Source organism: Calonectris borealis, chromosome 2, assembly GCF_964195595.1.
Source record: "Calonectris borealis chromosome 2, bCalBor7.hap1.2, whole genome shotgun sequence".
Lineage (NCBI taxonomy): Eukaryota > Metazoa > Chordata > Aves > Procellariiformes > Procellariidae > Calonectris > Calonectris borealis.
Window position 1 is genome coordinate 149,449,897 of NC_134313.1, and position 576,716 is coordinate 150,026,612.

At 37.6% G+C, this 576,716-nt stretch overlaps 2 protein-coding genes across 2 annotated transcripts in view; both read left to right on the top strand.

The window, feature by feature from the left end:
• The first annotated feature begins 37,542 nt into the window (after positions 1-37,542).
• MALRD1 (MAM and LDL receptor class A domain containing 1) lies at positions 37,543-331,717 on the top strand. The gene is made up of 40 exons (XM_075143913.1): positions 37,543-37,708; positions 41,791-41,931; positions 46,114-46,208; positions 46,287-46,448; positions 51,765-51,858; positions 56,009-56,152; positions 60,847-61,004; positions 66,880-66,972; positions 68,366-68,573; positions 76,893-77,039; positions 80,033-80,142; positions 85,048-85,215; positions 86,832-86,952; positions 98,201-98,353; positions 98,505-98,610; positions 99,884-100,251; positions 101,915-102,327; positions 125,988-126,075; positions 128,879-129,055; positions 131,515-131,692; positions 148,832-148,988; positions 152,498-152,608; positions 153,522-153,735; positions 158,993-159,240; positions 165,384-165,681; positions 189,156-189,401; positions 192,234-192,391; positions 219,432-219,612; positions 235,931-236,059; positions 240,786-240,947; positions 251,310-251,467; positions 259,001-259,202; positions 277,949-278,224; positions 281,721-281,846; positions 283,695-283,761; positions 319,037-319,119; positions 319,212-319,302; positions 328,792-328,867; positions 330,523-330,579; positions 331,300-331,717. The coding sequence occupies exons 1-40, from the start codon at positions 37,543-37,545 to the stop codon at positions 331,426-331,428; spliced, it is 6,459 nt and encodes a 2,152-aa protein (XP_075000014.1). The 3' UTR covers positions 331,429-331,717.
• A 32,078-nt stretch (positions 331,718-363,795) lies between these two features.
• PLXDC2 (plexin domain containing 2) overlaps positions 363,796-576,716 on the top strand; it is a 284,357-nt gene continuing 71,436 nt past the window's right edge. The window contains exons 1-6 of the mRNA XM_075143914.1: positions 363,796-364,228; positions 489,436-489,647; positions 513,450-513,596; positions 518,509-518,578; positions 568,689-568,811; positions 571,712-571,830. Of these exons, the coding sequence (XP_075000015.1) occupies positions 364,120-364,228; positions 489,436-489,647; positions 513,450-513,596; positions 518,509-518,578; positions 568,689-568,811; positions 571,712-571,830 (780 nt within the window). The 5' untranslated portion in view covers positions 363,796-364,119. The remainder of the gene's footprint in view (positions 364,229-489,435; positions 489,648-513,449; positions 513,597-518,508; positions 518,579-568,688; positions 568,812-571,711; positions 571,831-576,716) is intronic.

Sequence of the window (576,716 nt, forward strand, 5' to 3'; positions counted from 1 at the left end):
AATGTACTTTCATTTCCATTTTCTCTTTTCCTCAGTCTTTTATTTCTAATTGCTTTCTTATTTCCAATTGCTGCCTTAACTTTTCCACTGAAAGCAGAATGGCCTTTTAGATGAAGATGCATAGTTTATACATGTAGTGAAAAAATGAGGGCATCTTAGAGACTCAGTGGAAAACTGGCATGATTCAGTTAAATTCAGGAGTGTCATCTGTACAAACCCACTTTGAATAGTTTGAAATAGAGCAAAGCTGAGTTTGTCAAGATTGGAAAAACAGGCAGGCCAGAAAGGGAGACTTCTGTGTATGAATCATCAGGAAAGCCTATGCCTTAAAGACACTTTTCAGGAAAAATTGGGAGAGTTGTAGATTATCTGGGTTTGAGGACAGATGTTAGGATAACATCTAGGTTATCAAAGTCGATTACCACAAGAATGTATTTGCATAAAATTCCTTGGAGAATGTCTCCACAAATCTAACCAAAACCGTTGAAACAAGTTCATTCTCTAATGTGACTACTGTGATTATTATTTTCACTAACCTACCAGTTTCAATTAGTGATTTTGTTTGTTCTATTTGGTGTAAAATAAACAACAGAAATAAGTTATTACTTATGCTGTACAGATTAAAATGGTCAAATTCAGTAATGTTGCTGTTATGAGTTTTAACATTACTGCACTAGTTCCCACCAAACCTATTCAAGCGCTGTTGAGGATCTGAAGCTCACAGCGGTGGGGGGCAGAAATGCTTATCGTTCAATTGCTATGGCATGGATCCACCTCCAGTGAAGTAACCATCACTACTAAAAACATACCTCTGTTCCAAGCATGGTGCCATCAGCCAAACTTCATACAGATATAAAGACAAAACCCTTTTTTTTCAGTGGCAGAATTGTGTCTATGGTTTGTATAAAAAAGTTTTTTTCTCCAGAAATAGGATGCATTATAACAAATGAGTTGCAAACAATTTTCAGTTTAGTGTTTAGGCTTTGAGAAAAACTCCCATAAACTTTTCTGATATTTATTTTTTAAAAAGGTTGAGACACCCAACCATTTGCTAAGTATTTTACATCAAAACCTCTCAATGGAATATATAGCTCAGTAATTCAGTTTGTTTCTTATTCTTTAGATCAGCAACATTTTGTTATACCTTGGATCGATTTCTAGCTCCAGAGTGCAGCATATTTCAAACTAGATCCTTTCTGAATTGTGTTGAAAACTATTATTTCCTAATCATGACAACAAAAATAATGCCATCACATTAGTGCACCTTGGTATTAAAAATAGAAGACAAGGAATGTTAATTCAGCCAGCATGTGTATTATTGCTCTCACTGTCATGTAATTCGATCTACTGAAATTGAAGGTATGCTGCTCTTAAAGTGTAACCAAGAATGATGCAATTCAGTCAGGCAATACTTTCCTCAAGTTGATTCTGTCCATAATGCACTACCAAAGAAAAAGAATCTTTCTAAAGTGGTACTAATCGCTGTACACTTTGAGCCCTTTTGGAAGTTATATAAGAGAATGTCAGGGTAAAATGACTTAGTCTTCATTTGTCATGATAATGAAATTGTAGAACATTGCTTTAAATTTGCCTCATTTTAGGTGCACATTGTATAATGATAATATATCTTGATAGCCACTATTCTTCATGCAATCGAGTTGCTATTACGGTGATTATTTGATTTGAAAATATGAAGATAAATCTTCACAATGGTATTATGTGATGAAAGCAAATGGCATTTGTTTTAGGTGAAGCATGTGAAGGAATGAAAATAAGTTAATTATTACATTTTTTAGAAACAGGATGGTTTTTGTTAATGGGAAATATTCTACAGAAGATGTATGTGTCTTGATAAGTATGGGCTTACAAGTGAGCTGAGGATATATAGGTTTTAAAGTCATTCCATCTACTGAAAATAAACATGCACTATTGTATCAGTATTTCATTGTGACTAGTGAGGGAAAAATGCTTTGACTCAATACTGTAAATGATTGTGGGAGCAGTTCTTGGTAGGCAAAATTTTACTATTTTTAGACCACTATTTTTACACGCAGGCAAGTGTTGGTTTTTAATGTTGTCTGAACATTACTTATGTGAATCAGTTAACCAGTGTTTAAATTTTTTTTAGATTTGTTTAAAATTTGAATTTTTCATAAGGAACAATGTTAATGGATTCATTAACAGTTAATGACAAGCATCTATTTTAAAAAACCCCCACCTTCTAGCTACTTGAATTGCATCCATGTCTGATTCCAAGAAAGTCTCTGATGTTAGGACCTTTCTGATTTCCTTAGTCTAAGTGATATAAAGAACAGGAAAAGGGGTACGGATCTCAGCTTTTGTGCTTCCCAGACATCACATAGTTTTGTTCTTAATATCTAATAAATTCAAAGTTGAGATTATGTCTGGATAGTTACTTTCTGCATGCTTCCTGTATATGTTGTTGCATGTATTACATGCATAATATGGGAACATATAATTATGTTCTGTATATTCACCAAGAATAATACATGTATACACATATATATGTGTATACATGTGTACACTTAAGTATATATGCATGTACAAATGTATGAAGATCATATATATATACATACCTTCAGACACACATATCTTTGGCTTGTAGGACACAACTAATCACTTTGAGTTTCATTATGAGCTCAAACATCTTCGCATTTTCACTGTATAGCACTCAACAAATGCTAGCAAAAGAAAAGGAGGCAATACAAAACCAATTAATGCTTTAGCGATTGCTCACCCGGTATTCAATTATGCTGTTTCATTAATGCTCTCTAGTGTAACTATCATTCCTATATAAATAAGTCGTTACACCACAAATGTGTTAGGAGGCTACATACATGGACATGTACCATCTTTAACCAAAAGCAAGTAATTCCTTCTGATTAGAAAGCTGTTCTGTCACTCCTTGGCATGCCATACAGAATTTGGAATACACCTTTGAAAGAATATATTGCTAGAGGGAAGGAGAGCCATTAAATAATTAAAATATATATTAATAAAGTATCTCTGTGTTTTGTGGTAACGTAAAGTGTAAGGGGTCAGATTGAAGTGTGTTTAGATTTTGAAAAAATGAGGGCAATGCTGACACTTGGAAGCTCCTAGTTTTTCACTGATACTGTAATAAATCACCTTACTTCCCCATTAAAAGCACTAAAATCAAATAATTTATCTTCCTACATAGATAACAAATCCAATTAGGACCCATCAGACTATGATGTCTCATTAAAAAAGCTCCAATTTTACCTTGGATAATCACAAATGTGTACTTACTTAAGATACCAGAAAGCAAAAAGGAGAGATTAAAAGGCAACCACTGGAAGTACACCTACACTGAAATTCAGAGGTATATTTTGACTTTATGTTTACTTCATTCTTCTTGGCCTGCTCTTATTTAATATGGTTCCTTTTTCTGTTTCTATTTTCTTGGGCAGATAAATAAGTCTATTGTAAGATACACAGTGAGAAATCTTAAGGTAATCTATGTTTGTTGTATAAGACATGACTTTTTTTTTTCCCCTAGAAAAGGAATATCTTCAAAAGGATTACACAATTTCTTTTATCTACATCTATAAAGAGCGCTAACTTAAAATTAGTCTGTTAGCTTACTTTGGCATTTTTTATTAATCAGATTAGACCAGATTTGGTTTTGAATTAGTGGCAAAGATAAGGATAAAAATGGTAGCCCTGGCTTGTAGATAGAGCCATTAACTATTTGGCAACCTAGTCTAGAGGGTGTATGAATAAATGAGATTAAGATCTCCAGTGGTAGTTGGTATGAATCAGACCACAATAGTGGGAGGTTCATAATCGTTTGCCTTTTCCGCTTGGGTAATTGGATTAATTTCTAACCTTAGATCTTTGAAAATTTTTTAAAATTGGAAATACATTATGAAATGTACAGCATGTTAGTATCAGCAGTAGAAAATCAGTATGTATTTACTAGTTTTCATATATTTATAGACTTCAGGAATGTTAGACTAATTTCTTTGGACAGCATTCTGTATACTCAGTATTTTGATTTACATTCCCTATATTATTAATTGTAAGCATCACAATATGCAATATTGTTCTCTTCAGTTTTATCTTTCGCTAACATTATTTTTAACCAAGCAGCGTTCCCTTATCGTTCACTTAGAAATCTTGGGAAACTCTTCACTTCACTTTGAAAATTCTCTACTTGTATCTTGGAAAATGGGATGAAAAGAGATCTCCTGAGCTGCTGATGCCCAGTCCTCTGTGGTTTCAGACAACTATGAACCATAACATCTTTCTTTAGCAGATCAAAAGTCAAATTTTGTCCCCAGTTTGTATTCCAGAACTACACTGCTCTGTAGGTTAGAGATCATCTTTATTAGGCATGGATAGTTTATGCCTGTTTATTTTTCTCCCAACACCCTTTTATTTCAAGTATGTCCTTTCAATGAGATGTGTTTACCCTCCTGCCTGCTGATGTACTCATTGAAAGCAATTATATCCCTGCTTGCCTTGGTTTGCTACTTCAGCTTATTTTAGCCTCTTTTTGTAAGGTTATCATCTCTTCATGCGTCTTCTCAGTCTAGGTAATTTATGCTTATTGCTATAATTGATCTTTTTCGTAAATGAAGGACTAATGCTCTGCAAATAATTTTTGTGCAGTCACACGTGTTTTGGACAATGGAGTTACACTTCCTTAGCTCTGTTCACTGTACCTCTTTCGTGGCTACATGACATCATTAACTGATACCTGATCAGTCTTTCTCCTTCTCTCTCATCTCCACTAAACTCATATTTTAGACTTCAATGAAACTCATATGACCCTGTGCTTTGCACTGTCGTATTTTACCCTATTCTAATACACCTCTTTTTAGAGTCTCTAGTGTTTGTTATTTTCTGGAATGGGAAGATAAAGATATGTTTTGCTAGGACATTACCCCAGGTGTTAAGACAGAGACTCCTCGGTCAAGTCCTTCTTCCAAAGAGTGTTTATGTGTTTTAGCTGTATCTTCCACTGCCCTTTTTGAAGTATGTGGTATCTGTTGTTAAATTCTGCAGACAGCCCAATGATCTATTAGATGACTCCCATTGCTACTCCCAGTAAATAGGAGGAAGGTAGTTAAAGACCATGGCTGGGATTAGGGACTAATAAACTAATCAGATTCCTTTGCACTGTCAACTCTAAGGTACTTCTGAGAGAATACAAATTCTTCAGAAAAAAGAACAAACAGGAGCCATTAATATTGATGAATGAAGCACTTAGAGCTTTAGGGGTCTCCAGAAATAGGTAGTGAATGACCAGGGGTTTAAGGATTTCGGATTTGAAACTACATGCCTATATTCTGCTTAATTTTCACTATAGAATCATAGAATCGTAGAATCATTAAGGTTGGAAAAGACCTCTAAGATCATCGAGACCAACCGTCAACCCAACACCACCATACCCACTACACCATGTCCCTAAGCACCTCATCTACACGTCTTTTAAATACTTCCAGGGATGGTGACTCAACCACTTCCCTGGGCAGCCTGTTCCAAGGCCTGATCACTCTTTCAGTAAAGAAATTTCTCCTAATGTCCAATCTAAACCTCCCTTGGCGCAACTTGAGGCCATTTCCTCTCATCCTATCGCTAGTTACTTGGGAGAAGAGACCAACACCCACCTCGCTACAACCTCCTTTCAGGTAGTTGTAGAGCGTGATGAGGTCTCCCCTCAGCCTCCTCTTCTCCAGACTAAACAACCCCAGTTCCCTCAGCCGCTCCTCATAAGACTTGTGCTCCAGGCCCTTCACCAGCTTCATTGCCCTTCTCTGGACACGCTCCAGCACCTCCATGTCCTTCTTGTAGTGAGGGGCCCAAAACTGAACACAGTATTTGAGGTGCGGCCTCACCAGTGCTGAGTACAGGGGCACGATCACCTCCCTGCTCCTGCTGGCCACACTATTTCTAATACAGGCCAGGATGCCGTTAGCCTTCTTGGCCACTGGCTCATGTTCAGCCGGCTGTCAACCAGCACCCCCAGGTCCTTTTCCTCTGGGCAGCTTTCCAGCCACTCTTCCCCAAGCCTGTAGCGTTGCCTGGGGTTGTTGTGGCCGAAGTGCAGGACCCGGCACTTGACCTTGTTGAACCTCATACAGTTGGCCTCGGCCCATCGATCCAGCCTGTCCAGGTTCCTCTGCAGAGCCTTCCTACCCTCGAGCAGATCAACACTCCTGCCCAGCTTGGTGTCGTCTGCAAACTTACTGAGGGAGCACTCGATCCCCTCATCCAGATCGTTGATAAAGGTATTGAACAGGACTGGCCCCAGAACTGAGCCTTGGGGAACACCGCTCGTGACCGGCCGCCAACTGGATTTAACTCCGTTGACCACAACTCTCTGGGCTCGGCCATCCAGCCAGTTTTTTACCCAGCAAAGAGTGTACCTGTCTAGGCCGTGAGCCGCCAGCTTCTCCAGGAGAATGCTGTGGGAGACAGTGTCAAAGGCTTTACTGAAGTCCAGGCAGACCACATCCACAGCCTTTCCCTCATCCTCTAGGCGGGTCACCTGGTCATAGAAGGAGATCAGGTTGGTCAAACAGGACCTGCCTTCCATGAACCCGTGCTGGCTGGGCCTGATCCCCTGGTTGTCCCGGACATGGCTCGTGAGTGCCCTCAAAACAAACCGCTCCATGATCTTCCCCAGCACCGAGGTCAGGCTGACCGAACTGTAGTTCCCCAGATCCTCCTTCCAGCCCTTCTTGTACATGGGCGTCACATTGGCAAGCCTCCAGTCGTCCGGGACCTCCCCAGTTAACCAGGACTGCTGGTAAATGATGGAGAGTGGCTTGGCAAGCTCCTCCGCCAGCTCCCTCAGTACCCTCGGGTGGATCCCATCCGGTCCCATAGACTAGATATCTTGATATAGTCTATTTTGGATTTGAGCCTTAAATTCTATGCTTCAGTCCTCCATTCTTAAAAGCCTGAAGACCCTCCTTTGCATAGCAGAGTTGTTATGGAGAGAAATTAATTCCTGGCTATGCAGTACTTGGAAATGATAGAAGATATGCAAAATGCTTTATAGCCAGAAGAAAACAGGAAACATTTTGTTTGCTGCCCCTGTTATTTCTGAACACTCAGTCTGTCAGGCATTTTCCCAGCAGTGGGTTTGGTTCTTCATTTCCCTTTTGCTTAGTCCTCTCCAGGAAAAATCAGGATAATTTTGATTTGCCTTTAATGGCTCATTGCTTTTTAATCAATAATCTTATCTAACATTTTATTTCTTACCAGAAGTTTATGCTTGACACAGCTAAAAAGAAATCAGAGAAGAGAAAAGCATCTATTTAGGCCCCACTCCCAGCACAAGTGTCAGGCAAATGCTTCAATATGCCTGAAAACACCCCATCACCTTGATTCACAACAACTGTTGAGATTCCTTTCTTATGAGAAGTTAAGAAATTGTCTTGTAAAACACTAAGGATGTTGCCTCTTGGTACTCAGTCTCAAACATCAGCAGAGTCCCCTCTTCAATGAAAATATATGTAAGCATAAAATACATCCAGTATTTTAACGCTGTGCTTATACACAGCACCTGGCAGAATTTGCACAATACTGAGACCTATTGCTATACACAATCCTTTACAAACTTCAGATCCAATAGCCAACCACAACCACGTTGGTGTTGTTTGGTATATCTCCAGGGATATCAATTAATTTGGATATCGTTTAGCATGTGGTATTAGTTTTATTAAATATGCAGATTTATTAATATTTCACTGCATCATTTAGTTGGATGTTTAAAAAAAGATTTTATGAATCTATTATTCAAATGAGATAAAGGATTATATGGTTCTTGATGCAGAAAATATATCTCATCTCTCTTACTTTATTATCTCATTTGGTTTTAGATGAAGGATGTCGGATTGCATGAGGGAACGAGATCTCATTTTCACCAAGGCTGCTCAAACTTAATGCATGGGCTTCAAGCTCCACTGTTCTTCTAAGTAATAAGACTCTATATGTCATACTTTCTTGCTTGTGAACTGTGGAGTAGCACATTGTGAAGTTTCTAATTCCATGGTGCTCAACTGCCTGTGACATTATTAATTGAAAAGACTACAGTATATTATGGCTTTCTGGGTTACAGTTTCTTTTTCCTTTTAATATGCATAGTTTTGTTCCTTCAGGGTTTTTGGAAAAAAGAAAACAAGTGTGTGGTCAAAGAATATTTAGCAATGATGCATCAGTGATACTCTCTTATGTACAAGATGTACATTTCAAATGTTTTCTAAAAACCTAACTACAAGTTAGAATGGATTTCAGAGGTAAAACAGAGTCAGCAACAAAACCATTTTTTAAATATTACTTGATTTAAAGTAACTGCACACCATCTGTCTCTGGTGATCATCTTCCATTATTCATTGTCATCCTTGGGTTCTTCAGGCTTCTTCTTAGAGCACCTAACTGCTTTTGTTAGTAAGCATGTGTGGCTTGCTTTGAAATGCCCAGTCTATGTCTGATGATTCATAAACCAATGATGGCTAGATTCATTTGAGGATATAAGTCTAATGAAATATTATTAACCGATCTAAGTCTAATGAAATGTAAGCCATCAGTTGAAATCTGGAATAGAGCCAAGATAGAGGCTCTGATTTTCTTGTTTTACTTGCTGGGTCAGGGCTGGCAAGGTCAAACCTCACATGCACAGCTAAGTGAAAATGAAAATAGCACTGTTTACAATAACTTTTGATGACATGTTTAAGAATTTTAAATTGCCCTAGGAATATGAAGCCAACATATTTAAAGACTATTCAGCCACAATTCATGGAATTTTAATTAGAGTGTAAACTGACGAGTCGCAGTGGGTCATAGACTCAAAAAATAATTTTTGAAATGCAAGATCAGTGGAACAGCACATGTTTAATACTTATCAAAAAGTCAGGCTTTCTGATTTATTCCTTCCCCCAACCTGGGGGGAAGAGAAGCCAATTAGGGTTTCTACAGGCATTATTGAAGGTGTTGGAAGCCACAGGAAGGAGATAATATGCAGAACTCTGGTGGTGATCAGGGGCTAACGTGACATCAGAATTGCTGGAAGGCTGAGTTCACAGGATTAATATGGGTATATCAAGAAAGTATAATTTATTGCTTAAGAGAGAAATTGGCAGACATGGACAGGTAATGGAAATTTCCCCCTTCTCTCAAATCATTTCACATAAGGAATTCAGTGCATTTGTAAAATCATTGCTGGGTTTGGTCCAAGAAATCAGCAGGAATTATTCCTTAATTTTTCACTGTGTTGTTATTAGTGTAAAGTAGGGTGTCGTGAATATTGAGGTGGCTGACCACGTACAATTAAGCACGAAATTCCTGGCTTAATTTATTTTGTGGATTCCAGAGAGAAAATTGCACTTTATATCTGTAAGAAGGCGTGAGAGTTCTTCACACACTTCCTCTCTCAACTCAGCATTTTGGCTTTTGCACTGCCTTTTTTACATGTTTTAAGGTGAAGATACCAAGCAACAGCAACTTGTCCTCACTAGGGCACTGCACACTTTGTAAACAAACTTGAATCACTAGTCTCCTATTCAACTAAGAAATGAGTCCAAGTTCTAGAATCACATCTCCAGAGATAATTGTAGTCAAATACGATTATACGTAAGCAATAGTGCAAGGCTTTAAATTTGAATTTTCTAAAATTAGTGAAGAAATTACTAGTTCAGATTGCAATCAAAGAGAAGATAAATAATCTAAAGGTATGACATCATGGCAGATCACATTTAATAGGCTATTCTATCTACAATAGCTCTCCAGATGGTTCCCATAGTTATATTTAATAGCTAACTTAAATGTCAGATAGAAATTTCAAAATGAGCTGATGAAATCACTCAAGGCAAAATCTGGCTTGGTGATGCACACAGCATTTGTCATTCCAATATGGGCCTTTATTGCTACTGTTGTATTGCTTTCAAATATTGAATTTTAATGGCATATAAAGAAACTTCAGTGAGCATTACTCAAATAATAATTGAAAACTAGTTATTTTATGAATGGTTTTTTTAAAGGATTTTCTTAATGAGTCTGGGATTAAAATATGAGTGATTTAACTCTCACAAATCTAATGTGATGCATACTCCAAAATTATCTGATCCAACCTTTCTGCAAGCCTCTGTAGAAGAGAGAAGTTAAGTGCCTCTGTATACACTCCTGAGATAGAACAAAACTAAGTCTGGAGGTATTAGCCCAACATTTTGGTATACATATGTAAATAAAATGATCCTTATAAAACAGAAATGCCAAAATGAGTAATTAGAGAATAGGATTTTGATTTCTACCTAACAGTTTAATCGTCGTTAATACTGCTAATGAAATTCCAAAAATTCTTGTCGATATCTTAGTTAAAAACTATCTTTGAACCCACAGATCTGTAATGTTCTATACAGTCTGTTATTTCATCACCAAAGAATCACCAACAATGACATCTAATTTATTTCCAAGAAAAGATATTTAAAATACTGTATTAAATGTTCACCTATTTATATTCAATATGTTCTCAACTGCCTTATTTGACTTTACCACAGCCTGGTTTAAAATCAGCTAGTATAACGCTTCCAAAAAGACTTCTATGTGTGGAGACTTATATGATTTGTTTATGCTATAGTAATTTTTAAATGTTGTTGATATTCAATAGGAATATCACTTTGAATAATCACTTTATATAAATTAATGCAGGTAGGAAATGAGTGGAACAAAAGTATTTCAGAGAGAGGACAAGAAAGTTGAAAATCACAGTCATAGTTTATTGCACTTGAGAAATGAAAAAAAATGAATCTTTATGCAAAAAACATTGAGACAGATTTTTTTTTTGCATATCCAAAGCTCTTTATGTGGGGAAGAGTTTGGACATTCTTAGAGTGTTACATTCCAGTTATCTGTATAACTCAGATAAACAGGATTTGTTCAGGGGATTGAGTTAAAAGTTGATTAATATAAGGTGAATGTTTTATTTTTATTGTTGATCAAGACAAGTCTGCTCTCTATGTGATCAGCATATGCACAAAATCAGCTTCCAATAGTGTTTAGGTTTCCAGGATACAAAACTGTACCCCTACATCATGATACTACCCAAATTTTTATCTTTAATCTTCTCTAGAGTGCACTTCTTGTACATTCATTGAAAGAGTACATAGGGGCCTCTCCTGGTTTCAGCTGGGATAGAGTTAATTTTCTTCCTACTAGCTGGTATAGTGCTGTGTTTTGGATTTAGTATAAGAATAATGTTGATAACACACCAAAGTTTTAGTTCTTGGTACGTAGTGCTTATATAAATCAATGACTTTTCAGCTTCCCATGCTCTACCAGGTGCACGAGAAGCTGGGAGGGAGCATAGCCAGGACAGCTGACCCAAACTGGCCAACGGGGTATTCCATACTATATGACTTCATGTTCAGTATATACACTGGGAGGAGTTGGCCGGGAAGCAGTGATCGCTGCTTGGGGATGGGTTGGGCATCAGTCAGCAGGTGGTGAGCAAGTGTATTGTGCATCACTTGTTTTGTATATTCTATTATTATTATTATTATTATTATTATTATTACTATATTTTCTCTTCCTTTGCTGTCCTATTAAACTGTCTTTATCTCAACCCACAGGTTTTACTTTTTTTTTCTGATTCTTTCCCCCATCCCACCATGGGGTGGGGCAAGGATAAGCGAGCAGCTGTGTGGTACTTAGTTGCCGACTGGGGTTAAACCCCTTTTACAGCAAGAGGGCTGTAAAAATGACTGAACAGAAATGGCTTTGACCATTATAAAAAACTAACAAAATATAAAATTGGAATAAAACATATGCAGTGTAAATGATCATAACTTTGTAGCATACCTATTTAACTAATCTGGAGTAAAAAAAATTTTTGAGACTCTCCAGATATCTTTATCCTCTTAAAATTCTCCATTCATATTTTATTTTCTCATTCCTTTTTGCAAGTGATCTAGCTGACGTTATCAACACTGTTTAGAATTTCACACTGTTCATTTAAGTGGTATCTTGACATCTACTTTCATAGGCTAAAAAGAAAAGTAGGCATTCAATTTTCTCTTAAAATTCAAACTGGTCAGCCAGGCTGGATAAAATGAAACTCAGATAGGTTCAGATTATTTCCCATTGCCATTTCTTGAGCAGATTTGATCAGAACACATGAAAATTTCTGTCAAAGAATGAGAACAGATCTATCTTTTGAGTGCATAGATACCAATTTTGTGTTCTTCAAATTTCAGCCATATAGCAAAAATGTGTTATTTTGTAACAATAAACCATAAAACCTTCAATACTGAAATTCAGCTAATACAATTACTAACCCAATACCAAAATTTATATTGATGTATAGTAAGAACCTTCCTATTTCAGTGGTTATGGTTGTATACAAAAATTTCAAAGGTGAAGCATAATGTAATTTTTCCTCTGAAGTTTCTCCTCAACCCCTCTTGGAATTAATTATATTTTTTATGGTTTTAAAAATTCAAGCTTAGTTTTCTGGTTTTAGATTGGTAACTTTTTCATGTCCAGAGCTGACTACATAAGCACGTTTCTAGGACTAAAAAAGAATTTTTAAGAGTTGTAAGAAAAAGAATAAAGTACATATTAGAACTTTAAAATTACTCACTTTTATAACTGAATAATTTTAAAATCTCAGTTGATTCCCTCTTCCCTTCCAGAAACAGTTTTCTTAATGAAAAAGATGACACCCTGTGCTTTGGTGATCTCTATGGGAAATTTGTCTTCAACTTCAGTGGAGTCAGTGTTATCCAATGCAAACAACCGTAACAGGACATAAGTTAAAAAATATGTCAGGGAGGACATTACAAGGGAGAGCCCCTGTGTTCTGTAAACACAGTCCTTATATCTCATGAAGTAACTAAAGAATATAAGAGAATAAAATGTTTAAGGTGGACCTTGAAACCGGTAAGCTCAACACCTGCTCTTAAAATTCATCCATTTGCCCCTGTTTTGCATCACAAGGAATTTATTAACTATGGTATTTTGGATATAAGGCATATATTCTGCATTTAGGTGCAGAAATACAAATAATTTGCTGTCAGAAATACTAAATACTTCCAATTCTGGCTAACTAATGAATATGAGGGTGATCAGCATTCATGAAAATCAGTCTGTTTTGACTTACGTGTCTGTCCATGAATTTAGGTACAAAGGTTTGTTCGGATTTAAAATTCTTCCTTAAACCTCTTTGAGCCAAAGATACAAGGAATGTACAATATTTTTACTTGCTCATGTAATAACATTCTTAGATATAGTAGAAGTGTTTGAAAATTTGTTAGCAATAAAAAGCATATTAAATAAGGCTGCAAAAACAAGGTGAATTCTCTGTACATCACTTCTGAAACCATCAGTAGCATTCCCCTCAGTTTCCAGTCAATCAGTCCAGCACTCATGTCCATATTATTTTAAAATTTTCTGTATGAACTTCCTACCTTCTTTTTCAGCATCAAGTTGATTTTCTCTATTTACTTAATTCCTCATTAAATAGAAGAGTTCTTTCAGTGAATGTAAGACCATTTCCTTTCTCTATGTCTCTTCTACCTTTCTCTATGTCTCTTCTACCTTTCTCTAGTAAATGAATAATTTAATACCATCATATTAGTATTCAGGCACATCCTCATCATTTAGTGATGACAATAAATCAAAGCTGAAAACACATCTGTTTACAGAGAAATTACCATATTTCATATACTGTATGCAAATTCTATGCAACTTTTGTTATTTCCTTGAAGGCAGAATGCTCATTCTTCTGACACAGCTAATTACTTCTGTATCCAAGTTTGACTTGCTGATGAGATATATTTATGTTTTTCAATACTGCATTTGGAGTCTTCTTCCCATCCATGAACATGACATATTGAACCCAAGCTGCTGGAGATGGCATCATCTTTAAAGACCCTATGATTTTAAACATGGTAAGTTAACACAAAGGGAAAAGAGCATTTTTGTTTTACCTGGAAACTTCCATGACAAGAAGTTTTCTCTTTCACAGATTTTGTTCACGTTCCCATGTCACATAAAGAAATCATAACTAAGCACCCAACAAAGATACAATGACTAACAGATATGCACTTCCTACAATATTGATTATCTACCCAGAGTATAACAATAAGAATGGCAATCAGTTCCCTGGAAGAACTTTAATGGTTTTAATGTCATATAATGTTAGTGCGTGCTGTGGACTAATGGCAAAAGCTCCCATAATTGATTGTTATAGACACAAAGGCAGCAAATACAGTTTTTACTGGCAAAGTGCAGCAATTCAAGAAAGAATTCCAACAAAACTTATAATAATTGCTAGCTGCTTGTTGAGTTAAACAACATTAGCAAGACCATCTGCAGTGTTGCTCTGATGATCATAATTATGTTAATATTTCAACTGCTGTATAACCTGACGTTAGGGGCTCATTCCTTCAGTGCTGCGAATTCTGCAAATCAATTTACTTAGTGGGATGGAATTAGAACAGAATTTTTGTTTCCTATAGAGGAGTGGAAAAATGTATTCTTCTCTGCTATATTTCCTAAATAAATAACCACAATTACTTTACAGTCAGTGGCAAGTTTGTCACATTATGTAACAAAATAGTAAATCTAATTTACTAATTAACGAATTTTCAAGAAAGTGATGAGCAGCAAAAAAGTGATTGTCATTCCTTTAAAATGGTGATGACATCAGATTTGTCTTGCTATACTGCCTGCCTTTGCTTAATTTTATTGTAAATTAGGCCAAGATTTGGTCTCCTCCTCTTTAGGCATGTTGCAGTTCCTGGAGGAGTATCTACAACTATTAGGGAAGCTGCTCTTTAGAATCTGATGTATATTTGAGGACACAGTATTGTTTTGACTCTGCAGGTTTAATGTTTATGGTTTAATGTTTATGGCTATGGAAGGCATAAATTATGCTTTGTCAACATAATTTGATGTCCATCAATTAAAAAAATTACCTTACTTCATGGCTGCTGCTTTTTTTCTTTTCGAAAGTCAGCTTCTTTGTCTATAACTTACTCATTGCTATTATAAATCATAAGACTGCAACAGTGCATCAGAATAAAATTCCGCTTGGGCCAGTGTGCTCCTGTACCCTGACAATGAAGGCACCAAGTGAATGTGAGCTGATGTTCCATATACTTGATAGCAGTAAAATCACTAACCAAAAAGTGTGAAAGTTTTGAATAGCTGAGTGAATTTGTCAGTTCTGCTCAGAAAATTGTATCATGTCTATCAGAAAAAATGTGAGAAGAAAGTTGAGCAGGGATTTAACCATTTTCAGGACCAAACTCCGGATCCATTCCTGTATCTTAACTTTTCCTTGGTAATCTGCTTGCAGGAGACAAATTCATTCATTGAAATGAAGCACCAAGAAACTAACAGCCATTTTTTCTTGCTGTATTCATCCTGAATTAAGCACGTGAAGATTCTAGGCCAAAAAATGATATGGCAATGCTGTAAAAATATCCATACAAATGACAGCCTGTCTATTTTGTGTCAGACACACACACACACAAATTGTTTCCTTCATCTTTATATTTCATTAAAGAAAACAATATATGAAGTAAAAAGCTCTCTTAAAACCTCAAGAAAATAATATTATACATACAATGTATTTGACAAAAGGGAGTTATCAAAAAATTTAGATATAATAAAAGATCTTTCTTTGAGTAGATGACTAGATAAAATGTCAGTTTGAATAACTAAAATAAAAAATTAATTTCTGCAATTCAAAGTTTAGCACTGTGTTAGCAAAAGTCTAAGGAGATCAATCAAGACTTTATTCTAGTTTACAAATCATTATATACCTGCCAAAATCCTAATAATAAATGTACTCAGGAAAACCTCAAAAATCTGAAATAATCTCTATTAAACCTACAATCACTCCATTATCAATACTATGCCTGGAATGGACACAATGACTGTCGTGGTTTAACCCGGCAGGCAGCCAAACACCATGCAGATGCTTGCTCACTCCCCTCTCCCCCCCAGTGGGACAGGGAGAGAATCGGAAAGGTAAGAGTGAGAAAAACTCATGGGTTGGGATAAAGACAGTTTAATAAAACAGAAAAAAAGAAGGAATAATAATAGTAATAGTAATAGTAATAGTAATAGTAATAGTAGTAGTAGTAGTAATAATGATGATGATGATGATGATGATGATGATGATGATAGAATATACAAAATGAGTGATGCACAATCAATTGCTCACCAGCCATGCTGACTGCTAACCAAGCAGCGATTGCTACTTCCTGGATCACGCCTCTTATTTATATACTGAGCATGATGTCATATGGTATGGAATACCCCCTTGACCAGCTGGGCTAGCTGTCCCTCCCAGCTTCTGAGGAGTCCTTGACTAGCAGGGTACCTAGCAACAACTCAAAACATCAGTGTGTTATCAACATTCTTCTCATACTAAATCCAAAACACAGCACTAGGACGAAATTTAACTCTATCCCAGCCGAAACCAGGACAATGACATAAGCCATACTTAATGTGATTAAGCTCTACCACCACCACTGGCAGTCAAAGCAGGTGGGCAAAGCAATTTAAAGCCAGTTAGCTCTTCTACTCATATGAATTTTACAAATTTTAGGTGTTGTTTTAAAACTTGTTCACACTGTGAATGAAATAGCTCTTCACTATGGTAAATGAAACAAAATATTAACTATTTCACGTAATCAGGTAGCTAAACTGAAAACCTTCACTTAAAGTGTTGGTACTTGGCACTGTCCAAAACTCAGACAAACTAAACCACATATGCACCAAGAAAGTGACTGGCTGTCCCTCTCTTGGTGGGTGAGTGTGACTGTATCTGAGAGAAAGAGGTGAAAAATTGAGGATATGGCAGTGAAAATCAAAGCCACAGCGAGAACAAATATTGGGAACACAGGCCTGAGAGAAACCTGTAGAAAAGTTTTAGATAAAGTCCTGGACGAAGAAGTCTTGCATTGGGTGTTAACAAACCAACCTTCTGTACTTGACTCATGATGTATTCAGAGAAACGAGATTTCTCATTTTTTTAGAAATATGAAGAATTGGATCAAAAATAATGGTTATCAATGTCATTTGACTGGTATCATTTGGGCCCCATAGGGCAACCCATCAGACTTTATTTGATTTACCTCTATGAATTTTATTTAAAAGGTCTGATATTAAGAAGCAGAACCAAGTTAAATTTAAAAAAAATAGACACGGGAAGTCAGGCTGCCTAACCCGTAACTATTTTGTAGTTGTTCAGGAAACACTGTTATTTGACAACTACTTCATTTTCGCCTTTCAATTTTTATCTATGCTCCAGGTTCATCCAATATTCACTTGGGTAGAAAATCTGAGGATGGTGGTAAAGGAATAGTAATTATTAGTATGATAAGAATGGGCAATGCACAATCTTAATTTACTCATTGAGGGGCTGGAAGGAAGAAGAGTCTTAACTGTCTTCATTGATCATAATAAAAATCTCATTTATCTTAAGCATGTCAATCTGAAAACATCATCAGCTCATGAAAAGCTTTAGCGAGACTGGAGGGAGCGTGTTCAGACACATATTCCTGCACTAGTTACACAGTTATATTTGCATTATAGGAAGAAACCAGTAGTGACAGGTACTCAAAGAAAAAGAAACAATATAATTTATATAAATTTAGAAGAAAATATTGGAACTGGGTGCCTGAAAGAGAAAAATAAACAGAGGAAGAAAAATAGGAAAGATAAAGCATTTGTTACCGCAGTTAAATACTGTATTAAGGAGATATGAACTGATCATCAGTATTTTTCACAATATGGCAAAAGCAGAGTTAGGATTTACAATCAGTAACAAAATCGTACACTGGCTTAACAAGGCAGTTAAGCATAGGACTACACTTTAATATTATACTTGTGAATAGTCCTGGTGACTTCTGAAGGGTTTGGTCAAAAGCTTTTTGAAATAATTGACAGGATTTCCTTTGGCTGCATCGGTTTTAAAGCCTGTCCTAAGTATTTGCTAAGGAGGTAGAAGATGTTATCTGCATTCTGCTACGTGTATTCATTTTGTGTTTCTTGTTACTCTTAAAAATGCTTTAATTTTATAGAAAGTTAAAATTTAATATGTTCTTACAGTCAGATCCAAACAGTATTTAATTTCTTTTTCATGTTTATACTTTCACTTCAGTTCTCAGTAAAATAAAGCAAGTTATTTAATATTTAAAACAAACATATCTTCTGTACCTGGAGATTAATGAGCCTGGGAAAAATTATTACTCTAATGCTGGGTATATGATTTTGACAATGAAATATGTATTTTTTTAGTACTTCTGGCAAGGAAATGGATTTAATATTCTTAAATGCTTAGAAAGGTTAAGAAATGAAATGCAAATGTGTTTCTCTATTAAGCCAGTATATTTCCATCTAAACTGAAGTGAAAAAGCCAGTACAGCGGGATCTCTTCAGATTCACACAATGCATAATATGAAAAACAGCATTCCCAGCACATTTGTTCTTTCTTTTCCAGCTCATTTGCTTTCCATCTATAAGCCTATTTGGAGCTTCTATTACACAGTGAATGGTTTTCCAATTTATGCCACATTCATTCATATTTTATTTACTGTCAGTAATTAAAAGAACACTTCTTTTGGCTTTAAAGCTTCATTTTAATTGTCATAACTAAGTTTACATCTTAATTCCACTTAATTTTATTGGAATTTTAGTTCTGTGGATGGGAGAGGGGTTGGTTCAGCCTTCTCAGCATTACACTGGGATGGAACTGCAAAACCTTAGTTGTCTATGGAATCGTGAGAAAGGTTCTTTAACTGCGTGTATTTCATCCAAATCTTTTTTGATCTGAAAGCCTGTCCATGTGGTAGGACTTGTTCCACTAGCAGCCTTAACTTCAAATAAAGTTCATCTTCAGGAGCAAATCTGGGAACCTAATTGTTCCCAGTGTTAGACTGTGTGAACATATACATCCACACATACGCACAGACACATTATTGCTAGCTAACACCCACTCCATCCTCCACAAGCCTGATGGTTGTCAAATTTTACCTCCTGTGGGTAACTTTTATGTACTTGCATATACTGTATATTCCTGTTGATATCCCTGTTTGTGCTCAAGATGGCACAGGAGCTGTAGCTATGAGTTATGTAGTCCTCTTTCCATGCTTTCCCTTGCATTCTCTTTTTGGGTGTTCCGGTACCAGACCTCAACAAAAACTTGGAGAAAGTATAATCTTTAAAATAGATGCCAACCTGTGAAGAGAAGGTGAAAATCCTGGAGACTCACTTTGTTGGCAATGTATGAAAAAGGAATATTACACTTTCTTGGCCATCCTCTTTTATAGAGATTTAAGAAAACAAAGAGAAAGGATTGCATTTCCTAGCAGAGGCAGCTGTGCAACAACTTGCTGTCCCTGCTTTTCTCCCTCCAAAACCCAATGGGATTTAAATTTAGGGAAGTCCAACTCAACAACAATCCCAATTATTTTTTTCAAAAGTGAACCTAGTCAAAGATTAACTTAGTGTTGTGGTGCTAGCAAACTATTTGGATAAAGGCCCATTTTTATCAGTTTGGAGTTGTGTGGGTGACAGATTTGTTTTCATTTTGTTGCACAATGCTTTCATTTTGTAAGTGCTTTTAGCTGTAAGTGGCTGTGGGAGGCATGTAACAGTATTATTTAAAATTTCAGAAAGTAATTCTGCTAACAAATTAAATTAACTGCAGATTGCAGCACTGAGAATTCTGACATTGTGCCCTTTAGTGGTGGATCTGCTAGCAGAGATGTGTTTTATTCTGTTGCCTAAATAACTAGTTTTAGTTTACTTGTTTGGACATTTCTGTTGTGGTTTATCCCGGCAGGCAGCCAAACACCACACAGCCACTCACTCACTCCCCCCGCCCCCACTGGGACGGGGAGCGAATCGGAAGGGTAAGAGTGAGAAAATTCATGCGTTGAGATAAAGACAGTTTAATAGAACAGAAAAGGAAGGGAAAATAATAACAATAATAATGACAATAATAACTAATAACAATAACAACGACAATGACAACGACAACGACAACAAAAACAACAACAACAACAATAATAATAATAATGATAATAATAATAATAATAGAATATACAAAATGAGTGATGCACAATGTAATTGCTCACCACCCACTAAGCAATGCCCAAAAAACAACGATCGCTACTTCCTGGAACACGCCTACCATTCAAATACTGAGCATGATGTCACATGGTATGGAATACTCCGCCCCAGCTATGCTCCCTCCCAGCTTCTTGTGCACGTGACAGGGCATGAGAAGCTGAAAAGTCCTTGACCAGTAGAGTACTTAGCAACAACTAAAAACATCAGTGTGTTATCGACATTCTTCTCATACTAAATCCAAAACACAGCACTAGGAAGAAATTTAACTCTATCCCAGCCAAAACCAAAACAGTATCCACCCCTTATTCTATACCATCTACGTCATGCCCAGGTCTCACATTTTCTGATACATTCCAATTAATCACCACCACCTTTCTTGTCTTTTGATATATGCACACACAGATATCATTCCCTCAATCTACGGGCCATCCCTCTAAAATGTCCATTGAGTTCATTTAGTCCACGACTTTGGGCTCCATCTGTCATAACAGTCTTTCAGGGTGGAAGAGATGGTGTGTGGTGTTGGGCTGTTGCATCCTAAAGCCAATTCTGATTCCATTATCGCTGCGCTTCTCTGATTTTATCATCGTTGCACTTTGTTTAGTTTCATTGGAGTTCATTCTTCATTAATCTGGGTGATTTTTACTGCTATACCATTGATAGCAACCATAGAAATAATGATATACAATCTCATACAACAATTAACATCATACGATTCAGTTCATTGGCTATTTTCACCCAAAATCAAATCCCCTTGAGCTACACACCAGACTTCCCCATCCTTTCGCATTATCCACCAAGTGCACTCAGATCCTTGAGCAAAAGCAATCCCACAAACAGGTTTTCCCTTGCCCGAGGTAGGAATAACCCAGACTGCCTTCCCCAGCATATTTCTTATGTGCACTACAGGGACTTTATCGCCACCCACAGTACGCAGAAGTTTTGACTGGGCAGGGCTAGCTCGATTGAAAGATCCCCTGGTGTTGACTAACCAGGTGGCTTTTGCTAAATGTGTATCCCAATGCTTGAATGTCCCACCACCCATTGCTCTCAGTGTAGTCTTTAGCAGTCCATTGTATCATTCGATTTTCCCAGAGGCTGGTGCGTGGCAGAGGATGTGATATACCCACTCAATGCCATGCTCTTTGGCCCAGGTGTCTATGAGGGTGTTTCGGAAATGAGTCCTGTTGCCTGACTCAATTCTTTCTGGGGTGCCATGTTGCCATAAGACTTGCTTTTCAAGGCCCAGGATGGTGTTCTGGGCGGCGGCATGGGGCACAGGATATGTTTCTAACCACCTGGTGGTTGCTTCCACCATGGTGAGCACATAGCGCTTGCCGTGGCAGGTTTGTGGGAGGGTGATATAATCAACCTGCCAGGCCTCCCCATATTTGTATTTCAACCATTGTCCTCCATACCAGAGAGGCTTTACTCGCTTGGCTTGCTTGTTTGCAGCACGTTTCACATTCGTGGATAACCTGTGCAATAGTGTCCATGGTCAAGTCCACACCTCGATCACGAGCCCATCTATATGTTGCATCTCTTCCTTGATGGCCTGAAGTGTCATGGGCCCACCGAGCTATAAATAGTTCACCCTTATGTTGCCAGTCCAGATCCACCTGAGCCACTTCAATCTTAGCAGCCTGGTCCACCTGCTGGTTGTTTTGGTGTTCTTCAGTGGCCCGACTCTTGGGTACGTGAGCATCTACGTGACGTACTTTTACAACCAGGTTCTCTACCCGGGCAGCAATATCTTGCCAGAATGCAGCAGCCCAGATGGGTTTACCTCTGTGCTGCCAGTTGTTCTGCTTCCACTGCTGCAACCACCCCCACAGGGCATTTGCCACCATCCATGAGTCAGTATAGAGATAAAGTACTGGCCATTTTTCTCGTTCAGCAATGTCCAAGGCCAGCTGGATGGCTTTCACCTCTGCAAACTGGCTCGACTCACCTTCTCCTTCAGCAGTTTCTGCGACTCGTCTTATAGGACTCCATACAGCAGCTTTCCACCTCCGATGCTTTCCCACAAGGCGACAGGACCCATCAGTGAACAGGGCATATTGCTTCTCAATTTCTGGTAGTTTATTATACAGTGGGGCCTCTTCAGCACGCGTCACCTCCTCCTCTGGGGATATTCCAAAATCTTTGCCTTCTAGTCAGATCGTGATGACTTCCAAGATTCCTGGGCGACTGGGGTTTCCTATTCAGGCCCGTTGTGTGATCAGCACGACCCACTTACTCCACGTAGCATCAGTTGCATAATGTGTAGAGGGAACCCTCCCTTTGAACATCCAGCCCAGCACCAGCAGTCGGGGTGCCAGGAGGAGCTGTGCTTCAGTACCAACCACTTCCAAAGCAGCTCAAATCCCTTCATGGGCTGCCAATATCTCCTTCTCAGCTGGAGTGTAGCGGGCCTCGGATCCTCTGTATCCCCGACTCCAGAACCCTAAGGGTCAACCTCAAGTCTCCTGTGGTGCTTTCTGCCAGAGGCTCCAGGTAGGGCCATTCTCCCCGGCTACGGTGTAGAGCACATTCCTTACATCTTGTCCTGCCCGGACCGGCCCAAGGGCTACTGCATGGGACTATCTCCCGTTTAATTTGTTCAAAGGGTTGTTGTTGCTCAGGGTCCCATTTGAAATCATTCTTCTTCCGGGTCACTTGATAGAGAGGGCTTACACTCTGACTGTAATTTGGAATATGCGTTCTCCAGAAACCCACCACGCCTAAGAAAGCTTGCGTTTCCTTTTTGCTAGTTGGTGGGGACATGGCTGTTATTTTGTTGATCACATCCATTGGGATCTGACGACGTCCATCCTGCCATTTTATTCCTAAAAACTGGATCTCCTGTGCAGGTCCTTTGACCTTACTTTATTTTATGGCAAAAGCGGCCTTCAGAAGGATTTGGACTATTCTCTTCCTTTTTTCAAAAACTTCTTCTGCTGTGCTGCCCCGCACAATGATGTCATCAATGTATTGCAGGTGTTCTGGAGCCTCACCCTGTTCCAGTGCGGTGTGGATCAGTCCATGGCAAATGGTAGGGCTGTGTTTCCACCCCTGGGGCAGTTGATTCCAGGTGTGCTGGACGTCCCTCCAAGTGAAAGCAAACTGTGGCCTGCACTCCGCCGCCAAAAGGATTGAGAAGAACGCATTAGCGATATCAATTGTGGCGTACCACTTGGCTGCCTTTGACTCCAGTTCGTATTGAAGTTCTAGCATGTCCGGCATGGCCGCATTCAGTGGCGGCGTGACTTCGTTCAAGCCATGATAGTCTACTGTTAGTCTCCACTCTCCATTGGACTTTTGCACTGGCCATATGGGACTGTTAAAGGGCGAGCGAGTCTTGCTGATCACTCCTTGGCTCTCCAGTCGACGAATCACCTTATGGATGGGAAGCAGGGTAGCGATTGGTACCTGCTGTTCTTCAACCCTCAGCAACCCCACAACAGAAGGGTCCTCTGAGAGACCGGGCAAGGTGGACAGCTGTTTAATTTCCTCCGTCTCCAGGGCAGCTATACCAAAAGCCCACCGGTACCCTTTTGGGTCCTTGAAATACCCTCTCCTGAGGTAGTCTATGCCAAAGATGCATGGAGCCTCTGGGCCAGTCACAATGGGGTGCTTCTGCCACTTATTCCCGGTTAGGCTCACTTCGGCCTCCAATACAGTTAACTCTTGGGATGCCCATCACTCCAGAAATACAAATGGGTTCTGACCCTCTATAGCTTGATGGCATCAGGCTACACTGTGCACCGGTGTCTACGAGAGCCTTATATTCCTGTGGATCTGATGTGCCAGGCCATTGAATCCACACAGTCCAGTAAAGCTGGTTGTCCCTTTCCTCCATCTGGCCGGAGGCAGGGTCCCTCTAGTTCTGGTCATCGTATCCGTTACTCACTTCTTGCAAATGCGAGTCCAGAATTTCTCCGTTACAATCCGAAGTAAGATCACCCTTCTACTCTGTCTGGGGAAGTGTTCACTGGAAACTGGACTGTCGTGAGACAGGTTTTTTTCTGAAACTGGAGTAGCAATTTTCCTGGGAGTACTCCTTGTGTGATTGTCTTTCTTTGTAACTCACATATCCGTACCTCTAGGGTCAAGGTAGGTTTTCCATCCCACTGCCTCATGTCCTCTCTGTGGTCACGCAGGTAAAACCACAGGGTGCCCTGTGGTATGTACCTTCTATATCCTCTCTCTTGAGCAGAAGAACGCTGACTCCTTCTTGTGCACAGAAAGCTGAAAAGTCCTTGACTAAGAGGGTACTTAACAACAACTAAAAACATCAGTGTGTTATCAACATTCTTCTCATACTAAATCCAAAACACAGCACTAGGAAGAAATTTAAATCTATCCCAGCTGAAACCAGGACAATTTCTATGGAACTCAAATGTAGCAACTCTTACCCAATCTGTCTTGTCCATCCTGGCACATTTCTGGTCCATTTTATTGTTTGTTTTATGAGGTTTTGTTCTAAGGCTGTCTTTTCAGTCTTAGATTTATTTCCTATCACACACTCTGATTTTTAAAATTCCCTCTCCCTTCCTTTCTTAAATACTTTCCATTCTTGTATCCTTGGGTCTCCACCAGTAATATGGTCACCTGTCACGAGAAATACTCTGTCTTTTGTGCTTGATTAAAAAAAAAAAAAGAAAGCCATGACTCAAGTGAGTGTTAATAGTGTCTTTCTAAGTGTCTTAAAGATACATCAAAACATTAATAAATCTAGTTTTGTATGACAGCAGTAACTTAAGGGAGGACTGTATTTAAGACAAAAGCAGGTTGTTCTGATCATCTGATCTGACTGTCCACAATAATTTCATCCAGCAGTTGTGCATCAGTAGTAAATATCATTATGTTCTTCTTGGATATGGGTATACTAAGGATTTCAGTTTCCTACAAGTCACAAATTAGGCATTAGAAACATGCAGCTCAGATTCCAGCCTGCTTCTCCTAATCAACAAAGCATGTTTTCTCACAAAAAAAATTCCACATCTATTAAGCCCTTGGAAACCAGTTCCATCAAATAAAACTAAATACAAAATTAAGCTCTAAACTGGGGCTTAATTTGATGTTGCTGGCAGGTTTTGATTTTGTTTTATTCTTAAAAATTCCAGAGAAAATTTATTTCTACAGCTGTTGATTACACTGTCAGAACATAATTTATCATCAGAGAGTAAGAGGAAGGTTTCCACTTAAATTCCCATCTTCAAAACCTCCTCAGAGTTCATATGCTGGAATAGGAAGTATCTTATTCTATTTGATGCAAACCACCGCAGTTTTTAGTTTCCTTTAGGATGAAGTTTTTTGCTCAGTTTTTTATTTTACTAGGACTTAAAATTTCAAAATAAAGTCTGTTTCAGCTATTCATTAAAAATTTAACGTCTGTCTCACTTAGGCTCGCGCTCCATCGTGATGCTTTGTTCCTATCACTTTTCAGGGGGTTTCTCCTTTTGAATGTCCATGGCTCTTCTCCATGTTCTGCACTGCTGACTCCTATTACCCCTGGTTTCTCGTTCAGATAATCCCCTGCAGCTGTTGTGGGAAGAGTGTAGGTAAAGATAAAAATGTACAAAATCAGACACTTTGGTGTAGTGTCCGTTAACCAAGGTCCAAAATGGCAAAGAGCAAGAAAACTAGCAGCTACTTATTTTAATGCGAAATAGCCAGAAATGAGCAAAGACATACAAAACCATATTTTCTCATAAGTAACAAATCTCTGTGAGTTTTTAGTAACAGAGTATTTTGATTTTTTTTTTTTTGTATGTGTAATTCAAATGCAGTCTCACGATGTCAGTAACTTAGGCAGCTGAGCAGTGAAATAACATTTATTATACAATTACTATCTTCAGAATTTCAAAGGCTTCACTAATGTTGACAAGCATTTTTTGTAAGTCCATAACTTCTGTTAAAATTATTTAGGAGGGACATGTGTTCTAATGTAAAAAAAATCATATCTTCTGGAAAGGTGAATGCATGACTGAATGAAACCTCTGTTGACCTGTTTCTTGTGCATTCCTCTGTGGAGGTTACAGAGATTATTAAGGGAAAGTGGTTCAGAGCTCAGGTTTGGCAGTGGCTGAGCCCCAGCTCTGGGCTGGCTGGTGAGGAGCTTGTGTCCACCAGCAAGCTCAGCACTGCCTTTCATCCCTTTCACCATGCTGGCAGGGCAAGAAGGATTAGCAGCTGGTTTGGCAGATTAGCCACCCCTTCTGCCCGAGCTTTTCTCAGTGCTCAAGGCCTGAGGTGGTCAGAAAAAGGCTGCGCTTTCCCAACAGGAGTGCAGCCAACAGGTCCCAGAGCGCAAGCGACTCTGGTGGCTTCTTGTCCCAGTACTGGTCTCTGTACGCCAGCTGCAACCAGAGCCCTGGGGCTCCATGTATCCTGCCAGCAATTTTCTCAGTTAGGAAGGCATTGTCCACCCTGCAGGCACAAATGCGATGCCAAGCTGCTGTCAAATCTCTCTGTGCTTGTTTGTCCACGTGCGCCTGCACCTACATCCACCAGCCTGGACACCTCCGGGCAAACACTAATCATTGCTATGACCTCTCTGAGTTTTCATTTTTGCCGCTATGATGTCATAATGGCAAAAAGAAATCTGAGAAAAAGAAGGAGTTTCTTTACTGCTTGTCAGAACTGCTCTTTTCCAGTATAAAAAACTTGAGAGCACGCATCTCACACAGTGTGTTGTAGGGAAGGAGATGTCAGAGCACAGGACCTTCGGATACAGTGTTAGAAGACAGCGGGGTAGCTGCGGTTTGCTGTCTGCCTCCAAACTGTCTTTCTAGACTTTGGTAGGTATTATTCCCTCAGCACGGCCTGATTTTCCTCCTGGGAAGGGTTATAATGCTGACAGTGTAGTTTTCCTGTCAGTGATCCATTTGGTAGAGGTTTGTGTGCAAGGGACAACCTAAAAGAGATGTCTAATCTCTGTCGATACTTCCTGCACCTGCATCCAGCCAGGTGCAGGACCTGGCTTTATCCAGACATTCGTTCACATTTCCTGCTAATCATTCTGCATTAGGTTTTGAGTTGACCTCTTTGATTTGGAGTTATTTATTCAAAACTTCTTCGGGTTTCAAGTAGAAATGAAGTCCCTAATTTTACCTGAGTCATTGGTTGATGTTATTACCAGCCATTATTTTCAGCCAGCCACGCTGCACATCTGCACTAGTAGGTTTGTACCGCAAACATTTATGTTACCTACTTTCTCAATACACATCTTCACCCATTGTTGTGAACATTTGATTTGTGCCAGCAGGGGCTAAAATTCTGAGAGCTGCTGTTTGCTTGTCTCCCATGAAAAGGGTCAGCTATGTCAAAGCTGTCCATGGTTTATGCCTCAGAAATGACTACAGCCAAAGCTGGCACCTTGCTGGCAACAGCCTCAGCAGAAGAACAAAGGAACTGAAGAGCGATAAAGTCTGAAGCAAATTGACAAAAATCTAAAGGAGCTCTGACATTTTAAATCTCTTTAGAATCTGCTTCAGGGTCATTGCTAACTTCTTGTTCCATGTGTGAAGTGAGAATCGGTAAGGTAAATGTTCACCATGGTACTTGGGTATATTCTGTTTCTTTGGAAAGGTGATGATACTTTTTTTAACTCCTTTTGTTAATTGAAGACTTCCATTATTAAAACTTAATTTTAAAGAAAGCTTGTGTAGGTACATATTTACAGACCAGTCTGAATTTACTGGTTGTTTCATCTCAAATTTTGTTTTTTTTTCTATGATCTTGTCATTAGATTTTTTTTTAAATTGAATTGCTATTAAGAGTTGTTTCTTCTAATATTAGTAGAATATTGAAGATGGACTCTAATGTGTGGTCTGTATTTACCATGTATATAGAAAATAATTAACTGCTTGTTATAAAGTAATTTCCATCTGTTTGTAAAACATTATACTGGGCTTCTACCTCCTCCACAACTGTAACTTTACCTGTTATTAAGTTATGCAAGTATTCTTTAATGAGTTACTAAATTTCTATGTAATTCATGCTAAAAATGTAATTTTCTTGCAGTGATGGATGTCCAATCATTTATTGTTTGTGTCTTGGGAATTTGCTCTCCAAAATAGAATTTTAATAGGCATTAAATCAATTAATGTCCATTTACCAATCTTTGAAGATTAACTGTTTAGGGTACAGCTCTGACTACTGTCAAGAAACGATCATCTTTTGATGTTGATTACTATCTGATTTCTGACTTTGTCTCCTATGAAGGTTATGCTGAAATTGCTTCAGTATTATCTGGAGTCCTCAGATTTCCTTGGTTGCAGTCAGTGAGGCTTTTGGCCTTGTAAAGACAAGCAGAAGGTTCATTAATCAGTAGGTTTTTCTGGGAATAGGAATGTGCTGAGTTTCAGTGTTATGTACTGCATCTTGAAGATTTTGAAACTGTAGATTTGAAATTATGTGCCGCTGGTGGAAAGCACCACTCACTTTTTGTTGAAAGGGCTCACTGGATAGGCCTGGATGACTTATATGGAAGTGGTCAAGGATAAAAATGTCAAAATATTGTATTGTTCTTCACCCTTTTGTATAGCCCTGTGTGTAAGATATTTGCTATTATTAGTCAAGGCCATAGCCTTTGGTTTGACAGTGCAGGGACTCAGGACTCATCAGGGTTTGCCTTGTCTTCTTTGAGCTTGTTTTAACAATTCACTGTAGCCTAGCCCATTTTAGCATAAGCTCTGTTACAACTATCTACAGCAGAGGTCTGAGAAATGTATGCCGTCCCTGAACAAATAGCAGTCCTTTATTTCAGGTGAAGATGAGGGAGGCATTGGGTGACTTTCAAACTTCACCAAGGAACCAAGGAGAAGGAAGAAAGCTCTTGCAAGAAAACATGCTAAATTAGACCCAAATGTACCCTAGAACAAAGATGAAGACCCTGAATTATGCCCCTAAAAGGGCACAATTGCCCTCCTGTTGAAGAGTTCAGGTTGCTGATGACTTGTCTCAATACTCCCCCATTCTTCTTGAGGGTGATGGAAACTGCTGATGTTAGGACCCAGAGGACCGTTGTAGAGATGAATATGACGGGAAGAAAAGGGATAGATACGTGGAAGGTCATGTACATCAACTGCATTAATGAGGATTTTCTTAGAAAATTTGGACTATTAAAACAGAAATTTGACTGTTTAAAACTCCTAGCTCCATATTTATGTGTTTTGCGATTACTCTTGCAAGATTTTGGGAGTAACAGTTTCACAGATCTCAGATTTAAGTTATTTGATACTGAAATACAGCCACTGGAATGGGTGGAACAATCCTGCCTCTCATTAGTGTGGTGGACCTCTAAACATTTATCAGTTTGGGGAAATTTTTGGCCTAACTTAGAACTTCTCAAGACTCAAATTGTTCCTGAATGTTTTGATATCATTCAGCTAAAATCTTCATTAGAGTTGTTTAATGGAGCTGCTGCTTATATAGTTGAAAAAAATACATGTAGGAATTTGTTCACTCAGATGAGTTGTCTTTTTGATGTGGTAAATACCTAATTCATAGCAGCTGTCTGGAATTTTAAATTAGTAAGGAAAAGCAATAAAAGTTTGTTGCCATACTTGAAATAACCTGTCATTATACATAACCATTACATTCATTTTAAACTTTGTAATTCAACAGAAACATCCAATAAGTCTGATAAGGACTGAAAACTATTCCTGCTGATCGTAGGCAATACATAACTGTGAAAAACAGCAACCATGCTAAACTTTGGAAACAAACACTGAGTGGTGTAAAACCTCAATCACCTTTGTCAGCTGCAGTCTGACAACGTGCATCTCATAGAGGAGTCGATGAGATGAGAAAACATTTCTTCTTATCTCAGTTTTTGATACACTGCAACTGCATTCAAAGCAACTCTGGAACTAGATTTGCTTGCTACAGGAGGACCACCCCCATGGTGGTAGACCCTTGCCATGGCAGCCTCTCTGTCATTAGTACTCTGAGACTTCAAGCTTTTGCAAGAAAAGACAATCTATCAATTTTCTAGGCAGCTTGTAGATAAAACAACAATGTTTTTTCTAAGAAAGCAGCTGAAAGCTGTTTGCTTTAATGCAGGTGTAGTGGATCACTACCTGATGAATCACCTGGGGAGAAGCAGCAGGCTGGGTAAGGACTGCAGAGGAAGGATAGGAAATCAGGAAGATCCAATGCATGCTGGATTAAGGTATTTGGGAGTTTTAGGCTGTGAATGGGATTTAGTTCTTTTTTCTGTGATTGGGGAGAATAATATATTTCCTTCAGCTATTTGCGGCTTGTCCAGCCTGCTAACTCCACACCCTTTCCTAGAAGTAGTCAGGAGCTCTAGGGGTCCTTTGTGTGATTGGGAGATGGGAATGGTGGTATGGGGGTGTTTCTGATTCATTCCCTATCTGGGGTGGCTCTAGAAAGATCATGTGAAGCAGCTTCAAGGTCCCTCTGAGCTATACCTACAGCTGCTGCTCTGTGAGTTTTTAGAGTAGTGGAAAAATAAATTGCTGTCTTAGGGGCAGCCTACTTAGAAAAGCATAGGAAGGATTTTTTTTGTTTGCTTGTTTATTTTGCTTTTCCATTTCTTTGCTTATTCTATTGATTATCTTTCACTGTAAGCAAAGTCACTTGAAGTACAAAGCAACATTAACAAGAGGTTAGAACCAGTAAGGAAGGTTCTAACCTTCTGAAGATCTATGAGAATATACTGCATTTCACATTAACTCACTAATGCATCTAGACTGACATTCATATTCATTTAGCTTAGATTTTAGGACTAAATGAACCACTAGATCTAAACAATTTTTTTTTGTGGTGGTAGAATATAAAATAATCAAAAAATTAATAACAGCAACATAATATTTCCTACAGTTCCTTAAAGTGTGAAATTGCGCTGAGTATTGCATAGCTCCAATTGAAAAGCGGTTACTCTAAATACAATTTCCAGTGTTGTCTGGGTTAATTTAAGAAGCATAACTAAGCATTTTAGACTTAAGAAAAAGCTGCTTTATTGAGACAGCTCTCAGTGACCCTGTGGTTTATTTTAATTAAATTTTTTCCAAATGAAGCACACGCTCTGAATTTTACACAATTTCATTGTGTAAGTGTTAAGCTTCTATCATTAATCTCCCAAGTGTTTTAATTCCTAGGACTCTTCCCAAACCATGCATGTGCCTTTATTGCATAAAATTCAACTTCGTATTAATTGCACTGAAAGTATGTTTTGAAGGAGCTATTCTCTGTTGAGAATGTCACCTTTTCATTTAATCTCTCTGAAAATCAGAGCTGGAAAGTATCCCTGTGTTATTTTTAGTGAAATATTATTTCTTTAGATATCGAGATATTCCTCTTATATTGAAGGTGGATAAAAGTTACTTGGGACTATTCTATTTAATCTTGTTAATCAGGAGTATCAGAGCAATTCAGAAATTTTCAGACCACTTTTCTGTTTACAGGTGAGGAAATTGAGATAGATGGGAGTTTTGATCAAGAAAGATTTGTAATAATATACTTCCTGTATCTTTTGGGGGAATAACTTCTAGAAATGTGTGGAGGAAACATGACTGCTGAGAAAGCCTCAGGAGCAGTGTCATGCCAGAGATGTCTTAAAGCCAAAATCAATAATATGGGAAAATCTGGTGGATGCATTTGTGTCAGAGACAGACATCTTTGGGTGGTTTGCCCTGGGAGGGTGTTTGTCTGCCTGTGCTACCTGTAAAGCCTTTGGTTGTTGGCTCAGTCTCTAGCAACCAAGGTTAAGATAGATGAATCCTCCAAAGTATACAGTTGAGATGGGTAGTAAAACTGTTTAATTTGGTTCCAGTTTAATTTTTATAATACATTTTCTCTCCAAACTTTGGAAGAAAGCTAGATCTATTTCTATTTCTTGGGGGTGAGGGGAAGGCCAGCTTTTGTTCCGAGAGCCATTAAGCATGCTTAGCACATTAGCATTTTGGTTCCAATGAGGGGTGCATTATTGAAAGAAATGTCCCAACTATTCCTGCACACTCTGTGACCTAAAGCAGAGCAGCCATGGAGAGTGTGAAATGAATACCTTTGCATGAAACTAGAGCAGAGGATGAGCTCCAGAAGCACACCTAATACATCTTGGCCACCGGTGGGTATTTGGTCCGCGGGATCTGACTGGAGCTAGTTTGAGTTAAACACCTCGTGAAATGCATTTAGTCATGTAATATAATAGTTCATGTTACATAACGTATCAGGTCCTCAGCCCCATGGGTTTCACTCTACAACTCTGTGAAACAGTGCTACTTGATCAATTAGTTACAGCTGAAGATGGCTTAGAGGACCAGGGAGCTGCTTATAGCAAAGAACTGAACCAAAATGCTTGGTAGAATGATGTGATGGAAGAAAGACTTTCCTGTTGTCTTGGAGAAGACTGTGTGGGAGCAGTATGTCCTGAAATCTGTTGGAAGGTTTTGGACCGGAAAGCAAATGCTGAGAAAATCATTATTCCATCTTGCTCCAATTTCTCTGAAGAAGCAGATAGTAGGTAGGATGTAGAAATACGTTTTGCCTGATCAGAGTTACTTTATGCCAATTTATAGTTTTGTCCTCTACTAGGATATTGCTTTATGGATTAGAAGCACTTTTGGTACTTTTTTTTCCCCTCTTACTTTGGGGTTTAGAGAGAGAAGGGCAGTTCTACCGAACCTTTGACAGTTCAGAATTGAAATATTTTTTCCTCCAAACTGTAGGTGCTGAGACAAATTTTAACAGATGGTACACATAGGGATCAGATTAGTCTTTTGTGTCTCCCATTGATTATTTTCTTTACTTTCCCTTCTATCAGCATCTGTCATCTCTTCTTGAATGTGATATGGTCTGTTATTAGAAAGACAGAAATTATGGTACCAAAAATTTTCCTGAAGTGTTACCTTATTTCAACCTGTAATGATCTAGGACTTTGACATGATTTTATCTAATTCATCACACCTTGCATTAATACTATGGGCTTTGTCCTTCACTAGTTGTAACTGTGGTGTTCATGCTGTACAGTGATCAATATAGTAAGTTTGGTTTTAACGTCTCAATTGATTTTACTCATTTCCTTTAGCAAATGGAGACCGGTGGTAAGAACACTTACCCAGAATCCTTTTTAATCAAATGTATTAATATCTTAGTCCTCTTTCAAGTTAACTGTTAAATTAGTGCCACTTAACTGGAAGCAGATGGTATGTAATTATTGCCTTTTACATCAAAGTAAAGAATTCTGTCAATTCTTGTTAAAAACTGATCAATTTAGGGTTACTGCGATTACTTGCCTTTCTTCTACTTTATAGATGTCATTCAGTTCCAATTTGACAATTAAAAACTAGGGCAGTCATAAGATAATACAAATAGCATATTTTTGGGAGGGAGCTCTCAAAACAAAGTCTGGGCTGAGTGGTTGTAAATTATTTCACAAATACAGTTTTGGTGGTTTTCTTAATGATTGGATAAAATTGTTCTTGCATAAACAAATTTGAAGGATTGTTTGTATTAAAATTAATGATGTTTACTAAAACTGTACATTAGGAGAAAATGCGATATATGTTAAAGGTGTATACACTGGTGTTGTAATGCTCTCTATTCTGATCACATATAAAAATGTTGTAGTCTTACCATTAAAAGGTTATATTAAATTCAATGAAATTTTGATTTCTCTGAAGATATGACTATGTTTTCTATTCTGTAAGACTTTTCCCTGAAAGAAAGTTAGTAGTGGCAGCAAAATTTGAACACTGTTTTCAGATGGTGAAACTAATATCCCATTTTTTGAGTTCTTTCCTCTGTTTCATGTGTTGATAATAACTGGCTCTACAAAAACTTAATGGAGAGTTAGTAACTGCAATCCATTTTCTGCTTAAGCAGGTAACTTTCTGTTGACATGAAAAATAGACTTAAAAATGCAAAACTTTTCTGGCCCTGTTTCAGAGCCTGTTTGGACTTCTTTATAAGACTTATCTTTTAAAAATCCTAGATTAAATATCTACAACTTTTTCAACAGATTTTCTTAAACAAGTGGAAAGGCTGAGAGGGCAAGCTTTTTTTCACTTACAGCAAATGTATTTTGCCTTGGATTAAATGAAATTAATTAGGCTAACCCAGATAAATCCACCTTTGATGTAAATTCAAGCAGTTTTTTGGTTTAACTTTTTTTTTCCTGCTTTTTGAGAACCGCTTGTTTGCTAAAGTAACTTTGAAAATAGACATATTGCCCAGCTCTGCTTGTTCTCCTTTCAATCTTTAGTTTCTCTGCAAAATTTCTCTACTGCTTTCAGAAAAACCCTTTGATTATTGCCCATCCTTCTGCTTTTCTGACATCCTGCATATTTTTACTGGTTTATACATCTTCATTCTCTCTCTGCTCTTCCTTTTTCTAGATCTTGATTCTTCTTTCTGCTTTCAGGTGCTTACAGTTCAGTACTTGAAGTGTTTGTCCTTTTGACTTTCCCTGCAAATCTTTTGCTTCCGAGTCACCTTTTCATCCCTTTTTATCTGTTTCTCAGAGCTATGGAAAACTATGGTGTTCTTCTTGTTAGTTGAAAAGAGGCCTGACTTGTTGCACTTGTCAAGAAATTCTCCCTGCTTGTACACAGCCACACATTTGCAGAAAAGGCTTTTTCTTTGGTTTTGCACTTTTGTTAGATCTTCACTGAAATACCTTTTTTTTTCCCCGCTCACTAAAAATCCTTGGATAACACCCTAAATGCTTTCTGAATAGTTGATGCATTTTTCATCTATTTCCACTCATAACAAATCTTATGGTGATTTTGACTTGTTTGGGTTATGCAATTTTGCTTCTTATTAATGTTTTAGAGCATAATAAAAATGGAAATGGATACTAGCTTCTGCTAAAAATTACTCTCTTACAGAGCTTGTATACAGATTTTATGCTACAGACAGAGCAGGAGAACAGCTTAGAATATTGCAGCAGAAGATTTAAGAAAATGGGAGAAACCTGAAAGACTGGGAAATCCTGTCATTCTGAAGTACAACAACGTGAAGAGGAGTTTTAGAAGATGTAGAGGTAAAGAAGGAATAAGATGAAATATTGTATGTTGGAGAAAATAGATTGGAAAACAAAGCAGCTGAATAGCATAAAACATTTAAGCCTTTACAAATGTAGTAATATGATATATTACATGGAATAATGTTTGGGGTTTTTTTATATAAGCTTCTAATCTAAGCTGTACTTACGGAAGGGAAGCAAGCAATTCAATGATACACATTCTTGATGAACTCTGATATATATATATCAATGAACTCTTAATTAATTTATTAGTAGCTCTGCTTTTCTTCAGGAAGTTTTCCAATCAGCTCTATGGCCTGAGGACAAAACGTTAAAATGAAGCACATAAAATTATGTCCACAGATGGATAGTGATGAAGAGGGTGGAGTTGAACCAAATCAGCTGGAAAATGCTTTCTAGGCAGAACTGAAACCTTTATTACAATAAACGTATATCTGCCTCTGGTGTTGGAGGTAATAGGAAGTTGCATCAGACCTTGGACTGCTAGCCTTCAGGCAATGTTGGAGTAGTAGTCTTTGTACCCTGACAAGAGATTTCTTACATTATGAAAATACAGATCTGCAATGATTGATATGCCTCCAGACATAGGTTGTCTGTTTCTCTTTGTAGATACTATAGCACTTGTGCTTCCTAAGCAGCATACTTTAGTTATAGAGATATACCTTGTCTTAATTCTGCTCACCAGGGCTAACAGGCAAATTGGATGTATGCACAGTGGTGTGTGCATTCCAGTTATTTGATCTTGGGAATTTAAAGGTGAAGAAATCTCCAGAGCATCAGTTACTTATTACAAGCTCTAATCGGGCAATTGTATGATCCTTTTAGTAAAGTAATACAACTCTGCCATAAAAGTAGTTAGATTTTTTTTCATCCCACTTTTAAAGGAGTGCCAGGCTTACATGATTGGCAGCCCAATTTTGTCTAGTTTGCACAGTCATTTGCCATGGGCTAATACTGTCCTTTAACTTTTGCAATCATCTTCTACTTTTCCTGCGATCTCTCTTTCCCCTCCATTTGGGGCATCTAAAGTGCTTAAGGTACTTCATTAATAGCATTTCCCTGTTTTCTTGTGTTGCTAGGCTGAACTAAACAAGTTGATTCCACCTTCTCTCACAAGGTTGGCTTTTTGGACTGGCTGGATATCCCTCCCCATTCTCCCTCCTCAATTTGAAGACCTGACAGAGTCCTTTTGTACGAGGATGTTTTAGTAATGCCCATCTCTGCTGGGTGAGCCCTGATTGGCTTACCATGTAATGCTCTGTAAATCTATTTATACAAGGCAAATACTCTTCTTGACAGCTTAATAAGGAACTGTTGTGTCACCTCTGACCACACACTTTTTCTTCTAAATGCACTATTTCAGAACTAGTCATTACACAAATTATGGGGGCATGGGTGGGGATTATATCTATAACTAAATAACCCTGGACAGAGACTGAATATGTCGGCAAGGTAATATATGAGGGGTTGGTATTGATGGTAGTTTCCCCTAATGATGGATTCCTGCAATGGATGGCAAATTATCATTATTATTTTGACAAATTCTGACTGTGCTTTTTTGTATGATCATATTGTTCACTGTTCATAAGAATACAGATATGGGATCCTAGGTATCTCTAATTTTTTCCTAACCTTGGGAAACACTAGTGGTATCACAAAAAATATGATTTTTCCAGAAAATACAGGAATCAAGTAATTTGGAAAGTATTCATTAATAACCAGTCCATTCATGCATTTATGCAAATTGTGGTGGCAGATTTGATTCCATTAACAACCAGGTACTCTAAAGTAATTCAGTCATTATCTACAGTTGTAGCCCAAGTAAATAGTAAATAGATACCGCTTTTGACTGTCAGCATCATATGTCTATAGGCTTTAATTCTTTCCCTAGATCAGTCACTTACAATCCCTTTGATGCAAAATCAACTTTGAATTTCTCAACTGTTTTCTACATTTGATGCACAAACTCTTCATAAATTTTGTAAGCATTTACCAACTTCTTCTGAGAAAAGAGAGATCTTTATTAATGTTGGTCATTTAGTAATTCTACTCTTTTGTCCTGTTATTTTCTTAGCTAGTATATTTGCAAACTACTGGGCAATAAATCTGGTCAGTAAGTTAATGATATACACTTGACTTGCATAACATGCACCAAAATTTTTTAGTCATAAAACAATGTTATAATTTGGTTAAATATTATCCAAAGACACACCAGGTTGAAAGTCACTGCTTCACAGAAGCCCTATTTCCCTTAAGCTGCAGATTCAGAAAGTGAGGTTCTAAAAACATCTTTCAGGGAGATGTGTGTAAACACAGCTTTTTCAAAGACGCTTTATGACCAATACTAGACAGTTAAAGTAATTCTTTTCCAAGTGAAAGCTTGGATAGTAACACAGCCCATGAACAGATTAATATTCTTCTGTGCATTGTATTGCTTTGCTCTGGTAGATACTCAGTCATCTACAGGAAGTGAATGCCAGTGTTCCCAAGATGGCTCCTCTGCTCCATCTGGGGAACTGTGCATTTTCACGAACCCCTGTGGAGACAGCAGTGATGAGAAACAAGGTAAGTCTCAGTGGGCTTCATCATAAGTGTGATACAGTTTGATAATTAGGGGGGGATTTTTTTTATGTTACAAAAATGTTTTTTTCTCACCCTCTTCTTAATTTGATTTTCTAAGACAGTTTCTTCCTGTTTCAGTTTGATTTTTCCTGCTTAATTTTCAACCTCTACACAGTGCAACTCTTTCATAAATCTTCATATGGATATTGTGTAGCAAAGAAAGTGTTTCTTCATCCACATAAATTCAATGGAGATTTAACAAGTATTACTTTTTTTCCTTAATTTGTGTTAAAATTGTTTGCTGAAATTCAGGTTTAATCCAAAATACCTAGATCAAGGTATAAGCAACAATGACTTTTTTTTTTTTTCAGTCTAGACAAGGGGGGAAATTTTCTTGAAGTCATGAATTGATAATCCTAGCTTAATCTTTGGCACATTCAGAGGCTATAATTACAGTTGCTGCTGTTTCCCTTGAAGGAAAGATCTAAGCAGTAAAAGTGAATTTTAACTGCTAGTGTCTGAGTAAATTTGCATCAGAATATTTCCAGAATACTGTAACACAAAATGATGCTGCAGATGATTTCATATGATGCATAAGATAGTCCTGCTCTTTAAGGATCTTTGTTCTGGAGTACAAAGAAGAGCTTGGATTTATCAAAAATTCTAATTTTAGCTAAAAGCTTATCTAAATTATTCCGCTCACTGTGCAACAAAGGAAGCTACTATATTTGTTGGGTTTTTAAGGTTTAGCTTTAAATTTAGAGTAGATTATCTTTAGATGAGCCTCTGTGTTTCTGTGCACACTGAAAAATGCTAATTAGAGCATGTTAGTGATCATTGAATTCAGCTGAAATCTGTGAGAAAAAGCAGCAGCTTAAATACAGATTCCTTAAATTACAATTGTGTGCCCAGATATATGTTGTTTTTCTTCTTCCAATATGACTTCCTGCTTTATCCAGATACGATGCAGATATCTGTTTGAAACAGGAGTCTTGAATCAACTCTAGGATACTTGCTTTTTGTTCCTCTGCAAATAAGACAATTGTTAAGACTGTATTGGATATCAATACATTTTGTAACTTTATTGTGCTGTAGTAAAATGTATTAAATGCCAATGGCTGAAAATGATGCCTGTTGAATCACCTGATGTGTGACTAACACATCTCAGGTTAGCATTTTTTTTTTTATCACTTGCACAAGAGATGGTTATGCTACGTTTCACTGCATAGCCTTGAAATCCTCATTGTGCTTGGTCTTGATTTCCCTAGAAGAGCATTTCCTCCAGGCAGCACTTTCTATTATGATTGCAGAATACACAGCAAGAGATGCAGTCTTCCATTAATTTTTATGGAGGCTTTTTACACTTGTTTGTTGAGGGAATACTGCTATGGACAAATGCTTATATGAAAGTAGAGAAATTAAAAGTTGCTCCAAAAACTAGTTTAGAAGAATGAGCCTATGGGCTCTGTGAAAGACCTAAATACCAAATAATGTTGTATTTTAAGTATGGATGAGCAAGAGGTGTGGAACTAGGTTCTGAGTGACAGGCTGTGGATGTTGGGGTTGCTTGGATAATGCTCTGCATCACTCCAGGAAAGAAATTAGCTGGCAGACATGAAGATACAGATCAGGGTGTCAAATTGAAGATTCATCCTGCTGCCACCCATTCTTCTGATTTGGGATTATTGCAAAATTATTTTTCTGCTTAGGTTTCAGCTTTCCGATCTCATGTTCATGACAGGTCCCTGCTGTTTTCTCTGGGCTCTACTCAGATTTAAGGACGTTTCTGCACTGAAAATATATCAAAGTTGGAATTTCAGATGATGCATTTTTATCGTCATTTTGGACTTCATATGTGGTTGGTTTGCACTTTGCCACAGCATTGGAAAAGGAGCAGAATAAACCCTACAGTCATTTTTTATCTCTGAACTACTATTGCAAAATATTCACTAGGGGATGAATGATAACTAACTACTCTTAAAAATATTTTGCTCCCAGAATATCCCAAACTGAGATTTTATACGCATGCACACTTGTAGTCTGTTTCTGTGAGAGTTGGAATTTTTCCTTAGAGGTTATTTTAAATATTTGTTTTATTCACAGGAAATTCTGCAAAAAATATCTAGAACATCCCACACATTTCTTCCTTCTGGCCTTTTCCTTTCTAAGTAGTGATCTATCTTTTTAAATCTATCTTCCAGCAAATTTACATTGTTTTTCTTTCAAGTTATATTTTCTATGAAAATGAATATTGCCTTGGAAAATAACCATGAATGATCAAGGATTTTTTTTTTTTAAATTTAAATAGGTACTGTTCTTGCTATTTTGTACATAGTGATTTTTAAATTGTTTTTTCAGCTATGAGAAAATCCCTGAAGAAATATTGAATGTGATTTGGTGCATTTCATGTAACGTGAAGCAGATATGCTTCAGCAGTGTTTGCACTTTTGATGAATCACTGACATGCTTTTCAGCCACTTAAAGAGCTAAGGAATAAAAACAGCAATAAAAAGTTGGTTGATGAATCAGCCAATCTGCACATTATCTTGAGTCTGGAATGTTTAAGTGAATTATATATATTTCCCCCTCTCTCACCTTATACAATTGTTGCAGTAAATTGGTGTGAAAGCCATGAAGTTGGACATCATAGTGTGACTATACATGCTGCAGTTGCAACTTTATTTAAAATGATTAGTGAACTGTGACAATATAGAATAGACCAAAAGCATTAACAGGGGCCCAGGGTGAGCACCAATTTGAGAGGAAGTGCAAAGGCATTGTAACTCTTATGTCTAACCACAATCCTGATTAGAAGGCAGAGTCTTAACCTATCCTCTGCTGTGTAAGAGAAAATGCGGGTGAACCGGAAGTTTCCACAGAGCGCATGAAATCTGGAGACAGTCCCACATACCAGCCATTCCGCTTGGGGTGAAGTTGCAATAAGCTTGCTCTTTACAGATGTATCTGATTAGACTTCTTGTTTTGTTTTGTTTTTTTTTTAAATCCTTCCACCACTACAATACGTGGTTCAAGCAAGGGGGCTGTCCAGCCTGTCAGGCACATGCAAGCTCTTTCATTCAGCTTGGATGTGATGCAAAAAGGGCTGTCTGACACCAGAGCAGAAACAAACATCTGTCCCTCCCTCCCAGTAAGCAATTTATCTGGTTGCATACCGACCTCAAATTCCCTGAGTGAACTGGTACACCAAACAGGGTCCTGTGCCAGAAAGATGTGTTTTGCCTCCCTTTTCTAACCTGTGCTGCCCCATAGGGGAATGTGGAATGGGGATAAGCAGTCCTTCCCCACCACGTTGCTATGTGCACTGGAAGAAATAAGGTCAGAGGAAAGGGAAATGGGGAGACTATGTAATTCTGAGGACTTGTTTCAGCTCTTCTCTGAACAATGTGGTTTCTGCTTTAATGCAACAGCTTAGTAAAGATGATAAGCACTGGTAAACTTTGGAATATGTCAGATGATGAGAGCCTCACCTTTCTGTTATTAGGTCCTGTGGCGTTTCTGGGAATGGGCTTATATTCCAAGTTCCTGAAAAATGCAAGTTGCAAAATCGTGAAATAAACAGTAGTGGAATAAAAAAATATTTTTGCTATCTGGTTATTTCCTGGTGTTAAGTCTTTGTTTTTCTATGCAAGAACCCTAGATAAACAGAGGATATACTGAAATTCTTCAGCCGATAGCTGTATTATATTTTAAGAACAACCTCTACATACAAGCTATGCTAACTTGGACAGTTTCCTACGAGTAGGTAGCTACATGCATTTTTGTGAAGAAAAAAGCATATTGTTATAGTGATATAATATAAATGGACTTGGTTTGGGATTGGTTTGGGGGAGCAGCGGCCTTGGTGGTTTGTTTTGGTTTTTTTTCAATGTTCATTCTCTCTTGTCCCTCTTCCACTGCCCTGTTTCTCTTTGTTCATGATTTAAAAATTCTAGTGGTTCTTACTTTTTTCAGGAGGCCATTCTGAGTGTTTCTGTGTGCTGATTAAATAGCAAGCAATGGTGAGAACATAACCTTTTGCTTCTGTTTTTGAGGGTTTATTTATTTATTTATTTGCTTTGATTCAGGTTCCTCTTGTGAAAAATGTGATTTTGAAACTGATCTATGCAAAGCTCTTCATGAATTGAATTTACAGCCTGGATGGATAAGAAGAAGTGGTCGATCTGGCATGGGACCACCATACTCTGACCACAATGGGAATAACAGTGGTAAGAATCCTCGTGTTCTTTGAAGGAACCATGGTCTCTTACAAATTATGTAGTTGTCTATTTTATTTGCTTAATTTTACTAATTTCTTGATAGTTTAATTTTATTCTGCAGCATGTTTTCTGAGTACTTGTGTCCAGATTTTTAGTTGATTGTAATTACAATAACCCAGAATTCCAGAAAAATAGACAATATTCCAGAAAACAATTCTTGTTATCATGGAGGAGCAAGCAATGAGTCATTAAGAGTTGTGTTTATCTACCTGAGTGACCTTTACCTGTTTTGGAGATATCAGGTGACAATTTCAGTCCTGATGGTTGCAAAGTTTAGAAATTAGTATTGGGTCCCCCATTTTGAGATGTATTTTCATCTCTTCTTGGACCGGTGAATGCCCAGAGTGTGTGTATCTGTTATCTGTGGCTCATATTACTGCTCCAAATATTTTGAGAGAAGATGACTTTAGATCTGGGGACTGGAAGAGCTTTGATAGTCTGTTTGAGCCAGTTCCTCTGTAAATCTTATTACAATTCCACTTTGCATCAAAGACTGTCCCTCAACTAAGTAATTCATTGTCCCTGTCCTCAGACAAAATATGTTCCTTATACTTGTCCAATTGCCAAGTTAACCCTGCTTTCCAAAACCTGGCTTCTTCCTTCTGTAATACATGATTTTCTTCATACCTTTTTAGCTAACTTGAACCAACTTTTTTAGCTGCAGTAAGACTTCTCTTGCTTTCCAAAGCTGTTAGAAAGCTTGTTTGTAAGAAAAGCAAGGAAGGAAGGAAAGAATTTGATGGGGACCTCTAATCTCACAGTAAAGATGTGAGCTGGTTGAAGTAATCATTCCAAACTATTTAATTCTTTTCTCCATATTTTCTGTTACTCTCTTTCCCTTTCTCTCCACCCTCTCCCTCTCACCTCTCCTGTGCACAAGCAGTGCTGCAGCAGCCCTCGGAGCAAGCACCTGAAGGTAGGCATGCAGTGTTGGAGAGTGTACAAGAACATAATTTAGGACAAAAGAGTCGTTATGAGACTGATTAGCTTAGGTGTTTTTCACCTCATTCCCAAACTGTGATTATCTGGGATTGTGGAAATCTGTACCGTTCTGAAACAAGCAGCACCTCCTACACATTACATAAGCTACCAAACAGGTAGAAGTTCCATATAATGATTAAGGTGAATTGGTAGTTTAAAGGTGAATGTATGGAAAACTTGCTTAGAAATCAGCAAAATTATATTGGCACAGAACTTGAAAAATTTTTCATAGAAACAAAATCAACAAAAAAACTCCACTCTACATTTTCCTGCAGGTTCTTATTCCACAGCTGACAATTTTCATGATGCTCTATAGTTAGGAAACTTTATCCATGCGATGTGCTTCTAACAACTTCATTTTTTGCTTGCGTGTAGCATACAAGCACATCCTGCTGTGTGTACTATCCTTCTGAAAATAAGGCTGCTCTTAAATAAATGTTGATTTAAACTGACGTTAGTACAAAAATTTGAGTAACTACCAAAACTTTTTCATAAATACACGTTTTATTTCAAGTATGTAAGTTGTGAAACACTTTATCTTTAAAATAGTAATAGCTCTTCTCATCAAGAAGCAGATAAAAGACAAATACTATGGAAAAAAGTACAGCAAAACCTTGGCTAGAATCAAAATTAATTAACCAGGCAACAGTTTTGCTCTAGTTGAAGTTTCTAGGATTTGTGCTTGATTGGTGGTATACACTGCATGTAGCAAAGACCTGGAAGATATTCTTGCTTATAACCAATAAAAAAGGTTATCCTTATCTTGCAAAGAACTAGTGGAAGGGGAAAATTTAACTTATGCAGACACCCAAAGCCAGCAAAAGATTGAGAAGCATCAACTTCAAGTGTTTGTTACAGAGGAAGCAAACTGTTCAGCCACCTGTATATTCCCATTGACTTGTTTTGGGTGCTCAGTCACGGTATCTGCTCGGTCTGAATTGTGCAGTAGCCATATTAATCTAAGTTATTTTGATCAGATAACAGGACGCTTGAATACTTGTGCCTATTCAGCTTTCTGAAAGGCTGTGTACTCAGATCTGTGAACTGAATGGCTAAGGAGAGTTAAATGTATTTTATTTGGTTATTTCAGTTTTCTACCTGGAGAATGGCTAAACTGTACTTTCATTTTCTGAATGCGGTTCTAATTGCCTAGGAAATATTTATCTCCTTGCGGCAGCTATTCAAGTTTTCCCACTGCTGGTGATTCACAGACTGTGTGATCAGTTTTATGTTGGCTCCTGCTTAAAGACCAGAAATTATATTATATGATGACAACTGAGCAGAGTATGCTTTATGGCAGAGTATTAAACGGAAGAGTTCCTGCCATCAGAATAAGTAGTTGCACACACATCAGCAGAAGAGCAAAGATCACTTGGTAGATGTAATTCCTTTGAAGATTTGTGTAATCATTTACTAGAACCCAACACTTTTTTTAGCTCTGTCTCTTCTCATGGTTCTTATTTTCACTGAAAATGTAGTTGAACAGACTAGTGACAACCACTTTAAAGGAAACATAAAACAAAACACAACCTGTTTTTACTAATTGAAACCTGTTATCTATGCAGAGGTTTAGTGTAAAATCACTGTTCAAAGAATTTCTTAAAATTACTATTTCTGCCCCATCTGTGTAAGACTTAAAATTTCCATGGCAGGTGAAATTTGACCTTGTTTATGAGTCTTAGATACATTTATCTTCAGGGAACTAAAAGAAAAAAGTTCAAAATTTTATGGAAGTTAAAAACTAATGAAACAGATTGGAGTCAGGGATAGGGCTCTGCTGAGGCACGAAGCTATCTGTTGTGGATAGGAAGAATATCCTTGCAGCTGGCAGGCTCTGAAAGTGCTGCCTGAGCTGTCATGAAAGGCCTAAAACCAAGGGGGAGCATGGCCACTGCTCTGGTAGCAGGCTGCAAAGTGCTTCTCGGGGCGGGGGGGGGATTGCTCAGCTGGCTCCAGCGCTGAGCTAGTCTTACCTTTCTTTGTCAGTGACTTACCAGCTGCACGCAAGGATGAGAGGTCAGGGTGGGTAGTTTTATAAATGAAGTATTTAGATGTTCCTACATAGCCTCTGATATTTTGTTCTGTAGTAATCTTTATTTTTAAGACTTCTTTTTTTATTCCTTCAGTCCCACTTTGCTTTTTTCTCCTTTCATTTACATGTTAATGTCAGAGGGCAACAGTTTACCTGACATTTCTTGGAGTTTGGGAAGGAGGAGAGAAGGGAAAGGAATTAAAAAAAAAAAAAAAATCAGTTGAGCTTTCCCCCCCCCCCGCCTTGTGTCCTTTAACATCTAACATCTCTGAAATCTTCATGTTCAGGAAGAGCCAAATTTTGTCAAGCAGTATTTGACATCCTAAAATAGGGTGGTTACCTTCCATCTTTTAGAAGATCTGAAACAATATTGTCAGGAAGAGACACAATCAGTCAAAAGGCATAACAACAACCATATTTCACTGACTTGTTGAGCTGTAACATTTTCAAGTAAAGCAAAGCTTTGATATGGACTTGCTTTGTAAATGGAAAGATAATGGTATCTTCAATGGTAGTGTGGAGATTCTGAAAACAACCCTTTATATTGGGAGCGTGTACAGGGATACCACAATCTCCTCTCTGCAGTGAGGTAATTTTCCGAGCAGCCAAAAAATACACCCATATCCTGTGGAACAGAGGAACAACATAGCCTCCTCTCCCATCTTCTACCACCTCCCTAAAGATTTGAACTGTTGTAATAAATCTGTATTGTTGGTCACAACAGTTTGTTGTTTAGGCATGAAATATGTGATCTATTCAATAATTGGAGTTTAAGCTCTTTGATCAACTTGCTGAGTTAGTCTTACTTTGTCCCAAAATTTTGCATTTTGCACTTATTCTTTGAGTATTCAACCCCTTAGCACATGAAACATTTTGGAACCCTACCTGAAATTTCAGCAGGAACGTGGAGCAATACTATGTCAATATTTTATATGAACAAAAGCTTGGCACACAATGGCTACAAATGTGATATGGATCTTTTCCGGGGAAAAACTTCCAGCTGGCTTTTTCATTATTAATTCATACCTATATGTATGTCTCTTCTTGTTTTACTGTTACATTTTTACATAACTTTTCTCCAAGCTTCTAAGATTTTTTTTTTTAATTCCTTTTAATAGCTTATTTCCTCTCATTGTCCTCTGAAATGCGATCCTCTTCTGCAACTTTAAGGACCAATGTTTTCCTTCCAACTGAGGAAGAACATGTTTGCCAGGTATTTCAATGCATTGTCCTTGTATTTCATTGTTTGTCATAGTACTTCCCTGGAATAATCTGACTTTTTTTGTCCTAGATTACATTTTATTATTGGATCGGTCAAATGAGTGGAACATTGATGGTGGGGCTTCAAAAGCACTCTGAAGATACTGTCACAAACATCTGGCAAGTTTCAGAAGAATTGCAAAATCAGTGGAAAACAAGTACCATCACAATCAATAGCACTGAAAAGTATGAGGTTGGTAAATTGAGATGACTGTAAATTGCGCTTTTTTAATGGTTTATAAATTGTGGTATTTTTAGTAAGTCAAAAGTAAATATTTTGTAAATGGAAAGCATTATCATGAGGTAAAAGAAAAAAAAGCCATTTGGAAGTTAATAGTTGGCATTAACAAATACCGCTTGTTCATATCTCTAGGTGGTATTAAAACTAATGCCAAACCTTAGTTAAACTCTGCATGTGTCTTAAAAAAACAATCAGTCTCTGTCCTGGTTTCGGCTGGGATAGGGTTAAATTTCTTCCTAGTGCTGTGTTTTGGATTTAGTATGAGGAGAATGTTGATAACACACTGATGTTTTCAGTTGTTGCTAAGTGCCCTCCTAGTCCAAGGACAGCTCCCGTGCCTACTGACTGAGCTAGGTACACAAGATGGGAGGGAACATAATCAGGACAGCCAGCCCGCTGGCTAATGGGGTATTCCATACCATGTGACGTCATGCTCAGTATATGAATGGTTAGGCGTGATCCAGGAAGTACCGATCGCTACTTGGTTATCGGTCAGCGCGGGTGGTGAGCAATTGCATTGTGCATCACTCATTTTGTACGTTCTATTATTATTATTATTATTATTTTCCCTTTTCTGTTCTATTAAACTGTCTTTATCTCAACCCACGAGTTTTTCTCACTCTTATCCTTCCGATTCTCTCCCCATACCACTGGGGGGGCGGGGGGAGTAAGCGAGCAGCTGCGTGGTATTTGGCTGCCTGCCAGGTTAAACCACGACAGTCCCTTTGCATCATAAATTATCTTCCTGCCCATAGAAGTAATATACTCAGGATCTTAACTTTCAATACAGTATTCCCTTAGCCTCAATCTAACTGTACAGATAAACTCAAGGTGTAATTTATATAGGAAATATGATTCTTTACTTAGATACTGTTCTATAGATATGCTTCACATGACAAATCCTGTACTTAACTATTCATTGTAGCTTTGAGCCTTTGTCACAGAACACATGCATGTGGTTTTATTTTGCTCAAAGCTGCTGAAAAACAATGCAAGTCTCATAGACTATTTAAATGTTTTTACATCTACATTTACACAAAACATTAGCACAGTAAATGTTACTTAGGGCTATAATATCGTGGATGATGTATACTCACTGTTATGTGTAATACTGGAGGGAAAGTGGGGATCAGAGAAGAAAATCAGAGGCATTTCCTCCTACAGTAGTTACTGTGAAGAGTTGGTTAGCATACAAACCTGAAGGCATGAGAGCACAACCTCATTTCAATAAACCATTTGAGTAACATAATTACTAGACTTCCAGAGGTAACATTGTGGTAAAGCATCCAACAAGATCTGGATTTTTGAAGTAATACTCGCCTGTTCAACCCTGACGGAGAATGTATGTTACGAAATACCTGTACCTAACTCAACACGGGTATCAATGTTGTCACTTGTCAATAACTTACCTCTACCTGATATGAGTGTATGTAGAGCAATACAATGTGAGACTGTACCGGCAGGGTTTACTTCTAGATTTACCTTTTTATCCTTCATATTGTTTAGAAAATTGAGTGAATCTGGGAATGGTTAATATAATATGGCATCATCTTCCTCTAAATTGCTAGATCAAATCCTAATTAGATTATTGCTTGCAACCTTGTTATGCTTTGGCCTCTATAAAGTGAACTGATGGGCACAGTCCAGCTTTAGAGAGGCACGTGTCAAACTTACTGCAGTAATCTTTACAATGGTCTAAAGAAATGTAGCTGGGCACCTCACCAAACCTAGAGCCAGAAGCTGAGCAAACTTTCTTCTTTGGTTGCACGTTTTTCCTCCAGTGACAACTTGCAAGATGCTGGTCATACAAGTGAATACAATTCACTTGCCCTTTTGTACTTGTTCTTTTGATATGATAAGATCTTTAGCCTACAGGGCTACCTGTGGCATTTTTCAAGATAAAATTTTGATGATTAAAGTTTCTATGGAAAAAAATGGATGGGAAAAAAATACTTTTTTGGGGGTGTAGAAATCTCTTTGAAACAGGGTGCTTGTGTATTTTTGTCAATTTTGCAAGCACGTTTGAAGTGAGATTTTAATTAAAATCAACCTCCGCTTCTTATTTTCTTTGCTCATTTTGATGTTGACTATTTAATACTTTTGTCTCTTCCTACTAAAAAAAAAAAAAGTCTTGATTATCTTTATGGGAGAGTCAGTTTGGTTTTGGCTTTCAAACATCTCCACCTGTAGGGAATTCTGAAATACAAAGATTACCACTGCTTTAATTACTCAACAGACCACAAGCTCCATATGTCTCATTTGGCTGGGTTTTGGAGAACTGTATCATGGTTTGCTCTCCTAAACTACTTTCCCCCTGTTCTAGTGAGAACAAATTTCTGTCTCCCAGACTTCATTAAAGGAAATGGTTCTGGGCTTGGGGTTCACTTCTGTCTTTGTGCTTCATTCCTGTGTTTTACCTTGGGCTTTGTTGCTGCACTGGGAATCTGTCCCCATGGCTGCACTTGCCAGGGAAGCCCAGCCTGTGTTAGATCCCACCTGCATTCCCACTACAGCTTTCCTTGCCACTAATGGAGCTGCAATGTTAATTTGTTCTGACGGCCATAGATATTGCATATTTAGGCAGCATTTGTTAATTACAGTTATGAGCAAATAGTGTCATTAAGTAGACATTTTCATTACAGATTTTTGGACTGAAGGAGCTCTAGACTTTGCTTGAGAGGGAAAACTGAACAACTTCTTGCTCAGATAAATGTGGATGGGAGTCAGTTTGGTTATTATCAGAGGAGGGTAAATGGGTATCTCTGCTGGATAAAACCTGGCTAATCTTTTTTTAGACCCGAGAGCAGCTGGAGGCATCTAGCATGATTTTCTGTCATCTGGAAGTGGGAAAGTTAAGACATGATGAAGATAAAAATAGAACTGACACTTTTCTAGAGAGATGGGTTCAGAGTTGCAGCACTGACTCTGCTCCTAGTTCAGTCAGTAGTAAACCTGTCCTAGACTTCAGGGCATCTGACTCCCCTCTTGTAGTCGAACACTTTTAGCTGTTTTCTTTTATCATTGGAGAAACTTTCCAGGGTGTTCAGAATACCAGGATGTGTTGAATGTCTACAACGTCAGTCAGCAAGGAGCTCTTTGTAGAGACATTGATAACATATACATTTAAAACAAGCCTCTCAAATCCATGCTTCTTATTATATTGACCAAGTAAACAAACTGTTCATGATGAGGAGACACAAGTTGTTGAATACTTTGTGTGCTCCAATGGAATATGAACTTGAAGCCACCTCTGATTTTGCACCAGCAAAGTGAGATAACACCTCTTTAGCATTGTCTAAATCACTTTGTCTCACTTAAAAATAAAATCTGACTATGAAGCCCTAACTGCAAGCTGTATATAAATACATATTATAAATGAAGTTATTAATAACTAGATTTTGACTTCACAATGAAAAATCACTGTGAAAAGGTCAAATATTTATCAAATCCTTGATATTAAATAATATTTCTTGTGTTTCTAATTACAAAACAGTGCACTGGATTACACTGAAACTGTGTAATCATAGAAACGGATAATATGAATATACTATTTGTCCTTCTACTGGTGATGTCACCAAAGTACACATTAACTATACATGTTGTTGCAGCAACATTCAACAATTCAAAATACTGTTTTCTGAAACAAATAAAATGAACAAATTTCCAAGGTACTGCATTTCAGTCATATAAACCTATTATTGAATGTGATATGATGCCATTAATATTTAGTGTGACATAGTTATTCTTTCCAAGTAGATATCAACATGAAATGATATAAACATCATTATATCAAAAGAATTTTAAAAAACCCCTTATATCAGGATTAACCCTGTTCCTTCAAAACTTCTGGTTTTCAATGAACTGCATTCTTTCCATTGTGCTACAACTGATCGAAGAAGTTGTTTCATAACAATACTATATTAGAAAATGCTGTTGTCCATGTGTCTGCTAACAATGGTCTTCATGGAATAATTGCCAGGGAAAGTGGTTACTAGCCATCCTTCTCTTTGCTGTGTTAAAAAAAAAAAAAAGTATATGTGTATATATATAAATAAAGTAGACATGGATTTCTCACTGGTGATATGGCAGATAACATTACACTTCTCTCTGGTTGTATAATGCCAGGATAATTTGACTTTATAGGCTGCCACACTTCTTGTGCAGTTCAACTACAGCTTAAGAAAAACAAATGAACAAACAAAACCCCCAAAACTCCACCCCCCCCCCCAAAAAAAAACCCAACTGATAAGATAGTGGTCATATCCTTTGCTGAGTTGTGTCATCCTGTACAGTGGAATACTGTACTCTTAATGATAATTTATAGGATAAATGCAGGTTTTCCGCAACGATCTCTTAAACTATACACAAAATTGCCCCTGAACACTAAAGATAATTTTTGAAAACTTATTATCTAGCCAACACTGTACATTCATTATTAAGAGCTAGAATGTACCTCTAGGTAGATTGTGTCTCCAGGACTCTGGAAAAGCCTGGAGCTGTAACGTCTCAAGATATGGCTAGGGAATAATGTAAGGAATGTTATTCATATGATTGATTTGTTGGGTTGTTTTGAATGGTGTGGTTTTTGTTGGGTTTTCCCAAGGACTGTGGTTAATCAGTCCCCTTCTACACCACTGCAGAAACACTGTGGCAGTCTCTACATTTACAAATGTAGATTGAAATCTGCCCTTACTATGGAAATGTAAAATATTTGTAACTTCTTGTGAATACAAGACTGTTAGGGAAAAAAAAAAATCACTGTTGTAACATTAGAGCAGAATAACTGTTGACCAAGTGCTCCTCAAGGTTTGTTTTGGTTAAAAACTTGAAAGGTTTCTGATTAATTAAAAGGCTTGTTGCTCTGACTTTGCTCCAGTTCTCTGGTAAATTCTGAAAACAACTAGAAAAGGTTCATTTCCAGTCTCTGGTGGAATAATGGCTTGATAAAATACAAAATCCTTTGTATTTCTTAACTGTCGTGATCCTTGCTTAGATTTTACTGTATTTTATTGTGGTTTTCAAATCCTCCCTGTTAAATGCTACTTCACTCTTGAGTTAGATGATTAGACTGTATATCTGTGCTGACAAACCACAGATATGTGCAAAAGCCAGGATGGTAACCCTCCAAAATTGTTAAGTGCATGATTTGAGTTCTCATATTTCTAATAGAAACTCTATGGACTAGACTGGCATATCTTGGAAGTTTTTTCTCTTGTCTGTGACACTGGTAAATGTCATTTCTTCTTGATTTGCTGTTAATCTCTGCAGGTTATTTTTGGGGGGATGATGGAGACCCAGAGACAAGACGAAACTGTTGCCATCGATGATATTACTTTCAGTGAAGGATGTTCTCTGGCATGTGGTAAGAATACCTGTTTTTCAGGAGACATCATTTTACTTTGTCTTTCCCTTGGATTAGAAGAGAAAACACAAAGGAAAGCCTTTTGGTATTCAAAGGCTTTCTTAACTCCATAAGTTTTTTCATCTGGCTCAATTTCATTCCTCTAAACCATCTTCTGACATCTAAACACAGTTACAAAGAATGACAATAAATACCTTAAGAAATCTGGTACAGTATAAATGTAGCTTCCTGCAGCCAGGAGAGCACTAAGGCTTCAGTGTGCAGAAAAGATCTACTGTTTTTGGCCAAAGAATTGATGTGTTCAGCCAGCTCAGGAAAAGGTTTGGAGCTGACTTTAGGGAGATTCCCTAGGCACTTGTGCGTATTTTTAAATGTGTGAAGGTCCTGATCCTCAGCTGTGTAGTGAGGCTATTTTTTTCTGCTCTGCTACATCCAAGAGCTGTAATGTTAGGCTAGTCAGCTCTGCAGCCAGACCATCCCTGCATGTCGAGATTTTTTAGCAAAACATTTCCTATTTCTCTTTTTAACCCAACGTATTTTCATGGGAGAGGAATATTACCCACTCTAGCATAAATTATATTGCTTGTTGCTCTGTATTACACAAGAGCATTGCACTGTGGCACCTGTATCATATCCCCAGGTGAGCACAGTCCTGATTCAAAACACCTCCTTTGTTTTCCTTCCTCTGAGTGGTAGCATAGGCACTGAGGGTTTGGTCTTTAAATTTAACGTGGGGTATAGAATGCAGTGTTTGACACAGACCAAACCAGGTTACATGATTGATTTTGTCTACTGTGGTCTAAAATAAAGCTCTCTAGATTTCCCAGTAGGAAATACTATTGAAAATAGATGCACATGGTTATTAACATTATTAGAGTGCTGAGCAATTGTAGGCAGATCACAGTAAGAGCAAGATATAAATCCTAGTGTAATGATTCAGGCAGGCATACATATTTATTTCAAAGGGGATCTATATTGGGGAAATGAAGTTCCAGGAGACTAAACTTGGTCATGTAAGTATCTCCATGTTTCAGCTTTCTTACAATGCAGAAATATAGAAGCAAATGGTATACAAATATTTTCATTCCAGGGCCCATCTTGCTTTTCTGTTTTGTAGAGGTTTTCTAGCAGTACTTCTTAAATGAGCAAGGATGTTAATTTAAAACTTTGGGCATGCTTGTCTATGAACTCAGGTAAGTTTACAATGTGCTTTCTTTGAAAAAATGAATTTGAAACTGAAAATGGAAAGAGGACAAATGTGTGATTCTCCCAACTTCTTTCTGTGTTTTGGAGGCTTTCTGCAGATGAAAGAGCATGTTTAAAATGGAAAAAAATGCATTGCTAGATTCTAGCAACCTATGTAATTGCTTAACCAGTTCCCACAGGAGGATATAAATCTCTCTGTACAAATATATTGGCTTTTTTCATAAACAAAGTGCTTCTAAAGCAAAGAAAAATGAAAAAAAAATCAGTTATAGAGATGAAACACTGTCTCAAAGAGATGAAAAAATCAAAAATTGAAACAGAAACAGGGTGTACTCACCAGAACTTATAAATCTAGGTGTTAAACTTACCTTACATGGCAGCTGTTGAAGTACACAGTGTGGCATACAGATTGAGCTGCCGCATTGTTAAGTACTTCAGGTATATTCTAGTAAGAGCCAGTTCTTATCCTGTGCTTCCCTATTAGGAAAAGTCAGCTTCATTAGGTGACATCTAAATTGCTCACAGCAGCCAAAAACAGGGTCAAAGGATCTCAGTTTTCTCCCTGAAAGAGGAATTCTAATACTGAACATTTTCCAGTAATTAAAAAAAAAGGTCAGATTAATGGTTGTTTGAATTTGAAATAATTTTTTCTCTAATACTTATGGAATGTCTGGATAAGATGACTTTAAATGAAGACCACTTTAACTGCATGAAATTTGTAGTTAAAATTTGCATTTTTGATGTACCCTTCATGATTTTTAATCCCAGTGTAAACGCATATAAGAAATGACGTGTGCATTTGTACTCATTAGCATGACTGTGCTTTTAGGGTCATGAGTAAAATAGCTTAAGTATTTGTGCTTTCAGGAGTTTCTTGATACAAACTGTGATGGCTAAATACAAATGTAGTTTCATTAAGTTTTAAGTTTTTTCTTCTCTTATCTCCTTCCCCGTCTCCGAAACTGCCCCCATTCAGTCTCTTGTCCAGTTCTGCTAGACAGTAAACTTAATGCATTTAAAAAAACACCGACTAAAACCTATCTTCAGTATAGCAATTTAAGATACTCTACAGTTTGTAGTTTTCCCAACAGCTGCCAAATTGTTTCAGTTATCACTCAAAAACACCACAGCTTTTTATTATACAATTGCATATGTACTGCAGAAAAAAATATTTTAGCTGTCAAATAGAAAATATTAAAGTTATGCTCTAAAACATACGTAATACAAAATCTCCTTTAATTATACCTTTAGTAGAGCTTCTATTCAAAGGCTTCATATTCTTACCCCAGTGTCTCATTGCCCTGCAGAACTCCCTCTTGACTCCTGATGAATTATGTATGTGAAGAACTCTGTTTATGTTAATACTTCCGATGATGGGGCATCCACAACTTCTCTGGGCAACTTGTTCCAGTGCCTCACCACCATCATCGTAAAAAAATTTCTTCCTTATATGCAATCTAAATCTACTCTCTTTCAGCTTAAAACCATTGCCCCTTTTCCTCTCACTACAGACCTTGGTAAAAAGTCTCTCTCCATCCTTCTTATAAGCCTCCTTTAAGTATTGAAAGGCCAAAAGGTCTCCCCAGAGCCTTCTCTTCTCTAGGCTGAACAACTCCAACTCTCTCAGCCTTTCTTCATAGGAGAGGTATTCCAGCCCTCTGGTCATTTTTGTGGCCCTCTTCTGGACCCACTCTAATAGGTCCATGTCTTTCTTATGCCAGGGACCCCAGAACTGGATGAAGTACTCCAGGTGGGTCTCACGAGAGCAGAGTAGAGGGGAAGAATCACCTCCATTGACTTGCTGGCCACACTTCTTTTTATGCAGCCCAGGATGCGATTGGCTTTCTGGGCTGCAAGTGCACATTGCCGGCTCATGTCCAATTTTTCACCCACCAATATCCCCACGTCCTTCTCTGCAGGGCTGTTCCTGATCAATTAATCCCCCAGTATGTACTAATAATGCTGATTGCCCTGACCCAGGATCTTGAACGTGAACTTGTTGAACTTCATCAGGTTTACATGGGCCTGCTCCTCAAGCCTGTCAAGGTCCCTCTGGATGGCATCCCTTCCCTCTAGCGTACCAACTGTACCACTCAGCTTGGCGTCATCTGCAAACTTGCTGAGGGTACATTCAGTCCCACTATCTACGTCATAATGAAGATATTTAACTGTATTCATCCCCATACGGACCCTTGAGGGATACCACTCGTTACTGGTTTCCAAATGGACATTGAACCATTGACTGTAACTCTTTGGACATGGCCATCCAGCCAATTCCCTATCCATCTCACAGTCCATCCACCAAACCCATCTCTCTCCAATTTAGAGGTAAGAATGTTGTGGGGGACTATATCAAAAGCCTTCTAGAATTCCAGGTAGATGGCATCTATAGCTCTTCCCTTGTCCACTGATGCTGTCACTCCATTGTAGAAGGCCACTAGATTAGTCAGGCATGATTTACCCTTAAAAAGTTCTTGAAAATATGTGGTGATGTATTCAGAAACTTTTTGGCTCTAAAAAGAAGCATCCTGTTGCAAGTATTATGGAGATGATGCTGAGTTTAACCTCTCAGTTAGAAGTGATCTTTCTGTAGCTATTCTCTAGAAAATTAAATAGATATTTCTTGTTATGACATGTCATTTTTTATGTTTCCTGGCAACTCTCTCTGCGGAAGTGGATTCATGAGCGTTGCAATGACTGGTTAACATAAATAGCACTCCATTGCTCTGAAAGAAGCATCCAGAAGTGAATGATTTTTTAAAATGGTATCGTTAAAGATGGCAGCCTGAAATACTAGGCAGCACGTAGTGATACACGCTTTCGAAGTAACCAGAGACAGAAATGCTGTCAAAGCCATTTAAGAAGCGTATGTTTCTAATGGGAAGCCGTCTCATAAGTAATGACTCCTTAAGAAGTTAAGTGATTGTTTTTCTTTGTCTTTTAGCACCGCAGACTTCCAGTTTTGAGCTTGATATTTGCGAGTGGCATTCAGATCACTCTGCTGAACCTGCTATGTGGGCACGACTGCAAGCCTGGCACAAGATTGCCTCCTGTTCCTTCCTGAAAGATTGGAACAACAATACTGAAGGTGGGAAATTTAAGTTAATGCACAATTACCAGCTGTCATGAAGAATGTGGTGCTTTTTTGGACAAGGTGGTGACCCAATGTAGAAACAGAACAAAAACATGAAAAGTAATTGTATGTATTTTGTACTTAAATTAGCTTTTGACTGACCATTTGGTAAGGGTGCTATGAACACAGATGCTGGTAAAACACAAAAGATTTTAATATAAGAATAATTGTTTTATTCTCCAGTTAATTCTCTGTATGAGATCTATGCAACAATTTGGTGAAATTAAATGAAATCCGTCTAAGCCCACAACACTTGGGTGTGTTTTTTCTGTTTTGTTTTGGTTTTGACACTTGGCAGTTTTACTTGGCTAGTACTATTATGTTTGAGCCCACAGTCAGGAATTTCACTTTAAACCTTTAATTAGGGGAGCTGTAGAGAAACATTTATTATACAAAATAGTTTATTACTCTTAAAAACAATAAAATTAACCCAGTTGCAATTTTCAGAAGTAAACAACAGCACTTATTTTTTAAGTCACTGTGTAGTGCTTGTCTATGGGTTTATGGGAAAGGTTTTTGAAAGCTTAATGGATATAAGTGTCCAAGTGTTATAATGTGAAATGGAATCACCTTGCCAGCAAAGTGTTTGGCTTGTCTACTGAGACTGTCTTCAAAGGGGTTAAGTAGCACTAGTTGTAATAGTATAATTTGTGATGTAGCTTTGAAGAATGGATAGAGTGGAGATTACTGCTTGAACTTTGAGCCTGCAGAAATGGACTACATCTCATTGATAGCAGCAGAATGAATGTTTAGATATTGTTTTCATTTTAGAAATATTTTTAAAGTAAATTTTAGCATGCATTTCAACACACTCTAGTAACTATAAGTCAAATTATAATGGAATAGCAACCAAAAGTGCTAAAGACACTTAACATTGTTAAGATGAATTTTTGCATGTAAAATTTATGTACAACAGAAAGCATATAGACTAGTAAAGCAGATTTTTTTCTCATCTTTAAAAAAAAAAAAAAAAGAAAGAAAGAATGAAAAGAAGTCACACCACCTTTCAATTTCCACTGGGATGTCTAACAAAAATGAGACTTTTCATTTGATTTTATTTTAAACATCTCCCTGAAAGGTGTTATATCAGTGCCATACCTTAAGATAGCTCAGGGGCTAGTAATGGATATGGATTTCCCTTTTATGGCAATATTGTGCTAACAGAAAAGATACTGAGATTCTGTAAGTGGCTTTTACAGGACCTGGTCATAAGTAATGTCTATTGAAACAGAACGCATTTTGAAATGTCTATTGTATGGGTGCTTGGGCATTATTGTATAAATAGGCACAGGTAGTTGAGTAGGCTGAACGTATAACACAAACAACTGCTTGGGGACATTCCCCATTTCTATGTCATAAAGGAAAAAAGAAAATGTGAGAAGAAATAAGTGTCAAAACAACACACAGAATTTAATTCATCATTAACATTGGAAAGTATTGAAAAATCTGAACTATGATCGCTCACCTCTCAATACATTCAGTATTTCTATTCATGCAGATTTGTTGAGGCATAAATGAAGAGATTGAATATTAAGTAAAATTCTAAAAACTAAATAAATGGTGTGCAAACTGCAAAAATGCCATGCTTGAGGGCTCAAACTTGCCATGCAAGTAGAGCTTCACTAAGCTTTAGTTTCTGATTTTGATCAAAGCTTTCACTAGTATAAATAGAAGAGAGGTAAGAAACTAAATTATAAAGCAGAGGTCTAGACAATTATATTTATAAAGAAAGGATTGCTTATAGGCTTTGAATAATCCTCCTTTCCTGGTATTCTTAAATTCAGTAAAATACTTTCTGTCCTTGGAGGACTTTTTTTCTTTGTTCTTTTATTGCTTCTTTTCTCCAGTGTTGTATTGTAGGCACCTTCTCTATAACTTTTCCTCTTAATTTCTCTGGTGTCAAAAGTTCTTACAGAGGTTTTATATTCCCCTGCAATACAGTTCAGAAAATACTTTTTTTGTTGTTTTCTTTATTGATATTTCCAGCATGCTATGTAGTTTCCATAGTTCATTCTTCTTACATTGGATTACTCTAGTTTCCTACATCTGGGGTAACACTTATTTAATAAGAAACTAATGAAACCAGTTCTCTGCATAATAAAAATAAAGATTATGAGATACAGAAAGAAATCAAAGGAAGTGCCATGGCTTTTAAACCAAACATTTCAGATAACTAATGATAAAAATCCCTCCAGTAAAAACAGCCAAATCATTAGATTATGTATTTTTGTTACATTACTCTTTTTTCTCTTTTTTTTTCCTTCGAGATTTCATCCATGACTTGTGAATTCATGAAAATTCACCTTCAAAGAGTAGAAACAATGGCAGTTCAGATTTTACCTCTTCTTTCCTCAAAATGGTTGAGTGGAAAAGTTGCAGGGAATTGGTTCAGAGACTGAACAGTTCTCTGATGGGGAAGAGAACTTGCCAGAAAAGGAAAAGTCCTGCTCTGTGGCTCAGTTTTAACTGAAGGCTCAGTTGTTACTCTAAAACTAGTAGCATAGATTCAAAGTCATGTAGTTTGTGAAATAAAAAAACATGGATTAAAGCAGAAGAAGTGACAAAAGATTTGAGTCAGAAAATGGTTAATATGGAGCCAAGAAGATAAATACTTATAGTCTTTGAGTTTTAAGCACAGCAGGATACAGGCAGGTTCACCAGCCCACCCCAGCTCTAAGAAGACACCAGGCCACATCAGCAGTAAGTTGTAAGCTCTGCTTCTGGTTGGGCTCCATTGCAGTCAGTGGCTGATCTTTCTGCAGGACTCCAAGATTTTGCTTACGACTAAAAACATGGGAAAGATTGGCACTTGAGAAACAGAAAGTCATGAAAATTCAAGAGAACAAGACGTACAGAAGGTCAGAGCATAAACACAGTAATATGCTATGCAATGTATTGGACTGAGGGAAATTCAGACCTTAGAGAAGAGCTGCAAAGTTGTAACAAATGAAAGAAAAACGTTCCCAATACCATTAATCTTTGGAAAGCTACTCAATAAACGTTGGCTACAGACAATTAAAAAAAAAAGTTTCCTGAAAGAGGGGAAACAAGTACTTTAGCATAGTTTATTGCCTGTCCAGTTAAGCTGACATGGTTCTGTTTTTATAGGCTATAGAGAAGAGGGAAAAAATAATAATAAAAAAATCAGTATTTTCAGGACAGGCATTTCTGGAGTCTTCTTTTCTGAAAGTAGGCCTCAATTTGTCTCAGAAACATTCACAATACTTGCATAAAACTTGTTCCCCAAAGAACAGTCAGTATCCCTTGTGGACACATGATCGTTCTGGATGTTTCATAGAACTTTTGTTTATCTAGTACTGTTCACTTGCTTTCTTATCTAAAAATTGTCAACTCCATTTTGCCCTGTTTTTAAAGATTCAGGAACTTAAGCTGAAAGAGGGAAAAGAATGTTAATTATCATTAGGCTCAGAAAATAAAATTGGTTGGTTTTATAATGGCATCAGAGAATTCTGAAGTTACATAAAGAACCAGTAGTGTAAATTCTAATGTTGATGCATATTTCTCTTCTGCACAAGGCAGCAGCCATAGAAGTGTAGATGCTTTGTTGACCTCTGTCAAACAGAATGCTGGATTAAATCTATGTTTCCTTATATGAAGGTTAGTCGCTGTGGCATGAAATTACAAACCTAATTCTAATGAAATTGCAACCACGTATTTCAGTGTAAAACGTTGCATAACACAAAGAGTAAACTGGCAACAAACGGAAAAGGATGTGGTCCCTTATAAAAACAAACATTTTCCTTGTGAAATGACACTTTCTCCCTTCAGCTTGCAATAAACTGTGTAACACCTGCATTTGAGGTGTTGTATTTAGAGACATGAACACAGAACCAGCAGACTTAAGACCTTTAATCAGTCCTTGTTTATTATTTTAATAGCTGCTTCAGAAGGCAGCAAAATATTCAGTGACTCAGAGGGGGGGAAAAAAGACCCGATATATTTGGTAAATAGTATTTAGCCTTTTTATTTCTGACAAATACAAGACACTGTTGAGGGGATAGAGTACTCTTTTAGATCTCTGTAGGAATGCTTTTTAAGGGGCAGTAGGTCAAGAAGAGTACAAATTGCTTTTCTGCTTCAGATGGAGAGACAATATGCTTCCAACATTTTGTTACAGAAATTCTGGCTGAGAAGTAAAGACCTTGATTACATGGTGGAGATGCCTCCTGCAGCAGTAAGGCAGAATACTTCCCCCGCCACCTTCCTTTTTTTTTTTTTTTTTTTAATTTTTGAAGAGTCTACAGCAGTATTACTGTAAAAAGCATATTTTCTGGAAACCCTAGTGGAAGAAAGAAGAAAGCCCAGTTTCCGAATATATTTGCAATTAGGTATTGAATGATTGTAAATATAAGGAGGCTTTTAACATACAAAGTAACAACTTCAAGATACTATCAACTGATGTAATTCTCGGTTGCTGGGGCTATCTGTGAGTCAAATGAAGATGTATATCTATCTTTTTAATAGGAAACGCTTACATGACATCCAAGTCACATCATCAGCATGATGATCAGATTCCATTGCTGCTGGGATAGGTCCATGGTTTAATTACAGGAAAGCACATTTTCATAGACTGAGAAAAAAAAAATGTTTTGTGAAAAAGTGCACTTCTCTTTTTTTTTATTTTTCAGGCCCTTTTGAGTGGTTAGAAGCTAATGACAACGTGTTATATAAAAGCACTTATCTTAACAGCTCCATATGTCATTGCTCCAGCAAGAATTGCCATTTTCAGTTTCATTACTCCATGGCAGATAGCAGTGTTCTCAAGGCGGTACTGTTTACTAATCAGGTAAGAAGAAACATGCATTCATTTTCAAAGGGTAAAGATACGGCAGCCCAGGTGTTACTAGCCAAAATGCAAGGAAATATGCCTGTTAGCACATGTCAGCCCCCTAAGTTAGTTTGTGCAAAACAGTAACCTGGTATCATTCCAATGATCTGTGCAATTGTAAAACCTGGGTATTTGCCATCTCAGCTATAAACTAATTTGATGGGTGAATGTTCTGCAATAAGACTTCAAGGACAAACCCCAGCTATTACAGAGTTAAATAATTTGGGGATTTCAGGGGAAAAATCTATAGTAACAGCTTTTCTAGCCTTCCCATTCTGGAAATGGGCAAATAAGTGCTTTTCTCTATGGAGGCACAGAAAAAAGGAAAGTTGCTGCCTCAGGATGTCTGGAAAGCTCTTGCTTAGCCACCTGATTTACTTTGCCCACATTTGAGAGCAGTAATTTTCCTATTCTTCTACCTATTAGTAGATAAAATAACCATGTCAAACTGAAACACAAATGCCAGTTGAGCAATGACAACCATTTCCATCTTTTTTACCTCCCTTGCCTTGTGGAGGCTTTCTGCTGTTAGAATGTTCCCTTTTGAAAGTCTTGTTTAATAACTTAATATTGATGCTATTGTACTGCTACTTAATGAAAGCAAGAGCAGTACAGCTGGTCTCATTAAGTTAATAGCTCTTGTATCTTGATGTTGGAGTTGAATTACTATCACCCAACAATACAAGTATTTAAAAAGACAGATCCACTTCATTCACAAAGATAAGATGCAAAAAAACCTGAAGCGTAACACTACCAAGGAGTCTAAATATAGGAACAGGTAATGGAAATACCTGATTTCTTTCCCACTGTGTCTTCAAGCATTCATGAAAACAACTCCAGGCTCTTGCTCATTTTTCATTTATAAAAGAGAATAGTTGTATTTTTCTATGACCCATTACTGTATCAGGGAATTGTAACATAATCAGTGTTCTGGTTAGAATGCATGAAGATCTGTGCCATAGTACTTGCCAATAAATTCCCAGGTATGACGCCCATGGCAACCTTGAGACAGAACAGGAATGCTGATTTCAGTGGTTCACCAAAGTAGCATCAATGGACCCGATTTAAGAGTTTTCTTTCCCTGAAAATAGAGCAAATTATATGAGCCAAAACCGTGAGAAAACTGATATTTGAGTTCCCATAGAATTGGGAGTCTAAATTGAATTAATTGATAATCAGTTCCTTACATATACATTAGAAGAACATTTTTGGCAGTTATTACATCAGTTCAGTCCACTGTGTTTCCACAACTTCTCTTAGCCCTTTGATGTTATTGAATTTCTCCTTCAGTCAGAAGTGTATTTATATAATATAAACGTATTTAAAGCTGATATGAGTTACTCATACTGCAAAATTTGCCAGAAAAACGTAAGCTTCTGCTGGTAGCTTCAAAAACAAAACCCTACAGACTCATATTTAAGACTTCTTAAACTGAAATAAGGGAGGGGTAGGTTAGGTTGTTCATGAAAAACAAATGAATCTTCAAAACTAGCCAAATACTGAAAAACAGAAGTGAGAGCCCAACTGCTGGTTCTGACCCTGGAAGACAACAGAGCTGCTGTCCTGGAGGCTGTCATTCAAAATAACCTCTCAATTGCATGGTCTGCTATCATGCAGTTTCCCTGCACCCTCTTTTACTATTTTTATTGGTCAGAACCTCTTATCTCTGAATAACTCTCGCTATGACCCAGCACTGACAGGCCTGATGCAAACGGAGACTGGATTATGTTTAATGTACAGTTTCAGAACTGTTCTTAGAGGACAAGTACCACAGATGTTGCAAATGTATCCCTAGCCTTCCTCACCCTTTCAACAGAGAGGCCAAAGACGAATGAATGTATTTTCTAATATAGACGTTACGACATCAATTGGAAGACAAGGAATTTAAATTGCTCCTGGGTATGAAGAAGGATAGGGAAAATGGACCCTCTTTGTCAACAGTAACCTGTTGTTGACCTATATTTAACTTGCAGTCCATCATAATCTGCAGCTTTTCCCATTTTATTGCTGGCTTAGAAAGTTGCTCTTCATTCAATATTACTGCATTTGATAATTTGATTTTTCTTTCCTAACCGTGTTTCATATGTCTTTGAACTTTGTGTTATTGGTTTGAAACTGGTTTTTATATACTGAGATGATTTTAAATTCTGATTATGTCCTCCAGAGTGCTTGTAATTCCTCCCAATTTAGTGTTATCCACATTTTTTAAAATTTTATTTTTCATTCCACTACCCAAACAGGTAGTCAGCACTATAACTATGTCAGGCCCTGGAAGAGACCTATGCAGAGACCTATTATAATTTTCTTTTAGTTTGATAAAAAACTATTGACAGCTCCTCTTTTAAATAACATTGCACTCCTATTTGTACACCCATTTTACAGTAATTCCATCTGCACCAAATCTCCTCAATTTGCTTAAAGGATGTCCTACGAGATTATGTTAAAGCCTTAATAAAGTAAAGTAATTTCTACTTTTCCAAGTCTGTTTACTATGGGGGAAAAAGAAAAAAAAAGGTTACACTGACTGAATAATGTGACTTGCCTTGTCATCAGAAGCAGTTAATGTAGATTTCTCACTTTCTAATTCTCTAGCTGCTTACAAGATTATTGTTAGCAATTTGTTCCAGTGTCTTATGAGTCGTCAACTTTCAGCTGATTGGCTGTAATTGCATAGTCTATTTTTCCCTTAACTGTAATATATATCCTTTGTTCTCTCAGTTCTCTAGTTTCCCACACATTCTCCTCAGGTTCTCAGAGTTAGTTGTTGATAGTAAGATATTCCTTCCGTCATGTAACCTTTAGTTAAAACTTCCTGATTTCCTTCCAGTTTCAGTACTTCTGGCTTACATATATTTGTAATATTGTTCTTCTATTCCGGTCCATGTTTGCCTTCACATTTGGCAATATTAACTGTCTTTACTAACATAAAATATTAACAATATTAAATGTCTATTGACTGTCTGATAAATTTTAAACTTTTATGTGAAAACTGAAACCAAAGAAGATAATGTTGACTTTAGTCTATCATTTGACATTCATTACTTGCTCATTCCTCCCATTAAGTAATGGGCTTATATGTCTTCCTTTTGTCTTCTTAATCTTTACATCTTGCTTACAAAACAGATGGAAATAAAACAATAAAAGATAATTTTAGCTGATGTTTTTATGTGCAAGCATATTTGTACCTTAATGCACTAACATTTCTGTAAGAGTTCAGCAACACTTGCAAAAATCATGCAAGTAGACTCCTCTGCAGAAATTAAAGGTGATCCATTAATCATTGCGGGGGAACGAAAAAGCTTTTGTTCCAAATTACTCTCTGAAATGAAAAAAGAAGGGACAAAATGGTGAGTGCAGTTGTACAGCAGTGAATGTATCTGTAGAGAAATGTAAAAAAAAAAAATGTATTTTATAAATGGAGTTGATTAAAAACGTCATGATTGTCTCTTCCATCCTTCAAATCTGAGTAGCGTTATCTCAAAAAAAAAAAACATTGAAGAGAAAATAAACAATTCTTGCCCATTTTAGCTTTACAAAAAATAGTTTATAGATAGTAATGTATCACAATAAGGGGAATAGAGAGAAGGTATTTTGAGCAACTGCTCCCCTGCATCACCAAAATAAATCTTGAGGGAAAGTACTGGGAAAGCAATACATTCAACATTTTAAAGAAGGCCAGAGATGCAAGGAATGTGCTAGGGGGGTTAACCCATTTGTACCAAAGAGGTGGAAAAATCTGACAAGCAGGATGAAAACATTGCAAGGAAGGGAAATAATATTATTGGCTTATTAGAGCTATATAAAATAAGAGGGTAATGTCTGTCGCATAGAACAATAGCCAGTTTAAAAAGTTGCTGCATCTGAGGTGATTTACAGCTTTCAGCGTAAAAAATCCTAGAAGGTCTGGATACTGGCACACAGAAACAGAAACTCAAGTTTACTGCTACAAGCTGTTTTTATTAAAATGAATTGGGCAGAAAGGTGGTTGTGGGGATAGGTATCTAAGCTATTAACTGAATGTGAACAAAATTATAGTATCCAGATGCATCCAATGAAACAAACAACAAATGTAGAGTGTTCCCACAAGGCATACAAATATGTTTGGAGGGTTCATATATGTACATGTGGGGGAATGCATGCGTGCCCGGGTAAATTAACTAAAACATTTCTAAAAGCAGACTCTTAACCACAGACTATGTTTTTAACATGCCATGCAGTATGGTTCCTAGTACATCATCCTTTTCTGTGTGGCTATTGTAGGCTAATAACATTAATAGATTTTCTTTGGAAGTTGAATTATTTAGCAAAATGGAGCAAGATTTACACAGAATAAAGTGTCCTCGACATTGAAAGACTTGCTGAATATCTATCACATGAACAAGTTGACAAATACCTACATCCTATACTGACGTGGAAACTCACAGCTGACTTTCATTTCTGAAATTAAGTGTATGTCATGTGGTTTATCCAAATTTGATCTCTTATGTCATTTAGTGTTTGGAATTAGGGTATTGGCTTGGCCCTGTCTTGCAGTTTTCCAAAACCGATCTTTGAACACATATTCAGTAGAGATTTAGTCTTCTAGCTTTGTTAATGTGTCATAACAGTTGAAGTCTTGGTAGGAAAAGAGCATAAGTAATTGGCTACTCGTCACAAATCGTATCAGTGTTGTTCTGTAGGTTCAGCCTCTCAGTCTATCAAGCAGTAGACAGCATCTTCCTCCTCTTTTTTATATTGCAAGACAGGAAAAAAGATAACTGTCCTTAACTATAGTATTGATAACATTTCACATACCTATCATATCCCTTTTTATTAATCTCCTGTAAGGTAAATTTTTTTATCCTTTCAATTTCTCTTCATACAAGAGATTTTCCATTTCTCTTATCCTCCTTCGCATCTTTTTCTGAACTGCCTCTAATTCTGTAATATCCTTTGTGCAAAAGGTATGACAAGTACTGTGCACAGTATCCTAAAAGGGGTCTCACTGTTGATTCTTGTAATGGTAAGTCTATTTGTATGTATAGCCTATATTAACCTTTCCTACATTTTTTTTCTATCTTTCTGGTTTTGCTCTATTTTGGAGCTGATTGTTAAAAAGATTTTGTTTAGGGATATGAAGTTCACATTGCTAAATTTCTTTTTTTTATACTGGCCTCAGCATGTTCCAGTTAGGATCATGACCAGAAGCAGAATGAACATGAGCTGGTTTTGTCAGATTATTGAATCAAAGGGGCTTGGAGTGCTTGCATAAAGGGAGCCTTACCATATTTGGCACTCTGGTTGTTATCCTTAGGAGGTGGAATGAAAATGGGGATTGAGGTAACTCAGAACATGACTAGCACTTGTTGGGTAGTACTCTGCCAGCTTGCTTTACAGATTTAAAAAAAAAAAAAAGCACAACTGATTGGGTAATTTTGACAGACCCCAAATTCAGTTCTAAGAAAACTAAATCTAATTATAACACAACATAGTATAAGCAGTTATTTATGAAAAAGAAACTAATGTAGAGAGCACCATGGAAACATATTGTTAAATTTAGCAATAACATGGCTTAATTTACATATTAATGCACTTTAATTCTGCCAAGCTGACTCCTGATAATTATATGATTAACCTGTTTAATCATAGTAAATGTGTTGTTTCCCCTCTCTCTCATAGAGCTCAGTGCAAAGATTGAAAATGAATATGCGAAGCTGTATTTCCTCACATAGAGCAAGTTTGTATACAGTGGTCATTTGGCTAGGATATGAAAAGATCGAGGACAAAAAATGGCCGTGATAATTTACAGAGGAACAAAAATTAGCTTTATAACATCATATTCTACATTTCATAGGAGGAACATATCTTGTGGGAAACCAACACCATGACTAAGAAGGAATGGGTCAAAGTGGATATACAGCTACCAACAGGGCTAGAAAAATTAAAGGTAAGAATGAAAAAGGCATGTGCTCACTTTTTAAAAAATGCTTTACCTTATTGTTTATAAAGCTTCTAGGAAACTTAAAAATTTGTTAAAATTATTTGTATCCTGAAGGGCTTGCTGTTCTTCATTGCTTCAATGTGGGTAAAGTTCTGGTTACAGCTCAACAAAACACCTACATAAACATCATCTGTTGAAGTATCTGGTCTTTAATAACATGCAAGAAAACGAATACAAATCTCACCATACTTTAGGTAGTCAGATATCTGAGTCCATCTCAGGTATTACCAATTCATTTAAGTGAGATGATGTGAATGATGTTTGTGGGATTTTAGTGGAATGATGTAAACCAGTAATTGCGAGAGAGTATCTTCCCCTTGAATTTGCAGGCATAGAAAAGAATGCAAATTTGCATCTACTTATTTCTTAAATTAATTTACAAGTTTCTATTTTAAGTAATTTTACATTTTTAATTATTTTTCATAATTCTGTAAATAGCCAGCATATTTTACTGTCTCAACAATCAGCTGAAAATGTAGTCTCTGTGAAAGGACAAAGACCAAGCCCATTGCAGGCATTGACGGAACAAGGAGCAAGAGATGTTCTTCTGAAACATCATTGCTCTAAATCAGCTCGTGTAAAATCTGGTCAGCACAAGGGAACTGTAGGACAGAGAAATGCTCCTTGAACCTTTATGTCTATGACAATATTAGTCAAATAAGCAGGGCCAGAACACAGGCCCAAGGATTGCCATGTGATAGGCCATATAATTAAAATATTAGCATGGTCCCTAGCAAGGTTTTAACTCAAGTAAATTGGTCATCTCCCAGACAGTGCCTGGAACAGTTCAAGGGTTACCAGCAGGCAGGGACCAATCCCACTGCATAGACTGGATGCAGCTATCTTAAGTGTTGAAAGAGATATCGGTTGTTAAGCTATGCTCTTGCAGTTGGTGTCTGACAACAGTCCCTAACCCATTTTATTCACCTGTGAATGTAACCAAAATTTTTTCTTTTGGGCATCTGCAAAATGAGGTTCTGAAGAGATTTCAGAGCAGAAGATGGAGTTCTTTAGGATGTTACATTTCAGGTCACTCTTCTAAAGCACAAAGGCATTGCAACCTTTTAGTCAAAAGACTATGAGACTAGGAGTTTTCCTTTAAAATAGGCTTCTACTTAACTTCATTCTTGGAATTCGTCAAACCATTTTAGCTGAAAATTTTCAGAAAATTCAACCTGAGGTAGTCATACAAAATCTGCGCTTCTGAAATTTGTCATGGTTTTGTAATGGAAAGTATCCAGTGCTTTTTACACATAGGACATTACTGTTTTATGGAAATAAAAATCAGTTTTTCTCTGTTGTCTGTTAATGCAAATATTTTAACGGTAACAATCCACAGCTTATGTTTAAAGGAACACTCCAGAGCAGGGCAGGTTTCATCTGTCTGAATAGCATCCAGCTCTTGGACACTACACCATTAGAGCCACCGGGTTTCTGCTCCTTAGAAGAATTCACCTGCACTGATGGGCAGTCCACAGAGCCTGGATCAGCCTGTGACTCTCACCCAGATTGTTCTGACGGCAGTGATGAGGATCCAGCAGCCTGCTGTAAGTGAATTGCATTGCTTTAGAGGGACATTGTGCTGAAGAGTATTCTGAAACCTAACCAGGTCTATCCAAGAAATAGCTAAAAAACTTAGTTATTGTTTATATGGCTTCTTTTCACCAGAATATTTAATAGGTACAGGTTAGTGACAGTGTTCAGCATCTTCTGTCACACATTTTTCTTCTTCCCATTGCTTACTATTTCTCTGGCCTCATCAATATGTTTTGGATCCAGATAATAATTTTGTAAGTGTCTGCAGAAATGAAGCATTTTGCATATTTTTTCCTAAATGTATTCCCTACGTACAGCATTTATAACCTCTACTTCCCTAACTTGAGAGGGACTGAAATCTGCCTTGGGATTTGTTGTTTGAACACTTTTCTACTTTAGATTGTCTATGAGTTATTGCCAGAAAATTCATTAGGTGACATGATATTTGCATGATGATTCAAATCACCATACAAATCAGCTGCAGTTCAGGAGCTATATCTTTGTCATGATATTTTCAATGGAAGGTAACTTTGCTTAGAAACCACAGTTTCTACTGTACAATCAAGAGCAAAAAATAATTAAAATTACTGGAAGATGTCTCTAATAATTCTGAAACATTTTAGAGATCCATGTGAAAGAAGCTTTAAAAACCCTATTCCTTCTCAAATGAATGTTATACAGCATGCATCTATATGTATGTTTACCTGTGGTAGTAACACTTAAATGTGTGTTACAGATTAAAATTGTGCACATATTTCAGATATTGGTAATGATATACATTGCTGCTGGGAGGTGGAAATTAAGGATAGCAGGATGAAGGACACTGATAATGTTTTATTTTCAAATTTCATGAGAAGACTTTAGGAACTATTTGTGACTCTGAGGTTTTTTTAACTTACAGTCTGAAACTTTAATCTTTTCAATCACTTAAATAGCCATGCAGGAGCCATCTCTGAATGAGTAATGTGTGCAAATGTTGAAACTACATTTTAAATAGGAAGGTTTATACTGTTTTATCTCTGGGTGGAGTCTAAGCCAACATTAAAGTCCATAGGGGATCCCTCTTTGACATCTGTTTTCTTTTTTTACAAGACTTGACCCTATGCTGCTAGCTCTGTGTGTGTGCTGGTAGGAGTGCAGAGAGTCCTCTCATGCTTTTTAGGAAAAAGGATGGAATGAAAGTGAATAGTACTTTATAAATTGGACTTTATTTCTCAGCTATTTAGTGCTCCCACTTCAGTAACAACGTGAGAGAATTGTGGTGAATAATGGCTGGGAATATAGAAGAATAATTTTAAGATTTAAAAGGAGGATGAAAAACAATTGTCCCAGTTGAAGGGTAGCTGTTAATAGTACTACACAAAGTGAAAATAAAGATAACTCTAAAGACTTACAGGCAATTATATTTTGCATGCAATGCATTACACTTTCTTATTTTATTTTTACCCTTGTGCCTCAGACATTGGACATTGGCATTGTGTAACTGAAAGATGAAATAACCTAGATATAGTCAGTATTTTAGAGTTAAAGAAAGATCACAGTGGGATTCACTCTTGAAAATATTGTTTCTGTCATGCTCATGTGAATGGGTCAGAAAAACTAGAGAGTGGGCAGAGGAAAGAAAAGTCAGAATGGCCTGGGGATCTCAACACTGTCCTTTGCGGCACCTCCAGAATTAGGGTGCTGGGGCAAGGACTGATGGGAGGCCCAGCCAGTGCAAAACCCTCTTCAATAGCTCTGCCTAGTGCTCCGCTGTCTGCTGCTGCCTCTGCAGTTACCTTTGGTTTACCACGTGGCACTGATTCTCCACTAACTCCTAGTGTTAATTTAAAGAAAATATCACACTCGGTTGAACCTGAGGCAGAGGGACTGCTTCACTCTGTGTTGAGGCATCAGGTTAAAGATGTATCATTTTGTTGGAGCAGTGCACAAAAGTATACTCATCCTCTCAAAAAAGGTGAAAAATATGAAAAAAAGGTGCTTTTCTAAAATATAAGTAACTCATGAGAGTTGCAAGTTGCTTTGACTACTGGCTGAGAGGAAAGAAAAGAAAAAAATAGCCATCTTTAAAATAACAATAACTGTTTTTAAAGTTAGCCCATTTTAATGTCTAATATTGTCTTGAATACTTCATACACTCCTTTTCAGGAAAGAGGACCCTAAACGTGGAATTTAGCTCTTCAGCAGTTTGGTTAACCTGGAAAATCCATCTTTCTGACACTTTCTGCAGTCTTGAACAGAAGAGACCTAAAGGGAAAATCATCCTTTATTTCTGTCCTTTGTTCTTTTCCTCCATTATGTACATTTTCCACATGATCTTGAAATTATCCTCCATAATATTTAGAGTGCACTATATTTATTCACATTAATTTTCAGTAAAAATTCCTATCTAGTACAATAGTGCATATTTTAGCCTCTGTTCTTTTAGGTATTTTAGCATCTATCCTTGCACACGTCCTCAGTAGTTTCCTTTGATGAAGTCCTGTCATGTACTGAAAGAGCTGACAGACCTCCATGCTGAACGAAAACAAAGACAGACAGCTGGTACTTAGCAATGCGAAGGATTTTCCCCTTTTTTGAGGATTTTCTTTGCTTCATTATAATGGGGAAGGAAAAATAATGTTTCTCTTTGCTCATGTTAACTTGGCATGAATGGTCTTATAATAATGCAATTTATTACAAGAACAAATATATGTTTTACAATGCTTCTTAAACATTATGTTTAATCTCTGCCTATTTATATAAATATATATTTAAGTATATGAGGCTTAAAAGTCTCAAAAAAAATTAGCAACTTGTCTAGGAAACACTTATGCACATGAGTAACCACCTTTATTTTAGTAGTTTTATTGAAATCAATGAATCTAATGAAGTGACAAATTATGAATATAATGTTTTTAGTATTAAATTCTACATTTTCCTTATGTCTTTTTTGACACCACTTATTTGAGATCACTTCTAAATTTCTTATTTCACAGTGACTGATAATAAATGATCAAAACCTAGTTAGATTCAAAACAGAGAAAGTGAGATACAGTACTTAAATCATTTGAAGGATTAAAAAGACCCCTTTCATGCTGATTTCCTACCTAATATAAAGGAAGTTTTGCACTAAATGCTATGCCAAATAACAAATATTTCAAGCACTATACTTACTATTATAATACATTATTTATATGTAATATACACAATACATATGAAAACATCACAAATGAATCAGCAGCTAGGAATCCTAGCAACTTGGCAAGAAGTCTAGGAAGCGCTTGCTATTTTCAAGTGATATCACGCTTTGATACAGTAGTGTTTCTGGAAATTGCCTACTCATCAGGATTTATGTAGATTCAAATGATTGTGGGGTAGGACATCCTACAGCTGTTTCTGAAAGAACACCACCTTCCATGTAGCCTGTCTAACTCTTCTAGTTTTAATTTTGCATCTCTGGTATTAGCTTAAATATTCTCAACCTTTCATAGGATTTGTATAATTTATGAATAGAAAATATGTAGAATGAAGGAAACTTATATAATTTTAAAGCCATATACCTTTTACTGCATTTCATTTACAGTATAGCAATTTACAATTGCAAACCCTTGTGTCATGGTTTAACCTGGCAGGCAGCCAAATACCACGCAGCCGCTCACTCACTCCCCCCACCCCCAGCGGGACGGGAAGAGAATCGGAAGGGTAAGAGTGAGAAAAACTCGTGGGTTGAGATAAAGACAGTTTAATAGAACAGGGGAAAAAAGGGAAAATAATAATGATAATGATAAAATATAGAAAATGAGTGATGCACAATGCAATTGCTCACCACCCGCGCTGACCGATAACCAAGTAGCGATCGGTACTTCCTGGATCACGCCTACCCTTCATATACTGAGCATGACGTCACATGGTATGGAATACCCCATTAGCCAGCTGGGCTGGCTGTCCTGATTATGTTCCCTCCCATCTTGTGTACCTAGCTCAGTCAGTAGGCACAGGAGCTGTCCTTGGACTAGGAGGGCACTTAGCAACAACTGAAAACATCAGTGTGTTATCAACATTCTCCTCATACTAAATCCAAAACACAGCACTAGGAAGAAATTTAACCCTATCCCAGCCAAAACCAGGACACCTTGAAACTATAGCAGATGAACACATATGCAAATCCTTTTATTACCATTCAACTTTAAGGAAGAAAGAGCATTTTTTAGTCTGAAACATTTGTTTTACTACACATTTATGTGTTTCCTGTTGTCCTGGTCACAACACCTGTGACACATTAATTGTCTGAAATTGTCAGTATCTGTCCATCAATTTTGTATGTACATGTGGAAAAGAAGAAGCTACACCCATATTATTTTCACAGACTTCTTCATTGCTTATGAACACTGTGTAGCATTGCCTTTGTGTTTCACCAGAACAGTTAGCTCAAAGTAAGCGTACCCTCTGCAGACCCAGGGTTGACATGAGATTGTCTTAACACCACCAGTCTCTTAACCCTAAGCAAGGTAACTGAGTAGTTTCAGAAGGAGATGAGGCCATCTCATCTAAGGGACTAGAGAGATCTGTCTAATGACTTATGACATATAGAAGCTCAGGTTAGATGACCTATGGCCATCTGCGATCTTTCTGCATGAATTCTTTAACAAATTCTAGATAAATAAAACTAATCACAAAATGGTAGGGAATGTGTACAGATAGTCAGTAAGAAGGTATATGTGTAACCCTTCCTTTTCCCAAAATGACACTAAATGTTAGCCAGAAATGGCAAAATATTAATGACAAAGTAATCACACAGAGGTGCTTTGATCGCTGATCATACAGATAGTTTATACCCCAGATTCCATAGAGGCTTGGGTCCTGCCACACTGAGCAAGGGTAGCAGCCCTCCTCATTCAATCTGTTAGTCAGGGAAACACCAACCTGATGGAGGGACAAGCTGTGTCCCCAGTTGTGTTCATTTGATTGAGCTGCCAGAGTAGGACTTAAAAGCTTCACCCAGTGGCAGCCTAGCAAAGCTGAAGCAATATTAATTGGCTGATAACCCAGCCTAGCTAAGAGGACTGCTTTGTTTTTCCCCCAGGAGGATCAAGAGTAGCTGGGATAGGTAAAGTAAGATAGTCAAAGAAAAAACATTTCCATTTAACCTTCCAGTACTCTTGGAATATGTGTTTTGTTTCCTGTTTTTTTTTTCAAAAACCATGTGGAAAAATGGTTCATATTAATTGAAAAATCTTTCCAGTGCATTTTATGGTTTTAGTAAGCTCCACTTATTTCTTGAAATTCAAGGAGATGTGTTTGGGGAACATTTTTTTTTCTCCTGGTAACATCCCAGAGTCATTGTTTTTGCAGAACTGGTGTAATAATTTACTCCTTGACTAGCTGAGATATACTGATATACCCACATGAAAAAAAAAAAATATTTTTCACATTTGGCTTGTTATTAAAATGAATGCAGGTTGTTGTTTCCTTTCTAATTTCCTTTCTATTTTGCTGAATTATAAATAGATGAATGTCCAAACATGAGAGTTAACTGGTTTTGCTTTCAGAATGTGGAAAATCTTTCTGCAGTTTGAATCCAGTTAAATCTTCCCAGTGAAATAAAAAACATAAGCTCTGATGGTAACAGGTGCAGTAGGAAAGGACATAATATACCAGAAAAATGCTTTATGTCTGTTTAACTTACATAACTCCAGTATGACTCCTCAAAGAATATAGGTTGTGCAGTCACTTATTTTCCAACTATGAATAGTGAAACATTCCCTATAATCACTCAAAGGTTCAAATAAAAATGTAGAAAAAGGCTGTGAATAATAAAAATTATGCACTGTTTTGATGGGAAAGGAACATTTCTCAAAGTTTATTAATGTTTGAGCAATGAAAAAATACACTGAGAAACTGTCTCACTTGGATTTGGGTTTCAGCCAAAGCACAGAACTTTTTTTTCAAGCTTGATTAAACATTTACAAGCATTCCTTAAGTTTTTAGAATTAAGTAGGGATAAAATTTAAGTCAACTGTTAACTCAGACAATTGGGTTTCACTCACATTTATAGCCTAGCTGTTCCCTAACATGTTAATACTTTTAAAAATGAAGTATCACTTCCAGAAACTACATATGGTGGAACACTTGGGCTGAGTAAGTGACTCTGGCCCAGTGTCTCTGCATGACTGGATGTTTGTATAGAGCTTGTCATTTTAAATGACAGGTGCAATGGAAAAAAATTAAATAGTAACATCTAAAACATGGTCAACATTATCACATTTAGTGAACTGCAGCCACATTTTTTTATTTCCTCCCCGCAACCCCCCCCAAAAAAAAACCCAAAAACACAATACCATGAATGTTCTTCCTACTTTTATAATTGTGTTCAGACTTGAATAATGTTTGAAAAAATGACTGGGCAAAATAATTGGATTTGGAAATGTGTCTTTTTGTGTGTGCATGCCTTCCCCCCCCCCCCCCCCCGCCCACTGCTTATATATTCAACCTAAAAGATGATGTTTATACATTTCTTTCTAAATCCATAGTGTTAGAAGAAATTGTACTAGTGGCTACCAATGTAAGAAATGATGATTTTACCAGACTTCTCTCTTTCTGTTGACCATCAAGGGCAGTGATGGGCTCCGTCTGATCACAGCCTTGCTGCTTTGCCAATTCTTTTAGTATATGATTTCCAAATGTAGCTTAAACAGTCAGCTTTTCACTATGAGCCAGTGAAAAACCCTGAGCCTGGTATTGAGCCACATTAAATGATGACAGATCTGGTGTCATCAGCACATGAAAGATATTATTCTTCATATTGCAATAACAACTCTTCTTGTGGTCCTAAGTACCTCTAGTTAAAAGAAAATAACAATTAAAAAAAAATCCCATGCTAAATACCTTATTGAGCTGTAAAATATTAATCATTAATACCATCTTGATTTCTCTTTCAAATTTAAACCATTATTTTAACTTTGGCTTGGCATTTTCCTTTCAGGAATAGTTTTTTGGTTGCTTAGTATACAACAGAGTAAGTTCTTTGTGTCTACGTGGTCATTTAGTGATGTCTTTTTGGATATTACTATGCAGCCACTGCAGTCAGCTTCTTACGCAGAAGACCTTTTGCAGTGTTTGTGGAGGCCAGAGGGAAGAGATGTTTAAGCAAAGAATGTTTGGTTTTTTACGTCACATTGGTTCTCTCAAGATTGCTTAGCTAAGGAAAGCACAATGCCTACACACCGTGCAGCAAACCAGCTTAGTCTTGGGTATCATTTTGCATATTCTACCTTAATGTATTAGCAATTGAAGTCTAATTAACAAGATACCTTGTAAAAAGCATGAGAATTCTCTAATTAAATAAGTTAACTAAGTTCCACGTTTAACTCATATACTGCAGTAAACAGAAAAACACACTCCACTGAATTTTAATGTATATGGTGAATCCAGGTAGGAGATACTGATATTTGTGATTTATTTTGTACCTTAAGATTTAACTACTCAGATAACCTCTTTTCCAGGAAGACCTTTACTATGGAGCTTTACTGCCATGGTGCTTAAACAAAGATGCGTTTCATTTTGGTTTTGTACAATCTGAAAATTGGAGTAATATGTATAATATTATCTGAGACTGATATGATAGGAAGTCTGGAAAGTGCCAAGTACAGTTCAAAAGCAATTTTTACAATTGCGATAAGCGACCCAAAGAGTTAAGTGTAGCACTTTGTGGAGCTGTTCTGGACTAGGAAAGAAAACTCTTAGATTACACTATTTTCTTATCAAAATAATTAGTTTTGCTCAAGAAATGAAGGTGTGTGTGAGATTGTTATGTAGTTTAAGATGGTCTAATCCATACCAACTGAGAAAATGGCATTTTACTTTGCAATAAGGACTTCTAGGAGATCTAAATAATTCATAAATTTAAATCTCATTTTTAAAAATAAATTAAGTGGAAGCTTAATTATTCTTTGTTTTCAGTGTATTTAAAGCACTAAATACATTTTATTTTTCCCCCACACATTCATAATTAAATTTCCAGTAAAATTCATCTTTTAAAAATATATAATATTACTTTCATAATCTATCAGCAACCTATGTACAGGTCTCATCTTTAATACGAGTTTATTCTCTTATAGATGGTTTCCTTCATGGTTCTGAGTTTTATTAAGAAAAGAAGGGCCTGCCTGATCTGTTACCTGTATTCTAGAGCTTTTTGCCCATTTGAATAACCTGGATTTCAGTGAAACATACCAGCACTTCTTTAAGACTCCTTGTACATCAAAATACAAAATAGTCATAGTTCTGGCATTAAACTGTTGCAGTAAATTCAACTTAATGATCTCTTATTGTTGTTCTTCTTACAACAGCTAATTACACTATATGTAATTTTGAGACTGACCTCTGTGGATGGAAGCCGCTAAGCATAGGTGATGCTGAGTGGAACATAATGAAAGAACAGGCTCCCCTTGACAGGAGACTCCCTGGCAGAGGCCATACAACTGATACTGGACATGGTGAGATTTCTTTTATTATTATTATTTTCCTCCTTCTGTGATGAGTATTTGTACTTGTAAATGGTAACAGACTGATAATAAAAACTCATTTGAAATGGATGCTACATAGTATGTATATAACATAGGTAACGTTACAGAAAGCTAGTCTTTTGGGGATGCTCTTTCTTAGGTGTGATTTGGTTACTATGCCTTTGCAACCTTCATTTTCTTCTGGGACAATCAATGAGGTATGAGACTTCATCCAGCCTTCAGTTTTTTGAGATACTCACCTTTGAACTGACATAGCTAACTTTGTTCAGCATATCATAAGCATTTTTGTACCCAATATTCACACAAGGGCAATTTTTGAAAATATTATTTGGACAAAATATCACTGTAGCTTTTTGTAGAGTGCAGGTAAATTAATCAGTTTTGTCTGGGAAAATAGAGTGAGTGTAATATCCTTTGAACAGTTGTTCTTCCTTCAGCCCATAGATGCTACACAATGCATTCAGCTGGAAAAAGTTTATTCTAGTAGAGGGCTGTTTTAAAGTACTTTTCCCAAACTGAAAATGTTATTACAGCGTACTCTATAAAACTAAAACTGCCTAGCATTGTTTGTCATTGTCAAATAATAGTGGCAAATATTCTGTTACTTTGATTTTATTAAAATGTGTTTATTACACTGTTTCCAGTGGAGATTAGATTACTTTAAAATCTGGGTTACAGTCCAATACCCCTTTAAGTTAATTTTTTTTTAATGATGTATATCATCTTATAGCCAGACCTCCACACTTCTCTCACATGTTCATGTTAAAGGAATGTGAAATATTAAAAGCATTCAAAGGTAGAGGAATTCCAGGATTAAAATTCACCTGAGCAAACCCTAGTGGGTTGCGAATATGTGTGTGCATGCTGTATAATAACTCCAACTGCACAGTCATATGCCTTTTTTTCCATTGGTCCCCAAGTGATGAAGTGCACCAAAGTTGCTATTCACTTTCTCAGCAGCTATTTGATATTTAATTTTATTGTCTCTCTAGAGTGGCACTGGATCTGCATTACTGCATTGTCTGCAAACATTATGGTGTCACAGCTTCCGAACTCTCACAGCTCCGGAGAAGGGCACTGATATGCCTGTGTCTTTCCCATGTGGGTTATTCTAGGTGCTGGTGAGATCTGAGGTGTAATGTGGTCATAATGAAGGCTGCTGGTAGAAACATCTGGTCTGCAGCCTAAGCAGCATGTTAAATTAGCCCATATGGAACTGTGTGCTGCTACACTTTAGCTGCTTCGATACCTGAATCATCACAAGTTAGGTTCACATCTTTATATGCTGCTGCAGGTTAAAGCCTCAAGCAGATCCTGAGGTTACCACGCAGCACCTCTCAAGCCCAGTAATGATGCATTCCCTGTATAAATTGGTGCAAAGGTCTTTCTGAGGCGGTTTTGTACCCACCTATCACTGTGCCTGCTACAGCCGCATCATGGCTTTAGAATTAGGCTTCCAGAATTTGAGCAAGCTTTTGGCAACATTAAATCAAGGTCCTTCAGGCTGCAACAGTTGCTTGTGATACCATAGAGTGTTCGTCTCTCTTTTCTCCTGGGGAGGGCAGCAGCAAATTTTGATTAATGAAGATCTTAAGAAGGTTACTATAGAGCCTCAGCTGCAAATTAAAAAGAGGATCCTTTGAAGCACCCTTGCATTCCAACGAGGGGAGCTTCCCTTGCGCTGCAGAGCGCAGCACGCCTGTTTGTACAAGGAGCTGTAATGGTCACGTCTTTGTGCCAGCCTTGTTAAAGCGATGCGATTATTCACGTAGGGCTGGACTTAACCCTCTGCTTCATTATGTATCCATGGGAAATAAATGGCTAAGGAGTATGACTGTGGCAGCACAATAGCTGATTTTCCAAGATGTAAGGCAATATGTGTAATATCAATGCACAAACAAGACTGAGCCTTTAGTGTTGTTTTGCATAGACTTTCATGAAAAAACCTCAGTATTCAGCGAAGGCAGCACTGACGGCATTCAAAATATGCTGCTTTAGGGCCCCTTGAACATGTTTATCCTTCCCTACCTTTGTCTGAAGCACATCTGCTGTCGTTCAAATCCAAAGGCAGTTCGTTTGCCAGAGTTCAGATTAGATCTTTAATTAAGCTTTCATCCCCACCAGCACAGACAACAATGTCAAGTCAGTGGACCCCATGAGAAAATATAGCTTATTCCATTGGCTCCCATGGTCTTCAACATTGTTAGCATGCTTAAAACTGGCTGGGCTGTGCTGAAAGTGAATACTGTACCCTAAAGGACATTAACTTTTGTTCTAAATTCTGTTTGAAACATTATTTAAGCCAATTAAAATGTGTTCTCTAGGGATCCCAGCTGAAGTCTATGCTGTTTGATCTCCAGGGTGCTCTATGTTGCAGCTCCTGCAATCCCTTCGCTCTCCCCGGCCTGGGCAGAGAGCAGAAAGGCACCGTTCGAAGGTGATGGGAAGTAGTTGTAGTGTTTGGAGGACGGAGGTCTTAAGGTTTTTGCCTGAAAAGGGCAGATAAAAAAAATACATCCAGCGGGTCTGCGCAATAAAGTCCTCACAGAAGCAACATCTGAACTCCCTTTGCAGGGCTCTGTATTTACTTCCTCAGGTTTAAGTGCTTGCAGGCACCACGACAGGGTAGCCTTAGCAATGGCTGCCCAAATGCCCTTTTTCCCTTCTCCCTCTTTCCTCATCTTTGGACTCAGTCATGTTAATTTTACTGCACAGGAAAGAGGCAGGAGCATTTAGCAATTCTATTTTATCTTTGCCTGCATAGACATTGGTTGTCGCAGCCTGTTACAAGACCCTCCTTGTTATTCACAGAGACTGAACTGATGGCAAAGCTGTTTCATTTGTTTATGTTTATGAATAAGCTTTAAGTGCCTCACAGAGCACATAGCACATACCTCTCTGAGGTAGCTATTTGCCATTGGAGCATGACATATTTCTCATGTTTCTTTGATTTTTGTTTACAGTAGCATTCATTTACTTCAATGGATCACATCAGATGAACACAAAGATGGCCATGTCTCATCTGGGGAGCCCTTTCCTTGTCAAGCTGTCCCCTGGGCTTTCCTGCTGTCAGGTAACAGTTTGATATTAACTGTCCCCACCCTTGTACGCTATCACTCACCTGATATGCAGATATGGTATTTCATGCTGCTGAAAAACTGGCTCCATTTCAATACCAGTGGAAGGAACTATACACTAATTCTTTGGGAGGAGGGCGATGCAGCAGGCTTTTTACTGCTTTGCTGCCAAATTTTTATATCTGATTATTATTCTTTCTAAAGCATCCACCAGGTGACTCAGATTTAAGGCTATGCTTCAAGGTTTTTGTACGCTGTGACAAACCTAGCTGGACAACAATATCAGGGCCGTATCAACTCACAGTCAAAGCAGCCTGCCTTTCGAGCAAAAGCTGACAAAGAGTCATGCTGTCGTCTGTAGACAGTGTCTACAGTGTCCTATAATAGGAGATCTGTGGTTTGAAGACGCTATATAGATTAACTATGCTGGTGAGAATTAGCTACCATGCTCCAGACACATACTAAATTTTAATTGATGGTTTGAGGAGGATGCTTTTTAAGCAGATCAGTTATTGAGAGTTTACCTTGAAATGTTTTTTTTTGTCAAATGTCTTGTGGCTCTGCAGAGGAATGCAAAAGCAACCAGCCAGGATGGCTGTTGATCTGAGAAACTAAAAAGCTATCTGGAAAAAATGGGTCAGGAGGGCTAAAAAATAGAAATGTCTTAGATGAAAAATGAAAATACAGTTTTATAACTAGAATGTTGTAATTTTCAACAAAATATGTATTTTTAAAATAGACCTTGAAGAAATATATTAAATATATATAATTATATTATTAAAGAAATATACATACAAGAAAACATTCTCAACTGTATTTTTGTTTATCCTTTTGGCCACTGAATAAAGTAAATAAATGCAATACAGTTTTATAAGTTTTTGTCTTTTTTTCTGAAGCTTTTTGTTTTCTATTCCATAACTTTTCAAAGCTTATGCTGTATTGGGGAGAAGTGTAGTTATGATGTTATGTTTTTTGTGCTACTGCATGATGACTTCTGAATTAAGAAGTTGCAGAGAAGAAAAGGAAAAGATAGGGAAGGCTTGCCAAAATAATTTTATTATGTTCAGTAACAAAGAGTCTTTAAAGAAATAAAATAAATTTAGACTGGTTGCTTAATTTTTCAGAGTCCATGTAGAACAGAGACTGTAATTTCACTTAGGAAAACTTTTTTCAAAAATAAAAATGTCAGAAAACAATATGTGGAGGAACCACACTTAGAGGGCCCACCAAATAGCAGAATTTTATTGCAGCAGGACCTAGGCTTCTTTTTTTTTTTTCTAGTGTAAGGGACCTAAAACAAGTGTTGGCTTAGGTAAACCTGTTTTACTTCAGACTGTAGCTGACTTGGACTATGCACATCAATGAGTTACCAGATCTCAACTGAATAGTTGCAACTTGCAGCTGAGGAGTAGAAACCTCTTAAACAATTTAAGAACAATGCCTTGCTGTCATTTAATGCACTTTCTCAGTTCTTAATCTTCACATGGCTTCTTAGTGTTGTAAAGAATCAGAAATGAAATAGGTGCAGAATGAAATCAGGCAGAGTGCTGCTGCAGGGAACACACAAGACCTCGCAGCATCCCATCGGAACCCTGCGTGTTGCATTACTCCTGGGACACCAACAGCCTTTGCACACACAATGCGTTCGTTCAGGCAGTTTCATATCTCTTTTGTAGACTTTGATATTGAGAAGATAAGCACCTTTCAGGTTCAGATTAATTTATCTTAGAAATCCTTAAGGAGAACAGGGCACAACTGGTATGTGAATCAATGAATCATTCTGGTTAGATCTATTGCAGAGTTTGGTCTGCATTCAGAATAAATACAAATGCAGTGGGGATGCACATACATTTCTCTAGTTCAAAGTCAGAAAAGAAACCAATTTTAATGTTGGGTGTGCACGTATTGAATGTATTTAAAGATCCCAGATTCAAGAAAATCTAGGGCAAGTTCTTACCCAGCTATACATGTCTGAAAAGAAAGTGTTTTTGAAGACTGGAAGCCTGGCTTTCTGCCAATTTTCCCTGCAGACTTTTATTTCTGGGAAAGACCAAGGAGTAGGGGTTGCTCATTAGGATGTGTATTGGTGTGTTATGCTCTCTGCGTATAAATGTCAGATGTTGCCCTCTGTTGGATGTCCCACTGAGAAGGTAAAAAGATATACAGAAAGAGATCTATGTTTATTAATAGCTTTACAAGTTCTTTGGCTCCAGTTGTTTAAAAAAAAAGGAAAAAAAGAAATAAAATTGGAGTTGAGGGATAACAGTTTTATATTGTGCCTTACTGGCTACTTGAACTTAGAAGTAACTTCTTTCTGCAGCTTCTTGTAGGTGAGTCTTTCTGTAGATGTCAGCTAAGAAACATATTCATTTAGCTTAAGTTTTTAGAGTTGTAGAAGCAAATTTCTAGTCCTCACTCTCTGTTTATGGCTCTTTAATGGACAGAGTAGTCATTGTAAAGTAGAACATGCAGACACAGAGAGGGAAAGTAATTTTATTTCTTCTGTAATGAAAACACAAATTTGTTTGAAAAGCTGTTTTATAAACATAAACCTTACATCTAGATTGTTTAGGGTATAGTTCTTCAAACAGCTCATTTTGAAAAGTGTTTGTATACCTGCTGCTTTGTATTCCTTAAGCTTTCTGGTGGGGAAAAAACATTACATGAAAGTATTTCAATTTATTAATAAGTCTTGAGATTAATACATGATTTTCCTGAATGGGGAAAAAAGAAACACTATGGGAAATTGAGAGATCAAGTCCACCAGCCATGAAGCCGGAAGATATTAAAAAGTAACAGCGTGTTGTAACAAGAATATTTCCACCAGTATCCACTGATCTACTTTGTACTATGTAACACAAGCAAAAAGAAACTCTCCCTTCATACATAGCAGATGTTGTGTCTTTGGTGTATTTGCCAGTTGTATGGATTAAATTCAAGGCCAGAAGTGAAAGATAGTGAATCCACATGCATGATGATTTTCAGATTACTAGTCAATTATTTCAATATAAGGACTTCTCAAATTCACCAATTTCTTCAACTGTTCTTCAACTTCCTTGGCACACTAAGAGACTACAGCTTTATCAGAGATGCTAATGTGATAATTTATTGAAGAAAAGACTCCTCTCAGAGTCTGGTTACTTTTAAACTATTACTTCCCTTTAAAAAGAAGAAAAAAGAAAAAAGATCTCTTGGGGAAAAACAAGGAGGAGAGGTGTGGAAGGGGACATTGTCGGGGGCACAGCTGGAGATGTACCCACAGAAGGAAGTGGTCCATGCTGAGGAGGTATGGCTCTGAGACAACTGCAGCTGTGGGTGACCCATGCTGGGGTGGGGACACCCCAGAGGGACTGTGGTCTGTCAAAGCCCTGAGCTGAAGCAGGGGAAGAAGAGTAAGAAGCAACGACCAGAAGAGGGAGTGTAGGGAGCACCGGAAAGAAACCATTACTCCCATGCACAACCTCCTGCTCCACCTGTTGTCTCACCAAAGGAATTGGGCCAGACTGAGTGTAATCTGCAGCAAAAATTAGAGAAATTAAGATTAGGAAGGGGGCAGACTAAGTGTTTGACTTAAACTGGCCTGGGGAAGGGGGAGGAAAGGCGTTTACTCAAGTTTGTGTTTAAGTATTTGTTTTCTTTTTTCTTTTTTCTCAGTAGCCCAACCAGTGATTAGAAATTTGCATTAATTCACAATAAATTAAATTAAGTAAAAATTACACCACTACCCTAAGGCTGTTTTGCCTGTTACAGTCCCTAATACAATGCTTTTCCATGACCTGTACAGCCTATTGTGTCAGCTGTCTTGCTCAAATAAAAAACTTTAATTGTGTCATGTCTAACTGAAAGCTGGCTAACACATGCATTTGTGTTTGCCCTGAGGCTCGCAATGGGCTTTCTCGTATTTGTTCTTGTCTTGCAAAAAAAAATAAATTTCATTTGGCTATTAGCCCAAAATGGTCTCTATTCTTTAACTCTGTTTAAAAGTTGATATTACATGAAAAAATAAAAAGGAAACTTTCTCTCTGTAGTATGATGATCCAAGATTCACAGTGTAAGATCATATGAAGATGGGCAGAGAACTGGGTGGGAAGAGCTATTTTTACAGCTCTTGTTTTACCTTCATGAAGATTGAAGTATCATCAAGGCTTTTGCAGGGAAGCAAAGAGTCTGCAGTTGAAGAAATTTTAGTCTTTCACTATGTGAAGAACCAGGAAGGACTTGGGGGGAAGGAAAAAAAGATAGCTTTTGAAAATCTTATTTCTTCCCTGCAGTTCTCAGCTGAATTTTTGTCTAGGTAGTATTTTTAAAAAAATAATTTAATGTATCAAGTTTACTTTGTATTGCGGGGGAGGCATAGTGAACTGGGATTCTCAGGTAAGAGGGTGAGAGTGAGTCGTTGTTTTTTTCTTCCCATATATTGGTCAATCCACTTGTTTCAGGAGATCAATAGATTATTTTAAACATCTGTCTTCAGATAATTTTCATTTGTGTTGATTGTGGAAATAGAAGATCATAAGGTTTCTTTCATATAAGTACCTCAACTGTTGCACTTCTGAGATTAACATACTTATGAAGCTGTCCTATATTAGCATTTGTGAAGAAAAATATTCTTTGAGAAGTTTCTAAGTCCTTACTAAGCTAAAAAGAGTTATGAGAGGTCATATCAGTTGATAGATACAAGTTCAAAGTAAGTTTTAAAAATAAGCTTTACTTTTAATTATGGTTTTATCTTTAGATATAATACTGCTCCTCAACATGCCATCTCTTTCTTTTATGCCAAGGCTGTGTTTAGACCTGTCGTGTCATTCTGTGTTATAATGTACGTATATGAGTTGGTACTTAATTTATTGCAGATCGATGATATAGTTTTTAAAATGTTTCATTAAAAACTCTTTCAACAGGTAAGATTTTGGTACCGGTTATCTCAGGATTCCCAGCTTTCTGTCTTTAAAAGAACTGCAGTGGATGGAAGTTTGGAAAAATTGCGTGACATTTCAAGATTGCCTGAGATGCAGTGGACAAAAGTGAATATACCTGTAGAAAGTGCAGCTGAGGACTTACCTTTTCAGGTAATTAGAAATTACATTTACATTGCTTTCAGAAAGTTACTCTAATTTGGCCTTTAGAATTAATTTACTTTTATAATGAAATATAAAAAGAGAATTTCTATTCTTTAATGCTCATATAAAAAAGAATTTCATTCAGCTCTTTCAATAGATGTAGCTATTAAAGAACATCACCATTGTTCAGTATTATATGCATTAGAATCACCTTTTTGTAATAAAAATCAAGTAGCAATAGTGCAGTAGCTTTTAAAAAATGAACTTGCTATAAAAACTGCTGATCAGAGTGAGGGCATAATTATGTTGGCTAAAGGCAGGAGAAGTGTAGGTACTTTAACTTGCAGGATTGATCACAGAAACAACTAGCAGTTTTGGAGTTTAATTTTATTTTTACATAACCTCAGGCTGCTACACCTTACTAAAACTTAGAAAGGAACTGTTAGGGGAATCAGTATAAGGATTCAGTAAATCAAAATTCCAGTTTTGGGCTCTTCATTTTAAGTCTCATCTATAAAATGGACTAAAAGAAAGGGCACTCAATTCTCATTATTGTTAAGTTATGACTGAACTTTACTTCCTTTTATGGTCTCTTGGAGATTTCCTTGTATTTACAAATGCATCCTTACAATCCCTACATTTACTGTACCACGTTGTTGACTTCATTAAATGGAGGTGTAAACCATCATATTTGGTAACCCCGAATAGCTCATTTAAAAAGATAGAATCATAGAATAGTTTGGTTTGGAAGGGACCTTTAAAGGTCATCTATTCCAACCCCCTTGCCATGGGCAGGGACATCTTCAACTAGATCAGGTGCTCAGAGCCCGTCCAACCTGACCTTGAATGTTTCCAGGGATGGGGCATCTACCACCCCTCTGGGCAACCTGTTCCAGTGTTTCACCACCCTCATTGTAAAAACTTTCTTCCCTATATCTAGTCTAAATCTACCCTCTTTTAGTTTAAAACCATTCCTCCTTGTCCTGTCGCAACAGGCCCTGTTAAAAAGTTTGTCTCCATCTTTCTTATAAGCCCCCTTTAAGTACTGAAAGGCCACAATAAGGTGTCCCCGAAGCCTTCTCTTCTCTGGGCTTAATAACCCCAACTCTCTCAACCTTTCTTCATAGGAGAGGTGTTCCATCCCCCTGATCATTTTTGTGGGGGGGACCTGCTCCAACAGGTCCATGTCTTTCTTGTGCTGAGGGCTCCAGAGCTGGATGCAGTACTGTAGGTGGGGTCTCACCAGAGCAGAGTAGAGGGACAGAATCACCTCCCTCGGCCTGCTGGCCACACTTCTTTTGATGCAGCCCAGGATGTATAACTTTTAATGTTTCAAGCAGGAAGACAATTCATTAAAGTAGTGATGACTTTTACCAGTTTAGATTGAAGCAAGGTCATCTGGGCTGCAGAACTTTCCATAAGTAAAGGTAGTTATGGCTTTGACAGTTGAGGTGTAACTTTCTGACTTTGATCAAATCTCAGTCGTATTTTTTTCTGCTGGTATTCAGAGTTGGTTGTAGGGGGTATTTGCTTCCTGTGCAGATGATGTAAATTATAAAGGAATATATGTATGTCTTTTTATCATGTCACCTTTAATGAGCTAACTTATTTATTTGTCTTTACAGATTATTTTACGAGCTACTATTCTAACAACAAATGCTACTGTTGCTGTTGATGACATCAGTATAACAGAGGAATGTGGGGTTGTGAAGAAATCACTTCCAAGCGTCAGCCAAGAAAGTGAAGGCAAGTTCTGTGGTTTTCAATACATTTTCCCCAATGTCCGTTATGTATAACCGTGATTCGACTGACAACTTCAAGATACCTTTAAGAAAGTAGAGGATAATCTGAGGAAAAAGTTCGTATGCTGTAATCAATCGTCTATAATGAAGGCTCTCATCCTGTGTTACACACTAGCTGCTATAAGTAGTTTGCACCAGTTCTGTGAAGTGAGTGCGGTGGGAATTTCCAGATACCACTTACTACATAGTACCTGCCCACATTCACACTTGGATGCAGAGACAGAAGGAAAGCGTCTTATATCTTTCACTGAAGAGCAAATTCCACTGCATTATCTTTAGGGCAAGGGGGTTTTCCCATTGTTACTGTCAAATACCTAACATACAGCAAATGCCCACCAAACTTGCCTGTGTACTCACACTCTGTAATCTTGAAGTGCCAACGGATGGAAATATGAAATAATGTAACCTTCTGGCAGACTCCTGCTTCTGGTCCTCTTGACTATTAATGACTACTTTTCTAAAATGGCATGGGCACATACACGGTCAGTGTTAATGCTGATGGGTTATACCCAGCAGATCTCTGAATTTCTTCTTTATTGGAAAATTTAAAGGCATAATAGAAAACTTCAGTGTTGTGTTTTTAAGGCTTCTCTGATCCTTATATACGGTCTGACTGATGGTAGTTAGGTATTTGAAGAAACATTAATTTGCTTCAATTATTTTCCCTACAACTCCCCTATTTACCCATCAGTCACAAAGTTGTTATTTTTAGAAGATTTTAAAAAAGAAAAAAAAAGAAAAAAACTCTGTCTAGATAGCAACATGAGTATCTAAAAAAGCTAAGTTAAACAAAAAAGATAAAAAGCTACATGTCATTCCTCTCATTTGTTCTCTTTCTGGAAATCTGCTGAAGTAAAACCAGTAGTCCTCGGCTTTTTGTTTCCCCATTCATTGAAATTTGGGGTGTTTTCTAACGTGTAGATTGAGGTGCAAGCTAGTAATGGTGCAACATCAAACTTTTGGCTTCTTGGAACTTTCATCGTGAGCTGAATGCAGAGAAACAACTGCTACAGCAGAAAGCTTTTGTGAAAGACCTGCTCCCGACTGTGAGGGAAACAGCAGGCTGCTGTACACAGCACCTCGCCTCTCAACTGGAGCCTGGCCGTGTAACTTTAAGGTGGTTTTGATAATTCTTCACACAGAAGTTTGAATATTGTGGAGAATAATATATGGTTTAAAAGCATCAGACATTAATATCAGCTGTGTTTTTTATCAGTTGTGATATAATTTAGCTCACTTCATAGGTGATGATATGTTCCTTACGCTGAGTATGTTACTATATTCAAAGACGATAAAAAGCACTTCTTAGAATTTTATATATATGTTTTTACTTATATTTTCTTTTCTGATTTTTAAGGGGAAACGGAATTTGCAGATGCTAATTCTTCACCTTTCTACTGTCCACTGGGACTTTTTTCATGTGGGGACGGACAATGTATTTCATCTGACAAATGTTGTGATTTTACACCTGACTGTTCAAATAGCCGTGATGAAGCTATGTGTCGTAAGTGAAAATTTAAAGATCTAAGGTTGTTAGGCTCCTGTGACTATATTTGTTTGTTCTATTTGCCAGGCTTTCATGACTTCATAAATGTTGTAATTTAATTAAAAGTGAAAGCTCTTGAGAAATAATTATTTCATTTTGATTCTATTCTGAATTTTTACCCATTTATTTTTTGCAGCAGCTACTTCCCTCTTAGCATTAAAGCCAGAAAAAAGGTCTTTGGTTAATTATTTAGTAGAAAGTGTTGCTTAAAATACAGTATTTTATTTTATAACTCTCAAGATGATAAATATCAGCTATAGTGTTATACTGAATAAAATCTTAATCTGTACGATATTGGAAACTGATTCAGGAAGCTATTGTAAAAAACAGAACTTGTGCACACAGTTTTGCACACATACTCTCACACATACACAATTATGCTAAAAAAATGTGAGGAAAATATGTTACACTTGTACAAATTTGGAAATTCTGTGGCACCACTGTGTGAGATACCTCTTCTTAAAGGGCAGATGGTCCTGCAATTAGGCCTGAGAAACAGTGAGATAAGAAACATGAAAAACGCAGTGGTCACATTCAAATTGTATGTTTTGTATACTTAATTTTGATGTGAAGGTACCACAGCTGGACTGGTACATAAAGCATCTCTGCACAGACATGGTCACAGATACAATTTAGGCTATGTCAACATTTTCCGTTCGGGTGTGCTGTGACTCCCCTCTGGGTTACGTGCCTCGGTTTGCTCTGCATGGAAACTGAGACCTGGGAAAGTAGAGGGTAGTGATGTTTCTCAGAGTCCCTCTCTACTGTACAGTCAGAAGGGAGCTTGGAAATGTTTCAGGGCCACTAATATGTAGCTTCAAATGTCTTTTTGATTCATTCAATTACCTGCTCTGCATAAGAAATCATGGTTATACTTTTCATCTTTGAAAATGAATCTCTTGCTTTTGCATTGAACTATCAACTATGCTATAAAAGTTGTGATGCATTTTCGAAGGGAGTTGCCATGAGCAATATTTAATACAGGGTTTGTTTTTTTTTAAATAGAGCATATGGTTTCTAGCACTCCCACAAATAACAGAAATATTTAGACAAGATCCTTGTAGTATTTTCTGACTGTGCTGTGTTATGCATCACAAAACATAAACTTCTTCACAGGTGCTAATACAATCCAAAATCCATGCTTATACTTTATAGTTTTTATTAGGAAATTTGAGAGGTGTTGCTCAGATAAACAAAAATCTATTTGACTTTTAGCAGATAAAAGAAATGTTCACTAGGCAGAATATCTTTCCTCTTGTGGGCCAGAGTGAAGATGGGGGGAAAATTCTGCTGTTGCCATAGAATAGTTGAGGTTGGAAGGGATGTCTGAAGATCATCCAGTCAACCCCCACTGCTTAAAGCAGGGTCCACCAGAGCAGGACTTTACACAGTTGAGTTCTGCATATCTCTGAGGATGGAGACTACACAGCTGCTCAGGGCAACCTGTTCCAGTGTTTGATTACCCTTACAGTACAACAACAAGTGCCTATTGCTTCTGCTCATTTCACTGTACACCCCTGAGAAGAGTTTTTACTTCTTTACACCCTCCCTGCCCATGCTACTCATATTAAAACTCTTATTATACTTATTGCTTTTTGATTTACTTCATGTTTTTTGTACTTTTCTTCAAAATGCTACATAGGATAGCACATCCTATGTATTATCGGGTTATGATAGTCTGGATTGCTCTCCCATTACCTTTCTTAAACTGGGGTACTGGGATTTTGTTCTCTGACCAAATAACAACACTTCCAAATCAATAGTTTAATTAAAAACATTCTAAATAGATTTAGTTGCATGCAACATCTCTTTCACTGCTCTGGGGTAGCAGCTAGCTGGTAGCTTTTAATTAAGAAAACTAAAATCTACTGTTTCCACTTCAAATATGGTCATTTATATTTCAAAACACCCTTCCTTTTAGCTATTCAGCCTGTGTTTCCATTTCAATATTATACCTAAAAGTGAAGAAAAATGTGCAGTTAGGTGTTTAACCTAGTCCTAGATTATCCTTAATCACAAGCTTCCTATATGGCAACTGATTTTCTCTTTCTTTTTACTCTAACTGTATGACTGAAGAAACTTTTATTATACCCAAGACTCACTTGCCCAGATGATACGTTAACAGTACCATGCTAAAGGTTAAACTATGGAGCCGTTATAAGTATATGTATGGTGATCTTTGCTGTAAATACATTGCTTACTTATAAATCATTGTTGTACTGCTAAGTGGGCTCAGTGTGTGCTAGCTTGTAATGTGGGAAGCAGAATGTAGGTACACAAATGTCTCTGCAAGTGGTTTGGCAAGTTGACTGTTTCCAAGCAATAAACTTGCCTTTCAGCACATTAGTCTGGTAGTCTACAGCACTAGAATAGCTCTTATAATTCTTCTCAAATGGTATTTCACCATCTTCATGCTTATGTAGTGTACCATTACTTTCTACATTTTGTTATGTATATTCTTGCAATTGGATGCAATCATTTCATTTTTCTTAGTTGCTTTTCCTAATTTCTTAGCTTGGCTAAGCACAGATATTTTGTTGACTTCACCACCTATAACTACGTTGTTCATCAGTATTAACATTTTTCTCCATGATGTTCCATCTGCTGGTGATTGTATGCTCTTTAACTTTGTTAATGTAAGTTTTTCCTCTTGGTATGAGAACCAGGCAAGGTTATTACATGGGCTTAAAATATCTTTCAAAATATTTTTCATTTACATCCTTTTACCTTAAATTCCAGCAAGGTATTTCCTTAGATGCTTGGTTCCACCAAGTCCACTGTACAAGTAGGGTCTCCATGCAATTTTCTCATCTCACAGCATCAATCCTTGAGTCATCTGTTGATTTTCATTAGCTCTCAAATGAGTACTTCTTTCTGTCAGCACTGGAAGAATTCCATTGGAGATCTCCACTTCTTGGACTGTCTTTCTTATCTCAGTGCAGACTTCTGAGCTCCCAGTTCTTGCAAGAAACTATCTTTGTTACTTCTCTTCATATACAAGACTGTCAGTGAATTTATTTGCTTCACTTTGGTCTTAGAACCACATTCATGTTCTTGATACTGACGCATGATGAGATTATTCTTTCTTCCAGTTTTCTAGCTGCATATTACAAAAACACATGTCCTGGACTGAAAAAAATCATTCAAATTTATTCTGATTAGTTGAGAAAAGAAAAAAAAATATAAAATATAAGCTATTAAATGTTCTCTTTCTTGAGTGCCGCTACTCCTGACTATTAGCTCACAGCTTTTCTTCTACAGCTGTAGAATTTACTATGGCTATAAAGCTATTATACATGACTTCCATGCATTAAAGCAGAAGAGAAAAGCAACTGCCTTTTTCAAGCTGCAGATTTACAGCAGTGACATAACATACCTATCACATTGTGTGTTTATGCTCTGGAAGATGAATGTACAGTATAATTTCTAATGTCTATATCCTATGCATTTGGTGGAGTCTAAATGCTCACTTTTCCAACATAAGAATGATGATGATGGAATAGGGAATAAGATCAGATTGGAAAGTAATCTGGTAACATGAACGTATTCCTCGTATTCTGTCTGACCTTTGGTAATTCACCCCTCATGCTCTGTCTTTTGTGTTTTTTTCTCTGTCTACTTATGATGTGGATTATCAGGAATAATGATATGGTTTTATATATAAAATAAATATGAAATAATTTCCATTTGGATAAAAATAAAACATATACACTTAACATTGTTTTGTATTTATGTCTTTATAAATGAAATATGCGTTCAATATTATTTCTATGGTGTACAATCTGGGGCAGCATAAGCACGCTAAGGCTTGTCTTAAGTAATTTATAAACTGGACATAATCTATATGTTAGTGCAGAGTTTTATGTAGCTTAATTTGACTTAGAAGGTAAATAAAGAGAATGATGCATGTGTTGTTTCTTAAAAACCACTTTTGTGGCACAATTGTTTAACTATAAGCATTATTGGGTTTCTAATGATTACCTTTGTATAAGTAGTAAAAATTTCCTTGGTATTATAAGAAACATTCCCCATACTACCCATTACTAATCTTGCCAAACCATAAAACCTCTGCTGTGGTTATAAGGTAACTTTTCCAAAATGTCATTTTTAGAGTAAAAATCTTGCATGCCAAAATGTCTGTCTCATATGCTTGCTACTCCTTCATTTCAGCCAGACACAGTTGTTTTTAAAGGCAAGGTGAGGAACAACTGCCAGCTCAAGGAGTGAAAAGATTGTCATCTTGTAAATTGGAGAAGGGACCCAATACTGGAAGTGCATAGACAACCCCATTAGGATCAACTTGTGGAAGTTAAACGGGGAAGTGATGGGACTAAAATGCCATCTACAGAGACAGGAAACCACCTTTGGCAGTGAACAATGAATGGCTGCGAACAATGAATGGCTGCAAAGGCTGCATTGCTTGAGCTTGCTGGTGTGGGAGAGAAGTAACCAGGGGACTGGTGGAAGCCAGGGAGGAAGGACCCAGGCCTCGATGGGGGGACGATTAAGACCAGCTGGTGAAAAAGCCAGTGTCAGGAGGGGTAACAATAATGAAATATTAGAAGTTTGGTAAAAGAGAATAAAACAAGGAGGGAATGGGAATGAAGAATACGGATGTGGAGCAGTGATGTTTGGGAGGGATCAGTATAAAGAGTGGCAGTAAGTGGCAGAGAACTGAGACCTGGAGCAAGGAGCTGTCAGGGGAAATGAGGACAGTGAAGATTTCCAGCTTTCCAGTGAGACTAGGACTGAGATAAGGGGTCAGAGAAGAGCAGTTGTGGAATAGGTAAAAGGGGAAATAGGCTGTGGAAAGAACGAACATTGAGGAAAGAGCAAGAACATTTTTCTACCTCACACACTTTCAGAATTTCTATAGGACCCAAAAGTCATGAATTTAACTTTTCTACTTCTGTTAGCAAATGTCAGTAATATTTTTGGGCAAAAAGTATTTCTCATTGTTGTATAGTTACTCCTATCTAGTTTCTTGCAAATTATGCACTGTGACAACAAATATTGCATGAGCTTCAGTGGCAGAGAACATAGGCTAAATAACAAGATGGCCTGAACAATGACCATCAGATCTTATTTTTGAGTTCAGTAAAAACAGGAACTTTCCCCTTCAGTTATATGAAGGAATATTCTAATGGGTGTAGAAAGCCAAACACTTGATTTTTAAAGAATACATAAATTTCTCTTATTTTATGTCACCTGGACCTGGGTATCCAACAGCCTAAATTACCAGGTTATTGTGTTGTTTAAGAAATTTAATTCTCTTCAGACTTCATTAACATTTTTGAATGGGGGAGAGATTTGGACCTAAATTGCTATATTTCTAATGAAAATATCAATCAAATGTAATTTGATTATTTTGGACGCTTTCATTATTTTAGGACTATTTCCCATATTAATACACTGTAATCACTCACATTCAGAACCTGAGAAGCATTTGCAAATGACAGTATCATATGAACCGAGAGATTTCCAGAAAATGACAGATTTAATAAACCAGTGGGTTTGGATGCTATTTCACTTTAAAATGCTGTTATGAAACTGCCTTTAGTTAGATGATTGCATATCTGCCTCACTGCACAGAATGGACTGCCATCAAAATCAGAGTTGTGTAGTGAAGATTATTTTTGTATCATTATTTAAAAAATGCAATTGTAAGAATTACATGTGACAGTACAGTTATTTTTTGTGGGCAATATTTAGGTTAGATGCAGGGTTTATTAGTGTTGTGTGTGCACCTACACAATTTTATTTTGCCTCTGTAACAATCTCAATCTTTGCAAGTCCTACAGCTAAGTTAGTGTTAGGAGACAGGTAGTACAGTTAGCTTGTTAAAAATATAGGTGCACAGTGAAATCACTAGATTTATTTATAACAAAATCTTTTCCCTCTGCATATTTTGCTTGTCTTATATGCAAAACTCTTCCTCATTTCACAAGAGATATATACCTATGTGTTATGTACAAGTCATGTTTGTCTATTACTGAAAAGCACACATGACTGAAATCACAAGTAGGTCTGTTGCAATTTCATGGTTATTGAAATGGATTTCCCAACAGAAATTAACAGAAAAAAAATGTTCTGGATTGCTTTGTTTCCTGTTGCCATCCATAGAGGAGACTACCATACCTGTCTGTCCTAAACAACTGTTAGATTTAAACTAGGATTTTATATATATAAGAATATCATCATGCAAATTAAGTTAGCATTCAATTTTTTACTCTAAATCTTTATGTGGAAGTAGTTTCTTTTTTTTTTTTTTTCCCCTCAAAACTATAACAGATAATATTTGGGGATGGAAAGTGAGGGAAGGGGGAATTCTAACTGGGATTTTGTAAAGTATATAACAACTTGTTTTTTGTTTTTTTCAAATTGTTTGTTTTTTGTTTTGTTTCAAATAACAACTTGTTTTTTGTTTTTTTTTCCCTGGTTAGCATTGCTTATTACTGATTAACTTTTGCAATATGTTTTTAATTGACCACTATTCAGTTTTTTACTGTAGAAATTAGGCCAGTGCACCTACAAAGTACAGTGTTATTTCAGTGTGCATATATTATGACATTAGCAAACAATAGCTGTGGTAGAAAACATAAATATGAGAAGGCAGATGTAACACTTTTCAGTGTGTTTGTATTATAAAGGGGGTTAAAATTACTTATTAAGATGAATATGTCCACAGTTAAGCTGGTTTTCGTTCCTAGATTTGAAGATTTTCTTCTTTATGACATCTAGCTATAAATTCCTAAATTTATCTTAAAATTACTGATTAAAAAAAAGTTTAAAATCTATTGGCATATTAGAGTCTTTTTAAATAACTTTTAAGTAAAAGAAAAAGTTGTAAGCCAGTAATGATGATGATATCTCTTCACCTAGATTTTTTTTATGGTGCATTTTGCATAAACATACATGGGCCGAGAGACAGGGAGAGATTTTTGGAGGATGTAGAGATTGATGAACTTGCAGTCTTGCAGAAACGCTAATGTCTTAAACATCTGTTTTTAAACACCATTTTAGGCAGGACTTTTTCTTAAATTCTTGTTAGGCATTGTTCAACTTACAGAGAAGCTGCACATCTGATTTGTGAAGGCATTTGAGTGAAACTTCTCAAAACAGAAAAGGGTAAAACACTTTGCATAAGAAGCCAAAATCAGAAAGAAATCGAGTTTTCTGTAACAAGTCAGCTCAGAGAAAACTAAATCTGCTGAAGATGTAAAGGCAGCTTTCTCAAAACATCATATTAAATACTATGCTCACAGTATATCACTCTGGTTCCTTCATGATTATTGAGGGAGCTTGTTAAAAAAGATGCTAAAAGGGGCAGCAAAGAAAAATATATCCATATAGGTGGCATGGATATTATTAGAATTAAAAAAGCATCAAACAAATAGAAATAATGTCCAAATGAAAAAGGTAGAAAAGATGAAAAATTTTGGTGGGTTAAATGTCAAAACACAGTAAGGATGACAAAAAAAGTTTAAGAAAAGCTAGCAATAAATTCCTCAAACACAGGAGAAGACAGCCTGGCAAAGTCTCTAGGGCCACTTGATGGTTAGAGAGCATGTAAGAAAATAAGAAATAGGAGAAAGGCAGAAAATAAAGCACTAGGAGAGAAGGCAGATTAGTTTGTGTGTGTTCACTGTGAAGGAAACTACAGAGGTACCCAAGCAACAGCCTTTCTTTCCAGATAATCTCTTTGAAAGAGAAGTGCCAGTCAAAGAGGTTATGGGACAATTAGGTGATTGAAGTTTTATCAAGCATCAAGAACCAAGTGCATTTCACTCAGGCTCTACCAGCTTGCTTGTATCTTCCCTTGGTGTTAAATAGTTGGTTTGAGATTTAGTTGAAGGTTTCAGGGTTATTTTATCTCAATGTATTCATCCATGCTTAAGTTAAATGTATGGTCTGGTGCATCCTTTCTTTTATGTTTTGTCTCTATTACAAGTTACAGATGCAAGAAGTCTGGGCTTAGACTTAACAGTTTTAACTTGTTTATTTGCCTCTTTTGGTGTAACTATCTGTGTTCAAGGTTTGTCATATTCTTTGTTGCTGTTCTGCTGGGAATATGGGACAGTTTCTTCTATCGAGCAAAAAGCAAATCAGAAATAGCTCTCCATATTCTCTTAATGTTATATTCTGTCAGTGGATTTTCAGTCATTTCTGTCATGCCTAGATCCTTGAATATTTGCAAATATTTTTTGTCTTCATTTTATTCTATCAAAACTTCCTATCAAAAAATTTTTTCCTTCTGTTTTTTTTGTCACATTTGATCTACATCATTTTATCATTGACATTTCTGACCCACATACACCATATGTATAGCAAACTCATTTTCTTTGATCCCTTAAATGTTATTTGGTCTTCCATATTTGTGGAATGATTTTTTTTTTTGAAGCTGTATTAATAACTGTGGATTTCTATGTGCTTTGCTTAATAATCCACAAAATCTTATCTTTTTAGAAGCCCTAAGCAACAATAATACTAACTTGCCTGGTTAGTAATTTTTTCATTCTTTCTAACAAATTATGTGTAACTTAATGTGACAGAGTTCTTAAAGAAGAAAAAAAAATCAAAAAACCACCCATATCTTCCATAAATAAACATTTATGTAATCCTATTCTCCAAGAGACTTAATTTGATTCTTAAATGGGCATTTTCTATACTGTAATGATATGGCCACTGGAAGTTGTGATAAGAGGTTTTAAAGTAATGGTAGAATTCTGACAGTCATGTCTGAATACTTTTTTTATTTATTCTATGTATATAATAATAAATTATTGCTTAAAAATCTTGAAATAATTTTCTTAATGTTTTCCATTAAAAGCCTGTTATAATTACAGGACTCAAAAATATCTTTTTGTGATTTAATGAGAATTTTTTTTTTTAAGTGCAGAAGAGGAAAACCTGATGTTTCTTCATTTTGATATAATAAATATTTGTCAATTTACATTCACTCATACATGACACCTTTCCACTCCTTTCTTTTCTTTATTTTGTATTATACACATTTTCTAAAATTTCACTACTCTTTTAAATTAAAAATTGAAGAATGCAGCTGAATATGTTTTTCAAATCTTTTTCACTGCAGTAGTTTGTGTTTCAGAGATTTCCTCCTTTTACAATATCATAGTGTCTCAGTAATGCCTGATATGTAACTTAATTCCTATTATAACTAGAGGAAGGGTTTTGTTGTCATTAGCATACTTGCTGAGATTCAGGAAATAAGGGATTTGATTTCTGGCTCCAACAGCGATTCCCTAAAAGATCTTGCAGAAGGCTTGTTACTGTTTTGTGTGCTCTGTGTTCTTGCTCTGTAACATGAGGATTGTGACATCTGTTCTCAGCGCCTCCTCGCCTGCTTTGAGTGCTTTGGCTGCAGTGCCTGTAGAGGGAAGGATTTGTTTTACTAAATACATTGCATATAACGATGGCTTGGTTGTTCCTGTGGGTCTGCTGTTTTACCCAACTATTATAAAAAAATACCCCATCTTGTACTCTGCCTCCCCATGCCCCTTTCCTAAACCTCTTTCTAGAATATTGGTGACATATTAGAAACATTTTATTTCCTTTTCATACTGCAAAGCTTGTTTAGTAATGTCATGTACAGAGATAAAGTACAATGTCTCTTTTTTCATTTCAGCTGCTGTATGTGACTTTGAAAGAGAGAGCTGTGGTTGGATTGAAACTGCAAATGCAGATGAATTTGACTGGGTAAGAAGTTCCAGTAGTGCTCTTGCACCTGCTTTTCAGAAGCAAGCTCCTCTGCAGGATCACACCTGCAACAAATCTGAAGGTAAGACAAGTCAGGCCTAGAAACAGAGAAGTGGAATAGATATACCTTCTTGTTATTCAGGTTTTACGTGGAGGCCATGAATGCTTTAAAAACCTTTTGAAACGCTTTCTTTCTTCAGCCTGAAAAGTTGTTTTCTGTTTTATTTTGATAGGTCATTTTATGTTCATTCTGAAAAACAGCAGCAGCATTTCACAAGTAGCTCGGCTACGAAGCCCAAAGTTCAGGCAAACTGGATCAAATTGCACATTGTCCTTTTGGTATGAAATAATTTAGATTTAAAATTCATGGATCATCTCACACTGTTTCTCTTGGACTGAAATTGAGGTTATAGTTTGCAATAGACACACCTTCCTCTGCAGTATTTATTTCTTTTTATTCTTTGATCATATAGTCTTCATTGTGAACAGTATGCAGAAATAAGCTGAAGCACTTGGAGAACAGAACTGAAACATAGAATGACTTTGTTGTCAGGCTTTGAGCAAAATTATATTAAAGGATTGTGTCTGCATATACATAGACAAATGCCACAGCCATTTTGCTAACATCTCTACTTTGGTTAAGTAAATTTGAAAATGTTGTGGAATTTTGTTCAAGAACAAACCATCCAAAAATCTAGTAGCTCCTTGAGTCACCTACAGTATCCAAAATTAGATTGCATCATCTTTAACCGAAAGCTCCAGTGCAAGAAATGGAGCTTTGCTTCCAATCCTTTCTTTATATATATAGAAAAAAAAACCCAAACATTTTCAGTTATTTTCTTGTCTCAGCCTTTGTGCAATCTTGTCAAAGAGGGACAAGAAAAGTAAACTGTGATAATTTGTTTACTAAGGTCAAAAGTGGTGCTACTGTTTAAATAAATATTTGGCCTGACTTCGATATTATCGAGTGCGCTTTTTCTCAGTAATGTCAAATACATTTGTCATAGGAAGAGGAAATGTCTTTTTAGCAAAGACTCAAGACTTGAAGTTGGAGTATAGAGTTGGAAATTACAAGTTGTTGGTTCTGTTCCCAGTTTTGTTGTACAATTGCTCACCTAAGTATTTATGATTTTTAAATGCTTTGAGATCCTCCAAAAATGCTGTAAAATGCAACATGTTAACAATAACTAACATAGATGGAAGGTGTACTTTTGCATTCACTAAGTGTTCTGTTTTTCCTTCTTGAAACTTTACAGTTATGTATTGAATTAAATTTATAAAAAACATGCATCTGAGTGAGCAGTGTTTGTTGCTTAATATGAAAGCAAATATGTCTCTTCAGTTATGGGTTTTAATTTAATGAAGTATGCTTCTTCTTAAAGAATCTTAATTCTTTAAATGAGCCCTGGACTGATACAGTAGCCTACCCTACTGTCATACAGAAAGTGGACTGAGTTACAAATAAACTGGAAATAGGCACTGTGGACTTCCTATATTTCATGGAGCTATGACAGAAAAGATACTGGCTATTATACATGACGTGGTCCATATTATACATGACGTGGTCCATTCTCATCATTTGCACCCTTAACTTTTTTTTTTATCATTTTAGGTATTACAATTATGGACAGTCAGTTGGGGCAGCAGAGATGCAATTGCTTGTGGATGGGCTGAAACAGCCTACTGTCCTTTGGAGGGCATATTACAACGAGGGAAATCAATGGTTGAAGGCAGTCATTCAGCTTGGACGCCTTCCACATCCTTTCCAATTATCACTTGATAAAATCAGTCTGAATTTTTATGATGGCGTCTCAGCAATTGATGATATTACATTTGAAAATTGTGCTCTTCCACCTCCAGCATTAAGTTGTGAAGGTCCTAATCGTTTCTGGTGCAGAGACACAAAAGCATGTATTGACAGTTTATTGGTCTGTGATCTTGTGGATAACTGTGGGGATGGATCAGATGAAGACAAGTGTAGTAAGTACTTTCTATTATTGCTTACTTTATATCAACCCAAAATTTACTTGCCAAATTCATCCCTCGAGTAAAAAAGCACAGTTCTGTTACAGCCTATCAGTGTCACAGCCAGCGATGATTCAACTGAATATAGTTACTGATGAAACAGACTCTGAAAATTTTTAACTTAAATGCATATGATGAGTTACAACTGAGTGTAAATGGAATTCAATCTCCTTTATCAAAATGAGTCATATTTCTTTAACTTTCGTAAAACACACACATGCATTACAAGTTCATTTTAAAAGACAGGATTCACAGTCTGCCGGTTGATTTGGGTTAACGTGCTGTCTTTGATTGTACTGATAGAAGTACTGTGGAAGATGTATATGGACTGAGAGGAGTGTATGTCCTATCTCTTTTTATGACCTATACTCTTTCTACCTAGAAAACACTAAAATATCTGTACTAGAAGATATTAGTCATGCTGGGCATAATTGTTCCTTTCAAAGAAAGAACTTGTAAGTACTGAGGAAAGCTATGGGTCATTCATGTTTTTGACATTCACCTTGAAGTGCTGAAGGGTGCTGTTGACGATTTTCTCCCCAAGGCATGCATTCATCAATTTTAAGAACTCAAGAATATTAATATAAAACAAAATTAACTTAGCAGTTGCTTTATCACATCCTGAGGTAACTAAATTATGCAAATCACAATGAGTTTGAGAAACAAGGGACACCTTACATGCTTGAGGGGATACCAACCTGCACTGATATTTGCTGAATATCAACTTAAAATTGATCTGAATTTAAAAGAAAATGAAGGCTTTCTAGCCTATCTCAGTTTTCCCACTTGTAAAATGTCTATCTTCTATATAACCCTTTTGAGGTCTATAGTAAGAAAGGACTATATGACTTGCAGTTTTAAACATCATAAAAAATAACACTTAATTAAAAAAAAAAGAATTGACTATTATGTCAGTTACTGTTTATGAAGGGCAGATGCAAAGATGAAATGCAAGTTCTCCACTTCTGATATACATTTTATTTTTTTACATTAGACGTAATTGGTCTAATCAATATATTTTGCCTTGGTGTCAAATAATAAAATGCAGTTGTGTTATAAATGCCTCTCTTGAATTTAGCTTTGATAAAGCTACCATGCTACTATTACTGAGGATAATAAAGATCTAAACCACAACCCATTTTTAGGACTACTTCTGCCATACAAAAACATATTAGGTCACTTATTACGCATACATACAAGACTATGTCCTGTGGTTTATTTAATCCAATTAACCTCAGTTTTAACTCCTTTACTCAGTTAAATTTCAGTTAAAAAACTTTGCATGCTTTATTTATAAAAATACATAAATTCAATAATATGAATAATAAAATATTATTCACAGTTCTGTTTATTCCATAAATTAATTAGATACAGTTTGCCTGATATATATTGAAAGAGGAGGTAATTAAGTAAAGATTTATTTTTCTTTTTTTGACCAGGCAAGTGTATATTTCTTCTTCAGAGGGGAATTTTTGCAAGGAGAAGAAGATATGCATTTTTCTCCATATTAGAGAAAAGTTTGCAAGGAGAAAAAGCTAGTAAAGCACAAACACCTTTTGATAAAGCACAAACACTTTTTGATACTTTCACTTGACAATCTCTTCTGTTTACATTTCAGACCCTGACCTACAGTGTAACTTTGAAAATGGCCTGTGCAATTGGGAGCAGGACGTTAAGGATGACTTTGACTGGATGAGAATACAGGGTCCAACCCCCACAATTAATACAGGCCCATTAAAGGATCACACAACAGGCACGGCCGGGGGACACTACCTCTACATGGAATCCTCTGAGCCACGCCAATTCCAAGATAAAGCAGTTTTGCTTAGTCCTCTCTTCAACCCTTCTGGCAACGGAACCTGCATTTTCCGCTTTCATTATTATATGTTTGGAAAGCAAGTTTACAAGCTGTCAGTCTTCCAGAGAACTGAGAGTAATACCCAGGGATGGCTGTTGTGGCACAAGTTTGGAAATCAAGGGAACAGATGGATCAGACAGATACTCTACATCAGCACCTCTAAGCCATTTCAGGTATGATCCTTCTAGGTTGTGAAGTGCTTATTTGCTGCATCGTAAAACACTGCAAGTATATAAATGACTCTGCAATCTCAAAGCTATTCGTAACTGTCTGATGAAATTTACTTTGAAATACACTTTTAGGGAGTTTTTAATGAAATATGTCTGAAATATTTATTTTTTGTTGAATTTATTTTCCCCCTAAAATACTTTATTTTAAAATTTTGAACAGGAACATGTGGTGTTTAAAGTAGATGCTATTTTTGTTTTTCAAGCATTTGGTGAAACAAACTTATCTGAACCTGCTACAGAACAACTTGGCAAAAATTTTGATTCATTCATGAAAAAAGGGCTGTTAAAAAGAATATCCTGTTCTCTGTCTTACTTTTATAGTTATATGTTAATCTTTAATAATATAATGCCAGAAAAAATATCAGTTCAAAATATTTGGGAGCAAGGTTAGGTCAACAATCAAATATCATTTGGAGAAAGATATGATCATAGTAAGTTACACCTACAAATCTTGATTTATTTTCTCACCTTTTAAAAATTGTATATATTATTTACCTTTCACTATGTGTGATCTTTTTATTCCGGTCAGGTTAATGAACCTGCAGGTTTATTAGAGGAGATGTTAGTTCACTTGACTGCCAACTGGTCATAAAATTAACTTAAAAAAAACCCAAAACATATTATAAAAAGAAACACCTTCCTTTTAAATCTGATATAATGCAATATTTTCTTTAGATTATCCCACATTTATTTTCCAAAAGATTATTTCTTCCAAAAAGGAGGAAACATTACCTTAACATTACTGTGGTTGCATGGAGACACCTGGAAGGAGAGTGCTTGTTTTTTGTCAAGACCTTTTGTAGAAATGTAAAGGAGTATCAACATAATGCTAACAAGGTCTTTTTTTTTTTTTTTTTTTTTTAAGTAAGAAAATATGTCCTATGCCTGGTAGTTTGTCTAAAGAACTATAAACCCATGTGTTCTATATTTGACCTCCTGAGCATTAGGAAGGCCTGTTCAGTAACTGAAAATATTTTTAATGCGTTAGTGTTGTAGGGTTTTCTATTGTACTTGCCCAGTTCTGTGCAGGGAATGCAAAGATCTTATATTCTTCTGATTTAGTTTTCTTTTTCGTAGTCATTTTTGAGGGGCGTGAGGTGTAAGGTATAATTTGATAGTTTGTTCTGAAGAAAGAGATCAAGATCTGATGTTCATTATTGTGTATTGCATTTCTTATGATGGAGCTTGCTGTATCACAACCTGTCACCCTTGAAAACTCTGAAATTTTGAAGAGAACAAGTTGTTATCCTGTTGCTAATAAGTTGCCAAGTGCTGACCTCTTTCCAGTCTTCCTTTTAAGTGCATAGTGTTTGGATACTTCCAGGGCTAAAGACGGAAAGGTCTTCACACTCTGTTACCACTTTTCCTCTGAAGTATTTCTGCTGAGATGTGTACTAGAAGAGCTTCTCAGTTAGTTTTGGGTTGTCTACTGGCTGGGTAACAGTATTAAAGTTGTAGCTGCTATGTTTAGTATGTTGTGTTCCCCACACCCTATAGAGTTAGTGGTTCAGTGTTTTCACACCACATGCTTAAAGTCGTGTAGGTCACCTCCATGCTTCAAAGGAAATTTTTAGATTCACTTGAGAATGGATTTTTTTTCTTGAAAGTCTAAAAATATGATAGAACCTTTTAATAATTTTCCAGTCAAAATACATGTCTTGACTTCCAAATCTTTTCCATCTCTAGCCAGAGCACCTCGTCAGCCGTTTTAGGATTTTCAGAGATTCCTAGTGAATAGAAAATGTTAGACTCCAGGACCAAAGATGGCCTAAGTCTTTGTAACACAGACCTTCATTTTGCTTTTTCTCTTCTAAATGTGAGAGATGATCATATATCTGAGAGAGCTGATACCACCTCTTCCTCTTCCCTCCCTGTGTAAGTCTGTCATTTGCTTACCACATTCCAAGAAAGAATCACTATGAATAGTAAATCCCTCAAATTCACATTTTTAGTTTATTTACTAGCATGGGAAGCCAACTTTGGGAGCATATAAACAATTGTGCGTATATACTAACTGTTAGGAAAAGGAGGAGTTCTCATCCAAAAATTCAAAGCAGCAAAGAAAGATACTTGAGGACTTCTGGAAAGCCAGATCCCCTTTTGAAAGTTTGGAACTCTTTAGATGTGAAACTGTAGGACCTTTAATTGAATGCTCTGGCAGAAACCCACAGGGAAAAGCACATGAAGACCTCTTTTGCTCACACCAGCTCCCACTAAACCTCAGAATCTTAAATTTCTCAGGAAACCTTTGTTCTAGCTGCCAACAAACCATGGCTGAAGTTTGTTACTGTTCCATCAGATGTTTTATATCAGAGTGTTAAATGTGACATCAGTGAGCAGAATAGGAATAGCTGGATGAGTGAAAAGGGAAATTTAGAGGAAAATTTGTTAAATGAAAGCAATGCAGTTTTCTGAGCCAAAATTAGGCATCTCTCTCAAATACTAATACTGACAAGCAACAAAACCAGTGCAAAATACACATTTATAAAACTCAGTTTTGTAGCTTTAGTGATCTAGAGTTTGCCATTGAATTCAGAACTGGTATGACACAGAAATCTGCAAAGGATTTAATAATCTGCCATAAATAATACTAGTTGGAGTTTTTTTTGTAAAAATTTCAAGTTAAAATTACATTCCTTTTCAAGATATTCCCTTTTATTTCATGGGACGCTTGTTTCAATGTGAAAAAGAATAGGCTGTACTTGTCTCTTTACTTGATCTTCATTTATTTTAATCTCCCTGAGAAGTTTACTTACATGTCTTTTCCTTAAAAATACATTTAAAAAGGTAGTAAAATAAGAATCTGTCCATGGTAGCCTACTTATATTGATGATGTATAGTGTTTGCTTTTATCTTCCTTGAATAATCATAATACTTGAAATAGTTTCTGCTCAGAAGAAAGTGCAAAGATTCTATTTTAACATCTTAGATAAATGGAGCTGTCTTAGCTTGCTATATTCTTTCAAATTTCTGTGGATACAGAAAAAGGAAATGGTGATGTTATTTGAACAATGGCAAAATTCTGTATCTCAGTCCTTTTGGGACTTTTGTATCTCAGTCTCCTTTTAGTCATGATATGAATCACATATCTATCGTGTCTGTCATAAAATATCTAGGGCAACTTTACTATATTGCAAAACATATTATTAAAAAAAAAAAATTACCCCAATCCAATTCATTTTTTGCTCATCTGCAATACGTACATTTATCTCTGTAAACAAAGATGGTTATAGATCTTTGATAGTCCAAAGCATAAGTAATACATAAAGGAATCTAATATTCTGATGATTTTATAACGATCAGTGTAGTTTTTTTAAGTTGGCTGTTATGAAACTTAAAAATGCAAATATGCTCTTTAAGTCCATGTTTAATTATTAATGCTATATTGAGTATAATTACTAAAAATTTTAGTATTTTGAGTATCATATATAAAACCTTACATCTCCCTTAAAATATAAAACTTTCTCCCTTTAAGTGTGGGAAAAAAAAGAACCAAAATCAGGAGAAAATAAATGATGAAAATTTATTGAAAAGTACTAGCTCATGAGTAACAAATATGAAAATAAAATTGCAATTAAGTAGATATAAAATGCATTTGGTATTTTCATATTTTACAAGTGGTTAAGAAAAGTAAACAACCAAATCCACCATAATTTTACTCTTATTATCAATTAGATATTAGCTTAGAAAGTAATAGAATATTGATTGAAAATTAGAATGATACATTTGCTGTGGATATAGATCAGCACTATGTTCTACAAACACAAAGACAAGCCAACCTTCTTTCTCTAGCTACTATTTTTAGTACCTGTTGTGCTATTTTTATGTTCTTCTCAGTGTAGAATCCAAACTGTTTGTATTTCAAGGGCCTGATTCTGAAACAGGTATGCCTGAATATATCGATAATGGTGCAAATTAGATTTCTCAAGCTCCTGAGAAGCATTTTGGACTAGATACAATGGTTTAGAATATGACCAAACATGGGAAGACAGATGGCTGAAGCACAACGGATCCCTTCCCCCTTTTTTTTGTACATTGTTATTTGTACCTTTGACACTCTCTTTTCAGGTATAGTGATTGCACCATTCATTGCTCATGATTTAAAACAAGACAATTTTGTATATTCAAAGTTTTGTCCTTTGGGGGAAAAATACTTTCTGTCCTGAAATGGACCTCTGTTTTGTTAAAGCAAAACGTGACTTGTGTCTTTGCATTCTTCTGATGTTCTGAATACTCCTGTCTCTTATTCAGGCTGGGCTATCAAAACATAAATGTTGACCAGTCCTATTTCAGACCTTCTCACATAAAAGACTTTGAAGTTGGCATTTTACTGTGGGTTGTAAATGTATCAAAAAGAATTAGCTCAGTTGTCTTGTAAAATCCTTTTGTCTCATTTGGTATTTCATAGTATGATATGAGTTGTCACTTGCAGCATCTGTAAGGAAGAAATGTTCAATATGACTGTAGTTACAGCTTTTTTTTTTGCTTTTTTTTTTTGCCTTTTTTTTTTTTTTAAATCCTAGAACCCCTAGGGATTCCCACACATCATCTTCCTTTTAAGTTCCTCAGCTCATAGGATCTGATGTTCTGTCCACTCAGTGCTGAACTGGGAGGCATTCCCTGATGCAATTACTGAGCGTCATTTCTAGATCAGATAGCAGGAAACATCTTTGAGAATCACTAGGGTCCCCTTATCCTTGCAGACATGAAGCAATGAAAGCCAGCCTTCAGGAAGGATTTGTTTTACTTTGCTACAGCAGGATATTCACCGAGTGAAGCATTACAAGTGTCATGAGTCCCGACTTAGACAGACAGTCACCTTGGAAGTTTTACCCCTAGCAGCTGTTAGTTGTCTGTTGAAGAGGAAGCCTTGGGTCACTGCCAAAGAAATCCTTAATAAAATTGATATATTTCACAATACTTTGGATAAAAGAGAAAATTAGTTCTGAAATTATTTTCTAAGTTACTCACAGCCCTAATAATGTATTATTTATGATCTGTGACAATATCATCAAATATAATATCGGTTGTATGGCAGGTCAAATGGGAAGAGTGAAGTGTTAGTCCTAATTAGTTCCAATACATAAATCCTCAATTATACTTCTTGAATGGTGCTAAATCAAGAACCAACTTTATTTTTTAGCATCAGAGTTTGTCTAAAGACAGATAAGAATATAAAGGAAGTTTTCTTCATTTCTGAGACACTAGATTAACATGATTGCTTTGTCTTTTAATACATTCACTTAAATCTTCATTTTTCATCTTTTCATTTCTGTTATGGAGATATAGGGCATATTATACGTTTTCTTACAAAGATTTTCAAACTTAAAGGCAAATTAGCTCACTCCGAATATATTTTATTTTCAGTTACTCTTATCTTTTAGCCATAGAATTAGTTATGGAGGCACCTAGTTACAGTTGAGTTTTTAATCTTGATTATAGAGTTGTGTTAGGTTTTCTATAATTATATTCAGCTACTTCTTGTATTATGATTTTGGTATGCCCTTGACATAAGATATGTTTGGTGTGAAATACGTGTGTAGTAAACATACATTATTTGCATCCAGGCTCTTACTATTCATCTAAAAAGAGAGACAGGAAGGCCTAAAAAATGTATTTAAGGTACTGCCAGGTAGCTGATCACAATCACATAGGCAGAGTCTACTTTCTCACTCTCTACTCCCTCCCTTTTCACTCAGTGAGATGAGATAGCGATTCTTCTTTGGGGATTCTGATGATCTGTTCTGTAATAAGTGAAACAGGATCACAAAGCTCATTCTTTGGTTTTTTCTGCAATTCTAGCTGTTTCTTGCAATTACTTTTCTGAGAAGAGAGCAGATTGACCAACAGCCCACCCACCCCACCCCACCCCCAACCATTTGTGTAATGAAAAACTCGGGGTTCTAGTGGAAAATGGACTTTTTGGCATAATTCTACTTTACAAACTATTTGTAAGTGGTTTTTAGTTCTGTTTCAAGCAAAAAGCCTGTGCTATGGCAAATTGCAAGGTTTCAGAATTTAATGTTTTTATTTCATGCATTTCTAGTGGTGATAATTATATTTCATACAGGAATAATATAGCGGACTTGTTATAGTAGACTATATACACTTTGTGTCAATTTAAGAAAAGATGACTTGGTAGGCTTCCTTGTCAGCTATAATACCCTTGAAGTAAGAAAATTTCAGATTTCCTTTCCTGCATAACAAGCATCAGACTATTGAAATTACAAGTTCTAGATCTCATATCACATTTCACAGCATCTCTGAGAGAAATTTTCAGTGGGGTTTGTAATGTCAATACTTTTGTAAATCGTCTTAAGTGTAGGAGTTTTTCAGTATGCTCTAATCATTAATTGATAAGTGTTAGGTTGAAATTCTGGACTTATACTGGTGTAGTCCAGAAAATGAAGCTGATCAAATTTAGCTATATTCTACTTCTTGCACGCAGCTTCACTTGAAGAGTGCATATAACTTTTTATTGACTCAAAAAGAAGTACTATTTCCTAGTGTGAAAAGCAATGTGAGGAGACCATGTTTCAGCCTGTTACAGTTGCATATCAACATGTGCAGCTAGGACTTATCCTTACCACTCACAGTGTTCTTAGAAGGAAACTGGTTCTGAACAGATTGTGCTCTTTCTTCCATATATCCTAAGAAAACAAAACAGAATAATTGCATATTTGCCCTCACATTAGGAACATTAAGCTGAAAAAAAAAAATTAACGTAGAAAAGTTTGACCCTTTCTACAATACTTGCATAAAGAGTGTTCCTCTTGGAAAGAGAGATGACTGAGATGTAACAAAGAAACATCAAATCAACAAGGTCATAGAGAAGCTGCATAGAGAATGATCATTAATGATTTCTCTGAATACAGAGAATGAGAGCTACTCTCTGAAATTATTAGGTAACACAATCAAAACAGAAGGAAATACTATTTTAGGATGGTCTGTTGTACAGTTCATTGCCGAGGCATGTTTTGGCTACAAGGAAGTATGAATGGGATCAATAAGTAACTTGGCAAATTATTGAAAAAAAAGTCTGTTAAGGGCTACTAGCACAACAATGAGGTTATAACCTCCCACCTGTGATAGACTGCTGAGAGTTTGGGAGCAACCACTGCATGCCTTTTTGTTCTCATTGTGGATGTTGCAGTAGTCGACTGGGAGACACACATTGCAGTTAGCTAGACAGCTGACCTAATCTCTGGTACATCTGTCCTCATGCTGTGAGGCATTGTGCTGCAGACAGCTTTCTGTGCATTGAGAGACTCACCCTTTTTGATATTCTAACTATGATTCCAGATTTTCTGCAATTGCTTTTGCCCTTATTGAACCAGGTTCATTGTTGTCAAGTGTTAGCCTTCTGCCTTGATTTGATTGCCTGCTTGCTTCTTTGTTCAGGACCTCATTTTCAGTGTGTGCTGACATACCAGTAGGAGTTTGTTAATGTTCAGTTGGACAGATACATATCTTTCATTAAAACCTGGTGTTGAAAGCAGCTCTGAATTTATCAAGGACTTCTCCAAGATGTATATTACCCCTCTAATACCGACTTGTGACCATTTTTCCATTATTGCTTTTGATCCATTCCCTGGTAGTGATTTTCACACAAGGATTTAGTCATCATGGATTTCCACTCGAGTAACAGCTTTAATTTCAGCTTTCAATTTGTCATTCCTCATCTTTCTTCTCCTACCCTTCTCCTTTGCACTTTCCCAAATAGTCTGTTGAGATAAGTATTCAGGGATTCTTTTTTTTTTTTTTTTTTGTCCTCTAAAGGTTACCACGCACTTCTCCTTCAATTGCTCCCCCAATTCTGCCCCAAATACATAGATACAGCCATACTTGCTGCAGCTTGGTATCTCTCTTTCTGGGCACTGGCTATTTTTCTTCACCTCTGACACCTTCTTTCATTCCTGATACCTGCTTGCATGTTGCACGCTACTCTTTGGTTTTCAGATTGTCCTGGTTTCAGCTGGGATAGAGTTAAATTTCTTCCTAGTGCTGTGTGTTGGATTTAGTATGAGAAGAATGTTGATAACACACTGATGTTTTCAGTTGTTGCTAAGTAGTCTACTAATCAAGGACAGCTCCCATGCCCTCCCGACTGAGCTAGGTGCACAAGATGGGAGGGAACAGTCAGGACAGCTAGCCCAGCTGGCCAATGGGGTATTCCATACCATGTGATGTCATGCTCAGTATATGAATGGTAGGCGTGTTTCAGGAAGTACTGATCGCTACTTGGTTATCGGTCAGCACGGGTGGTGAGCAATTGTATTGTGCATCACTCATTTTGTATATTCTTTCATTATCATTATTATTTTCCCATTTCTGTCCTATTAAACTGTCTTTATCTCAACCCACGAGTTTTTCTCACTCTTACCCTTCCAATTCTCTCCCCGCCCCACGGGGGAGGGGGAGTGAGCGAGCGGCTGCGTGGTATTTGGCTGCCTGCTAGGTTAAACCACGATAGTCTTTTTTGGCGCCCAACGTGGGGCTCGAAGGGTTGAGATAATGATAATCTGACCAAAGCGTGTTAAGGCAAGATTGTTATAAGCATTCATTATATTGATTGGTCACAATGGTGATTTATTGGCTCTCAAAGTTGTGGGGCTGGCTCTCAATGTTAGGTTATGTTATACCTTGCTTGCAGTATATGTTCCCTTTTATGCTGTTTATCATTATTCGGAACTGGGCCAAGATTATCATTTTGCTGCTGTTTTATGAGGTGATAAAATCATTGGTCGTAAGTCTAATCTGGTATCTGAACTCAGCACTGCCATCATCTCTGTACCTCAGGAACCACCTCTTAGAAACTATTAGTAATTGCACTTTTTTCTCCTCAGAGAATGAATTTAAGGGGGAGACAGGATGGGACACTTTCTCCCACTTGTTCATCTTCCCTTCCATATCTTCAGAAACTCCTTTTTCTTCTATCCTCTTCATGAAGATGTCCACAATATTCCCCGAGAATTTTGAATATCCTTGGGATGTTGAAATAAGCGTGTTCGTATTGCTATGTCTCCTGAATGTGGTTCAGGCCTTGTTTAGAGTTAAACAACTATTCAGGAATACTGTCCAGAGATCAACCATCAGGAACAAGAAAAGAGGGAGGGCAAATGGTGGTACCTCGTTGGGGCAGGTGGAGCGGCGGGTCCTGGGGGCGGCACGCGGCGGGAGATCAACCCTGGCAACAGACACAGTGGCTGCTCAAACCCCTGCGACAGGCACTATGGCTACTCAAACCCTGGCAGCAGTCCCTGCAGTTACTCCAACCCCTGCGACAGGCACTGCAGCAACTCAAACGCCGGCAACAGTCACTGCAGTTACTCCAACCCCCATGACAAGCACTGCAGCTACCCAAACCCCAGCCACAGGCACTACAGCTGAACCAGAGGACCAACCCTTGCTGATATCCATCGCCCCTGTACAGAAGAAGAAATCTTTGGAGTGGAAGTCAGGTCGTTTAGAAAGGGATGGTGGAAAAGCAGGGCCATCACGAGGAAGGGAGGAGGAAGAGGAAGAACTCATAAACGAGATGGAAACCACCCGATCCCTATCCCTGAGTGAGTTGCGAGATATGCGGAAAGATTTCAGCTTATGGATGGGAAGATCCCACCTTCCCATCACGTGATCACGGAGAGGACATGAGGCAGTGGGATGGAAAACCTACCTTGATCCTAGAGGCACGGGTACATGAGTTGCAAGGAAAAACAGTCACACAAGGGGGTTCCCCCAGAAAAAATGCTGCTCCAGTTTTCAGAAAAAATCTCTCTCACGACAGTCCAGTTTCCAGTGAACAGTTCCCCAGACAGAGTGGAAGGGCTGATCTTACTTTGGATTGTAATGGAGAAATTCTTGACTCGCATTTGCAAGAAGTGAGAAACGGATACGATGACCAGAACTAGAGGGGCCCTGCCTCCGGCCAAGTGGAGAAAAGGGACAACCAGCTTTACTGGACTGTGTGGATTCAATGGCCTGGCACATCAGACCCACAGGAATATAAGGCTCTCATAGACACCGGTGCACAGTGTAGCCTGATGCCATCCAGCTATAGAGGGTCAGAACCCATTTGTATTTCTGGAGTGATGGGGATCCCAAGAGTTAACTGTATGGAGGTCGAAGTGAACCTAACTGGGAATGAGTGGCAGAAGCACCCCATTGTGACTGGCCTAGAGGCTCCGTGCATTTTTGGCATAGACTACCTCAGGAGAGGGTATTTCAAGGACCCAAAAGGGTACCGGTGGGCTTTTGGTATAGCTGCCCTGGAGACGGAGGAAATTAAACAGCTGTCCACCTTGCCTGGTCTCTCAGAGGACCCTTCTGTTGTGGGGTTGCTGAGGGTTGAAGAACAGCAGGTACCAATCGCTACCCTGCTTCCCATCCATAAGGTGATTCGTTGCCTGGAGAGCCAAGGAGTGATCAGCAAAACTCGCTCGCCCTTTAACAGTCCCATATGGCCAGTGCGAAAGTGCAATGGAGAGTGGAGACTAACAGTAGACTATCGTGGCCTGAACGAAGTCACGCCGCCACTGAGTGCTGCCGTGCCGGATATGCTAGAACTTCAATATGAACTGGAATCAAAGGCAGTCAAGTGGTACGCCACAATTGATATCGCTAATGCGTTCTTTTCAGTCCCTTTGGCAGCAGAGTGCAGGCTACAGTTTGTTTTCACTTGGAGGGGCGTCCAGTACACATTTAGCAAAAGCCACCTGGTTAGTCAACACCAGGGGATCTTTCAATTGAGCTAGCCCTGCCCAGTCAAAACTTTTACGTACAGTAGATGGAGATAAAGTCCCCATCGTGCACATAAGAAATATGCTGGGGAAGACAGTCTGGGTTACTCCTGCCTCTGGCAAGGGAAAACTCATCTGTGGGATTGCTTTTGCTCAAGGACCTGGGTGCACTTGGTGGGTAATGCGAAAGGATGGGCAAGTCTGGTGTGTACCTCAAGGGGATTTGATTTTGGGTGAAAATAGCCAATGAACTGAATCGTATGATGTTAAATGTTATATGATATTGTGGATCATTATTTCTATGGTTGCTATCAATGGTATAGCAGTAAAAATCACCCAGATTAATGAAGAATGAACTAACTCCGATGAAACTGAGCAAAGTACAACAATGATAGAACCGGACAAGCGCAGCAATACTGAAATGAGAACAGGCTTCACGATGCAACAGCCCAACACCACACACCATCTCTCCTGCCCTGAAAGACTGTTATGACAGATGGAGCCCAAAATCATGGACTAAATGAACTCAATGGACGTTTTAGAGGGATAGTCCATAGACTAAGGGAATGATACCTGTGTGTATATATATATATATATATAAAAAAAGAAAGATGGTGGTGATTAACTGAAATGTATTGAAAAATGTGAGACCTAAGCATGACGTAATGGTATAGAATAAGGGGTGGATACTGTCCTGGTTTCGGCTGGGATAGAGTTAAATTTCTTCCTAGTGCTGTGTGTTGGATTTAGTATGAGAAGTATGTTGATAACACACTGATGTTTTCAGTTGTTGCTAAGTAGTCTACTAATCAAGGACAGCTCCCATGCCCTCTGACTGAGCTAGGTGCACAAGATGGGAGGGAGCAGTCAGGACAGCCAGCCCAGCTGGCCAATGGGGTATTCCATACCACGTGACGTCATGCTCAGTATATGAATGGTAGGCGTGTTTCAGGAAGTACCGATCGCTACTTGGTTATCGGTCAGCGCGGGTGGTAGCAATGGTATTGTGCATCACTCATTTTGTATATTCTTTCATCATTGTTATTGTTTTTCCTTTTCTGTTCTATTAAACTGTCTTTATCTCAACCCAAACGTTTTTCTCACTCTTACCCTTTCAATTCTCTCCCTGTCCCAATGGGGAGGCAGGGGGAGTGAGCGAGCAGCTGCGTGGTATTTGGCTGCCTGCCAGGTTAAACCACGACACAGATTTACATTGAGCAGTTGGTTTCTGATCTCTTTATAGCCATCATTCTCAGTTTTATTTTCACTGTGGCAATGTAAAGCCTGTTGTTGCTGGCTGACCTGTACAGTTTGGTATGTAGCTGCCTCTGGAGCATTTGTTTATTAATTGACTAATAGATTAATTTTGGTAGGGAGATGGTACCTGCATTTTTTAATTCTTCAGTGATCATAGAATCATAGAATCGCAGAATGTTTTGGGTTGGAAGGGACCTTTAAAGATCATCCAGTCCAAACCTCCTGCCATGGGCAGGGACATCTTTCACTAGATCAGGTTACTTAAACCCCATCCGACCTGACCTTGAACACTTCCAATGATGAGGCATCCACAACTTCTCTGGGCAACCTGTTGCAATGTCTTACCACCCTCATCATAAAAAGTTTCTTCCTTATGTCCCATCTAAATCTACCCTTTTTCAGTTTAAACCTCCAGGCTAAACAACTAACTCTCTCAGTGTTTCTTCATAGGAGAGGTGTTCCAGCACTCGGATATTCTGTGACCCTCCTCTGGACCTGCTCTAACAGGTCCATGTATTTCTTATGCTGGAGACCCCACAGCCAGATGCATTACTCCAGGTGGGATCTCATGAGAGCAGAGTAGAGGAGGAGAATCACCTCCCTCGACCTGCTGACCACACTTTTTTTATGCAACCTGGGTATAACGATGTAGGTTAGCTAAAAAAATCAACCAAAAGAGTTGTTGTGTTACTGATATTTACCTCTCCGGTCTTGTTAGAACGTGTTCTGGCAGGGTATGAATTGCAGAAATGGTTACAGGGTATTTGGGAGCTCTGCCAGAGGATGCTGATGTCAGGCCAAATCATGTGAATTACTTCATGTCTGTACTGTTGAAGTATCAATGCCTTTTGGTATGACAGCTTTAATACATGCACTCGCATGACCTAGGCTTCTACACCATGTCCTGTCCTCATGACCAGGATCAAGGCCTGCCTTCGAAGACTATAGTGGGCCAGGAACCAAAGCTGGCACATGTCATGTCCATCTCATGTCCATACTTCATGTAGATCTTGTGTAGACTCTAGTTTGGAGAATTCATGCTCAGATTTCTTCACCAGTCCACAATCTAGGTGAGAAACAGTATGCACATAGAGCGGACGATGAGAGAACTGGGACACTTGCGGGAACGAGTGAAAAACAACCATAAGACTTTGTGGTTGGTGGTGAACTTTGTGTTGATAATGAAGTCTGTTCAGTGAAATACAGAGAACTTATGTCTTGAAAATGTGAGTGGTGCAATGCAATATATTTGAAAGGCAAAAAGTAGTGTGATTTTTCAAAAAGTCATTTCTGAACATCAGTATTGCCATTTTTGACAAGTGAAATTCAGAGCACAAAAAACAAGGAAGTCACATGAGAAGCCAGGAAAATATATTGTCCATTGTGCAAACTTTCAGGGATAATTGCATGGTTTTAGTTCAGTTCTTTGGGAAAGAAATTGCCCTTTTGTTCAGTGCTAGTACAATGCTTAATATTATGAGATTATACTCTACTCTGTGGCAACAGAAATAATTTATTCTTTGCATTATTATTTTATTGGTATGCAGTGGAAGACTTGCCATGGTGTCATAAAGTCACAATGTATGCACAAAGGGGACCAAGAATAAGAATTTCTAAGCTATCTTAACAATGCTTTTTTCAGTCAAAATAGTCTTCTTAATTTCACGTGTCATTTCCTTGCAATTTTTTTGGGGGGGAGGGTAACAAAGGGGCAGGGGTGGATGTGTTTTACCTTTGTTCCCTATTTACATGCAGGAAGCTCAAAGGAAATTGCACAAGGTAAAAATAACCTTTCTATGTGCCAATGAACTGTCAAGTACTGCCCACATTTTAAATATGGAAAACCCGAAGGAATAAAAAGTTTTCATTTTCACTACCTTTCAAAACCCACAACCGACTGAGAGACTGTGTTGAGTCGTTTGAATTTGAGGGGAATAATGTAAAGCAGGAATTTTGCTTTCCAGAAAATTAAGTGTAGTGTCTTAAATTTGCTACTGATATTACTATATTACTTATCAGGAATTGCTGAACAGAAAAATGAGACTTGGATAACTTTGCAAAGGGAAGGAAAACGTTAGTGCCTTTTTTCTCATTCCTTTACTGGATCTAGAAGTCATCTTTGAAGAGGTAACACGAAGATCACAGGAAAACAGTACTTCATTGAAGTTTTAGTTAAGTCTCTTTCCATAGTTCTATGCTTTACATCAAACACAGGGGTTTTTTATATTATTTTTTATAATCTTTCTATGTTTATTGAGTATGCTTATAGCAGAATTAAGAAACAATGTAGAAATTCTACTTCCACTGAAGTATAGAGCAAAATTCTCGTTATCTTTAATGAAGACAGGATTTCATGGTAAGTCATATGTTCCGATGATATCCCTATGTTATTGTTTTCTTATTTTGGGAGGTTATGGCCATATGTGTGGATGTAGGAGCAGCAATTCTGTCTAATTTACTACCTCAGTCAGGCAAAATCCTTTGGATAAGGAAAGGTCCACACCTTTAGGTAAAAGATGTAATAGTGATCTTGATCACTAGCTTTTGCTGCTAAACAGATAATTGACTCGGTTGCTGGCACAAATATTTTCATAAACATTGAAAAGAAAACAATGCATGTCTTCTTTCAGGATACTTCTTTGCACAGCATGGAAGAATTGCCTTAACATTAAGCATTGCATAGATCAGATACAAGTCTGTCCATGAAGGCCCTATGCAGGCTTCTCTGGATAGAGATGTAGACATGTCTTTATACAGCCCTTGACATCTTGACATGCGCCAGGGTACAAGAGGGAGGGACAAAAGTACTCAGGTCATAACAAACCATCCTGGTCAATGTGGGACACATCTTTTAGGACCATAAATCTCAGGAATTTGACATACTAACTCAGCCAGAATCCTGTAATTTCATGATTTATTTATTTTTAAAATCTGGGGAAACAGTACTTGGGAGAAAGAAAGAATGTATGTAGCGTATAAGTGAATATGTGTGTAAGCTGCTGAACCTGCCTACACCTGTCATGGAAGATCACCCTAGCAGCAAAAACACACTTATGGTAAAGGAGTGGTGATGAGATTCCGTCTGAAATTAGTTCAGGGTACTGTAATATGATTAGAGTCAGAAAGGGGTGATCATGAAAGAACATCATCAGCCTTGCCTTTGCTTTGTTATTCCCGTACTAAAACTCACCCACTTTCATTTGTATGTATCCTTGTCAAAACAGCCTATCAGCTAGATTCAGTCTTAAACTGTGTGCATAATTAACCACAAGGCTATCAGAAATGACGGATGGTCTAAAAAATCCCCTAAATTTATATAGGAATACTAAAGGCACTTGTACCTTAGATATGGGGGAAAATTTGCAGTATCTTTTGGTTTGTTTTCGTTTTTTTTTTTTTTAACTAGATTTGGCCTTGCCCAGTTAACTATGGATGTTTTAGTATTGTCTGTGAGTATATCCTTATCTGTCAAGTAGAGAAATGCTTGGAAAAACATCATAAATCAGCATGAGGGTTCACAAGCTTATAGTGAAGTGTGATCAAGTGCTTTACTGAACTAGAACTAGTGTTTTTCAGTATCTTGTAAAACCAAGCATTGTAAAACATCAAATATCTGACACAAGATTTTTCATATTTGATGTGTATATATCCTTACGATCATTGGTAAGAATTCATTTGGACACCTGTGTGAAAGAAAGGACTTTATTTCAACTTTTGAAGTCTTGAGACATTAACTTCTAATGCATTTTTGATGGACACAAAAGGAAGGGGCTGATGGGTTTTGAAGATTGGCAGTGGAATCTCGAGCTTTTCTATATGTATCGTTAAAACGTTCTGGTGACCTAATGTTAATAATCTTTCCAGCAGCTGATGGACTGTCTCCACTTGTGCTTGCTTTTGGCGGCAGAAGGACTCCACGCTATGCGTAGTAGCCCTGATGCCTAGTCATTCCCCCCATGAGGGGGAAAGCTGGAACATGTTGTGGCACCCCTTCTGCCACTGCATCCAGGTTTTTTGCCCAAGAGAAACCATGGTATGGAAGGTACAGAGGAAAAGTTCAATGTCATAGTCAGGTTGCAATTACTGGACACCTAGATGAGAGATTTGGAAAATGGTCTCAAGTCCCACAGTGCCTACTTCTTTGATGACAGCTGAGGAAGCAGAGAAACAAAACCAGGGAGGAATAAATTACCATGTTTGGACTCACTTATCAAAGAAGCCAGTAAGTCTTATTTGACATGAACTAATAACTCAAGAAGTCAAAATTAAATCTAAATTTCTCAGATTTTTTTAAAATTACAATTTTTCTGAAAAAATCATGTTTGCTTGGTAGATAGTTTCACTTTTCTATGTACTTCTTGATATATCATTATAGGAATATGTTCATGTGTTCTTGAAAAAAATCATCTTACAGTGAAGACTTATTGTGATATGATCGTTGGATGAAGATACCTTGATAAAAAGGAGTTTTGAAACAAGAAATTTTGATACAGATTTCACACAATTCATGGTTCTGTGGCTTGTCCTTTATCTGTAATTACAAAAGTCCCATCATCTCCTAAGAAATTGGTTACTTTTCTTGATGAAAAGTTATGAGACATGTTCCTTTATTTATACATAGCATTAAAACATAGGAGTAGCTTACTTCAGAGATATGCAGTGAAATGTATATGACTTTCAATCCTGCATTTGCTTTCAGTAAGTTATGACAAAAGTTTTTGATGGCAAGGTGTTCTGTTGGCTATTTTTACTATAATCCACTTGTGTGGTTGTTCTTTCCTCTTCAAACCAAATCACATGGTTTCTTGCCAGAAATAATCATAGCAAACTAGTCAAAATTAGTATGCTTTAACTACTAATAAAATCACTAAGTAACACTTCCTTTGACAACCTGAGATATCGTTTGGCTATATTACTAGGTAAATACATTAGAGCTAATATCACTATCTCTAAGACATTCAAAAATCTTCAGTATTTTGAATACCTCACAGTTCTTGGAATTAGTTCCATTCTAGCTTAAACTATGCTTGTATGGAAATTAAGATTTTATTTTGCTAACCTTCAGTGGGAATTGGCTAGTGACAGAAATGAACATTACTGTAAAAATGGAACATTTGTACAGAACAGTATTACCCATTGTAATTCCTCTATTGACATTTGTCATAACGTTCCTTCACCCTTCAAAAACTATTTTGCTCAAAATCTTAAGGGATCAATCCTTTTCTGTATATGGAGTGTCATTCTAATACATGTTGCTTTTCATGAAGATTTTTTTCCCCCTCTTTTATGTAGCATACCTTTTGCTACCTTTATAGATTTCATTCAGACTGGATCTCCAAAGTTCTGAAAACTGGAGAAATTGGGAACTATTTATCCTCACTCAAATAATAAATGAGATGTGAAATGAGTTTCATGGTAGATGAGTTCCCTGGAGGTTGTTTAATAATAGCTTATGAAGTTTGCAGAATTTCAGCTGGCAAATTAATTAAAGTGGTCAATGTTTAACCACAGCTGCAGAGAGGCTAAGTTTTATACTGCAGTACTAACTCATAAATTGGTCCTATTTTCAGTTTTAAGTCTATCAGAACATATAGCTACACCTCTGTTACATTTTCTGTGTTACTGAGTTCATGCTATATGCCAAAGTGTCAGACTCCCCAAGTAATTACATAAATAAATTTTAAAAATTAATTTGGGTGGGGAGATTTTAAGTAATACAATCATAATCATCAACATAACCATAGAGGTATTCTGAATTGAATTACCCCTGCAGAACTGTGTCTTGCCACTTCTATCTTTGGACATTTTTACGCCCTTAATAAAAGTATTCCTTCTTAAGGTGCAGGAGTTCAACCTCCTCCAGGGAAAGGTTGTTGGAATATGATACATAAGGATGGCCTCAGACCATGTGAATGTCGTGGCTGAGGAGATGGGCACAGGGAGATATGGGGAGAGAAGCCCCTTGACCTACTGGTTAACATCTGTCAGAGCACAGCACAATCCCATAGAAAAATAGTGTAGTTTTGAGGGGGCGTGGGTTTGTCTTAGTGACAACTGTGTAAGTTGAGTTAACAAACCCTCTGCCTTTTTGTCTGAATTTTTGCTCATTTATGAGTAATTAATTATGAGTAGTTAATCATTCATGCTTTGAAAACAAAGTCAAAATTTTATTTAAACTGCTGTGTGTTTGCCAGTCAAAATTACACTGAAAGGAATTTTGTCATTTTGGAATAATAAATTTTCTTGCATAACATTTCCAAATAATAGATGTCTTGATTTGTCCTGTTTCTAAGGATTTTTATGCTATTGGTACCAATACTGTAGCATTGCGCCCATTTTAACCTAACCAGGAAACAAAAGACTGGGGTAATATTGTAAAGAATATTTGTGGATATTCTGAGGGAAAAATAAGAAACCCATACTGAGATGAGAACAGTAAGAAACAATGCTGTCATTTACTGTTGTCATTCACATTAGATACATTTTATGCTAAAATAACCCATCTTCAGCATATCCATAGTAAGGGACATTTAACCATCTTCTTTTAGCATACACATTTATTTTGTCTAATGGACATAATTTATAAACAAAGTGTAATAATTTTTATTTACTCTGGTGACGTCAACATCAGTAATAAATTTGTAGACTATCGTGGCCTGAATGAAGTCACGCCACCACTGAGTGCTGCCATGCCGGATATGCTAGAACTTCAATACGAACTGGAATCAAAGGCAGCCAAGTGGTACGCCACAATTGATATCGCTAATGAGTTCTTCTCAATCCCTTTGGTGGTGGAGTGCAGGCTACAGTTTGTTTTCACTTGGAGGGGCGTCCAGTACACCTGGAACCGATGGCTCCAGGGGTGGAAACACAGCCCTACCATTTGCCATGGACTGATCCACACCGCACTGGAACACGGTGAGGCTCCAGAACACCTGCAATACATTGATGACATCATTGTGTGGGACAGCACAGCAGAAGAAGTTTTTGAGAAAGGGAAGAAGATAATTCAAATCCTTCTGAAGGCCGCTTTTGCCATAAAACAAAGTAAGGTCAAAGGACCCGCACAGGAGATCCAGTTTTTAGGAATAAAATGGCAAGATGAACGTCGTCAGATCCCAATGGATGTGATCAACAAAATAACAGCCATGTCCCCACCAACTACCAAAAAGGAAACACAAGCTTTCTTAGGCGTGGTGGGTTTTTGGAGAATGCATATTCCAGATTACAGCCTGATTGTAAGCCCTCTCTGTCAAGTGACCCAGAAGAAGAACACTTTCAAATGGGACCCTGAGCAACGACAAGCCTTTGAACAAATTAAACGGGAGGTAGGTCATGCAGTAGCCCTTGGACCAGCCCAGGCAAGACAAGATGTAAGGAATGTGCTCTACACCGCAGCCGGGGAGAATGGCCCTACCTGGAGCCTCTGGCAGAAAGCACCCAGGGAGACTTGAGGTCGACCCTTAGGGTTCTGGAGTCGGGGATACAGAGGATCCGAGGCCCGTAGCTCCAGCTGAGAAGGAGATATTGGCAGCCCATGAAGGCATTCGAGCTGCTTTGGAAGTGGTTGGTACTGAAGCACAGCTCCTCCTGGCCCCGACTGCCAGTGCTGGGCTGGATGTTCAAAGGGAGGGTCCCCTCTACACATCATGCAACCGACGCTACATGGAGTAAGTGAGTCGCACTGATCACACAACGGGCCCAAATAGGAAACCCCAGTCGCCCAGGAATCTTGGAAGTCATCACGATCTGACTAGAAGGCAAAGATTTTGGAATATCCCCAGAGGAGGAGGTGACGCGTGCTGAAGAGGCCTCACTGTATAATAAACTACCAGAATATTAGAAGCAATATGCCCTGTTCACTGATGGGTCCTGTCGCCTTGTGGGAAAGCATCAGAGGTGGAAAGCTGCTGCATGGAGTCCTATAAGACGAGTCGCAGAAACTGCTGAAGGAGAAGGTGAGTCGAGCCAGTTTGCAGAGGTGAAAGCCATCCAGCTGGCCTTGGACATTGCTGAACGAGAAAAATGGCCAGTATTTTATCTCTATACTGACTCATGGATGGTGGCAAATGCCCTGTGGGGGTGGTTGCAGCAGTGGAAGCAGAACAACTGGCAGCGCAGAGGTAAACCCATCTGGGCTGCTGCATTGTGGCAAGATATTGCTGCCCGGGTAGAGAACCTGACTGTAAAAGTACATCACGTAGATGCTCACGTACCCAAGAGTCGGGCCACTGAGGAACACCAAAACAACCAGCAGGTGGACCAAGCTGCTAAGATTGAAGTGGCTCAGGTGGATCTGGACTGGCAACATAAGGGTGAACTGTTTATAGCTTTGTGGGCCTATGACGCCTCGGGCCATCAAGGAAGAGATGCAACATATAGATGGGCTCGTGATCGAGGTGTGGACTTGGCAATGGATGTTATTGCACAGGTTATCCATGAATGTGAAACGTGCTGCAATCAAGCAAGCCAAGCGAGTAAAGCCTCTTTGATATGGAGGACAATGGTTGAAATATAAATATGGGCAGGCCTGGCAGATTGATTATATCACACTCCCACAAATCTGCCAGGGCAAGCGCTATGTGCTCACCATGGTGGAAGCAAACACCAGGTGGTTAGAAACATATCCTGTGCCCCATGCCACCGCCCAGAACACCATCCTGGGCCTTGAAAAGCAAGTCTTATGTCGACATCACACCCCAGAAAGAATTGGGTCAGGCAACGGGCCTCATTTCCAAAACACCCTTACAGACACCTGGGCCAAAGAGCATGGCATTGAGTGGGTCTATCACATCCCCTACCATGCACCAGCCTCTGGGAAAATTGAATGATACAACAGAATGCTAAAGACTATGCTGAGAGCAATGGGTGGTGGGACATTCAAGCATTGGGATACACATTTAGCAAAGGCCACCTGGTTAGTCAACACCAGGGGATCTTTCAATCGAGTTAGCCCTGCCCAGTCAAAACTTTTACGTACAGTAGAGGGGGAGAAAGTCCCTACCGTGCACATAAGAAATATGCTGGGAAAGACAAGTCTGGGTTACTCCTGCCTCTGGCAAGGGAAAACTCATCCGTGGGATTGCTTTTGCTCAAGGACCTGGGTGCACTTGGTGGGTAATGCGAAAGGATGGGCAAGTCTGGTGTGTACCTCAAGGGGATTTGATTTTGGGTGAAAATAGCCAATGAACTGAATCGTATGATGTTGTTATATCATATTGTATATCATTATTTCTATGGTTGCTATCAATGGTATAGCAGTAAAAATCACCCAGATTAATGAAGAATGAACTAACTCCGATGAAACTGAGCAAAGTACAACAATGATAGAACCGGACAAGCGCAGCAATACTGAAATGAGAACAGGCTTCACGATGCAACAGCCCAACACCACACACCATCTCTCCTGCCCTGAAAGACTGTTATGACAGATGGAGCCCAAAGTCATGGACTAAATGAACTCAATGGACGTTTTAGAGGGATAGTCCATAGATTAAGGGAATGATACCTGTGTGTGCATATATATATATATATATATAGAAAGATGGTGGTGATTAACTGAAATGTATTGAAAAATGTGAGACCTAAGCATGACGTAATGGTATAGAATAAGGGGTGGATACTGTCCTGGTTTCGGCTGGGATAGAGTTAAATTTCTTCCTAGTGCTGTGTGTTGGATTTAGTATGAGAAGTATGTTGATAACACACTGATGTTTTCAGTTGTTGCTAAGTAGTCTACTAGTCAAGGACATCCAGCTTTGATGCTCTGGAAGAAGGTGGGAGGGAGCACAGCCAGGACAGCTAGCCTAGCTGGCCAATGGGGTATTCCATACCACGTGACGTCATGCTCAGTATATGAATGGTAGGCGTGTTTCAGGAAGTACCGATCGCTACTTGGTTATCGGTCAGCGCGGGTGGTGAGCAATGGTATTGTGCATCACTCATTTTGTATATTCTTTCATCATTGTTATTGTTTTCCCTTTTCTGTTCTATTAAACTGTCTTTATCTCAACCCATGAGTTTTTCTCACTCTTACCTTTCCGATTCTGTCCCTGTCCCACTGGGGGGGGGGGGCAGGGGGAGTGAGCGAGCAGCTGCGTGGTATTTGGCTGCCTGCCAGGCAACACATGCAAATTCAGAATAGCAGAAATGAATTTGTCAGTGTTAACATATTAAGACTGATATTATTCTCTTACTTTTACAGTGTTAAGGCCATTCCTTGCACTTTAAAATATTTTTTCCTCCTGTTACATGTAAGCTCTGCTTATATACCAGGTGAACAATGGTTCTTAGTGTGTAGGTGAATTCTCTTATTTCCCTCAAGTTACTGAGAAGCTTGTTTAATACAGAGTACTGATTTCTGAAACTGGAAATCCTTTACAGGACTTCATTTGCTATAGGACAAAAGAAATACTGAAATGTAGAATGCAAGGATATATTTTTGAAATGACATTTGATGTGAGGATATTTACAAAATATCAATGATATTTGATGAAAAGAATTGAGACACCTATCTACACAGAAGTGCCTTGCACCTTTGAGCAGTGCTTCATTACTTATTGAAAATAAGCTTTCTTTGCAAATAAAATTGCAAATAAGTAAATTACAACAAAAATATTAAAACTAACAGTATTGTGAAGCAGTATTACAGCATTTTTGCCCGCTACCTATACTTCGTTCCTTTGTAAGCATTGGCTATTGAACTGAGGAACAGTGAAAAATTTATTTGAAATTTTATGCAGCATTCCAGAATAATCTGGAAGGCTGAATGTGTGTATGTGTGTGTAAGATGTGACATTAGTATTTAAAAAAACAAAAGGCAAAGAAATAACTTTAACATTTGAACTCCATTGGATCAGAAAAAACATTTATTTACATTTTTTAAAAAAGTATCGTTTGAGGAGCTTTTTTTTTTTATGAATAGGCATTTATAAATTAGTTAAATTACGAAAATTCTTACTAAATCTTTCTCTAATCACCTGCTTGTTTTTTTACCATTCAGCAACAGTCAGGAGAAAAGAGGCTTATTCAATCATCTAGAGACTATTTATTTCACAAATACTAACCTCTCCCATTCCTTGGCAGTAGACAATAATAAGAAAGTAAGCGTATAGAGCATTGGCAACTCTAATGAAATAGTAGAATATTTTTCTTTAAAAGGTTCCATAGCACATCTCTAACGTGCTTAATTGTTTTCATCACAGTGGGATTTGTTTAAGGGTATATAATTTATTCACATAAATGTTATTATAATTAATCATGATTAATGTTATTACAATAAGTACCAAAGGAGCTAATCATAATATGCCATTTATGATAATGTCTTGCCATCATTTTATACCACAATGATGTTTCAGTGGATTTACACGATTGTGAAGCCAACCATTGTTATGGTTCACTGTGATTAATGTGACCACCAGTGAAAGCTGATAATAATTAGCCTCTTTCGTAAAGTGTCACTAAATGGAATATATCCCCTAGAACAAATTTAATCTCATTTTAAGTGTGAAACATGGTAAATGACTCCTCTATCAATTGATATGAAATATTTAATGAGAAGTGGAAGTCTAATATACTCTGAAAAATGCTTTTGTAATTCTGTTTCCCTAGATCTTGGTGAAAGGTACTGTAGGAGATGGTTTCACTGGAGACATTGGACTTGATGACGTGTCTTTTCTAGGCTGTACTCTTTACAATGGTAAGAACAGAGTTAAAGTGTACATCTCCTAGCTGTGAGCTAATTCTTTGCTGTCATTTGTAAATATTGCTATTGGAAAAGCAAAAACCAGATCCAACTGTGAGTCATGCCTGACAAGGAAATCCAGACTTGTTTCCCTGCTTCTCAGACCCTCATGCCCAGGCATCAGCACAAAATAGTTTCCCTGTGCACATAAGGTCCAAAAGAGACCCTCAGTAAGAAGTGTGCAGCTTCCAAACTCTTTGAGATCTTGATTCCTAGAAGGAAAAAGAAACTTAACTGTGTGTAAACAAACTGACCTTTCATTCAACTAACTCTGTTTGATACAGCCTTCCACCTCCCCGCAATTACTCTTAATGTAACATCAGCTAATTGTGCTCACGTTACAGCACACAAACAGTTCAGATGTTAGAGCAGCTAACTTCTGTCCTTAGAATTCATTGCTACCTAGGGTAGTACAATATCTACAGAATTGTAAAATATTGTATCCCAAAGTAAATGTACCTCAAGACACCAGATTCCAGCCCTGTCACTTCATCACAGAAGGGATTTTAAGAGGACTAGTGTTAGCTGCAGCAGGCATTACAGTGTTATATATGGTGTGACAGTTAATGTACAGTCATAATAGGGCTGCAGAACAGCAAACAATTTAGAAGAGTGTCTGAATATTAGTATCTTAGCACTTACTCTAAAACACCCTAGTGCAGATGCATTTTATTCTGCTACTCCAAAAATTTCTTCTAGGTATAATTAGGTCTACTAAGAATATCAAGTATATATGGCATGTTTCTTCTGCAGATAATTATTTCACATTTTACCAAATTTATACAGTGTACAACATTTATTATAACATTTTGAATATAAAGTTTTTTGTAAGTACTCATTTAATGTACAATGCCTTATATTCAAGGAAGAATACCTTAAAAGAACTAATCAGAAAATCCCTGCATTTTTTCAAATGAGATATGAAAAAAAGTTTTAGAGATAAACAAGAAGAAAGTCAGAAAGTACAGAAGGTCAGAGTTTCAAAGTTCATACATAAGAAAAAAAAAGCTCATTTTGTGTGGAAAGAGAAAACAAAAATACTCAAGCATAATGGTGGACAGAGCTGAATAGGAAACAGTTTTTTTGTTCTGTACATTTTTATTACACTTTTAGTATTGAGAGCCATTTTTGAGACACGCCAGGGTCCTGCCTCTAATTTACTTCCTCCACACACACAACAATCCCAACAACCAAAAAAGAGTTGAAGAGACTGTGAGAATAGTCTGCAAAATAGTCAATAGCTATGGCATATTCCACCATATTTAATGCAAGTTGGATCAGGGGAAGAAAGCGGGGCTCCCATGTCCCTGCACAGTAGAATTAAGCACTAGTTGCCCAGTTGCTTTTGTTCCTCTTTAAATAACCAAATACTGACCAGGGAGAGATGTGCTTGATAGCTTGGTGGTAAAGTTCCTCGTAAGTAATACTAAAGATGTCAAAACTTGAGCATACTGCTTTGATGCATCATTTGAATGCCCTAACCAAAGTCTATTCAATGATGTATACTCTGGACAAAATGGTATTTCATAAATTATAGAAAAAGAATTATTTCAAAACAGAGAAAGGAGCAGATTCTCCTTTCTTTTCAGGTGTCGTGAAAGTTATGGTACTTCAAAATTTCTTCTCCTGTTCCAGTGGATTAGGAGCAGAGACTTAAATGTGGCATTTATATTTAAAAATTTCTGACCAATAAGGTCCTTGCTATTATTATGAGTTAGACACATTTATTATATCAAGCAATTATTCCTTCAGAAGGTTCCTTCCCCTAAGTCTTTTGTTTGAGTCTTAGGATATTATGGGAGTATCATTCATTTGATTGGAGTATAATTCATTTGGTGTCATAGATGTGCTTTCTACCTTACGAAATAGAAATGGCTCCTGCTTGTGCGGAATTTATTATCAGTCTTAGTGCTCCAGGCCTCAGGGGAAAAAAAAAATTCCTTGCTGTCCCAGACACATTTTATACAAAATTTCTTCACATGTACTTTTTAATTAACTCAAGTGTATTGCTCAGGTGCATTGTGCACTACAGCTAATAATTTCATTAACAATTAAATTTAAAGAAGGAGTTATATAATGAAAATTCCTTTTGTGGACAATAATAGCAAGAGTTTTCAAGAAATGAGAGTAAGCCTGAAGAAAGGTGCATAGTAAAGAATAGGAGGAAAGGTAAAGACAATTGATTTGAAAGAAGTGGTAATGAGTTTAAATGAAACATAAAGGAAGTGGTGGAACAAGATGATGACCTCAGAATAATTTTTTTAATGAGAAAAAATATTTTTTCAGTGATGAAATTACAAGGTAAGAAGGTTACATAGTAATTTCCACAGTCACTTGCAGTAATCAACATGTTAAAAAAAAAAGCCATTATCATCGGAATAATGTTAGCTTTGGTTCACAGGGAAATTAAGTTTTTGTGATTGTTCTGTCAGTCTCTGTGGCATTAGTTTTTTTAAATGACTCACTGACTTAATCCAAATTTGAAAGAGAGGTAAGAGGTAATAATAAATTCCTGCAAGTGTTGAATATTTTACGAATGGTGGTTGGTTAGCATGACCAGCCTAGTGCTTTCCACTGAGGAAATGTTCAATTCGGTTCCTGCTGGGCAGCATTTAAGTCATTCAACTTCACCGCCCAGGCATGTTTCCAGTAAAGCTATACCCTTGACAAAGGGTGGGAGTGGCAAAGGGAGAAATCATTACAAAACTAGAATGCTTTGGTCCCATCGCTCAACATTGTGTTGGTTTGTTTTTCAAAGGAAACTTGCCAACAATCTCTACAACTACTTCAGGAACTTCAGTTCCTGCCACGCTCCCCATGAACAACTGCACAGAGAAGGAGTTTGTCTGTAGAGCCTCTGGCCGTTGCATCCAGATGATCCAGAAGTGTGATTTTAGACCTGACTGCTCTGATAAGTCTGATGAATCAGCTTGTGGTGAGTGTACTAAATCTTGTACTTTGCTACCTTATTAGTTTGTGGCTTCTAAACACATTGCTTTAACTTCTCTGTATTTACCTTTGCAATTTGGTGTTAGCACCTAGATGCTATTTTTAATGCGATTTTCCCCAGAAAAATAATAACATTTTGCTCTTAATGTGGGAATCTGAGATGTTATGCACTTTCTGCCTTCTAATGGGCTGATTCAGACTTGAAATTCCAATTCAACTTATTACTGAAATTGGGGGGGTGGGGGGGTGTGGAGGGAAGGAATCCTCAGTTCCCCAATGATTGGTAGCTAGCTATGCATGACAATTTTTTTAAGTGAGCATAGTTTCTCAAATTAAATGACCTATGACATATTTAAATTTTTCAGATGTTCACTAATCCAGACTAGAAGAGAGAATAACTTTACAGCCTCATGTTTGGGATGCACATCTGGGAGACCTGGGTCCACTTCTTACCTACTTCAATGAATATGGGTTTTGTGGGTTTTTTTATACAAAGTATTTTCATCAGCAGCAATGATTGTAAAATGCAGCCTGCTCCACACAGAATTGAGTTCCAGTCTGTAAATTCCTAAAGCTCTGATAGTTAGATGGGAACACTGGAACTGGGACAATGGACAGGGTCACCACATGTTGTCCATAGAGGTCCAAGACATTTGTTGATTGCTTCTGAGTTGCAGCAATTCACACTATAGCATTTTAGAAGAAACTGTTAATGACTTTGTTTTGCCTTAAAGCACAGTACTTGAAAATACTGCTGTAGCAAAGCTGATTAATGAGGGGAACAGACATCTAGAGACAGTGACCTCATCAACCTTTGCAAACAAAACTATTCTTACTGAAGATCAAAACTCCGCATTTATTACACATTGTGTAGGGAACTCTCTCAGGGCTGAGGGGTCAACTAGGAAAAGTAACATTAGACTCCCTCTGTCTATTTATTATGTGGGAATAACTCTGGAAGAAATAAATCTGATATATAAATATCACTGGGAAATTTCCTATAGTGTGAAAAAACACCAACCATTGAAATTCTGCCCTGAAAGATAAATGCAAAGCTCTTTGGATAGAACTTTTTTTTTTCCCCTCAGAAATTTACATTATCTTACAAAATATGCTTTCCTTCTGAGAGAGAGACAAATACTGTGGAGAATACACCTTTACATATTTGCTCTGTCTGAAGTCTCCCATCACTACAGCAATGATGGCAATTTATCACTCGAATGACAATGCTGGACTAGGAGTTAAGTATGTCCTGACTGAGGGCAGAAATACGTTCTCAGGAAGGTGTTATCTTTCTCAGAGGCATTTGAAACATAATATTTATAAAACATGTTAAAAAAAAGAATAAACAATACTATGCCACTCATCATTCTCAGGAAATGGCACAAATCTTTACATGGGTAACTCATGAGCTCACACTGGCTGTGGTTTGCTTCCTTACTGGAGATATACAAGCTATAAACCAAAACTCCCTCCCTCCTTAGTCTACCATTTTTAGCTTCCAAGGAAGGAAGCATCAGGCACATTCTCCTAACACGCTATGATTTCTTGATGTAGAAGTTACCTCAGCTACACTAGCATTTGAGCTTTGTGGTTAAAATAAATTCTCATTTCCCTGAACAATTCTCACAACAGTCACTTAGACTTGACTATAATAATCTGTTTCAAAGTTCTGGAGAGTGGCAAGACTCACCTTGGATCACCTAGACAAAGTTTCTGCGAAATATTCAGGAGGATGTACTGGAGAATAAATATTCGTAGCAGAAATGGAAAATAGGTGGATTTCTTTCCCCTAAATATTTTTACAGGGAGATGCATTGTGAGGGAGGGATGGTAGTGAACTCACTTTTCTTGTCCAGTTGCTCAGGAATCAAAAACTGAGACACAGGCAGCTGCAGATTTATTTAGTAAGATAACAATTCAGTATTTGACACTGATACCAAATAGCTGCATTAATATGTGGCTTTCAGGTATTGTGGGGACTGCTTGAAATATTAATTTGGTTTTTTAGAGTTTTGGTCATGGACTTTTTACACAATGTGCAATGAGTTGCTAATGTCATCAGTCTACAGGACTGAAGAAAGAACTATGCAGGAGCTGGCAGATTCATAGCTGATGAATTTTACACACATTTCAGTGTATATCACATGACAGATTATTAGAATGGCCTGAAAGCTGATCAGAACACATATGAAAGTAGATACTGAGGTGCAAAAGAATTGGTATATTCCTAAAATTAAAATCTGCCTAATAGAAAAGAACATAGAAAATATAATTGATATTTTATCTATAGAGGAAAAACTATGCATGTTAGTACTGTGTAAGTATTCATGGATACTATAAATTGAATCCTTTTTATTGCCATGTTGTTTACTTTATCATAACATCCTTTACTGGTTTCCAATTTTTATATAAACATGAAGTATTCACTGTTCATCTCTAAAGTTATGGAAGTCTGCAACTTTGAAGATAAAAACCAGTGTGGATGGTATCAGCCAGCCTTGGAACAGATGTCAGGAAATTATTCCATCCATACCACAAACATATTCAAGTGGGAACTTGGAAGAGGGGCAAATCTCTACCCTGGGCAAGAAAAACACTGTCCATTAGTTGATCATACTACGTGAGTACAATTTTTCAGCTACTTGAATCTTTCTTAGACTGTGTGAGTTTAGCCACATATGGATTGTCAGGGGGAAAAACAGCTCAGTTCACAGTATTGAAGCAGTTTACTGATTTATTAATGGCATGTAATTAACTGACAATCAATGAAGTAGATATGCAGGATCAATAGCATCAATACAACAGGTGAATCAAAACACAAAATGTTAATAAACAGATACAAATTTCTAAGCATTTTTCTATAAGTAATTCCCAAAAGTTTCAGTACCTTCCCATCCAAAGAAACACGTGTGCACTCCCTCTCCCAGAGGACATGTGGGGTACAAGCATGTTGCCCCTTATGGGAAAGTATGTTTGGAGACATGGCTGCTCCAGCTTTATGTGTACACATGTCGCTGCCTACAATCTGTTAATACATATACCATAAGAAATCAACCCTCCTTGTAGCACCCCAAACTGTCAGCCCACCCTCTGGATGGAGACTATTTGCAGCATCCAGTGGAGACGATGCTCTGTCTGTGTGGCACCAGCAAGACGACCTCTGGCATGTCAAAAACAGGTTTTGGCTGCTGCTGTTTCCACTCCATAATTTCTCCCCACTATTACAAATTTTCATCCTACTTTTACACTCCTTTTCAAGATGACTTCTTTGTTTGAAAGCTGCCTTTGCAATTCACTGGCTACTGTTTAATTTAGGTTTTGGTGGTTGTCATCTTGTTCAGTTTTGGGCGAATACCTTCTCAGACAGTCTTTATTCACACAGGCAGTCTACACTCACTTTTCTGCCTTACTAACTATTGTTAACCCGGCAGTTTTGCCCAAGGGTGGGCTGTACAAGTTACTCCAACAATGGGTCTTGTGAATTCTGCTGTCATTTAATAATTAATTAATGCAGTTCAAAATTACTGTAGTTAAATTCAGTTTAGTTGATGTTTTACCATTTTTCTGATAAATGATATCACTTCATAGTAAAATAAAAAATATTTCCATTCTCTCAGTAAAGATTTCTAAATTAATTTTGGATTCTAGGTAGATTGTTTATGATAATTACTAACTCCTCCCAAAGACATTCCTTTGATTTGTCTCAAGGAGCAAAAATTAACTTTTTTCCATGGAGATTTGGGTTTACCTGGGTTTTTTTTACAAAAAGTAAGAAATGTGATTAAAAAAAAATCATTAATGCAATTCATATTCCAGTTAAAAGTAACACTTAAGATTTATTGAAACAAAATCCCTACAAGTGACTAGCAAATGTATTAAATACAAACAACTTTCAATGTCATACAACTTCAACTCATCTATAAGGAAATTTCTGTAGAACATCATTCTTCTGAACAGAAAAATACTTGCCTAGTTCTAGTGACAACCATGTTTACTTTCTGTGACAATAGTCCACAGAGTGCAAAAATGGATTTTAAATTAAAACCACTCCAAGAGAGTCTTTGCTATATTGCTACTAGTTTAAAATGAGATTATATTGCATTTACTCAGCCTGAGAATATTTCTATCACTATAAAAGAATCAGCTCAACATAATAGTTTCATTGTGTACTTCATTAAAATCACGGTATATTTTTACACCCCCCCCCCCCCAAAAAAAAAATCCCCACAAAAAATCCTCATTCAACAATAGCAAAAAAGAATTAGAGTGCTACCTAATTGTTTTAAGGTCTCTACATTATATATATAAAGTAAGTGTAACCCGTAAAAAAGAGAAACTATTTATGATAAATTGGCTGTCAAATCTTTCATTGACTGCTATTTAATTGTAATATATTAGCCAATACCAGCACTGTATGTGTACTTAGCAAACCCTCTCACAGCCTTTCCACTATAGATTTGCATTGGCACAGTGATACATGAAATTGTATTACTGTTTTTCAACATATTTTCAGGGTTTAATGCAACTAACTGTATATTGAAAAGGACTGATGAAAAGAGAAAGTAAATGATCCACAGAGGTTGCAATTTTCAGGCAACAGTATTGCTGTTGTGATGTTTCACATGAGATGTAATTTGGTTATACTGTTTCCCTATTCCCTTTGTTTATTGGCCTATAGAAGAGAACGGGAGCATGATGCTTCCAAATTACAGCAGGAGATGCAGAGCAGCAGTTTTGTTGAATTAAAACCCTGCAATGTTTTGTTTTATTTTCTCATGCATTTTACAAATTCCATGGAGTTAGATGAGAGAAGCTGTAATACTGCAATCCTGTGTGCTTGCTTATTAAAATAAATCATGCAGGATTATGTATAGAAATGTTTAGATTCATCCTGATGCAAGGGTGGGTGACAGTGCAGCTTACAATGAGTTCTTTCAACAGAAATACCTGTGAATAGTTGGAGATTCAAACCATCTGTTTCCCGTAGAATATGTATTTGGGCTAGCCACATATAAGCTGATGAACTGTAAGGTGGAGGTGTGAGTCTTTGAAGCTGTAATTACATTAATTAAGTAAAAGTAATTACTTCAGAACAGCTTGTATGTGCGTATATAAGCCCAAGGCTGGAGGTATAGAAGCTGTTATGGGAGTCTGCTATGGCAGCCTGACAGTCCTTGGCTTGAGCTGGAGAAAGGCTGGCACGTGTTTTGGAAAGAACTAGGTGACACTGGCATTGTGCCCTGAAAAGACCATTATGCATATATGAATGTAGAGCTCTTATGGCATATTTCTACACTTAGCAAATGGGAATTCTTTATTGCAGTTAGGTTTCTAAATGCTATGATAATAAAAAAAATCAATTTGTGTAAACTTAAACAAGTGTATAGAATAGACACCAGCAAATGGATAACTCCACAAATTTATTTCAATTTTAGAGGAACTGGTTATTGATGTAGCAAATTATTTGACATTATTAACTATATTTGGGTACTGTTATTTGAAAACTTTGCAGGCACTTAGTTGACATGATAATTCATACCCAAATCTGTCATCGAAATTAATGAATCAAAACAAAAAAGGATATGGAACTAAAATTCTAAGCTCACATGATAATTATTTCTGTGTAAATATCTCCCTTGATAACCACATGTTTAACACATCTATTTTGCTTTTGTGTCTGTTTTTCAGACAATCATTATCAGAATTTAGCACAAGAAAAATTAGGAAAAATTAAAGGCTTTAAGTAATATACTTAAGCCCAGCAGTTTTTTCAGCAATCAAGAAATGTTTTAAAGTTGAGAGTCTAAGAACTTCAAAATAGGTGAAAAAATTATAATCCCACAGGACACTACTCATGAAACATTGGAGAGGAGAAAGCTGAATTTAAGTACTTGAAGAAACTTCCTTTTTTCATACTGTATTTCACTTAGCTGATATAATCAAAACCCTAAAACATTTCCATTATATTGCATGTACAAATCACTCTTGTTCTGTGCCATTGAGCCTGACAGAGAAGAGAGAAGAAAAGCAGCATTGAAATGCATTTTTGAGTACATGGTAACTACTAGGTAGTCTCCAAAATAGTTAAGTCCAGTTAAGGAATAGCTTGTGTGAAGGGGTCAGAGACCTGATCAACTATGACCTGGAAAGTGTTGTGCAAGGAATGTTGAGACAGCTTTATACGCACAAAGCTTTATTTGGAGCATCCATGGCTGGATACATTGACTCTAAAGGTAAGATTTTCTCTTTGTAAAAAAACAAAGGAGATAGAGGGAAAACTGTCTCCAGTGGCCAGACAGGAAGAGAAGCAACAGGGTGTTTCACAGATGAGGATCCCCTCCAGTACAGCGTATTTCCCCCTATAACTCTTTTTCCATGGCAGCTATATAGTTTTCATCAGGACTGAACTGTCTCAGGATTTGTGAGGTGCAAGGGCATGAAACAACCCATAAGAACAACAAAGGCAAATTAATTGCTGCAGCAACCTCTTAGTGCCTAGGAGGAAGGCTGCAAAGTTGGAAGTCAAAGGCAAACTGTAGAGTTGCAAATGGGAAGATGAGAGGATCCAAGGCCACCCCTCCTCCAGTCACTGCAGTAGCTGCCTTGTGCTACCAAAAAGACAGCCGGAGCTCTCAGTCCTCCAGACACTCTCAGCACAGGCAGCTACTTCCTTGACCATTGTAGGAGAGCTTTTATTGAAGTTGCCTTGTCTTCCCACAAGGTTCATGCCAGTACTTCATTCTTCATTCCAGCCACCTTCTTGATTCGAGGAGTGCTTTATATCCAAAAGCAAACCTTTTAAAATACTCTTCCAATATTGGGATAGCTTTGTCCATGTGGTGTTTGGATATAGCCCTTGAGACACTTGTGTGCTATATGAAGATTTCTCTTTCAAAGGCTAGAAGATGACTTCTTCACTTGGATTATCCTACATGTGTCTCAAAAGTGCACGTACTCTCATATGGAGACAATATCTTCTCTAGGGTGACTTGTAATGCAGAAGTTACAGGAAGGTGCTTACAGTTAGCCTGGCAGATATTTAAAACACATATTCTCTTATAAAAGTGATTCAGCCAAATATTTTTCTAAAACCAGAAATTTAGTCTTTTTATCATCCCAGGAAGATCAAAGTAATGTATTGCTATTTTTATATTTATTTTTATATTTATATTACTATAAATAATTAAAGACTTTTTGAAAGTCTTGACTAGGTCATTCACAAAAATATAAAAATGTTTGTGACAATTTATTCTATAATCCTTTTTTGTTTAATTAGGAATTTTTCAGAGAATAAGAATTCAGATAATCAAGGTTCAGAAAGGAAGGTTCTTCCTCTGCAGTCTTTTTTGAACAAGGTGCAGCTTAGTATAAGCGTATTCTCTAAGTGGTTGTGAAATATGGATTAATTTGTGTTAGTACTCCATTAAAGTATTAATAAAGCATCACAGGTAATCAAACGCTTTACTGTGCACATTAGCAAATATCCAGGGTGATGATAAGGTAAGAAACAAGACCATAGATACTAGACATTTGATGCTAAGTAAAAATGTATTTACTGAGGAGTTTTCTACAGTTACATACAATTTTATACTAAACTGTAATGCAGAAAATTGCTAATTAAAACTAATGCCCACTGCGATTAGAAATTTTGGTGGCTTTTTCACCTTGAGCTTGGTTATTTGAGAAGGAAACTCATTCCTCTTGTTTCCTTTTGCCTTCAACCTCACAGAATTTATGGAGCTATGACAGAATGCTAATGAGATGTGGCAGGTTCAGATGAGCCATGGAAATATCATGAATTAATCTCAGCCCTGTGTCAGTCAGAAGCCATCAGACTAAAATCTCCAATGGAGAAAATCCAACTAACAGCCACTGACTGTTGTGTTATGATCAAAACATGGAATCTTTCATCTCTGATGCCTTTTGCTTTGTGTGGTGGTTGGTATGCTGCAATGCTTTTAAGTGCCATTGGTAAATCTTGAGAGAGTTTGAACAGAGAGTCTCTGAGAACAATGATGCTGACAGAATAAAGAAAAAAAAAAAAAGAAAAGGTATTAGGCTGGTTAATAACATACTGATCTGGGCTCTACTGTTCAACTATAAAGGTTTATTTGTTTGCAGTTAAGTTTATTAGGCTTTAGTTTTCGATATCAGCTGTTCTGTTATTTTAGCCTTCTGCTATTTTAAGGTAGCCTCAAACCAATAATACAGTTTCTGCTCTTAAAGGACCCAGCACTTTCTGCAGTTCTAAAGACACATCTCTGCACTTTTAAAAGACACACCTACAGCTCAGAGGTTTAGATATTTGCAAAATTTGCAATTGCAGAATCCATACAGAAAGGCACAACTGTATTTACAGGAGTGTGCAGTGATCATGTTTTGTCTGAACGAGAAATATGGTTTTTTAATCAGTTGTTGCAACTTCCAAAATGTTCTTCTGCTCGGTTAGCGAGAGAAGGAAAATGGGATTCGAAGTGCTTCATCAGATTTTTGGTTCATTAACATTGTGCGCTTTCCTCTGATTATAAACTGCGTGTCAGCGCAGTTCAGGTGTGATTAGAACTGATGTGGATATGCCTGCTCCAGCCCAACTTCAGCTACCACTCATTCCGATTGCCATAGTAAGGGAGTGTGGCACTCAGCATGGTACACAAAATTGTCCTGGAGTGCTAAGCAAAGACTTGGGCAGTTACACCTCATTCATCTCTACTCTGCTGTGATTACACTATATCTCTAAAGCAATGGATTTATGTTGATGTGCACCAATTTTCCAGTCTGTTCTCCAACCAAGTCTGCATTTGTATTTTCCCCATGGCTGAATAATACTGCCAGATGAATCTACAAGAAGTAATTAAGATTCATTTATAAACTTCCGGTTTCTCCTGTAAAGCTTTGTTCAGAATATACTCTTGACAATTTATATGTGCTTTCTGTTTTAAATTTCTTTATCAAAACTCTTATAAAGGAGGTTTCTGCTTCTCCTGAACTTTTAGCAAGTGTCATATTAATTAACAGAGCAATGGAATTACCATATTAACAAATTACCTTTTTTCCCATGAATTTATTTAAAAACAAATCTCCACGTTTTTATCATGTAATCAGAACCTCTACTTTGTAGAGGTAATCCCAAAAGCAGCTTAAATGTGTTTATAATATCTGGAATGATTTTTAAAGGATTGATGGACATTAACAAAAAGCTGTCTGCATTATTCCAACCAAAAGGATAAAAAAAAAGCTCCTGAGATGAAACACCTTCCTGAAGGCACAAACCAAGCCTCATTGCAATACACCACAAGAAATGCTTAATACAGCAATTCTGTGTTTGTCATTTTATATGGATGGGTGTCTGAAGAGTTTGACATATTTCACTACCGTTTATTTATGTTGGACTTGCTGTCTCATTCTGTTTAGGCTGTGCTGACCACTATTCTTTAAGCACGAATTGCTTGAAGACACTGAAGTTAACAACAATGCTTTTAAATGAGCATTTTAGACATGGGGAGTTTAAATGATACCCGAGAGTACTATAGTTAGTTACACTTACGTAGAAGTGGATGAAAAGTATGAGCTTTATGTGATGCTTTTACATTCCATAGATCTGTTCTCAATAGTATTAGTTACTTTAGACAAATGTGTGTGTATATCTATTGATCTCGCTTGAACTTTATTCACAGTGAAGTGAAACACAACATTAAGCCTCGTAGCCTCCACAGCTGTCTCTAAGAAGATGCTTATAGTACTCTTAAAGACAATGGAAAATGAAAGGAAGGCAATACTTGAGCCTTGTAAATAATTAATTTAGCATGTTACAGTGTATCTATCTATCACAGGCTCTGATGGGTTATTGTGCTTCTTTTCACAATTCTTGTGATTCTTGAGTTGAACGGGTGTAGATTTCATCAGAATAAAGACTTGAGGGCATCCAGAGAAATAAGGTAACAATAAACAACAAAAACTGATTTAATTTTTATATATTTATACAATTATTAATTCACATACTTTCACACACACCCCCAACTTTAAAAGCACTTTCTGAGAATAATATTTCCTCTTGTTATACCCAGTAAAACAAAGTGAAGGTTACGTGTGGTTGCAGTACAGTCTGAGAAGAATCCCACTGTAACATTGTGCATAAGGTTTCTCCACCATCCTCTTGTCCCTTTAGAACTGGGACCGTAAATTCAACTTTGAATATCAGGTGACTCCACCAGAGCTTATAAGAAATGAGCCACCTTCAGTAATGAAGTCTGGAATCTTATCAGATTTCAGGTTAATATTACCTTTTGACTTTGTCACAATCCATTTGTTAGTGTCTGCTTACATCATTAGTGGCAGAGTTCAGAGGAATGCTTGTGGAAAAATAATCTGGAAGTGCACACAGCCACCACAGTAATATAGATAATACACATTAGTATCACCTGAAGCAATATGTTGTTTAAAAACTAAATACTAAAGACTGTACACTTAATACTTTTATAAAAGAAATCTCTGTACTGTGCATTTAATGAAACTGAAGCAAATATAGTAATTTTCTTTTAGGAAAAAAAAAAAGCTTGGGATTGAAAAGTGCTGAAAAAGTAATTCTAAGTTTTGCACCATCCACTAGGGGAGCAAAAGTATTCATATTACTTGTGTGTCCAACTTAAATATGTAGTTGTGAAATACTAATTACTTTTAAGAATAAGCTAATGGTCAGAAATTATTTGCAGGATGATGTCAAATAATTTGTCCATTTCAAGTTACTGTAATTTAATCAAACCTAATTTTGTACGAAGAAAGAGAATGTACTCAAAGTATTTTTTAGCTCTGTATATTAGGATGCCAGAGCATGGGATTAATCTCATAATGAAAATAGATTAAACTGTGAAGAATTTAATCATTGTGTGTGGGTAAAATTTTACCAGCACATTTTCTTTCTGGAATTCATATCTATTATGTAAAACAAGGCATCAAAGTTGTACTCAAAGCCTTATGTGGTACGCTTGTATCATCAAAGATAGCAAAGTTTCTTTTGGAATTTTGACTTTTAGAGTCTGATAATAAATATAACATACTTTGATTTAGTGCAAGAATTCTTTCTCACATTTGTGGTGATTTTCTTTGGAGCACCTTTCTAATCTCAGTGTCCAATTACAGGTCTCAGTATGTGGCTAGTGCTTCGGTGTGTTAAGCACCTTTGTTTCTGTTCAGTTTGAATTAACTATTGAAGATCAGTCCTGTATTCATGTGCCGAAGTTTAGATGCTCAAGATAGAAAATTTTGTCTCTAGCACTGTGCAAAAAACTAGGTCTGTTGGCATCCAGCAATTTACAGACAGTTGTCTGTAAACACAGCTAGAGGATGGCTTCTGCAATAAGAAATAGCTCTATTATATCCTTTCAGAAAGCAGTCTTCCAAAAAAAATTATGTCCACTTTGTTATGGCATGACAATCATATAACTTTTCTGATTCTGAGTTTATTAGGCATTAATGTTAAATGTTAATGGAGGTGGGAGGTTACTAGATTAAAAATGTGTTTCAAATCAGGGTAAAAGAACTTACTCTTTTTGGAATTACCACTGTTTGAAATTAAATTTATCACATATTGCTGTAAGTGAAGATCCACATTCCTGACCACGGTGTGCTTTCAATTCCTTTTTAATTTTTTGAAATGTTTACAGAATTGCTTAAATTTAATTGAAGAAAAGCCTTCCTTTTTTTTTTCTTTTTTTCTTTCTAGTTCTTAAATACAGATTTGAGTTACTGACTATTTAAAACCTATTAATTGTTAAGTGGTTAGAAGTGTTCAATGGAGAAAATCTTTCTCTGATACATAGTAGAATTAATTAGGTTATTTGAGTTCTTATTGTCCTTTAAGATTACTGAAAGTTACACATTTTATGGCATTTTAATTTTGCATATAGATTCTTTTTCTGTAATAATATCCTCACAGCTGCAATCCTTTATTCAGGAAAGAACCCTGTTGAAACCAATGAATATGTTATGTGTAAGTCAATGCAAAACAGGGGCTGTAAAAGATCTGTTCATATGTTATGATCTATAATAGGCCATCCTATATTATCTACAGAAGGATAAGTAGTCAAACTATTTCTGGTGCAGACACTGAATATCTAGCAAATACAGATACTAAAGAAACAAGGTAATTTTTTCTCATTCTCCTTCTTTCTCCTCATAAAACTTCTCATGCTTCCTAGAGAAGTGTGCTCTGCCACATTTCTTTCAGATTCATGGTCCTTATACATCTTGAGTAAAACCTTGGCCACTGTCCACAGACTACCGTCTCCTTCCTACATCACGTGTTGCCTTCTGGCTGAAATAATGGGCATAATGGGCAGTGCATCGAGTAGCTGTCACCCAGAGTATAAAAGAGGTGATAAATTTCTTCTTGAATGAGTGCTTGAATATTAAGGTCTCTTTCACTTCTGAAATTTTTTAGCATCTTTTTGTGATTTCTACAGGCAGATGCAGTGTTGAGGGAACTGTTAGGATTTGCTTTTTTTTTTACAGAAGGCTTAGTCTTTCTGTATATTTCTATAATACTTTCTGTAATATTTCTATATTGCTTCTACCTACCTTTCAGCAGTGTCCCACCTTAAAGCCAAATTTCAAGTAAACAGTGCTATAGGCACAATGTGTACACGGCTTTCCCATTTTATGGTTAATATATTGAAGTTATATTGGACTCTATATGGACACATACAAAGATAAAAAATAAGCCTTCCTTGTATCTTTGCCTGTTTCCTTAGGAATACTGTAATAATAATGACTTTTGGATGTTTATATTTCTATTGCAACCTTTGTTGCCAATGCTAGAAAATATGAAAGGTTAAGGATTTTTAATACAGACTTTTATTTTTATACCTACTTAATTTTTTACCAGAACTTTCATAACATCTGGTTTCTAACACTATAAACAAGAAATAATAGGAGTCAACATAAAATGAAGATAGCGTGATGGAAAGGTCAAAGTATCACAGTTTACAACCATTTGTGTCAAATATATAAGGCATTAAAATACCAATACTATACTCTGATGACATAGTACAAGAAAAAGATGACACCAATATAAATCTTTTCTCATAAATATGGTTGTTAGGAAGAAAAAGGAGAAAATTTAACCCCCTCTTAGCTAGTGAAACAATAATCTAAAAATTTTTCTCAGAAACCTTTTGATGAAATGTTTTCTAGCTAGGAAATTCTAGCTAATCTAAAACTAAAATTCTCCTGCAAATATCTCAACTTTGGCAAAACTTTCGTCAGCTGGTTACCTATGCTCTTGGAGGAATGGGAATAGATAGAGAAGAGACTCATCTCCCCCAGCCCCACTACCTTGATAAAGGATGCATAAGATGTCATAAATGCAAACTGAAGCCACTGCCTTGTCCGATTCAAACCATCAGCTTGAGCTTTGATGACCCACATTTTCCTGATATGTCTAATATCCCACAATCCTTCCCCTTTGGTCAAGAGAGTGCTAGTGTCATCTAGTGCTCTACTGTTTTTTTGACCACTAGTTTGGGGTTTCTCTCTGTACAGAAACCCATCTGGACCAATAGCACGTCACTGACTTGGCAGATCCTGGACAGATAGTGTTGGAGAGCTGAAGAATAATGCTTTAAACGCGTAATAGGTCCAACATGTCTATGGGGCTCTGATTTGCTATATAGATGCTGCACAGTGTTTATGGATATACATATCCAGGAAAAATTGAAAGGAATGTGGGACCTGCTTTTTGAATTTTAAATTTTAGTGTGGTGTGCTAATCATTGGGATGCTTATCCCTCTAAGGAAGCTGAAATTTCCCTCTCTGGTTTGCCTTTTCTTTGTTTGTTTTTCTCATTATTGCTGAGATTTGGAAGGAAATCAAAAATCTTTAATGAAATGGAGTTGTTTGTTTTCTAACCAGATTTAGTTTTCACTCTGAATGAAAAATAAAGAGTAAAGGTTATTTTATAAATCCATCTAAGTGCTTAATCGGGGATTCTCAAACAATTTGTAGAAGATACATGTAGATGAATTAACACTTTAAAAACTGAGAGATGTCCAACAATTAATTAAATCAGAGCTTGAACTTTCTGTATGGGAAAGTTCAGCTGATGAATTTTTGATCCACTTTCAAACATTACAACAATAGGCAATTACTGCTGTGAAATGAGTAATTCACAGCATGAGACTTGATGACACTACCGGATTTAAGCTGGCCTAAATTTTTTGGATAGACCTCCAACTTTTTTTTAACACACCTAATCTTTCCCTCCACACTAATCCCATTTAGTATATTCAGTTCCCTGTGTTCTTCTGAATGTTTTGAAGGGGAAAGACATGAAGATTCTTTTATGTATATCCATTCTTTGCTAACTACATTTTAAAAGATACTTGAAATATTAAGCTATTAACAAAGTCAAGTATGGAAATGTAGCTCAGTTGCTTATGTCGAATTTTTTAAATCCATTAAAATGTTGTGAATTTCCCTCTGAAATTAATTAGGATTTTTGCCCTGGTACAGCAATGTCTCTATATAGGGAATACTTGCAGTACAGAGGTAAAATTAATTATTTTCAAAGGGTAAATGTCAAGATTTTAATGACACATATTGTAGCTGCCAACTAAGAGGTTTTCCATGGGATAATTTTCCAAATGAGCCTAAGATCTTGCAGCTACTGGCAGGAGAGCCTGCGTGTATTCTGCTGAATTTCAACACTTACATAAAATCTACATTGAAAGCCAGATTTATTCACTCTTGTACATGTTGAACAAGATCTTGTTTTACAGTTGTTACCATAGGCTTCCTGAAGTCTCATTAGGAAAAAAAAAAAAAAAAAGAAAAAAAAAGAAGGGGGGTACTTTTATGGAATAGGAAAGAAAGGAATTTAAGGAGGGTGAGATGATTAAATCACACAATGAAGAAACTACTACCTTTCCTGAAGATCACTCAAAGAACAGAGATACGGGGTGAAGAGGAGAACAACTTCTGAGCAGAATAAGAAAGACTGATAATTTAGGTTTATGGAAAGTTTTGGAATACCTTGTGACTGTATATTACTTACTGGTTTAAAATACATACAGGCCAGCTAAGAAATCTTTTACTTTAAAAGTTACAGCTCATCAAACTGAACAGATATATGTTAACTGGCTCTGCTACAAAAGATGTATCCATAGAAGGTGTAGGTCCTCTAGCATGTAAACTATAGGCAAACGGAATGATTTCTTATTACTTTCTTCAAACTCTTCCCCCTATAAAATGTGCATCTCCCTGTAAATTCCACACAGGTTGCTATACCAGACAGCTTAAAGAATTCAAAGCAGAGAGACTGCTTTGCTCTGTGAGCAAACATGGTGCAAGTTAATGTCAGCTACAGACACTAGAGAAAAGCTTTCCTTTTAAACAACAGCATGGATAGGTCGCAATTATATCAGTCTTGTAGTCCTAAGTGTAAGAATTTCCATGACAGGAGTGAAGGCGAACAAAGATGCTCTACACACACTTATCCAGCCCCTTCTGATCCTTCCATTTCCCCTTACTGTCCCGCACATCCTTAATATTCTTGTAATCACATACTGCCACCATGTTTAATGGCTAGCACTCCGTGAAGTGTATCATACAGGAGACTTTCATCTGGTTTACTAGTTTTAAATGTAATATTATAGCAAACACTGAAACAAGGGCAAAAAAATGGCAATGATGCCTGACTTCTTAGGATGCACTATGGGACCAGTAGTATCTAGGCAGAGCTGTGATTTTGGTCTGCCTTCAGGACAAAGACATATCTGACAGAACATACCAAATAAGAGATGGACGTTTGAATTTCATCATAGTACTGATTGTACCCTACCACTGTTTCAAACTAATCTCACTGAGAGACCTGGACGTAATACTGAATACTCTGGGAAGTATGAGGGCTGTAAGTGCTAGTGCTTTTCAGAGCTCTTTATGATTCTGCTTCTTATAACCCTCTTGAATGCTATTGTCAATAAAGCGCTGACACTCTTGGACCACTGAAGGCATGAGTTCCCAGTAGCAGAGTAAATTCTGAATTTTTAAATGTTTTTGCAAACCTTAAGAGAACTGAATATTCTTTTACCTCCAGGCAAGACTCTGGTAGAATACTCAGTGCCAAGGAAAAAAAAGAAACTAAAAATTTCTACATTGAAATAACAGTTTTCTTCAGCAGAAAGGAGGGACATAAATGAATATTCCAAATGCAAACTTGCTTGAAAGATCTGTAACTATGTAGCTTTCAAAGTTTTCGGTTATCACTTATAGTACTTGCAGTTTATTAGGAGAAGACGTTTTAACAAAAATGCTCTATTACTTGTTATTCTGGGATTATTTTTACCTAATTGCCCTAGGACTTGCATATTTGATACTGTATTTTGTGCTTATTTTCTGCAATAGTTCACTTCCAAATATTTATGCTACTGTCTCAAGGATAATGTAAATGCATGCAGTGATTATAAAGATGTCTGAATTGCCAGGATACAGTGATAAAATAAAAGCTTCAGTGACACTTCTCTCATCTGCTTCTGAATGAAAAGAAAAATAAAATTGTGGAGAAGATCCAGATTTCCTCAGATCATTAATCTTCCCCCTAGAATCCCACCAGACTGACTTTGGTCCCTGGTGGCTTTATCAGCATTCCTCAGTGATTTCACCTGTAACATGTCAGGCAGCTAAACATCACACAGCCGCTTGCTCACTCCCCTGCCCCCGCAGTGGGATGGAGGGGGGGGAATTGGAAAAAAAAAGTAAAATTCGTGGATTGAGATAAAGACAGTTTAATAGAACAGAAAAAGAAATGATGATGATGATGATGATGATAATAATAATAATAGAATATACAAAGTAACAGATGCACAATGCAATTGCTCCCCACCTGCTGACTGATAACCAAGTAGCGATCGCTACTTCCTGGACCATGCCTTTTATTTATATACTGAGCATGACGTCATATGGTATGGAATATCCCATTGGCCAGCTGGGCCAGCTGTCCCGGCTATGCTCCCTCCCAGCCTCTGAAGAGTCCTTGCCTAGCAGGGAACTTAGCAACAGCTGAAAACACCAGTGTGTTATCAACATTCTTCTCATACTAAATCCGAAACACAGCACTAGGAAGAAATTTAACTCTATCCCAGCCGAAACCAGGACACTGACCTACACCAAATGAAGGTCTGCCCCACATTTTAAGATGTATTATTAAAAAATATTGTTCCTCCTTCAAAAATATCTACTTGTATGTGGCTTAGAAGGAGAAAATTTTACTATAAACTACTGGGCATTTCTTTTATTAAAAGGAAGATTATAATTCTGTTGAGTAGTTATTTTATGAGTGGCAGTTGAAGTATTAACTCTGATCATGACCACTACGTTCCTGCATCTATTTAATTTCTACCTAAAACTACGTGCATAGGCAACCCATCCCACACACTACTGATTTTTTATGTAAAAGTCTTCATTTTTCAATTATGAATCATATGTACTTCATGTTCTCCAGTTAACATGTAAGAAACAGGCTGCAAAATGTTATCTTTTCCTGCTTAAGTTCCTTCATTTTACAGGATCTTTTAGTACTTCACTTTAAATAAAACAAATGTATTAATAGTTTAGAGCTAAGAGTCATCTTTCCTACTTAAAGAGAGATTACGGGAATAATTAACTTCTGTGCCTTTTGACATTTGCAGATATTTTACATACAAGTCCTTACTAATATCTAAAATACAATGATTCTCTCATTCTTGCATGCTAGATAAGGTTTTAGGACACCTCTGAGAAGTGTGTAACATTTACAGGATTGAACTGTGGCTGATTAACTAGTAAAAGTCTTCAGGAAACAGCCTGGGATTTCTGTACCAAAATGTTTTATAACTATCAGAATTGTCTCTTATCTTCATCTACCAAAATATTTTCTGTAATTTCCTATGGCTATAGCAGTTGCCTTTTTAATCCTTTTTTTTCTCTCATGTGACAGCAGGGGAGGCAGAAGCAGTACTCAGCGTAACAAGCGATCAACCAGCCACTGATTTCAAGGATTTTTGAAGGGCTGTTTTGTGTCAATGGCTATTACTAGGTTTTAATTCTCCTATGGAGCAAAAATTTAAGTGTCTTAAACATCAAGAAAGAGAAAGAGATGGAAAATTATTTTCATTTAAATATAGCCTTAAGATCAACCATAGGTTAGGAAGGATAAGGAGATACGCTATGAAATTCTTTGCCCTGGGCAAAAGGAAGATCAGGCTGTTTGCAATCTATCAATCTGTCAGTGGTCATGTTAGAAACAAGTTACTGCATGCTAAGGATGAGTGAATTAATTAAAGGACTTCAGATCCTCAGAAGGAATTGCTGTGTGAATACAGAGATAAAATTTGCCTGTTTCTACTACTTTATATTACATACTATAGTAGATAGAACGTGCTGTTCCTAAAGTGACTGAATATACAGTGGAATTCAGTCTCTCCTTGACCTCCAGAGTACATGACAGGCCTTAATTAACATATGTTAAAGTATTTTTTGATTATTGAGTGTAAATTATTCTATACAGTAAATGTAATCTATTAGTTTTGTTGTAACTTTGCAGTGATAAACCTGTAAGTGCTAAATTCATAGTTACTTTATCACACAGATCGGTAGATGTTGAGTTCAATACAGGCATTGCAATCAGAGGTAAATTGTGTCTAAATAAATAGTGAAGATATTTTTTACAATTTCATAACACGTTCTAAAGAAACAATTTTCTTAGAATATTTCAAAGAAACTTCACTAGATTGTTGAAAAAGTAGCTTTTATAATATTTATTTAATACTGCAGGGCTACTGCAGCAAAGACTGGATCAAACTGAGTTCTTACCACAGGCACCAAAGTTTTTTAAACCTTTAGACTGCTCTAAGTATGAAAACTTAGAGAGGGTTGGTGAAAAATATTCTTGACTCGTACCGCCAAATTCCTGACTCTTCCCATTTGGCAGGACTTTCAGCCTGTGACCATCCTCTGGGCACCCTGCGTTTCTCTCAGCAGTGCTTGCTGGACATGGTCACTGCCTTCTCACAGTTGCAGTGGTGCAACTTTACGAAGTGGTTGCTCAGAGCTTGGCCAAACAGGAAAACTGAAAAGCGAGGAAAACCTCATACCAGGACCTTTCTAAAAATATAAGTCCCACCATCAGGTTGGTAAGTCCTTGTCGGAAAGGTTCTTTCCTTTGAGAATCACTGGCTGTGTAGCAGCTCCACTGAAGAGGATCTTATCTTTGGTCAACAGCTGCTTTCTATTTTGAAAAGCAAGGTTTTTAGGAGCCAAATCTTAGATAGCCAGAACACTAAAACTGCACTTCTGGTCTCTCTGTACACTCAGGGTCTGATGCTTGCTGCAAAGCCAGCCTCAACTTTCCCAGCAGCTCAGAAGCAAGAATTTCACCCAATATGTTGGATTTTCTTGACTTCAAGCCAGGATCAGATCCTCTGATTTCCCTGAGGAAAGAGGGGGGGGAACCCAGAGGCCCTCCAGCCCTTATCTATATGACCCTGTGGGTAAAGGCTGACTTCAGCTCTATATTTTGTTTTGCCAATCTCTGATGTAAAAATACTAGGTGCCTTTTCAAGGGCTCTTGGGGATTCTGGCTACACACTGATAAGCTAAAAGGCATCCAGATATCCAGACAGAAGATGTTATATCTGCATGAGGAAATATTACTGTTTTAACTTTAACTAGAACTTAATGATGATTAAATGTTTTGTTTTAATAAAGAAAAAAACCTTTCTCTCTGAGCAGGTGTACTGAAGAAGGCTGGTATCTATTCGCAGACAGCTCGAATGGAGAATTTGGTCACACAGTTGACATTGCTACCCCAGTCATCTCCCTTACGGGGCCTAAATGCAAAATTGTATTCTGGAACCACATGAATGGTTCAACAATAGGTTCTCTGGAGGTACGGAGATGTTCTTTCTTTTGGGTTGATTTTTTTTACTGCCCAAAATTGCTGTGAGAAAATTCATGCCTTGTCATTTGGTTTCATTAAAGCCTAGGCTGCTAAAAAATGAAAACAAACAATTACTAACATTCAACTGCTCTCAATGTGTTATGATCTGAAGGAAGCATTAGCTCGAGTAAGCTCGGGAAAATGTAACTTTCTACAACAATAAAAAATTATGACCTTTACAGACATACTGTGGTTGGAACTTCCATACAAGAAAAAGCCTTGTACTGCACAATACCCTGTGACACTGAAAAGCATCAGTAGATATTTGGACATCAAAGACTTTGGCTTAATGTAGGAGCATGATAAAAAGAAGTAATTGTATTAAAATCTGCTGTAAAATTTTGTAGAAACAGCTCATTCCTTGGAAAGTTTAACATATATCTTTCAGAGGTTAATTATATTAATGTAAGCAGCATTGAACTATTTCTAGGACATAACAGTAACAAACTTTCTTACCCATACCCTTTTCTTCACTCTAGTTAAAATAAAAGCACTTCTGTAAAGGAAATGTAACTCGTTCAGCAGCTTGTAGATCAAATGAGTCACTGCAAAGTGAATGAATAAAACAGCAACATTGTTCTCAACAATTTTTTTGCCACACATCTGAGTAACTCTAATGGGATTTCCCATGAATGTTACACAATAACTACAGCATCAGAAATGGATTGAAAAAAATACTCAGGATAAAATACCCAGTCACCTGTGCACTCAGTATCAAATCGGGTGTGGCCAGTGCATGTGGATTTAATTGTACAAATAAATTCTCACTAGCTTGGTTACTCTGAATAACAAATTGTAATAAAAAGCTGGCAGAATTCAACTGTTTTGAAGATGAAATTAAAATGTATGTTGACATTAGAACTGAAATCTGAGATGTGGTGTCCTTCACCTCATGCATGTGACTTGCTAGATGTTCAAAGGAAGCATGTTCTGTGTTTTCTTGAATTTTTCTTAAACAATTTTTAAAAATATTGCTGAATTTCTCCAAAGAAAGTAAAGATCTTGCTAGGTGAGTAGTCAAATTTTAATTAATCAGGATTTGTAGGAAATCAGAGTATAAAGATGGTTTGTCCTCAGTTTTAAGTCTTGGGACAGATCAATTTGCTTTGAGACTTCTTTGCATTAACTCCAGAGTCCAGGGCTTCTTTACAGTGTAGGAACCCACGTTAGTTGGAATCAGATCCACAGAGTGTTTTGTAGAAATTAACAGTAAATTCTATGGAGCCATGCCCGGTATTACCACCACAAGAGGCAAATGTATATAGATTTTTTTTTCTCAGTTTCAACACAGGAGACTACAATTTCCCTCTATTCCTTAACTGATTTTTTTCCTCCCTCCATAACTTAATTGGTTAATCACAATTAAGGAAAATCACAAAACTTTTGTATTTTAAACATTGTAAATAATTACCTGATTTCAATTGCTTAATTAAGCATTAATAATGAATGTAGGAATAACTCAGAATATGGAATTATTTAGGTAATTTCTCACTATTTTTTTCTAAAGGTTCTAAGTGTTATATGAATGTGAATCCTTTCTGTGCTTAAAAATCACTAAAGGCCTTTTATCCGTCTCTTCCCCAGGACTACCACATTTTTATTTAATCCACAAGTTTGGATTTTTGCATGTTAGTCTGCATCCATGTCGTCAAATGTCATGTAGGACATGCAGAAGACTTTCCTGCTGTTTGTATGAATGGCTGTCTTCCTATGTTTCTATGACTGTCTTAAACATTGATTAGCTGTCACTTTATTGTGCAACCTTGGTTTGAATATTTGTTGGAACCATTTTTGTCTGGTTTCTTCCCTCTGACTTGGCATGGGTAACTCTACCAAAGTATTAGATGTGCTTTTTCAGTAACTTGCAATGTAATTGAAATGCATAGGGCTTCAAAGTGCATTAGGCTACAGGGAAGCCTTGAATTGTAATAGCACATAAATTTATGACTATATTTAACTCTAAAATTATAACCTTTAGCATGATATGATAGAAAACATGAATTCCTGAGGAAGGACTTGGACTTATAATTTAGTAGGTAATTTACAGTGTACGTAAAAGCATGTGTGTATGTGTCTATATAGTCACACACATATATATTCATATAAATATTTAGTTTGTATGTGAGTGTAAGAAAAACCTTTTCTTATTCAGCACCCTTTATTCTCTCAAATAACATCTGTAATCCCCTTTCTTTCCAATTAATTCTTTTTCCCTTAAATTCATGTCTTCTGTGGGCAGTTCTTCTTGTCTATAAAGCCAGGTGTCACTTGTTTTTCTATTCAATTTAATATTACACCTGTTTCCTTTTTTCCCCTGGAATGAAAGCTCTTCAGTGTGAGGATCTTTTGTTTGCTTGGCAGAACTTACCTGTTATGCAATATCATATACACTCATGGGATTGCATAAATTTTAAAAAAAAGAAAACATTTTTTCTCATTAAGATGAAAAATGCCTGGGCTGCCCTAAGAAGATTACACAGAGTAGCAATAAATCCTTGAAAGCAGAAGTGGTTCAGGCAACTGGTGAACTGATGTTTAGCTCTGCGAGTACTGGCTGGAGACACAGCTTGACACACTTCATCAAACATCTATCTTGTTGTTATTGTCAGCTCAGTTGAATTTGGATGCCCAAGAGATTGGAGCAAAGCATATTTAGGACTTTGTGCTCATGTCGAAAAGTGTCAGCTTTCCCCCATTCAATGACTGTTTACAGGGAAGGGTGAGGGTATTTATGACTCTTCCATTGCCCAAACAGATGAAATTTGGTCTTTAGAAGAAAAGAACAAGTTTTTATTTGTAGAAGAAAAAATGTTTCATAAGAATCAGGACAAGAAATTCTGTCCCAGAATGGAGCAATCTAATGGATGCAGGAACTAATACATTTTTCAGTAACTCTTGTTGTTACTGCTGTTTCCATGTTTTACAAATGGATCCCAACCCATTAATGAGCAATTTTTACTTGTGGCTAGCCATTCCGGATAAATTAATGGGATGTTAGTCCAGGTAAGGCTCTGGACTGAGTATGTTTTTGAGGAGATCAGAAAATCTTAAAGCATTATTTTCTTAGACCAGTCATTTCCCCTGGCAAATCCCCTTGTGTCAGATAGGACATTAGGAAAAAGTTCTTCACTGAGAGGGTGGTCAGTTACTGGAACAGGCTCCTCAGGGCAGCGGTCACGGCACCAAGCCTGTCAGAGCTCAAGGAGTGTCTGGACGATGTTCTTAGTCATATGGTTTAGTTTTAGGTAGTCCTGCAAGGAGCAGGGAGTTAGACTTGATGATCCTTTTGGGTCCCTTCCAACTCCAGATATTATATGATTCTATGATTCCATGTTATTTAATGGTGGTATAGAGATAAATTGTACAAGATACTCTTGTACTCTTGTATACAATTAAGGGACCTAAAGTGAGTTAGCAATGGAAAGATTTTTTGTGACGTAGAATTATTTGCTTTTTAGGTACTCTGTAAAACTGGTAACAGAACTTCTAAACTGTGGACTCAAAGGGGCAGCCAAGGTCCCCAGTGGAACAGAGCAGAAGTGTTCTTAGGAATTCGTTCAAATTTTCAGGTATGTATTCCTATATTATGTCCTTCCTAGACAGCTGGATTTAGGTACTCTTATATTATGCATTCTTCACCTCCTCATTTCCCTTTTCACCCCATACACATACTGTACCTCCCCTTCTGAATAGCAAAAGTCATCTTTTTGGCTGTCTGATTGGTTATCTGAGCTGGACAGAAGTTTTTGGAGATTTCTCACTCCCCCTCAATCTCAGACTGATATTAATTTTTAAGACAGAGAATCTCTTCTATCCTTGAATCCAACTCAGGTTAAACTATTGCACTTCCTTCTCCTTACTGTATAGTAGTCTTATATCTGGTTTTTGAAAAAAGAGTCTTGAGTGTGATGTTCGCTTTGAAATATGAGCTGATTCCTAAGCCTCTTAGAGATACTTAGTCATGGGTATGCCATGCTTAGTTGTATCCTGATTAAAAAAAAAAAAAAAAACCAAAACAGAGACAGCCAGGAACATATTTAAAAATGTGTTACATTCCCTGGTACTTCTGTCTTGGATGGCTTTTAATGAAACTTTAACATTATTTTTACATTCATGGGAATAACTGATGAATGACTCAGTGTAGTCTTTTTCATGCTTACTTTACACAAGTAGGTGGAACCCTTGTTATTAATTCATGATGAGTGTGGACTAGTATCTGTTTGTGTTGCTCATTTTCTTTCCCTTTTTTATTTTTTTGTACTTAGTTGATGTTAGAAGATGGTCCTTCAATAACTATAGTGACAGATCTGTGTAAGCAGTAGTACAAGCTTTCATAGGACTGTGCTTTGACAGTAAGAACTGACCACTTCATATTTCAAGATTTGCAAGGACCATCATAGTCTCTGTTCTATTCATGTTGCATGTATAAGCTTTTATATATCTTAACAGTGTCTTACTGTAATAGCTCTGTAATTTTATTAGGTTGTTTTCAGGGCAAAACGTGGTGTCAGTTACATGGGAGACGTGGCAGTGGATGATATTACCTTTGAAGATTGTTCCCCTTTGCTCATCCCAGGCAGACCTTGCACATCAGAGGAATTCACATGTGCCAACAAGTACTGCATCCCGAAGCACAATCTGTGTGATTTTGTAAATGATTGTGCAGATAACTCAGATGAGAACCCTGCTATTTGCAGTAAGTATAGTAGGGTTTTTTTTATATAATTATCACAAATAACTGTGCCTGTTGTGAATAGGTATTACTTGAATACCTTTGGCAGCTCATCAGCTAAGAAAGCAAACAAGAAGGTAATAATTTAATTCTATTCCTTGGCTTTTAAGGATTTAAAATTACTATTATTTAATTTGAAATCATATGATAGAAAATAAAAAGAGCTGTTAGTGAATTTCTTAAAATAACTCAGAAAGCAGCTGTCTTTAAAAGCAGAATAAAAATCTCCTGCTTTCCATATGAAAAGAATATATTAAGGCTGAAAAAAATACTTCAAGCGTAATACCTTTGGGATATGAAGGACCTACCTCCTTTGATATTTCAAGGATTGTCAGGTCTCTTAGCAAATAATTTTAATCTGAATACTGTACAATTTGGGTTTTACAAGAGATATCAAGAAACTGCATCTGTACTATCAGATTCAAAGAATGATGTTTCATATCAAATGGGTTCTCCTCTGGAGAAGTGCATCACAATATATAGCACTAACATTTTCTTTTTTCTGGTACAATAATGGGAAATGCTCACACAATCAAATCTGCATTGTTTGGTACCGTATGAATGTTTGCCTCATTTTTATTGAGATTATGAATACAGTTTATCAAATTCTCAGTGAATACAATTCTATGAAGCAAAAGTATGCTGATATCCTATGAAGCTAAGGTACACGGCAAAGGGACTGTGTTTTGCAAATTAGTTTCATACTATTAAACTTCTCAGTGATTTCTAAACCAGGAATAGCATATCACTAAGCTATATGAGGACCAGTTCAGATCTTCTGCAACTAAAAATGAGGAGTATATCAAGTTGGAATTACTCTGTTGAAAATGTTTCTCATATTTTGGCTTTTATTTTCTGAAATATTTAAAAGCTGTTTACCCATTACTTTTTTGAGTTTTCTGGGGTTGCCTCTATTTCCCACAAAACACCATCAGCCAAGTAAAGACTGAAGTATCAGGGGCAAAATGGTTCAAACAGGCTGATGGGATTTAGTTTTGCAATCCCCTAAAATATGTATTTTGTTCTGATTCCCCATTGGAAAAGAGATGAACTGAAACAGTCCCACAAGGAAAATGCTTTCCTGTAAAGTGCTTTTTTTACTTATTATTTTTAAGTTAAAAAAAAAAGTAAAAAATTCTTAAAAAAAAAATTAAGAAAAGAACTTTCCTGACTGCATTTTAACAGGAAGCTTTACAATGAAATATTACAGAGTCTTAAGAGCACAGGGGTCATTACTTCTATATCAACATGGATTTTGTCTCAGATAAAAAGAGACAAAATTTCATAGTGTCTAATTATGCTGTAAAATGCTTGGTGACCAGTTATAACTTTCTTTGTTAGGTCTGGGAGTACTTTATTCAATATTTTGAATATTGAGTATTTTCAATAACAGTGTCAGGAATTAGACTAATTTTTGCTTTCCTTTTTTTCCTTTTATTTTTTAGTTTTGAAATAGGTATGCTGCTTTAAATTTCCACTATGTGCTGGAGAATTTGGGGTTTCTTTTATTGGTGCTGCCTCTGCCTTATATATTTAATAAAGTAGAAATACATAATATAGCACTTGTTGAAAATATACCTAAAAAAAAAATGCTAGTTCTGTTTTTCCAGCTTTTCATGAGGCAGGCTGCCTCCAAAGAGAACATAATGATAGAAAACACATATTTCCACTCTTTGTGAAGGTTTTTTTCATTCCTTGCAGCCATCACAGAAGAGTGGTTTCCTCACTGCTGAGCGATAGAATGGTAGCTTGAAAACCTCAAACTCAGAAGCCTGGGGAAGGCTTTAGTAGGACAAAGCATGATAGATCAAAGCACATGAAACAAGAAATGGGCAGTTTTGCCCAAGCACGGCAATTGCGTTTAAAAAACATGAAAACTGTGCAGCTTCCAGACATCTCCAAAGTATTTTTTACCAGCAGGCCTTCCTGGATCACTAGGTCTAACTGTAGATGTGTTTTGCTACATACGCAAAGAGTCATCATACCTTAGTTAATGAAATCTTTCTGCACCATGTTGAAAGAAAGTAGTCCCTAATCTCTGTTATATTCCTGAAACTCCAGAATGTTCATAGGACTATATCACATGACGATACTAACGAAGTCTAATTAGCAATGTCTAGAGAAAGCCAGTGTTGCTGAGATATAAACAATGCCTCGTAAAGCTGTTAAATAACTGTTGAGAGATCTGTGCCTTGGTTTTGTTTGCTTTGTAGAGTGCTCTTTTTAGCTAGTTGCATGATGTCTGTGCCATAAAATAAGTCAAGTACACATTTTAACATATATACTGATTTGTCAGATGTTTAGAAATTATTCCATTAGATACTGAATGAGTGATCCATGCTCAGAGTTTTCTTTAAGTATAATGTCAGTAATACTATTTTCTTATTACAAGTATATGAGAACAAAATAAACCACAACGGTGCTGGAGATGGGTGGTAGCACTCCTTCAACCTTTTTCAGAAACTGCCAGTATTTGCCTTATGCTGCTTGAGGTTATCAGAGTATCAGAGGAAGATCTCTGAGGCAGCTCTGGTTAGACTGAGTTGGGCATGCCTGCTTGAGGTGGAAATCGTGTTTTATGAGATCTAGTAAATTAAATTTTGTGAAAAAGGCTGTGCGGCAGCAGAGTTTTTCTAGTCTGAAATATGGGTTAGTGCCAGTGCAAATGACTGTACTTGGTAGATGTTTGGTTTTGTCTGAGCTTGATTAATGTTTGGTTTAGCTCATCAGTGTGCTTCTGAAGCAAATCTCTCAGTTATTCCTATTTATTGCAATTTGGTTTGCATTGTAGAGTGTGCTCAAGCGTATGAACTAGGCTCCTTTCATTAGAAAATAAATTGGAAGATGAGTTCCAGGAGGGCATCAAATGTATTCTAACCACTAGTGGTCATTCAGCCCGCAGGATCAGTCTATACCACCTCAGCACTCTTCCCTCTGCCGCCCCCCCTAAATGTCATCAGGTCCTCAGCACGCGGTGTTTTGTTCTACAGATCTGCTCCTATAGTTCTGTACTTCTTGTTCATCTAGGCATAGCTGTTGGGAATAATATGACTTAAAATAGTTTAAATTTTGCTCCATTTAATTACTTAGTTTATTACAAAGATTCATTAGATCTTTTGTGATCAATATAATACGATTCATATACCTACTGTTAAGTGTTTTTCTTAAATTATCAAGCTCTCATCCAGTAGAATAATTCAGCAGCCCTGTGTCACTGCTCCACAGACAAAAGGATTAGCTTTGCTTTTGTACTTCATTACTAAGAGTTCACAGTTCTTCATAGCAGTGTCTACTACCAAAGATTTAATATGCAAGTGCAGTCATCTGCTGTAACTTGAGCTTCTAAGCAGGCTGCCTAAGTTCTCATTTTCAACAGAGAAGTGACTCACTTCCAGATTGAAGTTCATGTAATTTTAAATCAGTTGTTTGAGTTAGAGTAAATAAATCGTCCTATAGATATAAGTATTTTTCTTTGTTGACTTTAGAGATACTACAAGGGCATCTAAATTTAGATTAGGTAACACACAACATATACAGCATTAACAGGGATGTTCAATGCTCATGCCTTAAGGTCTTGATTCTTGAAAACTTGTCTTTAAAATAAAATGGTCAGTTGCATGCAAGAATTTTATTGACTCAAGATTGAATTTGTAAGTAATTGAAGGAATTTCTTTGACTAGGATCCTGAAATATTAAGTAACTAAATGATCATATGGCAAAAGATGAGGAGTGATAAATTTTATGGGCAGTTACATTCAGTTGAGGTAAACTACCATCTATGTTTTGCATAAATGATAATCATATCATTTAGCACATCAGGTTTGGGGTTTTTTTAATTGCTATTTCAGATGACATCATATTTGCAGACAAAGGTAAAAGACAGTGAAGCTGTTTTTGCTAAATAGTCCATATTTTTCAGAAAAAGGCTCTAGCTTCTTTTTCATCCTTATGACCTCCACAAAGAAAAATAAAAGGAAGAAATCTTTCATCTCATTTCAGCCTGAAATTTTAGAGGTAGCTGTCTGTATTGTTTTGGTCCATATGTAGACTCCATGGATTTTAGCTCCTTGGCCTCATTACTGAGGCTTCTGACCAGCTGCCAATTAAATAAAGCTGCTTTTAAGTGGCTGAACTTTATCAGACCCCAGAAGAGGCTCAGGTTCTGTTTACATTTTACGAGAAAGCTTTTGTCATTTCTTATATTGTCAGACCAAATGATCCACACGGTTTCCAAATTTATCTTCAAAGCACTTTCCTTTCCAGCAATAATAGTAAGAATATTCAGGGCATAGTTGAAAGTCTCTTGAAGGCTCTGCCGAAATTCCAGCTTATTTCAGAAAATTTAGTCTTACTATAATCACTATAATGAAAGTATTGATGCATAGAGGAAGAAATATACACAGCTTAAACTTCTGGAGTGGTGCAGTTGACTTAACCTTAATTTACGTGGACAGTTGACTCAGCATGCTGGCTGTTTTGACATTCAAGATTAGAAAATCAGTAAAGAGCACGCATGTTTTTTTATATAAAAATCAATCTAAATTATGACAGCTTTTTCTTTTTCTAGGCATTAAATACAATTTAAGGAAAAATGTAGATAATCATCTATGTTTGCATATTGGCTAAGAAAATACATGTATGAACTCTTCTGGAAACATGCAAAAGTAAACTAATTATGGGTGTGATTCAGCTCAAAGTTAGTATACTTACATTTATGTTTTACCTATATGTGTCTTTATGGAGGCTGTGTCTTCATGGTGCTCAATACATCCATTTGGATGGGTTTCTGTTCCCTAATTATAGGCATTTATTATCGTTTTCACCTGACCTTAGCATGTTCCTTCAAAGAGGCTAGTTTTCCGCAGATGTCTTGAATGTCCTATGGAGGGCACCAGTTGACCTCTGCCTGTAAGATCCTAAAGAGCTATTCAGCTTGACCTAAAATAGATTGCTATATTTGGTTACTTTTATACCAAGGACTCTGTTGATTATAATAATGAGAGCACAGAGACCTACCTCATATATACGCAGTTTTATCCTATCTTATTTTTATATCCTAGAACATTAAAGATGCTCTGTTTAATAAGATACATGGATAGTATTTTTTATATTGAAGCTTTTTTTTTTTTTTAATGGATCTGAGTACTAGGTGGTAGTATATGTACCTAATTAACTCATTGAAAAAAAAATCTCTTTTCATGTGTGTGCAAATGTCTTTCAGGTACATCTATTGGGCATTGCAATTTTGAGTTTGATCTTTGTGCATGGAAGCAAGATGAAAATGATGATTTTGACTGGAACCTCAGAACTAGCAGTACTACAAAAATGGGCACTGGACCAGCTACTGATCATACATTGCAAGAGCCATCTGGTCATTATATTTTTATAAAGAGTTCATTTCTTCAGCTGCCAGGACAGAAAGCTAGGATTTTTAGTCCTGTCCTAAGCAGAAGGAATAAAAACTGCAAGGTATGTAGGGGTATGGTACTAAGAGGAATGCAGAATTTGATTTCGAGATTGCACCAAGATAATGCTCCTAAAATGAATAAAGATGACCACTGAAATATTTCTTGAGAAAAAACAAGCATGTTGTAGAAGAGTAGAAGAGTCAGGGCCTGATCTTTTTTCCTTGAAATCATAAGAAAACATGTGTCTTGTTGCAGGAGAAGAATGATTTCTGTAAGTAAATAAGTACCCTAGGAGATTCAGATGAAGTTGACAGTGAATGCAGTGCCTGATTTAGAATATGTCTTATGCAACACTCACCCTAAGTAGCATACAACGATGTAATGTTTTGTGATTTTATGGAGAAAATGTGTATAAACATTGGCTTTCAAAGAGTACAACTGCAAATGGAAGGATGTGTGACAGAAGGCTTTGTCATCGACTCTCCTCTAGACAATGGAGAAAAGTAAGCCCTTATTTTCCAAAACACTACAGCACAGTGTAGTGATTTGAGCTTGAACATTTCTCTGCAAACCTGGATTTAAAAGTTTTCTAGTTTTGATACATCTTTTATAGTCTTTGCTAAAATGGTAACTTGTAGTTTCGTAAGACATCTTTCAGAACACATTTATCAGAATCTGCTACAGGAACAATATGCTGAAAAAGTAAATTCTCCAGAAAGTTAAACTATGCATTACTTGAAAATGTTATTTTTCCAAATTTTCATAGTCTTTAAGCATCAAGGCAAAAATGAGTGGTATCTCAGTTTCTAACATCAGTGGAAGTTTAAACATTAATAGTTGCCAATAATTCTGATTACTAATAAAATTAGTAATAATTTAAAAAAACTAGTTAGAAATAGAACTAATGAAATATCTATATATATTATTTACATGGAAAGGAATATTGTGCATAAATGGAGCTGCTGTGGGAAGGAAAGTGGTACTTTTAGCCTTTTAAAAATTAGCAAAGGAAAATTTATAAAGACTTTAGAAAATTAGCAAGGCAGGAATGGCTTAACATGTTCAGGGTAAATTTGGGAATGGATTTCCAGAAATGAAGAATTGATCTGGAAAAAAAAAAAAAAAAAAAAAAGACCTAGTGCAGAGAAAAAGGAGGTATTAGTATATAAAGTTATTTCAACATTTGATTTGAGATGAAGTGTTGTGGTTTAACCTCAGCCAGCAACTAAGCACCACACAGCCACTCGCTCACTCCCCCCCCGGTGGGATGGGGGAGAGAATCGGAAGAGTAAAAGTGAGAAAACTCATGGGTTGAGATAAAGACAGCTTAATAGGTAAAGCAAAAGCCGCTCATGCAAGCAAAGCAAAATAAGGAATTCATTCACTACTTCCCACCAGCAGGCAGGAGTTCAGCCATCTCCAGGAAAGCAGGGCTCCATCACATATAATGGTTACTTGGGAAGACGAAACACCATAACTCTGCAAGTCCCCCCTTCCTTCTTCTTCCCCCATCTTTATATGCTGAGCATGACATCATATGGCATGGAATATCCCTTTGGTCAGTTGGGGTCTGCTGTCCTGGCTGTGTCCCCTCCCAACTTGTTGTGCACCCCCAGCCTACTCGCTGGTAGGGTGGTGTGAGAAGCAGAAAAGGCCTTGACTCTGTGTAAGCCCTGCTCAGCAATAACTAAAACATCCCTGTGTTATCAACACTGTTTCCAGCAGAAATCCAAAACATAGCCCCATACTAGCTACTATGAAGAAAATTAACTCTATCCCAGCCAAAACCAGCACATGAAGGAATTAATCTCTCAAATAGTTAATTAAGACCCAGAACTTCATCCTAATATATCAGACAGTCCCTAAAACTATTTTACTCCATTCTGTGAGATATTAGAGTTGAAAGGAAGTGTGAACAAATGCAGAGTGATCTAAGTCATATGCCAGCCTAGAATCCAGGGTAAAGCATTTTGGAACTACTGTGAGTAAAAACAACATTCAGGCTATTATTTTGCTAATTATTTTGCTATTAACACATGAAGATCTGTCTAACTTGGCAACAGGAATGTTTGTTGGCTATCTAACTTTACCCAGTTAAATAAGCTCAAGAGCTCTCTAATGATCTGACCATAAAATAGCCACTTCGATCTCCAGCATTCGGAGCATCCCAACTACTGATGCCACACTTGGAATTCTTGCTTCATCCATTTGTTGGAGATATTGGTCTAGTAACTTGCCTGAGAGATTATATCAGTGTCTTTATATTTATGGAAGATGTAAAATTTTATTGAGTTTTTGCCTGTAAAATAGGATATGTAATTGTTTTACATTAGATTTTTGTCCTTAGTGGTCTCATTTTGCAAGTTCACCTTTATACATCTATCTAATAACTAGCTCTCTCAAGAGGATGATCTTGGAGAAGAGGAGTAATTTTTTAAAAAGCCTTCGAATTGAACTGATCGTGTGATCACTGTGCTATGCTCATCAAATGAAGGTTTTCTTAGACTGAAATAGTCCTAAACAGTTTTACTATATATGCAGATGACATCTGTGTTCAAAATGTCCAGCCGTTTGCTTCTAGTTCCATTTATCTCATCCTTACTACTCATGAGGAAAACCCAAACCTGTAAAGAGTTTGTCTGAAACTTGGAAAGAGGTCTGCTTATGCTCGAGATTTCTAAGCAGTTCATTTGATTGAAATTCTTCTGGCTGTTTGAAAACTCCCAAAACCCTTTATAGATAAGAAAGTCAGGAAGTATTAAACATAAATGGTTTGATTTTATGATTCAAACAAAACTTGACTGATTTCTATATGTCAGTAGCAAAACTTAATCTAGTCATTATAAAATATCTTCAAAATCTGAGCCACGATCTTGTTTCCTAAGTTAATTTTCTATATTGCCTAAAATATATATATTAAAAACGTTTCTGCTCACATGAGATTTGAGATGTTTGCTTCTTTCCCTAGCATCATATTTGAAAACATCTCTTTCTCAACCTTATCTGGTTTTTAAAAATAATTTTTCCATATTTAATTTCTATCTATGAAGAGTAAAACATATATGCAAAGAAATGCAGAAGAACTGAGAATGACAGGTTCACTTCTGAGTATTTATGATGTATCATACATTAAATGCAATGAAATGCTTAAATATAACTATTGGATACTATTACTTTTGTCATACTGAAAATTATGTACAAAAACCAGCAGGTCTATGCACCTTCTACAGACAAAACTTCCACATCCGTGATATGGCCTGAAACAGCCAGTCATATTTATGATATTTCATAGTGCTTCTATTTCATAGGTTCTGACCAGTTCTGAAATTTTCATTTAGGCAACTGACTGATGGAAGTGAAATTTCTGGTAAAGGATATTGTATGAATGAAAAAATTATTTCAATACCCAGAGCTTCATGTTAGCAGATCAGACAGTCCCTTAAAGTATTTTATTCCTTTCTATGAGCTATTAGAGAAGCAAATGCTACATCATATATTACAACATACTTAGTTTGGGATCTTAGGCCCATTCAGATCAATGGAAAATATACTTTTACATCAGTGGGACAAGAGTTTTATGCAGAGAAAACAAATATACATCAGCAAGTATAAAGGGACATACATGAAAAAAAATGGTTTGTTTGTATACAGGACTTTCACAAACCAAGCTGCATCTTCAAAAAGAATAGAAATTCAAGGGAAACAGTCTAAGTAGAAAGAAAGTGAGAGTATGCCAAAATAAATCTGAGAAAGAAAAGGGATCACTCTGCATCAAGGCATCAGTGATAAATTATTATACTATCTGGAAATGTCAACCATAAGAAAACCAGGAAATTTATACCTACTGGTGGAATAATAAAGAAATTGTGTGGAAAATACTTAAAAAAAACTTAAATACCTTCTTTGGATTAGTATTCACTGCAGGATACTGTGTAGAGAGACCAATCTGAGAGCTGCCCCTTAGTGTTGAAGCAACATTGTTGCAGACTATGGTGCCAAAAGAGATGGTGTTGCAACAAAGTCTTAAATTTAGTTGTAAGTAATCAAAAGCATACGGCATACATTGTATTCTGAGGGAATTTAAGAATGAAGTCAAAGAATTTTAAACAAAAATATGAAAGATATCATTAATATCAGCAATTTCTTTACGGTATGCACAGTAGGAAGGCGGGGAGAGGGCCGGTTTGCTTGTTTTTGCAAGTATTGTATTTTCTGTATATTTTTGCATTGTAACCTTTCCAATTTTATTTCAGTATCCAGTATCAGAAATTAGTTACAAACAGAACCAGTTGTTATAATTCTTTTAGTTTTCAAAAATCTATGATAAATTCTTCAGGATAGACGTAAAAAGATTAAGTAGCCAATTGATGAATGACAACATCCAGAGAACCTTAGAGAACTAAGACTAGAGAGCTAACCTATGTTGTGCTGCAAAGCACATTAAGTATGGGAATGAATATTTCACATGCATTATAATTCAAGCCTGAGCCCCAGCCCTGAAAGGACTTGGATACATGCTTAAAATTAAATTTGTGCATAGCTGTTATCAAGATGACATCACTGCTATATGATATATCTAGAAATTATGTAATAGAACAGAAGGCCAGTATCTTGACTCCAATATACAAAGTTATTCAGTGTAATTGAGATAAGAGTATTGCAAATAAATGGGAACTCCAGAAAGTAATGCTGAGGGCCAGGGATGTGTGTGGGATATAAATTCAATGATCATAAAAGAAAGGCAAACACGCAAAATACAGTCTGTTAGTTTTGAAAAGAACTGTAGCAATCAGGAACAGTGTGGTGGGCAGCTCTAGGAAAATATCTGCTCAGAATTTAATGACAATCAGAAAATCAAACAAAATTCAGCAGTGGTAAAAAGAAATAGAGATTAATCCTAAAAACGTGAAAATAATTATATAGTTTTAAAATATACATATATATTGAATAGACAAACCTCATTTAAAGAAGGGTTTTAAGAGAAACAGAGTAGTTGCAGGACAGGAAATGGGCAGGTGAATTGAAATAATTCCATACAAGAACACTGACTTATAAAAATTGTATTTGACTACTTCATTGCACAGGAGACATTCTGAAAGTGAACACAATAAAACTTTCAAAAGAATTATAACACAAAGCCCTTGGTGGCTTTGCTAATCAATAATTAGAGAAAATCAATTAAATAGAAATGTGCGTTTTTTAAAAAAAAAAGTGTATTTATGCAATGCAATAGACTGCAGAAGCCTGTGAAATCCTATAGCTCCAGGTAACACAAAGGGACGTGACTTTACATTTACATGGGTATCATAATATTCACTATTATGTTTTTACAGCTATAATAAATAAGATAGAGTTTGCATTCTTTAGGGCTTGTGCTATGCATTAGACTAGGAAGAAATTTCAGCTATAGACATGTTCTCACATATTATAGCATGAATTACCTTTCAAGGTCCTACATAATTCATGGAAATACTCTGATCTTTGTCAGAAACAAGATATTGAACTAGATTAAGTATTAATTTGATCAAATACAAGTATTCCTTTGTTGCTCTTGAATTGGAAATAACTGAGAGAGCAGTTAATGGTGATGACTCTTCACAGAGATTTTTTTTTATGTTCTGTGTGTACTTGATCTTACTTTTGTACTTCATAATTTGTTTTCCCCATTTTTTCTTAAAAAAAAAAATCACTGTTTTCTAAGCCAATAAAACCTTATGTTTTATTTTAGCTATTGTTTTGCATTTCTGCAGTCCATGTAGAAGTTTTGCTCCCATATTAGATTAGATTATTTTCTAATTACACACTGTATAATCTAGCACAAACACATTTATAACCAGAAAAGTGTTCAGTAAACTGAAGTTACTTCCCATATTGTAAATGGCACTGCTCCATTCCTCTGTTTCCATATCAAGTATTTTCATTCTTTTGCATTTACAACATGCAAGAGTTATTCAAAGGGATGCAAGATCAGCTGTCACAGTATTGTAATGCTGGCTTCAAAGTTGGACTTATGGAATAGTTAAAAAATTTTCACTAGTAAGTCTTTTTGTGTGTGTTTTAATTAAATTGTTTTTGAATCAGTAAAATTAAGGGCTATTCTGACTGTTACTAATGATACTCAATTTAATAATTAGGGTAAATACAATAGCAGAATGTGTCTGAAGTCACCTATTGTATACTTGATGCTATTGTTCTTGCTTACAGATACTTTTCTATTACCATATGTATGGAGTTCACATTGGATCATTGATTGTCTACCAGAGGACTATAGTGAAACATGAAAAAATTCTCCTTAATCTTACTGGAAACCAGGGAAATTTCTGGCAGCGCAAGGCACTGATCCTGGCTGGAGATGGAGATGAAGATTTCCAAGTTGTCTTTGAAGGGATAGCTGGAAAGGGCCCCAAAGATGGCATAGCACTTGATGACCTCACGTTTTCCAGAGAGTGCTTACCATCCCAGGAGTTTTTACCAGCAGAACCGACAATGCTGCCTCCAACAGGTATGTTCCTGCTATGGACAAACAGTCTGTGTAAGTCTGGAAAGAATGAATAGCAGCATTACTTTCATTTTTTCGTCTCTCCTTCAAAAGAGAAATAGAATACATAACTTGCTAAATACATGTTGAAACTAACATGCTTTTAGGTAGCTCTTTGAAATTCTAATAAAATTATTTTATGAAATAATTTTTTGGGTACTGAGTCAACACTTGTGAATCTGCAAGACTTATTGTCCAGCCATGTATACTTAGACAATATCCTGCTTAATTCAGTGGGATTTATTTATCAATAGTTGTAAAATATAGTTATTTTAAAATAAAGAACTAAGCGCAGGACAGAGCCAATATGGATAGATTGCAATAAGACCAGCAGGCTTTAATGCTTTTTGGCTAGTGGGAATTCCTACTGATACTGTTTAGGCACCACATCCTTCTTCTTCCCGTGTCGTGTGGTGCCAGCACTGGTGCAATTATTTGCACCATCCTCACTCACTGCACAAGAGAAATAAGACTCAGAAAAATTTTACCAAAAATAATAAACTTCTGGTGGGGATGGATCGCAACAACCCCAAGGTAAGAGCTCCTCCTGAAAGCGCTGATGTTGTTCATTACTAATATTTCCTTGGATACAAGTGATGAAGGAGAAACTCTTTTTGACAGAACAGGACAAATCTCTTTCCTCCTTCCACATTTATCACCAGAGCTACTGAAATGTAAACCCCCGAAGTGGAATTTAGGAGATGCATTCTGTTCCTGGGCCTACTACAAATTTCCTGCATGGCTACAAGAAGTCATTTTATCTCACTTCTCTGTCTTTCTGATCAATAAAACAAAGTTAATATTTCCCAATGTCAAGGACTACCAGGAGAATGGATCATTAATTTATGTGAGCTGCTTTGCTTTGTTACTGCTGCTAATGAGTAGCTTTCCCCTTTAGGATATCATTAAGCGCTGCTCAGGCACTGGGAAATAACACTAATGAGACTACATCAAACCTAAGAAATTATAGTGTACTTTGTGCACAAGATAAGCAGGAAAGATATGGGCAATGTTTTCCAGATATATCTCTGATAAGTTGCCAGTTACAGTACATAGTATTGGCTTCCTACTTCTGTCAAAAGAGTCACGGAAATTTATTGCAAATTAGATTGGTATTTTAAAGTTCAGCTTTATATGAATGTTACCCCAAGAGGAACACTAGCTGTGATTTCTGATTCTTTATTTTTGATGTTTTCAGAGTCTATCCTCTTAATAGTAGATGCAAGTCCCTGTGGCAATGTTAGAAACTTTAAAAGCTTTGGTTTTGATAGTAAAGGATGTTCCAAAACATTTTTATGATGTATATAACAAAAAAGCTACTAAAATCTCAGGAAAAAGCCACCAGAGACTGATTTCTTGGTGTAGCTCATGTAAGATGTACTTTGTGAACTCTGTAGATCCACAACACTTTGAGATAATGGTCTAAATTCATCTTATAGTGAACTATCTTTCCTATATCAACAATTTTCACTTGTCCCGGGTAAGAGTTTACATTAGCCACTGAAGGTTCCAACTTAGAGCTACTATTTAGCAGTGATATCTGTTTGGATCATTGCTTGAAATGTGGACTTAGAAACCTGAGTATGAAATCTACTCCTGCCTACAGAAATGTTCTGAACAGTGGCAAAATGCATGCTGGAGGCTGTAAAAAGTGCTCTGTGATGTAACTTTATAAACTAGAGCCAGCTAGAATGACCGTGATGATCAGCCGCAAAAAACGGGACTCCTAGACTTTTCTGCTTATATGCAGAGACAAAGGAGAGTTTAAGCAAAATTGAAACACTTATATCCATTGCTCAAATTTTTTAAAGTTTCTAAGAATGAAAAACATCATGCAGCAGAGATCTGCTCCTTTCTTGTCTCCAGTTAGAGAGAATATTTGCTAAGGAAGTTGAAATGTTTTCTCTCTAAGAGAGAGATTTGTAGCTTTTGAGGTTTATTCTCATAACATGACAATGCAGAATTTATATTGATGCATATTTTTCTATCTGGTTAATATGCTTCCTCTACTATATTTGGACACGTGTTTCCTTTTCTCGGGACTTGCAAGGAATGTTTCCTTCATTTTAGGTACTCAAAATAGCACAGTGAATGGTAACTGTCCTAATGTTTTCCTCCCCTTCTCTTTACCCAAATGAAGTTTGGTTATCCAGTGTTCTTTCTCACAGTTTGAAAAGCTTACTTTGTAATTTTATGACATACCAATCTACAATTGGTATTCTGCAAACTGAACAAACCACATTAAAAAAAAAATCAGATACAATTCCTTTTTAATGTCTTTTTTTAAAATCAAAATTCATTGTAACGCACACATCAAGGGAGATCCTTCTGAGTCTTATGAGCAAAATCATTGTGTAACACGAATATACTAAGGTGGTCTGTGCTTGTTATTTCTGCACAGAGTGCTATGGCAATGGATATAGTGTAAGGACTAAACAGAATAGAGTTATTAAATATTCCTATCTGTGACAGAGACTCTCACTCTTCAGAAGAATTGTTCCCTGACTCTATGTAAACTCTTTGAAGTTCTAAACATTAAAAAAATACAATCTAGGGGGGGTGTTTTTCTTCTGGACAAACATGCAGTAATACTTAAAGGCTGAAAGCCAGCACTGGACAAGTAGAAAAAATCATTTTGAAAGTTAGCGTTGTCATTTTCAGTAGACTGATGGCATGCTGTAGACTGTCCTCATGATGCTGCTTAGCAACAACAATGCTGAAGTGGAAAGCCACTGAGAGCTGCTTAAAATGTTGCACCTGAGAAACAATAAACGTCATTTTAGGCTGGCGCTTATCAACTCTTAATTGTATGAATAGTGATGTATGGGGGAATATCGGGTTTTGCTCATGTCCTACAACTGTACTGTGTGTAGGAAGATACAAAGACAGTTTTATTCTAACAGTGCTATTTATGCTTGTTGCTGTGTCTCTGCAGTGTGGCCAGATTCTCAAGTAAGACTCTGCCCCGCATAAGGGGCTGCCTGTATCCACATCAGCCCAGGAACAGCCCTTGGCCACACTGAACCTTGAAAAGTTGCAGTTCCAGCCTTTTTTCCTCTGAAATAACTTAGACCTTCCTATGGACCTGGCAAGCTGGCAGGATTGCGTACATCAGGGAGCATATTTTCCTCACGCTTAACCACTCTTTCTCTCCATCACACTTCAAAGATGCAGTGACAGCTATTTTCTATATGCTTTTCCAAATAGAAAGGAGTTAATAGTTTTCAAAGTCATGGCCTTTCCAGGGGGCATTCACACCCTCTTCTTCTTCATGCAGCAATCATAATTTCAAAGGGACTTATATGATCCCCCTTAAGAATGTTCACAGATTAAGATACTGTCTGACTATGCCCACAAAATGCGAGACCATTGACATGAGTCATATTTTATAATTATATTTTTTTACAAAAGAGACATCATGGATTTGACATCTTCCATGATCTCCAAATTTGCTTGTACTCTTTCTCCTTTCCCTCCTTTCCCTCCTGAAGTGTTGTTACTGGCTGTAAAAATGGCCGATCCCTCTGTCAGTGTTTCTGCTCATGTCTCTGTACCACTTATCTGGGAATACAGCAGCTGCCAAGGGCTGCCTGATCAGATTAGCGGGCTACAATGGAGAAAAGTTATTCCCAGAGACAAAAGAACTGGTGGCTGTTGACTTCAGTTTTGTAGGGAAGACAGTTGTTATTTTCAAGAAATTAAAAGAGATTCGCTGAAGTGTTACACGTGTCTTTAAGAACATAGGAATATTCACAGGAGATCATACCAAGGTCTATTTCACTTGATATCCTGTCTCCAACGCTGTCAATGAGATGCTGAGCAAGAACAAAAAAGGACAGACATATATGACACTTCCTTCTAATATTCCTAATATTTCCTTTTTAGGAGACCTTTTGAACCAAATGTGGCTTTGTATATGTAGTAAAACTTAATGTATTTGCCTTCTGTATAGAGTCTAGTTTCCCTGGGAACACATTCAAAATTTAGCCCCCTCCTCATTCTTGGCAGCCACTTGCTGAGAAAGCAACCCCATTTTCACCCTGTCTCCTGTTTGATAATGTCTTTTACTGAAAACGGTGGTGAAAAACAGACAAACCCACCTACTCTGTATTGATGTCTATGCAATCATCCTTAAGCAACATTACACACTGAAGCAGTTCCAACTTATTTCTTACATGGAAACTATTCTATGTGTTTTCCTTTCTCTGACCTTTTAAAGAATCTGCTATAATCTTTTGAGATTATAAAATCAGGTCTGTGTAGAGTATATAGGAAATGAGTGAACAGTGGAATGATACTGTAGCAAAAGGATTATTCTTCTCTTTGCTCTCTTCCCTGATAAATCCTAAAGTTTTATTTGCTTTGCCCTTTTTGAGCATTAGGCTGATGTGTTCCTGGAGCTGTCTGCAGTACTCCTTAGGAGTAGTAGCGACTGTAGCTCATGACCCATATGTGAAGACCGGTTGTGTTGTTCTGTGTAGCTCAATTAATATTATGTTTTGTTGCCAGTCACTCAGGATGCAATTCATTTGCTTAACTGTGGCTGTTAAGCTTCATTGTAGTTGTATAAGGTACCTGACACACTTGCTTGGGGCTGGCAGCTATGTTACAGGGATTATAGGAAAGTCTGCTGCCCTGCCATGATGGCTGTCAGGAAGGCTGCCCAGTGCTTAACAAGCATGGGATTCTGCCTCCTTAAGCTACTTCATTTTCACAAAATACTTTCCCCATTATTCATAGTTATTCCTAGCTCATATCACCCTGAAAACTTCATATCACTAGCAGAGTTTCTTAAGTCATGACTCATGCACTTTCCTGGTCTTTTATGAGTAAGCATTAAAGAATACAGGCTAGCTACATATTTTTGGTTCTCTGGGGGTTTTTTGTTTGTTTTGGTTTGTTTTTTCCAGGCTGTTTTTTGAATCCTTTTAGCACAAATGTCTAATTCACAAAAAAAAAAAAAAAAAAAAAAAAAAAAAATTGTAGAATTCAGCAACATAGCTAAAATTAAAATAAATAAAGACAAAGGAAGAGAACAGTCAGGAAATCAGATTTGCCAAAATCTTTTCATTTGAAATATTACCCAAAACTTTGGAGCGTACTCTAAAGACCAAAGGATATTGCTTATATCACTCTTTTGCAGATATAATTAGATTTATAAAAATTTACAGACACATAAATAGAAATAACCTGGGCAGTTATTCTAACTAATATATAACTACAAGAACAATCAAGTTTTACGCTTCAGTGCATTATGTGGTCTCCTACCGAAAAGAGGAAAAAATATCTCCTTATGCACATCAGATTGAATAACAAAGCATTTACATCTTCCTTTGAAGCAACCAGCATTGACCATTGTCTGAGAGAACAAGATGTGAAACAAATAAAATAGAATTTCTAAAGCACTTTAAAACCAGTTCTGGGGAAAAAACAAACAAACAAAAACCCAACCAACAAAAAAAACATCAAAAAACCAAGCCTATGAAGAGTACTCATAATTTCTGATATGCCCCTGAACTTTTGGAAGATAGAATATACCTATATAATTGCCTTAATCGCATACAGCAGACTGTGAAACTTTCTTTTTTTCTTGATTAGTACCTGAACAGAAACAGACTCTCTGATGTATCTAGAATGAAATTCCATGCAAGTGGCAATTTTCATTGTCACCTGTATAATAATATGAAAAGAAAAGTTAATGGATATAGTCCAGACTTTTTAAAATAATAAATTGACATTTTAAATTTTTTCTCTCTCCTTTCTGGAACAAGATACAATTACTCCATACTTTTCAGAAAAATGGTGAAAATACTGTAGAATAAGTAGATTGATATAGTAGCTGGACACAAAGTTAATAGCAGTCATGCATACAGGTGACTTGAATTCAACTTGTATATGCATTGTCCAGCTGTTATGAAGAAAATTATCTTTTTATTGACAGTGAAGAAGACAAAATATATTCCCTGGATTTTCATGTTGTATTTTCTGATCCTATGAAGCTTTCCCCAGCTAAATTCCAAGCCAATGTAATTGTAATCACTGTACTTTATCAATTTAATTGGAAATATCTGCCCTTAGTCCACCTATTTCATTCTACAGTTGCTTCTTTTTGTTTGTTGGTAGTTAGGACTCCGATTTACCCCCTTTGTTTTTGAGCTGTAGCCTTACCAGATTGTATGATGATTTTAAAGATGAAAACAGTGTGCCCATTTGCTAAACTAAAAAATTTTCCCATTTACTTATACTAGTCTTATTTACAAAACAATTACAAAAATTTAAAATCAGTTGCAATTTTAAAGATACATTGGAGTTAAAAATAAAATTTTTTCAACATTCTCTGGGGATTTAGGGTGTATTTCTGTCCATAACTGATTGTAATATTTGTACATACAATAAAGCACAGATAATTTGCAGAAGTTTCTCATAATTTGTTTAATTTTATCTCAAAGCAATAAAATGTTTCCCCTAGTTGTTCCCAGACCTAATACCTTGAATGTGAAATAAAGCTCAAAGACTATTTGGATCAGCAGTCAGAGCAGAGCCTGGATGGGCCCATAACCGATTACAACTCTGGAAATTGGACAACAGAACATGATTAATGTCATCTATGGTCCTTGGAGATAGGGCACTGTCAGCACTTGTTTTTCTGTTTCGCAAAACAGTTTAACATCTCCAAAACTTTCCTTAGCTCTTGGGCCTCCCCAGACAGGTTTCTGAGAAACACGTTACAGAGCAGACATCCAAATAAGTATCAGGTCAGGAGAAATTAATTTTCAGTGCTGGCAGTTTGAAGTGAGTCTCTGACCAGCTGGTGAGGGCAGGTATTTATCTCTACATTCACGGTATGAACAGGTGATTCCTTTTGGCAATGGGTAGCTGAGGTATGGGAACAGCTTTTCTAACCAAAGGCAAACTGTTCCTAAAAGTGCAAGAAGAATTCCTGGTACTAGATTTATAAAGAAGAACCTTGTTAAAGAGCCCTGCTCTTTTATTTTCTCCCTACTGGGAGAACTAAGTAAGAAGAATTTTACCAAATCTAAGCTTTCCCAGGACTATCAGTGACACTGGCATTATTAGCTCAGACCCTTCCCTGTGTGTTACATATTCCATACACAGAGCCTGCCTCTGCCTGGGTGAACTGAGAACATGAAAGCTCTAACCCTACTTTGCATTCCAAGAACTAGCTAACAAATTACTCTTACTTGAGTGTAGTTATTATTTTTCTCTCACACATCTAAAAGTAGAGAAATAATGCTGCAGTACAGGGCATTTTTAGAAATATCAAGTGTTTTTACTTTACTATTATATCAAGTCTTGCACCAGCAAAGGTTATCTGAAAAAAAGTTATATTTCACAGTATCTAGTCCTATTTTGCCTCTAGTGCAGTACACCTTTGCTGGGCATTTGAATTGCCTAGACATCCTGGAACAAAATTTCCATGTGTGGTTAAGGCTGCAGGTTAAGACTGCACTCTGTGTGCTTCTTTTCTCTCCCTCTCTAACTGTAGAAAACAAGTTGAACTTGAAGTGGCTTTTCAGCACATACTTATCAATGGTCACTTCGGACTGTATTTTGCTTTCCTAGTTACAGTGTTTACATTTTCAATATGTTATACATCAGACAAAGAAAAACACTATTTTGCATGAGGTATTTGTAAATTTTATTTGAAAGCTCAGTCTGTATTTTGTGCTTTCTATCAAAGAAGATTTGAGGCAATTCACTCCACAGCCTCATTTTCATTCTATGATTTATTTTGTTCTCAAACTTTTCAACAGAATATGCCTCCCAAGTAGGATGATATTGTAGCTCTTACATAACAAGATGTGCTTGAATTCCTGTTTAGTGGTAGGATAAACAAGGTTAATAAACAAATAAGTGGTAAAAAGACTGTTAACTGTCTAAAAAGTATAAAGCATTCCTGAGTGTGGAAGGACCACACTCGGTTTATGTTCAAAAGTCAAATCACCTTGCATGCCTCACACGGGGAGAAAAAATTGAGGAAATGGAAATTCAAAAAAGTGGTTTTTTGATCTCTGGAAACTTCCAACTATCCAGAATACAAGCAAAGGTGGTGTCACCATGTCACCAATTAACACAGAATTTGTCCTCAAGAAAAAATGATGGGAGGTTACTGACTAAGGCCGCATAGTCTTCACCAAGCATAGGGGGAAAAAAAACTAGAAGATTTTCCTCTTTTGCTAGACCAGAGAGGGAATATGTTGATGAACTGGAGAGAGCAAAGCTTCTTTTCTCCACCTTTCTATTTTAGTAAACGCTTCTTTGTTTGAGGAAAGCCCTTAATATTCTTGTGCTGCATTTTTAGGCATCTGAGTGAAAAATAAAGTTGGAGGGTAGGGGAGAGATAAATAAAACCAGCTTAATGTGCATAAAGAATCTTTAAGTAAAGTAAATCCAAATATTATCGACTTATCTAAGACCTGAAATATTTAGAGTGGGATTCAGCTCCAAGTTAAGACTCAAATCAGATGTCATGTACATGTAGGTGTACTCAAGATGTGTCAGGTATCTAAATTCCAATGACAATCAATGTTCCGTATTGCTCTTTTGCTGCCCAGCCACTTGACACAACTGAATTGCACACATTAAGGCATCTATTGTTGTTTGTGATGCAGTAGGGTGTCTAAGAAATCCCCGGTGTTCACATGTATATAACAGAGATTGTATGGAAAGTATATGCCAAAGGGGTAGCAGCTGGTGACAAGGAAGGATGTCTTACACATTTTGAGATGCTCTGTGTGTGGGCAACCAAATAAAAGTGTAGGTTCTATTTTAGCATGATGTGATCATTCTTTGAAGTCCAACAATTGTACCAACCAGATCCCCATCAGTTTTAATGGCAACTTAGACACTTAGCTTGCCTACATGTAAACATAAAGGTCTCTCTGTGAGCTGAATGCCGTCTAAGTTTTTATTTTAGAACTCTTTCTGACATAGTTTTATTTTCATCACCTCTTACAGGTCTTTTTCTTTTCCTAGTTTGGTTTAGATTTGTTTTATCAGAAATGTTTTTTGAGTTGCCTTGCTGCTAGCTTAAGCAGAAATGACTGTCAAGTGATGAGTAGTTAGGCTGACAGCCTCAGAGTGCTGGAAGATATGGAGTGTTTCCCATAATACTGGTGCAGTATCTCATCTATGGGATGTGACTCACACTCCTTTAACCGTAGGCTAAGCAGTTGTTGTGGGATGGCAGTGCATGATGTCCTCTCCCTATGACGCCTGCTTCTCACCATGTTCAGTGGCTGCAACCTGCCACTCTGGGTGGCTCTATTAGCATTTCCCTTTTGCATGCACCTTACAGAGATGAGATTTTGTCTTCATTATATCCTTCTGTTCTATTCTAAATCTTCTCCCTTTGAAATCCTCTTGCTTTTTTCACCTACTTTCCCAAGGTGTCAAGTCAGGCCCTCAGCCTCTCCTTTCGTTGACTCTACTCAGACTCGGTCATTGCCATTTTTGCATATGGAACTGCAGTAAAACTAGCACACACCTGGATACTGTAGGTATTCAAGATTGAGGCATTAAGGAGACACTAATTTAGATTCAAGACATTAGACTCTGAATGATCTCTGACAGGCACTGGTATGGAAACTAACACCTTCAGTATTATTGTGCAAAGGTTTCACAGCAGAGATTGAAGGTGATGGCTGATATCAGATCAGCTTGGAAAATTTAAAAGGTCAGAATACTGCCCTCAGAATACTAGAAATTAAGAGATTAGAAAGAATTCACAGCTGTTATGGGAGAAGGTCTTCAAAAATGCTTTCTTGTTTAGTCTGTGTTTACTTTGAAGATTTTTTTTTTTAAGGACTTTAGTGTGATTGAACTGATAATAGACTTTAATATGTTGTGTGTTTTATCCAGCACTGCTGATTTTTACAGACACCTAGTACAAGATTTTTATTTTGATAAAAATGTTTAAGAACCGGCTGCATAAAGCTTCATATATGACAACTTTACTTTGATGCTATTACAGCTCATCTTAAGGATATGTAAAGCATCATTTACATATTTTGTCAAAGACTAGAACGTGCCTTCTTTGACAGCAAGGCTTCCAAGTTAATATTTGTATTAAATGTCATTTCATAAGGCTGAATTAATTTACAAAATCTGCTGCTAGCACAACAATAGCCAAACGTCTGCCTTCTAAGAGATGCCTTTGCTGTTGTGTAAGATACGATATTTTACAGGTTTCTCTTTATCACCTGGTTTTTACAGAGCTATTTGCAATTATATAGGGTTGTAAGAAAAACCTGAATTGTTTTTCAAATAGATGAAGTAGTTTGAATAATTCTACTGATCAAATTCTATGTTTGTTTTTTTTTTTTTATTCCAGATCTTTTCACTAGTTGAATGTGTGCTTACATTTGTACAACAGTATAGTTTATGAGCACATATTTTGTTGAAGACCATCTGGAGCACTTTGTGTAACTAGATTGAGAATGCACAAGCATTTAAAGATGTGATATCAAAAATTCTTTTATTAACATGAGGAAAACTGACTTGAGAAATTATTTTCTACAGAAAACAACCTATTGTATGTGATGAATTTGGGGATGATGTGGTAAGACAAGGTGTTACATCAGAAGAAAATTGATACAAATATCAGTGAATGAGACCCAGAAAATGAATGTAATTTTTTTGGTAAGAGTAATCCTAGTTTTCTGAAGAGTTCTAATAACATACTTCCATGCTGAGTACGTAATAGCTAACTAGATAGAGAACTGAGTGAAAGTGGAAGCTGAAACACTAATCTTATGTTTGTGATAAATGATGCAATAAAAATGATTGAAAGATTAGTTTCTGAATCTCAGTATTAATTAATCCAAGTTGGTTAGCTAAAATATTTTGAGACTCACTATTATTATTACTACACATCCTTCATATAATTAACTAGTTAATTAAAACAGTTTAATTGTAAGCATTAGTTGTTTTTCTTTTCATACGTACTGAAGATCACAATGGAAATAACAATATATGTTATCCTAGGGGGAAGGATAGCTGAGAAACAGAATGAAAAAAAAAAATCTTTAAAATGTTATATTCTTCAGTTTTAGATGAAAGAAGGTCATGCAAAGCAAATGTTTATCTAATCTAGAACAACTCTTTGAGTCTAAATTTGACTGAATAGTTTTTCATTTAGCAAATTTCTATTTTAATTTTTTAAAAACAGAAACGTGACATTCATCAACAGAAATTATCTGTGGCTATTTAATAGCCAATTATCATGTAAAAATTAACTATCTATTTCTTGAGGTTAAAAGTAACATGGCCTGTCCACCAGACCAGGAGTTATATCTACTCTGTCCCTCTCAATGGAGCACATACTTTTGCTTCTCCCCTGCATATCTATATATACAATCACCTGCACAGTCCTAGAGCAAATACTGACTTCTAATTCTCAAACTGTTTGAGACTGTAAACTTGGGAAACAAGGCTGAAATATCTCTTCTTATGATATTTTGACATTTTTCGTGCTTCTGCAAAAAAACAGCACACACCTAAAGGCTCTGTGCAAGCAGAAGGTCTCTTCTAAAGAAAGTATTTCCCCATTGAGAAAATGCATAACAGCTACACTGGTCCCCTTTCAAGTGACAATATCAATCACAAGTTATAATTATTCCATGATGATAAAATCAGGCATGATTTTGTTCATAAGCTTTTAAGCCTACTTCTCTCTTAGTCATAATTCTTGACACACATGTTTTAGTGGGATATATAAAACCTAATTAGAATGATAGATAACAAGTTATTTTGTCTAGTGATCAGGAATAAACAGTAGCTGATATAGCAAATAAAGATTTCCTATCCAAGAGAGAAACTTTATTGTTATTCTTAACTTTTTTTGCAATAGGATAACAAATACTCAATAAATACTATCTTAAGCAAAAATCTTGCCTCTCTCTTCATACAGGGAGGAAAAGATTCTTTCTATAGCAGAGCTATTGCTGTTCTGTTGTGCCAGGCAGGGACAGAGATGGATTCATACACATCCTACAACTTACTGCCTTTGGAATCATTTCTGTGAAGGACACTTATGTGATTCTGTGTAGTGACTTTTAGGAGATGCACAGATGCATCCAAATATAAATGCCCAAGAGGATGACTTCCAAGTAGATGTTATACATTGGTCAAAAAGCTATTCGTCATGAAGCTAAAGTAGTAAGGCTGCTATAACCCAGCCTTACTACAATTCTTTCTTTTTGTCCCTGAAGAATAACCCAGGATTGAGACATTGAGTTTTGAGAGAAGATTTGCCTCTTAGTGGAGATAAAGAGTTCTAAGAGCTGAAATTGCTAATTTGAGAGCTTGGTTAACCAGGCCAGTATTCAGTATTCTAGTGCATATAAAACATGATCTACTGATTTATGAACTTGGAAAGACTCAGAGAGGTATTTTAGATTTTAAAAAAACATTGAATTTGGATGCCCAGCTTCAAGTTAGTGAGACTTAGTTTGACAGTCACAAAGGAGGAATGCCACAGGAAAATGCCACTTGTGTCCTGGACGACTGGAGGCTTGCCAATGTGACGCCCATCTACAAGAAGGGCCGGAAGGAAGATCTGGGGAACTACAGGTCAGTCAGCCTGACCTCGGTGCCAGGGAAGATCATGGAGCGGTTCGTTTTGAGGGTGCTCACGAGCCGTGTCCGGGACAACCAGGGGATCAGGCCCAGCCAGCACGGGTTCATGGAAGGCAGGTCCTGCTTGACCAACCTGATCTCCTTCTATGACCAAATGACCCACCTCGTGGATGAGGGAAAGGCTGTGGATGTGGTCTACCTGGACTTCAGTAAAGCCTTTGACACTGTCTCCCACAGCATTCTCCTGGAGAAGCTGACGGCTCACGGCCTAGACAGGTACACTCTTCGCTGGTAAAAAACTGGCTGGACGGCCGAGCTCAGAGAGTTGTGGTCAACAGAGTTAAATCCAGTTGGTGGCCGGTCACGAGCGGTGTTCCCCAGGGCTCAGTACTGGGGCCGGTCCTGTTCAATATCTTTATCAATGATCTGGACGAGGGGACCGAGTGCTCCCTCAATAAGTTTGCAGACGACACTAAGCTGGGCGGGGAGTGTTGATCTGCTCGAGGGTAGGAAGGCTGTGCAGAGGGACCTGGACAGGCTGGATCGATGGGCCGAGGCCAACTGTATGAGGCTCAACAAGGCCAAGTGCCGGGTCCTGCACTTTGGCCACAACAACCCCAGGCAACGCTACAGGCTTGGGGAAGAGTGGCTGGAAAGCTGCCCAGAGGAAAAGGACCTGGGGGTGCTGGTTGACAGCCGGCTGAACATGAGCCGGCAGTGTGCCCAGGTGGCCAAGAAGGCCGACGGCATCCTGGCCTGTAGTAGAAACAGTGTGGTCAGCAGGAGCAGGGATGTGATCGTGCCCCTGTACTCGGCACTGGTGAGGCCGCACCTCAAATACTGTGTTCAGTTCTGGGCCCCTCACTACAAGAAAGACATTGAGGTGCTGGAGCGTGTCCAGAGGAGGGCAACAAAGCTGGTGAAGGGCCTGGAGCACAAGTCTTATGAGGAGCGGCTGAGGGAACTGGGGTTGTTTAGCCTGGAGAAGAGGAGGTTGAGGGGAGACCTCGTCGCGCTCTACAACTACCTGAAGGGAGGTTGTGGTGAGGTGTGTGTTGGTCTCTTCTGCCAAGTAACTAGCGATAGGACGAGAGGAAATGGCCTCAAGTTGCGCCAAGGGAGGTTTAGGCTGGACATTAGGAGAAATTTCTTTACTGAAAGAGTGGTCAGGCCTTGGAACAGGCTGCCCAGGGAAGTGGTTGAGTCACCATCCCTGGAAGTATTTAAGAGATGTGTAGATGAGGCGCTTAGGGACATGGTGTAGTGGGCATGGTGTGTTGGGTTGAAGGTTGGACTCGATGATCTTAGAGGTCTTTTCCAACCTTAATGATTCTAGGATTCTAGGATTCTAGGAAAAGTCTTTCTCATGATTTTGCCACAGCCATAGATATAAAATTATTCTTCTGTATTTTGAAGTTGTCTAGTGTTGTGTGGCTAGGCTTCAAAAGCAGATTGGTGTAAGAAAGTATTCAGCTTCAGTTGGGCTTTCAGATAAAGGTTTGGGAAAGGTAAATATGAGGGTTTTGAGTAGTATTGGGTTTGGGGTTTCAGATCTGTTTGTACTTTCTTCTGTGTTTCCCTTACCTTCCTTTCCGAGCAGAGGAAAGCTGAATGGAAGAGCTTGCATACAAATCAGTGTATCTGAACTGGTCATGAATAAATTCAGGCTAGATTCTTAAAACTGAAAAATAGCCTTTCAGTAGCAGCAATGGAGAAAGTTACTGATTATATTGAAGGCAGAGGAATCACTTGAGGTTGTTGCCTTTCATAAAAGTGAACTAGACCTAGTGATTTGAGCAATTTCTATTAAAACCCAGGTTCCTATGAAGTGGGATAAAACAATTTCATCAGGGCTGTCTTTCCAATCATAAACTTTTCTGCTGTTTCCTTGTTCAGTTACTTGCTAAGCTTATGTGATACTATTTGCTTACCTCAAAGAATGCTGCTAAACGTGAACACATACTGAACTGAGGTACAGTTAATAAAGCTATTATTGTTTTGAGAAGTAAATGATTGTGCTGGATTGGGCTAACGCTAAATGAGGATAATCAATAAAAAATGCTTTTGTCTTAGTTGTTCATATTGGCTGGAAAAAAATAAGGAACAGAACTACTTGATCACATTGGGAGACGTTAACAATATAAGTGACGGAGCGTACAGGTTCCAAATGCAATTGTTGTTACCTGCAGAATCTCACCTCAAACCACTTATGCTAACTTTACAGGTATATTTTTCATCTTTTTCTTTCACTGTCTGAGAACAAACATGACTGTAACACAGAGGAAAGGGAAAAGCTGGCCATATTAGAAGCTATGTTTCTTCGAAATACTGAGCGATTACAGAGTTTGTTGGTATCTTTCTCTTCCATCAAGCATAACCCATTTTTCATTTTCCTATTGACCTTTCCAGTGCAGGCTCAAAGGTGTGTGGAAGGTTGTTCAAGACATCAATAAAATCTTTTAATCATAATGTCCTCTTCAGCTCACTATAGCATTCTGTCTAATATAGATAAGAAAGTTTTGTAATATCATATGGTAAATACAGTAATCCTGAAACTTATTCCTTCTGAGCAATGAGAGATGAAGGATTCATAAGGGTCATGAGATTCAATTTAATCCATTTTGGACTTTTTTAGTTTCTCCTACTCCTGACTCTTACTTAAGTATTGCTAAAGAGTTTAAACATAGCTGTGTTTAAATGCTGTAATTGTTTATACAAATCCTGTGCAAATTATATTTCTTGCAGCTCTTTCACACTTTCATCCCAGCTGTACATAACTGAGAATATTCCAGAGCAGTTTCCTTTGTAATTTACATTTGTATTATTGAATATTAGTACTGTTTTAAAGGAATAGATTTACATTCATAAATGATAGAGATCCCTGACTGGTAATAGATTTACATCATTTGTTATCTTCCCCTTTGATTAGTGAACAGTCTTATGCTAATTTAAAGCCATTCCTGGACCATGTCATAGTGTCTAACTTGTCAAAGAAAATGGCAGTTCATGGAAGAGACATCTGAGGTCTTGTGGACATATAATACAATCACTCAGTGACTATTTCAAACTTTTACTGCTTAAGCCATGTGTTTTTTTATGCCTTTATTTGCCAGAGAAGGGGTTTCTAAAAGTATTTTAGTTATACTTCCAGCTGTGGAACCAGCGTTTCTCAAGTTTTGGGCCTCCATGTCCTCTGCCTTCTCTCGCCTCAGTTAGATCTGACCAGGAAGGTGTCCTGACCCCTGGTCTCAGAGTCAATGGAGCTGATTGGTCAGGTTTTGAGTGGGATTTCAGGGCAGCATTTTCCACCTTTCACATTTACTGAGCACAGCCTGGCAGCTCTGGCAAATTGTACAAAGGGGATTTATTATTTCACTGCAGCTCCCACTTCCACTATATGCTTTGGGTATCAAATTGGAGTGTGGTGGAGAATGTGAAAGGAACCCATATTCCGATGCAGCCAGTGAAGATCTCTCCTCCTTCAGCCTGAGTTATAACATCATCAAATGCTTTTAGTTCACTGTCTACCCAGCTTTCTTTTCATCTCCTTGTAGAAATTCCCTTCTGACGTACCTCAGCTATTCAGAGTTTGTGCACCCCATTTCTCATACTCAAACTGTTCTGATTTATGGGTTTCTGCTTTACTTCAAACCATCTTTTAGATTCAATCTGTAGATTTTTGTCCCATCAGAAACACAGGCAGTGAAACCACTGACCAGAGACTGCACTAGGCACCAGGAAATGCAAATGCCATACCTTCTTCCACCCTTCAAACAATCAGATAGCAATTGGATCGTTAAACTGGAGGTCACAACTAAACCACTTTGGGCTCTAAGGTAGAGATGTCATCAGCTGTGCATCACTCCAGGCTTTGATAAAAGCACTATAACATTTAACTGCTCAGGCAAGGTTTCAATGTACAGTTATACAATACATTTTAGGTGAGCTGTTGAATTGTATTTCTAAAGGGCATGCTACAACTTGGAATCAAGCCTGGGGATCTTCAGAAAGCAGCTTGACTGACTTCCTTCCAGATCTGCTGCACCAAGATATTCTCACATGGCACAGGGTCTGTATGATGGCCTTCTATGGTGGAGAAAGCTGGAGGTGCATGACTGAGTTTAAACCTTTTGACCTAAAAATGCATACTACTACTAAAAGTCACAAATGAAAGAAAAAAACCTGATTTTTTAAAATGTTTGGCATATTTTTAGGATTGTGGATTTCATACCTAAGTAACAATTCTTCTTTCCCTGTCTTTGCTAAGGAGTTCAGGCAGTGAATATTTTGGTTTAATTTGTTTGAGCAGGAACAAGGCAAACCAAAATTTTGTTTCATTTCATTTTATTTTATTTACTAAGAGTAAACTCACGTGAGTGAGTTAAGCTTTTCTGGTTAGTTAGTATTTAATCTTTCTCACTGTAATAGATGCATATGATAAGTACTATCGTTTCTGAAAAAGCTTTCCTTAAAACTAGGTATGAATTCCTTTTTGTCTTAGTATTTCTTTGTCCACCCTCAAAAAGATAGGTTCTAAATTTCAACTTGGCTTTGGAAAGAGAATTTCCAAATATAAGAATTGATATATTCCTATTCCCATTATCCATATGTCCTGTTACAGCAGTTTTCCTTGTCTGTCCACTTCTTTAGGTTGGAGACTTAAACCATCTGATTAACACTGGAATAATCGTTATAACATGTATTGTATCTTGTTTTGGTTTTCTGGCAGAGAACAAAACAGTCTTAATGCTGTTGCAATAGAAGAAGTATCTGTCAATGAATCCAGGTCTAGGTCTCTTCTTATTCACCATGGGGATTTCCCATCTGAAGAGATTAACTGAAAATTTCCTTGTAAGCTGACCTGCTAGCATGTTTTATAGGCTAAATAGGTGTAGAATTACTCAAGCAACATTAGAAAGTATGCACTATTTCTATTACTGACAGTATTAGTATAGCAGTACTGTAATAGTGGAGGAGTTAAAAAAACCTAGTAAGACTTTCTTTAGTCAAAACTTGCTTTTTCATTTCTTTTGAGTGAATGCACATTCACATGCATTTAAGCACTTGAGACTGAAGCTTTTATTCTTTATAATATTGTTTTAGGGCTCCCCTGCCCCGACTATAGTATATCCAATAAACTCAGCATGAAGGGGCACTGAGTGCCCATCTTGCCTTCAGCTTCTCTTATTCTTGACAATTTCTGTTAACCTTAAATACAGCAGAGCACAATGTTAGGGCACACTGAATGTGTCATAGATTGGCTATGTCTTAAAGTGTATTGAGTGACTGATAAATGACCATCCTTTTCTAATGAGAAGTAATGAAGTACCAGCAAATGGAACAAAGATACTTCAGTGCTCTGTCATGGATAGAGATGATAATGTTGAACAGTGATAGGCTACCTTGCTGTTTGTGTTTTTGACTCCTAATTGTTCTGAGGATGAATATTACTGGATCTGATAACTGGAAGGGAATTCTCTTGTGTCTGTATATGGAAATGGACAAGACAAGAAATCAACCGAGGAAGTTTTGGTTGTTGTTGAAGCCTTCATCAGCTCCTTGGCATGGCAGAAACTTAGAAGGTTAACAGTTTCTTCTCACAGTCGCTTTTGCAAATGAACTCAAGCTGTCATTTTTTAAACTTTAGGTTGCTCAGAATGCAAATCAATATGTCAATGTACATGAGAGGCTTACAAAATCAAAAATTCAAATGTTTGCACTCAATTCTAGAAAAAACAAAGAAAGAGCTAATACTGTGTAGTAGTTTTTGAGTCTTCTTTTTTTCCAGCACTTCAACTTCTGAAAGTCTTTAAAAATTCTTGTAATTTCCAAAGCTTTGCTTTTGAAATGAGATGCATTTTTCACATTCCTGTGAAAGTCATTATTACTATGCATCATCAACTGTGATGAAAGCACTTTACTCTGTGTCCTTGGGTTATACTGGTGAGATATTAGAGGAAAGATGTTCTTGTTAACAATTTTTTTTAAGGACACATACAATTTAGTCATACAGTAATGTCAACTTAGAGCAAGAATGATAATGGAGTAATTGTTGCAGGGAAAAACTCAGAGATCTAAATTATCTAGAGAGCCCCTATCCCTGGGATGTCAAAATCTTAGCTTGCTGATTAATTACTCTGACCTCTACATCAGATTATAGTTCTACAGGAACTCTAGCTTTGATTTAGGAACAGATATACTTCTAGCTATGTGAATGTACACAAAACCTTTTGAAAATATTTTGAAGCAGATATAGCTTTTCAAGCCTACTGATGTGTTATTCTGATACTTCTGAGAATTGTAAACTATCCCATTCATTTGATTTGGATATTTATCATCTACGTAGAGGATACCATTAAATACAAGAAATTAAGAAGCACAAGTTTAACAACTTCTGGAACATCCTTATGACCAATCTATTTCCTGTGGTTCTAAAACATGAATTACCTTGCTGCTGATTTTAAAGCAATGCTGATATAAAATAAGGACAGAAAAAGAAACAAGATTAAATTATGAGAATTAGATGTTAAATGCTTATGAGTAGATTCATAACTAGTGTAATCCCATATACAATCATAGTTTTGCAATATTCTAGGAGTTCTCATCTTTTTTATCTTTATCAGTTTAATTATCATACTTAATTTATTTCCAACAAGCAAAGGTATTTAAAGAACTTGCTTCAAGAAGATTGGAATCTCATGGAGAAATCTGAGATTTTCATTTCTGTTTTGTAGCTAATATAGGCATGGGTAAACATTTAGTTTATCTTTTATAAATTCTCATGATTATATAAGCAAATTAAGGTCCCCAACTGCACTTTGATTTTTAAAATCAAAAGGCACTACTATTAACATGTAATTTAACCTCCTGTATAAACTAACCAGGTTTTCATCTAGAGTTTTCCTTGATTTATCAAATAATTTTTAGTTAAACTAAAGCATATCTCTTGGGAAAAAAATCAATCTTTATTTAAAGCCCTTAGCTGATGGAGAATTTATCACACTCCTTGGTTATCTGTTCAATGCTTAATTACTCAATCATTTTATTTAATTTGAACTTCACTAACTTCAATTTTCCAGCACTGGATCTTGTAATGTTGGGGTTTTTTCTACTAGATTAGAGCTTTCTGTTATCAGTGTTTGTCTTCTTACAAGTAATTACAGAACATGATCAAGCTATTTCTAAAGCTTGTCTCTGATGAATTACATTAATTGAGCTCCCTTTGGTCACTCAGTGTAAATGTGTAATCAGACAATTCCATATGGAATCTTTCATGGCCATTCCAAGCAAATATGACACAATTTGTTTTTGTCAATATTCAGTGAAAATGAAATAATTGCATATTCAGATATGAGTGCAAACACCTTGTGAGAACTTGTAATGGATTTTAATGGTAAAGTAATGAGAGGCATTAAAAAAAATGAAAGAATAACTGCATAAAGGGAAGGATGAGGGATAAAAACATTCTGAAATACAAGGTAACCTAATATTATGGAGGATACAAACAACTGATAAAAAATTTGGGTGATAAAAAAATTAGCTTTAAGTATAAGGTGTTTCTGAACAGAGATGTAGGAAGATCATCTGCAGATCTTAAGACCTTTTAAGTGATAGCAGAAAAAACCAAGTCCTTCTCAAATATCTCCATCCACTAAAGTAAAATAAAGGAATAAATAAAAGGGTACTTGTGCATCAGCTTATCATATGTTAATGGAGTTAATTTATTTAGAGGATTTAAAATTTTATTTTAATTTATTTTCAGAGAGCAGCTAAACAAGCAATAAAGTTATTACTATGATATAGAGTGACATAAAAATTAGCTACCTCACAGAAAATTCCTGTTGTGATGCAGGCTATGGTTTCAAAGATTAAAAAATAATTTTTTCCCCTCTGGAATTACTTCTTTGAGAACACAACCATTCTTGACAGAGTTTGAAGTTTACATGAATAACACATGTGGATGCTGTTTCTTAATGTGAATGTCTTTTCTGTAATTTATTGCTATTCTGCCTCAATGTTGTAACCTATATACCATGTTATCATTATTACTATTCAAAGTTCATTGAAGTAGAAGATAAATCATATTTCAGTTCTGCTGAAATTAAGATTATTTTCTCTCTTGATGTTTGCAGGAGTGTTTTTTTCAAAATATATTTAAGAGAAATACCTTTATAAAATAAAGGGGATTAATCCTTGTCCTAATTACATATTTTAAAATAAAAAAGTTCCATCTGTGGATTTTGGTCAGGGTATATAAAACAAGGGGATTATTGACTGGTGCAGCTGTTTTCCTCTGTTGTGTAAATCCTCCTCAATTCAGAGATTATTGATCTGAAAGACAATAACAGCTCCTTTGGGTCCACTGCAGCCTAGTGCGTTGATGCAGTTATCACACAGGGCAAAAAGTCCACCTGCTAATAATCTTTGAGAAACACTGCTTGGAGGAAAAAGTTACTGAACCTTGTTAAACAGAAGTTCCTTTTAATTAAATATCTGTATTATACCCACAAGCATCTATATAACAGAGTGTTTGGATTGTTAGGATTGAGAAAAAGTAGGGAGGAAAGGAAAAGGGCTCAGAAAAAAACTTTCCTTATGGGGTTTGGGTTTTTTTTTTTTACAGTTATAAAGCCTTAGAAACATGTCATTTAAAGAGAAAACATACTATGGAAGTACATCCAGAAACAAGTCACGTTACAGACTTAGTTAGACAGTGTAATATCATTCATTACACATGCTTGAAAAGATTCATTCATGCCAGTGTTCAAGATGCATTTTTTTGTTTTTCCTCAGAAAACAAAGACTTCCACTTTTCAACTCCACTTTTTTTTTTGACCTGAAATTGGAGGCAATGCTACAAAGGAATCTCAAAATGCAATAGTTATTGCAATTATTGATCATGATGAACAGCAAGGAAAAGTATTTCCAAGCATGGACTGGGTCCTGAAATTTAAATTCCTAGTTTGCTGACAAAATATTTTGCTTAAATTCTCGGTGCAATCACATAAAAGGAATGTAGGGTTATAATAACTAGCTCCTAAAACTAGATGCCATTTAAATGAGGCAGCAATTTTATAACAAATCTCTGTTGCCCTTTGGGAAACAACAGTTGAAATTCTGAAAGCAGATTGATAAAGAGGAGAAGTTTCTGATGGACTCCAAGTGTCTTGCAGGTTGCAATAATTAGACACTGACTGATACATCGATACGATTACTCCATTCTTTTGGCCAGGACCATTTTCAGAGATTGTGTACTAATAAAAATCACACTGGTGCTTTCATAACCTTGTAACTGTGAACTTCAAACAGGTCTTTTTCTTCCAGTCAGTGCCTACCCATTTTCCTTGTCTCCAGCTCTGGAAACCTTTGCCTGATGTTCTTGACTTTCTAAGTCATTATCAGACTTTTATTCTGGCTTGCTTCTTTCTGTTTAGGACTTTTTTCTCCTTTCTCTGAGCAACTGTTAAAAGCCAAATCATACACAATGTTCTAGAGCAAACATGATACATACTTCTTTGTTACTAAGAAATCAGGAATTATAAATTAACAATTTCCCTGGAAAGCTTGCTAGATATTTCTATGGTATTCCAATTTTATTTGCATTTCTTTATTTATTTTTAATAAGTATGTGTTAGGAGGATTTTTTACTTAAAAAAGAGGGGTTAATGCTTGTTTTCTTTAGCTAACATCTAGTGATTCAAGGCTTGTTTTCACTTTACAGTGAAAAGCCTACAGCAAAGGGGTGTGGCGATGCTTTATCACTTAGTTTGGGGCATTTGTAATTTAGAGTCTGGCATAAACAAAGTCCTAGAGATGGAGGTTGCCAACACACCAACAGAATACCCCATTTCTTATTTTCGTTTTGTTAATAAATCTGTTTTTCTGACCTCTTAATAAAATCCAGCCTTAAGTGAATTTAATTTAGCTCCATCAGGCCCTCCTTTAAATTAAGGTAGTGGTAATGGAAACATGTTTTTAGCACCATGTGATTTTCAATATCAATTAACTCAAATTCTTCCCATACTTATACAACCTTCATACATGTGCATATTTTAATTTTATGTCTGATGAGCTAATATGGTGATACTCCTATTTTTAAACAAAATTATGCTTGTGCATTTATTTCTGGCAGAGCAGAATGAAGAAGGAAATAGGGAGGGTCCATTTCAGAATTTTGTGTCTCCCTTCCCGATTAGAGAACGTACTGAAGGGGCTGCTTTTTATCCACAGCCCTGCAGAAACTGCTCTGAAATGAAAACATGAAGCTTGGAAATGGATCCTGTGAAGTGAGTCCTACAATTTTTAGGCTGTACAATAGCAGAATTATCCCTCAATAATGCCAGGAATACTGCACAAAAAGGACAGCATCACCCCACTGAACTCGTCTGCAAAAAAAAAAAAAAAAAAAAAAAAACATTAAAAGGCAAACCTCTGCAGTTAAAATAGAAAAGCTTTTTCTTCCAATTTGGGGCTGCTAAACTAAGCTCAACTTTGCAGCTAAAATGAAATGGTTTAATCCTACACCACATGAAAGGAGAATGTCAGCAATTAAGTCAGACTAGAAAGCTTTGTTAGTGAAGGAATGCCTGGCTGGAACTTGCCCTCAAAGGCTTTACAAGGGAAACAGTAATTTATTTAGGCAATCTTTTGACAAAATACAAAAGAAATAAACTGATAATGGATTGGCACTTCAGGGGAACCAAAGGCTTTTAATAAAACTGCTCTGGACCACCCTCCTCCTCCGAAATATCAAACTCTCTTAGATGTAACCTTCCAGTAACCTTGCTGCATGCATGGCAGTGCGATTCACCAGGACACCCCCATTCTTCTCTTTTCAGGCTCCTGCTCACATGGCTATTGGCAATGTCAGAACGGCAAGTGTTACAGACCAGAACAAAGCTGTGATTTTGAAGACAACTGTGGAGATAATACAGATGAGAGTGAATGCGGAACTTCCTGCACCTTTGAGAATGGCAGATGTGGCTGGCAAAATTCCCTGGCAGACAATTTTAACTGGGTGCTAGGGGTCAGCTCACCTCAAAGTCTTAGAGCTCCTGGGGACCACACGCTTGGAAATAAAACGGGTATGTTGTCAGTTCACAAACGAGATGTAATTGTTTTCGTGGAGCTTCTCATACCTCCTTTCACAGGCAGCAGGGGGGTTCTGACATGTCTAATCAGGGTGTTATTTTTAATGAATTAAATGTGTAAAAATATCAAAATATTAATTATTGTCATAAAATGACTTTAAGTTAGGAAAATTTGATTTTCTCTTGTTTTTCCTTTAAGTATCACTGTATGAGTCAAGCGAGATAATTTGTAACTTGTCAGGAGGGAGGCATTTGGTCTGGCTGCAGCTTGCAAGAGTGAGTTAGCTCAGCTCTGGGATCCACTGGGTCCCGCTCCTCCAGAGCTTGAGCTCATTTCCAGGAAGCTTAAAGTTACCCATGGTGACTATTCATAGTTTAGTTTTAGGTAATTTTAAATAAATAAATTTAAATAAATAAAATTCCTTTGTTAGTGGCGGTGCAGCTCCTGGTTTGTTTTGACCAAAGCACCCAGTTATCTGTTCTTGTTCTTGCTACAGGCTCCGTGCCTTCATCCTCTGCATTTGAAGGTCCCATAGCTCAGGCAAAGATGTTACCGAAGCTGAGCTCAGAACGGATCTTAAATTGAAATATTCCACAGCAGAGTTGCACAAAGGCACGGGACTTGTATTTAGTGGTTGTTGAATGTTTACATGAACTGCTGAAAGACAAACCCCAATAAAGCCAAAGTTTACTTGAAGATATGTAGAAACTCAGGGGCTAGTGAAAGCTTGCCAAGGTGACTGAGGGTGAAACAGGCACAAACACTCACAAAGATTATGTGTTCATATGTTTTTAAATTTTGAGACAGTCCAGCCTGGCTGCATTTTACTCATCTCAAAGTAAGATGCAGTACAAGAGAACTGCCCTCCAATGTGTCCCTGTCTTTCATTTGGCTTTTAAAATAGCCAGTTCTGTTAGAACACAGATTTATGTATCTCCATGGTACATATGTTGAATCCGCTCCACATATGAATAAAATTACTCCTGATCTAATTCTCAAGCCTGGAAATTTACCCTATAATCTGAAAGTTAAGTGGTTTTGTTGTGGTGAGTGATCAAACAGGTCAAAGTCTCCATTTCTTACTCAAGAACTGCTCTATAGTCTTGAAATTGTGTTCTAAAATAATATATTTAGAACTAATTTAACTTTTCACAATTTTAATGTGGTCAAATTTTTCAAGGTGAAGGTGGTATCTGGCCATATTATTAGAACTGATAGCACTTAATAATTGTGTTCATCATGAGAGAACCAAAAAAAAATTAGCTCAGCTGTTAAAATTTTGTTATATGTGGTAGAGAATACTGCAGTATTCAGTGATCTGTCCTTGTAATTTCAGCACTTACTTCCAAAACCACAGCTCTTGAGCTTATATCTAGCAATTGCTTAATTCCAACTCCCCTATTAGCACCTCCTCATTCAACACTAAAATGTTGAAAATTTGCTTATGAATAGAATTACATCATTCTGGTTGGAATTAAGTGATTTGCCCTACTATCTCCTAGCCAAGCTTGAGTAGCTGTGATCAGCCCACTGTCCCACAGTGCTGGTCCCAGTCATTCAGATCAAGGGGCCTTTCAGAGTGTCTCTTGTCTGCCACCTCAGTCAGTCAAGTTTCCTTCCAAAGAAGACGGTGAAAGTTTTTTAAGTTGGGTTGGTTTGGTTTGGTTTGGTTTGGTTTGCTCCAAACAGAAGTCATTTGCCTAGTATTAAACAGACGTTAATAAACAACATGCCCAGCACTCAACCCAGTCTAGCCACATCTTCCTAGCAGGCATCGATGCCATGATATGGCGTGCTTTTGATATCTTGTAGTATTTATGTGCATGGCTTTTTTAACACACAAAAGAGCAGATGTAAAAAAAATAAGTTCATTTGCATTTTCTATTTTTTTTGTTTAATATTATCATGAATATGTAACTACACGTGTTAAATATATGCTTGACCTCAGGGAAAAAGCAAATTTCTCATCCCATAATATTATGGGAAATATGTACGGTTGTAAATTAGCCAGAGAAGTGTCAAAGTTAGAATGAACCCATTTTACTCCATCTCTAATGAAGTAATTTTTTTTTCTCTAATTCATATACAAACTTTAGTAGATGTGCAATTATAATTTAAGTGTGGGTTTTATACTACGTTTACGTTTATGTGAACTATACATTTGGTTTTAGTACAAAGGAAAAAAATGAATTTGAAAACTTGCAGAATTTATTATAGTTCTGATTAAAAATAAAAACGGGAATCTCAAGGATCATATCAGTGTTGGAAAAGATTAACTGTAGGCATCTATTTTTGCAGTTTCCTCTGACTAAAGAATTTAAGTGTAAGTTAATATTTATACATGAAAGAGTACAGATGGCCAAAGGTAATATGAATCATTAGGATACCTAATGATTTATAAATGTATGAAGGTTTTTTGCTTGTTTCACAAGTTTTTGTATAATGTGACTTGCTATTTTGAAGGTTATCTTTCAGAAAACTTCATCCTGACATTTATCTTGGTGTGGCTACTGTATGATGTACTGTCAAAATAGCAACTAATGCTGTTGGGCAAGGACATGTAATCAGAGTAGCTGGGAAACATGGAAGTATGCTCGCTCTTCTACACAGGCCCATCCAAATCTCAAACTGCTCCCGGTTTATTCCTGATATAACAAGTACACAAGGAATGTGATCTGGCCATTTTTTATCCTAAGCCGAGGTTCACTAGTATAGGACCTATATGGGAAGTATACTTCGTATGTCTCTGCATTTACTTTGCTGAGTTTTGGAATCTAACTTCAAAGTCCAAAACAATTTTTCAGTAATATATTGTTTAATTTCAGGACAATTCCTGTATCTTGAGGCCACTGCAATAGGCTTAAAAAATGAAAAAGCCCATGTGAAGAGTTCCAGATGGAAAGAATCAAGTGGGAATTGTGTGATGAGCTTCTGGTACTTCAAGTCATCAAAAGCCATGGGACATATTCAGGTTCTGATCAAGGTAATAAATAAAAAATTTTTCTTTTGAATCCCATGGCATTCTCCTAGAGAACCTGGCGGCTCACGGCCTAGACAGGTACACTCTTCGCTGGGTAAAAAACTGGCTGGACGGCCGAGCCCAGAGAGCTGTGGTCAACAGAGTTAAATCCAGTTGGCGGCCGGTCACGAGCGGTGTTCCCCAGGGCTCAGTACTGGGGCTGGTCCTGTTCAATACCTTTATCAATGATCTGGACGAGGGGACCGAGTGCTCCCTCAGTAAGTTTGCAGATGACACTAATCTGGGCAGGAGTGTTGATCTGCTCGAGGGTAGGAAGGCTGTGCAGAGGGACCTGGACAGGCTGGATCGATGGGCCGAGGCCAACTGTATGAGGCTCAACAAGGCCAAGTGCCGGGTCCTGCACTTTGGCCACAACAACCCCAGGCAACGCTACAGGCTTGGGGAAGAGTGGCTGGAAAGCTGCCCGGAGGAAAAGGACCTGGGGGTGCTGGTTGACAGCCGGCTGAACATGAGCCGGCAGTGTGCCCAGGTGGCCAAGAAGGCCGACGGCATCCTGGCCTGTATTAGAAATAGTGTGGCCATCAGGAGCAGGGATGTGATCGTGCCCCTGTACTCGGCACTGGTGAGGCCACACCTCGAATACTGTGTTCAGTTCTGGGCCCCTCACTACAAGGAGGACATTGAGGTGCTGGAGCGTGTCCAGAGGAGGGCAACGAAGCTGGTGAAGGGCCTGGAGCACAAGTCTTATGAGGAGCGGCTGAGGGAACTGGGGTTGTTTAGTCTGGAGAAGAGGAGGCAGAGGGGAGACCTCGTCGCGCTCTACAACTACCTGAAGGGAGGTTGTGGTGAGGTGTGTGTTGGTCTCTTCTGCCAAGTAACTAGCGATAGGACGAGAGGAAATGGCCTCAAGTTGCGCCAAGGGAGGTTTAGGCTGGACATTAGGAGAAATTTCTTTACTGAAAGAGTGGTCAGGCCTTGGAACAGGCTGCCCAGGGAAGTGGTTGAGTCACCATCCCTGGAAGTATTTAAGAGATGTGTAGATGAGGCGCTTAGGGACATGGTGTAGTGGGCATGGTGGTGTTGGGTTGAAGGTTGGACTCGATGATCTTAGAGGTCTTTTCCAACCTTAATAATTCTATGATTCTATGATTTTATGATTCTATATCTGTAAGAGTGTTTGTGCTCCAGCACTCTGACATTCTGTTTTTTGGCTTGTAGACTGGAAGAGCTCCCACGTGCCTCCTAGTTCAGCACTGGTTTTTATTATTCTAGGCTCTTAAAAATGTTTTTACCATTTCTATTCCAAAAGAAGTTTCTCTGAAAAGCCATGGAACATCTTTTTAAAACCTCTTTCCATTTTCCCTCTTCACATACAGTACCTTTCTCTTTGATATTCTCCGTGTGAGAGCTATTATCACATTTTGCTGTCATCCCTATTGGTAGCTATCAGTATACAACCTTATCATTCTGATGGGATGACATCCACCAAAAAAATGAATTAGCAACCTGCACAAAGTGAGAATAAAATGCAAAAATATGACTCTCTTAAATTATTTATCTTTTTATGTAGACAGGTATAGAATATATAATCAATTTTCTTTAGAAATGGCATTTTCTTCACTAAATGTGGGATGACCAAAAAATTATAAAAAAAGAAAAAACTAGTTATTCAGTTACAAGTGAAAACTGATACATTCCTTGAAAATTGGCTGTTCCATTTGTTGTTTGTTAAAAAGAAAAAGGATTAAATGCTTGTAAAAACAAGTTTTAAATCTTAATATGATTCTGAGTAAAATGTAGAAATTAATGATCAGTGTAGCAAAAGCATATATTTCACCTTCCTGTGCATGCTATGCATTTTAATGCCATTGTGCATTTTAATGGTATTGTGCATCTTAATGGTGTTCCATCACAATGACCAAATATACCACTTCTAGATGTAGTAGAAACCTTTGCAACTAGAGTTTGTGTATTTGTGCTTACCTGTATCTGTGCAGGGAGTTCTGGCTATTCAAGAATAAATCATGGTGCAATTTATTTGCCACATCTGTTAACTTATTTTTCTTCAATATCTCTAATAAAATCTTGGGATAGAAATTATTTTGGTGAACTGCATTAAAATTTCTGTTTTATTTCCAATGCACACATTGATTGCCTTAACTTTTAATAATAAATCATATTTTGTCCTTGAAAATAAATTGCTAAAAATTGTTTCTCAAATGTTCTGGATATTATAAGACTAATTCAAAAGCCTGGAAGATAAAATAGTTCAATAGTCTTTAACATCTGAAGACACAACCTAGGCCTGTCTGAAATATAAAACAATGAACCCTTTGACAGCCATTAGGAGACTTTTTCATGGATTAGTCCAAACACCTACAAATGACAACAGACCACTCATCAAGTAGCTGTGTAGTTAATGAGATATATTTATACAGCTATTTTTCCTAGAAAAGCTCAAATCCATAAAGGAGGCACGTTGATTAAAAAAAAAAAAATTGTTGTTTGAAAATAACATGCATTCAAAAATTAAAACAAAAATAGACCCCGTCACTTACAATGAATATGGTGCAAAAATAAACATTTATTTTAACTCAAAGTTCAAATTATGTTCTCATCGCGTTACTCAAAGGTGTATCTTGTAGCACCCAAATATTGTAATTATGAGCATTTTAGGATTGCTTAATTTTAATTATAAACTAACTTGCAAACTAACTTCAGTGGAAAACGAATAGCAGCTGCATTAGGTATGTGTGAGTAGTTTGCACTTAAATTATCACTGTTGATTGCGTACAGTACTTATCACATCACGTATGTTGCAGCATGGACAGTTGCCTTAAAGACAGAAAAATAATTATATCTCATTTTATTACATGCAGTGAAATTAATAATACACATTCTGTTAAACAAGAGACAAAAGAAGTGAAATAAAAGAAAATCAGACAAACCACACCACCTAAAATGAGTTAAAAAGAGACATTTATTCTCTGTTGGGATATTGTCTCTGAAGGGTTCAAGTCCAGTAGTTAAAATTCTTAATTATTTTTTCTACCCTCAGAAGGGACAACAGGTTTTAATTTTTTTATTATTTTTACAAAATTGACCTGAGCAGAGTTTTACTAGACAGTTATCCCTGTTGATAAGAGCCTGTAGAGATTCTTTTCTACTGTATTTTTTAATTTTTTTTTTAAATATAATGTTCAAATATATGACTTTTATGGAATTTTCTATATCACGATTGTTAATATATTTCCTTTCTCTAGTTTTTGGGAATACTCTTTATGTTTTCTCTTTCTTTTATTCTTATTACAGTGAGACATTGCCCTCTTCTTATTTTCACCTGATTTTACTATCCCAATAAACTTTTCAGACATTATTTTTATGTTATTTTAAATTCTTGTTTCCAGCGAGCTTAAAAAGATTTTTAAAGGCAGTGTAAATAGAAGAGTAACGACTCTTTGAGTAACTCATTTGAGTAACGACTTATTATTCAATTTTTTTAATGAAGACAAGAATTCTACATGGAAATGGGAAAAATTATTCTCATTATTGTATCTGGGATTGTTCTGCAGATCAGCCTAGTTTACCCATTATGTTGCTTATAAGGATTTGTAAGTCAATATTATAATTAGAATTTCTGTTTAGCAGTGTCTATATGAATAAAATCTAATTAAACAACACATAGTCATGGGAAGTCATACTGAAGCTTCTCCTGCTAGTTCAAACTGCAATACCAATATATTTCCATCCAGTTTGAGTATCTCTTGATTTAAAGTTAAGTTAATGTCAATGAAAGCAGATCAGTAGATTGTGATTAGTTGAAAAAAGCAAGGAAGAGGAGATGACCTGGGAAGGAATTTACCATCTCAAGTTTGACAACTCAGCAAACTGTCTCTAGCTAAAGTCATCACAGCCGTTAAAAGTTGAACTGCGAGTGAACACTGTACACACCGATGGCACAGTAACGAACAACATGATGAGGAAATACCATATGCAGGCAGAATGAGAAAGACATTTCTCCTCCTCCTAAATATTACAGTGGAATAAAAATGATAATCAAGAGTAAAAAGCCATTTTTTAAAAATCATAGTTCATGGTATGTATTGGTGTCTTCTTTTAATATTCACATTGTTTGTCCACATTCAGGAAGCTTAAGAGTATTGTCTATCATACTACTAAAGTAGTATCTCAGATTATGATATAACCAATAAAACTGCAGGATCATAAAAGTGATACTATAGCCAAGCATGAACTTTTATGTTAAGGTTTGCAGTTAGAGAAAACAAATTCATTTTCTAAGGGAATTTCTCTGCAGTTACTGTTATTTTTTTCTTCTCAAATTGTGCTATATATTCTTTATATAAACCTCTCTGTATATGGATAATAATCCAATCAAAATGATGGGCCGTTGAACTAGTTGCAAAAATACAGTATTCTTCAAATCAACCCCCTCAACATTTATGCAAATGAAAGATGTTGACATTACAGCTATTTGTGGAGACTGCAATATCCAACTTACCATCCATCTAAATTGAAATTACAAAGTGTTTAATAGCAGTGCAAAATCTCACCAGGCAAACAGAATATTACCAGAAAGGATCTGGATATACCTAGTCAAAACTTTGCTACTGCAGTGAGATTTTGAGATACTTCTAATCTTCTCTGTGGCAGTTGTAAGAGAATACAATCCATTGTAGGAGATATTCTGAAGCTAAAGTGCAGCATATTTACTATGCCTGGTTTAGCAGTGATGGTGGGGTTCCTCACTGGCACTCAATACTGGTTTAATTTATGAGTCAGAAGAAACAGTGTTATTTTTAAAGGTGCTTCTAAAGAGGCAAGCAAGAATTCTTAGGTGAAAGGAATGATACGTTTTATTGTTCAGCTCATCTGAACAGGTTTCCCACTGCTGCTTAAGTTGTTTCTGTCATAAAAAAGAATCAAGTCATAGGTACCACAGTGGGAAAGGAACAACAATCAAAGGATAAAAACACTTGTTGAAGATAATTTTTGTGGGATCAATGTTAATGGCCCTGCATATAAACATTGTCATTAAAAAAGATAATTTAGGATTTAATAGAGTTAGGGGCGGCCTCTTTCAAGGATTTGAAACAAGCCTCTAAAAATAAATATGCAGATGTATAAGGAAGATGAAACCTGCCATTAGTAACTACCTTCACTGACTGTGACAAGGACAATATACACAGGATCTCATTAGGAAGTTCCAGTGGACCTTACTCAGGCATTTAATTAATTCCATCCAGTTACAAATGAGCAAAGACATAATGATATTCAGGAGGACAAGAAGCCCTGGCCAGCTCATGGCAAGCGAAGCAGGGCCCCACTGACACCGCCACAGCGACAGACTAACCTGGCCAGGGCAACAGGCAGCTGGAGCCAGCAGCCAGCGTCCTCCAGCTGCTCAGGGCTGATGCAGCACAGACCCTGTTCCCGGGTTGCTGTGGCTTGTCAGCAAAAGCTGGAAGCCATCACAGTTGTTCCCTTGATATTGTTACTGGTTTTAGTTGGCCTAAGGTGGAGAGGAGAGGAGATGGCTAGTACTGTAGAAATGTATAGCTTAGGGGGTGCTACAGCTCAGGTATAGATGATGCATGGTGGTTTTTGTAATTCCCTGATTATTTTTAGTAGAGCAGCCTACTGTCTGAGCTGTCAACAGGAAAACCTGCAGCAGAGATGCTGCAGGTGCTACCTAATATCTTCTGGACATTTGTATTTCTAGAACTCTGCAGTTTAAAACGAAATTTTCACAAATCAATATCATTGACCCTACTTCTGTGGGAAGTCACTCAAGAATAAAGTGTGAGGAAACAACTTATGCTACCTCGCAGCTTAAAATAGACTGTGTATTTCTACATTGATTCTTCTCACTGGCTGCATGAAAAACAATCAACTCCTCACATTAATGTAGAAGTTACAGATTTTGTGGGTTCAGGTACCCTCAAAGCAGATTATCTGACCTCCGTGCAGCTAGAGGAAGAAACTTTAGATTTTCAAAGATTTGCTTGAATGTTTTACTTCAGAGTCTGCTGAACTTCCAAGCATGATCGAAACAATGTAGATTTTTCACTTGCCCTCTTAAAACATAAAAAACCTTTTAGAGAAGTTCTTTAGATCTAATGCAGAAGTGTAAAATTTTCTAGTATTTGTATATGGGTGAAATAAATATATGAACATATCTAGCTATATGTTCAGTAGCTTACATTTATCTTTTTTTCCTTTGAATCCTAGTAGTTTGTTTATTTCAAGTAGTTTTCCTTTATTAAATCCAGCAAAATACACATTCAAGAGAATTTGGTTCCACGTAACAGCACAGGGTAAATGGCCTTTATTTAATGAGTATCTATAGCTCTCAAAGGGGACAGAGTTTTAAACTCTCTACTCCCATTGTTGACCTGTGAACTGTAATTAAAAGTTGTATTTGAGTCAATGAAATGTCTGATCTGACTAATGAGTGAGAGTAAGGGAGTACTACCTTAGTCCCAGGAGCTTTAAAGGAAATCTGTGGGGATACTGTGAAATACAGTATTACTTGTCAAGAAAGAAAGATTAACTTTTATGGCAGCTTTACTCCCCAGAGCAAGATAATTTTGTATTTATATTTCCTGAATTGAATGCAGAATCTGAAAGAACACTTTCCACCTTTTTAGGCAGTTTCAGACAGGGTTGTTGTAGGTCTGATTTTGACCCCATGACATAAGCATACCTCCAAGTAAATTGAGACTGAGACAATGATTAAATAAAAATAAGTCAGTTTTCAGTGGAAGCATCATTTCTCAAAAACAGTTTACGTAGAAGGGACAAACAAATATGCACAACCGTAGATAAGGGCAGGCACCATTCAGTGCATTTTATTTTCTCAGATGAGTACATTAGGAAGTTATTTCAATCTTCTTAACTGTGAATTATCGGAAGCATATAATTCATCGTATTCTTATACTGCAACCAGATGTAAGTATTCATTCCAAAGAGTGGTGAGCTGGAATAATACATTTGGACGTGCTTTGAAGGAAAAAAAATATTTTGAAGAAGGGTTAAGGAATCACCCTTGTATTTTGGAATCTTGCTCATGAAGACAAGAGGTCATCAGAGGATTTGTGATTTTAAATCATCATGTTTCTAGAAAACACATATAAGAGAAATTGTTTGTATGTGAATTCTTAAGCATTTTTTTGTTTAAATTCTTTGAGAACTTTACCTTTTTCTCGCTTCGGCGATGAGGACAACGAGTAGTAAAGGATTAGTGTGACTAAGGTCATGTCTCTGTCAGGCAGGGCAGTGCCTGGTTAGAAAACTGAGCAGGCTGACAGATTTAGATAGCACAATGCATACTGAATCATCGAAGCAACACAACAATATCCTGTAACATTACACCTGGAATCACAAGCCCTGCCTCTCAGGGCTAATACCACTGTCCTATTTTCTATCCCAGCCTGACACCATATTGCACAATGTGACATAGATGAAAAATGCACTTTCGGTCTCCTCCACAGTGCACAGTTCTCCAGTGTTGTTTCACTGAACTTATTCCCCAAATCAGAGATCTCTAGGAGTGATTTACTTTATTGATTTGTCAGCTCATAATCTCACAGAATGATGGTGGTTACATTGCTGCTTTTTAGCATATGAAGCTTTGAAACATCTCTGGGATCTTCGCAGGTAAGACTTCTTTTGCTCTTTTCTAACACATTTCAGGGCAGACATTCAACAACGAAAGTTGTGATTTAAGTGTGTCTCAGGGCAGAGTTCTTTTAAGGGTCATAGAGCTGCTGTTTAATGATTTTCACTGAAGCAACAAACATCACAATCAGGTCTTTTTTATATAGCAGGTGTGAAACAGATATTTTTATGAAAACAATAAGACTTTGTCTAAATGATAGAGGCATAACATTGAACTTTGAGCATTTTTATTAGTTTTTCATATGTCTTCTTCTAAATAGGTAAATTTAGAAATTTAATTAACATACCTTTAAAAAAAAAAAAATGCAACGTGTAACCTAGTGCCTGTTGATATCTTTTAGAAAGCATATAACATTGATCACACCTGAAATCCCAAGACAGTATCTAATTTGCCCAATCAACAAGTCCACTTAAAAAAACCACAATGAACATTTCTAGGAGTTCCGTTTAACCTCAGAAAAGGTGGAAGATCTTTCTTTTTTCCTTTTTCCTTTTTCATCTCGTTTTAGACCCCAAGGCCCCTTGGTCTTCCACTGAGAAAGTATCTTCCTTTTGTCAAACACAGGCTGAACTGAACAGATGTTATACTAGCAAAACTTCAGCAAGCACTGATGTAGCACTAGTGCTCATTGTAGAACATTAATTTGTTTCCAGTTTTATCCTCCTTTAATGCAACTTTTATTTTTAATTCATAGATTGTTTTTAGTGTCTTGGAGATGTTCTAGTTTCTGGTACTCTCTGATCTTTGCCAGGCTTGCAGTATCAAGCTGTAGTGTGTTTAAAATTACTATGATGAATCAATAAAGGGTCTTAGCATGAAGAGTCTAATTTTTATACTTCCAGAATTTTTTTTCAGTTTCTGGCCTTCAGCTCTGAATCCACAGTAGCTTCAGAAAAAAACAACAGTTGTGTTTCTGTATTTGCTGTAATTTATTTCACAAAGATGGAAGTATCTGATTCCAATTCATTTCATGCAAGAGTCAGACTAGGTAGTTTTAGTACCTATATTTATGACTGTAATAATCTGTATGACTATTTGTAGGTTGACTCCATTGCATTATGTAATGGTGAATTAAATGAAAGACAAAAGGCTGCTTTAAGTAGAATTGTCTGATCGTTGCATCCACTGACATCCAACATGGTGGTAGAGAGCAGTTATCATTTGCAGCAGAGACTAATAATGTCAATATAATGGGAGCTTTGAGAGACTTCAGTTTCTTGCCATCTTAATTACCGTGGAGATAAACTTTTCCATAACCTAACTTTGTGTTGCTTGCCTGTGAGAGGGTCATTGCAGCTCAGAGATGAATTGCCTGCAGACTCATGGAAACCCCATAGTCCATTTGTAGGAGTTTCTTATCTAGGTTTTTAGACTCAAATTCTTTTGGCAGGCCTTTATGTTCAGTCACACACCTGAGATGATTGTCCAGCTACCCTCAGCACTTCCCACTTGCCTCCTTCTTTTGTAACTTGTTCCTGCAAGTTTTGCCAGGCCATACCTGCAAAATTAAAAAACCAAGGAGCTCATATAATGAATTTTAGTACTACTCTTAAGACTGAAGAAACCATGTTAATGTGATTTTCTGTTTGAATTAATGAAGTAATGAGAGATGATATTGTAGTACTTCTAAAATCAGGAATTAAAAAGACCATTTGCATTAAGTCCCTGGAATATGTGGGTGTACCTGTGTGGTCTGCAGAGTATATTTGATTTTGCCTTCAGCAGGAGGACTAAAAGAAGGAAATGAACATCAGAAACTGCATTTCTTATCTCCCACATATCAGATTAGTTGAGGCTCTTAATCTATCTGTGATACTAATTTTTATTTAGCTCTAGGCGTTTTAGATGACAGAAAGTTTTCAAAGGCTAATGAAAATTTAAAAAAAATACCTTTATTATAAGTGTGAATCTTATGGAATTAACAAATAAGGAGAATTATTTAATCTGTAGCTGTAATGCTGGGCTCTAATGTGGACCAAGAATAACTGGGTATGGTCAAAATATGAGGATTTTCTTAGAAGAATTGGGGTCTTGTTTTCTAAAGAGAGTGAGGACACCAAAAAACCCCACAACCTACCAAACCAAACCAAAACAAAAAAAACACCCTTGAGACTATATCTATGAAAAAATCATGTGGATGCTCTTCAGATTTTCATAATAAATGAAAACTATAAGACCAATTTTCTTGCTTAACTTTCAAAATCATGCAAGTGAAAAAAATAAAATTCTTATAACGGAAAACATTCTAGTGAAAATCTTGTTTGTTGGATAGCAGTCATTGAATAAAAATACGGTGAAATATTTTAAACTAGCTTTAATTCTAACACTCATAATAACAGGAAAACAATTAAAACTGTGGAGAACAAAAGAGTGTAAATAACCTTATTTTTATTTCCTTGCAAAATCATTTATTTTCTATAAACCATTAAATGTCACCAAACGTTTCTCATTATAATGGTAGGGGGAAGTTTGATACCACAGGTGCCATTTTATGATTAATAATTGTGAACATTTTTTGGATGTCAATTGCTCTTCTCATTGAAATGTAAGAAGAGACAACTGTTCTGGAAAGGTCATATGAACCTATAGTGGAAACTTAGGCTAATGCAATTGTACAACACCATTCATTTTATATAGCTAACTTCTCTGTTTATTGAAAACTGTGTTTTGATGTTTGAAATTACAGTGAAATGGACCAGGCACTCAATCTATATTTGGCTGAATCAATAAATCAAGGCACAAACATGAATCATCTTTCAGCTTTTAAATAATTTGTTTAGACTTGTTTTCTGTACATTTATACCATCTGATTTAGGCGGCTAAAAATATTACTTGTTCTATTAAGTGTCGGTATGTGTCGTGGTTTAACCCCAGCCGGCAACTAAGCACCACACAGCCGCTCACTCACTCCCCGCCGATGGGATGGGAGAGAATTGGAAGAATGAAAGTGAGAAAACTCGTGGGTTGAGATAAAGACAGTTTAATAGGGAAAGCAAAAACCACGCGCGCAAGCAAAGCAAAATAAGAAATTCATTCACTACTTCCCATCAGCAGGCAGGTGTTCAGCCATCTCCAGGAAAGCTGGGCTCCATCACGCGTAACCGTTACTTGGGAAGACAAACACCATCACTCTGAACGTCCCCTCCTTCCTTCTTCTTCCCCCATCTTTATATGCTGAGCATGATGTCATATGGTATGGAATACCGCATTGGCCAGCTGGGTTAGCTGTCCTGGTTATGCTCCCTCCCAGCTTCTTGTGCACCTGGCAGAGCATGGGAAGCTGAGAAGTCCTTTACCAGTGTAAACACTACTTAGCAACAACTAAAACATCAGTGTGTTATTAAGATTATTCTCATACTAAATCCAAAACACAGCACTATACCAACTGTTAGGAATAAAATTAATTCTATCCCAGCCAAAACCAGGACAGTATGATAAAGCTACTCTGTCATTTATCCAATGAAAATCTGCAGCCTATATTTAGATGTTATTTGGTCTTCCCCTCAGCTGCTCACTGTTGCCTTCCACTCCTTCCACTGAATAGCTTAGTATCTTACTGTTTTCTAGTTTAATTTAGTTTGATCTGTATGGGAGAAAAGATTCTTTAAATAGTGATCCAGAAGAGGTAGTATTTAAATTTTGATATATGAACCATCTAATTCATTTCATCGATCAGTGAACAGAAGAAGACTCTTGTTATTTATGACATGGAAATACTCATTAGAATTGAAGGATTCTGCTGTGCACAACATTATTCTGAGCATTTTGGTGGTGTGATTCAGTTCAGAATTATGTTCAACTCAGAGGGAGTATGTTATCAAAACGATTTACGTGTATTTCCATCCCTTTAACACGTTATATACCTGCTGTTTTCTTCAAGTGTTGCTAAAAGAATAAGAGTTGTCTCTTTTTTTTCCAGCCTAGCTGTTTTAGGAGTGTGTGGGCTATGGAAAGAAATTAACAACTAATGAAAATCCTCCCCGGACTCACTATCTGCACATTTTTAATCTTAGACTTTGCCTTGGTCAATAGTATAGTCTGTTTAAGTCAGTACATCTGGAATTTAATCTCTATACAAATTGCAGTCTCCTCCTTCCAAGTTGTACCAAGATTTGTTGTGCAGAGAAATGAAATGTTTCTTCAGGTAAGATTTGAAATCCTGTGGCAATAGTGATGCAGTAAGACCATTCTAAAGAGACCAGGTGTCTTGAAAAGACCAATCTTAAAGAATGAATCTTTTCAGCTGGAAAATAATATTTTACTGTGTGTAGCTGAAGAACCTGAATGGTCTTACAAATAATATCCAGAGAAGGTGTGGTCATATGAGGAAGAAAGGTACAGGAGACCATGTAGCAAGACAAAAGAAGGCACATCGTGGTAAATGATACTAAAATACCTTAAAGCATACCATCTAGTTCATATTTTCTAAGTATGCCAATCTAGTGGCTGCAAATCTTACAGTGGCGCATATAGGATGCCATAGAAGCTTCTTAGACTTCATCTTAAAATATCCTTTTCCATACAGACATGATCAGACTGAATTTCTGCTGTAGGAGTGGTGGGGAAGGTGTGTTCTTCCACAAATCTCTTGGAGTTCTCTTATTTTTGGTTGTTTTATTACTCAGTGGTTATATTTTTCCTTTGTTTTGCCTTTTTTAATGTTGCAACCTTTCCTTAGTTGACACAAAAAGATTTATATTCTTCTGATAATTAGCTCTGTGCTTACTGGTTGTAGGGAATAAATCCCTTTAGAAAACGCAGACAGAACTTCTGCACTGTCTGCAACATCTAGAGAAAAACTGAAGAAGTGGAAATGGGGAATCGAGGTTATCACAACTACTGAAAGTATAAACCAGAAATGGGTTATGTAACAGTTGCTGCACTGGGAAGAAATGGAAGGATACCTGAGGGATTTTCACTGAAAACCAAAAAATTAATGGAAGAGAAAAAAAGCCACTGAATTTCCTGTTCTACCTTAGTTTTATTTGTATTTGTTTGATAGGTTGAAAGTTATTACAAATTCTCTTTTACATATTTGAAGTGTGGCTGATGTTTGTTCTCATGCTTGTTTTCAGACCTATCATTTTGTCTTTATGTAGGCAAATTATTTCTATGTTACCACAGGAAAGAGATCTCTGCACTTTCACCAGTGTGTAGATTTCTTTTCTAAGAAATATGTTAAGATCGCAGGACCTGCTGTTAAGTTGTAATTTGTCCCAATGTGGGTGGGATTCCTGTTACTTAAAGTCATAGATGCCTCCAGTGCAGCCACTGCAGCAGTCACTCTAGCCTCTCCCTGATGATGGTGGGGTTTTACTCACTATGTCAAAGGGAGTCTTGAGTATCATTTATCTCATTCTAAAGTAAGCATCTATAAGAGGAAAGGTGGTTATTGCTTTCCATATAGCTTCCTTTCCAGACATGTAACTGTATATAGTAACATTCAATAAGCAATATTGGATATATTCAGGAATGTCACTGGATAAATATTTGAATTTTGGATATTTCAGTAAATATTTTTGGATACTTACGTAGATATTTCATATCTATGCTGGCAATGCAAACACCAAGATCTGATGAATCTGTTTGCAAATTTTTATCTTCTACATCCCTACCAGACTATATATATTTATATATTTATAACTTTATATGTCCTTGAACATATAAGGTGGTGACCACTGGAGAGAGAAGTAGGGAAAGAGAGGGAATCTCACTGAAGTGTTTTAATAAGATCTGTCATTTATGAGAGCCCTCAATTTGTAGAGAATATATTTCATAACTACAGATTAAAAATTTAAATCAGATATCTGGTTCCTTGGCATTCTCTAAGAAATAAATAGTTGTATCCATCAGATATTATACAGACTGACTCGAGCATTCCTCTTAAAGATGTCTCTTTGTTAAGGATAAATTCAGCGAAGCTGAAAAATACTTGATTGAGCTTTCACTATATAAAGAGCTTACTATTTTTTTTCAGCCTTAGTGTTTTGATTCCCCTGAGTCTGTCCGTCTGGTTCATCTAATATCCCAGAGGATCTGTTCTATATTTCTACAAGCCCAAAAACTACAATCCAATAGAAAAGAATATTCTATTAGAATACAAATAGGCTGTGAAAGTAAATGTCACAAAGAAAGAAGTACAGTGAACCTCCTACTACATCAAAATAGGGATGACACCTGACTGACAGTAGTCACTCTCTTATATGTCTGAAAAAGCATAAGATACTCTTTGACAATTAGTAGGGAATATTCATGTCAATCCTTGTCCTGGAGAAGTGACAGATGAAATATTTAGTAAAACCTTGAAAGTTTTAATTTCATTGTACAAGAATTAAGAATTACTATTGCTAGTAATTCTTAAATAAGAATTAAGTAATAATTAAGAATTATTACTAGTCTTAGGATTTTATCGAACTGCCCTGAAAGAATCTTACTTTTTTTTTAAGTATTTTTAGTTTACAGCAGATATATGTACTTGTTTTCCTTTTTTTTTTCAAATTTTTTATTTTTATCTCAGCAGAATCCCTGTAAAGATATGTCTTCCCACTCCTTACATTCAGTTTTATATACAGAATCAAGGTGGTATTAGAGGTGAATTGCTAAATTGAAATATTGATTAAACCAAACAAAATCTCTGAAAGATTCCAGATGTTTTGTTCAGCTGAATTGGCTTTGCCTTGGGGCTTTTATTTTTCAAGGAATCTGTAATGATAATGATTTAATTCTTCATGAACAAATCTTCATATTTTGAAGAGCTGAGAGGACTTTCACACAGACTGATTCCGTGATTCCCACATCGTGGAACTGCTTTTGTAAACACCCTGACACTGTGAATAGAAAAATTCTTCTGACCTTAGCCACTAACTGTCAAAGTTTCAGAGAAGAAAAGTTAGTCCCACCAGCACAGCTTCTGCCTGCCCACTGTGTCACTTAGACAGTGCCTTGATCCATGTGGTTGTCTAGAGTAAGGTGCTCCACTTCCAAGCACATCTTTGCCCAGGATTGGCCACAAACAGTGATAAATTGTTCCAACATAAGACGTGCCAATAGAGTAAGTGAAGTTTGGTCCCACTGCCTGAAAGGTTTGAAATTCAATTAAATATTGAATAAGTATCCAAACTGGTAGATACTTAGCTGAGTCGAGCAATTTATCAATCTTCCCATTTAGTTTGTATTAAACACTGATTCAGTGTAAGAACATCTAGACCAGATTAATTTCTGTCATTTTTAGGAGACAGAGATGTATTTGCTTTCTGTTTCAGTGGCCACAGAGAAAACTGACAAAGTCACTTTTTTGTTGCAGCTCAGCAATATTTTCTGTCCTAGCTGAAAGTTTTAGTCAACATTCAGTAAAGACAATGAAAGTGCCAAACAATTCTACACCATCCGACTTATTTCAGACAGTGTACCTGAATAGATGGGCACAGATATACATGAAAAGAAAGATGCTTCACTGTCCTCCTAAAAGACTTCTTGGACAAATACACATTGGCAGTATCTCGTGTGATCTGTGGTCCTGAGATGTGGGTTTTGCCCATGTCCCAGTTTCACTGTGGCTGGTCGCATGCACAGACTTTCCGAGGCATTCAGGGGGCTGTGCCTAGCCAGCTCCCTCCCCGCTGGGTGCTCTGAGGTCAGGATGCAACATGAATGTCACCGCTGGTTCTAGAGTTATTAGGGGCATGCACCTCCTATTAGGACAACAAGTTTGTATTCCTACTCTCATTCCATAATCCAACTGATAAAGGAGAACATTAATGGGGAAAAAAAAAAAAAAGAAAAGAAAAAATAAAAAAGGCGATCTAAAGTATGGTTCTTAAAGGATATCAACACTATTTTGACATTCTTTGATTTTACACTTAAAATGTGTAGAAGGTGAGTTAGAGTTAAAGCTGCTTAATAAAAAGCTGAAACTTGGTATGTGATTTTGCCTCACGTCTTCAAATCTGGTATTCAGAGTATTCTCTATAGGAGGAAAAACATGACAGATTTGAGGTTTTCTCATTTCTGCAAATGTGTTTTTATGATCTTGATGTTTTGTTACATCTCTCACTGTATTCGTTCTGCATTTGTTTAGGCAGTCACTGTAAGTAAAGCTTTGACTTTTATCTTATACTCCAAGGAATCTAGCATTGCACAATGTTTAGCACACTGTCCTTATGTTTGTCACTATGGAGGGTTGTAACAGTTGCACAGTCTTCCTAGAGTTTTTATAACTGTGATTATTTCTCTTTCAAGCTTTGGTTTTCCAGAGAATTACAGTTGCCTCGACTCTAAGATGGGAACAATCTGAGGAGACCTGTAAAATGTGATTAAAACAAAGGTGTGACAAGGTTTGAGACAAAATGGACCTAAGTTGCTTGAAATGTTAATGATCTTGTAAAATGGCTTTGATGTTTATTGTTACTCAGTCTTAGCAGTAGAACTGAAGGGAAAAAAAAGAAATCCAAGCAATCACAATTGTATCCCTTAAGCTACCTAAAAACCAAAATCAAATTAAGGTGGATTATACTAGGAAATGAAGAAGAAATTTTTGCATTTGAGGAGAAAGGAGGGCTGGGAGGGCTAGGAAATGAAGACAGGATGAAGTAGTACAAGGTAATCAATCCTCTTACAAAGAGGAGTTGTTTTATTTCTCTGTTCTTATTGGTAAGGATAACATACAGAATGAAGATGTATTTTAAGAGCCTAAGCACATAAAAGTATACTTGATGGAAAGAGTATCATGGGAATGTAGAAAGATGCAAACAAGAAACAGAAGAGTTTGCTTGGTTATAAATAAAAGCTGGCTATAATGAAATCTAGTAGATTTAATAGATAAATCAAAGTTTCAAGAAAGTGATACTCACATAATAATTCAAAGAAAATCAATAAATTATTCTTGCCTTCCCAGTATAGATTTCTTTTCCAAAACAATTTTTTTTAAAATATAACTTCATCTTTGCTGATGAGCAACTTAATTGTTCCTTGAAATGCCTACCTGCTTGAAACAAAATCCTGTCTCCAGGTGAATTACCAGTCGCTTTTTATCAAAGTGTTTTTGAAACTGGCTTTTCTCAACTCAGTACTTACAGCAATTCAGAACAAAGAGTCTTGCCATTTAGCTCCTAGAAATATTGCAAGTGCTGGCGCTCATGACAGGGTGAGCTGTTAATGCCTTCTGATGCTCTGAAGATATTCACTATGAGATTCCAGAATTCCAAAACTGGTTCATTTTAAAAAAGGAATTTCATCAGTGGTATAAGTTTATTTATCAAATTTGTTCATTGGAATGCATGTTCCTTGCTGAAATGCATGTTCCTTTATTACAGTGATGTTAATTTTGGAAATGAAAATTGGGGAAAAGATGTCTTGGAAAGTGAAAATCATCTTAATGCTTTTCCACAAAGGAAGAAATGAAAGGGATGGATGGATAGACTTTGTCATTAACTCTTATTATGAAAACCTGCTGAGACTAATATATGCAGACTGTCTAATAAAAAGCTTGAAAGCTGAATATCAGTGTTTCATCTTGCTGTTTTCCTTCTTTCTATAATGCACTGTGAAAATGCAATTATGTGATTTTGTAAGTTATCCTTAAAAGTGAAGCCAATTTTTCATGCATACTAATGTACTTAGGCAGTATACATTTTGCCTGGATCAAATAATTTCTTAAAGATACCGTTTGATCAGCCTGATGTTTCTTTTTCAAGTGTTTTTATAGAAGGCAGAGACATACTAAATAGTGTTTCTGGGTCCTGTCAAAATATAACTCTGAAAAATTAGAGAGAAACTTATTTTTAATGTATTCTCGTCAGTGCAGAGAATCATAAATCTTCATTGAAGTCACTGGAACTTGAGTAAGCTCATCACTTTCAGCAGCATATCCCTAAAGTAAAACTCACCTTGTTGCATACTCATCACTAACATTTTCCTATCTTTTGGCACCGTTACTCTGTAGATTGTTGCAGTTCTGTTATCTGCTTTGTTGTTGTTGTTTTTTCTTCTCCTTTTTTTGCTACCTCCTTTTGCTGAATATTTCAGAATTCAGTAGCATACATTCCTCAGCATCCCTCAGTTTAGCGATGGAAAATGTAAATTTCGAGTTTAAAATATCTCCCTACATTGAAATTGTTTTTTATTTGTCTCTCTCAGAGCTATTCTAGGTGGGCTTAATAATTTTGGAATTATATGTTTAATGCAGAGCTTCAACATTCAGATAATTAACAGTTAATTATCTAAATGTAATGGTAATCTTAACCACAAGTCTTTGTAGGTTGTTTAATAGGAGCGACAAATTTTTAAAGTAGTAGCTAAGGGCAGAGTAGTAAATAACTACTGCTGCGCCTGGATTTTCCTACATGATTAACAACATGTACAAATGTTTTATTTGGTTTGTTTGCAGACACTTACCAACCTTACACTTAACATACAGAGTATGTGTTTTTCTCTAAAATAAAGTAGCCTGTCAAAGCTGAGATGAGTTATTGTAACTAGTGCTGTTATAAAGTGCCGCTGAACTGTTTGTATTGAATTGTTATCAGCCTGGTGATTGACAGTGTGCCAGAGGACACACATGCTCATTCATAACTCACATCTTCATGACCTTATTGTCTGCTCTCATTTTTCTTCATGTCACCATGAAGAAAAGAGAGAAGAGAGAAAAGAAGAAAAGAAGAAAAGAAGAAAAAATAAAAGAGGAAAGAGGAAAGGAAAGAAAAAGTGAACTGAATATTCAAATCTTGGGTGAACAAGTCTTGGCTTCAGTTCATTCTTTGACTCATTTAAATACTTTTAATAATTTGATACTGTATGTGGATTTATCTAATGTAGAGCTTTTTTTGCTTGAAGGAAATATAAGGTCAAACTCTGTAGGGTTAAGTTACTGTTTTCAAATAATCTAAGCAATATTCTTTTAGGAAGTTAAATTTTAAGAGAAAATCAGTGAGAAATGAAAAAAGGGATAGAATCTGTCATATGCTTTGAAAATAACTTTAGGTGAAGAAGACACAATAATCACATCTTTTTCGTTTAAGATAAGAGATTCTGCTATACAGCATTAGTCTTCAGTTTTATTGCATTTTAATATGCTTTTTTTTTCCAAGCTACGTATGAAAGACTTAATACTAGGAACAGAGATCTTTAAAAATAAGCAAGTATTCTGTGTACTGCAGTGTTGAGATAGCAACATCCCAAATCTATAAGGAGGGTGCTCAGAACCTTCTGAAAATAGGACTCTCTCTCAAGCAATGAAACCTAAATGAGCAGATAGATGATATTAGAAATGTCAGCAAAGATATTACCTGTTCGGTGATTTGGAGAAATACAGCTTCATAGAAAAGGTCTTTAAAATGTGGGCAAATGAGGAAAAGCTGTGATTTTTCTTCCTTCCACCTCCTGTTTCTTTGATGTACATGTAAAAGTGCAGGACTGCACTCCACTCCTTGTTGAGTAAAAGGAGGAAGCAGGGAAGGAACATACCTCATCATGAGGTACTTCATCTTTAAACTACTTGGTCAGCTATCAAAAGGCTTTAATGATACTACATCAAGGAAAGTAAAACTTCATTAAAACCAGGTTTATTAGTTAACTTCATTTGCACACCATGAAAATATGCTGATTCTAAACCAAGAAGAAATAGTCTACAAGTAAACTGCCCTCCTGAAATACCCTTGTAAAACAGAGGGATTACCATGCATCAAAAGCTAGAGAAATGAGCATTGACATTAAAGTCACATTATGCTTGTTCTATACTATGTTTCTGCTTTCCATAACACATATCCTGTTTTAAAAATTCTGGATGGTAACAGCTAGCCAGGCAGATACTGTTTTCAAAGGAACCTGTAAGTAGAGGAGAAAAGCTTTTTCCTAACCGTTTAAGAAAGTATGTAAAAAGAGTTTGACTTCTCTCAAAAGTCTGGAGGGTGCTGCAGAAAGAGAAGCGTTTTGATACAGTGAATCTTGAAAGTCTTTTTATGGTATTAATAATAAACAGTTAATGTTTTTTGATGAATCATTTGAAAATATTCTGTCTCTGATTAAAAAGGCATCAAGTATATTTGGTTTGAAGAGTCCAGGAATATTTAGCAAATGTTTTTATTGCCTCCATCCATTTGGTAAGCTCAGTTTCATTTCCTGTGCTCTCTGCTGAAATAAATATCAGATGCAAATGAACCAGGGAAATATTTTGAACCCAGCTCGGAACATGAATAGAAGAAGAGGTACAGATCAAGAACAAAATCTGTGTTTCATTGCTGTTTCGCTGCAGACATAACAAGGCAGATTGTCTCATAGCGGAACATTTATAATTGCATCTGGAATACTTAGTGTATTCTTCTGACAGAGAGTGTATTCATAAGAAGTTTCTTTGTAACATCTTGTAACGGCAAATTGTATACTCCTCTCCCATGCTTTGGATTCAGTTCCTAATTTCATTCTGACTGTTGGAAATGTAGCCTTGAGAATAATGGTGGTCTCTGCTGCATAGGAGAAATATTAAACTTGGCCACAAAATAAAAAGAATTCTAAGACAGAAAGAAATCCTCTCCTTTATTCTTAATATCCCCAGGTGAATTAATGAGGACATTGAGCCTAGTAAGATATACTTTCCCCTTGAAGTTCTCAGAAGAGAGGTTATAAACACTTTGGATTTTTCTTCAGATGAAGACAAGCATGAAGAATATTCTGAATTGCAATGTAATGAAATAATTAAGAAATAATTCCCCTCAGACTATCAGAAAATAGATTAAAAATCCTCTGGATACAAATAGGAATTTTCCAATATGGCTAGGCATACAGACCTACAGATCTAAACAGGTTATGGTCTTCTTAGAAGTAATTCTGCCATTTTCTGAGAGTGTTTATCGTTCAGCATGATGGGAAAGTGGAAGAGGACCCACTGCTACAAGTCAATGGAAAAACATGCCTTTTACTGTTAAGTTTTCCTTAATGATGTCTCATCACCTCAGCTTGACCTTCAACTATGTTCAACCCATAGAGGGCAGTAACATGCAATTAATAATAACTTTTCAGAGCCTTAAATGAAAACACCCTCTTTCACATCTGTTTTTAGTGGTCTTGGGGTGTGTTGTTGGGAAGAAATGAAATTTTGTTAGCTGATCTGTCGATAACATCGGACTTTCAGGATTTCTCGGGTTGAGTTTAGGGGATTATAAAGTATAGAATTACAAAACAGGTTGTAAAAATTACGTTCTGAGGAACTTTCCAGAAGTGTTGTGCAGTAGTAGTCTGCACTAATAAATAGTGGACAACATGCCATGAAGAAATAACTCCAAAGTAGAAATACAGATGATAAACTAGCAGGCGTTCTTCTATCCACTTTCCTGTAAAGCTTATGGGTATGACCAGCAAATAATTCTCTTTAACTGTTTTTGTCTGCAACAAGATTAGGAGATCATTAAGGCTACAGAGACTGCTGGGTCCCTCCCTTCCCACTGTTCTGGGATGGAACAAATAAGCTTTTTGCAATGCTGGATGAGGACACTAGTGATAAATCGGACTAAATTTATCTTTTTTCTGCTATAGGTAGAGATGTATGTTACCAGCTCAGCTTGTTTGATACCAAAATAACTTTTTGTCTGTCAGGAGGTATAACTGGGAGACATGGCTGTTTCATTTTTGATTCGCGGAAACGTTTAGACTATGCTGGCTGCTATGATTATGTTTGCATAGTGAAACTTCTGCCTGCTCTTGTGACGACTTTCTGCACCTCTTTTCCTTCTAGGAAGTTCTAGTGGTTCCCTAAATATTTGCATAAGGAAAACATCTGAGATTCCAAGAACAAGAATTATTATAATACTTGGAGGTTTTATTGTTACCTCAGTGCTGTACTGTTGCCTCCTGAAATACTCATTATTTAAGTGCTATTTAAGTGTTAGGTATAATAATTGAAATATTGATAGGTATATACACATACAAACATGGACTTTTGAAAGGAGACACTGATTCACTGGGTTTTCAAAGAAGCTATGAAACGCTATTGGTCATGGCTGAGTCACAGAAGTGCATCCAATCTTAACTGTTGGCAAGAATTTTTCCTAGACTTCACTTGCAATGGAAGGAGAAATATTTACAGAGTCCTTTTCCCACAAGAGGGATGGGACTCAGGAGGAAACATGGATTTGTACATTGGAATAGGTAATAAATGGGCAGTGGATTCCTGTATCATGAGTTAGACCAGCATAGGAAGGAGCTTCTTGATAATGAATAAAAGATAAGGCTGGGACTATGGTGCAGAAGACACTTTAAAATTGTTTATTTTGGTATTATAGATAGAATTCAGCTAGAGAAGGTGAAATCAGTTCACAAAGAGGCAAAATAATCTAAGGAATGGGCTGTGTAGATCATAAAGCAAGAGTTGGATGAAGGCTTTAGTAGTCCTCAACCTATGAGATGATGAGAACTTCCGAATTTTAACTTACGATGTTCTTTGAGATGTTATGCAGAAAGAGTTTACAAAATACTATATAGATCACATAAGAATTTAGAAGGATTTTAGTACTGATAAAATTACAAGCCTGAGTGGCATGCAGATTGTGGGGTTGTTCACAAGTCAAGGAAACATCAGGAAAAAAGATTATTTTAGCCACATTTCCCCCCACCTGAGGGAGACATCCACAGAAAGATATTGAAGAGATAGTATGAGATTTTAGTCTGAACAGAAAAAAATCTGGTGGTTGTCATGTGTTAGCAGTGATGCGTCATTGTTAACATTTTGCTGTCAAACGAGATATCTTGCTAAAAAAATAGACTCCGACCAAGATTTTAAGGTAAAAATATTTTGCTTGAGCATTCTGTGTCAGTGAGATCAGAGAGCCTCTCTTCTCTTCTCTTTCAAAGACTTGCATATATGTAATAGACAAAAATTATAATCATCTCATAGTTCAGAACTGCAATTTAGCCTCTTATTTGGAAAGATAAGGTGTTTTTCTTTCATGTATACTGGTTTGTGGATGTTATTTTTTCATGCTACTTTGGAATACCTTCTTTGGCTGAGGATGGTAGGCTGGTGGTTTAAGCGATGAAGAATCTTGTCTATCACTCTGCTTAGCTAGAGTAGAAATGCAGGCAATAAGAGGATACAAATGGGAAACTGGATGATGACATGGTTTTAGAAATGTAAGGTAGACTGTGAGGTGAACAAATCTGAACTTGAAGGAAGGCCAAGGCAAATGTATGAGATGTAAGGAAGATAATGTGGCTTTGATTCAAAAGTGTTGGTGTGAGGAAAAGAGAGACTGGGATTATGTGCAAGCAAGTGTAGCGAAGAAGGTTATGTTGAGCCTAGAGTATGATGCTTACAATGCAGAAAAGGGCTGTTTTGGTTGGGGTTTTTTTTTTTTTTTTGGTAAAGGACCACATGCAGCTAGACTCCTGCAGGGTATCTGGAAAATGGGATTTCCGCCCTGACCAACAGCCAGTGTAATCACTCCCCCCCCCCCCGCCACAGGCAGCACTGATGCTATCCACCAAAGCCACAGATCTTAACCATCTTTTATCACTCTGTTGGAGCATAGAGTTACGCTGGGCATTTTGCCACCAGCCCAGGTTGAAGAGCAATCTAGACACTCACTATGAGTATGTGTCAGTAGAAGAATACCCTCATAAAACAGACAGAAAGGTGACTGTGGCCTCCAACCTCCTCTGTGCTGAGACACATTTCTTCTCATTGTCACATATCTCTTTTACATATCTCTCTTTTACATTAATACATGTATATGGGAGTGAAATGATCAAAGGATTTCTGGATGCAATGGGCAGGTCGAAGCACAGACTGATTTTTTTCCCCCCTCAGGCCATATTTGTGTTTGTTTTAGAAGCAAACACATTCCAAAGATATGAAAGAAATGCCAAAGCACCAGACAGATTAAATGGCTGGAGAATGCAGAAAACAAAACAATAATTCATGAAACGGAATCTGCAAAGCTTACAAATGATGATCCTCTCATGCCAAGTATGCATCCAGAAGAAGTGTATAGCTTACACCCCTTAGCCAAGCCAGCTCCACTGTCTGGGCCTGGGGAGAGGAGGAGAGCCAAGCTTCCTGCTTGTCTCTCCCTTCCCACCTCTTCCTTGCCTGTTTCATGCAGACCATGTGCAGGGCTTGTGTTTTTGAAGGGACTTTTCACTCCACATAGAACAGCCTTCATGTTATGTAGAGCTGCAGCAGAGCAAGTGAAAAATCAGCCTTTCATGCTTTATGAAGTGCTGCTGTTGTATAGGAACAGGAAAGGAAATGTCTCTTTCTTCTGCATTTTATTTGTGTACTCATATTTAAGAATTTGTGAAGTGCAAAAAGACTGTCATTTCTGTTGTAAAGTTTCTATCTGAAAAAAATTCTTCCTAGGAAAAATTATTTCAGTGTCTCAATGTGGAAAAAAGATTTCCCAGTTCCTGTAACTGCATGAAGATTTGATACTTTATGGTTATGATACTATATACAAATTGATTGCTACAATATTTTTATGTGGATATTTCTAAAGAAATATGTGATCAGTATTACTTGTTACTCACAGCATCCTTTACTCAAAAATCAACATGATAAACATGAGTCTGAACAGAATGTCATGTAATAAAATATAACATGAAATCAATCAAAATCAGTCTAACACCAGACGTGATGCTCATATTCGGGTTAACTGTGCTACATTTAACATTTCCATATTTTATATAAATGTTTATCTCTGTGTATTTTAAGAAGCTCCGCTGACTTCCATACATCCAAACTTAAACACATGTAATTTTTTTATAGATTTGGGGCTTAGTGTTGGGATAGATACAAGCTCTGAATTTTTCTCTCTCACTTAAATGCATGAAAGTAAAGGAATTTCCTTGTCATTTAGTAGTATTATTATTATCCACTTCATTTTAAATGAAGTGAATTCAAATTCACCACTAATACACAGCACTGAGCTACTTTTGTAAAATTAATCAGTAATTTCTTATAAATAATATTTGGAAATTTTCCCATACCAAAGAGTTCTCAGGGGTAGACAGAAGAGGTTCCAGATAAAACAAATGGATTGAATGTTAAAAAGTGCTTCTCTTCTAAGTTTTGTTTTTGTATTCCATGTTGGAGACCTTAAAGCCAAATGTAACTCATCATAACCATCCATTTTATTCATGTTATGGATAGATGGAAGACATTTGCAGACTAAACAAGTTACCCCAATAATATGTAATACTCTTTTGGAGGTTATTCAAAAATATCAGAATCAATGGAATAGATATTGTTGAGTTACTGAAATAATTAAGTTAAATTGTTGACTACATATTTGATGAACAGGAATAATATGAGTAAAGTTAAGATTGATTTGTCAAACTGTTTTACCACTTGTAAAATCAGCTTCGATTACTGTATCTACTCTTTTTGAGCTCAGTGTTAATATAGAGTCTTCTATGCTGTGTTTCCAGGTTGAAATGTAAGTGGAAGTTTTAGAAAGGGTCTCTCACTCGTTCTGATTCCAGTCCCCTTTAATTGCATTTATTATAGGCCTGAAAAGGGCTTCTTCACTGGGAGGGTGGTTGGTCACTGGAAAGGCCTCCCCAGGGAAGTGGTCACAGCACCAGCCCTGTCAAAGTTCAAGAAGCATCTGGACGACGCTCTTAGTCATATGGTTTAGTTTTAGGTAGTCCTGCAAGGAGCAGGGAGTTGGATTAGATGACCCTCATGGCTCCCTTCCAACTCCAGATATTCTATCATTCTATGATTCTATTAAATGAATGGATCTCTGATGTGATGGCATATAGAGTCAGGAGTCTCACTGGGAGAAATACATTGAGAAAATCATAACCAGTTGTCATTGACCGTGGAATTAGTCGTGTAAAGCGCCAGTGAAGTCCTGTTATATTATTTTCTCTTTAATGGACTGTGTCATTGGCTTTGAACCAATGAGACATAACTGAAGAACCAATGCCTAAACTTGCCTCTGTCGGTGCTTGTGTGCTCAGTCATCGTGACTTATAAAGGACTGCTATCACCACTGGTCCAACACCATTAGCAGTGTGCAGCAATAGAGTTGTTCAGCTGAATATCTATGACTTTACATTCTGTTATGGAGACCCTTCCCTGTGTTTTCTTTCCTGTTTAGCAATTTAAAGTAAAGTTGCCATTGTTTTCAACTAACTCCTTTACAGTTCATGATGATTTTCCAGAACACCATCGTCAAGCCACACTTCAGTATCTCTATGTTTTGGTAGGTCTGAGGACCTCCTTCTAAAAAATATCAACAATTCTGTGAGTTCCCTGATTCAGAAACAACTAATATAATATTTTTGTGCATGCTTCTCTGCACTTTCCTATTCAGAATACAATATCTAAGCACCAAGATTCATTTTCTCATCATAAATATGCATAAGACAATCTCATTAACATAAATCTGATCTAACAGGTTTACCATGTATAAAGAAATGTAATTAATTTGCTTCCCTGCCTATTTTTACTGTTGTCTCTATTTTCCTTAGATTTTGCTTGTTCATGTAGTTCTTTCTTAGAACCTTTGTTATGCATTACATTTAGCTGTTTGATGCATCACACGGTGTTTTTATTAACTCTAGCTGGAGTACTAATGGGTTTTGATAAGAAAAGACTAGCAAAAAAATTCCCATTTATAATTTGGATTATTATTCACACAGTCATGAAGAAAAATAATTTTGGACATATACAAAACCTTTGCAAATATTTACTTTTGGTGCTATCATATATACGTATCACCCATTCACAGCAATTGAATCTGGTGCATCTGCATTCTAATACTACTATTAAAAAATGAAGCATGTTTTTTGCTGCTGATTTGCCAGTTAGGGGACATGATTGGACATTTAAAGAAAAGCTTTAAAATATATTAGCATATTTGAAAATCAGAATACTCTTATTTACCTTCAAATAAACTATATTAAACATATGATTATGTTATATTTGTTAGTTTTTCCTCCCTTGTATTACCATTGGCACAACTTTTTAAAGATTCTACCTATCTGATACCCTAGTTTTAAAATGGTAGACTAACCTTGCATCCAGTAATATATTCTAAACACAAAGAATGAATCTCAGTATTATATAAAGTTAAATACAACTCTACCAAAATGGACTGTTTTGGAGTTCAATCATACACATAGTAATTTCTGTACCGAGACTCCATCTACTATTGACGTTTATGTGATTTGTACGGTAATCATCTCATTTCGCTACTTTTCTTGTTATCCTAGCAAAGTATATGTTTATCATTTCTTGACAAAACTGAAAGGGTGTCTTTCAGTCTTCGCTCTGTTTGTATTTTTTTTTTTCAAAAACTGATAATCCATACTTACATATATCTTACTCTATATATTTTATTCAAACTTCAGACTGATGATGGGATTGTGAAAATATGGAGTGAATCAGGAAATCATGGTGATGAGTGGAACAAAGTCGAGTTACACTTGGGGAAACTGAGGAATTTTGAAGTTATCTTTGAAGGCATTCGTACTAGAGACCTAGGAGGAGGAGCAGCAATAGATGACATAGAGTTCAACAACTGCACCACAGGTAAGTTCAAAAGGGAAGTTTCTAGAGGGATGCTAAAGGAGATGTAGGATGTTCTTGCTTGTTTTTAAATACATCATGGTTTTACTGTTTTCATCATAATGTCACTGTTCATAAAATCAGTTATGAATACATTGTTTTCACTCTTATAACTTCAATACCATTTTCTACTCATACAGTAAGTCTTGTATTAGTGCAGCATTCTCACACTAAATTATTGCAGATAAATACAAGAAATGCTTGAGGTTTTATTTCCTTAATTTATTTGGTTTTGAGTAAGAACTTTCCTTCTTTAATTCATTGGTAAATTATTGAGTCTCTGATGATGTATATAATAATTTTGTATAAATTATGTCAGATTATATCAAGTGAAGCCTGTAGTCTCCCTGTTATAGCCTAAGGACTCTTGCCATAAAAATTACTTGAAACTACAAATGAACGACTGTCACTATTCCTTTTCCAAATTCAGTTCAAGTGTTAAGGCCAGCAAAGTATAGAAAACCTTTGACCCTTTCACAGGGTACTCAGTCTATTTAATTAATCCTTTTGTGGACATAGGCTAAAATAGGAATAAAGAGTTTTCCTTAAAAAAAAAAAAAAGATAAAAACTGGGTGGATCGTTGCTTCCATCAAGAAACAATGTGGTCTTTATCCCTGGTAGGAAACAGTGTGACACAATGTAAGTGGTTTTGTTGAGTGAGGCGATCATTACTGACACCACATATCGACATTCTATGAGTTTTGGGGAAGTTATTTGGGCAAGCTTTCATCTCCTGATGAAAATGAACCTGAGAAATGCAGGTTTTGCATTCAGAAATTGCTCTGTGGTGTAAATCAAAGAATGGAAACTGGATACAACTTGGGACCTACTTCAGATCTGCACTTTAATAAAACTCTAAGGCAGATGTACCCTTAAAAGCTCTTCCAGGCACATGAACGCCAGTTATTCCCTTATGCTTTTTCTAAGAGTTTCATTGTCCCCACTGCTATGCATGTGATTATTCTCCAAAGGACAAGGGTAGATGGATTAGGATACCCTGGTAGGAGATGGGAGGTCAACATTCCCAAATCATCTTGAATAACAAAGAGCATGCTGATCTCTCTTGCAATTTTTTGCCAAGTTGTGCTCAGATGTATTGATTCATACAGTAGGGTCTAGGTAAACCACATTTCTGGGATTCTTTCCCATTTTGGTGCTACAACAATTTAGACACTTCATTTCACAGTCAGATTGATGAAGATATTCAGCAAATAAAAATAGCAGGATTTATTTTTTTAAGGAAGAAGAAAACTCCCTGTTAAGTTCATAAAGATGGTATTAACCTATCTTCATATAACATAAAAATATTTCTGCTTACTCTTAAGTCCACATATTTTATAATAACCTGGAAATAGATATTATGTAAACATAACTGGAAATATTCCACAGAGTTGTCATTGCAAGGAAGGCAATAGTTTCAATAGGAAGTTGGAAAGCTGTCATATGAAGGATCTTAAATCTCTTAAAATGTTAAGATTGCTGAAATTTACATTGGTTTTAGTCTATGACTCTACAAATCTGAATGTTAATAGTGCTTTATAACCAGTCTTGCATTAAAATACCTTTGCAGTGAAACAGTTCAGAAAGTAACTTGGGTTTATTACTACATAGCAACTATTTGTTTTACAGCACTGCTTCAGCAAGAAGCTCTGTTGGCAAAACAGTTGCACCATGTGCTCCAACTACTTTCACATACTTACAGCTTCGGCATAGTAATATTCCTGTGTATTTTGCAGAAAATTATTGTTTATGAAGATGGATCATTCAAAGGAGGCTTTTCTCATAGAAGTTTGAAATACACAGTTGAAGCTCAATATACAATACAAATACAAGTTTTTTAAAGATTGAATTAGAGAAGTTGAAAACCCAAGATGCTAATCCTTTATAGAGCTGTCACTTGCATGGTGGATGGTTTTGCACTGTAATAAGGTACAGTCTTTATACAATCAGGAAACATTCACTTACAGCATCCCTGGTACTGTATGCTAGGCACAGCAGGGTTTTCATTAAAGTTTAGGTGTACGCATCCTATGGGAATATGTTTATGCTTATGTCTTTGCTTTTCAGCAGGATCAGAGGCCTGTCATATATTTGCTTTTTAACTGTAGGTATGTGTATGTGTGCAAATGCATGACTGTAAAAAAACAAACCAAACAAACAAAAAAACAAAAAAACAACCCATCCCCCCCATGATTTTCCTGTCTTTACAATGATATTTAGGCTCAAACCAAAGTCAAGAGAGAATCATTGCATTGTCTTTAATGCTTTTCACATCAGCTCCGTGTACGATTTTTTTGCCTTCTACTCTACAAGTTGAGATCTGCTTCCTTAATTTTCTCAAGACTTTTGGTATGCTGACCTTCCTGTTGGCATGATGACATGAAGGAGCCTAGTCTGACCTTTTTCGTTCTTGTTGTTATTGATTATTTACGTTTGTAGAACAAACAAACAAAATACATTTTGCCAGATTCTCAAAAATAACATTTCCCATCTGACCCAAGCCTGGGGCATTCAGGGTAGAGATTCAGGATGTCATGTCTAAATTGGTTTTTTGCAGTGCAGGTTCACAGTTTTATTGTGTCTGTTGTAACAAAGCTGAAAGACAGCAAACACAATCTCACTGTGGCCAAACTCAAGGAGAAGAGTAGCATACAAACCAGAAGGGGTCAGGGGTTTCTTCTCAATAAAATGACTTGATTTACAACGCTTATTCTTGTACTGTGTTTGTAACTGTAGAATTGCTGAGCTAGACACATGGCCAGGGTCCTCTAGGGGAACTGAAGGCCACATCTGTATTTTCCACTGGGACTTATAAGGTTAAACTAAAATTTTATATAATATTACGGATATTCTGGCCACGGTAATTACATAAGTGGAGGAATAGACCACGCATAGAAAAACCTAGAAGATAATTGAAAATAATTAAAACTTGAATAACAGGCTTGAAATAAACAGAAAGGAATGGAAATGAGAAAGCCTTAAATAGCATGGAAAAAAATTGAACGTTTAGCTGCTTCCCAGCAGATGGCATGTAGTGGTGGAGAAAAATGTTAGAGCAATTCTGGAGCTTTCAGATATTTTGGGATAGCCACAGACTGTCCTTTTGGAAGGTGCTGAGTGATATTGCTGGATCATGGTTTACTGTCAGCACAATAAAATAATTGCCTCTTTGCAGAAATAATGGAGAGTGGAGAGAGTGAAGAGAGAGGCAGCCTGTGTGAGGATTTTTGACCCGTGAATATTAGAACTGCTTTTATACAGTATGGTAATATTCAATGGTTATAACAGAGTTTAATAAATCCAAAAACTTATTTTATTGTACATATACATCCCTCAGCTTGCTTTCATACAGTGTGTTATAGAAAGAAGTTGTACACATCATAAGGGAATCTGCCTGGAGGTGGATTAACTCTGCAGACTTCTTTGCTCTTCACTTACATAGCTGTGATTTATATAGCGTATATTATACAAGGATTTTCAACCAACAAAAGAGAATCTTTTCACTATTTCCTTTTAAAAATTAATTAGTTAAAAGCTTCTATATCAGTAGAATACTACAGATAACTTTATTTATTATGATCTGAGCTTCTAGGGCCCTATTCTGCAAGACTCATTTCCCTCAGGTCTCACTAATTTCTATGGAAGTGAAGGTCAAGAAGCAACTGTGGATTTATTGGAAATGTGAGAGGTCTTGGAAATATTATCAGAGATAGAAAAAAAGAAGGTATAAAAGATTCTCATCAGTTGGTTGTGAGAGGGTAAGTTATGTTTTGATAGCAAAAATAATTTAAATTCCAAATCTGCTATCTTTTCATTTTGCAGGTTTAATTGAAAAATGTGAAAAATAGTGGAGTCACATCACAGCCAGAGGAAGATTGTTCTTAATATTAAATTAACTAATTTATTGATTAAATAAGTTTGAATTTTTTTTCACCTTCTTGTACAATAATTCTTTATACAACTTTAGTGACAGACTGTCCTATGTGACCTGAATGGAGTTTAGAGTGGTCATCTCTTGTGCTTTTTAAAAATTGACTTTGACCATTCATGAGGTTATTTGCAGGCTAGAAAAAATTGCCTGCAATTTTGCCTTAATAAAAAGGTAAAATACCTATAAGTAGTGTACAGAATAATCCCTAATGATAATTTTATTTTTGAGACTTCTGACACTTATCTTCATGATAACATCTTCTAAAAATCCTGTCAGAAATAAGCTATGGTCTGGTAACCTTAAAGAGCACTTCAAGCATTATTGATTTGCTTTTCCAGCTGATGGCTCGCTGTCATATAATAGTCAATCAAGAGGGCAACTCGTCAGACATACTTGTTGCCAGTAGTCGGAATATTGTACGTCTGTAATTTTAAAGAAGAGTACTCCAGATACAAAACACAGAGTATAAGTATGGACATACACCTTATTCAGCCATATCATACATACTGATTTTGGCATCCCAGGGCACCACCTGAAAAACGAACAGTGAAAGATAAATGAAAATAAGTGAATCGTAACTCTAAATTAAAATAAAGCAGAAATTTCTAGAATAGTTGATTATTTAGTTGTTTTATATATTTTTTCATGGTCTGGCAATTCAGTGCGATATAAGTCCAGGAAGAAGAAAGAGCCACTACAGCTCCAGCAATCTTTGTGGGTTGCCTGTTTGGGATCAGACTTCACAAGCTTTTCTTCTCATGTTTAAGGTAAACAGGATACACATTCAGTGTGGTATTAAAATTATATTTAGTTTTTAAAAGAAAGCAAAATCAAAATACACAGTACTCAGGAAATTGATTTACCAAATTGAGCTAAACAGAATTTTTTTTTTTTGTTTTAAATATAATAAAGCTTGCTTGCCTGGTGGTAAACTTTTTCTTTCCCTTTCTCCTCATATATTTGTATTCCTCCTCACCTAGTGTTTATGGCAAAGAACATAGGTGAGGGTACTGCAATCCTTTGAACAACTTTTGACAATCCTTTGAGCTTCCATGCTCCTATAAACAAGAAGATTTGAAAGTCTCAGCAGAGAAATCCTTTCTCATTAGAACTCCATCCTAGCTTTGCAGACCAGAGAGAAAACAACTAAAACATCCTAGTGTTTGGGTGCATAAGTGAACTTTTTTATTTTTAAAATAAGCCAGTGTTTTCTTTGAATCCTCAGCTATGTATCATGCAAAGCTTTACATTTAGTAGAGAATTTAGTTTCTTCTGCTCAGACACTTGAGAAAAGTTCAAACTCTTATAACAGAAATATTCAGTACAAACCTGGCCCTGAAGTGAGAGGGAAGGGAATTCAGGCAGAGAAAGCTGCCGGAGCTGATTTAGTCACTCAAGATATACATTTGTATTCAGCCAGAATGTATGTCCAGTTACTCAGGTTTTTTGATCTTTTTCTTTTTCTTTTTTTTTCCTCTTGAAAATATTTTAATGTTTTATGATGTTTTTCACTTGTTTTTATAAATAGGTCAATGTCAGGGTATTCTGACATGGGACACTGGAATTGCATCACCTGGCTAAAACTTCTCAGTAAATGTGCTGAAATTAATGGTAAAATTGTTATTTGTTAGTCTAATGTTTGGATTTTGCCTTTAGAAGGTAATTATTCTTTGATTTCATGGTGAGCTGTCAATTTACAAATTGCTGATATCTATTGAATCTGCTTCACTGCAGAGGAAGAAAGCTCATTTTGAGAAGTCTAGTAATTTTTGGTAGCTTTAACTTAATTTGTGTTACTGTAATATGCATTAACATGAACGTGCTTTATCCTTTTTGAGTGAAAATCTTACTGAATTCAGATCTCATTACACACAGTAGAGAGTACAGATGATGCACAATTTGGTTCTAGGCAAGAAATAATCTACCTTCTGGAAACATGAAAGTCAGCCACAGCTGCCTTCCACAAGACATCCAGAATGCCCTCGTACAAAGGACTCAGTGGGGAAGGCAGTGTGCTCAGGAGAGATGCGGAGGAAATACAGGCTCCCTCAACCCAGGGACTGAGGGCTGCCAGAGTTACACTGGGGGAAGACTTGAATTCCTGCACAAGTCATGTTATGCACAAGGTGATTGCTTAAAGGGCATTGCATATTAAGACTTTCTAGAAACGTATGGAAAAATATAAATTCATTTTTACTGAAGAAGAAAATATTATATAGCCTGGCTTCAGGGAATGAAGAATATTGCATTTGACAATCTTCTTTGAAAAGATTAAAAGAACGGAAAGAAAAGAAATATGGCACCAGCTTAAAAATCACAGTATTCTCTACTTTTTATTGCAATGTACAGAAGTCATTTACACACCTGAAATACTCCAGGATTGCTATTTCTGTTTGAGATTATGTAAAAAATGCATGAGAGCTTAACCAAAAGATTTTTTCACCATCTTTTTCTTTTTGCAACTCTCAGATTGTTATTAGGAAAACACTTGCATTTGCCACAGATTTTGAATATGAGAAACAAGTTTCAGCTTTTACCTCACTTTTCATGAAGAAACCTCTGTGGCTTTTTCAGTTTCTGTTTATCTCATGTGAAACTTTTGAAGAAAAGTTACTGACTTAAAAGATACTTTGGTTTGGTAGTAGGTGGCTGCAAAAGCAGCTTTTCAGTATAAAATTAAAATCTCATGATTTTGACATTCACTTCACATATTGCTTACTCTTCATATCTGATGGTAGATTCCTTAAATCCACATATTTCGAACAGGCCACAAGAGAAGACTTGTCATGGCTAGTAACATATACAGGGTAGAGATGGCTGGATTTTAACTTTTTTTTAACCTCACAATCATTGTCTATAAAGGTGGTACTAGAAGAATGAACATTGCCGCAGCCTGAGTTCATTTTCATAGGAAATTATTGTAGAAGGTAGGCACCCTTCCAGTACGAATAAACTGCATATAACAGTTGATCTTCTGTAACCCGTCATACACCTCCATGCAATATGACACCCAAGATGACTTTCACATCTAATGATGATTCTGCAGAGCCAGGGAGAGCATTCCGCTGAGGAAGCGCCTCCTTGTTGCAGATAATTGCGACTTGCACCTGTGTGCTGTACTCCATTGGAATGTCACAACCACCCCTGTGGACCATATTCGGACAAGTTCATGTATAAAAAAAAAAAAAATTCATACAAGATGCTTCTAAGAAATCTATGATAAGGGGAGAGAGTGTTGTGATTGAGTGGTTTGGATTGATTCTGCATCACAGTGGAAACAACAGCTTGACAGTAATTTTGTAGGGTAAATATCGTTGAAAAGCTCTAAAAGTGATCTATTCAGCTGAACTTTCTGAGGTGTAATGTAGCTCTACACTGAAATCAGGATGGAGACGAGACAGGGAGGGGAAAAAGGACCAAGCAGTAGAGACCACATGTCCAATTGCTTCAGGAGATATTTTTCTCTGGTTGAACATATTCACAATTACTGGGAAATAGAATTTTCTACAAAAGCATCACTTGATTTTTTACCTTATCTCTTCTTCTCCCTTTCTTTTACCACTTGCAGGCTCCAAAGAGATAAAGCCTAGAACACCAGACCCTCACTCATTGCTCAGTCCTCAGTGCTTCTCCCTAGTGTCTTCTTTAGTATTAAGCAAAACATGGCAGCTCCCTACATGAGGGTACTGTGAGCATGAGCTCCTTATCCTGCTGATACGTTCTATGCCAAGGCTGGTCTTTCAGTCATAATCAAATATAAAAACTTCTGTCCTTGTTTGGTGTGGGTTTATATATTCCATGATATCAGCACTAGAAGTTGACGAGAATTTTTTTCTTTTGTATTGCTTGGGCCGGAGCCAGTTGTACATTTCCAGAACTATGGATGATTTTTTTATTCTTCCAGTTTATTTGGTGGCCTTAGGCACCATAATACTACTTGCTTTGAGCATCTTTAGAAAGCCCATTGGCAGACTTTTGTATCTACAGGTGAAATTCTCTCCTAAGAGTCAATATAATTTGTTAGATCTGCTGTTTATGTCAGATCCAATGCATACCTTTGAATTAAATCTGGCCTTTTAAATGACACATTCTGTGAGGAGAATTCCCTATGGTTTTTTTGAATTACAAAAGAACGTTATTTGAAATTATATCTAGCTTGCATGAGTAGAAACTTTTCATCTAGTTTTCTCTGCAAATGATTGCCAAGGTCATCCACAGAGAGAAACATTATTGATGAGTTTGCTGATAGAGTTTTAATGTTCTATAAAAAGTGATGTAGAAAAGGGTACTGAAAAATTGGGGTAAGCAAATGAAAAGCTTGATGCAAATTGTGTTTCATAATTTCTGAACTTCAGAATACTCAGTACAGTTGAGTTCCAGTCCTAATGAAACCTTCTAGGAGCTTGTATTTCATACATTTTAATTTAAACGAAGGGTGAAATTTGGAAAGTAAAGTTCCTTTCACTGAATAATATTTTCAACAAAACCTTTTAAATTTTTTTATCTTTGATTATTCCTATATCTCAAGTATTGTGGAAGAGGGGAGGGAACTGATATAAGTACTCTCACTATACAACACAATTTAAACAACAAATAATAGAAAGAGGAGAATTTTCAATTGTAATTTGAAAACATTTCTACTCAAAAAGTACCTTAATTTCTAAAAAGACAAATGGGGGGAAAAAAGTCTCATTTCCCTTGAATATATGTTACATGTTTCATTTCATACTGTTGACATGGTGGTATTGTACTGTTAAGTGAGCGCATGCATTCCTCTTGGAGAGCAGAGAAGATGAGGCTCTTGGTAAACAGCAGCTCAACCTACTTGAGCTTGAGCTACATGGTGCTTTTCAAAATAGCTCAAGGTCTTGTTCTCTGCAGCCTTTAGCAACCATAATAACTTGGGATTTACCATATGCCTTTCACAAGCATATAGCACCAGCCAAACATAACCGTTGACAATCTATGTAAAAGTCTTAGGTGTTGTAACGCAACACCACAAGAGCATCTCTTCTGTTTGGCTGGGTGATCAATCAGTTCTTTCATGATAAATATTTTAAAAAGGAGAACATTCATTGTGTCAACCTAACACCCAACCTACGAAACTTACTGGTATCTATCAAAATAAAAAAATTTTTGCAGTTACCCATTTTGTTTCAGACAATCAAGATCTATAGCTTATAGAGCTGATATTTGGCCTGTCTAGTTCTTTCCATGATTTTAGACGTAATGGATATCACAGGAATATTTTCATCTTACAAAGCATTGGTAAAAGAAAGCTCTTGTGCTCACAGAGTCAGAGAAACAGTCACAGTCCCAGTGCTGTCCTTTAGTAGCAAACTTAAAGAAAAGACGACCGTTTTCATGAGTTCTTTCATAACTCATCTTTTCCTGGTAACTGAAACAAAGTGTATGGGTTAATAGTGTTGTATTTATCAGCTATCTCCAAATGAATCTTGTAATGTCTATAAATTCTGTGAGTACCATATGGGCTAGTCTTCCATAGATAACATATACTGGAGATGGATATAAATATATAGCTTGTGATGTATCCACAGTAGAGTCACAATTTATTTGTGGTATGCATGACGTGCATCTGTGTTTTGCTTGTTTTTTATGTATATACAAACACACACATGTATTCTTACTAGGGAAAGTCTTACCTTTGCTGGTATTCTGAGAATTACATTGTGCAGAACAAAACATGTAGAAATGAAAGTGAGTGTATGTAAATGCAAGTTCTATGGCAACCATCATTAACATGCTTCTTTTGTAGGGTTTAGTGATCCAAAAGCCAAGCCAGTTCTATTGGTCTCTTAAAAACTACTTAGAAGATTATATGGCTCTTTGCAGCATCAATCCAAATTGTACTTAATTGAAAAGTGATATCCTGTGTATGCTTTTCTCTTTTCAAGTACTGCCATTTCATTTGGCATAGGGATTTGCATAACGTGTAGTCAGTAGTTACTACTTCATCTAAAATATGTCTTGTACTAGTTTCCTGTGGTGTCCTGGTTTTCAGGAAATGCTGCAGTTCCAAGGGGAAACCAAATAAATGGGTACGATAAACCATTAGCATTTTGCGATACTGTGATAATTGTTTTAATTTTTTTTAATTTATGAGAATCTAATCCCCAAGTATTCACTGTAAGGGAAAAAAAGGTGGTTTACAAGGTTATGTGCTGTGGCCTGTCAACTTTGATTTAGGACAAAATCAATGGTTTAATTGCTCCACTGATTCGTGTTAATCTAGTTATTTCTACGCTGATCTAAAGCTTGGTTGTTGTCATAAGCTATGAAATTCTTTTTTGTGTTTTTGTGTTTTCATATTCTATATTATTTTGTTTTGTTTTGGGGTGGGGTTTTTTGTTGCCTATATTCTCTTTTTGGGGGAAAGGAATGGATAGTGGTCTTTTGACTTGCAGCATATCTGTATATTCTTCAGATCCCACAAGTTTATGGACTGAATAATTGTAGGAGAAGAGAGAGAAAAGCATAATGAAAAACAAAAGTAACTTGTCAAAAAATATGCAAGAGTGCTGGAAATTAATAAATATTGTTGGAGCTTCTGTTCTCATTAAAAATACCAAACACCCCCCACCCCCAATTTTTATAGCTCTATGCTGTTCCTTTATCACTCATCCTACGCCTGTAGACCAACACTCCATACCTGTATGTACATTTTTGATGATGTAAAATTATGTGTAGAACTGAGCAAACAATGGATTGTTCAGTTTAGTGGCTAAACCAAAGATTTGGAAGAACATCAGGTCAAAAAAGAACATTTATGGCTTTTTCATTAAGTGCAAGTTTCTTTCCGGTCAACAGTTTTCTTAAATTAAAATGAAATGTTTTCTTTTACCTTTGGGTATCTTAGCTCTCTTCAAATTTTTCATAGCATATTCAGAAATAAGCTTAGTACTTATCAAAAACATTTCAACTCCCTGTAATCCCTCTCATTCCCTTTGTGTGACAAATCCACATTTGTGTATTGGATATTTCACTGTTTTCCACCTCTGACATTTTCATACATGGAATCAGCTCATTCTTTTGCTTGCTGTGGCTCACTGATCCATTTTAATGTTGTAGCTTCTCACAGATAACTTCAGAGTAACACAATGAGCAACGTACAACTGATTTTTTTTTTAATTGTAATTTTTGTCCTAATTTGTTTGCAGTGTGTTCAACAGTATGTTATTTTTTTTTCCTTATAGGTTTCTTGAGCTATTGTTAGAAGAAAGAGGCGAGAAAGAAAATTTGCCATATTTTCTCATGTTTTTTCTGCTTAAAATAGTTTTTCTATATGTTTGGATTTTCGTGGAATGTTGTGACTTAGATGATTAGGAAAAAAAAATTACATGCTATATATAATCAGCCATCATCCAATACATATTATCTTTCTACTTACTGATGATCAAAGTACAACTGAGGAATATGATCAGTCAAAAAGCTATATATGCCTGTGTGGGACAGGCAGTCCCACACAATCAACTTATGCAATGAAATAAGACGTAATGAAAATTTCTCATTTTATCTGAAATGTCAGCTTCAAACATATCTTAAGCTGTTCATTAGGAGACATAATTTTGCTTTATACTGCAACTCCCTAGAGGGTGGTTTGAATACCGTTCTTGGAAACATCCTTCTCCAAATTCAGTACTGATAGACTAGAACTCAGATTTTGGCAACGCTGTAATTTTGATGACAAAAACTAGAAATGGGCAAGATAATATTTTGAATGTCCTTTCTTTTTCTTTGTTCAAAGTGGTTTCTAACATGGTTTTTTGTTGAATTTCAGCTCAACCCTCAGAATGAAGAACATATTTTCCAATATGTTCTTCAATACATTTTTCTAATTAAATAGAATTTTTATATTATATTTAAAGAATGTCTGGTAAAAATGAAACTTCTAAGTTGTAAATTCTGTGTGAAGTTGGTTATTGGGGTTGTTGATGCTGAAGTTGTATTTTACGGTTAAAACCCACCGTATTTCTTGTTTTCATTTAGTTTTTAACTGGTGTAGGAATTCTGGTCAGAACAAGTGCGTACTCTGGAAAGTTGATTTTTAATGCCACAATTCTCAATAGGAGTTTAGAATATTTTGTTTGACTATGCTATGCTAATGCTGGCACGTTAATTCTGAGAGGGATTTTATATTTATCTCTGCCAAAAGCTGTGGCAGAATTTCCATCATTATCATAAATGTAACCTGGTATCCCTAAAAATGACATATAATGAATAATATTCTTAAATACTAGTTTCTGGTATGCTTGAAGTACTATAAAGTAGCTTATTAAAAAAAAAACCAAACAACTGTAATTAATATTAAGTACTAAATAGAAATGATAGAGTAACATAACCTTGTCTTGGTTAAAGGTAAAAGGAGGTAAAGGTGAGGAATATGATCAATCACAAAGCCATGGGTTTTCAAATGTCATTCCCCTGTATGGTGATAATGTACCTCTTTCATGTGCAGTGAAATAAGATGTCAAAATTATTGTACCCTAATGGCTCTGCCATTAAATAATTTCTGTCATTATTTAAGCCACTGAGTGACTTAAGGAAGTCACTTAATTTTCCAGTGCATCATTTCCAGTGCATGGGAGGGAATGGAGATGAAGGAGTTAGACTCCTCTCATAAGTGCCCACTGACAAGACAGAAGGCAATGGGCACAAATTAAAAAAACAGGAAATTTCATCTGAACACAAGAAAACACTTTTTTTTACTGTGAGGATGGTCAAACACAAGCACAGGTTGTCCAGAGAGGTTGTCAAGTCTCCACCTGTGGATATATTCAAAATCCAACTGGTCATGGTCCGGCACAATCTGCTCTAGTAGAGGCTGCTTGAGCAGGTGGTTGGACTAGATGATCTTGAGAGGTCCCTACCAAACTCAACTATTCTGTGATTCTGTGGTTTTCCAGAATTTAGGATAAGCCATATTAATGAATTTTTTGGTAGTATTTTCAATCAATTTTTATCACATCATTTGGGAGAGGTGTGAAAACTGCCTTAACCATCACAAATGCTTCAGTCAATTTTTTTCTCAAGAGTCCACTCCGCTGGTAAAGGCTCTCTGCCACATGGAGTCTCTGTAAAAAGTAGCCCTAGATTTTCCTGTATTTAAGGCATCATGGCAATGCTATTGTCTGTGGATTCCCTGACACCTAATCAGACCAAATTGACAGTGTAAAATTAAAAACAAAACCAACAAGACAGATATCAGTTTGAAGTCAGTTTTATTTATATCAAAGCTCAGGGATGTATGTATTTCAAAACTGAAAATTTAACTCAGGTCCTGCAGGTAATCAACCTTACCACAGAATTTTTTTTTTACCTATTGTCGTGAATTGGGTTGATGGTTGGACACGATGATCTTAGAGGTCTTTTCCAACCTGTACGATTCTATGATTCTATGAATGAGTGGTTTAGAGGCTGCCCAAAGAATACTTTTGAAGGTATTAGCAGAAATTGATTTTAATAGAAATTTACAAAAGTGCAACTTAACGGAGTTCAGTGAGAAGGTTCAGTCTATCACTTACTACACGGATGAAGCATACAAAGGAAAAGAGCATGGGAAGCTGAGAAGTCCTTGGCTAGTGTAAACACTACTTAGCAACAACTAAAACATCAGCATGTTATCAACATTATTCTCATACTAAATCCAAAACACAGCACTATACCAGCTATTAGCAAGAAAATTAAATCTATCCCAGCTGAAATCAGGATATCATGTTAGAACTGAGTTGGGATGATTTATACAGAGGCTGAGAAAGAAAAGGTTAAGGAAAACCCTCCCGTTGAGTCACGAGGTTCAGAGAAGACCCGGCTGGATCTACCCCTAGTCCCAGACTTGGTCAACCATATGTGTCTAAAGATTATGTATGTTTAGCAACAGTCTAAGGTTCATTCACGATCTTAAGATAGATCATAAGATTTTAGCAGACTATATTTGCTAGCAGGTATTTCCATCAATTCACACACGCACGCACACGGATGCAAAGATAAATATACAAAGATATACCTGTTAAAAATCCCCCTCAAGTTCAATGAAATACTCATGTAAAATGTCTTGGCATTTCTCAATGGGCGAAGGGTTGAGCCTCGAGGAGTGTTACAGCCCAGGTCCCATGCCAGCTGGCGACGGTCCTCCGAATATTGCAAACTCGAGAGTTTGCAAACTCTGAGGAGCATTCATCTCAGAGGGAGATTATGGGCGCAGCCCGCTGCGGTCCAGGAGAGCTCAAAGGGTCTCATGCAGGATACCATTTACAGGTGCGCAAGATGATTGACCTTAGTCATCTGTAAATTTCCATCCTGGCCACAGTCCAAGGTGGTAGTGACTAAAATTCTGAAGGTTTCAGTGTTGTTACAACTAAGCTACAACTCAGATAAGATGACGCCTGGGCCAGGCAGTGGGAGTACATTCCCAGCCTCAGCCATGCAGAGTTTCTGATATGGTCAAGGATATGCTCAACCGTCAGACTCAGTACACCAAGGCCAAGGTTTCATGGGAATTTCTGAGATCAATGAGCGGCCCAGGAGAAACAGGGAATGCACCACCACAACTATTCGTTCTAAATATTTGAGTTACATTTTAATGCCGTGTTGTTGCTCTATTCAATATTACCTTGTGTACATGTTTAAACTAAACCAAAAATTTAGTTCTCCTTTCTTATTTTGCCTCAAGGAAAATGTAGTTCCTCAGTCTGTAAAATTCAATAAGTACCTCTATTTGAAGAGATTAAAACCTCGACAACAATAACTTCCCCTTCTGGAAATATGGGCCTGCACAAAGGTAAATATCAAGGTGTTCTATCCAGACTGTGTTTAATGATGTGTCACATTTTAGTCATGTTTGAAGGAAAAAATGAAACATATTACATTGAATAGAGTCAAAACACATTCTCCTAAATGTCTTTTTGCACAACTTGGAGCTCTAGACTGAAAAACAATCTTAGGTTAACAGGAGTGCATCTTAAATGCTGCATTTGGGATTATCAGAATGGTTTCAATTAGTGCTAATTGAAATTATGCACCCAGTGCACTGAACTAAAAAATAATTTATCTAAGTTTCTGTATAGTCTGACAGTTCTGAGATGGCTGAATCTCAGCACTGTTTGACTTTGGCCCTAGCACTTTATGTGCAAGTTATTAAGTTACTCTTATTTTATGACACGATTTTCACTCGCTTTCAGAGATGATCAAAAATTGTTATTGTAAAACAGGTCCTCTTACTAAATACCATAAAAGGAATTTCTGGGCAGTTCACACACTCAGAGCAGATGTTTCTCTAAACTCTTCAAACAAAAAGTTAAACATCTTATAAAGGCTTTAAAAGTTTATGCATTTGTGCTGGTTTTGACTGAGATAGAGTTAATTTTTTCCATAGTAGCTTGTATGGGACTATGTTTTGCATTTGTGCTGAAAACAGTGTTGATAACACAGGGATGTTTTCGTTATTGCTGAGCAGGGCTTACACAGAGTCAAGGCCTTTTCCTGCTTCTCACACCACCCCACCAGCAAGTAGGCTGGGGGTGCACAAGAAGTTAGGAGGGGACACGGCTGGGACAGCTGACCCCAGCAGACCAAAGGGATATTCCATACCATATGACATCATGCTCAGCATATAAAGCTGGGGGAAGAAGCAGAAAGGGGAGGGGACATTCAGAATGATGGCGTTTGTCTTCCCAAGTAACAGTTACGTGTGATGGAGCCCTGCTTTCCTGGAGATGGCTGAACACCTGCCTGCCAATGGGAAGTAGTGAATGAATTCCTTGTTTTGCTTTGCTTGTGTGTGCGGCTTTTGCTTTCCCTATTAAACTGTCTTTACCTCAACCCACGAGTTTTCTCACTTTTACCCTTCCGATTCTCTCCCCGATCCCACTGGGGGGGGAGTGAGCAAGTGGCTGTGTGATGCTTAGTTGCTGGTTGGGGCTAAACCACAACAGCATTACACAAATGTTGTATAACAGTGATTTTTCTCAGTTTAAAATGTTCTTTTTTTCCAAACGGTGTCTTGTAGTTATGAGCAGAATAAAGCCTTTAATCTACTTTTCGACAGCTCACGGAACCCTTTTTTATGGAACGTGCACAACAAATACACTGGGGAAACAGTGTTGATCCTGAACTGAATTTTCTTCCAGGCAAAACATCCTGCCCTGGAAGCTTTGGGCAAGGCCAATACAATAGTCTAGACAAGCATAATGTACCATTAAAAGAGTGAGGCCAAATAATATCAATTGGAAGCAGTAAATCACGGAAGTCATGGTGTATAATGGCTAAACAAATAAAAAAGAGTATCCTTTGATTTAATTACAATATTGATTTAAATGTCTTGTTGCTTTCAGTTGGAGAGAATCCCAGGGAATGCCCTGCCCTCACTGATTTTGTGTGTGGGAATGAGAATTGCATAGAGTCTCAGTTCATCTGCGACTATAAAACGGACTGTGAAGACCTATCAGATGAAGTTGACTGCAGTAAGTATCTCTTTGTATATTAATGTAATCTTCAGTTAAAATTATAACTTTAAATTCTGTAGCATAGCTTAGGTGAATTCACACGGCTGCTCAGAAGATAATTACGAGCAGGTTGCCTGCTCCCCCAACACAGAAGGTCTGACATTTTGAGATCCTCAGAGACATTTGCTGCAAAAAATATTTAAGTGTGATTTAGTTGCAAAAGTGTAACTTACTCAAACCAAAGATTAAATATTAAAAAACCCAAAAAAACAGTTTAAGGACTAAAAACGTATTTAAGGAATAAAATTCATGGGCTACAATACAAATTAACTCTGAGAAGAAATGTAAACTCATTTATTAAGTTGAAAGCATGTTGACCTGTCAATGTTGAATGAAAAAGCTAAGGAAGGAAATTAATGCACAATAACATTTAGACATGATTCTGATATAAAAAGTGATTATTTAAAAACAGACCTATCTTTCCTTTCAGATTAATGCTGTCTTTGTGATCTGAGTTGTGTCACTACTACATGTTCATTGTTCTTTGTTCTTTTGCTACTGCAGAGCTATGAAAATATTTTCTTGCTATTACTCTATTACAGAACAGTTGGATAAAATCCTATCTCTTTATATTTTTGCAGTCCTAGTGAATACTGAGACAAAATTTGTTTGTAGATATTCTTCTCTAATGCTGTTTGAGATGGAAAGACACACCTCAATTTCGAAAATCTGGATCAAGTTAACAGGCTTTCCAATTCAGACTTGAAACTCAAAAGCAGTAAAACATTGTGCCTTTGTTCCTGCTCCATGTCTTTGTTTATTTACAGTCATTGTCCAGACCAGACTTGTGGAGTAGGAAGCTTAATCAGTCCATATATACAGCTCAGTAATCAGTCTAACTCTTAACCTTCGAGCTGGAGGACCGAATGTTGCCCTAATGTAGATATGATCAAAAGTAACCTTGGTAGATAAAGTAAATGCATCACATGCATCAATTCAATGCTCACATTGTGTTGAAGTCCAAGTACTCCATTGAAATCAACCAATACGTGGTGATCCTTGAAAATCAAAGTCATTTTCTCTTGCATGGGATTGCTAAATGCTTTGACTGGACAGGGTTACAAAAATAATGACCCTTTATTGGGTGATGTAAATTATATTGGTTTAGCCAGACAGCAGACTCACAACCTGGAATACATGTGAAGATGTCACTATAGGAGATTTAACTTGGAGTTTCTCCCTCTTTATTGTTTTCATAAAAGTAAATAACAGTTCTGAAGTACATACGCTGAAGCCGGTGCCTCTATTTCTGGTTTCTGCCTCCTGCAGTGCTTGGTGTTGCAGTGAATTTTGTGAGTTGTATTCAGGGAAATGAATCTACGTTGAATGATAACTTTAAGAGACTAGCTTTTTTTCAAGTAGATTCCAAGATAAGATAGATTTTAAACAAATAATCTGTATTTTTTGTATATAATATTCATATTTTTTCAGGAGTTATACAAAGTAAGTGCAGCAAAATACTCTGTAGACTCATCCTTGTAACATTTTACAGACCTGAAAGAGACACAGTAAGTCTGAATTGCTGTCCAACATAAACTGCTCTGTAAAGATATTCAGAAAACTATCGAAGCACTTGATTTATTCTGTAAATATTGTTACAGGATATAGTAGCTTCATTGGGGGGGTGTCCTGTGTTGTCTGGAAGGACGGTGATAGCATCAACTCTCTTTTCTTAGTCAGATAATAGATGGAAATATTTCAGGCCATAAATGGTCATGAATCACAGTAAAGCAACACAGTCTTTGCTATACTGCAAAAAAAATTTTTCTAAGGGAAGAAAAAAAATAATACTGATATTCACTTTAAATAAATAGAGTAAAATATCCTTTTATTGTAGATTGAAAGGCTGTAGTTATATCAAAATATTTTCATCAGTCTTTAGTCATGCTGTCGCTGCAGAACTGACAAAATATCAAGCTAACAGAGGAGAGAGACTGTAATCTGACATACAGAATACCCAGACAAGCCTCAGGTATTTCCCCATCTGCTATATCTTAGTTCTAACAAATGAGGCCTTATATTTGGATAAACACCCCTTTTCCCTGAGCATATATCTTATAGATGGGAATAAACAACATTAATGGGCACATAAGACCTTCTAGATATGGAAACATCATTTTTTAATGAAAAGGCAACAGGAGCTGCTTAATCAGAAAAGAGAACAGAAAAGGCAGAGAGAAAGCCCTTCACAGTCTAACCTGCCCCATCACAAGAGGTTACGGCCACATTTGTCTGCAATTTTCTCCTTTTCTCTGAGCTCAAGGTCCGAGCTTATTTCACATTCTACTATAGTTTTATGCCAGTAACTCCAAAGAAGTAAATGGACCATAATCTACTCAGCAGCAATTCCTCTGTGCAGGATTTACAACAGAATCTGGATGAAATGAATTGTATCCACATAGGCTGGTGGACTTTTATTTTTTTTTAAACTAAACTCAAGGAAATTACTTATTCTATGCTTCATTCAATCCAGTCAGCAAAATTTTCATTCTCTTTCAGTAAACCACTGGAAGTACTGAGGTGAAAAAAGCACATATGAAAGCAGTTTCCATTTTTATGAATTGTAGCCAATTATACACCTAGATTTGATTAATAGCAAACCTCAGTGTTGATGAACCAACTAGAGGAGTGCTTGAATTATTGAAATAAAAGCAATTTTTCAGATAAACAGAACAATCTTCTTCTGATGGTTTCTAAACAGGCTCTGTTTATCGGTAACATAAAAAGTACTCAGCAGGTGCAGATATGTCGGGTGACTCTGTCAACCCTGTAAATACTGTTCATAAATATTTAATAGTTGCCTTCTGAATGCACTGTTAAAATATTAGGGTAAGATTCCTGAAGTCAGGTAATCTGTTATGAATAACATAGATTCCAAATGGATTTGGACTTCGATCTTGTTAGAACTGTACAAGAAAATTGTACTTTTTGTTTCGATTAATGGGTTCCCTTCTTTGCCCTACCAGCATGTGAGGGTGTTTGGTGTTGGAATTAGGCTTTATTAGGCTTACATGATGGTTGTAATGCACTGTCAATGCGGATGCTCAGTGCATTTGTGTATTCTTTTCATGATTCCCGAAGGCCATGTTGTGAATAGCACTAACACAAGTACAGAATGGTTGAGGTGGGAAATCTGGAGATCGTCTAGTCCAACCTCCTGCTCAAAACTGGGTCTACTGCAATAGGTTGCTCAGGGCTGTGCCAGTCAGGTTTTTAATATCTCCAAGAATAGAGACTCCACAACTTCTCTGGGCAACCTGTGCCAATGTTTTACCAGTATGAAAGTAAAAAACAGTAGTTTTTTCTTAACCTTAAAAAGTGCTTCCTGTATTTGTGCCCATTGCTTCTTGTCCTGACACTGGGCACCACTGAGAAGAGTCTGGCTTTGTCTTCTTTACACCCTCCCAGCAAGTTGTTATACACACTGGTAAAATCCCACTGAGCCTTCTCTTCTCGAGGCTGAAGAGTCCCAGCTCTCTCAGCATCTCCTCGTAAGAGATGCTTCAGTTCCTTGCAGCACAGTAAGAGTACACTACATTACAGAACAGCACTGATCCTTCTCCCAGCATTCAGTGGGATATAGGTTATTCACTGGATCAAAATTATTATTCCTTTAAGATATTTGTCCTATACATTTAACTAAGGTGACACATTTTTACAGAAAAGCAAGTCCACATGGTTACATACAGTGTGTGTGCAGATCTTGGTCATACAAAACAGGTTTATGATAATAAGTTATTATGATAATGATGTTCTTGTAACATCAAAGTAGAAAATAGGAAAAAAACCCAAAACAGATTACTAAAAGATAATTAGATCTATTCTTTTTAGCTGTATCCTTTATACCTAGACAATGATACATAAATAGTTGTGGTTTAATGTTACAGAATACTTCTAGATCAAGAAACACATTCTAAAGCCTCAAATCCATTTGAGGTTCTGAAATAGTCACAGTCAGACCTGTTTCTAAAATGCACGACTGACTGTGATGTTCAGTAGTTTGGAACCTTTTCCCAGAGTCCTCTCACAGGGGTAGTCCTCGCTCTCACTCAGCAATTGTGTAGCTGCCTCTGCTTTATAGCTCAAGACCTTTAGAAGCCAAAGAAGAGTTTGTGATGATATTTGATTTGTCCCTACCACAGCATTTGTATAATTTCATTGATTAATTACTTTTCCAAAGTCACCTGAAACATCAGAGCCAGATCTAGATATGGGAAGTTTAACAAAGATCCCCTAAATTCAGTCAGTGTCCTAATCACTAGAACTTCTCTCTCATCATAAAACTGCCTTCATGCATAACACTCACAAGGATGAGCCAACATATGTTCATGAAAAACGCCACTGTGGAAGTGGAGTCCAGTTTTGCTAGCTAATTGGCTGGGAATCATTCTGTCCATTCACCTTGAATAATAACTAAAATTGGTGAAGTCATCGCGTTGTCCTCAAGACTTACATGGGCATGTATCTGTAATAAGATTTAAGGATGTTTATACATGCTCGGAAAGCAAAGGTATTTTTTCTTTCCTCACTAACTACCACATATTATTTATGTCAGTACATGGAGCACAGGGAATCGTAGCATTAGCCAAACAGAATCCGTTCCGTTACCAGGTATGGTATGTTCATTATAGCCTTTTACTATGTAAGAGCTGGGATGATAATTTACTTCTTGCTATATTTTCAGGTTACTACACGAGTATTCCTGGAAGCTGTAACTTTGAAACGCAAGATCAAGAATGGACCACTGTATGTGGATTAACACAAGACCCTAGTGATGATTTTGACTGGAATGTTAGCAACAGTGCTGTCATGGGACAAATGGGTCCTCATACTGACCATACACCAGGTATTGGCATGTGTCCTACATCACTTTCGGGAAAATGAAATATTCACTGAATTAAAAAGAAAAACAATCCTGTAGATTAGTGCCAGGATAACAGCAAATCTCAGTATGATCAGCTGAACTTATTGTATAAGCAGACAAATTATAGTGAGGAATTAGCACAGTTCACAAAGCCGTTCTAACATGCATTTTAAATGTTCGCTTTTATATTGAAATTACAGTAGAGGATATGTATCACAAAAAAGCCATGCAAAAAATATATTATATGTTTTAACATATTGAGTTTTGTCATTTATACTATCTGGTAACTTCTAGTTCTGTCTGAACACAAAACCAAACAGCTTGGCATAGTAGCCTATTATCAACCTTTTTAATCATTGCTTCAGCAGCACTGTAATTTTATAGATTGCTCTTTTCAGAGTGATCCTGATTATATCATTCTTTATACTCCACTTCAGCTTGATGCATTTTAGTAATTTCCTAGACAATGATCTTCTAAATATAATGTGAAGATACTAATTAATCATCACATCTGGGACACAACAGATCTCTTTCTAAAACAGTACAGCATGCCTTTACAAATGCAGTAACTGTCTTCAAATCTTCAACTATGTTATTAATTAAGGGTCTATTTGAAATCTTCTAAAGAACTACACGTATGAAAATTTTAATACAATAAAAGAGCATATATTTGGCAATAATCATGGGTCACTAAGGTATTCCATCACGTCTTGCTCGGAAATGCTGTGACAGTGAATCCATGCACTGCTGAATGGCTGAAAACCTTTGGATAAACAAAGGTGCAAATAATAATGCAGCCATCCATTTCTCTCAGGTCACCTGAGCACAAGTGTAGAGCTTATATTAAGCAGCACCTTGACTGAGACCATCCAGTGACCCTGATTGTGCTGTAGTCAACCTCTGGAAATCTCTTGTTGCATTGTAGGCATTTTTATAGGCATCTCCATGAAAGTATCATCTTTGTGTTTCCAATATCAGGTTGCACCCGGACAAAACTGGGGCTTAGCGACCATGAAATGGTAGAATTCTCGATACTTGGTGAAGTAAAGAGGGGGGCCAGCAAAACCGCTACCATGGACTTCCGGCGGGCGGACTTTGGCCTGCTCAGGACACTGGTCGAGAGGATCCCTTGGGAGACGGTCCTGAAGGGCAAAGGGGTCCAGGAAGGCTGGACGTTCTTCAAGAAGGAAGTCTTAAAGGCGCAGGAGCGGGCTGTCCCCATGTGCCGCAAGAAGTGCGGGCGGGGAAGGCGACCGGCCTGGCTGAACGGGGAGCTCTGGCTGGGACTCAGGGAAAAAAGGAGAGTTTATCACTTGTGGAGGAAGGGTCAGGCAACTCAGGAAGAGTACAGGGATCGCGTTAGGTCGTGCAGAGAGGAAATTAGAAAGACAAAAGCCCAGCTAGAACTCCACCTGGCCACTGTCGTGAGAGACAACAAAAAATGCTTTTATAAGTATGTTAATGACAAAAGGAGAGCCAAGGAGAATCTCCATCCTCTATTGGATGCGGGGGGGAACGTTGCCACCAAGGATGAGGAAAAGGCTGAGGTACTCAACGCCTTCTTTGCCTCAGTCTTTAGTAGTCAGAATGGTTATCCTCAGGGTACTCAGCCCCCTGAGCTGGAAGACAGGGACGACAAGCAGGATAAACCCCCCATAATTCAAGAGGATGAAGTTCATGACCTGCTATGCCACCTGGATGTTCACAAGTCTATGGGGCCGGATGGGATCCACCCGAGGGTTCTGAGGGAGCTGGCGGAGGAGCTTGCCGAGCCGCTCTCCATCATTTACCAGCAGTCCTGGTTAACTGGGGAAGTCCCGGACGACTGGAGGCTCGCCAATGTGACTCCCATCTACAAGAAGGGCCGGAAGGAGGATCCAGGGAACTACAGGCCGGTCAGCCTGACCTCGGTGCCGGGGAAGATCATGGAGCGGTTGGTTTTGAGGGTGCTCACGAGCCATGTCCGGGACAACCAGGGGATCAGGCCCAGCCAGCACGGGTTCATGGAAGGCAGGTCCTGCTTGACCAACCTGATCTCCTTCTATGACCAGGTGACCCGCCTAGTGGATGAGGGAAAGGCAGTGGATGTGGTCTACTTGGACTTCAGTAAAGCCTTTGACACTGTCTCCCACAGCATTCTCCTAGAGAAGCTGGTGGCTCACGGCCTAGACAGGTACACTCTTCGCTGGGTAAAAAACTGGCTGGACGGCCGAGCCCAGAGAGTTGTGGTCAACGGAGTTAAATCCAGTTGGCGGCCGGTCACGAGCGGTGTTCCCCAGGGCTCAGTTTTGGGGCCGGTCCTGTTCAATATCTTCATCAATGATCTGGACGAGGGGACCGAGTGCTCCCTCAGTAAGTCTGCAGATGACACCAAGTTGGGCGGGAGTGTTGATCTGCTGGAGGGTAGGAAGGCTCTGCAGAGGGACCTGGACAGGCTGGATCGATGGGCCGAGGCCAACTGTATGAGATTCAACAAAGCCAAGTGCCGGGTCCTGCACTTCGGCCACAACAACCCCAGGCAACGCTACAGGCTTGGGGAAGAGTGGCTGGAAAGCTGCCCAGAGGAAAAGGACCTGGGGGTACTGGTTGACAGCCGGCTGAACATGAGCTGGCAGTGTGCTCAGGTGGCCAAGAAGGCCAACGGCATCCTGGCCTGTATCAGAAATAGTGTGGCCAGCAGGAATAGGGAGGTGATCGTGCCCCTGTACTCGGCACTGGTGAGGCCGCACCTCGAATACTGTGTTCAGTTTTGGGCCCCTCACTACAAGAAGGACATGGAGGTGCTGGAGCGCGTCCAGAGGAGGGCAACGAAGCTGGTGAAGGGCCTGGAGCACAAGTCTTATGAGGAGCGGCTGAGGGAACTGGGGTTGTTTAGCCTGGAGAAGAGGAGGCTGAGGGGAGACCTCATCGTGCTCTACAACTACCTGAAAGGAGGTTGTAGCGAGGTGGGTGTTGGTCTCTTCTCCCAAGTAACTAGCGATAGGACAAGAGGAAATGGCCTCAAGTTGTGCCAAGGGAGGTTTAGATTGAACATTAGGAAAAATTTCTTTACTGAAAGAGTGGTCAGGCCTTGGAACAGGCTGCCCAGGGAAGTGGTGGAGTCACCATCCCTGGAGGTATTTAAAAGACGTGTAGATGAGGCCCTTAGGGACATGGTGTAGTGGGCATGGTGGTGTTGGGTTGACGGTTGGACACGATGATCTTAGAGGTCTTTTCCAACCTGTATGATTCTATGATTCTATGATTCTATGAAAACAACATTAGGACATCTTGCTAACCTCTAGCTAACTCATGTTTTTCTGAGAACCCAGCTTAATCTGTTGTTATCTTTCCCTCTCCCAATCACCAGCTCTGCATTTTTGTCACCAATTATTAGTATTTTGTTCATTCTTTATAGAAGTCACTGGATTCAGATGAAATCTCTGTATGAAACCTTGTGTGTCAGGCCCTAATACTCGTGGTTTCTGTAAGTGTAACTGGAGTATGAATAGAAAACTTTGGACCAGTACTTGTAGAAGATGGCCATCTGACTAATAGGGATGAAGAAAAAGTAGAGGCATTCAATGTGGTTTTTGCCTCAGCCTTTTTAATACTGATAGACCTTGGGATGCCCAGTCCCCTGAGTTGGAGGACCAAGAGTGTGGGAACAATGACTTTCCATTTGTGGACACTGGAATTGTAAGGGACCAGCTGTATCAGCTGAATGTTAACAAGTCCATGGGACTTGATGGGATTCACCCCAGACTACCAAGGGGGTGGTATGGAAGGGCCTGATGGGATTCACCCCAGAGTACCGAGGGGGTGGTATGGAAGGACCTAGAGGGTGGTATGGCAGGACCCCTCTCAATCATCTGCCAAAGGTCTTGGGAGTCTGAGGAGGTCACTGCTGACTGGAAGCTAGCCAGTGTTACTCCGATCTAAAAAAAGGGTGTGAGGGAAGACCCAGGGAACTACAGACCTGTTAGCCTAACCTTCTCCTTTTTCCTGGAAAAATTATGGAGAAGATTATACTGTGTACTATTGAAAGGTATTTAAAGAATAAGCAATCATCCGGCACAGTCAACATGAGTTCACAAAGGGAAAGTCCTGTTTAACTAATTTGATCTCCTTCTATGATAAGGTCACTCGCCTAGTGGATGAAGGGAAGGCGGTGGATGTAGTTTTTCTGAATTTTAGTAAGGCTTTTGATACTGTCCCTCACAGCATCCTTCTGGACAAATTGTCCAACTGTGGGATGAGTGGGTTCACAGTGTGCTGGGTAAAGAACTGGCTGAAGGGCAGAGCTCAAAGGGTTGTAGTGAATGGGGCTACATCTGGCTGGAGGCCAGTCACCAGCGGTGTTCCTCAGGGCTCGATTCTAGGGCAAGTTCTGCTCAATATATTTACCAACAATCTGGATGCAGGAGTGGAATGCACCATTAGCGAGTTTGCTGATGATGCCAAACTGGGAGATGCCGTTGACTCTCTTGAGGGACAGGAGGCCTTGCAGAGTGATCTAGATAGATTGGAGCATTGGGCTATGATTAATGGGATGAAATTTAACAAGTCGAATTGCTGGATTCTGTACCTAGGATGGAGTAATGCCGGGCACAAGTATAAATTGGGAAAGGAGTGGCTGTAGAGCAGCCCTGCAGAAAGGGATCAGCTGGGGTGCTGGTCAACAGCAGGCTCAATGTGAGCCAGCAGTGTACCCTGGCAGCCAAGAGGGCAAACCGCATCCTGGGGTGCATCGAACAGTATAACCAACTGGTCAAAAGAGGTGATTATCCTGCTGTATTCATCATTGCTGCAGCCTCACCTTGAGTACTGTGTGCAGTTCTGGGCCCTACAATTTAAGAAGGATGTGAAGGTACTCAAATGTGTCCAGAAAAGGGCAACAAAGCTGGTGAAAGGGCTGGAAGGAATGTCCTATGAGGAGCAGCTAAGGACTCTGGGTTTGTCTAGTTTGGAGAAAAGGACGCTGAGGGGTGACCTCATTGCTCCCTACAGCTTCCTGAGGAGGGGAAGTGGAGAGGGAGGTGCTGATCTCTTCTCCCTGGTATCCTGTGATAGGACGTCTGGGAATGGTTCAAAACTGCGCCAGGGCAGGTTTAGGACATTCAGAAGCATTTCTTTACTGAGCATGTGGTCAAACACTGGGTAGGTGGTTGATGCCCCAAGCCTGTCAGTGTTTAAGAGGAATTTGGACAATGCCCTTAATAACATGCTTTAACTTGGTCAGACCTGAATTGGTCAGGTAGTTGGACTAGATGATCATTGTAGGTCCCTTCCAACAGAAATAGTCTATTCTATTCTATTCTAATACAAATTTCTGCTATACAAAGAGTCTGACTTTAAAAGTTGAATTCTCTGAAAGTGTAACTGGCTACAATAGTACTCTTCTCCTTGTCAACATTTTGAATAATTTACTTTTCCTGCAGTGTGGTACCATCCTAATGAATTCTAGAAAACACGCAATCATACACTGGTCCTTAAAGAATGGCTGAGGAGGAGCATGTGTGGATGTGCATGAAATGCTTAAGGTTCCTACCCAAGATCTTGGTTTAACTTACCTCCCTGACATTGGCTTGCCAGAATTCTTAATATAGAAGTGTTTCCCTAGATGCCCCTACAAGATGTTGCTGATAGACTACTACCAGAACACTTATTGATTGTTAGGAGAATGAAATGTATTGATAGGTAATTACAGTTATCTGTGTTATGTAGACAGCAAGCTATAATTATATATTGTATTATATAAACATAAAATCATATAATATATTATATAGGTTATATAATATGATAAATCTGGATGGAATACTGATTTTCATCATAAATCTACCAATCTCTATCTGAGAAGTGCTTAGCTTTCCTTTCCAGAAGCTTTAATGGTTAGAAAACCTATTTTAATTTCCATCTAATCAGCAAAGAATAGTTAGTATTCAATGTAGAAGTATCACGATCTCTATGTTTTTCTCTTGACTTTGTAAGCAGCATGATCTCCAGGTTTTGACTCTTTTTTGGTGTTTTACATTTCCAAAATCAATAGAGAGATCTCATCAGCAGGTGGCTGTAACCATTTCTGTCCTACTCATTTATCCTCCTTTTTCCTTTAGAGGATTCCGCACCTGCTGCAGGAACTGCTCACCTGATCATGAGGGAGCTGCTTATCTGCCACAAATCACAGTTTTTCATTTTCGAGAAAGCAGTTATCCACACTAGTTTGTGTTGTTATTGCAGGCTGTAAATGTGGAAGTTCATTCCTGTTGGAAAGGGACAGAAGAGACAGGTAGAGGTAGAAACTATTGCAGCTGTCCCAGGCAAGCTGTTTCTTGCAAATCAGTAGTTGCTTTCTTGCTGTTCCTTTGATGCAGTGTGATGACAAAACAACCAGTAGCCCTTGGGTCTTCAAGGAGATTTTGTGTGCTTTTCTATTTCAGTTTCTCTCATTTAACTGGTTCTTCTTTGCTTCTGTGAAATTACCCAGCAATTGTAAGAAAAACAAAGTTAATAAAAAGCAAAGCAAAAGGAAAACAAAATTAGAGCAGTGTGTTTGTAAAATTACCCAGATTTGTAATTTACTTGTAAATTAACTGGGCAAGAAATATTCACATTAGCTATAGAGAAATCACTTGTTAGAATTGCCAACAGCCTAGATACTGACGACCTGAATGTCCATAAATATCTATCAGCCCATTCCTGATCCAAACTCCTTCTTGTTCCAAACTCAATTCCTCTAGTTATTAAGCATATAAATTCATTGTACAGAGCATGCATGCCATTATAGCAATATAATGAAGCCTGTGATGTTATACCAACTTTGTATTAAGCATATTGGCACAATTTTGCATGGAGGAATTTCATATTGGTTTAAATGTGTCATATCTTGCTTCATCTAGCACAACTAGATGTTCATTTAAAAAAAATTTGCACCAGTTTAACAAAATTAACTTATTGCATTGGTATAGTCTTGGAGAAGATAAGCCCTGTGATTTGAAAACAAAGACTTTTAGTGATAAATAACAATTATTTTTCACCTGTTTAACATTATGCAATCTGACCAGTGTGCAGCTTATGCAGGTCTCAAATTTAAAAATATTCCTTTCCATACATTTCCTTCTCAACCTGTTCTTTCTTGCTCAAAACCAGCACACTTTCAACCCTTTGCTCACTTCAGATGGGAGGTAATTTTTGGTATTTTCACCCCAGTCCACCTTCTGACTCTTGAAGTAACACAGCAATAAGCAGCTTTCTGGTTTTGCTTTCTTAAAATCCTTATTTGCCACCTTACTAGTGGCAAGTGCTAGATTATCCTTCATATTGATCTTACAGCTGAAAAAAACTTCTTACTTTTGTTCTAACACAAATTTTTTTTAGTGATGGGAAAGTTGTACGAGAAGGAAATAATTTGCCTTCCAGGTCTTATAACAAGGCTGGCAGCTGGGGGTCTTTCATCAGTCTGCCAGAAAAGTTAGCAATGAAAGGTTGGGTCCATCACTATCCACTTTGTTTTACAAATATTTCTTTCCTTTCTGGAATAGCAATTAGTTCATTGAATGTTTCTTCTGTACATCTGCCTCAAGACCATCACAATTGCTGCTCTCTTTACAATCATACCTTTTTAAAAGTTACATCCCACACAGATGTATAAATCATATACCTTATTCTTCACAAATCTGCATTCTTGAATTATTTTACTTTAATGCAGAATGAGATCTGAGAAACTTTAAATTGCAAAGCATATGAAACTACACTCCTACATTTAGCTGCAGAATACATGAGCTCATATATGAGGGGTGGGTATACAGAGTGGTATGAAGGTACCAAGTTTATTTTTAAGGATTTGAGAGTTTATTGCCATGAGAAAGAGAAGATGGTATAGTGCAGATGCACAATTTACACAAGTTCACCCATTACTGAATTCAAAATGTCCTTCCACGGGAATAGCCATCTTCTTTACAAAACATTCATTAATATTTCTTAATAAAACAAAGCAAAAAATTGTCCTAATTGGCAGGGAAACAATCTTTTCAGATATATCACTTGCTAATCAGATGTTTACAGAGAGGCTTAGAAGAGCTCACATGGGGCTGGCTGGACTACTGTTATGATTCTGATCATGTTTTATATGTCTTCTGTGCCTTAAAAGAGAAGTTACGATACATTCCTTAGATTAAAAATTCTGAACTTTTTTCTCCTGAGAAGACTAAGCGTGACCTTCAACAGAAAAAAAAAAGTTTCTCTTAACTGAATAACTGAGGTATTTTAAAAGTTTGAAAATAGAGTTTTAAGAGAGCTTACTTAAAAAGTTCTTGCTGAAATAAAGTTTAGTAAGCAGCCTTACTAATTCTGTTATGAGTACCTTACCAATGTGTTCCATCATTTCATACATTTATGTAAGTAAAGGACAGATAGCACTGATTGGCTGACTTTCTGAATACCTTTAAAGAAGAGCTGGGTGGTTTGGGACAGTAATGTTTGGAGTTCATATGCAGAAGCTCCTACTTGTGGACTTCTGCAAGAGTTGGAGGTGTGGTATAGTGGAGAGATAACACAGCTTAGAAGATACTGTTTTGCCCAGTTTACAGACAAGGACTGAAGGTATGTTTGCACATACACAGTGTTTCTAATTTATATTTGTATTTCATGGTGTCCTTGAGATCCAGTCTGCCCAGACTTGCTCTCTGTGAGCTCAGAGCTTCAGCAGCCACTTGCAGCAGCCGTTGCAGGTGGCATGGGTGAAGATGACTTGTGTATTTCATCCATTGATGGTTACTGTCACATTGTTGCAGCTACTCTCCACTTGACCCTCACCAAATAGTAGCGTGTGTCCAGCCAGCTGCATCCCTCTTAAGCTGGTCTTAAGGCCACCCTCAGGAGTAAAAAAGCAAGCCACAGTTACAAAAGAGAGGGGATTCGGACAGGAATGGACTTACCTTAGATAACATATGCTACCTGGATCTTGACACACCTTCCTAGCCCCTCCCAACCCCAGTCTAGCTTGATGAAAGTCTCAGTCACTCTGAAGCCTTCTCCTTGTACAGGACTGCAAAGTTAAGCTAAAGCTTCATTTTTGAACCTGATTACGGTCTTGAGGTAGAATAATGAGGGGGGTTTGGTTTGATTTGGTTTTCGTTTTGGTTTTGTTTTTTTTTTTCCCGCCAGAAGAAGCCTCTTTGAGATAGTTAACCATTCTACAGCTATTCTGCAGCTAAGGCATCATTTCCATACTAGATTAGAAAGATCACACTGTGCTTTACCTGCTACAATAGCACACTGTCAGTAAAGTTACAGGGAGACCAAATCTGGAAAGATGTCAGAACCCCATTCCCAATGAAAACTGAAGAAAACACTAGAACTCAAAGACAAAAACTTGGTCTGGTTATAATGAAGGGGAATTCAGTCTTTTACATCAGGAACAAGAATTGACCCATGGGGTTGAATCTTTCTTTGGAGTAGTTCAACTACTCCAAAACAATTACTAACTCAGCTCTCATCTTCAGGTGTTGCTTCTTTTGGATTTAGGAGGAAGTTGTCTGCTAAGGTCTTCTGTGTATTTCTGCTCAGGACAGCCCCAACAGGTGCCCTCCTCTTTGTGAAAAATCTCTTCTCTTCACCACAGAAAGTTTTGTCACACTCTCTTCTCCATACAGGACCAAACCTTGCTTTTACCATAGCAGATGGAATTAAAGTGATGACAGAGAAGGGGCTACTGCTAGTTAATTGAAAAAAAAAAAAAAAAAAATTCAGGAGCATGATTTGCCTATTGAACCACTTGCTTTTGGTGGTATGTTCATTTTAGGTGATAGGCCCCTTTTGGGGTGTAAGAAGGTGGCATCCTTTTCTGCTTGGCACTGAACAATGAATTCTCTTTTATGTTACCTTGTGGTTTTTCAGCAACAGCAGAACGATAGGAAATGTGGATACCTTAGCCCACTAACAAGCCTCAGGGCTTTGGTGTGTTCCCCACTGCCATGCTGCATGACAGGGAATTTTCCTAGGTAAGAGCTATCAGCAAAAGTGCTCCTGACTCCTGCAATGTCAACCTTCAAACTGATCTTTAGAATCTGTAAGTAAGTGTTTGTGTTTGCAACATGTTTTAAATTTGTTATTCAAATATAAATCAAGTATTTACACAAGGATAAAAAAGGCAGAGTGAGCTCTGAGGAAGGTTATATTAATATTGTATGTAAATATACACACAGAAATACACAAAGGATTAACATGGAAGATCTCTGCACAACCAAGGTAGGGTATACGTGTATGTGGTAAAAGACACCAGTATCTGTGTGTGTGAAAATGCTTATGCTCTGAAGCATAAAGTAGTATTGAAAAACTATAAATGTTTTTTATCTTTCTGTTAAGGTAAAGGACAGCATTTTTTGTATCTAAACTCATCTGCCCAGAAGGAAGGAAACAGAGCGAGGATAATTACTACCAAACACTTCCCAGCTAGCTTCGGGGTCTGTAGGGTTCGGTTCTGGTTCTGGATGTTTGCTTCTAGGCAAACAGGAGTCTTAAAGGTAAGAGAAAAACCACTTCTACTACATCATGACATAGTAATATTTGCTTTAGTAGTATTTGCATTTATGTGTCTAGAATGAGCAAAATCTCAGAGCTTATATTAGCCGTACTTCATCACAACTTCCCTGCAATTACACCTATATACAGAATTTTTGCCGGTAAGATCCAGTGAAAATTCTGGTTTAGTTTTAATTCTACTTGAGGTCCTTTTGCTACATATGTAAGAATTAACATTGCATGTTTGACTACCATACTTAAACCTACCAAACATCAGCACAATTGTTCTCTGCACAATTCACTCTTTAACATAAAATAGAGGCAGTTTCCAATGTTTAGGACAAAAACAAGATGTGGTTTAAAAGAAAAGTTTTAAACATATTAATGTCACCATGTATGGAGGGTGTTTGATTAAAATAACTGGAAATAAAACATTCAACCATATTAACAATTATAGCTCAAGCTTCCATGAAAATGTCTTCTTGCTGTTCCGCAAGCATCCTTAATGGGCACACTTTTAGTTGTTAAGTACCCTAGTAAAAGTCCAAGCAGTGATGTGAACCCTTGACAAACAACTCATTTCATGTGGCTCACTGAATAAATATGTTACATAGTGCCTTTTCTAGAGGTCTGAGCAAGACTCCTATCTGTAGCAGTTTGTTAAATTTTGAAAATACAGGTTATGTCAGTTTTATTATGTGTGACAGAACATAAAAATTTGCATATATCTATCAAACTCCTGAACTAAATTAATCTATGTTAAAAATGAGCAAGAATATTTTTGTGGTCTTGGACCTGGAATTAAGTCAGGAAGTTTGGACTACTGTTTTTGTACTTATTCTGTTTGTCTTTGGTCTGGTTCTCTACTGTAAAGGACAATCATAGCACAGTTCCATGGGATTATAGTGCAATTCAAGCTGGAAGGGCCTCAGGAGGTCTCTAGTCCAACCTCCTACTCCAAGCAGGGTCAGCTACAAGAGCACACTAGGTGGCTCAGGAACTTACCCAGTCTTTAAAACTACTCAACTTCTCTGGGCAATCTCTGCCTCTGCTCAACTGTCGAGCTTCTCCTTATATCCAGCCAAAGAATAATGTTAACTTTCATTCCACCTTTTGTCTGGTTTTTTTTAAGTAATATTTTTCAGGATGGGGTTTGCATCTCAGTTTTATCTCTAACACCTAGTTCATGGATACTCTGAGTATTGCTATAAACTTAATTAATAAAAACAAAGAAAAAAAGCTGTATTACATGAAGTTAGTATAAGCAGCAGATAATCCTGCTTTTCAACTGATTTAAAATGTATTTTATCATTTCTTTCTATTCAGTGAATAAAAATGCTCAAAATGTATTCTTCTCAAAGATACTTCAATTCTGTAAGATGAATTTTTAAGAAATGTTTATATTGCAATCTTGTAATTTTATTATCTGAAAATAGCTTTTAAAATACTCTGCCATGTCTTCAAGTCCATTCTTTCCATTTTACATTATTTATCCTTCCACATATGCAAAACTTTGCACATTAATATTAAGAAAACAAAACAGTAGGTAAAGGTGGAGAGCACTTCCAGATTAATTTGAAGTAAAAAGCAAACAGCAATTGCTTTTTGGATCTGTTGGTAACTGAAATACTGTGAGATTATCTATTTGTTTAAATTCAAGTATCCTGGACATTACAGCATGCAAGAGTGCATTTTTTTTTTTTGAAGGAGCTTCTGAAGTTTTTCAAGCATCACAGACGCTTAGAATTAGTGAATAAGTAGATGTGTGTGGCCTGTGTGTGAGTTAGTAGGCAGACAGCCAAACAGAGCCTGCTTTTTAATTATTTTTTTTTGCATTTCAAACAGACTAGTTTAATTAACTCTCATTACCTCCAATTTCATAAAGAGATCCATAAAGAAATGTCTTACTCCCACATACAAATAAGGTTCCCTCTTTATGGCTTTGCAGCATGTACTCTTTATGTAGAAACATATAACAATATTCATAACAGACTGAAGTACTCAGCAAGGAATTATCATCTTATCACAGATCCAATTTACACTTATGGACGTTTTTCTTTTTTCTATCAAACTAATTGTCTATTTCAGCATCAACTGTTGCTGTTGTTAAATCAAGAATATAAATGAACTGTAACCATTTAAGTGAAAAAAAGCCTAAAAGAACAAAAAATAAAAACAACAAAACCAACAGGCCAAAATTTCAAAAGCAAGAGCTCAGTGAAGATTTTTGTTCAGGTTGCACTGGAGGTGAAAAAAGTCAAACTGTAGTAAGAAGTCTGAATAATGTGTTAGAATATAATAATATAATAACATCAGTACAAAAGCTGATGTTATGGCTATTATCTGAAATACAGCTATCTGATTAAGTCTGAATTAAAAAAAAAAAAGGACTGCAGAGGTAGAACATACTGATATGTGTGATTAAAATGACACACAGGGAATCTGTAAAAAAGAAAGATAAAAATGAAGAATGTCTTGGTATAGGAAGTAGATGTGGTAGGACTACACAAAATAATGTGAAGTTATGGGAATAATCTTATTTTTACCCAGAAAAGGAACTATTCACTGAGAATAGAGAAAAAGGTATTAAAAGTTCTTCTCTTCTGTATTCATAATGCACATTTCAGTTGCAGAATTCTATTGTCATAAACTCTGTAATTTGTTCATAGGGAAACCAAAAGCATAGGCTATTATTGTCTTTAAAAAGGACACAATGTTTACAACAACTCTTGCATTAACATAGAATGGATGCTATTTAAAAGCGATCTGAATACTGATGCTTCAGAACATCAGTCAATTATTACGCAACAGGAGAAAAAAGTTGCTTCATAATGATTAAGTACAAAACCACTAGCTTTCCTTAGGAGTATATGGTAACAGCCTTTGAGAGGTGAGTTATTCAGCACTAAACACATGACTGGTCTAATATATCAATTAATATGCTCTCAACAAGAATAGCTCTTAATATAAACAATTTTTACCGCATTATGCTGCAAATGTAAATTTAAAAAATGCATTTCTCTTTACATTTTTATGACTATTTAGTTGCATTTAGTGAAGCAGGAGAGAAGTTTCAGCAAGAAATGGAAGTGATTTTCACATCTGTTTCATTCCAATGGGGTTCCTATTGGTCATCTGTCAGAGAGAGAGAAAACATTCAGCTTTCATTAAGCTTCAGCATTCTGCCTCTGTCCATTTACTTCAGGAGTTTGTCATACAATTGAGAATTAAAACCAAAATTAATTCCTGATGTGATAGTATAATTCTAATATATCATTTTTCTGCCTTGGTTTTTGTTGATACTAACAGAACTGAAGTATAGTAAATTTTGGTATAAGACAGGTAAATTTTACCAAAAATGACCAGATTTTTTATTACTTCAAACTCATGTTTAAAGGAATAAAGAGAAAACAGGTAGAAAACTTTTTAAAGTGCTACTCTATTGTGACAGTGGATTGTGATACAATTTTGCTAATCTCATTTATGGGCTTTAGAGAAACAATTTCACTCTGCCTCTGGTATAGCTTCAGCCCAAGGAAGATGTGCAATGATGACTGCCAAGGAACGTGAGGAGTTCAAAGACATGATCTTAAGGATGTAGAGCAGAGAACATAGTATCACTATTCACTGGATTCAGTGGGAAGTTTCCTCAGCCACACAAGTTTCTGGTGCCTAGTGAAGTGAAAATACAGGTTGTCTTTCACAAGATTTTCCTCCTCCTTTGGCTGGTCATTAAAGACCGTATGTTGGGAATGATGGGAGACTACACCTCTTATTATGCACCCTTCAGATCTGCATTGGCTTCTTGGTTGTTAGTCAGTTAATTAACCTTCTAGATGGAACATAGTACCTTCCAGCATGCCAACTGCTAGAGTCAGACAAGATCAGGAAGCTAATATGTTGTCTTGAAAAGTCAGCATGAGGGTACAGGATAGCCACAGGAGTTGTAACTGCTGATGACTAAGTAGAAAATAGCAATTTATATTTCATGACCTTTAAAAGTACATGCACTTTCCCCATCCCCAAAAAGAAATAAAAGTTGAAAAAAGAATTCAGGAGTTTCTAACACACAGGACATGCTGTGGAGGATTAGAACTGAGTCGTGATTTTAAGGCAGGGAAATGGGATTTGCTAAAGAATGCTGTTCACATATGGACTACAAATGAACCAGCTGGCAAAGGCACCTTGGAGAAAGACCAAGAAGCAAGTATAAAAGCTTCACTCACGCATTCATCTCATGCAGATTATCATGCTAAATTCTTCTTAAAATTGCCGTGAAGTGTGTATTGGGTATCTTCACTCCTCAGCTTTTCACTCTGCGCTGAATGAAGTGATAGCTCTATTTCTGTTGGTTCCCATTCTTTGTGATTTTGATCGTGTATGCGATCTAGAAACGGTGTCAGCACGGAATGAGGAATAGACAGATACAGTGACTAGTTAGTACAATACATGCTTATTACTTTTAAATTAAAATGATGGGATTTAGCCCACAACTAGATCGGTATTAGCTAGAGCACAATCTCCCCAGACTGATAGATACAGAGTTGTTCAATGAGACTTTACTACAGGTTTTTTTTTCATTACGTGCTATATAGTGGGATTCATCTTGCTAGTTTTTTCCTCTTTCAAATGTTAAATTGTTTCCACTACCAGGCTAGCTACAATTCATAGGGTGCTGTGTAGGGAGGTGTTGGAGTCTCTGGAAGCACTAAGCACCACACAGCTGTAGCTCTCCAGGGCTCTAGTGAGATCATATACGTGAGAAGAGCTCTACCTTTCATGTGTCATATATGTTTACGCAGGCCAGCAAAAATCTTGTATAATGCTAAACATACTTCCTGACCCAGAAGATGCTTCAAACTCTCGGTTGCATGGGTAACCTCAGCGAAGAATACAGTATTACATCTTATAATTGTTTCTTAACTTCCTGTGAGCACAATCTCTAAGAGAATAAGATCTTTATCCCCAGCTAAAGGAACAGAATCCTTAGGTTTCCCATTTTTCTGAACTCCATTGTAATCTCATTTAATTTAGCATATATTTTAAATTATGTATTATTCTTTTAGAAATTTCAGCTGAAATTTTTTGAAGATGCATAAGAACATAGATCCTTTCCTGACTTAGTTATGCATAGATAAAGACTTGGAGAAGTGAAGTAAAAGTTTCAGAAGTACAGAAAGTGGGATTGAAGGATTTCCCCGGGAGTGTACGTGAGAGATGGAGCAGAGCTGGGAGCTCCCTTGAGATTTCCTATGTACCAGTTTAGAGATTTACACTAAATGTTATCAGTTTCCACAGGTTACCTATGTTATGAGAAACCATACACCAGTTTTAAACTTTAGTCAACCTAACTGAGGACGCAGTCACATAAATTAACACAACATATTAACTAATCCATAATAATTACATATCTGCATGCCCTTACTCTATGGTAAATGAGTTAAATCTCAAAGAAAAGACAGACAAGGAATATAAAATTACCTTACATCTGTAAGAACAGATGTGGTGTCATCAAAATGTTGTATTTTAGACCCAGTTTAACTTGCTGCCACCCCAGACCCATTAGCCCGTATACATGCAGCAGGTTTCACGGTGGATTTATTGTTTTTACTGAGCTGGAACTGCAGGGTTGATCTGTATGTACACAGAATGACTCCACGCTCCATCTGAGACCAGGCTCAGTATCGACATGATGCAGTTTCTCTGTACAGAACTGCTCAAGTAGGCAGCATGCTTTGAAATTTTTACTATGAATAACTTCTCTTACCAACCCGACAAAAAGGAAGGGAAGAAACATCTGATTTTAAACAATAGGCCAGTCTTTAACTGTCCTGTTAAAAGGGACTCTAGTATTGTCTTCAAATGTTTTTGATTCTTCCCCCAACAGAGTTATTTATGCAGCTGTGAGACTTTTCAATAAGATATATTGAAAGAAGTATTATCTCAGTATAATCAAAAAGTAGAAAATACCACTGCATGATACATTAATAGCTAAAACCACACGAAGACTATTATATGCTAGTGCTATAATTTTACTATATGCTAGTAAAATTCTAGATCACTGACATTGTTATATTTCATGAGTGGTAAAATAGTGAATGGTTCCAGTGACACATACAGGTGTTGTAACACAGTCCTGACCTCACATGTAGAGTTATTCTAATTAAGGGTTTCAACTTATTAAGGTCTTAGAGCCTGATAAAGTGAGTACACACAGTTTTTCATTTTTTAATGGGTTGAATCAGCTATTTCTTCTCAACACCTGTCCTTTTAGCCCTGCAAGATGCATGCTTTTAAGAAGGCAATGACACTGGATAGTGCTGTTACACAGTCCTGTAACTGAACATCAGGCTCGACTAAATTAGGTCCTGATTTGGATTATTGATGGTCCTCTCCTCCAAAAATGAAATAACTTGCAAGGGCCTTCAGGCACCAGAGATATTTTAATCAATACACCAACTTCAATAAAGTATATGGTTCACAGTGCATTTGGGTTTTTAGCTTATTTGTCCCACCAGGTTGGCTGGGAGAGGAAAAGGTATGTAGTTATACAGATCATTACTATGGGTTTAAGTTTATAATTTTCTTGGGTCTCAGGTTTTGTGTTCCATCATTAAACTGGGGCACTCAAGTGGGAACATGAACCCATGGGTCAGTGGAAAATTAGCCTAAAGTCTTAAGAGAAAGATGGTGTTGAAAGTGATGAGGAGAGGATAAAAATTAAAATATTCAGTCCCTTAAAGAACTAGTTATCATCTGGTATAGCTAGAATATGCTTACTTTCATTACTCCAGTTCTTTTTCATTATTTCCAATCTGATTTAGATTGTATAAGGATTTTGGACACCTGAATAGGAAAAGAAACTACCTGCGTAATCTCCAGACTTTCCTGTGCTTGGCATTAATTCATCGGTTGTTGATTAATTGTGAATTCATTCATTGTCATTTTTATTGCTTTCACTATTTGATGATATGTTTTATTTTTTATTTACAGTGTTGCTAAATATGCTTGAGTTAATTTACCGTGACTGCCTGAAACATCGTATTATAAATTGCTTGTACCGGACAACAGACTTAAATCCCTAGATGCTTTTATTTATATCTCTAAAATCTTCACCCAGTCTATCAACTATAAACAGGTCACCTTTTAGACATGAAAAGATAGCTCAAGATCCTTCTCAGTCTTTTCTTCAATGTTTAGATGAATCTGGGGTTAGGTCTTTACTCATTAGCTTCTCTATGTCAGGCCGAAACTGTCTGTAGTTTTCTACTTAGTGATTGTATTAGCAGTCCTTTTTATTTTATTTTGTTTCCATAGTAGCTTTTTATTTGCAGCTGAACGAGCATTAGAAAAAGTATTCAGTAACATTTGGTCATCATCAGTAAGGTGCAGGTTTGAACCATATCTAAGAGGGCCACTACTACCCAGGCAGGTAGCTGCACTAACTGGGCTTGGGCTATGTTAGTTTAACTAGCTGCACTCCTCCGTTGCTTAATGCTGGTTCAGTTGCATCTCTTGGGTTTCACTGTCAACAGGTATACACAGCTGAAGAATACGGAATGGATATTCTTATGTGGTCTTCTAGTAGAAATGAAGAAAACAAATGGATGTATGCAAATGTGGTCCTTTCCAGTAACAGCCCTTTCAGAGTTGCCTTCGAAGCTGAAGTGGGGTGCAGTGAACCCACAGAATTTGCTCTTGATGATATTTCTTTCACCCCAGAATGCATTAATGGAGGTATGTTATTACACAAATATTTACAATACATGTATTCTTTTCAGAGGGCAGAGGAAAATTGTAGCATTTCATATTTCAATGTATATCGCAGTTACAAAACCTGGAATTTTTTCTTTTGAAATTATTGCAATACTGCTATGTTTTTACTTCATTCCAAAAAATGTAGAAAAGAAATGGGCACAGCACAATAATGCAAAATATATGTTTTTCAAGGGAAAGAAAAATGTGTAAAGGAATGAAAGATCATATTTGTCATATATGACCCACATGGCAAATTTTTAACTAGTGCATTTTTCCCTAAAGGAAAGGATCCTTTATACCTATCAGTTTATTCGGCAAAAGAAATATGACATATGATACAGTATCAGAAGAAAAATTGAAGTACGTGTGCAAATACAGATTCTTATAGGAATATGGGCCATTCGTTATTTTAAAGAGTCAAGACGGGAAGAAAACCAAAGAAGCAGAAAACTCTGTGTAGATCTTCATTCTTAAGGAATGATTAAATAAATGCCAATACAGATGTTATAAAAATGTTCTTGAATAACATTTCTTTCTATTTATACAGCTCTTATTGTTTAGATAGGATAGCCTGTGTATGAATTAGTTGTCATGCTGTTCAAGAAACTGTTTGCTTTTTTTTTATTGTGATGACTAAACATCTCCTTGGAGAATTAGCCACATGCTGATTAAGGCTTAAAATCATAGATTCATAGAATCATACAGGTTGGAAAAGACCTCTAAGATCATCGTGTCCAACCGTCAACCCAACACCACCATGCCCTCTACACCATGTCCCTAAGGGCCTCATCTACACGTCTTTTAAATACCTCCAGGGATGGTGACTCCACCACTTCCCTGGGCAGCCTGTTCCAAGGCCTGACCACTCTTTCAGTAAAGAAATTTCTCCTAATGTTCAATCTAAACCTCCCTTGGTGCAACTTGAGACCATTTCCTCTTGTCCTATCGCTAGTTACTTGGCAGAAGAGACCAACACCCACCTCGCTACAACCTCCTTTCAGGTAGTTGTAGAGCGCGATGAGGTCTCCCCTCAGCCTCCTCTTCTCCAGGCTAAACAACCCCAGTTCCCTCAGCCGCTCCTCATAAGGCTTGTGCTCCAGGCCCTTCACCAGCTTCGTTGCCCTCCTCTGGACACGCTCCAGCACCTCCATGTCCTTCTTGTAGTGAGGGGCCCAAAACTGAACACAGTATTCGAGGTGCGGCCTCACCAGTGCCGAGTACAGGGGCACGATCACCTCCGTACTCCTGCTGGCCACACGATTCCTGATACAGGCCAGGATGCTGTTGGCCTTCTTGGCCACATGAGCACACTGCCGGCTCATGTTCAGCCGGCTGTCAATCAGCACCCCCAGGTCCTTTTCCTCCGGGCAGCTTTCCAGCCACTCTTCCCCAAGCCTGTAGCGTTGCCTGGGGTTGTTGTGGCCAAAGTGCAGGACCCGGCACTTGGCCTTGTTGAGCCTCATACAGTTGGCCTCGGCCCATCGATCCAGCCTGTCCAGGTCCCTCTGCAGAGCCTTCCTACCCTCGAGCAGATCAACACTCCCGCCCAACTTGGTGTCGTCTGCAAACTTACTGAGGGAGCACTCAATCCCCTCGTCCAGATCGTTGATAAAGATATTGAACAGGACCGGCCCCAGCACTGAGCCCTGGGGAACACCGCTCGTGACCGGCCGCCAACTGGATTTAACTCCGTTGACCACAACTCTCTGGGCTCGGCCGTCCAGCCAGTTTTTTACCCAGCGAAGAGTGTACTTGTCTAGGCCGTGAGCCACCAGCTTCTCTAGGAGAATGCTGTGGGAGACAGTGTCAAAGGCTTTACTGAAGTCCAAGTAGACCACATCCACTGCCTTTCCCTCATCCACTAGGCGGGTCACCTGGTCATAGAAGGAGATCAGGTTGGTCAAGCAGGACCTGCCTTCCATGAACCCGTGCTGGCTGGGCCTGATCCCGTGGTTGTCCCAGACATGGCTCGTGAGCACCCTCAAAACCAACCGCTCCATGATCTTCCCCAGCACCGAGGTCAGGCTGACCGGTCTGTAGTTCCCCGGATCCTCCCTCCGGCCCTTCTTGTAGATGGGAGTCACATTGGCGAGCCTCCAGTCGTCCGGGACCTCCCCAGTTAACCAGGACTGCTGGTAAATGATGGAGAGCGGCTCGGCAAGCTCCTCCGCCAGCTCCCTCAGTACCCTTGGGTGGATCCCATCTGGCCCCATAGACTTGTGAACGTCCAGGTGGCATAGCAGGTCATTAACTTCATCCTCTTGAATTATGGGGGGTTTATCCTGCTCGTCGTCCATGTCTTCCAGCTCAGGGGGCTGAGTACCCTGAGGATAACCACTCTGACTACTAAAGACTGTGGCAAAGAAGGCGTTGAGTACCTCAGCCTTTTCCTCGTCCTTGGTGGCAACATTCCCCCCCGCATCCACTAGAGGATGGAGATTCTCCTTGGCTCTCCTTTTGTCATTAACATACTTATAAAAGCATTTTTTCTTGTCTCTCACGACAGTGGCCAGGTTGAGTTCTAGCCGGGCTTTTGCCTTTCTAATTTCCTCTCTGCACGACCTAACGCGATCCCTGTACTCTTCCTGAGTTGCCTGCCCCTTTTTCCACAAGTGATAAACTCTCCTTTTTTCCCTGAGTCCCAGCCAGAGCTCCCCGTTCAGCCAGGCCGGTCGCCTTCCCCGCCCGTTCTTCTTGTGGCACATGGGGACAGCCCGCTCCTGCGCCTTTAAGACTTCCTTCTTGAAGAACGTCCAGCCTTCCTGGACCCCTTTGCCCTTCAGGACTGTCTCCCAAGGGACCCTCTCAACCAGTGTCCTGAGCAGGCCAAAGTCCGCCTGCCGGAAGTCCATGGTAGCGGTTTTGCTGGCCCCCCTCTTTACTTCACCAAGTATCAAAAATTCTACCATTTCATGGTTGCTAAGCCCAAGCCGGCCTCCAACCACCACATCTCCCACCAGCCCTTCTCTGTTCGTGAACAGCAGGTCAAGCGAGGCATCTCCCCTGGTGGGCTCGCTTACCAGCTGCGTCAGGAAGTTATCCTCCACACACTCCAGGAACCTCCTCGACTGTTTCCTCTCTGCCGTGTGGTATTTCCAGCAGACATCTGGAAATTTGAAGTCCCCCACGAGAACAAGGACTAGCGACTGGGAGACTCCTGCCAGCCTCTGGTAGAATATTTCATCTGCCTCCTCGTCCTGGCTAGGTGGTCTATAACAGACTCCCAGCAGGATATCTGCCTTGTTGGCCTTCCCCCTCATCCTTACCCACAAGCACTCGACCTCGTCATCACTACCATCGAGCTCTAGACAGTCGAAGCATTCCCTAACATACAGGGCTACTCCACCGCCTCTCCTTCCTCGCCTGTCCCTTCTGAAGAGCTTATAGCCATCCATTGCAGCACTCCAATCGTGCGACTCATCCCACCATGTTTCCGTGATGGCGACTAAGTCATAGCTACCCCGCTGCACAATGGCTTCCAGCTCCTCCTGTTTGCCGCCCATGCTGCATGCATTGGTATAGATGCACTTGAGCTGGGCTGCCGATTTCTCCCCCGACAGTGACGTGCGGTCCCTAGGCTCTTCTCTAGTGAGCCTGGTTTTATCCCCGTCCCCCTTCAAATCTAGTTTAAAGCCCTCTCGGTGAGCCCGGCCAACTCACACGCGAGAATCCTTTTCCCCCTGTGAGACAGCCGAACTCCGTCCGTCGCCAGCAGGCCCGGTGCCGTGTAAACCTCCCCGTGGTCAAAGAAGCCAAAATTCTGTTGATGGCACCAGCCCCTGAGCCACGTGTTGATCCGATGAGTTTTCCTGTTCCTTTCGGTGTTCCGCCCTGCCACTAAAGGGATCGAGGAAAACACTACCTGTGCTCCTGATCCTCCCACCAGTCGCCCCAGCGCCCTGAAGTCCCTTTTGATCCCTTCGGGACTTCTCCCTGCAACCTCCTCACTGCCAGCCTGTATAACCAGTAGTGGGTAGTGATCGGAGGCCTGCACGAGACTAGGGAGTTTCCTAGAAATGTCCTTCACCCGGGCCCCAGGGAGGCAGCAGACTTCCCTGTGGGATGGGTCCGGCCGACAAATTGGGCCCTCGGTCCCCCTCAGAAGGGAATCACCAATGACAATCACCAATCATCAATGACCAATCACCAATGACAATTACCAATGAAATATATGTTCATCCAGGTGGCATTTGCTCAATCTCAAGTTGAACAAAAGTTTTGTTTTTCTCTGAATACCACCAATAGGCTCAGGCAAATACTATTTTGGAATGTTTTTCAATGAGCTGCAGACCATGTACGTAAACAAGTGCTTGTTCTACCCTTATTATGTCAATCACCTTTGTTAACCATACCTGAAGGATTACTTAGGCAGTTTCATGCATAATAGAGAGGGAAATTTTCAAATTATATATTTTAAGTACCTGTAATTAACTGGAAGACCTAGGTCTATATTCCAACAATGTATATAGATCAGTTTTCTACTTTTAATGGAACTTATACTTTGGTAATCTATTATGAACAGGCATGAATTCAGAGAAAGGAAAAAGTCTTCCATGGAAAGTGTATGTTAAGGTATCTTGAAATAATCATAACTATAGAAATAAGGTAATTTTTATGGAGCAACATTTTCTAATCACCTTATTTTTCTCCAGAGGTTTTTCAGTTGTAGAATACTTCAAAGTATCCAACTTGTAATACACACTGTCCATCTTACAAATATGGTATACCATAAGGAAAGCCTCAAGAAAAATTGTTAGAGTTATATTGGTTACTTACAGTTTGTTGGATAAGTCAAAAACTCATGCCTTATCTGCATACAACCACCTAAAAATAAATCAGACAGCCTTAGTTGGTCATCTAGACTCTTTGCCCAGCTGCAGAAGAGGCAGATGTCATCAGGAGTCAATCCATATTCCTTTGTATAGTAAGCTGGCAATCAGTCTGGAATTAGTTCTTACAAGCTGCAATACTTACACGACAGAAATAGTAGTTTATCTTGCTCTATTCTCTATTATACTATTATTGTCTAGTCTGAAAAAGAAACAGACTTTTCCTTGGTCAGTTGACATGTTTAACTTAAATGCAGGATACTTGTCTTTGTATTCATTTGTATGCTCCAGACAATTTCTACATATTTTTTATGGTGATTTCTAGAGGTATAGGAAGGATCTGTACATGAATTCTTTACATAACATTGTTCTTTATAAGTCTATTCTTTATGCTCTTGCAAGAGTGGCATAAATTATATTACCCTAAAAGCAGCCTAGGCAAGTCTTCTGGAATGGCCAATAATGGATACCCAAGGAAATGTATTCAAATGAAAGAAGAACATAATAAATTCTGCCCTCCCCCAACCATTCACAGTCTGTGTTAATCTGCTTCAGAGATTTTCTGAAGCTCTGAAGGTCATGCTTTCTGATAGCTCTCAGATTATTTTTCTTCTATGAATTAGCCAGCCATCTTTCTGAAGATACACAAAATGTTAGTTATTATTGGAAAATCATTTTTCATTTAGTTGTTATTGGAAAAATATTAGATGGCAAACCTTGGTTGCAGGAGGTCTTTTTCATGTTTTTTAATTCCTGTCACATTGCATCCCTCTCCAATGCTCTGCTGTAGATCATCTTCCACCCATTTAAATCCATTACTTGGAATTCGAGTCCAGAGTATTCTATCTTTAACACTTTTTTTTCTTTATACCTCCATTCATAATCTTTAGCTTGCATTAAATGTGCCATCTTAGATCTCTCCTCCTCAACCCTGATGCTTCCACAGTTCCAAATTCTACTAATCCACCTCCTGTTCTTCACTTAATCGGGCATCCAATTTCAGGCATCCTATTTTTACACTCCCCACAAATTTTTTGCCTCCACCAACCACTCCACAGTTGTATGTGCACCCTGACAATTCTGCCAGTTTCTTCTACCATCCATCCCCCTCCCCCAGTTTTATAGTCATTTCTTACTGTTGTCCCCAGTGTGTATTTCTCAAAAAAAAAAAAAAATTGTCTAATGGAAGGCAATCTCCTAATGAGTTTGTGACTTGATATATAATCTCCTCTCCAGACAAAAATGGTATCTAGATGTTGTTACTTAAGCGTGCACTGACTTTCTGTTTTTTCATGGTTTTGTACTGTCCTGGGAAAAGTCTTATCCTAATAATCCTTGCTGGCCATCTAGGCCAAATCTGTGCTTGTGAAGAGGCAAGAGAACTCACAAAATCTATATAATAAAATAAACCACAGCAGTTTAGGAGGAAGAACTTATCTTTGACTTTTTAATATTGTTCCTGACAAAGAGCAGCTACTTAGGAGGAAGTGCTAGTGTTTTACTAATAATTGTTTCTGAGTAACTGCTTAAAAATTCAGATGGTAAAATTTGAAGATGTTGCCTGTAAATAGTATAAAATCACTGCCCTGTAGATATTTGAGCAAGAACATTTTCCTTTAACAAAAATGGTGGGAAAGTTTACCTACTGCGCTGCCAGTCCTGCTTTGATTTTTGCTCATTATGTTTATTCAAAGATTTAGCTCAAAGAAAAGTGTACTACCTGCAGTACAGGTTTTGTGTAATATTCTCCCTTGCAGAAGACAGCTTTGCTGCTGCAGATCTTTTTCCTCTCTCTGTATTATTATTTTTCAGCTTGTCTTTAATTACTTTGGGTTTCCTGAGGCAACATGTTCTAAATAGAAGCAATCACAATTTAGCTGGTTGGGAGCTCTGAGCAATAAAGCATTACCAGCAGCTCCAATTCAGCTGAGGTTTTTATTTGTTTTTAAGTAGTCAGCCCTCATTAGCCCTGAGAGTTTCTACAGATCCAAGAATATTTCTGAACATTTAAACAAAGTGCGGTCAAACTACTCCCTGGCCTACTGCAGAAGTAACTTCTAGCTGATGCCCATGCATGGAGAGACCTGCAGTGCCAGTGTCAGGGGCACAGGATCTAGCTTAGTTCAGAATCAACTGCTAAATGAGATGCACTCTTACCACTTTTCAAGGTCCTTTATTTTCTGCTGATAAAAGTGTGTGAAGATCTTATATTACAGGAATTAGTGCACCTTATGGACCAAAGAATTTAGTTGTTACTCAGTTCTAACCATCTTCTTTAAACTTTTAAGTAATACCTTGATTTTTTAAAAATTACTTTACTTTTATTTACTATCTTATTTTTTAAACATAAAAGTTAAAAAACCTTTCCATTTCTAGTTTCAGATGGACCAAGAATACTGAAGTATTGAATTACATTTTGTATTCACTAATTCCTGTCTCTCAGTATTTTCTAGTTCAACTGAAATAGGAGGCATCACAGAAATTCTTAAAATTTCTGCTTCTACTTAATTTAAATCCCAGCATTAACCCAAAGATGCTTAATATCCAAACGTTATTCTGCTTATATAAGTCAGAATGCTATGTTTCATCACTCACTCATTACTGGAGAAATAAACTGGATGGACAAAGTCCATGTAATTTAACTGGTGAGGTATTAGTTACATAGCACTTTTATGTATTGGGAGAGTACTCTCAAGAAACAAATAAATAGTAAATGTATTTTGTGATCTCTTCCAGAGATCACCCAAGCAATATATTTGTTCTTATGGAGATCGTCTGCTGGAGGAAGGTAAATCTCAGTACAAAGCCAGCACCGACTGCTAATCCAGCCCTTTCATGCAGCGAAGTTACCTGCTAGCCCCTCTTTAGCAACAGCTCTTTGTGAACTTATACTTCTAAATAATACTGCTTTAAGTAATTGCTTTATGTTTTGGTTTATTCAAAAAGAATAGTGTTGACACTTTAAGATGAATATTTGGCTGTGTCTTGGGTATAAACAGAAATGCAAACACCATGCAGCACCCTGGGCTCTAGAGTGTTTGAGAAACCAGTATATGCTTTTCCACCATCAGTCATGCTTTCAGTGTTTATCATCAGTTCAGTATTAACATTGCTTAGTAAAATACCTAACAATTTGAAGAAAATAATCTTCTACTCCACCTTTCCTTATCATTCCATGTTTTTTAATTTCTTTTTTTACTCTATGTTTGCTTTCATAGTTTACTTCCCGCAGCTGCTCAGTGCTATCTGAAGTATTTTCCTTCTTTTCTTTCTGTTGTGTGAACTATTTTTTATCATCCTTCATCATTTTACTTTAAAACCTTTTCTACTCCTGTGTTTCTCTTTTTCATCCATTCCTTTCTTCTTTCTTTACAAAACATTTAAAAAAACAGTCTTTTTAGCCTGTCAACACATGAGAAAGGACTGCCAGTGTTACAAATTTCCCCCCACACGCTACTGTAGCTTCACTTTCACCTGGAAGATTTGTCTGCAGTAGAAAATATCATTATGTAAGGATACATTGGAGATAAAAGGGCAAATCGAATAATGCAAAACACTCAGCACAGACAGGACGTGTTGTCTCTAACACTGTGTCTTCTGATCATGGTGGAATTGTGCAAAAACCAATGGTATTTCCCAGGCTGCTGTGGGTTGGTTTTCTTCTAATGTTGTCATAGTTCTTGACTTCACCACACAGGTTACCAACAAAAGGGTCATATTTGCCATTTAGGTACTGAAGTACAGTAAAATTTTCAGTGGTTGTTGACAGCTTTCACTTAGGTGAAAAGTTTGCTTTGACATGCCATAACTCATCCAAGTATTCCGATTGCTCTGTAGCAAAACACAAACTAGACCTGCTGTAAGGGCTTTAAATAATTCTTTCATTGAGCAAGCTTTCACTTGTCATGAAGAAACAAATAGAAGAAGCAAATCAGAATCTGTGAATTGCAAGATTGGATTTGGCTCTACATTCAAGCCCAAGCCACCTAGGACTTTAAAGGTTTTTTTTAAAAAATGCACACAAAGTCTTCCCACTACCCTAAAAACTAATATCCTCCAGAAATTGAATCTTCAATCTGTTTGAGCCATCATAAGACAGTAATGTGAGAGACAGCCAGATCCATTCCTATAGATCATCTTTCCTAACTTTCTAGAAAAGCTGATATTGCAAAGAAGTGCTGAGGCAAAGGAAATATCAATCACAAAATTTAGGATAGATATACTCAGAACTTCAGGTCAGCCATAGCAAGTAAGGAAAAGGTCCAGCTAGCAATATAATCTGTCTTCAACATTATGGATGTCTGGGAAAGAGTATAAGAAAAGGGGAATTACACATACTGTTTTCCCCTGATACTTTCCCCATTGCCAGACATTTGTAATTCAGAGTCTTCCTGAGCAGTATGTAGTCTCAGCATAGTGATCCTCAGGGTTTTTTTCCCTTGAACTTGTCAGTTCCCGTTTTAACATCAGGGAAATCTTTAATATTCAGGAATTAAAATAGATACTGATGCTTTTATGAATCTAGGCTTATCTTCATGAACAGAAAAGCTGTTCAGTGCTTTCTCATTTAGGTCTTGAAAAGTATAAAAAATTTATTTATATCTTGGTGATTCACTCTTCTGTCTGGTGGGTAGGATTTCTTCAAGACTTCTCCATATTGCAGTTTCAGAGCTCTCAAAAGATGTACGCCTGACAGACCCAATCCTGAAGTTGTTTCAGAGCAACAATTTCCACTGATCTCCAAACAACAGCAGAATTAAGCTTTGTCTAATATCAATATGCAATACCATATCAAAAAGGTATGAAAGGTGCAGGTTCAGGCACCAAGCTGAGAAGAAGGAGAGTGTTCCAAAGGGCCAGAACTCTGTCTTTGTTCATGGTGGAAGGAAACGGAGTTTATCACTGACATCTTCTAACACAAACTATCTCAGATAAATGTTTACAAATAAAACAGCAGAATTAAGATTGTTCCTAAGACTTTTTCACTGAAGTAACTTAGGAACAGAATAGTGACTATAAAGACTATTTCCATATAGTATAGATAGCATAAAGAAAGAGTAAAAAAAAAAAAAAAAATCTGTATGGATAATAAGGTAATACTCTCTGGTCAAGGTTTTCAAAATCAACCATTAGTCTGAGCTACTATAAGTTTAGGTGGTCTCTTTAGGCATCTTAAAGGTATCCAATTTTCAGAAAACTGAAGTTTTCAGAAGTCAATCCCCTTGTGATTTCAGATTAGAAATCACAGAGCAAAGGTAATATGCCTGGAAATGCTAATTTCATAAAATCTTGGCTAATTTTTTTTTTTTTTTTCTCTTATATATTGAGGACTTTTTCTCCCTATTTTATCTCTACCTCATGGAACACACTTTTTGAATTGCGATTGTCTATAAACCTTCCCTGCTCTTCCTGCCACAGAATTCCTTTTACTTTGCAACAGGATCTGTGTGTTTATATACAATGACATAATCTTTAATCACATTATTGAATACTATTTTACTCAGCGCACCCTCTGCTTTTTCCAATACAGAGAAATCCCTGATGAGAGATAATTGAATATTTTGTTTTCTCTGTACACATTATTCAGATACACCTCTGCATGTAGAATTATTTATCTTTATGAAGAGGTTTTCTATACAGCATACAGTTACAGCGTCCAAGTATTTCAAAAATATTTGATAACTACCTCCATAATTACTTCTTGTAGTATAATGTCATCTACCTGCCAACTAAAAAGAAAATGAAATAAAACAGCCTCTATAATTTTGGGTATCAGATTGGAAATGTCCAAAACCTTTTTGTTTTCAGAGTCATGAAAATAAAGAATCCTGAATTGAAACAAAAAGCAAAATATGAAATGGCCAACACGTTTCTCCTGTGCAGACCTTAAACCGGCAGACCAGCAAAAGAATTACAGGCAAATTAGCCAAATAACCAAACAGTCTAGAAACCATCCATTTGCAGATAATTTTGTATGCTCTCTGGCACTTTTAGTAGATCCCATTTCACTAGATCTTATAAGAAAAGCATAATTGACACCTGTATCCAATTAAGACACAACAACCCAAAAAGTACAGTAGGTGTTTGTGTGTTGTTTGTGAAAAAAATAGCCCAGTGTTGCAGAGAGAGTCTTGCTGAAGGGTATGTGTGTGTGCGTGTGAAGCAATAGTGAGAAAATTCTGCAGCGGAACAGGACTTATCTGACAAAGGCTTAGACCAAGTCCATGCTCCATCTCTAAAACTCCCGGAGCCTGAACATAGGAGATACTGGAAGTGTTAACTGCCTGAGTTGCTGATACTACAGTGTTAGATCACGGGCAAAAACTCTCTAGAGGAGACTTAACTTCTGATTTCTTTAAGTTGCAGAGCCAGGGGAATCACTGTTAGCTTGTCTGCTCATGCTTGCAGCGAAACAGAAATCTCTCTCAGGTTGAGATCTCAGGGAATTTCTTTTTTCAAGGGCAAGAGGTGATTCAGGGGGAGCTGCTGGAGGAGGCTGCTTGTAACAACAAAGGAGGGGAAGAGGAAAGCAAGATTAGTAGTGATAGAGGACTGGGGATACCGGGAATATTTGTGAATAGTTTTTTTAGTTAATTAGTTTCTCCCTGAAACCAATCAGAATATGGTTTAGATCCTCATTGCTTAGCAGAGATAGTGTATTTCTGCATTTTTGAAGAGTAAAAATTTTGATCCGGGGCATCATAGAGAAATTCTTCAGCCTATCTCAGTATCTTCCAGTGCATAGACCTAGCTGGCAGTGAAGCCACAATTTTTTTTTGTGGATGTCAAGGCAGGGAAATTGGGAATAATTTTAGGGTAAGATAGTTACACTATATAAACTAACATAATTAGTGGCAAGTTCTGAATGTAATTATGTCATGTATGTTTAAATAAATAAATATAATGCCTTGGTCCAAATCTTTCAGTTTCTCTCTGCCTTATACCTGTACAGAATACTGAAATCTTCTGATTCAAGCTAGATGCCTTTTGGGAAATTAAAAATCTTTGGGTTATTAATAGTGTATTAAAATAGTTTCATTAATATTGAACCTCCAAAACCCATCTGTTTACACCAAAAAAACCCAAGCAAGCCTCAAATCACAGAGATTATATTTTGCTTTGTTAAGTTTGTTCATAAAAAATCAACATATTTCCTTGGAGGAATAGAGAGAAATCATTTTTGGAATGAAATAGTTTCATGATACTATCTTAGAGAGAAGAAAATTTCCAGATTCTTCATTATGTAAAACTTACCTGTCTCCTCAATAAATCACAAGCTCAGATTTATCTCAGAAACTATACGGCCCTTACCCTAGTTTTCTTCAGGACTCCTCTCAGCTGATAATAAATTTGTACCTGTAGAAGCTACCTTTCTTTAGAAGTTGAGAAATAAAAGATTTAACATAGTGTTGTGTTCCCACCTCATCTATGAAAATGTGCTGATTGCAAGAAACTGCTCTTTTCTCCACTCTAAACCTGTCCTGTAGTCCAGCCCACCTCATTTTGTTGGAAACTAAAGCTTCACAGCTTCTCCAGTTCTTCATTGCTCCTAATAAATAAACAAATACATAAATCCATCACAATAGCAGGCATAGCTAGCAATTCCTGGACTGTTCTTAGCAGAAATATGACAAATATTGCCATATTTCTGTCACAGGTAGTCAGAGCGTTCCAGCCAGAAGTGGTAGTTATCTGAGTGGAAACTATAAATCATAGCTTGATTTTACTGGCAGTAAACCTGTCTGTTTTCCATTATGTTTGTATGCTAACAAACTGTGATCATTTAAAAGAAATTCTGCACAATTCTACACAGTCATATAAAACTCTGAAGTCATTGGGCCAAGTTCTGTTTTAGTTAATTCTGGCTTTGTAAACAGGGTCTCTGGGATCCTTTTCAGCACCATGCCCCATACTTCTGTGTTCTCACGAGGGGAAGAGATTTAAAGATTCAATTGGCCAGACTCAATTTCCCCTTTTTTGTCTTTTTACAAGCTTTGAAATTAACATTTTATTTTCTAGCAGAAGCTTTATTGACACTAATAAAGACTCACAGACAGATTGTTAAAGTATTTGAACAACTTTAGTCTCGTTAATTTTTTTTAACAAGGTTATTTCCTTGCAGCCACCTTGAATGGGCTGATTTCATGCTCTGATCCAATGTTTACTGAAGTGAAAATGAGGACTGCCACTTATTTCTCTTAATTAATACATTGGATAGGACCTGTAATTAATTTATACTCTTGTCTAATGAAAACTGTTGGAGGGAGTTATTTTTGGCCTCTTTTAGCTACAGTTAATAGGTCCACTGTTTTTATTAGATTTAGTAGGCAAATTACTTATGCAAATATATCAGACAGGTTGTTAGTTTTCAAGGGTCTGATGCAAGGCCCATTAAAATCAATGAGTCTTCCCATTTACCTAAATGGGCTTTAGAGCAAGCTCTGATACAACTGAGTTAATGCTGTGTAATAGCATGTGGTAACTTTATTTCATGCTTCCTAGTGTTTACTTTAATGCCAATGTCTACTAGTCTTAAATAGAATTCACTGTTACAGGTGATATATAAATATAAATGGAGACCTACTCTGCACCAGAGATCTTGGTATCTGAACAAGAAAGGCAGAAAAGACATGGATAGCATGGAGATGGTGTCTCATTCAAATTCAGCATGTTTGTGTGTTTCTGGCTGTGCTAAAGACTGTGTAATACAAACATTTATTTTATATTAGTATTTGGGTAATAACATTCTGTGGTTTCCTGTGACTGAATCCCTGTGATTCCTGGGTAAAATGTTTACAGTGCCAACCTGTGACGTTTGGCACACAGTCAGGAAACAGGATCACTACACTGCATGGATGACAAAGACAACAGTGCAACAAAGCATATGTGTACAGAAAATGTTCATCAAACAACAGTAAGCCTTTAACAAATCCCTGTCCCATAGATATGTAATTATGTCCTTGACGATGAGCTTTTATTGACTTAATGCTTTTCATACTGTAACGGTCCTTACTCCCAAATCATCAGCTCATGAGCTCTATTTAGTGTAACAGATGTTTTGATGGTTAGCACATTGAAATAAAAATGTATCTAAAAGCATCCATTTTATCTCACAACAATGAAATACAGCTGTAGTTACTGCAGTTCATGAAGCAGTACATACCAAATTTGGTTTGCTTTACACACTGGTCTGATTTTCGCTTTTTTGTATCTACCTCAACTACCTAATTTCTCTTCAAAGTGTGAGGATGCAATAGGGGAGCACTTCTTGGTCCTTAGGTCATAGCTCACCCAGCACAGCTGCATGAGTAGGTTTCACGAAGGATTAAGGACTGAACTAAAATGTCACTTTTTAGGACATAATTAAAATGTCTTTTTTATGTACAGGTAAATGTTATATGCCCATTTTTAAACCCTTTCTTTAATTTTGGTTATTTGCCATATGCAAGGTAAAAATAAGTGTAAAATAAAACAAAGTAAAATAAATAAGGACATGTCCTCAGCTTGCTACTTAAAAAATCATAATTCCTTTAGCTATAATGGAACATCAACAATTGCTGCTGTTTGTCATGCAGATCTAAATCCAGACTCCATGTTCTGCAGAGCAGAGGTTATTTTCTCTGAAGTTGATTTTGATTAGTTTGCTTTTCATCTTTGTGAAAATACTGAATGTATTCCTGAGGATCTCCAGTCCTGCTTTTCAGTGATCATGCAACCTGGATACAGAAAACCAAGCTTTCATCCTGTGTTCCTTAGAACACGTCATTTTCAGTAGATTTGTCTCCAAATCCTTAAACAGCTTCAAATAGATACTGCTTTTTAAAAAAAGTAACCTGTACAATATCTCCTCCACTCCTGAATGCAGTCTGAAAATGAGATCCACACAACACTCAGGAGCTGAGTGCTGAGTTGGGAACATCTTTTCTACATTTGGAAAAAGGTGAGGGAAACATTTTTTTTGGCATGTCAGTATTAGGCAATTGTTGAATCTAACGGTTTTAAGTGACTGCAACGGCCCGTGGGCCACAAAGGGATAGTCCAATTTGCATTGAAAAAACACTTCAGCTTCTGCTGCTTACATAACCTTCATATTTATCTACAAGAGTGGATATGAGATTCATGTATATGCATAAGTTTAAAGTTAGTTTCTATGGCTGAGTCAGGTGAGTATACCACAGTGTAACTCAGCACAATGGAGGGTATTTATGATGAGTCTCTCATTAGTGCCAGCTCATTTTTCACTGCAAACCACATTGCAGTGTAAACATTTTAGTTCAATTCTTCCCAGCGGCAAGGAAACAGAACAAATACTGCCACTCTTTAGAATGAAACATGTCAGTAGCAGATACTGCAATGATGAGCTTAATATAAATAATTAGATAGATAGTAGCTTTGTATGCAAGCAATTAGTTTTGCCGTAATATGTTGCTTGAGGTCTCTTTCCAGCTGAAATTAGTTAATGATTTTCTAGATTTGCATATTCCTAATTACTCAGTTTTGAATGTTAGCTATATATAAATTAATGTTTTATAAATTTTCAAAAATTTTGGCAGGCACATTTAATTTATAATTAAGAAAAGCCTCTATAACCTACTTTATATGAAGTAAATAGATTGAACTTGGGACTACAGTTTTGGCAGATCACAGCAATCATAATGTTTTATATAATGTCATCTAAAGCACAATTTTCCTATTGCATCTGAAACCAAACAGATGTGAACTAATTAATACATAATGTGAGTTAATAAGCAAGGTGATATTCTTATGGTCTTTGAGATGTATTCTCATCTGACCTAAAATGGTTTTGCTGATTTCAGGGCATGACTTTGGATTTTTTTCAGTATCAATGTACTGAAAACATAAATCAGACCTCAACAAACCCCTGGTTAACCTTACCTCTAACTTAACGTCCAGTATAAATTGGAGACATCTTCACTCCTCTGAGTGAATATTGCACACTCTAAAATAATTGGCATGCAAGTCAGGAAGAACTTTTTTCTACACATTATTTTCTAACAACAATAGGGAATCGTGATAGAAAATAACAACAACAACAACAACAACAACAACAACAATAATAATAATAAATCCCCCATTCAATAAAGCATTCAAACATTTGCCTAACTACTGAATTTAGTATGGGATCATTTACATGCATAAGCGCTTTATACAATCAGGACCATAAGACTAAACTGATCAGTGCTACAAAAGCCCAAGATAGTTTAGCATTCAAGACCAGATTCATAACAAGAAACACATTCATGCATTATTGAATTTAAGAGTGGATTTCAAATTTTTTTGTTTTCCAAGCAAAGTTGGGTAGAAACCTATTAACAAACATATCATGACTATGACAGGTATAGGGAATTAAACTGGGTCAAAAATGCTCACAAATGTGCTGTAAATGCAATCTTTCCTGCAACATAAACAAGTGACCATAGTAAAGTCAAACGTATTGGAACTGTGTGGGGTTAATTTTCACTGTATCAGAACAGACAGAAAAAAAATAAAACTGGACTACGCAACGACAAAAGTGCATGCCTAAGTGGAGCTGACTGCAGCTTAAGTCATTTTTGCTGCCTAAATACCACTAGGCACTGTGAGGAAAAGGGTCAGAAGTAACAGAAGGGAAAAAAAGTTACCTAGTATGATCATACCTTTTTTTTTTCCAGAGAAAGTGCAAAGTAAAAATATGAAAGAATGCATTTTTTAAAAAATCCATTGCGTGAGATTTGCACTATTTTTAACAGTACCAGTTTTATATCAATAAAGAGAGAAATATGTTCTCCCAATGGCTTTCGATACATTTCATTGGTATCTTGGCAGAATCTTGGGCTTATATACAAGTTCTTAATGATGAACTCAATTCTAAAATCTTTATGTGCTACTATTATTAATTATCTGATAAAATATGGGCACGAAGTAGAAAAAAAATGCCAAATATAAATATTTTTAATATGTCCAAAAATAAATTCACTATGTGATTTAAATGTCTATAATCAACCATCTAAACACAATTTTCATAAGCCTTTTGAAGTAGTATAAATGAAAATAGGTTTTGTGAGACTAACACATTTATAAAACATATATCATGAAAATGCAGTCTTTTCAATATCATTTAAAAATACATGTCTTTGAGGTATTTATGATGTAATTCTGAATACAAACATGCCAAAAAATCAGTAGTTATTATTTTCACTGTGTCAAAATCATTATTGTCATTTTATGTTTAGATTATTTCCAGTGTATGAAATACATCTTTCTAGTAGCATGATAGAATTTAACAACACTACAGTATGAAATGATGTCAGGAATATTCTATTGTATGAAGCTTTTCAATTATGATTTTCTGACATGATGTCAACATGAAAATCAAAAATTGCTAAGCTAGCAAAGGTCAATGTTAGACAGCAGTTTGAGCTCTTTTTCCTTGTCACTGTTTCACAAGCAAACGGATGGTAAAATAATACCAGTATGTTGTTTCTTTGAATACATTAGCAGTTCATTTTTTTGTACAAAATGCTATTGTTATTCATGATGCAGGTATTTTAGAAACTGAGCATGTTTCAGCAAAGTTCTCCTTCTGTAAAATCCCAGCCTGGTATCACAGAATACACAAACATACTGCTATGCCCAGTGGATTAAAAGTAGTAAAATAATGCCAAGATTCATGTATTCCCTTAGAGCGTGCCATGCCTTAATGCAGCAGTAACATATGACTTCTGAGGTCAGAAACCAACACTTGCACCATTTCAAAAAGCAAGTAAAACCCATCCATGAACTTTTGCACTTGATCTGCTCTGCTTCAGCCCAAGTCAACAGCAAAACTCCTCTTGTCTTTTACAGAGGTGGTGACATTAATTTGTCTTTCTTTGTCTCTAACAATCATAATATTATTTTCTTTACTCACCCGCTGCAAATTGACCTAGAAAAGACTAAATACATAGAGTTAAATTCTGGAGATTTTTCTCTTTTCCCTGCACATAAAAAAAAAATTGCAGAAATCCATCACATTGCTCCCATGGGAGACACTCTTGGTGTAAAGAACAGTGTTAGCATAGCCAGGTTCTTAGAATTCAGTTTCCACAAATAGTTCTGATGTTTCTGCTGGTAAAATTCAGTTGCAATGATTTTCGTAGGAAGAAAGACGGACTTGAGTGTCTGAGACAAATTTATTTGTATAAGTGATCACAGAAAGTTTTTTCCAGTATTTTCTCCAGCAATGCAAGTAAGCATGGGATATTTCTTCTTTTGTAAGCTGTCTGAATTAATTAAAGTCTGAAATTTAAAAATACATTTTTTTTTCAGTTGTACCCTGGAAACTTTTATCTAGTATTTGCTTTGATTTAATTCTCTGTCACATCAAACTAAGCCACAGAATCAGAGTGATAATAAACTATGACAGTAAAAATCTTTGTTGTTACTTTATGAAAGTCTTTTTTCCTACTCTGCTAAGGGTTCAGACCTTACTATGGATGATAGCTTTCCACAAAATGACATCCTTGTAGATCCAGACTTACATAGTCTTTCTTTGACTTTTGTTCACCCGTTCAATACACAAGTAGAGGAAGATTGTAACTTGAGGGCTGTCAAGAATATTTTTTATATCTTTCCTGAAAGATAAGTTGTATTAATACTTTGGTATTAATCCTTCTATAGGTACACGGCACAAGCAAAAATAGGATCAAAACAAATGCTGAAAATGAGACAAAGTGTTTTTAACAGTGTGTTCTGTACTTAGGAGCTGTGGTTTTATACCTTTGCTTTTTTAAATTTTTTTTAGAATTTAGTAATCAAAAACAGCTGCTGACCCAGTAGTCCCTATGTATATCTCAAAGGCAGTATAGATGACTACTGAAAGAAGAGAATCAATAAATATTCTTTTTTTTCTTGTAGGATCAGCTGATCCACACCCTCCAACTTGCAGTAGCGACCAGTTCACATGTGCATATGTGCAGCAGTGTTTGCCCCTCACTGCAAAATGCAATGGGGCTGAAGATTGCATGGATGGAAGTGATGAAACAAACTGTCCCACGGAGATGTCTACCACCATGACTCCGGGCTCCTGCAAGCAAACAGAGTTCCTGTGTCCTTCCAAAGGCTGTATCCCATCCCTCCTGAAATGTGACGGTGTGCCTGACTGCCACCTTAACGAAGATGAAGTTGGCTGCCGTAAGTTACTTTCATTGCTATAGTTAAGGCCATGCTAACTTACTTTCCTAAAACAGTGATGTGAAAAAGAGCAACATAATGAAGTGTAGTGTAAAATTCACTATTCCCTCATCAAGAAAAATATTATTTGTATCACGTATAATGTGCTACCCGGAGAGACATGTTACATTTGCAAATAATTTTGCTTATGCGTTCTTATTCCCTGGCTATCAACTTTGATAAATGTTTAAAATTTTTTGTATTGTATTTCTTTTAATAATTGGAAGCATTTCCACTTTTTTCCATAGATCAGTCAGCTGCATTTGCATTGTCTCACCTCTGATTACAGTATGACGAATAGACTTTTGCGGTTCTGTAATTCAGTAACATTCAAGGCAATCCTGACCTTTCAAGGATTTTGAAATCAAGTCTGTTCATGCAGTAGCAGCAATCTCTGCCCCAATCAAGAAAAAGGGCTCACAAGCAAAATGCAAGGACAACAGGTTTTGAACTCTGTAACTGCAATGAGATACCATGAAGTTTCAGATAGACACAAAAGTGATGTCTGCCCATTTCAAAATATTTCATTATTGGTAGATGAACTGGGACCAAATGTTTCATTCCAGGAAGGTCAAAATAATTAGCTACATAGAAAAAAAAAAGAGGTTTTTTACATATTAAAACTTTTCATTTTGCAAAATTTTTTTTACATTTTTTGACATTTTATTTTTCATCCTTATCATAACCAAAACAATTGATAAAATATCAGTTTCCAGTGAGCTAGAAATTCAAGTTCTTTAATAATTTGTATCAAAATTAATGAATAAACATGCAGGTCACTGCACATGCTATTTCTTTTAAAAAATTGCTCTATAAAACTGGCATGGACTTTGCAGACTATCTGTGCATACCTTTCTAGGCACTTTTGTTTAGAAGTGGGCTCTGTGGTTTTGTTGCAAAAGGCGTGATTTTGGGGATATCCCTTACCTTAAATTCTAGATACCCCTAGTTCAAATAAACCTCTTTTCATTAATCTTCATTAATTTGTCCTCTATTAAAGACCTATCTGCTGTATCCTAGTATATGTATATCCCAACCCCAGACCACAGCAGCTAATGTGTTTCTCTAAAATCCCAAAATCCTAAGGCCACAAGGTTTGCATGAGTATCAGTATTCCTCAAACAACTGAGATATTGTTTCTGTGCCTTTGACTTCTAAGCAATGCCCAGGGAATGAGGGGAAATTAAGTCCTGGTCTATTCAAAGAACAAAAATTCTCCATAGATATTGCACACCTTGGGATTCTGAGTTGGGTGGAAACTTAGTCAAATCTGTAATCACATTGTTACTCCAAAACTCAGTTTTGACTATATAAACATGTAAGTTTTTACAATACAAGATAAGAATACAGAAACAGCAGCTCATGTTTTTTCTCTGAAGAAGATACTGATTGCAGAGCAAAGCAAAAAGTAAGTGGTTAGTGGTAGTTTGAAATGGAATCAGTGAAAAGCTGATTACTATCACAGTTCATTTTCCCATCAAAATGTATATGCCATGAGAGTGCAGCATTTCATCTCTAGCTGTCTACTTTTTACATGCGAAATGCCATGTAAGTTTGTCAACAAAGAAAATTCAGAGAGGGAAAAAGTAAATATTCCACAAAATTTGTTTGTTTTATTGAAATATTTACATAATCTATAAAATTGATTGCTGTGCTAGTAACTCCAGCCTATGTGTACTGTAATAATAACACAGACTCGGAGTGGAGTTTTTTACAGATTTTAGATTGAAATTGAATATTTTTTCTAAGTAGTTATGAACACAGAGTAGGATTTAAGTAGCAAAGTTTTGTGTTGGTTTTTTTTTCCCTTGGTGCATATCAAATCTTCCTGCTGTTTTTAGAAAATTTCAGTTTAGGAATAACTAGCACCTTCCATTTTGTTTGTGCCATGTACCTTAGCAATTTCATTCATTTAAGTGTAACAATAGACGGTCAAAAATATTCTGGCTTCTGAATTCAGGAAATCATCAGAGAAAGTTTTCTTCTGGGATGAAGACCAGTTGTCAAAATGCATATAGCATCTTGCAGAGATTAAGTATAAACCCAAAAGAAGGCTAGGACAAAGAAAAACAAACAAAAAATGCATTAGTCAGATCTCTACTACAACCACAATTTCTACCACAAAAATGCTTTTCTGCATGACTTAGAGATTCATGCAGACAGAATTTCCCATAGAGTTCACTCAGCAGTTAGATTGTACAGTGTTATGTTAATACAGTTTTATACCAATTGATGTGTTGGATTTTATTACTTGCTGCTTTTAACAAGAAAATCTTGGAACTGTTTTCCAATTATAGATGTTTCATTTGGCCAGTCCTCTTCTCGCTGTCAATTTTAGTGAAGGTTACTTTATCTCATCTACTTAATCTCATTTTAATTTTTTTTTTTTTTTATAATTGCCTGATTACAATAGTAAGGGTGTAAAATAAAGATATTAGCACCAATGGGGTATATACATTACTTTTCCACAGGCCCCACCCAACACCATCTGACTGAAGTGCTAATAGCAATGAATAAAAAATGATTTCTCATTCCTCTGTAGTGCACCAAAATGTATCTGTTGAAGTCCTCATAAATTTTAAATACCTAGTGCATATTCAAAATAGTATACTTTCAAAGGGGCTGTGATATTTTTATCATTTCTACAGATTTAACTTGGACCTGGAAAATGAAATATAGGCAAAAAGCTGATATTTTCACTTTCATTTCTTCACTGTTGTTAATGCCTCCATTTAATATCTTTATCCCAAAAACACCTGAAGGCCTCTCATGAAAGTAAAGAATAACTAGATGAAGAAATTTGAGGTTATTGCAAAGGGTGTCCAGGATTTGGATCTGATTGCACACAAAATAAGTATGAGATTATTATTTGGTCAAGAAAGTGAAGCAGAGGGCATGGGACTGTTAGTTACTTTCTGGAAAGCTGACAATCATACGAGATAGATGGTAGGATATACTACAAATGTGGAGCAGTGCTGTAATCTGCTGGGATTTTTTGGTCTGCCACAACCTGTTCTGGCAGGTTAACTATCCCTTAGTATTTGGTTTCTTGTAATAGAAGGAAACTATACAATGTCAATTTTTTGGTTTAAAACTTAATTCCATCATTTTAAAACTAGGTTATGAATGAGAGTTGATAATGTTTTGTGATATCTTTTTATGGATTTTCACTGGGGGTTTGTGGCTTACGCTGTCAACTTTTTAAGTAAATACACCCTCCTCTTCTTTACAAATATAACATGGGAAAATCCAGCTTCTGTAACATCTGTGTTCTTTGTGTATTTACTTATTTATCTACTCAGTAGTAAAGTTGTATGTCTTTGAAGATGAAAGCTTGTAGAGGTCACACAGATGCAAGTTTATACACCACAGTACAAACCAAGTTTTCTGGTAGTTTTTTAACAGTGAGAAAAAGAAATGTAGCTGACAATAACTGTCATGTTACTTTTCATTTCAGCCATTAAAGATTGTTTCAATGGTTCTTTGTTATGTGCGTCAACTAATCAATGTATAGTAATCTCCCAGCGTTGTGATGGCATTGCAGACTGCATTGATTTCAGCCTTGATGAGTCCAGCTGTTCAGGTACCTAATTTTGCATAAAAATATCATTTGAAACAAAAAGTATAGTCATTTCCTACTGAATCTTTAGGCAGTCTTCAAACTTGACTGAATTCCCTCTGTTAAAACTTAATCAAATTACATCAGGTATGAATTTTCATAATGAAAGTATGACACAGATAAAATAGTGAGAAAAAGATGGAAAATAATATGCTTAGTTAACGTCTTCACAAGGGGTGTTTCTTAAGGTATAAACACATAATTGTTTTAAAAAGAAAAGCCTTTGGGGTTTTTTTAAGTGTAATGTAAATCCAGGTTGGAAACAAAATATATAGCATTTGTTTTAGCACAGTGCATTTCCCACTATATTCAGGTTTGGTTTGCAATAGGGAAATGGTAGAGAAAAGTAAGAACAGGACACTAATACACATCCAATCTGAATCAGATTTTTATTAACAAAATAATAAATAATTAAATTTAGATTCAAAACATCCCATTCAGTGACAAAAAAGTTACTGCAGTTCTTCCCCAAGCCAGTTACGAACTCTGGGCCAGTTATGTGTTAACAGTGCTCCCCTGACTTAGTTGCATTAACTGAGAATTTAACTCTCTGTTTTTATAATTTATTATGAGTTATGTGATAAAATTCACAATATATAGTATGTATTGTAATAATATAATTCATTATAGTATGTTAAATGTTTATTCACAAACTAAAAGTTTTACATTCACTCCTTGATAGGAGGCATCCACTGGTTCCTCTGGGAGTGAAACTTGCCCACAAGTATTGTGTTCATTATATATGTTCATTATACTTTTTTTTTTTTAATGTGAGAGAAGAAATCATACTTTAACATAAAAAATTACCAATTTTACAATGCAGAGAGAATACATACTTGGTAAATTTGATTTATAAGAAGTATTTTAAATGAAAAGGCATATATATTCAGAAATCAGTTCAATGTAGAAGAATCTAGAACATAAACTAGTAGACTTGCATGACAGTAAATTATAAATCTTCCACTATTTTGTCAGAAAGCAGATCTTTTAAGTAAGTAATTTACTTTCCAAAATTTCTTCTTAAAACTAGAGGTGTCCACACTGAATAGCACTGTTTATATGCCACAGTAAACAATTTTATGTGGCATATATCCAAAATTCTTTAGGTCTAATTTGCATTTTACCAGTTATTTTCTTACTAAAGAAGATTGAGTTTTTGATTTTGAGTTTTTCTTGCTATAGGGATGTAAAACTAAACTTCAGTAAAACTAAATCTGATGATGTGGAAATCCGTGTTAAGGGATGTCAAAAGTTGATAATAGTATATCACTGATATCCCCCTCTTAAACACCTTTATTCTTTTCAAGACTGATTTCTCTAGTTCTTATGAGAATGTGATTCTAAGTGTTAAAATTCTGGACATCTTTAATAAGAAGGTTGGTGACACAGGAGTAATGTCTGTTCATCACCTCTATATAAAAGCTATTAATAATAAAATAGACTTAGGTACTAATTAAATATAAGTTCAGTTCTTTTGGCTCTTATTTTATATATTCCTATTTGTTTGAAAATTGTGTAAGTGGCAAAAGCTCCATTTCTGGAGTCAAATTAAACTCTGACTTGAGAAAAATTAGAAGCCTCTTCAAGTGAAGTACCAGGATTTCTATAAGCTCAAGAGCACCCCATTGACTATAATGTATTTATGACTTGACACTTGTATCACCAAGTCAAGGTCTAAAGGAAGAGTTTCTGAAGTGTCAAGCACCTAAAATGAGAGATGTGAATATTCTGCCATTTTGAAAATCAGGCAATGACAAATATAATAATGAGGAAGGGGAATTTAAATTATAATTTTTACTTTTATGTTTGCAGTTTGTCCTGAAGAATACTGCAAAAATGGAGGAAGATGTATCATCAAAGATGACACTCCGCTATGCCAGTAAGTTTCATTGGGGATTGATTTGTGCTTGAAGTTGGGAAAAGGTGCTGTTGAAAGAGCGGTTTTATTCCCCAGGAACTGAAGGGATGTTTAATTAAAAGTCTTTGTATGTCTACACTATTTTTATTTACAGTTGCTGAGTTAAACCACATTTTGAGAAGAATGTTATTTACCAGATATACTTTTCTGTAACTTTCATCTATCATCACATGAGACATCCTGTTGGCCTGACTCCTTAAGTTTTCTGTGTCTCATGTTTCACATCAATATTTAACAACACATGCTTCTATGAAAAATGATGCCTTATATGCAGCAGGTGATGTGTACCTCAGATGAGATTTACAGCAGGCTATGTTCTCATCTTTACCCGAATTTGTGATGTATTTCTGTAATAATGTTATTTTTTGCATATATTTGGAGAAAGAGGGTAATGTTTTTCCATTTATGCCAAGCAACGGGTTAAACATACACTTGTATTTTTCTGGAAATACTCTATGCTGGAAAAAAAAAAAGAATACAATTCTGATGTGGAATGTACGAGTCATTAGAAAGTGTCTCAGGCTACCCGAAGGGACTCATTTACACAAGATATCACTCTGTTTCCCACTGGGAAATTACAGGAGACTTTTTAAAGTGCAAAGAAAGCAATGTTATGTGTTATCATACTTTTGTCCTTCATGTGCTTCAGTGGATCTTGCCAAAGAGTTTGCCAAATTGCTAAAGAAGTGACTGTTTTATCAGACTATCTATCTTAGTCAAGACCAGACATTAAGGTTTGTCTCCTAGTCTCACTCTAATAAGCCTGCTGAAAAAATTTCAGTTATTGCAGAATTTGTATCTTTCAAGACAAGTTTATGCTTTACTGGTTGAAGAAATGTGTTAAATAACATACTCAGGAAATACAGGCACTTTCGTATAGACTACTTTGATTTAGCTCTCAGAAAACACTCTTAATTACCTGCAGATTTCCCAGAGAATCTCTTCTGTTGTAGAATAGAGAATGGTCTCTGCAAGAAGCTTGGAATTTCATTAAACTGATTGTTTCAAAACTTCTTGGGACACAGAAAGAGAGAAAGGGGAGTAAAAATATAGCAGAAGGTTGCAGATGAAATGGAATAGATAGTCAGCAGAAAATAAAGGGATTGGGAATAGCCAGGGAGTTTACAATTGGTAGAATAAACCATTGAACAACAAGAAAATTGCTTGAAGGGACAAGGCACTGGGGAAGTACTTGAGATTTTAGGGATACAAGAGAATTATAAAAACTGAATTTATGTTGGGACTTGCAAATGAAAGGAAACCAAATTAGCAAGTGTTCTTTATCCACAGAAATAAAAGATAGTTGGAATAGTAAAATAGTAAATAGGATACTTTCCCTCAGTATTCAGTAAGAAACATGATATTGAACTCTGATGCAACGCATAGGTATTTGGAGCAAAGGCACAGAAATGAAAATGACCTAACTGATGGGCTAACATAACTCCAAGAGCTGTATGTGCTTGTGTTGGGGAAATAAGTCATCTGTATTCAGGAATACTAGAAAAGTAGTGTATGTTGCAATAGTGGAAGGCTTTCTGAAAACTCTGCTGTTAAGGGATGTGACTGGAGAATAAGAAATGGAGAAGAAAAGGAATAGCCAGATCAACAGTCTGATATCAATACCATTCAAGGCTTTATAATATTTTGAAGGAATTACTCATACATATAATAACAGGGGAGTTAGCCATTTCTAAGATAAGCTTCTGCATGATATTTGAAAATCCCACATGTCAACATCATGAAAAGAAAGAAAAGAATAAAACTGTACCTTAAATGATAAAAAATGTAGAAGTATCCCAGTTTTCATTTCCTAGGAAAAAAAATGAAAACCCTAGAAATTAACGTGAAAAAAAACACTATTTTTTTACCTGTTTGTTCTCAGCTTTTACCTTAAATTTCCTGAAAAAGGGATGATAGATTTAGGTGGAGATATCTTCTTCTCTTGAGAGCAATGGCTCTTCTAGACTACAGGATAGGTCAGGAGAAAAAGCAGAGTACATAAGAATGCAGGAAGCCTGTGGGACAGCAAGGAGACTCCTGCAAAGAGCAGAGTACGGATACGGCCCTGTCACAGAAGTGGCAGAGAAGGAGGATCTTCCTGGATACCCAGAGGTAATTGTGTGGAGATTACAGTGATCGTAAAAGTCACTGAGTTTGACTAATAGTCTTCAGTGACACAGTGGACAAGGGGAAAATTTGTTAACATATCCTTTTATTGCTATTTTTTCTTACACAATGGATTCCAATCTTCCTTTGCTTGAGATGCTTGTGTACTAGTTTTTATAAAACAAAACCCGAGTCTGGAGTTTAAAAGTCTCTTTGGCCTTTCTGAGAACGTTGGTTTAACAAAAAAGAGTCTGGGCATGACTCAAAACTTCGTTTGATGCAAGGTCCCATTTATAAAAACCTAAATTGCTGCTCATCTTACTTTAGTTTGAGGTATATTGATAGAAAAGAATCCAGCTTCTGGACAACATTTTTGTTGGTGGTAAGGGGTAAGTTTTTCTGAGTTTTTAATGCAATGTGGTTGAAGCTGTTAACTGTATAGACTCCTCCAAGCAGTTTAATATGTCAGCATGGGAACAGAGTGAATTATCAGTAGCTGCTTAGGCAAAAGAAAGCAACTATTTGAAGAGACTGAAAGTTGATAGTAGTTTTTATACATTTAGTACTTCTCAAGTTTCTTTGATGCTCTATGTTTTCCTATGTGTGCACTATTGTTGCTTAGACATATAAAGTGAATACTTAGGACATCAACCTGGCTTGCTTTAAGTAGGATGTAACTAAGAGGGATCAGTAGAAAGTGGAAAGTGAGCTCTGACATCCCTCTATGAAGAGATATCTGTAGACCAGGTGGAAAAGATAACAGCGGATGTAAGTCTAGATAAAGTTGCAGTATATCTTGGAGTGGGTAACAGGGTTGGTATATCAGGTTGCTGTAATTTCTGTTCATGGTACTGAAAACAGCTTTCCTTAGCTGGTGCATAATGATTGTAGTAACACCAATGAGAGGCCCCAGTATTTGAGAATGTGACTGTTGCTATGGTGGTGGATGTTCTCAGCGAGAGTTTGCAAGTAAATGCAGAGCAACAGTGCTTTGCAGGTAATGGTTAGCTTCCTACTTGGATGAAACACAGCTTGATGGCTCTCCTGATTTTCACTGGTATTTGTCTTCTGAGTTAGGTTTGCATGCCATTTGCATTTGCTTCTCCTATTTGGTCAGGAGAGTACTTGGGACGCATATCAAATATGTTTATCTTGTTCTTACTACTTCTTGGGTATCCTCTTTGGCTGCCAGACTAGATGGAGCTTTAGCCTGAAATGCTACGGCCACTCTCATTTCACAAAATATTACCCCTATTTCTCCTCACATCCCCTTCTGTGGTGGATGTGCAGCCAAGTGGCTAGTGCTGGCAATAAGCTACTGTGGCTGCACAGTAAATCGTGATAATTTGAGCAATAATGGCTAGAATTTTTGCAATTTCAGTAGTCTGAAAATTATTCCTTTGATTATATGTGTACTTTCCCCAATTTTTGTCCAGTGTTTTTTTGTGTGTTTGTTTTATTTTTTTTAAAGTGAGACCACAGACCTCTGGAAACATAGGAAAGGAATATTGATGAGAACAAGCAAGCTGGGAAAAGTGTGTTCGTAACACACAGAAGTGAAAGGGTGAGGCTTCAAAGGTTGTACTAGTGTGGAAAAAAACCCTGAAAACAGAAAAAAAAAAAAATTACCAGACTGATAATACATAATTTTAACTCTCACACCAGCTAGACAAGATTAATACAATAAATTCATATTTTAACTGTACTAAAACTCACCTATAATAAACATAATACAGTGCTTGTCTTTCCTTTTATTTTATACAAACACTTTCTATGTAATATACCAAATTTCAGACCAGTTACACTGACTAATACTAAGTAGTATAATGAGAGTGCTTTTATTAATGTCTGAGCTGTAAGAAGGCTCTATCCTTAAGCAGAAAATGTAATTACATTCACTGGCCTGTAATTAAACAGTCATGTTATAAATTAGAAATACATCTTCATTAAACAGTTTTTAAATTACATTGAATATATAACATCTACCTAACTGAGCTGTGGAGATTAGAATTTCTAGGAGCCATTATACATAGATAATTAATTAAGGTTATCTTTGTAGTTGTGTATCTAAATACTGATTTGGCCCAAAGTATAGAAATTGAATTGTTTTGTTCGTTTGCTTTATGTGATAAAAGTGAAAAAGATTACTTTCCCTTTTATGTTTTAGAAAATAATTGATCTTTCAGGGTAATAATTCCTTCAAAGGAGGGGATTTTTGCTTATTCTAGTTTGAAAAGCTACAGACTATTTGGTCCTCTATTTTTTAACTTCTCTCCTTCTCATTTTTAAAATCAGCTCATTATTATAACCACAAATGGTCTGTTTTAATGTGCAAATAAAGTATTTTATCCCCAGTGGTACAATAACAAATAGTATTCCACAACAAATTAAAAAAACTTACTTTTTTGGTAGTTAAGACATTTTCTCACAATCTGATTTTGTCTTCAAAACACTAACTTCTGGTAAACACAATACGTTTTTGAGGAGAAACCCTACAAGGTGGCATGCAACTTTAAATAATGCCACAGTAGACTCCTTCAATACCTTTTCCAGTCAAGTATCATATGTGCCAAAGGATGGAAATTTTACATCCTCTCTGGGCAATGTCTTCCAGTGAGGAATGTAGGTGATTTTTTCTAAAAATGTTTGCCTTTGATGTACTCTTATATGTACTGTTTTACTGGATTTTTGAGGAATGGTGGTAGTCAGCTTTGAAAACTAAAAGTGGGGGGATTGTTTTAATATCACACAGTATGTCATGAAAACGGAGTGATAACAGTATTCCCACCCAAGAAAATAAAATCCTTAGAAGCACCTAGCCTGTGATTTGATGGAAATAAAAAACCTAGAGAATGACGATAGACGCATCCAATTCATGAGTAAAGTGAGTTTACAACGGGAGAAGATGCCAGTTTCCATTTCAGCTGTTTGTCCTGCTGCTCTCAGAGGTTCCCACCTCAGTTACAGGGAGGATTGCTGACGTGGCAGCTGCTGAATCACTGCAGATTATTAACTGTTGAATCGAAGTAAATTGGTGCTGATTTCACTTTCTTCCTAAGAACTTTCTTTTAGATTTACCGAACAAGTGTGACATAGGTAAATTGATAAAGCTATACAGAGCCTATATGTCTACCCAAGAAAGTGGTAGTCATGCAGAAGCAATTGTAGATAAAGGAGGAAGGGAACAAGGATGTAATCATGAATAAAAACAAAGTCATGATGAGTAGTCAAAAAGATAAGACATTGAAAAGGAATGTTATGCTAAGATTTGGCTTCTGGGAAATGAAGACAAAGGCATATTCTTATATAGAGACATGTATACAAACATACATAGCTAGCACAGAGAAGTTTTTTTCATATCTTTCCATTACCCAACTGCCATCTGAAAAGTGATGCTGAGGCAAATAAAATAATAAATTCAGGTTGCCTGAGTTGGGTAAAATTGAGAATGGGAAGACAAGTTAATATCTCTGTTCTCCAGAATAAATGAAACACAGCTTGTTGTGAAAGAAAATATACAGTATACTGATGGAAATGCACCTTTAAAGATTTTCTTAGAGAAAACTCTTTCCTAAATTTTCTATATTTCATATATTATTTTCTGTTTACTCTTTATCCTTTCTTATTCAGAAAAGTTTCATGAAATCAAGGTGCCTGTTCCTGATACAATAATACTATTGCTTTTTGGCCTTTCATGTTTCTAACATCATAGCCTTTTCCAAAAAAGGCAAACATGATGTCATTAAGAATATGTATGAGATAGGATAACACTAAGCATCAGAGGAAATTGAACTCTTCCGTAGCATTTTGATTCCATTTCATAAAAAAGCAGTAATCAGAGCTACATAAACACAAGTATATGCAACCCAGACAGAACTGGCTCCTAATAAAAATTCATGCATGCTTGCTGATGCTAGAGGGGTTTTTTTGTAAAACTATTGAATAGTGATCTTTTTTTTCTCAAGGATTGTAATTTAAAAATAAATTTGTCATGTTCGCACCTTCTGTGTTTGCTTTTGGCAGTCGTATGGAAAGGTCAATTGAGCTCACCTGGAGGTTTGTGGCATTTTATATATTCAAGTATTACTAATTAATGTTTTTCATTCTTTTTCCCTGCATTAGGAAGACAACTAGTATACAAGAATCATCATATACATAATCTAGGTATAATGCCCTTCCTTTAGAGCCTAAAGTATTTCTGAAATTTGCACATTGTCTTTTAGTGTTCCCTGTACCAGCCCTGGACCTGTTATTACTTCTCTGTCCAAACTGCATATTTCGTTCAACAGTCTGGATCTCTATACTGAGGTATTTTGTTTTCCACTGAATCTGGCTGTGGCATTTAGTCCACTCAGAGGTGACTCTTATCTATCTACAGGATATCCAAATGATATTACTAGAAGACTGCTGTTGTGGAGAACCAGAGTACCAATTTCCCTTCAGGTCATGGTATATTTCATATGACCTGCATGCATTTTTGTTTGTTTCTCCCCCACCCCCAAACACTAGGGGTTATGGTGCAATGTGCAATGTGACAGAAACATAGATTCATAAATCTTACACATTTGGTCTATTTTGTAAGAGATGGAATGAAACAGCTTTTGATTTCGATGCTGATCACCTACTCACAGAGCTTTCAGCAATCATTTCACAACATAAATAAACTGAAAAAAAAAAATCCATTGAATTCTTCATATATGAGAATTTAGGAATTTATTGATCCTCCATAAGGAAAGAAATATGCCAAATTTGTCTAAAAAAAATTTTTTTTTATATTTTCCCAACTTGTACCAGGTGACTTCAAAGTAAATACATTTAGCGAAATCAGTTTTACCTGGTGAGAACCTTGCCATTGAGCAAATTATCAATTATTTCTTTACAAATGGATACACCGGCTATCTCTTTCTATTTAGCAGCAGTTACTCTGACCTTTGCTCTTTTTCCTTCTCTTTGCAGATAATAGTATAATCCTGAGGTCAGCTCCTTATCACACTGGAGCCAGCTGCTTCATGCAGTTTGCAACTCCTAGAAATGATGAAAAAAAAACCAAACAACATTTATCTCGGTCAAACCTAATCAAATATATAGGGCAGTTTGCCACCACCTCCGGTGAGGCAGCAACATCCTGTGAAGTTCACTTGTGAGTGGTCTGAATCGGTTGATTGCTGAATCCAGTGTTTTCAGAAGGAATCTGTCTTTTTCAGTTTCTTTATTCTAAAACTAAAACAAGGTTGTCTCTGTGTGACTTAAAGTTTGACTGCACATAATCAAAAGCCAGATGTTTTACTCAATTAAACAAATACGACTGAACAGACCCAAAGCTTGGTTTCACAACAAATGTTTCTGATCATGTTTTTGAGAAATCTCAAAAACCTGATTCAAATATAAACTAGACTTTCTCACTTAACTCTTGGGTTTTGGTCTTTTTTTGAATGGAAAACTAAAGCTCCAGATATCTGTAAAACTGGAAATGAGCAAAGTAGCTTATAGTCTTTCTCTGTCTTCCTGAGATGAAATATTACTCTGACAAATGGAAAAAGTCTCTCTTGAATGACCCATGGCTAGAATCTGAATAGCACTCATAATGGAAAGACGTAGTTTAGATATAGCCCATTGGTCATGCTGGAAAGATATTTTCAAATTGTCTCTATGATATGTTTGCTGAGTGGGGAGGTTTTTACCTCTATAGAAAATCAGCAAGGAATTTCTGGGGCAATTTCTAAATCAAAGAGCCTGATGAACATTATGTACAACCTTTTCTTGCAAGATTTTGGAGTTGAGAGGAGCTAACACTTAGCTTTAGGAATAAAAGTAACTGCATGTTTCCTTTTAAAAGGTGAATTTAGAATATTATCAACCTCACTGCAACTCTCAAGATCAGAGTGAGAATTACATTTAGAGTCTGATCAAAATAATTTATGTTTTAACATGAAGATACTATAATCTTATTGAGAAGTGTATAGGCAAATAAGTATAATTTAGCAGATACAGTGAAAATTACTTGGGCATATAAGAATGCTTGTGGGAAAAATTTTCTCCTCAGTTGGATTTCCTCCCCCTACAGAATTTAGTATCAGTAGTGCTTAAGAAGCTAAAAGCATTCAACCTCTCCAATAAATATCCTATATTTCTGTGTTGATTTTCAATTCTTTAAAAAGAGTCAAAGCGAAATGAGGTAACTACAAGGTGTAGAAAACCATGGTGAGATTTTTATTATTACTAAGGGCAGTGCACTTTACCTCAGAATGACTTATACCCCGAACTATAAGCATTATTACATTTAAAATTCAGGAGATAGATAGGTTTGTCTACAATAGGGACAAGCTTAGGATCTGGGAAGTGAGAGGATGTTTGTTGAGTGATAATATGAGAGATTTTTATATGGGAGAATGTTAATTAATGTTGGATATTGGATGTTTGCCAAAGTATGGAGGGTTCCCTGAAGGGTTACTCCTACGAACTCCAGATGCTGAAGAGCAGGAAACACAGATGAAAGGCTTTAAATCACAACACTTTTTGTTCTGTTTTGTTCAAAACAGGAAGGAATAGCTGTAAAATAATAAATACTTTTCAAAAGAGAGAAATATAGGGAACAATTGAAGAATTACATACCAATGAAGGAAGTATAAACACAAGGGTTGCAAAGATCCTTGTGCTACAGCCCCCTCTCCTTCACATTCATATGGCTGTCTTTTGTACACAGAAATTTAAAAACATCTTTGGGTATATCTATTTATAGGCACATAAATTACTCTATATCTTTTGAATTATATGAAATTAAACAATAATTAACACAGTCCAGGTTCAGATTGTCTTACTTAGCTTGAGTAACAATCTTCTTTCAGACTCAGTCTGCCTGGATTTAAATGAAAGTAAGAGACAGTGCTTGGTGTGAAAACGAGTATTCTCATACCCTAAGATTACACCTGCATGTCAGCATATCAAATCTTCATTGCCTAGAACCAGCTCACCACTAGAACTCTCTCTGTAGGAGGTACCTGGAGGCTGGTTGGGCATATCTAATGCAATAAAAAATGTACCATAGAAGTTGTAAGGGAGACTTTTGGAAAACATGTATACCATCAAGCGTGTTGATAAGAGTTTTGAACTTTCACTACAGTGAGGAAGATTGTGATGCAGACAGGCCTGTGCTAAGTACGGCAGGAAAGATGGGGATGGTAGAGATCTGTATTTGAGAATCTGTGTTATTCCGTAAGTTGTGTAGGAAAGACATACATCTTCTATCCTGACAGGTGGTGGCCTACTCAGTCTGACCCACTGATGCCCTGCGGTCACAATGTCCTCAAGCTATCTTGCACATTTGCAATTTTCCCTCTTGTTCAGCCAGTGAGAATTTAAGTCTCCAAGAATTATACCCTTTGTGCTGTTGCTAGGTGGCTAAGGGATTGCCTAAAAGCAGCAAATTCTACTAAATTAAGAACTTTTGAACTTTTCTTGCCAGCTTTTGCAATGTTGACTGATCTGGAAAGCTCCATGCATCGTAATTTTAAACACACATACAAACATAGAGGATTTTTCTCAACGCTTGGAAGGATCTTTTCATGTTTGCTATTGCTCTAATCAGCTACTAGGCTACATCTCTAAGCAGGAAGCAGTAACTATGTGCTATTCCCACACAGACTTTTGTGTGTCCTTTAGGGAAAAAGTGCATATACATTTAAGCTAAAATAATTTTGTCTGCATCTGGTCTGCAAGTCATATTTTCAATGTACAGAAATATTTTTCTTTTAAAAATATATATTGGATTGTAAGATATATATGAACTTTGAAATATCCTTTAAAGTCTGTCAAGTTAATGTGGTTCATGCAAGAGTTATAGTATGGATCTCAACACCAGAGTTACTGCAGGAATAAACATCAGTCATCAAGCTAGGCTTCAAAATTCAGTAAACTGCAGGAGGTTGAGATTTTGCTGGTTTGTTTTCAAATGGTGGAGATGAGAAAGATTTGGATTTAAGTGAATTATTTCCCCATCTATAAGAAAACTAATTGGCCAGGACGCATGGTGTTTTATCTTAGTCTTTGTTTATTTGCAATATGTGTGCTTTTATATCAGCAGACTAGATAACAAATTATCATATGGCTTCCTAGCTATACTGAACTAAACTGTGCCTTAACTCACCTTCTGAGCAGCCACATGGAAACCAAAACTCTGGTGATTCTCTCTGTGGTCAGTGAGAAAGGATTGTGAAAGACCTCAAACTGGCTTCTCCATTTTTATTTTTAGTTCTGTGCATACTTAGAGCACCTTGGAAGCTGTATAAATTCCTTGGATGGATTTCAGGTATCAACTGTGCATAAACACATGCATCTCACCTCGGCTAATCCTCAACAAGTGTCTTTGTTGGAAAAGAAAAGAAAACAGTATTGGAGCCAAAAATATGTGACAATGGCTTCTTAAATGTAAGTGCTAGGTGAGACTATAGAGTACGGATTGTCTAAATTCTAACATTAAATATGTTTAAGCTCTGGGTCATTAACTTAGTATATTAGAAAATTATTTTTATTGCTTCATGAGTTTCCTTGTTTCCACTTAGAACTTTTCAATTTTGTACTTTAATCCTTTTGCCATTCATCCTTATTAACTATTATATTTTCCACTGATGAAATGCCTGCTCAATTTAGTTTGGTGGCAAAAGTCGTGCAAACAAAAAAAAATTTGGTTAGGGTTGTAAAATGAAGCTAACAACAAGATGACTACCTACAGTTAAATGGAGCCTGTATTATGCAGTCCTTGCACGCTTGAGTTTCCTACACAAGCTACTCACAGTGCAGCTTTGCAGGGCTAGGAGCTGAACAAAACATTTTTTAAGCAGTGCTACATAGACCTGAACATCCTAATGCTTGTTTTTCACAGAGCAGAATTCTAGTTTATAAATAGTTATTTCTCCTCTGGTAAGTTTATTTTCAGATTTTAGGTACTCTTTTGCAAACCACTGATTCTATCAGGTGAATCAAAGTGCATGGTTTGATTTGTATTGTAGTCTATTAAAATAAAAATATAAAAATAGGCCAGCAGGACTTTTAAACCATCCGTTATTAACAGCCTTCAATAGGTGGAAAAAAGCTTTTATTTGTTTCGCTTTTCTTTATCCCTTCTGTAAATTAATATTTTATTAATGTGAAATTTGTTTGGGACTTAGGAAAATGGAAGAAAGATCTCCTAAAACTTGTTTAATATTTTAGTGTGTGGAAAATATTGTGTTTACATAGTCATAGAAATCCATGGAGATTATCTTCCCATCACCTTTGCTTCTAGAGGTGAAGGTGAGGCAATTTGGCAGAATACATTTTAAGGCCACACAGCAGCTATTTATTATTATAGTTCTAGTGTTTTAATAGGTATCTTATCAAAGTTTTCTCCATTTGTCAGGGTTTCCCTTATGCTATCAGTAACATCTATCAGTATGTTTTTTATCAGCAAAAAGCCACAGACTGACAATGTTTTACTTAATGTAAGTGGCTGAGAATTTTTTTCTGATGGATCATAAAATAGTAGAGGAAAGCTAAATATGTGCATACAGCTGTGTAACCAGTAACATAAACTAGATTATACCAGTATAATAAGTACACTTTATTTAGGTTTTATATCTATATATATGTATAGATATATATAATGCTTCTACAGCTATCTTTCTAATACTTTGTGCCTTTAGAATACTTTTCAGCATGCTGTTACTGCAGACAGCAAGATACAAGTCACTGTAAACACAAAAGTTGTTGATATATCTGATGCTTTATCCTGACCTACAAAGATCATACTGCTACAGAACTATGAGCATCATATTTCAAGATGGGAATATACAACACAACTGTGTATTTAAATATAATACAGAAGTTGATAAATTAACAAATTACTTTTTCTTAGCTTTCTAAAATTATATATTTATTTATTTTGTCATTAAAATATATAATACAATAAGGTCAATATAAGACTTTAACAGGTGTCATAATGTGACCCCAACAATGGACCTTATGGTATTTTATTTCTCTCTATATATATGTTTTATATGGAAGAACCATTGTATATATAAAAAAGATGGTGAAGATCCAATCAGCTTTCTCTATGCAGTCTATACCCACTACAAGGTCAATGTCGCTTGCATTATAGTGTTGTGAAAAAGTCCTCCTTAATCATTAACCTTTTCCTTAATCATCCTGAGCTACTCTACAATTCTACAATCTGAACTTCCCCTAATACCAACAGGCAGGTTGCATCTGTACCTTGCACATTCTTTCTTGATTTTTCATTTTAAGATGTGTTCTTACCTGTCACATCTAACAAAAGTTCTTGCCCAAGCTGTCATCATCATGCATCTCAGTTACTGCAGCATTATCCCTCCTTGCTTGGATGACTGCAAGGTTTTTGGGCTGATGTTCCTCAGAAAGCAGCTGCAGAGAGGATTCTTCTGACCATTGCTTTGACCGTATTGTTCTTCTTTTTACATCTCTGCTTCCTCTTTCTCATTCCATCAAGTGTTAATTATTGACCCTGCTTTCAAAACCTTCATAATTTATTCCCACTCCATCTATTATTCCTCGTTTAGCAAGTATAATTTGAATATGTTTCAAATACTGGATGCTAATCCAGGGTGTAATATAGACAGCATGACAGCACACAACAATAGCAATAGATTTTCTATATTTTAACAGGTTTCTGCACCCTTGTCAAAGTTTAGAGCATAATTTGGCAAAACCCTTTATACTTACTGAACAGAAAGCAGGTATCTCTTTCAAAATAACTTCATTCTAAATGTGCATGAAACAAGGACTGAGCATAAGAAGGAATTAGGCATATGCTTTCTGTATAAATCCAGAGAATCAAAACATAGTACAATAATCTTGCCTTTGACATTTGAGCTTCTTTTACAACTTTTTCATCTTCAGTCTCTAGCCGCCTTTTTTAATAACCTATTTATGTGTGTCCTCACAGCTGGTATTGGCATGCAAAAGCTGGAGCAAATACTGTGGTAAATTTTCAAGGCCACCTTTATCTGAATATTTTTTCTTATAACTGTGAAGAATGTACAAGTATTCCCAAAAAATGCACAGCAGTGAACTGTAAAAATTTTTTGTAAACACAGGCTAGACTGCAACATTCAAGGCTCTGCTGATGACATTTCAGAAGCATACATGTGCTGCAATAGTAATCAAATTGAAAACTTTCCCCTTTTTCAAGCTCACTCAAGAAAGAAATTTATAGTTCATAAGGTCTTTGGAAAAACAAAACAAACCAAACCAAAACAAAACAAAACCCAAACCCCAACCAAAATATTTGTTAATGCCATGGGCTAAACACATTAATTTCTATCTTTTTCTTTTTACTTGGAACTGGGAAAAGAACAATTTGCATGCAATTTATAGGATACTAGGGATTTAATATTATTTCTTAAATAGACAGGCAGATTTAACCCTAATTCTGTAAATTTTAATTTGCTTAGACTTTGCTAAATGTTACATGATGGAATTAAAAATTAGTTAAAAGATTGATCCCTTTTTCTCCTTTCAATTCCCCTTCCCCAAGACTTGCTAATGAAAATGAGAATAGTGTTATTCTTGCTCAAATTCTCAAGACAAGGAATCATTTTTTCACTAGAATAACAAACATTTTAAAGTTTTCTGGTAAAAAGCAGAAATTTCAACAAAATAATCTGCAAAAAGCTGTCTAGTCAGAAAAGTGTCTACAAAGTTATTTTTGAGGGAAAATATCCCATCTGAACTAGCCAAAATCTCTGGAATATTTAGAAAGGAAGAATATTTGTCTTCATTCTTAGATTATACCTTTCTGGGGTTTTTTTGGTTACAAATTTTAAGGAAGTATCCAGTCAAGATTCACTGTTCTCAGTACAAGCCGGGGCCATCACTGTACAAACACATCAGGATCATGTATATGTTACATGATGAAGTGAAGAGGTTCTCAGGAGATGGAGTACTTTTTCAACATCTGAAAAATAATTTTCCTTCTTGTGAATGAAGTGTGTCCTCATTGCAAAGTATTTCCACCCAGTATCCCAAAACAGGCTCCAAGACAGTTACCAAGACACAGAAGTTGTCAGAAGACTCTTTTATCTGTGGCTGATATTCTGGTGTATCATCAGTGAAACAGGAAGCTCAGAAAAATTGTAAAACACAATTTTTTTACTGGTTTCAAAAATTATTGAAGCTAAGTATTCAGAGCAGTGCCAGTGTGTGCATTCCTCATGACTAATTTCACTCTTCTGCAACAAAAAACCCACATGGAAATTTTTTTACTGTTATTTTTAGGGCAGTTCAAGCAGTAATTTCAGGCACAGATTTATGAAGCCTGGCAGGAAAGATGGCTGGACCTTTAAAAAACAAATTTTTTAAGTAAAAATTCTAAGGCCACAAGCAAAAGTGCTTGAGCAACTGAGTACTTACTGTGCACATCTATTCATTCTGCTTCTGTGAGGGTATAAAACTAGTCCTGAGAATGAAGTACAAGTCTGGAATTGAGGATTTCTCAGCTCAGCATGTGCAGCTCCCCTAATATAAGGTCTTCCAAAGTGCACAAGCAATTTAAAAGCCCGTATCCTATCTACTTTCAAGAGGCTTTTTGACTCAATATCGCTTAAGTACTAATAAAGTTCGACCTTTTCCTCCCTATGACTTCTTCATCAGTAATGAGCTTTTAACAGTGCTCCCTCTCCTTCAGCCCTTTTAGTGTGTTTGTTTCAAGCTCTTCATGAGAGGGACTCTTTGGAGTTTTGTTTGCCTTGATGAAATGGGACCCAGTTATAATAACAAACACAGGAACTACAATAGTAAATTTTAAGTACATGAACAAATGTTAAGGTTCTACATGCTCTTTGAGACTTCCGAGTACCCTGACAAGCTAGTAAAACAGTTTCTGAAAAAAATCCTGTTGTAAAAATGTGGAAGCATAGTATGAGTTCTTGCAGAACGCTTGGATTTTCTTATGTGTTTATTTCAAAAATTTGAAAACAAAATTAATAAACAGCACACTTTTGCTATTTATTTTTTAATGTTAGTGAGGCTTCTGGAAGACTAGTGTCAGAGTAAGGCAATGATAGATGTACATAACAGTTTCATGAATAAACTCTGCTGGACTTTAGTAATGAAGTGCCAGACTCTACTTAAGAATATTCAGTAAAGATTATTTTCAGTAATGTACTAAAGAAAAACTGGTATATATGCAGGAGTAAATCAGATATCCTTAGGCTAAACAGCAATCAACATCTCTACATTTTTAAGTTCTACTCACTACTTCTATGTAAATGTTGGTTTATGTGTCCATTTCTGCTTCCTTAAGGCTGACTGTGAGCTAAATTTCTTGTAGGGAAATATATTAATAGAAATATATTAATAGAAATTCCACATCTGGATCTAGGGTAGGCTTTATATATCTGCTATGAATGTATCAAGATTCATCTGTATTTTCCAAAGAATTCAAGGGTAAGATAGGAATTGATACAAATATGTTAGCTCTCTAAACAGTGCCAATCTTTCCAAATGATTACCCTGAGTTTTCAGCCAGTTCAGGCAAACCACAATTCTATGCAGATCACAAGGAATGGAAGGATTATTGGCCTTTCCATCCACATTCATCTTGAAACCCTGTGTTTATGAAATGTCATGAGAAAAATACTGCATTTGCTAACCTTCCTTATGATTAGCTAAGCTGGGGTTTAGGGGCCAGTGAATGGCTTTCTTCCACTGCATGGTTACCACAAAATAAGCACATCTGCTGTAACTTTAAAAGTGTGGATCCAGTAATGCTTTCCTAATCACCACAGATATGGCACACAGGACATTTCTCCAATTCTTGGCTCTTGATTCCCAGTGAAGTCACCACCCACAAAGTATTGTCTGTGCAAGTCAAACTTCTGGCAGCAGGCTCAAGAGCAAAGGCTCAGACCCAAACCATAAGAGATATGTCAGCAAACAGTTTAACTTCCTTTTTGCTGTGTGGGTGACCAGAGCAACAGGAAGTCTGTTTTTATTGAATCCTCATGGAAAGTAAGTTCTGAAAGTTTCTTTCCTGAGGAAGAAATAAAAGAAGAGCTGGAACGGAACTGTTTAGGAACAAGCACCAAAGCAACATTAAATGCTCGGGAAAAAATAATTAACCTCAAAGGTAAATAAATACATATAAACAGTTTTTCACAGAAGACCAAGTGCATGAACACCAAGCGTTGATCTCATGTTAACCCTTTACCCTTCAAGAAAAGACTGAGGATAGTCTGAGATACTAGAAACATTTCAATAGTGAAATAAAAAAAGAAAATTCAGTACTCAGTTTAGAAAACTGAGTAGCTCCTTCAGTTTGCACTGATGTTCATACAAGTTCTACAATTAGTACATGCCTGCAACAAATCCTGTTTCCACTCTTGTCAATATTTTGGCCTCATATATTTTGTATTTCTAGCTTCATTCTTGAGCACTAAAAGAAGTTCACAGTAGTAAGTAACATCGCAGTAATAACTGAACCAATTCTTCAGCTGAAGCAAATGTTCTTATCTCCATCTGCAAGAGTAAAATGAAAAAGCCAGCCAAACTTATACCAACATTCACTCCATAAATTGGGCAGGATTTAGTTCCCGTCTTACCAAAAGGAATTACTTTGAAATAGAACTTTGTTTTAACCGGTTTTGTAGGTTAAAGACTTGAAGGTATTATTTTTAATGAAACCCTGGACTTCATTTTTCCTTTTGATTTTGAATTTGTTGCTAAACAGTCGTTCACAGAGTTAAACATTTAAGTGACCAGAAATAAGACGCTGGTCTGCTGAACAATGAAACAATTTCATCATGGTATTGAACTGTACAAACTACTTGAAGACAGGACTTGACCTTGATTTTTTTCATCCTCTGATTTGAAGTTTGTGACAAAGCCCAGCCCTTCAAGTACACGTTCTGTGTTTGATTGGCAGTTGTCATTTTTGAATATTCAAAGAATAATTTTTATAATTCTTATGAAAGTATTTCCTTTTCAGGGTTTTTCTCATTACTCTTTAACACAGCTCATTTGGTTTTATTCTTTGTTATAGTCTTATTTTGCTGTAGTCTTAATTTCTTGATATTGAGGCTTCTTCAGATCCAGCATGAAATGTCTTTTTTCTAAAGTAATACCAACCAAGTGTCTATTATGTGAAACCAGTGACACAGGTATTATTTTTCATTTGTATTTAAAACAACTCATTATTTTTTTTTTGTTTGGCAAGTTTGCTTTGCTTCCTCACTTGTTTTTCTTAGCAAGATCCTTTGTAGAAATATCCTGCAAACTAGTCATGTGGTATTTACCATCTGTCCAAGATATAAAATATCAGGAAAGATACTTTTTCTTTGGAATTCCAAACAAAATCAAGCAAAGAGATTCAGAAAAGATTATAATCTGCAGCCTGTTATGGGTGGACAGCACTATTACTCTTCCTTCTTCAGAAAGTCTAACTGCTCCAACGTTTGCGATTATATCCCCACCTAACTGCTGACCTTCAAAGTAGGTCTTTGAACATAAAAGAGGATTATAAACATTCCTTTCTCTCCTGGATATTTGAACAAAGAATCCTGAATTGAATTCCTTGTAATAGAAGTCTGCCATAACTTTAACTGCTTAAAGGAGAAAATCTTTATGTCCATAAAGTATTACAAATATATTTATGAATCAAACTTTGAGAATTGCTGTACAGCATCCCAAAATGTTGTTCTTTAAGTACCGCCACTTAAAATTCTTACTTAACATAAGCACATGAGAAACAAATAATTAGACATTTTTTATTTTAATGCATTTAAGATTTGAGTTCAGTTTTTGGCATACTATTCTGTCAAGTCATTTTAGAGTTCATTAAAAAGCAGAGGTGTGGGGGGGTGGCAGCGGCCTCAGTCATGTATGCTTGAGGCCTGAGGCAAAATTTGTTCTCTGATCCATTCCAAATAACTTTTACTCTCAAATGGAAGTTATTCACTGTCCTACAAGTCAATTAATTTAACCTTTCATCAGGTCAGCCTGAGCAGAGAGCTGAGTCCTCTGTACTCATCTTGCTCAGTTAAGCTCAGGTAGGATGAGGAATCTGGAAGGAGATGCAAGGATCAGGCAGTGTAGGAGTGAAATCTCTGGGGATATGCAGATGTGTTTCTAAACCGATGGAACTCTGAGTGATCTGAAAACATTTGTAAGACCTTTAACTAAGGGAGGGATGTGATTGTTTAATAACTGAAATAGGGTAATGTCAATGATAGAGGTGGAGGTAGATTGCCCGAAGAGCTAAAAATTAAGTTGAAGGTAGCACATTAAAGACAAGATGACGGGATGTAAATACTGGCAAAATATTGTTTTCTCCCAGCCTTGTTAGTATTGTTCCTTACTGTGCGAGAGCTAAGAAAAGAAAATAGACATTGTTTTTCCTTTCCATTTCCTCTGGGGTGAGCCTGACTACAATATTTTTCACAACTAATTTGCAGGGAAGGGAGAGAGGGCAGGAGGGGAGGGAGGAAGGGAAGAAAGGAGGAAGGAAGGAAGGAAAGGAAGGAAGGAAGGAAGGAAGGAAGAAGGAAGGAAGGAAGGAGGGAAGGAGGGAGGGAGGGAGGGAGGGAAGGAAATCACCAAAGATTCTGGGCACTGGTTGTCCATGCCACAGTGTACGCTGGCAGCTGCCTACACTAGAAGCGTGTCTATTCATCAAGATTTCCTCTTATGCTGTTCATCAAGATACAGCTCTGGTGCAGGGCTGCTCTCTGGGATTTATAGTAAATAACTGGTGAGCCTTCTCTTAGTCTACTCAGACTCAATGACTTACGAGAAAAGGTATGTCTGAGATCGTTATTGGGACGTACAAGTCTTAAAGGACATTGGACCCGGTTACAAACAAAACAGAAATTCTTTATTTTTAAACTTCTTTTTATCCTGATAGACTAAGGAAACAAAGTTAGTGTGACTGTACTGCTATTCTATTTGTCAGTCCATGATTCTTTCCACCCAAATCCATATTTAGCCAGTCAGGCAATTTTATCCAATCTCGACGAGGGAGATAAAGATGTCCAAGATGTGATATACCTAGAACATTTTGGAAAAAATATTTACTGTAGAAAGACATGAAAACCTAATTTGTAGTCCTCCGCTCTCTCCAAAATTAGGCAAAATGGAGCTCAATAGTTATTTATCCTCTTTGCCCTGCACATATTAACCAAAAAATCAGCACACACTTGTCTCATGGTACCATGCTAACTCTTGTCTAGCGGTATGTGCTCACGTGAGAGAGTTGAGAGTACTGTAGAGAAGATCTGAAAGAAATAGGCTGAAGATGGAAGAAATAATAAGGACATGAGAAAAGTGATGTTACTGAGAGTATGAATGGACGTGAACACATAGGAAACTAGACATTATTAAATCCACTCTTAGCAAAACATCTCTTTATTATATTTGCTAATAATCAGCACTATATGCAATCTAATATTTCAAGATATTAAAATCTTCAATAAAGAGATAATTGAGAGAATAAACAAAATGCAAATTTTTATCACTTGTACTATAATTTGTAGCTGAAGAGTGTCTATGTATTTTTAAAAAATATTTACAAAAGTAAGTCCCAACCATTTGCTTGCAGACAAAGCCCATCATGCAGGATGTTTTCCTCTGGCCTGCCCCTTTTTCAGCTGAGCAGAGGCAGGATCAGGCTCCAGCCACTTCCTAGCAGCAGTGCTTATGCGTGGAAAAACACCTACAGATGCAGCTGTTACCTGGGCCAGTGGTTTTTACTGGAAGGTTTACCACACCATCACACCCACAAGATGGGGACCCCAAAGGGAGGCTCTAGTTCTGTGCCAAGGTTGCAATATTTTGTGACCTACCCTAAAGTCAAATCCAGGCCAAGAAAAAAACACTGGGCTTTTTTTTTCCAGTAATATTTTTGTGTTCTTTTTTGATCCCTTAAGACGTATTTGCAACACGCTCTACCTTAAGAGTGGATGTGCCCAGACTAAACACAAAAAGGCTTCTAAACTAAAAGCCAGCTTTTACTGGAGTCTGAATTAGAATACTATTTAAATTGACAAAACTCAGTGTGACTAGGGACAATGGAGTAGAAATAAAAGATTTTACTCACAGCTGTCCTCTTGCCTACTTGTCCTCACAGATGTGTGCTCTTTTCCCAGCTTGTTGCAGTTAACTTGGACACTTTCTGAGTGACCACAAACTCTGCTCCTTCCCTTCTGGCCGTGAGGAAGCATCCCCTTGGCTCTGAGGGCCTGTCTCTCTCTCTTCTTTCTGTCATTTCTCAGTCTTTCTCTCACAGGCTGGCAGCTCTGTGCTGTGTCTCCCCGTCCTGCCAAGCCTGATTTGCTCTGCGGTCTCCTCTCTCCTCCCCGCCTCTTCTCTGGCTGCTCAGTAGTTCCCCAGGAAAAGAGCAACCTGTTTTCTTCTGTCAACAAAAGCTCATTGCTGATTAAAGAAACTTAACATAAAGCTGAAAACAAACGTGCAATCTATCTATGTATTTACATTTGGAAAGAAACAGGCTGAGATTCTCAAATATTCAATATGAAAAACAAGCATTGCACATCCTGTGATAAAATGGCAAGAATGGCCAACATGCTAGCCTTGCATTAGCCTGTCACTATTTTCATGGCTTTGTGGGTATACTTGGTGCCCACATTATATCTTCTGGGGTTTAGTAGTCCAGGTCCAGACATAACATCAGTTCTGATCATGAGTTTTGGTTAATATCACAATATAACTAAAAAAGTCATATTGCACAAGTTTTGGAGAGAGAAAAAAGGTACAATAAGCTCTAAAATTAAGAGTACTTCCCAGAACAAGAAAAAGGACAGAAAAAACTGACAGGAAAATTTAGATGACAAACAGGCAACTCTGTAAAGCAGGTCATAAAGTACATCATGAAAACAAGGATAAAACTTTGGCTTATTCTTGTGTTTACATTAAGAGATTCAAAAGGACTCCTATGAGAAAATCCTAGTAAAAAAAAAAAGGCAGAAAATAAATTTAAAAACATCTTATCAATCTTTAATCTCTTTCAAAAAATGGAAAACTGTCATGTGCAAATAAGTTCAGTCTCCTTTTACACATTACAGAGTTGGCTAACTCAGGCCATATTTGACAATACATTTCAGAATATGTCATGCTTTGATATAATATATTATGAATTTATTTATTATAAATGTAAAAAAGTAATTGATGTGCAGTAATGTGATACATTTCTTACTCTGATTCTTTGAAAAGATTTGTGAAATTATGATATGTTTTCTTGATTTTCAGTTATTTGATGTGGAAGAATAAAGGCAGAGCATTGTACCAGCTTTGTAACAGACTGTTTCAAGAGTAGTAAAAAAAATCATCTGCTAGGAACCATGCGGAAATAATTTACACTTTTTATTCCAAATAGATGAAAAATTGCAATGTCCTTGCATTCAGAGAAGAAGTGGGTTAATGAAGTCAGTTTTTCAGCTACATAAAAGCTGACTTCAACTTATATAAAAGTCTTGGTCCTGTGCCTTACTCCACTGACACTGTGCCTTTACAAAATGTAAATCTGTCCCTTATTAATACAGAATATTTGTCATGGCTCCCTGCCACCTTATCCCAACTGTTGACATAAGATCTTCAGAAGAAAAACAGAACATAGCAAGAATTCTTTGACCTCGGATATTTTTGGATGCTACCTCTGTCTGTTAGGGCTGTTGACCAGCAATGCAGGTTAACTAGGTTTTTCTTCTGCCTGGTGGTACACATTAAAGGAGCATAAAGGCTGCTCTGAATTTTACAAGTACAGTGATTCATTGCACAGCAGCATTAACATCAGGGAAATAGTTCTCCATTCTTCATCTGTATTGCATATTCCTTGGCTGCAACCAAGGAAAGAGTTTATTGAATAGATGCTGGAAGGCTGTTAGAAATTCTATCATTAGCCATAACTTACCATTAACAATATGTCACGCACTGAAGACCATGGGAAAGATTTTGCGTTATCAAAGTGCCAAGTGTAACAGTTGAAATAAGCCATTCCACCTTCTATTGAATTTAGGCAAATAAGCCAGATTTAGAGCTATCTATTCTCCTCAATAAAAGTTTCAAGAATGTACTTGAAGTTCAAATTTCTCTTCATGTCAACTAATAGAGTAGTATTAAGTGCTGAAGTTTGAAGGTTTGAACACTGATGACAGAAGAGATGATTTAGCTACTCATAATAACAATGGGTTTTTTCTGTTTTGTATTTGGTATAGTAAATTACCTCTGCTGTATGCCATGATAATAATATTTTTGCAAATACTGAATACCAGAATGGAAGTTTTTTATTTGTGAGGGAGGTGCAGGGGGAGTTTGTGATCTTCCAATTAAATACTGTGCCTGAGCGAACACGCACGCATGAGGGTTTGAATTGAAATTGCATGGGAATCCTTAATTCCAGCCTCTCCTAAATTCTCAAGTCTTGACTCTGTAACTATAACAATGCTAACAGAATGTGGAGCTGGGACAAAGGTTGTGATGAAATTATTTTTATTGCATCTAAAGTGTCTTAGGTTCTCATAAATTGTTTAAAGGTCATTTCTCTGAAGATTTCATAAATTCAACTTGTTAGCAAGAAACTAGAGAGTGAATTCCCCAAGTTTCTGTGAAATTCATCTCTAATATCAGAAAAGGACTGTGCAATTTATACAGAGACAACATCCCAGCATTATTCTTTTCCATGGACCACATTGGCATGTGTAGAACTTATTGCAGAACTTAGGCTTTTCTGGGAAATGAGTGATTCAAAAGCAGCGTAAACCACTGCCTCTGTATTATATGGAGGGTAAGCAAAAGAGAAGTTTTGTGACTTTTTTGTTTGTTTGTTTCTTATAGACATACATTTAAGATACAAGTGAAAAGCTTTAAAGAATATATTGGTGTTAATGTAATCTAAGCCTGTACTTGTGCACCTAGCTTGTACAATGTTGAGAAGAAGTGGTATTAGATGTTATTGTACAGTGTTGTCTCCCATGTAAGCAGATAAATTTACGACTGTCTGAGAATGACAAAATGATTTATAATCTCCAATATACTACAATCCACCTGCCAGGAGCAAAGCCCTGTGTTGGCAGGCTCTGGTTAAAGAGACCATTTCAGCTGATAAAAAGACTAGACCAATGCTGGAAAGGGGCAAGGGGAAAGGAAAGAAAAGAATTTTATGACATTTTTTATTATTATTTGTGCCAAATGTTTGGTTTAATACAGACAAAACACTTCCATTGCTCAAGCTTTTTAAATAACTATTTAATTTCACCTGGACATTGCAGATTCATCCATATGAAAGCTATTCAGAGGGTAAATAGCAGTGACAAAAACTGACTTTGCAATAAATACCTATTGTTTCTTACCTAATTAGTTATAGTGCAGATAATAAACTAGTGACTATGTAGTATTGTTACAGTCTGATTAAAGGCAATAAGAGCAAACATTAAAAAAAACCTCAGACAATCTCCACCCCCCAAAAACCAAAACCACAATCTAGCAAAAACAAAGTAAAAAAAGGAAGGTCTCTGTGGAAAAATCCAGCCACTGTAAATATATTCAGATCTTTTATTAGGTTTTCTACTGATACGTAACCCCATCTGTTCTATCAACAGAACTGTCATTTAAGTAAAAAGCTTTTTTCTGTGAAATTAACAGGTCTATCTGAAAACTAGATGTCACTTCTATACTTTATTGCATTATTTCCTAATTTTACCTAAATATGGAATCAGTGCCATTTCTGAAAGCAAAAGAATTTTGCTACCACCTGTCAATACAGCTGCATGGTCAGGCTTTCCGTCAGGTTATTCCTTAATCTTTATTCAGTCCTCTAGAAGTTGCAGCTAGGGGCTATATCTGAGACACAAACATGTAAAAAGTGTTTTTAGAGATTTATGTTTCTCTACCTCTTTCTCTCCTTGCTCTCTTTGTCTCTATGCTTTTCCCCTTCTTGGAATGTTCTTCAAGCGCAAATCAAGCATTAGCTCCAAGTGCATGTTCCAGAAGCAACAAAAGGGAGGGAGGGTAAGAATAGAAAAAAGAGAAACACAAGAGGGGCAAAGAAAGAAAGGCATGTAAGTTTGGACCAAATGAAAAAAGAAAAAATAACTGGGAAACAAAAATTGAAAACAAGATGGACAGGCAGACTGGCATAAAGTACTGGTTCTTTACCATAAGTTGATTTAAACCAAGGCGTATCTTTTCAGTGAGCTTTTTCACTTTGCTTCAACAGTTCAGATACCACCGTACTGATACAGATTTCTTGAGTAGGTTCATTTCATATTGTAAATGGTAATTTGTATTAGTTCAATCTCCTAGGTTTCTTAGAGTAAAAGAAAATAGGGATAAGTCCTTTTTCTCACTAGTGAAATGCTCTCTGTGCTAGGTGTATCACTTGGAGTACCTGCACCAAACCTCCCTCAAGGTGCCAGCCCTGCATTCCCAGTATCCCATCTTTTAATTTTAGGTCGCAAAATTACTAATTTTCACTGTTTTATCCAAGTTTAAAATGGCAAGAGTTTTTTATGGGCAAGGTTATTTGTTCTGATGGTCACTTTTTAACAAAGCACAGCTCCAAACTCAAAAGCAGTGGCCTGAAACTCAGGACTCAGTCATAATTTGAACTCTGGTCAGTGAGCAATGTACCTACTACATTGTTTCAAGCTCTTTCTTTTCTGTTGTGTGAACATCTCATGTCAGCATCAGTTAGAATTAAACAATATGCTTTCTGGTGGTTTGACCTTTAAATAAAGTTGGATTGAAATACTGGTTTTGTCCTAGAGAAAATTCCATTTTAAAAATCACTTTTTTTTTTTTAAATGGAATAAATCTTAAGTCTTTTATTTTGTTTAATGGTTAGCTAAGTGGATAGTCATTTCCCTGTTGAATCTAGCACCAAATCCTTTCTTCAGTGCCAGGAGTAGCTTCATGATCTGTCCCACTGTGGAGTTTAACCATCAGTGTTATTTTATGATAGTGGAAAATCTGTTACCAGAAAACTATTATTTAAGAAGGTGGGGAAAAGTAGCATTAAAAAGAGCATAATTGTTTGAAATGGTGAATTTCAGGTCTGACCATCTGCTGTGAGCACATACTTCCGCTTCATTGCTGTAGCTGAATGAATCTGTGCCATAAAATACCAACCCTTGGTGAATTCTGCTGGGGTCTATTTTATTGAAGAGTAAAGGCACAAAAGCAAATAACACAGCAAATAATTTCCATATAGGTCTATATTTCCTCGTGATAGAATAAAAGACACTAAAAAAAAATCTGTCATGTACAAGACTATCACACCGGTTTGAAATAGGAAGAATTTTAGTGAAGCCATAAAGTGATTTGTTTTTCAAATCAGTATAATTCTCAGCAGAGTAACTTCAAAGTTTGGGTTCATTCTGAGGTTTTTAGGGTAGGAGCCAGACAAAAAAAATCAGACAGGAGATCAGGCAGGTTTCAGACACTGACAGAATTTCTTTAAAATTTAAATTCAAATTTTCTGTGAAATATGAGGTTTTCATGTGTCAACTAATTTCAGTGAAGAAATATTTGCTCTGAAATTTTCTGATCATCTCTGTTTAAAATGACTGAAGCTGGAGATAGTATTTACCCTTCCCCCTTTAATAAATTATCTGCCTGGAGCTAACAGGATGCCATTCACAAGCTGTGTGTGATAAAAAGCTCACTCTCATGCTCCTACTCTAACATCAAATGCTGCTTGTTTTCTGTTTAAACATTTAACAGCAAGCATTAAGGTGTTGTTCTTCTTGCCTAGCTGTGTAACAGCTAAATGTACCTTTCTAATCTGAACTAGTCATCGTGACACTGTTATAACCAATGATAAAGGATCCATGTAAGGATTCTCTCTTTATTTCATATACTCTAAGCTTGTCTGGACTGTCTGTAGGTACCTTCCTTTTCAGGTGGTTAATGTTAGAAAACTTAAGTTCCACTCTAAACTTTACAATTGGTCACCATAGTTTCATTGTGTATTTATATAAAAAGCAATTAGATACACTGACTGGGTCCTTCCTTCTAACAGTTATGTTTTCTTACTCAACACAGGCTGTAATTAGAACCTCTCGTTGTGGCGATAAGAGCAATGAGTAATCACAGTGTGTCATGCAGGGGACCTGGGAGTAGCTGATAGCACATCCTGGGAGCAAAGAAACCAGAAAATACATGTAGAAAATGATGATGCCAATATATGAATTTTCTTCCAGATTGCCATCAGTTAGCACTTTAAGCTCTGCAATCTCTAAAGAGTTTCATTCACTGTTTTAAGGAGCTCTCTCCAGTACATACCATTAAGTTCTTGGCTTCTAAGACTTATTATGGCAAGGACTCCCCCAGGTCAGTTAAACACTATGTGACAGCTTCTTTATTATTAGTTTAAGATGTATTTCCTTTCAGTTTGATTGAATGTTCTAGAGCATAGACAACACCACACAATTTTTCTTCCATTTACCATATATCATTTTGTTTACCGTCATCATATCTGCTCCCACTCATCTTCTGTATAAATTAAATCTGATCTTTTCAGTCTCTGCCATATGATTTTAATCACTCTAATCTCTAATGTCTTCTATCTTACTCTTTATTCATAGTGTATGTTTTTATGATACAAAGTGAGCTGTTACTTCCATTGAATAATCTATGAGGATGCCCAGATCTTTTCTCAGAGTACTTGCATTTCATTTAGAATCTCGTTTATAGCTCATATTACTCTGCCTTGTGTTGACTCTTTTGTATTTGCCAGTTATGAATTTTAGCAGTTTCCAGAATAGAAGTATATATCTGTGCCCTCAAATCCAGACCCTTGTTATCACACAGAGTCACATCATATAATTGTATTCAGAAGTTTAGTTAGCTTTCTTTTATGACCAATTATAGGGAATTCTTGGCTTGTATATTCCTCTCTACTTTGCTGTGTTACTGGGAGTTTCCAGCACCTGAGGTTCTTTGCAGTACATTGTACCAGGTACAGAGGATAACAGCTGACTCTTTTGAAGCAACATACTATGAGAAATGCAGGAAGGATAAAAGCCTTGCTCTTCTGTTTGGATACTTTCTAATAATTTCCTCATAAATTTATTCATAGCCAGTTTACACCCATTTGTAATTGTGCCAGTATCCTCCCTCAACCTTAAAACTCCCTCAATACCTCTGTTCATCCTTCAAAGTGTTTCTAGAGAACAGCCATATGCCTTTTGGCTCTTCCTTCAGTAGAGTAAACAACCTGAACTCTTTTGGAATCCTCTTGTGAGAGAGACTTTCTATTTTTCTGCTCACCTTAGTAGTCCACCTCTGCCTTGTCCCACTCTGATTTCATCTTTCGGAACAGGTATGACCAGAACCTCACAAAGTGTTTCAGAGAACATCCGACTCTCTCCCAGTGGGTTAATGTGCCCTTATCTACATGCTACAGCTTCTGGTACTACTCAGGTTTCCTTTTGCTTTTTTTTTCCCCCTAAGGTTACATGTATTGCTAACTCATAGTCACCTGGTGATGTATTCAGCTATTTTACTTTCTCTGCCATCTCCACCCCATGGTTCCATGATTTTAAGAAGCAGCATACCAAATTTTGTACATCTTTTCATTTCTGAGTTTGTTATTCTCTGGATTCCTTGCTAGCTGTGATGTTTGAATGCTCGATCTGAAGCTCTTGACATTCAAGGTTACATCCGCTTCAGCTGTCTTTTCCAATAGAGGTTTTTCATTGTCCCACATCTCCTCTGAGCTTAATCACAAATGGATGTGAATTCTAATTCCAACAAGCAACAGGTTACATTCATCATAAGCATGATATCTTCTGAGACCATTCACTATTGGAATTTTGTGTACTTTGATGCAGCAATAAAGACTAATCAGAGAGTATGATTCTTTTTTTTTCTTTGATTACATTGTTAATAACAGCTAGAGTGCAAACAGATAACTACATTGCTGAAGCAGAAGTTACTTTTTTCCCACAGTGGAATGAAGAGTTGCTGTTTTCATCATACTCATAAGCACCTAGTGAAGCTTATTTTGCGTAACACTGATTGCAAAGGCAGTGAGCAGAGAAACTTCTTCTACACTGATATAGCAGAGGGATGTAAAGTCTGTTTTCTGCAAAGAACTAAGCTGTGGGCTGGGTTTTTTTTCCCCTGTATCCTCTGTCACGACTCCTTGGTGGTGACTCTGCACTCCAATAGGTATGGCATAGCTCCTGTATAAAGTCAGCAGTCATGTGTAATGTTCCCCATGTAATGTATTATAAACATAGCAAATGTGTTATATCAATGGCAAATCTGGGTTCACACAGAAGATACCAGGTTGGCGCATTGTGGCAGATTCATAAGTAAGTACAATCCCTAGAGAATACTACAAATTGTACAGTCATACTCCTTATTTTAATGTACAGAAAAATAGAACTACAATCATCCACATACTACTTCCTTAATTTACATACTACTAATACCATGCATACTAAATGGCTGACTAACTGTTGGTCATTCTGAATGTACACATGACATAGCAGATTAGGTTTTCCTGTATGACAAACGTTTCAGATAAAAATAAGAAAAACAGATGTGTTTCACAGCAGAGAAGAGGTGTACTTTGGCAAAGAGGTATCAGTGAGAATGGCAGAGAGCGCTCTTGCAAGTAGGAATGGTTAGTTCTGTACTTCCCATTTGTTAATTCTTTTCTGTCAGTAGCTGAGTGAGCTATATTATGGACTCTTGCAGACAAAAATAGAAATTAGTGCTGTTTTTACATTTATCACATGCTTAGTGTACCTCAATCCCATCTACGTATGAAATTTCTGTGGGCAGAAGTAGCTATGGCCACTGTTGTTTGTCTAGCAGCTAATTTTTCTGTTTTGTCTCCATTACTTGTTGAGCAATTCCTTTTGCACATCTGAGTAGATTTAAATAAATAAGTAAAAATAAAAATTCTGTAGGCATTTCCATGATCCCAAAAGATTATTAACATTTCAGGACATTTTCTTAATGTTCAATCTGCCTTTTGATGCAAATTTTTTAACTTAACGAGATTGGCACTTAAATTATTAAATCTGAAGAAGCACAGAGGAGATACCGAATGGATATTTAGTATTTAATGCTCTGAATGCTTCTAGATTGACATCAGTATGATTTAATATTTTTTTTTAACCTTTTATCAGATTCAACATAAAACATGACTTGAAAAAAGTGAAACCAATACAGTATATTGACAAACATGAAAACACAGAACTATGCTTTATACTGAACAACCTTAGTCATTATGAAACATCAGTAAATACTGTTGTTGGGGAAAAAAAAAAGAAAAAAAGGAAAGAAAGGAAAAAAACCAAACCCAACAGATTTCAGCATTCAATTTTCCACACACATCAAAGTCGTCTTTGAAAATACAGCTTGTTGGAACTTTCTTTTTCCAACTTAATGAGGATCTATGATCATGCTTGTTCTTAGAGGTCATGGACTTGATTCCCTACTGTGAAGCTCTTCTCTTGTCATTTGCCCCTACCCAACAGCCATATGTAATACTGATGTATTAGAGTGATAGCATTTTTCTGTCTCAGACTGGAGAAAATAATTGCACAAGTAAAGAATCAGATGCCAGGAGGAAAATGAGCAATCAGGTACACATCTGTACGTATTTTGAGTTTTGCATATGCTACCTTTAATACAGCACAAAGTTTGATATTCTGAAACACAGCAGTGTACCAGCCAGACATGTTCTTGTAAATTAAACCTGCCCTGAATGAACATCAAAAACAACAAGAATCTTGTCTGGTTTTTATTTTTCACTTTGACTGAGATGAGCCATAACCACAGGCACAGGATGCAGCAACACAGGCAATGCTAAGTTCATTCCTCTGCATTACCAATATCTATATTAGGAAATAATGAGTTGGAAATCCTAGAAGCAAATTTGGAGGGTTAACGTTCTCCCCTCCAGGGTGACTTTCCCGTAAGAACTTGCTAATAGCAGAAGACATTTTGTCAGGCAGGATAGATTAGGATGTGCACTGGGATGGAAGTATTCAAGTGCTATTTCATCTGTCTTTCTCTCTTGCTCCTCCTGTTTCAACTATGAGGAGCTTCTTGTCTGAATGGATTGCAATGGTTATCTCTGTATTTCAGATAAGCTTAAGACCCATGTAAAATGTGCTGCTGCTAATTAGTCAAGATGTAATTAGTCCAAGGAAATTAATTGTACATAAATAATGTGGAATTTCAGCTTCATGGCTCAAGAGATAAATTCAGAACCTTTTCAGATTTGTCTGTCTGAAAAATAAAATAGCAGAAAAGGATTATTAAGGAAGCTCTTCAAAATTCCTATTACCCTGCTAATGAAGATTTAACACATTGCCCAGAAGACATGGTTGATCTGCACTTTGTAAGATCCTTCCACCACGTCAGCATTTGCTCATCCCCAACTGCTCTTATAGGAGAGGAGGTTAATAGTGACTTTGAAGAAGCAACTTATCTGCCTCCCAACCGAAAGTAAAGCACTGTAAGTACAGTCCATGCACAGCAGTGGGTAGGTAATTAAGAGTGTTCTCCTTCATTAACTGGACTTCAAGTGAGCTATCTCTTGGGTGTGTACCACAGGCTGTTCTGACCTACCTGGAGCTCTTAGAGTCATTAAAGTTCAGGATCAAATGTGTCAAGGACTGCACAGTAGAAAGTTGAAGTTTTATTTCATTTCCTATAAAGCTACCTGATATTATTACTGTTATTCACTTATACAGATTTACAGTAACAGCCAAAGGACCAAGTCTGGGGGTTAAGACGGTATTATTGTGATTGCAAAAGCACAGGAATATTTATTCTGTGCCTCAGTACAAACAGCTAAGCAAACCTCTTCCATGTCCTCAAAAACACTATGAACTAATACCACGCTTGGTTTGGAACTTGCCTTTCCCACTTTTTTTCCTGATATTTTTATTTTATTCCTTGATGAAAAGAGAGAGACTTCTGTTCTTTTATCAACCACCCAGTCCTACATGCATTGGACAGAGTGCAAAGCCTACGGGAGATGTCACCAGATGAGAATAACACCATTTCAACATCCACCTCACACAGTTGCAAAGGACTGCACAGGCAGAAGGCCGCAAACAGTCAGTCTCAGAGAAGTGGGTACATGTATCTCATTCCTCAAGGACAATAGGTGCTGTGCTTTGTTGTATAAGTTTTGGTTAGCTTCCAAAATAGTTTGATTGGTTGGTTACAGCCTCAAATGGTTTCTGGATTTTGTTTAATAAAAAATGATATATAGAGGTATTACATTTTGACATCTGTAAATCAGTCTCAATCTTCTACATTTCTTATCGAAACCTCCTATTATCCTACATAAGACCATGCCCATAATATTTATTCATTTTGAAAATACCCTTCAGCTTTCAATGGAGTGAAATAACTGGAGTAGCTTGTTTAGAATTATTTATATTTTATTTTAAATTCATGGCCTAGAACTATTATCTTCTCTAATCTGAGTTATCAGCAGACACTGGTCCCATTAAAAATCTCATTCTACTCTCTCCTCTCAAGTTAGAGAGCGATTGCTCCACCACAGCTATCACTGTGGCCAGCTAGAGTTTCTACAGAGGATAGATTTAAAAGGATCAAAATCTTGTAAGACATCTGTAAAACAAGATTGGTTTGGATATTTAAGACAAGTTCCCCTCTATTCTGGGCACAGAAATGCTTGGCTTTGGTAAAAGCCAGAGGCAATGCTTGTATCAGCTGAGAACCAAAGATATTAATAAACAATTTTCCCATTTTTTTCTTGCAACCTCACTGAAACTTGCAGGTTTCTCAGCTAGCTGTAACTCTTATTTTCTCTTGTTTTTTTTTTCCTTGATAAGATGGCATTTTGTAAGTAATGAACAGCCAAATCTTAGGAAAAGTTGAATGAATCTCCAAATTATAACCCAGATTTTTCTGATAGTCCTATATTTTACATCAGTGGCAGGGATGGTTGCTCAGTTCCCCTGCCAAAGATAAAAATGAACAAACAAATTAACGTGTGAAGATACAAGTGGGAATTCTTAACCAACTGATATACTCACTCTTCAAGTTTTTTTGTTGTTTAGCACTCCTTTTCCCTCCTGGTCTTTGAGGATTAGCTATGTTGTCTTTACTTTCTTCATGTTTTTTGCCTTCCTCCTCTCTCTCCCTATAAATAGTCCCCATGCTTCATGCTTTACAATATTTTTCACACCTATTTGTTTTTTAATTTGTCCTAATCACTTACCAAGTTTCAGAGATACTATCTCTGCTCCACCTTAATCCATTTTTTACCCAACTGTTTTTATAAGCAATGGCAGTATTATAAGGTGACACTTTTGGTGACAACCTAGTTCCACACAGTGGAAAATAATTTCACTGGCCAAAATTACACATGTTGATAGTCTGACTTCAGATTCCTAACTGGTATGTGCCATGTAACATAAAACAATACTGTTGACATACAGAGATTTGGAGAGGAATAAACGGCCAATCTAAGGTAATTAGTAGTTGATTATAAAACTTGTATGTATGTATAAGAAGATAAACGAGTTATCCATACAACTAAAAGGTGCTTAACTTTTATAGCCGTAATTCAAACACAGCATGAATATGTGGAAATATTTCATCAATAAATGGAAACATAGCATATGAAGGTATATTTGGTTATTATTGGGTAGTAGGATTTTCCCATACTCTTACCAGTACACACACTTGCTTCATGAGAACTACCTCTTTGCAGCCCTGAGATAAGCCATGCCTCGGTGGCTCCAGAGCAGCAGATGGCACCTCTCTTGCCAGGTCTGACTAGTGCTTGTGCACAGCTGCAAATCTGTTTTCTCATTCTTTCTTTTACAGTCAAGTAAGTTCTGCAGTGACAAGAAAGAGGGCAATTTTGGTTAAAAGCATATCTAGCTCAACAGAAAATCTGGCAAATGGGGAGAAAGGAAATTATACAATTGAGAGCAATCAGAAAATTATTTTGATGGGTGATTACCATTAGATTGCAACGTTTCTACATGGATCCACAGGGCTTGGTATGAGCCCTACTGCAATTTGACATTCGTATAAAATCATCAGTCCGCATAAAAGAACAGCTTATGAATGACATGATTTTTTGTAGTATGTTGAAGAAGAAGGAGGTCTGAAGGGACCAGGTATTTTCAGTCACTGAATACAATGGGTCTCCAGCTCAGCCAGAGCTGTCAGCTGAAATTGTGCCGCTTTTTCTTTAAAATGAGCATGTCAGAATATGCTACTGGCTCCAGTCTCTCAAGCTAGGATTCATTAGTATACCAAACACTAACCTTGAAACAAGGTAGCCCTTTAACCAGAGAAAACTCATGTTTGTGGGGTAAAATGGGTTAAATAAATCTGTCTCTGCCCACTGTGTTTCCTCCCAGCATGTTCTCTGCCCACTATTTTTCGATGGTCCCCTGAGTTGCAACAAATCCCGCATCAGCCTCTTTTGGTCTTTAGTGAAGTCACCTTCCTCCTGTCATGTCTGACACTGGGATATAGATATGATTTCCGACATGCCCTGATCCTTTCAGGATTCCCCTAAATTTCACTGAGGTTGCAGACAGATGCTTGCTGCTCCTATCATCCCCCCCTTCCTCCCTCTACATCCGCCACGCTCAGTCATTTTCTGGGAAAATGAGATACTCCTCTCCCTCTGGAGTGCCTCAGTTAACTCAGTGTGCAGCTGCTAGGATAAGGCACATAGGCAATACCGTGTGCTAAACCATGACAAACAACACAAAGTTCTCTCACACATGTTCAAATAAAATAACCTTAATATAAAGATTTAATTGTGTATATGTGAGATTTTGTATTATACATTTAAGTGCCGGAGAGGAAACCACAATTACAAAACAGAAACTACTTTATAAAAATTAGTGACTATGAAAAAAATGTTAGTGTTACAGTGAGAAAGCAACTCAATATACAATCCCCCCCACATTAATACATTTTGTGAAACTCTAAAGAGAGAAATCATGAGAAGTGAAATTAATTTCCTATTCATACATTACTAGGATTGAAACTGGATTACTACCATAATTTCTTTCAGATGCTCCTTTAAAAAAAAAAAAATGTTGAAAATTTATGAAGCTCATAAACCACCAGCCATGCAGATAATTGAAAAGTTGGTAGAAGTCATTCCAGTCTGACACTCAGGTTGGGGTTCAGCTCATCAAGTGGGGTGCCTGAAATTTAGGTGTCAATATGTAGCTATCCCTCTAACAACCCTGTACACTAGTCATCATTTATGGTTTGTAAATGTAGGTGCCTACAGCCATTTTGAGACTCCCTGGGGTACCCAGGAGGGCTGCGTAGGTGCTCCCTACTCCACTGGTCTCAGCAGAGGCAGCCGACGCTCCCCTGGGTCTCCAAGGTCCCTTCATTCTGATGGAGAAGGCCACAGTGAAAGAATGTAGCAAAAAGTTAAACCCAGACAAATTAAAGTGAGAAACAATACACACTTTTTCGGTGATTGTGATTAACTGTTAAGCAACAAGCGTAAAGTAAAACATCAAGGATTGTGTCAGATTGTTTGTATTTTGGTTACTTCAAATCAAGACTGGATTTGAACCAAAGAGCAAATTTAGAATAATTTGACATGGCTGCAATTGTTAGCTCAAATGTAGTGCTTCAGTTTTGAAGAGGCATTTTGCTGAAGGGGTATCATTTTTTGCAAGAAAATGGAAAAACAAAAGAGAGACTGATTAGGTCGGGGTGGGGGGGGACATCTTTCTCACCTCTAATCGTGTATCTTTCTCTACATCACAGTCCCAGATTGTCAGCTCAGAAATGTATTTAACCCTCATATGGGGGATAACAGGGAAATTAGTCAAATTTCTTTTGCTGTGGGATAACAATACAATGGCAACATGGGCAAGGCAGCCAATTCTAATCTTTGAACTTTGTTTTGTTTTATTTTTCTCTCTCTTAGGTTTGTTTTGTGTATTTCTCACTTACATTTCATTCTATTAACTTTGATGCTGCTTTTTGTGATTCCTGGGTGAGCTTTAGTCACTGGCAAAAGTGCTCAAAAGGATTTGTATTTCTTGTGTGCTTGTCACTGTTTATGAGCCTTGCTTCTCCCTTTTTCAGAAATCTTTGTTTTATTCCACAGATGCGGAAAAGAATGGAAAGGAAACCGTTGCCACATAAGTGTTAAGCTTCTTCAGCATCCAACTTCAAGTCTCCTTCGAAATGGTGGGTCTGTAAAAAGAAAGAAATATCTTTCAATTCATTCTTTGAGTGCTTTCTTTTACTTATTTCTGTCTTTGATTGCTCTGATTTTGCAGGTATTTGGATTGGGTTGGGTATCAGTTTCTTGCTGATTAAAATTACAGCTGCTGCCTTGTATTTCCTTTTGAAGAAGAAAGTGCCAGAAACGTAAGTGAAACTTTTATTTTGTGTAAAGCTGACACAAATGCGGCACAAAGCAATGGCTAACTGCCCAGTCTCTTTGGTTTCAACTTTTAAATCTCCGCACAGTCTGTTTGCCTTCATATGCAACACTAAGCATAAAACCTAGCTTTGCAACAAAAGGTGACCTTAGTGGACCCCAGTCTGGAAACAATGAGTTTCCAGAAACGGCTTGACTGTTTAGAATGTTTTGATTGCAACGTTGTATGATTATTCCTAAATTATAAAATTCACCATTTATTCACCTTAACAGCAGCAGCCCTGATTTTTGTACATGATAGTTAAATGTGAAAAATAGAAGGTATTTATGGTTTCTCAAAACCTCTGAGGCCAAATTAGTTTCTTACAGGCAAATTCACAGCTCTTCCTAAGCTACTGAGTACCACATGCACCTGAGGGACATTTTTGCCCTGAATATTTACATACATCTGAGAACTTTCCCTGTCATAACTGCATGGAATAAAAGTGTGGGGGTTTCTACTTTAAAATATTAGGGTTTTTCATAAAAAGCTTCAATAGACTGGAAAAAATGCAAGCTGTAAGACTGCAGAATTGCGCAACCTTTTTTACAAATCATACGGTTTGTCCCCTCTCCTTTAATTACTACAGATGCACTCGCAATCTGACTTTCTGTTTTAATGTTTTATTACTCATCTTAATCAGTGGTTCTTTAGATGCGTCTCACCAGTGTCACCTTACCTGTTCCTTCCACCCATTTCCCCTACCACTTTGTCTCACACCCATTATCCAATACCTCCATCTTGCACTAGGATCACCCCAGTACAGACCTCTTGGCTTGTGGTGCAAGGACCTGTCTTACTCATGGTGAATGAGTGCTCTAGATGGTGATTTTTTTTTTTCAAAATCGGTATTTTTTCTATCCAATACTATTCTTGCTATTAGTACTGTGCAAATAGCAACTAAATTATCTTCTGACATCCTACAGCATAAAGTGTACCCTCAGTAAAGGCAAATAAATCAGCAAAACTAGTGGTGGTTTATTTCACAATTTATTTCAAGTGCTTCGAATAACAGTACTAGTAGTACTAGAGAGATCTCTTCATCCAGTTATCTGATTTCAGAGTTTTTTTAAGATATGCCTTAGACTGACAGGTTTTTATTTCACAGATATATTTCCTAGCCCTTCCTGTCATCCCTCTGATAATCTCTGCTTTCTCTCTCCTCCCAAATTTAAGATTTTAAAAAAAAAAATTTGCTGTTTCTTATTTTCCTGTAACACTTCTATTTCTTCTCTGGCCATCTCTTGACTTACTCTACTAGGTCCTCCTCTGTCAGGAAGTACTTACCCCTGTCCCTTCCTCCCTTTCAGCAATTCCTGTTGTGCATTGCCTTGTCCATTTTTGTGTTCTTAGATTTCCCTCACCTCTCATTTTCTTCTCCAGAATTCATTTTCAAAGCTGTCTCTTTTCCTTTAAACTTGTGCTTTGCTATAGACCTTTCTCTCTTTGGGGATGTTGTTATCTCCCAAACTATCTACTAAACTGTGCAGACTCCTGTCTTGACATTATTGCTGCTGACATGTCTCCTAACACTGCATGCTACCCTTGACAGGTAGAGTTGTCTATGGACACAGAAGCAAAATGTTGAAGCAGGAACATTTAGTGGTTGTGCTCCTGTTAAGTGAGTGCATAGCTTCACCTACTTTCTTTATGTCTACTTCCTCTTCTGTAAAGTGGGAATAATAGCATTTCCTTATCTTACTTCACAGGGGCTTTAAGACTTAATTTATTCACATTTATACAACCTGCTAAGGTACACATATGGAAAGGCACCTCAGAAGTGCAAGATAAGTTGTATTGATTTTTTTTTGTAATTTCAATTAATATTTTTGCAAAAAAAAAAAGGCTAGTGTTTTTTCTCAAAACATGTTTGATGGTGTTTTAATCAACAACTGTTTATTTCTTCTTACGCTACTTCTCCTCTGCTCTAAACACTTCCCTTTACCTTTTTTTTTCATAAATGTCTGCTTAAGGGTTACTGCACTGCCATCCACTTCTCTTCTACCCACAATCTGTATTCAAGGAATATTTTTTCCTTTCTTGTAATTATACATGCTAAAAAAAAGAGTCTTTTTGTACATGAAAAGGTACCCCGTTGCAATATGATGCCAAACACTTCAGTGTCCTGTTAGGTGTGTAATAAAACAGGGATGAATGAGGATATTCTTACTGTAGCACTAAGAAAATATTACAGCCCTGACATGAAGAGAATCAGAGCTGTCAAATAGAGGGTTAGATAGTTTACACAGCAAAGCTCATTCTGGTCTTGATTGTTTTCACTGGAGCTGCCAAAAAGGTAAGTTATGATGATGGAAATTTTTGTGGTTCTAAGTTTTGTCTATTAGGAAGTGACTAAGATTGTCAAATCATTTTGCCCATGATATAGAATAATTTTTTTTTTTTTATTGTTTTTAATCAGAGTTGACTTAACATGTAAAATGCATTTTATAGGCATCTTATCAAGAAATAATCTAGCTAATAAATGGCAATTTGATTGAAATTGTGAAATCGTGAAAACAATGAAATCTGGAACTTTGAATTTGAGAAGATAAGCTCATCCAGGCAGTTTGTCTCTCCCTTTTCAATTACCTAGTGCTTGGCATGATTTGGTATACAAAAATCACAGCTGGAAACATAGTAGTAAATTAAGGCAAGTTATTCCTTAACTGCTTAACCAGTAATCAGAAGTGACTAGTCAAAATGCAACCAATGTTATCATACTGAAGTTTGGATCTTTAAGATAAGGCTTTAGAATAAGAAGTGACTGTGTTTGCATAAGTCTGTAAAATGTACAATGTGACAGCACCACACAGAGGCATGAGATTTTACTCCTGATTTTTTTTAAGGGGATTTGATGAACTAGAGGAATTTAACTGCGCACTTGAATGATACTTTCCTACAATTCATTTTCACTTCAAAGGCTTGTGTCCACTTTCAGCCTTCCTGGGTCATGTTGTTTTCTTAAAGTCATTAGGCAATAGAGGCACTCTAGGAGTGCCTGCTTGGCCATTCTTTCACAGGGAAGCTTTCGCACACTTGAGCCCATATTTACTGCCTTTTGGTAAATTCTTTTGCTAGCTATTTTTTAATAATTTCTATTAATGTCTCCTTTTTCGTTACTGGTATAGAACCACACATGCAGGCATTGGCAGATGGTCCTCCAGAGACACATTAACAGTTGTAGGTGCTAGCTCCCAAGGACATTTTAAAACAGAGTGCAGGTCCATCTATACCTCAAAGGAAATAGCACAGGAATGTGCACAAGAGCTGGAGGAGAAGTTTCAGAGTCCAATAGAACTGATTTTTTCACCAGAAAACCAGGTAGCAGCCAGTAGGGGTGGGCTGGTGACCCCTTAGACAATTGCTGGCTAAGAAGTTGTCACTAATAAAGGTAACAATTTGAGAGTTACATTTGCCCCTCTTTTTCTTCACTGGAAAGATTGATAGTGCCTTAGCTCCTCCTTTCAACCCAGAAAGAATGCCCTGCTTCCCCTTTGCTCTCTCCTTCTTCTCCTTCCTTAGCAAGAATTTCATCTCTGATCTGCAGGCTTTAAACTCTTCAGTGCCTGAGTAGGAGTTACTGGAAGTCATCATATAAGTTTATTTCCTAATGGTCAAAAGCAGTCCACCACATGACTTGGCAGCAGTGTACTTCATTACCACGATGGCATTCAGACATGCAAGCTACTTCCTAGCTCCCAGATGGGGATATGTGAAACTTTTGTATAGAAACCCCAAATCAGAGGAAGCTTATAAGTTTCTCACATTCCTGTTCGTGCTCCGGAGATGACGATTTCTAGTCCAGAACAGAAGGCTGCCAGTTACTCCACTCCTTTAGTGGCATCTTTCCTTATTGACCAAATAGAAGTAAAGGTTCATTTTAGCTTCCATTTTATTGCAGCTGCCTTCTCATGCTTCATTTTACTTTAAAAAGTGAGAATCAAACACTTTCTGCCCAGCTAAGCTGTGTTTCTTTGCTATTGCCTCCAAAGGAGTCAATGTCCCTGGATCCTTTCAGCTTGCTTCTTTCCTGTTCTTGGTCTATGCCAACAGCTGCAATGCTAATGCACCACAGCTGTTATCCATCCTGTCAGTCATAATGAACACAGAACATTAAATTTTCCAAAGCGTATCAATAATGTAACTTGCCACACAGGCAACAGAGTGAAAAACTGAGGTGCTCTGAGAAAATATTTTAAAATGATAGAAAATAATAGGAAAACAGGACCCACAGAGGTCATTTTTCATCCTGCCACAGGACAGACTCCATTCTATCACTTCTGGTTTTGCACTTAAAGACCTCTAGCAACAAGAATTTCATGGCATCCTCAGGCAATCTTGGTACCCAAGGTAGAAAGAAAGTTTACTGTTAGAAAGTTTTTTTCTAACTCCTGATATGTCTGTTTACAATTTAAGTTCATTCCTATTCACCATGGACAAGAACAGATCATTCCCTTCCTCCTTGCAAAAAGCTTTTTATGTATTTGAAGCAGTTGTAATGCCTCCTTACAGGCTGCTTTCTTTAGGCTAAACAAGCTCAGTGTTTTCAGCCTTTCTTCATGGTTAAGGTTTTCTTACAATTATGATGATTCCCGGTTGCTGTTGCCAGGACTTTCTCCAATTAGACCATACCCTTCTGGAGGTCTGGTGTGGACGAACGGGTAGTGTATTCCAGGGGAGGCTCTCCAAGTAGATCTGAAGGACTGCCAGAGGTCATTGCTGGCTATGCCTCTGTTCCTATATCCCAAAGTGATAAACAGAATGACAGTAGAATGACATTTATTGAACCATTTTCAGCTTGTGAACTGGAATGGAGACAGACATTGTTCTTGTAGAATGAGGGGAAAAGGTGCAGGTTTATGAGAAAAAGAAAAACAAAACTAGGAAGCAGCAGCCCTGACTGTTGTTTGGGAGTTGTTTTATTAGTCTAATGCTGTTATCCAAATCCATTCCTTCTTCTGTAGATTATTTTTTTTTCTGAAGGATGAAACCCAGTGCTATAGTCAGAAGTCTTCAGTTTTTCTGAAATGTACATCTCACCACCACCACACATAAGAAAGTTTGCAAAGAAACAAGAGGTGACATGCTGAAAGAACAGAGCAAATCTCTCGGTCTATAGCCTTCAAGATCACCAAGATGAAAGATGCAAAGGACTGATTTTTTAAAAAAATAAATAATTAAGTTTCCTAAAGTGACTCAAAAGGTACAAAGTGCAGACCTAGGAAGCCCAGATGGCATATTAACAGCCTAATCAAACATCCAAGTGACTTGTAGATGATTCTAAATGCAGCTTTTGGAAAGTCTGCCCTCCTTGCATCACGCATCCCGTTTCTTCTGTGGGATGTGCAAAATATAGCCTACTTCTGCAAACCTAAATTTAGTTTAAAAGGTTTTATAAATGCTTTGGAAATTGAGGTCTTGAGTTATAGTTTCTGTTTAGAACAGAAACTTTAGAACATCTATAAAGAATTCCTTTAAGGGATTATTTTAATTAGGAGCTTAATTGTAATTGAATCTTTGGTCCACTAGGATTTTGTCATTGTTGCTATGGACCTGATGATAAACATTCTTCTAGTACTGTATTTCCTACAAATTTGTGTACTGTCTAAAAGAAATACTGAATTTTTCATTGAAAGGTACATTGAAAAGTACAAAATTCTGCGCTATTACATCCAAACGAATGAAATCTAGAGACTTTAATTTTCGTTAAAAAGCATGATGTTACTCAGCAGTCCTTTTACACACTGGCAGGTATTTTGTGGATTATACAGCTTTCTTCCATCTCTGTGAAGATGTAGTGCCTATGTGTCATAGTGTCATAGTGCCTATGGCAAGGCAGCAGTTTTTGCTACTAAAGAATGTAGATGAGCTTAGCAAAGCTATCACCCATGTGACCTCATCCCAGGATGATTAATCCTCTCCTTTCCTACTGTGGTATTTCTGGTTATGTTAGAAAACCCAGTTCTGTCTGAGCTGCCTTACCCACATGTTTGAGTCTTTTTTTTTTTTTTCTAAACCATCTTATGCTTGGCATTTTTAACCTTAACCTTAACCTTATTCCCTGCTTGCTACAGTCTTCTGAACTTGGCATTTATTGGTTTTCTTCATAAATGAGATTTATAAACATTTCACATTGATTAATTATTCTGGACCTTAATTTTTGTGAGTGATGAGTTACGTTTGCCCTTACCGTACAGTGGTAACACATACATAACTTTCTTCTTCCCACCATGAGACCTTGTGATGGGCATATTGCTCTTTACTGTAGCAATAAGCTATCATTTTCTATCAGGGCAATGTTTCACTTATGTCAAGTAACAGCAAGCACTGCAAGAATGAGCTTAACTCAAGCCACTGCAATACATTTAGTTAAATTGCCCGATCAAGCAGTTTAAAATTAGGGTGTAAACTGATGACCAGATGGCAACACTCACCCTGCTGACTAATACTGCACTTCTATGCTTTCCTCAGCAGTATCTATGTTGATGACAGAGTACTGGAGTGGACATAACATTGCTTTGCTCTAATAAGGAAAGCTTCATATTTCTAATTAACTAAAGATTTAACGTGTTATATTTACTTCTAGACTTCTTCAGGCAGTTACCATCTCATCCAACTGATGGATTATAGCCCTTGTGTAAACACGTGATTAAATTTTCTAATTGTATATTTTTTGAGGTCTCTTAAGTAATTCAAAAATATTTCAGAAATCTTTAAGGAAATAATTGTTTGCTACATTCACAAACAGGGTGTAACCATATATATATGTTTGTGTAAATACATTCATATATATGCATCTATGTGCATATATGTGCAACATATATGTTACATGTAAGGCAATATATTCAAGGTGACTTCCAAAGCCCTGCTCTGGCAAAAAGGTTCCTAAGAACAGGAGAGAACTTAAGAAAGCTTATTCTTCACTTCACCTAAATCTGGGGTGCATAAATTCAACCAGTGTCCATATTTTGGGCCATAAAAATTCCCATAGTCCCTAAGATTAGGTGCCAAACTACATATGCTCTTTCATGATTCAGACCTAAAGTGGAGGGACACCTGAAATCTGCTGGACAACCTGAGCAAAACTCAATTTTCATGCTTGAGAAAACCTCACACACATAGACAGGACCAATTTCAGCACTAAACACAGCAACCACAGACACGCTCTTGAAGAACGCAGCCAGCACTTTTTTTGGTGCCCACAGTTTGGCACAGTATCCTGCTGGTTAGTTATCCTCCTTGCAGAGGAAGCTGGAGATCTGTGTTCAGGGTCCTTCCTGCCCTCAGGACAGACCTAAGTACTCAGCATGTTCTTGTCCAAATAAGCAATATATATGTCCTGCACAAATTGCTTAAGTTCAATGGGGGAGTGGGGGATGAAAGAGAATCAGATCCGTCCCTATCCTTATAATTTCCTATTGGCCCATTAAAAGTTCCCACTGTGAATTGTGTGACTTGTGTTGCCCTTTGGAAGTGTCTCCACTGACTGTAAGCAGAATCTATGTGCTTAATTCTGTATCGTGCTGTTAGGCCATACAGCTGGTTTGTGATGTCTAAATGAGACACCAAAATTAAGGCATGCAAATCTGGCCCTTTGGGCACTTGTTTAGAAGCAGAGCCAAGTTCCTTTAAAACTTCTAATCTGAGTTTGCTTCTGGCCTCAAGTTTTGTGAGCCACGGTGTGATTTTAGAGTAAAAAATCAATTCTGTGTACATTTTGTGAACGTTATTCAGGAGGATTAGTATGCAAATATACACTTAGGAGGCATATAAATAACCTAATATATTATAGCTTCACTAAACTAACTAAAAGCATCAGAATATCATGATTTATTACAGTTAAGATTAAGATCAAATGAACAAATCAACATCTTCAAATATTCAGCTCTCCACATTGCTGTGTCAGGTAATCAAACTGAATTATGAGACTAGCATTAGAAGGAATTACTTTCTGGCAGTCTTGTTGTGAAAGATTTTAAGGAGACATGTTTGTTTTAGTCTAAAACCCAAACTTAGGTTCTTGGACTGATTTAACTCATAAGGTGATATATTTCTGTAGCCTACCTGTGCCTTCCTCCTAAGCATCCATTCTGGTTTTAGTTCTTTGCAAAATAAATCATGCGGTGTGTCTCCCCTGTGGCTCTCACTGAGGAACAACAGCTTCCCTTCCCAACATCTCCATCAGCTGTGTCTCCGTGACCACTCTTGTCCCCTCAGTCCTGCCTGCCACAGTAACACAGAGCCTGTCTGTCAGTTCCTAGGGAGACACTGCTTAAACCATCTGTAGGAGCAGCTTTGGAATAGAAACACTTTTTAATACAAGAAAATCCATCTCTCAATCATTGAGATTGAGTATTAGCTTTAGGGAACTTTTTATTTTAGAATACTCTACAAACACAGCTTTCTATACACATAAAGGCATGTATATGTTCTTATTCATAAAAGCATTGGTGGAAAAAAAATTAGTAAATGCATCTCTTCAAAAACAAAGATTAAAAAAAAGAAAGTGTGCTTCTGCTTCATTTTTCAGTAATTTTAACTAATGCATCTGTTGCTTTTCATATGGCATTGGTACAGTTTTGATGATTTCAAGCATTGTGGAATACTAGCCACCAGTCATCTATACGGAAAAAAGATTTAGATGTAGGCAGAAAGTTCCATCCCAAAATATCCTTCGCTTTTGCAGAATTAATGGGATTAACTGCACAGGTCATAAGTGCTTCCAAAAAAAGGAATATGTGAAGGTCTCTGTCAGGAAAGCATTTAAACTTCTAGCACAGGTAATGGACATGAGACCCATAATTAGTACAATTTGTCCTATTCATCTATTATAAATCACTTAAAGCATTGTGCATTCCAATATCTTCAGTGATTCTTTAAATATTTCTGACTCTGTAGTAAAAGGTATGGGGAGCTTCTACAGCTTTAAAACTAATTCTGATGATTTTGACCTAAAATACAAGTTCTTTCTTAATTCATTGGAAAAGAGTTCTTATAACAATTAAGTAACTAAAGTGTTCTTGAACTCAGAGCCTAAGACCATGTTAATTACTGAATCGCTAATGTGATAGTAACAAAACACAGAAAGAATATGATCTCATCACATGCATTATAGCAATGCAACTTTTGAGCTAATAACATGTTTTATTTAATGTGTAGCACTGTACTTGCATTTTATGAATACCAAATAGCTCTATGCATATCCAAAAGCATATATATTTTTAGCAGCAACAAATGAAAAACAGTTATTTTAACCTACACACAACTTACACAGAACGTTGGTTGAATTTCATTCATTTCAGTAGAGCTCAATCAGAAATACATTTAGCCATCTATATTTTTTGACTCAAGTCTTTTCAACCTGAAACTGTTTGGTTCTTTGACAACCTGTGTGATATTGTGGGTGTTTTTGTTGTTGTTTTCTTGACTTTTGAAGGAAACTGGAGGAAACCGCTAACGCTTCATTTGCCAACCCGTTGTACGAAGACTTTAGTTCATCTGGGAAAGTAAAGGTAAGCAGCAATAGCTGCTTCTATACATTCAGAAAAATGTGAGGCTGTAGTCCTCAAATAAGTTTTCTATTAAAACAAACAGTGTAATCCCTCACTAAATGCTAATTAATAAAAGAAGTAAGAATTAAAAATTGCTGCATTACTCAGATCAGTTCCGGTGCATTTTCAAAACATAGGCAGGTTTGAAATCAACTCAGTTTTGAGAACATCTTGATGTTTGTAACTAATACTGACTGTGGGCTGCTGAATCCGAGAAAAAAGAGTTTTGGATGAAATGTTTAGCCAGACATATAGAAGAAATAGCTCACTGGGATTTGTCTCCTTTTGCTTCTGGAAAAAAAAATACAAAGAAACACCCAACAACAAAAAAACACCAACAAAAACACAAAAAGCATGATTCAGCACCCAAGTTGCCTTTGCACACTCATTTAACTTTAATAAAATAGTTTATAACACTTCCCAATACCTTAAATGTGCATTACTATTCCCATCATTGTAAAATTCACCTTGACAGTAAACAAACACTTGGTCACATATTTCCCTGATACCTTTTGTTGATCATAATTAAGAGACTGCTAGAGTAACAAAGAAGTTTGTGAATAAAATATATATCTAAAAGTGAACATATTGCAACAAAAGGTTTCAAGGCAAGATTTCATTATCAAATTACAATGGTAGCTAAAATTTATGTTTTAAATTTAACAAGAGAAATATGATTGACTTAAAATGCAGCTATCTCTGCTATTTGATTTATCATTGAAAATAATACAGACAAAGCACCTTGCAGGTAAAAAGAGCAAAAAAAAAGTCTAAAACATCCTTCCTGCCCTCATTTTGGTACTACCCTTCTTAGCATTGAAAGAACTAGGCTTGGTTTGAAATAGAAAATAAAACTTTCTTGTCCTTTCCACAGTCAGAAATATAAGATTCCACTGCAGCTTTGAATAGGATTAACCATGACATGTCATTTGCTTTCTATAAAAGGTTCCTTACACCTGATTTTAGAGACATTAGATCAACTTAATTCATTTACAGGTTGGGGTTTGTGAGAGCTCCAGGTTGGAAACATTCCCATCACAATCATGTCCAATTTATCAGGACATTTTTATTTTAGTTAAAATAGATTCCTGACAGGCTTCATTTAATAGCAAGTTGAAAAACAGAAGCACAGTGTCAGGAGAGACATTTTCACAGAACACAGCCCCAGGCACTGTGATTGAAGTCCAGTGGTTACCAGATTTTCCTCTATTTTCTTTAAGATTGGGAAAATACATGTTTTCACTAATTCTTCCTTTAAAAGGGAAAACAAGAGTTATGAGGCTTCTCTGAGTCTGATGAGCCTTAAATCTGAATAGTGTATCACCAGTCAAAAGATACTGTATAACATGAGCAACAGCTCTTATCTCCAGCTGAATACCCACAAGTTACACACTTGTGGCGTCTATAAATTTCGTAAACAAGGAACAATTCTCCCTGGACCTTTCTGAACACCAAAACTGTGGGGGCCTAGCGTTGCCACACACCTGCCTATAATATTGCCTCATCGTTTTGGATCTGTAGAGTGTGTTACTCAGCCAGCCACATGGAAGGATATTTTCAGAATATTATTTGGAGCTCATTAAAAATATTCTGAAGAGGTTTTTTTCTTTTTATAGTCTCCTGGGTATGCCACCTCACTCGCTGTTCAAATCAGTGTTTCTCCATGGCATGAGGTATGTAATAACACATTTCTCTTCTAAAGTAGGATATGTCTTGGGCTATTAAATAAAATTCATTTGCAGAGGAAAAGGAAAACGTCACTTAAAGTTAATGGCATATTGCTACTTATAATGTTAGCACCTCTGGAAATCTGAGAAAGATGACCACGGTTGGATTGGCTGACAAGGACCTCATAATAGCAATTTCACTACTGTTGCTTGCTATAGCTACTTGTTACACTGTACAGTAGTTCAACACTTTCCAGTAAGGTAAATGCTGAAGAAAATGTTTAGAACTACAGAAGACCTTACCTGAAGAGTTCACATTATCTCTTTTCTCATACATTCCTCATTCAAGAATATTAGAACCGATCATTTAAATTACATTACCAGGTACCAAAATTAGTGACCCACTGCAATTACATTATTGTACAGAGATTCTCCCAAAACAATACCATATGTATGTTAGAGCAAGGGCTCTGGAGACAAGTAAAACAAAGGTGGGAGCAGATGCAGAAGAAGGTTAAATGACTTGATCAGGTGTATGTTGCAGATAATGGTTTTAGTGGAGCTATGCTAATCTTTATCAGCTGAAAATCTGGTCTGAAAAGTTTAGAGATTTTATAGTTTTCTTTGAACTTAACATCATATGTTACTTCTGTAATGAATCTACAGCCATTCATATGCCCATTCAAACTTTGTTTTTAAATTTCATTCTATGTTCTTTTCTTTCAGAATCCATTTAATGAAGATGTAAATGCTACTTCCTTTCCAAATCCTCTTTATGGTGAAGCATCAGAAGACATGGAGAAATTATGCAGTTCCTTGAAAATAGACATAAAACAGGATCAATATTGCTTGTAACTCTTTGCCTGAAGATTTGTTCTAAAATGTGAAAGTATGTCATGATACTGTAGCATTTGCCATATGAATGAATAACTCTTCACAAAATAACTCTTTCATTAAAATAATTATGTTCAGAAAGTAACTTTACATTAAAAATGGAATCCATACATAGGTAAAACATATATATATATAGTCTTCTGTCATTTCTGTTGGTGCAGAAAGAGATTGGTAACTATAACTATGAATTCATTTTACATTTGTACAGTTCAAATTCCAGTACGTTAATAAAATGTTTAATCAAATCCAGATTCTTGAGGTTTGGGAATCATAATTTTATGTCTATTATTTGAGAAATGATGACTTAAATATTTCTGTAATTTTGCATTAGAAAGGGATTTTAAATGGCTATTTTAGTGTTCCAAGGGGCAGAAGCAAAAGAATAGTCTTTGTGTAATTAGAAACATATCAAGCTAAATCAAAGACGGTCATGAATCATGGATTTGCATATCAGCTCAGCCTGTGATTCATCAATGTGACATACCAGTATGTACACTTATTTTTAAAAAATGTGTTTATTATTAACTTTGATAGTCATATCTGACCGAATTCCTTTCTGGTCAGCTCTACAGTGCTTACCACAGCGCTACAGATATATTTAGTTTAGTGGTTGACAGAGGGTGGAAACTAGCATGTTCAGGAAACCGTATTTCTGCTGAATAGGTTGGCCTCCCACACAGCTGAAACTTACGTCGTCCCAAGCCTACAGTAGAAAGATATTGGGGGGAATTCTGGATTGCTTCCTGATTTTGAGTGTCAAAGGCATATATGTATACCAGGCATAGCTTGTAATAGTGTTTACACTTTAAATAACCTGACAATACGTCATTTTCCATAATGCCCACTTGAATTATATGGTGGTCATTTTTAGCTTGAAGGCTTAAGTGTTCCTACTATGTATGCTTATGTTTTCCTCCCTTACTGTATTTCTACAGCCTACTTAATTTTAGACCCATTGGTAAGTTTCAAAGAGACTAAAGTCCTTCAAATTTCATAAAAACAGATATCTGGATAGTAGACAGTATCTCTGTTAATACATTCATTCAGAGAAAGCTGAAATGCTTGACATTTATTAGACTTTCAAGACTCCAGACAGAAAAGCACATTGAAGCCTGGCTTCATTCTATTTGCTTGGTTTGGGTTTTGTTTTGATTTGTTTTGGTTTGGTTTTCTTTCACTTTTTCTTAATAGCATAACAGTAGTCCATAGCTCTCTACCTGGGGCCACAGAACTGCTTTTTGCCTTGGATTTTCTTATCTGACTGGCATGTTGTTTCATGGGTAGCAGAAGTAACAAGGCATAATTCCTAAAGATGTTTGTGCATCATTGTCTCCATACCTTTCTGGCAATGTGCTCATAAGTGCCTCTCTGTTGCATTGTAAAACCTCCCATTTCTCTTTCCCCTCTCTTCTGTAATCCCCTGTAGTATCGTCAGTTCTTCCCCAAGCTCCATAGCCCACCCAAAAACTTTGTCTCTTGAGCTTGTTTCCTTCATGTGCCCTAACTACAAACCAAAAAAGAATCATCAATCACTGTCTGGCCCAGAGCTACGCACGTGCTAATCAGCTGCTGTACTTTCGGCTGGTTGGCCGGTTTGCAGCACAGGTAACAAACTCACACTGCAACTTCTCCTCCTCTGTGCCCTGAATTTGTGCGGCTGTCTCCTGCTCCATTGCTACTTTAATGAAGCTGCTCGGAGCTTCATGTCTTTCATACACACCTACCTTAATGTCGAGTCTAGCTGGAAGTTACCAAATGTTATTCATGGAGGTTTTAAATAAGGAACTGTGACAAGAGGATCACACATGCTGTTTTCTTTCTGAAACAAGATTAGTAAGACACAAAACATATAGAATTTGCTTATTATACTTGTATTTGTTAAGTTGAGACAAGAAAATACACTTGATCCATCAAAGTGCCCAGTGCCTCCAGCTCCTGAACTCTGGTATTTTGATAAATCTGTGCGAGACAGTTGATCTCCACGTTATAAACAGGCATTGAACATTCCTACAAGGTCAAGCCCATCCAGTCAAATTCTCATTTATTCTGCAACAGACTGGCATTGCTTTCAGAATTTCATTAAACACTAAAATGCTGGTTATGCTATAGTTCCTTAATTCTCCAAGAATTGTGTCACACTATGTATGTCTGTAAAAAATTGCAATAACAAAAAGGATAAAATTAATATAGTAGAATTTCATCACATTCTCCATTATGAAACAAAACATATTTATTTTACTATTAATGGTACTCATATTTTAACATCCTAAATAGAAGCATATTATTATAAAGAATTATTGTAACAGAACTCAAAGAATATCATATTTCTCATCAGTAGCTATTTCCTGAGATAACTGGGACTCTTCTGGATTATCTCTGAAGCAAGGTAGGCCTTCCATCAAAATAATTTTCCATTTTTATAACTGATAGAATATTTTTAAAGAAAGTGTTAAAATTCAGACTTTTCATCTTCCTGAACTCCAATCATTTTTTACTATTCTTATTTCACCAAGAACTAAAGATTCACTTATATTCACCGTATGGTCATTTTCTCTTGCCTAACAGCTGACTAACAGCAGCCCCAGACTGAAAGGTTTAAAATAAAAATTATACTTTTTATTTCTTTTTTTTTTTGAAACTTTTTAGTACTTTGAACGACAGCAGTAATATTCATATTCTTGGTCATCCTTGCCACAATTTCAATTTCAAAATCTAAAGAATATGCCAGGCAAAAAAAAATGTTAAATCTTTCTACATAGGTTTCTTACTTCTCCCAATTAATAATAGCCCTTGACTAAATACCCTCTGTAAGCTCATGTTGTTATTGTCATAAATTCTAAGTAGTAAAAATGAATTGTTTCCAAGTGGCCTGTTTTCTGGGAATAAATTAAAAGATGCATACTCTATACAGATGATGAATACTGTACTTAGTCTAGTTTAAATGTTTGTACGTTAATGACCCAAGGTAACAGCAGAAATAAATTACAAGACAAAACTTTTAACAAAACCTAATACCACCTGCAGTGTGGTCAATATCCTCTTTTCATAGTTGTTCAGCTCCCAAAATCTCACAATCATAAACAGTGCAAGCAAGCAAGTCCCTTGCTTTTGGCTGATCTGTTTTTCAAAACAAAACATAGTTACATACATATCAATAACCATGTTTCACACACAGATAGCCAGATCCTTATCTTAGAAAGGGTCACTGTATTTGCAGCTTGTTCCAATACTTGCCTCGACATCTGTCATTGGCCATGCAATTTTGGAAGAGGTGTGGAAGGGGAGAAGGATCTTATCTTCTGTTTAAAAATCTTATGTGCAACATATGGCTGCACACCCTCCTCTTTGTCAATACTGGGGAGCTCAGGCCTTGCTCAGAGTTTCCCCTTGGGCTCACTGGTTGCACTTTTGCAGCTGTACCAGTGCTTTGTACTGCTGCCCCATTTCTCCATATATTCCTGCATCTGCTGGCCGTTCCAATTGAGATTGCTGTGCATGTAGTCCAGCTGCTTGCTGATAGTGACTTTCTCTTATCCTTTCCCTGTTTCACCAGCAACAGCCTGATCAGCATGAAGATGATAAAATTGATCAACCACATAATCTAATTTTGAAGTTATTCTGGCTTTGAGATGGAGGATAGGTTAGATGACATCCAGAAGTCCTTTCAGACCTAAATGTTCTTGTAATTCTATGATTCCGTGGTGTTGGTGGCACCCAGTTCCTCCTTGACAACATTGTCCTCATTCAGATCTGTCTCCAGCTTGTGCCATGCAAGCATATGTTTGCTGAGATCATTCTGAAGCCAAGGGTATCCTCAGCTCCCCCTTACAGTTTCTTCGCCTATTTGCTCAGCTGTGGCTGAGGTCTCAGGCACAGCTTTTGACTTTTTTCGTGACCTGTTTCTGTATCTGATACAGCTGGAGATAGGGTCTTGGATTAGTTAGAGCTTTGATCTGATCTGCTACATCTTAACTGGACTTGCTGCCGTATATGAACACCAGAGCCACCTAAAAAATGCCCGCTTTTAGTAGCCATCAGGTTGGCAAGGTTTCTATTAATCTTGTCCTCAGGTGGATGCCTACCCTAGAGTGCAGTAAATGGAATTCTAGCAGCTCCTAATTCTTTCTGTTGACTGTAAAGACAGTCTAGACATGATGTCTGCAATGGAGATGTCCAGATTTAACAATATGAATCCCATTCATACTGTCTTAATCAAGTCCAAATTTCATTAATGTATGTATTGTTATGGAAATTCTCACTGGATAATCCTCCTTACAAATATACATACAAATGCTCTCTTATACACAGATGTTTTACAGACCTCTCTCTGTTTGTACAAATCAGACAAAAAGAGCTTAATGTGTACATATAACATGCAGTAATGCATCTGTCAAAACCTGAGATCTTGTGTCTTTCATTTTCAGTTTGTGTGGGAGAAGAGAGGGAAAAGTAGGTGGGGAGAATTCATATATAAGTTAACAAAAATGGAAGTTCATAAACACCTAAGTAGAAAAATCTATTGAGGGCTGTATTGCTCCATGTAGATTACAGCATGTGAGAAGTCAAGCACCTGACATGCAACAGGATTCTTCTCTGCTAAGTACCTAAAAACAGTTATTTATTTTCCAAGGTACCAGTCAGTTACTAAGACTTGTGAATAGGAAATTGTTCTCCACTGTGTGGGAATGAAGAAGTAAAAAAATACAGCAAAGGAAGGAAAGACAGTACTAAAAACATGTGTAGTAATGTCATTCCAAACTTCCTACGCTGTTACCACTTGATTGCCTGTAGATCTTATATTGTAGCCCCTTTTTATTATTATTTAGCAGGTATGCAGCTGACCAGAAGGGTGATCATAATGTGCATGTTCCTGCAGCAGCCAACCACAGATCTTCAAAAATGCCAAGCAAGTTAATATTCATATTTGGAATTTAATTCACCATCTGCAGCTATAATTATTCTTAGGGACATATTCCACGCTCAAAAAATATTTGTGCTTTTCCACAGGATATTTAATATGTGACAACTAAGATATGGTAAACTGTAGAGCATATTAGTCTGGCGGGTTTACGTTTTACTTTTATGAGCATACTCAAGGTGAATCTTAAAGGTGGGGGGAAGGGAATAGATCAAAATATAACCTTAATCACACCAGGAATTTACAGCATATTTACTGTTCTATTATAAAACCACATTTTTTTGCCGTCTTCTTAATATGGCCAAAGAGCAACATAATGTTCAGCCTAGAAGAGGATCCAAGAGCATAAATGTCGTGATTTAACCCCAGACAGCACATAAACACCACGCAAACGTTCGCTCACCCCCCCGCTCCTGTAGGATAGGGGAGAGAATCGGGAGGGCACAAGTAGGAAAACTCGTGGGTTGAGATAAACAGTTTAATAATTGAAATAAAACGAAGTAGAACAGTAATAATAACAATGACAACAACAACAATAACAGAATGCACAAAGCAGGCAATGCACAATGCAACTGCTCACCGACCCGCTGACCGCGTGTCACGAACGGGGGCGAGCCCCCACCCCTGGTTTTTATACTGAGCATGACGTCACATGGTATAGAATACCACATTGGCCAGCTGGGTCAACCGCCCCAGCTATGTTCCCCCCGCCCAGCTTCCTCTGCACTTGGCAGAGCATGGGAAGCCGAAAAAAAAAGTCCTGGGTGCAAGCACCCCCCAGTAACAACCAAACCATCAATAGGCCATCAACGTTCCTCTCATACCAAACCCAAAATACAGCACCCCCCTCCAGCTACTGGGAAGAAAGTTAACTCTGTCCCAGACGGAACCAGGACAATAAAGCTTGTGTTCAAGTGTTTGACCGGAGTGTTCAAGTGGTGAGAATGGGGTGTAGTAGCTAAACTAGAGTAGTGGCAATGATGTGATGTGGCAATGAATTTCTTGCAGTCCTCTGGCCCTCCATGGATCACAAGCTAAAATATGTCTCCCAACATTGGTTCCAACTACTAGGAAGAAATGTAGTTCAATAGTTCAATGAATTTTTAAATCTATATCTCTCCTTTTGACCATTTCTTCATAAAAGGAGTTCATTTGTCCTTTTATTTATGAACAATGTCAAATCATTATGCTTTAGAGAAGAGCTGGTCAAGTTCAGGGTAATGTTTAGGCAACAGGATGAAGCCAGAGAGTTATCAACTACAGGGGAGGGTAGGTATTCTACTTTTCCAACTAAAATATGAGTCTCCAAGGCAAGTCAGCAAGGCATGCTCAACTGGGTTAAATGGGTTTAACAGGGAGAAATGAGCACAAATTATTCATGGGAATTCTTTAATCTTCTGTGTAATTATGTGATCATTCCCAGAACAAAGACTTTGATTGATCATAACAGGAGGAAAATGTTCGCACTCAGCACAATGATTAGCGTACAGCTATGGAGAACAAAAAAAAAAAGTGATAATCTAGTGCTTTAATATTTTCTGCATATTTTGAAAGTTTGGGATGCTAAGTCTAAATAATTTAAAGGTAATTATAAGTAAACCTTTTTTTTTTTCTCAAAAGAAAGCTGTTTTCATTTTGTTCTTCACTTGCGTCTTTGAGTCCTACTTCTTCAAGTCACTTATTTTTCTTTTTTTCAACCACTTAATGCAAGTCATAAAACAGTACCATTCTGTGACAAGTATTTTATGATATATATGGTATGTGAATTTGTAGCTTTAGTCAATGTTATGGTTTTGATATCTAAGGCTTAGAATACAATTGACTGAGCACTAACATATAGTTACTTTAGAAACATGGTATGTCAAGAGCATTATCATTAGTAATATATTTGCTATTCACATGTTAGCCAGAAGTGGACATTAATAAGCACTACATTACAATTGGTCTCCAATGAAACTGTGTATTACAGCTACCTTAGTAGTTAAAGTATTCAACATGATTCACATAAAGTATTGTCAGGGAATTAATAATGATTTGCTTCTTTTTGTAAAAAGGGGCTGTATTCATTGTAACAACATGATTAATCAAGTAATAAATTAACTCAGGGAGGTAAGTAGGACTCTCAGGGTTATGCTCTGCCCTGAGCTTATATGCAAAATTGCTACTGACACAAACCAAATCAAAGGGATAAAAGAATATACTCTTAGGAATATACGCCTAGATATCTACTCCTACACCAATCTAGAATACCCAGAAGATAAAAAGGATTAAATTACTCTGCAGTTTCTGTTTAGCTGTCTTAGTCTGCAGGTGATTTCTCTGGACACCTTTGAGAAAAATTCAGTGGCCAAAGGATGCTCAAGATTAAAAGTTTTGATAACTCTTAATAACTTCCTTTGTGTATGTTAACCAATCAAGGTAACTTTTAAAGGAGTGTTATTGCTTCATTTTAGCAGCACTTCAACTGCTACTTTAAACCACTCTAAAATCTGCCTATTTTACTAGCTTTGTGAACCTTCTCTTGGAGATCAGTTTCTCACAGTTGGCAGTTTTGAAAGGCAGCATTGATACATTTGGATTTACTCTCATTTTATTCTCCTGTTTGCATGGCTTTGTATTTCACTTTAACTTCTCTACCAACAAGTAGATACACGAGAAACCCTATTCAGTTCAACTTCGACAAAACTGTCTTGGAATATGTATGGGGTAGAATGGTGAGAGGCAAGGGAGAGAATTAATCTCACTAAATATTCAACATACTAAGGTATCTAGGGATCAAGCTTTTTATTTTCACATTTGTATCCTGTTTGTGTCCCATTTCCTGCTTACAGATAAAAATCAAAGAATAAGCTAACATGCTCCTTCTTTAAGTTCACTGCAAATTATCCTAAGAAAATTCTTAAGGCATTTAACTGGAAGAGGGGAAAAAAAAAACAAACCCAAATAATTCAGACCAAAAATCGTGTTTTGCAATAGTGGTGGGAATTCTTGAAAAAATCTCCAGTAGAAAGTTGCTGCATAAAATGTTGCCTATAAGTAGGATCATGTGGGCTCACTCCATATATTTAGCTTGTCATCCTCCTATAAGTAACAATTAAACTCACTCACCACCTCATACATTCCTTCAAAACTCTCTGGAAATGAAACTAAAACATAAGTGGTATCCAGTGCATACCATACAGAGATCTCAGACTGATGTACAACATTTTATCTCAAACTGAAAAGATAATTTGCAAATATGATTATTTACATAAAGTATTACAAGAGAAAATACAAAATCTCTCACTGAAGGAGTCACTGGGATAGCTTTGATTTCTTAATCAAGTTGCACATATAGTAGTAGTAGTAGTAGTATCATTTAGGTTGGAAAAGACCTTTAAGATCATTGAGTCCAACCGTTAACCTAACACTGCCAAGTCCACCACTAAGCCACGTCCCTAAGCTCCACATCTACACGTCTGTTAAATACCTCCAGGGATGGTGACTCTACCACTTCCCTGGGCAGCCTGTTCCAAGGCTTGACAACCCTTTCAGTGAAGACATTTTTCCTAATATCCAATCTAAACCTCCCTTGGTGCAACTTGAGGCCATTTCCTCTCATCCTATGGCTAGTTACTTGGCAGAAGAGACCAACACCCACCTCGCTACAACCTCCTTTCAGGTAGTTGTAGAGCGTGATGAGGTCTCCCCTCAGCCTCCTCTTCTCCAGACTAAACAGTCCCAGTTCCCTTAGCTGCTCCTCATAAGATTTGTTCTCTAGACATGTACTTCCCAAATGGGAGCTGGAGGCAGGGTAGATTATACTAGGTATTACAAAACCTCCTGGAGACATGTTTAGTTAACTAGATCACATCCTTACTCAATGAACTTGATTCAGCTGTCTACATAGAATCATAGAATCATAGAATCATTAAGGTTCGAAAAGACCTCTAAGATCATCGTGTCCAACCGTCAACCCAACACACCATGCCCACTAAACCATGTCCCTAAGGACCTCATCTACACGTCTTTTAAATACCTCCAGGGATGGTGACTCCACCACTTCCCTGGGCAGCCTGTTCCAAGGCCTGACCACTCTTTCAGTAAAGAAATTTCTCCTAATGTCCAAAATAAAGTTTGCAATATATTCTTTAACCTGACACAAATTAATCATATATCTATACACATATACATCTGCTAGCTGCCATGAGGAAAGGTAAGCAACGCAATTACATCTGTGGACTTCTGCACCTTCAGAGAACTGTCTATGCTTCTGGTTGGACTTTTCTTTTTCTGTGCAAATGGGCTGTTTATTTCAACTTTCAATCTTTCCATCTTTTTCAGCCTTTCAATCTTCATATCTGCCTTTTTATCCTCTTCTTTCCTATCCTCTTTCACTGATCATTCAACCTTCACTTACTCTCTCTCCTACATGAAAGGGAAATGGATTTTTGAACAAATATGCCATTTGTTGGTTCAATGCCAATCATGCTGGTTAAGTTATACTTATCCTCTATAATGTCTCTAACTTATATATTGGATTGCAAATTCCTCAAGGTCCTCAGGCACTACTATGTTGATTATCATGAATAATGTCACCTGATTTTCAAGATTTTCAATTGCCTATAAAACTTACTGAAACCAATGGGAACATCAGTCCTGGGACCTCAAGAAATTCCAGACACACTAGAAAACTCTTATTTAACAGCCAAAATTTGGATTGAAAGTCCTAACTTCAGGCACCTTGGTTTCAATGTTTTAAATAATCACTTATATTTTGCTTTATCCTTGTCCCATTGTCATTTCTCATAGAAGAGACTTGCATCATCAGGTCAAATCATTTTCAGGCGGTTCAAAAGCATGTTGCAGGAACAGTATCTAAAACATACCATCACAGACATTTGAAGCATTATTGTTCTTCTCTATTACCCTATGCTAGCTTGTGACACCATGAGTGCAATGAGTGCTGTGTGCTGCCTGATGTTTGAGAGGGTACAGCCTCGGGAATGAACGCAAGGCACATGGTGGAGGGGGAGTTCATTTCAGTCAAATAATGCTCTTCCATCTGGCACACCATAAAGTAAAGTAACAGTATAAAAATAAGAAAAACAAGTTTGTTGTGGAGTTTTTGTTGTTTCAATTTGAATTTGCAATATAAACAACACACTAATTTTCCCTTTACAGTGATATGGTTCTGGAACTCATCTATCACTTTGATTTCTGCTGGTTGCCTTAGCATTTTGCTCTGCCCCAGAGGCTAGGAACGCTTACCTATAAACCAGCCATGACTAGTCAACAGGATTAGGTGTAATTTTTATCTCTTCTAGTCAAAGAAAATATTAGGCTTCAGTGTCATCTCGATGATGTTCGAAGACTTTGAGTCCCATCGAAAGACCGTTGGTACCACCAGCAGCATGGCATCTGGTAAAACATGGGGGAAAAGGAATTAACCTAGAGAATGGTGCAAAACAAGCAGTTCTAGAAGTGCTGGCAAAGTGACAGATTAAGAAGCACTGCGAATGGTGACATTTTTACATAGTCATTCCACAAAGCTGGATGCATGCTTGGTGTTCAGGTACCATAATTATTGACCATAGGCCTTTTGTTTGTCCGGTGGTAAGAACACAATGGAGTGAAGAATTTGTAATTCTGAGTACTTTTTACAAGGATGTTAATAATCTATTAATATGGCATATGAAAGTGGTATCTTCTTTAGAACCACAAAAGATGCAGGAGGTTATTTATTGTTTGTTTGATTGTTTTTTACCTGGATACACACAAACCCTCCATAAGTTTTAATTTAGGAAGAAAAGATATATGCTGTCTGAAATGGTATACTTAGCAGATTCTTCTTTGCTGAATAAAAAGGTCTTGGTTCACATGGATGAAAATGACAAGGATCTCTGCAGTGTGTAGTTTTCTCATTCTGAATATCAGAAATTTCCCAATTCACTCTCTTTTGGGGGTAGATACATATAGAGATACACATATCTGTATATTTCAAGTGGGGTTGTCATTGGAGAGCCTCAGGTGACTTTGTGGAGAAATGTGGCCAGCAAAATAAAAGGCTGGTTGATTGCTTGCTTGCTGTTGGGAGAGACATAGTTTGCAGAGACAGGAATGGGGACAGATGGTTTTGGTTATGGCTTTAATCTTTTTAAAAGGCTTAATCTATGTGAAAGTATGCTCAAAGAGCCAGCAGTGTTCCAGAGATCTACAATATTATATGACATAAAAATTTGTTTAGTGAGTGTTTTAACTAGTAAATTAAAATTTCTCAAGAAACATTTGAGAAAAGAGAAGAAATAGTCCACTTACTTAAGAGAAATTCTTTTTCATTTAACCTTTTTTCTCTACTTGGCTTCAAGTTTCGTGACACATTCTGACCTTAACAATATGTGACTACTTGAGTGCATCTTGGTATGTCTATCTCATATTATGAAATTATTAACTACAGAACTGTAGTACACCACAAAAGTACATCACACCACTTTTCCGTTTACCTTATGTTAAAATAGTAAATATGTTATGTAGGACCAAGAACAGACTTACAGGAGGAGCCTATATATCAGAAGATATTTTGTCCTTCTCTGACACCCACATGACACATTTAATACACTGCCAAGCACTGTAAATCACACAGACAGTCTTTTCTATTTAACAAAGAAGTATTGCTATTCTAGTAAAGCTGTATTTTTTTTGGTGATAGCTCTTGCTACTTTATGCAGCAGTCAACAGAACTCTGTATCAAAATAGATCATTTTGTAAGCAGAAAGCAAACGTTCAAGTTTTCAATTGCAAAACCACTTCAGCTGCAGTACAGACACAACAATACTTGCTTTCAATAGCTAAGGGAAAAAACAGATTAATAGACATACCAGTCAAATCGCTGTAACTTCCAATCCAATAGAACAATGGCAAACTGCCCAAAGGAAATGCCCAAAATACTTGATCTGAGCTATGCTGAAGGACACTGTATTGCACATTGGGAACATTTAACCTTAACAATCATGATTAAATTTAAAAAGGAGGAAAAAAAAACCACTACTGCTAAAGACACCTTGTCCAGTAGCAAAATTTAGGCAGTAAGGCTTTATAGGGTATATTCTATCTGTATATGTCTAATACCTCCTTGTTAAATTCTTTCCTTTAGCAATGTCCTCAGAATCTAAATTGTAAAGGAGCGGATTTTAATTTTCATACATGCATAATATATAACTATCTTCTGTTCTTGTTTATGTTTATACATTTTATGTATTATACATAAACATTTTACAAAATATGTATTTTCCATTATATTTAAGGGTGTGTGTTAAATGTAATTTTAAGGGGTAGCCTAATGAAAAGAAATACTCAGTTTGACTAATATTTATTTAAAGTTATTTTCTGTTATTTTTGTTATGACATAATATTTTCTATATAATTTTTCAATGCAAAGTAACACTGCACATTGTTTCTGTTAAACACTAATGGCATTCCTTAAAAAACAATAGAAATAGATTCTGAAGTTATGTGCAACGTGTAATTACATGTTCAATCACCCAGTTTGTAGTGTACTTCTGCACAACGTGATTGATCAAAAAAGAATAGGTATACTAGTTCTGAAACTAACACAAAGATGCTAATGAATTGTCTTATTAAACCTTCCCTCAATCACATTCCAACAAAGTATATAGCTAATGCTTCATTTTAAACACGTCAGTAATCCCAGAGCAGTCCCATCAAAATCAAGGTTATACAAATGGTTTAAGACAAGCATGACCATAGTTTTTGGGTAATTAGGGTCATCATGAGTTGTCAAAAACTCTGCTTAGAAAATACATCATATCCTACTTGATGATTACACGATATGGATGATCATGGATACTCTTAGGTGGGACTAATTCTGTATCAAAAGGTGTTATGTAATGAGAGTGCCAAAATATTAATATACATTCTCAGAAACACAAAATTCTGAACTGTTCTTACAGGAAATTAGCTTTTTCTAAGTAGTAATAGATAAATATTGGCTAGTCTAACTAAATGCCCTAAAAGTTGGAGTGCCTATCAGCTTCTCTTTAATATCTATAAAATGGTGGGAAGCACAAGCTAAGTTTTAGTTATGAAGCAAGAGACATAGCTACAGTAAATGACACAATTCAGACTAGTTCTGTTCAAGGGGAAAACTGGGTGAAGTTTTTAAGCACACATTTAACTTTTAAGCATCTGCTGAAAGTACTTGCTTAAGCTTTACTGGAATACATCCTTAAATTTCATTGCTGTGATTTACTTCTTAAGTGCCTTAAGCACTAAAGGTCTGAGCAGGTAAAACAGCAGTTCTTAAATGTTTCAAGACTGAGTAGTTTTTTCCTTTTCCATAATGTGAGTTACCCTCACCTTCATGCATTTACACACCTAAACCTCCTCACTTCAGCCAGCAGCCCCCTATCACTTAGTGTGCACCCCGTGTGCACCTTGCATGTGGGAGTCAGTGTGGACTACCTGAGTTGTGTCCTAGCATGCCTCGTGAAAACTAACAACACAAATGCTGCTCTCCGGCCTCTCTAAAGAACTCCTCTTGCACCCTCACTGGCCTCAGAAACCCACTTTCACCTCTCTTACTTCCCCATAACCACCCATTGCCCTCTTCCCTCAGCACAGCCCCAAAGCTGCATCCATTGAACCCTTGAGCCTCTGCTCCCGCAGGAGGAGGAAGCAGGGTGCTTACACGGGGCTGCTGCTCAGCCCAAGCCCAGCGTGGAGAGGGAAACAAGAGCAGGTCCCAAACAGCTACAGTCACTAGATGATCCATGGTGATCCATGATGATCCATGATCCATCCCACCCACCAAAAGCAAATGTGATACTGTTTAACTAGCAAAGAAGGGAAATGTCCAGCTACCAAAGAAGCTAAGTCTTCTTCAGTTTTGAAAACAGTATTACATTTGTGCTAAGCCTTTTTAGCTTTAGAGATGGAAATGAGAATTAATAATTACTGGACCTGACCATACAGAAATTTCTCCTGAATAACATACTTTAATCCCTGCACTCTGCTACAGGCTCTTGGTCACAGAGTTTGAGGGAAAAAATCAGATATTCTGTGTTAACTTTTAAACATGTAACCGTTTAAAGAACTTTCATGGCCCCTATCACCCCTATCCAAAAGTTTCTTCATCCTTATTAAATGATCCATCTCTAACGAAACTGACTGGTAGGCAGTCAGTAGCTGAGTTTCAGTTTAAATGTGTGACCTGAGGCAGAGTCCAAGGTCTGGATCTCCCTCCCCCCTCCAGCTGCAAGGATTTAGGTGTATGCAGTGCAACATAAGGATTCAGATGACACTATTCAAGCAAGCAAAGCCAAATATCCTGCCTGAGACCTGTGACAACTTTAGTCTTAATTCACAAAGTCTCCCTGCACCAGTCTGGTGACCCGAGCACACTGAACATCCCCTCATAAGGAGGGTCAAACATGTGGTAATACATATGTTCACAAATATGAGCAGGACAATTACCTGGTGGTTAGTGCACTTATCTCAGAATAGAGATATGGATTCCTAGACTATGTCATTTACCTGGTGAGAAGGAGTGAGATGGAAAATAAAATAGCTGTCAAACCCATATCTACACTTTTTCAGAAAAATACATAGGCAAGGGCAAGCTATAGATGCTCTCCACAAATTCTCTTGCAAACACACTTTTTTAGAGTGAATGCAAGATTCATTGCCAGAGAACCAGATCCTCACAGAGGGGCCTTGGTTTCTGGTTCTTATGCTTCATATATTTTCATTACTGATTCCTTGAAAGAGAATGCATGTCCTTCTTAGGAACTGGGACCAGACTCCAAGACTCAGTCCTTATCACAGATTTGAAGGGAATGAGCTTGTTATCCAAAATCAGCTCTAGGAAGGGGCTTTCATGCTATGAACCCCAATTTTACCATTTGGGTTTGCAGGTAAGTATGTGGCCAACTGTTGGAGAGCTCTGAGAAGGGAGGTGCTCCTTTCTACTCAGGATTTCTCAGCAGCTGGCTTGACTGCTTCTCCTGAGTGTGCTGCCTGGTGGGAAGCATCTTCCACTGCACCTAGCTCACTTTGTTTACTTTATAGGGAAATTTGGTTGGTGACTTCCCCCACACCTTCCCCAGAGCAGTACCCCACTCATTCCATACCCTGCTCCACTGGGATGTTGCTTATGAGTCTGCACGACAGGAATTTGCCCAAGCCCACAGAAGAAACACACTGGGGGCAAGGAGCTGAATCAGGACACCCCATCTTCCAGGCTAGGGGTTGACAAGTTTTTCTCTCATGGGAAAAACAGTCTTTTCAAGTGGACTTGGGTCCTGATGGAGCTGACCATGCCTTAGGGGCTGTACATGCTACATGCTGAAACAGTGACCACAGTGATTTGCTCTGGCTCCTTTGAGCCCAGCATTTGCTGAAGACCACAAACCAGTAAAAGACCACTTCCCCTCGGTTCTCTCAGTTTGTAAAACTGCTGTCCCCAGCTAACATCATCAACAGATACAACTGAACAAAGATTTAGCTTAGTAGTAACAAATGAAAAAGAATTTTCCCCAAAAGCTTTGAAACTTAAAGGTGCAGGTGTCTTTGTTGCTAGAATAAATAACAAGTGGCCTGTGCTACCATCTGGACGGATGCTGCCATCTGGAAATGCAAATCCAGACAACACAATGTGTACTTGTCTATATCTTTCCCGTTAGCAAAGATTGGGTGTGCAGAGTGCCTTATTATGCAGGGTTAATTCAACCTATTGTATAAAATGCACCAAATTCAAGAATGCTTATTTGTGTCTGCAGAGATCAAAGATCTGTCTATCCTGAGAGCAGACAAGACTATATTTGGCATCTGGATATATATTTTAAAAATGCAATTTGAGATACTGTGCTAGCAATATTTCTGATAGAAGATTTTATTACAGTATCTAAAAGATACCTTTATTCACCTTCAGTCAGAGCATCCAGGCATTTTATTTTTTTTTTATTCTTATGCTGCAAATTATTTAATAAAGGGGAGGGAATGGATTGGAACCCAATTACATGTTACTGTACAAGGAACAATGTTCGGCATAGGTTTTCTGTTATATAGTTCCCCCCAAATGGTACATTTTGGGTCCTTACTAAAACCAAAATATGTCTCCATGTACCCAGAATAAAGATGATTTTTCTCATTGACAAGTATTTTCTTCTTGTTCTGTTTCTAAACTTAGAATACATACACATGAGAACTCACATAGATAAACACAAATTTGCACGTGTTTTATATATTTTAAAATGCAATTACTTTCCTGACAGCTTTTTTAATACATTATTCAGAGCCAAGATATGGGGAAATTGCTTTGTTTTCATAACCACAGCAATCAATCAAAAAGTAGAATGAGATATTTTATCATTGATATTTCTGAGCAATGGTAAAAAAAAAAAAAATTATAGTTGAGATTTTCTTCAACAAATATCCCCTTTCTCCCTGAAAGTCACACATTTCTTTGTGAGCTGCAAATGTAGGAAGATGGTTACATCTGATTTCAAGAAAGGACTACTGAGGCCGGTACCAATACAGATAAAGATATTTGTTGACCAATGCAGGTCAAGCACATGACGTCTCCTTAAGATCTCTGTTCCTGCTACCTTAATATTTTCAGCCACAGGTAGGGCATTATGCAGGTTATAATTGAAATGGTATAACTTTTCAGCCTGCTCTTATTTGACAATTAGAAACTTCTTCCCTCAGTCACACCAGCTGGAACTACCAAAGACCATGATGAAGAATATACAATTCACACTGCAGCAGTCACCTGGGAAGGGTTAATAACACCCCAATCTGCTCTCCTCCCCCTTCTTCCCCCTTATTCCCCCACCAAGCAGCTAATTAGGGCAGCTGCTATAAGAGACTGCAAATCAGCTTGTGCAAAGGTGATGGATGAAGATGCTATAGATGCCTCTGGAGTGGCTGGAGCAGCCTGGTGGGGAGAGGGGGGGCCTTGCACATGGCAGGAGGCATCAGCAGGCTAACACAGATTGCAGCCTGCAAGAGAAGCTGAACTTGAATCTGGATTTCCCTACAAAAGGGGAAATGGTGGCTCTGAGATTAAAGGACTGATAATGCAGGACTAATCCATCCTCAGTTTTATGTTACTCAGAGGTGGGTGATACATGCTGTATGTAGGGGTAGTGAGGGGCTGCTGAGCAGACACTGTGGGGCATGCCTTAGAGAGGGATGTTGGCTTTTGGCACCCTACCCTGAGATTAAAAAAAAAAAGTGTGATTAGATTGAAATGGGGCTTTTAATTTTTTTTTTAAGAAGAAAATGTTCAATTCATTTTTTCCTCTATTTTATCTCAGAACTCTTTCTTCAACTCCCCTTTTCCAAAAAAAAGCCAATTCTGTACTGTCACACTGCACTGGTCATCAGGGCTGGGCCAAATTCTGCTGTCATTTGTAGCAATGAAGCCATTAGGGAATGATGGCCCCAGGGAGGCATCACCTGAATTAAGAAGAGCAGTATCTTGCCTTCTGTGTCTGTTGTGACATTTGCTTTTACTTGAATAGCTTTTATGGCAGGGTTTATAATTTTTTTTTGCTGATGTGTAGTAAAACACTTTTACTGTGGTTGGTTTAATTTTCAAAGCTTTAAAAAAATCAATTTGTTTCTTTGTACTCAGTATATTGGAGTTGAAAACCGTAATGTACTATTACTTCAGGATCACTGCTTAACTTCTGTTGACTCTCTTGCCCATGAATATTTCCTGGAGTTTATTACTGCAATCTATTTCTTGGATTTTTATGCATAAACTTACATTTCTTGTCTTTAAGTAACTGCTATCAGAGTCTTTAAGAACAGTGATTGATTTTAGGGCAAAAACAATTTACCACATGCAGGAACACAAAATCCATGAGACACTTCTCATAAATACCCATGCTCTCCTCTTTGTATTGCAAAGATTTTGAGGGGTGTGAGAGATGTGGGTGTTTCAGATGGAGCAATGTACAATGGGGAAAGAAAACACAGAGTGCATAGAGCAAATAGGACACATTAACATATTATTCTGTCCTTTGGGGCAATTCTGAGTTAAATATCTGCTATTGTTCATCACAGCTTCTTCAACCCAGAGGACGAAGACAAGGATGGTGCCAAAATCCTTGTTAAGCTTTTGGCAAACACTTTGTCTGACAAATTACTAGAAATAGTAAACTTTTTCTTAGTGCAGGGAGGTCTTTAAGAGAGCTACTTAAAGTATTGCAAGTGGATTGGAGAGTAGCATTAAAGGCAAACCCAGGTTCCTGTTGTAACTGTCCAGGAAATGGTTGGCCAGTGGAGTTGCTTCCTTACAGGCAGCATTCAGTAGAGCTCAGGACAGCACATTACTCTGCTTATCTCTGTTGTTAAAGGGCAGTGTCTAGGCTTTTTGACAGGTGTACATATTATTGTTACCACAAGACAACTAAGTAATAAGATTTCTGTCTGAATATGTGTATGTCTATATTCACCTAATTAATCTCTATGCCGTGCTAAAAACATCTAACTCTCTCCTCACCAAGGAGCTGTTTTGTGTAAAGACTTCTAATACCTCACTCCTACCTAAAAATCATTTTTATATCAATGCAATATATATAGTGGATGAGATGCCAGAGTTTCCTTCACTGTTGTTATCCAGTTTGGATGCTCTGTAACAGTATTTCTTATGATCCTAGTATCTCTATGTTTTACAGGTTATAGCAATATAATGATGCTACATTAGTCACACCACTGATTCTCACTCTACTTATCAAAGCAGCCTTTAGATAATTTCCAGATGAGACATGACAGTGGATAATCCATTATCCTCTTTGCTGGTTCTTTTGTCCTCTGAACAAAGGATTTGATTCAAATTATTAAGCTGATTCCAAGATGTAGCAGTTAGGACTAGCATTTTGAAAATGTTTTTTCCATGCTTGAATGGAATGAATGAGTCTCTTCTACTTGCTCTAGGGAGAGAGGGCAATGTATGGAGAGTGAGATGAATAATGACCTGATTTAGTAGAGGAAAACTGCTGTAGGGAGAGATAATATTATGGGAACAAATAAAAAACCCCAAAGTAGGGAAGCTGAATAATACTTGAGGAAGGTGGGGGAAAAATTTTAATAATCCTGCTCTTTGTGTGAACATCATAGGAGGGAAAAAAAAAATATCAAGACATGACCTCAGCACATGACCTGCAGTTTGACAGAGACCAGGTCACCCAGGTTCTGAAGTGTGGGAATAGCACCATCTATTGCATGGCCGCCCTTACCAACGTGGTGTCAGACCTCGTAGCTTCTCCTGTGTGGCCCTCACAACAGCTTTGTAAGGTAAGGACAGGGTATCTTCTTAATTTAGGAGGAGGGATCTGCTTTCCTGATGGCTTGCAAAAAGCAGTGATAAAGCAGGAACTGAGCCCAGTTCTTCTGAATGACAAGCTTATGTTGTAACTTCTGGCTCTGTTTCCTCTCCTACTAAGAAGTCTCATCTACTTGAGAACCTTGATAAATCAGGCTAAGGAGACCACTTGTAACTACATCTTTTTCCATACATATTTACTTTTACCTTCCCATGTATGAGCTACACTGTCTTTCAATTACAATTGCATCACATTTTGCAGGCCCTAGAAAAACTGTGAATGTTTGTACTGGGAAAACATGTTTTCTAGAGTTGCAGGTAGAAAGTAAGACAAAAGAGGAAAAAAATATATATATAGGGAAGTGGAAAGTAAGAATATATATAAACTAAAACTTTTTAAAATCCAACTTTGAAGTTTGGAAAATAGCTGCCATTTAGAAAGTAAAATAAAATTTTGACACGTTTTTCTTATTTTGTTGTAATTTGAAAGATTCAAGCAGATTTAATGTCTTGAAAATACAGTTTAGCAAATAGGAAAAGAAGGAAAGGCAGCATGTTAGAACAGCTTCTTCTTTGAAAACCAGTGTCTGTCCACAAACCACAACTGTCAAAAAGCAGGGAAGGGGCTTAAAAACATCACATCCATGCTTCCATGTGTCTTTTTACAGACTGCTTTTAATTTTCTTACCTTTTATCATGTGACTTCTGAAATAAGAGTCAGATTTAAATGGGTCTGTCCAGACAGACAGCGAACTCCACCCAAGAGGGTCAATAACTGGAGAAGCAAAGCAGACAGGAATAATCATTTGGCAAACCTGGAGAAAATCTACTGAAGAAAACATGAGGGGAAAAAAAAGTAAGACAGAAGGTTATAAGCATGCAGCACTGTATTTCTGCATAACCAAGAGAAGAACCTGTCTTTAAGCTCTTGCCAAGAGCTGATAGTATTTCACAGTAGCTACCTAATAATATTTAAAAAAAAAAAAAAGAAACCAAAAAACCTACAACAACAACAAAACTGTGATGATGTAATGACCCTTTGGAATATCACATACTCATATGCTAAATAAAACTTGCCCCAAGTTCAAATCAGAAGAATTAACTCGAACTCTTTTGCTACCAGAGAAGCCTGGTCTCACAATTTCCAGCAGGCAGAGGTGTATGTACATACCACATGCCTTACAAACCCCCATCCTACCTTTTCCCTCCCAAATCAGTTTTGTAAAACTGTCCAAGTGGTATTCATGCTAGCTGATAATTACATGTCATCTGATTGTTATCCAACAAAAGTAAAGGCAGTGCAACATGTTAGACTTAGCTCATTTATTTTCATGAAAACATAAATTACATGTTTTTAAAGGCTGGATAACATTAAGGAAACAGCCATTTTCTGATTGTTACTTGCATAATTGTTTCGCCTACTGAATGACTGCAGGCAAGTCTGTAACTATTTGGGGGGGGGGGGGGGGGGAGGGGAGGGGAGTGTTCTGGAGAACTGCTGTGAAGTCCAGCCATGTAATTCCACAATATTCCAGATCCTCAGATGGTCTGAATTGACATAACTCTCTTGGATGCCCAAGTGTTTCAGTTCATACCAGCTGAAGACCTTGCTCTGATACCTTAACAATATAAGACTTTTTGCCTGGTATTGGGCTGGACCTCTAACATTGATTTCCAGGAGGAGTTTTTGTTTAGCTATAGAAGAAAGTGAAAATATTCTACAATTGTTGTAGTGAACTAGCACAGACAAAAAAATCAGGAGGCCCAAGTCAGTTGTATATGCTTTTTTTTTTCTCCCTAGACCACAACTGGCTATTATTTTATACACACTGGCTCAGTTGTCTAACTTGGCTAAATTACCTTAGCAGTGTTGAAACCACAGTGCTATGTGATTGATGCTAGCCAAGAACCTCTCCCTGTGGTCCTGCACATTTAATTCTTATTCAGACCAATGTAACTGACTGTATAAGGAACGTAGATAAATGGGGAATGTAAGACTTCCTCCTATTTGTGTTTCAATGACTGAAAGAATCAGTATTAGCTATATGAACCGGTATGAGTACCAGTTAGTATTGAACAAAATACTGAATTTAGAAAAATGTTCTGTTCTGCTGTTCTCTTTCAGAAGCAAAAATATTGCAGATGTCTCCAAAACTCAAAAATTATAATTAAAAAAAAAGTTACTGTGCTTTGAAAAACATTTGGGGAGAACTACTCTACTATCAAACCTCTAAAAAACAATTCACTTGAATGATGATGAGATGGTAAATCTTTGAAGCATGTTTGACATAAACTTATTTGCACAGTCTACAGTTTATAACTTTCTTGCTTCAAAGCACCATTCTTCATGAGTAAAAAAAGAAATAGATAAGGGAAGATGCAAAGAAAAAATAAAGGCGGAAAGAAATGGATGATGGATTATAAGGCAGAGGAGTTTCTTTTTCAGAACAGAGTTTGACTTGTGACACTGATTGACCTATATCTTTGAGGTACATTCCATAACATGTGCTAATTTATAGCTGCCAAAACACCTCATAAGATTAATCTAAGATAAAATCCTCAGACAGTATGGAAAGGTATTAGCTGTATAGACTTCTTATTTTATTACTGAAAGGAACATAAGAGAATTTTTTTCTTTTGCATCATTTGCTTTCTTGATGTTATTAAATAGCTACTTGTTGCCAATACAACAGCATAGGTTGAGTAAAAACTGTGACTTCATGAGTTAAAAAGACTTAACATTTTCATGTGTCATCTGTCCCTAAAAATTCACTAAGTGCTTCCAAACTTAATAAAATTTAACCTCTTTTTCCTTTTGTTTGCTAGGTTTCAAACACTGCCAGTTTAAGATGCTATTTTCAGTTTTAAAACCTTTTGTTTTACAATCTTCATATGCACGTCTGTCTTCTGTATGCAATATTCATTGTGCACTAGAAATAAAAGGACCTAATTCTTCTTGATGTTAGCGGAGCACCTTTGACGGTTGCAGCTGGGCAACTCAGATCAGACTTCACTGTGAAGCATAAAACTGAGAGGTCATAATCTCTGAAAATTCTTATATTTACTGAGTGTGTATATATCACCTGTATGTTTTTACCACCCACTTATTTTGGAAATCCAATTTGAATTGGTGACACGACCATACTGGCAACTTTTTTGAAGACTTATTTCTTCAGCATTAGGTGAATGAAATAGATGCAACAAACTGAAATTGTAACCAAGCATTAAAATACATCCAGAAGTTTTGTACTTCGTCCCTGAAAAATGAGAACTCCTATTGATTTAATGAGACTTCATTTAGTGGCATCATACAAACACTACTGTGAAATTGTTTTTAATGATCACATGAAATAAGATTGTTCAAAATTAATGTTAGGAGAAAGAGAAGTTGACAAAGAAATCCACAAAACATTTCTGAATCAAGCTGAAGACCACACTTTGACAACAGTAACTTCAATTTTTTTTTTGCATAAGCGGGTACTTTGACTACATAACAAGAATAAAGAAACATACCACAATATGAGTTTTCCTGAAGATGTTAGCTGCTCACCTTTGCCAGAGGTAAAAATAGTTTTTGTTTACTCAGAGCTTTGTTTTAAAATCTGGGTGTTGGAGGTAATATCCAGACACAATTTGGCATGGGACTATATACATTTTCTGAGATTCCCAAACCTTTCTAGGTTTCCACGCACCCAGAGGGTTTGTCAGCAATACTAGTTTGTTTGGGTTCCCAGACGGAGAAGAACTTCTGAGTTATCAGAAGTGCTTGAGCTCATTTTAAACACCACAACTGATTAACAGGAAAATCAGAAGTTTTATTCTCCCAAAAGGAAAAGGTTTAGGTTCTTAATTACAAAACTAGAAAACAGTTAATGTAGTCCTGAATGTTACCTGTAAACTTCTTCCATACCTCCTCCAGTGACTTGGTTGACATGAGGCAGACCTGGCATGTTAGCAACTCTTGTTTTCACGGCTGGCTTGTCTTGGAGAACCTTTTCAATTTCTATCTGTTTTAAGGGTGCTGCTTAAGCTGCAATCTCCTTCCCTTCTCTTTTCAGATCTCTTTTCCTAAGTTTATTATCTTGTAAAACTACACTGAGATAGCTCTTCATCCGTTGTGACTACAGTAACTTAGTTTTCTTCCCCTGTTCAATACATTACATAAAGTAAATGCTGCAATGTTGGACGTTTCCTGGGCTTATCTCTGGGATTTAATGTGTTCTTCAACTAGGATAAATTAAATAGCCTTTCTGCAAGTGTTAATGTTTTCAAGACTCTTAAATGAGAAATATTAACTGTAAATGCGTATTATCAAACTCCTTAATCTCTAGATCCATGCTAAAGTCTACATAAGGACCATACGTGACCTAGCACATCTGTCAGATTTATTAGTGTTAATAAAAGTGGGGTTTTATCCGGAACCACCTTATCGTCCTCCATCTTTCAATAGTATTAGATGCTTGCAGTACCACAAAACAAAGCAGTGTAAATAGGGTCATCCTGAGGTAAACATGTTAAGCGCATTGAATTGTTGCAGTTGAGTTTAAAAGCGGATGTAATCATCTCTTTCCACTGTCTAGACATTTGAAAGGGTTGTCAGGACTACAGCTACAGCCTACCAAGCATCTGCTTTTGCTCCACAGGGACAGCTAAATCTTTGAGATCAAAGTCTCACAATAAACTCTTAGCTGGATTTCTGATGTGAAAAATCATCAAGTAAGTGCTACCCTTCACTGGACTCTTGCTTACCATTTCTCTCATTAGCACACAGCCAGGATCCATGTGGAAACCACAAAGAATCATGTCTGGATGTTTATATAGGGGCTAAGGTGTTCAAGGGTAGATTGGACCAATGTGCAGGGGAAAATCACAGGGAAACCTTGCTGCAGAGAGGAGTGGAAGCTGTCAGAAAGCAGGAGTTACTGCTTAGGGCAAGCCCGTTGCCTGGCAGATGGGTATACCTACCCTTGGAGAAATAGTTTGTGTGTTTCTGAGAGATGAGAACCACTACAGAAACATTTTCAATTTGCAATATCCAAGTAGGGACCACTTCAAAACAAGATAAAAGGAGACATTCTTCTGCTTTAGCCTGCAACTGCTCCTGGAGAGTTCTCCCCTTCCTGAAGACTTAACTGGCAAAGGAAGTATTGCCACAGCAACTGAAAGGAAGAAAGCTTGCTAGGTTATACTCTTCTTTGAAGGTATATCCCCTTCTTAAGCCTGCTATCAGCACAAGTCACAGTGGTATTTTGCAAATCTGCTGTGCATTCCTACAGACTGGATGTTTATCATGCATCTTAAGATGCTCCATCACAACACAGGGGAAATATGCCACGGTGAAACCTAAGACAACACAGCTTCTAAGTAACTGTATTTCTCTTTTTTTTGTAGCCAGATCAGCTCTGTAGTGAAGGTGATTTAGTTCAGTTCAATGGAACCAGTGTTTAAAAAATGTCTCTGGCAAACTCCATTTTCTGCCTGCACAGGCTGCGGCCTCTGTGGCTGGTTTAACCAGCCAGGTCCCTGGTTGCCCACCTTGGCGTGGTCCTGGAATGCCCATGCTGGGGATGCAGGCTGCTGGTGTGCTTCTGAAGCAGGTTTCAGGGTATTCACATGCTACTCCTACGTGAGGTTCTGATGGGGCGATCATTTGGGAAGCACATGCAGAGGTGGTATAAGCAGAGTAACTGGAGATCAGAGAGGACCCAGGAACGGGACTGCCTCACAGCTGAAAATTCATCCTCCTCTTTTGGAATTGAGAAAGTCTCTTACAAAGTGCTTCATGTTAATCTGGGCCTTTAAATTATCCTGTTTGTTAAACTTGTGCAGAGGAAGAGGATGTGGATTTAGGCATAAATTTACACTCTTTAGCTGGACTATACCAGCTAGTGATGTTTACTGATTAGTTTGTTGGTTGATAAAGACTCTTCAAAACTGCTCCTCGAAAGCAAGCAAATTCCTCTCAACAGCTTTGAGGATGAGATATGAGTGGTTACATAAGAGTGATACAGGGGAAAAAACAGAGCCCTAATCCAGCAAAATGCTAATACAGCAAAATGCTGTACTCTTTTTCGAAAAGGAGCACATATTGTCAACTGGACTGTTGTGCTTGTCTAACCTATGTAAATACCACATTGATATATATATATATACATATAAGTCCACAACAAAAGCAGGACTTACATGTTTAATAAGGGGGGAGGAGGGGGGGGATAGTGGGAAAGACTGTAGAAAGAGGAAAGGTCAACATAAACCAAAGTTTGTACTGTGGAGATGGGGATGAGAATAGGGAGTTCAACACAGGATCTTGGATTTCAGATATGTAACTCAACTCCAGAGAGGATCAGGAAGATGGAGAATTGAGCTGAAGGGAAAAAGGGTTGAACACGTGGGGAGGGGACAACCTGAGTTAAAGGATAAAGACATCTCTTCCCTGTTGCGTGACCCAACGCAGCATAATCACTGATTTGTGGCTCATCAGATATAATAGCCGCACCTAGAGACATCTGTCCATATGGTAGGGCAGAAGCCAAAGTTCTGTACTGCATAGTCCTTATATTGTAATGGAGCCAGTTGTCCAACAGTATTATTTCTTCCAGGTGTTAAATTGAAGAAATAATACCACATAGTGTGTACATACTTAGCTTAGTTAATGCAAACCATGAGCTGGACCCTAAACATGTTGCACAATCTTGATGCCCATAATGGACCAAGCTGTGGCACTCCAAGTAACAGAGGTCTTCCTGGCCACAAACTGCTAGAACAGTCTGTGGTATGGTTTCATCTGCAAACAAGTTGGGGAAAGGCAAATGGACAATGAGTTGATGATGTGCAGCAGATTGTTGTGCTGCTGTGGTCACTGCACAAAAATGTGCTAGTTGTTTTCAAGACTTAACTCTCAAATTTTGCTACTGGTTGCAGCTGCCCCCTCCCCTGCCGTACCCCCACAAGCATCATTAACACCAGGCATTGACCCTCTGCAGCTACTCCTGTATCAGTTGTCTCAGCTAAGCACTTGTTAAGATCATTCTAGCATTAAAGTTTGCCCAGGCTTGCTGACCTAAAACCTAATCCCAACCCAATTACTTTTTGTTACACCAGTCCTATCCCTTGTCTGGCTTCCCCTGCTGTGCCCAGCAGCAGATTTTGTTCTTTGGTCTCAACTGATTAAAAAAAGTTAACTCTATTCATAACTGTATGGGTCACAGTGATTACTTGGGCCCTCCTACCAGCTCCAGATCGTGAGTAAGAAAAGCCTTAGTGTGGAATCGCTTGGTGTACTTCTGCAGGTCCTAATAAAGGTTGCTTTCTTGGAAAATGTGGCCACTGAAAAGCTATGTTTGAAACTTATTTGGTTTTAATTTTAGCTGAAAATTTTTGTTCGATTTAAAAACTTCCCTCAGCTTTCCTTAAATTGACTACTTCAGTGACTACTGGTACCAACTTACCCACCAAGAAATGTGTCTGTTCTGAATATCGTCCTATGCTGAGCCCCACTGCCCTGGCTGAATGAGACCTGATGGATTGCTCTGGCCCCCATTCCTCTCCTTAGCCCATCCCGCCTTCCCTGTGGCCATCCATGATCAAAGGTCTGGGTGCTGTGCACATATGGTTCATTACACAAAAGTTTGCGTCCATATATATTTAGGTTTTCATCACAACAGAGAAATGGCACTGGCAAAATTGCTTTTTTCTTCTTTTACTTTTATTTCCATGCTTGCTTTCTCTTCTGTGTCACCCTTTAGCCTCTTTCAGTTCTCATATGGCTTTAACTTCGCCTGCTGACCAGTGCTATACTGCATATCAACTTCTCTGTTAAACTTGGCCCTGTGACAAGCATTCAGGGAGTCTTCTGGTTCTTCCTCCATTCCTGGGTCCCATAGCTATCACTGTACTGGACATATGTCGAATAAGGGTCACAACCACAGCCTTTGCTGGAGTTGCAAGGATGGGATGTGGGACTTGGAACTCCCAGGCCCTGTTTTGGGCTTTGCTGCCTTGTGGTTTTCAAAGTTGAGTAACGTCCTTGGAGCTCCCGATCACAAGCAGGCAAAGGCATTGTTTGGTGCAGCGCTGCTGGTGCCTGTGTCAATGTTGTTGCAAAGGCAGATTCATTGAAAGAATATGTTTGAAGCATCTCTAGTTCAAATAATTGAACTTTAGCTGGAACTTTTTGGTTCCTCATTTTGAAAGGATGTTCCATTTCAAAAACTATTCCATTCTTTTAAAACCATTACAGAGCTCAAATAGGAATCAAAACTGGTTTGGATTAAACTTTTTGTTTAACCTCAAACTTTATTATTTTTTCATGCTGCCTTGCTTGCTGAAATGTTTCTCTTTAATTTTCCCCCCCCTCAAATTGCCAGTGAACCACTTTATCACTACATAAGATAATGAGACTGAGTTCCAGTTTCCACATCACAAAGTGTCTACCACACCATGAATCCGAACTATCTCTTTATCCCCACAGAACCTTTCCCTAACCATAGATTGAGGCATAGGCGTAAGGCAGTACATGTGAGAGGTTTGTCATACTGCTGTCCTAGAGATAAGCAGAAAGCTTCACTGAACAAAGCTGCACTAACAGTAACCACACAGCTCTTAGAGCCAGAGTACGGGCATATTCTAATTAATCACAATTATGCAAACTCATGCATTTGCATATAGCACTGCACAGAGTTACAGGGAATTTGGCAGGTGCCTACTGGATGTGACTCAGCCAGGAAGAGAACATCGGCACTTGCCCCAGGAAATCAAGCTGAGTGGTGAGACTCGAGGCTCTCCCAGCCAGGGGAACAAGGGAAGATACAAAGTCTCGTTTAAGAGTGCAGTGCCACTTCTCTGGAAAGTTACTGTATTTCCCTATTTAACAAGGAACCTACCTTTCTGCTTCATACTTCACATCTGAGTTTTGCACGGCCCTTTAGTGATTCAACAGAAACGCTGCGCTCCTCCTTTGAACTAGCAGAGTCAAAGGCAGCTGCCAGCTGGGCAGCACTCTAAAGTCACAGCTCTAACACCTTGCTTTGACAATACTAAACCTAATGCCTCAGCCAAATTCCCAATGGCAATACTATTCACCTTCTTGAGCCCTAATCAGCTATCAGCAGAGTTCCAAAGGGAGGGAGGTGAAGCTCAGTGGCAAACTCACTCCAGGGCATTAAAGCCTATGTGCAGTTTCAGTCTGTGTTACTCATAACATCAAGCTGTGGACTACTTGCCCCATATGGGTCACATACTCAATTTTGTCCCTGTGGGGACTAATCCTGGCAGATCAAGTATTATTTATGGTTCTAAAATTATCTAGATCTTTTTCTCTCTGCAGCTGAGAAAGTAGGTGATTTTTAGACATTGCTCAGTTACAGAAGAACATATTGCTGGTTGTAGTCTATTTATTAATATGCAGGCACAATCCTCTGCAGAACAACAGCAAGTGCAAGTTCAGAAAAGTTTTCCTAAGGAGGAAAACTCAGTCTGCTTTGTTCCTGGAAGAGAATACAGTATGTATTCTCTCTGCTCTCACAGATGCTGCAATTACCTATCAGTTTCTTTTTCTCAAATGAAGCAGAGATCCTCCCCTGACTTCTCAAATTCAAAAGCAGGCTAGCACTGAATGCTTACAGGATAGCAGTTGAGGGGTGCCTCACTAGTACCTAACAGAGCAAAATAGATAACAACATGTTAAAAAAGACAGAGAAAAGAAATGTTAAAAACTCTGCTTTTCATAATCAGATGCAATAAGCCCAGAAGACGTGAAGGTTGAAAACACTATGTTGATATGAAAAGAAAAAAAGACAAAAAAAAAAAAAAAAGCAGATTCTTAAATGAATGTGTGAATGAGAGTGAGTACTTGCAAACAGTGTTACAGTGGAATACAATGAACAGGGAGAATCTTCCCACCCTTCTTTCCTGAATGATTGATGTTATAATCAGAGATGCTGGAGCTACACAAGAAGAGAAAAATATATGGCCATATTCTTGACTGGTGAAAACGAAAGCATTCACATTGATTTCTGTGGAACCACTGCTGTTTATGCCACTGCAAGATATATCCCTAAGAGAGGTGAGATAATGTGCAAGAATGGCAAAGATAAAAGCATGTAAGAGAAATGAAAACTTATCACAGGTACTGTGTTCCAAGTAAACACAGCTCATAACCTCAGGAAGCCTTCAAGAAGTTGTTCTTTCAGTTTTACTTGTGCTTTATAAATAACAATGAAGGCATACACTTCTCTGTTATGAATGCCTCTCCTGCAATGACATGTTGTCATTAATCATTATAGGATTAATTATTAGCTTTCATCTGATTTTTTTTTCAGTGCAATAAAATGTTTTGCCTGTGCTTTTACACACAATTATACCAAGATATAGCTATGTCCTGATTAGCTTTTTTAATACAAGAGGGACAATGCAGACAGCCTTCCTTGGAGAGCATGATTTGATTTTCACGTGGAGCACAAGAAGTACTGAATGCAGTGACTGTATGCTAATCTCCCAGCGTGCACACTGCAAAACTGTCACACAACTGCACAGAGCATTGTAAATTAGGACTGTGGGACCTAGTATGTTGCTGGTACTTTTATCTGCAACTGCATGCTTCAGCTGACTATTGCTAATCCTTTCCTTTCTTCAGCATACAAAGTTTTTGTAGTCCATCTGTGAAGAACATAAATCTGAAACTAAACCTCTGTAAGACTGAGAAGCAGACAGCAAATGAAAGAAAATTTGAGTTGCCCTCATTTAGGCTTTTCTATACTATACATAGGGGGATTGAAGGATTTATTATTATTTATTTTAGCAACATGTAAACTTTTTTCTCAAGTCGTTCAAGTCTTTCACATTTTAAGATTTACTATAACTCTATAATATGCTAATTTATTATTTTAAAAGCACAAAAGCAGATGAAAACAGATTTTGAAAGTTCTCCAGACCTTACTGTTCTTATTGTCATCTAACAATACTGCTGACAAACAGCTGAGAAAGAGGTAGTCCTTCTCTAAGACTACCTCCCTACCCCTTCCAGTAAAGGCCAAAAGCTCAATAGCCCTCTCAGCAACTCCAGCAAAACTTGGGGAAAACTGGGCCAAGTGTCAAGGAAAAACTGGTATTCAAACAGCATAATGAAGCCTCCCTCTCCCATTTTGTTTAAGAAACAGCAATAGCTTTAATAATACCTTGACCAAATCTGCACAAAAGTCTGTGGCATGATTCAGATCACCTTGTATACAGCATGATCACATTCCCCAAATTCCCACAAATTTCAGCGAGGCCAGGATTTCATTCCTGCTGTTACTTAGCATAAGATCTTCAGTGTCATCTTCTCTTAGGAAAGAATTTCTGCAGTTATATTCTAGCATTAGTTGAACTGGTCGAAAAGGATCTTTATTTTTACCAAGGGGATGTGCAAAAAGGTTGAACTAGAAGAGCCCACTGTAAACTTACATGGATAAACCTTACTGGTATTATCCTCCGGTATCCTATTTGAATATATGTTGAAAAGATTTTGCAAATTTCTGCTTATACTTCAAATATACTTCTTAAAACCACAAGTGTTCTGCTTTGATTTACACATAAGCACATCAAAGATGAAAGAGCAAGACAATTACAATGGAGCTGATGAATTCTTAATCTCAGAAATAGTGGTAAATTAAGGGAAAACACAGTCTCGTTGCTAGTTGTTCTCTTGTGATTAAGTATTAGTTATCTGCTATGTTTGACATTCTGTAGCCCTATTTATTTGATTAATTTAATTGTCGTCCTAATTAATTTAATTATTTTGTAGCAAGGGTTGAGAGGCTGGTGCATTCATGGTTCTCTACATGGAGCTCAACTGATTACCAGCGCCACAGTTTGCTGAACTGGTAAAAAGCCGCCGCCCGGTGCCCCTTTCGCTTGTCTGGGCTTGACTGATGCGCCCTCGGCTAGTTTCTGTCTCCGCGCCGTTGTTCACAGATTAATGTAGGGGCTGGGATTATTCACGGTGCGTTAAATTAAGCATGTAGATCAATTTTTGCAGGAGAGAGCCCCCAGTCCTTGCACTTTTGAAATGATGAGTGTGCAGAAGCAACTCTTCGACTTACGAAGAGAAAAATAAAAAAAAAGGGGGGGGGATGGGAAGAGTGAAGGCAGGCTGGTTTCCCCGGAAGCACAGGGAAAATTTTTTTGGGGGGAGGGAAGTAGGGAAGGGGGATTTGAGGGTTACTTTAGTTTGTCAGTCCGCGAAACGGACGCATCTTTACAAAGCAACTTTTGAATAACCGGGCGACGGCGGGCTGGGCTCTCTCCGTCCCTCGGAGCTATCCGCGCCGTCCGCCATCGCCCCGCTCCACACACACACCGTGCCGCTCCGCGGCCGCGCAAGGAGCGAGCGTCGGCCCCAGCCTCCCGCCGTGCACTGTAGGCTCCCGGCGCTCCGGGGCAGCGAGCCGCCTCCCGGGACCTCCACGCGGCTCGCTGCCGTGGCCGAGCGGCAGCCCGTGGAACGGAGCGCGGCTGCGGGAGCGCTCCACCGCCGTCAGCAGCGGGAGAGACGGTGCAGTCCCGGCGCCTGCGTCCCACCGCGCTCCTGCGGAGACGGGCGGGGGTCAGAGCGAGAGGGGGCGGCCGGGACCCAGCCTCAGGCGAGCCCACCCGCCCACCCTTGCGCAGCGGGCGGCGGCGACAGCGCGGGCGCGCACGGCGGCGGGGGGCGCGCTGCGGGCCGGGGGAGCGCCCGCCTCCCGCGGCTGCCCTCGGCCCCGCACTAGCACCGCCGGCCGCGGAAACCGCCCCGAAAGAGAAGGAGAACTTCTTCGTCTCCTCCGGCCTCCTCGCCGCTCGCACATCCTCTCCCGCGGCGCATCCGCCCGCCCTCCGGGTCCTGCTCCCCCCGGGGCTCGGGGCTGGCCCGCCGGCTCAAGCAGGAAGATTTCCCCGCTCGTTTCCCTTGGAGGGGTTTTGTCGGTAGCGGTGTACCGAGGGGAGGCTCCATCGCTAAAGCACCCTGCCTCACCCTGCGGGGGAAGGGAGCTGGGTGGGGGCAAGCCAGGAAGGGAGGATCTCAGTGGCTCTCCTAAAATCTATCAGCAGGCGGCGAAGAGGGAAGAGTTTGGCACTTCGCAGGCGAGGCTGGGCTTGTTTTTCCCAGCGGTGATGCCGCTGGACTGAGAGCGGCGCGGCCGTGCAAGTTGGGGGGACGGAGCCCCCCCCCCCCACCTTCGCCACCCCCCAGACCCGGTCCAGCGCCTTCAGCCCCGGTGGCTCGTCCCTGCCGCCCCGCTAAATGAGAGCTGGTTCGAGGACAGGGCGACTCGGCGCCTGCTAGGACTGCTCTCCGCGGCCCCCCCCCCCGGACTTTCCCACCTCCGACAAGGAGCGGCGCGCACCCCCCACCCCAGAGAGTTGTCTCGGCAGGCTCCGTGCTATGGCGAGGCTGCGGAGAAGCAAACTAGCTGCTGGATTTCTATTACTTTTCCAGTGCCTGAGCGAGCGCTGCCAGCTCGCCGGCGGGGAGACGCTGAGGCAGAGCCGCGGTAAGCGAGGCCGGTACCTGCCGGGCGGGGCCGGCCCGGGCAGCGCCGCGGAGCCCGGGGCAGCGCGGCCGGGCCGGGGTGGATCGGGTCAGGGGGCCGCGCCGCCTTCCCGCAGCACCGGCGCGGTGTGGGCTCCGCCGGCAGCTCCGCGGGCTGCGCACCCGGAGAGGGTAAATGCCGTTTGGGGGTTGGCTCCCCCTGCTCCCGAGGGAGGCCCGGGATGGCCGCGGTCCCGACTTTCCACACCTCCCTCCCCCGGCTTCTCCGGAAAGAGCTCTCCATTACTTCATTTATTTATTTTAATGAGAATTTGGGACTTTCCTCCTTTAATAAATCTGCCCCACGATCACCGGGAGCCGGTGCTGTTCCCCTCCCCAGCCCCTTCGAGGGGTCCCCGGAGCCTCTTTCCCAGCCACGTACGAGACAGTCCCGCAGGCGAAGGGCTCCCGCTCAAGCGCCGGGATGGGAGAGACGGCGACACCGGCTGCCCCGGGAGCCCCAGGCAGCGGGGAGCGGCGGCCCGGGGGCCCGGGCAACCTCCCCCCGCCCGCCCGAGGTGGGGCCCGCTGCTCCCACGGCAGCGAGCCGAGGAAGGGGAGGCAAAGTTTCCTTGCAGATCCTGCCTGGGAGAGCTAGCGGGCACTCTCCTCCCCCGCGGAAGTCAGTAGCTTGCAGCCTTCCCTGGAAACCAGGCATTGAGAGAAGGAGCAAGATAATGGAAGAAGCCCCACAGGGCTGTGGGACCTGTTCCTTAGGAGCGAGAGGCTTGCTCTGATGACTAAGTTTGCTTGTGATAGTATTAGGGTCCTCTTGTCAGTCCTTCTCGGAGACACCTGTTAATGCATGACACACAGCACCTGTAGTGCTTTCTATCCAGCCACTGTTTCCCACAGCACGGGGCTCCCTTTTGATCACTAAAGCCTTCTCTATCCTGCATTCCTGTGCTGTGGAGGGGAAAGCTGCTAAAAGAAAGCTTGGTGTGTTTGCGGATAGATTTTTAAGGAACAAGTGAGGAAAGTCGTGGTATTCGTGTGTCAGGGGACCTTGCAGCAGCAGCTTCTAGCTTATAGATATTTTCAAAAGCTGTGCCTTTATAGTCGAAATACCAGCCAGATTATTATCAGATGAAACACGTCCACTGGCCTCCCTGGTGCAACAGAATTGCCCCTACTTCCTTTTCTAAAGGTTTGATACAAATGTGAAGAATTTTGTGGTCACAGCGTAACTGACCCGAACAAGAGACTGGGGAGTTATTTGAAATGTCCGGTGAGATAATGTGCCAGACAGAGCAGGGATTTTCCCAGGCAGGGGCCTACCACTGGGTTTGGGAATTGCTAAATGGCAAGGTAGCTCAGCAGGTTGCTGGGGCTCACATGTCACTTGGGGCCAAAGGGAAAAACCAGGAGGAGACTTGTGATGTACTGCTGCAAAATTCATGCTGCTGCTCTCGGGGCTTTAAGCAACAAATGTTGGTATTTGTTAATGTTAGTTATAAAGAAAAATAAAGTGTGGTGGTGAGATTGGAAAAAGAAAATGACTATGTTGTGTGGCAGTGGACTGAGTTCACAAAGTCTATTAATCTTCCAGTCATTGTATCCAGAGAAGAAAATGTCAGTGCTGACTAAATGAAATATAATTTATCAGTGAGAAAATAATCACTGCACATCACTGATTTAGGCTATTAAGTTGTAATAGTCATCAATGTCTGCACCAGGAGGTGCTAAATAGAAGATATACCAACAGCTTGCTTATCCGTAAATCACTTATTAATGTCTCGTGTCTTCTTGAATGTGATATGAAGTTTATCAAGGCAAATATTATTTTGATATTTAATACATTCTGAAGAAAATATACCAAGCGATTGTGTTCTTCAACTAGTAAGATGGACAATCTGATGTCAATTTTGACAGCTAGATGTTTATAACCTTGGCATCTTTTCCTTCCCTCTTGGTTAAAAAGACTACTATGACAGCAATAATTAAATGTTATTAACATAATCAGAGTTGTATTTAACATGTTTTCATCATTCCTTTTGTTTGTTTGTTTGTTTTTAGTACTGCTCTTCTTTGGAAAAAATGCAGTGAGGGACTGTGTCTGATCAATAAGATTAAGGATAATTATTATGTAAAGCCCGGGAAATTCAACTTCAGTCTCTGCGAGTCAAAATAAAAAGTGTTTTACTCTATTTAGTGTCTACCGTATGCCTCAGTTAGCTCAGATAAGACCTTTAAAGAATTAAAGTGAAAAATAGATCTTTGAAGTAGCTGCAAATTCTTAAAGAGGGGCTGTTTTGACATATTCTTTGAACACTCAGTAGCAAAAGACCTTATTGAAACTGAATGAAATAGCAGTAGCAAGAAATGCAAACGTTTAGTATGCCCTAGCAGAGCTGGAGGGTTTCTGAGGATGCTCCCAAAGGGATATGCTATGATTCCAACAGAGACGTAAAAAAAATGCACAGACATTTTTTGCTAGCTCCGCAGAATTACCTTGCTGGGTAAAATCAGGTCAGACCAATTCAAGTCAAATTATTTTCTAGGCATGCCGGAACTTGTCTGGCTGCCTCTGGGTGTTTTTAAAGCCCAGGTTTTTGTGAGGAAGGTGTGAGGCTGCGCTGGCAGGAGCGGGGCTGTCCCCGCTAGAGGGCACAGCGGCGGCCGCGCGGGATGCGGCTCTGCTCCGGGAGCGCTCCACCCGCCTGGTCAGAGCTTCGCTTTTGCTGACAAAAATGCTACAAATCAGGGATGAAGGTTCTTAAACGTAAGGTTTGTGTGCACGTGTGTTTTACAGTAACCATGAATTTAGAGAAGCGAAGCAAATGGTCCTTTGAAAGCTCGCACAATTAAGGCTCCCAGTTGTTTAAGTGAGGGCTCACCGATTGTTGAATTATTGCCACAAGAAGCCTTGAAAATGTTACATGCTTTTGCAAACACCATCAGTCGGAATTAGGAGGCTGTTATTGCAACTTTTCTTCTGTCGAAGCATATTCCACAATCCTGGTATAATTTATATTCATTGGACTGTAGCTGTCTCCAGGCATCAGCATTCAGAGAGGGGTAGAATTATTTTTATGGGATAAACTACTGTTAAGCAGTGTTTATCTAGCATTTATCTACTGCTGAAATAGTCACATTTTCTGTATTGCCTGAGCTTTACTCTGTTTAAAAAACCAAAACAACCAAAACTAAACTTTCGCCATTATACATTTGAACCTTCAGCTTTTATCTTAGAAGTGTCAAAAGAAATGAAATATTAGACGACATGTGTGTCAGGTATTTTTTTCTCCTTGCATTCAAAATTACTTTTTTTTTTTTTTGTACATGATATGGAAATGGGGACAATCGGGTTAGAGGATCCCGATGACATTTAAGAGTAAATTTTATTTACATATCATATGTATTTTACTAAGAATTCCCTTTAAAGAAGTAATCTTTTTTAACTTTCATCCTGGTTTATACTTTTATTTTTTGCGCTTTTTGTCATTTCCTCTGAAAGAGTGGCTTGAAATATGCTAGTAAATAGTGGGTAAATTAAGACTATGATAAGGTTGACTTAGGTATTAAATTCAGTTTCACAGAAAATAATTTCCACAAATTTAGAGTAAGAGCAATACTCACTGTTCATTGAAAGTTTAAAAATCCCTTGGGGAAAGCAATGTTTTTGTTTGGTTGTAAATATTCCTCTTCAGAGTTTACATCCTCACGTAGGCACTTAAAACCTAGCAAATACTTGACTCCAACATTAGGTTTTGTCTGACACTTAACTTGGAGTTGATGATAAATAACAGGGAAACCAGCTCTCTACATTGTAAACAAATGTAGAAAATGAGGAAAAGGTCTTTATAGTTTGAAAAGTTCTTTTGTTCTGGGCAACAATTTATTAGCAACACATACAGGCCATTTAAAGCAAAATGCTGGGACAACACCTACTGCCTTGCTGAATACCAGATTTCTCAAAAAAAATTTGCAGTTCAGGAGGGCTGTTTCCTTTAGGGGAAGAGATTCCTGAGACCATGAAGGAGGTAGATGGGGGAATTCCTAATGTCAGATGATAAGAGAGACCCACTGAGGAAAATAGTCACAGACCTATGGTGAGTTAGCATTTTCATTAAGGACTTTTTGGCACATTTTTGGTGGAGCAGTGCTGCAGGTCCCTCTACCTGCACAGACCTCAGGTGATGGAGGTTTGGACCTGAAGCTTGTGTTTCCTGCAGGACTACTGTGCAGCGATGCCTGGAAAGTTGCTTTGCTTTGAATTATGCTAAGGACAGCTATCACACAAGAAACATGCTCAGTTGAATTCTACTGGTTTTCTCCACAAAGGAAATAAAAATTTCTTATTAAAAGAAATAAAAATAAAAGCATCATTTGACTCTGTTTTTGATAAAAGTCACCGTGGTGACTTTTGTGGACTGTTGAAGTACTGAGCAGTTCTGCTGCTGGTAACCTTGAAAGCACTGGCAAAAAGAAAGTTCTGTAGCAGCCCCGGTTTCAAAACTTATCAAGGCCACAGTCTCTTAGACTGAGAACACAGCTGGGGTAACTGATGTGAGTGTATTTTAAATTCCTGGTGTGGTTCATGCTTCCTAAGGAAAATGAATGCCAAAGCAATTTAAGAAGGGAGTAGTTAAGGTAAGCGCGTGCTGGAGGCTCTCTACAGAGTGAACAAAAGGTAATTTGACAGGAGCATTTCTCATCCAGTACAAGGAAATGTTGCAAGCTTGCCAGCAGTGTGAAATTATATCCAACTATTAGGTTTGATGAGGGCTGAGCTGGGAGTGTTAATGTGGTGCAATTGGCAGATACCATATTTACTAAACTGCAGAACTGCATAATCACAGCAGGAACTGGAAGAACCCAGGAGATTACTTTCCATGGAGAAGTATGCAGAGAAGCCGTGCTAAGTGCACGTGGGTTTTGTTTTTGTTTGTGGCTTCTGACAAATGAGCATAAAGCATTGCCTTGAGGTAATGTTTGTGAGTGCTGGGTGCTGTATCTCATCATGGAACACTTCCTCCGCTTCCTTCTCTTTTCTTTTTCCTCATCCAACTAATAAACATAGCTTCCATTAGCACTCCTTGCTGTCAACATTGAGCAATCAGTTTTGCTAAATGTCCTTGTAAATTCTGGGTTGGAAAGAGCTTGTGTAACATTTTCATCTCCCTCAACCAAAAGGCAGCACGTAGGAGTGTGTTTTCAAGTTGGATTTGGCCCAACCTTTTTCTCTTCTGAAATGGGCAAATGGAGCAGGTTCTTAGGCCAGATCCAGGGTCAGGCTTGACACCTGAGTTGAACACACAGTTTCAAAAGTAGCAAACATATTGATGGGATGATACATCAAGAGAAATGTAAGGATTAATATGAAGATAGATACAAGACAGTATATCACAAGAGTGATGCATCTGCTCTACTTGACAATGGTAAGATCCCAACAGGAATATTCCCTTCAGTTTCAAGCACTGCATTTTGAGAAATATGTGGATTAATTCAGGAGTGTCATATGAAGAAAAAAAGGAAAGAACACTGCTACAGAGAATAAAACCAAGAGGTGACATGGTAACAATCTTCAAGTCTGTAAAAGGCTTCTGCAGAGAAGAAGGGAATAACTTGTCCTCAACAAGAAGTCATGACTTAAATTGCAGCAAGGCAGACTTCTAAATGTTAAGGCTAGGGGAGCAGATTATCTCTGAGTAGTCTTCATCACTGAAACAGGTTAGATAAACATATGTCTGAAATGTCATTCTGTCCAGAAAGGCAGCTATTCCTGCCTTGGAGCAAATGGCTGGACAAGGTGACCTTTCAAGGTCTCACCCACCTATCTTGAATCATTCTGTGTGGGTAGCTTTAAGTACACAAGGGTTCACCTTGAACTCTGCAGCTAGATAAAATACAAGCATGGATTCAAGTGCTCTTTTAGCTTGAGGCCTCTGTCTCTCATTTGCCAATGATATATGTGGGTTTAATGTGATTTTAACGTACACTTTCTGTGGCTGCAGAAAAGGCAAAGACATTTAAAATGCTGCTTTAGTTAGAGTTCTTATGTCATGAAATAAGGCTTTTAAAATCAGATTTTGTTCTTACTTGGTTTAGAACTTTTAATATGAACACTACCTAGGTTCCATTATAAGCAGGTTTGGGTTTTTTTTTTTTTTTTTTCTGTTAAGATATTCTCATAGAGACTTTTTTGGACATTAGGCAGGCATCACTTAACCCATGTCGTTTTATTGAGTGAAAAATCCTTGACTTGAATCGGGAGAATTCCACAAATGGAATATATAAACCTTTCCATTTAACCTATCTCTGGTAACGTTTCAAGTATATGTTGTTTCAGAGTTGCTGCTGGGAGCTCTGGTCCTTTTCTTTATAGATGTAATTGAACTGTGTCAAAGGGCTGCTTATGTTACAGGGATGCAATGTTGTTTATAGTTTTTATTGCAGCTTTCCTTAACTGCTGTAGTTAGTAGGGCAGATTGTGTTGGAAGTTTCGTCTGCATTTACTAGCAGAATAGGATGCAGAGGTTATCCAGTAATAAGCACTTTGAGTCATATTTAATATTCTCTTCTATTCCAACATTATCTTCCCCCTCCCCCCACTCCCCTTTGGTCATAATGTGAATCCTGCAAACATTAAATGGGCAATACTGCATCTGGGCTGAATAATTATAGCTTTCCTCTTCACAAGAGTTGTTAGTAGGCCGATTGTAAAAGGCAAGTATCATCCATTGTAACTTCAGTGTTTTCTGAAGGGTGAAGTGTTAGAGGGGGGAGTTCATCACTATGCAGGTTTTTCTTTTGATAAGTCAGTCGTTGAACTAAAAATCCATTAGAAAATGCTATCTTGGCCTCCACAGAGAATTGGGAGCCAGCATGAGTCTTTATTATTATAGTTGCTCCATTATATTCTCCAACTGCATGTTTCTACTTTCCTGTGTGGGTGTATGTGACTCCCTTTTTGAATTTGCAAGCCAGACAGTATGTATTTGCAATTCAACCTCAGTCACACTGAGATATAAACCTAAGGCCCTCTGTCAGGAATCCTTTCGTGGCAGGACCGGTTCAGAGTTCCTAGGCTCTTCTCTCCCATCCTTCATCTCCTTGTTGCCCTTCCTGCCTGCTTCAGAGATTGCTTCCTCCTCACTTGCAGTGTTTCAGTAGTTCATGTGGCCATGCTCTAGGTCAGATGGATCAGACCTGCTCTCATTAGTCAAGTGAGATTTAAAAGAGAGAGAGAGACAGAAAAAACTGCATATTGGACAAGGTAGGGGAGGTGAAAATAAAATTATGAGGAGAATGAATGTAGTATTTTTAAACTTCTGAGCGTTATAAATAGTCTTAGAACAACATATAAACTCTGGAAAAGTAGAATACCTGACTTCTCTTTAATACTACCAAGTGTTACATAGGCTTAGTCAAAAAATGTTCGAAGAAACAACTAGTTGAAATTGGAAAATTATATCAAATTTGACATGTTCCTGTCAAATATTGCAACTGGGAAGTGTCAAAACAAGTAATTTTGAGTTTCTTATTTTGATGATGATAAAATGTCTCATTCCAAATTTTTCATTTTGACTTTTAAATTAAAATTATTATATTAGGATGTATAAGCATAACTGAAAAGCACTTTGTTTTGGAGTTTATGTGTGTGTATATATATATTTTTCATTTCATATCCTACAGCAAACATTGACGGTTTACTTTTAATCAGAACAAGATCAACATTTTGATTTAGGGTGGGAAATTAACTTTCTAGTTATTTCTAATTGAGACTTACTGTTGTTAAGAATTTGGCTACATAATGTAAGCCCTGTAAGAACAGACCATTTTATCTTGTAGAAACCTTACTTTTATTTGATGACAAGAAAGGGGGTAACAGCTGAAAAAAACAGTCGTCCAGATCATCCAGTTAGTTTTTTTTTTACTTTATAACATATTTCTCATTCAGGTTGCTTCTTGGTTTATATGATATTCATGAGGCAACTGAATTAAAAGAAAGCACATTTTCCAGATTGCAGCTGCTGTAAAGATAATAGATTTATGGTTTATTTGCAGTGAAGGCATTTATGGACTAGAAGCTTGGCATTTGGTGTATTGCAGAAACCTGACCTCAATATCAACACAATTTATTACTGGTTCCTATTTAAACATATATATACTGATCTATGTTGTAGTCTCAAAACAAAGGAAATGGATGGGATGAATCACCATTATAGATTATCATCAGTTCTGGTTTCTATTTACTTTTTATTACATCTGTTATTCATTTTCTTTAAAAACAGTTTTTATGAATAAAGTATATGTAATGCAATGCTTTTTAGTTTATTATGCAAATTTTGCAAGACTTAATAATTGAAATGTATAGTTGTACACTGTGGAAGTACACGGCTTTTCATGTTTGCATTCAACCACAGAAAACCGAAGGGGGCTTTCTCCTATTAAACATCAAGCTAAGCAAAAACATAATTGCTTCCAGTTTTGTTAATGTTAATGTATTTATCCTTCCTTCCCAAACCTTCTCATTTCACTTCCAATACTGCAAGCTGTTGGAGGCATTCCTATCTTTCCAATGCACAAATAAAATAATAGTAGTAAGTTGTCTTAACAATTTTTCCTAGGATAGCATAGCTAGAAGGGACCATTTAGGTCATCAAGTCTTCCCCTGGGATGAGAAGCCATTGTGTCATGGATGTCTGTTCCACATGCCCCCATGCTCTGCAGGCCATCAGTAACGCTCTGCCCCAGTCTTCAGGCACATGGTAAAATAGCAGAAGCCACAAGTATAACGTGCCACAGAAGATAACGAGGGCATTGACGACAGTTTAAGTTTCTACAATAGCAAAAGAATTTTTAATTTTAATACGCTTTGTTTGAAAGCTTGTCTTTCTTTATCTGTTCTTGCTTAGCCTGTTTTTCTGTTTGTTTTTTGGCCTAATATACTTGGCTTTTTCACCTCCTGTTTTGTTTTATGCATGATTACATGGACATTTATTGCAGAGTTGGTAATACTGGTTTTGTTTCAATTCAAGAGCCATTTTCTAGAATAGCATAAATAACCTGCAAAATGGCTCTTCCTATAGTAAACTTGTAAATGGAGAAAAGGAGCTACCATTATCTTTTGTCAGCCTCTTGAGCTAGCCATGTATACATCCTGAAAAGGGGTCTAGTACTCTGCCTCAGCTGAGATGCTTGAGGATTGGCAGTTCTGTCATACCAAGGTCAAACTTTGTACTTTATTACGCGTTTTTTTGGGTTTTGGTTTTTGTTTTTTCCTGGATATGAATTTGTGTTATTTCAGCTCCTTGGACTAATTTTAATCCTTTAATGCTGTGTCTTAACGCAAACTTGAATCCAGCTTGTGTTCCTAACTTTGTTTAGGTATTCTCTGAGGTTCAATCCCAGACTTTGATTTCCATCACTCATTAGGGTGCAATTTGTGCGCTCTACTTCTCCATTGCTCTTTGCAGGCCACACTTGTATTACAGCGTTCTCAATTATTCCCATAATCATCAGAGCTATGCACTATATATTCATTAGTATTCTTATTCTTGGAAGACCTTGTAGAAGTAAGGTAAGATCCTAATTTTACAAACAGGAAGGTGGTTTTAAAAAAGTGACTACCTTGCCAAAGCTAAAAATACATCGTTAGTGTCTCAGAGTGCGAAAGTTGCGTTTTTCTACAATAGCCCAGTTATCTTTCCAGTTTCCCCGTGCTTCACCAAATTCACGGCTGTAATTTCTCTCTTCATTCTCATCCTTGAATTCCCTAATCTAAGGTTTTAAACCCCAGTCAGATCTTTGATCAAATAACCTGTGTCTATCTGGAAGAAAGTCCAGATTAGGGTTGACTAAGGGCTCTGATCAGTGCAGAGACAACAAGGCTTAGTTTGGGACTGCTGTAGATTTTGCAGGTTCTGATGTTCTTCTCCTCACTCAGGCTTACAATAGGAGAAGGATGTGTCTCTCAGCTGTTTATACAGCAGATCCCAAACTGCCACATTTTATAGTCTAATGTAATAAATTTCTTTCCTAAACACAAGTGTGTCTTAAGGATAGACAAATACTGGGTCAGATTTCTGCTGGTTGGCACTTTGACAATTTGGAAGGACTATGTCCCAATCTTTTTGGTTTTGCCATTGAGTTCTTGGAGAGAAGAGAGTGACGGTGTTTCACAAACTGTAAAATTACTTTTCCTGTAATTAAACTTTGAGAATAATAATCCAGATTCAGTAATTACTAAGTCAGAAGAAATATTTCCAAAGCAATCAGCTTGCAGCACTGCTGACTTGAATTCTTTGTTTAAATAGTTCATCCTCCACAGAAAATGAGCATTTTAAGAGGTAGAACACTATTATTTTACTGCACAAATATGATAGCAGCTTTTACTGGGAGTATATCTTCATGAACTTTTAAGCAGAAAGATTATTGACAAATGCTGTGTAACACACGTATTTATACAGAGTCCACATACAATGCTGTGCCGCTGATGCTATAAATCATGCTGAAATTTCCTGTAGAGTATGTGGCTGAAAACAGAACTGATAGATCTAATACAATCAGTGCTTTTCAGCGTCTGCTGTATTATCACTGATGGTGGGGTTTTTTTGTTCTGCAGAAATAGTGATAACTTTAAAAAAAAATTAGATTTTAAAAAGCTGTTATTCTTAACTTGCAAAGTATATGAGTTCCCCCCCTGCCTTAATTTGAAAGGGAATTTAAATTATCTTTTCCAGACTAATAAAGCCATCAGTGAGGGAAAAAAACCAACAACCAAAACACCCACAACAAACCAACAACAACATCAAAAACCAAAAACAGGCTTTATGCTTTGGAATATTTGGGCTTGCATCCCTAGGCTCCAGTTATGGAAAACTTTCTCTATTTAGTACTGCACTTACATTGTTACTGTTAAGTAAACATTTATGCAAGTGGTGTCCTACAGATGGGTGGACTGAAAAAGATGTAGACGTTTAAGATTTCTCTCTGATCTTGGAGCTTGGAATTTAGTTGGCCCAAAAGTCCCAGGCCATTTGCAACAGTGGCAATAAGTTTTGCACATTGTTGCAGATCCTGAAAAAGTTTCTGGAGAAAAGGATCTTTCAGCCTGCAGAAAAGACTGACTGCCACCTCCCCATATTGTTGTAGTGGGTAACAGCAGAGGACTACAGAGATTAATATCTCCTCTGATGCATGTATGTTGCATTCCCCTTTAAGAGCTGGACGTTGGGATTTTTTTTTTTTTTTTTTTTTTTTATTATGTGCAAGACACATTTAGGACATGCACGAACTAAATATTCGCTTAGATTTTATGATCTGTCTCCAAGGAACTGAAATGTGGCCTGAGCTTGAGAAGCAATAAGCACACACAGCTCACATCAAATTTAAGTGTAAACACTTATTACATGCTGCTTCTTGAATGCAAATTTATGGTTTATTGTTCTACTCTTTACAAACAAAATTGCAGTTAGCTTCAAGGGATGACCCAGAGATGTTAATGGATCACATTTTTTCCCCAAGCAGGCATAGATAATAATCTGAAGGTGAGGTCTTCAGGATAGGAAGTTATGTCCAGCTTTATCTGCAGAAGTTTGCTTTAGTTAGTGTAGGCTGTAAAATAAAAACAATTCTTTTAGCTTTAGCCTTGACCCTCCCATGCCTATATTTGAATTTCATTATTTTATCCCTATTTTGCTGTTTTATGGCACAGCTTAATGGGGGTGGATACCAAGCTAGCATTCCTACTGAAATTTAAAAACGCTGTGGCCAAGGAGATTGTCCAGTGTTTGGTTATGTCTTGCACTGACACAATCATGTTTTATTGATCATCACAAATCCACTACAGTTTTAACTTCATCTCTCTAATTATTTCAGAGTCTTTGAGACTGATGTTGGTACAGTTCTAAGAGCCAGCCAGTTGGTCCTCTTTTTCCAACAATCTATTGTTTGGAGATCTAGGGAAAGTTTTTTTGACTTTTAAGTAGAATTCAAATCCATTTTGATGTTTTCCATAAAGCAGGAGAAGGCAAAGAGAGGAAAGATGTAAATTCATATTAAAAAGAAAAATAATTGCTACCCTTGCAAGTCTCAATTTGGCACAGCACTTAAAAATCATAGAATCATAGAATCATAGAATCATACAGGTTGGAAAAGACCTCTAAGATCATCGTGTCCAACCGTCAACCCAACACCACCATGCCCACTACACCATGTCCCTAAGGGCCTCATCTACACGTCTTTTAAATACTTCCAGGGATGGTGACTCCACCACTTCCCTGGGCAGCCTGTTCCAAGGCCTGACCACTCTTTCAGTAAAGAAATTTCTCCTAATGTTCAATATAAACCTCCCTTGGCGCAACTTGAGGCCATTTCCTCTTGTCCTATCGCTAGTTACTTGGCAGAAGAGACCAACGCCCACCTCGCTACAACCTCCTTTCAGGTAGTTGTAGAGCGCGATGAGGTCTCCCCTCAACCTCCTCTTCTCCAGGCTAAACAACCCCAGTTCCCTCAGCCGCTCCTCATAAGACTTGTGCTCCAGGCCCTTCACCAGCTTCGTTGCCCTACTCTGGACACGCTCCAGCACCTCCATGTCCTTCTTGTAGTGAGGGGCCCAAAACTGAACACAGTATTCGAGGTGCGGCCTCACCAGTGCCGAGTACAGAGGCACGATCACCTCCCTGCTCCTGCTGGCCACACTATTTCTGATACAGGCCAGGATGCCGTTGGCCTTCTTGGCCACCTGAGCACACTGCCGGCTCATGTTCAGCCGGCTGTCAACCAGCACCCCCAGGTCCTTTTCCTCTGGGCAGCTTTCCAGCCACTCTTCCCCAAGCCTGTAGCGTTGCCTGGGGTTGTTGTGGCCAAAGTGCAGGACCCGGCGCTTGGCCTTGTTGAACCTCATACAGTTGGCCTCGGCCCATTGATCCAGCCTGTCCAGGTCCCTCTGCAGAACCTTCCTACCCTCGAGCAGATCAACACTCCCGCCCAACTTGGTGTCGTCTGCAAACTTACTGAGGGAGCACTCGATCCCCTCGTCCAGATCATTGATGAAGATATTGAACAGGACCGGCCCCAGTACTGAGCCCTGGGGAACACCGCTCGTGACCGGCCGCCAACTGGATTTAACTCCGTTCACCACAACTCTCTGGGCTCGGCCGTCCAGCCAGTTTTTTACCCAGCGAAGAGTAAATGTGACTGAAGTGTATGCTTGAAGAGAAGTGCATATGTAAAGTCTTTGCCAAATTGACTTGTGCTAGAACACGCTGGTAGGTGTTGCTAAAATTTTTGTGGGGCTTCTTATATCTAGAATTTAATTTAGGAAAAAAGAGGTTAAAATCTGCCCTCACATACTTCAACGCAGCCACAGTCTGGGCCAATTTCAAAAGAGTCTTTAGCCCACAAAGCCTTCCCTCTAATTCTGTACTGTGCTCAATAACCCTTACTGTCTGAGAAATATTGCAGTGTGGGATCTTTGGTCACAGTGCAGCTAGGTACCACTTTCCCATGGGCAGTAAGCACGGCTTGTACACTCCTAGGAAGAGAATGAATGGGAGGGTACCTTGGTACTGAAAACATATTGCATTTCCCAAAGCTGTTCAGTATACTCTTTGAAGGTATTTGGGGTTTGGAGGCTGGAAGGTTCTGGTTGCCTGTTGCTGATGTTTATATTTTTGTTACCTGCTTATAATTTATGATAATAAAATTTGCTTAATTGGAAAGGTAAAGCAAGTGCATTGGCTTTCAGAGTGTTTGAGGCTCTTGAAATGGGAAAAAGAGGAGCAAGTAGCGCAAGAGTCCATGGGTTGACTGCGAGAGCTATCAGAACATTTACTGGGCAGGAATGAAAGGCCTGATTCAGTTCGCTCTATACATTTCAGCAGCCGTATTAATTCCGTGGGGCTATTCAGCCTGCAAATCTAGAGGAAAGAGATCAAAACATCCATGTTGATTAAAAAAAAAAGGTTACTTTGAGGACAAATATTCTGTTCCTTTAATTTAAATCTGTAGGGAGCCAGAAAGCGGAGATAGGAAAGGATATATTCACAAGCTCTGTAGGGAAGCAATGTCCTTTTAGGGGAAAATACTGCATTTTCTATTCTAATTCTGTTTCTTTTTTAATCTTTAAAAAGAAGTAAAAAAAAAAAAACAAAGACGACTTTTTCTGATTCTGTACTCCTGAAAATCTCAGAGAGGAGGAACCGTTGCACAGTTTAAGGAATGTCGGAAACTTCTTAATTATATAGGACAGGTAAACTGGAAAAGGAAAGTTCCCAACCTGTATCTCCCCGCCAGGTGACTGCTCTTATCAATGGCTGCCTTGTAAAAAATATCTGAGGAATGAAAGGACTTTTTGTCTGGGTCTGTGCTGGGCTATGCTTCTAGGCATTCAGGAGCAATGCTTCCTTTTTCATTCCTGAACACCTGTTTTAGCAAGGCATCGCTTTGGGTGGAGGACGGGCCAGGAAGGCAGAGTGGGGCCCTTCTGGTCCATAGCACTTCTTCAAAGATCCAGTTGTTTATACACTCCTATAAACATGCTTTTCTGAGAGGGAAAGAGGAAAAAAATGAATAATGATGATAAAGATAAGTACAGGCTGAGTACATTTGGCCCTATGGTAATTTTCTGTGTATTTACAGCTGTACTGTGGCAATAGTGGTTTAACTTGTAGCTTGACAGAGTATCCTCTGACCATCATTGTGGCACTGCAAATCACAGAAAGCACTAAGATATAACCCAAAATAATGGCTTCATTATAAATGAGATGCAGGACATAAATGTGTTCTGCTCTCACTGTGCATCTCTCTGCAATTGTGGGCTGTATTTCCTTAACTTGTTAACTGACATGGTAGATCATTTATCTTCATTTGCCAAGGCAAATTGCTCAAGTTTTCATCTTTCCCAGGAATCCTAAAACATGTTTCTGGTTCAGAGATGCCCATCCTCCTCAACTTGCTCTTTTTATCAGTAACAAGGCATCTCTGTTCTTGCTCTCTTAGGGATTTTGATACCCACCTGCCAAGGTATTAGTAGGAAGTTCGTTGAACTATAGCTATCCTGCTGTTCATATTTATTCAGCCAAATGGCATTTGAAGAATAATAGCCATCATTCTAAAAACACACTGAGAAATCCCATGTGCATTTCATGATTTAAAGTTATGTCATGTGCTTTTTCTCCCTCCCATCCCTCTTGATATTTATGCTGTAATATATTTTACTTAGCATTTGTGGATTTAGAATGGATGACTTTGAATTTTGAAATAACTATTTATAAGCTTTTCTATAGGTTTCATCATCATCATATATTAAAGTGCTTTGTAAAGACTGATGGATTTAGCCACAAAACTGCCATGTCTAATAACTGCTATTATTTATTTTCGTTTTAGCGATGGAGCACTGGAGTATTGAATGACTTGCCAAGATCACACACAGAAAATTTGGTGTAGGCACAAGAAAAAAAATCTCACAGTTCTAATTTGTGTTTTCATGTTTAACCTTCAGAGCAGATATTATGTATACTTTATAGTGATGGAACTACAGACTTAAAATTGAATATACAAGAACTACTCACTAAAACACGAGCAATAGCCTCTTTACAATTTTGGTCAGAACTCCACCATCCTGCCAACAGCTCTTTAACTTTCATTTAAATATTTGGCAATCCAAGACTGGGTTTTTCTTCTCTCTGTGGCTGCAAGATGCCATTCAAGCTTACTGCTGAGTAAAGCTGCAGCCTCTTAGAGTAATTAGGAAATCTGCTTTGCTGCCACGGGAATATTAATATAACACGTTACAAAAAAAAAAAAAATCCCAACCCAAAAAAACAAAAACCACCCAAAAAAACCCCACCTCCATGTGAAGTTATTAAATTAGTTACGGATTGTATTTCTTTGTCATTGTAGATTTTTTAAAACGTTCCTGCAGTTCTGTTCTCATCTTTCTCATCTTTTTACTTTTTAATTTTTCCTTCAATGCTATGAGCAAGAAGTAGAAGTGGAAATTATGTGAGGCCAAAGGAACAGGCAGAGATCTGCACTGTCCTGGAGCAAAGACTTGTCAGAGAAATGGAGGCCTAGAAAGGTCTAGGCTTATGTTCAGCATCTCTTGTGTCTATGTGAAGGAGACAATGAAGGCCCTAGAAATCTCCTTAGAAGAGGACAAATCTGGAGAAATGCCATAGCCCAAGTTACATTGCTAAGACAGGTTTCCAAATGCTCCCTTCAGAAGCATTTCACTAAGAGCAAAAGTTTCTCTGCCTCAGTGTGCAAGGACCAAAGAAAAAGTATGTGAGTCCCTAACGTTTCTTCTGGCCTACACATAAAATGTACCTGGTCTTTCACTGAATTACAGTACATATTCACAGGTAGCAAAAAACTGACTTGATATTGTGACTGAGCTCGGCTGTGGGATCTGCCAGCTGCAGAGGTACTCCAAAATTTAAGCTCCGCTGCTAGAAGAACCCCATATTCGACAGGATGTGGAGCCCAGCACAACAATCTTTCGGATTCTTTCCTTGATCTGAAGATTGTATCGTGTGTAGCCTAGAAATTAATATAGAAATCATTCATCAGCTCAGTTTACCTTGAAAAAGATATGCCAAGTTGCTGAAGTGTTGTTCCCAAAGAAATGATAACCAAGAAAAGGCATCCAAATGTGAACTGTTAATTTTCTTGTGCAATATATGCAACTGAGCATTTAATCTGATTTATAGGCCTTTTGCAATATAAAATTAATGACCTGTATGATTTATTTTAAGGCCTGCTATAAATTAAATGCATCATCTGGATGTTTTTCTTTTCTCTAAAGAACAATTATTTGGTTCAGAAATTTAATCAAGTCATCAAGTAAAATTATTTTCTCAATTCTGAAAGATATACAACTGTCTGAATATTTAGAGCAGATTTATAGGAAAAAGTATATTAAAAGTTTTCTAATCCTTTGCTTAATAACTTCCGTGAAACATGTGCTCTATTTAGCTTGGAATGTCTGGCTTTACAATGACCACAATACATTTGGAGCCCTCTCAGCAAAACTGAAAACATGAGAATTTAGTTAATAAAATGAAATTAACTTACAGTTATACCATGCAGTTCTGTGACTGTTACTGTACAGTTTCCTAATTACTTCATCTTGGGCATTTAGCACTGACGTCAGTGGGAGCTAAATGCCCAAAATCTCCTTAAGCACTTCTAGATGTTCAATAGACAAGGTTATATTTTGCATTGAGTTTGGGTGAGTTTATTTTCTATTCACTTTTAATAATACCAGGTAATGTGAAGGGTTTACAGCTTAGTAAGTCTTTCACTTGGGAGCAAATTGAATTCCAGCCATTTAGTCCTTGAAATCAAAATAGATAGAAAAGATAATAGTCAGTCTTGGGACACAATCACTTCTGATCAGTAGTCCCATGTACTCACAGGGCATTTGAATATGTGTTTCTTGAAGAACATTTCCCATCAATTGCTGAAGAGCTCAGCTCTGCAGCTCTGACTGGTCTGGGCAAAGCTGCTGGCCTGGGGAGCACTGAGAAATGTGTACAAGGGACTGCCAGGTCTTACGGTCCTGGTTGTCTTTGTTTTCTGCTGTTAAATATTATTTAGGGAAATGTAAAATGTCACAACTGTGTTGGAAAGATGCAAAATAAATTGGAAATATTTAGAAGAAGTTGTAGGACATTGTGGATTTATATGGTGATAATATTTATGACCTTATTTTGACTGGTGCCCAATTGCAAGTCATTTTGTTATCAGTATGTAACCTCTTATATAAATGTACAGATAGAAGGGGTGTGTGTAGGTACATGTATATATGCTTGTGTGTATACATAGACATATTTAAAGACAAGGCCTCATATTCGTTATACAGTAAATTTTCTTTGTCCTCATTCTTTATTTGCCTGTTTATACATTGGTTTTCATGGTCTCTATAATAAGGACGTTATTTTTGAACACTTGGTGTATTTACTTCCCAGAGGTACCATTCCTTTTACTGTTCTAAGAGTGTATTCTACTCCAAGTTTTGCTTTTGGTTATTGATACAACATGGTGTATTCAGGAAAGCACAACCCTGTCTATCCTAGCTTAATTATGGTTTTCAGTATTTTGTCATCTTTTTTATACTCAGTACAAATCAAAGGGATAAATCAATAGAAGACTGCAAACAGCATTTAGTAATTATCTTTTCTTGAAGTTTACCTTTACTTTTCAACTTTTCACTTCTATTAGTACCTCATACTTTTTCTAATAGTACCTCATACTGCATTCAAATAAAGTGACTACATGAAGATATCAGGGTTCTTCTGCTCACTTTTTTTTTTGCTAGTCTTTATACAATCAACTTTGCATGTTGATGAATATTGCGCACTGCTATACTTACAGAGATTAGTCTAAATTTTCTTTCCTTAGTCTGGAAAAAATCCCAGTGGCTCCAGTAACAATTTGACTATTAGTTTTTATAGCTGTCCCTGATGGAACAGCCTGGGTCCAGGTGCTCACAGTGACTGGAGCCCAAGAGGAAGAAGGCGCATGAGGCTCAGGGAGCTCTCCAGCCCAGGAGGAAGAAGGGTCCACAGTGCAGTCTGGTCAACTGACGGGTCCGGTCAACAGCTCTTGGGAGGCTGGTGACTTCTTCTCCCTGAGTCTTATGGCTGTGGCATAATAATGCAGGGCTTTCAAAGGTTGTTAGAATCGGGGGCTAAAACTCGGGTTGAAACAAAAGCTAAATCATGTGGTATCAATACTGTAGCAGGTATTTACTGCTTCAAAACTCTGCATAGGCTGCAGGATCAAGTTTCAAGGGAGAAAATCCCCTACTTATACATCTAATTAGTTTCTCTGTAGCAGGTGGATACTTTTTGTGTTTGGCATGAGTTATATGCTTAGCATATAAAAGCAAATAGCAAGAATAACCTTAAATTAAAACAAGATGATTTGAGTTTACTGCTCTTAAAATATTGTCCTGCTATTTGGGGAAGCAGGAACTGAAGAGGCTGGGAACGCCTAATGACTTTTCATAAATAGACCGCATTGGCAGATATGCCTATGTAATTTCCTGCTCTTGAGAGTTTTACGACCTCCTCAGCCCTGAGTCTCTGTCTTTTACTGCAGCCCTCCATCTGCTGAAGAGAATGAATCTTGTGAGAAACAGTTGTAAGGAGCGAAGCAGCTTTGTTGCTCTCCCTCAGCGAACTATTACCAGCTTCCTCAGGATTCTTCATTAGGACACCTGAAGTGATGCATTTTTGAAGATGGTTTAATTATAGGTCTACTGAAACGTGAATAAAGAAGGAACTCACCAGGCCCACAGATGTTGAAACAAATTGTACAAAGTGCTTTGTTGAAAAAGGAGCCTTTTTAAACATAGATACTCAAAAAGATCTCATAAGTTTATCCGAGAGTTTTAGCAAAGAAATTCCCTACCCTCTTCACCCCATAATGATAATACAAATCAAAAACATTCTCAACCGAATATCAGTCCAGGCTTAACCTGTATTTTAATAGGGGGGGATTCTTTGTTTTGCAGATGGTTTTGTAAGAAACATGTTTTTTCTTCATCTTTTTTTTTTTTTAAGCCTTGACTAAATCGGGAAAATTTATTCATTCAAGAAAAAAAAAAAGTTGTTTTCACCTTTTCACCCTTTGATTTTCAGTGTTTCTCTAGGAAAAAAGAATCTGTTTTTTTATTTGGTAATACATGACATTTTTCATGTTATCTCATTTTTCAGAATGAGAAAAACAGTAATGCAGGCAACTATACTCTTAGGCTTTAGAACACATTTTGAAACAATAATTTTAGAATTTCAATCATATACTGACATAATGATTTACCATTGAATTTTTTTAAAATCTAGGTGATGGAATTTTTGAGAAAGGGAAGATTACTATTTTGCTCTCTATTGAAAGGAGTTTGTGGTAGGTCTTATTTTACTTTTCTTCCCAAGGGCATTTGGTATAGTATCACACAGAAGTTGTTAGTTCAGCCAGGGAAGATCGTTACTAACAGAAGAATTGTAATGGACATGGCAAGACTCTGTGAAAGAGAAAGTGGGAGTAGTTTCCCTCCAAGCAAATAGAAATTCTCGTAAATTGGCTTTGGGACTGGTGTTTTTTAGTATTTGCATAATAAATTTGTCATGAAAAGTGGGACTACGCCAGTAAATTCTGCTGTTGTACTGATGATTCCTTTTAATTTGTGTCAGAGGAGGACTAGAAAATAATGTAAAAAATAATTAGGAGATAGTGGAGTATGAAAAAGGCATGAAAGAATACAAAGTTAAAATTCACACCTTTGGTGACTGATAGTCAAAGTTTCTGCTTCTAAGCTGAAATAAACTTATCATCTCCCTCCTTACTGCAGAAAGACTGGACTTCAAAAATATGCAACAGATGTGGAAAAAGCGAATGTGCTGCTAAAAGGTATGAGAACCAGCCTTTTCAGCAGTGAGAAGGAAGTACACTGGTATAACTGAGAATAAAATATTGCATAAAGTTCAGTTCATTCATTTGCAATAAAAATTCATTCAAATTGCAAAAGGTGCAGATGAAGCCTATTTGGGATGAAAAGGGACAATTTATCCTTTGTGAGCTAGGGTAAATTTGTTTAGTGTCACAAAATGAAGTCTAGAAGAAGATGTAATAGGTTTCTATAAATATATTTAGGGAGAAAAAAGAGGAGATATTTGAGGTAAAGAACAAACAGTTATACATTAGGCATGAATAAATTTATGCTATAAATACAAAGATCAGTAACCAATAAAGCAGTGAGGCTCTGAATGTGTTTCCTTTTCAAAGCCAAAGGGCTCTCTTAAGAGTGCGTACCTAAAATTTATGAAACATTATATAGTGGATGCACATGGCTGTAGGGTGCTGGAGTCCCAACTCCAGTATAACTGCTGCATAATTTAAACTGCTCCTTTCAGGTCCTGTTGTGCAGTACTGTGGAGAAAAGTGTTTCATCCATCTTGGGAGGTGATGAATGAGCCCTCCAACACTGCTCAGTGAATCTTCCACAGATAAGCACCTGCAGGAGCAGTCAAGGGAAGGGTGTTGCCCAAATCTGTGGTTGGAGATGTAAGAGAAGTAGACACGTTCACAGACAATCCACTTTTTGTGGCATGTTCTGGCCTTGCAATTCCCTTTCTTCCATGACTCAAAAAGACACTTAAATCATGTGTGCTAGACTCTAAAACAAATTCCACAGCTTGTGCTGCCTGGAGAGCATCCCGACGGGGCTTTGTCCAGGAGCCTCATCTTGCAGTATCACCAGCAACGCTGTCTACAGGCATGGGTTATCTCATACCTTTGCTGTTTCTGCTCCAGCTATCCCAACAATAGCAGTTTCTAGGTACTTACTTGGCCCTGTTGTACTCCTTTGGAGTCTGTCCAAACCTTGCAGCATGGTTTTAAACACCAAGAGGATGGCTGGTCGTTGGTTTTTAAAACCACTGTGGCCCCTGTGTAATGGAGGATTGAAAATGAAGCATCATACCACTGTGTTTGAGCCCTGAAGCATCCCCCTGAAGGGATACAGGCATGTCACGCACATCAGACAACCTGTTCCCTAATCCTGTAATTAAGTTATGTTCAAGTACTGTATTTAGATTGTGTTGGCTCCTGAAGGTGAAGTAATTTCAGTTATTTGACTAATGCATGTGTCATTACAAAGTTGGTGTGATAATGATTAGTAAAATTTGATCATTAGGTATTAGGCTTTTAACTAGCAAAAGCAGTTTAAAGCTAAGCCAGAAATGTAACATAATTAAGAAAAATCTAGAGATGTTTAAAAAAAAAGAAGAGGTGGGGGCAGTGTTTGTGTCCCAGCACCCATTGACAGGAGAACAGGAAGCAACCTTTGAAAGGACAAATGAACAGGACTCTGGCATTTGAAGTTGGGAAATAGTGAGAGGATCCCAGCTCTTCACTCTGTGCCATTTCTCCCTTTTCTGTCATTTAGGCAAAAGAAATCAGAGAGGTTCAATATAAGGTTCAGTAGCAAAGAGAATCTTGAAACAATGGTAGAACTGGTGGCTAGAAGAGCTGTTTCAGACAGACCATGTAAATGTAGCTCCAAAAGCTTGCTGGTGTGGTAAACTTGAGAAGCTAGCTGGCCAGCCTAACAAAGTAACTGTACTGTTGGAGGTGCTGATAATATGTTCTCTTGCTTTGGTCTTTTTGGAGCTTTTTTCAGTCTTGCAAATCTGTTTACAGGGGACAAAGAGCACTAAACCACTCTTCCATTGTCCAGTGTCTCAGCCTCTTTCTTCAGAGTATCCAAGGGATAGCAGGGCTGTACAGGCTAGTTTAAAAATTGGAAGACAGATTTAGGAATATCTGTGTGTAAGAAGCACCTAGCCATCATCAAACTAACCTAAAAACCTCTGTGGTGAGCAACTGAATAACAGAGTGTCAGTTCCTAGGGTTCTCTGGCAGTTTGCAACTTCGATATTGTATTGTTAAGGCCTGAGTATATGTGCATTTTAAAGGAAATCTTACTTAAAGACTTCAAGTACTGAAGACTCCAACATATTGTTTCATCCTACAATTGTAGGATAGTCACCAAACCAATTTGCGGGAGATCCAGTTCCAAGCCCAGTTCTTTCAAGTATTATCTGTGTGAAAGGACCTAACTGAAAATCAATTTCTGGGTCTGGTCTCCAGCAATTTTAAGAACAGTGTTTCCTTCTTTTGCCATTTGTCTTTGAGGGTGGTGACAAATTTTAATACATCTGAATGATTTCTATAGCAAGGAAGCCTCCATTCTGGTTCAAATCACAGGGGGAGTGAAATCACAACTGTGTTGTTTGGGCTCCAGGATTCAAACAAGCTGGTATTTATGTTGCCTGTGCTTCTTTGCACACAAAGACAGACCTGCGTCCAAAGACTTTAGCAGGAAGGGGAGGGATGACTAAGAGAGCTTTGTACCCTGCTCCATCAGCACCAAGTGCACACATTTCAGCATCATGTGAAGAGAAGCTCTAGGACTTTCTCTTAAACCATGTCTGTTCTCAGGGCTCCCAGGACAGACGTGTTGCAGCAATTGTTTGAAATACAGTTGTGATTTAGGAACTTATTTTTGGTAGTACCTCATTTAATATAAATAACATTTTTTTACTGCATATCAAAAACATATCAGGTAATGGGAACACTTGAGAACCCAAACTTGAATTCCATGTTAGTTTGATATTGAATTCTTTCTTTTGCTTCTGACTCTGTCTTTTTCTTTGGTTTCCTGAAGCACTGATTAGATGTACAGTATCATATCCCATGTCATTATTAGCATCCAAGCACTGATTATAGGGCAGCAGATGTCAGAAAAACATTATAGTAATAAGGACATGAACATAGCCAAATTTTGCTCTGGCTGGAAACCTCCTCCTTATGAGGAGCAAGTGCTGCAGTGTTTTGCCTGACACTAGTTTAATATATTCTTCAAAGTTATTTTTATCAGCCTAATTGGATAAAATAGGAATGTGAAATTTTAGATTTTCTTCGGTGATATTGGAATATATATTTCCTATCCAGTGTACAGACTGAACAAGGAACATTGCATAAGCTGGTGCAGTGTTCAGGCTTTTTCAATACTGGTGATGACAGGCTTGTACCCCTGCCTTTGTGAATCAAGCTTTACCATGCACCTGTATGTTGCAGTGACGTCTTCAGCTTTACTGACTCCAAAATTAAATGCCATGAGTCTCAAGAAATCATGGGATTTGTTAAGAAATAATCTAATGTCATTTTTTATTTGTTTCTTGTCTAATTTCTGCATTGTCCAGATTAATTTTTTTTTTTCCCTTTAGAAGCCAAAGAGTAAAAGTTGCAATCTTTATTCAGTGGCAGGACTTTTGTAACTGATCTTTTAGAAAATGAAGTATGTGTGAGCTAATGGCACTTATCATGAGAGCCCAGTAGTATATTAAGCCTATTTAATTTCTTGCCATTATTTGGCCACCTTTGCCCACTGGGTCTTAGATACTCCAAGTAGTTTGTATTGCTTCCCTGTTTGAAGGTCTTGCCACACACTTGTTAGCCCATAAATTAGACTGTGCCAGCTTGCATTGCCATACCCTAGGCTGATAATCTTTTCCCTAAGCCTTCCTTGCTGGTGTTACACCTTGCTGCAGAGAGAGATGGTTTTGCATCCCTCTGTGATGTATGGTGTGCGTTCTGTCTAGCTTGGGACTGAAGACTGGCTAAATTCTCTCATTTAGGCAAAAATTGCATCACCCTCTGTGGCTGCAGGACTTGGCCGATGGATTTTTCACACGGTTGACCTTTAACTTTAATGAGTGCACTGGTTTTATGTAGCACTAAATGGCAAATGGTGCAAACAGATCTCTGTCCCTGCTGTCCTCTGACCCTACCTTCAGAGCAGCAATGACAAAGTTTATTTGGTGGTGAGGGAACTTTGAAGGCAAACTATAAGGTTAGCAAGCCATGATCTGCTAACATCCGGAATAGGAACACAGAGTGGGGTCTACTCCTCGTATGAGGAATATGAGGCTCTTATAATATTTTAATTTAGCACTGAATGTCCTTGAGAATGGGCTGCATGGCTGAGAAGACCGCAGATTTAATTTCAGTACTGACCCTGGGAAGAAAAAAAGTGCTGTTTTCTTCTTTCTCCAATTCTATGGCATCATAGGATTTATGAAATGAATTTTTAATTCAATAACACCTTTTTTTCCCTCCCTACAACTCCCATAAAAATGTTTCTTGCTGTTAGTGAGGCTGTTGTAATGTGTGAATTATCAGGCTGTGATCTGCTTTGTGAGTCTGGCTTCCATTTAAATCTCCATCCGTTTAAATTCATCAGCCAGAAATTGTGGCTATGCTATGACACTGTTATGTGGCACTGCTATGACATCTGGGGCGTTTATACATGTCATGTCCCTTTTATCCAGTGTTTCCTTTAGAAAACCTGCCTGAAATCTTGAAAACTGGGATTAAGTTTTGAAAACTGCAGATATCACAAGACTCTTAAAACACTGCTAAGGTATGTGAAGATTCTGGACAGCCCTTTCAAAGAGGAATTAGGATTTCTTAAAATGAGAGGTTTTTTCAGGTATACATTTTGCACAGTAAAGTTGAATTTGCATGCGTGCATGTGCAAGTACTCACATCTAGTTTTCCCAAAAGATTGATTATACATTTTATTTTCTTCCACTTTCTTTATTTACATCTCAGTCACTGTAACCTTTATGTTGCTGCATTGTATCTTCTTGCCTGATGGATTTTACTTTAGGTAACCTGGGGATGAGTGTTCAAGAAAACTACCACTGTGATTCTAAGGCTTCAATTATCTCCTGGGGCTCTGCTTTCAGAAGCATACTTTCACAGTTTCTGACTTCATGAGAAGCTTCTGACTGAATAATAGCCTTGAATTCAATTAGGAACCATGTGTTTTTTCTGAGCAAAATATGGAGAAGGTGGCTATTTTCCCATAAGCAATCTGTTTAATTTTCTTGCAGTCTATCTTCACGTTACACATGTGCTGCTCCTGTTGTCATTCATTAATTTTCCTTTTGAGACGCTTGTTCAGTCATCATTTTCTGCCAAATCCTGAAGAATGTATTTATATATTTTTTTTCAACTGATGCTTCTTTCTGTGATTTAATTACAAATTGAATCATTTGCTATTTGCTTGTCTATGTTCCAAGCAAATGATAGTTGCTTGTGCATTTGATTGCATCAGTTATTATTTTATGTATTTCAATTTCTGGAGTAATCATAGTTTGACAAGTGCTGTCCATTCTTCTGCATCTCAAAGACTGCATACTCAGAGAAGGGAAATTACAGAGAAAGCATGCATCACAGCTGAATATGCTACATGACTATCGATTTAAGGACCAGTATGGCTTCTTTCCTTTAGCATCCAGCTATAACAGAGTTTTAGTTAACCTGTTGAAATAAGTCTCTATAAATAAAGTAGATATTTCCCTGATACAGATTAGGGAAACAGGTCTGTATGACTCAGTGTAATGTATTGGTTGTTTTGTAACTGTCATTAAACTATGGCTACTTTTGTAGGACTGTAGTAGAATTGGAAGCATTTTCTTTTTTGTTTTGAAGTCTTTAGGGCTGATGGATGACATCGAAATGAGAGAAGCAGAAACTTGTATGGTTATGAAAGAATCTGAGCTATGGTGCAGTGAACCATGATGGCTCTCTCTAGCATGTCAGGTTGCCACGTGGGATTTGCCTGTCTGCATGTTTGTTCTGTCACTGGCCTCTTTGTGAAGGCTCCCAACAAACAGAGTAATTGGGAGTATAGAGGGTGGTTTTGGCTTATGTCTTCAGAGATATTTAAGCATGTTACAACAATGGGATTTTGGTATCTAAATACCTTTCAGGATCTAGGTCTTTCTCATTTTTTTGCAATACATGTGCATACAGAGGAGTTCATCAAGAGAGACTTAGTGCTGAGCACTTTGGTCCCAGTCCAACATAACCTTCAAACTTGTACTCAATTGTCAAACTCTTGGGTAATCCCATTGAAATACCTGTGTGAGCCTTTGGCTGGAACAGAATAGACTTGGCATCCTTTAGCCTGGCACTGTAGAGAACTATTTGTCTAGCCAGAAATTGCTCATCACAAGTCCAAAAAAAGGACTGTGATTGCCAACTCTTCTTGTGTCCTTTGGGTCACTGAATAGTTACTGGACAGTAATGATATTTTATATCTGATGACCCAGAAGTTAAAGGTTATGTCACCATTACTAAACCGTCTCTCTAGTAGGGAAGCATTGAGCGCTCACTGGTGTGTGCTGATTATCTTTTGGGTTCAGTGGCTCGTAAGTCCTTTCAGATTCATTGAAATGTTGGCAGTTCAGGCTCTTTTATATAAAACAGAGTGGTGCTTCTCCTAAAAATGAACAAATGGGAAGTTATTGATTTCACAACCTGTTCGCTTTACTGAGCCTGATGGTGGATGAACAGAAGGAATGCACTAGGTATACTTAATCCAAGGTCTCAGTAAGCATTTCACATAGCCTAGTGAACAGCAGATATTGTGCTCTGCCCAGTCTGGACATGGCATGTTGTCTGTTTATGCATTATAGGTGCCAAAGCTTTGGCACCCTGTCACTCTTGTACAGATTACTTTACTTGTAAAGCTGAGCTATGGTTTATTATGTTTTAATTATCTTGTGCCATGCTGCTGGGATTGCTCTCTTCTCAATCTTGTGTCACAGAATAGCAGTGGAGAGTGAACTCTATTTTTTGGTATGTCTGTTGCTGCCTGGAAAAGGGTCTTGATTGTTGTTGCACACAGATAAGTAAAGGAGGGTATGTTTTGAGTCTCCGCATTATCACGGATGTAAAATGAAGATGCTATATTCTGCAGCCAGTATTTTTGGCTTGAGTGCACTCATATTCTCTGAAATGTGACAATTATTTAATGTTTTTAATTCACCCTTTTATGGAAAAAAAGCAACATGTTTGCCTTCTAATGATAATGGAGTTTTTGCATGGCACCCAGAGGAAGCATTGCTTCAGTTCTCAGGTCTGATGTTTCATAGATGTCTTCCATGTTGTTGGGAAAAAGAAGGGATAGATAAGAGGTGTCAGCTGAAAGTGCCAGTAGATGTCTGCAAATTACAGCTGAAATACTATGATTACAAAGGCCAAGCCATGTGTGGCAGTGTGTGACAACAGGAGGTGCTCTGTGGTTTGGTTTTTATAAAGCTTAACAAAGCAATGGCCCCTGTGCTTACCTGGGAAAGTAACGGGTTAGAAAAATTACACATAATTCTAAATAACCGCAGCGGGGTTGTGTTTGCTTGTTGTTGTTTTTCCTTTTAAATGGATTTAATTAATGGTTTTATTATTTTCTTTTAGGACTTGGTCATGCACCATAAAAGTAACTGGGCTTTTTTTCCGGTGATTTGAATGTGATCTGCTCCACAATTAGCTTTAAATTAACAGCTAACATAAGGCAGTGAAACTAGCACTGGAGACTGAAGTTGTTGTGCTGCCTCCAAGAGAGATATTAAGGAATTCCTAAGAGTTTTTGTCAAGGGATAATTTATACCCTCACAAATCAGCCACCTGACTCTTCCATCTTTCAAAGTGCAGGTGGATGTTGAAATAAACCCAGATAACCCAGATAACATTTTACAAACTCACCTATGTTCAGCCTCCTCCAACTGAGAACAGAACTTGCCATGTGTTTCAGGAGAAGTCTCCCAGGAGTAACATGGAAGCATGTTCTCATATTTACCTTATAAGTAGAGTAACTCCATTGAGAGTGACTGTATCCTCTGAAAATATAAACTACTAAATCACTTTAGTCTGAGAATCTACAGCTGAAGCACGTTACAAGAGCCGAGACATGAAATAAAATGATTAAGGGGATGGTATAGCCTTTTGCCTCTATAATTTCCCAAGTAAAATTCAAGGCTCCCGGCAGTAGCCAGGGGTAACAGAAAAATCTGTTGCTTTTACTGCAAAAGGCAAATTTTACCACCATTGGTCATTTAGTTTAAAGTATGGAAAACAGAATGAGCAAAACTGTAATTTAACATGACTTAATAAATAATTTTGCCATCTGTTTTTACCATCATAGCTCCATTTAGTCCCATCTATGAGAGCTTTTTTAGGGAAAAAACTCTTCAGCAATCTTTGTTTATGGCTATGGATACTCATTTCAGCCATTGTAATTCTTTGGCCACTACTGAATTAGCACTACCCAAGATTGGAAATGTTTACCAGGCCTCCTAGAGCCCTAACTGCAGTAGTTATGGAAAACAAATGACTACCTTGAGGTGCAGGCAGATCAAATATCTGATTTCTTCCTTCTATATTATTCCCAGTTATCCTGATGATCAGAATGGTATAACATGGGATTTCATTGTGTGCCATTTTAGGGCTTTCTGTAAAAGTACCTTTCGATGTTGTTGCATTTTCAGTGTATTTGAGGTTGCATATTATCCATTTTTAGAAAAACTCATTCTAGTCTTTGTTTAACCCAAGTAGCCACCTGGCTTGCCTCATTGTATCTGTTCTGGGTATAACATTCCCTGTGCTTTTTTTCTCCTGCTGTTCTCTAAAGATATATCAGTGACTGTTCTTTGCTTGAACGCTGAATTAATTTAAGGTCATCCTATGTGAAATCAAAAGACAAAGGGGTTCAGAAATGAGCTAGAAAATAATTGGGGGTTAAAAGACCTGCCTAGATCGACAGTATCTCTTTGTCTTGGACTCTTTAGTTCTGAAAGGCACCAGTTGAGGAAAGATGGAAAAACTAACAAGGATGGAACATGCAAACTAAATGCTCTGCTTTCATCTTATACTATTGGACAGGCATATCCAGTAAACCTGAAAGGAACAAATAAAAAAGCTGAAGAAAACAAGAGGGTGTGATTTTTTTGATCTTGTTTTGTTTTTCGTGTGACTCATGTTTAACCTGTAATAACTCACTGCCAAAATTTATGAAGTCTGAGAGCTCTGCTGAATTTCAAAGAGACAAAGTCACTTACAAGGATAATATGAACAACCCCAGTATAGGCGATAAAAATGTGCTTCGGGAATATGTATCATTCTTAGGGCTGTGATATATAAAATCCCTAAATGCTGTTATTTCACAGGAACTTAATTTTCCTCAGAGGCTACGAATATCCCTTCTTTCCCGATATTCTGCAGGGGAGCACTGACTGTTAAACAACTTCAAAGTTTTAAAGAGTTTGATCTGTTCTCCATTTGATACCAGTTTGAAAAGGGCTTTCTATTATAATAAACCAAATGGAAGTTGTGGCATCTACCTAAGGAAATGCAAACCAGTCATTGTTTACAGTTTTAGCTCTATGTATTGGAGTAGTAGGGGACTGGGTAAAGACTTTTTTTTTGTAATAATGGTTTATTGGACTACAGTCAGGCTTGCTCTGGCTGTGGGATGATGCACTGCCACATTCATTCTCTATTCTAGATCCCTTTTTTCCCCTACATCTGTACAGAATTCTTGTACAGATTTTATTTACATATTTTCATTTACCACTTAGATATTGAATGGAGAGACAAAAAAAATTCATATCAAACTTTGCATTAGTGGGGCTGGGGGCAAAAAGCTGTGAATACGGAGGTGGTTTTGTAATTAGTGTGATTTTAAAACTAATATATTTCAAAAGTTTGGGTAACAAAAATTATATTAATGTGGGATATTCTGATTAGATAGTAAGATTTTTCTTTTTACCATGAGCATGATCAAATACTGGAATAGGATGCACAGACAGGTTGTGGTGTCTCTGTCCTTGGAAGTGCTCAAGACTCGCTTGGACATGGGCTTGAGCAGCCTGATCTAAACAGACCTGTTTTGAGCAGGGGTTGGACTAGATGATTCTGGAAGTCCCTTCCGACCTCAGTTATTCTGTGATTCTGTGATTGCATTTACCATTTTGAAGAAACTCACTGCTAATCATTCTTTCAATGAAAAGGAGTTTTGTCCCTGTCTCCTTTCCAACAATGTGGTGAGATTACAAAGGTTTCTAGTAGAAGCTGTGTTATACAACATACATTTATAAACAGTTACTGTCTCCATAAAATCTGAGAAACTATGCCCTTACTGAATTATTAAGAAGGTTATTCAGGGATTTATCTGAAGCAATGCAAGAAGAAAAAAAATATTTGTAAGACTTACTGAAATAAAAATTAATTGAAGTAAGACCATCTTTCCTGTAAATGCTGTGCAGTCAATAGAAAGGAGTTCTAAGTAACACTGCACCCCTATTGATTCTGTCACTGAGCAACTATTACTCAATACATTGATTGGCCTCCCCATCTCTGAAATGCTTCTGAATTTTGTTTGCAAAATGTGTTTTACCAGGCTGTCAGTTTATGGGGAAAGATGGAAGGAAAAAGACCTTTTTTTGGTGGAAAAAAAGGCAGCAGAAATAACAGCTGCTGTTACAGCTGGTGAATGCGGTAGGTAGCCATAACATTTTCAGAAATGAGTAAGCAATTCAGGACAGCATGGGGCAGGTGCAAGCCAGGTTAGAATGAAATCAAGTCAGAGGAGATTCTTCAGCTTCATAAATTAGGTGATTATTTCTGTGATGCATCCTGCTCAAGGATACAGTACCTCCAGATCCAGTTATATTTTCATGGATTAATGGCTGGGTCATGGCAGTGAACTTTGACTCTCTTTGGGAGCAAAGCCAAGGATATTTTATTGAAATGGAATCACCTTTGCACCTCTCTTTGGGGTGTCATTGGCCGTATGTATGCCTAAGTCATCTCTCTGTAATGTAGCTGATCAAATACACGAAAAAATTAGAGGGTGCATTCCCAGGTACGAATTACTTTCTACAGACCACTTGTGTTAAATTCCTCTGCAAATAGCCCCATTTCTTGGTCCTCCTCCAGCTGGCCTGGCTCAGCACTATTCAGTATTCTGGTTTTCGCTTGAGTCCCACTTGCAGCATCCTTCAGAAATGAGTAGCAGATGCCCAGTTTGATGGTGCAGGTCCTCCGATCATTCAGTGCATATGCTCTTTTGTCATTCTGTCTCAATAATTGAAAGTACTGTCAGATGAGAAAACAAAACAAAACCCTGCTAAGATCTTAAGGAAAAATTGTTTCTGCCTAATCAGCTGGATGAATTTTCAGTTTACAAAAGTTCCTCTGTCCAGGAAAAGGCTGTCTGTACTGATAGCTCTTGGCTTTGCTTCCTGAGTGCCAAACCCCACCCACCATTTTTTCCTTCGCTATCATCTTGTATTTCATGTAGAGAATTTTTCAGTAGTAATCGAACTTCTTGGTAATGAAGAATTTCCTTCTTATCTCCTTGCCTTTTTGGTGGCATTCATGGTATTCATGTGTATGGAAGTAGTTATTGTCTGGCATTTTGTTCTGTACTATTGAACAGAAGCGTGTTGGTAGAATAAGAAAGTTTTTTGGAGCCCTCTTTGCAAAAAATGGTGGTTGGCATCTTTGGTGATTGACAGCCTTGTATTTCCATATTGAACCCACTGAAATGGAAACTCAGTTTCTGTACTGATGTATGTTTAGTCTATTTTTTTACTTCAGTATAAAGATATATTTCGTTTAACATTCCTTGGGCTGGATCTTTCAAAAATACCAGGATTAAGCCCTTTACCCATTTGGGTGTGGGAGAGCAAGAAGAAAAGTGAGGAGAGAGCTGAAATGTGGTGCAAGTAATTAAAAGGTTGCTTGCATCTGCTTTCATCATAGAGCACGGAAAATTTCCTACAGCATCTGTCAGAGAATACTTCACAGCTGATTTTCGATGGCATGTCACACCATATTGTTAGAGGAATCTCTTGTGGATTGTATCACTCTTAGGCAGCCCACTGTACAGAGGGCAATGAAAGAGCAGGTTTCTAAAGTTATTTAACATGTTAGGAACAGAGAGAGTAATTTCTATTCCTGATTCAGCAGCAGCTAATACAGAGCAGAGTGAAACATGGAACAATGAATGCTAATTCACAAAGTTTTGACTTGGGGGATTTGACTCTTCTATCAAAAAGAGTTGCAGAAGTTAGTAGTTAATGAGAAGTGATGGGACTTGAAGCGGTGTTTGAAAGAACTGTGGGAACAAAGAGACACAAACTCCAATTACAGAGTTGATAGCAGTTTGGGGAGATGAATTATGGGAACACGAAAGGTCTGATGTTTGAGGATATGAGAGGAATATTTTTCTGGTAAAAGTAATTGGTTCTGATAGATTGGATAGATGAGATCTTTTAGAGCTTTCTTGAATCTGAAGAGAGCTGTTATCTACAAGGAAAAATGTGTTGTGAAGATGAATATTAGAAATCCTATTTTTTACAGTTGGCTTCCTGTTTTAAGAAGTTAGTTGAACAAAAAGAAGCAAACTGTGTGCAGTAACTCATAACTTAGTTGTTCTGAGTTATATATCTTTTTGTTATATATAAATATAATGGATAGGCTTAAGAGCACCCCCGTTCCTTTTTAAAGTACATTCTGATCAATTCCAGGTTGGATGTAGGGAGACACTTATTTTCAACTTCAAAAATAGTTGAACAGGAAAGGCAAGGATCATATCAGTTTGGATCTGTTCTTATTTTACCTCTACTGATTCAATCGTCCTCAGGCTTTTAAGAGATTTATAACTAGACACTTGAGAAATGCTAGTAAAATATGCAGTGCAACAAGAATAATAATTGCCATGAGAGCAACAGTGAAAAGGCTTGTTGCCAGTTCCAAAGACGTCAACTAATCAGAATAATTTAAGTCTTGGACACATTTCAGAAAGGCCATTTATATAACGACTCCAAGTGAACTGTCTAGCTTAGGAGCTCTTCCCTCTGTTGCTAATTTATCAGCTTTCATTCTGAGAAAACAGAAGATACTGCTAATAGTTTTAAAGAATTCTATAGTAAAGACCAGAGATGAAATGTAGAGCTTTTATTAGCCAGAGCTGTGATTTTCTAACTGATGGAGGGATAGTTTTTGTTTCTCACCTATGTGTCATACTTCAGTGACAGTAATAATAGCTGTGTCCCACATTACTGTTTTTCAGAAACTCCTTTCTGCAAAGATCAGTGGATGGCCTCAAATGATGGAGATGGTGTTGATGGAAAATACCCTCTCCATCATCCTGAAACATTCCCTAATTACATCCCTTATTTCACAGAACCTCTCATCTGAAATGTCTTTAGGCTCTCTCCACACTTCAATTAAGAGTACTCACACCAGAGTAGGATATGTTCATGAAATTAGTGACTATTGACCAGAGCCCATCCTCTAGGCCTTTGCTACTGGAAAGATCAGTTGAAGCAATGAGTTTTGTCTACATGAAGGTTAAGACTGAAATTCAGTGGGCTTCAATGGGACATGACTTCACCACAGGCACGAGAGAAATGGAGAGTTGGGTACTACGTATATTGTGATACTAGGCAGTGCAACCTGATAGACTAGGGACTTTATCCAAGAAATATGCATAGCTTTGCCCAAAAAGTATGTCATGAATAGTTTTATACTATACCAACTATAGTAAACCAAACCAGACAAATAACAGGCTTTTTTGGAATCCATTGTGTAACCCGTATGAACAGCTGCGTTGATACCAAGCAGATTATCTGCAAAGAGTAATGGCTACAATGCCGTGCTTACACAACATAAGAAAATTTTAGGTTTTTAAAATTAAATATTATCTTAAGTTGCACAATAGCAAAGGTAGTAGGGGCAAACACTATATACATTGACTGTCCTAACATTCCTTCAGCAATGACAGGCTTAGTACAGATTGTATAACACAATTATAAAGAACAGGAAAATTACTCGGGTGGCAGTATACCTGGGGGGAAAAAAAGAGTTCAGGATATAACGGCTAGGAAATAAGTATATTTTGTTCTGTAGCTAGGGATTCTATAATATTGAAAAGAAACTAAAGAAATGAGCAATTCTGAGCTCTCATCTGAAAGCTTGGAAGATATTGCACATGCTAGACACGTTTACTAATAGGTTGTCAGCTTTGAAAAATCAACTGAGAAATACTTACTAAATTTGCAGATGAAGCAAAGGTGAGAGGATTAAAAGTACGTTGGAGGGTTGGATTCAGGATGATCATGACAAATGAGAGCAGCATTCTGAAAGAAATAGAAGCCAATTCTATGTGAAAACGTGAAAGAGTCTGTTCCTCAGAATACTGTCTGCACCGTTACAGGAATTAGAAAAGATGGGCGAGACAGAGGATTCATATTAGAAGTTTTAAAGGCTAAAATGGATCCGAAGAAGAAGAAGAAGAACATAAGGCTGTCTATTCTCTTGTGAGCTCATACAGCCTCTACAGAAATGCTGCATCCAGGCTTGCATGTTGCACTTTGGGAAGGATGCAAGCCAGCTAACTAGACCAAAGGAGAGGACAAAGAAGATGCAGCAAATGTGACCTACATGCCTGGAAAGTGCAGAGAAACATTAATGGGGCTTGGTTAGTAAAACAGGCAGCAGACTGAAGTGGGACACAAAAATATTTTTCAGGTGCCTAAAAAATAGTTGCAAAGGGAAAGGCAAGAGTTTGCTCTCCTCATCCATCATGGATAGGATAAGCAGTGCTGGGCTTAGATTGCAGCAAAGCAAATGAGAGTAGGGGGTTACGAAAACCCTTGTGACTGCATGAGCAGTTAAGCTCTACAGTAAATTGCCTAATGACATGGAAGATCTCCACTGGTAGAGATACTTGAGAATGTATTAGACAAATGTCTGGCAGGAATATCTGAGGTATAATTGAGCCTGCTTCCATGCAGAGGGATGCGATAGATTTCTTCTTGCTCAATTTTCTATGCTTTCTGTGAAATACATAAAAAGATTCTCACTTTGACTTTCTCCAGAGTGTCATTTATGTTTCCCAGATCATTTTAGTTTGAGGCATTTTGGTTGATTCTAGTGCTGAATAACTATTGCTGGCTGAATCTTGACTGTTGTTGCTTATACGGACCCTGTGACTGAGGCAGAGGAATCCATGTATTCACCCTGGAAATCATCTCAACAGACCCAGAGCAAAGATTAGTTGGAAAAGTTGCATTTGAGTTGATATCCCAACAGCTAAGAGTGAAGTATGGGCTTTCGGTGTTAGAACCATTTGAGAAAAAACAGAGTAACAGTTTTTATCTGTTTTAGAAAAAAATCTTTGGGAAGTTTTATTACTGGTTTATTACGGACAGGCTTTATAAGATTAACACACTAAAATGTTGACAAGATGTCAGTCAATCAATCAATCAATCAATACTGAATGAGAGAAATAGAATTACCACAACCGGAGGAAAGCATAACAGTCTTTCCTTCCAGAAGAAATCAGCACAGCAACAGTTTAGGAAAACTTGTGGAGATTCATTGTTATTACCCGTCGGTTGTCACTGTGTTTGCCTTTCCTTCCATTTTAAAATGTCAGCTATGACTGTCTGTGTCCATATATGCTGACAGCAGGGCCTTAGGGTAAAGTTTGGGTTCCCCTGAGTCAATGAACTTTGCCAGTGTCTTGCATGAGGTCAAGACTTTGTCTGCAGTCTTTTCTTTTTCTCCTCATGTAACAGTGGGAACTTTCTTCATTTGTATTCTTGCCTTCAGAATGGTAGATGAAAGTCCAGGGACTTTATGAAACCTGAGACTCATGGGAATTTTTCTTAAAGTAAAAAGAAATAAATCAGAAGTGGAGCAGTGTTATATGAATGGGCTTCTGAGAGCTGGCTAGACTAGTGGCAAATGCCTTGTGCTTATTTGTGATATGATCTGATGCTGGAACTCAAATGTTCAAAGCTGCCAAACATGTTCATGCCTTTTCCTCAGAATAGTAAATAATGGATATGTTTGTGAGTGTCCTTCAGATGCTCTGAATTCCAAGTTGTGTAATCACCCTGAGTTTCAAGCTTGAGAATTAAAGCACATACTGCAATTACTCCTCTGGGATAATTGTTGTCTTGTTGAACAAGAATTTCGTTGCTTTTCTTGATCAGCCAATACTGAAGTATTGAGCACTTTAAATAACAAATAAAATAATTTAATTCATATTTTATTTAGCAAGTGTGGTGTCTTGTATAATCCAAAATGTTTTTGGTTGGATTCACATTCTGTGCTGTATTATTCAGCACCACCTCTGGCTCTGAATCCAGGCAGCTGCCCTGGCTCCCAACCTTTACCTGGCAAACATCTTCCTTCAGAAAGCCAGTGTTTGCAGGGACTGAGAACAGGATGGAGCAGCTGCAGATCACTACATGTGTATCTTCTAGATCCAGTAGTATTTGATTACTTGAGAATTTAAGAAAACCCTAATGTCCCATGCTTTAGTAGATTTAAAATTTGTTTATTTTTGAGGGGCTGACTGATTCAGCATTTTGTAGGTCTGACCCAAAGCTGAAGGACATGAAGTAAACATCTTTCTTTACAGATGCATGTAGCTTATTTGCTTAATTACTATTCCTTTCACAAACAAGTATAGTGCAGGTTTTCTTGTTTGCACTTTGATGGAACCAAACAGTCTTCAATCAAAGCTTTTCCAAGTCTTTTCTAAATGTATTGTTTAATTTTTAATCTTTAATCCTCTTTTGAACTCTTTTTGTTTTCTATAGTTTATTGAGGCCTTCTCAAGACAAAAGAAACCAAACCAAATACAAAAAATCAACCATTTTCCCTCCCTCAGAGACTGGTGGCTATGTCAGTATGTTCATCTTTTGAAAATTAATCTGAATCTGAGTGCTTTTCAAGCAAAACTAAAATCTAGGCAAATTTTTTTCTCTATCACTATTCAAGCCAGCACGAGTAAGGAATATAGCAAAATCTCTGCACTGTGGTTATATGTCTGGCAACTTAATGCACAGCATCTGTAGCATCCAAGAAGTGTCTTGCCTAGTACTTAGTGGGACACAAAAGGAAGATACTAGGATATGAGTTGCCTTTGTGAGAGAACTTGGAGTAAACTCTTTTTCAAAGGAGAGCCTGAGAATGCTTGAATAGGATGTGGCTTCTGAAAGCTTGAGTTAATGAACCCACCTCCAGCATGTCTAGCTGTGCTTCATCCTCACTCTGCAATATCTTCTCCTTCTCATTATGCTGTTCCTTAAAATAATTTCTTCAGACCAGACAAAGAGCATGTGTTGAGGCGTATTGAGGTCTTTTTCTTACTTACTAACCAGTATTATTGGTTTGATATATTAAAAACCCTGCATGTAGATGCTTAGACCTTTCCAGCAGATGGGTGATTTCAACCTAAAACATCCAATTTTTTTTACTCTTTTTTCTCTCATTCTGGTGGAATGAAATTTTTTCAAAAACTTTGAAATGCATTCTGTCTTTTTGGGAACAGTTTTGAGAATAATGTGTATCTGAACCATTCTGACCTGTGGAAGAAGCCTATTTGCATTTCCTGTGGTGTATGGCAGTGGTGTATTAAAAAGCTATATAATTCTGTGCCCTAATTTGCCAGGTCAAATTACTCCATTCTTTTCAGGCAGGAAAGCTGGCAATCTGGGAACATCCTTTCAGATTTCAGTTTTGCCAGAAATGTGATTATGAGGAGATATGATGCTTCTGGATGGAGAAATATCAGTTTTCTTTCCAGAACTGTGTTTAAATATATTATTTAGGTAGCAAATCATCCAGTTTGCTCAGAAACACCTTTGAAAGGAAGATTCGTACTACTAATAGAAACCAGGCTACAGACACATTTTGTCTGCTTTGTGCATGAAAAGGGAAGTCTGTCTGTGTGAAAAGCTGATGGCTAAAATTCCCCTCTCTGTGTATCTCCCTCTTACTAGAATATTTAATATTTACTCAGAAATTAAATACTATAAATTGGAGAAGATATACTTTTTTTTATGCATACAGAAAAGAACACGTCTTTCACAAATTTGAGTTAGTGAAAGACCTTGAAAACAGGCCAAAAAAAAAGACTCTAGCTTGTGCTTAGGATTTGGAGACCATTGCTGCTTCGCAGAAGGACTTGCTGCCTGTCCTCTTTCCTCTGTTCTGGGTAGAAGCAGAAATCTTGTGCTCTAAAATAATTGAATGGTCTTTAACTCAAAAAAAAAAAACCAAAACTATCTCCAGCTAATGTTACCTTCTAAAAGATTTACTGACTCGATTGGAGGTTTTGTTGCAGTTTTTTCTCTATTCCCATAGCTTTTTGAGTTTTGGAGTTCTGTGGGCGGAGGGCATTTTACTCTTTCATTACCGTTTCTGTGCAGTTGATGGGTGATAGTCATTCTTTGCTACTTCCCATGAATTATTACTTCTGTCCACAACAGTGGATATAACACAAGAAAAAGGAAAAATTCATTTTCTTACCTGTAATTTTGCCTTCCCTCAGTATTGATTTACTACTTAGTAAAGACTGTTCTTAAACTAAAATGGTAATCTGTCTTACATTTGGTCTGGCATAGAATTCCTGGGGTTTTTTATTTGTCCAAGTGAAGACGAGAGTGAGGATCACATAAGGTTCAACTTTCACATGTTGGCACCCTGTTGTGTCCTTTACATGCTCAGTTCAAAACTGCTATTTGTGGATAAGTTTTGTGTGTCTTCTGCAGTGGAAGTGTGCTTCTAGGAAAGCTCCAATGGTCAACCAGTGTATTAAAACTCAAATAGCAGGTTTTAAAAAAGAGATAGGAGAATTGCATAAACCTCTACTCATCTAGGTCATTATTGTAACACTTGAATTTGCAAGTGGCAAACCCATCATAAGAGGAAACGATCAAAAAAGAGAGAACCAGTTTAGCTTTTTCAATATGAATATGTTATGAAGAAAATTATGCATCTCAACATTAGACATCTGAAGGATTTTGCTAGTATTAATCCCAACCTCATTATATGCCAAACTTGATAGTATTTCAGTTTCATTGTTTGAAAACAATCTTTATGGGGAGAAAAAAAAATAAAGCTCATGGCAGTGAGATTGTAGAGAATAAAAAAACAGAATGTAGTCAAAACATCTTATATTTTCATTGAAAATCTTCCTGCCATTTCTTTTGGATTTTATTTAATCAATGCTTTTTTTCACATTTGAGCTTTGGATATTAAAGAAGTTTAGAACCAGGTTGAATAACTGATCCCTGTACCAACTGCTAAGGCTTCCTACTTAACCTGTATTGCTACTTGCTTTTTGTTTATTTGAACTTGTGAAAAGCTTCTAATCTGCTACCTGTTTCAGGCCTAGAAAGAACATTTCGGGGTGTGGGGGATTCTTCCTTCTGCAAAGGCTAACAGGAAAAGCTGTGGCTAAAATTGCTTAAGCCGAGAAGTAGCTCCATATCCATGTAACATTTAGTCTTTGAATGGCCTCTGAGGAAAAAATAGAAAAAAAATACAGAAGTTTTACTATTAAAGAAATTGTTAGTTTGTTTTTTTTTTTCCCCTTGGCTTTCCATTCGTTGTCCCAGGGGCTACCTTAAATTATTTATTTTCAAGGTTCTTGCTTCATCCCTGTTAGATGATTGTGCTAAAGTTGTATTGACATAAACATCTGCCTAAATCCCAGTTCAAAAGAATACTTAGTTGAGGGAATTGTTACACAAACAGCTGCCAGTTGACATGCTGTTACTGTGAGGCTGGAGAGGCTGGCGTACACCTAACATTTTTCCCTTTCTGCCCATTGTGCGTAGACAGCTGAGCTGGCCAGAAATTGCATTTCATGTAGTAAAGAGTGAAAGATTGGGCCAGATATTCTAGACAGCCTGAGTGTTACTGAGTCCTCATTAATTATTTAGAATGGTTTTGCTCACTCGTTGTGATCATTCTTCATCCAAAAAAATCAGGAATCTGTACAAATTTTAAAGAAGTATAGAAGCATCATAACATCCCTGAGCATACAAGCAAACAATGAGGGAAAATAAAGGTAATACAATAATTGTCCAATGTTAGTGTAGATTCCGTCTTGTGAAAGTCTATCACCAGGCATACTCAGAAGCATACTAATCGCTGATATTTTTTTCACTTTCAATTATAATTTTCACTTTTATCATTTATAACTTTCACTTTAATCGCTGATATTTTTTCACTTTCAAAAAAAAGCAATAACATTTTATTTTCATAATAGCTTTGTTATTCCTTACTCTCAATTTCCAAAAGTATATAAGGGGATATCAGAGGGGCCATAGGTTTTGGGGGGAGAGAAAGAGGGGAGGAGATCAGGTTTGTTTGGGTTTTTTTTTTCCTCTGAACTGAAAAAGATTAAAAAACACTATGCTTTGGTTTTGTGCATGTATTGCAGTGCCAGGAGAACATTCTGTTTTCGCTGATGTAATGGTGGGAGTTGTCAGCGAGAGACGTCAGGCATTTCTGCTCTATATACTAGTTAAATACAGGAATTTGGTGGTACAAGAAACACAGCACCTGTTTTATTAGATTTCATATTTTATAATGTATTATTGCTGTATTCCTCAGGCAATGACATTTTTACCTAATACATCGAGTGAAGTGCAAGAATTTTATATAGACCTAGATGATAATTGCCTAATAAAAGTTTTATTTGCAACTAAGGCAGTGATTAATGCTTGACAGATGAAACAGAGGAAGAAAGAGAGAGAGAGTGCCCATCAATGCCTTTTAAAGGATAACAAACCAATATGTTTGTGTTCAGTGTTCAAAGCTCAGGATGATGTGAGGAGATACACAGCTGTTAGATAGTAATGTATTTATGGGTTATGCATGTCTTTGTCATGAATGACATTGTAAAAAAAAAAATTAATTCTTCAGATGCACTTTTGATGAAACAGTGATAAAACATGTATCATTCTGTCAAGATTATTTTTACTTGTCCATTCATTCAAGGTAGGGTAAAAGATCTGGCTCTTAAATGCATAGTTAAGCATCTAAATGCAAGCCACATTTTGGGTTTGGTTTTTTGGGGCTTTTACAAATAATATTGCACGTCTGAATTTGACAACGTAAAGACAATGTGAGATAGCTGTAGGATATATCTGTTTTACAGGTGATGGGCTTGAAAACTAGGCAATTATCTCTCAAAAACGTGCACTAACCAAAACAGGGCTTTATCTGATAATGTTTGATAATGAAATGTTGTCTAGATCTCTAAATCAAAGCATTCGCAGTGATCTTACTTCACTGAATTAAGTTTGTTTGTTTGTTGGTTATTTTAAAGTTAATGACCAACAAAATGCTGAGCATTGCCATCTTTTGACACAGTGAGAGCATTTGCTGACAAAATCATTCAGGATCCATTTGAGACTACATTTTAGCCACACCAGACCTTTCTTAGAGCTATCTCCTCCCTCTTTTAGGTGTCAGTGCTCTAACAGCTATACTGTCGCATGGATGGTGTAATGCAGAGGTTGGAAGAACCCTTAGCAGTAAAGTGACAGCAATCCTTAGAGAGGAGAGAAAGTTACTCATTACCTGGAGAAAAAATACTGTGGCATTAATTACCATCCATCAAGCAGTCTTTCTCCAAATGCAAACTCAACAGAGACTGGCTGTGCTTGAAATTCCTTAGGCTGATAATAGACGTAAGCTGATGCTTTGATGGTCACCTTCTGTCTACCCACAACAAATGCAGCAGCCCTGATGTGCATTGCTAGGCACCTTACTCGTTGCTGGGAGTGGCAGTTTATGACTTTTTCTGGCTCTTATTTATTTATTTATTCATCTATTAATTTATTTATTTTACAGTTTATTTAGAATAGAATAGACTAGTTCCAGGTGGAAGGGATCTACGATCATCTAGTCCAACTGCCTGACCAATTCAGGACTGACCAAAAGTTAAAGCATATTATTAAGGGCATTGCTGAAATGCCTCTTAAACACTGACAGGCTTGGGGCATCGACCACCTCTCTATGAAGCCTGTTCCAGTGTTTGACCACCCTCTTGGTAAAGAAATGTTCCTAATATCTAGTTTAATTTAAAAGCAAATGAAAGCTTTATGCCAGTCGTCTAAAACAAGCAACATTCTCGTGTTGACTAGTTTTCAGCAAAGTATTCTCTTTGTCTCAATTATGAGAAGGTATTTAATGACTGAAGCAAAGTTAATCCTTAGAAAATGAGCTAGTGAAGTAACAATATGTTGCAGGTATATACTGTCCGTGCCTATACTGCTGGACAGCTATTAATCTAATACAGCTGAGGAAAAGCTATAGAGGCTAAAGAGTATAGAATCATAGAATCACAGAATGGTTTGGGTTGGCAGGGACCTTTAAAGGTCATCTAGTCCAATCCCCCTGCAATGAGCAGGGACATCTTCAACCAGGTCAGGTTGCTCAGAGCCCTGTCCAACCTGACCTTGAATGTTTCCAGGGATGGGGCATCTACCACCTCTCTGGGCAACCTGTTCCAGTGTTTCACCACCCACGTCGTAAAAATTTTTTTCTTTATATCTAGTCTGAATCTACCCTCCTTTAGTTTAAAACCGTTACGCCTTGTCCTATCACTACAGGTCCTACTAAAAAGTCTCCCCATCTTTCTTACAAGCCCCCTTTAAGTATGCCATTGGCCAATAGGATTATAACACTGACCTTTGTGAATAGATTAAAACAGAATGATGCATTGCATTTAAGTCTGAAATGCAATTGTCACAAAACAAAACAAAACAAAAGTACTCTCCACAAGTTTTGTGTTCTGTTCCGCCACTTTCAGGAGAATTTCCTAAACGTTTTATTATGTTCTTTATGGACATCTAAAAACCTTGTTCTCAGTCATTTTTGATCCTTATGAAAGAACTTTGGGGTAATAAGAAACTTAGGGTTTAAACACTCAGAAAGTAGCAGTAATGGTTGTTTAATGGTATGACTTCGTATCCTTTACCTGCTAATGCTGTCAGATAGCTGACAGCAACACATTAAAGCAGTTCTGACTCTGCATCCCTCAGCAATATTTGGTTCTGGATCATGTCCTTAAGTTCTGAGTCTGCACATTGCTAGTTACAAATGCTAGCAATGTCTAATTAATACTGGTGAATTCAAAAGTTGGTGAAAATATTGTCAAACCTACATGCTGATCTACTGACTTCCTAATAAGCACCAATCTTCAAATCTAATCCAGGTAATTTAAGTAAGCCTTATCTAACAAGGCTATACTACAACAATGTCCTAGAAACTGGTGCCTGTATAAGGTGAAACATGGAATAACTTCAAGGATTCTCTTCCTTCTTCCACAATCTGATATATTAAAAATGGAAGTAAGACGTATTGTTTATGATATACGCTCTAAAAGTAGACCAATGGAAAGTCTACCTGTTTAAATCATAGAATCATCATACAATCATAGAACAGTTTGGGTTGGAAGGGACCTCTGAAGGTCATCTAGTCCAAGCACCCCTGCAATGAGCAGGGACATCTTCCGCTAGATCAGGTTGCTCATCATGACTTGATCATCTTGACTTCCTTGGGGAAAAGGCTAGTGTAATATTATTGAACACCAATATCCTGAGATGTCTTATTCTACCTGTACGGGACTAGAATTATGACATTCATTCCCATAAATAGGCAAACTTAAGATGTTGTGTTGTACTTTGGAGTTCTGAATGAAGCTTGTCAGTACACTTACCTCTCCGTCACACACACACATATGTGTATACACACCCACACACACAAAAACATCAGCCTAGCTTTGCAAGAAAGACTTCAGTACTTTCACTGTACACTGTTCATATCTTTAGCTCTCCATATCCAGAAAATGCTTTGCAGTGGTCATGGTAGATAATGATATTTTGTGTTGCTTTGAACAGCAGCATCATTATCTGTCTCTTGTGGCATTTTCAGGCTCTGCCAAAGAAACAGGTAAACGTAGAACTGGATTCTCCCAAGACAGTGCACTACAGTCCATTGACAAACCAGAGGGGTGAAATGTTACAGGAATGTCTAATTTAGGATATTAAGGACTTGATCTGTAGTAAGTTAGTCATCAAACATTTGTTCATCCGTTTTCTTGCAATAAGGGATTTGTGTATTATCAAACTGTGTTGCTATAGGTGCTGTCTAATCACAAAGGAACTCAAGGGGTTTTCCATTTATTTGTATATATGCAAATATATTCCTAAAGGTTATTGAAAAGCAGGTTTTAGCAGACAAGTCGTAATTCAGATTTTGGTGTTATATAAAGAAACTATAAACATATATATATTTATAAAATAGATAAAATATAATAAATTATATGTAAAAGTTTTAAACAGGTCAGAAAAATGTTGTCAGGGTGGTAAACACTTCATTTTTCAGAAATGTCATCTAGGAGCTCTCAGATACATGTGCTGGAAGGACTGTTGGAGCAGCAAGTTAATGGAAGGGAAGGGAAAAAGGAACTGACAGGTAAAGGAAATTATTCTTCTTGAAGTGTCCCTTGGTTTTCATTAGAAGAAAATAATTAACAATGAGGGTGGTAGAAATGATAGGAGGAAGCAAGCTATATAATTACAAGCAGGTAAGGATTTTCTTGAGAAGTTTTACTGACTAAAATACTGAATCTAGTGAATACTGCCTTAGCGAAAGCTGGGGAATATAAATTCAGCAACTATTAGTGGTTAAGCAAAAACTCCAAAAGACAAGGTGTTGGTATTATTTTTGCACTTAAAGACTTGGACATTTTCGTTAATTTAGAAAATCATAGCCAGGATCCTTTTTTCTTTACGAATAATCCATCAGTCTTTATCAGTTTGAGTAATCCACCACAAAGAGACAGGCAGAATTTTTTATTGTCTTATTTCTTAGTGGTAGGTCTTTGGGGTTCTCCTAAAATGCCCTGGCAAGGTTTATCTGATCTGTCATGTGATCTGGACAAAAGCAGACGTTTCTGGGGTACCTATAATAATGAGTTGCACATCTGTGCAAAAATCATAAGACTGTTTTATCTGGAATATGGTACCTCTGTAGATCCAGCTCATGGACAGATGTATCAGGCTAAAAGGTCAGACATTCAAAATGCCAATCTGTTTTGCATTCTTGAATATTAACTTTTTCTTGAATTCTCTGAAGTTAGCAGCAGGTTTGTCCAGAAAGAAGGGCAGAATCATACTGGAGGACAGCCTTCTGTGCTTGGCTTCTGTTGCTGATTATTTCTTTTTATATTAATAATGTTGATGTCAACTGTGGGCACTGTTTGCTGCAGAGAATCCCAGGCTGTGTAGAATGGCTAGTACATTGCTCAAGTTAAATTTAATTATCTTTTCCTATTTAAGTAGGCAAGGAGGTCATCAATATGCATCAGAAAGGATATAGCACAGTACAATAGTAATCTCTGAAAGGTCAATGTTTTATCTTTTTGCCGTGTTGTCAAGTTCTTCACACTTCAACATAAATGATTGTCATAACTGATCATCAAAAAACTCCTAGTGCTGATTGACTGATCTCATTTAGAGGAGAGAGAATTTTTCCTGAAAATAAGGAAACTAATGAGAAAGTTCATTTTAATTAAAGTCTGTGAAACATTAGCTAATGAAAATGCAAGTATCTTTTTTTTTCTTTTTTTTTTTTTGCTTTCACTGTGTACACATTCGGTAAATCTTACCTTACTAAAAAACTTTTCCGACTAGAAAGTTTTTAGAAGTCACATTTCACATAAGAAATGTCAGTTGCTCCAGCATAGCTTGGAATGCCCTTTGGGGATTTTCCGGCTCAGGCTGGTGGTGCCCTAAGCTTATGGTCAAGCTTATTTTTCAAGAGGATTGATGGCTGGGGACGGTTCGAAAATTGCTTTCTTCTTCTTTCCCAGTATAGGGTAAAGAATCACCTGCTGTTTAGAATAATTTCCCATAAAGTACCTCTGGAAATCTAGATGAATAATGGGCAGGGAAGAAAAGCGAGGATTTTACACTGTGCGTATATCAAGGCTTTTTCCATCTTAATAAAACCATGAGTATACTGGGTCTTTTCCTTAGCATGTGAGGCCTGATTGCTAAGTCTATTCGTACATCTCAGTCATAGCCTTCATACTCTTCAAGGTCTTTATCTGATCATATGTTTCACTTACAGTAATAAATACCATTAATAAAAAACATTGTGATTACAAAGAAAAGATTTTCTGAAACTTTAGGTATTGCTGCTGTTAGTATAAGACTGTGTTCTGAGAAATCAGCCATGGAGCAGTAGTAAAATGGCAGGCTATTGCTTTTCAAGCTTAGTTATAAAGTTACTGGCTAATTGCTTGTACCTGGGAAACCTGAACACAGTGTTACAAATCTAATTAGGACTTTGGATCTTCATATTTTTAAGCAACATAACGCCTGCTGGGAGGTCCAGGTTTTATTGAAATCTTGGCCCAATTTCCACAAGTGCTTTGCAGGGAACTTTCTACCCCCTTTTGTGCGATTCTCTTTGTGCAGGTGCCAGTGGTGGCCCAGCTCCCCCTGGCAGCTCTCCCCAAGCTCGTGGTGGAGCGGGGCTTGCCTGTCTGCAACTTGGGTGTCTGCCTTTTAGAAAATGGGATGTAAGCACACCTTTAGAAATGGTATTTGAAAATGGTGTTGGTTACATTTCCGGTTTTAGCTATTTTAGTAGAGCAAGCAAAAAGCAAAAACAAGTGTAGACTGCTTAGGGGCCTTGCTTGGTGGGAGCATTGTCGGTTAGTGTAAGAGAAGTGCAACTTGTTTGATACATTTAATCATTTGCCTTTAACTCAGAAAGCAGACAGTTGTTTATTATTAATTGGCTAATAAGGCAAATACATCCCTGTGATAATTTGGTGGATAGGAACATATTTAGACTGGACGGTAAGGGTATTTTTATAACGAGATGCTTGTGAGGTTTGGTTGTTCTGACAACAATGATTTTGACTGATATTTATGTAGTTACAGTCATATGATTAATGTGGAAGTAATGTAAAAGAAGTTTTACTTCTTTTTGCTAATAAACTCCCAAATACACCATAGGGCATGCAAGACTTTTAATATATATGGAAATAAGTATAAAGAGGTGGTTTAGGAATGTCCTCCAACATGCTATCTTTAAAAGCCAACAGTTGGCTTAGTTTGCTGAGTCAAAGGAAACTCTGGATATGGAAAGGATAAATAATAACTGCTAGCAAACCTTTTCTTTTATAATAAAGGGCAAATTTTATCTTTTTTATTTTTGCTGGAAAAAAAAAAAAAGATGTTATTTGGTAAACATTTTAGTGACAGTGGTCAGAGATGAACTTGGCAAAAGTCATCTGCACCTTGTTTAAAGTCAAATTTGGCCATCAGCAGTTGATAAATAATTGAATCATAGAAAGTGATGTTTATTCCAGCTGATAAATTGCAGGCTTTGGTAGATCTCTGTTACAGCATTATAGAAAAAAAAACCATACACATTGAGAAAGGCATGAATGTGTAGTTCATATGTTTCCAAGGCAACAAACAATTGTTATTGCTACTTTTGGACTAAAGCTAGTTAAGAAAGCAGGAATTGTAAACACAAGGTGTATTAGTCAGCATTTCTGCAAAGTTTGGCTATTCAGTAGGCCAACAAATCTGCAAAGGGAAAGATGAGGCAAAAGAGAATTTCTTTAGATTTTTTTGCATATTCATTTGCCACTTCTAGATACAGTATGGGAAAGGTTACAAAAGGCAGAATTTGTTGCTGTCATTGATTTCTTGATTAACTGCTGCCAGCATGTGACAGCAAGGGAAAAGTAAGATTTAAAGGATATATTTTGCTCATAGGTTTCTTCCTGGCAGAGGTGTTAGCACAAGATTAAAAGTACAAATAATATCTAGATGCTGTGGAAAGGGATAAAAGTGTCAACTGTTGAATCAGATAGATTCCCAATATCTTCATTTTTTTAAAGTTTCATTTTCACTGAACTCATCTCACCAATAGTTAGAAAAAAAGCTGAAAAAACTCCATTCCTCTGATAAGTCTTCAAACTATATATCCTGCCATATTTATGGGACTGTTGGGATGTTTGGAAGAAAAGATTAATGATTTTCTATTGCAGAGGATTTGAGAAAGGAGAGGTACTATGTTGTGCTTGTCCCTTGAAGGGTAATTCTGACTGGAACCTGATTCTTAGTTTTTTCAGTTTAGGTGAGATCACAGCCAGTTTGGAGAGATATGGAGAAGAGGGGTAGGTTGCTGGAAATGTGCTTCTGGGAGCAACAGGATGAACAAGTTGCGAGTGTGGGAGAGTCCTGAAGGATGTGCTGTCTGAACAGGCTGCCCCATTCCATGGAAAGCCGTGCTAGTTCCCTCAGGTGTTTTAGGTTACACAGTACAGCAGGATGCAGAGGTACTTTGGGTGTCACAGCAGTGCATCATTAAAACGGTTAATAAGCCTTGTTAACCTCTCGCTGCAGTTGCAACCAGTGGTTGCAACCTGAGCCGGTAGCTCAGAGATGGCCTTTGTTAGGTCAGCTGTGACATCACACTGATGTAATACTGCCGGCAGTTGCACACGTGCCCAGGCAGGGAGCGTCTCAGTCTCTCTGACCTGTGCCCTGCTGCACAGTGGTCACAGGCTCTCTGAGGGGCTTGCAGCAGTTTTAAGAGAAAGGACTTGGAGTAGAGTTAAAAATAAGTAAAGGAAACTGCAGGGAGCAAGTGTGAACCTTCTAAATAGCAAAATGGTTACAAGCTTTCCTTTTCTCTGCATATACTTGCTCACAAACACATATATACCTTGTGGGAATGGAAGTTAACTTCCATCATTTTGAGGTTATTACCTCTAAATTTTTTACGCAAAGATACATGCTTTCTTAGTTTTTTATTTTGTGCAGAAAAAAAAAATCTGAGACTGTAGTACAAGGCACCCAAAAATGAGCCCTTGCTATAGGAAGTAGACCTTTATATCCATGTCCTCCAATGTTTGTAACCGAATATTTTTATGCTACGTCTCAAAGATAAAACATTTTGGGAGCCATTGATAAAACCTATTCTCATCCTGGACTATATATTTCTTCCTTTGCATCTTCAGTGTGCTAAGTAGGCTAAACTGAAAAAATACAGATCTTGAAAGAATATGAAATGATGTAGCCACAGCATAGTGTATGGGGAATAGCAGAAGGCTCTAAGCATGGAAAACCCAGGTATAACTGTAGATGCATCAGGCAAGCATACTATGCTGCAGGTGGGAAGAAGGTGGTGGAAGTTCTCAAGAAAGGGCATTTTTTGGATACTTTTGGCAATATCGTGGAAAATGCACAAGAAACAGTGTTGGAGATTAGTTTTTTAGCAGCTATAATTTACAATTCAAAGTGTTTGGAGTGGAAAGTTCTTGGCCAAACTAAATAATGGAAAAGAAATTAGATGAGCACAGTAAAAACAATCAATAAATTCAGTAACAGCAGAGAGAGGCACGCACAATTAGTGCATGTCCACCATGTGCACTTGACTCTGCACAGACAGCTGAAGCTGACACAAGAGATTTTGGGGAGCAATCTGGTATCAGGCATCCTCTTAATTCCCTTAGATTAATTCTTTCACCTTCTGCACCTTCATTGACCACATCATCTGTTCCATCTGGCAAGGTCTGCACTGCTGATTGTAGCGACTATGTTTGAACATGCATTTGTTTTGCTTTTTCCTTTGTACTTCATGGTTTATCTAATGGCTTATTGCCAAGTGCTAAACCTAGAGGCAGAAAAATATGGATATTAACATGGCATAGACTGTGGAAAAGCAAATCCATGTCTGCTGTGTGAAATCTACATCAAGATATTCAGAAGAATATAATAAATGATTGCTTTTTTCATTTACCTTTCTGTGTATACTTTGTTCCCATTGATGTTAATAGAAATTATGCCTATGGATCTGGAGAAGGCTATGCCAGAACTTTACTAGCTAAATTATGCAACCAATTACCTTTTGAAAACTTCTCATTTTAAAGTTAAGATTCATCACCCACCTTGAGTTTTAGACCAAGACACATGTGTCCGTGAACGGAATTTTAATGGTAAAAGAGTTTTACAAAAGTATAATTTCTCTATCCCAATGTTAGATACACTTCAGATTTCTTCTGGTCCTACGATACACAAGAGAAACTTTATGTGGCTGCAAGTCGCACAGCACATAATTCAGAAAGGCAAGAGGAGGGGAAAGTATGTATGTATCTCAAAGGCAAGAAGCAGTTATATGGCAAGGCTAATACTGTATCACTGTGTGCTGGGGACTAGGCCGGTTTGGGCGTGCAGCTGTGCTTTGTGTAACCCAGCAAGCCTGGTTTCAGCAGCTCCCTCTTGATGTTCTCAGTTGGTTTTGTGCTGGCTTGCTTCTAATGCCAACCATATACCAGGAAGGTATCAGCTTCTTGATCAGCACAAGAGAAATGTTTGGTCTGGAAGCCACAAGTTAACCATCTTTGCTGTGTGCCCTGTTAAAACATTTGTTGAAATAGCAGTGAGTAATAGGACAGAAGCATTGCGATATGAATTCTCATTTCCAGTATTTGCAAAATACAAAAGGATAGTAGCATACCTTATTTTTGTATCTCATTTCTTGTTATTGTGTTGCATAAAACGGGACAATTTTTTTTTAAAGGTTACTATCACATTTTGCAATCAGAGTAATTTCAATGTGAAAAGAAGATAAAAACAATGCATTTTATTATTGCGTAATTAGCCAGAGCGTTTGGTAGAGATTGCTAAATCCGTCGGGAACCATTGTCCACCCACAGTTTAGCTAAATCATGGGTATTTCTTGCACAATACAGCATAGAATAAGATTAACCAAGGAAACACCTGTCCTAAAACTAACACCCTACTTTCTTGCTTCAAGAATGTGTGTGGCTCTTCTTGAAGACAGAGAATAGGCCAGGCTGCTTTAGATTGGTTTTAGCTTCTCATTTGTAGAACAGTCTTACCCTGACTTCAGTCCTTGTGAGCATCTTAGTAGACCCATTGTTCTCAATAGGCTTTCTTATCAGAATAGCAATTATTTCTGTGAATAAGCATTTGTAGTGTTGAGCTCTTAATCAGTATTGCAATTGCCAAGTGTTAATAATGCACAGCATGTTCTGCATGAAGTTACACTGACATCTGGCCTCAGCATCGCTGTGAAACTCCTCCACTGCAAGTGGGCGAGACAACATCCTGCCTTCCATGACTTGATTTACTCTTTTTACCTTTTTAAGAATTTTCTAAAGTAATGCTTAATCTTAACAAACATTAGTTGATGCCTTTCCTAAATTGAAAGGATTGCTTTGAGATGTTAATCAATGAGGAAACCTGGCCTTTGGCTTTCTCCAGCATCATGCAGGAGTCATGTTACTGCATCCTTTCTGTTTCCTGTTGATTCTCTGATCACTTTGGCTGGACAGAAGTTTTGAATGAGTGTAATCTGTGGACAATAACAAGTCCAGATGCAAATTGAAAGTTTCTGGTTTGCACTCATGCTCATGTCTGGTCTGCTGGCTGCTCAGCTTCTCCTTTCAATATTGCTCTCTGTGGAATTGTGTCACTCACTAAATAAATGGGATGATCGATAGTCTTAGTTGTGGTTTTTATAATTATATGACAACTCATTTAGGAGGAGGGATAGTTCAGATCTCTCAAACAGATGTATTTGGGTTATCAGAACACTACCTGTTCAGTGATATGTTAAAGCCAGTAGGAGAACATTTAGTTAAAGAATCTAGTAACTCCAGACCTTTCAGAATATAATTAAGAACGTACAGTGTGTGATTGGTCACAGTATGAAATTTTATGGCTCCAGTTTTGATAAGTGTAGGGAAATCTGACTCATTAATAAGATTGCTTTTTTTTGTCTACAGTGGAAGAAACGAGTCTCTTGTTTCTTCCATTCTAACTCCAGGGTTGTTTGTGTTCTTATATCATCAGCAGTCTGACTTGGCTCTGGTTTACTCACAAAAGAAATTGCTAGAATTTAGTGATCGTGCTTTGATTTTATCTCCTCTTCATTTGTAGTAACATTGATTTTTACATTTTTTACTTGAAGAGGAGTCAAATCCTCAAAGGTGCTGAGGGAAAAGGTGAGTAAAAATGTTGCCATTTGGATGTCTTCAAGTCCTTGTGCAAGAAACCGCTGTGCATTGTAGCAAATGTCAAAACTTTGATGGCTTGTCATATTGCACTGTGAGGTAGTGAGGGGGAGATCAGTTTGAATTCAAAAGCAAGTCAGTAAAGACAGGTAACTTGCTTTTCTCTGCCGTATTGAAAGCTTTTTCTCCTTTATTTTTTTAATAATCCCACTCATCTACCTGAGGCAGTAGACAATTAAAAACCAATAAGGTAGAGATTTTAACACTAAATTTACAGGCTGCTATGTTTTTCTCGTGACTGCTGACTGCTTGTGCAGCTAATCTTATTTTACTGAAAATGGGTATGCTTTTGTTAATTACCTGTTGAGAACCACTTGGATGGAGTTCATAGAGCTTCAGACCCACAAACCACAAGTTAAAAACTGTGAATTCGGTTAATTAGCAGAGCCAGAACTAACATAAATTATTTACATGGAGCTCGGTCCTTAGTACTTTTTCATGAGCGATAGAAGACAACATGGTATAATATTCATAACATAATAGTAAATCTTATCAGATTTTCTCTGGAATAATTTAAGATCACTTAAGGCTGTGGTTTCATATCCAGTCTACCTCTGTGTAGTTATCTTAGAAGACTAATCAGCATTCTCATGTTCTTGCAGAGAAATTCTTTATTAGTTGGCAAGGTGGGATGATAGAAATCTCAAATATTTTATTACATTGGTTTTGGGCTAAAGAGAATGTGGTTTGTTGACCTGCTAAGGCATTAAAATCTGGCATAAAGTTTTCAACAGCACTGGCTGGAATTTTGCTCTTAACACACTGGTAATCTCTTGTTTTTTTAAAAAACAGAAGTTTATATTTTCAGTCTGAGCTGCCTTTGTCTCACAATAAGGGAGTAAGCTGCTTTTGCTCCCAACACACAGTGTGGCATGGGAAGTTCAGCAGTGCTTTTCATCTGGGATTGTCAACTAGGTAATGCTGTGTGCAAAATAGCTTTAAAGCTTAACGTTCCTATTACAGAACAATGTAATTTTAAACTCAAATACTTGTATGTAATTTTTACCAGCTATATGCTTCTATGCTCATGTGACAGTCTGCACTTATCAAGCAATATATGCAACTTAAAGATTAAAATCTCACCTAAATGTTTATTTCTTTAAAATAAAAAAAGGTTTAATAAGTGCCATTAGGAAATAATTGCTAAAAAATTGCTAAAGAAATAAACCTAGGTAAGGATGAGCACTTCTGTAATAGACCAAACGGTAAAATTCCCATGCTCTTTGCATATATAAGTGCAACTTGATTTATAGCAAGTACCACTGCTTGCTTACTGAGGAGTACATGCCTTTTTCTCTTTCCACCTAAGATGAGCAAGCAGGATATGGCAATGCATTTAAAGTTTGGAGCAGGTTGCTTCTCTGTTTATGCTGTTCATAGGCTTCTCAGAGTGACAGTACAGTTCATGTACTGCCACAGGGCAGCACAAATGGATCTTATCACTTTAACTGAAATGTATGATATGTGGTAAAATACATAAAAATATCTTATCATTTAATACCGAGAAAGTAGTAGTTTCAAGAGATGATAAAATGGTGAACATCATTGCATCTTCCATGCTAATGAGAGAAAATCTGAGCAGTTTGTTATACCAGGGCTTGCTCTGGTCACGGACAAAGCCAGGACGGCTAAGTGCCAGGGGCACCCAAACACTGTGGCTGTGCTTTCTGCTTTGCCCATCCCACAGGCGAGGAGGATCTGGAGGTCTCTGCATCACGTGATGGGCAGCGGGAGCAGAAAGCCCAGCTCCCTGAGGTTGTTGCCCTTTCTCCCAGGCATCCCAGCTGAGCCCTTTGACTCCAGCAACAGGCCCTTTATTACTGGTGTGGCAAAGCTGAGTTTTGCTTTTGCTGCCAGGAAGCCTTGGGCTGTCCCTTACCCTATTGTGGGAACACGACCATGAGGGGATGGCACCAAATCTGCAATTAGTATGTAGCTTAGGTTACTGTAACACTTCTTAAAAAATTTATAACTTAATTTTTTTCCTTTCCCTTGTTTCTAGGAAATACGTATTGGGCTTTAAGGAGAGGAAGAATAGTTGACTTTGAACATACCCTAGAAGTCAGAATGCCTCTGGAGATGTATTTAGTCATATTGTAGTTGAACATTGTTTTCTTCCATTGTTTTCTCTTCTTACCTTGTACATAGACCTCAACATGGGCTCTTCCCCTGTGCACTGTAAAACTGAGATCCTGACACTGGTCCTGACCCTTTGTACAGAGTGTTTATGACCCGGGTGGAAGGGAGATGTTTCTCCTTCTTTAGCCAAAGTTGTGGTAGTGTGGTTCTGTGGCTCTCACACGTTCTTGTCCTTCATTCTCTACCGAAAACGTAGGTTGTACTTGACTCTATCATATGGGAGCTTATTATACACACTGTTACTAGAGATCTGTGGGAGACAGGCTTACATACAGTCTGTTAAATTTACGTGCAAGACAATATCTTCAGTCAAAGGATTTGGGGACAATTTTTTTTTTTTTTTTTAAATGCAGAGAGCAGTAATGGCTTACTATCAAAGCAATTACTTATTTTCCTGGTTTACCTATATATGTGCAGTATATCAGATTGTGTTTTTGAGAAATTCTGATGTCTCTAGATTTCTGCCTAATTTTAAAATTTTGCAGTGATAAGTTCTCTATTACAGAAATGCCCTGCCCCTTTCCCCAGCTCTGTGTGGATTTAGCTAAGTTACATGTGGCTAAAATTTCCTGCCTGTGGTGAACATCACAGCAGCTAGCTCCGCTCGCTGCCCAGCCTGAGCCAGCTCCCACATGTTTTGTTCCAGTGTAAAGCACAGACCAGACCAGCCAGGATTTTGCATGGGAATACAGGAAGATTTAGGGCTTCTAAAAACTGGGACATGAATGCCAGTGATTGTGTAGTCAGAAAGTTAAGTCCTCCGTTCAGGAACATTTCTGTTAACGCAGTACTATGGGGAATATAAGCCTGAGGGAAGGATAAAGTACTCTCCTGAGTACCTGTTATTTGTTTTAGCATGGGGTTAGATGAGCCAGGGGAGCTGACACGGTGGCATACCAAAAGAATGGTGCTTTCCTGCTTCCTATCTCCCCGCTGCTTGCCCCCATCTGGCTGCCTGGCCACAGTCCCTCTTGTGCATTGACTTGTCTCAGCTAATCTGACTCTTTAATCAGAAGAAAAAAACAACAAAAATCCTTTGCTGTTTGGTGAGGTGATTTGGCTGACGGAGTGGTCAGGCTAAAGCTAGAGTCAGCACAAGGGCGATGGGACAGGACCATGTGATCAGGAGGAGCGAGAGAAGGGTCATTCTCTTTGGTGACAGTGACCTGACAGCTCTGCTCAGCGGGTCTGGTCAGGCTCTGGGCCACAGAAGTATATCTGCTCCCTCAGTCTCAACCTGTTATCCAGCTCTGGAAGCAGTGGAGGAGAGGTCCTACATTGAATAATGTATCAACTGTATGTGCTTACTGAAGACGAGTTGGGTTGTGAATGACTTGGAAGCTTTGTGAAGAAAATAGCGTAATTGTGTATTCAGAAATGCTACCATAAAGCATATGCAGGGATTAAGTACATTTGCATTGGCTTTTCCTAACTTTCAAGAACTGTTCTGTGTGAAGGTTTATTGGCACAGACCATATTTTGACAAAAAAAAAGGAGAATGAGGAAAAGGTGAGGACAGGCTGAGGGGCCTAGCATTGTTCAACCCTAAGAAAAAAGGGTGGGGGGGACCTCACTGCTGTCTGCAACCAAAAATGGGAGGTGGTAGGACAAGTAGCAATGGATACAAGTTGCAACAAAAGAAATCTAGTTAGATTTTATAAAAAAAAAAAATCACAATATCAGTCATGATTTGGGTAGGGGATTGGACCACAAGACCCCCAGAGGTAATCTCTGAATAAGGATTCTGGGGGATTTTTGGTATGTTATGTCATGTACTGATGACCCATTATATATCTCTGATAAATCATGCTGGCTCCTTTTTGTTTGCCTTTGAGCCATAATTCTTTTTAGTCTTTCATACCTTCTGCTGGTTTTGGTGATTAGTATTTGTCTTTAAAAAAAAAAGAAAAAAAGAAGTAAAAACAAAAGCTTGATTTGGCCTGCAGTACCAATCCTGTAATTGTGTCTTCTCACACTATAAACTGATCATAATAATTAGTTACAGCTAAATTCTTCTCTACTGCAAGTCCACCAACTTCAATGTTGCGCAATATTGATTTGCCAGGATTATTAGATTGCACACATCTGGCTCACGGAGTTATGGCTGTTGATGGAGTTTGTCTGACAGATGTCCTGGCCACTATCCACATTCCTCCCGTTCTGAAAAACAGAGGACATGAGTCTGCAAGTCTGCCGAGCCAAGCCCTTTTGCAACTTTTAAATTAATTTATATTCATGTATTTATTTTGGAAAGACGTCAGTAAAATGAAGTTTGTGTTGTTACTGACAAACTTACATATGCCAAAATCAGAATATAAAGTATTCAATACTGCCATTTTATTTTTTTTAAATAGTTACAGCCTGATTAATTACATAGTTGAAACATGGCTCTGTTCAAAAAATTATTTGGAAAAAATATGACAAAAGTTTTGGAGGAAATAAGTAAAATTGATTTTGAGAGTTCAAATGGGTAAATGACTATTCTCAATTCAAATCTGAAAACTCAGCTGTTTTAAATCTTTGACTCAAATGTGATTCTAATTTAAAAAGGAAGAACAGAAAACATGGAAAGAGAAAAACAAATTTTTGGCAGGAACATGACTAGACAGTCACTGGGGTCGAAAAAAAAGAGAGTTCACTGTCTCCAAAACATGGCATGATCTCACAAATATCTCCAATTTCTTCACTGTCGTCCTTTTGAAGACGACTCCGCACAGAGGTTAGGAGTGCTGTGGAAGACTCCCTGTAGACTAATGAATAAGCTATTTGAAGAAATAAGTGTGTGTGTGTGTTAGAAAAAGGCTAGAAAAGTCTTTTTGAGATTCATGTGTTTTCCATGACAGATCCTTTGTTGGGAGCCAAGTTCTGCCTTGGACCCTGCACAGATGTTTTTCCTGCTATGCAGAGAGGAGGGAGCGTTTTGATACCTCACAAACACTGTTTGCTTTTGCTGAGCACGAGCTCCCTGTGTTGTCTGAGGGTGGAGGAAAGTCTTATGCTGCCTGGGATCAAGAGTCAGCACTGAAAACAGGGAGAAGGCCTCCTAAAATAAAATTTGTGGCACTGAATCTGGCCAGTGTTCAATCTCACTAGATTGATCCCTTTGATGTTCAGTACCAGCTGCTTCAAACTAAGATGTGAAAACCATTATAATGCACCTTACATACCTGTTTTTTCTAATCTTAAAAGTTGATGAGGTTTGTTGGTTTGTTTTTCCCTTAAAACACATTTCAAAAGTTACTTATAAGTCTTTTATGCTTACTTTTAATATTTTATTTTAGTGGCTTTTGTATTTGCAGCACTGTCGTGGTTTAACCCCAGCCAGCAACTAAGCACCACACAGCCGCTCGCTCACTCCACCCAGAGTAAGAGAATCAGAAGAGCAAAAGTGAGAAAATTCATGGGTTGAGATAAAGACAGTTTAATAGCTGAAGCAAAAGCCGCGCACGCAAGCAAAGCAAAACAAGGAATTCCTTCACTACTTCCCATCAGCAGGCAGGTGTTCAGCCATCTCCAGGAAAGCAGGGCTGCATCATGTGTAACAGTTACTTGGGAAAACAAACACCATCACTCCAAACATCCCTCCTTCCTCCTTCTTCCCCCAGCTTTATATACTGAGCATTATGTCATATGGTACGGAATACCCCATTGGCCAGTTGGGTCAGCTGTCCTGGCTATGCTCCCTCCCAGCTTCTCGTGCACCTGGCAAAGCATGGGAAGCTGAAAAGTCCTTGCCTATAAGCACTACTTAACAACAACTAAAACATCAGTGTGTTATCAACATTCTTCTCATACTAAATCCAAAACACAGCACTATACCCGCTGTTAGGAAGAAAATTAACTCTAACCCAAATGAAACCAGGAGAAGCACAAATACATATTATCTCTTTGAAAAAAAGGAAGAGGGAAAAAATAAACCCTATAGATCTAATATATGTCGTTGTTCTTTTGGAAAGAAAAATGGAATCATACCTAGCCGGCTAGTAGCTGTTATACAATAATATTACTTACAATTTTTACCTTCCTGTTTGTAGCAAAAGAAATATGCTTTGGGATACAACGTAACATCCTAAAAAAAAGTTAATACACATGTGAAAATGTGAAACCTGGTGCTTAAAGATCCCTCTATGATAGGTTAAGTATAGCTATGCTTTTTCCTAAACTCTGTAGGATTTTTTGGGTTTGTTTTTAAACTCTCCTTAGCAAAACACTTGCTACATAATTATAGTTATTTTTCCTAATCTTTTCCTAACGCTTTCAGCAATGGTCATCTCTGCTTTATGAGAATCAAAATGAGGTCATCCAGTGGTCAGAATGAATATTTATAAGTTCTGATACAAAAATATTGACATGCTGGCATGGAACAAGTTCATTTTTAATGCTTCATCTGAGATCAAAAATACATAGATTTAAAAGACAGATATGGCATATCATCATGTCCTAGACCATTTCAAACACTGCTATCATCTATGAAGTCTTATGTTGTAATATTTCTGTATTGATCTCTACTTTCTTTTACTAAAATATATTCCCTTATTCACTTTGCTGCTGCATATAGGGTAGACTTCATCACTGAGTCTTTGTGAGACCTGGATTTTTTTTACATACCAAAATTATTGGAAAAACTGTACAAATGAGATATAGTCATAACTGCCCCTTACAGTGTAGATCACCTTATCTTGTCTGTCTTTATGATTCTTCATCTGAGTTTGCTATTTATATATTTTGCATTCTGATCTGAGAGGTGCAGAGAATCTGCCTCTTCCAATAAGGTTTTACGATTACCTATAATCCTAATTAAAATAATTTTTCATGTTGGCACCCTTTTTAGGTTATACTAAAACTATCCTGTAGACTAAATTATTATTTCTATTAATGTTAAGGAAAGCCTTCTTATCTTTGCTCTTTATTTCCTGCCTTTTAGCCATCTTCACACTGTGTGGAAGGCAGCTGCTATGAGCAGCAAAAGGGTTAACAGGAATTGAAAGGGCTTACACAACAGTGTCAGAGCAAAATAATTAAAGAATTGTTTTGTGGTAGGGAAGAAGAAGAGGTAGCTTTTTATAACCACAGTTAGACAGCTCTGCCAGGGCATATGTCACTTTGAAATAGAGTTAAAGCTGAAGCTGCTAAAGACATAAGACAAACAAGGCATTTGGGGTCTAACATTATTTCAGCCCAGCCTATGTTCTTTCATGTTTAATTGCTTAATTACAGTTTACTGTACATTTTAATGGCACAGACTCTGAATCACTCAAGCTAAAGCAATGTATGATGCTGTGGTGCTCACTGCATTTTTCCAGTCTAAGTGGAATTCATTAATGTGCCTAGTCAAGCAAATGAAATGATCTTTTGTGCCATTTGCTCTTTTTCCTTCCTGGTTTTCTCAACTGACTAGCATCTTTGGGGGGAGTTAACTGCTTTGCAAGTAAAAAAAGGAAGGAATAACAAGTGAGTAGTGGGCTACTTTTTTTGTGGTATTGAAAATGGCAAAAATATCAGTTGACGATACTGATTAATCCAGCATTTAGCAGAAAACAGCAGATTTCCATTTTTCAAATACAGATCCCTGATTTGTTGACTATTGATTTATCTTGGTCACTGAAGCATGCTATAGTCTTAACATAATATTGAACTTCCAGATAGTCCTTCAGGGCAGTGTTAAAACCTTGTTGATGTTCAACAAATTATTTGACCATTAATTAAACTGTAAATCAGTAAGTCAGTTCCTACCACCTTTTCCTTTATTTCCTTTTCCTCTTTCCTTTTTTTTCCTCTTTTTTTTCCTCCCTTTCCTTTTTCCCCCTCTTTCTTTTTCATGAAACAGAACACAAAAGCTTCATAGTTTGTTTTCAAACTTGCATGCTTTGGTTTGTAGTGAATCCATGATTTAAATATAGATTATTTACTACTACAACCAAACAGCCACATAAGTAGTAGGGAAGTACTTTTGTAGTATGTTAATAAACTCACCAGTTTTTGCTATACTTTGATAAATCATGATGGCTGCATGGCATATTACAAATGAGAGTTACAACCAGATCTCTCTTTTTCTGGGTTCTAGTGATTTTTTAAGTGCTTTGCTTGAGATCGTCATCGGTAGAGTTCAAATTAAACCTTGACTGCAGTCAGAGTGATAAATATTTGATAGACATTCATTAAAAGTGTCACCAGCTGTTTTGGATGATACACTTCAGAAAGAAACAAGACTCATTAGCTGTGGAATGAGTAGCTGCTTCTTTCTTCCTCATTAGTCCATCAAGAGTGCCCTCATCAAGGGAGGAAGGGAGCATAAAGGACAACAACCTCCTTGAAACCAGGCACAGAAGGTAAAGTGTTTCAAGCAAATCAATAGTAAAACCATATTTGATTTCTATGGGACCAGTCTGGAACCTGTAGCAAATGCCAAATTCCTTTTCTCAGTTTTTTGCGGAGGTGATGGATGGTTTATTGAGCTGGCTCCAGAGCAGACCATGTTCCTTGCTGTTCACTGGGAACTGCCTAATGCTTACACAACATTAGGTTGTGCTGTGTGCATTGGCTACTTAGTCCTCCAGAGCAGTACCCTGGGGCCTGGAACTCTGCTCAAGTCCCAGAGAAAAGTAGAGGATTGGAGCCTGAAGAACAGAGCAGTAAGTGGGGCAGGACTGGAGGCTGCACCTGGAGTCATAGGAGGAGCCTGCCGCTGCAGTGCTTCAGGTAAAGGGTAAGTGTTAGTATGGTTCCTGTTCACAGCAGTATTTAGACCTGGAGTACAGCTTTTCTGTACTCCATAAGCTCTTATCCCCTTGCTAGGGGGATAAGGCCATATGAAATAGAATATGGTTTTGTACACGTTTATCCCCTCATCAACTTCCAAGGCGAAAGTGCCTCTGTGTCTGCAGTGAGCTACCTTGTTTTCACAGGGCTTTTTCATCATGAAGATTTTGTTGTGATGATAGCATCTTGCCTCTCTAAACAGATTGTAGAGCCCTATGTGGAAAAAGGACAAAGCCACAGAAATGTGCATACAGCAGGTAGCGAGGAGGGTTGTGATGGTTATTTGTGCTGCCTTGGACCAGGCTCTGAGAAGGTTTCTCGCCTAGAAACCGCATTTACCCTTACAGTAGAGATGTTTTATCTTTGCTGTGTCAATGTCTGACCTGCAGACTTGTAATACTGAGCCTGATGCTTGCATGTTTATTTTATTCCCATAGGAGCAGGGCATGGGTTATTAAATGGAGATACAGAAAATAGAGGTTTAAGTTGGTGCCACAGGTGCAAATGAGAATCTTTGCCTGTATTACCAAACTGAAACTGATGGTAAAAATGAGTTGCTGTTAGAAAGACCAATTTGTGAAAAGATATTTTCTCCCTTACCTAGGCATCTCTTTATTTTTGCAATTTGATCACTGCAAGAATGATTTTTCAGTGCTGTCGCTATTTTTCTCCCAGGCCAAATTGTCGAGTGCCAAAATGAACAATTTTTTCACTTTGAAAAATACCCAGACTTCTGAAACTGGAGAGTAAAATGGAAGTGAGAACAATACCACCTAACAGGAATTACTCACAGATGGCAGTTTCAAAACATAATCTATTTCATATAAAAAATACACCCTTCTCCTTTCTTAAGAGTGAAATTATGGCGGGAGCAGTGAAGGAGGTATAAGACAAAACTCAGTGAACTTCATTAAATGGCCTCTCTTCTGCTGAATGGAAGACCAAACAGCAGCAGAGTGGTGTTTTGAGGATATTCGTCTCTCATAGCTATGTGAAAAGAGGTATTCTGCCCTTCTGATCCTGTGGGCAGACAGGGTACTGAAATAGGCAGCAGTCCTGCCATACATAATTGCTTTGAAAAATAAGATTTTTGTGCATTTCAGCACCATGTCTTTTGAGATAAACCAGACGGACAGGTGGAATAGAGAAATATTTGATCTTGTACATACAGATGCACCATCCACCCAAATACAGGTAGTGTGGCTAACCTTAGGTTTCCTAGCCTATATAATCTTGCTCTAGCTACAGCAGTGTGAATAGCCTGTTGCCATAAAGCACACAAAAGCTTAGTTAGCGAGTAGTGAGTAGTTATGTTTTTCCTCTTAGATGATTTCTGCTCTGATGTAATCACTAAGGCTTGATTCTGCAAACACAAACAAGGAGTAGTTTTACTCATTGAGCCTTTTCTGAACTAGTGAACCAATAAAATAATTTGAGTTTTCTTATGCCATATATCTACATGCACATTTTCACAAACAGGCTACAAATTGTTGCTCAAATGTAAATAAAAATACTATTATTTCTGGCTAACAGAAAGCTCTGATAGCTTACGCAATTCAAAACATACCTCTGAGGCCCAGAGGGAGCAGCAAGTGCTGCCTGTGCACATCTCTGCCCCTACCGTAGCAGAAAACATCCCATCAGAGAGAGTTTGAGCCTGTTCCCTGCTTCACACACACTGCCTGCCCGCTGCTGAGGGAGATGGGCACTGCTGGTCCCTGCCACTGCCTCACGGCCCCTGTGACATTGGCTATGCCGGAGGAGCTCAGGCTCATGCTTTCCCTTGCCCCTGATGTGCTCTGAGGTCCAGTCTAGAGGTGTGCCTGCCCACTCCCCTCCATTTCCTACGAGCAGAGATTCCTCTTTTTATAAAGTATTACCTTTTGTGATAAGTCAGGACTTGCCACTTTATTTAAATTGTCAGGCACTCACATTAGCAAAAAGTGAAACAGGATAACATTCTTAATTTTCGTTTTTAAGTATAGTGAACATGTAGCTCAGTGGAACAGAATAGGATTTCCAGCATACAGTGCAAATCAAATCTAAAAGCATAACTCCCTTTAGTGCAACCGGTGTGACTAGTTTTCTCCATGCTGAAAATACATCTGTTGCATTCATCTCAGATCCACTTAATTGCTGCTTGCCATTGAATTTTTCTCATCGATCAAAGTCCAGTTCTGCCTACCGCAGTGTAATGCTGGCTGTTACCAGACATCAGCAAGAGCAGGATTCTTTCAAAATTAAGGTTAAGTTCCAGGAAATCCAAGCCTGTGCTCAGTTGTATTGGGGCAATTTTATTGGCAGCTGTAAAAGGCTCTGTTTTTAAATCCTGGCATTAAATTCTTTGCTTTTAAAATCATTCAGTAAATGAATGTGAAGTCTCTTTATGTGTTCTCTGTGTAGTTTTGAATTTACACATGCTCGGTTTTTGTCAATCTTGAAACACATCTCTTAGCAGCTAAGAGGAACTAATGATATGGCAAGTTTCTGTTTGACCAATGTGGTCAAAGTGTCCCTTGGCTTCCTCTGTATCTCGTGAGTCAGGATTGTTCTGTGTAGATGTTTTAAAGATGCTGGTCTGGCGTATCTTCTGTCCTAAGGGACTGGTCCAGACCTTCTTCACTATGAAAAGCGATAATCCTGTTTTTGGTGTGACTGACAAATGCAATCATATCTTACTAGTTACACTTATATAGGTTTTCGGAGGGGTTGGCACAGAGGATTGATTTAGCACAGTGTCTGTGGCAGATTTTTTTTCAACAAGGATAGATTTTTGCAGGAGCCCAGGTGTTCATGTAGCTTAAAATTACAGATGAATTCCTACTTGTCCTAAGCCTTATGCTATTCTATCTACAGGAGGATTATGTGCTCTTTCAAGGGTGGGGACACATTAAAAGAAAGTATCTGGTGTTGTTTAGACCTACTGCAGCTAGTTGCTAAAGAGAAACCAAAATAATAGTTACAGCTCTGCTGCCAAATCTCAGCTAACTAGTCAAGGCATTAGGGTGGTAGTGAGCTGAAACCACTTTTTTTAGGGAAAGCTTTTTTTTGGCCAAAGATATTTGGCCAAAGATAACATATATGACAACAACTAATATTGCAGCCTGTGTCATTTACTTCTCCTGTATGACTTTGTTTTGCATTTCACTATGTCTTTATTGACTTATTTGGATAGCAATTATATCATGTGCCAGAATGGATCACCACTCTCAAATACAATTCAAAGGCCACAGACTTGTTCCGAAGATCTGAGCACATTACTGAACATATTAACACAACCAAATTGCAAAATGCATTAACAAATCTATAGCCTCTCTTAAATTTAAACCCCCCTAGGACTGTGGAAATCTGTAACAGTGAAATCAGTTGTGACAGCTTTGCTGCCCACATGTCAGCAAAGTCTCAGTAACAGCATAACCAAAAAGAAGCAGTATTTACACTAATGTACCATAACTATTAAAAAGAGAAAGGGAAAACTAAGAATAATTAAGAGGCCAGAGAGAGAGAATACATTAGCCAGAGCAGAATAAATGTTCAACTAATGTCAGTCTGCCAGGATGGGAAAAGCTCTAAACCTAAATGCACATAATTCTCTCAGATCTCCTCTCTACAAATTCACATTACTCATGAATACCAAATACACCGATTAAAAAAGTACATCTGTAAGCTAAGTAGGCTAGAACAGGAAAAAAAAAACACTGGTAAGACCATCCACTGGTATTTGTGATGACATAGTTTCCAGACCAAGCAAACAAAACAAAACAGAAAAAAAGAAAAAGTGAAATCTGCAGAAATTGTGTCTCGTGTACAACCTCTTAATTGCTAGCAGGCATTTTTTCCCGTGGTTCTTTAGAGAGCAGATGGTGTCCCTGTTATTTGTAAATTGGTTGCAGTACTGCAGAAATGAATGTAATGCTGCAAGTTACTACATTTTAAATTGTATTATTCCATTGCACCAGGGTTGTGCATTGTAACATCCATAGCCAGCCCTTTTCTGATAATTTTTAACATTTTATTCATTTTTTTTAGTCTGAAGTAGGAAATGCTTGTTCAAAGGATCAATGCCCTACCATGACTGGTGATACATAATGAAAGTGAGCTTCAGCTTAATCCTCATTCTTCTGAAGTTTTTTACAGAGATAATTAAGTCAGAAATTTCACATCATGCTTATGCTGAAAGCAAATGGGAATATTTGTAGTGTTTTAAAAAAAATGATTACATGACCAAAGTGACAGACTGCATTATACTATTTCAAATGAGAGATAATGTTCTAATACATACTGGTACATATGGGCAAACTATAGTGGTATTTCCTGGCAATTTAGAAAGGTATTTTTGCCCATTTGCAAATAGAGCTTTATTTCTTTTTTTTTTTTTCCATACAGACTTTTTTTCTCCTCAATCTCCTCAACTTCTGCACTGAATACATAGAAGAAAAACATGACATTATGATGGATTTCAATCTGAAATACATAAACTTTAAAAAAGAAAAAAACACCCAATGCCACCAAAAACAGGGTTACACAAAAGTAACCTTTCTAGAAAAAGAGGTGTTTTCAAAAGCAGTCACTCTAGGTCAGTTTAAGAGCTTTGGTGGTGACCAGTGGAACATGATTTCCAGTGTGGTGAGGGAACTGGGAGACCAAACACCATCTGCAGACGCATGAACCAGCTAAAAGGGACTAGAAATAATATGCATTATTAGAGAGGCCATCACCCTGTGTCCCTTCAGAAATAATACTTATAAACTTGAAAAGATTGACAGAGGTGATGTTTCTCCCAGTGAGAAGCTTGATCTGTTTAGCTTATCAATAATAGAGCAAAAGGGTGACATTTCATGTTCTGGAGAAATCCTGGAGAAAACATTTATTCTAGTAGAGAGCCACTTAATTTAGCAGAAAGGCATAAAGTGTTCTAATGACTGAAGGCTTCAATCTAATATATTAAGACTTGAAATGAGACATGATTTTAAAATAGTTAGAATAATTAACCCTGAGAACAGCTTGCACAGGTATTCGGCAGATTCCCCTTCACACAAAATCTTTAAATAGAGTTTTTTGCATGTCTTTCTAAAAGCTATGTTGTAGAGGTTACGGACTTGATCCAGAGATAGAGATGTGTGTCTGCACATTGAGCTAAACCTGGGCCTCTGCCCAGTCTCTCCCAGCATCCAGAACATACATCCCTGAATCTGGGCACCTTTTGCAGCTTGAAATCTTATGGAGAATTTCGGGTCAGGGAAAATCAAGGCCTTCCAGATAAAGTCCTCTGACGCAAGGACAGGGTGATGGCAAACCATGCTGAAACTTGGTGACAGGCACAAACTTCCCACTGGGAAGTGGTCGAGAGTAGCTTTTTAAATTGAGTGAGCACTTCTGGATCTATTTAAGTGTGAATCTGAGTGGGTTATCTTCAGCCAGCAAAAAAGGAGAGAGGATACCTGCGTGGTGAGTGATATCTGAGAGGTGATTTACAGAGACCGCGGTTCTCACCTGTTCGTTGCAGCCTTCCAGAACAAGTGACCTCAGGCCCAGCCTGCCTGTGGGGAGCACTAAGAGTGCATTAGCTCCCTGGTAAACAGAGGACACGATGCACGGTCCCATTTCATGTAATGCATCGACAGGGCTGTGTAGTTGCCTGCACCCAGGCCGGACAGGAGCTGCTGTTGCAGGTGAGCGGCGGGTGAGGATGCCCTGCTGCATGGCTCTTGTAGCCTGCTGAACAGGGCAGGAGCTCCCCGGTCACACAACACATGAGCAGCTATTTGCTTGTGCAACCACCTCTTTTCCCTTTGTTCTTTTGCCCATCCACATCACAGCTGCATCTTGTCCCGAGAAGATGATTTCTAGCACTTTTTATTCTCTTCACTATCGGCAAATACTGTAAAGGATTATGTCTACTAATTGTCAGAGAATATCAGTGAATGAATGAATGAAGCACAGTGCTGTTTTCATTTTAATTGCATTCTGTTCAAGGCAGCACCAAATGCCGTTTTCATCCTCATTCATTCACAAAGGATATTTTGCTGTTGTGTGTGTGCATGGCACTTGATTGTAAGCATTCCTGTAGAAACCTGCATGAGGGAGGGCTGGCTGTGGGGGGAGGAAAGCTTGGTCATGTGTGCACGTGGCTTGGAAGGACACTGTGGATGCAACTCTTAAGGTAAATAACTGCCTTAATAAGGAGCTACTTTTTTTCCTGCAGTACAGTGTTTCCTTGCACCTTTCTCAGACTTAGTGCAGGAAATATTCACCCTTCTGGAATCACCAGAAGTGATGTCAAAAAAAACTACTCTGCTCTAAAACTTTTTGAAGCAATGGCAGGTCATTTTGAATTGTATAATTTTTTCCTGTGACAATAAAATGTCTGGTGGGGTAGATATTACCAAGCACTGAAAATACCAAGAAGTGCTGTGTACAAATGAAATGTGAAGTTAACCCGATACAGTTTGATCTTATACTTCGCTCAAGTTGGTAGCAAGTGCAACTCTGGATAGTTGTCATCATAAAACAAAGTACTGTGACTATTATTTGAATGTGTAAATCACAACCAGCATACTCACTGGCTGTCGCAGCAACATGCACTCAAATCGGCATTAAAATCATCATCTTCATACCTGGGCTGGGAGGACCTCTGCAAAGCAATTTTCTGCTGTCCATCTTCTTCCCGTGCAATGAACTGGGAGAGAATGCCATTCTCTGCGGCTGCTAATTCCACACGAGCCATGAAGGCAGAAATGTTTTTCGTTTAAAAGGTAGTGTCAAGGTGAAACTTTTCATTCTGTGGGCAGGGTTGAAACAGCGGGGGAGGAGAGTCTCAAAGAATTCAGTAGCTGAATTCATAAAAGTATAATAAGAGGAAAGAAGGCTGCATCTTGGTTCTGATTGACTTTCACCATGTCCCTTTCAGTCACAGAAAAATGTAAAGTTCCACTTTGTTCTGCAAATATTGTCAAGATCATTCATTTACTCCTTTTAACTTATTATAAGGCATTCATGCAGTGGATTTTTAATTAAAAAATAAAAGGCAAGGTTCAGCCATTTTTATTTGGACCACTCAGTTTGCATTTCAATCTTTTTTATTTATGCCTTGTTGAGCCCTTAGTTGCATGTCATTTACAGCCTCTGTATCTACCCTTTGGCATGATTTGAAATGAAAGAGTGGAGCTGTCTCATTCAAATTCGACAGATTTTTCCATCTAAAAATTCCCACACACCTTCTTCTGCAATCCAGTTATACAGGAGCAGAGAAAAAATGCTTGCAACAACAGAGGCAGCGTTCATGAAAAAATGAAACTAGAGATAGTGGGAGATAGAGCCCACAACAAGCTACTTTAACTTATATGGTTCTCAGTGATTTAATTCCTGAAGGAGGAAAGAACTCATAATTAAACTGCATGGAAATTGGAGGGTCTTCAAAACTGTCTGTGTTGTATGTGGTCTCAGAGTTATGTAGCAACATTTACCTCCCTGCTGAGTTTCGCTTCCAAGCAGTTTAGCTGTAGGTATGTCGCTAGTTTATCGTTTATTTTATTTTTCCTTGCCTTTTTTGCTTTCCCCAACCTGATTCTCAGGATGTTATTTCTGGTAGCGGGATGCAGGGTTTGGATGAATGACTCCGCAGGGGTTGTCCTGTTCAGTATTCTGCAGGGGTTCTCCTCAAAACCCTTTAACGCCCACTGGCAGCGAGCAGATGCCGCTGACGTGTGACCTCACGACAGCTTTCCTCTGGTGCTGCACAACACCCTCCAGAATCTTGTTACTAATTCTTATTTGTTAAACTCTGGCACTGTGTCAGACACAAATACCAAGCCAGTTCTGGTTTCAGAGAGCCATAGTCCAGAGAGACACAGAAGGATAAAATGCATGGGGAGGCCCAGAGGCAAAAGAAATTTACAGGTAGGTGTGATGTGTATGTTTAATGCATAAACACACTGTCAGAGTCCCCTGACCACACAATCAAACTTCCAAACAGATTTATAGCAGGTGACGTGCAGTAGGCTTAGGAGCAGTGCATTTGTACCTGAATAAAGACGTTAATAATCAAGAGGAAAGATGCTAGATGAGAAGGAACTTAACAGGAATAAGACTCCACTTTGATTGAGCTGGCAAGTGCTCTCTTAATAAGTCCAAATCAACTGACTACAACAGCACAGTTTTAATCTTGTTTAAATGGGGGTGACCTTCCTGTGACTGCTGGGGCTACTTTCATTTACCTGACACCAAAAGCTGATGTCTTGGGTTTTTACAAATCTTTCATTTGAATTTTAATAGCCTGCATTACCTTATTTCCTTTCAGAAATGACTGTGAACTCTGTTTATCAGTTCTGTAATATATATTTATCACTTTCTATACAAAGTATTTGTAAGTACCTATGTAATGAGCACTATTAATCCTTTATAAAGATAGGACTGTTTGCCGCATTTTCTTTTAAATAATTTATCCTCTCTCCTTGTCTGTTTGATCCACATCTGCTCTGTTTATGTTCTTACTACTCCCATTATCAGGGAGTTTCTCACTGCCTTGCAGAAATGTGCTAAGCTGCTTGACTAATGTTTGTCATATGCAGTTCATTCTTTTTCTCCGTTCTCCAGGTGGGAGATTGTTTATACAACATTGTTGTACTTTTAAGGGGGGTTTGTAAATTGTGTATACAACATACATATGCTATAAAATACTGTATTATCAAAATCAAAGGGGTGCCTATTGCACTTGGAAAAAAGCAAGATGTTGAGGTTTTTAGCTCCCATAGAAGCTTGTTCTGGTCTGAGAATTGTCTTCTGCACAGCTGAGCTTTATTCAGTTGTGATAAGCTCTTTTTCTGTCTGTAGCTATAGTAGTATTGTTATGGAAGGAGATAATTAGATTTCTTGCCTGTAAGAAATAGCACATGGAAGTTGAGATGGCATTTTAAAGTTTGTCACTGTAGAAGCAAAGCTCACTATCATGTTTGACTTAGAGTCTCTTGCCAGTTGATTGCTCAAATTGCTCTGTTGTAAACCAGCTGGCAAGAAACAAAGTTGGGTCATCATTTGGGAAGAAAACCAAGCACCAATATATGTGATTTTTTTCATTTATCCCAAATCATGGGATATGCCTAAACATGGTTCATTCCATTGTCCATTGCTTTCAAAGTGTCATATGTGTTTAGGAGATTGTTATTTGCATGAGTGTCACTTCCATTTTCCTAGAATTGAGAATATTTGTTTCATGTCTGTGTGATTTGTAGTTTTCTATTCATTCTTCATGGGACATAAGCAAAATCTTTAGGGAAGCTGAAAAATTCCAGTTCTATGGTATCAAAATTCCTGTCATTTTTCTTAATTCTCCTGGTACATTATAGTGAGATTTTTTTTTCTGTGCTATAACCATCATTGAATCTTTTTTTTCATAGTGGTTCATTATGAATGCATTCAAGTCCCTGGGCAAAAAAAAAAAAAAGAAAGAAAAAGGAAAAGAAAAAAAAAAGAAAAAGAACAAAAAAGAAAAGTCTAGTACCAGGAAAGGTCTGTTAACATTTAGCAAGCAGAAGAGAATTTACATTAAATCATTTCTACATTGGAATTTTTCAGTAATTTTTACATTTGTTCAAGATTTTACCTTTTGATCTGCAGGGCAGGGACCACAGTAAATCTGTTATGCCTGATGCCAGTAATTCATGCAGAATGAAGGGACTGTGATGGATTGCTTTGTTTCAACAATTGAAGTAAACAGATGAAATTTTTTACCTTGAGACTTAATAAGACGTGATGAATGAGAACTTCTGTGGAACAAGAAGGTACACTTTCCTAGGGCATACTATAATGCATATCTGGGAATATGATGAAAAGCAGGCAAGCAGCTCCACAGAAATACACACTTTTCCAAAGAGAGAAAGTGAGGCACCCAATGGAGCATGACTTTGTATGACTTGGTCTCCAAAATGATAATAGCTGGACTAAATGAAACCTCTCTTTCCTCCTGGCTTGCTCCCTTTTGCTCTATTTGTAAGACTGCAATAGAGCAGCTCTTCCAGATTTCATACTTAATTTAGATGGAACTGAAAAGGTGTTGGCATTGTTCTGCCAGGCTTTCTCTCTTCTGTGGGGAAATGATTATCTAAAATGCAGTTTCAGGCACTGAATTTCTGCTAGTTCCAAGCTGGGACACCATGACATTTTAATTTTAGGCTCTGGTAACCAATATCTTGCAGTTCTCAAGTCCATTGAATGTTTTGATAGATTCAAGGTCTGGCCTAGCTTCGAGAAATTGTTTCCAATTATAGTCTCACCACAGCAAAACATGAAGACGAGCATTGTCAGGCTTGCTCCTTGCTAAAGGCATCTGACCATCTTTTTTGGTTATAGGAACTGAGTCTTGTATCCCTGAGCTGGAAGCCTATTAATAGAGGTTACAAGAATTTGCACGTTCAGTACTCCCACTACAAGTGCTATTAAATTAAATAAACACTTGTTAATGACAGCTAAAAGTACAACACAGAGAAATATGCCAAAATGCTTGGAGTGATATAAAAAGCTTAGTGCATGCCTACAATATCCCAGTATAGATGGAATTTACTCAGTTAAATCAATAGCCTGCAGTCTATGTTTACAAACTGGCAATCTCCATTTAATAAATCAAATTGTCTTTGTTTTATTCATCAACAGTCAGACACACTGTGCACAATGAAATTACTCCTTTAGAGTCATCTCTGTCTTTTTTTCCTTCCTTCTACCCCCACCACCTTTTCTTTTTTCCCTGTAAATTTGATGAAAGGAATTCTGTCTCCTTTTTGCAGCGTGTGCTCAGTAGGAATGATGAGGCTCTCAGTCCCCCTTGGAAGGCACAGCAGACTGAAAACCAGAACTTGCACTTCTCCCCTTATTATTGTTTGATTGCCTGTGCTTTGCCCTGAAACATAGTAAGAAACACTGCTGACAGATAGACTGCATTCATTTGCACATATGACATCTCTAACAGCATTTTAAGTAGAAGATGTATTCAGCATGATGCTCCCCTAATTAATGTATCTGAAATCACCAGCTTTACTGCAGCATCCAAAACGAGTATTCATTTAAAAAAAATAATATAGCTTTAAGTGCATGAGTGGTTTAAATATGCAGACACGGCTGCCTCCTGAAAGTCAAACCTGGGACACTTCCAGGTGTTCATAGTCATCTGTCCTGCTTCTTTTTTCTAAATTGTTGAATCCAAGGCTGCTGGATTTTTCTGAGTCAGCACAGTAGTATGTCAGTGATTTTAAAACCAAGTTTAAGCCTGTGGAGTTCATGAAAATTAGCTGTCTCTGAACTGTTTTGCTGAATAAGAAGAGATGGAGGGGAGAGGTGGGCAGGAAGAAGAAGAAGGGTTGACATCTAGCATCATCTGTACTGCATATCAGGGCGCACACCTGGCTGTCTCGGTGCTGTGATGGATCCCTAGCAAGGTAGCTTTTTGAACCAGTTCAACTAAAACAACCTGGATCTTGTGCTAAGTGAGTTTACAGAACCTTAATTTATGTGACATGCAGGTTAAGAGGGTTGGTAATAATAATTAAACCTCTCTTCCTGAAAGTCTCTGCATACCTCCAAAGTATGTTCCAATCCTGTATTTACTTGTATGTTGGCTATAGATATGTGTCCCATTTTTACTACCTAAACAAAACAGAACCTGATTTCAGGTTTTAAAAGTGGTTTTAAAAGTACTAAGGGAAAAAAAAAAAAGGTGAGGTTAATCTTCCTGAGCAGAACAAATTTGTTATTTCACTAATGAGAAACCCAACATTTCCACTTTGGTAGTCATGTAAGCCGCACTCCTACTAAGTAAATGCCTCGTAGTTCTGTGAAAATAAGAAGGCATACTCATACGCCTGATTTAAAAACGTTGCAACTCCAAGAGGCAGGATGATCCACTGAGTAAAATACTAAACAAGGACTTGGCATAACTGTGAGGTTTGCCTCGTTGCTTTTTCCCTCTATGACGTTTACCAGATTACTGTGGTGAAGATCAGCAAATCTGTATAACTTGGGTGCATAAATTTATTGCTAGGTATGAGTCTGACTTACTTTTTGGAAATCGTTTCATGAACCGTAGCTGCCCATGGAGCTGGCTTAGCCTGAGTCTAATCGGTTAATTATCTAGACTCCCCTTGTAACCGGTGGGGAGAGGTAAGGACCGCCAGGTTTGATTCAGCCCAGTCTAAGGTAGGTGTGTGAAATGCTCGGACAAGTGAACTTCTGGATGTGCTGGTGTGTTGTCTGTCAACGTTGTAGGACCTGAGGCATCTAATTCCGACTAAATATAACTAGTAACTTTGAGTTGCTGAAGTTAAGTGAAATTAATCTCCAGCTCTTTTTGTTCTCCTCTACGGTCAGGACACTAGATGGATACTGTGAAGATAAAAACACTAGAAACTGTGAAGTGCTTATATTGGTGACTGAGACTTACTACTATTTTCGGCTCTCCCACCACTGTAAAGACTGAGCATCTGTATGTCTTAGCTTTAGACATGCACAAACACTCACGGAGTGTTAAGAAGGTGGAGAAAAGATGATTTCTTGGGGCTGGTTCAGCTTTAACCAAACTTAATGCATGTAATTCAGTATGCCTGATTTTCCAAAACTTACTTAGGAAACCATTCTCATTTGTTTTTTTTGTCTTAGGTAATTCTAAGTAGGATATGCCATTGGGAAATGCTAGATTAGTGCCTCAGGCTGAATGTCATTCTCAGAGACCAGGGAACATTTTGGGAGGCTGAATCACAGAAAATCCAGTACTTTTGTGTTGTTGTTTTTTTTTTCCAAAATTTCAGCATTGTTTTAAACATGCTCTGTGATTAATTTCTTTGGCCTTGAGAAGAGTATTACAACATACAAAAACTTTCCTTAATGATTGCCTGTCACTGTATTATGACATATATTTATCTTAAGTTTCAGGAACTCTCTTAAGCTGTCTTCAGTTTTTTGTGCTGTTCTAGAGGCTGGCAGAATAGGTCAGCTGTACTAGAGTGAGGTTTTCAGTACATATAGTATTTAATATCCAATGCTTGATTTAAAAGGGTGTTGGTAATTCTGGCTTTAGGATGTATAAAAAATTCCGGTTACAATTATATTACATTACACCTAGATTGCAACATTTTCCTTCATCCATGTTTAAGCCGTGGCTTTATTTTATTTTTTCCTTTTATTTCTCTCTTCTTTGAGAGGGTTGAATCCAGTAAAACGCTGCCACTCTTAAGCCAGCTGAACATAGCTGTGATTGTTGATGCTCAGAGTGTGACTGATGGTGCTTAGCACCGAGCAGAATCAGCTCCCCTGCATGTGCTAAATCTCCTCATGGACTACTTAATCTGCAAACAGAGCTGTTATCTTTCAGCAGGAGTTTTCTCTAGGTTCCATTTCTAAAAAGCAACTGTAAGAACAGATAAGGAATGATACCAGAGAGAAATAAGAAATGGAAAAAGAAAGAAATGAGAACGAAAAAATGGGACGTTATAGAAGAGCAGACAAATATTTGAAAGAGAACAGTTATAAAACATTAAAATTGACATTCTTATTCACCTAACTGTTACAATCACAGGAGATCTTATGTATTTCTGCTAATTTAATGTATAAATTAATACATACAGGAGCTTCAAATAAGCTGATGATCTTGTTATTTCAGCCAATGTGCAAACATGTGAGATGTAGTATTTACCCTGAAGAGCTTGCAAGCTAGACAATGAATCCATCAGAGAAGGTGGCTATTTAAAAAATTGAATGGTTTTGGTTTATTTTATTTTCTTTTATTTTAGAGTGGAATGAGAATGGATGCTTCCAAGTGTGGTTTTTTTAATTGTCAGGAGCCCTGATGTTATACCTTTGTTTTTTCAAGTTTGAAAGCTCAGAAACAAGAGGTTTAATACCAGATAACCTGCTATAAGGAGATCAGCATAGGTCTTTCAGATCCTTGGTTGGTGCTTTCATGTTCATCTCCTGTTCAGTCCTGATCAAAAGTAAAGAACCTGCGAACTTGGAGCTAAATGTAGCTCTGAGCCTGCAAATTGCCTGCAGCTCCATTTCACTGGCCTGTGGCACTAAGGTGTGACTTAACGCAAGTCTCATCAAACAGTTTGGGGGTTTTGTTTTGGTTTGGTTTGGTTTTTAGCTGTTTTACACTTCAAAAATTTCTTTTTCCTCACAAGGAAAAAGTTCCCCATGTGGAGCTCTTGGGGATGATGAGATGGCTGGTCTGTTGTTTCCTGCTCTTCTGGTTTCCCACATGATGTTGGGATGCCTCCCTCAAAAGTGATTCAAGGATAAGGTGAATTGATACACGAATTTCTTGTGATAACATGAAATTTGGTCGTGATTATTCCCAAGCAACTTTATTAAAGGCAATGTGGAGGAAATGTGGTTTAATCTCTCATTGGTTTTGCCTCTTAATTTTAAGGAAAAATATTCCTTCTATCAGTATAAGCAATATTTTCTGAATCAGGGAATTAAAATACTGCCATATTCACGTGTTTTATGGAGCAGATTTTTAGATCAGTTTGGCACTCCAGAATTACCCAAGAGTTTTGTTGTTAATTTCACTGGAACAAGACTGAAGAGTTAAAGAGCAGATATTCCTACTTGCAAATTGCTGCCTAGAGAAGCATTTTTGGACACTGAAATTACACTATATTGATTTACTGATTTATTGATTTACATTTTTTTAGCTCTGGACACTCTTCACTTCCAAGGCAAGATACGTGATTTAGCAAGTACTCTACTATACTTAATCCTCTATAAGAAAGAATAATGCAAGCCACTAAAAATAAATTAATAAGGTATAGTCCTACTTCAGCATCAGGTCTGCTCTGTGTCATAACAGGTGAATAATGGGGAAGATCAAGACAGCATTTAAAAAATTTGTGAAGACAGCAAAGACACTTAGCAAAATTAATCTAGGGAAGAAAAGCAAAGTACAGCAGAGGGGTCTGGAAGAGGAAATCAGGTACAAAAATATCTTATTTTTCTATACTTTTTAAAGACTGCTTAAATGTTTATAGAGTGTTGTATGTGAATGTTAGGTTTATAGAGAAGCTTCTCTGTGTTTCCTTCACAACACAGAATAAAATACAAAATTTCCAAAATTTTACCTGATTTAAAACATCTTTACTCAGGTAGAGCTCTTACGCTTTGGTTTTTCTAGAATGGTTGGTTGTGAAACCAAACCTGTTGCTTTCCCTTTCCCCAAGTTCAGTGCTGGAAGCAGAGGGGTAGCTAGTGATAGACACTGCTGTTCTCATGTCAGTTCTGTTCACTAGCTTAAGATAGTTAAAACCACATTATCTTGCATGTAGGTGCTTGTTAAAAGGAATGTGAACTCCTGATTCAAGCTGTCTTATTTGCTCAGCCTGATGAGGAGCCGATTGCAAAAGGGGCAATGCCAGAGTTACAGAATTGAGCAGTCTGCTCAGAACTTTCCTGACACTTTCCAGTCTTAGGGAAAAAAATAATTTCTTGTCTCATTGCCACCCTTGGATGTCTGCAGTCTCATCCTGAGGTGGATATGTCATATGAACATTATTTACTTTCCTGATGAAAGCTTAATGCTTTAGATGATGAAGTCGGAATGTGAACTCTGTATTCTGTTAGCAGAAAAATAATTTGTTGATTGGTTCTTTTTCTTTTTATTCCTTTATTTTTAAAATAAATGTGTTTTTTATATAATTTGTGGTTTTCTGTGCAGTGTCAGAGAACAGGAGGTAGCTGTATTTTTAAGTCTTTTATGTGATGTGTTTGTCGTTTGCAATATGCTATAGTTTTTGGTACCACTCACTTTGCATTTTAAGCAAGAATGTATTCTTTATAAAACTGCAACCTTGTTAAATATTTTGATAGATGATGCTTTGCACTGTGGCAGGAGAAGAGGCTAAGCGCCGGACCTCCTGGCTATTGTTCTTAGCACATTGCGAACACAGAGTCCCTCATGACATGCACGTTCTGTTCAAAATCTGTCTTCTGATTTAATAATAAAAGAATTTTGTTAATATGTACTCTGTTCCCTGAGGAAGTGAAGGATATTACGATTAATAATCTCAAACATCTATAAAATTTCCTCTGAGTGTTTTGCATTGCTTTGCAAATAACAAGTTCCACAACATTTTTCTAACATACTTTAAGTAACATCTACTTATCTTTTGTATTTGAATCCTTCCTGCTACGTTGTTTACATGTAGCTAAAATGAGTCACCTAACATTACGCATCAATTAAACTCCCTGCATTAGGCTTTGGATATGTCTATGCAGAAGATGAAGATGACTGCCCTATGCATGGGCATGCACAACTTTAATTTAATCTCACTAGCCGCCATGCCAGCAGAAGCGCAAGTGCAGCAAATGCTTTCTGATCCAAGAACGCATCAGTCCCAAGCACACCTCTGTAGCTACCTTGTCTTTGGCAACCAGGCTGGCTAGATTAAAGTGATCATGTTCCACAACTGAAGACAAAAATCTTTATGCTCAGAATTTATTTTCTGGGTAGACATTTTACCCAGGTCGGCTCACATGCACCATTAACTCATACACAGGAAAAATCATCTAGATGCTAATGTTTTCCTATCTATTATTATTGTTGTTGTTGTTGTTATACAATTTTTTTACAAAACAATCTTCATCATTAATTTAATACACCTGGCTCACAAGTATTTTTGGACACCAAATAGGTTTTCATCCTTAATATAATTTATATAGTAGTGTGAAAGTATTCAAATAAGTGCCAGAAACACAATTTCCAGCCTTTTTAAGGATAGACCTAGGAATGAAGATAACATAGAAACTTGAACAAAATACTTTTAAACTGATGTGTAAGTGAAATCAGAGCTTACCCCAAGGCATCAAAATTGTGATTCTAGATTCTAAACTCAACTTTAATAAAATTTGGACCTTAAAACTGTGACTGGTTTTAGAACCTTCTTAATAAAGGCAATTATATTTTTCACATTTTTAAAAATACCCTGGGCCATGTTATTACTTGATAAATCTCAAAGTAATATTCCTGGAAACAGGGTTTTTTTATAGTTTGGATTGTAGTACCCAAACTGAAAAAAGCAAAACCTGGGAGAAAAGGAATGAGGGTGGCACATTTATGTAAACATCACCTTTGTATTATAAAAATACTGTATCCATGCTGAGATGTATGTGGCAGACCATCCATTCAGATGTTAACCTTGGCAGCATATAGGAATTCTTAAATGGTACAGATTAATAGCTCAGAAGCCTTCTCTTGTGTTTATTTATCTATCTAATTATTTATTTATCTATTTATTTATTTATTTGTTAATATCAAGCACAGAGGGTTTATTGTTGCATTTGTGTTGCATTTGTGTTTCAAACTGAAGAGTGTGTAGCTCCAAGACAGGTAAATGGATACCCTAGTTTTTAATGCTTGGGTCCTGCATAAGCCATGAAGATCAGACCTTTAGATGTCCATAGTGCTGGGTCAGGGCGACTGCGAACAGTAATGTAGGAAGAGGCCTGGCAATGTTCATCACTTTAGGTAATCTTAGGTAATGAAGTATAGTTACCCGACATGTTTCTTTCACTTTGATGCCCAGAAATCTGCAATATTAATGGCTTAGAAACTATTTCCCTTCACTTTTTTTTTTTTTTAAATATGAGCATTTTAATAAAATGTATGTTTGCATTTAGTTCTCTTACTGTCTTTGGAAAATACTGTAAAGAAAATAGACAAAATGCAACGAGATGACTTATCAGCCTTGCTGTTGCTAAAAGCTGTGTACAGTGGATAGATGTCAGGGAACGTTGGGAAGGTCTCAGAGCTGTTGTCAAGGGAACTCCAAGTTGCATATTGTAAACATTGGGTTTTTTCCTGAAAAGAGAACAAATATCTCTTGGGCTGGATCCTTTGCTTCAGAGTTGTGGTGAAGTCTTAAGCTGGAGAACTCAAGACCAAACAGGCTCTCGTGTCAGCCCTGGAGTTAGTGTGTTTGATTCAGGATTGGGTTTACTGCAGATGTCAGGTAATAGCATTTCCAGTTCCCATCACCAAGGCAGGTCTTAGTTTTCTGCCTCTGAATAGGGACTAATTATTGCTGATAATTAGAGCTGATTAGAAAACTTGAAAGATGCATTATTTCCCTCCATGTGGTTTGGTCTTGTTTTACTCTTTCTATGGCCAAGTATTTTCATGTTTATAATTCTTGTATAGATCTATTTCTCCTTCTGCTAATTTTTTTTTTTTAAGTTGCACTTAGGATGCTCTTACTAACTTTCAACATTTCGAACATTCACTCACCTTTTGGATGAAAATTTTTTTAAATCCATCTTGCTGCTGTTGGTGGACACTGTTTCTTGAAATAATCACGGTAAAATGCAAAGTGGTTACTGTGTTTATTTGACAACAGCTTAAGTTTCTACTGATGAGAGAGGCTCTGTCTTAAGCTACTGGGGAGAGAGCGAGCTGTCCCTTACTTCAGATACTTGCATTAGGATGGGATTAGTCACTAGCTAGTGACAGACAGGCGTACCTGGTACTCGGTACCTGCAGCTTCCAGGCATGTTTTCCTAATGGAGGTGTCACCTTCAGTGCCTGAAACCACATCCAAACCTTTGCACGTACCTGGCACTAATTGCTCACATCCTCTAACTTGGTTGAATTGTCAAAGGTGGTAGTCCCTGTGAAGGGCAAACAGTTTGCTATTTGCTCCCTCCAGAGAATAAATTCTTTTGGGGGGGGAGGGGGGGGGGAGGGAAGGAAGGGCATAGGCATGGCTCTGTAACAGCAGCAGAGAGGGCTTTAGATTTGCCGGGGAAAGAAGTTCCTGGTAATCTTAGGCAGTCTTGGGTCACTTGTTTGCTAGGGAAAGTGACTCCCCAGTCTCCTTCAGTGAAAGGGGAAACATTATTTTTAAGAGGCATCTATGTCGTTGATAGATCAGGGGAGGTAGGAATGTAGATAAGAGACTCTAGCCATGGAGTTTCCCCTCTTCCTTTTGCTGTATCACTGCCCCTCAACTTCTCTTCACTGATTGACAGAGGGAGAGCAGCATTTTCTCAGAGCAGTCTGCAGCATGCAGAAAGGCAGTTCAGAGCTTGCAGAGATTGCTTAAAGGGGATTAGGGGACAAAGAGGTTCCTCCTCATCTATTGATTTTCTAGGAACTGCTGGGTTACTACTGTCTCTTACATGAGATATTTTGCATGTGACACCATCCAGTTTTCATTCTGCACAAAGGGTTTTATTTTATCTTCCTCGGCAGGATTCCTGAAATTGTCATGTGCAGATAATTAGAAGAGCCAATAACATCCATGCCTATGGATTTCCATTTATGAAGTTACCCATTGACTGTTCAACTCTTACACTTAAATGGTTTCACAGTTGAAGCCACTATGTGTGCAATCAATTTAATGGTGTTCTGTCAATTCAAGTGGTGGTTTTTGTACACTGCTGCATGGGCATTAGATGGAGAATTCTCCTTGAAATTAAATAATACACTTAAAATCCTCTGAGTTATTGCAGTAACTACTCTCAAGTGTAGTTGTATAGCACACGTAATGATATGTCTCTTTGTTACCTCAGTGTTAAAAGATTATGGCATTTGAAAAGGTAATGGCTCTTACTGAAGATCTTCCATGGCTGGACTTCACAGTGTTCACATATGTACATAAACCTGACAGTACTGTTAGAATAAAACTTAAGATTCATAAGCTACTGCAATGGAGGGGCATTGAGCATCACTTTGGAAATCAGGTTTCACATAATTTAAGAATTTGGAGCCAAGGTTTCTCCCATGATAAATATGGGCACTAATCATAAGGCTTTCACAAAGGTGAGCTTCCTTTTTGCTCAAACATATTCTGCTCTAAAATTTTAATTTATTGACCATCTCTCCGACACTAACCTTCAACTACTTAGTGAATTCATGTTGTCTGGGAGCACTTAAACATTCCTTTGGGTTTATTAGTAATTCTTATATTGTAGATGTGAGACTATATATGCAGGTCATTTTACACAGCTTTGTGTGTAAAATATGGTTTCCCATATTACATAATGAATAGAGAGATCGATGTACCTCCAGAAGCAAGGTATCCCATTCTAAAATAGATAGGATAAACTTTGTGGAGTTCCCCTTGCCACACACCCTGATTTTAGCAGAAGTGTAGATGACTAACTTATATTAGAATTTTAATTCTGACATATTTCTGGTCAGGTCAAAGGACTCCTATTCACGCTGTAGTGAATCATTCACAAGCTTTTTCCATTGGACTTCTTGAAAACATTGATGCATTAGTTTCTGGTAGACATTGTTTCCCGTAATTTTTCGGGAGCAATTAGTAAAGGAAATCTAAATTATAGTGAAGCTTTCCTCAAGCACACTAAAAGCAACAAGTCTGCAAGAGTGCCTGCAGATCCAGTAGAATTAGAATAGAGGAACAGATGAAGATAAGACCATAACAGAAAAGCTAAATGATGTCTTTGTGTTGAAGTTCACTGTAAAGAAGGAGCTGCAGAGATTTTCACAATGAAAATCTTGTGATTGAAGAAGAACGAAATCTTGTGGATTTCTTTGTGGAGGACGTGGTGGAGAATCTGTTGAAAATAAAAAGTCTGTAGAAGATGTTATGGAACAAATTGACAAAAAGTAGCAAGTCTCAAGGATGAGAGAGTGTTCAGCAAAGTTCTCACAGAACTCATGGGTAAGTACAATGAGAGAATCTAACGTCTTGCTTGAAACTGCCTTGGACTATGAGGAATGGAGGGAAGCAAATGTAGTGCTGTTTTTTATAACAGGCTCTTGGGTACATATCAGAAACTACAGGCTTGATATCTCTGGCCATGCAGAGACCAGGGATGTAGATGAAATTCAATACAAATAAATGTGAAGTGGTGCTTATGCGTGTCAAAACAATGCTAACTTCACAAATAGAATGATGGACCTTGAGCTACTGACCATTACTGCTGAAGAGTAAGATCTAAGGGTTACGGTAGATAGTTCTATGAAAGCTTCAGATAAATGTACAGGAGTGCTCCAAAACCAAATAGAAATGTAGGGCTTATTAGGAAAATGACAGAAAACTAAACACGACAGCATAACTGTGCGATTGTAACATTACACAAGGCAGTTGTACATTGAATACTGTGTGCTGTCTTGGTCTCCCTGTCCCAAAAAGGGTGTAGTAGAACTGGAAAAAGTTCAGAGAAAGGCACCAAGGATAACCCAAGGTTGTCATGCTCGTTATTATATTTTCATTTTCTAGTGTTATCACAGTCTCTACAACAGGATAATAGATCAAAATGGACTACCTCAAAGCCAAGAAAGAGGTTATTTTCTAGCTGGTGTTGTGACACATTAATTTTATGATAGGAATCCTTCTTCATGTGTTGTCTAGATAGAGCTGACAATAAATAACTTCTGCAGTAGCTTCTCAACTGAAATATTCACAGTTTGAGGTAGTCTGCATCAGTTTTGCTTTATCCTAAACATGTTACTACAGCCTTATCCTGCTCAAGTAGGATGTTTCTCTTCATCTTTTTCATAAAGAAAGATACATTCTTCTTTTTTTATTTTTATCTATGAGTAGAGGGTCTCTAAGAATCTTGCATATTTCAACCATAAAGTTTAATTTTATTAACTGGGCTTACAAAAAGGGCGTCCTCTGAGATTGTGAGCTTTTAAATATCTGTGTTTGCACAACTCAGTTACAGACAGAGAGGTCTCGAGTGAGTGGCGGTGGTGGTGTGTGCTTTTTATAAGTCTGGTTTTCCTTTTAGCTGTAAATTTGCTGTGAAAAGAACAAGCATCCAAACAGCACTTTATTGTCTATAGCAGCACGTTGTTAGCAGAACACCTCAGGGGCAGGGGAGATGTGATTTTCTACTTAATAGAAGCACCAGCAGGCAGAATTCTCAATTTCTTTTTTTTTTTTTTCTCCTATAGTGTTTTCATCAAGCATAGGAAATGTAATAAGCAATTACTAACAAACATTGCTTTAATTGTTCCTTTTAAAGTTCTGAAATAGAGGTGAAAGACATGCTTTAGATTTTTTCTTTCTTTGGATATTCTACAAGAAATCTACTAATTTTTTGGTGTTGTTTTTGTTTGTCTCTAATACTTTTGTCCCCAATAAACATGTAAAAATTTGAAGAAATATGTGTTCTCTAGATGAAACATTGTATAGTGAAGGTTGCAAAATGCTTATTTTAACTTCAGCTTACTTTCTGATAATGACAAACCATAAAATTATAATGAGCTGATATGGTCCTATGCATGAGTACTTTCTGAACATTTGTTTTGCCTAGAGCCAATTCCCAGCACAAAAAAAAAAAAAGGAATAAGAAAAACAACAACCACAAAAACATATTTAAGCATACTGTGTTTGAGGTAGATGCTTTTTAGAAAGGCATCTGAGTGAACCACTGGAAATAATTGGCCAACCATCTGAAACATAATTTTACTGAAGTGCAAAATCAGCTTCTGACAGAAATATCCTAATCTTCATGGGAAGTATTTTATTTCAGTTTATTCAGTGACTTCTATTCAGTGATTTGTTCCCTAAAAGCTAAGAAACAATTTGAAATTAGAAAAGCCTGAAAGTTGGTCTTATTTTAAATTTTCAGTCTGTAGTTAAAATACAATATGAGAGAGGGTACTGCTTACTAGTTCTAAAATTTTAAAGACTATGCTAGCCAAAATAAATCTATTTGAATTGCAAAATATAGATAGTACATCTTTTGCATTTAAAATTATTTTATTTATTTAATAGTGTAAGTTTTGGTGGATTTATAATTTTGTTTATGTCTCTAGTGCACTTAAATGTTTAGATTAAATAATATGAGTGAGAAACATTCCACCCGACATTAGCTGTTGAATTCCAAGCAAAAAGTTTGCCTTCCCTCTCTAGTCAGTGGGAGAAGATAGCCATTACAGATGGCAAATCATCTCATCATTAGAAAGAGGAATAACTCACCAAAATTGCCTTTTATCTCCCCTGACTACAAACAGAGCCTCGGTTACTGGCTGAGACTAGGTGCTTAACTTTTAGATGGATGGAAGTTAAGTGAGATTACTCTCTGACTAAAGTAGTTTAATTTTTTTTTTCAGTTTACTTAAACTGAGATACAATTTTCTATACATGTGCATAAACCCAATAAGATTTAACCATTACCCAATTAGTAAGAAATACTCTATTCACTATTTTCATACTTAATAACAAGTAAAAATTAAGAATTTGAATAAATTTGTACTAAGGGACATAATTATATTGGTCACTGCTTATGGGTATATTGTGTCTAATGCTCCTTGCAAAAAGAGATGAAAAATTATACCAGCCAAAGACTCAACTTTTCTTTAAAGAAAAAACCTTATAAATGAAAAACAAAATTAAACTCGAAGATTTACGTCAAGCTGTTCTGCTTACTGATTTAACTCCTGATTAAATTTGGTGATTCCAATAATTTTGATTCAAATCTGTACATTCTGGCATACAGTGACTTGTCCCATTAATTTTAATGAATCTATTTCATGTGCAAAGCAAAGCACCTGCACAAGTCTTTGCAGGGAGTAGTCCTTGGAGCATAAGGTTTCTGTTTTCATTATTAGCTAGTCATGGTTTTAGTGCTAATTTATAGTTTCATATTTTCTTTAAAGAAATGTTACATATGTTAACCACTTCGTCTACAAGTTATACATCAGAAGTGGGATTGTTGAAGACTTTTTTCTAAGTGACTGAAGTGAGTCACAAGAAGATTTTGCACGGTTCCTTCAACAGCTGGGCTGTGAACTAGGCAGAACTTAAGGAAAGATGAGAGTAAAGAAGTAGAATATTTGTGTTTCCATAAACCTGCTTCTTCAACTTCTGAGCCTGTAAACGGGCAACGAGAGAGAGATTTTTTTTTTTTTTTAACATCTATTGGTACCCAAAGTGCCAGTACTAAATGGCTGTGGAAATTCAAGTTCAGGCTAGGACTGTAAGCCAAATTAATTGACAGGTTATTTGTATTGTATTTCTGATTCAAACAAATTCAGTAATGATGTAGTGCATTTTGCTAGATTTCTCACTGATTTCAAAGGTCAAAGGACTACAATTGATGACAGCTGACAAAACTTTGTTTTGTCAATATGCTTGCTGGTACTCCTAGCAAACCTGCTCAACTTGTAAGTCAAAATGAATCTTCTGAAAATGTCAGCTCTTTTAAGAAACCTTCAACAAATGCATTCATTTGTGGCATTGTCTTGAAATATTTAAGGTGGCCGTGAATAACCTAACATGCTAGTTTATTATTCCTCTGAAAACAGGCACATATGCCATGGCAGGAATGAACAGATCACTTCGGCAGAAGTCCAGATATCCGGTAGGCAAATGTAAGTGTAATAGTATTCCCAAAGCCTCATGTTTAAAAAGTAGGTTGGGAAAGGAGAAGTAAGAATAGAGAAGAAAAGGCATCAGTGGTTTAGGGTACATGTAAAAAGTAAATGAAAAGCATCAGGTTCAGCTAGACAGGCTTCAGTTATTGGGCCAAGAAAGACTGCAGGATGTGTGCATTCAGTATGTCAGCATGGCTTTATCAGGAAAAAGAAAAAGCGCCTTGAGCTCTTAAACTGACACAAAAGGGATGTTTTTATTATAGACAAACAGGATTTTACAAACTTGCTGATATCTTGGTGTGGCACCTGGCGTTCTAAATGTTAGAAAAAGTAGCTTGAGCTGTCAGGACTTTGAAGCAGAATATTTTTTAAAATGCAAGAAATGTAATGGAGATTTCATTTTATTTCATTTTATTTATTTTATTTTATTCTATTTCTGAAACTGTCATTTTTCTATGATACACCATGAACAACTATTCGAAAAACAACACTAACAGAAGTTGATAATGTTTCATTCTCAGCCCACCCTTGTGAATGAACGGGTCTTTCTCAGCAGCAGCTGATGTGAGAACCTATATTTTTGGCACCCAACTCTGCTTTGTGTGTGCCGCAGGAAGCAGTTATTCCCCTGCCTCGCTGTCCCTCGGTGAGTTCAGGTCATGCAGCAGTTCTCTGCCCTGCTTATTTTCACCTCCTGACAGCACTTCAAGTAATTGAAAGAAAGAGGGAAGGGAAATAGTCCTCTTATTTACTTTCTTATAAATCCCCCAAATGTTCAATAAAGATAGGGTGATGTTTAGAGAACGTGCTGTTTAAGTGTGGGAATATCTTTAATTACTAGTGCTGTGGGATGAACTACAGAGCTTCCTCCAGCAACCGTCCTGCATGCGAGGAGCAATGTCAGCACTCCTACGTGTTAGTAAAGGCCCTGATTTCGTGAAACATTTCTGTTCACATTTATGCCTACTTTGCAACCTTCTAAGCCTTGTTAAAGAACGTAAGAATTTCCTGCTGGGTAATCTCCAGCGGTTATAATCTGAATATGTGTATGTATTTGTGTGTGTGCACTTGAAATGTAAATCTATTCTGTGGGTTTTTAGAATCCAGAGGTTATTTTATGTGACCAGCATTCAAACACTGTCATGCTTGAGCCTCACCGAAGTTGGCAGCATTACAGGTGTTATTTTATGAGACCTGCATTTAATCACAGATGATCTGTGTGTCTTGTTAAACATGGTAGCATTAGAGATCCTATTTTCACATTCTCTAATGTAGTAACAAGAAACTTTGTGTGCCGGTGGGACATATACTTGTTTCCTAATTTCTTACATTTAACTAATTAGTTTATCCTGGAAATTTCAAGGAAATGATGCTTCCATTCCCTGTCAAACTCCTTCTATTTCAAAAATCAGAATGAAAACAGTTTACTTTCGGAGCTGATCTAGATGCAAAGATTCTCTCTCCCTGTCTCTCCACCTCTCCCTTTCCCTCCCACCCGCGCTCTCTCCCCTTCTCCCTTTCTCTCATTCTCCGCCTATATATGGCTGAAATCTGAAAAATTCTGTTATATAAAATATTTTTTACAACTGACGTTCAGAAAAATGTGTGTTTCTTTTTAGACACTTCAGAAAATACAGAAATATTTTTAACTGTTTCCTTTTTGTATTATATTTTGTTGATTATTTTACAGATATTTGTTTTAATCAGGTATTTACTTTAGTTCACAATGGCAGAAAACAACAACATTTTCCCTTAAAAAAAGCCTTGTTACCATTAAGCCTGCTTAAATGACTTAGGGATTGCAATAGGAATGTTGTGATATTTATGTATTATATCATACAGCTGAGGCTGTGGTTGACAGCAAGATTCACTGGGGTTTTTTTACGATTCTCTGTCACAAGTCAAGCTTAGTATTATCTCTATAATTATCATCTTCCAAAGGTTTACACCAAGGCTACACTCCATGAACAAAGTCATTTAAAAAGTTCAGCAAATCCTAGGGCCACCTCTACACGTGAGAAGCAGCCTGAATTCTTGGTGGCAGATGCTATTTTGGTCTGGAGTAGGACCTTTCACACCTTGGGGTCCTTAGTAGCTAGTTTAACAGTGGTGAGTAGCTGTCAGCAACAAATTTTGATAAAACTAACCTCTTTTTCTTAGTTCAGAAAGGTTTGCTGACTTTTTGCTTACTCCTCAAACAAATGTTTTTAGAATTATTACATGATGTGGATCAGCAACACGTATTGCAAAATCAGAATGTGTTGCTTATCTGTATTTGATCGGAGAACTTATATAGCATTTAATTAGATCTGTGCCATGGTTTATACTCCTTGTAAAATGAGATTGGGACACTTAATATTTCTGTTCTAAGTATGCACTGTATAAATATTTTATCAACCATATTTTGCAAAGCTTTTAACATCACTACTCTGCGTTTTTCAGCAGAGTAAACATGTTTGAATTTTTGAGAATATTCCACATTCATGCACTGTCACACATTTTTAAGTCTTATCAGGAGAAAAAAGAATTGGTTTTAAGGGCACAATGATGAGCACAGCTTTAATCTTTCGTCATGGGGTGGTCTTTGTTGGCAGTAAATGGTTTCATTATTTTTTTCACATTTCTTTCACTGTTGGTTGAGGGGAAATGGTCAAGGCATGTTTCCAGAACCTGTTCCAATAATTAAACTTACTTATTTTGTTCAATATTTTTCTACATGTTCTTTATTTGACTTTACATACTTTACAGCTAACAAAAGCTTGTTAAATGGTGTTTGACAAGCTAAATTAAAGTTTCACCTAAGGTGTATGCAGAGTACTTCTTACTTTCTCAGGTAAAGAGAGAGTGTTGTTAAGAGTGGGAGTGTTCATCAACCTCTCCACAGCCTGAGGCACTGCTCAGCGTGTGTGCGTCTGTGTGCACGCGTGAGCTTGTCTGCAGTATCTAATATCTGAGAAATACGAGTCAAATGACCCTTCCTAAAATGAGAACAAGTGTTTGAAATTATGATAGATCTTTTCTTTTAAGCAAATTACTTGCCTCTGTTAAGGTATAAACTGCATCAGAGTGGATAAGAGTTTGGAGATTAAGTTACTTAATCCTATGCAATCTTTTTTCAGCGTTAATCCATTGCCTTATTTTGTCTTAGTTGCCTCAATAGTTGTCATGACTTACACCTGTATTGTCCTTTAGTGGTGGCTTTTTATTCCAGCTGGACAAAAAAGACCTGCTTCTTTTTGTGAAGAAGTAAGAGAAGAAGGAAGACCAGTACTTACTTCTTTTTTTAAGCTTCTTTTTCCACCAGGAACACTCAGTTTTAAGTTCCAAAAAAGTTTCCAATGTGGCTTGTTGAAGTCATCAGGAGGACCCCATGCCAAGGCGCATTTTTTTTCCTTAGTGGGGAAAATGAACCAGAGCCATACAAACACTAGGAAAAAGTAGTGAGAGGAGGAAATAAGTGAGAAGGAGCGAAAGAGGAAAAAAACAGAAAAAGAATAGGCTGCCAAAGAGGGAGGAAGATGGATGAAAAGAAAACATGGCAGGAGTTGTGTTATATAAATGGCAGTCAGGAGCAGCCATCTATCAATCTGCCGTGGTCAGAGGTTTCACTAGAGGATGAGACCGGCTGGGCTGTTTACATGTGAGGATGACTGACAGGAACCAGAGCTAAACCGAGTCCTTCTCTGAAAGGGGAAAGGGTGACTACTTTCATGGACGTCTATGTTACCAGGAATCAATCATATGTATGTATGTATGTCCTGTATCTACATTTTGATGCTAGCAACAAAGAATCATTCTTTTTAATGATTATTTTTATTAAAATTAATCCAATTTACCAAAAAGAAAAATTCAGAAATCAGTTATATTTGTACGTAGCAAGTCACAACGGAATAATTGGCATAGACATGTGGACTTTCATTGAATGAAGTGACAGAAGGACAGTGAGATCAATCCTAATTTTACATCAAAATTGGGAACACTACTTTTAATACATTCTGTTCTTACATTTGATACACTGCCATCTTTCTCAGCTGCACTCTCAGAACTTACAAGAGACAGTGGTCACCTTTGCTTTAAGCAATGTATATTGAATAAAAAATATATCTCCTTGTTGCTGTTGTTGTATCACTGCTATTTAGTATTACTTTACCTGCTTGATATTATTCAGCAGGACCAGTCGGAGTTGCAGACAAAGCTGTTAGGAAAAAAACAAGAAAGACACAGAACAGTTTCAAAGACGAGATGTCACCAACAGAAACGGGAGGCCCCATGAGAGTAGTGGGAGTGCTAATGAGGAGGAAATGTCAACCTCGAAACAGGTGGGCTAACAAGATCATAAGGCTTAGGACTGAAAGAGAGAGAAAGCTTAAAAGTGCCTCTTAATCCAGAAGAAAAGAGAGCCAGCCAAAACTTCTGGAAATGTTTTGCTGACAAATTGCTGAAAAACTGTTGCGGCAGTTCTTTGACTCTGACTTTATCTCAGCTACACTTGCAATGAAAGGACAATATTTAAATAAGAACTTACAGCCTGAATCATTAAACACATTCCTCATTTCAGTGGGAGTTAGGGATGCTAAACACTGACTCTTCTAAATATTTCTGAGGTTCTGGACCAAGCTGCATAGGCCACTTACTGTTTTAATCCTCATTGAGCAAATAACTAATGTATTATCTTGGTGAAACACTTTCAGCATCTTTAAAAATCTTTGTGTTCCAGAGAGAAGGTCTTTTTTCAAGTACAGTATCTGCGGGCCGTGTCTTATTTTTCAGGAATAGTGAACAGGAATTTTTCCTGATTCAGGCCAAGAAGAATCAGATCATAAAGGATCTTACCTCAGCAAGGTGGAAGAGTCTAGGCCTACCAACTGAGATATGCAATAGGGAGAGAATGAAGGGATCTAAATTAAAGTTGTGACACAGTGAACAAATTGTGTTGTGACTTACACGTGGGTAAACTGCAGAAGGACCATGCTGATCATCTCTAGAAAGAGACAGACAGTATCTCTGGAGAGAGGTCATGTCTTGTGAGAGAGAGGACAGAATAAGGTGGCATTTACTAGAAGAACCCATCACTTGAGCTTTCTTGATTTCAGCTGTTCAACATGTAACATGTTGAACAAACCTGTTCATAAATATTAAAGATCTTTTTCCAAAAGCATTTTTAACTTAGTTTAATAGCCTAAGCACAGTGTTCAGGAATCATCAAAGAATAAGAGGACTGCACTTTGTTCAGGAAATATTAGATAAGACAAACCTGTCGGCAAGGCTAGTTTCCTGTATCAGCCCTGTTAATCTAATAGTGCTTTTGAACATTGGAAGCACAATTTGTGTTTTCTTTGCTTTGGCTTAGTTCCAACCATCTGAGAAATGTAGTGCTTTGCTCTTTTAAGTGTATTAAACTGTTCTTGTGGAGTGAATTATGTTGATAGCTTGTTTTCTTGGAGGAGAAAGCAGCAATAAAAATTATTTGTGACCTTTTTTTTGAAAAGATGGACTTCGGACATCCAAGAAATCAGGATTTGTCCAACATGAGGCCCTTTCACTGTCTCAAGTAGATTGCTGTTAACACTTACCACTATTTGGATTTTGTTTTGTTATACATTGTCCTTTTTTATGGCCGTTCTGAAAAATGCACCTGAAAAAAAAAAAAACGCACCTGAAAAATATGGTAAGGACATCTGAATCACCTCGTATTCTTATAAACTGATCTTTGGGACTTGTGCGAAGGAGAAAAAAGCTGTTAATATATGTAGAATTAATTCTGATGAATTATGAAACATGTAGGAATATAGTGTATAATCTCTTTGAATAATCCTGCCATCTTAAAGCCTTCAGTTCTTTTGGGACTGAACAACGCTGGCTGATAGTACTGAGGGTTGTAATACATTCTGCTATGTCTTGTCTCATTCTAGTACAGGAAAATTAAAAGCAAATTTATTTCTAATTGGCCAGATGGATTGCTCAAAGTACTAGGTCTGCTAGGTAGTGTTCAAGCTTTTAATTTCTTGTGATCTGAAGTTGAGGTTATATATCATTGATTATTTGAATATCTGAAAAGTTAAGAAAGTCAAAGTCAAGCAAAAGTAATGGAGAGTCTGAGAAATGATGGTAGCTTGTGTTCAGAGCCATTATAAGACAGAAGTTCACCACAGTGTGTTATGGCATTTAAACAAATATTTCTCCAGCTATTCTGAGCAAAAAGTTAGTGACTGCCAGATTATCAGAGCTTTCAGAGTCTGGCATACAGGTTCCTTGGAAAAATCTATTTTGTGTTTTACCTTGCTTGTTGGACTTTTTTTTTTTTGACTTGACTTGACTTGATTTGAAAACATGGCAATGCCATCTCACTGGGACACAAAGCCCAGTTTGGTTTGTGAGTAAACCAGGCAGCTCAGAACAGAAACCCAGTGCTATATGTTAAGTTTTGGCTTCAGTTAATCTGCCATGGTTCATGAAAGAAATTTCAGAAGGGTCACAGAAACAAATATGCTCCAATGGTGATGTGATCATAAAGTGTGGTATCTGAGGCACTTCTGGTAAATGGAAATTAATTACATTGTGCAGAGAACTGGTAAGACTTTTTTTCTGCAGTGCCGCACAGAGCTTTGGTCTTCCATCTTCTGGACGGATTAACTAAAACTGGAATAGGCACTGAGGGAAAAGCAAAATTAAATAGAGAGCTATCAAAAGAGAGAAGACTAAGAGACCTTAGCTTATTTAGCGTTCTAAAATGAAGGCTGAGCTAATTGATCTTCATGCATGATTAGCAGAGTAAATAACATAGAAGAGAAGATCTCTTATTTAAGCTAAGGCATAGTATTTGCATACATATACATGTATACTACTTATGAATACATTTAAGTCAGAGTTTAGGAGAAATATAGAAGATATTTTTGGATAGTTTTCTGCTAGGTTAGTAAGACCAAGCTACCGTTCAACTATTAATATGATCAATTTATGAAGGAGCTTGTGAATTATGGAGGTATTAAGTTTTCAACACTAGTGAACAAGATAGAGACACAAATATACCTTTGGGCCATCTTTATTTTTATTATGCGTTCAACTGGAAATATTAGGCTTGAGATGTTTTCCATAAGAGTTTGCTGTTCTATCAAAATTACCACAGGTTTACTTTACTTGAGGACTGAACTCTCTTTTATTCATGCTATGAGTCTGTGGTAGACTTTAAAGCCTCCCTTCTGTTCTTATTCCATGCCTCCTCTTATGGTATCCAAGTGTCTTTCAGAAACATGTTGACTAATATGATTATAACGTGTCATACAAATGATCCTTTCTCTCTTTCTTTTTCATAGCCTTCAGGAAAAAGAGCTGTGATGCACACACACAGAGGCACACAAAAATATGTGGGAAGGCATGTTGAAAAAATGGACTTTCTCATAGCATGTGCAGTTGAGGTGCTGAAATTAAGCAGACTTTCATCCCGTATTCTTGTATTGAGATCCGTGTTCTGGTCAAGTTATAGGAGAGAGGAGGGTGGAGCATCCTGGCTGCGTTCCTCAAACCAGTGCCTGAGGAAATGTTTTAGACACTCCAGCAATCATTATGGGTCATGTTTTCAAAAGCAGAAGTGTCAGAGGACACAAGCAGGCATACTGGGACTTTCAGAAGCATTTTTGTAAGCCTCTCAATTCAATCAGCTGGAATTGAGCCCTGAAAATTGAGCCAGTGATCTGCCTCATTTGATATGTACCTAACTTGGCAAATTTCTCACTGAGATTCTTAAAGACAAAGAATAAAAGCAGTCTGACATGATATTTTATAGAGAATTAGCATCATGAAAGGATTAATACTTGTAAACTTCTGAATGGTTGGGGTTTTTTAAATTATATGTTTACATATAGCTTAGCTTGATATTGCCTGTTGGTATAACTGTAGTCTAAAGATGTTTGCAGCAGCCCATATTGCGGAGAAAATGCAATGTTTGCATTCATAGCAGCTGTAATCTCTTGAGAGTGCATAGTTTCATGTTTCTATGGGTTGCAGTGCTGTGTAAAGCAGAAATACTAATGCAGGTATTGCTAAGTCCAAAAGATTATTTGTCAAGGAGAACAGTCTCCTTAGCAGCATTAGCGGTAGGACGTGTGGCTTCCAGAAGGCAGTACAGAAAAATGTGGCACATTAAGAGTCAGGTGTATGCTTAAACTCCGCACTGACTCAACCAGTTTTTTTAAAGGAGAGTGACAGCACCTAAAAGCAAATGTCAGAAGAGCAAACTGATTGTGAGCACACTGTTTCAGACTATCACAACTGAAACTGTCGTTCCTGGTTTCTGTATGTTTTATTCTATATATTCCACAGTCATGTGTAGTTTAGGACAGCAGGCTTAGAACTAATTTTCTAAAAGGCAGGTTGAAACAAACTGATGTAGTGGTAGGAAAAAATCCAGGTACTAGTCAACTGCAATAATCACCATTACGATAGATTTAATAACGTACAAGGCTTCATGGAGGATGCTAACTCCTCTGTAATGTTCAAAGTTAACTAGAACAGCTGGCAGCAGCTTCATCCCAAGCTCAGACATCTGCATGTCTAACTGCAATGGCATCTGCATATCTTCTGGGAGTATGCGGGGTTAGACCTATAGAGACAGTAAGTGCTGGTACTTCAAACGGTAATTTGGATAGCACTAGGGAGATATAATACTCATTGAATGAAATTAAATGAGAGGCAGAGTGGGAAAAAAATGCTAACTCTCTTCCTAAAATATGAATCATTCTGTCTAAATCTGACCAGTGACAGCATAAGTTGAAGTGCAAGTGTTTCGTTAACTGTCCGTTAATTGGTTTTATATTTGGTGTATGGTGGATATAATTGCAATTGTTTCGATGGGGCTTGGCAAAAGTTATACTGTAACTGATCCTAATTGTCACCTTATTTTAGCTCACTCTGTTAAGTTGCCAAAAATCAAATGGATGTAAATTGAATTATCTTCTACTTCTAAATATGTGATCTCTAAGTCAAGATATTTTGGTAGGTAAACTTGCTTTTCTGCTGCTCTTCCCTTAAATAAAGAGCACTTTAATTTCTAATGCTGTCAAGCTAGAAAAGCCCCCCCACTGGAATTTGGAGAAAATAATTCAAAGTGGTCAAAAATGTCAAAAGCGTCAAGAGACAAAAATCCGCTAGATGTGAGGTGAGATTCCCTCTCAGTCTGTAGTTTCTGGTTCCTGTTTTTAAAAAGTGGAATAAAATAAAATCAGAGAGGTTATCACATTTCCTTTAATGTGAAATTCTGTGAATCTGCTGGATAAAGTGGTGTTTGGGCAAGGCTTAACAATTGTGTGCAAATGTAAGTCAGTTCAGCAAAAAAAAGTGATAATTGAAACTTTGGTTGCTCTGCAGACAGTGTTTAAGCAGCACTACAAGCCTGACTCAAAATATGAAATAAGTGAAAGTATTCTTTTTTTCTTTAAAAAAAAAAACACCAAAAACTTATCTTCCATTCAGCTCAGCAGAACATCTTTGAAGCAAGAGGAATTACACTGTTTTCCCAAAGTGGTAGAAAGCAGCCACAAATTAGTCCCCAAAATGTCTGTCCATCCTCATCTTTCCAAACAATTTTAGTAGGCGATATCTTGGGACAGTCAGGTAGTTAATATACTTGCTACATTAGGTTAGAACAACACACGGAAGACAAATTCAGGTCTTATTAAATTAATTGAAAATTCTCATTAACTTCAACAAAACCAGCGTATGGCACTTCAGAGTAAATTGTCAATGGAGCAGCAGTTGCAGATCCAAATTTGTGTCTGTAGATTGCACATAGATTTGAGTCTATTTTGTAATTTAAAGAATCCCTGTAAAATCCAAGGGGATAGATATATCTAATATAGCATTCAAACTCTGGAAGGACATTGGTACTGGGCAGCCCACTATGCTAGTCAGGTAATGTTCTGGTTAACTGAAGAAGCAGCAGAGCCCCTTACGCTCTGATCTTGAAAAGCAATATTGTGTAGCTAAAATACTTCACACTGAACTAAATAATCTGTAATCATTTTATAAACTGTGTTAACTTACTCCCTTTATGTCTTTTATACTCTGGTTAATCACCCCAAGAAAATGGCCCACCATTACAATAAAGGCCTCTTCAACAATTCATCTTTCTTCCACCTCAGTCAGCAGCTATTTTGAGGCTTGAAATAGGCTTTTGTCCTCAGTTGTATGTCCGCTAATGTCAGTAACAATATTACTGCTGACCTCATAGAAAGTAAAACAAAGTCCTTAAGACTTCCCAAATGCTGGATTCCTGTTGTAGCGGTCACAGATGTTATTTTATCTTTGTTTTATTATGTTATATAATTGACAACAGATAAGCGGTAAGGCAGATGTCACTCCATGGTGCAGTTACACATGTGCTTCCAAGTTCTTTTCCTTCATGTGCAATGTAGTGCACAGTCCTGGGAAGCACACGCTGCAGCGTTTGTCTTCTGTTTCATTAGACTTGGCAGAAATAATGGTACTTAGAGAGAGAGTTATATGACCAGTACTAGAGCCTGCTTTTGGCATTGGCCTTTCATCAGAGCCTGTTTTAGAAGCAGAATTTCTCCTGGAGAATAGTCTACTTCTATTAAGATGAAAGAAAAAATCATACTGTGTCCCTTTGGTTTCAGTCAGATGCACTTAGAATGTACTTAGGGAGTAGAAGCTGTTCACACCAGAGTAATCTGGCAAATTAGTGCCCGGGTTAGACTAGTCAAGGTATGAAATTCCTGTATAAAAAGCTGTATTAGAGCTGTTTTGTTCAAATGGGTATTGCAGTCTCTCCTGTGAAAGACTGAGGTGTATAATTGCTTCCTAATGTAAAGTGGAAAGATATTCTACTCTTTCCATACTCTAGCAGATGTGAGTTTAACCTATCAGTGCAGTCAAGCCATTTCCTTCAGTCTGTAACGCTCTAGATTTCTGTCTGCAACCTGTCTTCCCACCAGTAAAGTGAATACCAGTATGGACTGCTATTTTGGGAAACACTGCCTATTATTTTCTGCCTCTTACTAATACTATGAGTTGCTCTCCGAAAAGTTGTAATCATATGTGCGCAAGTTACAGTATGATAGCAGAATCATAAACTTTGTGTCTGGAAGCCAAAAAGCCTGTTAGACACCATCAATTACATCGCATTTCTGGGATTGTCACATGCTGTGATGATAAAGGGCAAAAGCAGGAAAATAAAACACTTAAATAACCAGAAAGTGCACCTATGATTACTTGGGCATGGTCCAGAAGATCTGAAAATGGCTTGCATACCTATATCTTTAGTGTGAAGAAACTGTATTGCGGAGGTGGTTGTGACAATGGATACGGAGCACAGCCCTGGTGTGCTGTATTTGCATTTGAGACAAGCAGTGTTATATGTTCTTATTTTGAGACTTTGTTAAACCCTTTGGTTTGAAATTTCTTTATTCTCTCTCAGACACTTCTCCTCTGAGAGACTGAATGGGAAAATGCTTTATTAAAAGTCAAAATGACAGGCAGCTCAGAGAACATAAAGCCTGTAGTGCAATGCCCTCGTACGTGACCTCGCCCTGGCGCTGCAGTTACGCACAGACTGCGGCAGAACGGGGCTCGGGGGATTGCCCCGGATTGCTAGCAGCAAGGGAAGCCGTCCTAACAGGCTGGGTTTTGACCAGGACAAGCATCTGCAGTGCTGTGTCCTGCTGCCTCCTGGCCCTCGCACGCAAACAGCTGTCTGCAGGCTTTACAATGCCAGTGGCAGTTCTGCTCCTTTATCACCCCGTCCTGCTCAGCGTCGTCTGTTATTATCTTTCCTCTGTTAAGCATGGCTTGTGTTGCAGCCTCTGGTGCTTTTTACTTGCAAAGTCCTTCAACTCCTCAAACCACCTTTGTTTTTATGCAAAGAGAAGAGATACTTGCATCCTGCAAATACATCATTTTTCTGTATGAGAAAAGAGGAGAGCAAGCAAGAGAGAAATGTCTTCTATCTGTCTTGCTTGAAAAGAAACTGTGAGTTTTACCCTTGTAGTCATGAATTCCATAACTTTCTCCAGCTCTGCTCCTCTTTCTGCTCAACTTTTTAGTCAGTAAAGATGTACTATGTGATTTATACTAAAGAAAAAACAATACAATAAAGATGAGATATTAGGTACTTTGATATATAGCCTGAAGAAGTCAAGGTCTTCTATAATTTGTGGTTGTGTTGGCAACAGAAAATAAGAACTTGCTGGAAGATCCTGGAGTAAAGACTGCAGTAGAAGGTCATCTGTCTATGCCATAATGTTCATCTTGTGGTGTGTGATTACCAGGTTAAAGCAGAAGGGGTTCTTGAGCTGCAAGGAGAAAATGGAAAACCTGCTTTGCCTGGAAATTTGGTTGCATGTTCAGAGTTCCTGCTTCATCAGATGATCTCTTGCATCATTACCCAGCAATGAGCTAAAATTAAGGCCAGGATAAACAGGATGTTAAAATAAAATGCTGCAGCATACCAGCATTACATATGTGCAACCCACACCCCTCTTCTCTCGCAGCAGCTGGACACAGGATCTTCAGGGCCAAGAGCATTCTGGATGTGAGACTGCCTCAGTGGTCTTAGTGCCTAATATCTGTATTGCTTCTGGTAATGCTCTAGGGCTGACACCAGAAGGAAGGGAAAATAATGTTGTCTCTTGTGTGTGTCTGAATAGTCCTGGATAGTACTAATCCCTTCTTTGCCTGCATGCAGAACCGAGTACCAAAATAAAGCCCTGGTTGCAGTTGTACCTCTGCCCCCGTTTGGATCACAGCCGCATGCAGGAAGGGGAGCAGGAGAAAGGCAGGGCTAAAGGCAGCAGCAGATCTTCTCATCTCAACTGAAGTGGTACACTAAAAACCTCATCTCACAGCCTGCAAAATTTCTGGATTACGGCATTGCAAACATACTTAGAGATGGTTTTAGTAAATGTGTAAAATTTCTGTGGCTACAGTAGATTATTATTTCTGCCTAATCCAGAAGTTGCTGTGAGCCAAGTTGCTATGTAATGAGCAGATATTATAGGCTTTCACAGTTAGTAATAAACTACATTTGTTTTCAAAGGGCTCCATTACTTTTGAATTAGGATAATTCTTTTCTATTAATTTCTTAAATGACTGGTATTGTTATATTCTATGTACTGCTTTTTAATGCAAAAAGCTAAAATAGATTAGTTCAAGTTTATTTATTAAAAGATGCCTTCAGGTTGAGCAACAATACAGTCTGTTCCAAGAGGAGAAAATGGTTATGGTCAAGTTAGACTCATTTGCAGGCAGGAGATGACAGGAAAAAAATGCTTCCTAAGATACAGAAATGCAAGTAAGATAACCTGGTGAAAAATAAAATATTAACAATAGGGCTGTGAGATTGTATTATTTTGATGATATTTTCTAGGTGAACTTAGAAAAATATTGCTTATCTTTAGAAATGCATTAAAATTAATCATAAATCAAATGGGGTTACAGGAAACTTTCCTGATTTTACAAATGCTAAGAGACATTTGTATCAATTCCATTTTACTTTTTAGAATGATTACCATCCCGAGCAAACTTTTTACAGGTAAATCTAGGCCTTATTAATGTAAAGATTTCCAGATATTTGAAGCTAGAATTGTTTTACATCAGCAGTCAATGTTCCCATGTGAATGCACTACATTCATTGAGGTGGTGTATGTTTTTCCCCTTTCTATCCCAGCTGATAATACTCCACTGGCTTTCTTTGAAGTACTTTTCCTGGCAAGAAATTGTCAGTGAATCTCTCTCTCAATTGCTCCCTAGTTTCTTCTTTGATATTTCTTCATGAAACAGCAATTAATGCTGGCAGTGCGACTCAGCAGAAGTCCTCCCATGTTCTTAACATATCCTTTGGGCATGAATGAAAGAGGCAGCAATCTACTTGCAAGGCTGCATTCTTGTTTTGAGAGCATAGCGTGCTTTCTTTTAGAGTGAGAAATTTACTTAATTTTCCCTTGTAGAGATCTTTTGAAGAGATAGGGAAATGTCTGTAACCTGTAGCCTCACATCTGAGTCACACCAGGGATTTACTTGACTCGGAATCTAGTGCATAAAGACACCATTACTTTAGCAATCAGAGGAACTAACATGCTTTAGAAAATACTGGTGCTATTAAACCATCACTGATAAGTGATGTTAACAACAATTCACTGTATTGGATCTCACAATGTATATTCACTCTTCAGTCAGTTGCATATAAAAATTAAGATTTATAGCACTTTGCAGAGCGTTTTTTATAGCTCTTGACAGTGCTGCCAGTTTACCTGTAGGACAGAGCTTCACAGCCTGACACATCTTAAAAAATACTATCTCCAGGTAAAATTGAGAAGAAAAATGCAACACTTATATCCTGAAAAAATAATAAAACCTGGGTGATAAAACCCGGAAAATATTCTATACGACCACTGGATTTTTTTGGTGTTTATTTATTTTTACACCCATAGTTTCTACAAATATTTTATTGGGAAGGAAGAGCTTATCCACTTATTTCCTAGAGTGTTAAGGAAGTTGCCACACGCTCGTGAGAACTTTGTCTTCAGGTTGTGTTTCCTTTTGCAGAGTGCTGTCCATTTTTTTGTGGGGGGGCGGGGAGTGTCCAGTCAGTTGAGATTCTACCCTTGGGCAAGTTTGACCCTGTATCTTGACACCGTTTGCATTCTTCTTGTAGCTGTGTAGAATACAGCACATATGAGCACATGTAGAGCTGATAACTTTTCAGAGATTTGCTATGTGTTTTCATTATTCAGACTTGTGGATGTGTCATAGAAGGGTGAAGGTTATGCACTTCATGCTTTGCCTATCTGTTTTTCCTATGCTGAAGCACAAGTCTATTTCGAAAGCTAGACAATGACAAGGTGGAGATAAAATGCTTCCCTTATATTATCTAAAATAATTTTGCTCTTTTTTTACCCCACTAATGTGAGAATTAATTAATGTTTATGGCAGATGCTATTTGTCTCAATGCATGTCCAAGAAGCCTCACCTTCATTACACTACACCTGTACGTTTGCTACTGCTGGTTCAAATTCATGCTGTGTGGAAGAAAATGGAAATATCTTGAATTCAGATACTTTCAATATCCTTACTCTTCAGGGCATAAAATGTCTCCTAACAGCTTCACACTTCCACCAGGCCAAGAGAGACTAATCCATATCAGGGGACTGTTTTCCACCCCAAAATTAGACACAGAAAACACATAGTAACTGTCTGTCTCTGCAGAATAAATGATTGTGAACAGATAGAAAATGGGTTTAGAGTAATTTTAGGATTATATACAGCTGTCTATTAGAACAACAATTTCCTTGAAGATTGGGAATGGTAACAAAGTGCTTGGTAGAGTTCACGGAGTTTTGCTGTCTTTGCTTTTAAAGTACCAAAATCTCTGTCACTCTTTTGGGTATATTACGCCTAATGGCCTGACTGCATTTTGAATACATTTGAGCTTTAAGACTGCAATGGTAGTTGTGTTGTTAAATCTCCTCTTCTAGCTCTGGAAATCTAGAGAGTAATCTTATGTCGATACTCTGCATGCACTGAGTTTTCCCTCTGCTATGCCAGATCTTTGTTTCTACTTTGGTATTTTACAACGTTAAAGAGGCTAATGTATAAATATAAATATACTTTTTGACACCTGTAGAATTCACAAAACCACTGAAGTCACACTAAAGATTAATAACACAATTACTGGTAAAACTTGCTTAGCTTGCTGAAGAGGTTTTGCATCCTGGAGAATATTGTTTGAAATATTTTCTAAAACACAGCTGAGCAACTAGACATTAACCTGAAAGATTTTCCCATGCATTCTTGAGCTAATTTAACAGGCAGTCAATTTACACTAATCTAGATTAATTGCTTTACCAAAGCAGAGAGAAAATATTTTAAAATAGGCAAAATGGTACTTGATAAAAATTCAGCTAACAGACATGAATGATGATTAGATTCCATATTCTCAATATATTTTAAAAAGGCAACCAAACCTCTACCTTTCACAAGGAAGAAAATGTACATAAAAAGCAGTTAAATATAATGAAGAGATTTACAAAAAGCTGGGTTTATGTTGCATTATATAACTCTAATATGTTTGTAATTTCCTTATATTGAACCAAAATCTAAAAGTCTTAAGTTCTTTATTTGTTCTTCCTGTCCAGTCACAAGCTTTCCATTTAGAGATGATCCGTACATCACTATATCCTTATATCCAGGTCTCCTTAAGAAGCTGAAGCTATCTGCTTGGTTTATGTGTATTATTTTAAGTTATTTATTCACTGAAATCTAAAGTTTAAAGGAATATTATGAAGCTATTACATTGCATAATTTTTGCAGGGATGGTTTGTGTATGAAAGGAATTAACCCTCCAGCTCTGTTTGTACCTTTGCTTTTTTTGAAGCAGAGCACGAACAAAGGTGTTTTGTGAAAGCCCTCTGTCACAGTCATTGGTTTTGTCCTGCAGGCCTCTGCTGTGCAAATAGCATAAATCTCACTCTGAGTTAGTGAAATACAACTGAAATTAGTGACTGTATTCATGAATTAAATCTTTCACATTAGACCAGACTGTACTCTTTTCAATGTGGTCACCTTTCTGTTCCACGTTCTGAAAGATAGCATTAGAGCTCACCGTTAGATAATTTATGCTTTTAAACTATGTGTCTGTCTCTGTCCAGCTGTGTTTTAAATCTTAACTTGTTTTTTAAAACTCTCTTGTTTTTTCCATTTGACACTACTCTGCCAATGAAAATAAGCAAGTCATCCATGTATCTGTTATAGCCTTTTTCATTAGCTGTGTTTTTCTTACCCAGAGCTGCAATGTGGAGGTGCAAAACTGTATAAATCCTAACAGTTTGAACGCAAAAAAAACAACATTTTAAAAATCTACATTAATAGTATGGCTTTCTGAACTCTGTTTGAGAAAACTTACCCAACCAGTAGACAAAAGGGGGAACTCTAGGTAAAACCACATTAAGGAGGTAGAATACATCAGGAGTAAATCTTTGGAGAAGGTCAGTAACGTGAAACTCTGCAAGCAGTTTTATAACTTAGAACTGATTTAAAATCCAGATACAGAACTGGTGATGAGATATTTACCTGAGCTCTTCCCCCCCTGCATGCCATTTCCCAGGGGGTGCTAGCTGATGCTCTGATGAAAAACTTCTTCCTTCATCCTGGCGTCTGACATTACCCAATTCACTTTCTAAATTTAGTGGCTCAGTCCAGCTCCTGAGTTTTCTAATCTTGACCCATGTTTATCTGTATCAACATTTGTATTCACATTTCTTACTTCAGGGACAGAGGAAGAACCCCCAATTTATCAGAAACGTGTGTGCCTTTATAGACTACAGAAGCTTAAGACGGAAATTATTTTCATCCAAGCAGAAGAGTATGTTCTGGATTTAAAAATAAATAAATAAATAGGCAGAAACTATGTTCAAAGAAGAAAATAAACCAGTACAATTCCAGATGATGCTCTACATGCAAGTTCTTTCCTAGTTGCTCCAAAATTTTGCCTGGTTAATGGAGCCAGCAAACCAGTTTCCTTCACCCCGGGCTGGTACATGCAAAACTGTAGGTCAAAAGAGAGCTTTCAGCACGTTGGAATGGATTATGAGGCATTCTTTGCTAGGTTATGAGTGGGCTGCTTAGTTTGCTTGCTTCTCCTGCAGTAGCTTCACTGCTTGGTGTGGAAGCCCTAACTTGTGAAAGGGAGTTCTGTGGAACAGTAGGTAGGGCTTTTGTTTTAAAATTTTGAACAATAAAGGACATGTCAAATTTTCTTCTAGAAAAGGAAATAGGAGGGAGGAGACCCACCCTCAAAACTTCAGATGTGCAAGCAAAAATGTGTGTCTATATCTGCATTTTTACTGTGATTTTTAACCTTTTTCTCTCCTGAAAAATAAAGAGTGGATGATGCTTTTGCTTTAACATGTTGACTAAAATGGAAAATAAAAACAAAACAGTTGGCATGTAGAGCAATACAAAACGTCCATGTGGATGCAATAGTTAGACTGGTCTGGTGAGAACATTGCTCCCACATTTGAGCACATTTATGTATTTTTGCAGTTTTGAAGGTGTTTGAAAAGATAGTGCAGCGAATGCAAGAGTGTCTCTCCTTGACTGTGGTGCTGGTCTCTGTACCCATTTCTAACCCTCCAGCATACCCAGTGCACCAGATGGGGCTGGTGGACAGGTCTGAAGTGGGCAGGTGGGGGGCAGTCGGAGCAAGACACCCCGATGGCAGGGGCAGACATGGGCACAGGCAGCCCCCCTGTGACTGACAGCCTCTCCTTGCCCCAGTTTGGTGCTCTGGACTCACAGCTCAGGCTTCTGCTAATGGGCCAAGCGAGGCTCTGTGGCTTCCTCTGAAAGGGTGGGAGCTTACGGAGAACTTGCACAGGGATAAGCAGGAGCCCTGGTAAAAGTGAGACTTTATTTGCCTTATTGAGAGCTGGCCCAGAGCCCACCAAAGTCAGCAGAAGTCGAAATACTGGATCTGTTCTTGAATCTGTGTGGGTGTCGTCGTCTTGGCTGAAAGCTTAGCTGCTATCATATCAGTGTATTTTATTTAGCCAAATCACAGAAACAAAAGTAAATGCAAAGATTTCTTTTTCTGGCAGGGCTTTTTTTTGTTTCTAATTAAAATGTTTAGTCTTCAGAAACTTCTGTAGTTGTGTTCTACAATTACACTGCTGAGTAAGAAACAGGGGGTCTCTGCAAAGAACAAAGTGAATTAGTTTTAGCTAACAGCATCTGAAAAGCAGAGCACGTGATCTTCTGGCCTTGCTCTCAGAGTAACTTGGCTGGTGTTCTGGACAGCAAGCTCTCTGAATATCAGACCCAGGAAAAAATGTCACAGATTATTAAAAATGGGATGGATGGGAGCAGGCTTTACTGGAAACATTGGCTAAGCTTACATTGTAATTGCTGTGCTGAAGCAGTAAACAGCTGCTGATCCTGTGATCTTTCTGGTGAAAAACAAGCATTTGTTGTAGTTATTTTTCAGATGTATGTTGTTGTTTGCATGGTATTTCAAGTGTCCTACTTGGTATTTATATTATTAGCTCAGTGTTCTGCATTACAATAAGTGTGTTTACTTATTACAGAAGTACTGACCCTTAAAACATCTGCTTCTCAGCTGAACATCCACGGCTCAGTGGGTGTGGGTAGCTTCTGTTAGCCATTCTTTCATAATCTTTTGCAGTCTTTGGCAAGCAGTTTGAGTCAGATTCTGACCTCAAATGCACTCCTGTACAATGGGAATAGCTGCGCTCCAGTCAACAGCATACTTCTAGTTTTATGTCAGTGTTAACCGAGGTCAGAGGACATTGCAGTGAGTGGGCCACAATCCTGCCTAATTTTTGCCTGGCGGAGTTCTTTAAGCAAAAGACAAAAATTTTAGTGGCTTCAGACTGATGCCAAAGTCACCTTCACTCTTCTAGAGATGGAGAGAGAGCAAATGATATGGCAGAAGGTTAATCAAATTGTTATGAGGAATAAAGGGTTCTGTGTCTATCAGCATCAACACGAGAGCCATAACCACAGTCTGATGGGCCTGGAAGAGCAGAGGCTGGCTGGAGCGTGCCTTTTGGTCTTGTGCTGTCTCTTGCCTCTACCAAATACTGGACCTGAGGAGAATGGCTCAGAAGCTTCTTTTGGAGAGGAAGAAAGAGCTTCAGTTGCCTCATGAACTGGGGGAGGGGATGGTGACACCCATCATTTCCTGCAGCGGGGAGAAAATTGTATTGAAATCTCGGTGGTTGGTGTTGAAATGGGGAAACAATCATTTTAAGGGCTTTGGTGTCTTAGCAAAAAGTCATCATTTTCCTCTTTACCCTTATTTCCAGACTTAGGTCAATATTTCTCAGCCCGGTCTCCCTTTTTCCCATCCCAAGTGAATTTTCCATGGTCTGCAATCCATGCCCACTCTGCCCTTCGTGCCTGCGGCCGCCCCTTCCACCCCTAATATCCCACTCCAAAGCTTGGAAAAAGTGCCCGTCTCAGACCTCCCCCTCTCCCAGAGCCCTGCTGCTTCCTCGCCCACCGGGCCACCTGAGGAGAGAGAAGGTGCTCAGCAGTTCAGAAAACACTGCGTTTGCAGGCAAGATGCCTTCAGTCTTGTACTGGTTGTGGTTAAATCTGATTAAAATGCTACAAGGAATCAGCCATCCTCTATAGCTTATCTCAGAGCACAGCCTTTAGCGTGCGCTTACTTCTTTATGCAGCAACAGGAAGGATGGGACAGTCTTTTTCTTCTGCATTTGCAGGGCATCTGCCATCCTGGGTCTTGTCAAATGAGGGAACTTAGTCATTATGATCATACAAGCAAAAAATAATAACGTCAACCAACCGTCAGCCGTGTGGGTTTGTATCAGCAGGGACTGCCATAGTAGAAAGAGTCCAAAAGTGAAAACGTGGTATGAATTTAATATACACAGCATCCCCTAGAGGTTTGTGCTGCAACCTTCGGACTGGATTATTGAACAGTCCTTTTCCATAACTGGCTCCTCTTACGGATACCATCTAGTAATCATTGTAATAAGAATACATGTTGGAATTCGTTTGTAAGATGAGTCATGGCTTAAACAATATTGGTGACATATTTTGGAAAACGAATCTCACTCCGAAATAGAAAAATGTTTTGCAAAAATATTTAGCAACATATCCTTTGCAGATTGGTGGAACAATTGAGCTACTCTGTATTTCTGTTCATTGCTTTATCACCAACAAGCTGTTTGTTTCCCAAGTGTATTTATTACCCTTTTAAAATGGATTAAGCTGTTATATTTTCTAGTACATAGACAGCACTATTTCTGTGAATTGAATGGGCTTTCCTAAGGAACTTCAGGCCATGCAAAATGTTTATGCTAGATAATGGACATCAAAATGCAGTGAAAGTTGGCCTGCACAATACACAGAAACATCTTGATATGGTTAATTTGACATATAAATAAGCCATATTCACACCCTGAATGAAACCACTTACTAAAGAAAAGTAACCAGTGTTTAATCTGAAGCTTCTTTTTGATGTGGAATACAGTTTTGATATTTCCAGGCTGTAGTATTTAGTATGCCCCCTTGTATAAAGGAGGAAAACTCCTGATAAAGGAGTTTCTGATGTTGTTGATGTCCTGTGGAAACTGGTGATTGAGCATGGAGAATATGCAACAGATGGTATAGCCCTGCATGAGGTCAGTAAGCTGTGGAAATACAAACCTGCCAATCCTGAAATTGAAAACAGGTGGCAAAAATTTCACTTGGAGACTTGGCATCTGTAAATAATCAGTTACTGTAAGAGCCTTGGTCAGACACAAATTAACTTCACTGCTGATTGCATTTTCAGTAAGCAAAGGAGAAAGCAGTTGCATTTGGGTAGAATCACAATACGGGTGGAAATATACATAGAAAGTGGTTAGAGCACTTAATTTTTATTTTTTTAGTTGGTTTGAGTATAAACTGTTCATTACCTTTTTTTTCTTTTTTTTTTCCTTCCCTTTAGTATTTTGGTTGAAAAAAAAACCATGTTTTACAACAGTTTTAGCAGTGCTTCTGGGATTAAGGCTTTTTCTCAGAGCTTTCAAACTGTTTCTTACCATTCCTACATCACTTTCTGCTTCTAAAAAATGTAAATAAATAAATAAACACAAGACATCTGGATTTGATTTGGGGGTTTTTAATTTCAAATAAGAGAATAAAAAGGCTATTTTGACTAGAACTGAACTATGCTAATAAGGGATGTTGTGTTCTTGAACTTTGTCTTTTCTGGCAAGTCCTCCTTCTCCCCACAAATATTAGTTACCTAACTGAAAATGCCGATGCCTGACAGTGACTCGATGGTGACTCTCCTAGCAATGACAGGGAATTTCAGAGCAGGCAATGTGTTAGTGGGTGCTAGTTTGATAAAAAATGAGGCTACTTGTACACTAAATTGAAGTTTAGAACACTTTCAAAACATCTAAACAGAAGTTATTATTGTATAGGCAGCCAGCCTACCTGAAATGTCTTCCATACACAAAGGGAAAAACCTTTGGTGTTGATCACCTAGTATATTCCAGGTTTAAAGGATTTCAAGTTAGTTAGGACAAAAAGGGTTGATCCGTGGGGGAAAACTAATGTGCTAACATTAGAGCCAGAGCAACCTTCTGAACTGCAGTATTCAGGAGGATTTAAAAGTAGGGGCAATGATCTCCGCCACCTGGTGTTGTATGAGGCATATAGATTTGTAGTATTTTTACAAACAGCAGTACCTGTTTCCAGCAATGTGGGAGTGTTACAGCTGAATTCAACTCCGTTTTCCACGGCTGGATGTTTCAGAGGGGCTCCCACCTCCAGTCAGACACCATGCCATACTGGAATCAGCTTGACATCAAAGGGAGCATCCACAACTCCACTGAAATCATTAGATCTTCAGGAGGTTGCGTACTTCCATTTACCTCTCCCAGAAGAAGAGATTATAATTCTAAGCCTTGAACTGTGTGTGGATAGTGCCAATATGAAGAAGAAACTGAGCTTACTAATGAGAAGAACCAGAAGAACAAGAGTTGGTGGGTGTCTGTGGGGACATGTTTCTGGATGGCATGATGTTCAGAAAGTGCTAATACGTCACCCTGCAAAAATTATAACTCTTTAAGATGCTTCCATCAGGCACCTGCAAAATGTGAAATGCTCAGTCATGTCGAGCAATGCTGGCCAAAGGGTTTGGTAATACAAATTGTTCACAAATTCATGTTTCAACAGAGATGTTGCCTCATGGGCCTACTTCCCAGCCTGTTTGCCATTGCATAGATCATTATCCTCTTTCTGGCAACAGAATAATATTCCTGTGGCAATTGCAGCAATTGCTTACATGGAACAGTAAATATCAGATAATTTTTTAATAGGAGTTTAACTTTTAAAATATTGTTTAATAGCTGAATACAGAGAAAGCAGCATGCTGTGACTAATCAGCTCTCTGCAGACCACCAGCAAGTACTCTTAATCACTGTAATGCACAATGTATGGCTTCCAGATCACTTTGTAAGATTTAAAGATGTCCATTTCTCGGATATACAGTGCATCTTGCAGTAGAAGAATACTAGAATTCTGTCTTTTTCTGAGTTTTCTAGCATCTGAGTTTTCTAAGAGAGGCAAGATGAGCCCAATCCATGACTAGCAGTTTTATGGTGTTGCTATATGTTAGATATTATCAGTAAATTACCTTCTTCTTTTTCCTGGACCCTAGACATCCCACTGGACTCAATGTGCACAGCCATTTTATTCCAGTCCCTATGTGCATGCAAACCACTGTTTTGCCATTGCCTTGACTAAGTGATTTTCTTAGTGATTTGTGTCACATTTGTTCATGGAAGAGTAACAAATTATAGTATGCATATAAACCGTTCTGTAAATTAAAACATGTAAGTTCATTGTCCACAGGTTTGAAGTGTGTGAAATACGCCGAGTGCTGTTGCTATGCACTCATAATGTGACACATTTTTTATATTAAGTTCAAATATGAAAGGTCCTAATTTTAAAATTTTAAAACCAGAAATAACGTTCCTTTTGTGATACTGAGAAAATATATGATAGCAAAATAGAGTTCAGGCTTGTCATGTTGCTTATCAGAGCAGTGATTTTCTGACTCTCTGCAGAGCTCCGCGCAGTCTTACTCTCCGCTCTGCTGTTTTATCTTCCTCCGACAGATCACTGAAGAGGATAACATCTGATTTCAGACAATAAGGTTGGGAAGAGGTAGCAGGCAAGTGGGGCCAAAGCCTGTGGCTGAGGCTACGAGACAGCCTCTGCATGCAGCATCACCTTTTCCTCTCTGCTCTGCTTCTCCTCCTGCCTGGCAGCTAGGCTAAACAAAAGGGATGCAACATGGGGTTTGACACCGTGCCTTTTCCTGGGAGAGCACAGGCTGACCTGGAGGGAGCAGGCAGCTGAGGAAAAGGGAGGAGATGATCAGGGTAGGGCTGCAAAGTGCTGATTTACTGAATTGGGGGCGGAAGGAAACCTGAGGAAACACCTAAAAGGAGGATTTCTCTGTCAGTAGCTGATCTGTAGCTGGTGGGATGGAGCTATCAGGGCTCCAGGTGGTGGAGCCTCTAATAAAATCTGGCATTCAGGGTATGGGAGGGACAACTTAGGCTGGATGGGGAGAAACTTGCTTTGGAGTCCAAGGACATTGGAGGGAATAGTCAGTCTGGGTTATTATACCCTGCAGGGGTAGGAAGGGGGTTTCTGGGGCAGGGCACACAGTGAGGAGTGGGGGCACATCACAGGTAGGGGGAGGGAAAAAAAAACCACAAGAAAAGGTGAAGGGAGATTCAATTTGCAAATATTTGAGTACCAGTGCATTACAGACCTAAAAGAAATTGTTTGAGCTGGTGCTTGTGAAATCACTTGTATTTAAAGCTGAAAAACAACCTATTGATGAGCCCGTGTTTCCTGTGGAGAAGCTGTATTAATGACACCAAACGTTTTCTCCCACAGCTTTCAGTCTCCTTACATCAGCAAAAATGATGGGAGTAATAAAGTAAGTTGTTGCTTTTTCCCTTCTTACTGCATTTATGTGAGAGGAGGAGGCTGAATGTGCTGTCTTTTATTACTTTTCTCCTCCAGGAGTAGGTAAAAAGTTATATACACTTCATCCTTTTTTACAAACAGATGATACTAGGCAGATGCTTAGAAACAGCTTAGCTAAATCATGTGAAGGGAAGCATACACTGCGTGGAAAATCTGCAGCTTTTAGCATAACCAGGCAGAAGTGGAGATTAATTTGGGGCATAAGAAGTTGTGAGTTTTTGGTTTACTGTTAATGGAAAAGAGGGAAAATGGCCACTAGGAGTTATGCAACAGAGTTCAGTTAAAGAACAGGCCTTTCCCTGGTTCATGGAAGTGTCAGTGGTTTTGAGGGCTCATTTAGAGCCAAACAATGTGCCCAAATGTACCAAACTATGAGAAACTTTCACATGACTGACACGAAACCAGAAAACTCAGATGTGATACACAGGCTGCAGAAGCAGATTTAGTCTTTGAAGCAAGCAGGTATTTGCTGTCAACACTGATTAGTGTTTAACAAACTCTTGCTCCCAAATTTGTTTAAGGTTACAAATGTGATAAAGGACTTGAACACCTACAAACTCAGCGTTTTCATGACAAATTTGTAGTTTCTAATTCTCAAGTGGAATTAAAGCCTTGTGTTAGTTGTTTACTGTTAATACTTAAATTGCAATCCCAAACATCCATTTGTGGATCTGGGAGTTACCTGAAAACGAGAAACAAAAACAAGCAATAGCCATCATAGGTCTGAAATCCTGCTTCTTTTTGGGGATTAGCTTCTCAGTGAAGGGCTGAAAGAAGAGACCATGTTGCCTCACGATCCAGCGTGTGCAATGCACTTCTGAGAGTGGCACCTGCAAGTCTTTGCAAGAAATGAGAAAAGTTCTCAGTTTGTCTTCTAAGCACCAGGTACTGGTGTCTTGTATTTGCATAGTATCCTAGTGGTTATGCACTCTCCAGGGAAGTGGGACAGAGAGTTCAAGGCTCGCTTTACCCTGGAGGAGGTCTTCCGTCTCCTAGCAAGGTGTCCGCTTTTGAAGTTGTTCCAGAAAATATTGAAGACTAATTGGAACAAAAGAGAGGGGGTGGGATGGATAGTTTAGAAAATCCTTGGGGACTGTCACTAGCCTTGATTTAAGAAGAAAAGAGTTTACTCTACATTTTGAGAGACAGTTCTGTCACAGTGAGCACATGCTTTCCAAAACTGGAAAGCAGGAGCAAGTGAGCTGCTCAGACAGGGAAGAAAGGTGGCCAAGCCACTTCTTAGTGAGGTGGGGACATGTAGTCTGCCAGAGTCTTCTACTGATGAGCCTGACTGCATTCTTTACTGCTAGATAGCCCAGTCCTTATATTTATCTGAAGAGAAAATACCATAGACCAGGCCTGTTAACTGTAGTGGGTTTGGAAGTGATGGGTTTGTGGGACATACTGCACAAGGACAGCCAGCTTCTGCAAGCTTAACAGTCACTTGTCCAGGACACCTAGACATCCAGGACTTGGTAATTGATCTCTCTATAACTCAGACATGGAATGATATATCTGTAGTGATTGAGCTGTTTCTCTGCATGAGTAAATGAGGTGTATATGTTGAGGAAGGCAGTCAGCATTCAGCAAGAAGTCAGATTAATTCAAGATAAACTCCTCAGTGGAGTGGAACTGACAGCCCTGTGGAAGATGAGCAGTTCTACGGACTGTTAAAGTCCCATTTAAGTTCACCAGGTTGAGACTTTCATGAGATGTAAGTGGTTTGACAGTGTGAATGTATGTGGTACAGAGGCAGAGTTTGTGCCCTGCTACTTCTCTGCATTGAGCTAATTAGGAACAAAACCAAAATGACTATGAATATGTTCTTGAGAAATTTAAATATGATTTCTAGGGTCATATTCTGTTCCAGGAATGAGGTAAATCTTTGCATTTTACTCTTACAACACTGAATGAAGTCTAGTTGTTGTTGAATCTGTTCCCTGTCGCAAGATGTAGAGAGTTGGTTTCCAAACCTTGCTGTGGCTGCTGTGGCTCTGGATGGGCTGTCAGCCAGTCTGTGGGTAAAAACCTTGGCAGCAAGATGCATTAACATGGAAATATAAGACTGCTGTAAAAGATGTCTTTTCGTGCAACTAGCTAGTGCTTTACTGTCATTGAGTCTCAAGAACAGGGTACGGGGAATCATAGCTGACTGCTGGCACTGTACTCTGTTTGGAAAGGAAAAAAAAAATAGCATGTTGAGACAGCGTTAATATGTGCTTGTTAGGAATAAAATCTGTAGTGGGTAGAATGAGAAGAAACAGGGGTGATTTTTCAAGTATATTTTACGGCTATATCAGTCTCTGTCTAACAAAATAGGCCACATTTTGACTGACTTATTTTCCCAAATAGTTCTGTACATGGTGTAATCCTGTCTTTGATTAATAAGCCAGGAGGAGGTAAACATTCAAATGTCATTGTGTCCAAAACCTTTTAAAACCCGCTATATTCACTCTTATTTCCAGACATTTTTCCCTCTGTCCTCTTTGAATTTGCCTTCTAACCAGTGATAATAAAGAACCTAAGCAACAGCTTGAGCAAGTTGCTGAATAGAAGTGTAAATGCTCTGGACCATCGTGATTACCCAAGAAGAAAACAAACCTTCTTGTGAAGAAGGTCTCTTCTTCATAGAGTCATCCCTTCAGCTCTCTTAATGCACTGGGCAGTGTTTGCATGCATCTAAGTCACTGAGTCTACCAAGTCTGAGTCCCTATAAGCTCAGCTTCATTCACAAAATAAGCCCCTCCAAAGCACACTTAAGCACACTTGTGTTTTTTTAAGAAATGTACTGAACTGTCTTGCTCTATGTGTTGCCTCTATTCTTTTTTCCCCTCTGAAAAGTAAAATAACATACTCTTCATGTGATGGTCAATGTGTAATGATCTTCACACATTACATAACATCCTATCTTCCACTTAGAGAAGCACAAGGCACAGCAGAGAGAGTTGTAAATCTGTCCTTTCGTAAGCACAGAGTGATGTCATTTGAGCTGGCTCATCCCCCACCATGTGCTCCGCAGTGCAGCACTATCCATCTCTGCCTCCTCATTAAGAAAATGCATAGATGAAACGTACGTACATGGCATGCTAGTAAAGCCACTCCAGCGGGAGTGCTGCAAAGCTGTTAATGTTTTTTCTTGGGAATGTTGTGGTAGAATTGGAAGGTGTATAATAAAGAAAAAAACCACATTTATTCAATCTTTTCCCAGAACACGTCTATCCAAATAACTAAGTTCCATGTAAGTTCCGTGTATTAAAAGGGGATGCCAACAATGGAGTTCTCTCATTTAATTTAGGCACGATGGAAGTGCATGTAAACAGTGTCAAATGTAATATATATAAAAAACTATACTTTATTTGTAAATTCTAAAGCCCCTTTATAGGAGTTGAGTCCTTCCAGTCCTGTTGGTTAGATAAAAACTGTGAAAATATGCCCTTCCTGCACTTTACTCCCTGTATCCGCACAGTCCACAGTACTAGTTTGTCTGTCTTTTGGGAGAAGAGAAAGGCAATATTCAATACTCCATATATTGGGCAGTCCAATTAAACATTTGCTAGACAATTTCATTGCTTTGACAAGTTTCAAGATTGATGCAGTATTTGATTTCAAGATTGATGCAATGTTTCCCCAGTATCTCTGCCAGTTTTCAAATGGATTATTTCTTTTCTGCTGAATAAAGAATGTCTTTCTATCATTCATATCTCTAACTGACTTAATTCTTATTTTTATGTCTCTGCTTCTTGATAGGTTTAATACAGCTGTTCTTTGACTCTAAATACATATCTACAACAATTCCTCCTTAATTTGTGATTTTTTTTGTTGTTTCCACATCAAGTCTAGCAATGCAGACTTTGTACCAGAGCTTAAGAACAGTCTCCACTCTCATTTCCTTCCATTAGTGCTAGAAACATGATGGTTTTCTCCAGCAAATCTCCTGATGAAGCTAAAACGAGAAGAAGCTGAAGGCATTTAGACCCATTTTAATTTCAGTGACAAATTTAATCTTTGTTTGACAAGACAGAAAATAGTTTGCCCCTGCACAGTAACAGAGAGTCTGGAAGAAATAAACAATGGAATTTCAGTTATAAAATAGTACATAGCTACTATCTAGCGCTTGTCATCAGTAACACAGAATATGTTTAACAGACAAAACCAGTATCATTTTCTGCATCTTACAGATAGCAAAAGTGAAGCATCCATTGAGTTATTATGCAAAAATACTATAAAAAATTAAGTAACCCAGGCTCTCACAGTACATTTTTGTTTCTTTTATAGAATCTGTCTCTACTCCATATATATTTACTGTAGTTACTTAGTTTTCTCTTGTGCTTCCTGGAAGGTTGAAAGGTTCTGACTTCTCTAGTGGCTGGTCTTACAGAGGGCCATATCTACTGTACTGACTTACTGCATCAGGCCGGATTGGAGGCCTTATGGTTTAAAATCACTATTATGTTTTCAAAAGTCCTGAAAATACCTACTTAATGCATATGGATGAAAATGGAAGGCAATAGATCTTCTATTTTGAAGTTTTGTACTATTCTTTTGGAACAAAAGATACAGAAATGAGGGAACTGGCTAATTGTATAGAGAAATTTAAGTTGAACAGCAATTGTGGGTTGAGGGTGAAGAGACATTGAAACAAGCTTCAAGCTCTTCTTTTAAATAAATTATCATTGTCACTTCTTGACTGTCCCATCTCTACAGAAAAACCCTCAAGAATAAAGCACAGTAATCATAATTCAGTGTATCTGTAAAGCCAAGAAAATTAGGTCAAAAACATTTTGAAAATTTTAAAGTTCTGACATTTAATGTACTTGTCAATGATTGCTGACCTAAACAAATTACCCCACCACATAAGCCCAGTGAGACAATCTTTATTTTTCCTGACCCTTGGAGCAACTCCATGTTTGAACGTGCCAATTTACTACTTTTACTTTTTGCAGGATGTTTTATGAGAACCCTGTCTTGACACCATAGTGTAGTGAGTTCTGGCACTAAGCCTTCACTTTTTATTAAATGAATTCATTAATTCTACAAATGATCAATCTATTTACTTGGAACTGGCATAATCTTTCTAAATCCTGAATCACTGTTGGTCTAGGAAACCTTCGTGTGCAGAAAATGAAAGAAGATATAAAATTTCCTTATTTAATCCGTAATGAAAATGAAGCGGTTTAAATTTTAAGTTCTGTCTGAAATCACTTTGTGCATTTTAACATTGAGCTGAAGGAAAGCCCAAGTTACGTCTCCACAAGCAGTTGTAAATTTTTACCTTTCCATCTTCGAAAACTTTCCTTTACAGCACAGTGGAAGAAAAGTCATGCAGCTTTTTTCTTCAGCTTTTATAATGTCAGATACTACGGCATTCCCTGCTACACACTTATGGGCAATGGCAATTGCTTGTTCATTTTCCAGTGTTCCAAATCCTGAGCTCTGCGAAACATCTAATATCGCAAACCGCTTCCTTTCTACTCCTGTGAGGGGGGCAGAGGGAACTGAGGACACAACAGGAAAAATGTGTCATGTTTCAGTTGCACCGGGGCTATGTTGATGATCTGCCTTGTTTGAGGGTGTTCAGGCTGGTTGGAGTTCTGAGCGGTGGCACTCTTTATGTAGGCTGTATATTGGCCCACTGCCACAGACTCAGTAAGAAATTAGTTAGGAGCAATTAAGGGGCTTGTCCTTATTTGCAGGTAAACTTGTTAACAAGGTGATTACAGTCTGTTGGGCACTCCTAACAAGGGAGGAGAGGAAAACCTTGGTCTGTGTGTCCATCAGAGTTTGTTGTACCTGATGAGGTGTTATGCTGCCTTTCTTTTATTTCCACTGGGCCAGGTGGCTCAGATTTTAATCTGTGCCTGCGAGGTGATGTTGTGTATACATGTCTGTATGGGTAGCTCCATTGTGTTGGTACATGAGCTTTGTTTTCCTGTGTGTATCTCTTTGCTTGAGTCACCAAATCCAGCGAGGTTGCCTTTGGTGTGAATGCTGATGTCGATCCCTGTGCCTGACTCGAAGTCAGCCTGACAGGGCTACCCAGGAAGCCAATTACCCTCTGATGCCGCTCCAGCACCAGTGAGTGACAGGCCTGTGGAGAGCTAACCAATGTTGTCTTGGCCGCAGCGGTATCCCTGGAATTGCTGCTTTTTGCCTCTGCAGACTACAAAAAGTCTTATCGCTGTCTGCGCTAATTCATTTTTCAAGCAATGGGCTTGCATCTCTCTTAGCCCCTGGCTTTTCCTTGGGCTGAAAAAGAAGATAACCCTTCTACCAGCCATTGTCTGCTGGGAAGGACATAAATTAGCCAAGCTAACACAGTTTGGTGCATCCCAGATATTTGCTGTCTTCTCCCTTGACAAGTCATGCAAAAGGAGTTCCAAACACATGCTGCAGTTCAAATTATGAATGGCTGTTTCTTTTTTGTGTGCTTTTATCTGCTCCCCAGAAACAGAAGTTAGTCCTAACAATGTGACTGCAAAATTTTCCATCTAACTTTTAACTCCATTTTTATCATCTACATATCTCTGCACATTGGTGTATGTCTTCTAGCTGAATGGATTCTCGCTCGTTCTGGTTAAGCCTGAATCTAGAGGAGAAGCTGATCCACCATGGCACTGGCATCCTTGGATTGTTCTAGTGCACAGGTTTGCCAGATTCTTCAGGAAAAAGAAAGGTGCTTTCAAATTGGAACTGTGAGGTGGACACATTGGAGATGCTAGTGTCCGAAGTTGGCAATCGTACTGTAATCCAGTTATTGACTAGAAAAAAGGCTTTATAAACTTTTGTCCAATGCGTTTAAATAAGGTACAGTTGGTATTAATATTCTCTGGAAAACCTTTGAATCTAGGTTGGAAAAGCAAAAATTTGGATATAAATAGAATATTATAGAGATCTCTCCATTTCTCTTAGCAGGACAATTTTTTGTTAAATTCTTTATTTTTTGCTGCTTTCTACACAAATACTTTTGCAGCTTAGCAAGGGTTTGTGATACAGTAAAGTTGGGACAGAAGATGCATAAATTACACATGAATGAACATTTTGACACTATTGCTGTGATGGTTAATCAGAAAACCTTAGATGATTTAAAACATGTTAACTTCCAGCTTTTCTATGCTGCAGTTTGATAATCCACAAGAAAATACAATTATGAATATTTTGAGTTGTGTGCCAGGAACATAAGAACGTTACAGATACTCTTCCTTTTGCTTTACGTGGAAACTTAGTATGTGATAAATATTCACCTAGGTAAACCTGGGTATCTGCGTTGCTAATAATTATTGGAAGTGCTACTGGGAACGTGGATATGAAACCTATTTGTATGGTGTGCAACCATTAAGTGATGTTAATCATGCTGAATAAGGGTAGTTGAAAGTAAAAGGCTTGAAGGAAGAATCCCAGCACTGTTCAATGTATCAAGAAGCATGTCTTTTCTGCTAGTCAGGTGAGATAAGGAGAGTCAGGCTTCCCTTCTAAAATGCAAAATTGTGTGCTGAAAAGAAGGAGTGGAAAACAAGAACTGGGAGATATTCCTTTGAGTAGGCTTAAATTTACAATGCTACTAGGAAACTTTTAGGGATCTCCAGCTAAAAAAAAGGTTGAAGGCCAGTGTGAATAAATGGTTGTATCTATAGCAAAGACCAAAGGTATGTGAAGAGAAGTTATACTGAAGTTACAGCGGGTGAGACAAGCAACAATTAAGGAGAAAGAAAACTCTTTATTTTCCCATTTTTCAGTTGCGGAAACTATTTCAGTTGTGCGTTGTATACTGAGTTTAAATAAGCACTAATAGCATGGGTTTGAATTTTTTCAGCTCTCTGACCTGATCCACCTGAAAGCTCTGGAAAACATCACATCAATGACAGTACATCTGTGGAGTTTTAAATTAAATCAGAACTACACAATTCTGGCTTTTCTGGTTTTTTGTTAATAGGGACACCGAGTAGTACTCCAATTGCATTTGCAATGGCTGGGTATCTAAGTTTATTAGAGCTTCTTCTTTTGTAAGGAAAGGCTAAACCAGAATCAATTCCATCTTCATTTTCTGTGGTTTCCTTTCAAAGCTATTTTCTCTCCCTGTCTCAGAAAGTGGAGGATTGCGATAAAGGATTATACTCTGCATTGTTAGCGTAAACATAATTGTGTTTTTACTGTTCCAAAAGTAATACAAAAGATCTGTGCCTGTGGGATGCAGATGTGCATGAGACATGTAGGAGCCTAGTAGGTGTGAAATGTTATATGTCTTCCACTTCTGTTACCATCGGCGTTCCCTAGACTCTTGTCACTGTTTAAACCTCAGTTGTGAGAGCAACTTAAATCCATCTACATAGTATGTATAAAAAAATTTAAGCACATCAAATGATAACACATCTTTTTTTCCTTTTTAAATCTTCTTCTAACTTTAATGGCTTCAAAATCTTGATACTGGTTAGGTTTTTGGTGATCATGGATATCACTGTTTACTGACCAAAATTCTCCCTCCCTTCTCTCATTACCCAGCATCTTCAAGACTGCAAGCCTTCTTTGAGGCATGAGTTATCTTTTTTTTTTTGTTCTGCATGTATTCAGTTAGCAATAAACGTAGGTCCTGCTCCCCGAGTGGAACTGACAAGTAGCAAAACAAATCCATAATACATTATAAAGCTATAATCAGATTGCTTATAAATTCAACATGCATGTTAAATTATTGTGTTTATGTAGCTGGAGAGTATGAGTGAAACTGGAATTAGACAATATTTCCTCAGTGTTGATGTACGCTAATCAAAGTTACAGTATTGTTACTAGTAGACTCGGACTCCTGACTTTACCAATACCATTTTAATTTACCAGTATGATTACATAAATAATTGCAAAATGAAAGTAAATCAGACAATTTTAAAAAAAACCCCAAACCTGCAGCAGTTATAGTTGTGGTGAAGATAAACTTCTAGAAGTGTGGTAATATGCTCTTTGGGACCACTTGTAATGGTGAAAAATAATTATTGAATAGAAAGAGGTTGCAAAGGGAAAAATCTGAATTCATATTGTTGATAAAATGCATGTGTAAGGAAATTACCGGTTATGTTATTTCCCTGCCATAGTACCTATTATTATTGATACTAACTCTGTATTAGACATGAGTCTTAGTAGCTACTTATTGTATAATTGCAAGAAAAACACGCATTAAGATGGTGTTATTATTTTAGATATTATTTGTTGTTCTGAGCATACAATTCAACAGCAGTAGTTTCAGTACTGTGATCATCATCTGCCATCATTCAGTATTTTATTATTGTTAACTCTGACTCTCTTTGCAGGCCACACAAATTCTCATCCCCTGTTTGGTGAAAATAGGATCATCCTAAGCATCACTCTCACACATAATATTAAAATTCTTTTAGCAGTCTCAGCCAAGCTTTAAAAAGAAAATGTCAGCATGTGGTCTTCTGTTGTTTTTAAAATCATGATCCAAATTGACACAGCTGTTTGTGTGCTAATTGTCACTGCGGGATAGTTTTTACAAATTATGTTATTTATGAGTTTGTTAAGAAATTTATTCTATCATTATCATGGACATAGTATAAGTCAAGCGTATCTTATTTCTTTCCTAAATTAAGGTCAGAAAGATGGAATTGGTCCTAGTCCCATGAATCAGGTACAGCAGAAAAAGAAGTTTGTATAGCGTTGAGCTGTTCATAGGCAGAGATAATTTAAACCGGAAATTCTTTATGAGAAGTATAATTGACTTTGCTGTGATGTTGGGCATTCAGTACATGAGCACTCTACTTGGAGAATCCTTTAAAGGAACGTTTGTGTTTTGAAGAGCCTATCACTTCATGGGTCCAGTATTCATATCTTCCACCAACAGTTGGTTTCTTATCTTTACTAATAAAATGGTCATAGTAGAAATAAAGATTCATGAGATGGGCTATAGAAAGTTACTTAAGTTAAAGGAGTATGATGGCATTTTCAGTTCCTTGATGAATAAATTTGATTTTGCTGGCATTTGGGCTGTGGCAGATTTAGAAAATGATACTGTATCTCACAAGCAATCTGTGGAATAGAGGTTTCAATATGTGAGTATTTCTGGGCTTTCAAAAAAAAGTCTTGTTGATTGTGGTTTGATTTATGAAATTAGTCAAATTGCAGAGTTGGCCTAAATATGTGCAATCATGAAATGTAATTAACACATGTTTTTCAGAAATGCAATTCTGAAATTCTAATGTGCTGAAACATTCCACCAACCTCTGACCTCATGGAAAAGGGGAAAAAAAAAACAAAAACAGTTGAATGAGTGCTAGATGATTTACCTATTTGGCTTTTTTATTTCAAAATAGGGTTTCTTTCCTCTTTAATTACATTGCTGTTCATAAAATTTTGAATGTTTCTTTTTCTTGTAAAGTGAGAGCTAAATCTTCATTGTAAATAAAGCTTTATGCAGACCAGACATCCCTACTAAATCAGAGCTGTCTTACTTGTCAAGCTCTGCTGTTTCATTTTGGTTTTACTTACTTAGAATGTTTCCCTTTTTGTTTGAGGGCAGACTTGGCAAAGCAGAGAACCTGTGCCCTCACCGTAGTCAGGCGGCCTCTTCCCTTTCTGCAAATCTTTCTTGTATAGTCCAATCCCCACTTTCAATCTGCTTGCATAATTCACAATATTGAAGTAGACAAACTTCTCTACCTATTCAGTTGTATTCACTTTCAGCATTGATTTATGTTAATGACATAAGTGTTAAGCAGTCTAGTTTTCCAGTACAGGAGACACATCTTCCTGCCAAATACCTCAGACTAGCAGAGCCACCTCAAAAGTCAGGTCTTGATGTGCAAGAAGATACAGATTTTGGTCATGTCTCCTCCATCAGGTTAGTTTAATACACTTTAAAAGCTTGTTTAGTAATTGTTAAAATGCAAGCTAAGGTAGTCAAAAAGCTAGAATCTGGGTACATGGTGGTTTAGGCAATAGATGCCAAAATCTTTTAAAAGTCTTTTTCCTGTGAGCATGTAAACCTGTACAGAAGGAAATTTGAAACACCTGTTTTAGATGTGAGCAAAAGTAAATCTATCTGTAGTTTTCACCCATTCCCCTTCCCCAGTTTCCTCTCTCAATGTTCTGCATAGGTCCTTCCAGTTTGTGTGAATGATGCCCCTATTCCCTGAAAGCCTTTGGTGGTAATTCTGATCAATCACATTGACTACGAAGGGCTGAACTGGCCAACTGTGACAAGAGTTTCTGAACTTGCCAACAGTCAGTCATTAACTCCAAATCATCTCAGAGCAGTGAAAGCTTTTTATAGATTTGTTTCCCTCACCCCACTGCCTTTCTAGCTTTATTCAACACAGAGTTGAAATCTTAAATTTTAACTTAACTCAAGGGGGAAAGGAGCTGCAGACATAATGATTTTCATTGCTAATTTTATGCAAACTTCAAGGACAACAGTTGAAAGATCAGACCAAAACACCAGCTTAATTACATACTCATTGGAAAGTCCTGTAGTCTGTTTTCACCGCTTCCAAAATGCTACAGTACAATATCACTCTACAGACCTTCACACTGAGGTATTTGCATGCCAGTGACAGAAATATATATTACACCCTTGTGGTTTGCACCTAAAAATATCAGTTGAAAACTGTAGTTCCAATTTTAACTGATTTGAAGGCTTGTTGTAGTTCTGAGTCTCTGTTCATACAGGTTGAACAAGTTACTACTCATCTATGTTTGCCAATATTATGATTTTATTATTAATCAGATATTACAGCATTTGGCTGCTTTCCAATTTGAATAACATGTTCTCCTTCAGTATTAATTAGGTGCGAGTTCTGAGATCTAAAAGATAAGAGTATAATACTTTGGTACATTTCCTCTAAAATGCCTTTTATGTGATTTATTAGCTATATAGAGATTTCAACCAGAAACATGAAATAGTTGTAACTTGCAAGTATTGGAACTTTAGGTCTCTAAATGCTTTTTCTTCATGAGCTGCCTGCGTTTAGAACTTGAAAATTAATTTATCTATCCATTATCTGAGAATTTATATATTTAAGTTATATTTACATAAAAGGAAAACACCCTGTTCAGCTCATTTAAAAAAAAAATAAATCTTGTTTATCACTTTCTCAGTATTAGATCTGTCGGGATAAACCAGAGACACCATGCTGGATTAGAGCTGCTCTGGCCAAGCCCATCGTCTCTCTCTCTCCATCGCCGGTAGCTTAAGGAAAAGGTTTAAGGAAAGAGGAATCCTACAGTAAATTTCTCTCTTTATTCCCTGAAAACACATCCAGATTTCATCTCGCATTGTAGCTTCAGTATCCCCACTCTGCCAGTCCAGGACAGTTAACTAGTCTAGTGATAACAATGGTAGAAGCTTTCACAGATAATAGTGAAAAAAAACCCCAAAGACTTTAAAATGAAAACGTTATCTGTTCATGCTTTTAATTCTTGCTACTATTAAATTTAGAAGGATATAATGCATTCTGAATGCAGTTAGATGATTATAAAGCTTTCTTATGTCAGTGTAGCTTGTATCTGTAAAATAATATTTATCAGTGTAATGGTAGTAACAATATGGTTTAGAGTATTTTCTATGTTTCAAGAGAAAATTCACATAATTAAATGAGTTGAAACAGGATAAAAGCTGTGCACTGACAACGTTAAAGATTTCTCTAATGGGGAATGGCCCATGCCAAATTTTGCAGATGCCATATGCAATTGTACTATAAAAGAAAATTATAGAGAAAAACGTGTAGAATTTCCAAGCCAGTGGAAATACCTGAACATGCTTATCTCCTTCTTCTCTCCAGCACTGTGTTATTATTATTTTAAAAAGCAGTTTATGTTACAACACCTTAAAGCTTAGAAACCACGTTCATTTCTATTCAGGATGTAGGAGAAGAAAATATAATTGCTTTCCCTTACAGGCGAGGCTCAGCCTGAGGTGAATAAGATTTAAGACCCTCCCCTAACTTTCTCATTTTCTATTTGCTAATTTCGGTGATTGCCTCAACATGTTGATTGTTCACCATAAAAAGAGTAGGCTGCGGTGGGAGTGCAAAATGAGGATAAATATGCTTTTTGCATCTCTGAATGTGGGTTTTGAGCCACTAAGGGCAGCCAGGGAAGATGCTTGAGAAGAAGGGAGTGGGGCTCTGCAGACACGTAGTTGTTGCACTGTGACCCCCGTTTGTAGGTGTCTAATGCTCCCCATGCCTTGCAACGGGTGCTGAGGTGTCTTAGTGCCGCAGACCTGGCTGGGGCGGGAGGGCAAACGTTGCCTCCACAGATCCAGCTTCAGGCTTTGCGTATCACAGGCAGAAAGTACCTATCTGCAATTGTATCTGAGAAGTTTGCTGTGTCTGTCAGTTTTCTGATGCCCTTATCCCCATAAGACCATGGTGAGTGCCTCCAAGCTGAAGCAGAGAGGGCAGCTTTGAATAGATTTTGATAAGGACCATGGAGGAATAAGTCAGTTCATCTGCTGAGCTGTCCCTCTGCATCTGGCAGCTGATTGCCTGATAAAACAGGGAATGCAGTGGCAATTTGTTCGAGACAAGGGTTCTACGGCTTTTGAGAAATGCAAGGAAACAGGTTTCAAAAAGCCACCAATTAAAAGAAAAAAAGTCTGATTACTTGGGGTCTGAGGAAAGTTATGGCCTGAGATTACTTATTTTGCATGTCTATCAAATTCTGATTTCTCTAGGTGTCAAAGCACCTTTACCTCACATTAATTTCAGTGTGGTTGAGAGTGATCAAATAGCTTAGGAAATACGTTTTGTAGATTTGGGGGAATTTGATAGAAAAATGGAATCACACAGAGCCTAAATCGTATTAAAGACTGCTTCTGTAACCCTTTCTAGTCTGTCAATAACAATGTCTGGCAGATTCTCCTATATCTATGACTTCTATACCTGTTCCTGCTATGATGCAGCAAAATCTTACTTCTTATTTAAAAGTTTGATAGATAATTTTCTATTTTTTTGAATTTTCTGTACCTAGATAACATATGCAATGCTTAGTAAGGACCTTGGAAGTGGTGCCTTCCTTTGCTCAGAAGCTTCTGCCAAACAGAAGCAATGGAGATATTTCTACAAATAATTTATTTACCAGTCTATCCTTTCTCTCAGTATTTTTCTTTTACTTTGCCACTTCTCTTGAGAGTTCATTTGGAACCTCACAGGTTTGTTTTTTTTTTAACAAGATCCCCTTCTTCCTGGCACATGGAAAGCACAGAGCACCCCTCTACTTCTCCTTTTAGACCCAAAGACAGTATGACAGCATATCTGATTTTGAGTGCAAAGTATGCAAAATTACTCTACCCCCTCTTGATGGTGTTAACAGAAATAAATTAAAAAATACTTTGATTGGCTTTTGGATTGGGCAAACTAGAAACTATTGAAGAATTTATGGTTTTGTCTTGGTGATAGTTTTACTAGCATGAAAATGTTGTGAATGAGCATGAATAAAGTCCAAAAGGAATATGTAAAACACAAGCCAACTGCTCACCCTTTGCAGGGGATATAGTGGGTGTCTGCAGACTTCACATATTTATCACTTATACAATGGGGCCGCTTTATTTTTACACTGGAACAGATGTTTATGGGAATTTCATGCCTCTCATAATGTTTATTTGGCTGCTTTTCACCATGGCTTCCAAGCTCTTTCTACATAAAATCAGTAGCAAAAGCTAAGTCCATACTCTGCCTCTTCTACTTTTTTTTTGTTAGATGATTAACTGATTTTTTTCTTAGATTTATTTTCTTTTGAAAAGTGACACCTAGTATCAAAGTTACAAAAGTTACAGGGAAAACTTTTCCCAGACATAAAATAAGGAGGAAAATAAAACATTTGGGATGTTTATAGGAGTCTACAAAACTTAGTCCAAATTCTTCAATTTTGTAGAAGTATAATATGCTCTCTCTTCTTTTAAACTCTTATGCTGTTGTAGCATCTTTATCAGAGATAGAATTGGCTATGCTATAGGGTGGTTCAAAACATTTATTAAAAGATTACTATTCTTAGGTTTTCAGTTATGATTAGTAAACCAAAGTTCCACTCACTTATTATCTTGTTCTTTTTTTTTGTCAAACAGGTGTGCTTTATGAAGTTGTTCAGAGCTTCCCTCGAGTGGAGGAAAATGTGCGAGTGGATTCACATGTAAACAGCCACAGGTGGAGAAGGCACTCAGAGTCTCTCAAATCAGTCGACACCAACAGAGCTAGCATGGGGCAGGATTCTTCTGAGCCAGGGGGTTTCACAGACCTGCTGCTTGAAGAGAGACATGACAACACCACCCAGATTGAGGTAGAAATTCATTCTATCTATTTTTTAATTCCATTTGTCGTCTTTAATTGGGGGTAAGTAAAAAAATGAAGACATTTACTTCAGTGTACTCAAATATTGATAGGGAAAGAGAACCTCATGGTCTTTGTATTTGTGACCCTGTCAGTACAAGGAAGACAGCTTTTTCTTCTGTCCTGGGGCTGGAGCGTGTCCTGTCTGACTTTTGAAGGTAGTCTCTTGAGGACATCTGTCTCTCTGCTGGAAAACAGTTATGGGAAATCCCGTGTTGTAGCAGTTCTTGCTGGAGAACTGGAAAATGAAGGAGTATAAAAAAAAAAAATTAATTATTTCTTAAAAGTTTAGGTAAACACCTCCATTTGTGAGATTTGCCTGGTCTTCATGGAGAGTGATACCTAGACATGAAGGGAAAAGGCCCTAGAGAAATAAGAAATTGGAAAAAATTCCAGGTTGGTCATTAAAAGAATTTGCCCGTACTATTTGATTGTTGATCTTCCAAAGAAGAATAACATGGATCAAATCCATCTAAATGAAATCTTGGGACATCAAATCCATCTAAATGAAATCTTGTGACATTCTTTCTCTGTTTTGTGGTTTCATTCAACCTCTAATTGCTTGTTTAAAAAACTTTTAACTGCCAGATTGCTCTCATATGGACATAACGTAAATCCAAGTGAGTACCAGTTCTGTCTTTAAAGCTGCTCTCAGTTTCGAGTAGTGTAAGGAGAGCAGAAGTTGACCATAATGTTATTTTGTGATTGATTGGTGCAAAATGTCTCCCCCTATGATGATTTGTGAGAATTTTGCTATTCTGCTGTTTTATCTCAGTGGTTCTACATAAACACACTGGCTGAATTGATTTTTGTCTTTATACACAGATAGCAAGTGTTAATATTATAATTATTGTATTTGTACTGATTTTTTTTTTTTTTTAAGTATTAGGTTTGGGGTTTTCTTATTAATAAAATCTAAATCCTATTTTTCAATAAAATACAGCTTGGAATAAGCTATGCATAACATTTTCAGTCTTTATATTCTGCTTCGAAAACAACAGTGCTATTTATTTTTTCCGTTCTGAGAAGCTCATTCTCGGACAAACAAAACAGCTTTCAGATTTTGGGTTGTTATCTTACACAATAACAAAAGCAAAGCAATATAAAACCCATCTGTAGAGACAATGGTGTCTCTACAACATGAGTCAAAAAATAATAATGCTTTCTGAAAGGTGTGTTTTGTGTTTGTTGTTTTTTAAGCTTCCCAGTTTACACAGTACTAATTATGTTTCCACTTGCATAAACATGGATGTTGCTAGTTGGTAAATTATATTTTTGAATTGTCTTTTGATTTTATTATTTGTTTTTTGTCCCCTGTAATCCCCATCTGGCCATACTTGTAGCAATTCACTCAGGCATGACACAGATTGATCCTTCTAATTATTTTAGCAGGTGAAGTGGAAGATGTCTCAAATACAGGAAAGTTTGTGTAGCTGATTTTTCCATGGCTTACTAGTAGATCCCCATGCAGTGTCTCCATTTAGTTGAGTTCCAAGCTCTTATGAAGCAAAATGGGTCAGAGCTCCCCCTCTAACACTCATATATGGCAACATTTGGGAAAAAAAATGAATGCTTGCAAATAGACATACGTAGAATGGTATTTTTTCCAGGGCCATCTTTCCTGACAGATTAATGGCATTCTAGTGTCTTAACCTCAAAAGTACATCACTCTTACTGAGTTTATTGAATTCAAGTTTTGTGTTTTGTTGCAGCCCTCTCTTTTTCTAAAATCTTCCCAGCACAATAAGATAACTGAGTTGTGGTTTTACACATTATCGGATTCCGTTGTAAATCCCTACTACAATGCACAGGCATTTTATGAAAAAAACCCTTGATGCCCAGCTTTGTAGAGGAGGTAAAGAGTACCACAGATATTCACAGTGGAAGAATCCATATGTCGCAAGGTCTTCTGCAGCTTGGGACCTTATCGGTAGTGCTGGAGAGTATATTGATTTTTGAAACCCTTCTTCTCTGTGTGTTGCAGTTCTTGCTGAAAAAATCCAGAGAATGAGTACTACCTGCCATTCTCATTTAATGACACTACAGAATTACAACATCCCTCCACCACAGATACTGTTTCTCTCTAATGTATTTTCTTGGGCTTGCCATGCAAATGCAGACAACTTCTTTTATTTGAATGCTAACAGTGATGAGCATATCTTTAATTTTCGCTTGATATTGTTTTCTGTTCTTCTTTATAATGATGAGTTTATATTCTACCAGCTTTAAAAAAAAAACAAACAAAAACAAACACCCACCCCACCCCAAAAAAAAACCACACTAAAAAAACAATGAAGGACAAAAGGGAAGGCAGTATGTAGAAATTTCTGCACACTGTTTAAAAAGAACTCTAAATGTTTCCTGTGTTTTCAAATCTATACAGTCATAATGTGGAAAATAATAAAATCAACCTGTGTGGAGCATAGCTTAGTTCTACTGGTTTTTCTTGATATTTTGAGGTAATGAGACTGTTCATTCATGTTTTTCCATTGGAGTTATTAGGAGCTGTTCTGTAACTTCACAGCAGCACCATCCTGGGTCTCCCATTGGCCCTAATCCATAGGCTGTTTTAAGATCAATTTGAGTGGAACATGAAGTTCAGGCCTCCATGAACAGCTATAGAAAGTGCATTGTAAATCAGTTTATCACATCTTTGCAGTAGCCAGGGTGGACCCACTCCTATATGTATTTCTCTCTAAACTGGAGAGGTATGGATTTGATGGGTGGACTGTCCAGTGGGTGAGGAATTGGTTGGATGGACGCATCCAGAGGGTAGTGGTCAACGGCTCAATGTCCAGATGGAGGTCAGTGACAAGTGGTGTCCCGCAGGGTCCATATTGGGACCGGTACTGTTTAATATCTTCACCAATGACATAGACAGTGGGATCGAGTGCACCCTCAGCAAGACTGCAGATGACACCAAGCTGAGTGGTGCAGTCAACATGCCTGAGGGAAGGGATGCCATCCAGAGGGACCTGGACAAGCTTGAGAAGTGGGCCCATGTGAACCTCATGAGGTTCAAGAAGGCCAAGTGCAAGGTCCTGCACCTGGGTCGGGGCAACCCCGGATATCAATACAGGCTGGGGGATGAAGGGATTGAGAGCAGTCCTGCTGAGAAGGACGTGGGGGTACTGGCAGATGAAAAGCTGGATGTGAGCCAGCAACATGCACTTGCAGCCCAGAAGGCCAACCATATCCTGGGCTGCATCAAAAGAAGCGTGGCCAGCAGGTCGAGGGAGGTGATTCTGCCCCTCTATTCTGCTCTGGTGAGACCCCAACTGGAGTACTGCGTCCAGCTCTGGAGCCCTCAGCACAAGAAAGACATGGACCTGTTGGAGCAGGTCCGGAGGAGGGCCACAAAAATGGTCATGGGGGTGGAACACCTCTCCTATGAAGAAAGGATGAGAGAGTTGGGGTTTTTCAGCCTGGAGAAGAGAAGGCTTCGGGGAGACCTTATTGCAGCGTTTCAGTACTTAAAGGGGACTTATGAGAAAGATGGGGACAAACTTTTTAGCAGGGCCTGTTGCAACAGGACATGGGGGAAATGGTTTTAAACTAAAATGGGTACTAAAAGAGGGTAGATTTAGACTAGATATAGGGAAGAAATTTTTTACAATGAGGGTGGTGAAACACTGGAACAGGTTGCTCAGAGAAGTGGTAGATGCCCCATCCCTGGAAACATTCAAGGTCAGGTTGGATGAGGCTCTGAGCAACCTGATCTAGTTGAATATGTCCCTGTCCACGGCAGGGGGGTTGGAATAAATGACCTTTAAAGGTCCCTTCCAACCCAGACTATTCTATGATTCTGTGAAAGTCTTTAATGGCCAGATTCTCTTTAGAGATGCTGTCTCTCTGGTCCAAGAGCTGGAGCAGTGCAGACGTTAGGGACTCCAGGGCATTTGCTGTCTCTCTTCACAGGTCTGTTTTGCTTCCTCTATTTGTTTGGCACTGTGATTCAGGACAGAAGTCATGCAAAGTGATGGACATATTCAGGTGTTTTTTTGAATAAAGGTGTTCTCTTGAACTCTCTGGAAGTTGAACTGCATTGCAGAGACTAGTAGAAGCAGTGGCTATAGCCATTTGATGTGCAGGACCTTCAGAATTGAGCAGGGCCTTGGGAAGGAGAAGACAAGACCTCAAAGTCCCATTGTGTTGCTGGAGAATAGGAATTTTGTGGTCCACAGGTGCAGTGTTTTCGCAGCACAAACCTGCAAAACTGGAGATGCCAAGCGAAAGGCAAAGGACAGGAAGAACAGGTTTCTGTTGCAAGCCAGATTTTCTATGCATGTGTCATTTGTGGTCTTTCTGGAGATCTGATAGCAAGCTGGAGATTATAGGGTAAAATCAATGTATAACAAAGGCTTATCATAACCACTTTATAAACCAGTATGACACAAATATTCCTCTTTTCTCCTAGTTTAGTCGGGTTATTATAATGTGCCAGTTAGGGACTAGAATGTTTTAAATAAAAAAAGTTCCCAAGGATGGAGGTTGGTCCCACTTCCTTTATTTGCAATTGGTACTTTAGAGCCCAAATACAGAGGAGGGAGAACATGTAAGTCTCTGGGGCCATACTCTGTAAGTGGTTTATTAAGGTTTCATTCCCACTACATAACATGGCCAGCGAGAGTGAGCAAGCTCTGCAGCAGGACAGGTGTAAAAAGGGTGAGATCCCATCTTGTACAGATGGGCTCAAATGTTACAGTCCTAGAGAAATCCCCAAAGCAGATAGCCTTGGAACAGGTGGAGAAATAGGTTGTCAGCAGTCCAAATTAACTGCAAGGTCAACTCCAAAAAGATGGTAATGATGCAGTGCAACGAAATTGGCTTCTTGGCTTCATGGCCAAATGAAAGCATCAGAGAGTCTCCCTTTGAAGGTAGGAGCATCCATGGCTAAGGCATATCATGGAGAAACTTCAAGTGACAACTTTTTTTTCTTTTTTCTTTTTTTTTAAGACATATGATTAGCATAGTTTAATTTTTTTATGTTCTTTATGGTTTTCTCTGTAGTTTGTCTTTCTATTTAGTAACTAAGGATTTGGCCTTTTGCCTTCCGGGGCGGGGGGGAGGTCCTGTTCTAAAAGATGGTTAGTTCATAGTGCAGAAGGAGAATCAAATTAATTTGAAGTTTTTCTTCACAAGGCCAAGCATTAAAGTCTTCTACCTGGAATAACTTTGGGGCTGTCAGAAGCTGAAGTGTTTCCCACTAAGCTAGAGGAGTTTTTTTGGAGTTTGGAAGCATCAGAACTGCATCCCATATGCACTAACTAACCAGTGCTCAGGACTGGCCAGTGCAAAGGCAGCCTCCACAGTCCTGTGGGTGCCAGTCTGAGAGGGAAAATGCACTATAGTTACAGGGACCTCAAAGACAGGGATTATTGTGGGGCATATTTAAGAAAGCAGGTGGGACATTCAAAAACCAAGTGCCATTTGTATCAACAATTCTTCTTTCTAGAGTTTGTTTCTTAAACTTCCGGGATTTCACAGTCTTATAATTTCAAGGCTAGTTTTCCTTATTTTTCTCTCTTTTTTTTACCCCCCCCCCCCCCCCCCCTTCTTTTCTCCTATCTGTCTTGGGACTTTTCATTCCAGTCTTGCAGGTTGGGGTTGGTTTTTGGTTTTTTTCATTTGTTGAGTAATCTACCGCTTTTGTTTATTGTGCTCAGGACATTCAGAAGTGCCTTTTATTTAGAATAAATAGAGCCTAGGAAATGCAATGTGTAGGGTGAAGTTTGCTGCTGCGAACACTCTAAGTCCTTGAAAAGGCAATGAGTATGAAAATACGTCTTAATGAGAATGTCTGGTTTGGCATGTCTTCTTTTGAGCAAGGAGAAAAATAGGATAAATATACTACCTTTCTTCGCATACTCTCATAACAGAAATGTATAATAATTCACTGTTATTAAATAAATGACTTTACGTGTATTAATATTGTTAAAATAAACTCAGATTCATGGTCGTGGTATGACTGACCCTTTGTTGATCTGCAAAGCACTGTAGCCATAAAGGTAATGAAGGTGGGTAGCAGAGGTTCTTGTTGCCTGTTGCTCTTTTGCATTTACTGGAAAATGAACTGATCCCCGAAACGCATCTAGTATGGATGTTGGGTCCCCAGTATCTACCTCTAAGGTATCCACAAATGCATTCCTGTTTTGCCACAGTGCTTGCTAATGTAGGCATGGCCACTGACCACTGGAAAAGGCTTAATAATACATTAATATATAATTGTGCGTTACACAGATGTTGCATAATAATTTATCCACAGTTTGAAATGTGCATAGTTTTTCAACTGATATCCTGTGATTATGGCTATGTAGAGCTCTGTACAGAGGCGATTCTCCTTTTGTATTTATAATTTTTGTCTCTTTATCCCAGATCTTCTGTAAAGCAGCTCCAGCTGCAGGCTTTATAGAAGATTTCTAGGAAACTTGCTTGGTCCTTTGCTTCGCCATTCTCTGTCCCTGATCCTTGTGACTGCTTAACTCCCAGTGAACAGTACAACACTGAAAAGTAAAATACAGAGAAATTGAAATGGAGCAGTCTCTAACATATAGCTTGCATTGGCATTGGCAGAAGATGACAAACTTTGCAAAATAACTTTGGGACATGTGAATTACTTTTGAATTTGTTGCCACTGTATAGAGATACTACATCAAAACAAGAGTCTTTCACAAACTTCCAATATCAAAAAGAAATCCAGCAATAAAATAATAGATTAAATCATAGTCAGGCTTGAGCTAACAGTAAGTTTTTATTGCTTTGCTCCATGAAAAGAGTGAGAAAAACGTAATTTTTCATATAAAGTCTTAGAACGAAATGAATGATTGCAACGGTGTGACAGGAAATGATTCAGTTCCACGTAAGAAACAGCATGCTGAGCATGTTAAGTCAAATCAACTTTGACTGTATCTTACTTTCTCCACTCCTCCCAACATAATACATGTGAGCATAGAAATTGTGGCTATTTCAGTGCAAAACAAATTTATTTTTTAGGTAGTGAAGTGATTCATTTATTCCTGTGGATCTCACCGATGTCTCCTCCTGTGTATTGTTTTTAACCAAAATAGAGTTGTTGCTAACTGAAGACACCCTTCTTTTTCTCTCCTTTCTTTAGTTTCTCTAGATGTTGTTTGAAATGTAAATTTTAGCAGTTCCTGTAGTTTAGACTCGGAAAGTGCCTTGCCCCTATCAGAACATCACTGGTGGATTTCCTACTGGCAACAATCTTTTGCTGAATTTTGCTTTTTCTCCCAGAGTTTCTGTCCAGAAGGCAGCTTCTCCCTTATCAGTCCCAGTCACTCAATGGAAGTGAAGATGTTTGATTCTGACTGGCAAAAACAACAGAGGGGACTGAGTTTTACAGCCCTTGGGATTTGAGAGCAATTATTCTCAGCTACTGACAGCAGCATCAGTATGCCCACTGCTGTGTTCTTACTGCAAGTCTGAGCAAGGAAAAAAAAATAATGGTTAAGATTAAATTTCACTCAGCTGCACAAATGATAAGGCAGTCCTGTGATTACTGCTCTAATGCACTGTATGGAAAGTGGAAAAACTTGTCCATGCATAATTGAAGCCTCAAAACTAAACAATATCATAGTCGCACAGTGAGCTGTCAGTTTGGCCAAGCCTGCCTCTCTTTTGTTCTTTTTTCTTTTTTTTTTTTTTTTTTTCTTTTTCCTTCCCCTCCATCCCTTTTAATGCCAGCTTCTGAAAGACTTGGGAATAAAAAGCAGTGTTACTAACACTGTATTCTGAAGCCACGGTCCCTCCAAGTTACTGAGAAGAATGTTCTGCACTTAAGAAAAAATCCCTATTATCATATAAGTTTAATGAGTATTTCTGTTCTCTTTCCTCATCCCAAGCTATGAGAGACGTGCTTTACTTCTAAAGTCTGTTTTCTGACTTGCCATCTCTCAGAGCCTTTAATTATCTGTGTAGATTTGCCGGCTTGTTTAGCTTTTGAATTTATAGTTCAAATATTTTGCTTAAATAGTGTTTGTATCTTCCTTTCCCTTTCGGTGATCCTCAGCAATGCAAGAGTGAATTCCATGGACAACATTTTGATATACTCATTCAGTGTAATAAAATCAGGGATGCTATTGATCTCTGCATCATGACGGAATTTTTTAAGTCATAGTCACATTTTAATGTGAATTATAAAGTATCAAAGTAATGCATATTCAGTACAAATGTTTAACCAGATTTTAGGTTTTTAATTTTTATTTGAATTAAAGCATTTGACATACAGCTGAGGAGGAATGAAGCTTTGCAGAACACAGATTTGTCACTGGAGTTGGCTGATTCTTTAGAGAGCAAAAGAGCAGTACTTCTCTTCTGAAATCCATATTTGCAAAAAGCCATGTGAAAAAAACCCTAAAAAACCCGAGACAATCAGTTTTATCTTTGATACCTGCTTTCTAATGTTGCTTCATTTTGGGGACAGATCACAGACTATATTACTGAGCTGAAATAATATTGAGCCCTTGCCTAAAATAAGGGAAATGGCAAATTTTGTTTTAAGATCATTTTAAGTTCTAAGGGAAGAAATCCATTTTAACTGATTTAATTACATGGCTGCAGCTTATCTGGTCTACTTGCAAAATCTTTATCATAACAAAAGTTGCATTCATTCTTATTTTTAATTTTAGGTAAGTATAGTTGTTTCTTGTTCACAGTTAATAATTACTACATCATGTGATTTTTGGTGTATGTAAAGGATTCATTCAAGAGAGGGAGGGAAAATTTGGGCTCCTCCTGTAGGCTTGCAAATATTTTTCTCAATCTTTGATTAACCTTTGATCATTTAGTATAGATGGAGCCTACTGACATTTCCAGGGCTAAAACTACTGTGACTAAAAAATGTTTTTTTACAGTTGAGGGTGGTATTACATCAGGTTCTTTGCCACTTCAGACCCTATCTTATGTTGCCTTGAACCATTTCATGTTCAGTTGTATTTAAAACAAAGTTGTCTTGCTAATTTTAAGCCAGTGTAATTTAAGCCTAGAAGTCTCTGTTTGATGTGTGCTGTTCACAGCTCTGTTCTTTCTGTAATGTTCTAAAGGATTAAACAAGCATCCCATATAATTCCTCTCTACTGCACATCATTAAACTGTGAAAGCTCTGGAGCTCATTGACACTAAATATTGTGGATGCCAAAATTTACAAAATTAGACAAATTCATGGAATAGAAATTTGTCAAGCATTATTAAACACAAAGGGAGTTCCTGAAAAGCAGATCACTGGAACCTAGGAAAAATGGGGAATGACCACTGTTTGCCCCGGGTCCTTCAGGCATTGTTCCCAGTCAGTTCTGGGGACCGGACTAAAAGGATGTTTGGCCTAAAAGAGTACAGATGGTCTTGTGCTTTTATTGGTATCCACTCACTAAATTAAGTTAAATGTCATATTATTGTTTTCATAGTTAGAAGCTTGAAAGTTACAACACAGGTTTAGGATGTACTGGAGGAACAGTCTTGGGATATGCTGGAGTTGCACTGAAACCATCATGGATATATCTTTTGCTTTTCTATGTAGCAGAATGTTTAGATGTGATATTTCTGTTTTAAGAGAGCTAAAATTTGCTGTTAAATGACACAGTAATTGAAGGCAAAGATGTATAGGATTTTCTTGCAGCGTTTCTACACCACTTTTATTACACTCTTTTCCAAAAAGTTTGTTATTGCTATTTTAAAATGGTTTTATTCACTCATTTCAAGAGTTTATTTTAGAAAATTACCTTGTTAATTTGGAGATGATGGAGAATGTCATTTATTTTCAGAAAAATTAAGTCCCCTTTTTTCAAACTGAGTCAAGGGAAAAAAATGTTCCTTACTTCTTCATGTGATGTTAGGGAAAGTATTTGAACTTTCTCAAAAAACAAGCTGCTTTAGATGACGTCCTAAATCAAATTAAAATTTCTGTAAATTATTGCTAAATCCAGTATTTAACTGATAATTTTCAATAGCTATAAAGAAGAGCCAGAAAGTGAATTGATCTGGAAGCAGCACAGGTCACACATGAAACATCCTAGTCCACTACTCTTACTAAATCACACCAAACAGTGTGTCACCTGCAGGTAGAATTAGAATCTGGGACAATCATTAATTTACTCACTTTTTTCCACTTGTCCAGCTGAGTTTTCCACCAGTGATATCACACTTTCTAGCTGGCGAGCAGACTGATATATCACTGTCTTGTTTTCTTTCAGGCTTTCAGTTGCAAAATGGTAAACTAGACAAAAGCCTCATATATCTTTTTGTATTGAATTTATTAATTGCTTACTTAAATGAAGGTAATCTTGACACTTGCACTGGGTCTTGCTACAGTCTTCAGCTGGATTGAATTCATTACCAGCTCCGCAAGAAGTGTTGTAGCAATGAGCCTGTCAATATTTCCATTATTCTCAATCTAAACTCAAGGGGTGATAGTTCTACTAATAACTCAGATATAGCTGAAAAAGGTGAAGACTGGAGGTGAGATTCATTCTCTGTCTTTTAAACTTGGGTGGGGGGAGAAATTAAAAACAAGTTTTCCCACTCCTAAGTAAGGGAATTCACAGTTCTCTGTGGTAATCCTGAGTTCATTTTCACAGGTTTAGCTATGTTGGCACACAAGGCGTTTAATTTAACATGCTGATGACAATGAATTTTTATAGCAAGGAAGGAGACAAGGGATTCAGAATTTAATGGAATCTGCCTTTGAATTTTCTTGATGATAATATTTTACATTTCCATATCCCTCTTCACCTCCAAGTTCCTAATGCACATTACAATTATTCCAGAATCGTTGAACTCGTGACTGAAAAGAGCTACGAGTGATATCGACAACAGACCTTGTACTTTCTCTCTGAATTAATTATTTCAGTCATACATGCCTCAGCCCTTTTTTGTAGAAGTCGGCTAGCAATAGATTCAGCTGGTGAAAGCTGAATATTAGTGTGGCCATGAAGACTGGGAAGGTCACTTCTTTCCAGCCACTTTCTTTCTGACCCTCTTCACCATGTTCACCCTGGAATGCCCTCATGAGGGAGACTTATATTGATCCAGTCATGCAAAAACCAGAGGCTGATGCTCGTTTCAACCCATGCAAAACAAACAGCCCCGGCTAATTTAACAGCATACAGCAAATTGTACATAGCTGGTTTAAGGGAGTGAGGATGAAAACATTACTCAGTTGCTAGTGCAGGGGAATTTGGGTAGGTAAGTAAAAAGTTGTTACACTAAGCCACATAATTCCAGTTTGGATAACACCAATCCTTAGAGATAGATTTTCAAAGCTGTAGAAATCCTGCTGACATTGATGGATTACTCCATGCCACTCTGAAAATCTTTCATGTTTTTGTAATATGGGAGAGTCAATTATCTGTTATCCCAAAACAGTAACAACTTGGCATGTAAGCAGATGGGTACATTGTTTCAGATTTGGTCAGACGCTTCCTTTGACTGTGTGTAAATTTAGTAATTATAACTAGGGAGCTTTCAGCATCTAACAGGAAGTCAATGGTCTGTCTTCATTGTGGTTGTGTCAGTTATACAGACTTTTTAAAGAGAGTAATAAATGGGGCCAAAGCTCAAAATTCATATCAAGAGGGGGAGCAGAGTTAAGAAAGTTCCATTTGTAAAATGTGCATTTGTCCTTCCGAAAATGCCAGCTAAATGCTATCAACTGCTGAAGAAAATGCTGATGAAACAATTTTAATAGCTGTAGTATTTCATACACAGAACAGAAATTAACAAGTAATGAAAATAACAGATTTTCTTTGTTTTCTTCTGTAATGCTGGTATGCATTCATGTGCAGCATGTCTAGCTTTTCACAGACCATCAGTAAGAAAACAGTATATTTATTTCTAGAACACAAAATTAGCAATGGAGAACACGCAACAAATTGCAGTGTAACAGGGAGAAAAACAAAAAGAACAGCAAACTTTCACATATTCACCAGACTTTTTAACGGCACAACATTTAACAGACATAAAGAGATGTGACAGGGTTACTGGAGGTTCACTTCATGCATTTGTATCAAGCTGCATGACTTTTCAAGAGTTCCTATTAAAATTTTTAAATAAATGAAAGCATCACTCTCTTATAACATTCTTTCTGTAGCCTTGGCAACAAAAGAAGTAGGAAGGGGGAGAAACTGCAGGTGGAAATCCTATCTGTCTAATCTCATACAGGTAGAGCAGTAAAATGCCATGAGGGATAAAATGCCATGATCTCTCAGAGGTATTCCCCTTTTGCTCCAGTACCGGCAGCAAAACAAGCAGTTTTCTCAGGTTCTTCCTGCCTCAAACAAAGTGTGGATGCCTCTTTCCTGCTGTATGAGAGGAAAAGTGCCTTCCAGTGCTAGAACAGGCATAATCCGGCTCCAAAGTGCTACTGCTGAGTTTAGCCACATCCAGGAGTGGGCCAACAATGTGGCTTCCACACGTTAGCAGCCTGGTGGGTGCTCATTTGGGGGTTATAACTGATTGGCTGGCACAGTGGTTTATAGCAAGTTTGGTGAGGATGTTTGTGATATCTTCCTTCCATAGTCATAAGCAAGTGCCCCAAATGTCCCTATTTGTTTAGAAAAGAAAATCCCAATTCTTACACTTGTACAATTGATGACTATGTAGTTGAATGCAATAGCAACTTATTTCTGAGAATTTTCATTCTGTTGAAAAAGTAATTCATGTGCTATACAGCTGGACTACAGTTATATTAATGTAAGTGAGAAAAGGGTTTAAGTTTGTGTTTTTTTTTTTTCCCCAATAAAAATGGAAATAGAATATTTGATGTTATCATTTAGTCATTAAAAGTATATAGATGTTGACTTCCTTATTCATGGTACATGTCAGGCATATTACTCCCTCACCTTGGAAATCAAACTAATTTCTTAAATAAAGTGCAGAAGTTTGTTTCTTACATAAACATTCAATTAAGGGTGGTACACATCTGTATACTGCTCTAATAATGTATATAAATGCATATAAAATACTAGGCTACTGTGATATTTGTGAAAGGCTGGAGTCTGTAGAGGTGGTTTTCTTTTTTAGTTATAGTTAATATTGAAATTGAAGGTGAAATTCAGCTCCTCAGTTTGGATACATAAGTAGATGAAGTATGTGCAAGTTCTTGCATGTGAGGTAAGCTGTCCTATTACAGATGGTGGAAATGTAAGGTGAAATTCAGTTGCCTAGCTAAAGGTGTCTGGTATCATTTCAAGAACTGTGGTTATACTGAATGGCCTGTTGCTCCTCCTGTAGGATAGGGGTCTGCTGTAGGTCCTGGATCATAGCTGCAAGTCTCAAATGGCCCTGGGTTCCTCCTGTGCTTAGGCAACTGCATCTCATCCATGGTCAGTACAGGCAGTGCAGTCAAGGTGGGTATTCAGTTTGCTCTAAAGTGGACCTGAAAGCTTGCTGAGCTGACAAACCTTCACTGACAGCATTTACTAGGTCTGTGGTTCTGATAATGAGAGCTTAGAAACCTAGTTCTTATGCAGACAGCTGCACTGAAGTGTCTAACCTGCAAACCAAATACCACCCTGCTCAGCTACATATTTGTTTATCTAAATCTGAAATGAAAAGGCCAAGATTTTTTTTTTTTTTAAACAGATATAGCAATAACAAACTACATCAAGCAAAATAAAAATGGCCCATTTCTGGTCAGGGTCAAAATGTTGAGATTCTTCCTCACTCCCCCCAACCCCACAAAAAAAAAAAAAAGAATTGCAACACAGGTAAAATCTCATGTCTTCATGTTTCTCTGTTCTTCAGTGGTTAGGAGGGGATATACATGTTTGCCATCACTTTTGTGCTTGAAATTGTGAAAAGACACCCTTCAAGTAAAAAGTAATTCTGTAGCACCCTATCTTCTAGTGTCCTGTATTTAGCTGAAAGCCAGAAACGGAAATACAAGTTTATAAAACTTTTCCACTTTGAATCACTCTACTCTTAAAGAGCAACATAGAGTTGGAAATTATACACAAGAAAAAATAACATCTGCCAAAAAGAAAATCACGTGTTAGTATAATTTTGAAATATTTGAGAATATTGGATCAACTGGACACTGGGTTAACTTGAAGGCAGTAGTGCTTTTCAGAGACAGCAGAAGAAGGATATTATTTAGCATCTTGATCTTGTCTGAGTAATGCAAAGTGCTCAGAGTATTCCTCCCCCCACCCCCCCCACCCCCAAAAAAAGAGCAAGAGTGCAGATCCTGCAGGAAGCTTGTTTGGAGCCTGATGTTATGCAAAGGGAATGACTTGGAAGCGCCTGTCTAGCCACCATGTACTTCATCAAGCAGCTCTCGATTAAATAAGATATCTTACAGTTGTGGCACTTACATTAGGGACCTCTCAAGGGATTTTTTTTATTTGAGCGTGACTGCAAGATCAGGTACAGAAGCATTTCTGTGACAAGTTCTTAAGAAATGTGGCTGGTGAGAACAGTTTGTTAAAATTGTACATAGTGTTCTTTTCAATATTCTTGTATAGAATATCCTGACTGAACTGCTGTTACATATGTATATAGAAAAACACATGTGAACAAAGCAAAATGCATACTTTTTCCAAAGCAAAGAGCAAGCTTTCCAAAGTAGAAATCAGGGCTACAGCTTAACCACTTTAATCATCATTATCTTATCCCTCTAAGACATGAATGGTAATTTTGAAATTTTGCATATTGATTGTGGATTTCAGCCAATCCTATGTTTTAGTAACTAAAGATTCAAGTGTATTGTATGTGAGAGCTAAACTAGAAAGCGCTCTGGTTAAATAGACTACCAGTTTTGGTTGCAATCTGTTTAAAATGAGTGTTCTCCAGAGAAGCTATGCTGATGCAGTTTGTACTTTAATGCCCAGGCTCTATGACGAGCATACTTCTGTCTGGTTATGTGCTGAACAGCACGGCTTTGGCAGAGACTGGTGCTGAATGAGGTGAACTAAGACACCTTTAAAAGCTTCAGATTAGGATTCACCCCTACAGGTAAAAAGCTACCGCATTAATAAACTCATGTTCCTGCCTGTATCAACTTAATATCGGTCGTACGTGTTCTTACAACTGATTGCCCTATGATTCCAGCTGTGAGCCCTGACAGATCCCTAAGACACGGTATTAACTCTCAGGAATTACAGCACACACCAGTGAGTGTGGAGGCAGCTTCCTGTGCTGTCCTGCATAAAGCCTTGATCAACTAGAAACTACACCTGCTAATATTAATTTAATCCTCCAGATCTGTAACACTTTTCATCCCAATTTAGATTTGCCATCTTCACTCCCCATGTGAGGCCTCCAGGCTGCTGGGTCTCGGTTGCTCTGTTTTCTTCTTGTCTCTTCCAATAGAGAAGGGACAAAGAATGGGGAAAAGGATGAACTACCCATCCTAGCTTCTGAATATGCACCAGAGGAAGAAATAGGCTACGGAGAGTTTAAAGTTGCTCTAATACCTGGATCAAAAAAAAAAAAAAAAAAAGGAATAATAAACTGAACTTATTATGTATCTGGGAGGTGGGGTCAAAAAAATTGCACAAGTGTGGCTGTAAGCATGTAAAAGTATATACGCTCAGAAATACGTTCTTGGCTATATTCCACAGAAGAAGTGAATCTTTCAAGGGCTAAAACACTAAATCTTCAAAAGCTAAAATCTTCAAAAGCTTGACAAGAATGTAATTATTTATGGCATTATCTGGAGTCATGAGCCCCCAAGAATGGGGCTGGTAACACTCATGGGGTCATAACCACTGATGCCTTGGAGTCTAGGCCTGGCAGTTAGTTTTTTATGTTTACAAACAGTCATTTTTAGAGTTTCAGTTTTATGAACACTTTAGTCATTTATACATATCTAAAAAGGAGAAAATAAACTTTATAACATGTTTCATAATTACACCAAAATCAAATTGCTGCTAGGTGTTTTGATGGTCATTTTATTGCAATGGTTCCTATTATTTTCTTTTAGTGGAGAGGATACTATAGAGCAGTTAATAAAGGCTTATTTTGAGAATGTCATTTCTCAAACTCCTGCTCCAGCAAATCAGGAACAAAACTGATTGTTTTACATAATAAATATTTCCCTACTGTAATTAGGTTTTTGAGTGACTCGGTGATTTGGCTTTTTTCCTCTCTTAAGTAAGGCATTGCAGAGACTTTTGCTCTTTTGAAGCTTGTCTCTTATGACAAGACAGTGCAAGGGGGTTTATAAGACCGCTGTAATGACCCCTAAATAGGCTGACAGTTTTATATCAGTCCCCAAGAGGGAAGCTTCCTTTCAGAAGCAGCTGAATATCATGAAAAAGGCAGTGGCTCCACGTTGACTTTTCACAAAGCTGGAAAGACTAAACGGCTTTTTGGATTAATAACAGGTTTATGGCATCCTTCTCTGCCAGACTGCCTGTCAGCGTGTGTGACTCTCCATTATAGGTGCTGTCAGGCGCTCAGAAAACTGCAGTTTAAAAACCTGGAAGTTTAAGATGTTTAAGAGCTCTATAAAGCTCCATGTACATAGTAGTGAGAGCTGTGAGCTAAATGCTTTTGTTTCATCCCAGCTGATGACATCATTTAGTGTTTACAATAACAACCTCCAGATGTAAATCTGTGAGATTCTGGACAAAGTGACTTCCATACTGGCCCTAGTGAAAATCTGAGTTTGAGGATTCCTGCGCACACACACAACAGACTTTTAGGGGCCTCTTCTTGGAGAATATAGTGCGAGATGAATTTCTTAATCCCAATGCACGCAGACAAAGGATTTCCTTTTTTGTTAGACTGGGTTCCCCTCATTCATTAGACATGATACTAGCTGTTAAAAATGGATTTTGCTAAGGTTTGTGTAATCAACAGTGATGTTTGCAGGCTGTCTTCAGGTTTCTGCTGATTGTTGATGTGTAATATGTATGCTATGTCCGTATTTTCTTTTTTTCCCTGTCGTGGTTTAACCTGGCAGGCAGCCAAATACCACGCAGCCGCTCACTCACTCCCCCCGCCCCCCCAGTGGGACGGGGAGAGAATCGGAAGGGTAAGAGTGAGAAAAACTCGTGGGTTGAGATAAAGACAATTTAATAGAACAGAAAAGGGAGAATAATGATAATAAATAATGATAGAATATACAAAATGAGTGATGCACAATGCAATTGCTCACCACCCGCGCTGACCCATAACCAAGTAGTGATCGGCACTTCCTGGATCACGCCTACCATTCATATACTGAGCATGACGTCACATGGTATGGAATACCCCATTGGCCAGCTGGGCTGGCTGTCCTGATTATGCTCCCTCCCATCTCGTGTCCCTAGCTCAGTCAGTAGGCACGGGAGCTGTCCTTGGACTAGGAGGGCACTTAGCAACAACTGAAAACATCAGTGTGTTATCAACATTCTCCTCATACTAAATCCAAAACACAGCACTAGGAAGAAATTTAACCCTATCCCTGCCGAAACTAGGACATTCCCTTAAGTTCTTCCCACATCAGATATTAAAAAAAAAAAAACCCCCAACAAACAAAAAACCAACCAAACAAAAAACCCACAAAAGAACAGATTGTAGCTTTGTCATTGTGAAACAGCAAGGCAGTTTTGTAAATTGTATGATCCTTCAGTAGAGACTCATACAGACCAAATGCTTTTGTTAAGAAATTGAACAGCAGAGAGTTTATCCTTGATACAAAGTGCTTATGAAATGAAATCGGTGCTTCTGAGCATGAGAACCACTTGTAACAATCGAGCTTCCTAAGTAGCATCCACTATATATATCCTCTGCAAGACTTTCATGTGGTAGTTCGCATTTAGCTTATCTACTGACATTAGAGCTTTCACATTTTAAGAGGCCAGTTCAAATTAAGAATTCCTCAGGGTTCTGCGGTTATCAGATCCTATAAAACCATAAAATTGCATGATAACATTGCTATGTTATGATTATAATTACAGTACTCTGTATTAAAATACAGTTACACAGCAGCAGCCTGTGAAGTGTCTCTTTCCCCATTTTCTCTGGCCGTAATCTTCCCATTAGGACCCCATCTCAGGATAGATGATCTTTTCTCATACTCTCTCATCTCCTCTGCTAATGGCTGTTAGACTGGGGATATTCTCCATGTACCTTGCCACCCGCCCCTGCCTCATTCAGTGCCTGCCTAAAGAAAAGATAAATAAATTATGAAATTCAATTGCAACACCATACACATATACTTCCTCTGCCCTGGTAACACAGAGTGTGACCGTGCATCTCTCCCACCCCTTCTCAGTGACCTAACACGTGCTGGCTGGAAGAGGCTTTCCGTCAGCTGCAATGCAGAGCCTAGCTCAAGTCCTCCACGCGTTGTGGTTTCTTTTCTCCTCTCCTGTGCTGTTTTTAGCTGGTGGGTACTAATAATGTTCAGGAACATAAAAGCAATTTTCTAACAAAAATCTGAAACAATTCAGAAGTCAATTTTACTGACAGGATAGGCAGAGATACAGTAAGAGAGTAACAAGCATTGAGATTGGGTAAGAGTGCAAATAGTTTCAAGAAAACTGGTTTTGTTGTATGTGTGCAGGGTGATCTTGTCGCTGGCTTATTTTAATAGAAAGGATGTTCTTTTTTCTTCTGCAAAATGAATTCCCAGAACTGCTCTTCTTCATTAGGGAAATACTTTTAATTGCTGGCTCATTTCCTTCCTCTAAATTTCCCAAGAAGTATTTTATTATTATCTTTGCTTTCTCCCTGAAAAGTAGTCTATTTTTAAATATATAATTGCCTGTTTTCTCCTTCTAGTGATTCCATTTTATTCTACAAATGCAGCTTTTAGAAAGCATAACTATCCAATTAATTTCATAGGCTATTCATCTATAAATGCACATATTATATTCAGAGTTAAAGATGACTTTCTGAACTTAGTATTTGGTGATGAATTTCCTCAGCACTAATTTTTGGGGCAAATACCAGCAGCACTTTCAGATAATTTAAAAATATGCCTAGTCTGTGATTTTAGCAATATTTAGGCAATTTGTTAATGTGTTTTATTAAAAATTGGATATCAGACTTTCCTTTTACAGTGATAAAATTAGGCCTCTTTAAAGTCTAACTCCATATCCTTGACGACTTCAGAGTTTTTTCATTGTGGTGTTGTCTCAATGGAAGTCTGAAAATGCAATTTCAATAAATAGAACATTTAAAGGGACAACAATTATCGAATTACATGCAGTCTAATTGTCTTCTATTGCAGCTGGCAATAATTCATGACTCTTAATCACAGATATTTGAAGGTAAGGAGCCTTGGATGATTGATTTATTTATTTAGTTTCCCAGGATTGGGAAAAGGCAACCAAAACTTAAGCTACCAAAATGTAACTGCCGTCTGTCTGGCTGATATATAATGATTTGCTTTGTGAATGTCTTTCTCTCTTCTTTCAACTATAGGGAAACTAGGAGTTTCTCTACAGCACACTATTGTGCAGCAGCAGAGCTCATTTCTGGATACCAGCTGCTTCTCCTCTGGTTGAATTTACTAGTTTTTTTCAGTTATAGCCTTACAGATATAGATATATATATAGATATATATAGATATGGCAAAACTTTTTCTTCAGTAACCTCTATGGTTTGGATCCAATTGGATCCAGTAGTTAAAAGCAAAATATTCACGCAGTTGGATTCAACAGAGGCTCTTATTCTTAACCTAAATCTTGTTTGTTGATATCCTCTGTCTCCTAGATATTTACAGTATCTTCCAATTTCTGTTAAAGAAAAAATGTGACAGAAAGAGAATTAAACTTGTAAAGTCTCACGCTTACATATGTGATTGCATCATCGTTGAATTGTGATGTCTTATTTCGTTGAGAGGGAACTTTATTGTTTCATGTCTGTTTTGGTACTATTTTCATGTACATCTTTGGCCAGAATCCCAGTTAGTAATTTGAAAATATTTCAGAAGCATAATGTAGTTGTTACTTTTAAATATCACACACAGTTACAACACACTGCCTTGATTGTGGCAGCTCGCCTCACACATTTGAGGCCTTAATCCGTTAAGGGACAGCAGTTATTGAGGAAACAGGTATGATATTTGGACTGTATTTGGGAGTATCTGTATATGTAACGTATGGAATGGATGGTCAGTCATTGAATTTGACAAATACTGAACACCAAGAATTTAAAGAAGGCTTAATCTTCAGTTGTGCTGAGCTTTCATGAATAGTGTATGCATTCAGCACTCCTGAGAAAATTCATTTGTAGTTGGAGAAGTATGGGAATATATTCAAGGTGTCATCAGACAATATCCCTTGTGAAAACTGTAAGAAATTAATTCTCTTTACAATCTATGATAAGATGGCAACTCAGCATCAAGGATTGCCTCAGGTAAAAAATAACTTTTTTTCCCCAAAAGGGCAGAGTTGTGAAAAAGGTTCTAATAAATATTGCCTATATACTCACAAAGGTTGCCAACAGTAATCCTCATAGTGCAAAAAATCTCTAGAAAAATCCTTTGCTTAAAAGCTGCACTTGTCAATAGAAGAGAGGTCTTTCCTACTTCATATATACGCAGTGCTTGGACAGGACTGTACATCTAGAGAAGGAATGGGAAATAACTCTCATATCCCCAAAATACCTGGAAAACAAAGAAAAAAGAGAAATTTTCTTGAATACCCATTCCAGTAATGGGTATGCTCTCTGCTTTCCCTGCATGTTCTTTCATTTGGTAACACACTTCTACGTCATTAAAAGATACTGTAAAGTTAATTTCTCTTCATACTTGTGTTTATATATAATTCTACCTATCTGCAGAACTCTACATCTGTCTGTCATATAACTATTAACATTATTTTCTTAATTCAGTAGTTTACATACAAATTCAGCATGATTTCTGAATCATTTTTCTATCTTCTTATGCATACAGTACCTGTAGGGGATGGAATGTATTATGAAGCAGGTGCAATCAACCAAAGCCTATAAAGAGGTCTGTCAGAATGAAAGCTCATAGGTATCTATTGCTTCCAATAAAATGTTTCTTTACAGCTGGGAAATTTATGGAAGACTCCAACAATTTCTTTTTCATGGTAATGCATGTTAAAAACTATGAAGGCAGAGACTTGGAATGCAAGCATGGATCCTAACCTCATTAAGAGCTCCCAAGCTGCTCAGGCCAACTTTAGTTAGCTGTGTGTTCCCTTTTGTAGTCATATTGTAAAGTTACAGATAGGATTAAAAAAAAATTAGGATGTGAGAGAGAAATATTTAATGGTACATTCATAAAATACATCTGAATGAAGGTTATGAAGCTTTTCCAAGAGCAAGAGAAATTCTGTTTTCTTTCTGTCATCCAAGTAGAAATGAATTTATTTCCTTCCAGAAGTATCTAAGGTTATTTAATTTGAATTAAAACAGTAAATGAGACTTTTTTTTACACAAAATTTGGTAGTTGTTTATACATGAGTAATTCCTCACACACTGACAAAATTGTTGAGCTCAAGGCTATAATTTAAGTGTTTGATTTACAAGATGTATGATGAGTCTGCTTTGAGCATGGATCAAGATACCATTTAAAGCATTCTTACAAAGCAACCAACTAGGCTGTGTTAGAGCCTTCTAGTTGGGGAGGTAGTGGCTTAGCTTCTAGTAATTAACTGGAATGGCTTTATTAGTTATGAAAAACTGGAAATGCAAAAACTCTGCACAGTTTTAACTATAGTTTAAGTATTGCATGTTTATCTGAAACGAGCTATTTTGGTAATTATTTCTTCTTTGTCTCTTGGAGCTCTTTCCTTGAGACTTCGTGATGCCTTAAATGTAACTTTTAATTTCTATGGAAATTCTGCCAGAATGATAAATTGGGCTGGGAAAATATATCTTTGTTGTCAAAACCTTTTAATTTACTGTACCTCCTTTGTATACATGCCAGTAATAACTGTCGTGTTGACCATTAAAGAAGAAAATAATTTGGTAAGGTGGCTGGCTTTTGTCATCTTCCTGACAGTATAGTTTTAATTATGTTTACTTGTGTGACTAACTAAAGCTGTTGAATTTGTTAGAAGTTGCTTCAAAAGTGTCACTGAGATTTACTGGGCAAGTACATCCTGGCATATAAAGTACAGTGGAAGATATAGAAAACGTCAAGGAGAAAATAACCTGATTATATCTGCAACATCTTAAGTAGAATGCATCAGTAATGGTGTTAATGTAAGATGAAATCCAGCTGAAACAGAATTTTATGGTCAATATATTTAACCTAGAACATGAACAGATTCATCTAGAATATACGTCCTTACCAAGTATATCTTCAGCTCAGGACTATGTCAGCAGGAATGGGTTGTGTAGGTTCTGGGAAGTGGGTTGTGGGGAGGGGGTGTCAGGTCTGCATGGCAGCACGGCGTGATGTGAGGGTAGTCCCATGCTGCTTGCATGGGACTGGTGGTGCAGGAGAGGAACTTCTCCGTGACGGGGGGTAATTCTAAATTCTAAGTCCGCCTCTTCCATTTTCTATGCCACTGTTTATTTTCTAAGTTTATTCTAATTTTAAAACATTATAATTGAGGCTTTGTTTATTTTGCTTTGGTGCAGAGGAGAAGGAAGGGAAGAAGGAACTGAGAAATACCAGCATGTATTTCTTTTACAGTATTACTTGTAGCTATTCAGCAGAAAGCTGGCAGTGCTGTTGATTTAAATATTTTATGGTTACAACAACTTGGGACAAGTTGAGGAAGACTGGGAATCTGGGATGTATTTCATCTCTCACCTCAGATCATGCACTTTTTTTTTTGCTTTCACTGTCTTAGATATCTTTTAGGAAGGTACAGACCATCATAGTTACCAACCTTGACAGAAATTTTGGAATTTCCTATACTTAGGTTTTTTAACATTTACTAAATTTTGCATAACAAGATTTCAAAATTTTACTTTTTTTACTGTGCTAAATGTATATGATTTTAAGTGTAAACTGATTGCCGTGAGGTTGAGCGGCATACAGAGTATTTTGAGTGTTGGCGTCTCAGCTTTGTCATCAAAATAAGCAGACATTGCCAAGACTTTGACTGTCTTCTGAACCATACGTTTGATTGCGGAATTGGATATCTGCAGGCTGCAGGATTTGATGGACCACTAGCACAATCTCCCATGGCACATGTAGGGTTCACGTATTTTACCTTTGAATTTGCTGTGACGTGAACATGACAGCAACTGCTGTCATTTTAAAGACCGCAAGAACTAGGAAGCTTTCTTCCACAAATATATATGTATTTGTCTCTCTCTGAGTGGCAAATGTACAGTAAAACAATCTTTTGGAGATTTAAAATGAAATAGCATTGTAAGCCTATAGCTATCAGGAATTTTTGGATGTTCTTATAAAGGGTATTCTAGTAAATTAGGTTTAGAAATGTTAAAAAATACAATTTTTTAAGGTGTTAGCTGTAAGTACTGATCATCACTTTGTTAGAGCATGGCTGTTGTTACAGGAACTTACTGGCCATCTTGCCTTGAAAGCCATCAAACGTTTTGCCATAGATTTCACTGATGTGGTTGCAGGAACTGTATGATTGGGATTTGGGGATAGTGAACATTATAATCATAATATAAGATGATTGCATGAGGTAACTGTTTGCCTTGCCAACTGCTTGTGGTTAAGAGCAGAGCTGTCTTCAGCAACACATTTGCAATTTGTACTTTTTTCTTCATTGTTGACTTGCAGTGTAGTTTTTTCTGCTGTTCCCAGGAGCAACAGGATTCACTATTTCAAGGGTGAGTTTTATATAAAATGAAGATGCATCTTCATTCTAATACATATTTGCTGTGGTTTTTTTCCCCCTTTCAGGAGGATACAGATCATAATTATTATACTTCAAGGACATATGGCCCATATGATTCTACCAGCCGGGATCTGTGGGTCAATATAGACCAAATGGAGAAAGACAAAGTAAAGATTCATGGGATCCTTTCCAACACCCATCGGCAAGCAGCAGTAAGTTGTTACACCTTTCTCTTCTTTGACTGACATGGATATTTTTCACCAGTGACCAAAACAGTAGTATTACTAAGTATTGTGATTACTGTTCACAGAGCTTTATCATTGAATTTTTGTTAAGCTATGAAAGTCTGCACGGTGTTGCTATAAAACAATTCCAAGTTGCCTTTTTGCACCTGCTATGACAGTCCTTCAGAGATGCCTGTACGGATATATTTAAAATTCACCTCTGTTTTTAAGAATCACAAACAACCAAACAATAAACTAGTTGCTGAGGTTGGAGGGAATTTTACCATTGACTTCAATAGCAACAGAACTGGGTTCAGGATTAAGTTGCTGAAGTTTGTCTCCCATGGAGAATATCTTTGTTTGCACTTCCATTTTGTACGAGGTGTTACACTTATTTTTTTCTTTTTGGAGAACTGATAAAACTCAGGAGAATGTCATATAGTAACAGAAGTGATAGACGGGATCACAATTTCAGGGTGTCAACAAATAAATATCACAGAGTGTAAATACCCATCTTGCTTAACTTATTGTAATCGTGCTGCCTGGTAAAATGGGTATGAAAATAATGGGCTTACATGCTTAGAAGTGAAACTGAATGCTGCATGATTTATAGATTGTATTCTCACATCTCACCTGTAGCTGGAAACTGCATACATAGAAGAGCCAATATTAGCACAAATTAAATACAGAAAATTACAACTCAGAATTGTGGTTCGTGAGATTCTTGTTTCATCCATTCGTCAACAACTTAGCTCCAACAAAAAGTCCTTGGGTTTTGCCAGTTTAAAAACAAAATCCAGTTGATGTCTTATTTAAAATCTGTACTGTTTTTAAAGATCCAGATGTGTTTAATAGTTTTAAAACTGAGAGAAAAGCCAAGTTTAATTCATCTTTTCTCTCAGTTTATCTGTTATCTCCCTGGCACTGGCCAGGTGACTGGCTCAGAGGAATGTAAGAAGCAGCAAGATGAAATACTGTGGTATTTAGCTCAGAATACAAAAAGCAGAGTGGGATGATAAATCCACTACATGTGACTAACAGAGAGTCCAATACATAAAATATATTCCTTATCGGCAAAAAGACTGTAAGGAGCCAGGGATAATGCAAATGCAGAGGGTTCAGGCAGTCATATAACTTTGGGGTAGATTTAATAAAACACTGTATCAGCTATTTTCTTAAGACAATTTGTTTCTAATAAGAAAGAAACCTCAAGGGTACCTAAAACTGAAAAGCTGTATTATCTGCCTTGCCTTCTTCATTGGGATCCTGGTGCTCTGTGTTGAGGGAGAGAATGGAAGCATGTAAAAAAAAATGTATTAAGGGATTAAAAATACCTATATAAAGTAACACATCTTTTGCTAATAAAAGTAATTTATGAGGCTTGGGATGTAAACATTAGTAAAATCCCTTTGAGAAATTTTAACCTGTTGTTTAACGATTAGTGAAGATGACACCCTTCCACACCTTTGTTCTAAGCACTTTTGTTTCCAGTTGGATCCCGGAGATTATACACTTAAAAATGTCAATTCCAAGGGGGACATTTTGTTGAAGATATTGAACCAGAGGTTTAAAATGAAACAATGCTTTTGGTCTGGGTGTGGGATCAGTGTGGAGGACCATTCAGCATGGCAGAGGGAAGCTTGGCAGCATGAGGGCTTCAACAGTTTCTCCCCAAAACAAGTTAAACTTTTCTGCTGAATGTCAGATGCCCACTCTGTCTTTCTGCCAGCTCTAGCAGAGAAGGCTGTGGTCCCAGTTTAGCACGCTGATATCCATCTCTTTTCATACTTACCCAAATATCTTGCACTGTGAACTCGAGTGGCTGCAGCCATGTCTAGATGCTATTTTAAAGGCCTCTTTTTCAGACATTTGTTTTATGTCCCTCCTGAAGGATGAAAAAGTACCAGTGAGTCATCTTGTAAGGTTTTATATTTTATTTATGCGTTCATAATTGATTTCTTGTATGTGTCCGAGCAAACAACACCCATGTGTACTACGCAACAAAGTTATTTTAAAAGAGAGATGTGTTCTTTATAACTGTGTAACAACTGTAGAGTCATATATTCTGAGCAGATCATATATAACTAAGTAGCAATCTCTTCCCTTCTCTTCCATAGAGATAAACTTTGCCATTACTCTTTTTAAAAGGGCATTTTGCACATCTTTCTGTGACTTGGTGATTTACATGCTGATAATTTCTAAAGATTATTCTCCAATTTGACAGTAGAACAAGGAGTTAAATTACTATAAGTAATTATACTAGTTAAGTATTAATGAATTTTTCTAATAATGTCAGGGATTCTTTGAATGCTAAAAATTTTACACTGAATTTGTCTTTTCCTTCATTTGGAAGTATGTAATCCTAAAAATTCCCAGAAGCTGCCAGTTGGTTTTGCTTCTACAGGAAAAAGTAATAAAGACAGGATCCATGAGATGGTTTGGCTCTATAAACAGCATAGTCATAGTTTGGGGAAAGTAACACACAAATATTAATGGAACAATTAAAATGTCTAGCACTACAGGATTTATATCACTAATAGCGTTTGGGTTTTTTTTTAATATATTGCCACCATCTTCTTAACTGTATAATAAAATTTTAGGTGTGGCTTGGTTGCTCAGTGTGTTTAGATTCAGTGTGTTTAGATTAGATATCTAATAGTTGATTACTCAAACACTGAACTGGATACAGGATCACCTCATACTTGTGAAGCTCAATTCCCTTTCCTGTCAGTCCATTCCATCATTTATGCATGGAGAAAACACTTTTATTCCAGTGGCTTGAAAATTCTGATATTCTTTCTGAAAAATGAGGTGTGCTTCCTAGCAGCAAAAGTGAAAACACATTTCTTTCTAGTGGCTGTTACAATATTACACTTTAAAACATTCCTTAAGTCTTGTTGGCTTTTTATTACAGTATTATGTTAAACAATTGTCTATATTAAACATTTTGACATTGTCAGAATTTAAGGCATCCCTTTTTGATTTAAGTCAATGGGAGATCTATATCTGGCTTGAGTGGGCATAGGATCAAACATCTTTATTGCAAGCATCTTTATACTAATATTTATATTATAGCAATCTAGAAGACTGTTAAGGGGGCACAGTTGTCTTCTGAAGCAGTTTAATGCTTATTGTGTTATTTAGAAAGTTAAGGCTAATAGGTAAAATGAACAATACTGCATAAAGAAGAGAAGGAAGGTTTAGTCAAAAAAATTGATGTTTCTAACAGTGTTTGCTAGAGCAAGGACATAATTTCAGTGGAGCGCATGCATAAAAATAGCACACACCTCAGCAGTGAAAACTTTAGAACATGGAAAAAAAATTATTTGTTTAAGTTAATTCATGAGCTGTCCTTTGCATATGTCATTTTAATTAGAAATGTTCAGTTGTATATCCATATTTATGTATATACAGAAAAGGTCATTGGAACGTACTCAGTCCAATTAACACAATGCAAATACATTTTGCATTCTAATTAAAAACAAAAAAAAAAAGTGCTAATAAATCCTGTCAAAATTCTGTCTTCCACTTAAGTGGAAAGAAAATCTAATTTAAAGTTACTGTAAATCTTCAGCTGTTAATTTCATGCTAAATAATTCTTTAAACATTTCTGGTGGATGTAAATATAATTCTTCCTGAGAGAAGAAATTCTCAGATATAATCTGAAAATAATAAACCCAGGGTAAAAATAATGGTAGGGAAAATAAAGGCAAAATGCCTTTTTTATTGCCCTTTCTTAAGTGGAGACGTCAAAGGTTAGGGTTGAGGGACAGTCACCAAGAACCCATCTTCACACCTATTTTTACTGTAGTAACTCTTCCTAAATAACAAATAATAGTGGGCTGCATACCCAGTTCCTATTTGGATTTTGGGCCATTATGGAAGTGATGGATTTTTTATGGGATATTACATTTAAACAGTGGAAAGTCCTTACTGGGATTTCAGCACTCCTTTCTATCATGACTACCGATTTGTTCAGAGTTTAACCAGGTAGTACGCTGGGTGATGATCATGGGTGGCCACAATAACCAGTAAGCTTTGGGAAAGGAGTGGAATAGATTGGAAAGGAGAGAGCCATAGGCAGAGAGGGGGAAATATGAATGGTGCTTTATATATATGAATGGTGCTTTATATGAATGGTGCTTTATAGAGAGCTTAGGTGAGGAGAAGAGTCTGTTCTCCAAATTACAGTTCTCTGCTGTGAATTCAGCTGATAGAAGATAGTCACCTGTAGGCTGATGGGGAAAAAAGATTTTTTCTTCCTTTTTTATTTTTCAGTAAGTACCTTAAGTAGAGTTTGTTAATAATTCTGTTGAATATTTCTTTATAAATCATTTCAGCTCCTAGTTAACAGTATAGAGAGGTTTGGGAACTGGTGTCATGCGGCTTTGAAGGAGGAATTGCCTTCCAGTGACCAGCTTTCATCAGATAAGTACCCAGGTAGCAGTAGGATGTCAGGGAGAACACTTGAATCTGAAGGAGCATTTGACGGAGGAGCAAACCACCCACAGCCAAGGGAGTGGGCACCATCTAAAACTTAGGTATTGCTAAGGCCTTAAATATTGATGGTTCCTCTTAAGAAAGAGGCTAAAGCAATATTGTTTTAGGAAAAACTCTACAAATCTTTATTAATTTCATTCTTATCAGAGAGTTATAAAGTCTGTTGATGTATTTTATTTTCTAAAGTCTTCAGTTATGAAGATCCACTGCTTTCAGGTGTTTAAGTGCTACACAGAATTGTTTCCAGTTAGCTATTGACAATTCCAAATTAAGAATAGCAAGGCTCCAGTGAAAAATAAAAAGCAGTGAAACAGATGTTTGAAGTGGAGGACTGTTCATTTTGTTTTCTCTTACCTTTCTGCACAATATCGATTTTATTTTCTGGTGTTGTTCCTTTCAGAGAGTGAATCTGTCCTTCGATTTTCCATTTTATGGCCATTTTCTACGTGAAATTACTGTGGCAACTGGGGGTAAGTGGCTTTCTAACCATTTACTTTGAGTAATATGAGAAGAGTTTCTTGCAGCTATTTTTGCAGATATTTAAAATACCTTTTTCCCCCCATATATGTCAAGAGATAAACTGCAGCATTTATTTAGGAAATTTTGCTTTCTACAAAAAGAAAATTACAAAATATTGGTATGATGAAAAACCTCCAGCTGCTCAAGTTAAACTGTTATAAAACCCTCTCAGTGTACAACTTTATAGCACTAATCTTTTTCTATTTAGGTATTTCCCCCAGAAGTCGTGTGTGTGTGTATGTGCGCGTGTCTGGAGCAGTTGCACTTGTGGAGCTAGTGCTGGAGCCAAAACAAGGAGGGAAACTTAGGTTTTGCCTGCATGAGAGCAGAAGATTTACTATCCAAAGATAAGAAGTGCTGCTAGAAGTATATAATTTGTCACCTGTAAGGCAAACCTATTGTCATGTGTTGCCTTGGTGTGGTATGGTGTCTGCAACAGTACCATGGTGGTGTTCTCCTCCTTCGGTGGGGTAAGATGGGCGGTATGGCACAGCTTGAGCTCCTGGTCTTGTAGCTCTGGGCACCACTGTCGGCTCATGGTTGGGGCTCTCCTTCCCACTGCTGCTGGCTGCTGCTTGCACTGATGTCCTGCACTAGGAACAGCCATCAACCTCTTCTGCTCCCCTCCTGCTCCACCTCCTTGAAAGACAAAGAGGAGACCAAAGGAAAATGAAATTATGTGGAAGACAACAAATGAGAAAAAGGAGGAGGAGGAGGGGTAATGGTCAAAAAATGAAAACAGGGAGGCAGAGGGCAGCATCACAGAGAGCACACCACAGCATCCTCTGGTCCTTGAACGTGTCCAGCAAGTTCGTGGACTCTGGCTGGTGGTGCTTTGCCTAGAGGTGTGACAGGACAAGCAAACAGAAATAGGGGTCACCATCACCAGGACCAATCCTACCCTGTCCCTGGTCAAGGTTTCTCCTTTTCATGCTATGGGTCCCAGGATCAGAGGATGCCCATGTCCCACTGGAGCTCTGAATGGGGAAGGTATGACTAAAAGATTAGGGAAGAATTGCAACCAGTGTCTCAACAAGAGTAGGAGCTGGAACAGAGGCTTCTGTCATGCTCTGTGTCAGGATCTCCGTTTTGCTACCAAAGCAGAAGAATACAAGAGATGGACAGAAGTGAATAAAGGTTGATATTAAGCAGTTGATTTGAAGTCAGAATGATAAAAAAGGATGCAGAATTATGGAGTGACTTCAATACCAGGTTTTTCTCTTCTTGATCAGCAATGACATTTTGACGCTGATTTGGATCAGACGAGCCATGAACTACTGATTGGGATTTTGAGACTTGTCTGATTTCCATTCTGCTTTGCTTTTAGTTTCATTTTGGTACTTGATCATCGATGCCTAGTTCTGTATTCTCTTATTAGAGGAATTGCATTTGATGGGGTGCCAAAATCAAGTGCATGATCGGTGTAGCATGAAAGAATGGGTTGGGATGGATCCTGCACAGCTAAAACAGCAGCAGTGGGGATAGCGTTCTGTAAATGCCCCCTTATTCTTACTGATGAACTTGGTTTCCTAAAAATTCACAAAGTTCACTCTTTCTCCAAGTAATTCTTCTTGTGCGGCCACTCTGCTGGGCCTTTACTTTTAATGGAAGCCCTGAATTTTTACCACTGCTGTCACAAATATGCTGCTGCCGTCAGTCTCCCCCATCTGCCCCCAAAGAATTGGGAGTAAAGTTAAGCTCCCAAGGAAAGCTGTGTGGTAGTAATTTGTGAGGAAAACATTTTTTCTTTTGGTGTAGAGCATTTGGGGAATTTGTTTTGTTCTTTGAGGTTGTTTTTTTTTTTAAAAAAAAAGAAGCATGCAAGCATATAAGAATCGCTGCAGTTCTGCAGCACTCTTTTCTCTCGCTATTAATGGAACACTGAATGATAATTCTGCTTTTCTTTTTGCTCCACTTCTACTATATAAAATAATATTGCTGTCAATAGATCTATGAATTACTGTCAAGCTAAATAGGACTTTAACATCAGTCCTTTTACTATAGGCCACTGACATTAACACAGAGATACTTCTGTCTTTCATGTGACATTTCCATGAAATGTTAATTAAGCATGGAAAATGTAAGACCTAATCAATAATCATTTAAAAAATATTATCTCGATAAAGCCCAGGATGACTGTAAGTCATCCTGTCAGTCCAGGACAGGATACAACCTTTTCTACAATTTTAAGACTCCTAAACTCATTTACAGGAAAAGAAAGATCTATTTCTGTCCTAACTCCCTGATAAATGTTTTACTTTGGCTATATTTGCAAATTTTGTTACCATAAGTCATTGGTGGTGCAGTGTGGCTTATAGCCTAGCAACAAGGATAAAGACGGGTTCCAAGTGCTTTTTATACTGCATGGTTTACTATTTCTTAGTAACCAAGGTTTTACAACGGCATTACTATCATTAGAGATCTGGAACACCTCCAGAGATTATTCTGAGATCAAAAGAATGACATAGTTAATGTGCACAGGAGTCCCACATGACAGATGTCCACTTCCTGGAGAGCAGGATATGACTAATTATGCTAATGACAATACTATAAACTGTTTTTACCTCCAAATCATAAATTAAATAACCTTGTTAAAAGGAAAATTGAGGACAATGGCATGTTAAGTCCTGGTCACAATAAAAACGTCTACCCAAATGGTTTCTGCCATTCTTCATGGAGGTTGTATTGTGGCATAGTAGGGTTTCCAAGTTACTTAAGATGACTTTGAAATTGCTGAGGTGTAAACCTCAACTTTTTCTTCGGTTTAACTAATATTTATTTCCTCTTCTGAATGGTTTTGCTGAGCTGAATGTGTTTGACTAAGGAAAGGAAGAACAGGGAGTGAAAATAACTAGTTTGAGGGTTTTATTCAGTGTTGTCTTTAGCTTGTATTTGACAAGGCTATTTAATTCATAACTAGGAGGTAAGAAAGACAGCTTATAGTAGTATTAACGTAATTAGTAATTTGTGGTTCTTTGGGATATGGGCATCTATGTCCCCACATTCCTTTAAAGAGCATTTTTAAAGCAACCTTTGGAGAGCTCTCAAAGCTTTATTAATAGTAGATAACACAAGAAGAAGCTGAGTTTTGTTTTTTTGTGAAGCCTTCTAAAGTTTGTGCTCTACAGGCTGCAAGTGCAGTTATTTCTGTAATAAACCACTTGTGAGTTACTGAATCATGTTGTGAATGTCAGAGCGCTAAGCTCGTGAAGCCTGTTTTGTTGCCTGTCACCGATATCCCTAAGAGCTCGGTGGCTGTGGAGGAGGGAGAACTGTCTCTGTGCTACAGCTCTCCAGGCAGTAACATAGCCCTACTCGCGGGAGTCCTTGAAGTTCTGCGGCCCCACATCTTACTCAACATGCAGCAATGCTTCGTACTTTGTTGTATTAACTTTCCGTGCTCATGGTAGTCCCTCTTGTTTATGCTCTGTGGCTTATTTTTTTGTTTATCAGTCTATGTTTTCTAGTGCAGCCTTGTATCAGATACTGCAAATTATATAGGAATTTTTTTTTCTTGTATGGCATCTCTCATTGATGTTACCTTTCTCTATGGTATTGTTATGCCTGTAGCAGCATTGCAGAGGAGAGTGGTAGCTAACCCAGATTATTATGGATTTTCATTAAAACTTATATTTGTTGCCCAGGATTAATGAAGTTTTTAATATTCTCTTTTGGAATTTCTCCTAATGGTTTGAAGGATCAGAGGTCATGAGGGGTCTTAAAATAGTTTCAGTCTCTGTTCTTTCCATGAAATAACTGAATATTATTGTATATAACCTGTAAATCAAGAACGTGTAACAGAACCAAACTGCTTAGGAACATAAAACATGTTTGATTTTCACATTTAACTATAGATATTTGGAAGCAGCAAGGGATACAGCTAATAAAAAAATAGTTCTGTATTATCATATACTGGGAAAACCATATTTTGATCATGGAACTATTCCCTAGAATTACACTATCAAGGAAATAGTTAAGCAGTTGTTTATAAAAGAACATCTTAGGCCTGTCAGATTTTATTGGACAGTGCAGACAGCTTAGCATGGGTACACTTCTGGTATTTTATTAGGGAATCCTTCAAGGGATCTTTAAGTCTTTTTTTTTTTTTTTTTTGCTTACATGTATTTTGTTTGAAGACTTTTTGAAGGTAACTTTTTTCTTTATTTCAATAGTAATCATATTTTTATAGGTAGTGTAATATATAAATATGGTGATGTAAATTCAGAGGCAGATCTTGAACTGACATAAGTTTACACTATTTTGATGTAGTGGTTTGTGCTGTTGCCTTTTGAACTAGGATGAATTCAGCAACATTCTTGCTGGTACATCTTTGATTATATTTTTATCATCTTCATGACGATTTTAATGAGCCTAGGCAGTCTTCCTGAATTTACCCCTTGGCAATCAAGATTGAGGTGGTTTTTTTTTATCTAGAGTTGATAGAAAAAGAATGTGTAATTTTATCAATCATATCTATGTTAAACACTATTTCAATTTTTTCCTAATTTTTCCCTAAAATCTTTAGGAAAGTTTAGTTATTACTATCCATATTGTAGTTATCTTTCCCATATTGTGTGCCTGTAATGATAGCTGCTGCAGTTAGCATTGAGTACACTGGTAGATTTTTCAGAGATAACAATACCATCTAAATGTAGCTAAGAGCTTCCACTGTAGATAAATCTGGTTATCAGGTTATTGTATGGGGCTGATGACATAGAAAATTTTGAGGATTTGTGCAAAATGTGACTCCACAAGGCATCCTAGGTGAACAGGATTGAAGTCAGGAGCCAAAAACTTCTTGCTCGACCCATGCTGGACTCACACCCAGATTGTAGGCTTCTGAAAGTTAGGTTTTTACAGAGATTAATGCTATCCTGGCTCTTGCTCCAGCTCATCTTGTAGACACAGTGGTGACAACAGAATGAGAAACTCCATCTTTGTAGGCACTGGTAAGTTACGGTGGCATAGAGGCCCAGAAAGATTTCAACAGACTTTGTGCAGGAAACTGCAGTAGGAAACCACATTGTGGAAACCAGTAATGTGTCAATCACGCCAGCATGAGCCCCAATATAAGGAACAAACCAGAGCCAAGCCCTTTGTCGTTCCAGCCACTATCACTTTGTTTGCCACAGCCCCAGTCTGTCCGACCCCCTCCAGGTCATGAACTCCACAACAGTCATGCTAAATATCTGTCCACTGGGGCTAAGATGAGATTTCTTCTAAGTTGTGTCTTCTCATGGTTTTGTCTGTAGCAGGAAGCATGCAAGAGTGGAAATTGCAGTGAATACATAGAAAATGTGTTTAGAATACGACCAAAGTATTTGTACAGGTGAAAATAAAGCAAAACTCTTCCTCAAATACACATGTAAAACTTGGGGTTAATTTGGAGCTAATTCCTACTAGAGGCACCTACAAGTATACGGTGGCAATAACTTTCCCTTATTTGAGAGTTTATTTACTTCCCCTTAGCCCTTTTTTCTGGCAGAGCAGCATCTGGAAGCTCCAAAACAGATTAGGTGATCCTGCCAGTCAAGATAACCCTTGATTTAGCCAATCTTTTGGGAACTGTCATTAAAAAGAAAACAAAAAAAATTCACAGTTTTCTGAGAAGTAACTATCAGCTTGGGTTCTATTCTGGTTTTTGTTAAGGTTCTCAAAGCCTGTTTCTGTGTTAGATTTTCTCTACCTCTAGTGAACATTTTTAGATTGATCCAGAAAATTCTGTCATGACTAGCATTTTCTGATATTGAGGTGGTTTGCCTTGAACCATCCATCATGTTTTATTCCCAAAGCCAGTGACTGCTTTGCAAAACAGAAGTCAATACAATTAACATGCTGAGTATGACTGTACACTTGAATGTTTCACTTGCAAATTCATTTCAGTTAATTATGATATCATTACCAAAATGAAATTTTCAGAATTGAAGAAACTGTTACTACTTTAACATCAGTCCCCAAAATGTAGGAGTAATTATTTTCAGCAAACTAAAAATGGAAATTAGGTCTGTGACCTAAATCCTGAAGTCTCTGGTTAATTTTTCACTCAGTCTTAACTCAGGCAAGTAACTACCGATTTCCAAGTTCAAAGGGAGAAAACAAGGTCTGAATCTAGGAGAGAAAGAGATGAAGGGTGGTAGAAGGTTGAAATTTAGTTTGCTCTAGGACATGAACGTGTAGACCCCAACTAGATGGACTGTACCAGGACAAGAGGATGCTGATGATTGGGGGACAGGGTGAGTGAGAGGAAGGGGTTCCCTGTCGGAGTTGCAGTGGTTTATTAAGGAGCCGGGAGCCCTGTGAGGTAAATGAGCTGAAAAAAGTTTATACACTGAAAAGGTGGAGTATAGCTGGATGTGGTTTCAATTGACTGGGAACACTGGATTGTAGCAAGGAGATGGTATTATCCCAGAAAAGCTAGAGGGAAGAAAAACTGCAGGAGAAACAGATGGAGGGAGAAATCAAGCTGGAGGTCACTACTACTAGGATAAGTAATAGCCATTTAATAGATCGGCAATTTCAGTAGTAGCTCCCAGTGGGGAAGCTGTTGTACTGGTGTTGAGAAACACAGATGAGTGGCACAAGAGAGAAAAAGAGGTGTGAATGAAAAGATGACATTTCAGTGTTACACCTCTCTGCTGCTCTCCGTACTCTATCATGCAGGTTATTATGTTGGAAATGAGTGCGTTTCAGCAGGTATGTGAAATTGGAAACAAGAATACTGTAGAAATGACAGAAGAATACAAAGCAAATAATTGTGGCAGGCTTCCATATGGAAAAATAAGAAAATCGGCATGCTTTATAGTAGGTAAGTTATACTAGGAAAACCACAGAATTGTAGGGGGATAGATTGTAAATTGAACAAGGTAAGAGCAACCACCTGGTGACCTCTAGTAGGCAAAGATCACTGTCTACTCCAGCAAGCTCTGAACATGTCAGTAACTGCCTGGACATCCCATGAAAAATTCAATTTGAAAGACACATCTTTATAAGCATAACTTATAAAATGTATGCTATCAAGAAGTAAGAAGTAAAAAGTAACAGAGAAACAGAAGATTAGTATTTGGTGAAGGAAGGCAAAAGGGGACTGAGTGACATGGTTATTGCTTTGTGAAAGCTTAGCTAATTCACGATGGGTTGATCACTGGTAGTGTTGGAAGGGAGACTGTGCAATGAAAGTGCACAGAGTCTGAAATAACTCTGCTATGAGCTACAGACATGGATATAGCCTGCAGAAAAATTTACAAGTAAAATAGATTATATACAAAGGGTACAATTCACCGAGTTGTGCCAACATCTATATCCATGTTTGTCAGCCTAAACTCAAAGTTGTTACAGAGAAAAAACACGAATCAAAAATGTTCTGCATAGGTAGACATCTTATATAAGAATTATCCAAGGAAAGCTTGCAACTGCTAAACCAGTCAAAAGACAGCTAAAATGGATCTTGTAGCCAATCAAATCACAGCGCTGAAAATAAAATACTTTGAATGCTTGAAACAACCTGGAATGCCAAAGACAGCATGTATCGGCCAAATATAACCAACGATATTGGAGGGCTGATGGGAGCGTATGGGCAGAACAACAGTAGGAACCAATAAAAATTTGCAATAGGTTTTGAAGCGCAGTAGGGATGGGCCTTTAAAAAGCAAGCCATGTGTTACCTCATTGCTGTAGCTTACTGCTCAGAGATCTGGAAACTAGACAGCCTGTCAGACACTTCCACAGCAAGCAATGCACCCGAAGCACTGACACATTTTGGCAGAGCAGTAGGCTATTCCAGCCTGAGACATTTGAGGCAATGACTCCCAGTTGTCCTGTAGTGAATTTCTGGCATTTATCTGAGGATGTAACATGTAGCCCTGCTGAAGTTGGAGCAAGCAGTTGAATTTGTAAAGACTGTATTAAAATCTGGTGAGATAATATTTGATAAATCATCCGTCAGTAGAGGAACATTCCTGAGCAGCAGACAGAGGAATTATTTGAGATAATTCTTATGGTGGAGGTGCTGCCTAAGCATTTCTACCACTGTTAACAATGGAAGGAGTATCAAACAAAGAAATAAAAAGGCACCCCAATATTAAATCACACTGTGATCAAGTAAAAGTTGGTAATTTTCTAAAACTGAAATCAAGAACTCTTTGTATGATTATGTTACTTCCTAAGGTCAGATCGTATGCTTAAAAATATTTGTACTTATTAAAGAGAGAGGTCTTTGTGTATATAAGATACACACAGCTTTTTGTCAAAACCGCAACTGTTTTGCCCACTATTGACTCAAGATAAAATCACAGGCATTGAAGGTGCTGAAATAAATTTTCCACTGAAACCTGATGTTATTGGAACCTGTGCTGATGAGCAGCTGTGAGATACCTGAGCATGGTTTCTAAACACTGACCAGTCAGGACAACTGATTCAAAGTCATCTTTTATTCTCACAAGAAAGAATCACACTTATTCCAGTATCAAACTGTTTATAAGTGTGCATATAGCTTGTGGGAAAGTAACAGAGACAAAAAACCTTGGGTTAGCTAGCTAGCTGGTTAGCTTCTTAAAAGTTTAAGTTCTATACAGAGATAATATATTTTGAATTCCCTTTTGGATGTTGAGTGTGTAAACAGGATTATGGTATTCATGGTAATTGTACTGTTTTCAATACATCCAGAGGGATATTATGAAAAATAAGTACTGAAATGCAGAGAATCCTAATGTAAATGTTGCATCACATTTTGCAGGACTTTCAGAGAAAGAGGATCAATGAAAGAGGAGAGAGTATGCTGTGGGGAAAGGAATAAAGCCTCATGTTGCACTGTCTGAGCTCCATCTTTTTGTGTTGGCACACAGAGCAATAACTCTGAGCAGGAGAGAAATCTGCCCACCTAGCTTGGGGGTGCTATGGAAAGAGAAGGAGTCACAGGGTTAGGATCAGAGATTGTTAAGGGTGAGGATGGCTGTGAATTTGCAGCCTGGAATAAGCCTTTGCTGCTCAAACCTTATCTGGAGATTTCTAGTCCTCAGAGGACAATTATGTTCACATGCATTTTCCCTGCATCTCATAAATTTACTTACTTAAATTTTCAAAACCAGTGGATAGGTGGAGTGAAGTTTGCCTGGCTCTCTGGAGTACCAGTGTACTCAGTGCAGCATCTTCTTGGAGCCTGCCAGAAATCTCAGTGAGGCTTTTCTGGTTATTCCTGCTGCTCTGGCCCCTTCAGCACAGGAGCCAGCAGGAAATGTGTCATCACTTAATGAAGAGCTTTTTGATAACAAAAATTACCCTATGGGCAACATCTGTTAAATGGCAAAGGTGATATAAAGCAGCGTGAAACACAGTGTTTCTAGCCAAAATCAGTGACTCGGCCTACCCTGTGTCTGTTGCAGGGGATTACACTTGTCATCACCAGTGGACAGCTCGCTCTGTAAGGACTGCAGAGGTCTGGCTGTTGACTGGCAAATATCAGCTCACACAATTGCCTTCTATTTACATCCTCTGCTTCTCATGTCTTATGTTGCCAAGCAGCTGTTAAAATTCTTTTCTACCAGTGAAGCTTCCTTTACCTGTCATTCCTGTGTCAAGTGCCCCTTCTGGAACTACCTCTCCTGTTTCTGTAAGGGGGTAGCCCTTCTATTAGCTTTGCCCTGAAACACTGTTTTGTCTGGCTTTCTGTCAGAGAACTCTTACAACTCTTTCTGCTCCTGGCTTTATCTTTACAAATTGGATCAGAAACACTTAGGGCATAAAGAATGATAAGCTCTGGGGAAAAAAAAAAATTTCAATATGCCTTTACATCACTCTGACCTTCGTATAGAAAGTCATTTGCCAACTTTGACTGTGAGGCTTATGGGCAGTAGTTGTGCCGCAGTGGTAACAGGACTTAAAATGACAACATTTGTGTTTGTCTGTAAGGTTCTGTTTCACAGAATAACAGATAACTAGCCAAAGCATTTGCCCACATGTGATGCCAAACAAGCACTTAAATAATTTTGCAGATCAGACACTTAATAATAAATTAAATTGCTTAATGTTAAGGCAAAGAGCCTTCAGGATAGCCAGCGACTGTGTCACTGAACACTGGAAAGTTGTTAAGTATAAGCTATGGCTAAGACGGATCTATCACTTTTTATTGTAGAATTTTGTAGTAGGCATATATCTTATGTTCAGCCTTTATAGTAACGTTGCAAAGTTTCAATAATGTTGTGTTTTTACACCATAGTAAAAATTTTTAATGCATTACAAGTCTCTTTTCTGCACCTCCTACAAAATATAATGTTTATTTGGTTTGCTACACGCTTATAAGTTAAAAAATAAACTTCAATCCATTTCTGCCTTTTTACCAATTGACTTTGTAAAAGCTACTGTGTATGTCCAGTCTCATAAAATTTTATGTGGTTTTATTTTATTTTGTCTTTCCTATCTTATAACATATTTTTAGCCCCTATTATCAATGTAAAAGATTGAATAACTGAACTCTGCAAACCCCAGTTGAAAAGTCATTTACTGAGAAAAACAAAAAATCATTCCCAAACCAAAACCAGGCAACTGGAAATGATAAGAACAATGGATAATATATTTAGTTTCTAATTAAAAGAGGAAATTCCTGATAAAGAGTAGGAAATAGGCCTTTTGTTGCTATAAGGCAGTACTTCATAAAAATGATGTATTAGTGTGGCAGTCCTGGGCCTAATGAAATGTGCTCAGTCCATAAAGCTTCTAAGATTTGTAAAACAGAACTTGTATATATCTGTTTCATAAAGTCAAAATAAAAAAAAACATGCTGGCAGTTGGTTACAAATATCTTAAAAAAATGAAGTCTTTCAAAGCATAGAGCATTTAGAGACCAATCAGGCTGGGAAATGTGTTGAAAATTCAGCTCGGAGTCAGTATTAATTATTAAATATAAGGACTGCTTTAAGTTGCAGTATTTCTAATAAGAGGTGGGGTATTATTAGTTAGAATTCTGTCCAAATATAATTAAGAGTTGTCCTTTCCGAAAAGTTAATGTCTAACTTTGGCAAAAGCTCTGTTCCCTGTCCTCTTAAGTAAGTTTTTGCTGGCTTTTTTTTTTTTAATATGTTAAATTCCTAATCATATTAATTTAAATGCAAAGGGCTATTAAAAGCTTTTTGGTCAGTTAGTCCCATGTGCATCTTAGTGAAGAGTCTTTCCTTTCATCTTTCAGGGGAACTTGTTTTAGGCCCCAAATCAGGCTGCTGTAAATGCAGTATTAAAATTTTGGATGTGAAATGCTTTACATTATGCAATACTCTTGCTGTCTTGTACCATAGCACCATGAACCATAATTACTCGTAACAGCCAGGGAAACTGAGGGCTTCAACTCCTTCACATGTCATCATCCATAAATGTCATAAATTTATGTTCTTATTCCTAAAATACTTATGAAATTCATATTGTCCCTTGTGTTTCTGCTGAAATCTACAGACTCCTGCATTGATTGATCATTTGGCTTCCGTAAGAAATGACTGTTAAAATAACCGATCACAGAAATGATATCTTGATCCTACTGCTGTCAAAACAGGCTGTAAAGCTCCTCATGTTGCCACAGGATGCTTCCCTAATTGCCTATATTTCATATCAGGGCAACTCTCCAATTCAAGGTAGCTGCTTTGGTAAAACCATGTTCTATCATGGCAGGTAGCACCCATACTCACCCCTGTTCCTCTCTAAAATAGCTGAGTATACTTACAAGTTGTAGCAGAGCAAAAGTCAAAGGGTAAATGGTCAAAGTCTGTGAGCTTTTTTTTCACTTTCATGGGTAGTATTAGGTACAAGAAGAGAGCAATATGGGCAAGGTTTTTGCATGTGTATAGATAAAGTGCCTTTAATTCTGACAGAAAAGGGTATTAAAAATATTATATTTGGAAGAACTCATAAACTACTATGTCATTTCAACCAAATGGTGTTTTTAAAGCTATGATTAGGTGACAGTCCTATCCGGTTAATAATTTTTTGTTCTAGCAATGAAGGGCTCTTTCTCCATTTTTATGCTGTGCAGTTTAATACCTTAAATGGTATTTCAACAGCTCATATGATGATGTATAGCAACGTGTTTAAGCTAGTGCAATGTTAGTACAACAGTTAAGCATTTATGCTGTATTACCTTTGTAACTTAATCTAATACTTCTACATTGCATTACATTAGCTTTACTATCCCTAACATGATGCAGCAATACATGGTATAGATGTGTTTATAACAGTCTGATTTTAAAAATAAATTAAAAAATAACCTAAAGAGCCATCATCCAAAGAACTAATTAATAAGGAAAACAAATTGTAAGAAAAAGAGAAATTTAAAGCCTTGAAAAAATGTCCTATTTTGCAACTCATAGTATCTTGGAAGAGAAGCTTATTTCTTCCCCTTTTATTTCACTGCAAGCTTATTAATTCGTTGGGCCACTGGCAATATGTCCAAAGCAATTTCAGCAAGTGACAGTAGGTTTGGTTTCCAGCTGCATTAGTGAGTGTGGAGTTTATAGTTGTTGTGCAGTAAGCAGCTTGTTATCTGAAAGAAAAGTTTGGAAGCGTATGCAGGCTTAATTAAAATCAATGAAGGATTTAAAAGTGAACACTGAAATTATTGCTTTACTTTAACAAAGTAAATTGCATCCTAAAATGGTTCCAGATCAGCCCACAGGGACCCAGTGCCAGTCCTCACTGATGAGGAAGCAGGAAATATCCTGTGGGAGCTGAAAGAAGACAGCAACAGAAAAGACTGGAACCACCTTACTGATGGCACAGCCTCATATTAAGAAGACGCTATTCAGTCACTTAATTTTACATGTTACTAGCAGCATTATTAAAAAATAAATATAACTCCTCTTCTTCTTGCTATTGAGAGTATCTGCTTTGTTGGCTCCAAAGCTACTGATCACACATAATTTCCATTTCCTATCTATGTGTCTGAAGAAAGACTGCTAGAGAGTATGAAAAGCACATGAATCAAGCCATGTAAGCCTTTTTATGTTTATTACTTCAGAGAAAGTATTCTAATTTCCCTATTTGGGATCTGTCAATGTCAGAGGAAATGTCTGCACCTGGAATTTCATTAACATCTCTAACAGGCAGTATAGGGAATACAGATTTTCTTAATATCTCGACTGTGCTGCAATGTGGATGTGATGACTGTCCCCCTCTGACTCTTGGAGAGTTTTAAGAAACGCAAATGCTGCTATGTGGTTTGCATGCTCAACAGTTGGAGAACAGAGTGCGTGCAACTGTTATCTGAGTCACATTATGAAAAATCACTTGTCCGTTGCCACTTCTTCATTATAACATCATTCCTTCCCTGGCAACCACCTTGTCTCAAGCCAGTCCTTGCTAAATTCATTACCCTTGCAAATTGCTCAGATATCAGTCTGTTTTCTGAAACCAAGGCCATTGAAATAAACAGGTTCCCACGGATCTTTGTCAGTTTTGAATTGGGACCTAAATTTCTTCACTTGTTTCCCACTCCTCCTTACAATTTTGGCCTTGGCTCCATTCACATCCTTTCCCCTTCCTCTGTCAGTGTTGTCATTTGGCTGTGACATCCCCAACCTTCAAGTTTTTTCATGCATATGCTTATTTCTCAGGAGATGGTTCTAGGTGTGAGCGGTGGAAAAGAAGCATTTAGGACTAAATAGTTTGCTTTTCAAATAAATCTTAGGAAAGAATTTATCAGAGGTTTTTTTTTCCTTGCTACATCTTGAACTGATAATTTTGTGACAAAGCATTGATTTAAATACATGTCATGAAAAATGGAACAAATAGAAAATAGTTTTTGTTGTTTTCATGGAAAGTTTACCTCAAAACTAGATATTTGTTTTCATGTGTCTTAGTTCCATTTATTTTGAACAGCTTCTTCATGTTCCAGCGCATTGCAGTGAGTATTCTAGACAGGGCTTTTGTTTTAGAACTACTACAACTACCCCATAGTATAGTAATAATTTCACATTATGTGTCGTTTTGGTAGTGACATTCAAATAGTTCAGTCTGCAAAAGCAGCTTGTTGTGTGTCTCCAGGAAATGATAAGGTAGAAAGAATCACTAGCGTGTGGTTCTTACTCTGCCTCACTGACCAGTCCTGATCTCAGCTCTTAAGTAGTAGGGGATGAATAGACAAGGGGTTAGGGCCATCGTTGCAAATGCTGCTTCTCCTTCCAGTGTTAGTGGATTCAAAGCTGCCTTGTGTTGCCACAGACAACATTGGTATAACTTAGTGGGCAGGGTTTTCCCTGCAATTCTTGTTGGAAGTGGTTTAACTTCACCCGTTACTGTACTACAAAATCTGTTCAAGCTGAAGCATAGCCTATAACTCTGCTTTTAACCAACCTGAAAAAAGAAAGCCAGACCTTGTAAAATAGCATCGTGACCTTTGATGCCTGGGGCCACTTACCTTGAAAAATCTTTTTGTAGCTATTTGCTGGAGTAGAAATGGTGACTTTTGATTTCAAGCTGCTGCACGTGGCAGTCTGGTATGTGCCTGCATACCTGAGAGCAGAGAGAGTCTAAAGGCTGTTGAAGAGAACTTGAATGGTGGCTGTTTTAAGAATCAGGACTTTAAGAAAGGACTTAACTGGCTTGCTAAAAATGAGTGTGGTATTATCCTATTGTTTCTTCAAAGAAATAAATGCTTATTAATTTAAGTTTTTATTAATTGGAATGAGCTACCTGCATAATTGTTATATCCTGAGGTTGAATGGCAGTAGATGTGTGATTTCTTATATCTCACTGGTTAGTTGCAGTGAAACCAAATAAAACAAGGTGTTATTTGGCAATGGCTTAATAGTGCTATAAAAGTCAATTTCTATAAGCTCATTCTTTTTTACTGCAGTTTATGTTCTGCTTTCATTGCTTGCCTTATGTGGGGGAGGCATGAAATATAAAGGAATAAAAATATCTATGGAGTGTTGACTAAGATTCTTAAATTCCATCTCTTTCAATCCTATGCACTAAAATAAAGAGTTTTCTTTTTTTGAGTAGATATCTATGAAGTATGATTAGGAGGCATTATACATATTAATACATTTTACTTTCAGATTCCTATCCCCTAATTTCTACCTCTCTCACAAAATGCATTACAACCAGTATTTTAAGGGCAAAACTGTGTTTTTTAATCAATGGCCCGCATTTATTCCCTGAGGGGTATTTTGCAGGCCGTTAGACCTGGAGACTTTTGGGCTTCTGTATTGGGTTTGCATGGCATGGTTTTGGTAGCGGGGGGCTACAGGAGTGGCTTCTGTGAGAAGCTGCTAGAAGCTTCACCCATGTCCGATAAAGCCAATGCCAGCTGCCTCCAAGACGGACCCATCACTGGCCAAGGCTGAGCCCATCAGTGATGGTGATAACGCCTCTGGGATAAAATAGTTAAGAAGGGAAAAAAAATCCTGCACAACATGTGCAGAAAGGAGCGGCAGAGACAACATGTGATGAACTGACCCCAAACCCCGTTCCCCGTCCCCTTGTGCTGCTGGCAGGGAGGAGGTAGAGAAATTGGGAGTGAAGTTGAGCCCAGGAAGAAGGGCAGGGTGGGGGAAGGTGTTTTTAAGATTTGATTTTATTTCTCGTTCTCCTACTCTGATTTGATTGGTAATAAATTAAACTAATTTCCCCAAGTTGAGTCTGTTTTGCCCGTGATGGTAATTAGTGAATGATCTCTCCAGTCCTTGTCTCGACCCACAAGCCTTTTGTTATATTTTCTCTCCCCTGTCCAGTTGAGGAGGGGGAGTGACAGAGCGGCTTTGGTGGGCACCTGGCATCCAGTCAGGGTCAACCCACCACAGCCTCCTTAATGATCAGAGCAATTATTATGTGAACTGTACACCTGCTTCCCTGTCCAAATCATACACTCCTACCTGTGACTAGTGCTTCGTTTTCTCCACCTTAGCAGCTCTGAGCTGTACATGGTTTCAAATGTCAGAGTGCAGTTAGGACAGTGAGGGCATTACTCACCTCAGTTATAAAAATCTGCATCCACATTTTCAGGAAAAAACCTCTTCAGGCCTTCTTTGAAACAAGTTTTGTTCTTAGCCATCCTACTAAATTATTGGCTTCTTTTAAATAGTGATGTGAAAGAGAAGCCATTTTTTACTGTGGAGGAGACATGCTTGCGTTGCCTGTAAACAACCAGCCAGCAACTTGATTAGATACATAAAAATTTCTCTTTAAGGAGAGTTTCTGAGTTTTTACAAATACTTTTTTCATGCCTCTGCAGCTGTAGCTTTTAAGACTATTTTATTTGTTAATTCCAACCTCCAGTATGAACATGGGCTTCTGATAACACAGAGATTAGAAAGTTGTGCATTCAGCTGTGAAAATGTCCAAGGAATAATATTTGGCATTACTTCATATGTATTCACTCAACAAATAGCAAAAAAGTTTGGTGGAGCAGCTTGCATCCTCTGGTACTTCTCAGAACTCAGAGTGCTTTAAAATCTAGCCCTAGATCTCCAACTGCAAAATGCATTTATTCCATTTTTTATAAATATGTTTTTCATCTATTTCCATTGTGGGGGGAGGGAACGGGACAGATGTTTATGAAGCATACAGCTGGTTTTAACTACATGAAGAGTAACTCAAGTATTTCTTATCAAGCACTCTGGACATTCAGAAGGAGTAGTTGGGGTCATTTCATTATTTGACATGTGCTGTTTTCACTGCTAGCTATGTGGGGTTTATTGAGAAAACACAATTTTTCTGGAATTGCAAATGGAGCACAAGTAATATCCATAAATCTACATCTTAAAAAAGGGATACAGTATAATTGTCAATTATTCCAATAGGTCTAATTACATTTTATGTAGACCAGAAAAGAATGGAAAAATGTGGATTTTCTATAGTAAATTATGTATTTGGTTTACTGTGAAACAAAAAAGTAGAAAAATATCTGTGGAGTACTCTTTATCCATAAAAAAAAAAAATTAAAATCCATGTGATGGGCAGTTTCTAGTTTGGAGACAGAGTTTCATGTATATGTTTTATTGGCAGAAACCTAACCTATTTCTGTCACGTATTCTTGTTAAGACTAGAGAGATGGGAAGCATCAGAATTTTCATGAATCTCATATGGTGTTTTCTTTTCACAGGTGTTGAAAGTACTTTCAGGCAAAAATGCAGTACTGGCTAGGCAGTCAAGAAGATTCTCAAATACTTCTGAGGTTGAAATGTAGTTGTTGTGAAGTATAGCAGTGTTGGCATTTTGTTTTCTTTTAAATTTAGTCATTTTGGCAGTTGGTATGGATATTAAAGGTCAGCTCCACTCACAAAAGCACTTTAAACTTATCAAATATTTGAAAACTAATAAAGGCACTGTTTTTATTCAGTGTTTCCCATTTAGATGTCTATTTTTTTCTAATACATTTACGATTTGGGGTTTTTACCTTGTAGTCATGTTATCAGGATGCCACATTTAGGTAGGTTTTTCCTGGTTTTGTTTCTGGATGATGTCTTGTGAAATTAAATGTAAGCACCATTATCAACTTGCAGCTTGTCTTGGGTCACTCAGATTCTGCTGTGTTTCCCATCATGCAAAACTTATAGAAAACAGTTTCCTGGGAAAGACCTATTCAGCCTTGCTCCTTTAGATGAGTGATCACTGAAAATGAGGACACATGGTAGCTTTTGTCCCATCCATAGTGGCTTGGGAAGTTTGGTCTTGTTGACAGGGTCTGCATGAAATTGCCCATCTAATAGAGACGCTTTTTGGTCTTGCAAATCCAATAATGACAGATGGCTATGAGCCATGCTAAAATTGTTGTTCTTCTTTTACACAGATAAAAAAAATGTTCCTTTTAGAAAAGCTAGTGCAGTTCTTAAGATGCAAAAGGAAGGACTGAGGACTCCAAGCCTCCAGCTCCAAAATGCAGAGCTACTGTCCTCTGCTGCCAGAGGCTTGGCATTAACAAGGCATGGTTCAACTTTGAAAAACTTCTGAAATGAGTTCTCTGCCTATTGATGATTCCCTCTGTATGACAGGTAGTTGGATAGTTAGAGGGTACTATATGTGGCTTTTTGTTGGGAACATACCAACCTCTTTTTGTCTGTTTTTCAGCACTGCTTTAGCGTTGCCCTCAGCAGTCAGTTGCCTTCCCTGGACATGTCAGAAGCTTGCCTACTGCAAAAGCAAACACCAGCACAGGGTTGGTAGGCTGCTTACCGGTGCATTTTTCACTAATGCATAACTGTCTGATGTGCCCATTAATTGTATTGCAACTGAACAGCAATTCTGTAGGAGAATGATGGTTGTGTTGCAACAATTAAGCTATGCATTTTGATAATATGGCAAATAACTTTGTCACCTCAGTACATTAATCCAAAATTGAGACAGTGTGAAAAAAGATTCTGTTTAGCAAGCAGTCAACTTGTCCTTTAAGCCAGCAGGCACTGAAAGTATATTTATTGGACAGCAATGTGAAACAGGTGGTCTCCAAAGATAACAATGTACCACGAGAAGCTTCAGTTAAAAGAAAATGTAAGAATAGCAGAAAGGAGAGCTTATTTTGAATAGGTTTACAGAGATCTTGTCATCTCATCATTATTTTCTGTGACAGACTAGCACTCCTATTAATATTTTGACTTCAAATAATCTAACATCATTCCTTCAGTGTGTTTGGCAGGTTTGGGGGTTTTTTGACTGTCTTTCTTCAAGCTAATGTCCCTAGCTTCCACACAACTGGAACTGTGCACTTAATAATATTATGCTTTTGAGTCATAGATCAAAAGGTCAGTCAAAAGACAAATATTTTGTCCTCACGTGTTTCTGTGCATGTAAGTGTTATCATGCATTCTTTGGTCTCTTATTTTGGAGTAATGAGATGAGTCCTGGCATGACAGAAATTCGCACAACTTGGTGGAACCCTATCCCCGCAGATAAGCCAGCACAAAAGCCCCAGCCAGCTCAGCTAGCTCTTGTGCATTGATACCAAGAGAATGGAGATCCCTTCACAGTTCCTAAAGGTGATAAACTAGGCAGGTTCAGTCTGTCCTGAAAAGTCTACTTGGCCTTAATATTGAATGGCCATCCTTTTTGGGGGAAAGAGGCAATAACTGATTCAGGCAGATAGCCTGTGTCCAGACATAGTTTATGGGAATTTCTGTACTCAGCACAGTATCGAAATGTATTCTTATGGGGCCACAGTTAGATTATAAATTCACAAATAATTTCATTGATTTGGGTAATTTTTTGCCAGAGGGAAAGAAAATGGAAAAAAACCACAACACAACCATTTCTGGGAATGTGGGGAAACATATCTGATCATGCATATCCTTATATACGTTTGTTTATATGACATCAGGATTATGAAAAATGTGAATTACTTGTTTAAATTGCTATAAAGTCATAGTAGTCAGCTGTATAAATCGATCTTTAAGAGCATTACAATTGTTGATGTATGACTAGACAGAATAAAGGGTCATGTTACTAGATTGTTGCATGTCATAAAACTATGATGAAAATTTTCTGAGTTTTCTGTTGAAAGGTTGGGGGTTTTTTCTACTCCATTTCCAGCAATAATACTGAATTTTAGTTGCACCTCTAATTCTGTTTTTGTTCTTTGATGACCTGTCCTAGAGGTTTTCTTCTACATGACTATGGATGTTCAGTGTTTTTTGCTATCTGGAAGTAGGAGCAAAGGACATTGATCAAGTCATCAGCTTTTTAAAAACTACTTTTTTTTCTCTGTTGAATTTAATGACATGGGTATCTCAGGCTTATACTTGCTTTCTCTCCATTAGTTTCTTCACAATATACAACATTAGATTTCAATTTCAGACAATGAATCAATGAATACATTCTTGATCTTATTTCATTTATCTCTGGTCAAGTCTTCATGTCCTGTTGACAGTCTCAGAACTTCAGCATGATTTGTCTCTTCTCTTCCAGTCTCTAGTCACTTTATTGTCTTCTTGCTGCTATTTCGGCTTCTTCTGTATACTGTTTTTATTTAACAATGCTCCCATTCTAGACGCCATTTCTGCCTATATCTCAGCATATTCTCAAGCTTTAAAACAGTGGTTGAAACAGAATCTTTTAGCTGAAACCTCGAAATTATCTCTTCAAAATCCTTAGGAGATTTGTTATTGACTTCGGCAAGAGTGGGAATCAATCTGTGATGCAGTTTGGCCTCATCCTCCTATTGTGTCTCGTCATTAACAGACTGAAAGCTGATGGATGGCAGAGCAATTCTGTTTACGGCATGCTTATGCTAAGCCTTCACAAAAAAAAGGCTGAACCTCTGATTGTGGACTCTGCATGGGACAGCCATATAAATAATCACAGAAATGTTGAACACTTCAGATTGAGAAGGACGTTCAAAGATCACTGTGTCCAACCCTGTGCTCCAAGCAGGGAGCTAATAAATTAGTCTTGCCCAAAATATTTATTTCTTCAATGTATTTAAAATGAGGGAGGTAGATATTTAATTTAAAATCAATATTAGAGTTGCAATAAAATTTGAAATTAGGTACTTAAACTTTACTGTAAGCATTTCAAGTAATATTAGGGAGGTAGAACCACAGAATACTCTTAAAACAAGGACCACTAGTACACTGATATGCAAAAAAGAATTTTGCAACATGAAATGAGAAAACTGTGGGCTGCCTGTAGGCATCCTTGCTTCATAAATATTCATCTGACCTGCCGGTTCAGCTCTAGTCAGAGGGTAAAAGCATTTGTAGACTCAGTGAAGCAAGGCAGATCATGGTCATGGGAGGCAGGGACCCATTACATTTGTTACTGTTTGTTCCACTTAATTCCCGTAAGATTGCAGGAACTTCTTTAACCGTTAAAGTCATCTTCATGTTATTAGCCTAATTCACGATTTTCATCTTAATCAGATGTTACGTGATTCTTGGATAAAATTATAGAGCTGAGGATAGCTGTATGAAGCTGTTTTCATAAACACAGGAATTTTCAGGTGATTTGTTTTGGTTTATCTAAAAAGAAACAAAATTAACTACTGCCATTAATTCCAGTTTTTCTGAGCGTATGTCGACTGGTCCTTTACCATAGAAAGAATTAAAGCCTGACTTCTTCTCTGGTTGACTTCATGAAAGCAAACATAACGGTATGAAACATTTTCCTTTCACCTGCTCAAGGAAATTAATGAATTAAAAGCACTGGCCTAAAAATCCATTTTGTGTCACAACACCTATAAGCAGGTTCTAGCCCAGTGGTTTCACAGCAATAAACCCAAGGAAGAAAAAAATAAAAGGTTGCCTCTGTAATGAGTAAGTGGAGAAACTTTAAGGAGACATTGAGTAGAAGGATCTCATTATAAGAGTTGATTGATATCCATGGAAATATTCTCAACCTTGTAAGAAGGTTGACAAAATAAATAGCCATAAGAAAAATGACTGAATAGGACTACTGCATTGTTATCAGTTAACTGGATGATTAAAATGAAGGAGCATTTAGATTTGGCCCCTCCTCTAACCTCTCAACAAAATGAACACAGTGTATGTATGAATTTGTAATGCGATGTGCATTTTTTTGTGGGAAAAGTTTCCATGGTAACACAGCAGAAAATCGATAAAAGAGTTGTAGTATGATCTAAACAGTGCCTCACCTCCAGGTAAAGTTTGAAGCAGTACGAAAACACTACAGTTATCAGCAAACTGCAGACAGTTTGTGTAATTCAGCTGGCCACTTAATTTTATTCATGGATGGCTCACTAACTTCATCCTGTAAGATTGCTCTATTCTATAACTCTGGTTTCTCCAACAGTACAATTTAAGAACGAAATTATTGCACCCCATGGGGCAGGTGATAACAACTTCAATAGTCAGGCAGTAAATACAAAGGACCATGACTGGATTAGTTTAGCAGATCTGCTAGTGTTTTAATGACTTTTTTCCATTAAATATTCTGTTTCTTAGTATATCAGCTTGATCTCATTAAACTGCTGAGGTTGGAAAGATAATTCATGAAATGCTCATTTACAGAATGATGCTTTTTCAGGCAGAATTTCTTATTAGTCTGAAAATTAATGGATGTGTCACAAAATATACACACAATAGCCTTGCATGCATTTGCCTTCAGTCAGTCATAGAGAAGGTAATTTTTAAACATAAAAGAATCACAGAATCACAGAGGGGTTGAGGTTGGAAGGAACCTCTAGAAGTCATCAGGTCCAACCCCCTGCTCAAGCAGGGCCACCTAAAGCCCGTTGCCCAGGACAGTGTCCAGACAGCTTTTGAATATCTTCCAGGAATGGAAAGTCCACAACCTCTCTGGGCAACCTGTGCCAGTGCAGAGTCACCCTCACAGTAAAAAAGTGCTTTCTGACATTCAGACAGAACCTTCTGTGTTTCAGTTTGTGCCCATTGCCTCTTGCCCTGTCACCTGGCACCACTGAGAAGAGCCTGGCTCGATGTTCTTTGCACCCTCCTTTCAGATATTTATATACCTTGATGAAATCTACCCTGAACCTTGTGTTCTCTAGGCTAAACAGTCCCTTAATCCTCTTCACTGGACTGTCTTCGCTGGAGAGTCCTTCACTGGACTCTCACCAGTAGCTCCACATCTCTGTTGTGCTGGGGAGCCCAGAGCTGAACACAGCACTCTGAATGTGTGCCACCATTACTGGCTCATGTTCAACTTAGTGTCCACCAGAACCCCCAGGTCTTTTTCTGCAAAGCTCCTTTCCAGCCGATCACCCGCCAGTATGTACTCTTAAAAAACAAAACAAAACAAAACAAAAACAACAACAACAAAAAAAAAAACACCAAACCTTGAATTCTGAGCTCCAGCTAATATTCAGATTACTCAATATCTCATAAATGCTGGAGTTATGTGTCTCTGTGTTGGTGTCATCAAACCTTAAAATGATAGCTTGCCAAACTGTATTAGTTTAATGGCATGGTCTTCTACTTTTGCTCAGTAAAGTATAAAATGGACAAAATCAATTACTCCACTTGAGTTATACCAGCTGTGACTTTGAGGCAGCAATGAAAGCTGATGTTTAAGATCAAATTTCAATGTAAATGTCATGCTATAAATCTAGCTGCAGGCTCTTGTTGGTTTAGAACTCTAAGGAAAGACACCTGACTGCATCCAGCTGTGATGGGAGTGATCTCACAAGGCTTTGCTTCAACTGTTGGTGCTTTCTTGCTATCAGCAAAGGTAGTACATTCATCTGACTTGCATCAGCCAATTTTCTGAAAACAGACAAAGAGCAAAAAACAACTGGCGGTAGAATATTATAGTATATCTCGCTATATACTTCAACGGGTCTCACTCCACCGATTTTGTGTACATAACATATGCTTTTATGACACCAGAATTAGAAAGACTAAAAATTAAAATCCATGGAATTAAAAAGCCCCAAAAGTTCAGAAGAATGGCCTTTTTTTTTTTCTTCAAGAAAGAAAAATTTTTGCTTTGTGTTTGTAAAAGTTTTTCGTCAGTGAGGTTTTTTAATTTTTTCAAATGGTGTTGATTGAGGATGCCTTTATCAAAAAAGTTTAGCTTTGTAATATATCTATATCTCAACGCAGTCCAGTTTGATTCAGTTTGATTGCATTTGGAAAAGTATTCTTCATCTGAGGTCCTGCTACTGGGGAAGAGGTATCACCTTCATTATTATATATAGTAGAGGCTTTGTTATGCAGCATAATGTAAAGAAAAGAAAAAGAAAAAGGAGTACAGAGCTAGCAGGCACTTAACAGATGAACATTTCATCTCAGATGAGGATATAGTATGTCACACTGAGCAAAGATTGTTTCCAAACAAACTAAAGTTCCAAGAATAGATTACTTAAAATGGGATTCTCTTTAACCATGTAATGAAAGAAAAGTTTGACACAGCAAAAAGCAGTATGTAGACCCAGGAGAGCTTTCTATGAGACTCTTTATAACAGGGTAAACATAAGGTAGTGTCTGAATGTGAGAGTATGAATTCTTAATGTCCCATCAACTCCCTTCCCTGGAAAGTCAAATGATAACATGGCAGGGAGGTTTCTTATGCAGCTTGACAACAAATATCTTGCCAACCAGGACAAAATTTTTCTTCCCATTTATCCACTGTTTCAGAAGTCACAGTCACTGCCTGAAGTAGTACTATTTACTATGAAGTAAATCTTCATAGCAGAGCATTGTAGCACTACAGCACATTTTCTCTTTGCTCTTGGAGTAGGAATTCACTCCCATTAAGAGGCTGTTGATGAGAAACCAAGAGCAGGTCGTACCTGATGAGCTGAAGGAATATATTACCAGCAGACCTTCGCTCTGAGAAATGGGGTAAAAATGAGTTACACTTGTTGAAGGTAAATGATTTATCTGAACCCTGTAAGGTTCTCAGATCTCTGGTAGTAAAGACTGTAAATGTGCCAATAAATAAAATGAGCATTCCTTTGTTGAAGTGCAGTATCAAAATATGTGAGATGGAAGATGTCATCAGCAGGAGACTTAGCAGGACAGGAAAATGCACAGCAATTGGACGTGTGTTTGGGGCAGCAGCTAAAAGCAGTTTATGCGAGCTAGTTGTCCTCTGCTGTTCTAGCTACCTTCAGTAGCATGCTTGATACAAGAGGAGAAATAGGCTTTAAATGTTGTAGAAAATAATTAAATTAAAGAAACAACCGTGTTATGATACTGCCAAAAATTTTATGAAGTATGCAGGCTGCATAACACAGATAATTAGTTTAAATCAAAAGAGTTGCTCCCTTGCCCTACTCTTTTTGCAAAAAATCCCTCCGTTAGAAATGTGTAGTTAAAATTAAGCACTGAAGTTCAGAAAAGGTATTAAAATTCTTGCAGAAAGTCAGTTGCAGAAAAGGGTTCAATTCTAACCTGGAGATCACAAAGCCTGTTTCATGGGGAAAGACCCAAAGTATTGAAAATATGCAGCCTTGAGAAAGAAGAGCAGACTTGATTATAGAGTTTAAGTATTTAAAAGACCAATGCAAGTGCCTCAGGAAAGATTTGCTCAGATTAAGGATGGCAAAGCAAAAGACTTTGAGTTGTGATTTGTTTAGAACTGACAGTAAAGGGAAAATTTATCTCTGAGCACAAATGGATCAGTAGCAGTGAAAAGTCAAGATGAAATATTCAATGTATGCAACTGAGTAGTGAGCAGTATCCTGCAAAGGGCTAAATCTGCAACATCAGTATCTTAAATTCCTTTCTTCATCAGCACTAAAAGGAAGGAAAAGCAGGAAGTACTTTGGTAAATCCTGCCAACTTTTATTAAGGTATCAAAAGATCAGCTGAGTTCGTTCTTTTCTGGCACCTCGTTCAGAAAACACTTGGCTGACTATGCATAAGATTAAAGGGTGTAGATCCAGTGAAGAGTTGCACCCAAGAACTGCATGAATTAGATAAGTCAGATATTACTTGTGCCCTGTGTTCTTTCTGTGCAGTCAATTTTTCTAAAAGTGGATACTATCTACTATGAATAAGAAATGTTGTACATGCATATGCAGATTTTCCCAAGGAGTCCTGGTCTATGAACACAGCGTGAACAAGTTGGTTTTACATAAGAAATTTAGACAGAATTATGGAAAAAGGCTCATTTTTCCCCTGCAGTATCATGGAGATGAAGCACTGATATCATAATGGGCTAGTTTAGATCAAAAGATGTAATTTCTCAATGGTAAGTGCCAGTGAGATTCCTGCTTTTTTTTGTTAGGGGCCTGGCAAAACTATGCCTGGCATATCCAGGAAGCAAATTTGTCACTGATTAAAATTCATGACATGATTTCACACATGATTTCGTTATGAACTTTCTTGCGAACATGTGATGGGAGAATTTGTGCATTACGTTTCACATTGCTAACTCAATGGGAGCTCAGCCATACTGTCTTAGGAACCAGCCATATCAGAGTGTGAGCTGTGTGTGCTCGGTCAAGATAGATGCTTCTCTAAAGGACATATCCACCACGTCTAAAGTTGTTTGCTGAGTTTGGCTGGTGTGCGTTATGTGGTAGCTACATTTTGTCCTTTGCACTTAAAGAAAAAAAAGCATCATGCGGCCGTTTCATTTGGGCTTCATCCAAGAAGACCTCCTACTAGCTGATATTGGTACTTGTTCCACAATGTATGAGTTTTCCTAGCTTATTAATTTACAGGGCAAGTAAAGGATCACAACTCACATATCGTATGAGAGGATGAAATATGCAAAACCAAGCAAATAACACAATTCCAAATAAAATTGGAATTCCAAATAAAATTCCAAATGTTTTTGACTGCACATTTCTACTCACTTTGAAAGTGAGTTGTTGTACTGAAGAGAAAATTTGCAAAAAAGTCACATTTTAGTAGAAAAGGTGCTCCACTGTTTACTGTCCATGTGGACTTCTGGTATTCTGATCTTCACAAAAAGCACCCACATTTAAAAACAATTAACAAAGGAGAAACAGAAGTAGAAACCAAACCAATGGTAATAGAAGCAAATGTATGACCCACATACAGACTGACTAGTGCATTCTGTACGAAAAACAGCCAACTTTAGGAAGTGAGATGAAATACGGAAAACATTTGTCATCTTTAATTCTGGAAAGAGAGGAAGCATCATCCCTGTGCCCAAATTAGCCCGCCACCTTTATTAGCTTTTCTATATTGATTCTTTTAAATATGCTCTCTGCTTGCTCATTTCAATAAATACTTAGAGAGAAAAAAAGAACATATCAGTGGCATTGTAGAGTTGCTGTCTAGCTAGCAATAGTATAAATATGACAGAAAAAAAGTTTTTACAAGATGTCTTTCCTACCTAAAATGTAGATATATGATCTGAGCTTTGTAGATCTTCAATTAAATATAGTGGACAAAAGATTATTTTTTGGTATTGTGATTTTTAAAGAAGCAATAACCTTTGTGCCGTAAAAAACTCTCCTTCTCTCTCTGAAGGTGGAAGGAAAGATGGAACAGGAGACATAGGAGGAGAAATAGAGCACTCTTTGAATTAAGACACGTATTTGCTTACACAGTCAATGGAATGAAAGAGGCAATTCAGAGCACCTAATTTAACCCTCTCGGATAGATGCCTCTTAACCTCTGCAACAGGATTCCCTCCTCAGAGCAGGCCCCTTCTCCCTCTGCAATCTGGAAAGGTGCTGTGAGAGCAGCCAGTGCCAAGGGTGCAAGGATTTCCTCTCCCGTGCTTAGGTGAATGTATGATTTTCATCTGCCAGAGGTGTAAATACAATTTTTTTCTTGTGGTTGGATGGAAGGCCTGGAAGCAGCCTGAGGCAGAAAAGTCCCTAGGCATGGCTGAATTCTTCTTTTCTGCAAGGCTCTTCAACAAAATGGGAAACACTGTCCATGGCATTCAGCCACCTATACTGCAGGAGATATTTGACTGCCAAGAAGACTGCATGTGAATGTCTTATTAGGGCTGAAGGGCCACCCTGAATTGGTGCTCCCAGATATCCACACAGATCTTTAAGGTAGTAACTTAAGTGTGTAGAAGCTTAAATCTAGTTTCCAATACTATATTCCATGTGTGGCTGAACGGTAGCTGTAGGCTTTTCCTGAATACCATGGTAATATTGGCAGGAGCTGTAGAGATAACCATTATCCTTTGTTAGAAAAAATGTATAGGTGGAAAAACAGACTTGCTGTCAAAACCATTAGTCCTTTTGTACACTGTGAGCACCCTAAATATTGACTGAACTCAATAGGTATTGATGGTCCTTCAAGCCTTTGCAGTCTCAAGCCCTTAAATACTTTTATAATTTGCTGAATGTGAAAAGCTATCTCTGCAACTGGTAGAATATTCAGCCCTTTAGGGCTTTTCATTTGATTGTGTTACCAGCCTTTGCTGAATAACTGAAGCATTACATTTAGTCATAAAATGCATGGATTGCTTATAGGTCTCACTGTAAATAATGTGTATTTATTTTATGAAACCTGATTTTCATGAGTATATTAAAAATTGCATTAAAATTTAGTTTTGATACTTAACATAAATTGAATAGTTGAGTTCCCTCTTTTTTGTGACTCCATCTTGTGGATTCATCAGTCTTATTTCAATAGGTATTTTTAATGGAGCTTAGTCCTATTGTTTTCATAGTTTATGTAAGTAACTGGAATTAAAGAGGCATGCCTGCATTTTTCTATTGAGAAATGGCTTCGCATTCATTTAAATCAAATTTATAATCCATTGGTTTCAACACGGTGGGGTTTAATGAGTTTTCAAAAGCTGAAATAAAATGTGGGGCTATGATTTCTTAAGAACCAATGTATCTTCTGCCGCAGAAAAACATATCTACTGAAAGACAGATTTATGATCCTTTCTAAGTTTTCTGGTTGAGTGTTTTTAAGTATCTTGTTATAATCATAATATTCCTAATTTTTTTTTTATTTTATTACTGGCTTATTTTGTGGCTGATCTAGTGCTAAACATTCAGGTCCAGAATTTTCTTACCAAGTGATTGCTTCTTTATGCCTCATCACTGAATCTGTGTATTTGCAAATGAGAAGAAGATCTATCTCTAGGGCATGTCTCTTCTGTCAGAAGCATCTTTCAGTCACTGTTGAGAAAGGGTTTTTAGCTGTCTCAGACCTGCAGGTGTGTGATTTCAGTTCAGGAAGTTGAGTTCCACTTGGTCATCTCCATCCTAGAACTGAAGAAAAACGTAAAGTCTAACTAGCAGGTTTACACTTACTTTACACTTGCAGAAGTAAAAATTTTGTTAGATGTAATTTAGGCCAAAAATTTTAGAAGTTTGAGATTAGCACATTTAAAGTCTCAAGGGAAAACTGAAAGCTCAAGAGATTTTCAAAGTATCATTAACCATACCAACTTGTCTAAGGCTGGAAGTTCATAAAGACTTTGAATTGACATAAGCCTGCACAGCCAACAAAAGAAACAGTTTCACTTACCACGGACCCTGCCTGTTACCCTGCCCTGTCCTTGTGATAGCAGAAGTGCTTGTCCTGCAATACAGTGGAGTAATGAGGCTTTTCATGCTGGCTTAGTTTTCAGTCCCTTGGTAGGAGGGATGTGAAAGCACATTGGGGGCAGTACGTTGGATGAGGATGTGGGTTTACACCACCTTGGTGTGTTCAGTAAGCAAGCTAAAGAACTGAGAAGTTGAATTTCAATGGGGAAGTGAGAGTCTAGTCTTGGAAGCAAAAAGACCGTGGCATGAAGATCATTAGTGTCAGATTGGTGACAACCCCTTTCACGGTTATAAACAAATAATGAGCTTTTATTTCAGTGTAAGCCAAGGGTCTGCTGCCAGCCATCCGTACTGTACACAAAGGGAAGGCAGTCGTGTTCTGTGATGGGGATTTCAAGGCAGTTTACCCAAGAAGGTAGGAAGGGGAAAGCTTTCACTTCTGATACCAACCATCATTTCAGCAAACAGCTTCAGAGAAAGCAACCAGCCATAGTGCTCTGGTGACTGCTATTTGGATTTGGGCACTGCCAGAGCAGTCCTGTTTCAGCCTTTCCCTTGGGCAGCTGCAGAAGGAAGAGCAACAGCAACAACATGGATCTGTACATAGTTGCACTCATTCTATGGTATACCTCTACCAAGCTTTCTTGCATTGAGAGCTTTGCTGGTCTTAGCTGGCATCTTACATTATTTGCTCGAGCACACACAGATAGAATCAATGTAAGTTATACCAGTCACATTGGTAGAAATCCTTAGCAGTATTTTTTTTTGAAGTGTTGCCCATTCTGTATATTGCCAGAGTTTGTGCAAAGAGTAACAAGTAGTTAAAGTTCATCTGCAAATAGAGGAAGATGGGCAGTGAAGAGAGAATTTAGGGACAGAAATATGAATGTTCTTGAAAATCCCTCTTGAACTTGCCTCGTATGCAGTGTTTCAGGTAACAGGAGAAGACAGTTGATGTGACCGTTTGGAAACTGCCTTTCCCTGAGCCAGATAGCTTAGTGCAAAAGAGGCAACAAGCACCAATGTAGTTCAGGAGATTATATCCCTCAGCCCTCTAGTCCAGTATTATCACTGAGTAATAGATATGGAGGTGTTGGTCCTGTTGATCAGGCATGTCCCAACTATTATCTTCTCTGCCAAGAAAAAATATTATTATATCACATTGTATGCCAGTGTAAATCACACTCAAAGTTTTCCTTCTGTCACTTTGATTGATGTAGGAAGTTGCATGGCATCCTTATCTTCCACAACTCCTTCTTGGCTGATACTGTACAAGAAAGTCAGGATGCATATGATGCTGTTAAGATCAACAAAGTCACTGTGCTGCTCTTGATCATTTGTGGAGTTGCCTTCCTCACCAGCAGTCACTGAGCTCAGAAAGCTGTGCTCTGGCATTCTCAGGAATCACTACAACTTCACTACTCGCTGCTGTAGCGATTGACTTATGTCAGCAGAGTACAGATGAAGCTGGGTCTGACCCCTTATCAGTATCCTCTTTTTCTGAAATGTCTTATATAATGTTTGCATGATTAAAAGGAAACAGATAGTACCAGGGTGGGAAGGCAATACCAAACACAGGATTGCACTATCCTTTGTACTAGCTATCGCTTCTTTACATTTCCAGACGAATCAAATCTCTGGGGGACCTTTACGTAGACTCAGTTACAAAATCTTGGTTACTGCTAGCTATGTCTTGCACTGCATATACACATGGTATAATTAGTAATAGAGGGTACAATCTGGTTACTCCTTGCTTCATTTTACCAAACTTATTTCTGGTCAGAACAAATTATAATTGTTTTTATGTATTTGTATGTCCACAGTGAATTTTTAAAAATTGTAATCATCAAGTATTGGCCTGATAAACCAGAGAGAGTATCCAAAGAAGATGTAAAATAACTATGTCCAGATGAGTGGGTTTCCAGGCTAGGGACTCTTCTGGGGAAAGAGCTTGGTCATGTTACGCACTGCAATTCTTATAAAAGCCCTTATGGCATGACAGATACAGAGGTCCATGATGGGGCAAGGGAATTGAGGCTCAGTGTGACTGGCATTGGAGAGGAGGATCTCCTGGTCCAGTGGTGGCTCACTGAGTCCTGTGGCTTTTGCAGAACAGCCAGGTGTGGATGAGGCCCTGGGTACTTTGTTAACATCCCTCTTCTGTCTAGAGGATGATAGTCAACATCCTCTGAATCCTCTTTAAGCTACTCTCAAGCCTTTCTCTAAAGTTTTGCCTGATATACCAGAGCTTCTTCCATGTTGTACCTTCCCAGGATGTAAGAATGCTATCTGGAGGTCTGGGATCAGAAAATTTGTCTGCAGAATTTTTGCTTCAGCATATCTCCTGGTGATATCCAGACTTCTCACCACTCTCACAGCTCTGGCTTTTCTGTCAAAAGGCAGAAAACTTTTGTGCCTCTGGGTCCTTTAGGTTGATTGATACAGCTACTCATGGCTTCAGTGTGCTCCCCAACTCGCTTGTCTGTATAGAGAGCCCGGCTCTCCCCTGCAGCCAGGTCTGCTTTTCCCAATCTTATTATTGTCTTCAGTGCATGTGTTGTTTATCAACCCTGTGATATAAAAACCAAACTGCCTTCTCTCAGAAACTACTGCAAGGTGTTCATGCTCTGAAAACAATTCAAATTTCAAATAAGAAGCGACTGAATACACCCTGCAGTGGCTACGCATAGAGGCAGAGAGCAGATGGAGTGAAATCTGTATGGGTGTTTTAAGCTACCCCAGCAAGCAGTGTTTACAAGGATGCAAATGAACATCAACTTTACAAACCACTTAAGCATTAAACTCCTGCTCAAAGTTGTAGCCAAAGGCCAATACTGTGATTTTAGTTTTCCCTGTTGTTAGTTACGTATGCCCAAACCATCCCTCTGTTCTTCCTGTTCCATTCCCATCACATTCAAGCACAAAAGAACATTTCTAGGTGCTTCTATCTACATTTGTATTTGATTCTCATATATTAGCTTCCCATGCTGATGGATCATTGCAGTTCCGTCAGACCAAAAACATCCAAGAGAGAATTACTGAATGCTCTGCAATGACCTTGAAGGGGAGAGGTCTGTGGCTTTTAAAATCAGGTAGTCCAGATGTTGCTGGAGAGCATGGCGTTGTGTGATGGTGAGGACTGACCATTGCAACTGAGTCCCCAAACCAGAGAGAATGGACACCCAGTTGTGTGAGCAGATTTTCAAAGAATAAATAGTACTGATGTTCAACTTTGAAAATTTTCTTTGTTGTCTAAGTGCCTCAAACTGCATGCTCAGGGTGGACATTTGAAATCTTTTCCTGCTGCCTTGTTCTTAATTTCTTGACAAACATCATCAAATCCTGTGATGGAAAAAGATATTATTTCTTTTCCTCTATTAAGAAATAATGGTATATGCACCTTACCAAATGAGATCATGTACTCTGAACAAATAATTATGTTCCTCAAAGAAGGAATATTTTAGAATGTACTCAATTAGCTTTTTCTATCACTTGGTTCACTGTTTTGTTTGATCACTGAAATCTGACGTATTGGTAAATATGGCTTAAATTTCTGTATATGATTTGACAAAAGTAATCTTTTTTTTTAATACTCTCTATTTTACGCAATAGGTCAATTCTCGCTATCATGAGGATAATGGCTGTAAATGGGTATATATAACAAATATTCCAATCTTGCTGTGCACAAGACAAATCAATAACAATATTACAAATAAACCTTTTAAACTTCCTTCCGAGAGAGCAATGACGACACCCAGTAGCATGGGTTGTGTGGGAAAAATTCTTTTCAGAAATTGATATTGCAAAGTCAAGAGGCAGTTTGCTCAAGAAACATGAGGAACTACTAGTCTGTTGTACTATCTGCATGACCTTATCCTGCTTTTTTTTTTTTAATTTTTTGCTCCTTATAAGCTCTGCTAATGTCAGTCTGAAGGAGTAAGTTCCAGGGGATTGTACCTCCAAGCTGTTGCTTTTTTCGATTCCTTATCCCTGAGTGTGCTTGCAATGTGTGCAGCAGCACCCTATTGTTTTGAGACACTTGGAGGTGGTATTCATGTCTACTTCCTTGCCTGGCCTACCATCTTTTCAGTCCAGTCCATAGTGCTCTTGCTCAATCTCCAACTGACAGAAACACTGGCTTATTTTCTGATTGTCTTGTTATTGACTTGGTGTGGCATGCGAGCAAGACAATTCATTTCACCATAGCCATGAAAGAGTTGCCATACTGATGGCAACTAGTGAAAGTAGCAGCCTTTGGGGTATAAAATTTGGACAAGAGTAAAAGTAATAATGAGTTCCCTAATGAAGCCATGGCAGCCATGATAGCAGCCAGAAGGATGCCAAGCCATATGTCTATACGCTTTCAAGGGAAATAAATAGAATCTGCATTTTTTTGTACAAGCTGAATGAAGTAAAAAAAAATCATAGTTTCTCCATTTTTCCTCTGCTGCCATTCATGACTCCAACAATGAAAACAACTGTGAGTGCAGGCGGTAGCTGAAAGCGGTTTTGTTCCTGCATCTGCCTGTGCATGCTTCCTGAATTTAATCTTTCAGGAACTTCATTTCTTAAAAAATAACAGAATGTGAACAAGACTATATTTTGCTTTCTGAGATTTGATGGGAGGCAAGGTTTTCTACTTGCATCTTGATGGTTTAATCCATACTCTCCATTTTGTTATTCATTCAAAAGGAGGTGGGTAAAATGCTCATGGAAAAAACTGTCACTACTCTTCTATAGCTGCCCTCTGATGGGAAGAGCAGCATACAGACATTTTCCACCATAGCATGATGAAACAGCCTTATCCTCATTACAGCTAATGTCTGTCCAAGGCTTCATACATTAAGAGTAGTCTTCTAGATTTCCTGCCGTAATTTTTATCTTTTGGATGGGTGATGAGTCATGGGGCTACAGTTATGCTTCACCAGCTCCTAATGTTGAAAGGAATGAATATGTTTTCTTTGGGCAGAACCTAAATGTTTTTTTCTTGGCAAATACCATCCAGCCACATGTGATGATTACTTTTAGTAAGTCTAAACATAATTATGTTGTAACCTGCACTTTGGTTTAGGAGGCAGGGATCACTGTTTATGTATCCTGTAATTACATGGTATTTACCACAGATATCCTACTGCTGCTTGTAACTTACCGTATGATTAAATGACCAACATTTGTCATCAGAGTGAAGTGTGTGTTGCATGATACACCTTCCACAAAGTAGAACAATATTGTAACTTAAGATCTCAGCCCTTTTTAAATTAATTTTTGGTCTAGTTTAGTCTAAAGGCATTTTCTCTTTACTTCTTATGACTCTTCCTCCGATCATCATATTTAAGCTCATCAGGTGATTGTTGGAAGACTTATACAAAACATTTGCAATCTGAGTTATTCAAACAGAGTTTTTTTCAGATCCTGTAGCATGGCATACTAAATTCATGAAGGGTGACCCTTCCAGTTATTCACAAATGTCTGAAAGACATGACCCATGTGTGGTTTTTTATTTATTATACTGAGGCATAGAAATGCAAAACCAGTTTCATACTTGTGTTAGCACACACTCTCTTATGCTTCAAGGCATTGGGATAGAATTTACTCATTAAAGGCATCTGCCTAGCAGGGCTAATGCTAGTGTACAATAAAGTGTCCAGAGATTCACAGACAGGTTACTCATCACAGCATGTGCATTCCACTGGTGACTCTACACTTCAACCTGTTAAAAATGTATTAACAAATAGAGCCATGAGACTTGGCAGAACTGTATTTACTCAAGGGGTTTGCAGTGATTGCAGGCAAATCAGCTTCCTACTGTTGATTTTTTATGCCTATGACAAGTGAACTCTGAGCAGCACAGCTGCATGCCACCAATCGCCCAGCCATGGCCCATTTCCACACTCTGACTGTATGGAACAGATGGGTTATTGCAGGTCTGAAGTCTTCAGAGGAAAGGATTAATTCCCTTGTGCTCCTAAACCTGTGCATGCACAACTCAACACATGTTCACCCCTGCCAATGTTCTTTTTCTTTAAGGGGCAACCCACATTTTAAAAACATTATTTGAATTGGAACCAAAGATTTTTCCTTTTTTTTCTTTTTATGACCATAAAAGAAATCATTTCACTCTTCCCTTTAGAGCTCTTATTCACACACACAAACACTGTTTTTAAAGTTACAACCATACCACTGTTACTTTTACTGAAATCTTTGTGTTCAAAGTAGAGGCTAGTACACTTCCTAGGGCAGAAGTTTGTCATCAGCTGGCTCAAACTGGTATTAAATATTCTTTTTCCAGTCATTCTTTTTGATAAGATTATTAAAAACCTTGGACTTTGTGGAACTGTGATACGGCACAGGTCCTGCCCTAACAGGAAGATACCGAAAAGCTTTCTTTCTGATTAAAAGAATTAATCCGAAGAGAGAGCATAATTACCCAGTTTGACACTACAGATTTTCCTGACACCTCTATGGCGCCTTCGTTAAGGTACTTTCTTAGAGAGAAAATTTCATCTTTCTGGATCTGAGTGAACATCTTTCTGTACTAACTGACACTGAGAAAGACATTTTGCTCTTCCCATCCCCATCGTGTATTACTAAGTTGTATATGAATATCCATATTTCTCATGAAGGTGTTTTGTATTGATATTCTGTAAAAACTTAAACTTAATAAAGGAATACTTTATCCAGGAAATATTTGCCTTTATCAAAGGGAAATTGGTCCATTTCCCCACCTGTTTGCAGAAGTTTTGTTTGTGTGTTTTGAAGTGCAGATGAATACAGCGCTTTCATGTAATGTAATTTGCTTTATTATAAACTAATGCAGCAAAAGAGAGGAAACACAAGGAAATTACTGATGATACCAGAGCTAATGTGACTTCATTCCCAAACTCTAAACACTGAGACAAATATATTCTATTTTTTCCCCACTTAAATTTTTGCCTATTCTGTTTTGTTCTGCTTGTGTTGCTCTAAGCCAGATGTTTTCATAGATTCACTCCACAACTGAAGAGGGTGGCCCAAAATGATAGTGAGGTAATGAGTGGAGAAAGGATGCAAAGAAAGGACGAGCCCAAAATTGGTGGCTTCAACTTCAGGATACAGTGTGTCTGTTACAGTTCTGGTTGAATATTGGTTTCCCTGCTTGCTGTCCATTCCTCTTCAGCTCACCAGCCCCACTCACCCCCCTTGCCTACGCAGCCTTTGTCTAGTGCAGTAAGAGTTAGAGCAGCAAGTTGATCTTGGTTGAAAATGTTGGATTGGGTTGGGTTTTATTTATTTTTGACCCAGGGTAGAGATTCCTCATCCAAAGCATTACCCCCCAGTAGTTCACGAAGCGGGGAAATAAATTGTCCAGCAAGGTCTGATGAGCGGTGTATCCAGTTCTGGTCATCAGGGTGAAGTCACAGAAAGAGGCAGAGCCACCTGCTTTTCCCTTACAATGGCTGCATTAGAGGGGTCCTCTCGGGGGGGATGCAGAGTTGAACTAGAGGACAGGGTAATATGCATATGTACACCCAACCTTTAACTGAGAAAGCTGTGAACAAGAACTTCTTTCTGAATAGACACACATGACCTTGCTCCCCTGAAACCCAAGTTGCACATGAACATCTACCAGCTTCTATCTTGTTGGTTTGAGCTGTATGTTCATTGCTGAGTAGTCTTGCTTGAGGCAGACTCATACTGCCTCCCTTCTGAACTCTGTGTCCAGCATGAACAAATGTGGTGGACAAACAAGGAACTGGAGAGCACGTAGCTATGGCAGGATGTTGGCAGAAGAATAACACAGAGCTAAATTCCCTTCTGAAAAACTTCCTGCTAGCATAAAAAACTTCTTCATGCCATGCTATTTCAGTGTTAGTTTTTATATATATAGCTGAAATGTAATTTAATGGCTTCTCTGAAACTTCTCTAATGTTGCATGCTAGCCTCTGCAGTCTTCCCTGACGTGCATTTGGATGTTGTTTTACATGGATAGATGTGAATATTATGTACATAGGATTAGCTTTAGTAGTTTAGGAAGGAATAATGGAAGTAATATAATAAAATTATATAATGGGTGTGGAATTAATCTAATACCTAATAATCCCAAAGTTATATTTCAAATAACACTGCTTTACTACATTAGAAATAAGACATTCAGCAATGTTTCTTTCTGTTATGCACAAATTTTAAGCAGACTTTTTAAAATTTAAAAAAAAATCCTTTCCTCTTCTGCAACATTCTTTTCTTTTTGTTGCAAACTTCTACAAAATGAATGACAGCCCACTTTGATGGCATTCAGCATTTTTCTAAATTCTATTATTCTTTTCCTTACTGAATTTTTTGAAACTTTGGAGAATATTGATTTCATCATAACCTGAAAGTCTTTCATTTTTCATGAAATTCACATGATTCATATGATTCACATTTCATGTGATTTATCCAGGTAAGAACTAGCTTTAAAAGTTAGAAGGAAGAGGAGAATAAACTGGGCAAACAGAAAAGCTTACGATAGGTATTTTTATTAGACTCTGTGGCAATATAGAAGGAGAGAGACATAGCAGCAAAAGGAAAGAAGATCTGTATTGATATTACAACAGTTTAATTCAAAGATGAACCATTTTTTATTTATAAGTTTTCAAACATTAAAAGACCATTTTCCTCAGTTCCATCCAAACTTTTTTATTGATGACAAGAGCTGTTCAGGCATGAGGATATTTTACCCAACTAGTGGAAGAGACACTTATATCAGAAATAGACTGCAAAATTAGATTTCCCCCCAACAGCTCTATTCAAGCCTCATCCTAGGATTTAGCAGCACCAAGGTTACTGCAATGACACAGCTGCTAAAATATTCAGCCCAAGCGAGATAATCCTCCCGCCAACCTCTTTTCTCTGATTCCAGCCTGTCTAGGAACCGCACTGGTCTTTGTTTGGCCAGAGCTGAGAGGCACTTGGGAGCTATCGCATGGCGGTATCTCACTGAGTAGATACTGTATTTCATGCCTCTGTCCAAGAATTTTCTCTGGGGAAGTATGTGCTTGATCGGACAGGAGTTGATACAAATCATTAGACTCTAAATAACCTCTGGGTTTGTTTCTCCTGAATTTGAGAGCATTCACAATTTAGAGTCCTTAAAAGTTACAATTAAATTTGCAAGTTGTCCATTACAGTGTCCTTACTTAAAAGTGCTTCTCTTGCTCCTGTACTCTTCCTAGTGATATCTAACAACCTCCTGACAAGGGATATCTTGTGGCATGTTAGAAGAAAAAACTCTACTGGAAGAGTTTCATGATACATAATCCCCTAAATCCCTTTGCTGAATTGAAGAAGATATTCATCAGAATGGGTTACATTCGACCAGATCATATACTTTTCACAACAGCCATGAGTAGAGGGGAAATTACAGCAAACTGGGAAACTTATTGGCATTTACTCAATGACATATATTACACGTTCTCAATTTTTCCAGATAAAGCTTTCAGTATTAACAAAGCAGCGGGAAAAATAATGGTGAAAAACTAATCTTCTGGTCTTTAAATATCTACATAAGATAACAGAGAAGTACAGCCAAGAGTATGAGGATTCTGGCTAGCTTTTCTTTTTTCTCTCATGTACAGACACACAAGAAGTCCTTGTAAGGTTATGCAATTAAGAACCAGTGTTATACTTACGCCTTCTGGGGTTTAGCTTTCAGATAGCCCACTTTTCAGGCCGAAAGAAGAAATGGGTTGGTGCATTCAATCTAGTCAAGCAAAAGCAAAGCCAAAAAATATGTATAATCTATCTCTAATTCATTTTCCCCAGAAGACTGAAAAAATTATAAAATAGCATGAGAGATTGGTTCATTTTTACACTGATCTTGAAAGCCCACTAAGGTATTTAACTTTCATGGATTGTCTGAGGGATCTGGAGTTGCTGTTATCCTTTTGTTTAATTACACTGTAATCTTCATGCAATTATAGTGATGATAACATTCTTCCACAGACATAACAATAAATTAGCCATCTGGGGATAAATGACATTACTTAAAGCTTACTTCAGTGAAGTATCAAAGAAATATTAATATGGCTATATAGGAGAGTGTTTGAAAGTAAATTACATCATCTGTTTCCAGAATTCAGCGTTCCAATATATTTTAGGGGCTTAATAGCAAAACATATTCTTGAATTTGCTTCACCATGAAATAGTTGGTGGAGAAATATCAGGAAAAGCACACAGAAAACACATTTTCGCATAGTTGAAAAATATACAGTGCAGAGTTTTGTGGACTGTGCTTTATACACTTACGCAATATTTGTCAACTTCACCAAATAAATATGTGAGCAACTCCATTCCTGATATGTTTTATTTCCCCCATGACACATCTTGCCGTTTTTCCATCGAATATAAAGGTGTCTTTTGAGTCCTTTTGTAGTTTAATTCCAGAAACGAAGAGAGATTCATCAGGTTTTTACTTTACTGCTGAAGATAAAAAAAAGAATGTAAGATAACAATAAGTGATATGTCAGAAACAGCAAGATGGAGAAGAAGAAACATGAAAATAAAATGCAAGTCAAAATTTTGAAGCTGTTCTCAGCAGCTCAAATTAAAATAATTACAAAAAATAGCATCCTACTGGGCTTTCAATCCAAGAGAAAACTTGCAGCTCTGACCTTTCCCAATTGAGGTATCAGATATGATCATAAATTGATGAAAAATATTTTGAAAATGTACTTCGAAATGGAAAAAACTTGTGACAACTTTACAGACAGGGAGAGAATTTTACTGGTTGATAAAGCTCAAATAACTTTTTACTGGTTAGGAGATGGTCTGCTTGTTCTCAATTCATTTCTATGATGTTGGTTATAATTGTACTAAGGTAAATTAAATAAAAGAGTGGAATTAAACTATTTCAAGAACATGTTTATACAATGTCAGTCCAAAAAAATGTCTTTTAATGAGAAGGTGCATCTGAAGTAGTAATGTTTTATTACCCTAGAGAAGAGCAGCTGCAACAAAAGGGCTGAATCTTTCCCTACCACTTAGAACAATTGTATTTATTAAAAAGAAAGACATGAGCAGGACGAGGTGTTAATGTGTGTGGAAGAATCTTTTATAGGAGGAGTCTAGTTTCTATAGTCTCATTTACATATGGCACAAAACATAATTTATTCTCTTGTTTGAACACAGCAGAGGTTTTTGCAAATGAGTTGTTTTGTGTGCTGCAATTGAAATGAGTTTTCTTGAATGGCTAATGAATAAAAGGATGTCAGGATTTTATTAGGTGCTAATTTTAATAAAGCTTTGTTTACAAAAATCTTTTCGAAGTGAATGACTGCATGAGAACCAGTGGCTTAAAAGGTGGAACAATTTGGAATTCTCTGACACTTTGAAAACACAAACGCGTATCTTCTTGAGTTATGCTCGTGTTCTCTGTCTTATCTTGAGCTCAGCTGATGGTTATATGTGCTTAAGTAACAACACTCCTAAAATTTTCTGGCCTTCCTGCTGGGGAAAACTTGGTTGTTTGTGCTGAAGGCAGACGAGGCCATAGCTTTCCCAAATGATAGCTGTGTTCTCCACCATCTTACTACAGAAAAAGTGCATTAAGGAATATCTGTTCACATAATGAAAGATTTCAATGGTTTGATTTTTGGTTTGAGGGGTTTTTTTTGTAGGTACATATTAGCATGTGGCTGGCAAATAAAAGAGACCTTAGATGAGATGTCTGTGGTCTGGGCGCACTGAGCTGGGCTCAGTAATGGGTCTGGGCCACCGTATTGGAGTGATTTGAGCAAGGGAGCATATGAGACAGAGCGCACACAGCGTGGGGTGGTCCTGAGGGCAGAGGCTGCAGTTCCCTCCTTGCCTTTGGCAAAGCTGTTGCTATACTCCAGTAATCTTTACAGAGAGTGCAGATATGTTTCACTAGCTCTTATTTCACTACCTAAATCTGGCCTTCCTAGCTACAAATAGCAACAAACTATACTCCGATTTCCCTATTTAATTTATTTGCAGCTTTCTATTTACAAATGGGAATATCCAAAAATTGCTGAAATGGTCTTTAAGACTAATCTCATGCAGATATGCTGAGATGTTGCTGGGCAGAATTAAATACAATAATATTTGTCTCAAAATGTGCTAAATCTGAGAATTATTTTACTTTTTGAAATTACTATTAGAACCTCAGTCTTACAGTCATATAAACTCTCATGTCCTACTTCTCAGTCCCTATCTCGGGTCTATTTTTCCTACTGTCCTGGCAAAGAGTAATTTAACAAGAGAAATTAATGCACCTTTTTACATTGCCAATGATTATAGGCAACTAATTGGAGAACTCAGAGGAAAAATTTTTGATCCACTTTCCAAATTTTTTTCTTCAGCAAGACAGTAACTCTGGCAGTTGGAGACATCAAGATGGCATATGAATCAATTTTAGGATGTGACTTTTTTTACCCCTCAAGTTAAGTTGTGAGCAGCTTATCTTTGTCTTGGCCAGTGATGCCAAACTCTGCTTGACAGAAACCAGGCATTAAACACTTCTTTGGCCCCACAGCTGGTTATGGTGGGTTTTTTAAACAAGCCCAAGTGTCTTATCATTTCTCTCCTACTATCTTATTCATCAGGGAGGGAGAAGTAGATCCTCAGATGAGGTAGGTAACATATCCCATTTTATGTCAGTCTTTCAACAATATAATAATTGCTAGGTTGGGGGTAAAGTTCTGAAAATTGTGGTAAATCTTAATCTGTACAGTACTGTACTTGTGTTGACTCTGGTTTCCATCAAAAATGGGCAGTGGACTGGGTCTAAGATGGTAAAGATGGAGTAGAAGCACTGCTACCCATTGAGGTAGCTTTGGGGTCATATGAGATACCACCAAATGCCCCAGAGCAGATCCTCTCAGAAGGTTTTGATTATGCTGAGACCAAAAGAGAAGCAGCCAGAGAGCCAGGAAGCTCCTGCCAGTTCCTCTGCAGTTTTCTCTCTTGGCTGCAGAAAGTTTTCAGAGTGTTTTGGAGGAAAATGAGCAGTAGAAGTCATGTACTCTCACCCTGCTTAAGAAAATGAACAGGGAGAAATGAAAGAAATGATTCCTCTATGCAACAAAACATTTCGAGGTGTGTGTGAAAGTGTGTTGTTACATCTCTACAAAGCTTCTTGCATATGTGAATATACAAGTTGAAATCAAGGCTTTCCCTTGGGTGATCTGGGTTGGAGCCTACCCTCTTAGGGAAACCACTTTCCTCTGGTTCCATTTTTTGGAAGCTGTTCTGCTATTTCCCCTCTAGTTTATATGCTGCAAGGGTGCTCGAGAAAACCCACACTGAACTGTACACTCGAATGGCAGCTCTGCCATTGCCCAATGACAGTCTCTCTCATGTAAAACCTTTCATTGTTCAGCCGCTGCTGGCAGGCAGTTCCTTTTCCAACTAAGTAATCACAGCTTGTTGTATTACTAAGGCTTTCAACATATGGTTTTACTTAACATTAGCTGCCTGATAAGAAAATGAACTTTTTTTTTTCCAAAGCAGTCTTATTTTTTTTTACATTTAATATTTTGTATGAGGTGGTTAGATTTGTTTTTTGTTTTGAGCTCCAGGTTCTTGTACCACTGCCGTTCATTTGGGGTTTTTTAAATGCATACTTTTTCATTTGGTCTTAAATTCCTAGTATCATCTTTTCATTTCTCTGATCTGGAATTAAGTAAGCTGTCTCAAGAAAAATGTATGTCATGTGTCTTTTACTTCCCTATGAGTCAACATCTTCAGGCACATTGTACGGCAGAAAAAGCCTTTGCTGAGGACTCCCTGACACACTTCATATAATGTCAACTGATGTGGAAGGAGAGCAGTTAGTTACCTTTAAAACACTTCAGGCTTTGTAGATCATAAAAGCAATATTGATCTCTATACCTGAAACTTGAATGCTGCTGTACAAAAGGTACATGAGCCAACTCGTACCATGATGGCAAAACCACCTGATAAGTAGAGTTGGTTTATGGAGCTTCAGAGGAACTTACCTGCCATTCAGTCAAGCTCTCAAATTATTCAGAACTTTGAAAAGAAGGGAAAGATAATTGCAGGTTTTTTTAAGGCCTGTGTCAAACTGCTTATTGGCAGCTATACAAAGTGGTTCGAGCATTCCTATTCTTGTCAAATGCGTTGTTTGGTATTTCAGGTTGAAAGAAGTATTGTTTCAGGTGTTTATTTCCAATAAAGATCATTTTGGAGAATAAGCAAAATTTTATATGTTTTTTATGACAGCAATGTCACGGCTATTGGAAGGAGTAATTCCACATCAACTTATATCATTGCTGTTATTTAGCACCATTACATTTTTTATTTTTCAGCAGACATGATGATTCTTTTTCTCTAGATCGCTTTCTTTTTGCCAGAACATTTTTTCCTTTTTAGAAGACAAAAGGTATTACACAATGGGAGTGACCTGACCTGGGCAAGAGCTAGCAATTGCTGAGGGTAAGACTGGTACAATTAAGCGCTCTGTTTCAGCTGCAACTTTCCACCTATCTTCTACTAGAAGATCAGTAATCTAAAAATAAAAAAAACCTCTTAACAAGACACTACAAATTCCAGTCATTCAGGTAAATAATGTTATAGTTGCATATTAGGTAAAATAGTTGATATGTAAAATAAAATATGAAATAGGTAATATATAAAACAAGTAAAATATTAGGTTAAGTCTTAGGTTGTATTAGGGGTCTGTGGCAAGGTTTTGGTGGTGGGGTGTCTGCCTCTATAGAAGGAGGTGAGGGGCTGCCCCATGACAGACAAAGATGGATTCAGCTGGCTCCAATGGACCCACTGCAGGACACAGCTGAGCCCATCAACCAAGCTGGTGGCACCTCTGGGAAAACATATCTAAGAAAGGGTAAGAAATGTTGCGCAGCAGTGTCAAGAGTGAGGAAAAAGTGTGAGAAACAACCCTGTGAACACCAAGGTGAGAGAAGGAGGGGGAGGAAGTCATCCAGGCACCGAAGCATCTGTGGAAGAGACCAGGCTGGAGCAGGTATTTCCCTGCAGCCCATGGAAGAGCCCACGCTGAAGCAGATATCCATGCTGCAGCCTGGGGAGGACCCCACACTGGAAATGTGGAAATATCCTGAAGGAACTGTGGCCCATGGAGGACCCATGCTGAAGCAGGTTTATTCTGAAGGACTCCAGCCCGCGGGAAGGACCTACACTGGAGCAGGGAAAATGTGAGGAGGAAGGAGCGACAGAGATGAAATGTTATGAACCGACTGCAACCCACATTGCCCATCCCCCTGCGCTGCTCAATGGGGAGGAGGAGGTAGAGAGGTTGGAAATGAAGGAGTGATGTTGAGCCTGGGAAAAAGGGAGGGGTGGGGGGAAGACATTTTAATTCGTCTTTGTTCCTCACTATCCAAACCTATTTTATCTGGCAATGAATTAAATTAATTTTGCCCAAGTCATGGAATCATAGAATCATAGAATCATTAAGGTTGGAAAAGACCTCTAAGATCATCGAGTCCAACCGTCAACCCAACACCACCATGCCCACTAAACCATGTCCCTAAGCACCTCATCTACACGTCTTTTAAATACTTCCAGGGATGGTGACTCAACCACTTCCCTGGGCAGCCTGTTCCAATGCTTGACCACTCTTTCAGTAAAGAAGTTTCTCCTAATGTCCTATCTAAACCTCCCTTGGCGCAACTTGAGGCCATTTCCTCTCATCCTATCGCTAGTTACTTGGGACAAGAGACCAATACCCACCTCGCTACAACCTCCTTTCAGGTGGTTGTAGAGAGCAATAAGGTCTCCCCTGAGCCTCCTTTTCTCCAGGCTAAACAACCCCAGTTCCCTCAGCCGCTCCTCATAAGGCTTGTGCTCCAGGCCCTTCACCAGCTTCGTTGCCCTCCTCTGGACACGCTCCAGCACCTCAATGTCTTTCTTGTAGTGAGGGGCCCAAAACTGAACACAGTATTTGAGGTGCAGCCTCACCAGTGCCGAGTACAGGGGCACGATCACCTCCCTGCTCCTGCTGGCCACACTATTTCTGATACAAGCCAGGATGCCGTCGGCCTTCTTGGCCACCTGAGCACACTGCCGGCTCATGTTCAGCCGGCTGTCAACCAGCACCCCCAGGTCCTTTTCCTCTGGGCAGCTTTCCAGCCACTCTTCCCCAAGCCTGTAGCATTGCATGGGGTTGTTGTGGCCAAAGTGCAGGACCCGGCACTTGACCTTGTTGAACCTCATACAGTTGGCCTCGGCCCATTGATCCAGCCTGTCCAGGTCCCTCTGCAGACCCTTCCTACTCTCCAGCAGATCAACACTCCTGCCCAACTTGGTGTCGTCTGCAAACTGACTGAGGGAGCACTCGATCCCCTCATCCAGATCATTGATAAAGATATTGAACAGGACCGGCCCCAGTACTGAGCCCTGGGGAACACCGCTCGTGACCGGCCGCCAACTGGATTTAACTCCATTGACCACAACTCTCTGGGCTCGGCTGTCCAGCCAGTTTTTTACCCAGCGAAGAGTACACCTGTCTAAGCCGTGAGCCGCCAGCTTCTCTAGGAGAATGCCGTGGGAGACAGTGTCAAAGGCTTTACTGAAGTCCGGGTAGACCACATCCACAGCCTTTCCCTCATCCACTAGGCGGGTCACCTGGTCATAGAAGGAGATCAGGTTGGTCAAGCAGGACCTGCCTTCCATGAACCCGTGCTGGCCGGGTCTGATCCCGTGGTTGTCCCGGACATGGCTCGTGAGCGCCCTCAAAACAAACCGCTCCATAACCTTCCCCGGCACCGAGGTCAGGCTGACCGGCCTGTAGTTCCCCGGATCCTCTTTCCGGTCCTTCTTGTAGATGGGCGTCACATTGGCAAGCCTCCAGTCGTCCGGGACCTCCCCAGTTAACCAGGACTGCTGGTAAATGATAGAGAATGGCTTGGCAATCTCCTCCGTCAGTACCCTCAGGTGGATCAATTCTGTCTTACCTATAACAGTAATTGGCAAGTGTTGTCGCTGTCTATACCTGGACCCACAAGTTTTTTCATCTTATTTTGTCCCTCTGACCTGTTGAGGAAGGGGAGTGAGAGAACAGCTATGTGGGCATGTGGCAGCTGGCAAAGGTCAACCCACCACATAGGTAAAGGCTGAACTGTAATAATCGCTTTGAGGAAGTACTGAGCATCTAAAATGTATATTCTCAAAATAGAGCCTACTCATCACAAACACATAGAAGTATAATTCATTTATACCCTGTATTCAGTATGATGCTTTTAAGATATGACCAGTTGTTTCAGATATTTAAAAATAAATCACACATGAAATTATAATCTAAAGCAGGTATTGTTCTAATTCAGCTAAATGCTAAAGTGCAAAAACAGTTTATCATGTCACATATATAAAATCAGGCTCAGATTTATGTAACTTGTTCATGCAGGGTCTTAGAAGGGAGAAGACTGTTATCAACCTAGATGTTTCATTTTTATGTTGCCTGCATATTCCATATCCTATCACATCTTTATAGATGCACAATAGCAACTTCAAAGGACTCATTGCCTGTGCTGCTTTGGACCTGTATTCTATTATTCTGCACACTTGACAAATATTGTCGAAAAACTTTCTAGTACTATTGAGTTTGTGCACAGCTAGGAGTAGAAAAAAGAAACCACAGAAGGCTTATGTGCAGATTGTTGTAATCTTATATGTTAAATCTTATATGTAAATCTAATATGGTAAAATGCAACAGATACGGAGCATATTTTGGAATGGGTAAATTCAGATGTAAAATGCATTTTTAAATCAAGTCAGGGTCCTGCATCAAGTGGAAGAGTGCTTTCATATTTAAGTGGTTATATATGCATATATAGTTTTCTCCTCAGTGTGAGTGTGCATTTGTACACCATGAGGATCAGGAGTATACCCTCCTTGAGTTACAATTGACTTTAGTATTAGTTCATACTTAGTTTTAGTTAGATTTATATATACATATAAAAACTACAAAATGCTGAGCACTCTTTCCTATTTGTCTTCAATTCTAGTATTTAGGAGCATATTATGCTTCTAGGTATAGTACTTGTGGAGAGTTTTGGAAAAGAGCTCTGTCAACCCCTCCGACAAAGGAGAGATTCAGTGGTTCAGGAAATTGCAGGTCTGAAAGATTCTTCCTTGAATAAATGAATCAACCATAAGCATTTACCACTGTCAGAAAATTAGGTCACAGATAGTATAAGCCAATTTTCTACGGAATTCCATTCAGGAATAAGTTAATTTTACATTTGTTGCTTTCTTTATGTTGTAGTGGCAATGATAAAATGTCCATGTTCAACAGTGGCCTTTGAATCTCTGGGATGATTTGAAATGACTTTGTGTTTCTTTTCAAGTTGTTCCAATGCATGACTGGAGTTCTCATTAGAATGATCTTCATGCAAGGCCTGCCTGCTTCCCAGCTATCATACACCTCCTGCTTTCCATTTTTGTCTAAAGTAAAGCTGCATCCGGCAAACACTTGGAAATACGCTTTGTGGTTACTAATTACCTGGGCTGATTTACTTAGTTATGTGTTCCAGCACAATTAAGTCCTTTCTTTGCCTATTGTATCTGCCTCATTATTAGTTATAATGGTGACATTTATACTGTAAATGGGATGAAAGCATGAAAGGGAAACTGTGTGTAAAGATAGGACCATTGTGTAAGGGATGAATAAGTACTGAAGTATTAAGGCTAATTGTAATACATGAATATGGATTCAAAGGTTTTGTTTATATTTTCTTCAAAATATTTTTGAGGAATGGTTTCAAGGTTATAGACCTACCCAAGATTGCGTTAAAATATGAGTGCACATGACCATAAGGATAATAAGCCGCACAAATTTTCGATGAAATGATATGTATTTAAAATGTCTAAATAAGCATGAGAGAATACTTCTCAAGGCAATGACATTTTAGAAGCAGACAGCAATAAATAGGAAATAATGAAAATGCATTTCAGGAACTATACTTGGCAGGACGGTTGGCTATCCTAAAATGATGAGTAACAGAGTAAAACTACAGCCACAATTGTATATTCTGAAAGTTCAGGTATATACACGACTTGTAAATATGTGTGGGCAGATTTTTTTTTTTAAATTGGTGTTTCCCTATCAATAAGCAAAAGGGAAAAGTGGTATTTAGATATTTAACTGAAAAAATCTCCCCCCCCCCAAAAAAAAAAAGAGAGACAGTTGTACTTTAGTCCTAAGAATTAATGTAGTAGTTAGGAGGTGTCCAGATATTAAAATACTGTATCATTTGAATACATAGGTGTGTTTTAAGTGAAGCAAAGGCAGCTAGGTTCCTAGCTCGCCCCTTTGTCAATGTTTCCAACTGAATCTTTTGTTTTATTTTCTGCAAATCTGGCTTTTTCTTAGGTCTCCTATTACCTCCACTTGAGTTGACTTCATGGTACTTGATCTTAACTGCTAGCAACCATGCAGGAATATGATTCCAAAGAACCACGTTTTTTGTTTGTTTGTTTATAGCATCTTATGACTTCTAGAACTAGTTCCGTGAACAGTTAGCAAGCATTTACCAACATGTTTCAGGAGAAGACAGGAGTAGAAGGATGCCTAAAGCACTCCAGAAACTTGTTATTTTTTTCATGCTCTCAGAGATTTCCTATATCACATCAAACAAGCCTTTTAACAAATCTGTCTCATATCACAGTTGTTAGGATGGAGATACTATTGTTAAGAAAGTGGGGTTGCGCACTAATAGTTTTTTAATATCATATATTAACTGGAGTTGGCTGGAAAATGGTATTTCTACCTTCAGGGTAATTCCAGTTGTTCAGGTTTGTGTTTATTTCTGGAATTTCACAATCATGTTTTAGGGATAGATTTATATGCTCCTTCATTATGTGTTGTATTGCGATGATACTAAATGTGAGAAGAAATGACCTCTTGGGCTTGGCAGTAAAAGGGGTTGTAGAGGAAGAGAGACTCTCAATATGACCGAAGAAGGAAAAAAAGACACAAACCAGCATAAATACTGTTGCAGTGGATACTATCATTTGCCAGTAAAGAATTGAATTTCTGTGAGACATCTTCCAAATAGAATTTTTTCTGTTAGAAAATTTTCAGCCAACTTTAATATTCTTGTTGTTATTGGGGTGTTTGCTGTTGGAATATACTTCATTAAATCAATAAAGGAGAGAAAGCAAACACTTCAGCATAAGGCACCATTCTGGTAAACACTTGAAGAGGAGAGGTAATATGCAAACCTTAGTTTTGAAGATCTATCTATAGCTCCAATCAACTTAAAATTTGTCAGTTTTGACCAGAAAGGTAAAAGCTAAAATAAAACTTAAGAAAAGACTCACTCTAGGGTGATAGGAGTTTTTAAGTCAGGCTTTAGGTTGGGGCATCTAAAGAAGTTAGTCCCATTAGTCAGTTGAAGTGGAGTTGGCAAACCTAAACAATTCAGATTTATTTGTAAACCATTTCTTGTTTAAAATGGCAGGCGTTTCCTGCCATTAAAATACACAAAGTTTTGCTTTGAAGAAAACTGCAGCATTACTGTATTCACTGCATATGACTGTTCTTCCTTGAAGGAAGAACTCCAGTTCCAAACCAGTAAGCATTTCTGATGGAAGCAGCCCACTACTGATTTGAGGAGAACTGTGGATTCAGGGATGAATAGGATAAACTAGTGAGACCTGACACTGCAGAGAACGTAGCAGAAATGCTGCTTGGCTTATAATCATGGAAAAATCCTATCTGTTCCACACTTCATCTGTTTTTTTTTTTTTTTGTTTAAATGTTGTCACCTCTTCTTGTCTGAAATAGTCTCTTACTCTGTGTCTCTAGAAATATGAAAAAGGGTTAGACTAACTTTTGAAGAGGTAACAGTTTGCAAAAGCAAAACAAATTGCAGATTTTTGGAAGGGATAGAAAGCACTGTGGAATATGCATGGTGGTAAATGGCTCATTTTGATAATGCCACATATCTGCATTTGTCCATAACTGGAGTTATTCTTCCTTGAGTTTGCTCTGTTTTTATTTCTGTATGAAAACTTTCTTCTTGAAGTAATTTTTCCATTGTTCATCTTGGATCTTGCTCTTTTAGTAGCCACCACAGACATTTTCCTGAAATTTTAGCTCTTACTTAATTCACTATAAAATTGGTGGTGGGATTAATTTCTCTCAGATGACCCTTCACTGCTTTGGCAATGCCTAGTTCAACCTGCCATTTTATTAAATCTTTTCAGAAGTTACTGAAATGGTCTCAATATTTTTTTTTTCATTGTAGGTTTCATATATACTGGAGAAGTTGTGCATCGAATGCTAACAGCTACACAATATATTGCACCCTTAATGGCAAATTTTGACCCCAGTGTGTCAAGAAATTCAACAGTCAGATACTTTGATAATGGTATGTAGTAGTCCTTCATAAATGAATGTGTCTGTGTCCCTTGGCTCTTCATATTTTCCTAAATAACTATTTTTGAAGGAAAAACTGAAGATTTTTTAAATTTTTATTTGTTCTTTTTTTTTAACTCAAAAGCTATATAAAGCATGTGGTTAGACATCCATAAACAGTTCTTAATTTAGAACACAGTTAAAGAGTCATGAATGCTTTTTCCTAATTGGACAGATATCTTCTGGATGTTAAAGTACATAAACTCAAACTAGCAATATATTTTATCAGTTTTAAAAGTAAAAATCTGTCTTGTATAAAAGTGCAAGTTCCTGTTACTTCAAAATATATATAGTAAATACCATCCACCCACCAGATAAAATGAAAATAGCATTTGTGGAATGCAATAGCAAGAATACACAGAAGCAGGGCAGGTATAAGGTTAATAAATCCGTCGATGACTAAGTGTGCATGGAGTCCCAGGATTGGAATCCAATACACTCATCTACACCACAAGTTCCCAACAGTCCCTTGTACAAAAGATTGAAAGGGTAAAAGGCAAACTGCAGTGTTATACTTGAAGCTCTGTGAGATCTTTCAAAGGCCTTGAATGTGTGGATATTTGTCTCATGAAGTCAGTTATTATCAAAATTGTGAAAACATAACCTATGTGGTTAAAGGTGCCTTATCTCGGGCCTTTAGTGATCAAATACAATGGCAGTGACTGTCTATTCTGAATTTGAAACTTAGAGAGTTTAGTATCATGACTTAATATCATGGGATCTATGATTGTTTTAAATCTTCCTGGACAAGCCTGTGACATTCTATGTATGTTTATTCACAGTGCATTTAAGCACAAATTATGAACATGTCCAAAAAATATGTCACATTTCCAACCAGGTGTGTTAATTTTTATTCTTTAGATCAGGGATCAAAATGTATCCTATAACCTTTGCACCTAGTCATAACATTTCCTTGCAATCTAGTCATTATTTGCAGCATTTGTTTGTTAAAAATCCAATAAAATAGATTTACATGAGAAAATCCTGCTCTTACATGGAGAATTTTCAAACAGAAAAAATACTATTTTCATTTCATAAATTATTTGACATTATGGCCTGAGATTTGTCATCTGTACTGAAAGAATCTAAAGATTCTGGGGAAGACATTGATAATTCTCATTGTATTCCTGATTTCCAGTCTTCATACCAGGTGTATCAGGCTGTATCACATTGCTTTCCTGACAAGGTTGAATACATCTTTAAGATGTATTCACTCCTCCTTTGTGAGGCATGATGATCTTTTGGACCCCATGTGCTTTAGGACAGAGAGTTTGCTATCTTACCCCAAATAAAAAGGAAATGAGCAAACTGTATGTTCAGCTCCTTATTTCTTATTCATCCCTGTTTTATCCCTCTGGGTAAGTGTGCTGCTTTAGAGCGGCATCTGTAGTGAGCAAGCACATAGTGTGGTGACGCATCCAAGTCTCACTCATGGAGCTAATTGCAAGGAACTTATGTACACAAGGAATGAGAAGACTGTTTTGGAGGCAGCTGACTTCCACTTTAGCTTGGGATTCTGAGACGCACATAGATCTAAGGTACTCAAAGACTGACTGTAAGACGTTCTGGCTATTTTTGCTCCAATAATTTTAAAAGTCCCTTTAAATTCCTTTAAAATGATATTTAATCAAATAAATATTCAGAAAGCAGTTAATGAATGCGGTCACAGAAGGAAAAATGCACTGTGTGCACCATTATTGAGCATGTACTAGACTCATGAAAGACACACGGGACAATAATGTGGTGGACTTGGTGCAGTATGCACCAAAAATTTCCATGCTTATAGTTTCGTGACATCCCCTGCCAAGATGTGTTAATGAAAGTTACAGCACAGAAGATCTGTGACAAAAGATGTTTCAAGGATATATCAAAAATGCATTGAGCTGGATGCATACTGACCCACCTTGAACACTCCAGGAAGAAATGAAATTAAAGTGCTATGAATCAAAGCACATAACTCCCATTAGTGCCAAAGAGAGAAGTATGTTGAGGAAGGCACATAAAGACGAAAAAGTCATTTTCAGTAAACACAGTTTTGGTGATAAGTGTCTTTCAGCCAAGCTGCTTGAATGTGTCTATAAGCCTCAACATCTGTAAAACACGCTTACAGGGAATGCACGTCGCTTGGGGTACATTTTTAGCGTGGTAAGTGGATATTCAGCCAGAGAACTCCCATGAATATTAACAAGCCTCTTGCAACTAAATCTCTGCACACCAGACTCAGTATTTACCCCATCTATGAATTCTTAGTGGTTTTAATTTAAACTACGTTTATTTATTGCCAACACCTAATATTTTTCAACTTGCAGAACCTGAGCAAGGGCTTGCACCATGCAGAAAAAAAACTTAATGTTATTTATATTAATGCACACTTAATGGAAGAATCTGAATTCCTCAAATAATAACTTTTACTAAACAGGCAATGTTATTAGCACTTCACATTTCAAAGTCATCAGGGTATATCTATATATAGTGTAAAAAAAGCCACTGCAAAGCGGTTGTTGTGGCAGCACACCTGAATTCTGAGTACTGGATCCTACTTTTAGTGATTGTTGACTCCTTGTGCAATTCCAAACAAGTTACTTGACCAATCCTGCTTTAGCAGACTTTTGTGTGAGTAGCTGAGGTAGTTATTTGTGGCACTGTGGTGTCTAGCTGTAAGAGGATTTTCATTGCAACTTGTGTTTGTAATATCTTTGGCATTTCAAGATACTGGGCTGAAAGTTGCTAAAAAGAGACAAAACTTGTTCTTGTTTCAGGTAACTGCAGTTAAGTACTTTTCCTAGTCAGTTAATATTTTTCTCACATTTTTTTCTTCCCTTTGCCTCTCTACCCCCACTCTGGGGTTCACAGGCACAGCACTAGTTGTCCAGTGGGACCACGTACATCTGCAGGATAATTACAACCTGGGCAGTTTCACTTTTCAGGCCACCCTTCTCAATGATGGGCGTATCATTTTCGGCTACAAAGAAGTAAGTTGGGTCTGAAAATTTTCATTTAAGTAGACAAATTAGTTGATACCTGCCAGGAATTTCCCTACATTTGGGGGGGGGAGGGATATTTGAACGTTTGGCTATATAAGGTCATTTCATTATATTGCTTATAAGATCACTATTTTGCTGAAAATGACATTTTATTGTAAAAGTGATGTTCATGTGATGGACTTGAAAACCATCACCATGGCTCAAATGTGCTACTCCTGGATTTCAAATGGCTTTTTTTGGGTTGTTGTAAGTGTTGAGTGTTTAGTAAATTCTTGATTGTTTAGTAAATTCCTCTTGGGTTTTGAAAGGTAGGGTCTAATTTGCTCAATTAGTTCACCTAATTTGGGCCTGTTTGAAAATACTCTAGAATCAATGGTTAGTATTAAAAGGTCACCTTTTCCCTGCAGCTATCATTTCTTGGCAACTGACGTATTTCAAAGTTCATATATTTCAAATAAGAAATAACTCATCTGTATCTCTAGCTCTGTGAGGTTTTCCATCTATTTGGTGAGAACACTGGTTAGATTGAGGCCATTTGGTTTGCCTTCATAGCACCAACATGTTACCTTGGTCGGGCCTTTCTGCATTCTCCCAAGTGTTTCAGAATTTCAATCGTTGCTTTAGATGATTTTTTTTTCTTGCTATTGTTGCTAGAATCCTGGAGGCTATAGCCTAGAGGCTATACTTCCAGTTGAATTTCATGCAAATGAGAATGAGAAGATAGATAATCTCAAGTCTCTAGGGGCAAAGAACAATTTCTTTCTTTCTTTGGTTATTTTAATCTCAGTTTGGCATGCAGAATGTGACTTTCTCTTCAAGATGTACATCTTTCTGTTATCCTCCTTATATTAAAAAAATGTAATCAGTGATATGACTGATTGTCCAGACTTGGAGAAATCTGGGTTCTCTTCTCTCTCTGCTACAGACCAGTTGTGAGCCTTCAGGCTCATTTTTCATGCCTGTGTTGAAGCCATGCACCTGAATGAAGCAGAAATAATAGTACTCCTCTCCTCTTCATTAGAAAGCTAGTGAGGATCTGGGTTATTCTACTAGCAGCAGTCATATCTTCACCTAAGATAGATGTCTTTGCACCTTGCAGACAGGATTGCTGCAGGATACTTTTACTGGATTAGTTTTGTAGACACAAGAAACTTCTGATATGCCCACATATCTGGCTTTGCTTATCTTATAAAAGACATGATGATGCAAGCTCTGCTTTGGCTCTGTTTCTGAATGTTATGTTAGTAGTCTTAATCTATGAAAATGCAGTTTATTTGCATTTTGACTCTAGCTTCATGAAAGCTTTGCTCTGCTTAGGACAAAGGAGCCTGTGCTTGATCAAAGGAGTATGCACCAAAGCTTTGTTTATCTCCTGTTGTTGAAACCTTTTTAAAGAAAAAACAATCTTTTTGAAGACCACAGAAAAGTTCCTGCCTTCAAGACCCAGAGAAGTGGGGAGGAACATTTCAATTTGTAATGTTAAGATAAATTTGGCAAGAACTATATATGCATTCTGACATTAAAATGGTGACATTTTCAGGACACTACTATTCTTGGTTATGAGATGCTCTGCCCTGTCTGTTACTCTCCAGCCCTGTGCAAAATTAATCTAATATGGGTGATAGAAGCAGTTGCCCTAAATTGATACCATCTTGCATTCGTTTTGCATAAATGTAAACGATAATGCAGAGTGCCAGGCAGTGGAAAACTTTATTCATTTAGGAAGACAGGAGGAAATAGGCCACCTCATTAATCACATCTGGTTCCCTAGAATTGCATGCAACTATGTCATTTAATCTGTGGATAAATAAGTTCTATGCTATGATGGCTTAGGCTGCCTGCTCTCACTGTACCACTGCAAGCTTCCTCCAGAACCACAGTGCTTTTGTGGGGAGGAGTTATTACCATTCTTTTCATTAATCCTGAGACAGAAAGAATTGGAATCTGCAAATGGGATAATTTGCATTTTTTCCACTGCTGAATCTTTGAAATCCCCTGTCATGAGTTATTCTTGTCCTGACTGGAATTACCAAACATCACTTTAGAACTATTGCACAAAGTTAAGGAAAGAGACTTTTAGAAGTGGTAATAGTAACATACTAGTGGTCTGTAAATTTTTTGACAAAAGATTTTTGTAAAGTCTTAGAATGTTACAGCTAGTGTATTCCATTGGTAATTGCTTGGGGAATGGATTTGGAGGCTGAGATTTCCAGCAGACTACACTCTTTATTTGCAGTCTGTCTTACTCCATTAAAACTACCTCAGCTTTTCACCTAAATGACAAAAATTGAATAAAATTTCCAATCACTGATGTGACACAAGTGGTCTGAAAAGAAAAACTGAGACACTTGTAAATTTAAACTTGACTCTAGTGCTTATAAGTCTAGCTGGGAATTGATTTACTTTCTAGTGCTTAATCCATTGCTTTCTGAGGAAGTCCTTCTCTTGCTGGTGAGTCATGTTGTCAGGAGCCCCATTAACTCCAGTAAGATTACTTGTGTGAGTGCTCACTAGCATGAGTAAAAGTTGCACGAGAAGATTTCTACCGTCTTTTTAGTGCCATTTCATTTTAGCATCACAGTTCATCAAAAACGACAGTGATGTATGGCAAATCTGTGAGGTCTTCATTGCATTGTCATTGAAAGTCTCCAAGCTGTAACACCATGAAAGAAATGCAGCAGACAGGTTGCGAGTAACTTTATAAAGCATCCCACAGGGGTTCTGTATTCCTGACGCCAGGAGTTTACCTTGAAGAATTCACTTTTAAAATAACTTTGATTATACATTTAAGGGAGCTACAAATAGGGACTTTTATGTCTAAAGCAATTCAGGTAGATTTTACCTTTTATTTGCTGTTTATTCAAACCATTTCAGATTCCCTTTTTCATATCCTTCTTGATCCCACATCAGGTTTGCTACCTTATAAACATGGTGTTGACCACCAAGGCAGGATCTTGGCTGGGGTTTGCTGAATATCAAAGGAGCTGTTCTGCCCAATCTTCTGCATTCTGTTGTTTGCCCAATAGGAAGCAGTCTGAAATGTGCAACTGTTATCCAAAATCCAGAATAGATTCTGAAAAAATAAAAATTTAGAAAAGGAGCTGAGCCACCAGGATAGTGAAATCTGGAGACATCAGAATATCTTTCAGAAGAGTTAATGGGTAGGAGAAGGAGATGTACAGCCAAGTTTTCAAAAGGTAAAAACAGTTTGAAATATAGCAAGGTCCTATAGCAAGTCAAATATTTATTTCTTTACCAATTTAGTTTGTTTACAGTGCATACACCTTCCATTTCAAATATCATTTTTCTTACACCAACTGTTAGTGTTCTGGCAAATGGTCAACATCTCAGGAATCATCATCTGGCAGGAAAATTTTACTGGTGCCCCTCTACTACATATGAAATACATTACAGTTCAAACTAGCCAACAGAACATAGTAATAAAGAAAATTTTCTGCAAAGGCATACTTTTTTATGTATTAGTAGTGAATACTCATTTCTTATGTTCTAAATTTCAAGAACCTCAATTCTCAAGAGCTTGACTTCTTTCTGAACAAAATAACTATTCTACATGTTCTTTTCCCATTAGTGTTTATAGCTAATGTTCCTTAGTGTAACATTTGATTTCTTTTTCTGTCCATGATTAATACAGGACAAATTAGGCAAAGGTACCAAAGGCTTTGTTAATGGTTTAGGATATTTTTCTTAATTTCATTGGCCTGAAGGCTTTCTTTGTTCATTTAAATAGTAATGACTCTCTATTTATGTAGTCATCTAGAAACCATTATTAAAGTTGAAATGCTTGTTCAAATTGCCCAATATGTAAAGTTTGAAAATAATTCTAGAAGAGGCTTGTAGTACAATTTCTTTCTACTGTGAAAGGAGGCAGAATTGAATGGAACTGATTAAGTACTAGCAGTTAGATAAAATTGATGATCCTGCTATGCGTGACGGAAAATATGCTGTTTTCAGTAACAAGACTCCAAACCTTGTGATTGTTTCCTGAAAACTAAAAAGAAAAAAAAAAAAGCACAGTCTTCATGGATAGTCTGCGTACATTATACATTCCTGGCATTTCTTTGCCTCTGTTATTATTATCAAAAATATTAACATGGAAACAGGATCTTTGATTTTATGAGGTGATCAGTTTATGCAACTTAAAATTCCTGATTAAGTTTCATGCAGTTTGGCCTGTAGAGTAATTAACAACTATTTAGGAAACTGACAATGAAAACCGTATATAAGTACTATTGTGTTCCTAATTATTATTTTGCAGCATACTCTGGCTCTTACCTTTGACTCAGTTTTGAAGTGGGGCAGTAATTGCACCCTGCTTACCACCTCCTTCAGAATAAGTTCGGAGGCCATTATTTTATTCTTTTTCAAAGGGTAAGATTCTGATGTGTTCTTAGAGAAAGTTGAAAAGAATAAAATTTGAGAACTCTCTGATGGTAAATACTGTCTAGATTACTGTTCCCAGTGATTAATAGCATTCAGCATGAATTCTAAATATCTTTCTCCCTCTTGTTGAAGTATATAATCTAAAATATAGATGTCAATGACCCCAGCGCTAGGGTACATTTGGGAAGCTTATTCATAAACTAGTGACTTGTACAACACAAGAGTTCATATTGTCTATGGTAGAGCTAACATACATTTTGGAATTATTCCAGTTAAAATCCATCCTCTGACTGTAATGCCATTAAACCCCTGCCACCCATTAGCAACCACTTGCACATTCCTAGTTTACTGTTCAACTGTTTAACATGTCAGCCTGTCACGACATATCTTGCCATTCAGGTGAGGAATTCAGAACACTAGCTGTCTGTTTGCTACCTATATTTCACTGTAATTTTCAATAAATTATTTTATCA

Coding starts and splice junctions, on each gene's coding strand:
- MALRD1 (XM_075143913.1), top strand. CDS start 37,543: ATGAACAGATTAATATTCTTCTGTGCATTGTATTGCTTTGCTCTGGTA. Junction 37,709..41,790: donor CAGCAGTGATGAGAAACAAG/GTAAGTCTCAGT, acceptor GCTTTGATTCAG/GTTCCTCTTGTGAAAAATGT. Junction 129,056..131,514: donor GTCTGATGAATCAGCTTGTG/GTGAGTGTACTA, acceptor TCATCTCTAAAG/TTATGGAAGTCTGCAACTTT.